This window comes from Malaclemys terrapin, chromosome 6, assembly GCF_027887155.1.
Source record: "Malaclemys terrapin pileata isolate rMalTer1 chromosome 6, rMalTer1.hap1, whole genome shotgun sequence".
NCBI lineage: Eukaryota > Metazoa > Chordata > Testudines > Emydidae > Malaclemys > Malaclemys terrapin.
Window position 1 is genome coordinate 82100062 of NC_071510.1, and position 576716 is coordinate 82676777.

Consider the following 576716-nt stretch of genomic DNA (forward strand, 5'->3'; position numbering starts at 1 on the left):
GTGTATATGAAGATACGATCTGTGGTTGCTAGTCCAGGTAGACTTCCAGCCATAAAAACATATTCCAGACTAGCTCTAACACTACAGCACCATGGAAGCTGCATTGGAAGTGTCAGCTTCTGGCACCAGAAAAGCAGCAACTACTCTTGTTCCTCAGACAAAGAATGTTCCTTAACTCACATTTAAGCTCACTGTAGGAGAACGAGTCTCCTTACATGTATCAAAGAAGAGATTTGTTTGACAAAGAGGTATTTGATTTAAAGTCAGCTCTCTGGATAGTTTTGGCATTTGTACTCAGAAGAACATCACAGTTATGATGCACATGCTACAATATGTATATGAAACTAACAGGTTTTTGGAAGACAAACACTTTTTGCCGAATCCTGAAGTTATAACTCACTTCTTTACTCACTGACTGCAATGATGTCTTCACTAAGACAACGTTTTCAAGTTTTGGCCTTGCTCCTGCACTTTAGGGAATAGAGTTTATATCACAAGATCTCACAAAATCCTTACAAAGTCTTCAAAGGCTCAAGCTGAGGCCTTTCAGTCTGTAATCAGCAGATGTAGACAACCACCGTCAGGGCATGACTAAGCTAGTTTTACAGCCATATTTAATTTTCATTTCACAATGTGCTCATATTTTAGTATGCTAGTGTGAGATGCAGACAGAAAACTGGCCATTGTGGCCCCCCATCTCCCCTAAATTGCCAGGTTCGGTATGCTCATGGACACAGCTAACTATGCTCATGTACTGGAGCAATCTTGCTAACAAATTGAGCAACAAAAAGTTGAGAAAGAGATGAGGGGAAGGAACAAGCAGCTTCTGGGGATGTTCCCTGAGCCAATGACTATTATACATTTGTAATGAAATAAAATCGTAATAATGGTAGCCTAGGAACACAGACATTACACCCTAACGCACTTTACTAATAAGATAAAATGACAATTCATACTGGTCATCAGTGAAATGCAGTTAGTTCTGGGGTAGAACATGACAATTGTTTAACAGTGCATAACAACACACACACACACACACACACACACGTGAAACAGAAAGTTAAGATGAAAACCATTTGCTAGTGAAGCTACAGCGGGGAATTTAGGTAGGCAGAACATAATTTTGCAAGTTAGAATTTGGCCAGATCACTAGGGTTAGCTCCCCCGATCTTGTGAACGAACAAGTAACTAGTATAAAATGTATAAGGCCTACTTTTAAAAGAAACTGCCTTGAGTTTGTGCATAATTTGTTACCCAGTGTTTGCACATGCAACTATCACAACTGTCTGCAAAACTGGCTAGGTAGGCACTTAACTAGCACTTTGCATGCACAAGTTTAAGATCTGCATCTGCAATAACTGTACACACATGAAGGCAGACAATTTTAAGAACAATTTATCACACAGAGGCCTCAAGCTGTCATCTTTAAATATTTGGTTCGAAATGGCCACAAGTAGTCAGGACCAAAGATTTGCAATTCATCTGAAACACAGAATCTCCAGAAGCACAGTGTCCTCTTAAGAGTGGTTAAGTGGAGCAGTGGTTCAGTACAGACTCAGTAGAAAGTGATTCAGGGGATGGAAACTTTAACAGCAATACTGCTGCACCTATTTGTCAGTGGAGATCTCCTGTTTACTCTGCCAACCCTCCTTCTCGTGGGTGCTGAGAAGATCACACACAAACATGGCCTTTGGAAACAATCCACTGATAAAATGCACTCACTATTTACTGAGCAGGACGCCTCTGTTGTGTTGCCTTACAGCCCTCTTCAAACATCACTCTTGTTCTGTCCCAATTATGTTACCTCCATTGATCTGCCACCACTAACTTCAGTGGATTCTGGATTGGGCCTCAACATTTCTTCCCTGAACTTTGAAATAACCAGAGACTGCTTCCAGAGAATCCTTCCTGGGGTCTTACTCTGAATCCAGTGAATGCTGGGACAGGGCTGTGGGAGTTAGTGCTGTATGGATACTCATGCAAGGCAGACATGATCAATGAAACTCTCAATTATGTGCTTCACTGAGTGCCTTGACTTCAGGAGCTTAGTAACTGTGTGCATTGTTCATCTTTTCCTGGTTTCTTAGGTGAAAAGCTTCACATGTGCAAATATTATGGAAGAAATTGATGTAAAATATGTTTATACCAAGTTTGGAATAAATGCATCATAGCCAGAACATTCACCACATCCTTCATAATCACTTCCCAGCTGCTCCAGCACACTGCACCTGGAGCTTGTTGTCCATCTGCTTAGCAGTGGAGACTCCCAATTTCAAATCTATGTGCTCCTAAGAACTTTTAAAAATGCTTGGGTGAAATCCCAGCCCCATTGAAGCCAATGGGAGTTTTGTGGTTGACTTCAATAGGATCAGTATTCTACCCATTGTCTCTCCTAGTCTAAGGCAATAAAATAATTATGTGCTACAATAAAAACCAATTAATTATAAACACTAGCAGACAAAGAAATATAGCCATAATTTAAAATGCACTTTTGTCAATAATATTTATTGAAGCATTTTATATTAGTAAGTTTGGAGGCCTTCAAAGTGCTTTTATTTAATGGTTGAATAGCAATTTTCCACTCTAGTTGTAATTGGTAAAGAACTGGGTGTGGAATAATTTCTATTTGGCAACTAGTTCTTGGTGGGAGAAGGGGTAAGTGTGTTATGATTAAATCACATGTAATAAAAGAACAGAAAGCCTCCAGCCAGCCTAAATGAGATATGAATAGTCAATTGCTCAAGTCCTTTCCCCCGGAGCAGGGAATCAAATTCATAAAATCAGACAGCTAATGGAGGGAGAGACCTCAGATGTGCCTCACTAACTTCAAGTTGGCATGTCTTTTTGGCATCCAAAATGTGTTTGTAAAATAGGGGGGGGGGGAGTTATTGTGAAACCCACTGTAAAAGTGTAGCTTTGATTTTCTGGCCTCTGCTCTTTCTTGTTTTACTTCCATTTAATTTAACTGTTTACACTGTGTGCTGAAAGAAGAACACCTGACAACATCCATTTGTTTTGGAGTTTCCAGTGGCTGTCATGCAGAATGCTTTGGTGTTAGCAGCATCGTTTCTGGACTCCATTAGCACAATGACAGGTTTCAGAGTAGCACAATGAGACCCAAGTCTCTCCCTAGGCCAAATAAATGGGCTTTGCAGAAGGCAAATCCATGGGGTTCAGAAGATGGAATATTCCCTTTAAAAGTTGAACTTCACATTCATTATACTCTCCCCTGACACACATACCCCATGGGTCATTTCCTCCTCAGGCTTTCTTTAGCACAGCTGCATCTGGACTATCTACTTTGTAACTGGGAATGCAGATCTGTAGTCCATCTACACTGTGACTGACAACAATCAATATTAGATGCACTAGACAGAGGAAGGTACATAACTCCCGTGTTACAGATTGAGCTGGTCCTTTAAGAGAAATTAGGCCCTCCTATCAATTTTGAATCTTTCCCCTCAGGCTGCCCTTATATTCCCCAGCAGGCCTGGTGCCTGTCATATGCTCCTATTACAATTCATGGGCTGGGAGATGAACTAGTGACAAGCAACCGTGAACCTAGGGCTCCCTTTTCACCAGCTCACCTGTGAAAGCCCATAATAGATAATTATGGAATAACCAGTTAGTAGTAGTTAGCATATACACGGAAGCATGAGGATTTATGTAGGTTTTTATCCTATCTGGATAAATGACAAATAAGACTCTTAGTCTGTGTTGGATTCTGACCCTTACTTCTGAGAGTTCAGGTATAGTCAGGGGGGATTTGGTGTTTTAGTGTGGGAGTGGCTCTCTGATAGCAAATCAACACGGGAGTCCCTATATCAGTTCCATGTGTTGCAGTTATTAAAGCAAAACTTGAAAATATGCTACAGTTTGCTACTCTGTGCATTAAATTAAAAGCAAAGTCACCCTTTAAAAAAACAACAGCTTATAGTGGGCTTACTGCAGCTTATTACTGAGGAGTTACCATAAATCGTAATCATGTTGGGCTGCTCTCTTCTGGCCTGATTGCTGCCCCAGGCCCAGTGAGACTAAACAAAATACTCATATGATTTGTTAGTAGGAGAACTGCCACATTTTCCCAGAGCCCAGCTAAGAAGGAGAGAGAGAGAGCCTACTGAAAAAGCAGAAGGGGAGGGAAGAGGATATTTTGCTTCCTTCACACTCTTGCTGCACAAGGCTGATTGCCGTAAAGCAGCCCAGATTAGTTTTTCATATATGTTTAGATTAAATATCTTAATTGTTCTTGAGAATCCAGAGTTGTCTTTCTAGATATTTATTTGTACAACTTGGAGACAGCTGATTTCATTTCCCATCTGTTTCTTTGCTGGCTGCATTGTGGGAAATGCTGTGTCATAAAAGTGAAATACACAAACTCAAGAAGCCAGGAGTATGCAGACATTTCCCCCATCTCACACTTAGATGCTGAACTGTTTGATTAGAAGACTTTATGGGCAGCCTATGATATAGCAGAGGGCTGGATTTTCGGGTGTTCCTTGCCTACCGACATTCTGCACTCAGTGGTAGAAACGAAGTCAAACAAACAAAGTCTTTGGGTACGTTCATTGAGTTATAGGTGCCCTAACACAGATTGCATATTAGGGTGTTTTTCTCCCCTTTGAGCCTATGGTGCATATTGTAAACAACAGCATATATGCTTCTGTGCCTCTCTAGGGTGTAATCAGGAAAAGGATGTTAACATTATCATTGTCCATGTCCCTTGTCTCTGATATTAGGTCACTGCATCTTAGCTTCCTGGTGTATAAATGAGGTGGAAAATGACCTTGTAATTAGAGCCAGGGACTGGTTGTTCAGAGTCCTGGGTTCTCTTCACTATTCTGTGGCTGATCTCGGACAAGACACTTAATTGCCTCAGATTACCCTGTGCAACATTTACCTCTCAGGGATGTTGTGAAGATTAATTTAACAAATATTTATAAGGGGCTTTGAAATCCCCATATGAAAGGTGCTGTAGATATGCCAATTTTGATTTCAATTTTGAAACCTGGGTACCTAAAATTAGGCCCCTAAATACTTGTAATGGGCTCCTGAGTGCTGATTTAGGCTCCTACCTTTAGATACCCAGGTTTGAGAATTAGTCACATGAGTACACTTGCTATAGTAACACCTAATATAACACTTGTGCTTGGCTTCCGTATAAACTGTAGAAAAGAGGGTGGAGTGAACTTCACTTCAGCATGTCTGGTAACAGTTTCCCACAGACTATATCTAATATATTGTAAGGTTTTGATTTTCCAATATAACATAATTACAGCAACTAATACAGGTACAGAATGTTCTCTGTTCAGAACACTTCTCTCACAGAAGGAAATCTCACTACCAATGGGCCCGGTCCTGTTAGCCTGATTCCTGCATGTAGTTTAGTTGGTTACAATGAGGATTATACGCATCAGAGAGGTGAGCAGGACTGAGCCATATTAGATTCCACAGGGCTGTGTGCTGCTGAACCCCCAGATGCTACAATTGGTGTGTCTGGTACACCTCATGGGGGGACATTCAGGCACAAAACAGATCAGAGGGTATGCTGCAGAATGCCATGACTGACACCTTGAAAAGGCTGAGTTAGCAGAACTCCGATCAATGAACTCCCATGACTGTCAAAACACCTTCCAGTAACAATAGAACAAAGGGAGAAAAGTGACCTGTTCTCTCCATGGTTAGAGAAAAAGAAATGCTGTGTTGCACCCACTCTCTGAAAATCAGGCCTTTTTAGTGTGTCTCAAAATGGCAGTCTAAAAATGGAGGTACTCAAAACCACTGGTCACTTTGGAAAATCTTGGCCTAGGACCCCTCTTGGCCATTGAGAGGACGTATGGAACTCAGACCTGAAACTTTCTGCTGATTCACTGTCTATGCACCTGGACTTCTGTGTCTGATTCATGTTCATTAGCCGTTTTGATAAAAGCTACCTGGTTTATGTTTGGATTTACCAATCTGGCTCTTGGAGAGACAGAATTAATCAGTGTCTGAAGAGAAACAGCAATAGGTTTCTGCAGTGCCTCAAGATCCTTCATCATGGCCAGAGAAAGTTCATTATATGTCTTGCCTGTTGCAGTTGATGTTATTTAAGAACATGCACAGTTCATTACATTTATATTGCATAATAAACACAATTAGCACCTCCCTGTCCATGTTTGATGCAGGAAAAGAGATTATCAGCCATCCCGCATACAGGCCTTTGTTGTTAACAAGCATTCTATTAAAACAACAAATCACAAATACATTTTAATCCAGAGAAATGGAATCCATTCTCCCAATGCTGTCCCATTGAAGTGTCTGTCCTGATTAACTGCATCCCACTTAAGTGGCTTTGCCTGTACAATGAAATCAATGTTTTTCTATTTGATGCATAGAATTAGGTACGTACGTCCCATTTACTTATCACAAGCTGTTTGTTTTCCCTTTACTTGTTGCCTATGGAGTTATGAGCAAAAGGTCCTCATATCTTTGTTAACAAAACATGTTAAAGGTGTCCAGGGCAGCCTTAGCTTAGGGGTGACTGTGTTGGGTATCTGTACTATTCATGAAGACCTGCAGAATAGAGAGCAGGAAATTCACTTTATTTATCAGTGGGAAACTGATATTTTCCCTGAGTACAATATGGGATGAGTACTCTTGAATGGAGGACAGAATCTTGTTAGCTGTGGCCGAACGTGTATGATTATATCAGGATTGGGCACACGGAGCCTTTTCCTCATTTGCACCCCTCTGTTCAGTGACTGACCAAATTGCAGCCTTTGTGCTCTCCCAAGTGCAACGACTATATAGGTCTATAACCCAAGGCCACTAGCCTCTCCAAAGAGGCCTGGAGGAGGCAGAGCAGAGCTGGCCAGACATGGAGGGGAGTGCACACTGCATTCTCCTCAGACGTGGCATAGCAGCTGCACTCCCCAGGAGGAGTGCATTATTCTTCTTGTGGCAATGGCCTCCCATAGTTCTGTGCCTTACCAGTACAATCTGGCTCTTTGTCTCATGTTCTATTCAAGCCAATTCTCCGCACAGCATTGGCAAGAAGATGTACAAGATGACCTAATAGTGCAGGTCTTTTCCATCTCCAATTTCTATGATGCATATGACAACAGTTTTCCCTTGCTCCTTTAAAACACTAACAATATCCAAAAATTCAGACAAAATCTTAGTAAAAGCTGTGGTTTCTCTCTGTTACAAGCAATGGGAGTTGTACTGAAATTAATTTATTTAGACAAAGATTTCAGTTACTTTCTGGAATAGGTTGTCCATAATATCTGCCTAATACAGTAACAAATATAAATGCCCTCATATATCTTTCACATATTGAGCAAATTGATGTTCATATCTCAGTGAGTACAAAGCCTGAAAGCACAAATGTCTCTGGAAAACTGTCTTCAATGGTGAGTAATCCCTCATCTTCTTCCATGGTCCTGAAATGCTGCATCAACTGACACAAACATAACTGTGTGCGCCTATCTTCCCCTTTTCAGCTTGTACCTCCTACTCTTGGTGAAAATAAAATTGATCTTTAAAGCTACACTTCAATCACCTTGTTAAATGAAAGAGGACATTGTACTGGCTCAGAAGGCAAAATGGAAACTAAGGGCTACAGGAGAAAAAGAGGGTGAATGCTTTGATCAAATCCAGGGTTCGTTTTTCAGCAGATGTAATCGGAACCATGTGCTGAAAATGGAAAACAGGATTTTCAGCTGTTCTTTAATTAACTAGAATAAAAATGATGGCCTAACTTCACTTTTTACCCAGCGGCACTTTCCATAGTGCTTACTACTACGGTAAGGAGCACTGTAGAAATGTCCATTATATCAAAATAAAACTAAGTAAAAATATTCAGGCCCTGCAAACACTGCTGGAGTTGACCTGCAATCTATGGAGCAAATTCTTCTGTTGGATACTCATTTACTATTCCCAGTGAAGTAACCAGGAGATTTGCATGCATACACGAAGGTAGACTTTGGCCCTTTGTAATACTACTAGATGATGACACAGGTGCCTGCATGATAAAACTTTAGAGATAGTGGAAGTTTTAATATTAAATGTTAAAATAATCCATTTATTCCTCAATTTATTCCCTAACTGCCCCAGAGGACTCTTTGGCAAGGGTCCTGGGGCTGTAACCCTCACCTATAGAAGGTTTGAGCCTACAGAGATTTACTCATGTACTTAACTTTACACACTGTGAATAATCCCATTCATTTGGGACTACTCATAGTGCACAAAGTTAAGCACATAAATAGATCTTTGCAGCACTGGGACATAAGTAAACTTACTCATTCAAGTAGTTCCATTGTAGTCAGTGGGACTACTCTCATGAGGAAGGATGTTGGAGCATTGAGCCATGGCTCTATTAGGTTAAACAAGCAGGAAGTGTTATAAAAAACCACCAGTAGTGGGAGACAAATTGATTTACACATGTGAAACTCCCAATTATTTTAAAGCCTTTTGGAAGATGTGTATGAATTTTATTCTGTGATCCAGTTAATGGAATCATCTTAAATATAAGTTTCTTGTAATGTATATTTTTGTTGAAAGCAGCACAGAAAATATTTATAATATCAAATGCAATTCCACAGCAAAAATAGAACAGGAATAACAGTAAAAAATGGAAATATATCTATCCTTTTCTGTCACAGAAAGGAAATAACATGCTGTTATTCATCTTCCTGTTTTTCAGTGCATTAGTAAACTACTCACCCAAAATATTACCACATCCATTCTGTGCAGGCAGCTATAACTTGCTCAGTACATGGGAGTCATGATAGAATCTGGGAAAACTGATAAACTGCAATTTATGGTTACAACACAACATGCTCCTGGAATATGCATGCTTTTGCTTTCTATAGGCAACATTGTATACCTTGGGTAGACAAACCCCATTTGCTGCTATGCCTAGAACTCATAGTAAGCAGGCAGTCTCTTAGGGTTCCTGCATTATTTCCAGTTTTTTGGGGGGGTGGTTCCCCTCAAAGAAATGAGTTTTCAGGTGTTGGCCTTGAATGGGAGGGTGGTCATTTGGGAAATAAGGAAGAGGGAGTGAGGTCCAGATGTTGGCAAACATTGCATGGAAAAAGGTTTGATGACGGTTGGAAAAATGCCAAAGGGATATTTAGGAACAAGGTTTGGTAGAAGCAGAGGCTGTGGGAAGGGAGGACAAGAGAACGAAAGCAGAAATATAGTTATTGGCGAGTGGTGCAGAACAACGGCGTTGAGAACAAAAAGGCTGGATGGGAGGGATGTAAAAGGTGACTGGAAGTGGAGGAAGGATTCCAACTGAAAAGATGGTCCTCGTTTATGTAGTGTTTGTTTTATGAGGGCAGTCATTTCCTGGCTCTCCTTTTTTAAACTCAGTTTTGCTCAGAAAAACACTCACAATTGTTGGGGCCCCTGAGTGCGTGCATGTATTTTTATTCACTTTTGTTTTCCTACCATTTTCATTTCATTTTTTTCCTCAATTTTTTCCCCATACAGTATGGCTGGCAAGCCTTTCAAAAAGCTGTTTTGCTAAAATTTTGCAGCAATATCAGAATTACCCTGTGTCAAGGCTTTTGAATTTTAGATCACAGGACTCCCCCTCCCCCATTGACTAATAGTCTGCTAGGAAGGCAGTAATGCAAAACTGTCTCAGTCAACTGGATTGCATTTAGCATTTCAAGAGTCATGTATATACTCAGTAGTTTATATGTTACAAGGTACAAAGCAAGAAGAAATAATATGTTGAGCATCTAGTGTATACATTAGTTTGTATATATTAGAAAGAGTGATGGCTTTTGAGAACAATAATGGGAAAGGCCAAAATAGTATCTCAAAATCAAGGTAACCTTTCTTTCTCAAAGGCATGTTTTATGCAGCAATCACTCAAGAAAACAGTAACTATTTAGTTTATTACACTTCTCTCTCTCTCTCTCTCTCTCTAAAAAATGCTGTAAATCTTTCAGACCTTAAAGATTTGTTGAATAAACCCAGACTTCAAATGATGAATTGTTATGCATAAAAACATATAATCTAAGTAGTTATTTTTAAAGCATAAAACACTGCAGAAGTCCAAAAATGTAATGAAAGACAGCATGTTTTCCCCACTGTAAAAGAGTTACACATTTTACCCTTCCTTAATGCACATTTATAAAGTACTGTTTCAACCAAAGAAAACACTTAATTGGGGAATGAAGGATGGTGTTTGAGCTTTAATCTGAGTTTCTTCACTTTGGTCGCCTTCTTGAAAATTTTCTATTTTTTTAATTAGATTTTCTTGGTCCTGTGTTTTTGTGTAATCCCATACTGCTGCAGAATTTAAACTTTCATTTCAAAATTTATACATCTCTCACTCTCTATTTGTTGCTAGGCTCTTATCATTGTGAAGAGAAACTGGATATAAACTGAAGCAGTGATGACAATGAGATTCCATGCACACAGTGGGAAAGGCCATTATAGGAATCAAGGGATACTGTGAAGATCTGTTTGCAGAATTTCATCCTGTCATGGAGTGTAGCATTTTATGGCACCATAAGAAGACTTAGATTTTTTCCATATCTTATCGACAGCTATTACAGAGATCCCTTCTTACAACCATCACTAATTAGATTGGAACAGCATTTGCTCAGCTTGGACTATAAGACACTGGACGTATTCGGCCAGATTTACTCCTGTAGCTATAGTGGTGGAAGAGTTCTGAGGATAAATTGGACCTCACAGCCTTTAAGGCCAGAAGAGACAACATCTAGTTTGACCTCCTGCACATTGCAGGCCACAGAATCTCACTCACCCACTTCTGTAATAGAATCTAACCTCTGGCTGAGGGCACGTCTTCACTACCCGCCGGATAGCGATCGATCTATCGGGGATCAATTTATCGCGTCTAGTGTAGACACGATAAAATCGATCCCTGATCGCTCTGCTGTCGACTCTGGAACTCCCCCGCCAACTCCGCTTCCGCTGTGGTGGAGCGGCAGTTGTCGACTCGCCGCCGTCCTCACAGCCAGGTAAGTCAACCTAAAATATGCAACTTCAGCTACGCTATTCGCATAGCTGAAGTTGCGTATCTTAGGTCGACCTCCCCCCCCCCCCGTAGTGTAGACCTAGCCTGAGTTACTAAAGTGCTCAAATTATGATTTAAAGGCTTAAAGCTACAGAGATTCCACCTTTTACTCTAGTTTAAACCTGCAAGTGGCCCATGCCCTATGCTGCAGAGGAAGGTGACACCCCACCCCACCCCGGGTCTCTGCCAATCTGACCCACGGGAAAATTCCTTCCTGACCCCAAATATGGTGATCAGTTAGACTCTGAGCATTTTGGTAAGACCCAAACAGCCAGAAACCTGGGAAAGAAGTTTCTGTAGTAACTCAGAGCCCTCCCCATCTAGTGTCCCATAACCAGCCATGGGGGATTTTTGCTACTATCAGTCGCAGATCAGCTAAATGCTATTGTAGGCAGTCTCAGCATACCATTGTGACAGTCTGTACCCTATTATTACCCCTTTTACAAAACTATATTACATTTTGTACAAAGTCTACTGTGAAGCTATCATTCGAAAACTCATGATTTGCTGATCATTACTGTCCTGTAAAACATGTGTGGCAACACTGCAAAAGTTATAAGATTCCACTGTATGATATTACCCAGGATATGTCCAAACATATTCTGGAGGTCAGTCACAAACAAACTGCCCAGAGACAAAAGGTTAGCCAATGCCTCAGTGAGGTGTCAACATAATCAAATGGCCCACCACCTGGTTAAGTGACCACTCTTCAGCAGAAGAGAGGTAGTGGGCAAAAGATCTACATTTTGACAAAGAAGCAGCTTAAGGTTCCTGGACACACCAAATTTGTGTCTCCTGAATATCAGCTGGAGGTGATTCTTGTGCAAAAGAGTAAAAAAGCACCCGAGGTTCGAGAACTGAAGGGGCACAGCTGTCCATCGGTCCAGATTGTGCCCTGGGGAATGTCACAACCATGCCCTCATAAACTTATTCAGCTCAGTCTTTAAGCCAGTTAGGTTTTTTGCACCTACTGATCCCCTTGGAGGCTGTTCCAGAACTTTACTCCTTGGATGGTTAGAAACCTTTGTGTAATTTCAAGCCTAAATTTGTTGATGGTCAGTTTATACCCATTTGTTCTTGAGTCAACATTGGTGCTTAACTTAAATAACTCCTCTCTCTGGTATTTATAGAGAGCAATCACATCTCCCATCAACCGTCTTTTGGTTAGGCTAAACAAGTGAAGTCTTTCAGTCTCCTTCTATAAGATGGGCTACTAGGATGATCTGAGGAAAACCTTTCTCTGCACCTGCTCCAGTTTGAATTCATCTTTCTTAAACATGGGAGACCAGAATTGTACACAGTATTACAGATGAGGGCTCACCGGTTCTTTCTATAACAGTACTAACACTTGTCTGGTCTCTCCTGGAAACACCTCACCTGATACATCCTAGGATTTCATTAGCCTTTTTCACGGGTGCATCCATACAGGAATTTCACAAAAGAGAGATTGATTTGTCCCCGGGTGGCAGTAACTCCATTGCCCTCATCCAGAGGTTCTGCCAAAGGTTTAAATTCTGGCATTACATTTGATAGAATTTCCAACTTTAAATTGAAAATTCTTACCAGTGGAAGCTGGCCAAGAAAGTCGCTACATTCCTCACATCTCTTAAGCCCCACAAAGGAGAGAACTTCTTTCATGCATCTTCACATGGGCCCCCTGTAGAGACAGATAAATAAAGAGTGGACTGGGTGCAGTAACACATGACTGGAGCACTGTCATGGATGGGTATAAATTGTTCAAGAAGGACAGGCGGGGGAGAAAAGGTAGAGGAGTTGCACTGTATGTAAGAGAGCAGTATGATTGCTCAGAGCTCTAGTATGAAACTGGAGAAAAGCCTGTTGAGAGTCTCTGGGTTAAGTTTAGAGGCGAGAGCAAAATGGGTGATGTCATGATGGGCATGTGCTATAGACCACCAGACCAGGAGGATGAGGTAGATGAGGCTTTCTTCGGACAACTAACAGAAGTTTCCAGATCACAGGCCCTGGTTCTCATGGGGGACTTCAATCACCCTCACATCTGCTGCGAGAGCAATATAGAAGTGCACAGACAATCCAGAAAGTTTTTGGAGAGTTTTTGGGGACAACTTCCTGATGCAAGTGCTCGAGGAACCAATGAGGGGCTGTGCTCTCTTGATCTGCTGCTCACAAACAGAGAAGAATTAGTAGAGGAAGTAGAAGTGGGTGGCAACCTGGGCAGCAATGACCATGAGATGGTTGAGTTCAGGCTCCTGACAAAAGGAAGAAATGAGACCAGCAGAATATAGACCCTGGACTTCAAAAAATCAGACTTTGACTCCCTCAGGGAACTGGTGGGCAAGATCCCCTGGGAGGCTAATATGGGGGAGAAAGGAGTCCAGGAGAGCTGGCTGTATTTCAAAGAAGCCTTACTCCGGGTGCAGGAACAAACCAGCCTGATGTGCAGAAAGAATAACAAATATGGCAGGCAACCAGGTTGGCTTAACAGAGAAAACTTCGGTGAGCTTAAACACAAAAAGGAGGCTTACAAGAAGTGGAAACTTGGACTGATGACTAGGGAGGAGTATAAAAATATTGCTAGAGCATGCAGGGGTGTAATCAGGCAGGCCAAAGCACAATTGGAGTTGAAGCTAGCAAGGGATGTGAAGGATAACAAGAAGGGTTTCTACAGGTATGTTAGCAACAAGAAGGTGGTCAGGGAAAGTGTAGGACCTTACTGAATGGGGGAGGCTTTTAGTGACAGATGATGTGGAGAAAGCTGAAGTACTCAATGCTTTTTTTGCCTCGGTCTTCACAGACAAGGTCAGCTCCAAAACTGCTGCACTGGGCAGCACAGTATGGGGAGGAGGTGAGCAGCCCTCAGTGGTGAACGAACAGGTTAAGGATTATTTAGAAAAGTGGGACATGCACAAGTCCATGGGGTCGGATCTAAAATCTGAGGGTGCTGAGAGAGTTGGCTGATGTGATTGCAGTGCCATTGGCCATTAAATTTGAAAACTCATGGTGATCGGGGGAGGTCCCAGACAATTGGAAAAAGGCAAATGTAGTGCCCATCTTTAAAAAAGGGAAGAAGGAGTATCCGGGGAACTACAGACAGATCAGCCTCACCTCAGTCCCCGGAAAAATCATTGAGCAGGTCCTCGAAGAATCCATTTTGCAGCACTTGGAGGAGAGGAAGGTGATCAGGAACAGTCAACATGGATTCACCAAAGGCAAGTCATGCCTGACCAACCTGATTGCTTTCTATGATGAGATAACTGGCTCTGTGGATATGGGGAAAGCGATGGACGTGATATACCTTGATTTTAGCAAAGCTTTTTGATTTGGTCTCCCACAGTATTCTTGCCAGCAAGTTAAAGAAGTATGGATTGGATGAATGGACTATAAGGTGGATAGAAAGCTGGCTAGATTGTTGGGCTCAATGGGTAGTGATAAATGGCTCGATGTCTAGTTGGCAGCCGGTATCAAGCTGAGTGCCCTGGGGGGGTCGGTCCTGGGGCCGGTTTTGTTCAACACCTTTATTAATGAGCTGGATGATGGGATGGAGTGCACCCTCAGAAAGTTTGCGGATGACAGTAAGCTGGGGTGAGAGGTAGATACACTGGAGGGTAGGGATAGGGTCCAGAGTGACCTAGACAAATTGAAGGATTGGGCTAAAAGAAATCTGATGAGGTTCAACAAGGACAAGTGCAGAGTCCTGCACTTAGGATGGAAGAATCCCATGCACTGCTACAGGCTGGGGACCGACTGGCTAAGTGGCAGTTCTGCAGAAAAGGACCTGGGGATTACAGTGGATGAGAAGTTGGATATGAGTCAACAGTGTGCCCTTGTTGCCAAGAAGGCAAGAGCTGCATTAGTAGGAGCATTGCCAGAAGATCAAGGGAAGTGATTATTCCCCTCTATTCTACACTGGTGAGGCCACATCTGGAGTACTGCGTCCAGTTTTGGGCCCCCCACTACAGAAAGGATGTAGACAAATTGGAGAGAGTCCAGCAGAGGGCAACAAAAATGATTAGGGGGTTGGGGCACATGACTTATGAGGAGAGGCTGAGGGAACTGGGCTATTTAGTCCACAGAAGAGAAGAGTGAGGGGGGGGATTTGATAGCAGCCTTCAACTATCTGAAGGGGGGTTCCAAAGAGGATGGAACTCAGCTGTTCTCAGTGGTGGCAGATGACAGAACAAGGAGAAATGGTCTCAAGTTGCAGTGGGGGAGGTCTAGGTTGGATATTAGGAAACTCTATTTCACTAGGAGGGTGGTGACGGACTGGAATGGGTTACCTAGAGAGGTGGTGGAATCTCCATCCTTAGAGGTTTTTAAGGCCCGGCTTGACAAAGCCCTGGCTGGGATGATTATTTGGTGGTGGTTCTGCTTTGAGCAGCGGGTTGGACTAGATGACCTCCTGAGGTCTCTTCCAACCCTAATCTTCCATGATTCTATGACTCGGGGCACAGCAGCATAGGTAAATAAACCTAGAGTTCCAGAAACCAGCATAGAGATGCAGCTACCCATACTGAAAAATGATCAGTGTTCATATAGCACAAGGCATGTTCAACGTCACATGTTTTTCTGCCCAACTCTCAGCTTGATTCTTCACACCTTCAAAAAAGTAAACATTCTCTAGGGATTTATTACATTTGTCAATTGACTGCAACACTTGCTATTTATATAACATTTTATTGGTAGAAACTAACAGCTTCTTGAGAGTGGAATTTTGAAGGATATTCAGCTTAGGTTAGCTAATATTTTTTTTTTTTTTGCTTCAGGCACAATGAATTCAAGCGTTTATATTTCAGGTTAAGTCATGGAACATTTTAATGTTAAAGTTGAGTCTATATACAAACATTTGCTGAAAGCATTGTCAGATCAGCAGTGAAAGATTTTAAATCAGGCAATGTCTATGAATGGATGTATGAATGAGCCTTTTGTGGCCCTGTCATTTCTCAGACATAAAACCTTTGTAGCAAGCAAAATACGTTAGCTATTTATGTTTTTACTTTGTGATTTATAACATTGTTCTAAAGCTCATTGTGAGTTTCAGATGTTGTGGCAAAGTTTTTCAAAATGGGGGCCTTAAGTTAGACTCTTAAATCCTCATTTAGGCTCCAATGCTGCAAACACACAGGTGATTAACTTTAAGCACATGAGCAATTACTCATGTGCTTATAGTTAAGCTCATGCACAAGTATTTGCAGGATTAGGGCATGAGTAGACGGTTTTTCAAAAATCCTGAGCACTGAAATTTGAAGTAATGCACAGGCTTCAGTCCAGCAAAGCACTGAATAAGTTCTTAATTTTAATCATGTGAGTAGTCCTATTGATTTCAATGAGACTATCTACATTCTTAAATACTTTGCTGTATCATAACCTTCATGGGACAAATGATCTGGTTGCTGTTAACTTAAATGGGAGTTGGAGCAGGCCCTGCCTTTGCAAGGCCCAGATCCTGCAAAAACTGAAGCCCATACTTAACTTTACACACTTATGTTGGCCCATTGCCATGTAAGCATGCAGGATCAGGTCTTAAATCTGTCATGCAAATGAACTTGGCTTTCTCAGACAGGAAAATGTAGGCCATTTAACTTTGCCAACTAACCCCTTTACATTTACAGCTCCCAACCTGAAAAATAAAAGCAAACAAACCAAAAAATCCAGGAAAGGTGTCTTTTTCTACATGCATTTATTCTTTTTAAAAATCACCTTGAGAAAAATCAGTAAAGCGTTACATAAATGACTATTTTAAAAGGCTATGTCAGTGTCTTGGTACAGAAGAATAATTATTTTGACAATATTCAATATGTTAGAAAAAATAGACAATATCAACTTATAGCCATTTCACTCCCAAAACCAAAAATACATCTCAGAGTGCATACTGAAGTTATGTTCATGCTAGAAAGGTAGCCTTTGAGAACTTTAAGGAACAGCCATAAATTAAACTTATACAGGTGTTTTCCATCACAAAGTACAACTTCTAAACTAATTCTTTTAGAATAAACCCCTCTATAATGCAGAGAACAATCCAGTTTCTGGGCTGTGCTTTGTGCAGCTCGGGAAAGGGGGTGATAGTGAGGTGGGGAGGGCAAGTATAAGGTGGCTTTAAGCCACCAGCAGGTCCCCAGTGTAATGTAGAGCAGCCAAGGATTGCTGGGGGTATAGAGATCTCCTGGCCATGCCCTCTTTCCCCAGACGCACTCCCCACACTGGAGATGGTAGCATAGGGCCTCTGATTTTAAGGCCTCATCGGAGTCGCACAAATCAATCCAAGGATCAGATCAAAGAGCTGGAATGTCCAGAGTGAAAGATTTTGACAACTGATGTGATTATACAGATGGGCTAGAATAACGTTCCATCCTCATTTACAAATAACCCTCTCTGAATAATGGCTTCAATTCAATGTGTAATTAAACTTAATGGTTTAACAGCTTATGTTGAACAGGAATTTTGTTCTGATAGTTTCTCAGCAAAAACAGAAAAAAAGCCTAGTTAGATGTCATCAAAGAGGTCCTCTGGCTCAGCAGTGTTTTTCTGAGTTTCCAGTGTTGACACATCTGACGGGTGCTTGTCTGATGCCTTTGATGGAGCAGGATCAAGTCTGGAAATGTAAAGAAAAGAAATGTATTTGAAAGAAATTTAGCTACATAATTAAAAAATCAGATACAAACACACGAAGGGAAGTTAATCCTTTAATAGTCTATTCTAAGACTTTTTGTTAAGACTCAGCATATGAATACATCCTTTGAATGTGTCCTTTGTAAGACATACTAGTTACTTGCTGAGATGTCATTGGCAAAACAAGCTGATGAAATATAATCTTATAATTATTTAATCTCTAGTTGCATTTCTGTTTAATTTGTCATGACACTAAGGACACTGAAAATTACAACTCCACCTGCGGAGCCAACATGAAGAATTTGATAGAGTCAAGAAAGGAAAGAAATGTAGAGGCAGCTGTGCAGTATTTATGTTGGTTTCATGATAGGTCTATTGATAGCCATTCCTGCTATCACACAGAATGATGCAGAGTTAATTGCTCCTTTCTCATTCCCTAATGTTTGAATTGTGCCTGTTGTCCAAAATGTTGGCATTTAGACATAACTTTTAGTCCCTGACCTCTACTCGTGTGCATTCCATGTTTGAAGTTTTATGTTAGTATATGGGTGGTTACACTTGTGATCCATGGGTGCATGTGTGTTCATGGACATTTTGCTCATGCACAGATGGAAGGCACATGGAGCTCTAGCGGAAAATTTAGGACCAGATTCTCATACTCTTACATTATTCTGTTCTACATAGCTTCTTATACTGCCCTCACCATCATAGTATCTCAGCACCTCTGATTAGTGCATTAAGTGGTTCATTCTCTCTCAACCTTTCCCAGGGGGACAATTGTGTGTGCAATGTAGTGTTTTGTTTTAGCAGTGTTTTTTTTTTGTTTTTAAATGTACACATAACTATGCCTTTAAGATAGAGAAGACAAGCTTGAAGAATTGCACTTTGCATTTGCAATGGAAAGTGGTGAGGTTTGTGAATGTTCTTAGTTGCTGTGGGAGTTTATTCTCAGCCTCAGACCAGCTCCCTGGGAAAGTTCCGTCTCCCACACAGATGAGTTTTACCCTTACGGTAGAAAGTTCCATTGTGCCTAAGGAACAGAATTACTGACCACATTCTTCACCTCAGAATTTCAGGAAAACCTTTAGATAAACTGGGCCCAGGTTATTGAATGCTTTGAAGATAAGGACCAAAATCTTGAATTGAACTCGATATTCCATGGAAAATCAGCATAGAGAGGGAGGTTTGATGTGCTTCTGGTAGCTAATGTTGCTGAGGAGATATGCTGCAGAGTTCTGTACTTGGAGTTTCCTAAGTGCTGGTGGCTTCATGCCCAGGTATATTTTATTGCTATAGTCAAGACAGGAGGTGACAAATGTCTGTATAACTGAGGCCAAATCATCATCTGCCAGGATGGGATGAAGACTTCTAGCCAACTGAAGATGGCATAAAGCATTAAATGCTGCTATGTGAGAGCTTAATGTCAGCAAGGAATCTCAGAGCACTTCTAAATTACAGACTGACTTGACCAATTGTGAGTGTGTAATCTTCAACCAAAGGAGACTAAATCCATGGCTGTAAACTCTTCAAAATACTTTCCTTTACCCTCCAGCATCACATCTGTCTTGCTCAGATTTAGCTTCAACCAGCTATTCTTCATCCATGAGCTGACCTCATCCAAGCATTAGGTTATCCTGATGGTAGTAGTCTGGTCATATGTGGTGAAGGACAGGCAGAGCTGTATTTCAACAGAAGTCAGTGGAACTAATTATAGGGGAAGGGCACCAGAATCAGGCCCTAAACCCATAATCTCTGGCCAGCAGGATCAAGCAGTCAGATTTATTCAGATACCAGTTGTTCAATAGCAGTCATCCAATTAGTGTTTTATTCTTCTTTATGTACACTATGATATCCAAGTTTGCCTGTTGAAAATGCACTGTCCTTTCATCACTGGGTTGGTTTAAACTATTATATCACTAAGTCCAGTACAGGACTGCATACATGTTGAGTCTGAATCCCTAGCTATCAACTATCCATATGTACTTGAAAAATTAATTAAAAACTAAAACCTTGAAAATAGGCCTTCAGTGTTAACTTCAACAATAATTTTATGCGCCATATGTATACTAATTGCTTTAGACATTAAACTTAAAATCAGACTTATAAATCCCTTGCAGAAATCTTTTCATTCTACAAAAAAAAAAAAACAAAAAAAAGTGGTACAAATTAGATTAAACAAAATAGGTCATGAGATGAAGAACCAGGTTACTGATTAATTTTAATTTAATGGTGCTACTGCTGCCTCTGTGTTTTTGTAACAACAGTTAAACTGCTGAAATGATAATACCCCAGGTGTGTGGAGTTTGTAAACTGAAAACTTTCAGAGTAGCAGCCGTGTTAGTCTGTATCCGCAAAAAGAAGAACAGGAGTACTTGTGGCACCTTAGAGACTAACAAATTTATTAGAGCATAAGCTTTCGTGGACTACAGCCCACTTCTTCGGATGCATCCGAAGAAGTGGGCTGTAGTCCACGAAAGCTTATGCTCTAATAAATTTGTTAGTCTCTAAGGTGCCACAAGCATCCGAAGAAGTGGGCTGTAGTCCACGAAAGCTTATGCTCTAATAAATTTGTTAGTCTCTAAGGTGCCACAAGTATCCGAAGAAGTGGGCTGTAGTCCACGAAAGCTTATGCTCTAATAAATTTGTTAGTCTCTAAGGTGCCACAAGTACTCCTGTTCTTCTTTAAACTGAAAGCATTAGACATACAGAGGAAATACATTTCTTATAAGTAAGACTCATATGCAAAACTGAATGTTGGCTTTAAAACTATGTGATTCATATATGCATTGAGATTATTTAAGTGCCTGCAGTATGCTCTGTGCTGTGCAGGGCACAAAATAAGGACTGGTCCTGCCTCAATCTGACCAAAATGGATAAAATAGTGAAGGACAGTCTGCCCAATAATACAATCTAAGGTGTGTAATTCAAAAATCTGAGCAATAACATGGACTGGTTTCTTCTGAAATCAAGCCATGGAGAGATTCTGACAAAGGGCAACTCATCCAATGCACTGAATGCCCTAACAACAACTATGTGGGTGAAATGAGACAATTATTACACTCTCGAATGAACTCACATAGACAATTAATAAAAGACAAAAACGCCATATCACCTGTGGGTGAACAAAATGATCACTCTATATATGACCTGTCAGTCCTCATCCTCAAAGGAAACCTGCACAACACCTTCAAAAGATGAGCCTGGGAGCTTACATTCATAACTTTTCCAAACACAAAAAATAAAGGACTTAGAGACACTTATTACAACAATTTATAACCCACTGACTATCTCCCCCCCCGCCCTTTTTTTTTCTTCCTGTGACTGCGTAGGTGTTAACTAGCCACTTCACCTTGAATGGTCACTTGAAATATATGTAACTAATGATGCTAAACAATCTGTTCCATATTGTATTTAGTTGTGACACTCTGAGGACATTTCCCATACCCGAAGAAGAGCTCTTTGTTTCTTGAAGGCTTGTCTCTCTCATGAACAGAAGTTGGTCCAATGAAGATATAACCTCACCCAGCTTGACTTTCTAATATCCTGGGACCAACACGACTACAACAACATTGCAAAGAGCAACTAAGTCAAATTTCAGTATAGTCCTGGATTTATGAAGGGATTAGGGACTATATTTACAACCTTAGGCAACTGGGGACCCTTATGTTTACACAGAGTCCCACTGAAGTCATTGGGTCCTGCACTAGGCACAGGAGTTCTCTGCGTGGTGCAGATTGCAGGATCTGGGCTTTAATTTTCCCAAGTTTCAAAGAGAGTGTTGGATCACTTATTGAAGACTTGCCTTTTGGGAAACTTAAACTCCATTAATGCAGCTGGCAAACTGCTAACTCAATGAGATAATTTCATATTTCCTGACATTACATTCAAACAGGAGGCCAGATTTGCAGCAGGAGTAAATCAGCAGAGCTCTATTAACGTAACTGGAGCTCTGCCGATTTACACCAGCTGAGGTTTGAACCCACAACTAGGAAGAAAGTAGATGAATTACTGGATATTTCTTTCCACACTTGAGGATGAGCCACAAGAAAGAGAAGCTACAGACGCACTACAGTACTTGACATACTAGTGCTACACTGCATAGCAGTGTGGTACAATGGCATTGTATAACCTGGTGATAAAAGCATTTCCTTCTATGCAATGGGATTCAATAAATGCCATTTATTTCAAGTGACTTAACTATTCCTTTGTTCACACAGACGCCCCCACAGGAGATCCCTGCAACACAATTCCTGATGGAGCACTCAGCCAATTTCATTTTGTAAGATCTGAAGGAGGCTGAAATAGAAAAACATTTTTTGTGTGACTGCTGCAAATGCCGTTATTAAAAAGAGCTTTCCAGTGGTAAAGGATTAAATATTTTTTACTTGCAATGGAATAAAATCAGGTCAAAGGCAGCCAAATAGGCACAACTGCCAATCTTAACATATCATTTGCATATTCTGGGAACATGCAAAGTACTTGTACTTAGTCATGTTGGTTTATCCACCCACCAGGGTATGTTGACACTTGTCTTGATGGTTTTGTTCTGGCTTCTAACATGGGATTTGAAGCAATAAATATTGCAGTAAGTTAATATTTTTAAATGTTTTTCAAGAAAACGTAATCAATTTTGGAGATGTATTTGTGTCCTTGAATCCTGATGGCCTCAGCTTTTCCTTAGGTTATTGTCTTAACTACTTAATGTCAGAAGGTGACATATTGCTGAGAGAGGAGAGTCTTCCCCAGTCCTAAATATGTGGGGTTGTATCTCAGAGTGGGGCTGAAATTTTCAATTTCAAAGGTTTGGGGATGCCTTTTCTTTGTTTGTGTGTAATGATTCCGAACAGTTTTGTATAACATTTTATTTTTTATTGATAGACAAAGAATGGCCTAATCATAGCATCAGAAATTAATAATATTAGAGGAAAATTTGATTTAATATATACTTTCTTTGGCGTCATCATAAAATGTAGGTGGCAGTAGTACCCCATAAACAGAAAATTAGTATTCATTTTAATATTTAATATTAATATTAAACAAAGGTATGAAATCTCAAACAGTAAAAATATAGCCACATTGCATCTAACAGAACAAAAGTTAGGAGCAAAATTTGTGTTACAGAGGCAACATTTAAGGCCAAGAGGCAAACTGATTCTTTGATTTATCAACAGTCTCATGTCTTATTGGTATTAATGGTGGCTTCATAGATGGTCCCATCTGGAAAAAACTGTCATTACTAAGGAAGGAGCATTAGGAAAGGAGTTTAGAGTAAAGGCATAAGTGAAAGCTGCCTAGTCCTTGTGGCTATGTCTAAGATCCTCAGCCTACAATGACAGAATCTCCCCTTAGTGTAAGTTCTTAGTTAAAGAAAACAGAGGCATCATATTGATTGCCTAGGGCTATTCACCAAAAAGAGAGAAATTCAAAAGTGACAAGAAAACAAAGACAATGTAATGAGGGGAGGTGAAAACATCTTAAATAAATAAATGCATCTAGAGTGCTATTCATAGGACTTTTTTTTTCATAGCTGAATTTAAAAGTGTAAAGTACATAAAGTGGAGTTCACATGTGACTTAAATATGATCAACTGTTCTCCCTGGTATGGGTTCCAAGGATTATAAAGTATAAGGCAGTCATTACATTTTTTTTATTATTATTAAAGAAAAACCTCTCAAGAACCCAGTTTAGATTTTGGCAGCACTAATGATTTCAGCACACTTCCAAGCAGTCATTTTTCAGATTTTGTCTGTTCTGGCATTTGTTCCTGGAAGGAGAGTGAAAATTAAGCCATAAATTTCCAATTGACCTTATAAAGTGAGAAACCCTCTCCTGGAGTTGTGAGAAGCTTACTGGTTGAAACCAGCAGCCCCAGAAATTACCATTGATGAGCTCTCCCCTCAACATGTGTCAGTAAAGAAACTGAACATTAATTCTACAGAGTTCAGTAGTCTTGGATGTAATTTCATCAGCTCAGAGAAAGGATGAACGAACAAAGTTGGAAAAAAGCCCCTTTCTGGAAATTGTAGAATGATGAATGTATTAGTTAAGTCATATGACATTTAAGTTTTAAATAAGATATTGAAAGCCAAATAATTGATTTCTGCTTAACTTTTACTATGAAAAAGAAGCAAAAAAGTTTATTTAGGGTATAGAAAACATACCAAGATGTTTCATTTAAACATGGATAATCTCTAATTCAATGCAACTTTAAAATGATATTTTAAATGCTTGACTTAGCTTTCCTTTCATTCACACCAGTGTAAATCAGGAGTAACTCCACTGAGATACACTGGTGTGAGCGAAGAATACCCCTATATCTAGCTACCTTACCATTTGTAACACATCCATCACTGTAACATCAAGGTAACAGTAACTCTTAGTAGAGACAAATCACTAGCAAACTGAATTTAAACTGCAGGTATGTGTGTCCATTAAAACCAGTTTTTTCCCAATGGACAATCCAAATATTGTTGTGGGCTCACTGAGCACCAGGGTTCAGATTGTGTCCAATTCCAATACAGCTACATAGGTGAGAGTTCTCCACACCCCCAGCACACCAGCCAGCAGAGTTGTGATGACATGGGAAAGTGGAGAGGAGTATGCTTTGCTCAAGAAATGGCTGTAGCAAAATACTCCCACCCCAAAGAATTATCCATCTCCCTCCAGGAGCACTTCCTGGGGGGAGTGCATCTGCACGTCATCCCATACTTAGTGCACTGAGAAAATATTCCATGTAGTCCCAGCTAAAATCAGCAGAACAGATTATTATGAACTTGTTGAATTACATAGAATGAACTTTCTAAAACTATCCTTGTAAAAGGGGCAAGATGAGTTGGGAATTACTTCAAAATGATGAAAACAGATTTACTGGTTGCTGCAACAGCTAACTGGCATATCCATTACCCTAATATGACATTCATATAACTCTTAATTCTTGTCAAGATTGGTTCATATAACATTAATAAGAAGCTATTTCATAATTTAATCTGAAAACATTATAAATGTGTTAAGGACCCTAAGAACTCTATCCACAAGCTTTATTAATTGCTGTTTAGACAACACTTCACCTAAATGAACAACAATGTCAATGCTTTTTAAAAAGACTGGATCTTGCTTGATGGCAAAATTCCCAATGATTTCACTGGTCCTTACTCAGTATAAACTACAAATTAATAAATATCCTCGGGGGTAAAATAAACATAGTGATGGATCTTTTATCTGATCAAACACACTTATGATTGCTTACTAATAAATGCTTGCTTTAAAAACTAAGAAATAGATGTAACAAATAAAAAATGAAATCATGTTTGTTTGAGACAAGTAGCATACATTTCTGTGGCTCATTTCTACTTAAAATCATTTTTACTTAAATAAACTAGACCACACACCTAGTTTGAGAAACATATTAGCAGCCACTGTCTTCAGAGGAAAAAATTAAGAATCCAATTCCTAAATCATGACCACAAAAGTATACGCCGCAGGAAAACTGTAGTTTTCTTAGGAATTAAGAGCTTTTATAAAACCAGTGAATTATAAATTCATCAGGTTAAACTTTAAAATTCATTTTATATGATTGGTCCTGTAGTTGGTTTCATCACACTTACATTTATATACTAATAGTAAAGGCCAAATTCTGGCCTAAGATTCCTTTGTGACACAGAGAAGGAGCTGTTCAGCCTGGCCAGACATAGCACCTCGAAATTCTGAGATGCGACAGACACAAACCCCTTGAGCAACTGTGTAGCTTCTATGCACTGCCCAACTATTTGCCTTGCTCAAGGGCGGAGCGTATGACCTTGACTCACTGGGCACTGAGAGGTGATGCCAGGGAGACTATGAATAGGCACAATACCGGTTGGTAGACTTCAGTCTGGCCAATTCACAATCAGCCGTGGAGACACTTAAAAGGTCCACATGGCCCAAAGATGAAGCTTCTAGATGAGAACCAGGAAGCACATGCAGGACCTCAAAGCTAAAGAACCGAGACCAGTTTGAGGAGGATAGAGGAAACAGGACAAATTTCAGCACCCTGATGGGGCTGTCTTCATGCTTCCAGAGCACCAGTCTTCATGCTTCCAGAGCAGTGAAAAAGGGCCAGGATAGCTCTGCTTTGGACTTGGGTAGGGGTTCAGTAGTGGACAGGGACCACATTTATAGGAGACCTCCAGCCCCTCCAAGCCAATCCAGAGCATGCACAGATCCACTCCATAACCCTGTCAGAGCAAGCTCAGCTGTCCGCAGGAAGGTCAGTGTGGTGTGCTATTGAATTGTGCGGCAGTGGGAAGCTAGCTAACCCTTGCTACTGAATAGATCACTACCTGGATTTGGTACTGAAGCATCCTTTACTGTAGGTATTTAATGCCTCATTATCACAGTTCAGCTCCTTACTGGCACAGATAACTTCAGATTGAAATTAATTACCATTTTGCTGCTGAAATGAGGCTAGGCCACAGGCCACATTTAAGCCACAGGCCGGTGAAGGGACAAAACAGAGCTTCGGTGTCCCCGGAGAAGTGCCCCAGGACTGTGACTGAGTACTCCTCCATGCACACTGAGGATGGCCAGTCTGTTCCATAGATTGCTGCCCTCATTGTGCCAGCCCTACTCCACAGGATCGGGCCATGACACAGCCTCTTGCCCACCCCTGATTTTGGTGTCCTGATCTGGGGGGAAACAGGAGTCCCTGCACTCCCTAGAGCTGAGAGAGAGTTGGGACTGCTACTGGGAACAGCCCATGCCCAGCTGTGTGTGGTGAAGGGAAGGTTCACAGCATGCCTATCCGGTCCCAAACACCTGCTCAATGATGACTCACTATCAGGCCCATGTTGTGCGCTCCACAGTGTCAACACAACTAGGGGTCATGAGCACTAACCACCCACCAGGAAAAGTTTTAAAATAAATTCTAGTTTTCATCGCTTCTTGAAAACACAGAATACACAGATGGTAGCTACAGCAGTGAAAACATGCCCAGTACAATCAGAGAAATAAAGCTCCCAAAGCTGCAGGAAATCCAGTAATAAGGACTAGTTTTGAAATCTAGCCTTGAAATTGCATTTCTTCTTCCATGCCTCAATCTTTTCGATTTTTGTTTGTGCTATCGAATCCTTAACTCAGGAAAGCACTTAAGTGTGTGTTTAAATCCCATTGACTTCCATGGGAACTAAGCAAATGCTTAAAGTTAAACATGTGCTTAAATGCCTTCTTGGATCGAAGCCTTAGACTCTAACTCTTTGGATAGAAATCATGTCTTCACACTTCCCTCTACGTACTTAACTTATAGTTAACACTTTATAAATAATTAAAAAAATAAAAATAAATTCACTTTTAAGAGCAGAAGACCAGTGTTTCTCTGATATAAGGTCACCTCGTACTAACAGAACAGGGTATCCCTATATCTATTACAAAGTAATGGGTACCTCAAAATAAACCTGCTGTCAGAAGGATGTAAACCCGCAACCACTGAGCTGAACTACAAGCGCCTTTAAAAAACAAAATCAAAAGTAAAAAAAGCCACTTTATACACACACAACTGGCATCTGTCCGAAACCCGTTCCTAAGTTAAATAAATCTGCTCATAAGGTTTGAGTTAAGAACATAAGAATGGCAATAGTGGTCAGACCAATGGCCCATCAAGCCCAGTATTCTGTCTCTGACATTGGCAAATGACAGATGCTTCAGAGGGAATGAACAGAACAGGGCAATTTTGAGTGATCAATCCCCTATTGGCAGTCAAAAGTTTAGGGGGACACAGAGCATCAGGTTATGTTCCTGACCATCTTAGCTAATAGCCATTGGTGGCCCATGAACTTAGCTAATTATTTTCTGAACCCAGCTATTCTTTTGGCCTTCACAACATCCAATGGAGTTGTCAGTACAATACACCGATATGACTTATAAACACATTTTTCACCAACACCATTCAACCTGGATGCAGAAAGCAGCAGTGCATTCTTAATAAACCTGGAAGCTATTTAACCTGGGAGCAGAACTGATATAACATACAGCCGTTATATTTTTTGTACTGGGTCTGAATTCCACCTAGAATTCTTTTGGCATCCAACAGAATTGTACTTCGTCTCTCCCTACTCAAACTCACCCATGCTCTTCCTGCCCTATCTTCAACTACAAAATTAATTTTTTCTATAGTGGGCAGATCAGACCTTTGATTAATCCTGAAATGTGTATGATCATTCCTAGGGAGACTGACATCCTTATGTAAATTTCAGAAGTGAAATGTGATAAAATGGCAGCACTGGAGATATGTGGGGGGAGGAGGATCAACACACCGCACTCCCACTAAAAAATAAAATTACATCCATGGAAAAAATGTAAAATTGATACAATGCAGCCAGTGGGTGGTGGATGGGAGAATGGAGTAAATAGCTGCTATAGCTACTATAATAAGAGGGTGGCTTTGTCCCCTTCCCATCTTCATCATATTGCCACCTTTTCTTGACATGCCACCTAAGCCAGGGGTAGGAAGAGGGAAGGATAGGAGCCATCTCTACCAGCCCTGCACCAGTTCAGAAATCTCTTCCACCTCCTACATCAGCTGCCAATGGATCACGTCCCCTTCTTGCTACTCAGGTGGTGCAAAGGGGATGGAAGTGGGATTGAGAATCTAGCTGAGTGTACTAAACCTGTTAATTATCATAAGGCACTCTTCTTAGAACCTTCTTGTTCTTTGCACTTTTGACACTTTGCAAGATGTTCTAACATCTTTCCCTTTAAAAAGTAGGCAATGTTTTCACCCCTCAGCTCACAGAGAGCCGAGAAGATGGAGGAAGTGACTCACTGCGACAGATTTTCATTTACTTGCATGTAGAAGAGCAACTCTCTGGAGTTCCCAGTGCTGTACAACCATTATTTATAAGACATACTATTCCACAGGTCAAAAGGACCACACAAAAAAAGATCTCCATTCTCTTCAGAATGATTCACTTCTCTATCCACTCCAAAACTCTAACTGGCCCTCAGGCCAGTCTTGTTCCCTGTGCTTGCAGCAGGGAAAACAGCTCAAAATCAGCAATGACCATTTAACAGAAAAGTTTAACAAAAGACCAAAGAACTGGGTCATCATTGCCTGGCTGGATGCTGCAAAGAGTGCAGGACCCTAGGAATTTTAGGAAGGATTGTACTGTCTCCATAAACAACAAAACCTCAACTAACCAGGACCATTGTACCTCTTTCATGAATTTCACATAATATATAACAGATTTCTCCTAACTAGCTTTACTATTACTTCTTTTTATATGATCCAGACTCAAACTAAGATGCATTAGCCCCCCCCCATACATACACACACACACAGAGACACACACACACCCCTCTTTTCAGTACAGGTATTTCCCCAAAACCTTTAGTTATACAGATACAGCATTAGATGTACATAGCCCAATTGATTACAATGCAGTTATGCCAGCTAAGGATCTGTCCCAAAAGATCAAAGGAAGGGAACTATAGCTTGGGAGCTGGCCAAAACCACATCCGACTCCATGCTGGCACTCTGAGATTTTGATGTTTTTAAAAGAGAAGCTACACAGAGCCAACTCTTAACGAGAGGGACAACTTCAACTTCTAAAGGGTGAGCCATAAGCCTTGCTAATGCACATTTTCTAATCCATTTGTAAATAAAATAATTCTGTAATTATACAGAAGCAACAGCCAATGAAAGTATATATATTGTTAGATTTTCTTTAAAGGCTTCAAGGAAATTAAAGTTTAAGAGCTCTAAAAATCTCTCTGAAAATCCTTTAATGTCACTGCTTAAAGGTGGCTTTAAGTATCCCTGATTGAAAATTTTGGGCATACTGCAGATAATATATCTACATAGAGTAACTGATTTTACAAGACATGAGTCGATATGTGCTGCATGTTATAATCAACTTTCTTTTTAAATTATGAATGTTCCTATTATTGATTTTTTCAGTGAATTTAGTGTTCATAAATAGTGCTGGATTGATGGGTCTCAGGGCTAGACTGCAGAGAGAATGGATGCCACAGATGGCAGCAGCTGGAGCTTCTTCAAACTGCAGTGCCAATGTGCATCAATCCTGATTGGCGAGGTCACAGTAGAGATGAGCAGGCAGTTTGGTCTCCATGCCCATTCAGTGTTTGATGGCTCTTTTGTGTTCCAGGATTCAGATACCTGTCACACTTATTTTACACAGGACACCAAAAAAACATCAGTGATTTTGGTCACCGTGACCTCATCCAGATTCAAATTGGTGACCTAGTGGGAAATAGATAGTGAAAGGAGATCACTTCTCAGGCCAATTTGGAATCAAAGCAACATTACAAAATCATTCCAACACAAAATTAAGATTGTTTTCCTTACAAAATCTTCTTGGGTCTAAGTGTTGAACCAGATTCTGATCTCAGTTATGGAACATCAGTGTAAATCTGGATAGCTTCATTGAAGTTCACCTGTACTAATTGGATATTAAAATGACAGTTCAAACCACTAACAGCAAAAGAAGTATCAATCCTTCAGAATCTTTAACTCCTTGGCAATCAGTAACTACAGTTATTGCCAAACAAGGACTGACTTTCCTTTTTGCAAGCTCAGCATGGTGTTCTAAAGGAGGTTTTGTCTACACAAGTACATTAAGGAAGAAGGCAGCACGACACATCTGTGCAACTGGGACTTTATTAGGAGACTACAGATGTCAATCAAAGTAGAATAATCACAGTGCACATGTGAACCAGATGCTGCCTATGTAAAATAACCCAGGGTGTTATACAGATGAATCATTGAAAACGTAATTACACATCAGTCTTAGGTTATTAGTATCAAGGCCACTTATTTGAAATCCATCTGGTTTCATCAACCCTGCAGTACTGAGAAACAGGAAGAGAGGAACTGAAATTTTTCAAGTACAAGCCCCTCATTTGATGCCTTCACTTTTTTTCTCTGGAGGATAAATAAGTAACAATTGTATGTTCATAGTCCTCCATCTCAGAGGTAGTCCCAGTCTGCTGTCTTTCATTAGTTAAGATTGTGTCAATGTTTATATTATGAATCCTGTTTTTGCAGAAATCTATATCTTTACTAAAAAAAGAAGTGTTTCAAGCTAAAACATGACACACAAGGTCCTGACCCTGGGATGAACTTTGATTCAGAAAAAATTCAAAAAGATCAGTTTAGATATAAATGAATGTAGGTACCTAATAGACTTACTGGTTTAAGAAGCTTTTTTTTAAAGTACTACTATAAATAAAAATGACTATTTGAAAAATTAAATTTCGCACGCAGCTTTTTATACAGCGTAATCACTGTTGGCATCTGGGAAAAATACAGAGTGGGATTTTTAAAAATGTTCACAGTTGACTTCTCTTTACTGTCAATGAATCAACTTGTTTAGGAGCGAGGTTAAGCCAACGCTTACACACTTCTGAAAAAAAAAAATCCCACCCAGAGTTAGCTTTCAGTGGTGGCTTGGCTTGGGAACGTCAGCATTGAGGAGTCAGACCCAGATCCTCAAAGGTATCCAGGGGCCTAACTCCCATTGAAATCCATGTCAGTTTGACCCCTAAAAACCTTTTGAGATGCTGAGTCTCACCCAGCAAGGGACTGAGAGGTCCCATCTCCTATTCATTTCAATGGCAGCTGATGGTGCTCAACAGTTCTTTCAGTGAGATTCCCAGCATGTTGCAGCTTCAGCCCCGACGGACTTTTCAAAACAAAGTTTTATTACTATTAACTATTTGAGGCTTCAGCAATGTTTAAATACACAAGTAATTTCTACTTACATATTTCCTGCCTGCTGGTTAAATACTATAGTTCTTACAAGCTGCATTTGGGCCTCATCCAAAGTGCATTGAAGTCAGTGGGAGACTTTCCATTGACTTCACTAGGCTTTTGGATCCCACATACAGAATATACTTACATGAGACCCTCTCAAAACTCAGGAGGGTGTCAGTGGAGTTAGAGGTGCTTGAACTAGGGGTGCTGAGAGTGCTGCCGCATCCCGCTGGTTTGAAGTGGTTTCTATCATATACAGAGTTTACAGTTTGGTTCAATGGCTCTCAGCACCCCCACTATACAAATTGTTCCAGCACCAATGCATGGAGTGTATTTTTAATCTGTATTTACAGAACACACTTTGCTTTTTTCAAATGTCTGCAATTATATTGACAAGAGAGTGCTGTGAAACTGCTCTAAAGTCAACTGTCGTACACATCAGGGAGTTTTTTATCTTTTTAAATGACCGTTAAAATAAAAATAAATAAATCAAACCACCCTTTTTTATGCACTATTAAGGCTGTGATACAAACCAGAAGCAAGGAAATTCAGAGTTAAGCCCAGGACATTGTATTTAACTCACCCTATCTGGTGAAATTTAAGGGTGATCTTTTAGGGTTCACTTTGAGTGTTCTTGCTTGTGCTTTGCTGTGTTAGAAATTATAATTATCTGCATATGAACATACAATACCAGTCACTATAAAAAGTAATAGAATATACTGATATGTACCGAAGGGGGAGAATGTAACCTCCACATCTTCAAAGGCCGTAGTCTTTGTCTGGACTAGTGGGGAAAAGGCTAGTGGCTCTTTTAAGGATTTCCCCTCCCGCAGGGCTTACTGAAAAAGGAGGAAGGCATCACCTGGGTTGGAGGCAGGCCGGTGGGATTCAGGTAAGCCATTGGCCCCATGCTCTGGGGAGGATATATGAACCTTGACTCCCCTCTCATGCCAGGATTAGCAATGAGATGTGTTCTTAGGAAGCAGTCATCAAATAATTGGGTATCAATATGCAAAACTGCAAACTTCAAAATTGAGACACAAGGTCAAAATTTAGTGCAAAGCCCTAAACTGGGAAATCTTGAGACTACTTAATAAGCCACATGAGCTTTAATACTAATTTACAATCTAGAACTACACCACACACTGTAAGAAAGCAAATTCTATTTTTAATACTATGTATTGGTAATTGTAATAAGATATGCAGACAACAGCAATAATAGCTCTTCGGAAATCTGGTGGGAACTGATGAAAGCAATTAAGGAGGGGGCTTGGAACTGTCACACATCAAGCTTAATGTAATTCTTTTGAGTTTGCATTTTTTTCCACACTCTGAAGAAATAGGTTCAAGCCATTTTCTGGACAGAATGCTTCTGAATGAGACCAGGAGAAATTGAATTGTGCAGTCCAAAAAAACCATATAATTCACCAATAAAATTATACTCCGTGTCACAGCAATACTTCAGGAAAAAAAACACATTGTGAATATCTTTGGTGGAAAATATGTGAGATTGGTTTATTACACTGATCCAAAAGAGACTTTTACAGGGAGAGCATGAATATTAACTCCTCAGGTCTGGTGAACCCATTTTTTTTTAATTATACCAATTGTTTTTTGTTTTTCTAAGCAGGAGAAATGCTCCATTTTGGAGGAAACAATGAAATAATAAAAAATAACGAGTCATTGGGTTCAGCTTGAATATTGTTTTTATTAGCAGACTAGATTTTGGCTAAAGGAAAGTCTACAGCTGAGTTGCCACTTTAGAACTGAGCAGTACTGTAAAGCACACAGGACTTCTCGGGATCCTTTGGAACATGAGCCAAATGACCAGCTAGCGCCCCAACAATTACCAAAGCCAGAAATTCAGAGTTATGTGCCAATACGACATGGAGAGTAAATAAAATCTGAACCAACGTGTATTTATGATTTACTATTTATCGGCAACATTGAAAAGAAATTAAAAAAAAAAAGAAGAATTCCTAAATATTTTGAATTATGATTTTTATTATTTGTATAGGTTACAACAAGCCAAAATTTGTTTTATTTATTTAATTAATGCATTTATTTTTAAAGTTCAGTGAAGTACATGGTCACGAAAAGTGCAAATTGTCAGGGTGAAAGACCCAGCCCAATTCCTTTATTTATCAACAGAATCGGTACAACATGGGCAGCATTCGTGACACCAGTCACCTGACAAAGCACCTGATCCAAAGCCTACTGAAGTCAGTGGTCATCTTTCCAATGATTTCAGCATCCACTGGATCAGCCCCATAATGCTTAAAGGGACCATCTCTTTCCGGTACCTGTTCAGTCGACAGTCTCTCAACTGAGGCTGCCCATTAGTACAGTGTTTTCTGAGATGTAGATACCCATTTAGCAGGATCTAAAATGATATAATTTACTTATTTCACATGTGCCACCAATTAGCTATCACATAACGATGACTTTCAGGCACTAATGAGCTGGGCTGGATTTGGAATAGGTGGCATAGAAGTGAAAGGCTCCATGTCCCAATACCACTGACTGCCTTACCACTCCTCCACATGTTGAATTGCCACAGGAAAGGGGAACCTGCATGATCTTCTAAGAAGATAGCAACAAACAGATTGGAACTATGACACCAAAGTACTTTTCAAAGTCCTGAATGTTCAAGAAATTTCAGATTATACGGATATCAGATTTGATATACAACAGGCTATTTATTCCCAAACTATGGTCTACAGATCACTTGCAGGTGGTCCACCAAAGGCTGGCCAGTGACATGCTCCTTGCTCTTCCCTAAAGCTACTAAATTACATTCTAGGCAGCTAGAATACATGACATACTTTCCTAATATTTTTCCAGGTAAACAATTGTTGTTCTCACCCCAGAGATATTATGTTGCAGTTATAGAAGGGATGGGCCAGCATGCAATCGGTCTATTAAAAACAGCGCACGCTATGAAAAAGTTTGCAAACCCTTGCAACAAGAGAATGGAGTGTGGTCTTGTGATTAAGGCAGTGAACTAGAACTCAGTAAACCTGGGCTCTTTCCCCAGCTCTGCCACAGACTTCTTTTGGCAATTCACTTTAATTTCCCCATGCCTCAATTCCACATCGGTAAAATAGGGATGATAAGACTTCACAGGGTTGTTGTGAAGTTAAATACATTAGTGTTTGGGAGGCATGCAGATATTATAGTGATAGGGCTATATAAGTACCTAGATAGATATAGAGATGGTATACATATGGTAATGGCAGAAGGAAAGATAGCTCAAGTATTAGAAGAGTGTTAATGTGCCTTCTAAACTGTTTATGTCACATCTGTTTGACTGGGGCAAAGAAGACGTGTACAAATTATAAATAAATTAGCACAGTATATCAAACACAAATGGGACTTTCATAAAACTTGCATTAATGGCTTTGGCTGGTGAAGCTGGCAGTATTTCTTTTTTTTTTTTTCAACTTCCACTGTTAGCCAAAACGGTGACAAAAAGAGCAATGTGCTCATCTGCAGCCTAAGAGACAAGACGCTTAGGGAATTAATTGAAATGAAGTTGCCAGACAGACTGCAGTGGCTGAATGCACTAAAGAAAAAAAATCAGCTGAAGGGTGCAGTCTCATCTGGACGTAAAAGAATTTGATCCCTAAAACTACAATAGAGGATGTTACTTATGGACTCTTTGCAATACAGATGTTGATTATTATAGATGCACACGACATTGTTTTGGAAGCAGCTATATTACTAACCCCTCTTTCTCCCGTTAGGAAGAAAATGCAGTAGAAGGCAGAAGGAAATGGGTGAGTTGGGAGCATGCAAGATACATAGAGTAAAACGGTTTTGTTTGGTCAGTAAAGTTACTGTATGTTCTGAAATGAAGGCAGATAGAAATGTCTGTACTTCTAGACTGAATATGGGGATTAGAATATTATCTTGCTTCTTGCTGGAAATACAGGTCAATAGTCCAATATTATGATTATTAGGTATGAGCAACCTGAAAAGACTTAGAGTCTGGAGTGGGTGTTTATCAGAATCTCCCGAGTCCCCCAAAATGGGCTGAAAATCTAGCAAGAACAGATGTTCCTGTGAGATTTGCAGCCTTTGGAAGTGGAGCTTTGTTCTAAAAATAAGTAGACTCAGGAGGAGAAGGGGAGCTCCTATTTTATCTTCATGAGTTCATCCATCTCTAATGCTTATATGTGTGTTTATTAAGGGTATGTCTACAAAGCAATTAAAAACCCGTGGCTGGCCAGGGTCAGCTGACTCAGGCTCGTGGGGCTCAGGCTGTGGGGCTGTAAAACTGCAAAACTGCAGTGTAGATGTTCAGGCTCAGGGCAGAGCCCGAGCTCTAGGACTCCATAAGGTGGGAGGGTCCAAGAGCCCAGGCTCCAACCTAAGCCTGAATGTCTACACAGCAATTTTTAGCCCTGCGACCCCGAGTCAGCTGACCCAAGCCATTTGCAGCCATGCTGTGGATCTTTTATTCCAGTGCAGATGTACCCTAAGTGTCAGCAACCAGACATAAGCCTAAGGAAGAGTGATAGAACTTGGCCTATTGCACAAGGAAGCAAGTTGCAAATGACAGCTCCTTGGAATCACTCTCTAGAGAAAATGTTTGGTGGCTTGTTATGTGTCTTGTTGCTGTTACGATGTCTCTCTCTGTGTGTGTGTTTAATTATTGGCTAAAAAGATGAAAATTGTAGTGAAAATGTCCCTGGTGAACAGCTGAGCTCAATATAAGACTAACGGCATGAATTAAAATCAATAAAAGGAATAATGAAGCGAAAGCAGCTTTCTTTAAATCAAGAACACAGGTGGCTCAAACTCCCTGGGAGATACTGTCCTGCTTCACTGGTGTGAGTTTACTGATCTCTCCAAGTCTGAAATCTGACTTCTCTTTGACTCACTTTATTCTCTAAAGAACAATGTAGAGACTAATCCGGCCCTGTGTTGCATGGTTGTGCTAATAGGGGAAAAAAGAACTGTAGGGCAAGATTTCAATCTAGTACTTGAAAGTACAGGGATGGAGGACAGGCTACTGCCTCAGCCTTTGTCAGACAGCCCCAAGGATATTCATGGTTTGCCAGCTAAGGGACTGACCCAGGTGTCAGAATCTGGTCCTAAGGGATCGCTAAAGTAAACCTCACTTTGTCTTCCCTAAGAGCATTGTGCCAGCACCCACTTCATAGAGAGAGACCTTCACTAAATCAACCAGTTATAACTTATAATTATAAAGAGTAGAAATTGGAGTGCCTGGAAAACCAGGAGAGGGAAAGAAACATATGGATCTCCAGAGGACCACCTGAGGCAAAGAAGACAGACAAAGGTGCCATTAGCAGATTGAAGGTAGACACTGCAGAGACATGGACAGATGTGATGCTATGGTGTAATATAAAGATGTTATTGGCATGTTTTTGGGACAGCCACATTGCACATGTGTCTGAGCCACAAGTGAGTTATGTGGTTTATCCCAATTGAATGCCAATAACACATCCTTAACCACCATGCCTCATTATGTATTTTGTTTTTTGCTTCCACCCCTGACTTCCAGGAATACAAGTGGCAGAATCTATGCACTTGCACTGCCAAAAAGTGGTACGTCTGACTGGACTAGGAGATGGCTGGCATAGATCCATGGTGGATCCAAGCCAGGAAAGGCCGGGGCCAGGCCAGATGCTGAATAGACAGCCTTTGGTGTCAGTAGGTATAGCCATATGCCACACACTAGCAGAACCTCCAGGGGTGATGTATTGCCACCAACCTCTTCCAAGTGTGAACTCCCCTTATCATAGAAATGTAGGGCTGGAAGGTACTTTGAGAGGTCATCTAGTCCAGCCTCCTGTTTTGAGATAGGCACATTTATACCTAGACCATCCCTGACAATGTTCATCTAACCTGTTTTTAAAAACCTCCAATGACAGGGACTCTACAACTTCCCTTGGAAGCCTATTCCAGTACTTAACTACTGTTATAGTTAGAAAGTTTCCCAAATACACAACGTAAATCTTCCATTCTGCAGATTAGGTCAGAGTAAAGTAGCCTTAAACAGGTGCTATGAAAATGGAATCTTTCAACATAGCTTCCTGCCAGGTTACTAAGTAACTGTACAGTCATTCTGTGGTTGCTCTTGCAGTCCCTAGCCTATAGTAGTCACTGCCTCCTGAAATACCCCACCTGCACTGGTAGTCTAGTCAAGGTATACTTGTGGTGCATGGACCCACCGAGCATGTCTCCTGTGCATTGCTTTAGTGAGAACTATAGAGAGAACCATGCAGTATGAAAGGTATACTCTAAAGCCTGACAATCACATACTATCCAAAATTGGCAGCTATTGAGCAAATTTCACAAGGATAAGTTATTGCCAACCGTTCCTGGAATAATCAACTTGCATGAGGTTACTTAGCTGTGTAGCCAGTAGGGAGTTGCCTAACCACAGTTTTTACAAATTTTTCAGCCAAATCAGAGATCCGTATAAAATATCCATTGCGTGGGGATTTCAAGTTGGGGCAGTAGGACTTTGGGTCCATAATCCAATGACCTAATTACACTAATCTACATACACCATTTTTCCTATTTGTTACAGATATAATATGAATAATTTTATCTATTCACCTTCCTGAAACCTGTTGTGAAATGTTTCTGTCACAAATGGCTGCTGAATTCCTTCTTAGAGGTGTCTGCATTTTAGTGATAGCTCCCTATACTGCACATATTGTCTGAAAAATACTTTGGGATCACTCAGAATTTAAACTATAATGTTTGTTTTTTTTAAAAAGGAAAGTACATTTTAAAATGCTTACGAGATGTAATACTATGTGAAATTATTTAACATGCATATTGCACACGTTATATCAATGAATACCCTGACATCTTGTGTTCCATGACCTAATACATACATCTTAGCAGGCCTGAATTTTGAAGTCTCCACACAAAAATGCAGACGCAACTAGGCTTCTAATTTTAATACACAATTACAGCAGTTGATCATGTGACTGCAATGATTGTACATGCAAAATATGCTCTCATTTGCACCTGTGTTTTTGAAAACTTTCTGCCGTTTGCAAAATCAGGTCCATTGTGTCTAAAAAGATACAACAATATCAGATGATAGATGATGTACCTCTGTGTAACAGGGAGTGTGTGATGTGGAAGCTTGACATTTATATTTCATGTTTTCCAAATACAATGTCAGTAGCAAATACCAAACTACATTTTTTATGTAGATTCTTATGAGAGCAAGGCAGAGATTAGCCACTCTATCTGTAGTTACGCAGATAGCCTTTTTACTCTGCTATTTCAATTTCTGTCATACAGTTCAACCCATTACAGTACTTCTGGGTATATACATTTGATATACTCCTGAGAATTAACAATAAACTACTAATTGACAGGTGATGAATGTAAACTTTTTTTTGAAGCATTTTCAAATTAAGAGCTAATGGTTTCAATACATTCATCCCACAATGTTAAAGGCTGCTGAAAACATCTTTTGGATGAACATGTTAGACTATTAAAAGAACCTAGTAGGGTTGAAGGATCAAATGTCTTTCTTTCTCTCCAAGGCTAATATTTAAACAAGGACTTTGGTTCATACAGTCATGATTCAACAGTTAAATAGCACTTTTGGAGAAACTAACAGTATCAAAACAATGTAAATGTTAAAATACCACTGTACATTTTTATCATACAAATTCACTCAAGAATTATCTCCGGATTTAAATAGCTAGTTTTACAATAGCAAAAGTAAAGTATCTCAAGCTAAATGTTGGAGACATACAGTATACAGAAAATAATTTCAAATGACAAAACTGATTTTGGAAAATTGACATTCACTGCAGAGTTAACTGTAAGTATTCCCAGGCTTTGCTTTACCACCATATGATCTGATCCAACCTGAACTAAAACTATTTCTTGATTTACCAGCTCTATGAGTTTAACATGGTTGTGTCAGATACCTCATAATAAAATAGCATACTGAAGGCATGCCTATTTCCTTAGACTACTAAATAGCCTCTCCCTGTACTGATGTCATTGTGAAAAAAACAAGACCTTTGATTGAAAGAATTAACACTTCATTGCTTAAGAAAAAACACATTTTGGACCTCTCTGCATGCCTACTTTGTGTTAGTCTTAATCCTGCATAATACATACTTGAGAGAGATATTTTGCATTTATATATTGTATATATGCATCCCATAGCATAGGAAATGATTTTCCCATAGGATAACTGATTTGCATATAATCCTTATAATTGAGTCTTTGCCTCCTAACACACAACTTGTGATTTTCCTCCTTTCTATCCTGATGAGTTCCCTGGAGATTATATGTGTCTCGACTAGCACCACGCAGGCAGCTCCCTTAAAAATGTATTCTCCATCTTCACTGTCCCTGGAACTGAGAATCCTAAGCCATTTTTACAACCATGCTCTCCACACATCCAATCATCATCACATGCTGTCAGGCTTCACCAGCTTTAGTTTATTAGAAGATAACAGGAAATCATTGATTGATCTTATGTAGATATCTGCAGATTACACAATCTTCCTTCCCTTTCAGCTTTTGATCCATACTCCTCTCTTCCTACTTCTCTTTACTCTGTCTTTCCCTTTCCACTTCTGTTACTTTCTTTTTCCTTTGCTACGGTTCTTTACTGTTGATACACAAACAGCTGAGCCAGGATTTCAAGTTTCTCCTACTTAGTGGTCTGCCAAAGCTTGTGAAAGCCCAGCATGAAGAAGCAGTTCAGTGATCCAAAGTTCCTATTGCCTAATCAGTCCTTTCACCTTAGCCAGGAGGCAGCCGTGCCTCTGCTGTGGTTTTGCGAACAACATGAATTATATGGTTGTACGATGTAATATCAATTACACCCCAACTTTCAGTGCTGTGAATCAAATCCCAAAAAATCCAAAGGATCAAAGGAGGATTGTATGTTGAAAATTCAATTGCTGTATTTTTACTGGAACACAGTTTATTCCTCCTAAAATCTTCCACATTAACACAATACTTCCATGGTCTGGAGTCATTTAAACAAAACCCCACTTTGCAAATCAACGTTTTCAAGGAAATTAGCCAAGTAATGAGACAAAGCATTTTCTCAGAGTATTTAAAAAGTTTTGTAAATATAACTTTTGACCCTGGAGCCTTAAGCTAAAACACTTTGGAAATCAATCTTGGGTTATGGGTATTACAAGACTTTTGCAAGGGATTTTAGACTTAAATGAATGAAAACCACTATAGAATCTGTTAGGCATTATAAAAGCAATGCAAATAATTTACTCATACGTAAATCCTACCATTTAATTTTTTGTGTATTTGGCGATTGGTATTTAAAAATAAATAACATTTCTAAATAAAAAAACCCCATCAAATAGGGAGATATAGGATTTAATTTAACCTGTAGAGCGAAATGTGAATTTAATAAGTCAGCTTAAGGGTTGTATATAGCTTTCAGCCACTCCATTTTCATTCTCATATTTTCCACTCAATTCTTGTTGATTGAAAATCTGACTGTGCATTGTACATGTTACTGGAAGTAGATGAAGTACAAACTTGCAACACTGTTGGCATAGCCAAGATTTAAATAGATGAATTTGCTGAGCTCTCCATTTTGCTGAGCTATTTTCCTAACTTTCACACAAATACTGAGGTTCAAAATTAAGACTAGAAATGAAAGCCTATTGGGTTCGCATTTCAATAAGGTTAACTCTCCGGGACAGATTAAGGCAAGCTGGGGTCCTATGCATACCATGACACACATACACACACACACAACCTGTGGCTCTGCCCGCACAGCCACCTCCCCACCTCCCACTCAGAATGGTGGTGACAGAGGGTCCACCTCCCTCCCTTTTTGGATGGGCAGAAGCAGAAGGGGTCCCCCAGCATTTACCTCTTACAGCCAGGGTGTATTTGCTCGGGTGAGCAGGCCAAGGTAGCTCCACTCTCCTCCTGTCATACAGTGTTCTTCTGGAGTGGAGTTGGTGGGGTCCCGCAGAGCAGTGGGTCTTGGTGATAACACCCCATTAAGAGCGTTCTCTCTTTCTGGGCTATTATTTCAGGCTGTCTGTGGACTCAGACGTGGGTCACAGTTTCAAGCTTTTCTTCACAACCATGAGAGCTAGAAACTCACTGTTTTTATAAGTGAAAGCTGAATTTCTAATGTAATTACATGGCCCCAGGAGCTTGGGGTTTTGGCATGTGCCTTAATCTGGCCCAGATAACCCTCCCAATAAGAGAAGAGGAGAGTGACTGAGTGCTGCCCCTGACAACAGGGTTGGGGGGATTAAAGAGGCTACGTGCCTTTCCCCCAATACCTAGTAGCTGGCAGGAAGGAGAGGCAGAATGCCCCCAAACCTGCAGGGACAAGAAATGTTCCTCCCCAGTCCACCGAAGAATCGGAGAGAATAGGAGAGATTGGACTAACCCAAAGTCTGACCACTTTTAGAATTTGCTGTGAGAGTCCCCTTTTAAATAAAGGGTTTTCTTTTTAATATTGAACATTAGATACATATACTACAAGCAGAGCTTCCTAGAATCAGGGAAGGGCAATGAGAAGAATCTTCAAGTCTACCGTCAGCTTTGCTGTATAGAGCTAATTTGCCAGCATTGCCAGCGATGGGAACTACAGAAAACTGATAGACAAGAATGCCACAGAGGTCTCCTATAAGTATAAGCCCCCTATACAGTAAGGGGCTGCATGTGCAGTCCAAAACAGCCTGAAGTATGACTCTTATAAAGCATGCACGGCTAAGAGTCTGAAGTAGGAATTTGATAAATTTTTATTTTTATTAGACATTAGAGCTTTTACCATATTCAGCCAGATGTCCCTTACGGATCTGATATGATGTACATTCCTTAAGAGCTATGCTTTGCAGCTCTGACTCTATGCAGAAACCCTAGCAGCACTTCTCTCTGCTGCTGCTTCTAAAAGGGCACACTTGGGAATGCTCTCGATCACATCTGCTGTCTCAGGGGGACCCCAGCAATGCTCTTTCCCCTTCACTTGTTGGTGTGGGGAGAGAAGAGAACACTCAGACATCCTCCACTTCTTACACAGGCTGCTAAGTTGCTCCAATAGGTTTATGAACTTTAAATCTTGGGAACCCTGAAAATATGAGAAGTTTGCAAAACCCAAAACTCCACCTGGTTCACCCATCCCTATTTTGTAATGCATGAGAGACATTTAGTAAGCTTGCCACTGGGTTACATTTTCAAAATGTACTGTACTTGGAACCTTAATCCCGTTTTCAAAAGAGACAAGCACTTAGGAGCCTATGTCTCATTGACTGACTCCCAAGATGCAGTAAGTGCCTTCCTAAATGTAAAAAAAAGTGTGTTTTTCAGTCAGCTCATCTCGATTGAATCCCCCATCCACTTTCCAAAGCCCATGTAGACACAATTTAACACCATTAATGGTACAACTACACTGGAATAAAAGATCTCAGGGCTCAGGCTGGAGCCAGGTCTCTGAAACCCTCTCCACAGAGCATCTATGCAGCAATTTTACAGCCCTCCAGTCCAAACTCCCAAGCCCAAGTCAGCTGACCTGGCCCGCCACAGGGGTTTATTGCTGTGTAGACATACCCTAAGATTATTTGAGCTGGTTGAGTTGTAGCTAGATGAGATTATTAAGGGGCATTAACTGGTGGGAGTAACATGCTTCAATTGAAATTATTAACTCTGATTAGCTAAGTCCACTGAAAAACATACCTTTTCTGCCTGTATAAATAGACCCTCAAGATACGTCTAACTGCAGTGTAAGTCCAGGGTTAGCAGAACTCGAATTAGCAGACCCTGGGTTTGTTATCCTAGGGCTTGAGCATCTGCACTCATTTGTAACCCCATGTTAGGAATTGCTGAACCCTGGGTTCCAACCTAGAGCTCCAGTGTCTACGCTGCATTATTCAGGGCTGAGTTCAACCACCCATATCCCAGACTTCCTATGCTCGCCAAAAATGTGGCCACTCTAGTCCTTTGTTTGTGATGCAGGGTGTGAAATTTTCCTGTACACCAAACTTGACTGTGAAGAGGACAAAGAAAGTTAGCCCATAGGATTGTTGGATACTTTTGGAGGACTCCCACAGCATGAGTCTGGTGGAGTTGCGTCTGTACTGCAAAGCTATATAGCCTAAATCCTGGATCCTGTGGGGTCCTGGTCCCTGGGTTAGCACAATTTGTGTATAGAGAGAAGGGAGGTAAGGCTTGAGCCTGAGTTCATACCCTGGTTTTACACTGCAGTATAGACATACCCTAAGAGAGCAAAGCATGGTTTAAGAACAAGACAGGGAGTCAGGAACTCATGGGGTTAAATCCTGACTCCACTGAAGTTCATAGGAATTTTCCCACTGACTTGAATGGAGCCAGGATTTCACCCCTGCATTCTAATTCCAGCTCTCACAGTGCCTTGCTTGTTGGGCAGGTTACTTAACTTCTCTGTCTACCTCAGTTTTCCCATTTGTAAAATGGGTTTAGAAGTACTTATTCACCTGTGGTTGTAATACCTTACAAAGGCTTTGTGATGATACCCTGTACAAATGAAATAGATATAATAAGCCATCTAATCCATATTCTGATGGTGCAGGATTGTTCCCTATTATTACTCAGTGCCGATTTACCTCTTATGCTCCCCTAGGCACAGCATCTTCAGCATTCCACCCTCCCCCATCTCGCCTACAGTTGACCTTCATGTTGCACAGTTTTAGAGAGGTAAGATGCCCCTACTGTGCCTACTTGGAAATCCGACCCTGTTACTACTAGTTTTTGTTCAGTGCAATTTTGAATGAAGCAAAGGATGGGGCTTCCTCGCTTCTCTTGAAACATTAGTCTACAAGCCAACAAATTCACTGTCAAACAATTTCCTGAATAAAAGCCCAAATGTCCTTTTCCTAATAGCATCCCATCACTCCTTAGCTATATCCTCTTTTATTATGCTAAGTCCTCTTCCTCCTTGATGTTTACGCTGTTCAAATATTTCTAGACTAATTATCAGGTTTCTCTTTTGTTGTCATTTAGCCAGGCTCTACACCTTTAACTCTTTTAATCATTCCTTATAAATCAGTGACTCCAACCCGTTAATCATTTTTGCTGCTTTTCTGTGAACTCATCAAAATCCTTCTGCTAATAAGGTTCCCAGATTCCATATGACACAAGGCCTCTACTTATTCAGCCTAAACCTGAATCAGTTTTTATTGCTATCATATCACATTCCAAACTCATTTTTAATTTGCTGTGAGCTGCTGCCCCTAAGTCTCTTTTGGCATTACTGCTTTCCAACGTTTCTTCCACTCATGGAATATCCGCATCTCAGATCATTTCCCCTCTTCCCCCGATACACTTTAACTTAATTAATATTTCTACAATACTTTCAAGATAGAAAATGCTATATAAATATTAAGTATTCTTATTTGTAACATGAAGCAGATTCCATAACCTTTATGACACGAGTTTAACATGTACAGTCCTTGACCATGGACACTTAATTCCCTAAACATATTTTGAACTGGACAAATTGATAGGAAATGTTTCTTTGTAGAGTATCTGTACACAAGGACTGGAGTATACATTGCATTGGTTATACAAAGAAAATAAAAATGCAAATGATTCCATCATCTACTACATGTTTATTTAGCAAGAAGAGAAAGTTTAGGTGTTTGTGCAGTTGTGTGAGTAATTCAGCAAGAACACAGAGAAATTTAAGACACTTTCATTACATAAGTGTGTGCGTGTGTGTGTGCCAACAGTCTAATAACTGTCTGATGACCAATGACTGGTAAAGGGCATTATTCAATATTTAGTGACATGACGTCTTGTAAGTGTGCATGGCAACTACTCCAGTAAATGACACGTCAAAGTCTCACCTTCCAAAAATTCTTACTCTCAATCCCAACCACTTCATTGGTGTCCATATAAATGAATATCATTCTAAGTAGTTTATTCCACAAAGACACTCCAAGTACATCAATACCTTTTTACCTTTAATCTGAAAGGTACATAGGAAACTTCACATAAACACTCTATTCTGTAAGGTCCAGAGTAGCATCAGCACTCATTAAAGGAAATTGATGTCACTAGCTACCTAACAGGATCAGGCCTTCATGTATTAGTATCTAACGTGTATGTCTGAAAGGGCTGGAGGAATAGACAAAGGAGAGAAACTGGCCCAAATAAATAGTAAATTAAAACCAGCATAAGTCAGGTTTATAGGGCTCAGTCTCTTTGGTCCCGATCCGGTGAGGTGCTTAAGAGTGTCCTTAATTTTAAGCATACAAAGTAATCCCGCAAGTCAATGGGATTATTCAGATGCGTAAAGCTAAGCATGTGTTTTGCTGGATCAGGGCCAGAGTATTCAGCTCCTTGCGTGATCAAGCATAATAGGCATTCAGGCTAAATCTTGCAGACTTTGCCAGCTTTAAACAAATAATTTTGGTTTTCATTTTTGCAATTTTTCTGCAAGCCTCTCTCCAAAATCAGGCATATGGGCTATCTCTTTCCGCCTATATTTCCTTCAACAAACCAAGTCAGGGTGGACAATGCAGAGAAAATCTAGCCCTCCGTTCATGTTTTAGTGCTCTATTCTCTTTGCAACATTTCAGAGCAGTATCACAGTATAGAACAGGGGTCGGCAACCTTTCAGAAGTGGTGTGCTGAGTCTTCATTTCTTCACTCTGATTTAAGGTTTCGCGTGCCAGTAATACATTTTAACGTTTTTAGGTCTCTTTCTATAAGTCTATAACATATAACTAAACTATTGTTGTGTGTAAAGTAAATAAGGTTTTTTAAAAATGTTTAAGAAGCTTCATTTAAAATTAAATTACAATGGAGAGCCCCCCGGGACTGGTGGCCAGGACCCGGCAGTGTGAGTGCCACTGAAAATCAGCTCGCGTGCCGCCTTCGGCATGCCTGCCATAGGTTGCTTACCCCTGGTATAGAATATTCGTGTACATTGCCTCTTTTTTGTAGTACAGTGTCCATCTCAAGTCTCCAGGGCCAGAGAACAAATGTAATATTTATTGTTCTTCTAGATCTTGTGAAAGCAGGTCTTGTATCTGTTTCTTGAAAATCCATGCAACTATCTCTTGTGCAGTATGGTGTAATATGTAGAATTGCTCTCATTGGGTCTAGATACTGAATAATGTGTACATTGCAATTTAGAAATTTCTCTTCTTCCCTTCTATGGTTAGTGGTCAATATGTTTTCAAAACTGTATTGCAACACCCCTTCAGGTGAACTCAGCCAGCAGACTGCTTATTTTGGACACAGCCACACAGCCAATGCATGTGTCATGTTGCCATAGGATCAAAAAAAGGTGTGTTTGCATACCTTATAAAAATGCAAAACAGGGCTCGAAAGTCATATAAAATGTCTAGACTCTATATAAATAGCAACCAAAGCCACTGCTGCTGCTAGTTATTGAATTGCTTTGAGGAGAAAATGTTGTTATATTCTGATTATTAATATCATTTATATAGCACTGTCTATTTACACGACATAGTGTTAAGATATATTCTCAGCCTTAGAGGACTCACAGTCTAAAGCCCCAGTCACGCAACTATATGTATGTGGACAGGCCCTGGAACCCCACTGACTTCAGTGGAGCTTTGAAGGGGTCAGCCGGCTTGCATCATATTGCTGGACTGGTGCCTTGGAGAGACATGTAAAAAGCCAACAGTTTGGGGTAAGATAAAAAAGTCACCCCAACAGAAGTGTGTTTTATGCACAGATCTGGAAGGAGGAGAGTAAACTTGTGGCTTGATTCTATGAGTTTCTGAAGGCCCTCAACTCACATTGACTGTAATGGAAGCTGAGAGTGCTGAGCACCTTGCTGGATCAGACCCTGGGTGAACAGGAAGGTCTGTTCCATGCATAGTGGGAGGTAAGAATGAAAGAAGAAAAATGAGAGCAGGAGGAGACCGAAGGAGCAGTAAGCAGAGAGGACTGGGGAGAGCAAAATGATGAGAAGGATCCAGTGCTTTCTTGTATCTTCAGTCCAGCTCTTCGCTTCTCTCTCATTCTGTCCCTCTCCTCCAACAGCCTTACAGTTCTGATCATCTGTGTTTCACCCTGGCAAATTTTCCTCATTTGTCTGACCAATTCAGTGATTTCTTTGTCTCACTACTCCTCCTTTTCTCTTCTTAGAAAACAATTAATCTTTAATCTCCACAAGCCTTGCCTTCTCATCTCCCAGTGTGAGGACAAGGCAATGCACTCCACTACGCATATACAGTACCTGTATCTGCAGCTTTTCTAACTAACATGAATAAATTGCTTTAGTAGTTGAGAAAAACTAGGTCACTGAAGGAAAACACCCTCCCTTTATTGACACAACTGTTGTGTGTTAATGTGGAGTTGAACATGCCATTAAACTCAGGCAAATTGTCAAAGAATGACTTCAGCATTTGTTTATAGGCAGAACATAGATACTAGAATCTGGCTTTGAAAAAAATGCTACATTCTCATGGCTAGCCAAACAACATCATACACCACTCTCAGCAAACCCATAATTCATAGCCAAATATAATGACATAGAGACTAAGCCATCATCACAGTTGGTCTGTACTGGATTTCTATAAAACAGACACTTCAGAAGATCATTATATTCAGGGCAAATTCTCTAATAAACTCTCAAGCATTGCCAAAAAGCAATAATATACACAAGACAGACAAATGTAGAATCATAGAAGATTAGGGTTGGAAGAGACCTTGGGAGGACATCCTGTCCAACTTGCTGCTCAAAGCAGGACCAACACCAACTAAATCATCCCAGCCAGGGCTTTGTCAAGCCGGGCCTTAAAAACCTCTAAGGATAGATATTCTATCCATCTCTGTATTGATTTTATTCTGTGAAACCAGAATACAATCTGAGTGAAAAGCTGCTTGCTTTTTTCACCTCAAATCATAAAGAACCAAGAGTACAAAAATGACAAACTTCAGAGAGACAAGGTGAGCAAGAGTAATTCCAACTGGAGATGTAAAAGAAATACCCATATGTTTTCAATGTGCCATTACCACAGATTGCTAAGAATGGTAAAGATGTAATAATAATTAGCTGCTCCAGTAGATCTCTTCATTGTGCTGTCTTCGGAATTAATACAGAAGTGGGATATTCCTTTGTAAAGAAGGAAAGGCTGAAGACATTCCAAAGGCAGTCGCATCACTAGATGCCAAAATACCCAGGTGACATATAGAAAAAAGAAAGTTCGCTGAGCTTTGGCTATTGCGAGAAAAAGACAGAAGTAGAGGCAGCATTGTCTTAAGTGTGCAAAAGAATAAATGCTTTGCTCCTAGCCAGCAATGCTTGAAAATGACTCTGTTCATTTAAAAAGAAGAGGCTACATAGGACACCAGAGCAAGCTGTCAAAAGCTAGTTGCTGATGTCCTTATGGACAAATGCCAGTGATCAGCTAATGACAAGTTATTCCAAAAGTTTGGAAGCCCCTGCAAACAGTTAGCCACTGTTTGGCTTCTGTACATTACATCATCTTTTGCTGTAGTAGTAAAAGCAGCTGGAATCTGCCAAAAGGAGAATTGTCATTTGTCAGTACTTGCCAAGGGACTTAATGTGTATGCGGAAAAGGTATATATTGTCTAGCACCATAGTACCAAGGAGCAACATACTGTGCTGTAAATTTACTGTATGTAATCATGAAGTATCAGCACATCTAGGATGTGCAGTTTACTGCTTTTGACTAACTGCAATTATTTTCTGACAATGTGTTCACCGTATATGTTAAATAGCTCTACAACAAAAAGATATTTTGATAGGGTAAAGTACAACATTTTTATTTTAAATATATGGGGCTTGATTGAGAAAGTAGCCTCAACTTGAATTTCTTTAAGTGCCCCTAAAATGACACCCACATGTCAAATAGTTAGAATCTGAATGACATACTTACACCCATACATAATGGCAGGCATTCTGCTGAGGTCACAAATTGCAGGCACAAAAAAAGAAAGATGGGTTTTAAAAATCATGCTCTGAAAGGCCAACTTTTCAAAGGGCATCATACATTGCAAGTGGGATATTTGAAGGCACAAAACCTGCATTTGTGAGCACATCTATTTCAATATGCACAACAGGCAGAGGTGTCTTTTTATATGTGTAAAAGCAAGTAATTGCACATACTTTTTTAGAATACAATCCAGGAGGCACTATGAAATGTTAATACTAAATCCCAATGAGGAGATTTTCAAAAGCACCTAAGTGACTTAGAAGCACAAGTCCCAGTGAAAGTCACTGAAACTTGTGCTCCTAAATCTCCAAAATATTTTTGAAAATCTCTGTTCAAATGTTCTGCTGTGAAAAAGGAAAAGCATCAATTTTTAACTCTTCCCTCTCATAGTCAGAACTGCTGAAATTCCTCCACAGACTTCGGGATACTGAAGTCAAATTAAAGTGCAGTTCTTTTCACTGACATAACTTAAAAAAAAAAAAAAAAAAGAACTGACCCATCTTGATATTTAAAAAGAAAGCAAAACAAAATACCAAAACAACCCCCGCACCCCCACAGTCTATAATGCTCAGGGTGAGAGGCGCAACTGAATTCATCTTTAACTTTCAAAGAAGCCCTGCTCAAATAATTTAAACATCGTTAGGAGATGGCAAAGTGAAAATGTAGCAGAAGCAGTACCTTCCTGAAGGCAAGAGACTGGTACTGCTTCAGAGAGCAGCAGCCCAAAGGGGGATTAAGAAAAGATAAAAGAGAACCTACAAATCTACCTCTAACAATCTGGGGAACCCCCATGCCCTTCAAGATAGACAGGGTAATGGGAGCACATGAACTCTATCAAAAGATCTGTGGGATCTTCTCTGCCTGTGTTGCTAACTCTTGTTTGTTTCCAGCTCTTACTCACATGAGCAGTCCTGTTGATTTGTTTTTAAACAGGACCAAGATTAGCTATTTACTCACCCCAAAGCCAACTTTAAAAAAAGAGAGTGCCAGTTAGTTATTTTAGATGTACTAGTGCACTCCTTAGGAGATAACTGCCCATTGAAGATAGCATGCCAAATATTCTGGCTATGTCATTAAGGTACCCAGGACATATCTGACTTTTTTTTCTTACTTGTGTGAATTTGCTACTCATGAATGTGAAGAACTAACAGCACTGGTCAGAGTGTAGACAAGGCCTGAGACAGATACATAGTGGATATACCTATGCCAACTTCTCACACACATCCACCAATCAATTCATACTTCCCACACACATACAGCAGTCCCATCCACTCCAAATGGCAATATCAGAGCTAGCTCCTCACTTGAAAATGACCAGGCCAAATGTTATAAAGTTGTGTGGAGGGGTTTTGAGATGTAGATGAATGATCATAGGGAATCTGATAACATCAGATTCATTTTCACTTGGGACGTAAACAAGGATTTGAACTCAGATTATAGTTGTGAGAGGCTAGTGGAGAATCCCACTTTTCCATTTAACCCTGCTGATACTTTAAAGCACAATCAAGCATATACAACAGTAAAATCACTTTGTTTTTATTGCATTGCAAGTCCTTTTAAAGGACCAATTTCTCCCCACCACCATTTTAAAGAACAATTTGCTCCTGGTCAAAAATTTTGTATGCCAAATTTCACCACAGAATGAAAATTTTACAGCCAAGTTATACATTTTTGGAAAGTGGGTTCTAGGTACTAACATACCCTTAACTATTGCAATGGTAGCAGGTGTCACCATAACAAATGATGTCAAGTTCAATTTAAACATCACAGAACATGCTGAAATACTTTGGAAAGTGCCACAGCTCACTAACATTTTATATGAAAGAAAAAAAAATAAATAAAAAATCCCCAACTCCCCTCCCTAACATTTAATTCCCCTCCCTCCCCCACAAGGCAAAGTAAGGAAAACAGACCCAAATTCTTTGTAATTAACGGGACTGTGGTTTTACAGCCAGACAAGAACCAAAATGTGAAAAGTTAACAAATCATTATACAACCTACATTGCACTCTATGAGAACTGAAACAATCTGCAAAATAACTTAAGATACATGAACATGAGGTCAACTATTTTCAATAGATAATTGCATTTATAAGCTTCTTTATCTCATGGATAAGGCATGAAACATAAGACAGGAACATTCTGACAGTTTCAAAACAACTATGTTTGTCTTCTATGTTGTTTTAACAAATATAGAAAGTAAAGTCACTAATCATATTTATGAGCTAAGCAACCTTGAGTAAAACCCTTCAGCTTGCCATTTATTCTTTCTTTTCCTATTACTTCCACTTTTCTGCAAGTCATCATAGTTTCCATAACAGCAATGCTGTTTATAGCATATGGATTGAGGGAAAAAATAAGACATGTTTTACCACTAATTTTTTCTAAAATCTACCAAGACCCTGATTCAGCAAAGCACTTTAGCAACTCCTTAATGTTAAAAATGAGAGTAGTCAGTCCCATGGAAGTCCAAGAGTTTAAGTGCTTTGCTAAATCAGGACCTAAAATACTTGAACCATTTATTTACACATGGAATATTCTTAATTTACTAGAACAGTTTTCCAATCACGTTTCATAGGGAACAGTTGAACTTAGAACACTCTATCCAATATCCACACTAGGAAAGTCCTCCAATATGAGTGTTATGAATTGAATTTGGTAGGCGATACTGTTTTGTTAATATCACTTCATGAACAAAAGTTTAACCTTGTATTTCAGTACAATAAGAGGTTCAGCTGCATTATTGTCAAGCAGCATGATCCGGCACCATTTGAATCACTCTTACTGAGTTCAATAAGAGCTCGATCACACAAGTCAGCTTTATATAGACTTTGTGAGGTAATCAGCTCAATAGTAAGATCCTACAACGCACAGCTTTCTTACATGCGCAGTGACAGACTGACTTGGATGAAAACTAAAATTCTGATGCTAGGGCAAGTTGTGCTGTGCTTAAAGCATATTGGGGAATGACTATTTTTAAAATGAAATTTTATAAAAGTAATAGCTCAGTGACTGAAATAGGTACCTCTAATAAATAATTCAAGTGTACATAATGATCACCATATCTCAGAACTCCTATGTATCCCAAAGACTTCCATTTTGTGAGCAGATCTATTAATGATTATTGGCCAGGTTTGTCATATATTTTACAGTAACTCGGTAATATACACACAAAGGGCCAACACCTGGCAATATGCCCAAAAGCCAATGCAGCTGCATGTAACTGGATACCAATGTGAGGTAAGGCTAGTGCAAGAGAAATTCTGCTACCACAGTGGAGAGTGCTAGTTATTGTGGTGGCTAAATACACTCCATTATGGTATTTTTACTGTATTTCTCTATGGCAACTATGTGCTCATGTCTACTAATTTTCATCTTGCACTTGCTGTGGATGGCAGCTTACAGTTCACTGTAAATTATGCCCCCCCTTTCCTTAAACCACACATACTAGTCAAGATGTACATCCCATCATGTTACTGGGGTTATTTGCTAGCACTCCCATGCCTCCAACTACTTGTACATTCACATCATGCACACACATGTGAAGATATATTGTTGCTTACACCTGTAATCATCTCACACTTCATATTTTACCCTGTGCTCACACAGCGTCTCTCATTGAGTTTCAGCCAGTTTCACCCACTGAAGTTATAGAGTTTCTTTGGGAGTTTTGTATTAAGACCTACAATTTTGATCCATGATCCACTTGGCTGCCAAAAAAACTAATAAAGCAATATTGGGGGACCAAGTTGCCAGCACCTCTTAAACGAGTAATTCTTATGCTCTTCATCAAGTAGCCGTCTCTTGATATGGACGTTATGATCTAGAAAGTACTGTACTATCTGATGGAAACTCTGTTGCCCATTTCCTGCTTCATGTTAAAGACTTAGGGCCTGCTCCAACACAGCACTTAAGCATATGCTTAACTTTAAGCGCACGAACAGTCCTATTGAAAAAAAAATGCTTCAGTTAAGCTTAAGACTGAGACATGTGTTTTGTTAGATTTGGGTTTAAATTGCAGGAAGAATTTCCATTCATACTGCACTATATAAACATCAACCCACTAGCAAGTTTATGCATTTGATTTAAAAACATTTTCTGATAGCCAACCTTTAAAGAAGCTTCAAAGCAGAGTATAAAATTTTTCTTCCTTTGAAGGAAACTACTTTAGCTAGCAATCCACGAATCAAGAGTGACAATCTACTGTAAAGAATGAGTGGTAATTTTTCTGCCAATCATAGCTGCTATAATGAAACCAAGAATTCATTCAGTTTCAATAAATTAGATGATATTGTTCTGAAATATCTCTATGCTCAGATGAGGGTTTCTTCTTAGCTTTTCCTTCATTCATATTTTTTTCCAATGTGCTGTAATTCATGCCATCAGAATGCTCTAGACCATGTGAATGTCAATATGACTTATACATGTATTAACTCAACTGTGTTTTGCAGTTTATTTTAACATTATTTATGTGGGAAACTATTCTGATGTATATCACTGTCTTCCCCAGAGCATCTATAAAAAGAAACTGAAACTTTATACTGCTACGTTTTTTTTAAAAAACTATCCCAAATAAACATTTTAAATGGCAAACAAAAAGAATAAACTTGGTAAAATATTTTGTATTTTAGACACTGTGGCCTCAAGTCAATGAAGTTAACCCAGTGTAAATTCAGAGTGAATTTGTAAAGTGTAAAATCAGACCCAGTCCGTGAGAAAATATTGTATTGTTTCACTTTAATATCTATTGGGGTGAAATAGTCCTTGGTGTTTTATATTATGATCTCTGACAATGGCCAGTACCTGGAAGCTTCAGAGAAATACAAAAAGCCTACATAAGGCATGTAACCAATTATGTAATATTGTGTTTCTGTGGGGAAATTCTTTCGTAACTCCCTCAGGAGATCCGCTTATGTCCCGAAACATGAGATTTAATTGTCCATATCATTGTCTTATCTTGCATAGTTAAAAGCATTGCATGTCTTCACAAAGAGTGTTACATTTAATTTTCAATGAAAATTTACTAGGCTTGGTTTATGAAGCAAAAAATATGTATGACAGCTATGATTTTACATTTCACTGGCCCACTTTCTTTGAGACAGTGCGTGTCATTAAAAAGTAATATTTATGGCACTGAAGTATTTACTTTATCAAGGTATTTGCAATATTTTTATATGGAGAATAGATAATAAAGTAATTATAAAACTAAAGCCAAATGACAGGCTATTTTTTAAAACACCCTGTACTTTAACTTTTTCTGGCCATTATCATTTAGATTATTATTATTTTTTGAGCAATGAACAGGGCTTCCCCACTTCCCCACGAGACTTGATTAGAATTGAATAATGATATATGGAGAAGAAAATCACTTAATCACCCACTAAATTAGTTTACTAATTGAGGGTCTAGCTCCCGGATTGGGGATATATCAGAAATTAAATTGATACTACATTTAATTTTAAGAAACATTAGACCTTTTGTGGCTTAAATGGAATGTGGGATTGAAATCGGTGGAAGATTCACGTGTTGAAAGTATGCAGAATCAGACTATAGCATCTTTAGCATATCAAGATACTTAAAAATACTTTATTTAGAAAAGAGAAGTGTGACTATACTGGAAATAAGGATCTGTCCCCATGCACCCTGAAACATGGCTCTGGGTATTGCATATGGAGGCTCAGACCCAAACCCCTCTTGCACATTTGCCAGTTCAGTATGTGCAGAAATATCACAAGAACTATTTTTCTTATGAGATTTCTTTCATTTTCCTAACTTGCAGGATTTCAGTCAAATAAAGACTCTGCCCAATTCCTAGTCCACTGTCACTGGTCCGTTTTCAGTGGGGCATCAGGAGGTTGAGGGAGCAGCGAGCATTGTGTGACTCACCTCAGGGGAGTGATAGAAGAATGTGTGAAGGGAAATACTTATAGGACAAGAAACAGGGTGAGTGTATAAAGGAGAGGAAGACACGAGGAATGGTAAGAGTGTTTTCCTTGAAGCTGTCAGAAGAGAGCTGCCTGTTAGATCAGCACTCTAAGAAGCCTCTACAGTCCCTCCTCTCTAGAGATTCAGACTCAATGATATCCATAAAGTAACCTGAGATTCAGAAAACAAAGTGAATGGTATTACTATTTATATGCACAGTTCTCTGTTCACCCAGTGTGTAGGAAATGAGAGATTATCAGCAAAACATTTTCATTATCAGAATCCATATATTGAATGGCTCAGCTGATTAAAAAGAACAGAATTTATTTACACATTAGTCTATGTTAGACAGACCCATCAATAAGCAAAGAGCAGTATTTTATCTGCTTTAATTCATATGGGACCTGTCCATGGAGAGAACCATTACAATATTTTATTAATGTAGGTTCATAGGAGAGCCCTGGACTGGAACGGATTCCATCACCTAAAGAGTTTCTTTATTGTTAAGACAATGATTACACTGTTTATGGACAAATTTAGGCTGCTAGGTAAGAGATTGAAGTCCAGGACTCCATGATAGCAATCACTGAAATGCTTCCAGTTCCATGTGCAGGGTCAGTTAGACAGGCAGAAATGCAGGGTCTCAAATGCATGGATGAGATGATGTTGTTCAGAGGAGGACTGAGGTTTTTTAGGAACTGGGAACCTTTTGGGAAAGGAGGAAGGATGGGCTTCACCTAAACAAAACAGCACCAGCAGTCAAAAAAGCTAATGGAATGTTGGGAACCATTAGGAAAGAGACAGAAAACAAAACAGGAAATATCATAGCACCCTATATAAATCCATGGTATGCTCACACCTTAAATACTGCATGCAGTTCTGGCTGCCCTATCTAAAAATGATATATTAGAACTGGAAAAGGTACAAAGAAAGTCAACAAAAATGATCAGGGGTATGGAACAGCTTCCATATGAGGAGAGATTAAAAAAAACTGACTGTTCAGTTTAGAAATGAGATACTGGGGGAGATATGATACAGATCTATAAAATCACAAATGGTGTGGAGAACATGAATAGGGAAGTGTTATTTACCTCTTGAAATTACACAAGAACCAAGGGTCACCCAGTGAAATTAATAGGCAGCAGGGTTTACAACAAACATAAGGAAGTACTTCTTCACACAATGCACAGTCAACCGGTAAATTCGTTGCCAGGGTTCAAAAAAGAATTAGCTAAGTTCATGGAAGCTAAGTCCATCAATGGCTATTAGCCACGATGGTCAGGCACACAACTCCATGCTCTGGGTGTCCCTAAACCTCTGCCTGCCAGAAGCTGGACAACAGGGGATGGATCACTCAAAATCGTCCTATTCTGTCTGAACCACCTGACACTGGCCACTGTTGGAAGACAGGATACTGGGCTAAATGGACCATTGGTCTGACCCAGTATAGCCATTGTTACATTCTTAAATACTGAATTCATCTCTGTTAGGGATATACAGTATACTAATGCTGTGCTCCCATCATTACATACTGAGGCCTTTTCTGTTATAAAGTGCTTTTGCGTATGCTTTGTTCCCAAGAACTATCCACAAAATCTTCTTTGTTATAAATGACACTTTCAATCCAGCACTTACACAATGATGCCACTTTTCTTTTGCTTGGATTTAAGTCCATCCAAGGTTTTAAAAGACTGTCATGTCACAGATGTCATTAAAGGCACCCAGTTTTTGCTGCCCAGTACTATGGAATCTTCATTTTCAATTGTAGGTACCAAATCACAAGCACTGATGACAGTGCAGCCCAACTGCATGCTCCATTGATGAGCTAAAATACAAGCCAGTTTCCAGTGCCCCCCAAAAAACACAGCTCCCCAATGTGGCAACGAGCCACTAGTAAATAATCAGATTACAGGGAGCAAAGATATTGCCAGAGGTACGAGAGCGAAAAAAGAAAGAAAAAAAAAACCCTCACTCCACTTTTGCTTAACATACATGTATTATATCACCAGATAGTACATGCCAGATGTGTTAGCATCAACACAGACTCTGCATACATTCCTCAGCCTGTCAGAATGAGAGTCTCTCGTCCGGGTCAGCAAGCAATAATGAGGAAAGAGATCCTGTTATTTTCTGTGTGCTTGCAAACAAAACAAAACTAGTGAAAACTAGGAACTTAGGATAGGATTTGCAGAAAGTCCTTGAGAACTTAGGAACACAAGTGATTTAGGTGCTCATGCCTGAGGTGTGAACATGTAAAAAGTGCATTGTCACAGTGATGGCACTGGATGCCACTTTCAATGACAACAGCAAAACACAGTATTCTGGAGTAAGAGAAAGGCCATCAGTTCTTTTTCTCGATAAAACACAGAATGCAGAGATGTTTACCTTAATGTGAGGACACAGAGACTAGAGAGACATCTACCAGTCACACTTTCATAGTTCATTTATGTTATGACTTATATTCAGCTCTTTTACAAATGTGTAAGACTAACAATCACATGACTGGCTGAGGGTAGCCCCCTAATTTTCTTTCAAATAAGTTAATCATACACCAACTTCCATTCGCATTCTTCCGCCAGTGTAACAGACTTTAATAAATGTGCATATGGGAGCTTGAAGGAAACTAGGTTTAATGATGATTAGCTGACTTGATGCAGAACACAATTTGTTCAGGGCTACACTGATTGCAAAGTCAGGTTCAGCATCATATCAGCTAACTCAATTCTTCACTATAGTGTTCAAACATGGTGCCATTTTGTGGCGTAGTCCCACTCTGAGAACAATGGTGACAATAACAGAGTTCAGAGTGTAGCCGTGTTAGTCTGTATCAGCAAAAAGAACAAGGAGTACTTGTTCCACCTTAGAGACTAACAAATTTATTTGTGCATAAGCTTTCGTGGGATAAAACCCACTTCATCCGATGAAGCCCATAAGCCCACGAAAGCTTATGCCCAAATAAATGTGTCTCTAAGGTGCCACAAGTAGTCCTCATTCTAATAACAGAGTTGTGCAAGTTTTCAAAATGGGAAATTCAGCACAAAACTGCAATGAATTATAAGAGAAGTTGTGCCTTACCAACCTGTATCCCATGCTGAAAATGTATTCCAATGTGTGACTTAACTGCCATAATTCAGAAGATGCTTCAACCTTCACTCCACAGTCAGATGGCAATATTAGAGATTAATCAGGTTTGATAAGGTGAAGGAAAGTTTCCAGCTGTTATTTTGTCATCTCATTTGGTGAACAAATATTTTCCAATCCTCACTAAAACTACATCATATTGATTCATGCAATAAACCCAGGTGAAAATTCTGTTCTGTTTTCAGTCTTGAGGGTGATTTCAAATTGGGTAAAATAATATAGCTTTAAATAATTGTGTCACACAATTTGTAACTTCCAGTTCAATAACATGTCTGCACATGTGTGTAGCTGTTAAGCAGACTAACTACAAAAATAAAATAAAATGAAATAAAATAAATCAACAATATGGACAATATTTGCAACAGATCCTTCCCAACCAACTTCAGACATGAAATCGCTCTACTTCACTTTTTCCATTGGATGCACTTGGATTAAAATTAGGCTGTCATGCAAATAAAAAAATTAATTGCGATTAATTGTGCTGTTAAACAACAATAGAATACCATTTATTTTAAATATTTTTGGATGTTTACTACATTTTCAAATATATAAATTTTAATTACAACACAGAATACAAAGTTTACAGTGCTCACTTTATATTTATTTTTGATTACAAATATTTGCACTGTAAAAAACAAAAAAATGTATTTTTCAATTCACCTCATACAAGTACTGTAGTGCAATCTCTTTATCGTGAAAGCTGAACTTACAAATGTAGAATTATGTATAAAAAAACCTGCATTAAAAAATTAAACTATGTAAAACTTTAGAGCCTACAAGGCCACTCAGTCCTACTTCTTGGTCAGCCAATCACTCAGACAAACAAGGTTGGTTACAATTTGCAGGAGATAATGCTGCCTGTTTCTAGTTTACAATTTCACCTGAAAGTGAGAACAGGCATTCACACAGCACTGTTGTAGCTGGTGTTGCTAGTTATTTACGTGCCAGATGCACTGAAGATTCATGCTTCAACCACTATTCCAGAGGACATGGTTCCATGCTGATGATGGATTCTGCTTGATAAGGATTCCAAAGCAGTGCGGACTGACGCATGTTCATTTTCATCATCTGAGTCAGATGCCACCAGCAGAAGGTTGATTTTCTTTTTTGGTGGTTTGGGTTCTGTAGTTTCCGCATCAGAGTGTTGCTCTTTTAAGACTTCTATAAGCATGCGCCACACCTTGTCCCTCTCAGATTTTGGACGGCACTTCAGATTCTTAAACCTTGGGTCGAGTGCTGTAGCTCTTTTTAGAAATCTCACATCAGTACCTTTTGTCAAATCTGCTGTGAAAGTGTTCTTAAAATGAACATGTGCTGGGTCATCATCCAAGACTGCTAAAACATGAAATATATGCAGAATGCGGGTAAAACAGAGCAGGAGACATACAATTCTCCCCACCAAGGATTACAGTACAAATTTAATTAGCACATTATTTTTTTAATGATCATCAACAGCATGGAAGCACGTCCTCTGGAATGGTGGCCGAACCATGAAGGGGCATATGAATGTTTAACATATCTGGCATGTAAATACCTTGCAACACCAGCTACAAAAGTGCCATGCTAATACCTATTCCCATTTTCAGGTGACATAAATAAAAAGCAGGCAGCAGTATCTCCCGTCAATGTAAACAAACTTGTTTGTCTTAGCGACTGGCAGAATAAGAAGTAGGACTGAGTGGACTTGTAGGCTCTAAAGTTTTACACTGTTTTGTTTTTGAGTGCAGTTACGTAACAAAAAAAAATCTGCATTTGTAAGTTACACTTTCACGATAAAGAGATTGCACTTCAGTACTAGTATGAGGTGAATTGAAAACTACAATTTTTTTAAATCATTTTTACAGTGCATATATTTGTAATAAAAATAATAATATAACGTGAGCACTTTGCACTTTGTATTCTGTGTTGTGTGTTCTTCATTCATTACATACATTTAATTTGCCATGGGCACTAAATTACACTAGCTCAGCTGTACATGCCACATCAATTAAAACTCTTTCCAGCACTTCTATAAATATTTTTGGTGATTTACACTGACAGTGAAAGGACTCTGGTAGCTGATTTTTTACACTTTGATTACACAATTCTAATACTTTTACAAAGAGCAGTTCAAATTGTTTTTATATTCCTTCATTGGTATCAAAATTGTATTCTATTAGGCAATGGCATCTTACACAGAGGTGCTCGACCAATTTTTACACAGGGGGCACTGAAAGTGGAAACCATATATTTGTTTGTTATTACTAGTTCAAGCCAGGGGGATGCTGCTGCACCACCAGCACCCCTAGTTCAAGCACCCCTCATCTTACATTCCCCTCTATAGTATTCACCCCTAAATTCATCACTATTGTCAATACTTGGGCTGTGTCATTCAGTTCACTCCCAACATTCTCAGTCACAGAGGGAAGTCTAATATCTATTTAAGAGTTCTGAACTGGTACCCATCACTGTAACACCTGAACACCTTCCAGATTAACTAGTTTGGCATGGTGATATCCCCAATAGACTTCAAATAGTCTAATTCTTCTTCTGTCTTTAGCTCTGCATAGGGTAGGGTTGACTTTGCTTGCTTGCATTTTTATGGTGGTCAGGCAGTTGGAGTAATAAACAATCTTTCTGGTTATCATGCAAAAATTTTATCAAATGAGAAGATCATCATGAGGTGGTCATATAAATTCCCATTCACTAGATTATGTTTCAGGCTAAAATTTTGTCACTGATATTTTTAGTAAAAGTCACAGACAGGTCACAGGCAAAAAACTTTTACTACAAATAAATGTGACAAAATGGGATTCTGCAGGTCCCCACACCGCCTGAGGCAGGGCAACTGCACAGGGATTAGGAGTCACCTGCAGCAGCTGGGGGCTGCGGAGTACCCTGCTGCCCATGGGGGCTGGGAGCTGAGGGGTGTCCCCACCGCCCATTGGTGCCGGGAGCTGTGGGGTACCGCTGCCACCCACAGCTCCGGGGGCCTGCGGCAGCCGGGACCTTGGAGGTTCCCCAACCACCAGAAGCTCTGGGGGCCCCCAACGCTCATGGTGGTCAGGAGCTCGGGGGTTCCCCGCCACCCATGGCTGCTGGGAGCCCAGGGGTTCCCCGTCCTGTGGCAGCCAGGAGCTCGGGGAGACCCCACTGCATGAGGCAGCTTGGAACTCCAGGGGCCACCAGAGGTGGCGGGGGACCCTGCAGCTCCTGACCACGGCAGGCTGAAGTCACGGAGGTCGCTGAAAGTCACGGATTCTGTGACTTCCGCAACCTCCGTGACTAAATCATAGCCTTAATTATGCTCTATGTTCAGTCTCAAATTTAAAACAGCAGTGTTTATAATGAATGTATACAAATTCATGAATGCACAGATTTATTTCTCATATAAATGATTATTATGGAAGTAACATTAAAATCAATGTAATAATTGTCAGGCTTCCCATTTCAAGTTCTATAGGAAAAGTCATGAAATCAGTATTTAGCTGGGATGGAACTGTAATGCAAGTTATGCTAAAGATAGGTAAAAATAAAATAGGTGATCCAAATGCTGTGTACTATTGTATCATTTATTACAGTACGTGTTAAATATAGATAAAGAATGCTCTTTTTACACAGAAGGTAAAGAAAAATTTTCTTGCCTCTTTACACTGTTTTTTATTCTTTTTTAAATGTAGCAGCCTTTTTTATGTGCACATTTTGAGTTAAACCAGTAAAAATACATTTTGAAAAGTGCATTGTCTTCTCCCTCATCCTTCTCCTTCCCCATGTTGTAAACTCTTCCTGTCTGTTCTCATTTAAATTGAAGTCCTAGTCTTGCAAACACTTACTCCCAGGGGTAATGCTTACTACAATGAGTAATCCCATTGAAATCTGACAGGATTGTTAAAGATAAGTGCATCCCAGGAACTAGATAGACATGCTGCTTATAGGGTACTGTACAATGAATACAATAAAGGCTGATATGACAGAGTAGTTCACAATTTATAAATTAATTCTATAGAGTCTTACACTGGAAAAAGTACACACACTATTATAAACTAAATCTAAAATCCTTAGAAAATGTCAGAGTTATATTTATACTAGTCTATTATTATATTCAAACACTTGTAAATGTAGATTTTCGACTTAGACTCAGGATAAAATTTTTCTATTATTGAATCTTTACATTTTAGAAGCTCCCATATTTACCAGAATTGAACAATGGAGGATATTCTTGCACAGTTGCACTAAGGAAACCTTACAGAGAATTTTAATGAAATTAACTGAAAGCTAAAATCCCTAGAGGCCAGATTTTCAAAAGAGCTCTGTGCTGGATTTTCTAGTTCTTAGATTTTGAAATAAAACCAACCAACAAACAAACAAACAATCAAAAACAAACCAAACAAACAAACCCTCAGCTCCCAGTTAGGCCTCTAAATGAAGTGGCCAGATTTTCAAAACTACTTATCAGCCAAACTGCTGAGCTTTTCTGAGAATCTGGCCACTTATTTTGGTGCCTAAATGGGAGCTGAGTTTTCAAAAAATGGGACACCGATTAGGTGTACTAAGGATTTATAAAAATATGGCCCTGACTTTTTACTGCAATTCAGAGGATGATATTAGCTATGTGTCTCCCATTAAAATCAGTGCGCTGTGCACTACTTTGAAAATTAATAACCGAACGGAACCGCACTTTTTTTGAAAAGGAGAAAAGACAAAAAGAACATGTGACCACATGAATTTATTATAGTTGGTGGGGGAGGAATACCGCTGCATCAGTAGTCACCACAGCAGTGTGCATTGTGAGTGCTGACAGACAGCTGAGAGTCTCCTGTACAAAATGCCTTTTCCTCCATTTGATGAACCAGTGAGTATTGTATCATGCAGAATATAACAGGAACTACCTACGCAGTATCCAAACATGTGTTATACCCACCCCAAACAAGTAAATACTCACACTGCATCACATACAAGTGTAACTGTATGACTCACTATACTCCATCGAGGATAAGTAAGTGAACAATGTTTCTTTTTACTTATTAGTTTGTAAGAAAACAAATCACATAGGAAAATATAAAGACAAGGAAACAATTACCCATTAGACAGTTATGAAAAAGGACCTTTCTTCTAAAAGGAAGTTTTTCTGAAAATTCTTTGTTTTACACACTTTCTATTTGTTATTTTAAATGTTAACAGGATTTTTTTTTGTGTAAATCAAAAACAAATGTACTATAATGTTGGGGGCAGGAGGAATAGCTCAGTGGTTTGAGCATTGGCCTGCTAAACCTAGCATTGTGAGTTCAATCCTTGAGGGGACCACTTAGGGATCTGGGGCAAAATCAGTACTTGGTCCTGCTAGTGACGGCAGGGGGCTGGACTCGATGACCTTTCAGGGTCCCTTCCAATTCTATGAGATAGGTATATCTCCATATATTATTTTTTTATTTAGAGCATCAGAAAAAAAGGACTTCTTAATGTATGGTCCCAGCATCCTAAAGGTACTCTTCTTACAGTAGAATTCCATTCTTTAGCAAATATCTCACAAACGTACCTGTCAAATGTCCTTCATTTTGCAAGTCACACGTTTTAGATGCAAATCACCTGAGTTAAACACAAATTTAGTGACCCTTCACTTTTATTATTGAAAATTATTTACATCAGCGATGCAAATTCATAGAATAGAAGTTATACAGTGTTATTTACAATAAAAAAACAACTTGCACAGCATGAAGGATTTTTGCATGAATAACATTTTTGTGCCCATCATTTTGAGTCTCTGTCACGCATTGCATCCAATATTTGGTGTTGGCAGGCTGAGAAAAATACTCACAAACAGCTGTGCAGCATCAGCCTCATCATCTCTTAAGGCAATGCAGCTAACAGACTATTTGGACCATTCTATTTCCACTTTCATTCCTTATAATGTAGAATGCCTCCCCAACCCTTTATACTCAGATTCTTTTATGACAAACCATACACATTTATATTAGTATTCAGGATTAAACACTGGCCTTTAAGGCTTCCACAACCCACTCTACCCCCCACTTGGATCCAGAGATACATTTCCCCCTTTAAATTAAAGATGGAATTATCCACAAATTCCACATAGTGCCCTGAAAGCTAGTGTGTATGTATGAACAGCTTTGTTGAGAATAAGGCAGGATCCTAAGAGGCCATATGAAATCACAGATATCGACTCAGACTTTTCAAAGGATTTAGAGTGAAGACATGTAACATTAATAATGACCTGTAGGGCAACGATTAAAGAAATAAAGTAGTCCAGGAGAAAGAGGGAGAGAACAAAGCTGCTTTATTAATGAAGCCCAGCAGCATAAAGTTAATTGATCAAATGTGTAGCATTATGAAGATATTTTGTCTTTTTATCTGCTTGTAAATTGCCATGAACACTGGTAGACCTCTATTAAAATAAATAAATAAAACAAACATAAAAAACATCGTGAAAGTATGAAAAATACCAGTCTTGCCAGTTCTTCTCATCTAATCCCCCAGTCAGTCTCCAGTGGTGTTCATCTCTTCTATTGTTAAATTATTTCAAATTATCTTCAGGATGATAAACAACTTAATAGGCCAGATCCTCAGTTGCATAAATTGACGTATTTCTATTGACTTCACTGACACTACTGCGATTAACATCAGCTAAGGATCAGGCCAAATCAGTGTGTACATACTAAACAAAGTCAGATGTCTTCTATTTCCACTGTTTCAGCAAAAGATGCCATCAAAATGGCACTGATAAAATGACAGGAAGTTAAATGCTACACAAATGCCTGACTAATGTCACTTACATACCTTCTTTCAGAGCACCTTGTATCATATTATTTTTCATATGATATATGAACACAAGTAACTCTCACTAATACTAACTATTCTATTCTTAATGGTTTATTACTCAAAGATTTTCTTAGGATAATGCAGAACAATTTTCAAATAAATAATTAAATAATTAGCAAATTAAAAGCCAATTAATCCTGCTAGGGGAAAGAACCCCTCCAGATTCTCCAACCAGTATGACCACAATCCAAAACCATAACAAAAAACTACAGATCAGAACAGGCTATATAGGCCCTGATCCCACACACACTCATTTAGCTGAATGGGACTGTTCATGTACAGAATATTATACAGGTGCATATTATACAAAGCCACTTCTTAGCATGAAGAAGGGAACTGAACAGATAACCTTTAAAACACTGAAGCAAAATAGAATTTTTTGTGTCTTCTCAAGCAAGTAATAAAAAGTATTGGACTAAGACTAAGCAGTTTTTACACATACAAGCAGATCTGCAATTACTGTCTCAATCCATCCCAGTGGGTTAGAGAATGAAACTTATTACCTTTTGATTGTTGGTGGCCTATATGAAATGAGCTGATTGTCCCAACCCTAGACAAGTTGGGCAAAACAAAATTCACCATTATAATTGCACTGTCTGGCACACTTCTTGGCAACCTCAGCAAACAAAATCCCAGGATTGAATCTGTCTGTACAACAATGGGGCAGAGAGGGTAAGATGGCAGTACTACTGCCTGTGTTGTTCCTGTTCTATGGAGAAACAGAGGATCTCAATCTCTGTCCAGATGGATCCTCTTTCAGCTTCTTGGATGACGACTGTCCCCAAATTCCTGGACAAAGTAAATGTGTCTTTCAGCAGAAATGATCAGGAGACTACGCATCACATTATTGCCCTAAATCTTCTGTAGCCATTTACACCAATGGCAAGTGAATGAAAAGAGATGCATTCCGATTTGGCAGTGTTTTACCCCAATTTGTACTGGTGTAAATGACTATACAAAGGCACAGGGCAGCAGTGAATTAGGCAGTTTAACAATAGCCATAAGCAATGGGAACGTTGTTGGAAAGGTTTTAATCTTGTCCTTGTGCATAGTTTTAGCCTAATCTCTGCTTCCTGTCTTCACTAGAACGCTTTATTTTTGCTAAAAACTGTTCTACTGTGTTAAATATTTAGAAGAAGTTTGCTGATTACCTTTATTGTAAATGTAGATGCATGTCAGAGGCTAGTAATAGGTTAGATTTTACACATAGCCCTGGTATATGCAATGAATATTAATAAAGTGCATCTCCTAACAAACGGAAGATTGCCACTCAAGTTAATACCTTGCCATGTTCTGAAGATTTACACCACTAAAGCCTTAGTGATACTTTCATATGTGCATTTCATCTCTTTTCATTCCTCTGTTCCTATCCATTTCCTCCCCATCAATCCTGCTAGCAGGGGTCCAAGTGTTATTGGAAAAAGTGATTAAAAATAGCAAAATAAAATGTCAAAACTCTGTCCAAATGCTCTTTTATTATTGCATTAATTTTGTATCTTGTTCAATTAAATGTATGGTAAGGTTTTAGCGGATATAAATTTAATCTCCAGCCACAGACTTCACCTGCTCTGACTTCTCTCTTATTTCTTTGGCACAGAAAGAAAAGAAAACAAAACAAAACACTCTTGGATTTGACTGCAGCTTTCCCCCTCACACTACTTTGGAATAAGGAGGCAAGTTTTTCCCTAGGTGGGCCTAGGTCTGTATTTGGAACATGGCTCACAGGGAGAACCCAGATATGATTTAAGACAACAGTAACTTACACCCTCAGGGGAAGCTTATCTAGACTCATTGATAATACCACGGAGAATGGCAATACTTTAGAGTAAACATACTGCTTGTCAGTGCATGTCTGTTAAGAGATGTCTTTTCTCATAGTACTATCTTTGTATCATGATATTCTGAACCAGCTGAACTGACACAACTAACTGTATTTTTGTTTTAAACTTTGCCTTTGCTGAACAGTATCAAATAGAGTAATTCACTTTTAAGGTGACGATATGCTGAAAATGACTAAAAATGGTACTGTGGAACTGAGGGATGAGTTTAGGACTATTGGTTTCATGTGAGTAAAACTGTCCTAATCTGGGGGGCTCCCTTTTTATGTCTGATTACTAACTAAGGGAAATAAAGGAAGTTCTAGTGAGGAAAGACTGTCTCCTGTAGGTCTGGTTTTTCTTTTTTGAGGATAAGCCACACCATGACTCAGAGAGATTTCATGTCAGCATATGGGGAGCTGAAGGCCACACAGACTTATTGTTCTCTTCGGACAAGGTGTGTGATCCAGTCCCTGCAATGCTCTAGTCTTAATCACCAGATGGCTTTAGATATGGAAATGGAACATGGAAAATAATTATCCAGATATACTAGAGGGATAAAGAGAGCAAGAGATTGCACTGAAGCCACAGGAGAAGGCATATAATAGGCAGCTTTTTATAGATACATTGGCTGATACCTAAGAATAGTTGACAGGAAGCATATCTAGACAAATCATAGTCATGGCCTTTCCGATCTAAGGGTGAGATTAGTTTTCAGTCTGGGTCATGGTGTACCAGAATATCCTTGTCTAGAACTTCACCCTGTAGTGAGCATTATATTATTAACCAGGAATTAAGAGCTGGATCCTTATGCTAGTCTCTAGAGAAGCATGCCAGGTGTTGGGTATAAATCACTGCTCCTCCATCTTAGACCTCTAATAATTCTGACAATAAAATTGCTTGTGTGGCAAGTTATGTTTGCTATTGATTCATCAAATTGGAATGTTCCAGGAAGGTGGAGAGAGGGCAGAATGGATTGTAATGTGCTTCCATCCCTGAGCAGATCTCAATAGAATAAAGCCCAAAGGAATTACAAGAATGGCCATAAAATCATACTTTTAATAAATGAACACTGTTTGTGTTGTTCTACTTAAAGTTTTGCTTTTAAATCTCTTAGGCTGCCACAAATAGAGACTGTAAAAAATAAGACTAGAGAAATTGAAAACTGTTACCAAATAGAGCACTGCTACTCATAGGGCTTGCCCTGTGTGAATAATTTTCAGGTTTTGGCAAGAAATTTGTGAGGGTTTATGTTGTTCCTGGCAACAGATATCTACTTCTCTGCTGCCCCTCAGTTCTACCCTTTACAAAATCCACATTCAACATCCATAATTGATGCTTTTCTAAATACATCATGTACCCAAAATTCAGTTATTGACTTACGAAGACCTCTTTCCAGAACAATATCAGGAAAATAATGAAATAAATATTAAAATTTTAGTTCTATGGTGTTACCATAAAAAGACAATACTTTGAATCCAAATTCCTATGATAAGCATAAATCAAACATGCAATATTAAGTTGTGAGGCTGTATTAACATTTTTGTCAGTGATACAGCTTTCAACATGCAGCATTCTAGCTTCTATTTGATACCGTGTAAATGTGGAAGGAAACTACTACAAACATTATTTAAGGTAACAGAACCTAGAAAGCACCATCTAAGGGTGTCAATAAGATAAGACTATAAATAAATATAAAGCTACATATTAAAACTTTTATAAATTAAATTTGGTTTTGTATTACTACTATAATTATTGCTTTCACTACTCTTATTAATTTTAGCATTAGTAATTAAACTGAATAGTTCCCTAATTTTACAGCATGATACTAAATTAAAAACAGTCCACTGTGCAAACAAACACCTAGAAACGAAACCACAGATTTGCCAGAGTGTTTTAACTTGTAGAAGTAAATCCAGCTGTTACTTTTCAAAATCCAGTTAAGACTGGAGAATACAACCACGCAAGCTTTTCTGACACTTAGAAACTTTGACTAAAGCAAAATAACATTTGTGGTTGTACGAGGTAAAATTACATAATTTTCCATCTAGTATGTACAAGATGCTTAGATCAATAGTAATAGCTAGAATGGAAAGGAAAAGGGGTTGAGAGAAACTCAAGAACTGCTATCCTTTGTCTCACTGATAGATACAACTATTCACCTGAAAAAAAGAAAGAAACAAACAAAAACATGTGAAGATTTCTACAGCCCACGCCAGTGTCTCTAAATAGCAAAAGGAAAGGAAGGGTAACACAAATGCCGGAAGAAAGGAAATTGTGTGTTATCAAAGGACTATTAATTGCTCCCAAAGTAAGAGCAAATTATGATCTTCTTCCTTTTATTTACCCAGAGTTTCAGCTATACAATCAAAGAAACATTGTTTTGGCTGTGTTAAAAGCTGTGGCTTTTGTTTCACTTATGACCAGCAAGAACTTATGGGCTTTCACTTGATTGATTTTATAGCTTGTTACTATAGAAACAAGGGGAATAGAAGACAGGTCCCTATGTCAACTCACATGGTTAGTAAACAGAAATAGGATTCCAAAGCACCCCACGCAGCTCCTTGAGATTTTGTTGGTACTGTTAATTGACTAGCCCCTCATGCAAGAATGAAATTTGTCTTGATGGCAACTTTACTGTATTTTGAAATCTGACTTCCAATTTATAATTATTTTTATCTTTAGAGATCAATATTGTAATTCTAAAAGCAAAAGGCTCTGTATTGTCTCCTGGGTGATCAATGGGAGGCTAGGGCCTTTAGCGCGGAGGCCATGTGTTTCTGTACCTATGCCTCAGTAGCACAATCCCTGTTCCTTGGCAGAATGGCTTGACTAGAACTTTACTGCCAGTGCTCCTCCTGCAGCTAGCAGCTGATCAGGAACACCTAAAGTGGGTTTCCCACTACAAAAAGGGCATGACAGAAGCCTAGGGTGAATTAAATTTCTGTTCTCCTCACTAATGGGTACAAGAGTGGGAGGAGATGGAAAACGATGCACATCTACCTCCTCCCTTTGCCTGCCCAGTACTGGCCTTCCTTCCTGTGGATCTCCAGGTGCACAGACTGTCCTCCACAGTTCTGATGGATTGGAGGAGGGCAGGAAGAGAGCAGTGAACCCTGCTACAAAGGTGTCTGAGTCCCCATTCCACAAAGGGAGGTGTGATCCCCACGTGAAGGGTTGCCTTTGAACAAAGAACAGGGTGCATGATTGGGCTCAACGGTTCTTTAATGTTTCTGGCACAAAAACATCACTTGAAACTGCAAAGTCCTTCTTGAGAAAAGGTTTTACACACAGACACACCCCTTGCAGATAGGAAAGATGTTCAAAGTGCCATACAAATAGAGAGCTCCACTACTAACACATGCAGATTCTTCATCTAAATCTGTTCTATGCTGTATTCCTAAGCCTTGTCTAACTTGAGAAATGTACCTGTTTCTAGCAATGGGTGCCAGCAAAGAACACAGCTGACCTGCCCTGAAAAAAAACAACAAGAATATTTCCTAGCCTAGACAAGACTTTATTTTTACTTTTATTTCTTTTATTATAAGGACCACATACATGAGTGGTATTTGGAAGCAATAGAGTGATGTTTGCATCAAGAGAAAAAAATCTTTTTCCTGATATTGCTTGGATAATGCAGACCTAAATGGTATACTTTAGGGATATTTTTTTTTTTTGCATCTTTAGGGACTGATACTAACAGGTCTACACACCTGCAGCCCGGACTACGGGGGTGCTAACTGAGGTGCCCACTAACATGTTGCATTGTAACTGCCCCGTGCAGACCTGTTAGTATGAACTAAAAGTTACCTAGTTCATGTTAATATAGCCCTGTTTAAAGTGTAGACAAGCCTTGAAATTGCTATTAGAGGAGAAAACATTTGCATATGATGACGACGATACAATATTTAATTGGTGTATTCTAAGTAGCAGTAAGATCAGGAGAAAGAGCAAACAGTGGATTTACATGAGGATGGATTAGTGAATTCTGTTGTGCCTAATTAGGTTTAAGAACTAATAATAGCATTTGTACTATACAAATTTATGACTGATTTTCTTTTGTGAGTTAAAATGATCTACCAACATATATATATACCTTTTTAAAACAAAGCGTCCTTTGTGAAGTTCCTCAAACGTTAACATGGGAGCCTCATCTCCTATTTGGTTTCCTAAAGAAACACTTGAGGAAATAATCAATAAACAGTTCTGTGAAGAATGTTATTGACCTAACTTAACTTTGCTCATCTACTTCATTATCTGATTTTTTTGGAACTCAGCACAGCGTTTTACCTGGAGGCAGATTACCAATTGTGGTTACAGTGACAACATCTGCTGCTGCAAAGTGCAGGCTTGTTAGTCATTCTAAAAATATTCTGATTTTTAACCTTCATCAGTTTGTAATCCATCATTTTTGCATTATATCTATTATTTGATATGTACTTATCAAAAATCAACCCTGAACGCTGGGAAAATGAGGATCTGAGCCAAAGGATGTACAATATTCACATTCATGGAGATCTGTGTTTGGTTTAGATTTTCTTGGGAATATACAATATAATTTCAAGGAACCCCTGAGTAAGGATTTTTTTAAAAAAATGGATTTACACCTTTTAGGAAAAATAAGGGAAGAGTTACCTAGAAATATAAGGACATATGAATGTTGTCCAGCATGTAAATACACTAAGATCATCAACTAAAGAGGTGGTTAATTTATAGCCTCTGGAGATGAAGAGCACATGAGTTTGTGATTGACTAGCTTTTCTAATGTTAAAAGCTTCTCTCTCAGTTAAAACATAGCTTCAACAAGCTGGGAGAAGTATGCAGGAGCGCCACCAGCTTTTCTGCTGCCCTAGGCGGCGGAAGGCCCCTCCTCGAAATGCCAACCCCCACAGAGGCAGCGGAAGGTCCCGCCGCTGAAATACCGCCGCGGTCGCCGCCCCCCAAATTGTAGTGCCCTAGGCAACTGCCTAGGTCGCCTAATGGGTTGCGCCAGCCCTGGAAGTATGTGGAGGAGAAGAGAAAAGCTGATACATTCCCCTGACTGTGGGGTTGAAGGCTGAGAGCCTATATACTAATTCAGGGCTCCATCCTACAAGGTGCTGAACACTGTGGCCCTAATCCAGCAAAGTACATAAGCATGTACTTAATTTTAAGCACATGAATAGTCCCTTTGACTTCAAAGGGCCAGATATGTAGAGGTATTTAGGTGCCTAAAGATCCAGGAAGGTGTCTAATGGGATTTTCAAACATGACTAGGCCAAATTTATTGATTTCAACAGGAGTTAGATGCATAGGCACATTTAAAAATCCCACTAGGCACCTGTCTGCATCTTTAGGCCCCTAAATACCTTTACAAATCTTGCCCAAAGTGCTTAAAGTTCAGCACACACTTTAGTGCTGTGGTAGATCAGGGCCAGAGTTCTCAGAACCTTATAGGATTGAACCCTAAACAGGAAAAGATGGACAACTCATAGGGCAGGTTTTAAGAACAGCTACACTGCAGGTTCACCAGCCCAACCCCTGACCTCCCCCAAGGGATGGCTGGTGAGATGAAAGGGGAGTAATCAAGTGCTATAAAAGCCTGACCTAGCTACCAGTGAGGAAGAGAGGCCTTCTGGCTGTAGCTATAATGGGAAGCAACTCCCAGAGCCAGGCAGGCTCTTCCTCTTTGTGTTTCAAACCTGTCCTGACAAAGGCTACCTAATTAGCCTGTTTACTTTCTTTTGGTTAGTTTTGGTTTGTGTTTTTAATAAACTGGTACTTTTAACTGTAACAGTTAGCTCCTCTGAGGAGCTCCCCCCTCCAAAGTAGCTTGAAAACCATGCACATGATTCAGTTTCCTAAGGTTCAGATAAGTGCAGTTCCATGCAGAACCCTTCACAATGATTTAGGTACTTTTAAGATCATTTCTCCAACTTTGCTATATAAAGTGTCATGTTAAGTAGTCATACAAATACTATCCTGCAGCATTAACTACTCCTGGCTAAAGCTACAAGCACGGAGGGTTGGGCAATGGAAATATTAAATAATACAGATCATCTATTTAGTAGAATGCCAAATGAAGTATCAACCATAAAAGCAGCATTGTAGTGTCACAAAATATTGCCAAGAATTAAGTGCAACAGCTCCTGTGATGTTTTTTGTCTGTTTCTGTGCTTAAGTTATTTGGGGGGGGGAAACAATTACTACACTTATATATGCTCGTTTTTCAGTTAATATATGCACTAAATAGAAAACTGGACCAATTTCATCCTGCATTGAAATAAAACAAATTACAAAAGGGTTGAATTTGTCTCACTTACCTCAGAATTAATGTACTCAAATAGAAGTCTCAAATTCATTAGCTTTTATTGGCACTCTCCTTTTCAGTTAACACTTACAAAATATCTCCATCTCCCACCACTGAAAAAGTTAAGCAAACGCAGCATAGAACCCCTGACTCAATAAAAGAGGGAAACATTTTCAAAGGGGTTGGACCACTGAGTAGAGCCTGGAATAAAAGGGCTAAAGAGCTGCCTGCACTCAGATGGCTGAGAAACTTTGCAAAACCAAAGAGAAAATATGGAACATATCTAAAAATGCTGCTCAAGATTTTCAGAAATGCATACCCAGAGGTAGGCCCCTAAATACATATTTAGTCATCGAAAGAAATCTGAGCACCCAATCAACTCCCACTGACTTCAGTGGTGCTCAATTCTTGAAAATCAATTCTCTTCTTTAGGTGCCTAAATATGGATGTAAGGGAGGAGGTTTTCATAGACACAAATAGCAGCTTGGCATCTATCTCCCAATGAACATAAATCTTTATGGTTATGAACAATTATGTATACACATTTTCACAGAGGTTCACTGATGACCTTCAACTGCTACAGTTAAAAAGTGTGTTCATCTCTAACCAGGATGAAATACTTGTTAAAATACAGATGGTATTTCTGTGTACCTAATGTACTATTTCTCTGCTTTTGCCTAGGCTCACATGTGGTATCTAAGGTTTCAGAGTAACAGCCGTGTTAGTCTGTATCCGCAAAAAGAAGAACAGGAGTACTTGTGGCACCTTAGAGACTAACAAATTTATTAGAGCATAAGCTTTCGTGGACTACAGCCCACTTCTTCGGATGCATATATATATGTTAGTCTCTAAGAGTAACAGCCGTGTTAGTCTGTATCCGCAAAAAGAAGAACAGGAGTACTTGTGGCACCTTAGAGACTAACAAATTTATTAGAGCATAAGCTTTCGTGGACTACAGCCCACTTCTTTGGATGCATATATATGCATATATATGTATCCGAAGAAGTGGGCTGTAGTCCACGAAAGCTTATGCTCTAATAAATTTGTTAGTCTCTAAGGTGCCACAAGTACTCCTGTTCTTCTTTATGTGGTATCTAGGCATTGCCTCTGGCACACTATTTCATTCAAAAAGCTGTGATAAGTTCCTCCTCCTATTAACTGGGCAATTTTGCAGCACATTACCTCCAGTCAATTAAGCAGGTGAATGGCCTCAGTCCTAACCTCTTGAATTCACTGAGGTCCTGCTCAAACTCATATTAATGACAATGGGAAGACTCCTATTGATTTCACTGGGAGGCTCTGCAGGAGCATAAAGCCAAAGAGAGGGAATTTTTGAGCTCAGTATTTTTTCACAGCTCCACAAAGTATTTGTTTGTTTGTCCTCAGCCCTGAAGCACCTATTATAGTAGTGTCTAAGGTGCTGATTCTGTAAATTAAAGCAGTGGTTGTGACCCTCATGACTGCACTGAGTCCCATTCAAGCCATTAAAGTGCAGGGAACTTCACATGGGTGTCAGGGTCTTCACCAGTGAACCAGCTCATAGGATCATGTCTTATACACTGTTCCTGAATCACCCAGATGGGTGTTTATTTTTTAATAATACTTTACTGTGCCAATTTACACCAGCAGAGAATTTGGCCCATGTTTTAAGAGCATAAAAACGTCTTGGCTAGAAGCTTCATTTTTTTTCAAAATGGCAAATGTTTCCTATAGAACCTGAGGCTTGTAAGAATAGTATACTCCAGGGATTCAGTGAAGTTTTGCTGAGAAATTACACAAAAGAGCTAATGTTTTCATTTTATATTGTGGCTAGACTCTGGCAATCTCTCAGTGAGCCATGGGCATTTCAAGGCTTTTTATTTTCCTCTTGCTATCATTCTATTTGAATGGACGTTCTAGGTATTGAACATTAAATTAGATTGCCACCACAGTTATTCTGATTGGGTTAAACCAGCTTCTTTTATGAAATACATCTTCAGGAAAGCCCTAATGGTCCACATGACAGCAGAGCCTGAGATTATTAACTATAGTTCCTCTTGTTCTTTTGTATTAGAGAAAAAAATGCCTTTATTATTTCCAATGAAAATATTTTCAGGTTACGTAAAGTCAGAAAATTCTGATGAAACTCTGCCTAAATCGGAAGAGGAGGCTTTAGATATTTAGATATTTCTTTTTCAGAAAGCATAAATATTCTTTGAGGACTGTGAGCTTTCTGGACCCAATCCTACTTTATTTAGCTCAAAAATTTCCCACTGAAATCAGTGCCTAAGAAGTGTAAGATTAGAATCTGGTGATGGTTTGATCACATGGATCAAATTCTACTCATTTAGTCTGGTCCAGTATAGTTAAGTTAGTGCCCATCGAAGCTACTGAAGTTAACAGGGTTGCATCCTGATAAAACAGAGAATTAGGTACTCAATAATAATATTTTTGTATATACTCTATTTTTGATAAAACAAGCGCCAATATTTAAAATTGGTATCTATTCCAGAGCTTTTGATAAACACGGACAGTTTGGATATCTTCTGCTAATTAAACTAAAGGAATTTTCATAATTTATTGTATTAAAAATGAGTTAAGCCATTTTCCAGTTTTTCCTTACTTGAACATCACCATACATGAAAAACCAAAAAATGCAGGATCTATGAAAAAATGGAATTCAACTCCTATTTAATTGCATGGGAATCAGGGCAAATAGAAAAAACCAGAAGAGCTGAAAGCAGAAATATGTTTCTGAACTAATCTGTTTACAGGAAGACAAAGTATACTGATGCAGTATGATTTTTTAAAAAACAAAACAAGCCCTGAGCAAAGCATTCTGGGAACTGCACTCATAACTGAAGTTGTGCATGTAGTGTGATGTATGTACAAACACATTTGCAAATGCAAGATAAGTGCCCACATTTGAAAAATTTCCACTATCTATATGACTCGAAGTCAACATACTGGTTCAACACATGAAAGTAAAATATTTATTTCAAATATGATAGAGAGCTGTGTCTGTCCATTAAATCACATTACAGCAACTATCTATTTGCTATGGATTTTTGTCCTTGAGGCAATCTGACTCCTTTTTTATTGGCCCATCTTTTTTAACTGTCCAGGTTCTCGGTCTCCCTATTCATTCTTTCCTTCTTTTAGGCTGGCATTAGTGTGTAATTTAGGTTGGCGTTTGTATGTAATTTTTCACCTCTAGATGACAATGGGGAGTGATATAAAACGCACCCCAGAATAGTTTGAAATCCTACTCACGGTTTCATCTATACTCAGTGACATGAGCACATCACTTACACAATAATTTTGCAGCCTAGGAACCAAAAATCCATCATTTGAAATCTCAAATGGTTTTCCATTTGATATTTTAGTAAAATATACAGAACCATCAGACTCATCTGGAATCTATACGATGTTTAAAGAGAACCAATTCTGCTTTCATTATTTTCCAAATGCAAAGAAAGAACTATAGGTTGCAAACAGCCAACCTTCTGTGTTAATTAATAGCTCCAAGGACCAGATGTCATGCATACAATATTTATACATTGTCCTTTAGTTTTCAGAGGCAGGTATAGAAAATACCTGAAACAATATAGCAATTGTCAGACTGGCCTTTGGAGATTTATGTGAAAGAAGACTCTATTGATGGGAATGGTAATATAAATAAAAAACACATGATAGTTTTCATTGATCTAACCCACTGAAAATGTATAACCCATCAGGGTGTTTGAGAACATTTAGATGCCTTGTTTCAACAGCAATCCATGTCTGTCAGCAATTTGAATTTTAAATTCATATACTTGCTTCAGGAAATAGCAGTGGGAGTACTTAGCAGGCTAGAGTATGAGGATGAAAAGATATGAAACCTTTATAAAAATCACTTCACTAAAGACTGTTGATTACAGTGTCTGTACTCTGAATTAATGGACATATCATTGATTATATGCTGAAGAGAAAATGCACAAATATTCCAGTCATGAGGTTTTATCTCCTCAGGTTTAGAAATACATTAAACTATACTCAAGATTGAAAACATTTGTTAGAATTGTTTTCAATCATCTGATTTATTTTCCATTTTACACAGTATTTTACTGTGGTTTTACTAATTCAATTCAGACATTCTTTATTTAAGGATAAAACTTCAGATCTTCTTGTCAAAAGCCATAATAATTTTGTTATGGCCTGTTCCTACCCAATTACTCAATTATTTCCAGTAATACACAGAATTAATAAATCATTTTTAATGTGTACAAAATAAAGTTTATTATGGACTAGGTGTAAGGCTGCATTAATCAAAACATGAAATAACTCAGGTGGGAGGGCCACAGTGTACTATAGGGAAATAAACACTATGGGCTACAGTGATACTGCATTGTCCCAGTGAGAGCTCCAGGAGGCATTGTGTCCTGGAGCTTTTTGGTACGCAGTAGCAGTGTGTTGCACAACCGCTTATGATGTAGCAGCATGCACTCCCCTCCATAGCAGCTCTGTTTATTGGTCTATGTGCGATGGTGGGCCATTCCATTTTGGTATGACTAACAGACTGGTACAGTACAGGGATTGCAATTATATCCATCTTCTGATTCTGCAGGGGAAGTGGGAAAGAGAGGGGGAGGAGGAAGGAAGTCCAAAGAAGGAGTCCTTATGCACCCAATCCCTCTGTTTACTCTCTAGGACCAGTCAGCTACACATCACACATATTGTATATTAAATGAAATACAGGGAATAAGTGATGGATTAAGCACTAAACTGCCTGGAGAGTTTTACAGCCTGTAATTCATAATCTATCTAGGAAAGTATTTATAAGATATAACAGGTGTCTTCTTTCCAATATATTTTGCATTTCTTTCTCTTCATTTGCAGGTGCCTGATATTAGAGATGTCTCTTGCTTTGATTAGTAACATGCTTTCACTACAACCTGGAACTCACTTGACCAGAAAATGAGAACTTGTTTAACAAGTAGAACCGATTCTGTAGCCACATTATATGGGCACTCCCATCTAAGTTTCACATACAGAGCAACTATAGAATTCCTTTATGTTTTAGTTTTCACATACACCACTGATGGAATTAACTTTTCAGCTAATGACAGGTTTCAGAGTAGCAGCCATGTTAGTCTGTATCCGCAAAAAGAAGAACAGGAGTACTTGTGGCACCTTAGAGACTAACAAATTTATTAGAGCATTAATGCTCTAATAAATTTGTTAGTCTCTAAGGTGCCACAAGTACTCCTGTTCTTCTTTTTTCAGCTAATATGATCTTTGTTATCATTTATCTGTCAGCCTGGTTACTGGCAGTAGAGCTCATTATGGAGAACATGAAGAAGAGTGGAAATAAAAGATCAAATTTTACACTGAAAATGTATGTGTATATATATATATATATATATATATATATATATATATATAAAAAAAACATGAGAGAGAATATATAATACCTAGCTCTTACATAGCACTTTTCTTTAGTAGATTTCAAAGCACTTTACAAAGAAGGTAAATTATCATCAGCCCATTTTACAGATAGGGAAACTGAGGCATAGAGATGAGAAGTGACTTGCCGATGGTCACCCAGCAGGCCAGGGGTAAAGCTGACCACTCTGGTCTCCTAAGTCCCAGCTAAGTCTTCTGTCCACTAGAGCATGCTGCTTCTAGGTTAAACCTACAACAACATACATTTAGATAAATTTAGGAAGATGATGAAAATCTGGATACCTATTGCAAGTACTCAGACAGGCAGGCATTGGCCTGCCCAAAACTAAGGGTCCACCCCCTCAACCGAGGAGGATGAAAATCTGGATAGAAGTTTCAATTAAACTTTTATAATAAAACTTTAACTTGCGAGTTATGTCTTAAAGTTCCCCAGTCATTTCCTGTCTCTCTATGCAGAGTCTCTCTCTGACTTACTAAAATGAATTTTGTGTGGTGTACAAAGGGTGGACTTTGCAAGAAGACTTTTATTTTCTCTTCTAACTAGGATATCAATTTTCAACTATGCCTGCAGATTTATGAGAAGGATAGTGAGGAAAGTATTTTAATATCAGATGTTAGAATTTAAAATAAAGGCCTTGATTGTGATTTCACATGAGTTTTATTCTGATGTAATTCCACTTACAGCCGTGTAAGTGAGAAGAAAATCAGGCTTTAGATTGTAATTAAAGGATAGAGTCATCATTTTTTTACTACTCATCTTGACCATTTATACCTTTTCTTTCTGAAGTGATTCATCAAGATGCAATGTCAGGTTGTCATGGTGATTCAACATACTACATTGGTAGTCTGTCAGTTCTAGCTCAGAGATGCTGTGTTTAAGTCCAAAAGCTAACCCAAACCACTAATGGCATAGTTATAAGGTAGACCAAGAAAAATTTGTAGATGTGGATTTTTTGATGTTCCTTCTTTAATTTCAGAGCATTTGTTAGTGGACTTTGCTCTTTCTTCTTGCATCCCTCATTTCTGTGTTTAAACACATTTCTTAATATAGCAAAATAGTATGTTATCAAATGCACTAGGCACTGATACCTGACTTCCTCTTTTTCCCCCGCTTTCTGCATATACAATAATATATGGAGTCACATTTTTCTCTTGCACACAATAAAGACTGTGTAAAGCATACAGTGTACTTTTGCAAGATTATACAATGGAAGAATAACATCTGAAGATGTCAGATGATGGTGAATCAATTTATACACAGGTGCACTTTTCTGTAGATAATTATGTCAACCTATTCAATCTGACATGAATTCAAAAGTCAAACTACATTCATTTTGCTCAGCCCCACAACTGGAAAGTTCAGAAGGTAAGTAGCACTTGTCAGCATGACTCAACACAGTAATATATTTAAAAATTGAGAACCTAATTACATTTGGTATGGCTGATCCTCCAGGTTGGTGTCACTGTATCAAAGATGCGACAGCAATTGTGGCATTGCTAATATGGGAGTACTAACCTAAGACTCAATTTTCTGCATAAATTGAATATGGTTCTAACAATCATAAGAACCATTAGAATGTTTTAAAATTAAATATTACATAATACAATTTTTCTTCTGACTACTATTGGGTTTAAATAAAGAAGTTAGGAAATCGGATTAGACTCAGACAGACTAAGCCCTAACTCACAACCATGAGAAAAGATTTGCCTTCAGACCTAAGTCCAGATGAAATCAAGCAAAATTCAGGGTTATATTTGATCATCTACAAATTTTAACAGACTGCTCCTGATGTACCCATGTGCCTCAATCAGCACTTCAAACCCATCAGAGATTCCTTCTACTGTAGGAAATACTGCCATTAAGTTGATATGCTGTGAAGCCTAAACATTTTGGGGGAGAATTTTGGAATTTGGCCATGGGTTCTGACATAAAGGGGAAAAAAAGATTATTTTGAAAATGCTTTAAAGAGTAATTTAAGAACCAAATGATTCTCACAGGAGTTATGGGGGGAGATCCTCAGAATACCTTTGAGATAGATGGGGATTCACTAACACTTTTCTTCCTTTTATGAAAGCCTATTTTGAACCTGGTGATTGTAATAAAACATATTTAATATCTTCCTGTGGAAACATGCAACTTTGTCTTGGTAATTACTCCAAAGCCCTTTCTTTGGATTAGTTATTTTTTAAAAAAATTCACAAATTGCTTTAGTTCTTTCTTCAGACAGCTTGTTTTTTTCAACAATCCTGCAAGACATTATTTTCCCAGGCTTGGGCATGTCAATTGTTTTATATAAACAAAAGATCCTTTATCCTAATGCAGAATTCTCCTTTTCACATCTGTATAAATGGCATAGAAAGTATTTGTACATAAAAATTGTATTTTTTGTTTTGAGTAAAACAACTCATGTTCAATTAGAGGAATAATCCATTTCTACTTTGGCAGAATTGAATCAGTCTTAGGAAACAAGAGTAGAGATGTTTACATGTATGTTTTGGTGCTTTTGGTAAGTTTATTATTATTATGGCTCTAAAGATATTAGGTGAAATCCTGGCCCTAATGAAGTTAATGGCAAAACTCTCATTAGGTTTGAGTTTTTCCAGTAAGCAGTGTCTTTTGAACCTGTGCATTTACTTTGAATAAGAGCCTATTTAGGGTCCATGAAGCTTTTCTTTTTATATGAAATAGCTATGACTTATTTTCTTTCCTACCCTTTGAAAACGTAAATTGAAAAAATATATGTTTTGCTTTAGGTTTGTCTTTAAAGGGTTTGGCATTTTCATTTCACTTAGGACACCAGATCAACCTGAGTTTGTAAAAAATCCTAAGCAACTAATACGTGTACTTCAGTCCAATTTTTTTAAATTTATTTTTGCTTTCCTATTTACTGATTGTATGTGTGTGCCTGAATGATGTGGTGTAGGCATGAATATTTTTGTGAATGCGTTTGATTGTTGAATAAAATAAAGAAGGATTTATTTGTTGTTAAATAATCAAGAGATTTCTCTAGCAGTATTCCATGTAAACAAGAGCTATGTATGTTTCAATCTGTTCTGTTGCAGGTTTTAATAAACCATTGTTTGCCCTCAAGGAAGGGAGGTTAAAGTTATTAACATCCTTGTATTAAGTTATGAGCATGAACATAATAGTGTAATTTCTCCATGTTTTTGTCATATTTTACATTTTTCTTTAGAAAGTTTCAAAAAAATGGACTATATACAATCCTACTGACCATAGAACATAGCAGGGAAGAAACTGAATACTATCAGCCTGAATCTTGACACCAGTTGACAGAAACAGATGAGTCTTCCCAAAGGACCATGAAAGTGCATTTGTTCATATTGTATAGATTAGTCACACCACAAAAGTTTATGAATATTTATCCATATTAACCAGATCTGGGGATTTTCTATGTATTATTGATGACAATGAAACTATATGAGACTTAGAAATGTTTAATTTATTGCATTCTGGCTCCATCTATAAGAGTAATAGAAAGGCAAAAATACAATCCAGTGCGTCACACCACCCTTCCCACCATCTGCTATCTTCCTGGCTAGATGCCATCTCTGTTTCTTTTCCATGCTGCCTTTTCTATGCAGAATGACTTCCCCAGACGGAAAGCCCCTCTTTGCTTCCCCTTCGAGTCCCTTCAAAGGAACCACTTAGGTTGTGAGACTCAGACAAAAGAAAGAAAAGAAAAAGAACCAAGGATTTAAAAAAAACAATAATCTAAGGTAAGGTCTTCCTCTGATATGCCAGAAGACCTGGTCATGGTATGTTTGTGTTCTAGATTGTAAGCTCTCTGGAACAGGAACTGCCTTAATATTTGTATCTCATATGGTTTTAAGCACATCATTGGTGTTTAAGGAAAAATATAACAAATAATGACATTAGTTTAATCAGTTCTTCAACTACCTTACACATGTATGTCTATAAGCTGTTGGCCTCCTAACAGAGTTTTATTTTGATACTCATAAGTAGTTCAGTGAAGAACTGCCATGAGGAAGAGGGGGGAATTTACAGGGGAAAGTAAAGCACTATTGTATTAGATACATGTCATTCCTTTAAAGTTATCTACAATTTGATCAAAGGTTACTCTATGAAAAAATGACATTGAAATGTAATACACTGAACATCTGAGAGCCATCACGTCATATTTAGCAAATGATATGAAAAGCTTTCATATAAATAGTGATGAAATCCATAGTAATGCTATAACCGAATCTACTCTGTACTGTATATTACAGGTAGGGACTCACAACACAGTGCTGAAAGCCATGTAAGAAACTATATCTAAAGATACATTGCACGATCCCGATTCTGTTGTCTTGTGCTGTGGATAGTCACTTTACAGCATTTTAAAGGGGGTATGAAATGCTAGTAATTCAGAATGGCAGCATTTTATCCCCACTTTGCACAAATGTAAATGACAGCATATGGTTCAGGGCAATACATGTGTATATCTAAGCCCCTCGCTACACACTTACACAGATGCTAGGTAACTGCTAATATTGTTCTTTTTTTCCCCACCAGACGATCCCAGGCTGCCCGCCACCAGTAATATTAAATCTGCTTAGATGGGGATCCAATCGCTACAAGCCAACCACACCCTCTTCTCTGCCAGAGGCCTTTCAGCCAAGAAGCACAGACCAGAAAATGAGCAGATCTGACTGGGGAGAGGGGCAGACAAAGGCACCTGGAATGTCTAATTATTTACCACACCTGCCAAGCAGCCTCTACTGAGAAGCCTCCTATGGAGATCCTTGGCAGGAACTTAAAGCTCCTCCTGTCTGGTAGAACCCTCCACAGGGAGGGTAGTAGCCAAATCCTCATCTATGCTATCCAGGGGAGTTACTCTGCCTCTGGCACAGCTACTGCCAAGGATTCCGAGAGATGCACATTGTACCATTGGGGGAGGGGAGAATCAAAACCGCAGGGAGTAATTAAGTAATATAATGCAGTCGATGTTGCAGTAGTACTGCTTAAAGTATATCTGACCACCCCCTTTTTGTGATGAAACTCCTACATACCTGTTGCATCTTACCACAATAATAAATTGGGCATTAAATAAAAACATTGGTAAAATAATCTTACCCAAGGTAAAAATAGGTTGTTAGAGAGAGAACGATTACAACTATCACATTTTGGTTTTGCTTTTGAAGTCCATTAACATGTCTTTCTTCCCTCCCACTCCCAACTCCCTATTTAGGCTTTACTGCCATTGATTCCTCTCATCCCAGCTCCAAATCCTGGGGTTCCTCACATAGGCACTCACCTTACACCCTTTTATTATTTATTCTTTAATAGAAAACAATCAAAAACTGCTTGTTTTGCCAACAGAAAATGAAAGTCAGCAGATAATCGGGCCTTTTTGTGTTTCACTCGCACAGTATTACACTGAAATGCACAAATGTCATGAATTAATTTGTAAACTGGACACCATCAAATTTGGCCTGAATAAAGACTGGGAGTGGATGGGTCACTACAAAAAGTAATTTCCCCCTGCTGATACTCACACCTTCTTGTTAACTGTTTGAAATGGGCCACCTTGATTACATTGGCCTCATTAGCCCTACAAAAGTGATTTCTATCCCTTCTTCTCAACTGTTGAGAATAGCCCACTTCCACCTTAATTGAATTGGCTCGTTAGCACTGACCCCCCCACTTGGTAAGGTAACTCCCATCTTTTCATGTATTGTGTATATATATCTTCCTACTGTATGTTCCACTCCATGCATCTGATGAAGTGGATTTTAGCCCACGAAAGCTTATGCCCAAATAAATTTGTTTCTAAGATGCCACAAGGACTCCTCATTGTTTTTACTGAAATGCAAGTGACCCCCAACTGAGTCTCCTTTATCTCAACCATTTAAATGACTAACCCTCTTATAATGTGCTGTACGTCTAGATATCACATCTTTAGATGACTGATATTTTCTGTTACTAGCCAGGATTTTTTCCATGTGAAATATGTTGGATATGATACACTGGATGCCAGTAAAAGCTAGACATTTCCCAGATGGAGTGGTTAAAGCCTCATTCCTCAAGAATAGTGCATCATTTTCCATCGTGAATCTAGTTAATTGTTAGGGAACTTAGAACTTTTCTGGATGGGTGTTTTTGATGGTTATTTAAAATGACAGAAAAAATAATATATCAGTAGTGCAAATATGACTGAAAAGGTAAATATTTTGGTGCACTGGCCCCAGCACAGCATCATAGGAGCTGAGCAGGCGACAAAGTCAAATAGGAGCATTTTCAACGATCTGTAAGTGAACCATTTAAAAAAATTCTACAGTTCAAAGTATTTTTTTCATGTAACATTTTACATCCTATAAGACATTTGATCCAGAACACTCACTGAAGTCTATATAAAAAGTTGATAATTTTTAGGTTAGAATGACAATAAAATTACGGGACTTCACTAAAGCAAGGTGTTGCTGGATTAAATTTTGCACCTAGACGGATCAATCAAAACAGATTTTTTAAAGCTATTTGAAGCAGATCCATCTCATTAATATATCAAAGCTTTAGTATCAAATTCCTGTATGCTGTCTATTTCAGTATCACGGCTCAGCCACTGGAGCATGGTAGTATAGGCTTTCTGTCAACCTACTCTAATCTCCTGCCAAAGCACATAATGAAAATCATAGGCACCTACATTGCCTGTTTCATCCTATTAGGAGCAATGTGAAAAGAATTCTGCTTGAGTAGCTGTTTTAGAAAATGTAGGTTTAATTGACAGCCATTGTCAAGAGCATTTTATAGAAATCTTTATAAAAATATCACATATTTCCTGCTGTATACAAATGTAAGGATGTACAGGAACGGTTATTAATATGTCTTTCTTTGTTGTTTTTTAATGAGAATTTCTTTGTACTCACCCTTCCCCCCAAAATACTGAAAATATTGCAGTTTGTCCTCCATCCAGTAGCACAGGTTAGTTCAATTGCAGAAGGTCTTTCCTCTTTCTTACTTTAATTTACCCCAAAGGACAGTACCTTTGCCTGCTACATAAACCTACAGGGATCACAGTGTCCAGATGAAATCAACCCATATTGCTATGATTTAAACTACACAAGCCCACTGATCATTGAAGAGCTGGAATACAAATACAGATTTCATACTAATATACAAGTCCTGTTACAAAGGCAAGGAAATGAGACTAATTTGCCAAAGTGGCAGACAGGAGGAAATACTGTTCAAACTTTTTAAGGCTACCTATTACTTCTATACTACAGCTATCAACCCCAGTGAAATCCACTATAAATTAATCTTTTGGGGCATATAGCTTCCCAGCTCTGTTATAATTATAATTGTGATGCACTATGCTATAGAACATTCCATCAAAAAAGTTATGAGCACAATTTTGCCAATCTTACTCATATTGAGTAGTGAGTTACCAGGCAAATAGTCCCATTGAAATCATCTGGAGGGCCACAGAATTGGGCCTGATGTGCAGCAAAAAAACAGCACAGAGAGGCTTTGCTCAGGAATTAATGCAGCCTCAGAGGTGAGGGAGATGATGCACATTCTCCCCTGAGATATGTCCCCAGCCCTACAACTTCCCTTGCTTGCGGACCCCAGAGAATGAGGGAAACAGAGAAGAAATGGTGCTGCAGAATTGTCTAACATCCTTACACCTTCTGTGCAGGAGATCCTGGCCATGTAGTGCACCTCCACCCATGGATCCCATGGTGACAATCCCCTCTAATTATCTACCACCTGATAAAGCAATAAGGCATTCTGTCAGTGACAAGGTGAGAGACTACTGCTGAGTGGAAAGCCAGGGTGCCACAACTTGCCAAGTCCTCAGAGTTATCCCATAGCTCTATGTCTGCCTGATTTATTGCAGCTGTGTGCAGGACCATTTTAGATTTTGTGCAGCTATGCGGGTTGGGATGGCACCAGACAACTAAAGCATGATATGCTAATTTTTCTTTTGACCATGCTTCTTCTTAGTTCACCTACAAGTCAAATAACAAGTGGATGAGTACACCTGACATTTTTCATAACCTTGCATTAACCTGGAAAGACATACACAAGCCAGGTTCAGAAGATGCATGCCATTTAACCACACTCCCATTGGGTCACAAAAGGATTAGGGTATAACTTTGAATGTTTGCATGTTTAGAATTTGGCTTTCAAAACAGCATTCACACTCTGCAATTAGAAATGTATTGTTTCTGGCAAAAGTCTTTGGATAGTTGGTATTTGTTTCACTTCAGCTTTCCTTAAAATTAGCAGGAATCATTTTAAGTGATTAACAGAATGGGTGAAATCCTGAAGGTTCAGGGCTCAGTTCAACTTTTGTACAAACGTTTGGGCTGGTTCTTATGTTATATGAATCTACCTGTCCACCTCTAGTGATTTCCTAACCTGTTGATGTTCAAACCTACATGAATATTTTTAAACCGCTTTCTAAAAACTCCATTTTGTATGTTTAATTTGATAGGAATCATTTTATCACTCTGTTTTACAGATGTTACAGTGAACCCTGTGTGAGGTACCAGTAACTGTAGCACTTTGTCACACTATGTGGGACTGTACAAGTTCTCTTTCCAATTATATTAAATAAATACATTTAAAGTATAGAAAACTGACATGTTAACATGTACTTTCAAAAGAAAATAAGACCGATTTTTTTTAAAAGGGTGACTGTGGTATAAACTTTATACTCTCATTGGGTCATGATAGGTTATGGTATCATTTAAACTGGAATCTAATTTCACATGGTTACACTTTTATTGGAAAGTATTACTTCATGTGTGAGACAGTAATACTGACGTCTGCGTGCCCCTCTGAGAAAGCTGAGTTCCAAGATAAACCTATGCTTTTGCTACCTGAATCACTGGTGGTGGCAAACCACATTTTAAATAAACCTTGTGTTAGAACTTTAAAAATGTGAACCACAAGCTATAAATTAAATAAATGCAGAGAGACAGTCCCAAGAGGATTCCTGACACACCACAGGCTCTCGGTGTTTTAAAGGAGCAACGGATTATCAAAAGAAGGCTGTCTAGCTACTCACAACATTTTAATATAAAACTAAGCAACTTTTTTAACGGAAACGTAGAACTCAAAATGATACCTGCCTATTTAAGGTTTAAAACTCTTTTGAAAGGTACAAGAAGAAAAGATGATGTGAAGGGGAAAGGCCCATTTTTAGTTACCATGCCTGATCTCGCAAACAATTACTTGCATGAGTAACTTTAATCAGGCAAGTCCTCCCACTGAGTCAGAAATGGGCTCCATGTTTGTGGTGTTTTTGTCCAGAAATTCTTTGAAATTTTGCTTTTGGATCAGATTGTTGCAGTACAGATTGTACAAAAGATCATACTCCAATTTGTGATGCTTTCAGAAACACAGTTAACATTTTGTCCAGAAACAGGATTCTTTTTCCTGACTCTGACTCATTGTGACACAGAGTAAATTAGTCTCTATGGTTTAGATCCAGAAAGGGACTTCGGCATTGTGACACTGATTGTTGGAAGACCTAACTTTAAGATGTCTAGAAAATAATGGGAATACAATGTGATTAACAAAGCCTGAGTTAGGTGCATAGGCTGTGAAGATAAGTGTGGTGATACGGTGGTTTCTTGTATATAGTTGTCGATAGGGTTCCACTCTGTGTTGATTCTGGCACAGAAGTGTTCTAGAGAGATTTTGATGGACGGTTGGCAGTTCTTGAAGTTGTGGTGGAAATCTATGATAACTGATCGCAGCACTTACTGGAGGAATATCAGGACTCATAGAAACCATCCTCAAACCACTCACCACACAACGACCAGTTTCCTCCAGGGCACAGCCGACTTCCTCCAGAAATTCTGCAACATTAACAACCTCCCTCACAACACTATGCTTGCCACCATGGATGTCACCTCTCTATACATCAACATCCCTCATGATGGCATCGCTGCCTGCCTCAAATATCTACAAGAGAATGGACAACACTCAGATATACATTCCAAACACATCACCAAACTCATCCATTTCATCCTTACCCGTATCAATTTTACATTCAACAACAAACACTTTGTGCAAACCTTGGGAACTGTCATAGATACCAGAATGGCTCTCCAATATGCCCACCTCTTCATGGGCCACAATGAGGAAGAATTTCTGGACAAAAACACCACTAAGATACATCAATGATATTTTCATCCTCTGGATAGAGGACCTAAACTCCCTCACAGATTTCCACTACAACTTCAACAATCATCCATCCATCCATCACTCTCTAGAACACTCCTGCACCAGCATCAACTTCATGGACGCCACGATCAGCTTCAACAATGCAACCCTATAGACAACTATGTACAAGAAACCCACGGATCACCACACTCACATTCACAGATTCAGTAACTACCCCAAACACACCAAGAAATCTGTTATCTACAGCCAGGCCCTCAGATACCACAGAATAAGCTCTGAGGAGAATGTCCAGAATGTATACCTTAACATACTTAAAACCTCCTTTACCAAACAAGGACACTCCATCAGAGTAGATCGCATCATGGAATGGGCCACCCAAATATCCTGAGAGAACCAGCTTCAATACAGAAAAAAAAACACCTCTGATAGCACACTCCTAGTTGTCACCTACCACCTAACTCTGGAACCCATACAAGGTATCAGTAAACAATTACAACCCAAACTCATGGGGACCACACACTGAAAGAAATCATTCCTGAACCTCCTCTCTGGCCTTCAAACAATTCCCCAACCTCACCACACCCATCATCAGAAGCAAGCTCCCCGCAGACCAGGACACAACAACACAAAATGGCACCCCATAACACCAGCCACTTTTGTCAGAATAACTTATGTCACTATAGGGTGTGAAAAAAAATTATCCCCCCGGTCAACATAAGTTACACCGACAGAAGTGCCAGTGTGTACAGCGCTATGTTGGGGGGAGAGCTTCTCCTGCCGACATAGCTATCACCACTCATTGGGGATGGTTTAATTATGTCGATGGGAGAGCTCTCTCCTGTTGGCACAGAGCGACTACATGAGAGATCTTACAGCAGGACAGCTGCATTAGTACAGCTGTATCACTGTAAGCTCGCTAGTGTAGACATGGTCTCAATGTGGAGAAAAACTTAATGGTTACTGTTGCTTCACTGCTATATTTCTAAAGTTTTTTGAGATTTGGGTTATTTTAATGTAGAAAATATTTTCAAATTTCTGCATCCATTTAAACCAATACTGAAATATTATTTCATGTCTTGCATTCTGAAGTCACTGTAATCAGAAGTTTTTGATAGAAATAAAGAAGAACCAAGATCAACTCTTTTTTTTTGGCTGTTTTTGTTTGCTTCTTATATACATAAAAGAAGAAAAATAATGGATTGAGCAGAGGAGCTAGAATGAAAAAAAACCCGCTCTTCAATTAATGATAAACGTGGAGTCATAGAATCATAGAATATCAGGGTTGAAAGGGACTTCAGGAGCTCATCTAGTTCAATACCCTGCTCAAAGCAGGACCAATCCCCAACTAAATCATCCCAGCCAGGGCTTTGTCAAGCCTGACCTTAAAAACCTGTAAGGAAGGAGATTCCACCACCTCCCTAGGTAACCCATTCCAGTGCTTCATCACCCTTCTAGTCAAAAAGTTTTTCCTAATATCCAACCTAACCCCGCCCCCAACTGCATCTTGAGACCATTACTCCTTGTTCTGTCATCTGAGACCACTGAAAACAATCTAGATCCATCCTCTTTGGAATCCCCTTTCAGGTAATTGAAAGCAGTTATCAAATCCCCCCTCATTCTTCTCTTCTGCACAATAAATAATCCCAGTTCCCTCAGCCTCTCCTCATAAGCCATGTGCTCCAGCCCCCTAATCATTTTTGTTGCCCTCTGCTGGACTCTTTCCAATTTTTCCCCATCCTTCTTGTAGTGTGGGGCCTAAAACTGGACACAGTACTCCAGACGAGGCCCCACCAATGCCGAATAGAGGGGAATGATCACATCCCTCGATCTGCTGGCAATACTCCTATTTATACAGGCCAAAATGTCATTAGCCTTCTTGGCAACAAGGGCACACTGTTGACTCATATCCAGCTTCTCGTTCACTGTAATCCCCTAGGTCCTTTTCTGCAGAACCGCTGCCTAGCCACTCAGTCCCTAGTCTGTAGCAGTGCATGGGATTCTTCCATCCTAAGTGCAGGACTCTGCACTAGTCCTTGTTGAACTTCATCAGATTTCTTTTGGCCAAATCTTCTGATTTGTCTAGGTCACTCTGTATCCTATCCCTTCCCTCCAGCATATCTACCACTCCTCCCAGTTTAGTGTCATCTGCAAACTTGCTGAGAGTGCAATCCATGCCATCCTCCAGATCATTAATGAAGATATTGAACAAAACCAGCCCCAGGACCGACCCTTGGGGCATTCCGCTTGATACCGGCTGCCAACCAGACATGGAGCCATTGATCACTATCCGCTGAGCCTGATGATCTAGCCAGCTTTCTATCCAACTTATAGTCCATTCATCCAGCCCATACTTCTTTAACTTGATGGCAAGAATACTGTGGGAGACAGTACCAAAATCTTTGCTAAAGTCAAGGAATAACATGTCCACGGCTTTACCCTCATCCACAGATCCAGTTATCTCATCATATCACAAATATTCTTTTATCTTTTCACTTACTCAGTCACTCAACATGTTTTTTATTTTGATTTGGGATCTTTCCTGGACCAACTGTCCTATATTATGAAAATTCAGAGGCAATACAAAGCACTTGGTGTGGCATGTATCTACTCGTTTATTGGCTGAGGAACATGAAACATGCATTGATGTGATCATCAAAACTTGTAAATGGAAAAGAGCACTAAATAAGCTTTAGTGTACTGGGGGGTATTAAGGGATTGGGATGGATGGGAAAACAAATTAAAACATTTATCTATATAACATAGTGCCAAAATCTTTTATCTCTGTGAAGTTAGGAGTATGTCATGCATTTGAGGATGACATCACAGTCTCTATGCCAAACATTTGCTCTCCTAATGTTATGTTATCCTCCCAAAACCTGAACATCTTCCATGTTTATGATGGTGCATCTCCAAAAGGTGATGGAATTTGGAGGCAGTTATTTTAAAAAAGGGTTTTATTGCAGAAATAAAACATTCCCATGGCAGAGTCTGAAATAAAGATTTGTTGCCAGTTTGGGTTATATTCCTACAAGATGCCAAGTATCATCAGCTCAAAATGAAGCCTCAAAAGATGCTTAGCACCATGCAGGCTCAAGCATGTAGTGAGTATAAATTACAAATGGTGAAGAAGTTTAACAATAATAGATAATGGATCAAATATAATGAATTATATTAGGAAGCTGGATAATTATATCAAATCTAAGTTTTCACATCTACATTTGACACACAGAAGAGAAATAAAATTATTACCTGAGCAAGATGACTGACCATTCAGTCAGCAACCTTATGAATACTCAAAATAAAGTTCACAGAAACCAGAACTAGTCAGCAGGACAGCAAGGAAAAGCTTCTCAATAGAATGGAAGTTCTATTATTACAGTTTTGTTCTTGTACCTCATCAGATATAAAGGTAACATAGAAACATAGTAACTGGGCTACATGATTTAAAACAACAAGTGATTTTCAGTTCAATTAGGGATTCAAATATATAATCTAGCATCAAGGGAGAGCATGTGGATTTGTGATACTCACTTTGGGTTCAAAAATAAGCACGTGGAAATGTCATCATCGGGTATACCTATCACACTACTGGCAGACATGCCACATATAAAAAAATGCTGCAACCTCTACTGCAAAACAGTTGCACTATATATAAGCAGGTACTATGTGTCCTACATTGCTGAGCTACATTCAGCTGGGATTGTAAAAGATAATAAAGGATTGACAGGCAGATGTTGGTAAGAAATGAATTGGAACATCACTCATCATGCGACAGCCAAGAAAACTACTCACACAGGCTCGTGGAAATCAAAGACCAGATGTCTATCCTAACTTGCTCTACAAACACAGTACGCACAGTATGTAACATACAAAATCTTTCCCTGTCTGATATTTGTATTTATTAACTAAAGAATTAAGAATAAATAATAATCATCATCATCTCAAACCTGCTCCCCAGGCTTGGCTTTTCTAGATTTCCTCCCTTCAGGACTGCTCAGCCCAAACCCTAGATACTCTCTTCCCCAGAACACTATTCTTCCCCCATTCTTTATATCCAATCACCTGTCTCAGGGAGTTGCTAGAACCACTTCAACTTTTCCCAGTAGGATCAACACTTACCAACAGAGAGGGGGTTTTCAGGCAAATACAGCCAGCCTGTTACAATGTCACACTGACTGTGGCTACCACAACTACATACAACTGGCCACCAAAATGATCAACTTATGTGCTCAGAACTTCAAATGAACAGAACAGCAGAATTTGGCTTTGATGAATATGGCTGTTGAAAATAATATTTTTTCCCTAATAAAATAGGATTCTAAATTTAAACAAGCTTGTTGGCATCAAGCCATAGTTCTCTACATCAAGATAGGATATTTGCTGGGTGATTTAAAATAGCAAATCCTCTTTAATAACAGGAAATGTCTTTGTAATGTATTTGTTTTCATATCTGTTTAGACAGTTTATTATTTATTAAATATCACACATGAAAGGAGAAAATTAATATTTTCAAAACTACTTTACCACAGATCTCGAAAGAAGACCAGTTTTTGAAGCAAACTCCTCCAATTATTTTCAAAAGCCCTGAGGTAAGTACCATATATAATTTCACCCTCAAGGATCATGTGAAAATATTTCCACAAGTCTGTATCAATATTTAAGGAAACACAAAAACTTTGCTAACTGTTTATATTACAAAATTAGAAATATTATCTTAAAGCCTGAATTATTTTTGCAGTGATCGTCACTTTGTCAAAGAAAGATCAACATGAGTTGCAAACCATGCTTGGCCTATTAAAAATTCTATACATTTTAATTTTCCTTTGTTTCAGAATCACCACTAGTTACCTCAATTTCTTCCTACCAGGACAGAAGAGTTCTGAGCCCTGCTGTTATGTTTATTTGTCATATGATGTTACCATCAAGGAGAGAGAGCTGAAAGTGAGAAGAAGCCCCCGTGATGACTCCTGCAGAAATCTGCCATTTGCGTGGGTAAAAAAAGCTGTTAAGGGATGCCCACATGCCTCCCAAAGACATTTTCCAGCTAGAAGTCTAGGAACAAGAGATGGGAAATAGAGAGAAATCAGGACGTGAAGACACATGAAAATAAACAATGGTTTAAAAAAAAAAAAAGTTTGAAAAATTTGGATCATTTGAAAAAAAAAGTTTTAGTTACTGCTGGTTCTTATCTGATCCAGTGCATTCATCCCTCTTAAACAAGGGATACTATAAATACAGTACTAATGCTACTGTTTCCTGTGCTGCCAGTTAGTCTGTGTCTCGCACCTTAATTTAATCCTTATTACTAACACACTCTTTTTTGCTTTCATAGAAATATGGTAATTCATAGATAAAATTTTAGACTTATTTTGTTTGCTTGACCAAGTGAATGTCTTTCTTTCAATGGCTTCCTGCAAGTTTGACTCTGAAGAGTCAAACTAAATAAATCCTTGGGCCTGATTCTTCACTACCTTGGTCCTTGTGTAGTCATTTACCCCTGAGTAAAATGGGTATAAAAGTTTACCAAATCAGAATGGCAGCAGTTTTACACGCATTTTGCACACGTGTAAATGACTGCACAAAGTGCAAGATGATAGAAATTAGGCATTTGCGAACTTACAGTGCTTGCAATGAATCCAATTAAAAAAGGGAACCTCTGTCACTCAGAGAGAGACAGACAGACAGACACACACAATGTTATATCATTACACCTCTACCCCGATATAACGCTGTCCTCGGGAGCCAAAAAATCTTACCGCGTTATAGGTGAAACCGCGTAATATCGAACTTGCTTTGATCCGCCGGAGTGCGCAGCCCCCTGGAGCGCTGCTTTACTGCGTTATATCCGAATTCATGTTATATCGGGTTGTGTTATATTGGGGTAGAGGTGTACTTGAATGAACTTTCAAAACTCCCTTACTTTTCCTTTGCCGGTAGCTGGGTCTCATATGTAGCCACCTTAGGTTCCACTCCAGCAGATTTTTGTATCCTTTGTCTCCGTTTTCTACTTGGTGCAATATCAATGACATCGGGGCTGTTGAGAAGGGAATCTCTCCTTGATAGAGCTGCCAAAGCAAAAGCAAAAAGGTTGACAAGATGCCCAAAAAGACAATGTTATAAAATAATTTCCCAGTTCTACATCTTTTCTGTGAATACCTCTATGCTGGTAGCATGTGCTTAGATGCCATGTTAATGGGAGCCATATAATAACCTAGATTGACATCTGTATATCTGTCTGAGTTACCTACAAAGACGTTAGCAAAGGACTGGGAGTCAAGACTTGCGCATTCTAATCCTGACTCTGCCACTTACTTGCTGTGTGGCTTTAGGCAAGATATTTAACTTCTCTGTGTTTCAGCATCCCCATCTATAAAATGGGATAATACACATCTATCTCACAAGGAGGTTCTAAAGATTAATTAGCTACTAGGCTCAACCTTTGAAAGTAGCTCCTTTGCTGACCATGGTCAAGAAGGAACTGACTGGAACTTTCATAGAGCAGCATTTCTGCTCAACACTGATGTGCAATGGCTGATATTGAGCCTGGATTACATGCCATCCTGCTACCTCTGCCTTCAAGGGTCAAAAACTGTAAGAATTAAGGGAATTCTGCTAATACTGCAGTAAGGCGCTAAGACCCAGACTGAGAATCATGCATAATAGTGTCCTTAGAGAAATAGATCTTACAACCTTAACAGCAGAAATAGACACATGTGGCCAATCCTTGGCCCATGTATCATTGTGGAGATGCAGCATAAACCAGGGCATCAGACTAGGCCCAGAATTTATATTAGAAAACCCCTTAAATTCCTAAAGGATTCATAGAGTTTAAGGCCAGAAGAACCATTACGTTGTGTAATCTGATCATCTAACACAGCCTATAGAATGTCACCCAGTTATTGAGGCCAATACATTGGGTTTGACTCAAGCTAAAGCTAAAGACAGGCCCACCGACATCAATTCCGTGCCCTAAGACCAGGGCAATCTCTAGGGAGGTGCAGGGCCCGGGGCGGAAGTGACCAATTCATCACTTCCGGGACCATCCCGTCACTTCCAGGAGCACAGTCTAATAATACAGCATTCCAATATTTTTTGTCTCTGCCTTTTCTGAGCTCTTTCCCATTTTTAACATCCTTTTAAAATGTGGGCACCAGAACCAGATGCAGTATTCAATTATCAGTCTCACCAATGCTCTATACAGAATAAAATCATCGCCCTATTCCTGTTCACTTCTCCTATTTAGATCTCTGAGGGCTGAATTAGCCCTGGCCACAGCATCACACAGAGCTCATTTCAACAACATTTTTTATTACATTTTTTTGGAACAATTAAAAAAATTTTTTACTTTGTTTTGACTTTACTTAATTGTTGTTCATTCATTTTAGGTCAAATACAAAAGACGATTCCTCCCTCAGCTCCATCAGCTATCTGATTATTTAAAGTACATATGCAAAGACTCACCTCTATGGGTGGTATTATATTATCACCTTATGGGTTGTGGTATATTATATTATTATTATTATCCAATGTGCCTACATTTTTCTGCAAGCCTTCAACAGGCTGCAGCACACTTTTATTTAACATGTATATTTTTAATTGTAAAAGCTTTAATCATCTTTAATTTTTAAGATAACACTATCCAGAATAGCATGGTTTTCAAGTGAAATGCAACAAATAACAAGGTGGTGACTGAGAGCAGTGATGCTAAGGTAACTTTCCCTGGCTGTTATCCCCCCTGATCATCTTCAGAAGAATTCATTTCTGTGTGGATGAAAGATGTGATTGAGAATGAACACTGGAGATTTTTACATGAAATTACACAATTTTTCTCACTTCTTCTTGGTGTGATCCTTTCTTCAAAAAAACAACACACAAACGAAGGAAACCAGAGTATGGTTTTTACTCCCTTTACTAATCTTGCAACTGACATGTTGCACAATTTTTTTCATTACTGCTCTCAAAACTATGATCCTGATTCAGTACAGCACTTAAGCACATATTTACCTTCAAGTACGAGTAGTCTTATTGAAGCCAAAGAGACTACTCACATGCTTAAAATTAAACACGTGATGAAGTGTTTTGTTGAATCAGGAACTAAAAGCTGAAAACAATGTGTATTTTATTTAATTAAAAGAGACTCACAGGCCTTGCCTAGTTATGAAGCTAATGTGCTAACTAACACATTTTCAAAGTCTAGTATAGACAAGGCACGCTATCTTTAACACGGGCTAAACTGTTTGAGCTAAAACCAATGCTGCGCCACTCCTCATGCTTTAACTTGAGTAATTTAGCACACATATTAAAGGCGATGTGCCTCCTTTATATTAGATTTTGAAAACCTGTTAGCTAGCATAACAACCTCACATCTTAAATCTTAGTCATGACAAGGCCCTAGAAATTAAACCTAATAGTAAAATGGCAATAAAGCAACAGTAGCATTATTACTATTTACTGATAGTGTGTTCAGAACAGTACATCCAACACCCATATTAATCCCATCTAGTCCCTCCCAACCTGAGCTGTTAAAATTATCTCCTTTGCTTACCAATGTGTATAAATAACAATAAAAAAGCATACCAGCAAGACCTGCACATATAGCAACAAACTGGAATCAGGGTAAGCTTATTACTTTAACCCTTATATTCTCTACTGCTGCTATTCCTCTCCCACATTATTTACTCTCTTTTATTCATATCCAATATTACATTGGGTTAGGGGCCATAGCTTTGTATATGCGTTCTGTAATTAATTATGGACACTTTTGATGTTGTATAAAGAGTGCACCTCTGTGTTTCCATCTGTGTAACATATAATAGTGAACAGTAAACATGGGCTCATGCTAAACATTTACAGGCAAATCCTGCTTAACCTTACACAGAAGTCTTGCTGAAGCTTATGTGAGTAAGGTGAACATAAAATGCACCCATTGCTAGCAGCATATTACATCTGCATTTAATTTCAGATTGACAGTAGACCATAGTACTTGTAGTTGAATGCAATTGGCACAGACGTTTAAAATGATCTCATTAAAAGAAAATTTGGTTTGAATGACATGTTGAAGCCAAGAAGAGGAAATATTCACCTAATCAATTAATCTGAACATCACGCAATGAACAGAAATTCCTCTTCTGAGAAGATTCAATTTCATGACACGAGGAAAAATGTTTCCAATTCAGATGGCACAGAAAATTATGTTATCATAAGCAAAAATAGGCTGGCTTATATCTGATATTACACTGAAGTATGTTTTAAGCCAAAAATGAACACCTTCAGGTTAGAAACATTAACTGAAAAGCGGTAGTATGTTTTGAAGCTCAAAGAATCAACTACCACACCAAAGTCTTCATAATGCATACTACAGCTGCTCAGAAATGAATTACATTCAGGCGTATAAAATTGTAATTTTTGGCTAAGGGCCAAGCAAAGCACAAGCAGATACATATCTGTTTAGTCCTTGAGAAAAGTGTATATGGCACAATTGGACTTGGTCTTGAATCTAAAACTAGCTTTCTGGTGATTTCTCCAACTCAACGTTTCCCTCGAGTATTCAGCACATTGTAATTAATGGGTTCTTTGAGTTCTCTCTGAATGTTACTTCTCAGTCTTCAAAATTTTTTATTACAAATATGGATGAGCATTGCTAGCATTTTGCTAACAGGCACAATTTAGAGCACAGAAAGGATTAATATTTATGAAGAAAATTGAAAAACAGCTTGTGTAAGCTTCCAAAAAAAAAAAAGTGTTCCCGATGTACTAGATGCAGCTGACATGTCAATTGCTGCAAGTGACACAACTGATTAGAGATCAGGAACATAAAGCCTAGTTCAAGCGATAAGGTAATTTATGTGTAAATAAGATTAAAGCTCTTATCAAATATAAACCCTTGCCCTGCTAATTGTATCCCTTTGTAAGAGAGCTATCACTGTCGTGTTTTTGTATACAAGCATGGCAGTCCACAGTCAAAAAAAGGAAACTGTAAAACAGAACTTAAGGTGAAATCCTACAGAACCCTCCCTGGCTTGGGAGAGCCCAAATGCAAGGAAACCACTGCAGTTCTGTTGTGTGCATGGGCTGGGAAGCAGAAAGGCTACACAGTAGGGATTTGGCAAGCCTCTCTGTGACATGGATCCAAATTCCACAGTGCAGTGGGGCATGGTGGGTGGGCCAGGAAAAGGCTAAGGCCTAGTCAATAGTTCTATGAACTACATGGATGCAATGGTCCCAAAATCCAAGATGGGATGGGTGTTAGCTGAGCTGACCAGAGGACTCTATAAAAAGTCAGTCAGCTGGAATGGATGCATCTGATACTGCAATGAAGTACAAGATGGTCTGTAACCTCAGGATGGAAAAAAGTTGAAAACCTGTAGCATGTTTAAATTAATAAACATATATTTATTATGCCACATAGGAACCACAGCTAGGCTGCACAGATGTCCCAACTTTCAGACAAGGGAAGGATTCTATTTCCTTAACAGCTATGCTAGTTCCCTGTGCAAAGTCTGTTTGGGGGGGGCTGTAAGTGGTGTGCATGAACTTCTCCCCTACTTACAAGTATATTCAAGCCTCTTAATTTGTTCCTGTGGCAGTGTGATAAATAGCCATGGTGCTATATACTGCCTTGCACTATTTATCTCTGTAGTGTTTCTGAAAACAGTCTGCATGAAAGGCAGTATACAAAATAAAGAAGTAATGTATTGTAATCTAGGTGTTGGTATGTAAGTGACAGTATCAAGTGCTCTCATTTTCTTTCACAATTCCTCAGTCCTGTACTGCTACAAGTAGGTTTTGAAACTGGATCAGTATTTATTTAAATGAAGTGAACAGCCATGGATACTTATATGCATCAGTGGTTATCGGTATGCCCATATCTTTAATGCAGAAGGCCTGAAGTTTGTGTGTGTTTGTGGAGAGCAATGTAAATTAGAAAACTGTAATAGAATTGCAAAAGGGAAAGATGGCTGTTTTCCCTTCTTTCAAGTAAACTTAGCCTGACAATGATGATAAAATACGAAGTGAATGGCAGCATTCACACATGTTTCTGAAATCAGAATTGGGCCTTTATAAACGTTATTTACCAGGGTGGATTTGATTTAAAACATGATTTAAATCACTAGTCAGGACGACTCGATTTAATCATGGATTTCTACATAAAAGTGCATTATTGTTGGTTGTTATAACCTTAATACGTATTCTTCACAACTCAGAGATAGATGTAGGTTTCATTTTTAGAAGGTACACACTATATATTTTTAATAGGGTTACCATTCGTCCGGATTTACCCGGACATGTCCTCCTTTTTGTGCTAAAAATAGCGTCCGGGGGGAATTTGTAAAGCACTCACAATGTCCGGGATTTCCCCCCTCCCCCGGAGCGGCTGGGAGGGCTGCAGGAAAGTCCCGGGCTGGACTCCGGAGCAGCTGGAGAGGAGCTCCGCCCTGCATTCTGAGCAAGTGTCTCAGCACAAAGTGCAGCCCTCCCCTTTTGCAACTGGGAGCGGTTACTGCCATGCAGCGTAGCAAAACGGGAGCGAGAGCACTTTGTGCTGATACAAGGGCAGCTCTCCCCTGCAACCCGGTCCGGGCCAGGGACCGGGTTTTGTTGTGCAGGGCCAGGGACCGGGTTTTGTTGTGCTGGGGAGCTTAGCCATGTGTCCGGCTCGCACAGAGCCCAACACCCTGTTCTGAGCAGCAGGGTAAGGGGGGCAGGAGAAGGGGCAGGGAGGTTCTGGAGGGGGCAGTCAAGAAACGGGGGGGGGCTTTTTGGGGGGAGTGGAGAAAGTTTTGGGCAGTCAGGGTACAGGTAGGGGGTAGGGTCCTGGTGGGCAGTTGGGGGGGGGGGGGTCTTAGGAGGGGGCAGTTAGGGGACAAGGAACAGGGAGTCTTAGGTAGGGGGTGGGGTTCTGGAGGGAAGTTAGGAGCAGGGGTCCCAGGAGGGGGCAGTCAGGGGACAAGGAGCGGGGGGGTAGGGGGCTGGGAGTTCTGGGGGGGAGCTGTCAGGGGGCAGGAGTGGGGAGAGGGATCGGAGCAGTCAGGGGACAGGGAGCAGAGGGGTTTAGATGGGTTGGGAGTTCTGGGGGGGGCTGTCAGGGGGCAGGAGTGGGGAGAGGGATCGGAGCAGTCGGGACAGGGAGCAGAGGGGTTTAGATGGGTTGGGAGTTCTGGGGGGGGCTGTCAGGGGGTGGGGAGTGGTTGGATGGGGCGTGGGAGTCCCAGGGGTCTGTCTGGGGGTGGGGGTGTGGATAAAGGTTGGGGCAGTCAGGGGACTAGGTTGGGGCAGTCAGGGGACTAGAGGCAGGGAGGCTTAAATAGTCCTGGGGGGCAGTTAGGGGCAGGGGTCCCAGGAGGGGGTAGTCAGGGGACAAGGAACGGGGGGAGGGTTGGGATGTCAGGGGGGGCGGGAAGTGGGAGGGGCAGGGGCGGGGCTAGGGCGGGGCTTCTCCCGTCCTCTTTTTTGCTCGCTGAAATATGGTAACCCTATTTTTAAGTGATTTATTTTGAAAACTTTTCAGATTAGTTTTACAGCTATATCAGAAAATGAACGATTGTTTGGTTATTTCATTTACCAAAGGTAATTGAAGCAGATATTTATGAAGTCATTGGGAGGTGAACTATCTCCAATTCAACAGGTTAATTATTAATATTTGGAGGATTTTCTTGCCATTCTGTATTAGGAGGAGAAAATCACCAGACTGACATTTAAATTGTTTTATTTAACTAAAACAACAATGTTACATATTCTGGATTTTTTTTCTTCAATAGCAAACATATATTTTAACAAAACAAGAATATGATTTTTTGAATTTAGTTAAACATTCAAGTTTTTTAAAGTCAGGTTGTTTTTGTTAAAATTGTTTTAATAAAAAAGTTAAATGAAATATTTAAAAAAAATTAAATCGACTGTGTCAGCCAGGTCAACAAGAAAAACTTAAAATATTGGCTTCCGCAGCTAACTGAGTCATCTTCACCTTCATTTTCCTGTTTGTTCATAATCTTGAAAAGAAAAACAAGCTTTCCTGTTTTTCCAGGTCCCAAACGATTTCTCAATTTGGAATGAATTAGTCCAAAGGAAGAAAATATTCTTTCTACACTGGCTGAAGAAGCTATTGCTGTCACTTCAACAGCCTCTGAATCCAAGTGATTAAGTGACTTCCACCAGTTCACCGGTGTGACTTTCTTTAAAACATCATCAGCAAACATATTTCTTGAATGGTTCTTATACCCAAACTGGGTCTCTTTTATGGCCTGCTGCCATGATAGGTTTTCCCTTCTAGTGAGAGAATGGTATGGTAGATCTCAGATCAAAGAAGGCTACACTCAGGCTAGGTCTACACTACCCGCCTGTATCGGCAGGTAGAAATCGACCTCTCGGGGATCGATTTATCGTGTCCCGTCGGGACGTGACAATCGATCCCCGAATCGACGCTCTTACTCCACCAGCGGAGGTGGGAGTAAGCGCCGTCAACGGGAAGCTGCAGAGGTTGATTTTGCTGCCGTCCCTACAGCGGGGTAAGTCGGCTGCGATACGTCGAATTCAGCTACGCTATTCGCGTAGCTGAATTTGTGTATCTTAAATCGACCCCCCCCCCCGTAGTGTAGATGTAGCCTCAGAAAGACCTCAAGACTTCTGGAATATGCTGCTCAAACAGTTTCACTTTTGTTTCTACTGCCTGTCCCTCCCTTCTCACATTTATCTCCAGACTTCTTCTCCTTGTCCAGATCTATTCCGCCCCCAACAATCTTCTATTCACTGAACTTTTTGAAACTTTGCACTTTTAGAGAGACATAAGGGACTGACTTTGTGTGCACAAATTTGCAGAGGGACAACAGAGTTGGGGTCTGTTGTTTCTCATCTCTATATAATATTTATTTATTTAAAAACATGTTTGCTGTTAACAAACATTAGGGTTACCATCTTTTAGTTTTTAAAAAGGAGGACACTCCATGGGGCCCCGCCCCCCCCACCCCTTCCCCACCCTCAGCCCCACCCCAACTCTGCCCCCTCCCCTGCTCCTCCCCCTCCCCTGCTTCCTGCAAATCAAATGTTCGCGGGAAGCCTGAAACAGGGAGGCAGCAGGTAGGCTGGGGCGGGGTGCGGCGCGGCTCAGTCCAGCCCTCCTGGCCGAGCGGCTCCCTTCGGCGGCCGGCTGGCCGGCCCAGGCCAAGAGGCTCTGGCCCCGGCATCTCCCACCCGGCTTGGCTCGGGCCCTGGGGCACTGGCTCCCGGCCCGGCACCGCGCCCCCGGTTCCCGGCCCAGCACCGCGTGCCAGGCTCCTGGACCCCGGCCCGGCACCGTGCCCCCCGGCCCCGCGACCCCGGCCCGGCACTGCACCGGCCCCGGCACCGCACCCCCGGCTCCTGCCAAGCACCGCCGGCCCCGGCCCGGCCCCACACCGCCAACCCCAGCCCCAGAGGCCCCGCCCGAGCACCACCGAGCCCTCCCTCCCGATTTTCCCGGACATGTCCGGCTTTTGGGGATTTCCCCCCGGACGGGTATTTGAGCCCCCAAAAGCCGGACATGTCCAGGAAAATCCGGACGTATGGTAACCCTACAAACATGTTATCTCTGGAGACACAAATCCACAGTTTGAGAACTGCAAAACTAAGCATCTCTGATGGTATCTTCTAGACTGAGCACTGAGTCCCATTGGGTAGATAGAAAGATTAACCTAAATAATCTATACAGAAGCCCCTGGACCCCCATAAGATTGGGTCCCTAATCCATGAACTATTGGAACTCATTTACAAAACTTTTCTTAAACATTACACAAATATATTATCTCATACTATAGAATTAGAATTTATAATCCCTATTCCAGGATGAGATATCTTTGAGCTATAATGTATCTTAATTAAAACTATCTTTAGTTTTCCTCAAAAAGTGTTTTATCAAAAAAATCCGATTTAAGTACAAATCCTATTTTTTTTTAAATCATTGATTTTTATCCACCCTGTTATTTACACACTGCTATAGCCTATGTGGAGTCATTAGCCCTTTTGAGAAGGCAGAATACCAACATCTTTCTTGCTGTAAAAATATACTAAAATGAATAAGGGGTAAATTTACCAGTAGTAAAAAAATCGCTTTATATTATATAGATATATATGAAGGGACTGTTGACCCCTTACTAAAACTTCATGGTGTTTTGTTTTGTTGTTTTTTTGTTTTGTTTTGTTTTTTTGTATTAGCTCTCTCCCCAGCCCAGGAGAAAGGGGAAGGGCTTAAGAGGAGTCAGGACTCTGGGACTGACAGGGCCTCTGGCCAATCAGAGAGTTGCAGACCAGGGAACTTTGGGAAGTAGCCAACACCCCAAAACTTGCTTACCCCATTACATTTTGGCAGCATGAACAGGATAGGACTGGATCCTCAATTAGTCTGCAGAGAAGCGTAAGTTTTGGCTAGTTGCTTGATATCAATGAGGAGCGGGGTGGCATATGAGCGAAGACCATATGTGAACAGTTAAAAAAGCTCCAGAAAAGCTGGAAGAGCAGGAGTCCAGGTACCAAGAGCAGGCCCGGTTCTTGCAACAGGCCTGAGAGGAGAAGAGAGATGCCCAGTCCCTGGCCAGAACTGTTATTGAGAAGCAGTTTATACAGACAACTGTATTGTATATACCTCAACACCTTCCAGTCCCCGTTTTCACCAGACATCCCAACAAACCAGGAGATGTCAAAGTGGAAGGGTGGGTGGCTGCCACCAAAGATGCCATGAGGATTTTGCAAGTCCCAGCAGAGGATCATGTCAAGTTAGTCAAGCAATATATTGTGGGGCAACCACACAGTATTGTCAAATTATGTATCTCCACCAAGGAGAACAAAATCCAAAAAATATTTCTGGGGTTGACACAGCTTTATGTGGACATGAGGCTGAAGGAGTTTTATGAGCAAAAGCAAGGTCCTGGCAAGTCTCTTAGGGCATTCACCTATGACCTAAAAAAGAGAGGATGAGTGTGGCTGAGCGAAGAGAGCCAACCAGTGTTCCACAACCAGAGGTCCTACAAAGGAGCAGCTTCTATGATAGCCTCTTAAGAAAGGAGATGGAGCAGAAGAATAAAGAAAATCTGGACTTAACATACACATGACTGATGCAAGTCATTATCATAGACTTTAAGGTCAGAAGGGACCATCGTGATATCTAGCCTGACCTCCTGCACATTTCAGGCCATAGAATCTCACCCACCCACTCCTGTAATAGACCCCATAACCTCTGGCTGAGTTACCGAAGTCTTCAAATCATGGTTTAAAGAGTTCAAGTCACAAATAATTCACCATTTACATTAGTTTAAACCTGCAAGTGACCTGTGCCCTATGCTGCAGAGGAAGGTGAAACCCCCCCAGGTCTCTGCCAAACTGACCCAGGGGAAAATCCCTTCCTGACCCCAAATATGGTGATCAGTTAGATCCTGAGCATGTGGGCAAGACCGATCAGACAGATACTACAGAGAACTCTTTCCAAAGTAACTCTAGTGTCCAGTCTCTGGCCATTGGAGATTTTTGATACTGGCAGTCGCCAATGGGCCACAGGTCACTGTAGGCAGTCCCATCATACCATCCCCTCCATAAAGTTATCCAGATCAGCCTTGAAATCAGTTAGGTTTTTTACCATCACCGATCCCCTTGAAAGGCTATTCCAGAACTTGACTCCTCTGATGATCAGAAACCTTTGTCTAATTTTGAGCTGTTAATGGCCAGCTTTATATCCATTTGTTCTTGTATCCACATTGGTGCTTAACTTAAATAATTCCTCTCTCTCCCTGGTATTTATTCCTCTGATGTATTTATAGAAAACAATCATATCTTCCCTCAACTGTTTTTTGGTAAGGCTAAATAAGCCAAGCTCGTCTCATAAGGTAGTTTTCCATTCCTCAGATCATCCTACTAGCTCTTCTCTGCACCTGTACCAGTTTTAATTCATTTTTCTTAAACATGGTAGACCAGAATTGCACACAGCGTTCCAGATGAGGTCTCACCCATGCCTCGTATAATGGTATTAACACTTCCCTATCCCTACTGAAAATACTTTGCCTGATGCATCCTAGGACTGCATTAGTCTTTTTTATAGCCACATCACATTGACAGTTCATAGTCATCCTGTGATCAATCACTACACCCAGGTCTTTCTCCTACTCTGTCACTTCCAACTGATAAGCCCCCAGCTTATAGCAAAAATTCTTCTGGTTAGTCCCTAAATGCATGACCTTGCACTTTGCACTATTACATTTTATCCCATTTCTATTGTCAAATGGGTGAAAGGGGAAGCAGGTGTACCTAGCCCTAGCAGCTAACATGGTGCTAGAACCCTGGTTCTCTCCACCAAATCCAAAAGTGGCCAGAAAGGTCTGAGTCTTGAGAGTTTGAATGAGGCTGTTCAGCTCCTTGCCACACAACAGAAGCAATTAGTCCAACTCATAACAGCACAGAGCAGGAGGACAGTGAAGCCAAAGGAGAGAGTTCCCATGTCAAAGTGATAGAGTGATACATGGATGAACAGGGAAGGTACATCTGTTATTTCTGTGAGGAGCCAGGAGCCCTGGAGTGTCCAGGCAAAGGTCCTCAAGGGGGGGCTCCCTCCAACACTCCTCTGTCTAAAATAACCCACCCATGGGAGTTAAAGATGGCTGCTGTAGGGCAAGAAACTTCATTGGAGAATGACCCTGACAAAGAGTTTAAGGATATGGTGTTTGGCAACTGTCTGGTCATGGAACTAGAAGATAAAGGTGGAGTTCCTGCCCTTTATTAATTGGGTACTGGTTCCATCATGAGCCAGGCTCATTTCAACCAACACTTTTGGGATTGTATGCACTAGATCAAGGATATGGGTTTCGCAAGGTTGACAGCAGCTAATGGACTAGGAATCCTGGTGCTTGGATGGCTTGATGTGATAATCAGACTGTTGAAACAGGCTTTGACAAACAAAAGTGAATTTGTCATCAAGGACGCAGTTGTGAAAAGCACAGGCAAATGTAAGGGGACTGTTGGCCCCTTACTAAAACTTTATGAGTTTTTTTTTCGGTTGGCCCTCTCCCCATACCAAGAGAAAGGGGAAGAACCAAAGAGGAATCAGGATCCTGGGATTGCTAGAGCCTGTGGCCAATCAGTGAGCTCCCGCCTAGGGCCTTTGGGAAGCAGTAGCCACCACCCCATCAATAAGTCTGATTGATCGAGCAGCCAGGCCAAATAGGAAGCCCTGGCTCAGGTCCTGGCCTACGTGTGTGCTGGGGTAAGGAGAGACAGAGAAGCACCGAGATGGGGTGAGGTGATTTGAAAGCTCACTCGCCATAGTCTCCAGTGTTCAGACTCAGTCCTGGGGTCTCATGAGTAGTTGCAATACCCTTCAAGAGGGATGGTAATTGGGTTGCAGCTTTAAACCCAATCCCAGAGCGTTCTGGGGACCCAGTAGGCAAGACCCTGCTGGTGTAGCCTCAGTAGGTAGATCAGGGGAAGGAAGTCTTCTGGAGATACTAGTGTCTCACTCCTGCCCACAGACAGGGAACCACACCTCCTAGCCTGTTCCTCTGGGTAACACCAGGGGCAGTGACAGATGGGTTGCTTCTCATCTCACCAAGAAAACTTAGAATAAGATCCCATTTTACAATACCCCCTGTTCCTAACCCCGTTACACACACACACACACACCATTTATAAAATACATGTTTATACATACATTGAAAGACAATAAAAATGGAATGCCACAATGTAATCTGTACCATAGTTACACTTTAAAATGTTTATTCTCTCTTACTGACTTTTGAATTATATTTGTTTAATTTACAAAGAAAAAAATAGAATTTTTTTAAAACTTCCAGCCCTTTAACTCAGCTTTACATTTGAATATCAGATGTAATTCTTTGCACATCATCATCTATAATAAAAATTCTACAATTGGAACTTAGTTAACAACTCTGTTGATGTTGCATGAGCCATAGCAGAACCCAGCTCCCTCTTTCCCATGCCGCATTGGCTCAGTGGTGTTAACAGGAGTAATAAGTAATAAAGACTTAGCTTAGCCCACAAAAGTAAGCAAATATTACTTGGAATACACACCATGAGCAGAGATTTTGAGTAAGAATGTTCCAAATTTAAATACTCTATTTTCCTACAACAACCACACTTCAAATGTTTAAGATGAGAACTCTCAATACCTGTATCTGTAGAAGTTGCTGTGACATAACTCTTTATTTCCCTTAGTGCTTGTTAAAACGTGAAGCCTTAAGGAGTAACCAAAGACAATCACTTTGATGATTTCAGTTAATGCATTCATCTCCAAAACATCTGGTAAAGCTGCCACATGTGCTTATTTTATATTTAAACAAACTGCCCCTTGTAGAAAATGTTTTAGAATATATATTTTAACAAGTATTTACAAATGATCTAAGGCCAAATTTTGTTTTGATTTAAAGATCACTGACTTATGTGAGAAGGGGCGTTGTGTAAATGAGCACAGCATATGGTCCCTACTGCTTATTGTTGATAAAAACAGTACTGTTGCGGATTAGAAAAGGTGTGTTGATTGTGTGTGTATATGTATATTTACTAATATACATATATCATCATCAAACATACATAGTCTACAGAGGACCATTGCACCAGCCAGAGTGACTATGGTTGATGGCATCATACCAGGCATCGTAAAGTGAAGTTCCCAGATCTGGCTTAATTCTGTGAATTCACAAATCTCTGGGATGGCCATGGGGGTGATGTCAGGAAGGAAGACGGCATTCTCCTCTTCTCACATTGATGGACAATTTAAGAGCACAGTGTGCTGGGGTGTTTTTTGTCCATCCTGGTAACATGGCTGAAGAGCATGCAATACCACTTTTGAATGTAGTGAGTGACTGGCGGAAGGCCAGATATGTGCAAGACTATGGCATTTCGCACAAAGTTAAACCTCTTTATGCTCAGGATTTGGTACTGGGCATATGGAATGCCTTGATAAGATAGTCCAGGTTTCTGACCTATATGGAAATACGGGCAGTACACAGATTTGACAGGATTGTTTCAGCACAGAGACAATCAAGACTCATACTTCAGGATGGTGGAGGTGAGACCTATTAGTCATTGGACAGCTGGTTTGCTAAAACTGAACTCTGTTTTCAGCCTAGGCAGATGAACTTGTCAACATTATCCACCTGCCTGCACCTGGAGTCTGGTGGCCCAGCTCCAAGATTCTGGACCATTGAGACATTCAACCCCATAGTGTGGGTAGTACCTTGGAAAATCTTGAGTGGCAAGGCTGAAACTCTCTGGCTTCTCCACAAGCAAGGCAGCAGCATCAGTATAGTCTTGCTCAGTAAACATCTTGACCATCCTTGCTTCCGATGTGTGAGCGGAAAGTCATAACATCCAATCACTAGCTTGATAGAATGGTCAGATATTTCTCTTGTAAAAATACCATAATCTAACAATAATTAATGCATTCCTGTTGCACACCTGAGATTCTGCAGAAATGTGGCGAAAGCCATGAATCAATATGCACACTCATGATACTAGTGTGAGGATCATGCACCACATTTAGCTGTACATCTGGTACACCAGCTCCCTTCAGTCAGACCCAAAGTGCTGACCTGTCAACTGAATCAAAAGTTGCTTTGATGTCCATATATGCTATGTGAAGTGGGCAGATAAATTCTCAGTGCAGCTCAGCCAGAAGCCAGAGGGTAATGACAGGGCCCATTGTTGACCATTCAGCAGTGAAACCTGATTGCTGTGGATGACGATGTCCATTAAGGACTGGCTGCATCCTGCAAAGCAGAATGTGAGTGATGTCATTTCCAGGGACCAATAGCAGTAAGATCAGCCTATAGTAGTCAGACTTGGTATGAGATCATGTACCCTTGTACAGGGATGCTATGATGCCATATTTCCAGTCAGCTCGTACTCTACCATATGCCCCCACCAATTGATGTGGGCCTGTACTAACTAATTCCAAGGCACCTTTGAGCAGCTTGGGGGGGAATACCATCAGGTCCACCAACACGCCCATTTCACAATGTCTGGATGGCCTTTAATACTTCCTCAAGTCACAGAGGATCAGTGTTCATCCCTGGGTCTACAGCTGTACAGTTTGCTAGGTCACATGGCTCTAGACAGTCATCAACAGGTGTGTCATTCAGCACGCTTTCATAATGTATTTTTCATATATATATAGAGGAAATCAGATATTTCTCTTGTAAAAATACCACAGTCTAACAATAATTAAATTCAGGGGATTAGTCCTGCTATTTACTAAAACTTTAGTTCCATTCTAGTCTTGTCAAACACCCTAATCAATAAAAACATTGGGAAGGAAAACATATATGATTATGATAGTTATTTACATAAGACAAATGGTCAATATGCAAAACAATCAAAAAGATATGATAATTCTAAAGCTAATTGACAAGAACAGTTAATTCTGTGGAACAATTAAACTCATTAAGAGGATAACCAAATAAAATTTGGTTATCCCATGCCTGTTTTTTGTTCCCGATGAGGAGCTGTAAGACAGAACAAATTCTTGTCTATCTACAAAAGGCAGGTGCTCTCTTTCTGCTGGGATATTTCTATGGGAAAACACTGGGCAGAAAGAGAGATTTGTATAGGACACAAGCACTTTACTGTCAAGAAAAGGTCAGCTTGGCTCTCTGAATCACCCATTTTAGGAGTACCACAAAGTTTAAGGGTACATCTACACTACAGCGGGGAGTCGATTTAAGATACGCAAATTCAGCTACGTGAATAGCGTTGCTGAATTCGACGTATTGCAGCCGACTTACCCCGTTGTGAGGACGGCGGCAAAATCGACTTCTGCCGCTTTTTGTCGGCGGCGCTTACTACCACCTCCGCTGGTGGAGTTAGAGCGCCGATTCGGGGATCGATTGTCGCGTCCCAACGGGACGCGATAAATCGATCCCCGAGAGGTCGATTTCTACCCGCCGATTCAGGCGGGTAGTATAGACCAGACCTCAGAGAGAGTGCTACAAAACCTATTCAGATTTAATATCTATTCTAAGCTCCTGAAGCTCACTTGCTCCTTCCTTCTTTTGGATGATCCAAAGTAATAAATAAAAGAATTTATGAATGGTATTATGGAGACTATTCAGACTATCATCAGATGTACACACTTCAATCTGATAAATTTCTCTCAGAGTCTGGCTGTTGACTGATCAGAAGCTTCCAACTGAATTTGTTATTGTTTAATCTAAACCAGTGGTTCTCAAACTGGGGGTCAGGACCCCTCAAGGGGTCGTACGGTTATTACATGGGGGGGGGGTGTCTTGAGCTGTCAGTTTCCACCCCAAACCCCGCTTTGCCTCCAGCATTTATAATGGTGTTAAATATATTTAAAAGTGTTTTTAATTTATAACAGGGGTCGCATTCAGAGGCTTGCTATGTGAAAGGGGTCACCAGTACAAAAGTTTGAGAACCACTGATCTAAACAATGTCTCTTACTCTGTAAAGTTAGTTGGCTGCTCTTTCTTCAATGCTCCGCTGTCTTTCTACAATGAGAGACAGCTATTTAATTTAAAATAAGTCCCTTGGATAATGTTTATTATATTCAATTTGGAGAACTGTTGTTCAGGAAGTAAAATGAATGATGGCCTATCTTGGTTCTGTCATTAATGCACTATAGGCAGTGGTTAAAGTAGATTGAAAGGGACAGAGAACTCTCTTTGCCATCATCCAAGGAGTGGCAGCAAGGGGTGAGAGCTGCTCCCCAAGCCAGGGAGAAGAGAGGTGGCTCTCGCTGTGGTTTTTGCAGAGGAAAAGGAGATGAACTCCTCCTTACATTAATGCTCGATTATAGTATATAACTTAGGTAAATATATGACAGACATTGGTTTGTAGTTTCAGTCCAGTTCCTAATGGACCATTATAGTTGATAATAATTGGCACCTTTGTTGACAATCTCAGCATGGAGGCTATTAAAGGAATAGGTATGGAAATTCATATCTCTCTCACTGTTATAGGCAGTCCCTTTAATTTAGGACTAGGGGGTATTAGCAAGGCAGTTTGGGAAAGTCCACCACTCTCCACACGATAGCTGTTCTGCAAATATAAGCACTTCACCCAGAAATGCCATCAGTCTAGCACTTTTCATGACCAATAAATCCATAAAATCATTCAATGGTCTGAAATAAAACAGATATTTATGGCTCATGAATATTCACCAGTAAAAGTAGCAGAAAGAAGTCTCTATTTTAATTTTAGGAAAAGAGTAAGTATCACAGTTTTTTTCTCTTGCCACATTCTCTGACATATTTCATTCTTTGTATAAACACATATGTACAGTATTGTAATACCCTGGGGTCTAAAGGAGGTTTGAGACTGCTGTATTATAAATTCTGTGTCAGTTAATTATTAACATTTATTTTTATAAGTAATATCTCCATGGAAAGAGTTTACTAAGACACACATTAAAACAGCTGTAGCAAAAAGTTTAGATTCATCTGTACAAAACTGTATAAATTGTATCCAGTTTAGTAAGGAAGTTTATATTTACACAGTAGTGGACTCTGTTACCATGGTATCATTGGTAATGTGTGCTGAGACATAAGTACTAGCCTCTCAAGTTTGCATAGGCAATGCCTCGTCTTTTTCTGAGGTCTCCTTTTTTAAACAATTCTTTTTAGAGATGTAAAAATATTTGTATTATAATTAAAACAGCCCATCAAGCCATTGCCTTCAACTGGAGGAGAGGGAGATAACCTCAGGGTGAGACAGAAATTTAGTTAAAATGTATTAAAATATTTTTTCCTCAGCATTTACTTATATAGTGATCATTCAGGTGCTCAACTGCCTCCTTTGTGTTCTTCAAATTGTCTGGTACTCTTGCCAGATAAACTGTTTGGTACCCAAATGAATACTGTGGTTGGGTGAATGGGAAAGAAGTCTTTCCATACATCAGTGGGGCTTCAGAAAGAAAATAAACATGGCTTCAAAAATAGTAGCAAAAGGTCCCTGAACCCGGCTTATATATTCTATATAAACACAAACTGCCAAAGGAGCTCAGCACTTGAATCCTGGTACCCATGACTTAAAATCCATGTACGGTTACAATATCTTCCAGATACCCCTCTTTAAAAACAATGCACTGATGATGTGATATTTTCAGTGTCAACAATGCATGCTTCATTAGGTGAAATATTCTCTTTCAGTAATCCATAAGAATAATGGCTGTGTTTTTTTATTTCACTAATGCCATAATCCCAACAAAGTACACCTATTTTTAACATTTTCATAATTGTGATTTATAAATGTCTAAAAAGTAACCTTAAAAATCCTTGCGTCTGGCACATGAAGAAATGTCACAAAGACCCTAGAAGTGAATACCTGCTTTACAATACAACAATGGAAGCTTTATAGTGTGTTCAAAACCCTTCATGACATGGGTCACAGGTAGAGGCTCCATTATGAAGCCGGTGAAAGCTAAAAAACAGTAATTTTTGTTATTTGAAACCTATTAACCATTAAAGCTGCTTTCCCTGGTTTATTATTTATAGCTGCTTGACAGAACGGTTGGTAATATTGGTGGCTCAAACATTCTTGTTTTGTTTCTTGACTAGCCAAAAGCAGTTCAATGAACAGTCAGACTGTTCAACAGCACCATACTCTGGGCTTTCAATGTTCTATTGAAAGTCAGATTTATTACCTGCAACCTTTTCCATCTCTGATTTTGAATAATGTCAATAATTCGCAATAATGCCAGGCTGGTGGATTTAGTTCACTTCATTGTGCTGTCATCCAGCACACCAGCACATCCAAGTTCAGCAATGACTATGTATGATGAGGTCCTGATCTGAACGAGGCTAAGATGAGCTCATTGCTCTGAGTGTGATTGTTTGCTGCATCGTTCTCTGGAACCTATTGCTGTCTTGTTTGGATCCTCCATACCTACCAGGCTGGAGGTAAGAGGATTTATTAGTGGTTTCCTCAGGAGAAATTAAAGAGATTAATATGCATGACAAATAATCAAAAGAAAATTAGAGCTGTCCTAAAATGAGAAACAATCAATCATGGGAATAAAGGAAATGAAGCTTTTAAAAAAAAAAAAAAAAGCTTTGGGAAATTTTCTAGGTGCAATCATTCAATTTCCTGTTGAGAAAACTTAGCTTAAGTTTCTACAGGTAATAGAAAAACAGGCAAATATTAGTGCTTAGAACTCATGCTTATTATTGTCACCTTCCCATTTTTACGCCTTGAACTCTTCTGGTAACGCTAGTTTATCTTTCCCAGCCCACCCTGGTGACCCTGCCCCTGACACTGTGAGTGTTGGATTTCCAAAGATCACCTCGAGGGTTATTCTAAATGTCAGGGGGTATTTCTCATTATGTCTAACCTCCAGCTGTGTGGAGTCTGACTTCTGAAAAACAGTCTTAAGAAGATCTTGCACGCTGGTAATTGTATTAATTATTTACAGATTGAAGACCACTAATAGGTTAGTGTGTTGACCCTCTATGCAAGATGGTCATCACTACTGCTATTCAAGTTAAGATATGAAATCATGCTTTGAAACTGGACTTCTGGATTAATAATAAAGGAAAGCCTAATGGTTCCTAGGATAAATTATTATCCTAGAGTATTGTTAGCCTAGAGTTGGAGTATTATCTCTATCCCAGAAGAACGCATTTAGAAAACTGGAAGCCTAAGGTGGGTAACTACTCCTTTGTCAGCTTCTTCGCTCAAAATCATTATAACCCTTACAGAATACTAACAGAAACAAAAAGGATTTGTAAACAGTAAAGCTTTTTGATTCCTTTACTGGAATAAGTATTTGAACCCCCTTTTACTTTAGTAGTCTTATCATTTTGTACCTTGGCTCTTGGAAACCTCTGTAACTGCCTATTAATTTTAAGACAGCCCTGGAAAACTGCTATTGAATTTTTTTTCAATATACTATATTTCTCATTGGCCATAAGGTTGTGGGTAAGTCACAAAGCCTGAGTAAACAAGGGCCAGTTCAGGAATTCTTTCTTCCCCTCACCTCTTGAAGTTGGAGCCACGGTGCTGGGCACCCTTGCAGCTAGTCTGTAGATGCTTTTACCATTACAATCTATTGGCTACAGTAGCAGCCATGGCCTATTGACGTCAGTGGACTTACACTCATGTAAAACCAATGTGAGATCAGCATCAAACACAGAGTTTCCAACATATGGATCCATGTTGTCCACAAATCCACTGGCTATGCTCTTGCCTGCCCACCCACAGAACTCCTCTCTGAACTCCCATGAAATTAGCCACCACAGAGCTTGACTTGTTGGTGTACAGGGCACTGAAGAGTCCATCTATATGGTCTTGCTTCATTCTGGCTCCCTCATGGAGTGGATGCAAAGTAAGACTGCTGCACTTTGGGACATCTGGAGTCTGGATACATCAAGGGTATTTTTTTTTAATTCTAGTGAAATTAATAAACTGAATGCATTTAGGTTAATAAAAGGCATAGAAACCTATGCCAGAAACACCACATATGGTGATGAGAACATGCAGATGTTTCACTTGGTCCAGATCTGGCAAAAACATGAATTTTGTCAGACAGTTCTAACTGACTTCACGGCAGAGGCTGAAAGCAACTTTGGCAAGCATATGGAGTCATGATCCTGGCATTTGAAAATGGATAAAGTACTGAGCCATACTCATTCAGAGTATGGTAGCCGTGTTAGTCTGGATCTGTAAAAGCAGGAAAGAGTCCTGTGGCACCTTATAGACTAACAGACATATTGGAGCATGAGCTTTCGTGGGTGAATACCCACTTCGTCGGATGCATGGCAATATTATAACAATATTGTGTACTCTGTACTAAGCTATCCTCACAATTTTTGAATTACATTATAAATACCAAGTTTTCAATATGTAATCTTCTGGGCTTTTTTGAATTTTGAGTAAGTGTCCTTCTGGTTCATTCCAACAAAGACAGCAGGGTCTAATGGACACTGCACTGGACTAGAAGTCAGGAGACATGGGTTTTATTCCTGGCTGTACCCATGACCTACTGTGTGACCTTGAGACAGTCACTTCCCCTTTTTGTGCCTCACTTTCCTCAACTGTCAAATGGAGCCAACGATACTTGTCTTTGTGAAGTACCTTGAGATTTAAGGATCCAAAGCACTAGGAGAGTCTGAGCCAAAGCATGTGAAAGTAACTGGGAGAGACTCCACGAGCCATACCAAGAGCTAGGTGTTCTTACTGTAGGCACTGTTATAATAATTAGGCTTTACTAGACCTACTCCAATTGTGAGCTCAATTGGTGGAAAGTGGATAAAAGTGTATAAAACATTACAAAAACCTATGGCAATGAATGTTGATGGAAAGCATATGAAAAGAAGCAGAAAGACTGGAGTAGTACAAAGAAAACAGAGGCTACTGATAGCACCCACAGTGCTAAGGTTGTGATTTAAAGACAAGATGAAAGTAAAATCAGAAATCAATGGACCAAAATCGGTGTCATAAATTAAACCTAACTGATGAACAAAATAATGAGGGAATAATCTATTCTGTCATTCCCACCTCTTTTGGGTCCTTAAAGGGGACACATTGGGGGGGTCAAAATGGCCTAATAAAATCCTGAGGGATTCTCTTGGCAAAAAGCTGACAAGCATCTGCTTTGCTCCTGAGGCTCAACAATGAAGGACAGAGTCTCTAGCATCAGTATGACACCCAGACCTCTGTGTGCAGTGGAGATGATTGACCATCACCAGTAGACTAGCAAAGACCCCAGGGTGATACATGCAAGATCCAGCTTTGTCCTCTCTTGCCTTGTGTGTTCCTTTCCATCTCATGATCTTCCTTCTCCCTCCCTACCCCCACCCCCTGCTTTTGACCTCATCCTGAGACCAGCTGCATCACACAGCACTAGCACAATGAAATAAGATGGCCCACCCAGCTCTGCCCAACCTTAGGAGGACTGTTGAAAGAGAGGAACCTGCCCATGACTGTCAAATGAGCTCTCAGACTGGGTAAATTAGCCAGGGTCCAGAGCAACAGTTGTCTTAACCAGATTCCTAGCCCAGAGCATCTGTCCATGACTGACCATTTTGTATCTTGAACATGAACACAAGAAACTGTATTTCACCCACTTTTACTATTCTCATTCTTCTCCTTTTGTGTCTATCTATCTGTTTTGTTGAAAACTGGAAAAGTAACCACCAAACTCACAGGGTCCGTTCAAAATTCAACAACCAAACTGGCCCTTTGTTTCCCATTACAAAGGATAGTTTGACTAACTGATATTTTTGATAAAAAATGTTCATTTTGATTGAGTTGCATAATTACTCAATTTCAAAATTAGGGCTGTCAATCAATCGCAGTTAACTCACGTGATTAACTCAAAAAAATTAATCAATGTTAAAAAAATTAATCACGATTAATCGCACTGTTAAACAATAGAATACCAATTGAAATTTATTAAATATTTTGGACATTTTTCTATATTTTCAAATATATTGATTTCTATTACAACACAGAATACAAAGTGTACAGTGCTCACTTTATATTTGTATTTTTGATTACAAATATTTGCACTTTAAAAATGATAAACAAAAGAAATAGTCGTTTTCAATTCACCTCATACAAGTACTGTGGAGCAATCTCTTTATCGTGAAAATGTAACTTACAAATGTAGATATTTTTTTGTTACATACCTGCACTCAAAAACAATGTAAAACTTTAGAGCCTACAAGTCCACTCAGTCCTACTTCTTGTTCAGCCAATCGCTAAGACAAACAAGTTTGTTTACATTTATGGGAGATACTGCTGACTACTTCTTATTTACAATGTCACCTGAAAGTGAGAACAGGCATTCACGTGGCACTGTTGTAGCTGGCACTGCACGGTATTTACGTGCCAGATATGCTAAACATTCATATGCCTCTTCATGCTTCGGCCACCATTCCAGAGGACATGCTTCCATGCTGATAATGTTCATTAAAAAATAATGTGTTAATTAAATTTGTGACTGAATTCCTTGGGGGATCATTGTATGATCCTCTTCTGTTTTACCCGCATTCTGCCATATATTTAATGTTATAGCAGTCTTGGATGATGATCCAGCACATGTTCATTTTAAGAACACTTTCACAGCAGATTTGACAAAATGCAAAGAAGGTACCAATGTGAGATTTCTTAAAATAGCTACAGCATTCAACCTAAGGTTTAAAAATCTGAAGTGCCATCCAAAATCTGAGAGGGACGAGGTGTGGAGCATGCTTTCAGAAGTCTTAAAAGAGCAACACTCCGATGTGGAAACTACAGAAACCAAACCACCAAAAAAAGAAAACCAACATTCTTGGTGGCATCTGACTCAGATGATGAAAATGAACATGCATCGATCCGCTCTGCTTTGGATCGTTACTGAACAGAACCCATCATCAGCATGTCCTCTGGAATAGTGGTTGAAGCATTAAGGGACATATGAATCTTTAGCAGATCTGGCACGTAAATATCTTGCAATGCCGGTTGCAACAGTGCCATGCAAACACCTGTTCTCACATTCAGGTGACATTGTAAATAACAAGCGGGCAGCATTATCTCCAGCAAATTTTAACCAAATTTGTTTGTCTGAGTGATTAGCTGAAGTAGGACTGAATGGACTTGTAGGTTTTACATTGTTTTATTTTTGAATGCAGTTATTTTTTGTACATAATTCTACATTTGTAAGTTCAACTTTCATGATAAAGAGATTGCACTACAGTACTTGTATTAGGTGAATTGAAAAATATGATTTATTTTGTTTTTTACAGTGCAAATATTTGTAATCAAAAATAAAGTGAGCACTATACACTTTGTATTCTATTATAATTGAAATCAATATATTTGAAAATGTAGAAAACATCCAAAATATTTAAATAAATGCTATTCTATTATTAACAGTACGATTAATCAGGATTAATTTTTTTAATCGCACGATTAATCGCGATTAATTTTTTTAGTCGCTTGACAGCCCTATCCAAAATGCCTTTTTTTCCCCCCTCATTCTTTTTTTCTTGTGTGTCCTAATCAATACATTTCCAAACTTTGGTTTGAATTTCCTAATGTGTTTGCTGTGGGACAATCTTGAAACTCATAACTTCATCGTTTAGTGTTGCACAGTAATAGAGTCACTTTGACACTCTGAGCCCACTTATTCCATCAAAATTAATACAACAGCACTGCTAAACCAAGTGTATACTTAGAATACTTTATAAAAATTTCTATCCGCTACCTACTTTTTTTTTTTTTTTTGATGTGCAGTGACTTCCAAAAGGCTTTTTATACTGTGAATTTAAAGACAGTGTTTAAGATGTCATTATGGCATATCTGGGAATATATTGCTGCCATTAAGTCTTAATAATGGATTCAAGAGTGATGTACATAGAAGGTGCCCATGTCTTGATCAGACATATGACATTAACACTAATGTTTTTATAGGAGATGTGCTGGAACAATTTCAATCAACATTACAAGAGAATTTTTCTATGGAAAAAAATTACAGGTAACTTTGTTCAGTCTAAAAGCTTTGTTTTCCTGAGAATGTAGATATATAAAGAAAGAAACTTGAAATTATAGTTCTAAATGTTGGACGAACAAGGGAGCACATCATTATTAAATATACTTATTGAGCACTGTAAGTATACTGTATCTATCCAGTAAGGTCACAGTTTATAAAGTGTTACATGGCTAATTGAAACTTTAATAATTAATTGTTATGGACAATTCAAGTTCAATGGGTTAACAGTATGGTTATAAGCTGGGTTTATAAACATCTATCATACTTTCTAATGATGTGCTTATAATGATCTATACTACAGATTATTAATGCCGTATCCTTATAATATTTATTAATCATGTATTAACCCTTCATAAATGGAAACTTAATATAAGGTTGAAGCCTGAGGACTGTACTCTAATCTGGCCCTGACCCTCCATCAAGGTGTACAAACACAGACCCCTTGTGCAGATGCAGAGTCTCGATCTTGATCTTCAAGGTATATACACTGACCTTTATGGAAATTTACATATGTACAGAGGTCAACATTTGTGGATCAAGATGAAAAATAAGGGCCTTGGACAATAAGATATTTAGGATAACAGTGCAAATACCAAAAGAAGTGAAAAGATCAAATTAGGAATACTTCATCTATGTCATGGAATTACCTATGAAACCTATCGTTACTGACGAATTGAAAGATTGACAGATTTTAAAGACTAATGATGAAAGTTAACTAAAAAAGAAGTACATCCTGACCCCAAGTTATTCATATAATAACTGAGTAGTGTTGTCAGGATTAAGGGGGAGGCCGCCAGGGGTCACAACCAGAGTCGGTATACAGAACTTCCACAAAGACGACTTTGGTTTTCTGGGGCTTTACCAGATTTGGGACAGCCTTTCCACAAAGTAGGATAATCTCCACCCCAGCCTGTATTGATGTTCCATGTATCCTCCCCCACCTAATGTCCTGAGAGCCACCAAGACCAGAAGCAGTACGCAAAATCCTTAACAAAATGGGAATGGCAATGTTTTGACTCCCAAAATCTTCAAGGCCTACATGACATAGCAAATGTGATCTATCCTGTTAAATTAAGCACATTATCTTCTTCCACTGAAGAATCTCTTATTGACAAGCTCTATTGTGTCCTGACCATCCCCCTGCAAAAGTGTCACAGATTTGGGACATTTTTGATGGTAGGACATGATCATCCAGATTGGCTCTCCACTGAAAAGCTAGCTCCATAGCAAGCTGCCACTGAAAACAGATGCTAAGGACTGGGTACTCCATGTCCAAAGATAAGACTGTTTTTAGAGTAACATTTAGGATTAAGTGCTTCTTTTTAACTAATGACTCCAATAACTGCTGCTACATTTTTAAGGAAAGAGGAATAAACTCCTTATAAATTGCTTAAAAGAATAAATCAAAAGATTAGAACCAGCAGAAACAATTTAATTCAATAGACTCCTCTATACTGAGGGGAAGGGGGAGGGGGGAGGACTTTCCCTGAGCACTTGTCTACAATGAGAAGGAAGTGATGAGTTTCCACAATATAAAGCAGATATTAACTTTAGTGAAAGAGTATTATAGAAACTTAATATTCCTAGTGAAAGGATATAATAGGCTCATTCTGGGACACGGTTTGCCAGAGAACAAAGGCAGTAAGCATTTATTATTTTATAATATTGGAAAAATGTACAAAATGACATTTACTGAAGACCAAAAAGGAAAATGCATGTGATACAGGCTACACAGAGATATGTGATAAAGTTTCATTAAAAGCAAGATTGGAATAGAATGCCAAAACTTATTGAGCCATATTCTGGTTTTGATCACAGTACGTGCACTTAGAAATCACTGACTTCATTGGGTGTTGATTTAAAGCCAGAACATGATCCTATGTACACTCTATGTGCTCGGAAAATATATTGAACCATTTGACTTTAACTTTTTTCCGAGAAACCTGTATAACCATGGCTCAGTGAGTCATTTTTTTTCTTCTTGGGCAGAAAGTTGTGGGATGAAGTCCTACACAATATTCCAGCTTTTTCAGGACCAATACCACCAAAAAGCACAACCAAGGTCCTGTAACATTAGAACTTTTGTCCTGCAGATAACGTTAAGTCAATATTATTTCTGTACATCTTTGATGACTTTCTAAAAAAATGTTCAAGACCCCATGCCTGACTCCTTTCACTGGACCATGTTCTAACAATCCTATCACGCTGCGTAGTACCTTATTTCATGAGTTAGTCCCATTAACTATAATTGGATCACTCATGGAATAAGGTACTATGTAACACAAATAAGGGTATCAAAATCAGGTCCAAACTGAGTAGGGGATAGCTCTGAATGTCACATCCACCATACACTCTCCAATAAATACACTCTGTCTCACTCAATTAAAAAAAAACCACTCATGTTCAAGGCTGGGTGAGAAACATTGCTGTTTGAAAATGCCTTCATGGCACAGGTAGTAGTGTAAACACTGAGCCAGATATTAAGCTGCCATAAGTAGCTACACAAGTGTAGCTACAATGAAGTTAATGGAGCTATGCTGATTTACACCAGCTAAGGATCTGGCCCATTGTTTCAAAATACTCCCCTATTAAATGCACTACAAGAAAATGTCAGCTGTCAGGGATGATCTAGGTATATTTAGTTCTAGCTTCAGTGTAGGAGGCTGGACTAGATGAACATTTGAGGTCCCTTCCAGCTCTACATTTCTATGATTTTATAAAAACTAATTTTGTTCAATAGATGAACAGAGATATTTCCTGTTTCCATATTTCCTAAACAAGTAACTGAATAATAGGATTACTGTGTAGATTATGCAAAATCACCCCCTCCCTCCAAACATTTATACTAGTGTGTTAGTAGCTGATTTCTTTTTTCCCCACAGCCTATGAAGTAACAGGGAGGAGGTAAGAGTATTCAGAGAAATTATCTCAAACATTCTATCTTAATTTGTTAATCGGTCAGTAATAAATTCTGTCCATCCCGGAATCTTGTCTATGTGCAGTAAGGAAGATTATGATGGTTTCTAGATTGCCACCAACCATACATTCTCACAGTTATTCCATTTCAGGCAATAAATCTTTTTCAAGCTTGAAAAATGTCAAACTGAGTTGTTTGACCAAAGGTTAAAGATCAGTTTTAAGAGGACATTCCCTACTGCTACTAAGGGCTTCCAGTTCTTGTAGCTGATATCTGTTTTTCTGCTAGCCTACATGGTTGCACATGAAGAGATTCATTTTATAATCTCTTATTTCAGTCATACACATAAATACTGCATATCCCAATGATTTACTCTCTCAATGGCTCTTTACTACTAAAACACCTGTTATTTTCTCCAAAACTATTTTCACTAATAACAGAACTGTGTTGATCTTGTTACCCAAGGATATCAAAAGATAATAAAACAAACTCTTCTATAACAGGAACCATGTTCAGATTCTCTTGATATAAATCACCATCTAAAGCAAGTAATCTAGCATGATGCTTTCCCTCAGATTAGGATTTTAAAATTTGTTGGGTTAATATTTAAAGCAGGCATGATTTACAAATGAATGCTGTTTTACACTTTTTAATCATAACAATAGTGGTAAGGACAAGCATATGCAATTCAACGTTGTCACACAAGAGTGCTGGTAAGAGGCTGTTTTTCATATTTCCTGACCCTGTTTACGTGACATGGGTCAGGGGCTACAAAAGGCTATGCCCTGTCATAAGGCATGGGTCAGTATCCATTGACTCCAGTGGCTATAGTTACAGGCTGGATTTATTTTTTTCTATAATTTCACATTTTAGCAGGGAGGGGGAGAGGGGGAAGAAATAGTTCCCAGTTACATTAAAGTGCCATATACATTTTGTGTTATTTATTCCACTTTGTTTAAACAAAACAAGGCAAGGAAATATAAAGTTTTTCTCCTTCTTTCAAATCCTTGTTCATAATCCACTTCTGCCACAAAGCTCTGGCAGTGATCTCACCAACAACAATTCTGTTCCTCTCCGCATCTCATGCATATTTGCCTATATTAAGCTTTAAACATCTTGGGAGGAGAGACTTTGTACTCTTATGGCTTTGATAGTCCATGCCAGTAGAGCTAAAACCCCATGGAGTAGAGAGTGGGTGTTCATGCATGGTGAAAGCACTGGGGGCAGTGCACAGGGAACCGACTGATTCAAGGTTACCCAGCTGCATAGGAAGGTTCTGCTGCACAGGGGAAGCCCTAACTTGAACTCACCACAGTAATGTCCTTCAAGGACCTTGTGTCAGTGGAGGATTGAACATAGAAGAGATCCATTCTGCCAGGCTCTCTCCTCTCTGTCCCACTCACTCCTCTCCACCCTCCTTTGTACAGCTTCCACACACCTGGACCTTTGGACTTGGGTGGGGGAGGCAGTGAACCGTCCCCCTCCTCCCACTAGACTTCTGGGAACTTATGTCCCCTTAACACACCTTCTCAATAGTCTGTAGCAGGAGAGAACATAAGAACGGCCATAGTGGGTTAAACCAATGGTCCATCTAGTCCAATATCCTATCTTCCGACGCTGGCCAATGCCAAGTGCTTCAGAGGGAACAAACAGAACTGGCAACCCTTGAGTAATCCATTCTCTGTCACCTACTGCCTGCTTCTGGCAAACAGAGGCTAGAGACAATCAGAGCATGGGGTTGCATCCCTGACCATCTTGGCTAATAGCCATTGATGGAGTCCATCATCCTCCATGAATTTATCTAGTTCTTTTTTTTAACCCTGTTATAGTTCAAGACATTATTTTGCTTGGCATCCTTCAAATAACGGCAATTGGCTTTTTCTTTCCTGAAGATATAACGGGAGAGATGACTGCTCCTTTTCCACAAAACAATATATCCACCCAATATGCTGATGAATCTTGTATTGACACCTGAAAGCTGAGCAGAAAGTCCTTAGGTGTTTTAAACAACTTTGTTACACTCATGTGATTAGGTTCATGGTTTTCTTTGATACAGAAGATCAGAAAGATTAAATATTGTCACCAGGTGAGAAATGAAACATCCATAGTTGTTCAGTAACCCAACAAAGGAGCATAATTCACTCACACAAAGCTTCCACCTATAGCCTTGACCTTACTGACACCTTATGAAGACCACTGACATCCATCTTATGGTCTATATACTATAAGGAATGCTTGAAAAACTCTTATTGTACTTGAGAATTCTCAGTGATAATCCTCCAACCTTTGTCATGCGTCACAGATGACAGACTCCTGTCTTGACTGATGGCACAAATTTGCATTCACCTTTTGGTCTGATGACGCAAATACGTCCTTGACTTGCAATAGTTGAACTGAATGTCCAGCTTAATGATTAGCTGTCTGGTGATGTCTTTCATGCTAAGCATTTCTTCCTTGAAAATTAGATTTCAGAGATAGGCAACTAAGTTCAAGGTCTCCAGTTTCTCCACTTTCAAATCACCTCCACCTCAGCCCACAAAGAGGAGGCAAATGTATTCCCTTCACCATTGCTAAAGGTCTTCACCATATCCTGGGTCCCTGGAACCATTTCCCATACTTCTTTGGGTGCCAAAAGTCCTAACTTTTCCTTGCACATGTAAACTTTAAGGGCAGGAGCAACAGAGGAAAGAGCTTTTCTACTCCTCTATTTGTGAAAAGGGAAAAGTACTGCCAAAGAGAGATTCATTTGCATGGGCTATCTACCCACAATTCCTAAAGTGACACTTGGTGAGTCATAACTATACATGAACTCAGATTTTTCAGGGTAATGGAATGGGAGATTGGAGAGGGAAAGAGCTCTTGTTTTATAGCAAAGAGCTCATATCCAAGCAGTCAGGACTCTACTCAAGGGTCCTAAGTGCTCTTGACTCCTCTCCCATGGGAACTTCATTGCAAGAGATAATGTAGACTGAGGACTTTGTTGCAAGAACTGTCAGAGGACAATAGAGCTGAGTGGATTTCAGTGAGGCCCTGCCTACCCAGCACCTTATTAAAGATAAATTATTGAGTTAGGTGGTGGCGCCTCCAGGCGAGACCATACAAGCAGCTCCAGTGGGACTGGAGACAGACCTGCAAAGACACACTTGGACTAATGCTACTCACTGATCCAAACTATGAGTGGGGTTTGGGGGATGGTGGGTGGTGTGACCAAAGGACTATTATCGTTGGCATTCTCACTGGTGGCTGGGAAGGAAGTTAGAAGGACTACTGTCAAAGTTACTGGAAGGAGTGGGAGATATTTTACTTTTTGCATGCATGTATATTCTATTGTTGTGTTTTCTCAAGCGTATGACTGAGTTCCCTGTCCACTAATAATGATTTTCTTGTTTGTATGCAAGTCTCAGAGTGCTTGCAAGTGGGAAAGTTGTGCCTGTTAAGTGTTAAGGGCATCCAGGGAGGGTGCCTTCAGTTTTCAGAGGTTTCAGGATGGGGGCTTGAGCTGGTTTAGTTATTTGTCAAGACATACTGAATCTGGCTGAAGGGTTACACACGGATGCCACTTTTCCCTGACAACTTCCAGAGTGCATTTATCTTTAGTCAATGCACAGATCTGTGGTATATTTTTTTAAAAAGTGGACAGCATAACATAAAAATCAACACAAAGAACACTATGCTGATTGCATATGCATTTGTATATTTCAGTTAAAAACCCTCTGATTTTTAAACCTACCCACAACTGTCACAGTTTATAGTTTTCACCAGAGTGCCACGGAAACCACCATGTCTTGCCCGCAGAATGCAGGGTCAGCTTACCACAGAGGGTACAGGACCTTGTCTATCAAACGATGCATCTGACATAAGTGATATTGCAGCTTATGCATCCCCATTCATCCAAAGTGGTTGTACTGCCAATAACAAAGGTGTCATAAGGTGATCCCTCACCTGGAGTGCCCTCCTGTGACAGGCCATGTCAAGATCAGTGTGCCTGCCTCATTTCCCCTCCAATGGTTCCCAGAAATAGTCTACACCGTCTTTGACTATAAGTAGCTCTTGTAGCATTACTTTATTACAAAAGAAAGCCCTGTGTGTATAAACCACACAAAAATAAGTCCCCAACGGTCCATCAATGTACAATCCATGCCTCTCTCACCAGGCTTAGGCTTTCTGTAGCTCCAACATTTCTCACCATGCCTCATCCCAGCCTTGAGATATCTCTGGCCCTCTGGTTTCAGCTATCAGGCTCAGAGAGCCAGCAGACACCTCTCTCTACTGCTCTTCAGAGCTTTCAGCCCTCTCCAGCCTTCTCTGACCATGGTTCTCTGGCACAGGAAGATCAGTAGGTATATCCCTCTGCTGGCTTTCTGGCAATTCCTCCATCTTTCCAGCGATGCCCTGTAGGGCTTTCTGCAGGTCCCTCCCTCCCCCCAGGTAACTCTTTGTTGTTCTTTCTGTTTCCCACTAGCCCTCGTGCCCTCTTTTAAGCCTAATAGGGGGTGCCAGATGACTAGGGTTACCATATCTCATAAATAAAAAAAGAGGACCCTCCACGGGCCATGGCCCCACCCATTTCCCCACCCCTAGCCCCGCCCCAACTCCGCCCCTTCCCCCACCCTAACTCCGCCCCCTCCTCCCTCCCACTCCCAGCCAGGGGGAAAGGGCTGCCCCAGTGCTACCAGCATCACGGTTTCCCGGGCAGCCCCCAGACCCTGCGCCCCCAGCCGGCGCTTCCCCAGCGCAGCTGGTGCCCGGGAGGGGAAGCGCCCAGCCGGGGGCGCAGGGTCTGGAGGCTGCCCAGCAAACCGTGAAGCCGGTAGCGCTCGGGCTTTGGGCAGCCCCCATGCCTCCGGACCCTGCACCCCCAGCCGGGCACTTCCCCTCCGGGGCTCTGGCGGCTCTGCGTAACTTACACTGTATAAGTTACACAGAGCCGAAGAGGAGCAGAGCCCCCGCAGCTGGAGGCTCTGCTCCTCTTAGGCTCTGTTTAAGAGCCGGGCTGCCCCAGCGCTACCGGCTTGGGGCAGCCCCCGTGCCTCCAGACCCTGCACCGCTGGAGCCCGGGAGGGGAAGTGCCCGGCTGGGGGCGCAGGGTCCGGAGGCAAGGGGGCTGCCCGAAGCCGGTAGCTCTCGGGCAGCCCAGTTCTTAAACAGAGCCTCCAGCGGCTGGGGCTCTGTGTAACTGACCCTGTGTCAGTTACACAGAGCCCCGGGGGCTGGAGGCTTTTCTCCTCTTTGTCTCTGTGTAACTGACACTGGGTCAGTTACACAGAGCCCCGGGGGCTGGAGGCTTTTCTCCTCTTTGTCTCTGTGTAACAGACACTGGGTCAGTTACACAGAGCCCCGGGGGCTGGAGGCTCCAGCCGCCCCCGCTCTGTTTAAGAGCCGGGCTGCCCAAGCGCTACCGGCTTCGGGCAGCCCCGTGCCTCCAGACCCTGCGCCCCCAGCCGGGCACTTCCCCTCCCGGGCTCCGGGGGCGCAGGGTCTGGAGGCATGGGGCTGCCCGAAGCCGGTAGTGCTCGGACAGCCCGGCTCTTAAATAGAGCCGCGGGGGCTGGAGCCTCCAGCCGCCGGGGCTGTGTGTAACTGACACAGTGTCAGTTACACAGAGCCGGGCTGCCCGAGCGCTACCGGCTTCGGGCAGCCCAGTGCCTGGAGACCCTGCGCCGCTGGAGCCTGGGAGGGGAAGTGCCCGGCTGGGGGCGCAGGGTCTGAAGGCACGGGGGCTGCCCGAAGCCGGTAGCGCTTGGGCAGCCCGGCTCTTAAACAGAGCCTCCAGCGGCTGGGGCTCTGTGTAACTGACACTGTGTCAGTTACACAGAGCCCCGGTGGCTGGAGGCTCCAGTCCCGGCAGCTCTATTTAAGAGCCGGGCTGCCCAAGCGCTACCGGCTTCGGGCAGCCCCGTGCCTTCAGACCCTGCGCCCCCAGCCCGGCACTTCCCCTCCCGGGCTCCGGCGGCGCAGGGTCTCCAGGCATGGGGCTGCCCGAAGCCGGTAGCGTTCAGGCAGCCGGGCTCTTAAACAGAGCCGCCATTTTCCCGGACATGTTCCGCTTTTTGGCAATTCCCTCTGGACGGGGGTTTGACTGCCGAAAAGCCGGACATGTCCGGGAAAAAGAGGACGTATGGTAACCCTACAGATGACCAGTCACAGGTGGACTGGCCTCTTCCCTCTTAAAGGGCCAGAAGCACCCTGCAACAGTAGTCATACTTACTGAGAATCTGTAATGAATACTTGGCCTAACATAAAGCCTAATCCAGTCAACTGAAGTCAATAGACGTCTATGGTAGTTGGATTAGGCCTGTAGTAAGACTGTGTGAAGTCATTTCTTCCTCTTCTGTGCTATTGTCTCTGTGTTCCTCCTGGCTCTAATGAAGGAATGTAAGCACTTTTTCTTAACAAAAAATTATAAAACAATGTTGTAACTCAGCTTACCAGTATCAGACTGTATTGCAATCCCTTTCTTCTTCTTCTAGGATATCTCTTTTTATCACAACCGCTGTATAACACAATTGTTTCAGAATCAGCCAACTGCCATCTTGGCTCCCGAATAGTGGAACTTAAAAGCAAAATGTCAGCTATCTATCTTGTGGACTTCTGCAGATGTTGAGGACCACATCTTCAGCTGGTATAAGTCAGTATCGCATCACTGTCCAAATTATACCAGCTGAGCATCTGGCCCCAATAATGCTGCCAGGTTCTTAACTTTCACAGTATTGTTGGGTGCTGTAACAATATGATTATAACTAAACATTTAATGATGTATTTTTTTTTGAGGGGAGGGCTAATTTATATTAATCAGTATGTTCTATTCAAGGAAATGGTAGATGGCAGAGCTTGAAGGTGGCATCATATACGTTTAAGGAGCTTTTTGCTACATAAGACCATGAATAGAAATCAGAAGGATTTAGTAAATAGCTTCATTGGGGATGGGGACAGCATTTTTAATCTTCTAAAAAATGGGTCATTTTCTGCTCAGCTACCATACAAATAAAGTAGTGTTGTTTTGTTGGGAGTTTTGGTAAGCACACCTTATTACACATTATAAAATTAGTTAGCACTGGGAATTGTGACTCAGATTTGCTGTTGTAAAATGAAGGAACAGGGGCTTGAAGGCGGCCTACAATTAATCATATTTAATGTAATCGGTGAGTAAATGGCAGATTCTAGCCAAGGTACAAGTAATGAATAGAGTGCTTTTAATACTAATACGGACCAAAGAGCAATGTTTAAATAAGTGTTATGATGCCGGTTGATGCACAACAAGCAGTATAAACCACACTTTATAGTGCAAAGATAAGCAGGTGATTTTGCCAAATGCCATAAACTGCTGAGCTTTGTTTAGCACTGTGCAAAAACATAAAATAAACTGTTATACATTGTTACTATGTTATGCCAATGAAAGCAGAGTCAGGTAATTACTATAAACATTTGACCTGTAAAATAGTATGGTTTAATTTTTTTTAAACACACTGGCAAGTAAAATGACTGTCAAAAAAGCTTCTAGTTCATATTATACTCCCAATTAGTCTGTTTCAAATAGACTAAAACCACATGCCAAGTAGTAAATTGTCTTACCAATATTTCTAGGCTCAAGAACTAAGATGATAGTAACCTCACAGTTAAAATTGCTGTTTCTTTGCTCTCTGCTTGAAGAAAAGTACTTTTGTTAATAAAACTAACAAACTATTTGTGAGTATTTGATAGTTTTCCTCTGCTATAGAAAAGTAGGATTTGAATGAGATAAATTAGACTCTCATTAGTGGAGCTCTGTGTTACAGGCTGCCTGAAGGGTTCCTCCCTTTTCAATCCCTGATAATAGTGCAAATTAGATTCGCTGATATAATTTTACGTACGTGCCTTCAAATGGCGACTAGTTGCTTCATTTACATTTTGTCTGGCTGTCACTTATGCTGATCAGTGATGCAAAAAACTAGCATCTCAGGTCTCACAGAGGTGTTCCAGGTCTTCCCCTTTGTGTTGGCAGTGACATTTCTTTTAAAACACCTTCTGGGAAATGACTTGGTGTTTTTATTACACAATTCTTAAAGAGAAAAATAAAAGCTTCAAAGGTATTTCTTACCATCAGAATTAGGAAGTTCTTTTTTAAAATTAAGAGCCACATAGCAATACTTTGTGCATTGTTATAAATGGGAGTGATAAAGTTACAAGTGAAATGTTTGGTTAATGATACACATTTTATAAAAACTATGTAAAATAACTGAAGGTTTTATATATTTGAAGAAGTTAATATTTGAAGAGGTGTATTGGGAATTCAACTGTTTTTAACAGGGAATAACTGTCTATTCTTATGTATTCATATTTTACATGTTGGCATCTCTTGCTTTAGTTTTTATGCTTAAAAACCTTAATTAGTTAAGCTTTTTCTTGATATACGAAAGCAATTGGACACATAAAGATACAAAATTTTGAGGAATAAGTAGCCCCAGGACTGCAATATACTCTTCTGCTAGAATAATTTAAGGTTAAAATGGGTTACTGTAGGTTGTTTAGACTATGCTGGCAACTATACAACTGTTAAAGGGAGCTATTCTTTCATTGGGAAATATTTATTTTACTGTTATTAGAAAATATTCTTACCTTGGAGACAAGATAGTTGAGAAATATACATATTACACTCCGAAGTACTAACATATGTAAACGTATATGCCAATTTATCCCATTTTATTTAAATTATGCCCTGTGTAATCTTGAGTGCAGTTGATAGACACTGTCTCTCTATAAAGGGCTTGTCCTGCATTCCTTGAAACCCAAAACTCCCTGGCCATATAAAAAAAAACAACAGGTACCTAAAGTCACTCCATATATAGGCACCTCAGTAACTGACTAGATTTTCAAAAGTTTTGGGTATCCAACAGCTCACTTAGGTGCCCAACTCTATGTACCTAATTTTTTTTAAAATCATAGTCTCAGAGGTGTGTCATTGGGAGTTTTTGAGTGGCTGAGGAATACAGAATTAAGCCTAAGGGTTTCAGCATGTTGGTTAATCCCAGGTGAGTTAAATCAATCTAATAACTCCCATCTGTGAAAAAAGAAAAAACATTTATTAATTTATAATTATGAATTGAGTTGGGAATGTGCAGAAAGATTAACCCACCTGCCTGTAATCATACTTTGCCTTATACCCATCATTCTTCAAGCACAGCTCAATTTCTAAAGCAGCACTTAGCAATGTTCAGGATGTACAGACCTATATTATCATTCTGTCTGACCATATACCTGCCAAGTGGAGACTTAATTCATCCTTAGTGAAAGATATCCAATTTCTGGAATATATATTATCAAATACCAGAGAATGTTTTGTGATAAATCCAAACTGCCTTTCCACACGTAATTTGTGAAGCTTGGAATCTCGTGAATTAACTCTGAGGTATTAATAAAGGCTTTGGACTTGTCACATTGAATATGTGATATTTGAATGAAATAAACAGAACAGATAAGTAACCATGTATAAATAGGTTTTTGCAACAAAGGGATCCATTTCTTTCCTCAATATCACATACATTTGATTCTATTTCTCTTTTTTTATTTTAAAAAGCAGAATGTGGAGTTTATGATGCTCTTGGTTTGGCTTTGTGTCTTTTCTTCCTTTTAATGTATACAGTAAGTCAAAGCACTAATACTAATAAAGCCGCTGCTGACAACTCCAATTTTGAAAAGTGCTTCCTTCTTGTAAGGTTACACATCAGTAGATGTTTTTCAAAAGAATTGTTATACAAAATATAACGTGTGATTGCCTGGCACAAAGGTTTTTGAAGAAACAGTTTCTCCTTGGAGCACTTCTGTTTATTGGTCGGAAATGCACACTCTAAATATGTCACATTTACCCCTAGAAACAAATAGGAAATAGCTAGGAGTTTGTATAACAGAAGATGAATTTAGAATGAATTTTACAGGGTAGCAATTTTTGTTATTACTTATTGCTGCTGGACCGTTTTATTTTAGAACCCTTTTCCCATGTTCACTATGTTTTACAAAGCTTTGGCACCCAACCTCGAGTGTGTGCATGTCATTTTATGCAGATCTAGGGAAAGTGCCCTGTGGAGAGCTTTTCATCATGAAGACGAAAGAGAGCTTCCAGGCTTTCCAGCATGAAAACACTGTACCTACTTTTCAAAGATAGAAATTGTCTGGTAATGGCAGTTACCAGTGCGCCGTGGCATCATGCCAACCATTCATATGGATTTTTTTCATCACTAAGGACTGACATTAATTAAAGCTTCCTTTTAAAAATTTAATTTATCTACTTCAGTACTTCACTGTCAACATCTTTTATACTGATGTACATGCTGCTTCTTTGAGGATAAGAACTAATAATCCTTGGGACAAAGAGGGAACTAATTTTATGAGAGAACCTATCATCATGGATGAGAACTTAAATTCAAAAACAGTAAAATGAGCTATACAGTAAAAAGTTGAAGCACATTAATGGATTTTGGGTATAATATAAACCCAAGTGAACATAAGGGAACCTTTCCATTGACTTCAGTGGGCTTTGGATCAAGCTCTTTGTATAGAACAATTTTCTTTATTATAATTATTGCATGTATTATGGGGCTTTTGCGTTCATATACATTTAAATGAAGTTTTATATATATCGCCTATTGTGCATCACAATACCAACATTTTTCTTTATCGTCATGTTTCTATTATTCTTATTTTTAAAGGGCTTCTACAGCAAATGAATTATATAAATTGTACTACAATACTTGAGTTAGAAAGATTAAACAGATATTTTGGAGCGGTCTGAATAAATAACCTTCTTCCAGGTTTACTACTCATTCACTGCATTGGGGAAGAGCATAGAATTAACTGACAAATTCAAAAATTCCCATTAATCCTTTCTCACTCAAAACTTTACAGTTTCGCTTTGCAATTATTGCAATAGGTAGAAAAAGATAGCAAAACACTTTTCTTTCTATGTCATTTTTGCATAACTTGCAATCAGACTTTCATCTACCCCAAATCTATGCACAAAAAGGCATAGACTTTCTAGGCTAGTACAATTTGGATATTCATTAAAATAGTCACTAAATTCAAAATTTAAACTAAAAATTAGGAGTATGCTCCATTTCCCCCCTCAGCTTCTTTCAACTGGCCAGAAGTAAGATGCCTATTCCTCTTTCCTATTTTAAGCACTGATCAAAATTCACTAGAAATAATCTCCCCAAAACTTTTAATTTGCTTGACTCATTAGTAATGCTTGGCATTTATGTGGTGTTTCCCACATCCAAAGCACTGTATGGATATTAACTAATAAACCCTCAACATCCGTCAGGTAGGTGGATAAATATTATCCCTTTTTACAAATCTGGAAAAATATGGAAAGATGGAGTGACTTGTCCAAGGCCAGTATAAATACATCGTAGAGATTATTAGAACTTAGGACCTCCTGACTTCTAACCCCATACTCTCAAGCCACCTTATCTGATTCTTTTCTGATCTATTAGCCCCAATGTACAACCCTTCTAAAATTGACAAAAGGGCTTGATTGAACATGACCTTACAGATCAGTTCAAGGAGAGTGTTCAATGCATAAAATATAGTATGTAAGGAAGCACAAAGATGTTTGTTGGATGAGCAGGTAAACTGGTATCAAGGATCAGAAGATCTTGTTTGGAAGAATGACTCAGAGAACCCAAAGTCTGGCCTGGAAGTTGTGTACTTTGTGAGAAAAATCAGGATAAAATCAAGTGGAAAACACTGATTTCCACAGTTCTCTATCTGAAACAGGCTATACCACAAGAGTTATGACAGAGCACATGAAATCTAAAAAGACACCATATCAAGGATAAATATTAAAAATCATTGTTTTTAAATTTGCAATCAATTGCAGGCATTATGTTCTTCCACCAAACTATAGTTGAGTATGCTGTTCTTTAAAAGGTCCCAGAAACAGGATTTTCTAGTCTGTGAAATCTAGTCTGGCTTTTAGTCTGGCTTTGTTGATTGCATCTCATATGCAGCCTTCTTCAACAGCTGAAAATAAAGGTTTTATCCAGTTGCTCAGGATTATAGAACCTGGCTATCAGCTCTTCTCAACAACTCTCTAACTCAAGAACTGATTCTTCCCATTGATGAAAGGATACTTCTGCAAGTGCTAATTCTGTCAAAAAAACCAGAGCTGCTCCCTCCGTTCTTGGAACATGAGTCCTGTTCAAGAGTTTAAGATTTTTCAGACTCAAGGTTTTGATTCAGACCCAGGTCTACTGTAAAACAACCCACTTGGACCAGCACTAGCACTCAGGAGACACACAGTGGGTCAGTACATTTTCAGTTCAAAATTCTTTGTGAAGTATGACTTACGGCTAGGTCTTTCTGGCTTCATTCTTCCAGGTCACTCTCAAATAGAGTCAACTAGTGCCTAGAAGAGCCATTAGTACTGTTGTGTGCATGTGATATGCTAAAGGAAAAGGAAAGCTACTAACATAATTTTCCTTCACCCTCCTAAAAAAAAAAAAAAGTTATATTGCTTCTTTATTTGAATTGCTCTTTTATTTTATCATCATCTTAAAATAGGCAAAATTAAATATATTCATGGAAGTACATCAGGGTTAGATGTTAGAATCCGGTGAGTTCATGTTTTTTTCGCAAATACAGATGTAAGTGAATATAAAAATAAATACTGAAATAGAATCTCGACAACTAGTGCTTTATTAATACATCTGATCCCATAATTTGCATACAAAAATCAATGGCCTCTCCCCAATTTTCTGAAATGTAACAGGGCAGTGCTGCAGTGAGATGCTGGGTCATCACTACAATGTAATGAGCTTTACAAAATATACTACAGAACATTTGCTAATACGAACCAATGTAGTCACAACTAAACTACAGTTATCAAATAAAATGTTGTGATTAACTATTTCCTTATTTGCTTACTCATAAAATTCAGTGATCCACAATGGTTCTTTCAGTCATCTCTGCAAATTATTGATGTTCTAGTAGATTTATTCAACAGCCTGCAATAGCTCATTCAGAGATTAGGACTTTCAATTATACCACAATGTTAATATCGATATAATAAGGAATGTGCAATAGAAGTGACAGGTGGATGCAGAGTAGGCTGTTTTCAAATGTTAATATAGCTATTTTATATTAACTCCTTCCCTAATGCAACATTTGGAACAATAGGATTGAGAAAAGAAAATACCAAGTTTGTGAAAGCAGCACTGTGTCTGCATTTTGAATCAAAGACCTGGTGTACTACACAGATGGGAAGCAGTTTTACAAATGTAAACCCAAAGTGCTTCCAAATGTCAGGTTACAGTTGAAAGTAGATTTTCACTACAATTTAAGGAAAATGCATCTAAAATCAAAAGAAAAATCTGATTTGCTTCATTTAAAAACAAAGAAAAGAAAAGAAAAGAAAAGAAAAGACAAACCAATTCCAATTACATCTATTTTGGGGTGGGGGTGGGGAATCATTTCAGCTTGAAATTAATTAAAATGGCCAAGTTCTAAACTCCTTAAAATAGGCTTTAAGAGAGAAGCCCTGACAGACGGCATTTTAACAGCAGCAGCACAGTTGGGTGCTGTTATAATAGACATTTTTTTAATAACTTGGATCAAAGCTTAATAACCAGCAGCATCAAGCCATTGGTGGCTTGGACTACACAAGAGAACTAATTAAATGTAAAGGGCCATAGCCTCAAGAAGGCACATGTAATCCCCAAAACAGGAACCTGAGTGAGAGGGCTGAAAACATTTGCATTTTACAACACTGGAAAATGGCAAGATGCTCGCTATTATTTATTTTGGGCATTAGACTAAGTTTACTACGACTGCCTCTAAATGTGTGCTCATAAGCAAATTCTATAGAAATTTACAGGAAAATCTGAGGATTCAGTGGATACAGGTTCTTTCCATAGAGTTGCCTGTGTGCTGCAGAACATAAGCTTCCATTTAAACATGATTGTAAACCCCGCTCAGAATATGGAGCAGTTACTCCCATAAGTAGTTTCTCTGATATCTGCTTATGGGAGTAGCAGTTCCCCAATGTGAGTAAGGGGTTCACAATCCAGACCAAAAACATATATTTAGCCCTTCTAGTGAAGGAGATCGTGTTTACACTATAAATCAGTGCACTATTGTCTCGTTTCCTCCACAACCAGCTAAATAAGATAGCACCATCGGAGATCTGAACATCCCCTTCAAAGGGGATGTTCAAAGTGAGCATCACTTCAAAGGAGTGGTTGGCAAGTTATGTTGTGCTCTGGATTATCCATGTCTAGAAGGTGGGCTAAGGCACCATGGGTATGTGTACCCCTGAGGGTATGCAGAGCTCTTCCGGGGGTACATCAACTCATCCAGATATTTCCCTAGTTTTACAACAGGCTACATGGAAAGCACTAACGAAGTCAGTACAGACTAAAATTTCATAAAGAAAAGGACTTGTTTATACTGCTCTAAATACTATACACTGAAATGTAAGTACAATATTTATATTCCAATTGATTTATTTTATAATCATATGGCAAGAATGAGAAAGTCAGCAATTTTTCAGTAATAGCATTCTGTGACACTTTTGCATTTTTATGACTGATTTTGTAAGCAAGTAGTTTTTAAATGAGGTGAAACTTGGGGGTACGCAAGACAAATCAGACTCCTGAAAGGGGCAGAGGAGTTTGGAAAGGTTGAGAGCCCACTGGAAGGGGCTGAAGCTTCCTTGTGGGCCTACACAGTTAGTCTCTGGTAGAGTGTATGATAATAGTACAACCTGAAGTTGACCACTGTGGATCAGTACACTTGGTCTTAATCAGAGAACGAACAAACAGTCTCTTGGCAAGCAAAGGATGGGGAAAAAAGTATTTTTTTTTTTTTTACCACTGTTGCTATCTGCTAGAAGCACTAATGAGTCCAAAAAGACGCTGGGACTATATCACCTTGTTGATCATAAGTAAGGCTGTGAGTTTGTCACAGAGCTCATGGATTCTGTGACCTTCCGTGACCTCCTTGACTTCTTCAGTGGCCAGTGCACCTGGCCAGAGGGCAGCTCAGGCACCAGTCTCTGCTGGAGAAATCTCAGGGCACTGTGGCCCACTGCCCAGCAGCAGCAGCAGAGTTTGGGTGTGGGGGGAGGGGGGCAGGGAATTGGGGCACGGGATGGGGTGAGGCAGACTCTGGGCAGCACTTACCCAGGAGGCTCCCTGGAAGCGGCAACATCCCCCTCACTCAGCTCCTAGGCGGAGGTGTGGCCAGGCAGCTCTGTGGGCTGCCTCCGCCCAGAGCACCGGCTTTGCAGCTTCCATTGCGCATCTGCTGCTGCTGAGAGGGGAAAGGTGTGGAGCCAGGTAGGGAGCCTGCTGCACCATCAATGTACTTACATATTATTATTATTTATTATTTTAATTACCGTGCACTTAGGAACCCTAGTCGTGGACCCCATTGTGCTAGGTGCTCTACAAACAGAACCAAAAGGTGGTCCCTATCCACCCAAAGAACTTACAATCTAAGTATCAGACAAGAGATGGACAGGGGCGGCAGGTTTGTAGAAATTTTGGTGGTGCCCAGAACCTGACCCCCCACAAACCCTGCCTCCCACCTTCCTAAGGCTCTGGGAGGGAGTTTGGGTGGGGGGAGGAGGTCTGGGGTGCAGGCCCTGTGCTGGGGATTAGGGTGCAGGAGGGGTTCAGGGTGCAGGCCCTTGGAAGGAGTCTGGGGTGCACCCTTTGGGATGGAGCTTGGGTGCTGGGTGTAGGCTTCAGGCTGGGACAGGGGGTGGGGGTGCAGGAGGTGATGATGGGTGCAGGCTCCGGGCTGGGGCAAGGGGTGGTGGTGCAGGAGGGGGTGAGGAGTGCAGGCTCTGGGAGGGAGTGCAGAGGGCTGGTGTGCAGGCTCTGGGAGGGAATTTGGAGGCAGGACAGGGTGTGTGGAAAGGGGGGGTGCTGGCTCTGGGAGGGAGTTTGGGGATAGGAGGGGGTGCAGGGGTGAGGGCTATGGGGCTTAGGATGAGGGGTTTGGGAGGGGGCTCAGGGCTAGGGCAGAGGGTTGGGGTGTGGGGTGGGGCTGGGGATGAGGGGTTCATGATGCAGGAGGGGGCTCAAGGCTGGAGCAGAAGATTAGGGTGCAGAGGGGATGAGGGCTCTGGCTAGGGATGAGGGGTTTGGGGCGTTGGAGAGGCTCAGGGCTAGGGCAGAAGGACACGGTAAGGGCAGCCTACCCTGCCATTAGTGGATGGGGGGGCACTAGGACCCTGCGGCAGCAGTTGATGCGGGGAGCTGGCAGAGCAGTCAGCATGAGCTGCAGGCTCCAGGGCCCGGGGAGGGGGTGCGCGGGGGCAGCAAGTGGGGCCAGCGGACACTCCGGGGAGGCATGTGGGGGCAACAGGCGGGGCCGAGGAGAGACCCAGCCCCAAACATTAGTGGTTCCGGGCCCCTGGGCCCTGAATATTGCTGGAGCCCGGGCACCACGGGCCCATACAACTCCCCACCCCTGGAGATGGATAGACAGATAGATTGGGGGAATACCAGGAAACAATGAGACAATATTGGTCAGCATCACAGGCAGTCATCTCAGCACACCGGCAGCATTAGCACTGAGTCAATAAGGAGCCAGATTCTCATCACATTCACTGATACCTAATAGCTGTGTGAGCAATAGCAATGAAAGTGACCACAATATTGTAAATTTCTCCTGGGTGCAGTTGGAATTCTATGCACTTCAGAAACAGCAAGTAAAACAGAAATTCATTCTTCCACTACTGGAGTGCTTTGCAATGGAAGGGGAGATTCTAGTCTTCTTCACCGGTGGAGCATTTTGCAGTAGCACCACAGTGAAATTTGCAAGACACTGGTCTGTATAATACAGCTGCTACTCAAAAGCTATTGCGCCCTTATGAAACTGATGATCTTCTTCTCATTTTGTGTCTGCTACATTCACCAACTCTCCAGGTACATTTCCCACTCACCAGAGACAAATGGGTGGATATATTTTTGCAGTCTAGAAGTAACATAGAATGTTTTATGAAGCTATACTTCTCAACTATATCTGAGGTTTCTGTGTTTGCCTTATATTAATATGCCTTCTAATCCAACCATAATTGTCACTTTTTAAAACACAAAGTGTTAACTTAATGTTGTGTAGATTTGAGGAAAAATGTTTGGATATTTCTGTTGATGCTGGCCAAGAGCCATGAATTAGGCACTGCAGTTATAAAATATTCTATAGATCATGTAGGCTTGCACTGTCCAATATTTTTATTGCAAACAATGGAAAGACCTAGATTTCTACAGGTTATCAAATTGTTGCAAGGAAGGGACCCTGACACAAACCTCATAAGATCAATATATCTTATATTTTGTGGAAGATACAGGAGCTTGTTTTATTCTGTGACTCTACTGTTACCCATGCAATGTTAAATTCCAGATCTAAATGGGAGGAAAATGTAAATAAATAAATAATTGAACAGGATGTAATAGAGAGACAGAGCCTGGAGTACTGGCCCTGGTGCAAAACCTGATGCCTAAACCACATGCTGTGAGCCAAAGTCAGGCCATGTATTAAAGTAAATGCTTACAAAAGTTCACTGTCCAATACATGAACTTAACAAAGTTGCCTCTAACATTGCTAAAACATAGGTGTTCCTAAGAAGTACTAGGCACTAGATATTTACATAAATATATTTCAGAAGGCTAGTATAGATACACCCCAATCTAGTACAAGATAAGATCGTTTGATAGAATAATGAATAGGGATGTTTTGTCCAAGATATCAGGACAAGGTACAAGTGAAAGTAACAAACAAATGCCATGAAATATGCAAGGTGCTACATAACTTGTTTATCCCAGTTGTTTGTCTCAGTCTATAAATGTCAGTGTACCTCGCCTTGTGTGGCCGAATGGACAGCAAAATCTAACACTGCTGACCGTGCCGCTCCTTGCCATGGGGCACTCATGGGTGAATGTACTTGTACAAGTTGTGCAAGTCATTAGGACTGTGCCTTGAGGACAGTAAACCTTCCCAAGTCCCTTTGTCACTGAACTGTGCCTGTGGTCTTTCCCTAGGAATAACATCGAGGTCTGCTTAATTAGCAGTCTGCGCTCTCTGCTAGTGCTGATAACACCAGAGCTCCAAGGACAGAAGCACTAAGCAGCTGTAACAGCTTAGGAGCCTTGACAGTGTTGCAGCAACTTTCCACCCCAACTACACAGGAAACATAAGAAAAAGTTATTAAAAAAATAAACGTAGGTGTTTGCTCCAAGGAGTGGGTGTTACAAGGAGAAGATAATACAGTCTGGGAAAGCATCATCTTTTAGGCCTAAGGTCTACGGAGCCTGAAGATGGACTGTGTGCATCTTCCCCTCTCTCCCCAAACCTCATCCCTGAACCACTCACCTCCTCCTCAGGGTTCATTCAGTCCCCACCCATCCCCCAGCATAGATCCCTGGAAAGGTGAAAAGGCTTGAGTAGGGCACTGGGAAAGGAGGGAAATACTGCAGAGGCATATGTACACTTCTTCCTTGTGGGAAGGGTAGACCATGTATGGAGGAAACCTGTTGTGCCCAGAACCAGGAAGCATTATCTGGCTCCAACTTTACTAGATGTTCAGTGTCACAGAGTTAACATTACTATGAAAAACTTGACTTTTTAAACGCATTACTTTGAAACTGTTTGTTACCTGAACATTATGTTCATGTTATTTTCTCTGCTTATTCATAGAAAGCAATTCTGAATATATCTGACTTTCACAGGCAAATGGAGTGAACATGTTTCATAGCTCAAAAGATTATGCACGTGCTATTCTCCCTACAAATTCAGGCATCAAGTTCAGTCTCTCATGCTCGGCAGTTAAAGGAAATGCTACACAGATGTCTGTCATAAAAACGCTATCTAGCAGCTTAATTATTACTGGATCTAGCAAAAAGTTGATAACTGAAGTCCTTTCCCTTCTCCGTGCCATTTTACTAAATGAAGTATTCCTCAAGACACTGTTTGTGCCACGATGAAATACAGATTGAAAGCAAAGAATTGTCTATTAAACAGATACCTTACCACTACCAGCTAGTCAACAAAAAATTATTTCTTTGGATAGTGTCTGCACTTCATATTGTTTCTTCACTTAAATGTGTGCTACAAGGCTGGCTACTTTCTAAATCTATTATCTGTGTCAATTGTGGTAGAAGGTCTTCAAAAAACCTGTACACCAATACTACAGAGTTGGAGACTAATCATGTTATGGTGCTGACCTCAGCTCCCACTGAAGACAACAAGCATGTGCACTAAGTCAGTTATCTGCTTTTATCTTTCTTTGATTATCTTACCCTATAGTAGAGATAAATGGCTCGGGTGAGAGAAACCACAGAAAACCAATAATCCTGAAGGGAAATCCTTAAGTATGTGGTACCTGTCAGTGTAAGGCAGTCTTTATTCCCTGACAGCATTTCCTCTACAAAGAGTAGAGGGCACACCAAGCTGAAAATTCGTATGATGTAAAGTTTTATACAGTGTATTGTGAAATGGACAACCCCTATACCATGTACTCCCACTTCTCCAGGCCTAGGCAGATTATTCAACTTAATTTTCACACTCAATTACCTGAGGCTAAAAGCATCCCAGTAAATTTCAATGAATTCTGCTGGATGTTATAAAAATAGTTTTGCTCCAATTGTGCAATACAAAAATAGAGCAAAAAACTCTCCTGATGAAGTTAAAACTTTTTTTTTTTTTAAACAGACTATGAACTGTTAGCAATTACATTTTAAATCACAGCAATCTTCACGTGTTCATAATGATTCCTGGAATTTAAAATGTAATTGTTGACAGTTCACAAGCTGTAAAATGGCTATTAGTTATGCAAAGTATGTAATTTGTCATTTCATAAACAATGACATTTCCTTCATTTACACTACGTGCTTTTTAAAACTTCCTTTCTTTAATTTGAAATGTCAGCATTATACATTGCTTCAATAGAGGGCTATTTTTTTAATGCTTGTAAATTGGCTTGTCACAAAGCAATTTGTCAGGTAGTGTTTTATCTTCATTATAGTTTATTCATGTAAAGTAATTGGCCTACTCGTGATATCACCAATAAGCACAATATATTCCATCTTACCTGATGCTAATGTAGAGGGCTGTGCTAAATTTTCACATTCCTCATCAGTGCTGCCATCATAATCTTTCTCTCTTTCAACAGCAGTTTGGACTGTAGCCATGCTATCCCTAGAACAACAGAAAGGTAATTTTCCATCTGCCATTCCTGCAACATAGCTGCTATTTCTACAGTACTTTAAAGACAGAGGTCAATACTAGGTCCCTATCCTAAAGAGTTCACAACTTAGATAAACAAACTAGATAGATAATGTCCTAAAAGGAAGTGGAGTCAGACCGGATTAAAACAATGTCATTGATTTAAAGTGTGTCTCTTGGCAGTTCCATGATTTTTTGGTTTGGATTTTTTTCCCCTAAGTAAATGTTATTTGCTTCTTAAGTAAATATTTCCAATCACCTCACTATTAACACTTCTCTAAGGAGGAAAGCCATTTTGGAATAAGAGAGTTTTTAAGAGGTACTTGAGGAACTAGTGGAGGCAGGTTAGAGTGGGTCTGGGAATCAATTGTACTCTGACACAAAACACTATCCATTTCCACCCCACCCCCATCAAGAAATAATTTCAAATATTGTAGGAAACAGTTACAGTTAAGTAAATCTCTGTATTCAATTTTAATTAAACACCTTTCATTGAAGCCAAAGCACTCACAAACTTAGCCCTGGTCAGTGCTTAGATACAAGACATTCAGTGACACCCCAGGTAGTGGCTAGTTGACTCTTCCTTTTGAGTCTACATTTAACAAAGCACCCCATAACATATGATGGGGCATGTGCTATTTGAGGTGCCAGCCAAATGACATTCCTCCTGCAGATTCAATCAATATGGGGTTGTTTCTGTCCTGAACTATTGCTTCATGTAACCACAGACTGCTGAAGAGTTGCCCGAGTAAATTCCAAAGTTGGCTGCTCTTCAGAGATGAGTGAAGTGTCCCATTGTATATTTACTATATTGTATTTAAAGCACTTGGAAGCCTTTAAAATCTAAAGAAACTATATAAAGATGATTTATTAATTATTACATTGAAACAATGATTATACCACCATCTATTAAAACGTAGTAAATACAAATGAAACCTATGTATGTGTCAGGCACGACAACAAATACCTTGGGCAAATTAACAAATACCTTGCATGTGTTGTATCCTCTGCAGGTTCCTGAGCTTCTTTTAACAACTTGTGTAAATTTCTTATCTTTGCTTTCTTTTCATTGAGCACAAGAATAAATTTTTTGTAAAGATCTGCCTCCAGTTCTTCTTTAGCTTCCACACATTTTTCCAGCCTAAAACATAACAATAGTTAATATCGTCATATTTTACTAACAATGTACTATAGTAACACCAGCCCTCCTAAAATGTAATTAGGAAGAGAGGTACATTAGAATGGTCATTATGGATTACTCCACCTGAGTAGGAAAGATAGGAAATGTGGCAAAAGACCTCCTTGGCTTAACCATGAGATCTTGCATGATCTAAAAAATAAAAAAGAGTCATATAAAAAATGGAAACTAGGACAGATTACAAAGGATGAATATAGGCAAACAACACAGGAATGCAGGGGCAAGATTAGAAAGGCAAATGCACAAAATGAGCTCAAACTGGCTACGGAAATAAAGGGAAACAAGAAGAATTTTTATCAATACATTAGAAGCAAGAGGAAGACCAAGGACAGGGTAGGCCCACTGCTCAGTGAGGAGGGAGAAACAGTAACAGGAAACTTGGAAATGGTAGAGATGCTAATGACTTCTTTGTTTCGGTCTTCACCGAGCAGTCTGAAGGAATGCCTAACATAGTGAATGCTAATGGGAAGGGGGTAGGTTTAGAAGATAAAATAAAAAAAGAACAAGTTAAAAATCACTTAGGAAAGTTAGATGCCTGCAAGTCACCAGGGCCTGATGAAATGCACCCTAGAATACTCAAGGAGCTAATAGAGGAGGTATCTGAGCCTCTAGCTATTATCTTTGGAAAATCATGGGAGATAGGAGAGATTCCAGAAGACTGGAAAGGGCAAATATAGTGCCCATCTATAAAAAGGGAAATAAAAACGACCCAGGAAACTACAGACCAGTTAGTTTAACTTCTGTGCCAGGGAAGATAATGGAGCAAGTAATTAAGGAAATCATCTGCAAACACTTGGAAGATGGTAAGGTGATAGGGAATAGCCAGCATGGATTTGTAAAGAGCAAATCATGTCAAACCAATCTGATAGCTTTCTTTGATAGGATAACGAGCCTTGTGGATAAGGGAGAAGCGGTGGATGTGGTATACCTAGACTTTAGTAAGGCATTTGATACAGTCTCGCATGATATTCTTATCGATAAACTAGGCAAATGCAACTTAGATGGGGCTACTATAAGGTGGGTGCATAACTGGCTGGATAACCGTACTCAGAGAGTTGTTGTTAACGGTTCCCAATCCTGCTGGAAAAGTATAACAAGTGGGATTCCGCAGGGGTCTGTTTTGGACCAGCTCTGTTCAATATCTTCATCAACGACTTAGATATTGGCATAGAAAGTACGCTTATTACATTTGAAGATGATACCAAACTGGGAGGGATTGCAACTGCTTTGGAGGATAGGGTCATAATTCAAAATGATCTGGACAAATTGGAGAAATGGTCTGAGGTCAACAGGATGAAGTTTAACAAAGACAAATGCAAAGTGCTCCATTTAGGAAGGAACAATCAGTTTCACACATACAGAATGGGAAGAGACTGTCTAGGAATGAGTACGGCAGGGGTTATAGTGGACTACAAGCTAAATATGAGTCAACAGTGTGATGCTGTTGCAAAAAAAGAAAACGTGATGCTGGGATGCATTAACAGGTGTGTTGTGAGCAAGACACGAGAAGTCATTCTTCCGCTCTACTCTGCGCTGGTTAGGCCTCAACTGGAGTATTGTGTCCAGTTCTGGGCACCACATTTCAAGAAATACGTGGAGAAATTGGAGAGGGTCCAGAGAAGCGCAACAAGAATGATTAAAAGTCTTGAGAACATGACCTATAAAGGAAGGCTGAAAGAATTGGGTTTGTTTAGTTTGGAAAAGAGAAGACAGAGGGGACATGATAGCAGTTTTCAGGTATCTAAAAGGGTGTCATAAGGAGGAGGGAGAAAACTTGTTCAACTTAGCCTCTAAGGATAGAACAAGAAGCAACGGGCTTAAACTGCAGCAAGGGAGGTTTAGGTTGGACATTAGGAAAAAGTTCCTAACTGTCAGGGTGGTTAAACACTGGAATAAACTGCCTAGGGAGGTTGTGGAATCTCTATCTCTGGAGATATTTAAGAGTAGGTTAGATAAATTTCTATCCAGGATGGTCTAGACAGTCTCTCGAGGTCCCTTCCAGTCCTAGAATCTATGAATCTATAAACTGTCCATCTAGTCCAGTGTTTTGTCCCCCAAAAAGGTCAATAGAAACTGCTTCAGAGGAACATGAAAAAAGCCCTACAGTAGGCAGTTATATAATAATCCGCCCAAAGTGAAAGTTTCTTCCTAACCCCTATTTATTAGAGGTTAGCTTATGTGTAGACTATACAGACAGCTATATGTTAGATATCAGAGTTATTTAGATTCAATGGTGAATTCAGCATAGTGTGTATAATTTAGAAGGATACACTTACTGAGATTATAAATAGAGAGTTATGGTCAAGTTCCATGGGCCCAAAATTTAAGCCTACTCATTCTGATTTGCACTTTTAATGTATATTTATATACAGGAAAAAAACACGCCCTCCAAACGTGTAGAAACTATCTTAAAATTCCAGCTGATGTTCCGGGCAACCCATCCAGAAGCATTTAATTTGTCAGGATTCCAGAAGCAGGTGTGTATGTTACATGAACATTTACCCACTCATTGTCCCTTTGCTCCTCTGAAGTCTTTGTTCCTCTGGTGAAGCAGGATATTGAAACTGATTCAGCAGAACCACTGAAGCAGGATTTGTGGCAATTTCAGTTTCCTACTGGCATACAAACAACTATAATGCTAACAAACCCTACGTTGTGGTGTTTGTTTTATTAGAGTTGTATAGTGAGACAGCTGAGATTTTAAGATACTCACAGATACTAATTTTGGAGAGCGAATGGCTTTTTCCCCCATTTAATGTAAACTACTTTTTAGAGGGATACCTAATTCTATATGTGAAAATCTTAAGAGTTCTGCTGAATGACGGCTTTGCAATAGGGTCATCCTCAAGTTTTTATATGGTATCTAAATATAAGGGGGTTTGTTTGTTTTGTTTTTTAAATAAAAAATTGATTGAGCTTAAATTTCAACCAAAAATCTAAAAATCAACAAAATAAATAGTGTATAAATAAATATATAGTGTGTAGTAAATAAGGAATGGGGCCACAATATGAATAAAAAAGTCTTGTGCATTGAATGAAGCAGAGGTCTTGTGAAAAACGTGATCATCTAACAGGCAACTTTAATGCTGGTATTTCCTAGTTTTTTAGTTCTTGATTTTGAGACCTTAACTGTTTTTAACATAGATTTGTGTGTGTAATATATAAATAAATACACATACCAGTAATGATCTTACTGCTCGTTGCAGACTTCAGAACATAGACATGGTAGGTAAATTAATAAAGCAAATGATGTTTAAATACCACAAACTTATGGACAATATCAGAACAATGTCAGAGATGGTCCAGGTGTACTTAATCCTGCTTGGGGTGGGGGCTGGACTAGATGGACTCTTGAGATCCCTTCCAGACCTACATTTCTATGATTCTATCTTCCACTGGACTGATATATAAGAGAGTTGAGATGAAGAGACTGATTCTGGAAGACATGCCATTTCTCACAGTTAGAGCATTCATTTTGAATGCTCTCACTGTGAAAAATGGCATGTTCAAAAATTTGTGGGTTTTTATTCAATAGCTATTATAAAAACAAAAGTGTCAACACAGTAATAGTATTATATTTTTTCAATGTGTATTTAAAACAAATATTGGTTATTTCATCATTTTTATATGAAATGTCTATAAAATGAAAAAGACAAAAGAAAGGAATCTTATGAAGTACTAACGTAGTCTTCTGTGATATGCTTTTGGGATATGTTTCATAGCTGATAAATAATTCATCTAATTTAAATGCAAATGATGCTGAAAATCATTACCATATAGATCGGTCCAATAATTCTTAAAAGAAACATCATATGTACTAATCAACTACAAGGAGACTTTCCATCTATAAATGGGAATTTTAACCGTTTAATGGAATAATATATACAAAAATGTTAAAGCACAGTACAAAGAGTCACAAGCCCTAGCAGTGACATCTTTATCCAGTTCATGGGGTGATGTGAGATTGCCTAAACCCACTACCTGATTAAATAAAGATTCGGCATAGAAGCAAGATGGTTTAAAATACAAAGCCAAATTAATTCTTGGTGTAATATCATTGACTTCAACAGGGTTGAAATTAACCATTGTCTCCATTTACATATATGAACCTCATATGCAAGTGGAAAATATGACAAAGAGTATCAAATCCTTCAATGAAGAAAAAGAAGACTCCGTCCCCGCAATGGGAATAGTAACCAAATAAAGGCTAACAAAAACGAATGTTATTTGGTACCATAGCAGTTGAGATCATCTGAGTTATTCAATTTACTAGTAGCAGTCTCCTGATTTAACTAAAGGGGGGTTGCATGCAATGCAATTTCAGTGAAGGACCCTTGACTCTGGAAATCACTTTTCCCCTTAATATGATGAGAGCCAAAGGCCCCAATCCTGCAAAAAGTTCTACTTGTGCAGACACTTACACCTGTAAAATCCTACTGAAGTCATTTGGATACTGCCACTTGGCCTTGAGGAACTATACTAGATAATTCCACTTCAGGATCAGGACCCAACTCTTAATCTTCAGAGCATGCTGAAAGACCTACATGTTCTCCCAGAGCCAGGGAAAATGTACATAGGATAAAAGTATCAGAGGGGTAGCCGTGTTAGTCTGTATCCATAAAAACAATGAGGTGGCACCTTATGCCCAAATAAATCTATTAGTCTTTAAGGTGCCACTGGACTTCTCATTGTTTTCATAGGACAAAAGGTATTCTAGATTATTTATTTAGTGTGACATGCAAGGACACTGTGGGTAAGGTAAGTTTGTACTATGTTATTGGTTAATTTTGTATGCATTTTTTAGGCTTTAATGCTCATATATAAGTGACTATCCTTTTGCCCTGTCCCTTTTTTTTGTTTTAGAAATCCAAACAAATAAAAAAATTGATACATTCTTCTGGTATAGATATAAACTATTAAGTTATTGTGTTTAGGAATTTTTTTATTTTATTAATGTAACGATTGCAAATTACACCATCCATGTTAATACATGAAAATATACATCTTGGAAAGCAGTTGTGCTTTGCTGTTTAGGAACATGAGTCACAAATTATAGAGTATGTTGCGGAATGGGGTTTTCTGGCTATATCTCTGCATAAGATCTACAAAGACGTTTTTCATTCTAGTATGCGTCACCTGTATTATGTGAGAACTAAGCAAAGTTGGCTAGGACTACATTTCAGTATTTCACCAGCTACAAACGCAACCTTTCATTGCAATTTGTCACACACTGGTGCCTATATGTCATTTGTTTTGCAGAAGTCACATCTCCACAGGCCTCTGTACATAAGCTACTCATCTCAAACAAAGCTTTTAAATGTAATAAAAAAAGTGAAATCACAAGTGAATAAAGTTAATGGCCATAGACATTTTTATTAGTCTTATTTGCACATGCTTTTCAAGTTCCATAATCGCAGCCATCTTGGAGTTAATAGAAGCATGATACTTTTAATATGTCAAGTTGGGATGATAGTAGTCAAAACACAACCACAACCTACTGAAAACAACTGGCATTAGTAATGGTTGCCGTTTGTAGACAAGTAATACTGGTGACCTAAATCGAGAATTAACTGTCCATTTCTCAACCTCTTCCATTTCTGAAGAGAGAGTCAGAGATAACACAAACTAAAGAACTTGTGGCAATTATACATGTGAGATTTTTGTACCCAAAGCCTGACTGAAAATGTAGTCTTATATGTATAAAGCTGTCTGTGCCTTAGAATGGTTCTGGCATTTACATAAACTCCTTACATTTTAGCTGCATCCTATTCCCTTTTTGTTCTATAACAGTGGTGCTGAATGCTGACAAACTAATGTTGATGAGTCATTTTCAGGTGATTTATTCACATACTAAAAACACCCAACACTAATTTTATGGTTCAGATTTTCTGTCACTACATTTGACCATCTTATAAATTGACAGTTTACTTGACTACAACTCATCTATATTAATTTTACTTGGTTAGTATAAAAACACAAACTTCATACAAAACAGAAACTTATCTTTATTTTTCAGGATTTAGGAAATTTTGCTATTAAAGATTATTAGTATTGCTCTATCTTTACCAATGTAATAATCTGTATAAAACAAACACATTGGCTATTCTATTTTGATATTTTAACTCACTTTCCCTGTGTGTGTGTGTACGTACTCATGCACAAAGGATATTCAAGATAATCCTTATTAAATTTTCTATGTACATTAAAACACAAGGAAACTGAACAAATTCATATTTAAAAAACAAATGTTAACTAGATTCCAAAGTTATTATGTAGCAGTTAGGTGGCAAGAACTCAGTTCAGTCCAGCTCCTAATTAATGGCAATGGTTTCCAAAGCGTTCTTCTCTATATTTGGATATTGCCAATTAATGACTCGGGGTGGGGGTATTTTATTTATTTATTTTTTTAATTTAGTGCAACAGTTCTAACTTGTAAATTATAATTTCTCAATTGCTTTCAGCATATTCAACCGTAAACTAGATAGAGTTGTTGATTAATTTTAACCTAAGAAGCCTTGCAATGACACCATCTAAAACAGGAAAACTGCTTTACAGTTGAATCCTGCACTTAGCTGTTGGCAAGTAGAAGGCAGTTGACTAGATGGGAATTGAGGGCACCTAGCTCCTCACTGGAGATGCTCAGCACATTTTGTATGCTATATAATTGTGACTAGGTATTTAAATAGTTTAAAGTTGAGATGTAATAATTACTGTTTTGTAGGGAAACCCCTCCTGTGAGTTTGTTGTGGAATTATCAGTTACAAGTGCCACAGCACTACACAAATCAAAATGGCATTTAATGCAGTGCAACACATTAATTATAAAAAGTTATTGTTTACTACACTGTTAAACTATTAAGTAGTCAAACACTATTAGTGAGGCTGTATATTTGTCATGACAAAACTTTCAGGGCAAACTCTGTGACCATTTTTGATTCCTCTTCTAAAAAAAAGATATGGTCTTTGTTACCCTACCCAGCACATCACTGACTTAATTTCTTCCATGAATATTTCTAAATTTGGCACTCTATTGAAAAATAAAAATATCTTGCTTAAAATAATGTGATCTTGTGCAATTTTTTTTTTTAATTTGTGTCTTCCTCCTCGCTGCCCCGCAAACCATTCACGACTCTTCTAATACTTTGACAATATAGCTGGCTTTAATTACTATCAAATTACATCCTCTCCCCCTGTTGCCCCCTGTGGCCCCAGAAATAATCTAGTTTAAAATGTAAATCACAACTGAAACAGAAATCAAGATCGGCAAAATCAAGACAGTCATCATTAAGGGACCTATGCAGAAGAAAATGCACACTGCATTCTGCAGAAGGGGGAAAGGGAGAGTGAAGATATTTCTGGCTACTTAAAGCTACAATCAGCATTATATGTTAGCAGCTGAGGTGTCGCCTGCCACCTTGAAATAAGAAAAAGCCTCTACAGCTGTGTAGCCTATAAGCAGTTAGGGCCCAAAACACTATCAATAAAAAAGAAATATGTACATTTCATTTTGCAAATATCTTAAATATATAGTGTCCATCAGTATAACCTACACTTTGTTGCATAGGTAGACTGCAGACACATAGTTTATAAAGAATATCTTATTGATTCATTTTTCAACCTACAGTCCTTGCACGTCATTCCAATCACTTAGAAGCCTTTCATTTTCCTTTTGCAGGTGCTCCTTTTTGGCATGTAGTTCTGCTATGCAGTCTAGGCAGTGGCAAATCAGCTCTTTAATGACTTCAGTTGGACTTGAGACTTTTTGTAGCTTCAGTGATCCAAGTCTAAACTGGGACAAAAGGAAAAACTGAGTTACTTTGCTGGAACTAAAAAGGTCAAAAAAACCCCAGTTTTCAATCAACTCCAGACGTGCTCTTAATAGGCATCAGCATATTGTATAATTAAAATCCTTGAATACTTTCCTGTTGAAAATTACAACATAATGGCAACAAAAATAAGCCTCTTGAGTAAGTATATGGCAAGTGGCACAAAGCACCATTTGCTTATCTAACGTATCTACATGTTTATACCGTCTTAGGTGCATATAGGGTATCCATCACCACAGTATCTACACACTGATAAATCAGTATCAAGAGAGACGAGTATATGCTACACTAAAAATCTGCTCCCTAAGGAAGAGAAGAAATTAACTGCAGGAAGATGCAACAAGATTTCTTAGGTACTGAGCAAAAAGCAGTTTTAATGTAGTGCAGAGCTATAGGGAAAGAATTCTGTAAGGCATTTATAACATTATTCTTATTATGCTACCTAATTAAATATCTAGAAAGCTATTTGCCACCTATTGCAGTGACCAGAACAGCCATACGACAACAGAAATATGAATAAGTCAAATTACCATTATGTAAATTAATAATAAAGACTTTGTGTTTAATATAGCACCACAGTTTTCTTTGGTGCTTTACAGATCTATAAGAAGGGAAGAAGCCCATTCCAGGAGCTTTCCCTCTAGGGACCCTCTCCAACAAACCCTTAATAATGCAAGTAGTCCTTTAATCATGCAGACAGTCCCAATTACTTCAAATGGGATGACTCATATAAGTAAAGATTTACAGAATAGGGCATTTTGGCAGCGGTGGAGTTTCTTTGCTGTTGAAGATGCTATGGAAAACGTAGAAATGGTTTTGTAGAATGGAATGGTTGAAAATGTAGAACAATTCTTACTAATGTCAATGTTCCAATATAGAACATGATGGGAAAATACAAGATTCTTTGCTGCACAAATTATTAGATTTTTTTAATGTTAAAGTAAACTATTTTATTTTATAGTTGGGCTCATTGTCCTGTGGAGAATCCTGACCTCTATAGGATGCAAAGAACGGTGATTCTGGTATGGCTAGCAGTTGCAACTGTGGTGAAATGACCTGAAGCTCCCTCCCTCCTCACTAGATGAGGTTTGACAGGACAAAATTTAATTCAGATCTGACAAGTCCTTCTGAGCTTTTTCTAGAAACTCATGAAAAAGTTTTACCCAGAAGTTGGGTCTGCATCTGGAGCCCACAGCCACATATTTCTCCATGCAAGGGTGTTGCATCGGAGAGATCTAGCAGAGAATCTAATGATGTCTCAAGAAGTATCATAGATGAAGGCTTATACTTTTGTAAGACAGTTCTTAAAAGAAATCAGCTTTTTCTTATTAGTGCTCCCCCAGTCTTATGGGACCTCTTCTGAGAGTACAAGAGGGGGCAATGATGGATAGGGCTATACAGGCTGAAACAACACATGCCATTGCAGCACATAAAAGTATGGAAGAAGATTTAAAAACCCTTCCTCAGGTAAATTTTCAATCTTTTGTTCCACATAACAGGGGGACCCTGCTCCAGCCACTAAGGTCAAGATCTTTTTCGTATGTGACCGTTTCTTGGAAGAAAAATAAATATGGGGACACAACTTGATGGAATTTTATACAGACCGTATGTAGTCTTGCCGATAGACCTTTTCTTTCAGTTTGGGCCATGCAGCATTCACAGTCTATAACAGAGATTCTTGTATGGGAAAGATGAAATGGCCCCTCCTACATCTCATCTTGGGTGGGGGCCACAGGGTTGGCAGTAGGGAATATGGGCTGTTTCCGCTATGTTGAGGGAGGAATGGATCAGTTCTGCCAAAACCTCCACAGCCTCACTTAGGAAATGGCAACCTGAGTCATCTTACTCCCAGGGTCCGAAGCAGGAAGAAGGTTTGCTGTAGTAACTCTCTGGGGAAGAAGATGGATTGCTTCTCTTGGGAAGGTATTTGTATCTCTGGAAGCCTAGAGAGGAGGATGGAAAGTGTGCCATTGCCACTCTCATAGATTCATAGATTCCAAGGCCAGAAGGGACCATTGTGATCTAGTCTGACCTCTTGCATAACACAGGCCATAGAACTTCCCCCAAAATAATTCCTACAGGTCTTGCAGGAAAAACATTCAACCTTGATTTACAAACTGTCAGTAAGGAAGAATCCACCATGACCCTGGGTAAGTTATTCTAGTGATTAATTATCCTCATTGTTAAAAATCAGAGGGGTAGCCGTGTTAGTCTGGATTTGTAAAAGCAGCAAAGAGTCCTGTGGCACCTTATAGACTAACAGACGTATTGGAGCATGAGCTTTCGTGGGTGAATACCCACTTCATCGGATGCATGTAGTGGAAATTTCCAGATGCAGGTATAAATATGCAAGCAAGAGTGAGTCAGGCTAGAGATAACGAGGTTAGTTCAATCAGGGAGGATGAGGCCCTCTTCTAGCAGTTGAGGTGTGAACACCAAGGGAGGAGAAACTGCTTTTGTAGTTGGCTAGCCATTCACAGTCTTTGTTTAATCCTGAGCTGATGGTGTCTGGTACCACTGAGAACAGTCTAGATCCATCCTCTTTGGAACCTCCTTTCAGGTAGTTGCAAGCAGCTATCAAATCCCCCTTCATTCTTCTCTTCTGCAAACTAAACAATCCCAGTTCCCTCAGCCTCTCCTCATAAGTCATGTGCTCCAGCCCCCTAATCATTTTTGTTACCCTCCGATGGACTGTTCCTAATTTTTCCATATCCTTCTTGTAGTGTGGGGCTCAAAACTGGACACAGTAGTTCAGGCGAGGCCTCACCAATGTCGAATAGAGGGGAATGATCACGTCCCTCGATCTGCTGGCAATGCCCCTACTTATACAGCCCAAAATGCCGTTAGCCTTCTTGGCAACAAGGGCACACTGACTCATATCCAGCTTCTCATCCACTGTAACCCGTAGGTCCTTTTCTGCAGAACTGCTGCCCAGCCACTCGGACCCTAGTCTGTAACAGTGCATGGGATTCTTCCGTCCTAAGTGCAGGACTCTGCACTTGTCCTTGTTGAACCCCATCAGATTTCTTTTGGCCCAATCCTCTAATTTGTCTAGGTCCCTCTGTATCCTATCCCTACCCTCCAGCGTATCTACCACTCCTCCCAGTTTAGTGTCATCTGCAGACTTGCTGAGGGTTCAATCCACGCCATCCTCCAGATCATTAATGAAGATATTGAACAAAACCAGCCCCAGGACCGACCCTTGGGGCATGCCGCTTGACACCGGCTGCCAACTAGACATGGAGCCATTGATCACTACCCATTGAGCCCAATGATCTAGCCAGCTTTCTATCCACCTTATAGTCCATTCATCCAGCCCATACCTCTTTAAATTGCTGGCAAGAATACTGTGGGAGACCGTATCAAAAGTTTTGCTAAAGTCAAGGAATAACACGTCCACTGCTTTCCCCTCATCCACAGAGCCAGTTATCTCCTCATAGAAGGCAATTAGGTTAGTCAGGCCTTGCCCTTGGTGAATCCATGCTGACTGTTCCAGATCACTTTCCTCTCCTCTAAGTGCTTCAGAATTGATTCCTTGAGGACCTGCTCCGTGATTTTTCCAGGGACTGAGGTGAGGCTGACTGGCCTGTAGTTCCCTGGATCCTCCTCCTTCCCTTTTTTAAAGATGGGCACTACATTAGCCTTTTTCCAGTCATCCGGGACCTCCCCCGATCGCCATGAGTTTTCAAAGATTATGGCCAATGGCTTTGCACTCACATCCACCAACTCCTTTAGCATCCTCGGATGCTGTGCATCTGGCCCCATGGACTTGTGCTCGTCCAGCTTTTCTAAATAGTCTTGAACCACTTCTTTCTCCACAGAGGGCTGGTTACCTCCTCCCCATGCTTTGCTGTCCAGTGCAGTAGTCTGGGAGCTGACCTTGTTTGTGAAGACAGAGGCAAAAAAAGCATTGAGTACATTAGCTTTTTCCAGATCCTCTGTCACTAGGTTGCCTCACTTATTCAGTAAGGGGCCCACAGTTTCCTTGACTTTCTTCTTGTTGCTTACATACCTGAAGAAACCCTTCTCGTTACTCTTAACATCTCTTGCTAGCTGCAACTCCAAGTGTGATTTGGCCTTCCTGATTTCACTCCTGCATGCCTGAGCAATATTTTTATACTCCTCCCTGGTCATTTGTACAAGCTTACACTTCTTATAAGCTTCTTTTTTGTGCTTAAGATCAGCAAGGATTTCATTGTTAAGCCAAGCTGGTCACCTGCCATATTTACTATTCTTTCTACACATCGGGATGATTTGTTCCTGCAACCTCAATAAGGATTCTTTAAAATACCGCCTGTTCTCTGTCTAGCTTCAACTTCCAGCCATTGGATCGTGTTATACCTTTCTGTGATAGATTGAAGAGCCCATTATTAAATATTTGCTCCTGGTGTAGGTACTTATAGACTGTGATCAAGTCACCTCAAAGGAAATGTGAGCCATCTTAGGAGGTGAGAGGCGCCCACTACTGGGAACGTCCACAGGACTTACCTGTGCATAGGCATGGCCCAAAAGGATAGTAGAGTCAGCCAAGGATATCTGCAAAGAGTGTAGACTCTGACTAGTCTCTTGGAATCCTTAAAGGATTCACAAGACTGTTTTGGTATTTCATGACATTATTAAGTAACAGTCCTCTTTTACAGATTAAGGAAAAATAAAAACAACACATCTTCAGAAAACACTGCAATTTTACATGCCAAGGAAGGGTTCAGTCTGCACAGCATATCTTATTGCACAAAGAAAACAAGACTTTAAGATGGGTAAGTCATCCTGTCTATCCTATTCTCACTTTTCCTTTGTTTTCTCTCTACTCTACTCCCCCTTAATCAGGAGAGGCTGGCAGGTAATATAAAAACAGTCATAGGGGAAATGGACTGAATTACTCAGGTGCATGAAGGCTTTGCTGGATCCAACCCTTAAAAACTGCTCAGAAATGTTTTAAAGGAATCGTTTGAAACAACTGACAACAACATTATATTAATTCTTCAGTTTAGATTTAACTTTTACTTAGTCAATTCAGTTGTGCAACTTACTGTAAACAAGCAATGAAACTATCATAAAATCACTGTCTTTAGTAAGTAGAAGATCATCAGGAAATGTGTTGAAAATGAAGGTTTAGTCTAGCACTGAGCATGTGAACCTATTCTAAATGTAAATGTACACTTCACAATACACAATTTCCTTTATGTTGTACAAACCAGCTATTGAAGGTTATATAGAACAGATGACAAGATGAGTTTTATTTATTTTTAGAAGTTAGATTGCATTATCAGTAACCCGCCAAGTGACATTGTATTCCCTGGATATCATACTTGCCCGACAGCATTAACAAAGATAGACTTGTGTAAAGGAAACTGTTTTTCATCACTTGCAAGTCACACCAAGCCAAATGGATAAAGAATTCATGCCACACTGATACTAGACAAAGATGTAAAAATATAGTAGCACAGATAAATGGAAATGCTACCTTTCTGCCCTCTTAACTTTGATTAGAGAGAAAAGATCTAGTAAGTTTAAAAGCTTTTGCCATGTAAATTACTTGGAATATAATGAATTCAGATGAATTAAATTAAAATGTTTATTCAGAACAATGAAATGTGGTGCCTCTTACAGTTTACTTTCTGTTGTCATGTGTTATGTAATTAATTCTGATTACAAGAAAGACTAACAGGAAATGAAATTTATTTCTACAGAAAGTTAATGCCACAGGCATACCGATAATGAAATATTTTATTTGTAAGATTTCAAGATAGCAAATACGATGTGATTACACTGATGTAGCATCACTCTCACCCATATTTTTCATGAACTATGTAATCCCACCCTGACTAGTGCAGTGAGGTAGAGATGAGATACAGCAAAGTACCCCCTTTCCTTCGGGTATTCTACCTGCTATGGAAGGATTCCTCAGGGCAGACAGGGGAGGTCACACAGGAGAAAACAGTAGAGGAGCAGCAGTCAACCTAATGAGCTAATCAGCTAGGACAGGGTGCTAGACAGATCTCCTGAACTGCATATTGCAGCTCCTTGGAGATGAAGTACATTAGCTAGAGCACTAGCTGGCGGTCTCTTTTTAAGTGTTCTTTTGAATGCTATGGGAGATTTTGCCACGTGTTTTGAATGAGGGTGTAGTAAGTGAAAGAAACTCTCTACGTCCCTCCCCCTGCTGTAAACCAGTGCAGTAAAGGGCAGGATTTAGCTGTATCACTTTAATAGTAACTGGCCATCATGGTAAAAGCAATGAGTATTGTGTATCTTCTTACATAAAACAAGCTTAAGACAGAGTAAAGTGTAATAAATAAAAAAAATCATATTATCTATATCCTTTTTCTTCTGCTAAGTGTTAGTAGCAGGGTGGTAAGAACCTTCATCCAGTCTACATTACAGTTTCCCCCACTCCTACCATCAATAGAGATGCAGCAGTTCAGAAAACACTATCAAGTTTTTCTATGGCCCCAGTAAGATAAAAATGTCACGACAGTGACTATATGCCTTTGGTTAGATTAAGGCAAGTAAACCTCCTTCTTACAAACGCATATACCACGTATGCTGAAGAGAGCTCTTATTGTGTTTCCTGAATATAAAACTATTTGGTTCAATGAGCCATTGTACTGTCAATTTAACAAACATAGAAAATGTTAACACTATTATCTGATTAAGATACAAAAGAGAAATGAAACCAGTTTGTAAGGAGGCTAGTGCTGACAGATTGATAAGTAATCCATAGAGAGTGATACAACTGCTAGATTAGTTAAAATGTTCATCCCTCATTTCTAGCAATCTTTTTTGACACAAACTACTGACTATTCACAAGAGAAGAGAGAGAATAAAATCTCAAGCTAGTTGTACTCTGAGGTCCTATTTATTCTACAGTCACTGAATCCCAAACTAGAAAGCAAACAGCTGAAAGTACATAGACATAAAAAAAGCCATGAAGATGGAAGTTCAAAGAATTTGAAAATAAAACTGCAGTTATAGACTAGAATACTCATTAAATATTTATACCGCTGTATCTTTCAGAAGCCACGTTATACTGAGCATTTCACAAATACATAGCAGGAGCTAGTCCCTGCCTGAAGGAGTTTACAGTCGATCCATTTAGGGGCTGGACTGCCCTCTCTCGTGAAGGAAAAGGATAAGAGGAGCAAACTCAAACCTTGCAGATCTCAAGTGATCCACAGAAGCCAAGGCTGCCCACAGAGGGGCCTTTGCTTCTATAGCAGCTCTGGAACTCATCTCTGGGGTAAATTGAGGGATAGTGCCACAGAACCATCCCCATTTTTGTTCTGCTGATTTTTGCAATCCAGATATTTCAACACTCTGCTGGTGCATCAGAACCAGAAACTGAACAGCTAGACACAATCCATAAAAGTGAAATCAACTACAGGTACTTTGTTTTCATTATCGACAGTGAGAAAAGTACAATCGAATGATATAAAGTGAAAAGTAATTTCAATTCTCAAATTTCTTGCAATGTCGATCATTTAAGACCCAAATCCTACAAGTATTTACACACACACACACACACACCACTTTCCACATGAGTGGAATCAATAAGACATTTGTGTGAGTAAAGTTAAACATGCAGCACTCCAGCAATCAGCTGCAGCACAGGAGCTGAAGTGTGCACAGAATCAGAACCTAACATGTTACTGTAATACAGATACCAATTTAAAAACAAAACAAATGATTTTTAAGCTGACGTTGACCCTTTACATTCATATATATTTTTTCACCACCTATGTAAACTATTGGTATATGATACATCTTAAAACTACACCTCTACCTCGATATAACGCTGTCCTCCGGAGCCAAAAAATCTTACCATGTTATAGGTGAAACCGCGTTATATTGAACTTGCTTTGATCCGCCGGAGTACGCAAACCCGCCCCCCTGGAGAACTGCTTTACCGTGTTACATCCGAATTCATGTTATATCAGGATACAGGTGTATTTAGATTATTACTATTCTTAATTATTTGTAGCACACAAAGCCCTTAAGCGAGATTGAGGCCTCAACAAGCTAGATATGGACAAACACATAGTAAGACATAGGGCCTGTCCTGGAGAGCTTACAATCTAAATAGACAATACAGAAAAAGGGAAAGAGAAACAAAGGCACAAAGTGATTACAGCACTTGCCAAAGCTGAAAAACTTGGATTAGGACACAGGAGAGTTGGTGGTTTTGCCACTGATTTCAGTGGAGCCAGGATTTCACTCCAGGCATCCTCACTCCCAGCCCAGTGCCCCAAGCCCTGCTGCTTCCTTACATTTATTTTTTAATGTTGCTGAATCCAAATCAAAAAGAAATAGAAAGAAACTAGTTGTATTACTAAGAGAGGAGGGGACAAAATCATTGATAGCTGTAAACTGGATGAGATTATGGACTCATCTTTTTTTCAAATCTGATTTAATATAGAAATATGGAAGTTGGGACCTTGCAAAACCAGCTAATGATTAAAAAATGGGAAAGCAAATATGTGGAAAATATGCAGAAGCCTCCTTATACAAAGAAATGGAGGGATTAGTCTCTCTGTGAATAACTATGCTGAGACCACAGTGGAGTAAGTAGTTCAGTCCTTTGTTCTTCATTGCCAGAAAGACAGAGAGCCTGGAGAGAGTTCTGGGAAGATCAACAGAAGTGATTAAAGGGCAAAAATATGCATACAAATATGGAAGCTGGGGTAAGGTCTCACTATAAATTATGTCCTCAATTTCCTGACTAGTGTGTGATTGAAACAGGGCCGGCTCCAGCATTTCTGCCGCCCCAAGCAAAAAAAAAAAAAAAGAAAGCCGCGATCGGTGGTGGCAGTTCAGCGGCAGATCCTTCGCTCCTAGAGGGAGTGAGGAACCTGCCGCCCCCAAATTGCCGCCCCTCTCCCTTGGCCTCCCCAAGCACCTGCTTGTTAAGCTGGTGCCTGGAGCCGTCCCTGGATTGAAAGCTCAACTTTAACCCTGTATTAATGCAGTTTTGCATGGCTTGGATCACTTTTCACCTTAAGAGTATAGGTTTCATTTTTCCACACTGAATCTCATTTGTTAATTTCTGCATATTACTGAAGTCTCTCTAGATCAATTTATATTTTCTTGCTATCCTTCCAGCAACTCTACCTTTGTATCATCTGCAGATGTAATTAATGCACTTTCTACTTCCTCTTTCAGATCATTCATGAAAATATTAAATAAAAGAGGACTCTGCATTGAACCATTAAGCACTTCACTCAAAAAGGGCCTGACCAGAACTGCTAGAGGTCCCAGCAGGCAATAAATTGCCTGTAGCTGATCCATCCTTTCTGTCTTCACCCTCTATCTTTTGTGGTGGTGGAGGTGGTTTTTATTCAAAGACAGAGTGACAGAGTGAGAACTCTTTAGGAACATGCCACCTCAGCTTCTCCTGAAATTATGCTAAGCCCTAGACCAATATCTTCTAGTCTACTAGAAACTTAGAGTGACACTGTCATTTCTCTCATACTCCCCCCACCCACCCAAATCTCTCTTCTGATTTACTGTTGACAGAAGTTCTGCTATTGGCTAACAGTAAGGGTGTGGTATGGATACAGGCTATCCTTTCAAGTAATTTACAAATATTTCATCAAACTTTCTTTTAAGTAAATTCTTTCTAAATTACTGGATGTTCAAGGGACTAAATTTATTTGAGACAATAACTCTCATATCTGTTAAGTATGATGCAATGCATCTTTGAATGAAAAATTTGCAAAACTGCACCAACAATAAAAATTGCAGAATCCTATGATCTTAATGCTTATGTGAACTTTAAAGAGATACCTAATTAGTATATCAGCATGAAAATTTGCCATTGTTGGAAATTACCTTTAACTAGGGTTACCATATTTCAGCAAGCAAAAAAGAGGACGGGAGGAGCCCCGCCCTAGCCCCGCCCCTGCCCCTCCCACTTCCCGCCCCCCCCGAACCCCCAACCCTCCCCCCGTTCCTTGTCCCCTGACTGCCCCCTCCTGGGACCCCTGCCCCTAACTGCCCCCCAGGACTCCACTCCCTATCTAAGCCTCCCTGCCTCTTGTCCCTTGACTGCCCCAACCCTTATCCACACCCCCACCCCCAGACAGACCCCTGGGACTCCCACGCCCCATCCAACCACTCCCCACCCCCTGACAGCCCCCCCCAGAACTCCCAACCCATCTAAACCTCTCTGCTCCCTGTCCCCTGACTGCTCCGATCCCTCTCCCCACTCCTGCCCCCTTGACAGCCCCCCCAGAACTCCCAACCCATCTAAACCTCTCTGCTCCCTGTCCCCTGACTGCTCCGATCCCTCTCCCCACTCCTGCCCCCTGACAGCCCCCCCCAGAACTCGCAACCCATCTAAACCTCTCTGCTCCCTGTCCCCTGACTGCTCCGATCCCTCTCCCCACTCCTGCCCCCTGACAGCCCCCCCCCAGAACTCCCAGCTCCCCACCCCCCTGCTCCTTGTCCCCTGACTGCCCCTTCCTGGGACCCCTGCTCCTAACTGCCCTCCAGAACCCCACCCCTAAGCCTCCCTGTTCCTTGTCCCCTAACTGCCCCCTCCTAAGACCCCCCCCAACTGCCCCCCAGGACCCTACCCCCTACCTGTACCCTGACTGCCCAAAACTTTCTCCACCCCCCCCAAAAAGCCCCCCCCCATTTCTTGACTGCCCCCTCCAGAACCTTCCTGCCCCCAGTCCCCCTTACCCTGCTGCTCAGAACAGGGTGTTGGGCTCTGTGCGAGCCGAGCCGGACACGTGGCTGCGCTCCCCAGCACAACAAAACCCAGTCCCTGGCCCTGCACAACAAAACCCGGTCCCTGGCCCTGCACAGTGCTGCCGGACCGGGTTGCAGGAGAGGCCAACTCAGAATGCAGGGCGGCTCCGGCTCCTCTACAGCTGCTCAGGAGTCCAGCCCGGGATTTTTCTGCAGCCCTCCCAGCCGCTCGCTCTGCCGGGGGAGGGGGAAATCCCGGACATTGTGAGTGCTTTACAAATTCCCCCCGGACGCTATTTTTAGCGCGAAAAGGAGGACATGTCCGGGTAAATCCGGACGAATGGTAACCCTACTTTAACAGATGAGGTGGCTACAGTAATCCATGCATTCATCATTTCTAGGCCCAACCAGCTCCTATCAAGTGGAGGAGGAACAGTTTGGGTTTGTCCACTCCCATTGCTATGGTTCCCTGCTTCAGTGCTTGGACCCAAAGGTAATAAGACTTAGATCGATATAAAGTACTACACCTCTCTCTATCTGACCTTGACTAGAAATTTATTGAAGAAGCTACAACTGGTACACAATGCAGTAGCCCATCTCCTGAGTAGAAGTATTTGAAGAGCACTTATCACACCAGTACTCAAGAGCCTGCACTGGTTCCCCATGCACTGGCTGCACCAAGTCAAGGCTCCATTACTGATGTACAAAGCATTCAATGGGATTGACCCATATTACCTAAAAGACTGCCCTTCTTCACACCTATCATCACCAGGCACAATACACTTACAAGAACTTAGACACATACTCAAGGAAACAAGAGGCAGAACCTTCTCAACAGAAAGCCTAAGAATGGGAAAAAGCCCTCCAAAGGAGAAACCCTAAACTTGTCATCTTCAGGTCGCACTGTAAGAAAGATGACCTTTTCAGAACATCCCTCCCACAACCAGAACAGAAGAACACTTGATAGCACATTCAAAAGTAATAAACATGATTAACCAAGAATAGGACAGAACAGAAAGATAAAAGACCTGCTTACAATTAGAGTAAACAGAACACACACAAGCTCTCACTGGGCCAAATTCTCTTCTGATATTACTTCACTGAAGCCAGTGGAGTTAAACCAGCAGAGAATTTGACCCACTATGATTTTCAATATTTGTACAGCACTTAGATGCTGTACAGACAAGCGCTCATAAATGTTGACAACTGAACAGACAAATGGACAAGAATAGTACAGAGATTATTGTTCTTGATGAGTAATTATATTAATATATTTGTTTGCAGTGTTGCATATTCTGGGACCAATACAGCTATAACAAGGTGAGTAAGGGAATAGCTTTTACCGAACCAACTTCTGTTGGTGAAAGAGACAAGTTTTTGAGCTCCACAGAGCTCTTCTTTCAGGTCTGAAGAACAGTTTTGTGGAGCTCAAAAGCTTGTCTCACTCATTCATATATTTATTAGCTCATGATCACTGGTGCCAAGATTTTATTATACATTATATCCCATTAGTAAAAGTAAATGTAGGATCCTTTTGTTGGGTCTGAATTTTTGGCTATGATTTTCTCCACGTTACTCAAGCATCTACTTGACAATCCTTTTTAGCAGTATTTGTTGCAGAAAATCTGTTTAGGGAGTTAAACTCTCCCATGAGCACAATATCATATGAGGAGGATCTTTGATACTTGGTTCAGAAACTCAGTTCTTGCTCTCTTTCAGTAGTGGTGGTCTGCAGCAGCTGCATACCGCGGTTTCTCTTTTGTATGTTGTAATATTCTTAAAACTTGACCCACATTAGTTTGTTGTTGATGCCGTCTCCATTTTGAAACTGCATCTGGCTGCATAGGTGCTGGGACTTGGGGTGCGGAGTTTGATGCCGCACCCCCTAGCTTGAAATGGTTTCCATTATATGCAGGGTTTATGGTTTGGTTCAATGGCTCTCAGCACCCCACTATAAAAATTGTTCTAGCTCCTCTGTCTGCTTTTGTAAATCATTTTCACAGATTTCTCCACCTCTGACTCTTTCTCTCCTATAAGGATTATACCCATCAATATTAACATTCTAGTTGTGTGACTGATTCCATCAAGTTTCAATTACATGAGTTAAGCTGCATTTCTCTATGATGTAGAATTACCTTAAGTTCATCTTGCTTGTTTCCAGTTTTCTTTCTTGCATCTGGAAATGAGTGATTTCTTTTATCACACTCCTTTTCTTGTAGTTACTTCGAAGTTGAGCTTGTGGAGATCCCTAATTTCTTCTTTATTTCTAGCGAAATCCTAATATTTCAAAACTGCTAACAATTGGCTTTGTTAGCATCATTCATAATTCTTGTATGCTTGGGGACAAATGTTGCCTTCCCCCATGTAACGTCTGAATAAATATCCTTTCCCCAGGGAAATATCAGAGGGGATGTGAAGAATGCAGTCGTATACTCCAGACCACCAGCTTTGCATGCAGCAACTGTACAAGCTCTCCACTATCTGGATTATATCACAAGGTCTGTAATCACAGGTGTGGCCCCTATATTTCCCCTTGCACAGAGGAGTTTGTACTTCCAGATCCTTTTGTCACTGCCCCAGCCCAACTCTCCATCTACATTGCAATGGAGAGAGCCACTGTAACACCGACAGACTGGTCATCAGCAGGCAGGATCGAACCTGGGACCTCTGGAGCTTAGTGCATAAGCCTCTACTGCATGAGCTAAAAGCCAACTGGCTATTAGCAAAGGCTGTAGAGCAAACAGTCTCTCTCACTAAGTGGTCTTGGTGCCACTAGATGGGACAGAACACCACACCCAGGAGATGTGTGGGTTACACCACCAAGTACACCACCTCCATGCTATGCAGTAGTGCCAATTCCAATGCATTTTGGTCTTTGGGCACCCTCCAATGGGGTGGAGGTACATTTAGGCAGTTATCAGTAACGGTAGTCTGAAATCTTACATTTATACAGCAATTGTCCAAAAAAAGCCAAAAAGGGAATCCTGGTCAGGAAACTGCCCGGCCAAGAGAAGAAATACTTTGGAAAGCAGCAAATATATGCAATTAAACTAAGAAAGAATCCACATACATAGGAATTCCAACATAACTCACCTTTCACCGTTTTTACAGTACAATTTATATCAGCACCATATCCTAAAGCCAGTTAGCATTTTTATTTCATTAAAATGGAGGGAAATTTATCAGACAACTTAGATCTTAAAAGATAATGTTCCCCTTTGGTTGAAATAGATTTAACACATTCTTCTAAGCCAAACATTTTGGTGATCAGAAGATGGAAAAGCAGAGTCCTATGGTAAAAGGCTCCATTCAGAGTGGATATATTTTTACCAAACAAAGCCTGGAACCTGCAACTGACTCTGTGCAGGTGTACTGCTCCACCTGTGTGCAGTCAATTGCAAGATTGTGTCCTAGCTGACTACAATCTGGTGTGCCAGTGTGGTATGTTGAATTGCCTTGTATGATATACCTTCTGGCTACGTAAAAATACAATGTGGGCTCAGACTGTTGAAAAATAGACACTCCTCTTTCTGTAAATAAATAGCATTGGTTCATGGAACAATTTTCTTCTTTTACACCAAGGCATGTTAGATGGGTGCTGGTGATCACCATCCAGAAATGGCAGAAACCGATGAAAGGGGCTAAACCTGATCCAAAGAGACAACAAATACTTAAAACCCGATTAAGTATAATACTAAGCTAGAAACTGCTATGCCAAATGGCATTTTAAAAATAACATTAGTGTGTGCACAGAAAGGCTGATTATGCAGTGCTCATAAGTGACTTTGTTTAGCTTTGAGCTTGGGATGACCTTATTAGACTGGCATGTGGTAAAAGCATACATTTGAATGACAGAATCTCACTTTTAAGATCTAATATTTTTACTCAATTTGAATGACTCTTTGTCTCAAACAGGTATAATATATCATTCAAAAAAATCTATACAGACTTTAAACTTGTGATGTCAAAAAAGCTAAGATCCCACAGCACTAGATTTTGATAATTCTAATACTTCAACCATTACAATTTACATCACATAACCACATAATTGCCCTGGGCTACTCAATCTCTCTGCCTCAGAACACTCAATCTACAAAATGAGGGCAATTATCACTAATAACTAATGAAGTTGATAATACTTTAATTAAATTAATACCTACCTAATGGAAGGATGACGAGTATTAATGCCTACGTTTGTGCTGTTTTGATCATGCAAACTGCTGTGTAAAGACTAAGTCATTTTAATAGATCATCTGATACTCATTGTTGCACAGAAATAAACATATGCCAAAAAATAGAGCTGCAGTAAAACAGAGTGTGTGTTCATGTCTGATTTTTCAGCCAAGAAGTTGGATTTTGGGGAAAATTAATTAAAAAAAAAAAAAAAAACTTTGTATGGGAAGGAGCACTTTGCATCACTCTCAGACTTCACTCCATCACCAGCACATATTCAGTTACGCTAACTAGAAGGTTCATTTTGGCAAGATGTGGAGACTTTGTAGCACGTGGTCTAAGAAACTGGTGAGGAGAGAAGTAAAAAAATGGAAAGGGTGGAGGATTGGACAATACAAGGAGAAAAAAAGATTTGCTTTCCTTTAAAAAACACATTTCTAATTGAAAGAACAGTTAAGTAACTGTGGGTCTTTGAAATATGTTGTCTACATAGACTCCACTCTTGGTGTGTGCATGCTCGCTATGCAGAAGGTCAGATTCTTTTCCAATAGCTGTGACTGTTGGGGCTGCCCCTGAGCCCCAGGAGCCCTTGCAACTACCATAAGAAAGGGCATCAGGGTCAAGGTGTCCTCAACCACTTCTCAGTTCTTCATCAATAAAGAATCTCAACTGTCGGGATCATTGTCATAAGAACATAAGAATGTTGTGATCCATTGTCATGGTCTGGACTGCCATCTCAATTGCATCAAGCATAGCCTAGGACTGTCGTTCGAACAGTGCACTGTCCTTCAGCCATGGCAGATCTTAGCTCTTCCAAATATTTGATGGGGAGCTTGTCTGTCAAAGAGGAGAGTGTCCCACAGCAGACAGTTGTACTTCACCAGAAGTACCTTGAGGCTCTGCTGAGTCAAAGCCTTAGGAGAGGACTTCTTTCTCCTAACTAGGGAAGGAGAGCTCTGTCTGCCCTGATCTCTGGAGCAGTGCCCCTTGTGGCTCCCAGAAGAGCAAGGTTTCTGAATGTCTCGAGCCTGGTGTGACGTATCTCACTGGTGCACTGAAGGATGAGAATGGTCTCTCAGCTGGCTTCCCTGTGCCTAATGCTTGCATTGAGGTCTCCAGATCTAACTGCAGTTTGCCTTCCCTAGATTTCAGAGTGCCTTTCAGGAAGGTCTTGCATACTGAGCAGCACTCACAGGCATGCCAATCGCCCCAAGCATAAGAGGCACCCTGAGTGACCATCATTGACGGGGTGGCCATGTCACAGGAGGGGCTGATCCTGAATATTGGATATTTGCCTTCAGCCATTTTAAGTTTTTATGTGGGCAGCAGCTGGGGGGGGGAGGGGGGAGTTTCTAGCCCTGTACTGGTGACTGGCGGTGGGGGGAGCGTGTGTGTGCAAGGGCTGGCAGACACACTATCAATGTCCTGCTGTTTTCATAGGGAGCTTCTATCTAAATTTATCTCTTAACACCAAGATGTGTGCTAACTAACTATTAAGAAGGAGTTAGAACAATGGCTAAGAAATCTCTTGCGGATTGGAAAGATGCAGATACCACAGAGTTCTGTCTTGCAGCCATGGGTGGTAAAGCACGGAGAGTTAATTGAAGCTACACCACACTTTCTATCCTCAGCTATGGAGATTGTGATGGATTCCCAGGTACAGGCATGGTCTCAACAGACACTGCTATTCAGAAGAGAATCTGATCCAATGTACAGGGAGCACACGCATAGCAAGAGTGAAATCTGTGTGGACTATCACTCCAAAAAGAACATTTATTTATGCCCATCAGAGCCTGAAGCACTCTTCCACTCATATTATACATTACCTTGTGCTTTCTTTTTCTATGGACACAACCACATCCATGTTTAAATGCTTTACGTGCAGAGTAGAGAGGGAGCACTGTTAAATAAAAAGTAAAGGTATGTAATGTGACCAGCCTAAACTAATTTTAAAATTAGCCATTTGTAAATTGATCAGAAATCATTCCTATTCCAGAAATGTAAGGAGTATTGAAATAATTTCCACAGACAAGTGTTTTTAAAATAGACTTTATTTATTCAAATCCAATAGGAATATTTTCTGTAGATGTTAAAAGACAAGAAGTTTATTTTTTTAGGACTATACCGAGGGGATTCTCTGACAAAACCACTCTCAGAATACATTGAGCTTGCTCCAGATACTTCAGATAGAAAATAATACTATAACTCCACCATCTTGTTTATTATCATTATTGTTTATTAAATTCCAGCAATGTACTCTACATTGCATATGGTGCAAATATAAAGACAGTCGCTCCGTAATGTAGAAAAATTAGACTTTAATCAAGTAAAGATTTTCACAATCAAGATTCAAAAGGGATTAAAGAGATTTAAAAGCAGAAAATGTTAATAAAAAGGCATCTCCTGGGTTAAAGAACATGAACCTACAAATGAATGATGATGACACTTAGCTCCTTATATAAAGAAAGTATTGTTCTTACAAATTTGGATCTGGAAAGCATTATACCATTTTATTTCCTAAATCCATCAGCTAGTGGTCTTGATTTTTTTAAAGGTGTGCCATCACCATCCCTAGGGAAATCATTCAATAGTAACCATGACATCTGTAGGTGGGGCAAAGAACCAGTAATAGCCAGAAAACTAAGCTGTTTACATCAGTCCATATAAAAAATATGATTGAGTAATTAAATCACATTTTTGAGGGACGATTTATGTCTTTCTCCTCTATTTTTTTGAAAGAACATTTGAAAGGAGAAACATTATTTTCTGTCAAACAGGAAGATACTTTCCCAATTGATAAAAACATATTGCACATTTACCCTGCAGAAGTTTGACCATTCTGCTGACACAAATTACTACCCCATTTAAATTTTGCTAGAAATTACAGAAGCTTTCAGCATAAATTGCACTCACATTTGCTGCACATCAATTTAATTGGTGAAGTTCCATCTGGTTTCATTACACTGTATGGCATTATTATACCCTTCAAACACTGCTCTTCTATTAAGCCTGGAAAAGTGTGATACCATAAGCTTTATTCCCATCCCAGAGGTGGAGCGTCAGATATCACATCCTTTGTAAAAGGGGAAAAAAATCACCAACATTACTTCGATGATTGCCTTTAAGTTTCCAACTGATACCCACCTATAGTTGTAAAATTTGTCCACATAGAGTGGATGCCCTTAAAAGGTGAATTTCAGTTTTAGAGGTCAAACTGGTTCCAGCAGAATTCCCTGTTGTAAGGGAAGGGAATAGTGCTAGAATTGATAATATTTCTAAAACTGAAATGAACTATTTAAGTGTGACCACTGCATTACAGAGAAAACCTACTACCATGCATGACTTAATGTTACCAGATTTGCCCATAACTTTGGGGTATGCTCATTTATTTGGTTTACTCTTCTGGGGGAGGGGATTCTGTAATTCTATCAATGTACTGCTTGTGTCACTTGTGTTTTTATATGGAGCTCTACTTCTCCCTTCTGCAAGTCCCCTCCCAATGGAGCTATTCTGCCGGACCTAGGTTCCCTAGGGCTGGATTTCTCCAGCCCCAGAACCGGATGAACACCCACACATACATTAACAGAGCAAGTCTGAGCGGACCGGGTCAATCAGCTCTGTCAAGCTGACCCCTTATATGTCTCTGGACTCAATGGGCTGGATGAAGCAGCACTTTCAAGCTGCCTCTCCTTATATGCCCCTGGGCTCCATGGACTGTGTCAAGCAACACTTTCAAGCTGTTACCCTTATGTGTCCCAGATTCAGCACGTCCCTATCCCCACTCTCACATCACAATTATACTGGCAGTAACCTACTTGATGAGCAAATCCCACAGTATTTTGGGCACTGCAGGGTGTGACGAAGTGGGACTGTTCTTAATGTTTCCTCTGAATACTGTGGGGGTGCCTCAGTTTCCCCTATGTATTTCTTAAGTCTCTAGGTGGTGGGGAAAGGCCAGTGCACATAAATCACTGACACTCTGTCTCCCTGGCAACAAATGGTCAGGGCCCCTCCCCCCCTGCAAGGTAATAGCTAAAGGTGAACAAAGAGATGAGGTGACCTCCTGGCCCAGGAAAGAGACAAAGCCGGGAGAAGGAGGGGCAGGAGGCGGTTTCAGAGTTGGAGCTACCTGGGGACTAGGAGTGAGGGCAGACGTGGGTGTCTGGCTCTCTCAACTCCATAATGGACCCGGCCGAAGGGTCCCGTTCGCCGCTGTACCTACAAGCTCTGTTTTAGACCATGTTCCTGTCATCTAATAAACCTCTGTTTTACAGCCTGGCTGAGAGTCACGTCTGACTGCGAAGTGGGGGGTGCAGAACGCTTTGGCTTCCCCAGGACCCCCGCCGGGGCGGACTCGCTGTGGGAAGCGCACGGAGGGGCATATGCTGAATGTTCCCAGGAGAGACCCAGGAGGTGAAGCTGTGTGAGCTTCTTGCCCTGAAGACTGTCTGCTCCGAGGGAGAAGAGGTTCCCCAAAGTCCTGACTGCCTTTGTGGGGAGCAATTCCAGAGCATCACCCGGGGACTCTGTGACATAGGGATCTTGAGCTTAGGTAAAAGAAGCGTTGCTGTAGAGTGAATGGGGGAAGGTAAAAACACAAAATAGTAAAGTTCAGCAAGAGAGAGAGAAGCAACTAAGTTAACCATAAAAGTTATTTATTAAATAATAGTGATAACTACACAAGGAGGGCTAAACCAACCTAACATACATTATTAAAGGTTAATACCTAAGGTAGAAAGGAAAACAGAGAGAGAGAAAGAGGGGGATCTCACCCACTCCATGAGGCTTTAACTGGTCTGGGTTCCCAGGTGATGGTGGGTCCTGAGGGCAGGAGTCAGGCAGAGTCCCCAGCACGATCAGTCAGGAGAATATGGAGTCCCAGTGGAACTGATGCATAGTTTGGATCTAAGCATCAGAACACTGACTGGAGGGTGAGTAGGGATTTTTGTAGAGAAAATTCAATGGTTCAAGGGAGAACACTAGATTTGTTTATAGGTAAACTGATGACTCAAGGGTTTTCTTTAGACTAGACAATAGGAGCTGATCACTCTTGGCTATGGGTGATGTTTTCTTCCAGGGAGCTCACAATGCAACTAGGCTGCTTCAGTATTTTGGATATCAATCAAGGATTCCTTACTAAAATTGGTGTGATAACTGCTTAGCTGGGTGTGTGTGCAGGCGTAGGTTCATTAGCATCTGGAGCAGAGTTTGCCATGATGCAGTGCTTCCCTGCTTTTTCTGGTCCCAAAGTTCAGTGCAGTTCTCTGTTCTCCATTCTGTATGTAAATTGAGATATCTCTCTGTCCCATCTTTCATGCAGATGAAGCTAGGGGAGTTGTCGCTGCTCTCCATTCTGTATGCTAATGGAGATGTCTTAATCTTGTCACCCTTGACAGGAGGGGTCTAGGTGTGTCTCCCAACACCCTTCACTGCTCTCTGATGTTTTTTCCTCTGATGGGTTTTGGTTTAAACAGAGGCGGGGGGTGGTGTCTTTCATGATTCAGGCTGGATACTGCACCCTGGTTCCCCAAGAACACAGAGCTGACTGGTATCATTACCATAGGAAAGCTTACCTGTTAGTGGGTATTTGAAATTTTTTTAAATGTGTAATATTACTCAATACTGGGAGCAGCAACGCATTTGGACTTAGTTATAAATCTGCCACCTGCTCTTCACAGGAAGATTCTGTGCCTGCATGGAGTCCTGTTGATTTCAAGGAGGCTCCCATGTGGGCACAGGGGTCTGCCCACATAGTACAACTTGTAGGACGGGGTCTTATTTTTGAAGTGCTTGTGAAAGGGTCTGGAGTGACATCCCTGAAGGCTGAAGCATGCTATCTCCCCACAGGAGAAGTATGATACATGCAACAGAAATGTAGCCTTCCTCATCATTGTGCCTAGCCATTGTTCTAGAGATATCACCTCTAGTCCTTAGCCCCTGCTGACATTACTGAAACAGATGCCAATTTGTTTCACTAGGCACTGGACTGAGAACACAACATATCTCACACAGACCACAAAAATGCTATCACATGACACCATTTTCAGACATGAAAATGCTATCACACCATCCTAGGACCTAACCACATCAGCCGCACCATCAGGGGCTCGTTCACCTGCACATCTACCAATGTGATATATGCCATCATGTGCCAGTAATACCCTTCTGCCATGTACATTGGCCAAACCAGACAGTCTCCACGCAAAAGAATAAATGGACACAAATCAGACGTCAAGAATTAGAACATTCAAAAACCAGTCGGCGGACACTTCAACCTCCCTGGACACTCAATAACAGACTTAAAAGTGGTAATTCTTCAACAAAAACTCTTCAAGAACAGACTCCAATGAGAAACTGCAGAACTGGAATTAATTTGCAAACTGGACACCATCAAATTAGGCCTGAATGAAGACTGGGAGTGGATGTGTCACTACAAAAACTAAAAACTAATTTTGCCATTCTAATTTCCCCTTACTGTTACTCACACCTTCTTGTCAACTGTTTGAAATGGGCCACCCTGATTACCACTACAAAAGTGATTCTTCCTCTTGTTGATAATAGCCCACTTCAATTGAATTGCTCGTTAGAACTGACCCCCCCCTTGGTAAGGCAACTACCTATTTTCCACTCCATGCATCTGATGAAGTGGGTTTTAGGCCACAAAAGCTTATGCCCAAATAAATGTTAGTCTCTAAGGTGCCAAGTCTCTAAGTACTCCTCGTTGTTATCACATGACAGTAACTTTTAGACACTAACAACCTAGATTTAATTTATTTATTTAAATTCTATACTACACACTAAGCACATTACTCATTTAGACGTTACTCTATTACACTCTAATCACCATACCGTCCCTAACAATGTGGGCTCAGGGAAGGGAGAAACTCCCAGTAAAGAGCTAGCCAGCTTGTCTCAAGGAGCAGATGTAGCTGGAGAAACAGCCACCTCCATTGGGGATCCTGATGTGGATCAGAACACATTTTCTTCAGTTTCAATTCTAGACGTTCTTTCCCCTAGGCTGATTGGCTGTTTGCTACAATGTCCTCATGTCTCCTGTTTTACACTCACTTCTCTTCTGCCCTCCAGGCCCCTCTTCTTCCCTCTCCGCTCCCATTTCCCTCCTTCCTCTTAGTGTCCCCTTTACCTTCCCTTGTCTTTCCTTTTTACCTTCCTTCTCTAACTACCTTGCCTTACTATAAAATTTATATTACAAAATAAAGTAAAATAAACAGAAATCCATAGGGAAAAATCATGCAACTAAAGTGACATTTGCAGATCATCATTGCTTGCTCTGCATGTTACCTCACTTTCTCCCATCTTATCTGTCTTGTCTAATTAGACTGTAAGATCTTTGGGGCAGGGACCACATCTGTGCTTAGTATAATAGGACCCTGTTCTGAATTGAGTGGTCTAGCTATATTTGGAATACAAATAGTATATTATAATTACAATATTACCTGAAATAGTCGTTGATATATATATATATATAACAAAATTTAGCAACCAAACAAGGTAATAAAACTAGTTCTGTGTGTCAGCTAAAATGATTGTCTGCCAATTAATTATTTGTAGTTTACTCCCGATGCTGCTGAAGTGACTACATTTTCACTACTGTATGATAGTTTGGTCAAGCTCTAGCCAGGCTATGATTCACTATCTTAACGTGGTTTATAATTATTTTGCTAGAATCATACTAACACACACATTTTTTTCCATCTACAGTAAAATAAACTGGTTTCCTGTGAGAGATTACATGATTATAACATAATCTTGAAATATTTTGCTAACTTGGCACTCTTGTACTGCAGAGAAAGACTGAAGCCCAATTTAAGCTTTACTTTTTAAACTAGATCTATTTCTAATTTGAAATGCACTGAGCACAGCTATGAAATAATTATGGTAAATTAGAGTTTGCTTTTTGTACTGCTACGCTACAAAATATATTCCCACTTCTTCTCAAACCATTTGTGTCCTCCTCATCATCCATTTGAATATTTTCCAGTTAAAATCATTATGTACCATAATGTTTTGACAAAAGCAAGATTCTGTATTTGTAATATTAACATTAAACATTTGTTGAAATTTGCAGTTATTTTCCAATAAACATTATATGTAACATTCTGCTAAATAAGCCAATAACAATTTGACGACTGTTAGGCTGCTGGTGAGTTGAGACCACTGCTTAACATATTGACTAATGATGTCACATTGTTTCCTTGTACTCCTCCATCTATCTGTATCCATCTGCTTTCTCTTTTCTTACACTTAGAGTGTACATTGTTTGGGGCAGGGATTTTCTTTTTGTTCAGCACCTAGCACAATAGAGCTTTGGTCCATGACTAGAGCTCCTAGGCACTATGGTTGGTTGGTAGAAAGAAAGATCAATGGAGTAATTGCAGCAAAACGGCCAAAGGCAAAGCTGAAGGAATATGAAAAAATGTCTCTTATCTAAGGGTTAAAGATTAATTAATACCTATTTATATTAGGTATTATTAGGTAATATTTATGTTATTAATACCTTTTTACAAAGAAAGAACTTAGGGTAAAATTTTCAAAAGCCACATAAGTGAGTTAGCAGCTTAAGTCAAGTCACTTAGTCCCATGACTCGATCTTCAATAAACTAAGCAACTTTTGAAAATGAGACTTAGGCACATCTGAAAATTTTATCCCCACATCATTTATTTTTCTACCCTTCTGGTATACATTAAATATTGAGTTTTGGTTCCTAGCATTAGTGTCATAGAGATGCACTATATCATTATTGGTTTCATTAGAAGATGACAGGTAATACTAGTGTCACTCATCTCCTAATTCTGCTTCTAATAAAAGTAAGATTTTTTTTATGAAAGTTCAGTCATGTTAGTTGTCATTAACTGAATGATAAATATAGAATAAACAGAGAACTTCAAAATACAGGGTTATGATTCCACAAACAGTAAATTGTACCAACATAAACCATAAGCTCATGACCATTAGAATAAAAAGTGTGAGTGATTTACATAGTCACCAGAATTTCAGAGGAAGTTACAACCCCAAAATTCCCAGTTTGCCTGGTTTATATTTTATTCATACACCCAATATTTTTATACCCTCCTTTATACTTTTCCTGTCTGTTCCTTCATGAAACTGCTACCACAGTGGCCATTTTTGAAGTACCATGAAAATGGCTGAAGTACCTCTGGATTGACTTTTGAAAGGCTGCTGAAGTGGCTCTGCCCAAGCGTGTTTTTTTCTCATTGGCTCAACAGCTCTATGAACAATCAGGTACGTTTAGACCTCATTTCATAAAACCCTTCATTTCTGCATGTTTTAAAAGGCCCCTTGATTAATTAAGTAATTGGATTAACTTTAAAATCCACTAATTTTTTTTTCTACTGAACTTTCTATAGTAGTTAACTCACTGTAAATACAACATATGGGCTTCAGCCATAACCTTCAGGTCTGGATTTTGTACTCCCAAAATATAAGTGTTCAGATCTTGGGTTTTGGTTTGCTCTATCAGAATTAGTTATGAAGGAATTTGGATTTGGGTTTAGATTTTGAACCCCCTACAATTTATTTTAGACTTTAATTGATTTTAGAAAAATCTTTGGCTGGAAAAGTAAAGATATATTGGTGGTCAATAATACTAACCTGCAATATAGATTGAATGCTTTAATACCAAAAAAAAGTATGAATCCCTTTTGCTGACCTCTAGAAAGTTTCAGCAATGTTATGAATTGTTACAGATCCAGATAAATGTGCTTTTAGCCTAGATCCCCAAAATAAAAGCAAGGCCTACCAGAGTGCTGGTGACATTACTGTCAGTACAAGTTACAAGTTAGCAAAGTATGAATGATTAATATTTTCAGCTTTAAAAAAAAAACATCATATTATGGGCTAGCTGCTACATAATGGGAGCATTTTAAAACTACCTCTCAATTGATCATATTCATATAAGTGAAACCCAGACTAAGAGGGTTTTTTTTAACCTTAATAAAACATAACTGAAATGTCTAAAGTAATAAATGTCAGATATGAAGAGAACTTGTCTTGGGAGCTACTTCCCTTCAAGTGTTGACCTTTAGGTTTGGGAAGTAATGGAAACTATAAAGTGCTTCTTGAATACACCCTTGGAACTAACATACCAAGAATGTGCAGTAATTTAAGACTAACTCCCCTTGAACATGCAGTACTCTGAGGGTTAAAGTCTCAATGATTGTGCTGTAGAGTTTCTAGCTTGGAAAGTAAGTGTATACCCACGTGAATAAGCATGAGATAATGCCTAGACTGAGGCAAAATATAAAAGTGTTCCCAAACTAAGCACTACAAACAATTTTCCAGTATGAGTAATAACACAGGATACATTTAGAACAACCATAGGCTGTTTTGACGGTGTTTTCCTCTTTGTTTACAACATCCTTTTAGTGTCTCGACAGCATCTTGCTAAGACCTCTAAGATCTAAATAACTTACCAATGATAAAACTTCACAGGATGTACATTTTATATATAAACATAAGTTATGTTAGCCCAATTTGGTAAATTAGAAACCTGCCTTTGAACTAAATTCACCTCCCTGAGGTGCACTATGAACATCAGCAGTTATTGTGTTCTCCCTACATATATGGAACCCCTGTGGCAACAAAGTGTGCATCCCATAAATGGACCTAAGCCATAACAAATCCCCATGCCAAATCAACACAGTGCTAACTATGGGGGAAGAAGTAGAAATTTAGCCGATAGAACGGAAAACACTAGCTGATACGTTCTTGAATCTATTTCACACAATATATAAAATCTGCTTAGCACTTTCAGATCTAGAAGCTATTGTTAAAAATCAAAATGTTACGCCCACCAGTGTAAGAAAAATTAAAAAGTAATTCGATTAATTAAAAAGGGTCTAAATTATTTCCACTTACTTAAATACATCCACTTGATTGATAATTCTGCACAATTTTAACACAAAATTGCTTTAGGCTCCGATTCATCAAGGTACTTAGTCACAAGTGAAATTTTAGCAAATACTGCTACTTAAGTTCCACATATATGTAGGTACTTTGCTGAATTCAGGTACTAGAGACTAAGACCAAGGTATCAAAAATAGGAATCAACTTCATTGGGAAATGTGGGGTGCATTTTGAAAATCAGGCAAGTGCCTAAATATGGAGTTATTAGCCTATGTTTAGGCTCCGATGTTTGAAAATCTTTGCCCAAGAAGAATTCAGTTCAAATACTTCAGAACAATTAATATTTTCAAGTGTAAGCAATTCATGTAAAATAAACATTTTAAAGATGTCCAACTGTGAACTTCATTTTAGAAAGTTTTGAACTCAAACTATTTTTATTATTATACTTTGAGATCATTCTCTACCAGTGCTAACTGTGCTACTTGGAACTCTGCCTTTTGAATAATTACATGCACTATACAGTAAATGAGATACCACACACCATACTGCAACATTTAGGAAACTTTCCATTTTCAAATGTCACCTAATTAAATATCATTTTATTGAGGCTGGACAGCACATACAATCCCTTTTCATCCAAAGTACATATTGTATATAAAAATGGTACAAGGACATGCAGTTTTCATAACATTCTAGACTCCTCCTTGAACAGTAAACAAACTGATTTTTGAATAAAATAAAATTTCTCCAATCAATTAATTAGTTATTCCCCTCCCCCCCCCCCCCAATATCAGTCTCTCCAGCTATGGTCTATAGAGCACTTGCTTGTAATCCCAGGACAGCTGACTGCTTACATGGTGCAGAGTCTCTTTCTTGAGTCCAGTTGTTATAGATTACATTTAAAAGCTAAAGATACATTGCATTATTAGCAAATAATATTTTTCCATTCAAGCAAATGCATGTACGTTACTAGAAAGATGTTATGCTATTGTGAATAAGAGGTGAGGTGCCCCATGCAATCATGCAGGACAAGGAAGGAGGCTCATGAAACACTCTCTCAAGACGGAATCCCAACTACGATCAAAGAGACATCTAAAGTTAAGCGTGTAGGACTGGAGGTCTGAGAAGAGGGAGTTTGAGGAATTTTGTGGGACAATGTTATCTTGTAGGGTGATCCCATTTGCATTATAGGGTGAAACTCACCACTTTCCTTATTAGAATTTGCACGTTTGGCTGCAGTTTGCAAAGATCCCAAACTCAACATTTAAACTCCGGGAGTGCAAACTCCAGTGAGACAGATTTTTTGATGTTGGTGGGCTGGTACTCTGCACAGAAACCATGCACAGCTTTAACCAACATCTCTTTCCTTTAAATGAAAATGGCACAAGGAATACATTTAATATTTGACAGATGTCTATTATGTACCTTCTGGTTTAACTGACAATTTCCCCCCCTTTTGGTTATATTCATGGGTTTCTGAAAATTCACATTCAAGTACAAAAGAGTTTGTATACATCTTAATATAAAAATTTTAAAAGAAAGATCATATTGAACATATTTATATAACCTTTAATTAGCAAAAGTGAATTGATTTAATCAGAAAAGTTCTGAAAAAAATAAGGTTCAGTAACAATCTACGTCTCACTGGAAAGGAAGTTTCTGCTAAGGGATTCAAAAGCGGATTGGGTTTATTTAATTGAAAACACTTTCCCTGCTTTTTATATGATCCCATCTGCAAAAGAAACATGGTTAACAGATACAGTATTTTAGACTAAGACCTGGTTGCTAGCAACACAAACAAAACATTTACTTTTTTCTACATAATAAAATTATTTTCAGAAGTTGCTATAAGTCTATTTAGTGAATCATGGGTTTGGAAGGCCTAAGCAAGACAATCAGGAGGGATGGTAATTTTTTCCCCTCATAATTAGAATTCTATAAAAGTATGATTGATTATTTAACGAGACTGTGTTTTAAAGTACATTACTGGCTTGTTTGCTGAAACTACAGAGTTTCAATTCACTAAAAACTGTGTCTAGACTCGCCTTGCAAAAATTCTACTCACTCACATGCCTAGAAAATGTAATTTTTATTTTTAATGAGTAATCCCCCCCCCCTCATTATCATCATAGCAAAGAGAAGGAAGTTCTTCACACAGCGCACAGTCAACTTGTGGAACTCCCTATAACAGCGTTTAAAAGAGAACTGGATAAATTCATGGAGGTTAAGTCTGTTAATGCCTATTAGCCAGGATGGGTAAGGAATGGTGTCCCTCGCCTCTGTTTCTCAGAAGGTGGAGATGGATGGCAGGAGAGAGATCATTACCTGTTAGGTTCACTTCCTCTGGGACACCTGGCATTGGCCACTGTCAGTAGACAGGATACTGGACTAGATGGATCTTTGGTCTGACTCAGTACGGCCATTCTTATGTTCTTATGTAAGGCAATAGGTTTAGTGTTGAGGCTGGTCAATTTTCATGAGAGTTTGCAAGACAGAAACCATTAGAAAAATATGTATTAGTTGTGAATGAAAGTGCAATCTGACTGGCTTAATAAAGTTCCAACCCATCTTACTATGGTTCCAAGGTTACTATAACAACCTATTTCTAAAAGTTAATTATATCGCTTTCAGCATAACATCATAAATCAATTATATGCTCTCACCTGGAATCCTGGGTTCAGTCCTGGTCACCCTATCTCAAGAGAATTAGCAGAAGTAGAAGTGGTTCAGGAAAGTGCAGCAAAATTATTAAGAGGCACCAAAAGACGTCCATAGGACAGGAGTTCGTAAAATTTGAGACTACAGTTTAGATACAAGACATGTAAAAGGGATATAACTGAGGTATACAAAATAATGAATGGTAAAGGAAAAATAAAGGTAGAGCTCCTTTTTTGCTTCTTATAATACAAAAAAAGGGGACATTCCATGAAACTGAAAAACAACGTATTTAAAACTGATAAAAGGTAATACTGTCTTACACAGTGCATTAACCACCGGTGGAACCTAGTGCCACAAAATATCTTTAAACCAAGTTTAGCAGAACTAAAGAAAAGATTAGACCTTTAATGATAATGAGAGCATCTATAGTTACATTAGACAGAATAAAAGATGTAAAACCTTCCGAATCTCAGCGAAGCATGAGATCTATCATCTTTCAATTTTTGACTTGTATCAGCTCATAAAAAAACTCGAACAACTGGTTTAAATATATGTAAAATAGTATTATTTAGTATTTATTTTAGGCACATGTGGTAGGGCAGTGGGGATTTCAAGTACTAGAGTGAATCCCAAAGTGAAATAGTCTGAATAGCTGAGCAATGAGTGTTAGGTGACTGAATCAGCCCACGCAAAGGGCAGGTCTACACTTAAAATGCTGCATCAGCACAGCTGCACCGATGCAGTTGTGCTGCTGTAGCGCTTAAAGGAAGATGATCCTACAGCAACAGGAGAGAGCTCTCCCATTGGCGTAGTCAATCCACCTCCCTGAGAGACTGTAGCTATGTCGACAGGAGAAGCTCTCCCATCAACACTGTGTGGTCTACACGGGAAGTTAAGGTCGGTATAACTACACCACTCAGGGGTGTGGATTAAATTGACATAGGTCTGTAGTGTAGACCAGACCAAAGAATAGTTAGGGATGAACCATAGTGACACAGCAGATTAACATGGCTCTCAACAGCTGCCCAACCCAAGAGAGCAAAAATTCATAAGAGAAACCAAAATGAACCCATATAATTTATTTGCAATTTGAAATTCACACCAGAGATATTCTCCATTCATGATCCTAAATTCCATGTATGTGCTTCAAAACACTGCATAAGGTAGTAAGAAACTTACAAGAAAACACCCCAGACAGGGAATGTCAATGTTGTGCTATTTGCCAATTAGGAAATATTATTTTGCAGTGTTCAGTGTAGTAGCATTCAAAAAAGAACTAGATACATTCTAGATGGAATTCTGGATGGATAGTTCCATCCATGGCTATTATCCAGGACGGGCAGGGTTGGTGTCCCTAGCCTCCATCTGCCAGAAGCTGGGACTGGGCAACAGGGGATGGATCACTTGATGATTACCTGTTCTGTTCATTCCCTCTGGGGCACCTAGCATTGGCCACTGTCGGAAGACAGGATACTGGGCTAGATGGACATTTGGTCTGACTCAATATGGCCACTCTTATGTAGTGTTACCAAGCTGTAGCCCGTGACCAACTCCTCTCAGTGACCACTTATTTTTTTCTGCAAACTCAGCAACAAACCCTATTTTAGAAACTGGGTTTAACAATCATTAAAATAGCCAATGCTCAAATAAAATGTTGAAATATTAAACATTATAGTTTGTTCTCTCATATTAAACCAGTAGAAACTAATGACTCACGCTACAACTAATCTTGTCAGGTGCTTGCCAAACTTCCAAGGCACTTCAAAGAACATGAGCAGATACAATAACTGCCTTATATATTATTGTTGTAATACAGATTATGTATCAGGGTGCCTAGAGATTTGCATATGATTTGTTTTTATTATTTATATTGAACTAAATGAATATACAAGCACTTGAAGAGACTAGAAATCAAAGAGAGAGAAGAATTGTTTAGGGTGGGGCTAAGTTAACTAAGAATAATAGAATGAAAATTCTTAAAAAAGGAAAATTTAAGCTGAATAGAAGGAAAAACTTCCTAATGCTGTGGTCCAATAGACAGTGGACCAAGATTTAAAAAAGGGCAGCATAAACACCATTGCTTGAGATTTAAAAATAGGCTGGAAAATTACTTGCATATACATATTGTAAGCAATAATTCTTTACTAATTGAGGAGAGGATCAGTTGATCTAATAAGTCTTTCACACCTCTAATTTCTATGTTCTCATGAATATTCACCTTAAACATCTAAAGTTAATTAATTGATTCGTTCTAAATTCCAGTTGCCAGTGAGGCATCTTCACCCCAGCTTTACAGAAAGATAAATTTAGTGCACTGGCCCACTATGCCACCTAGCCCTTGGTATACATCTGCTTTTCTTGACCACAGAGATCCAAATGACTTGTATCAACATGACCATGAACTAAAGTGGTTATTATCTTCAAAACAAAATCAGCTCCCTCCCCCCATAAAAAAGTTAATCCCAAAATATAAGTGTCACAATGAACTCACATAGAACATAAGAACAGCCATACTGGGTCAGAGTTTATGCTCCTTTCTATTTTCCTCATTAGAATTTAACTTCCACTTTTTAAAGGACACCTTTTTGCCTCTCACTGCTTCTTTTACTTTGTTGTTTAGCCACAGTAGCACTTTTTAAATTTGGGGTATACATTTAAGTTGAGCCTCTATTATGGTGTCTTTAAAAAGTTTCCATGCAGCTTGCAGGAATTTTACTTTTGGTGCTGTACCTTCTAATTTCTGTTTAACTAACCTCCTCATTTTTGTGTAGTTCCCCTTTCTGAAATTAAATGCTACAGTGTTGGGCTGCTGTGGTGTTTTCCTGCCACAGGGATGTTAAATGTAATTATATTATGGTCACTATTACCAAGCAGTCCAACTATATTCACCTCTTGGACCTGATCCTGTGCTACACTTAGGACTAAATCAAGAATTGCCTCTCCCCTTGTGGGTTCCAGGACTTCCAAGAAGCAGTCTTTTAAAGTGTCAAGAAACTTTATCTCTCCATCCCTTCCTGAGGTGATATGTACAGAGTCAATATGGGGATAGTTGAAATCCCCCATTATTATTGTGTTTTTTTATTTTAATAGCCTCTCTAATCTCCCTGAGCATTTCACAGTCACTGTCACCATCCTGGTCCGGTGGTCTGTAATATATCCCTACTGCTATTTTCTTATTATTCAAGCATGGAATTACTATCCATAGAGATACTATGGTACAGTTTTGTTCATTTAAGATTTTTACTTCATTTGATTCTACACTTTCTTTCACATATAGTGCCACTCCCCCCACCAGCATGACCTGTTCTGTCCTTCCGATATATTTTGTACCCTGGTATTACTGTGTCCCACTGATTATCCTCATTCCACCAAGTTTCTGTGATGCCTATTATATCCATATCCTCATTTAATACAAGGCACTCTAGTTCACCCATCTTATTATTTAGACTTCTAGCATTGGTATATAAACACTTTAAAAACTTGTCACTTTTTAGCTGCTTGCCATTACATGATGTAATTGAATGTGACTTTTTTCATTTGACTGAAAGATTCTGTCTTTCTACCTCTATTTTTTATACCATTGCCAACACCATGGCAGCTAATATATGTGAGCTCACACAATCAGAACATACAAAATTATGCCATAAAAAATGACTCTACCCCTGGCAGCAAACACAGCTGGCTAATCAGGAAGGGTTTCTGCAGTCAGTAATGAAGTAGATAAGGAAGAACAAGTATCTATGGTTTTAAATTTATGAGTACATTATGTTCTACATTCCCCTGTTCTGTTTGGAACTGGCTATTACTTTTTTCATTAATCTTGATAAAGAATTTACAGTTGTGTATCAACAATAAGAATACTCTGGATATGGTTTGTAAGAGTAATAATATACATTTTAAACTGATCAAATAAAACTGTAGTGCAAAAGTTAAGAAGCCTCTGCACTACACTGAACTGCTTATTATCTAATCAGGATTGATACCACACAGAATGGTGCAGTCTCCTTCATCACTCATCTTCATGGGTGTGGTAGCCTCTAAATGCAATACAGCTGCCATAATTCTGAACATGACAGAGGTAGCAGGGAATCTTAACATGGTCTATGAGCCATTAAGTAATGTTCCACAGCAGCATGATGAGGTCTTTGAAGATGTGACTAGTAGGCCAGAGACTAAATGGATATACTGCCCAAAACTCAACAAATTAGTAGGTACAACAGCTGTGAAGAAGTTCAGCAAGATATTCAGTTGTGCTCCATTACATGAGGGAGGATACTTCGCCCCCTCAAAGTATCAGTGGAGGTCCCCTGCACCAAAGCCCTTCAAATCTGGAATTATCAGACAATCAAAGAAATATAGGGCTGGAAGGGCCTCGAGATATCATCTAGTTCAGCCTTTCCCCTGACCTCCCATTTTGAGGCAGGACCAAGTAAACCTAGACCATTCTCTGACAAGTGTCTATCTAACCAGTTCTTAGAAACCACCAATAACAGAGATTTCACAGACTCCCTTGGAAGCCTGTTCAATCTCTCATTTGACCACGTTTCTTAAAGGATGGTGCCCAAACCTGGACTAGTTAGGGAAGTGGATTGGACTAACGTATTCAGGGATCTAAAGGCGGAAGGCGCTGGGATTATTTCAAGTTGAAGTTGCAGGAGCTGTCGGAGGCCTGTATCCCGAGAAAGGGAAAACGGTTCATAGGCAGGAGATTTAGACCGAGCTGGATGAGCGAGAGTCTCAGAGGGGTGATTAAGAAAAAACAGAAAGCGTACAGGGAGCGGAAGATGGGAGGGATCAGCAAAGAAACCTACCTTATTGAGGTCAGAGCATGTAGAGATGGAGTGAGAAAAGCCAAAAGCCGTGCAGAGTTGGACCTTGCAAGGGGAATTAAAACCAATAGTAAGAGCTTTTATAGCCATATAAATAGGAAGAAAACAAAGAAAGAAGAAGTGGGACTACTTAAGACTGTAGATGGAGTGGAGATTAAGGATAATCTAGGCATGGCACAATATCTAAATGAATATTTTGCATCGGAATTTAATGAGGCTAATGAAGGGCTGAGGAATAGTGGAAGCGAGACGGATGGGAATAAAGGAGGGGGGGTTGACATTACCATATCCGAGGTAGAAGCCAAACTTGAACAGCTTAACGGGACTAAATCGGGCGGACTGGATGATCTTCATCCGAGAATATTAAAGGAACTGGCGCGAGAAATTGCAAGCCCGTTAGCGATAATTTTTAATGAATCTGTAAACTCAGGGGTGGAACCGTTTGACTGGAGAATAGCTAATGTGGTTCCTAGAAGTTCCTGTGGTTCAAGAAGGGCAAAAAAAGTGACCCGGGTAACTACAGGCCTGTTAGTTTAACATCTGTAATATGCAAGGTCTTGGAAAAATTTTTGAAAGAGTAAGTAGTTAAGGACCTTGAGGTCAATGCCAATTGGGACAAATTACAACACGGTTTTACGAAAGGTAGATCGTGCCAAACCAACCTGATCTCCTTCTTTGAGAAAGTAACAGATTTTTTTAGATAAAGAAAATGCGGTGGATCTAATATACCTCGATTTCAGTAAAGCGTTTGATACAGTACCGCATGAGGAATTATTGGTTAAATTGGAAAAGATTGGGATCGATATGAAAATCCAGAGGTGGATAAAGAACTGGTTAAAGGGGAGACTGCAGCGGGTCGTACTGAAAGGTGAACTGTCAGGTTGGAGGGAGGTTACCAGTGGAGTTCCTCAAGGTTCGGTTTTGGGTCCAATTTTATTTAATCTATTTATTACTGACCTCGGAACAAAATGTAGGAGTGGGCTGATAAAGTTTGTGGATAACACAAAGTTGGGAGATATTGCCAATTCGGAGAAGGATCGGGATATCCTGCAGGGAGATTTAGATGACCTTGTAAACTGGAGTAATAGTAATAGGATGAAATTTAATAGTGAGAAGTGTAAGGTTATGCATTTAGGGATGACTAACAAGAATTTTAGTTATAAGCTGGGGACGCATCAGTTGGAAGTAACGGAAGAGGAGAAGGACCTTGGAGTCCTGGTTGATCGCAGGATGACTATGAGTCGGCAATGTGACGTGACCATGAAAAAAGCTTATGCGGTCTTGGGATGCATTAGGCGAGGTATTTCTAGTAGGGATAAGAAGGTGCTGGTTCCGTTATACAAGGCACTGGTGAGACCTCATTTGGAGTACTGTGTGCAGTTCTGGTCTCCCATGTTTAAAAAGGATGAAATCAAACTGGAACGGGTACAAAGAAGGGCCACTAGGATGATCCGAGGAATGGAGAATCTGTCGTATGAAAGGAGACTCGAGGAGCTCGGTTTGTTTCCTTAACCAAAAGAAGGCTGAGGGGGGATATGATTGCTCTCTTTAAATATATCAGAGGGATAAATACCAGGGAGGGAGAGGAATTATTTCAGCTCAGTACTAATGTGGACACAAGAACAAATGGATATAAACTGGCCGTTGGGAAGTTTAGGCTTGAAATTAGACAAAGGTTTCTAACCATCAGAGGGGTGAAGTTTTGGAACAGCCTTCCGAGGGAAAGACCTCTCTGGCTTTAAGATTAAGCTTGATAAGTTTATGGAGGGGATGGTTTGATGGGATAAAGTTATTTTAGTCAATAGGTCAATAATGTGCCATCGCTGGTAATTAGTAACAATGGTCAATGATGGGATATTAAAAGTTACTACAGAGAACTTTTTCCAGAGGGTCTGGCTAGAGAATCTTGCCCGCATGCTTGGGGTTCAGCTGATCACCATATTTGGGGTTGGGAAGGAATTTTCCTCCAGGGTAGATTGGCCGAGGCCCTGGAGGTTTTTCGCCTTCCTCCGCAGCGTGGGGCAGGGGTTGCTTGCTGGAGGATTCTCAGCCATTTTAAGTCTTTAAATCATGATTTGGGGACTTCAACAGCTGAGTCAAGGGAGAGGATTATTCCAGGAGTGGGTGGGTCAGCTTTTGTGGCCCGCATCATGCGGGAGGTCAGACTAGATGATCATAATGGTCCCTTCTGACCTTAGAGTCTATGAGTCTATGGACACAGCACACCAGCTGAGGCTTCTCCAATGCCAAGAAGAGTGGGACAATTACCTCCCATGTCTTATATATGACAATCCTTTTAGACCCTATACCCTACATCACAACTGCATCACATGGTTGGCCATATTCAATTTGTGATCCACTCTAACTCCCAGATCCTTTTCTGCAGCTGTATTGTCTAGCCAGTTATTCGCCATTTTGTAGATGTGCATTTTATTTTTGCTTCCTACATGTAGCACTTTGCATTTTTCATTACTAAATTTTATCTTGATTTCAGATAGTTTCCAATTTGTCAAGGTCATTTTGAATTCTAACCCTGTTCTCCAAAGTGCTTGGAATGCCTTCCTTGTAAAAAAGATCCATAATTTCATAGTTATGCTCTGATAGGTAATGAATTTCAATGTGATCAGGGTGGCTCTATTAAAACATAGATTTTCTGGCAGTTACAACCACAGTTTTAGCCTTTTAAAACAGAGATGTTTTTAAATTAAACATTTTCTGTATTCCTTTACTCTAATTTTACCCATTACTTTTTTGTAGCAGATGGGGGTTCCTTCCCCACCACTCAAAACAGCTTTACAATCTGTCTAGCTCTGTATCTTAAGCATTTCTAATGCTCCCAATACTTCAGTATGCAGGCATCATTGCTAGACCTGGGTACTGTATTTTGACCTCTGCAAATAAGTTACTATCTAGATAAAGATGCCAGTTACCTTAACTTTAAGAAATGCCTAGGCAATATATCTTACAGCGCCTGTTTCTCTAGACACTCACCATATTAGGAGCTTTGCCCGTTAGTTTGGGGTATTCTCATTTATTAGGGTTACTCATTGGGGGGGGGGCAGTCTGTACTCCTATCAATGTACTGCTTGTGTCACTTGTGTTGTCATACAGAGCTCTACTTCTCCCTGCTGCAAGTTCCCTCCCAATGGAGCTATCCTGCAGGACCTAGGTTCCTCAGGGCTGTGTTCTTCCAGCCCCGGAATCAGACTCTCTCTCTCTCTCTCTCTCTCTCTCTCTCACACACACACACACACACACACACACACACACACACACACCATCTGAGAGGGCCAGGTTAATCAGCACTCCCAAGCTGACCCCTTATATGTCCCTGTACTCAGTAGGCTGGGTCAAGCAGCACTTCCAAACTGTCACCCTCTTATGCCATCAGTACTGCACTGGAATAGAGTAAGTCTGAGGAGGCTGGGTCGAGCAGTGCCACCGTCATATGCCCCTGAACTCAGCACGTCTCTATCCCCACTTTCGCGTTACAATTGTTCTGGTAGTAACCCACTTGATGAGCAAACCCCACAGGATTTTTGGGCGCTGCAGGGAATCTTTTAGCTGAGGGAGCAACATCCACAGTTGTACAGCCTGTGCAGATTAAAGAGTATCTTTGGGCCAGCTGGCAAAAAAGCTGTTTTCTTGTAGATAAAGCCTTTAGCATAGGGAAGTTACTTATGACGTTATGGAACTACATCACACAGTAGAATGCTCTACAGTAGTATTCTCTGAAGCCATAAAACAGCCACTTAAAATTGTGCAGTTACAAAATAGTTTTTAGGAACATAAATCACTTGCCCCAACATTATGAGATAGAGATCATCACAGAGAACATGACACTTTTGTCAAAACTCTCCAGAGGAAAAATAGCTCTTCCCTGGAAAACCAGACATTTTATTTCAAATCTGGAAGAAATCCTAGTTACTATGTAAACAAATACTGTATCTCAAACCCCACGGGGCTGAGCTCGTTGTGCAAGAGGTCAGAAAAGTTATTGTTTGTTTGCTTATTATGACTTTAAAAGTCTTGACCAAAGAGCAACGGGTTGTTTATAACAATGAGATCACATCTCTCTCTCTCTCTCACTATACTTATTCTTTCTTTCTTTGTATACCAATTAAAAAGAACTCATTTAAAGTCTGTTTTATCTTCCATTGGTTCTTTCAAAACAAAAACAAAACAAAAAAGCAATGACTGAGAAATAAAATCCCAGGAGCAACACATTTTGTCTGGTTTTTCTCTTTGCAGGATTAGAAGCAGCAAATTTAGCTATTCCAATAAAGTTTAAAAAGGGCAACAAATGAGTGAAATAATTAAATTTAGTAATCCAAACATCTGGAAAGCAATCATTTTCTGAAAAACATTAGAGGCCAAATTGTGGTCTGGTTAGCAAGACAGTGCAGGAATATAACGAGGCAGAAAACCACCCCTCAGAAGTCAGTTGTGGCTACCTCCATCCTGGATTGCATTGTGGAGGGAAAGTAGGCTTCAGATAGCTGCTACATGATCATCCCATCCTTGTACAGGTGGGTAGGAGGAGATAGCGTGAAGACTGGGTGAAGCCTTGGTGACAACATGCCACACTTAAGTCAGGGCTCCAGTACAATAAATCTGTGATCCTTGAACCAGAGAGAAAGCAACCACCATACAATACAGTTTCTCTATAAACCTGGGCCCAATATTTGTGTGATCCTGCAAGAATCTTCACATAGGTGGGCCCTTGTGCCTTTGTGGAGCCCAAATGACTTCAGTAGCTTTCCATACAGGTGCAGGAATCACCTGGCAGCACTGAGTTAAGTGAATCTTTATAAGTTAAAGAGATGAACTTGCTGGGTGAGGAAAACAGTTTATTACTTTATAAAATGATAGGAAGCTGGGTTAGGGCTTTGAAGGGGGAATTTTGGAGGGGAGACTTATTTGGGCAAAGAAAACGGACTGCTATCATAGCAATTCCAACACCTTTAAAATTAATAGGCTATTTACAGTTGGGGTATAGAAAAACACATAACAGGTAGGGAAAATACTAGTATTAGATGACTTCAAGTAACGGCTTGAGACTACAATCTATAGGCAAAATTCATTAACAGAAATACTAACTTCTTACTTATGAATTTCCTACTCTGCAGTCATTGTAATCTATAATCCTTACACAAAACAGGGAATCACGATAACATGATATTGCCTAAATCTCACCGTCGAATCTCTGTTTTCTTATTTGATTGACTACAACATGAAAAACTCCCATTAACTTCTGTGGACTTTGGATCAGGCCCATAATGTATTATCAAAGAGAACGATTCCTGATTCCACAAGTTCTGAATACAGCACAGAAATTTACTATGGGTTTTTAGTCTTGTATTTAATTAGCATATCTTCAATTGCATTAGTTATGTGTCCCAGCTGATAAAATATATTCGCAGATAAAAAACTATTTGGTTTCTCTAAAATGAGTTCCCTAAAATCTGAAGATTACAATCAGATGGTAAAATTTTGGGGGAAAATAGATCCATAAATATTTTCTTCAACATTAAAGGGAAAATAAATATAAAGATGGGTATAGAATATAATCTGTGTTGAGAAAATTCATAGAATTAAGCACTCAAAAGTCATAATATGCCCAAATTAAGGCTGCATAGATAGCCTTAACTCTGCCCCTTATAGTTATGCATTATGATACAATCTAATTTACAATTTTTTGACAACCTTAGATGTTCTTGACCTTTCCCCCTCTCCCAACTAACTTTGTTGTTGTAACATCCACTATAATTTCATTGTGCTTTTACATACATTTGCTTTTAAATGTCAACAGCCAAGTCAATCCATTTATAGCCTAGTTTTCTGAGGTATTGAGCTCCTGCAGCTCCCATTTACTTCATCTAGATTTGTGGGTGCTTAGCACTTCCACAAATCCAACCCTAGTTGTCCTAAATTAGGCCACCCAAAAATCAGAGGCCTTTTTTGAAAATATGGACCATGGCCCCTTTTATTTAGAGCTATAGTACATGCAATTCAGGAATCCTTTGGCCTATCAATGAAATGCAGTGTTATTTATGGTAGAATACAGAAAATTGTGAGCAACACTCACAATAGTCAACCACCCAAAGTGCAGGTACAATATTGAGGTTGCTGGGTTGGTCTGAAGAAGTGAATTACCAAAAAAGGGAATTTGGGCTTGATGGTTTGGCTAATACCCCTACTCTTTTAAAAGTGACATGAGACTTTTAATCATTGCGAGTTGTCAGGCTTTTTTTTTTTTTAAAGAAGGGCCTCCAATAAGAGCATGTTGGCCCATAATACCATGCTAGGGTACTGCTTCAGTATTGACTCAGAGAAAAGAGTGTCACATATTTCATCATGAACATCACTTCATGTAGCACATAAGAGTTCCTGAGAAGTCTGTTCAAATGAGGACCCTGCTTCCCTGTCCAGCTTGTGAGATCAGATGCAATCATAGCCTGGCAGGAGATAATGCAATACGTGGGGGGGTGAGGGGGGTGGGGGAGGAAGAGAGGAGTCAGGGACATGAGGAGATACATGATCACAGTCTTTAAATATGTAAAAGGTTATTATAGAGAGGACAGTGATCAATTGTTCTCCATGCCCACAGAGCATAGGCTAGAAGTAATTGGCTTAGTTTGCAACAAGAGAGATTCAGGTTAGATATTAAGAAAAGCTTTATAAGTATAAGGATAGTTAAGCACTGGAACAGGTTACCTAGGGAGGTTGTAGAATCCCTGTCATCAGTGGTTGTTAAGAACAGGATAGACAAACACCTGTCAGAGATAGTCTATGTATACTTAACCCTGACTCAATGTGGGAAGATGGACTTCCAGCCCTACATTTCTGTGATTTTTTCCTATGGATTTTGCTAAGTCACTTTGTCACCACTGTTTCAAAAAGGTCACTACATAGTGATATTCTATGTGGTATTTTGTTGTAATCATGTAAATAACTTGTCACTTATAGAGTACCTGGCTGTTAAGCAAACACAAAACCCCTCCCACAAAAGACTCATTCAAGTTTTGTACAATATCAATCACTGCTACAGAATACACTGTATAAGAATTCCACCTATGATAACTTCAGCCAGTTTATGGTTCTCATAGAGTCATTCTTGTTTCAGAAAGTTTGTATGTTTACAACGCCTTACAATAATACGCCAGCCATAGAAGAGTTTCTGATGTCAAGGGTTCCATTATATTTTTGGGTGCAAGTTCAAGGACAACAGCTGTTCCAAATTTAATAAAGGTGGTACTCAAGGGACAGACATTTCCTTGATTTATTTATGGGAGCTTATACAAAACGTTCAATATGTACCAAAATATACATTGTTCAGAAACGTTCATGTCTGACAGTGAAACTCCCAAGGTTTGATTCATAATGACTATTTCATGAGGACTTACAGGAAATAGAACTGTTTGTTTTAACTGCATATAGCAAAAGGTTAGAACAGAAAGATTTATGTTCCCCCAGCTACAGTGAATGTTTTGGATTGGATGGTCATGGTTACCATGTACATAGCATAAACACAGGAATATTATTTCTACAACTTTACTCAGATTTCAGATAACATAAGGACTTGTATTATCAAGTACATAGGGCCTGGGTTTTTTTTAAACTTTCATCTAATGTGTCAACATTTATGTATACCCCATATCCCAGTTTAGTTGGAAGGGTTTTTATTTGTTTTGTTTATATTATAGTTCCCCACTAAGAGGAAATAAGAACAAACAATAAGAATAAAGGATTCGTTTTTAAGTGATTTCTAGCTGGACCTTTAAAATCAAAGCAGTGAATGTCCTCAGGATAGGTATACTTTTCTTAATCTTTCTTTATGTCTAATTTTAATGTGTCTATTTTAATTGTTACAATAAAGTGTTCTCAGAAAACAATTAATCTTATTTACTATGTATTGTATTTCCCCATTTAAAACATAGCTTCAACACTTCTTAATTAGTGTGTACACTGTTTTGAGGTACTTTGATGAAATGTAGAAGTACATACCATTAACAAAAAGAACAAGTACTAACACTCTGAAACCTGATACCATTAACCGTGTTAGTAGAATCTATGCACATGAACCAAGATAATACACAGTATTTATTTCTAAATATTTTAGGGTGTGTCTACAAGGCAGTGGGGGGAGAGAGAGCTAATCCAGAGCATCAGGTAACTCTCAGCATGCAGTTAACACCAACAGCATGCACATGGAATACCTGTTCCGTTTTCAATTTGCATTGCATGAACACACGGCAGTGCTTTGCTGTGAAGTGAAGGTGTAGTATTCGTGGGGGGTCTCCTATGGTCCTCTGCTTTGTTGCTGAGCAGCGTGCAACCTGGGATTGTTTTTGCTGTGAATTGTGGGAAGCCAGGTGGGTTGAAGTTTTTAAAAAAAATCCCATGTTTCTGGTCTCTCCTTCTCATACTTCCTTTCTGGATGGGCTTAGGCAATCTTCGAATTGCTGTCTGCCAGTATGGACCCAGAAATGCACCGTGCCACGATGGTGGCAAGGGCAAATAGACACATGTTGCTTGAGCAGTATTAGAGCAGTCAAAACCGGACACATTTGGGATTGGATTTCCCCCATTGCACTACTGAGCAGATGATGCGGGTGCAGAAGAGCATCCTACAGCAGCAGCAAAACACTTTGTGGCAATGGCAGCAGGACAAAGAGGAAAAGCAGGATGATGCCAAGCTGTTTGAACAAAAGGACTGGTTCCGGGATCACCTACAGGGCATTTAGTGCCATTTCTGGGCCCAGGAAACATGTGTGGTTTGGTGGGAAGAGGATTGTTCTGCAGACCTGGGATGACCAGCGGTGGCGGGAGAACTTTCTGTGCGGAACTGACCCTGGACCTTCAGCAACAGCGTACCAACATGCAGTGCCCTACACCCATGAGAAAACATGTCTTCATTGCTATCTGGAAGCTGGTCACCTCAGAACATTACCAGTCTGTAGCCCAACAGTTCAGCTTGGGGAAATCAACTGTTGGGGCCATTCTCATGTAGGTCTGCTATGACATTGATAAGGTGTTATCTAACAGGGTCATAAATCTGGGCAATGCTCAGGAGATTGATGTCAGCTTTGGGCACACGGGGTTCCCAAACTTTATTGGGGTAATTAATGGAACCTATGTGCCTATCATTTGCCTCCCCCGCCAGGGTGCAGAATTTATAAACAGAAAGGGGTAATTCTTCAGGGTGGTCCAAGAAGTGGTTGACGACCACGAGAGGTTTACAGATATAAATGCAGGATGGTGTGGAAGGGTACATGATGCTACAGTCTTTCGGAATGGAGTTTTAGTTAGATTAATGGAAAAAGGACTATTTGCCCCAAGACCGCAGTGGACATTAATGATGTGGAGGTTGGTCCGGTTATTCTGGGAGACCTGGCTTATCCACTGATGCCTGGCTAATGAAGTCAAACACAGATCGCTTGGACAGAAGGAAGGAACATTATAAATATTGCCTGACTAATTGCAGAACGGTAGTGGAGTGTGCTTTTGGCTGCTTGAAAGGCAGATGGCACTATCTATGGAAAAGGTTGGAAGCAGTGCGAAAAAACATTCCAACCATTACAACTGCATGTTATGTTCTACACAGTATTTGTGAGAACTGGAGAGAAAGTCTTACTGATAGGTGGGAGGCCAAGGTGCAGAGATTAGCTCAGTGGTTCAAGCAGCTTGCTAGGCACTCCATAGAAGACACTAACACCAGGAGAATTGCTGTCAGAGATGCATGTTGTTCATATTTTGAATCTCATGCCTTAACATGTTAGCCCATGGAGGGGAGTGCTGGCATAGAAACCTTGAGCGTGCTGGGGTATTGCGTATGAATAGTGGAAGTGGAATGTTCCCCACGTACTTTTGTGAAACCCTATGAATTACTTCAGCTTTATTTAACGGAACTTGCAGTAAATGCAATAACTCAAAATTAATGCTTTGTAAACTGTTTTTATTATGAAAGAACAATAAACAAAAATAAAGTCTTCATGGAACCAATGGAAATTTTTTTTTTGTATTTTCAAATAAATTCAACTAAGCAATCTACTAACTAACAAACTATAAACAAACGTTTAACTAAAGCAACAGTAAAAAGAAAAAAACTGAAAGTGCAACGTAAGAACATTGCAAATATAACAATTTGGAGGTTGGAGGTGGGGGAAGTGCTTAAAGTTACAGGCACATATACGATTTCTCTCTGGCTCTTCATGTCCGCATGGGTTCTGGGGTGAAGTGCTATGGCTCAAAATTGTTGTGGGCATTGCAGGGCTTGAAAGAGATGGGCTCCCAGGTACCAGTGTTCTCAATGCCCAGAGGTTGGTTCTGAGAGGGGAATGGTTGCAGGGAGCACTGCTGTGGGGTTACAGTGGGCAGGAGCTCACAGTACCAACTATTGTGCAGGGGCTGAAGGACACAGCTAGGTCCCAGATTACAGGACTGCAGGACAAGCAGAAGCACGTTTTGGAGGAGGGTATTGTGACTCAGGAGAGCATCTAGGAGTTGCCTCTACATCTCCCTTTTCCCATGTTCTCTTTGGTCTTGGCGATGCTGTCATTGGTCACATCCATGCAGTCCCTTGCCACTGCAACATTTTCTTTGGCCACTGCCACGAGCTTGGGAGAGCTGCATTTCTTTCTCCCACTGGGTCCTCAGATACAGCCTCCACCTCTCAGTGTGGATTTCCTCTGGCAAGTTCGGAAAACATCTTGCCCCAAGTCAAGCTGGCTAGCCTCTAAGCAGTAGATAGAGGCCCTGTCCTTGATGGTCTGGCAGTTGTAAGTGCTGTGGCTACGGCAGTATGTGGGGGAAAGTCATATACTGTGCATATTTCACACAGGCCATGATAGCATTTTTTTCATATGTATATGTGACTTTACCTGCCTGAGACTTTTCATTCTTTGGGGAATCTCTGAGATGGTAAGTGGTCTGCGTGTGAGGACACTACTGGGTGCAGTTGGATTTCTGTCTGCTGTATATGCTGTTTATTTGGGGGGTGGGGAAGGGCTGGAATTATGTTCCAGTTTTGGTTTTGCAGTTTTCTTTGTGCATTTGAGGCACTTCTGTGGTATTGAGGCAAATAAGGGGAGCATCAGGAGCTGGACAGTAATCTCCTCTATATGCCCTTTAGGCTGTTCTGACTCTTGATGAAGTTACACTGGGGGGAGGAGGGAAGAGGGGTGACAAGGAGGCAGAATTTGGTCCTATCCAAAAAGTCAAAGGGAAGACCAGCAAGATACGTTGTGAAGTTATTCACCAGGACAGTCCCTCCCAGAAGTGCGTGAGTAGTGGAAGGAGCTTGCCAGATATAACAGGGGGGATGGGTGCATGGCTTAATGTGCGAAGCAAACAAGCAAACAAAAATTGAGCAAATTCTGTCTTAAATTCTGCTGTATGGCATAGAGAGTACACTTATAAAGTTTGCAAACAATACCAAGCTGGGAAGGGTTGCAAGTGCTTTGGAGGATAGGATTAAAATTCAAAGTGATCTGGACAAAACGGAGAAATGATCTGAAGTAAATAGGATGAAATTCAATAAGGACAAATGCAAAGTATTCCATTTGGGAAGGAACAATCAATCAGTTGCACACATACAAAATGGGAAATGACTGCCTAGGAAGGAGTACTGCGGAAAGGGATGTGGGGGTCATAGTGGACCACAAGCTAAATGAGAGTCAACAGTATTACACTATTGCAAAAAAAGCAAACATCATTCTGGGATGTATTAGCAGGAGTGTTGTAAGTATGTCATTCTTCTGCTCTACTCCACACAGATTAGGCCTCAACTTGAGTATTGTATCCAGTTCTGGGCGTCACATTTCAGGAAAGATTAAAATAAAGGAAGTCCCAGAGAAGAGCAACAAAAATGATTCAAGATCTAGAAAACATAACCTATGAGGGAAGAGTGAAAAAAATGGTGTTTGTTTAGTCTGGAGAAGAGAAGACAGAGGGGACATAACAGTTTTCAAATACATAAAAGGTTATTACAAGGAGGAGGAAGAAAAATTCTTCTTCTTAACACCTGAGGATAGGACAAGAAGCAATGGGCTTAGATTGCAGCAAGGGCGGTTTAGATTGGACATGAACCACCCTAATGGGAAGTTTTTCCTAATCACTGGAATAAATTGCCTAGGAAGGTTCTGGAATCACCATCATTGGGGATTTTTAAGAGCAGGCTAGACAAACACCTATCAGGGATGGTCTAGATAATACTTAGTCCTGCCATGAATGCAGGGGACTGGACTAGATGACCTCTCGAGGTCCCCTCCAATCCTATGATTATATGTAAGCATTTTCAAACTGCATTTACAGTTGCAGTTGCAGTTTGATCTGGTTTAAAACCCTTGTGTAGACAAGCCAACAACTTATTATCACTATGCTCCATCCACAACCTCTGTAATTTTATCCTTGCTGGAACCTAGATCTGAAATGTTTAGCACTATATTTTACAGCATTTTGTTTTTAACAACACAGTCAAAAACCCTGTGTGAGAGACTGCAGAGACACTAATCTGGTCCCCAAGGTCCAGATACTGAATCACCTTTCTTTTCCTCTAAAATGTAGGGCCAGCAGCTGAAAGGACAGTAGGAGAAAAATCTTGCCAACTATCACAATATTTGATGTTTTATTTAAAGTCCTAGATCCTGGAAACGAGAGATTATGTGAGAATCTCAGCTTCTATTAAAAAAAATGAAAGTTTCTTTGCAGAGAAAAGCTTGAATGTATGACCCCAAAATTAAAAAGGAAATAAAATGATTCCAACTTGTGCTTTTTAAAATGTCATGATTTTTAAGCCACTCATGATTTTGGGGGTCATGATTTTTGAATGTCTGGGGTTGACAATAGTGGGAGAATTCCTGGTGGAATACCTCACTGTTCCGGCCTCAAGGGTTGGGTTAATTCCCACACTGGGGAAGTATTTTTGTTTGTTACTCTGCTTATTTACCTTCCTTTGATTCTCTGTGACATTTCTTGGGGCATCAGGAATGTGAGTCACCTTGTTACTCCCTACCTCCAGCATAAGGGAGTCTTGCCTGTGCATGGCTGGAGTGTCACCTTCCTAGCACCACTAGCCTTTTCGCCACTCACATACTCTCCTCTGGGCTATGCCAGCCCGGTCTTCAGCTTGCAGGTTAACAAGATGTGCACCCCAGTCCCTCTTGAATCGTTCCCCTGTGACATCCAGCCCCTGGCTACTCATGATGATTCCAGATCCTCTGCCCTCCCCCCATTCCAAGGGTGCAGTGTCCAGTTTTACCTTAAACCACCACTCATGTAAACCACATAGCACTTGGGAGCACTTTCATAAAACAAAGTAGGTTTGTTTAAGAAAGACTAAAGATTTAACTAGAAGTGAAAGAAAGTGATGTAAACAACAGATCACAACATAAAACAAAAACATAAAACAGAAACCCAGGCCAGCAGGCTTTCTCCCCAGAGTTCAATCCATTGCAGAGCTAGCTAGCTTCACAAGAACCAGGATCCAAACATTCATGAAAGCACCCCTCTTTACAGGGTTTCCTCAGTGAATGGATATAAAATGCTTCTCCCTCTTCTATGTTATATTGAAAACACGACCTTTTGTGTTTGTTTACATATAGGGCGAACCACTGTGTTGTAAAGCTCCTTTTTCACCTCCAAGTGGTTTTGATCCTGGTCACTGTCTCTGATGGTTTTCCATTAATAGTTTTGAAAGGGAACAACGCTAGACAACTGAGCCTGGCAATACCCCATTGGCTAAATAGGGAGGAGAGACAACTTCTCTTTGCCTGAATGGGCAACCACCAAGACATGTTACCATTGTGATCAATTTTTATTCCAAGTCCATAAAGCATATATTCAATTCCTTACATATTACTCGCAATGATTATGAATCTAACAAGTTACGAGGTTTCTGTAGATACTTTACATATTAGTCTTTGTGAGTTTGTCAGGTCTGAGGTGAAAGAGCTGTTTGCAAAGAACAGGAGACCCTCTTGCCAAGGAGTCTCAGTGTCACACTCTCCCACTGGTCAAACTTTACTGGCTGTTCCTGGATTTTGTTTCTGCTTAGTCATCTTACCAGTTTATACCCTGATTATTAGAAGTTAGATTATTAGAGATATATTCTGTCTGGCTAATTAAATACAGGAGTCACACAGCTGATTCCAAACCTACTTCTTCATATTCTAATAATGATATTATTAGATGTTGTACCACCCAAATGTAGTGACTCAGGGCATTAGCTAGTAGCAGCGAATCACTTGGTTTTCACCAGAACTTTCATGGTGTGGCTGATATTTTTGCTCAGGTTTTTTTTTTTTACCACTCCCTGTGTGTCACTCCTGCCTGACGTAGCAAAACACCGCTTCTCCATCACAAGTATCCACAGCCACTCCTCAGAAGCACTCACCTGCTAATAAGATAGGACAAAGCACTGTCTTGACCCATTTAAATTCAGATTCTTTACCAATCAATCGGTGGCCATTAGTGTAGATTAGCAAGGTTCACCTCTCCAACCCCTTGCTCTTTAAGGGCTTGTCTTCACTGCAAAGTTAAATCAAGTTATAACTCAAGTGCTGACCCTAACGCAAGTTTCATCTACACACAAAATCCCTAATATCAAGTACAGTGGTGCTTTTAACTCAAATTGGCTGGCCCATTGTGGTATAGGCTGAGGCTTCAGTTAGTACAACTCATAAGCTGCTAACATGACTACTCTGCAGTGCAAACACAGGCTAGCTTCATTCAAGTACCACTAATCATCCAATGCCTTCCCACAATTCCCCAGTGTGCCAACAAAGACCAGATAAGTTCTCCCACAAGTCACTGGTAAAGAATTCATAGAGTGGCTCTTCTTACTGCAGTGCAAAGAACCAGAGAATATAGCCCCCAAAAGTTTTACTGTCACCTATGAATGTCTGCAATGCTAGTTTGGACACAGTAGCTCGTGTATTATTTTGCGGTATGGCCACACCCACTTGAGGTAAGCTAACTCAAGAGAAGTAACTCCAGTGTAGATAACTTAGTTAACGCTCCAGAGAAAAAATACCCTTAATCTGAAAGGAGACAGAGCTCATTGAAGCATACTCCCTGTATCAATGAAGCTCTTTACAATATTCACGGTGCTGTTTCTCATATAAAATCTACTGTATTTAATATGGCGCTTGCCCACTGATGATACAAATATACAATACAATTTATGGATGGAAAATGAAGAGAGTTGTGGTTTAAACTGGATCTTTTACCTCTTGTGAAATGGTTACACGGTATGTTGTGTGGATGCTTAGAGAGAGAGCATAGTATACTCTCTCTGTTCTTTAAGTCTGAGAGTCAAGAAAGAAAGAACATTTACTTTATATGGAATCATGATTCCCTGGGTCACAAGTTTAAAGGAAACCATTTTTGACGATGTAATAACTTTTAACTAAGACATCTCTCTCCAGCAACAAGACAAATAGCCTGTTTGTGGTAGACATAGTTAGAAAGAACAAAAGTTAAAGCAAATGAAATGTAGACCACATTCATAATTATATTAAAAAATCATAAAAATACTCAGGAAGATCCAAACTACCAGCTTCTGCGGTGCATCGCCTGCAGGAGATCCAGGGAATGCCTGGGTTTCCATTTCACACCCTGGGGGCAGGAGGCAGATGCTGAGGCTACCACCCAATACACAAATGTCCAACTTCTCCTAACAGAACTGACATATTAGGTAATAACATGAGCTAGAAATGGCAGTGAGAGTTTCTCCCCACCCGACTGACTTCTTTCATTTGCTTGTACTACTTATGAGGAAATAAACAATGACAGCTGACATAACTGCCACAGAACTGATCAGAGTTTGTGTCCAAGTTTTGTCCCTCAGTGCCAGGATGAGCAGGGACCGGGAGCACTGGGAGATGTGTGTTACTCTGGAGCTATCCTCTAAAGCCAATCCAGAAATAGCAGACATGAAAGCTGTATCTTCCCTTTTCAGACAGAAAAACAGGTTGGCCAATGCAGAACCTTGAATGGGAGAATGTAGCGAACTGAAGGAACACTTCCCATTCCTAAAGTAAAATAAAATAAAAAATAATGGAATAGGGACCAGGAATAGGTTAACATACATAGAGAGAAAATTATAAACTTTTTATTTTGGCAACTTAAGTTAAAAAGATACTCTGAATTCATAAAAGAAAAAGGAACAATGATACATATTAAAATATGGAATGAAAGTTTGTTTTGTGGCCTTATGATGGCTGAAAAAAAAGTATAAAAAGAAGTCCTTATAATTCAAAAGTGTTGTGAAGACAGCAATGATGCAAGCTTTTCCATTGTTATTGTACAGTCAGTGAGTGACCTAGAGGAACCACCCTGTCTGGGACTAAGCAGAAGCCTCCACGCCAGCTAAGTCACAGGCTTCTTTTCAGCAGTAACAACCAATTGCAGTTGCAGAATGTTTAAGGTAGACACGAGTCCATTATAAACTGAGTTTACAACTATCTGGTGGTAAAAAGAAAAGCCATCAGTTTTTTTTCTGGCAGGGATTCTAAAACTATAATTGTGTAAGTAAATCATGAGGGTGGCAATCATTTTAGTTTTCATGTTATAATCCAATAAGCATTGTACCATTATACCACTGAAAGACAAAGTTTGGAAATATCAGAGAACAGGGCCATTTTTATAAATATTTAGGGCTGCAGTAAAACAATCATTATACTTTGCAGAAGATGATCCTTTTAAATGAACTAACTACTCATATGATAGATTTTAGAAAGATCTTTTTTCAATGGTGTTTACTGTCTGGTTTCCATAGCAATATACAGCCTGTTTGTTAAATATTACCGGCTGAGTACATTAATAGAAGGCACTTTTTTCCCTCAGCTTTATACTGTACATCTACTAATTGTTCCAAGCCAAAATGAATACAAGAGGTTGAATACGTAAAAAACTAATATGATCCAAAATGAACTCTAGCCAATCTCCAGCACAGAAATGTCAAACTACAGATGTTGTGGCTTAATGCAGGGATGTACAGCCCACTTCAGCCCAGCGTCTCTCTGCCTTTCCCTAGAGCGGAAAGAAGTCCATGACCTAATATGTCAGTTTTGCTCATTAATGTATATACGTTAACAAGAGGTATGACCTGCTTTACATCTTTGTTCCCTCTTATAATTTACATCTCGTTCTTACCCAACAAAATGCACAATAGTCCTCTTGGGAACAAAAGTCTCATACACATCTTTCAAAGACTTTGAAGAATTGTTCACTAAATTAGTATATTATATAGAAAATAACATCCTAGAAAATTGACACTTTGTAAAATAGAGCTGTCCACAAAAAGTGCACTATATGGAAGTAAAATCTAATTTACTAATAGTGTATTAGTTTGTCCTTTTGTCTTTTAAAATTTAACACAAAATTCTCACCATTGGGCAATAAAAATAATATAACATAGGCAAAGTGCAAATAAATAATGGCCAAAATAATGGCCACTGTTTATACTGTGACTGTTTTAAAAGTAAATCCTAACTGTAATTTCCCATGCAGAAAGTTCAATCACACAAGTAGATTGAGAATGACTGATGCAACAGAGCTTTGCAAATGGGATTTGTAAATGTCTGAAAGTCTTTCAATATTGCTCTCTTCATGTGATGCTATATGTAAGTAGAGATTCTAAAAAGCTAAAATCTTGAACGGAATTTTTTTTTTATTTATTATTATTTTTTTTTACATTTTATTTGTCTGCCCAGACTCAGTGCAAGCACAGCATTATTTGGGTCTCCTCGCAATATTTGCCATTCTGTAGGAATTTGGTGCACTGGTCCTACTCAACTTGAAACCTAGCATGACAAAGATTTTAAGGCTACATTTAAATCAGTCTCAACATGGCTGGTTTGAGTGTATCCAGAATGGTTGGCTATGTTACTGAAATTCACTTCACTTCAATTCAATTATATAAGCCAACTCTTTCAGAAGGTCAAAATTGTCAAGACAAAATATTTCTCTCTTCCACTAATGATCTTTTAAACCCTTAAATCGCATTTTAATTAAGTTATCTTAAAATTCCATTTTCTCACAGCTTTAGAGAGTCAGACTTACTTTCTTAATACAGCAGAGCATGTCACTCATACATATACACTTTAAAACTTCAGAGTAAGAGTTTTGTAAAGTCCATCTTGAAAGAAATTAAACCATGTTTAGACCATTGGGTGGGGGGGGAGACAGTGATTCCATCTTGCCAAAACATCATATAGAGTACCCCGGAACCGGTATCTCACACAGTAAAGTGCATGGACCTTGAAAGTACATACTAAAATTATTATACAAACCATCATTAATCATGCAACTCTTAGTAAAATCCATTGGCATTGCACAGATAAAACACCATACAACCCGTTGAAAATGCACCCGTACGTGTCTGCCCATTCCAACGTAAAGAAAGAGGCCAGTATTAGATGAGTCCAGTTGTGGGAAGCCAGGAAGGATGTTTCAAAAAAGTTAAATATATTCTAACTGGCAATTCTTCATTATTACTTAAAATACTGGGGGAGAAAACTATCATTTAGTCTCAGAGATCCAAGTCTCCCAGAATATTACAATAAAAAAAGTTGGGAACAAGCTCAGAAACTACCTGAAATATACTTTTGAGACCTGAATTTAACCCTGTGATAAAGTGATTATGGACTGAACGCTTTGTGGAGGCATTATATTCAAACTACGGGGGGTGGAGGGGTAGTTGTGATATTTAATTGGTTGCCTGGTTTTGGGAGGAGTATGGGAATGGCATACTCCTCCCAAAACCAGGACAAAGCACACATGACTTCAATACTGAACAAACCAGCCATACCTTAGGATCCTTAGGCTACTAGATCAGAACCAGTTCAGGGAGCTGCCTGCATCTCTTGTGACTATGCCCAGGACGAGAGGGTGATTTCCCCTTCCCTCTCAGAACCTCTTCACTACTTCCCCTTTTCTATTCCCATCTATGTCCAAGTAATCACATTTGTGGATTGCTCCCTTTCTAGCTGGCAGGATAAGCAACTTCTCTGGTGCAGGGCAATCACTCTAACGGGTTCTCTTGGAAGCCAATTCATGCTCTCCCTGCTATAAGGTGGGGTATATACACCCCATCACACTTAGATTGCCACTTCTACCATGCCACCTACAAGAAGAAGCCACCTAGCAATGACTCATTCTAAAACAAAACAAAACTCAATGTTTTTGAATGATTCAGAACCCTCAAGTTGTTCACATAACTGCAACCAAGAGAACTGTTACCGACCTTATCCTCATTCCAATTTGCCACATCTTGTCTCAAATTAGATCATAAACTAAACTAGGGACGGTTTCTTCCTAGGTGTTTCCACAGTGCCCAGCCCAGTGGAGTCTTTATTGGACTTTATGGATGATACCACAATATAAACAACAGCAATGTTGTTGAACTAAGTCAGTACTCGGATGAAAGATCTCCAGGGAACATAAGGTGCTGCAGGCAAGTGTTCTTTGCTCAGTCAGTACTAAGCCAGTGCTAAGGGAGACTGCACAGAAGGTGCTGCCTTTCAGATGAGACATAAAACTGAGGCCCTGATAAAACTGAGGCCCTGACCACTTGACTTAGGTCCTGACCTCTTGTAGTCCCAGTACCCTGGTCAAATTTCAATTTCCATAATTACATTTTATCTATCTACTGTCTGATTTCCCCCAGAAAATAAGAGTTTTAATTTTCTGTCCAAAAAATGTTGAAGAGTTTGTGCTGTTAAACATTTGACACATTTCACCCAGGTACTGGCAGTACTTGACAGGTGGATTACATGATCTGTGTGTATAGTTTTGTTTACTTTAATCAATCTGCAAACATTTTGGGACCCTAGGCATGAAAAGCATATAAGTATGATTATGCTGCTGCAAATAAAAAAATGTAAGTATGGTGGTATTAGGACTCCTATTACATTTTAATATTCTACTACACAAATGCTTGCAAACTCTAGTTTGCCCTTCACAATTCTCTTTGTCTTTAAAATGTTCAATTTCAGATATTTTGCATAATGCATAAGTAGGATTCTGTAGACACATTTACTGCACCAAGTTTTAAATACTACTCAGATATTTCTTAACTGATCAAATAATTTAATCTGCTTTCATATAAGTAAATGGCTCACCAGTTCTCTCATGATAACCCATTGCCCTCTCCACCATTCACAAAGTACACTTATGCACCTCTTAACCTTGCATGTCAACGCAAGTGATTCTGCATTACTTCACTTTGTAGCTGATAAACAAACCTTGCAAGGACATATGAATGTAGAGTCAAGTCATTTTTTAAGGCATTGAAATGTGTAGTTTCCAGTGTATTGCACATCACGTGTCTTCCATCACTTGCATTTCTTTACAAAGCAAAAACTTTTATGGCTCGTCATTCATGGAAAAAAATAATAATCACATTGTGCATAGTATGTCTGAGAGGTTATATGAGTATTTACAGTACTGCAGGAGGCTGAAATCCTGCAAAAGGATGGCTAAAACCAAAAATGTAGCCTTACATAGCCAGCCTTGTATGCTACCCAGCTCCACAGTGAGGCTTAATAGCAAGATGGGATACAGGAAAACAACAAAACCAGCTAAGAACCACCTATATGACAAGTACAAAGGAAATGCAGTAGATCTAATCTACCTGGATTTCAGTAAAGTGTTTGATACAGTTCCATATGGGAAATTATTAGTTAAACTGGAGAAGATGGGAATTAATATGAGGATCAAAAGGTGTTAAGGAACTGGTTAAAAGGGAGACAACAACAGGTCATACTGAAAGGTGGAGGGCAGATATTAGTGGAGTTCCTCAAGGATAGGTTTTGAAACTAATCTTATCTAACATTTTCATTAATGACCTTGGCATAAAAAGTGGGAGTATCCTAATAAAATCTGTAGATCACACAAAATTAGGGTGCATTGCCAATACGGAGGAGGACCAGAATATTTTACAAGATTTAGATGACCTTGAAAATGGAGTAATTGAAATTGGATGAAATTTAATAGTGAAAAGGGCAAGGTCACGTACTTGGGGATCAACAAGAATGTTTGCTCTAAACTGGGGACATATCAGTTGGAAGCAACAGAGGAGTGTTGGTTGATCACAGGATGACTATGAGCGGCCAATGTGACGAGGCTGGGAAAAGGTCAGTGAAATCCTAGGATGCATCAGGTAAGGTATTTCCAGCAGAGATAGGGAAGTGTTCTTGCCATTGTAAAAGTCACTGGTGAGACCTCATTTTGAATGCCATGTTTAATTCTGGTCTCCCATATTTAAGAAAGCTAAATTCAAATGGGAACAGATGCGGAGAAGGGCTACTAGGATGATCAGAGGGGTCGACAACCTACCTTATGAGAAGAGACTTAACAAGCTTGTTTAGCCTGACAAAATGAAGCACAAGAAGGGAAATGATTGCTCTCTACAAATGCCTCAGCGGGGTAGACACCAGGGAAGAAAAGGCCTTATTTAAGGCAAGGGTCAATGTTGGCACAAGAACAAATGGATATAAACTGTTCATCACTAGTTTAGGTTTGAAATTAGGCAAAGATTTCTAACCATCAGTGGAGAGATGTTCTGGAACAGCTTCAAAGGGAGTAGTGGGAGCAAAAAATCTAACTTGTTTAAAGACTAAGCTTGTTAAGTTTTTGGAGGGGATGGTATGCTGAGATTCCCTACAATGGCATATGGCCCATCCACAACTGCTATCATTAAACATCTCCAGTGGCCAGAGATGGGACACTAGATGAGGAGGGCTCTGAGTTATCACAGGTATTTGGATTAGTAGATTTTGCCCACATGCTCAGGGTCTAACTGGTCACCATATTTGTGGTCAAGGAGGATTTTTTCTCCAGGTCAGATTGGCAGAGCTCTGGGCAGATTTTGCCTCTCTCTGTAGGGTAGTTCTTAAATCAAGATTTGTTGACTTCAGGAACTCAGCCATATATTATGGGCCTATTACAGGAGAGGGTGGGGGGAGGTTCTGTGACCTGCAATGAGCAGGTGGTCAGACTAGATGATCATGACGATCCTTTCTGGCCTTAAAATCTATGAGGAAGTATTAAAAACTTGATGGTGGGGATGCTATGGCTTATTATCTCTGAACAGCTCCTGATAAGTCAGGAACAGGGACTAAAATGCATAGTTGTGTGTGAGAAAGAGGTGGGAACAAAGGAGAAATGCACAAAATTCACAGATGATCATTATATCATCTAGTCTAATCTCCTGTACGTCACAGGCCATTACAATTGACCCAGTTACTTCTCTATTGAGCCCAATTACTTGTCTTTTGACTGAACCATATCTTCCAGAAAGGCATTCAGTCTTGACTTGAAGATGTCAAGAGATGGAGAATACACAACTTCCTTTTGTAGTTTGTTCTAGTGATTAATCACCCTCACTGTTAAAAAATTGTGCCTAACTTTTAATTTAATTTGTCCATCTTAAGCTTCCTTTTTTTTTTGTTATGCCTTTCTTCACTAAACTGAAGAGCCTTTTAGTACCTATGTCCCAATTTCTTTTATTGATAAACTAAACAGACTGAGCGTTAAGTCTCTCACTGTTAGGCATTTTCTCCAGCACAGAAATAATTTTTGTGGTTCTTTTCTGCGTCTTCTCCAGTTTTTCAACATCTTTTTTAAAATGTGGTCACCACAACAGTCTGCAATACACTAGTATTTGTCTCACCAGTGCTGCATACAGAAGGGAAAAATGTGTCACGGATCGTGAAATAAGCTCCCTCCCGTGAAATCCAATCTCCAGCGTGCTGCTGGGAGCACCCCAGCTGCATGCTCCTAGCTACTAGTCCTGGCTGGGCTGAGCAGGGACAGGACTTCCTCTGCACGGCTGCTCTCGGGGGGGGGGGGGGGGGGGGAGCAGACCCACTTCTGGGTACCTCCCCCTACTGCAAGAAACTTCAAGGCTGGGCAGCAGCCCCAAAGCTTCCTGCAGCCAAAGGAGGCTTCTGGAGGTGGAGGTGGGTCTGATTTCCTACATGCTGCTGGAAGCACCCCAGTCGGGGACCCTAGCTGCTAGTCCCAGCCAAGCTGAGGAGGGACAGGACTTGTTCTTTCCCTGCAGGGCCATTCTTGGTGGGAGAACAGACTCACCTCCACCTCCGGTACCTCCTGCAGCAGGAGGAAGCTCCATGGATGCTGCTTTCAGAGCCCTGCTCTGAAGGAAGCACAGATGTGAAGATGGCAATCCTGTGACCCTCCTACAACAGGTTTGTGCCACCCCCCCCCCCCCACGTTTGTCAGGACCCCCACAATTACAACACCATGAAATTTCAGATGTAAACTTCTGAAAACATGAAATTGACTACTTTTCAAATTCTATGGCTGTGAAATTGACCAGAATAGACTGTGAATTTAGTAGAGCCCTAATTGTGTCCCATGAACAAATAATATTTTGAAGTCTGTCAGTTAGCCAGTCCTTAATTCATTTAATATGTTCTTTATTTACTTTGTGTAGTTTTGATTTTTTTAATGAGAATGTTGCATGATACTAAGTAAAACACCTTTTGCAAAAGTCCAAGTGTACCACATAGTATATATCTACCTTTAGCAGCCAAAATGGCAATCTCATTCAAAGAATTAAATCAGTTTGTTTGACAAGATTTATTTTCTGTGTTGACTGGCATCAATAAGATTCCCATTCTTTAATTCTTTATAAATTAAATCCTATAAAAGCTTTTCCATTGTTGTGCTCATGACTTATGCTAGGCTAACCAACCTACAATTGCAAAGGTTGGCCCTTTGCCTTTTTTGAATATTGGCATAACATTAGCGTTCTCCCGGCCTTCTGGAATTTCTCTGCTATTCCAAGTTTTAGTAAAAATTAACATCAGCTGGCCAGAGATCCCCTTAGCCAAATCATAGGACCCTCAGGTACTAATTATCTCAGTCTGCTGATTTAAAAATCTTTTTATCCCTAGTACCTGCTGTTTCCAGTGACTTAGTAACTAAGGAGAATGTTAAAGTACTTATCATCCTCATGTGATCTGAGTACATCATCCTGCTTTTTTTCAAATACAGAACAGAGATACATTTTATTCTGCATCATTAACAACAATTTTATCATCTCCATATAATGGACCTATACTATTATTAGGAGTCCTCTTGTTCCTAAAATACTTAAACAACTCCATATTGTCTTTAGTACTGCTAGCTGTGGATTTTCCCCTGAAGTCTTTAGCTTCCCTTATCAATCTTCTACACTTCATAACTTCTAATATTTATTTATTACTATTTCACCCTCTCCCCCCACCCCATTTTAATAAATAAAGAAATAAAACCTATTTAAATTTTTCCTCACAAAAATATTAGAACCTTATTTGTTTCTGCCGATTTTCCCAAATCTAGTTCGAGGATAGACTACTTGTCTCTCAGAAAGTGTGTGAATAATACATGAAATCTCAGAGTTGTGTATTGAGGAGAAATACAGCACCCCTCTCTAGCTTCTTTCTGATTAAATCTGTCTGTCTATCCTATTGAGGTATTTATATGACCCTTAGCACCTTAGTATCACCTATGTTATTGAGCCTTTAAGCAATCAACTTTTCTGACAGCAGTATTACACAAGTCAAATGATCATCCAGGATTCTAATTTGTGCATACAAAGTTTCTACTAATTTTTACTTACAATTACAATCTTTATGATCTTCAAGGGGGGAGAGAGGGAAAAAGTGGAGTTCAATGAAGAGTATTACAATCTAATTAAAGAGAAAGTCCATATCTGTAATATTGATTGTATTTCTTTGCTCCTATTTAATTATACAGTATTTAGAACGTTAGCAGCTTTGTTCACAGTCACATAAAGAGAAATTCCAAAACTTCTAGAATGAGCCGTGAATAAAGACACAAGATTAACTCTAAAGCTGAGAGTCTCCCACGCAACAAAGCACGCAGCAAAAGCATAGTGCCAAAAGGCACAGATGTACACCACATGAGCTGTTAAAACTTGATCATGAGGGGGTACAGTGAAAGTGCTTTGGTCACAATGCAATCACGTAATTCTAAGGTGCACTGTGCATCTGTTCTATATTTATTTAGGTATTTTTTTAAAGTAGTAACTTCAGAGATATCTAAACAAAGGAGCGTCTACTGGAAAAAGCATAGGGGAAGAACTCCACAAAAACAAGGAGAGTAAAAAACTATAGGGTGACCACAACAGCAAGATGGTGAAAATTATACATGGCTTGAGGGAAATATAAAAAGGTGTTTCTGCTTTCATTCAGCTTGAAATCACACTTTCATCTTAATGATGGAATTATAGATTTCATCATTACATCCACAGACTAGTAACAAGGTGAGATTTTACCAAGGATAGGAAGAGAGGCCTTTTTAAGTTCTCAGTTACTCCACTTCAAATTCAGAATACCCGCCCAGACTTCCAGATTTATATCAGAATGAATTTCTCTCCTCTTTTTATTACTACTTGAGAGGTTGTCTGCAAAATGTGCTGAAAACTAGCTTTCACAGCACTGCTTAATTTCATGTAACCAGTTCAGCAGGAGATGGAAATCCATTTGGGTTAAGTCATTGCGAAGGAGAGGTGTAGAATCTTTATGGTGCAAGGGCAAAGCTATACTGAAACACAGACTGGCTGGTCCAGTAGCCAGTGTGAGGCTCTCCACTATCATATGCAGGACCTTAATTCCTGACCTTTTCAGTTTTCAATAAGCTACTTAAAGTGTTTTGAGCCGTAGATACACATTAAGTAGCTCAATTCCAATAGCATGTCAGAATTCAGAAACTTCATCAGAAAAAGGTTGAGGTGGAATTTTATTTGTTGGCATCCAGCTAACACCAAAAAAAAAAAAAATTCAACACTTTTTAAGAAAACTCAAACATTTTAATATCTTCAGGTAAACAGCTAAGAGATCCAGGCTGTTCCACGCTATCATTTCATCTTTTATAACTCACAGTTCACGGATATTCACTCAATTCACAGCTGACCATCCAAACTTAACCTTGTCAGCTAACATCTGCAAAAATATACACAAAGGTCAAAACAACAAAAACACCAAATAATAGGGTTCAGATTTTCAAAGCAGACTATGGGATTCAGTCACACACCTTCCACTGAAATTAAAGAGAGTTGTGTGGCTTAAACCTACTAGTCACTTTAAAAATCTCAAAACAGGAGATTATTATAAACAGATTCCTTGACCTGGAAATGGGATTTATACTCTCCTAGTGCCACTCCATAACAATTTCCAGTGAAAAAAAGATTTTACTCTTAGCTACGCAAGTTCAAACCGATCTGCCTGTAAATAACAACACTATTGTACAACAATGTGGTAAATGCCTTAATATTTCAGTCATTAACTATTGCCACTGCTGGCAGTTACTTCTTTGCATGAACTAGAATGAAGTGAGACTATTCTGACAAATAATTGAAAACACTCTAAAAATATCAACACACACTTAAAGGCATTTGTTTTCTAGCAAATATTCTAAAATTAGATTCCTTGTTAAAAGGAAAGAATTGATGGAGAAAGTCAAGATCGGTCTTCTGTAGCTGTCAAATTGATAATGAATGGAAATTTTAAACACATGATGTGCAACCAGCTATTCCCCAAATACAAATGCTGAAGAAAACCAGATCTTCTTTCTCAAGCAAGCCTCCCTGATCCATGACAATCACTACTGGCTTACTTCACTGAAAATAGCACTTCTTTAGAATTGCGACTGACAAAGGAATGTTTATTATACAAGATCAACTTAAAAACCTGATTTGATAGGAGGTACAAAGAGTTCATTCATCTTGATCAGAGCATGAGAAGACAATGGAAGCTGCAGTATAGGGGTATAAGCCTGACCTTGTCTCATTTACAACATTAGATAAAACATCTTTCAAATCTATTTAAACATGTCAGTATTTTAAAACACAAGTGGATATTAAAGGAAAGAATGGATGTTACATAAAATGGATGTGTGCAATGCTGGCAACCTTATGATAGGTTTTAAAAATGATTATTTAATTTTCTTTTTCATAAGTTTTAACGTATCCATACAGGCATATTTAAATGCAATGACAAAGAAAACAGCAGGAGTATGGATTTAACAAAAACATAGTATGCAATATTAATAGATAAATAATTCCCTAACAAGCCCCATAAAAGGGGAGAAGCATCAGAAGCCCAATCTACCTGGAGTCAGTTTGTAATGCTTTCATGAAAGACCAAGTATCTCCATAACTAGATCTTGTGCCTTTATAGATTGTCAGTTTTAGCATGTGGGCAGTGTTGGTTAGCTCAGTCAGACAATCCAAGACTGTTGGGGGAATAGCAGATTTCCATTTTTGCAAAGAAATGATTCTTTTGACCATTATAAATGGTTTCCTGGCATTGCTCAAACAGGGTAGATCTTCTAGAATGCTCAAAACACAGAGGCTTGACATGAGGGAAATCCTTAAACCGGTTACCTTATAAAGAGCACCACATGCTTCCTTCCGGAACATGGATATCTTTTGACATTCAAAGACTATATGAGGCAGGTTTTCAGTGAAGCGGTCACATCTCCAACATTTACTATGTGGGGTGAGTCTAACTTTATGAAATTGCTCAGGAGTCTAATAATATCTATTTAGAATTTTGTTCTGAAAGAAAAACAAAAACAGAGAACTGGATGTTCTGTGTATATTTCGCCAAACGCTATCTTATCTGTCAGAGGAAATGGAGATGGTTAGCTCCTTTCCCATCTTTCTTTTATAGTATACTCAGTAGGCTAAATCAAGGAATTCAGCCATTTGTACGTTACCACAAAATGTTTTTGACTAACATACTTCTTAAGGTCCACATCAAGTGGAGTGTTATTCCCCAGCTCCTTTATAATTTTGAGTCAAAGATCATTGCAGAAAGGACCTTGCTCAATTGGCAGCTGATATTTATCATGAAGATATGTGAAGGAAGCTAAAGTTGTCCATTCAATAATATATTTTATAGTTAATAAGACCTTAGTAAACCAAGCAAGTTTTGAGCTATTGGCAAATTTAAATAGGGGATTATTCCAGATTAGTATGGAAGGAGAGTTGGTGTGGTTAGACGTGGTAATGAACTTGATTTTCTGAAGAACACTCCAAGAGGATGTAAATATTGTTTTTTTCCTTAAAGGTGCAGGCAACCATTTCAAAAATGGAAATCCACAGGGATTGCACCAAAGGGATTAACACTCTAATTTTTCTTCAATCTCAAACCACACTGAGGTTTGGGAATAGTTAGTGGGAGAGAAGAACCATGGTACTTTTCAATTAAGATTTGTAATGAGGTGAAATAAATACAAGTCAGGTAATCCTATCCCCCATATTCCATAAGAATTGTACAACTAATTATTCTTGTGAAAGTCGAAGCAGGAAATTTAAGCGGAATTAAGCTAAATATACACATTACTCTTGTTCCTATATTCATTTTAATAGCTTCTATCTTTCCCAATGAAGATATTAGTAATGAATGTCATTTGTCCATGTCTTTTGTCCCTTCTCCGAGTAGGACATCCATCTTTGCAGATAATATCTTTGATAAATTAGAGAATATCCTGATGCCTAGGTAGGTTATCTCATTGCATGAATAAAAGGAGAATGATTGTATTTGAGATGGATTTGGTCTATGAGAAATATCCAGTCACCTGAGACTTGTTCCAGTTTATCCAAAATCTTGATATTTCACCAAAATAGTTCACTGCAGATAATGGAATTGAACACAAAGGATTTTTGACAGTGAGCAGAATATCATCTGTGGATAGACTAATCTTGTACTCCTTGTCCTGCATGGTAATTCCTTCAATGGAGTGTGTGTGTCTGATATATGTTGCTACAGGTTCCGTGGCTATGTCAAATAGTAGAAGTGACAGAGAGCACCCCTGACACATTCCTCTATTTAACTGAAAAGCAGAGGAGAGAACATCATTTGTCAGAACAGAGGCAAGGGGTAATTTGTAATTAATATCAATCCAGGTCAGAAATTTAGATCCAAATCCTAAATTTTCTCAGGATCACTTGTAGGTATGGTCATTTCATTTGACTGAAGGCCTTTTCAGCATCTCATGATAAAATAGCAGCTAAAACATAATTTGTTTGTGCCTGGTGGATTAAGTGGAATATCTTTTGAGTACGGTCTACCACTAAACTGCACGAATAAAACTCTCCTGATCTGCAAGAATGATTGATGGAGCAACGTTGTTTAAGCGTGAATCTTTGTCAGAATTTATAGTGTTCAACAGAGAAACGGGGCAGTAATTGCTTCACCAGTCTCTCTTAAAAAAAAAAAAAAAAAAAAAGAGTTTGGTAATTATCACCATCCTCATGTCTTTTGTAAAAACATTATTTACATTATTTCCTTTTGTAAACATTTCATTATAGACTTCTGTCGGTATAAGTACTAATTGATTGATAAATGTCATAAAATTCTGCTGGAAAGTCATTGCACGCAGGTGCTTTGCCCAAGTTGAGTGAGACAATTACCTGCTTAACTTCTAGTAGAGAGATATCTTCCTCCATATAACCAGTTTGAGGTAGCAAAAATGTATTTAGGGTAGTCCCTCCCTGAACTGGTTAAATAGATTGGAACCGAATTCACCAGGAGAGGAATAAAAGGATTGTCTGTTAATTTTATCAGGTTCCAGTACAGAAAGACTTGCTAGAGCAAAAAGGATATACATTTATTGGATGAAGCCATTTTAATTTTCCATTCTAGGACTTTGCCTGCTTTATTTCCCCATTCACAATGCCTCTGTTTAACTCTATTAAGCATGACTTGATTTTGGTGGATACATATTCACTTTATTTTATTTTGAGCTAATGAGTGGGAAAGCTCATTATTCTGTATAATCTATTTTTTTTCCAAATGTAGCAACTTTCTTTGCCAAAGTATTAAGTAATCTTTTCCTTTCTTTTTTTCTTTTCAGATGAGAATTTTATGCATTCGCTCCTTAATGTAGCCTTTAAAGCCTCCCATGAAGTTGTAGTAAAGGAGATAGTATCTGTATTTTCCTTCAAGAAGCTGGTAATGGATGTTTCAATCATCTGAGGAAATTTAGGTAGATGTGTTTTAACTTCCATCTTGTAGATCTTGTAGCACTATGACCAGTATCTCTGTGAACAGAAATTGGAGCATGATCAGAGATGGTGATATTACCAACTTCTGCCTTCAGAAATGCTTAGCAGGTGCAGGACAGTGGTGGAATGTGCATTAGCTGGCTGAAGGCAAGATGGTGTTGCCTACAAAATCATCTGGGTGTCAGTGTGGCCAATGCCATCCATATGATTGCAGCCTGCTATGTCCTGCACAACATCTGGGAGGGTAAAGATGAGTATTTTCACTTGGAGTTGGCTCATTACACTGCTGGCTTGTAGCCCTAGGACAGGTAACCAGAAAGTGCACCTATCAAACCAGGTCTGGGTCCAAGTGGGCAAGGGAAATAAGGGATGCTACGTGGTGCATGAAAATAAGACTGCTGCAACTTTTAGCATTTTTGGAATGTCTAGATCTCTCATTTGTGGGAGCTTCTGTTCAGAAGTTGCTTGCTGCAAATGTTGCAAGACCAGAGACACATTATAATAAGATAATTTAACAGTCATTACAATTTTTTTTTAATTTGGGCCTGGCTGAGCAGGGATATGGGAGTGATGGAGGGGAGCAGTTAAAGTCCTAGCAAGGACTGTTACCAGTTTTGGTTATGTTTTTTCAGGCTGACCAACCCCTTGAAACTCTTACAAGTACCAGATGGAAAAGAAATGTAGCATTTCAAGCTAGTGGTGAGGTTCCATGAGGGTGGAGTTCCATTTCCAAAGGAAATTTTGAGGCATTCGGTGGCTGAACAGCGTAACACTGAATGGAGAGATTTGGTTAGATGGTATGAGCAAGTATGCCCTCCCCATTAATCTAATTGACCAACTAATTAGCATAACCAACCAGGAGAGGAAGAAAATTAGGAAGAACATCAACAGAATTCTGAACTAGGATGTAGAGGACAGAGTTGTTTCAAACACCCTCCTCCACCAAGCTCTTTCAGCGTCCCAAGAATGGGCAGACCGCGAAGTACAAGGATGATGTCAAACCAAACTAATAGCTTTCTTTGACAAGGTAACAAGCCTTGTGGATGGGTGGGGGGGAAGCACTGGATGTGGCATATCTTGACTTTAGTAAGACTTTTGATAAGGTCTCACATGACCATCTCATAAACAAACTAGGGAAATACAACCTAGATGGAGCTACTATAAGGTGGGTGCATAACTGGTTGGAAAACTGCTCCCAGAGAGTAGTATCAGTAGTTCACAGTCAAGTTGGAAGAGCATATTAAGTGAGGTCCCACAGGGATCAGTTCTCGTTTCAGTTCTGTTCAATATCTTTATCAATGATTTAGGTAACGGCATAGAGAGTACACTTATAAAATTTGCAGACGATACCAAAGTGGGAGGGGTTGCAAGTGCTTTGGAGGATAGGATTAAAATTCAAAATGATCTGGACAAAATGGAGAAATGGTCTGAAATAAATCGGATGAAATTCAAGGACAAATGCAAAGGCAAAGTATTCCACTTAAGAAGGAACAATCAGCTGCACACACACAAAATGGGAATGACTGCCTAGGAAGGAGCACTGCAGAAAGGGATCTGAGGTTATAGTGGATCACAAGCTAAATATGAGTCAACAGTGTAACACTATTGCCAAAAAAAAAAAAAGAAGCAAACATCATTCTGGGATGTATTAGCAGGAGTATTGTAAGCAAGACATGAGAAGTAATTCTTTTGCTGTATTCTGCACTGATTAGGCCTCAACTGGAGTACTGTGTCCAGTTCTGGGCGCCACATTTCAGGTAAGATGTGGACAAATGGGAAAAAGTCCAAAGAAGAGCAACAAAAATCATTAAAGGTCTAGAAAATATAAAATTTAAGAAGGAAGATTGAAAAAAAATTGGGTGTGTTTAGTCTGGAGAAGAGAAGATTGAGAAGGGACATGATAACAGTGTTCAAGTACATAAAAGGTTGTTAACAAGGAGGAGGGAGAAAAATTGCTCTCCTTAACTTCTGAAGATAGGACAAGAAGCAATGGGCTTAAACTGCAATAAGGGTGGTTTAGGTTGATTATTAGGAAAAACTTCCTGTCTGGGTGGTTAAGCACTGGAATAAATTGAGTTGTGAGGTGGTGGAATCTCCATCACTGGAGATTTTTTAAGAGCAGATTAGACAGACACCTGTCAGGGATGGTCTAGGTAATACTTAAGGTGGGACATTCAAATACCATAACTTCTTCCCCAAACTGAAGTTAAACACATTCTAATTCATGGCATATCCTCCATGACAATTTTATTGGCCATAACCACCGGATCCTTAGCCAGTGATGTCTCCCTCTCGGTGTTCCTCCCTGAACATGTCTTCAGATGATTCATCAGATTTTAGGCTTCCAAGTGTTCAATTTGATCCTGTTCTTAAAACTCCATCATGGCAAAACCCACTTGATCTGAAAATAAGACCATCCAGGTTGAGGATAATACCATTGGTGACGATGGTAGGCTCTGACATGGGACATTGGAAAGCACCCAGTCAAGTGCCTCATAGCAAGAGCACATGGAGAAGCATATTGCCAGTTTCTACACATGGCCTTGTGTTACAGCTGCTTCAGATGCTTTATCTGCTCCTGGCACTGCAGACTAGTCTTATGATCTCTCCCCAAGTTGCATGTTTAAAGGCTTTGACTGTGGCCAGTGGGGTGGGGTCGGGCAGCTCCATATGTCTCCACACACAAAGAGCCTGCAGCACAGACATATGATCTGGGATAGTCTCAGATGTTTGGTATACAGCCAAGGCCAAAAATAGAATAAGGCAAAGCAAACTGCTTCATAATTTTAAGCAAAAAGGTGAAAAATCTTAACAGCTCTTATTGGTGATAATGGCTATTGGTGGGGAGGACTAAAAAACCTATATCCATTTCTAAAAAGTTATTTAATTAAGCCACCAACAACCTCATGGTCCCACTCAACTCAGTCAAAAGATTTTTCTGCTTCCATTCAGACCAAACCATGAATGTCACCTTGGTACATCAGTTTCATCCTGATCAATGAGGAAGAACAGGATTACATTCTGGTTCAAAGGGAAACAGTGTGAGATATGCACAGCTCTCAGGATTTTTGGAGAAAGGAGATACCCTCAAGATTTGATGACTGGTTGAGAAAGAACCCTTAAAAAAGGACTGGCTGGATATATTTTTAAAGTCATAGATGTAACCTGTTGTACCAAAAGCTTGTAAAAAAAACCTGATATTCAAACTGACTTATGACCTTACTGGAATTCTGCAGAGAAGCAACAGCAATTTTCTTCAACCAGTATGACTAATCCAATGTCCCCCTACCTCCATCCTCACACACACACACACACACACACACACACACACACACACACACCCCGCCACCCATACTCTGTAGGAATCATTCAATCTTATAAACTCAGAAAATATGAACATTGCTGTATTGTCTGTGGTTGCCTAAAAACTATGGGAAAATTCTAAACACCTTTGTATGTGTCATTTATTACTTGTGCCATCAGGACCTTTGCATTGTTGAAGTCAATTTTTGACCCTCTATCAAAGTAAGGACACATTTTCTTGATTAATTAATTTTTAAAAGTTATGATTAACATTAAAAAGATGTTCATGAGATTCTTCCTACAAAAGTGGACTTTTAAAGCCAACTTTATTTGTGAGAAGACTTTGGAAACTTGGCTTTTGCCTCGCTAGCAATAAACAACCTCTAAAAGCCTCCGATTGAGTTTCTTCTGCATGATCATTCCTATAAAACAAATCTTGATGGTCTCCCAAAAAAGTTGTGGGTTAATGTTTGAGATATAATGTTTTAGTCCCTTTAAACTACTTTTAGTGGCATACTGGCCTTCTAAACTAGAAGACTGTATTTAGAAGAGACCCATTATCAGCCCTCCAGAATCCTGAGACTATTTTTAGAAAGCATTAAGAACATTGTCTAAATCCATATGTCACGTTATGAGTATAATATAATATTTCATTGAAAGATGACAGGGCCAGAAAGAGTTAATTAACTCAAAGACTGACCTGACCCATGGCCGAACTTTAGAGACTGGTTGGGAAAATATGTAAATGAACAGAGCTTTGAAATGCAGGCCTGTATTGTTAGAGATAGAAAGGTAGATGTTTGTTCAGGTCTTGTGATATAAGCAAACAAGTCTTGTCTATTGCTATAGCTTTGATTCAAAGATCAAAAAAGGAGTAGTAATATTTAGGAAGATACTTGTAGACAATAATACTATTTCACTCATGTCTCTTTAAAGGTTGTGGTAACCTGTATCTGAACTGTTTAATGGATACATTACCCTATGCTAATTACCATGATGTTTAGGAGAAGGAAAGTTAAGCCTATTGTTTTCTCAGGCCAAAAGGCGGCAGGAAATGTATCAAAACCCTGGGACATGATCCTTCTTCATCTCAGATCTGCTTTGGGTTTCAAGAGAGGGAAACCTTAAGCCACAAGGATTAAGATCCCCAGTCACAGACTGGAGTCACCCTGAATATGGACATTGGACTATAACCTATGGACTATTTCTCAAAGGACTTTTGGCAACTACAAACTCACCTCTGCTATGTACCTGAACCTCAAGAATTGAATTCAAGTCTGCATGTATATTGATCTTTTAACCAACACTCACTCTTTTCTTTTTTTAATAAATTTTAGTTTAGTTAACAAGAATTAGTGTGTATTTTGGGTAGAATCTAAGTTATAACTGAACCTGGGTGTGTGGCTGATCCTTTGGGGTTAGAAGAACCTTTTCTTTTATATGAGGAAATAAAATTTTCAGTAATCATCATCATATCTGACATGTGTGTCTGGATGGAGGTCTGAGGCTGGGCACTTTAAGGGAACTGCGTTGTTTGTACTTCTAAGTAACCAGTGAGATACTATAGAAGCTGTTTTGTGCTGGCTTGTTAAATCTAAGTATTGGAATATCCACCAGCTTTTGGGGTTTGTCTGCCCCGTTCTGTTTGCAGTTCACCCGGATTGAGTGACCTTAGCTGGCTCCCACGGGCAGCATCATCACACCGTATAACACTATCCTAATTTGTGCTAACAAGGTTTGGGCTACTAGACCCATAGTTAACCTTAGTTAATCAATACATGAGCACAAAAATTAGCTGAAAAGTGAAAATCATGCTTCTTTAGATGTAACTGTCTCTAGACAGCTATTAGAGAAAGAACGCTAATCTTTGAAATGGGCCTATCATGGGGTACTGCCCTCCAGCATAGATTCATAGATTCTATGAATGCCCATTTATGGCCCGTTGTAGCCCTTCAAGTGCATTGCACTCAGCGCCTCTTGGGTTCTTTCAATTGACTCTCCAGATGTAGGCTACGCCAAAACACACCTCCTTGTGGGATCTGATTTATTAAGTCAGTCTACAAAGTTTAACTCACTCTGTTAGTTGCTCCAAGTCACCCCACTCTAAGTCCATATAAGAGTCCTGGTCCGCTCTCATCCCAGTTCATAAGACACACCCCACATCCCCACCCAACACCCTTCCTAGAGCAGGGCTAGTGCTCCCTCAGAACAGGAGTCCCTCAGCGCTTCTCTCTGGAGCTAGGTTGTACGTTCACCAGCTCTAGGGCTCTAGCCAGCTTTTCCCTCAGTTGGCCCCTTTTCTGCATTTAGTCTCAGGTTCAGGGGGTTCTGCAGGCCCAGCTTCTCTTGCTGGTATCTGCCCTGCTTTGAGGGAGGAGGCAGCATTTATGCTGGTCCCTTTCTCCCAGCTCATCTCAAACAGCTTCAGTGAGAAGGAAGTCTTGCCCCACCCTCTCCACAAGGCTCTTGGCCCTGAAAGACACAGTGATGAGATTTCCTCCCAAGCACCACTTATTCCCAATATCACTTCCTCTCTATCAATACCTTTTAGGTCCTTGTATGTGTGTATATAGCTCTTTCTACCTACCTCAGACATTTCAAAAACTCAAAGGGCCACACCAGAATGGGGTTGGGTGACCACTAGGCACCACTACTCTGTAAGGGGCAAACTACGGCAGCACAGGGCCTAATTAGGCAACTCTTGGAATAGATGATGTATAAAAATTAGGAATTATGACACACAAAATCTCACATTCACAGAGTGTCCTACAACTATATAATGAAAAAGTAGTGATTTGACTCTGTTGGGGGGAGGGGAGAGCTCTAATCTATGCTTTTGGGGGCCTTGACAATGGATCTAGGGTCTATCAAAATTAACAAAAGAAATGTTAAAGAGTCACATCTAACTATCTCCAGCAGAGTCCCAGGCTGAGCGTATGCAGCCAGAGGGCATGGGCTAACTCCTATAAAAAGGAACAATGGTATAGAGCAAAAGTCAATCACCATATTAAATCTAAAGAAACAAAAATATCATCATTGGTGACAGAAACACTATGGGGAAATTCCCACTGGTAATTACGAAATAACACACATGACCTTCTCCCCCTCCCCCCAAATGGGACTTCTGATCCAAGATTCTTGTATAAATGTGAATGAAACCTTACCCTCTTGGGTTAATGGAGTCTAACACCTGAGAGAAAGATGACAGGCCAGGAAAGATATGTCTGAATATGTAAGCCAGCCCAATCCAAAGGATTTACAGTGAGTCCTGGACAGAGGAAGAGTTAACTTGATATTTGGACACAAGTCAGAGGAGAAAAATGGTTTCATGAGATGCAAGCAATTCATTTTTCTTTTATTCTCTGTAACTAAGCTGAAGAGGGCTTATCTAGTTTAGTTTATGCAAAGCGTAAATTTAAATATGTTAAGCAACTTGTTTCTTTTCTTTTAATTCCATTTGTGTTTTTAATAAATCTTGGTTTTTTTGTAAGGATCTCTGTTGTATGTAGACATCCCTGGAAAACAGAGAACCCCATAACATCTAAGGAGAAGTCCAGGGGGTAAAAAGCCTTCTGGAACATACATCCCCTCTCAGTCTTGATCAAAGAGCTTGGATAGACAGACAAGTCAGCTCCCAGATGGTTGTGTTGCCATCAGCTTGTGACAGGCAACCTAGGATGACCAGGTGTCTGGTTTTTGACCGGAACACCCAGTTGAAAAGGGATCCTGGCGGCTCTGGTCAGCACTGCGGACCGGGCCGTTGACTGTCTGGTTGGCGGCACCACACAGCGGGGCTGACAGACTCCCTGCTAGCCTCCGCGCTACTCGGCTCCCAGGGATAGGGGCAGCCAGGGGACTCCGCACATTGTTCCCACCCCAACGCCACCCCCGCTGCACCCATTGGCCAGGAAACGCAGCCAATGGGAGCTGCAGGGGCGGCACCTGTGGTTGGGGCAGTGCGCAGAGCTGCCTGGCCGCGCCTCCGTGTAGAAACTGGAGAGGGACATGCCGCTGCTTCTGGGCGCTGCTTGAGGTAAGCACTGCTCAGCGCCTGCACTCCTAACCTCCTCCCAGGCCCCAACCTCTTGCCCCAGCCCCAATCCCCTTTCTGCCCTCACTACTCCCAACCGGAGCCCTCACTCCCCCCCCATGCCCCAACCACCTGCCACAATGCTGATGCCCCTCCTGCCCTGTGAACCCCTCAATCCCAGCCCAGAGCACCCTCCTGCACCTCAAACCCCTTATCACCAGCCCCACCCCAGAGCCTGCAACCCCAGACAAAGCCCTCATCCCCCCCCCCAAATCACCCAACCCCTTACCCCAGCCCTGATCCCTCTCCCACCCTCCAAACCCCTCAATCCCAGCCCGAAGCACCCTCCTACAGCCCAAACCCCTCATCCCAGCCCCACCCCAGAGTCTGCACCCCCAGTCAGAGTCCTCACACCACCCCACACACCCCAACCCCCTACCCCAGCCCAGAGACCCCTCCTGCACCCCAAGCCCCTCATTTCTGGCCCCACCCCAGAGCCTGCACCACCAGCTGGAGCCCCCTGACCCAGCCCGGTGAAAATGAGCGAATGAGTGAGGGTGAGGAGAGCGAGTAGCAGAGAGAGAAGGGATGGAGTGAGCAGGGGCCAGGGCCTCGGAGAATGGGCGGGGCATTGGCGGAGGGGTGGAGCATGGGCAGGGCAAGGGTATTCGGTTTTGTGCGAGTAGAAAGTTGGCAACCCTAAGGCAAACACAAGAAAGAAGCCAAAAGAACAAACAGGAGATGAGAGTTGATAGTGGTGTTGGTCAACGGCGCATACATATTGCGTAGTATAGTTTGCTTTGACCAAAACCCCAAAAATGTCAATCGAAGAAGGAGCACTTTCACATGAAATGGGAGACAGAGTTCCAGGATACTTGCTTTTTTTTTTTTTTTTTTTTTCCTCCCCCTCCCCTTTCTTTCTTTCATTGCACAGAAAGAGAAAATTCTTGGCTTACTCAAACTATGAAGTATTGAGATTTCCAGTTCACATACGTGGTGTCTCTTGGCCAAAAATTAATTGGGTCTGGCTGCATTTGAGCAGAGTTAGAATCCTATTATTTTCACATGCTAAATAAATATCTTTTATATTTAAGAGGTCAGATTTTTAGCCCATTGATCATATTGGCCTAAGAAAAACATTTTTATGAATGTGGAAGTGGAACAAACCAGAAATGTATATAATAAAGACATTGGTCTGATTCCAGAGTATTACACCCCCCCCCCCCCCCCCGCGCGCGCACACACACACACACACACACCCCTGTATTGTGAATTACAGGCTTGATCTACACAAAGCTACTCTGGTTTAACTGATTGTTTTATTTTAAACAGATTTACTTAAGATGATGCAACTTTATGTAGATACTTTTACGAGGCTTAAACCTGGCTTACATCAGTTTAGATATGCAAGTTAAACTGAAATAAGACAGGTTTAGACTGATAAGGGCATCCACACAGGGTTTTGTAGCAGTTTAATTAAATTAGGTTCTAATCCTAGTTCAATTAAACTTGCGCAATTTCTGTATGTAAACAAGCCCTCAGTGGTGCTCCCAATACAAACCCCAAAAGAAACACGTGTTTACCCCAATCCACTCCCAAAGCACGTATCCAGATTGAGAACAATGTAGACACAAGGGAAAGGATGGCAAGAGCACAAACCAAAACTATTTCTGAGTCTGAGCTGCACCTTTCCTCTGTCTGCCCTGCAGAACTGAGCAAACCCAGAGAAGACAAAAGGTGCTACGTCCACTTGCCAAAGAATGCTGAGCCCTTCAAATCTGCCATTTCTAAGGGCTGGTTCACACTAACCCCCCAGGTCGAACTAAGATACGCAACTTCAGCTACATGAATAACGTAGCTGAAGTCGAAGTATCTTAGTTTGAACTACGAGGTACTTACCGCGGGTCCACACGCAGCAGGCAGGCTCCCCCGTCGACTCCGCGTACTCCTCTCGCGGAGCGATAAATCGATCCCAGAAGATCGATTGCTTACTGCCGAACCCGGAGGTAAGTATAGACGTACCCTAATATTCTTATCATCATGCTCTGTCTGCACTGAATAACGGTGAATATACAAGACTTATAATCAAACTAGTAGATATCTAAAATATGTATTTAAGTATTTTAATTTCACAAGATTTGGGTAAAGACAAATGCAAATAAATAAAAGTAAAATCAACAGGAACTCTGACCAACATTAGTGGGAACAGAGGAGATTTATCACACAGCTCCATAGTTTTATGGGATTTTTTTTAAGCTGCTTCACTATAGATTACTTAATATTTTAAACAAGTTGCTATTAAGCAATTTGCACATAACAGAGAGGAACCAACGGGTTGAGAAAAGTTTCACAATAGGAGAGAATTTCAATATCCAAGACACTCATGAGAGTCCCAAGTTGGATACAACTTATGGTTGTGAAAACCCAATAAAGACTGAAATATGCAATCATGGAATGTATTTACTGTAGCTTAACATAATAACAAGATTAACGAAGACACAGCTTATAACTAGAGCTTGCCTTCATCTTTTATAATATAAACTTGTCAAGATTTGCATTTTAAATGGATTTCTTCAATATTGCCTTCCCTTAAAAAAAGCGTGCAGCAGAAAAAAAGGTAATGAGTTTAAATTTTAGCTGAAACCTTTCCTGATATAGGAAGACAGCTGGTGGCTATAAGTTCCAGACTTCCTTTTCTGTACCACAGGAGTACTCCAAAATTCTCTAGATCTAGAAATTAATTTTCCCATTAAAAGAGATGGTGTTTAAATTTAAAATAAACAGTAAATAAAACATTCTTTAAAATGATAAACCTTAAATGCTAATTGATATATGTATGAAGGAAACAGATAGCTCTAAGAATGCAAACTTCACTTCTTTTGGATGTGTATTTCACTGCCTCAAAAATGTATGGATCATTGAACTGTAACAAAAGGAACACTCAAAAAAGGTAAAAAATAGTCTACTTCCGTATATCGTAAAATAATGTATTGTGAGCACTTTACAGCAGTTAGTTCAAATTAAAATAGTTGTCCAGGTAATATACAAACTCTGAAAACAATTTGGTAGACCCAAGAGCATATATTAGAGTATTAACAAATGAAAATCCAAATAGTTTCCACAGTGCCGTTGATAAACACACATTTTGCCTCATCCTACAGAAGGATGGTACACAAAGTAAGTGTGCTTAACCTTGAACTAACCATCAAGTTTGAAAAGCTTTTGTGGCACCATCCAAAAGTTGCTTGGACTACCCTTAAAGAGGGGATAAATACAAAGAGTAAGGTGGGCCTCTTTTCTAAGATAAGTAGTATGCAGCCAATATTTACCTTGATTTTTAGGAAGGATATCTCAGCAGTAAAAGAAGAGCATGTCTCTTTTATGCAGAGGCAAGATTTTGTTCTATCACCCACATGGGGCCAAATCTTGCTCACCTTACTCATACAACCAGTCTCATTGGAATCAACAGGAGTATTCACCTGAGTTAGGCAAACAGTTTGACGCATTATGAGCCATTTTCTCCCTTACACTCATCACCATCATAGGTGCTGGAACTAGAGGTGCACAGCTTGAAGTAGTAATACCAACCCAAATCATGATTTCCGCCTTCAGCACCCCCACTATAGAAATTGTTCCAGCACCACTGCTCACCACACTCCACAGACAATAGAAACATAATTCACTAAGTTATTAGATTTGGACTACCATACTTTACAAATCAAAAGCTAAATCATGGACCTGGAATATGTTAATTAAGTGGAAAATTTTGATTCCAAGTGTTAGCTATATGAATGCTGCCTCTGTAAAGATTTGTACTGCAAGTCAATAAGAATATAACTGTTCACCATGTATTTTACTAAAAATTACAAGCAGAAGGATTCAAGAATTCAGTATACTTTTGTCAGCTGCTAATTGAAACCTAAGCAAAATATATTTTTTTCTTCCTGAGACCAAGGTATATTTCATGAAGCTAATGATGAAATCTACTTAACATCTGATTCTTCTTGGATTTATTTAATGTACAAAGTTTCTGTACTGTTCTGTCTCATGAAAATAAAGAAACGGGACATGTGTTGAAGCTAATTACCTCTCTACCAACCTTTTTCCTTATCACATGCCCTGAAAACAGTTAGACACAAAGGTGACAATATCTGCTGCCAGCCAGACCACTTATGTGTTACTTTCATCCTTCAGTTATAGATAAAATGCTTAAATTCATATGTATTTACAAATATTAGTAAAATCTTTACCATATGGAAATGAATTTCCTTCCAAACTTGCACTCCTAATTAAATTAAAGTTGTAGTTTAATGGAAAATGTTTGCATATTGCGAACTTCACATGTTAAGGAGTGCAACCTGAAATCTAGACTTTTTAAAAATGTAGCTCACTATTATTAAATTAAAAACATTATCTTTTCTGACCAAATGCTCAGTTGCAGTACAAATACCACTTCTATTCATATACATCACTGTTTTGTTATCTTACAAAAAAGAAATATGATGGATACAATATGAAATATGATGTTGCATTTTAAGGATTATAATTTGATGGTAAAAAGAGGATAGAAGTTACTCTTTACGTTCCAAACAGTAAATTGTCCAGCAGAACAATTCTTGTCAGTGTTTAGAGACCACCACAGAGAAAACCACAGAGACTGGGAAACAAACTTAGAAAGAACTTGGTCATATTAAGGACTTGATTGTGGATTAAAGCCACAGATTGTGCTAAAGGGGAGCGCAGAGAGGCCATTCTACATTTGGAGCACATTCTGCAGGGGCAGTTCTGCCACATTGAGAGAGAGTACTTAAAAAAAAACACCCATTGAAGCTGCCCTGACCCTGCTTTTGAGGAGGCTAACACAGCTGTGCACAATACCACATTATGGTATTTGTATGATCTTTGTGGAAAAGCCTCCCTTGCAGCTTCTCCTCCCCTATATGCATCTAGGGAGCCAGCCACCATCTGCCTGTATACTTTCTGAAAAGTGCATGTTTTACTACAGTCATACAACACAGGACTGACATTAATATTTGGAAACACCAGACTGATAAAGGGTTTGAAAATACCCACATTTGGGACAAGTTCTGGGATAGTTAATGAAAAAGATGGCTTTTGTAAGAACAATGCGCAACAGTTAACATAATATGTTTTGTCAACTTCTAAATTTGAGGGACAGACAAGAAAAGAACATCCAATGAATATAATAAGGTAGGATTGTGAAATCCTCAAGCTCATCCATGAAAGGAAGAGAAATGCATAAAGGTGTATGGCTAGATCCCTGGATAAATGCTTGGCAAAAAGACCTGCCATTGAGTCAATTTCAAGCTTCTCTTCCAGCAAAGAAATGGCAATATCCCTGAGAAACCATTATGAGAGATTATGGATATATTTGGAAGCATCCAGGCTGTGACATCTAGCCTTTGACCAGTCTTCAGATCAAACAAGGCAAAGGGAAGAAAAACATTTCCCAAAGCAATCATTTCCAATGAGGAAAGAGGCCCAATGAAGATACCCAAGCCAATTCTAGGGATACTTGGGCAATGAGTTTGTACTGTGTTGAGCAATGTAAAAAAGCTCAAAAAGGTTAAATAGTTTTCTCTTGCCATAGGACAACTGAGCTTCAAAATGACTGACTTGGCAATGCAAGTGGTATTGTTAGAACAGAACATTTTTATTTTGTATATAAAATGACTTTGCACACTAGATATTATTCTTATTGGCATTTGAATGTTAACAGCACACCATTTCCTATTCAGTTTGGTTTAACTAGTTTGGGCATATTAAATATTGTCACTACACTAATTTTTCCCCTTTTTTTGGAATCTTGTATTTACAGCAAATTGTAGGTGGCAAAACCACTCCTTATTCATCACACAGAATTACAGTTTCACATCTCTAAGCGAATTACGTATTCCTGCTCCTTGAGTTTCATGTGCAGACATGAGTATTTTCTGATTACTAGTAGGGGCCTCAGATTCCATCTCCTCATAGATGAGCAAATACAGTAACTTGAAATACTTAGCATTCTTTCAATATTATTTGAATATCTTTTCTATGTATCAGGTCATGCACTGTGATCCAATTAAGAAACTATTACAAAAGGAGAGGAATAAAAGCTTGATAAAACCAATATCGGGTACACATCCACTGTGAATCAATTTTGCTGCTTTTGAAACACTGAGATCTCGTTTTCCTATTATGAAACTTTATATTGAGAGCAATGCAAAGCCCAGGAAGACAAAATATCCTATCCAGCTCATCCAAAAGCAATAAAAGTTCTCAGTCATGACTATGGATCCCTTTAATCAGAGACGCCGACTTTGTGAGTTCCCAGGAGGTGCTTGACCTTGCTTCACCTCAGGCCCTGCCTCCACTCCACACCTTCCCCGAAGCTCCCACCCTGCCTCTTCCCTCCCCATTCCGCCCCTTCCCCGCTCCACTCCCTCCTCCCCAATGCCTCCTGCACGCTGCTGAACAGCTGATCGCAAGGGTGGGAGGGAGAGGAGCTGATTGGCAGGGCCCGCTGGTGGACAGGAAGCACTGGAGGGTGCGGGGGTGGGGGGGGAGTTGGAGCTGATCCACAGGGCTGCTGGTGAATGCTCAGCACCCACTCCCTCCCTCCCCCCATGAGTGCTCCAGCCCTGAAGCACCCACGGAGTCGGCGCCTATGACTTTAATGTTTGGGGCGCTGACTAAAATATACAGGAATTTAAAGTTAGTATGAGCAAGGCCCGGATCTAAAATAGACCTAGCAGCACCCTAATCCTTAGGGTTAGGAAAATATATGTATAATTCTAAGTCTGGCATCCTACCAATTTTGTATACTGATCATTCTAGCCTTTCCATAATAGAGGCCTTGATTAAAGCCCATTGTTCATGAAGGGAAATACATGCATTTCCAGATGGCATAAATGTGCTGCAATGGCTAAACAACATTTGATGAACACATGCAGTCCTGGCAAAATGCCAGACACAAACCTTTGTGTTATATAAATACTGTCTGGGAAATCTGAGATAAATTATACAGATAGATTTACATCCATATGCCTGTAGGTATCCCCAGGTTTAGCCCATCCTCACTCCTACCTCTAAACTACAAAAAAAGGATTGGCACTAAGGGTCAAACAGAGTATAGTAACAGAATTCACTTAAAAGGGTAGGACACATTATTCAAGACATCTCTTTAACTTCTCTAAGAAAAATCTTTCACTGCTTGAGAGAAAATGAGCCTGAATCCTCATGCCTATTTCTGATCAAGCATTTTAAATTATTAGCTTACAACAAGGCAAGGCGTTGCTTGCTTTATGTTTTCTGGAGGCTGTTTTAACTTTTCATCTCAAAAACTTGGAAAAATATTTTTTAAAACTTACCAAAAAGTGAATTTTGCAGGTTGTTCTCCCTTCAATCAATAGATCTAATTTATTAAGTAGGTATACTGGCCAGTGACTGGAATAGCACAAAGAAGTCCAGTCTTTTTAATGATAAACGTAGCTCACTATCTGCTGTGATGTTCTTCACAACCAAAACTTTTACTCAGTCAGTGGACTGTCTTTATTTTAACCTCTGATGAGTCCCACACAATCTAGTACACTCCTGCAATTCTTAGAAGCAAATAGAACTGCCAAGAGCTTTGTGAGAAAAACAGACATAAGAATTTCTTAGAAAAAGAAAACCAAATTAATGTTGTCAGTGCTAAACATGTTTGCAATATGGGATAAGGACACCAACAGGGTCTAAAATCTGACAATTTACGTAAGGAGCTCACTACACCAAGCATTCACTTAACTTGGTATTCTCTTACAGTCAAATCCATGGATCTCCCGCTTCTCATACATCTTGCATTTGTTTTAGAACATTTTATCAAGCTAGGTATTATCAGAACAATAATTCATAGAATACCTTCAGAAAAAAGCATCTGGTGGGAATAATTTTGCATAAATTAAGGACTTTAGTTGAAATACATTTGCACTGTTTAGCACACACTGCTGTTAAGTCACTAAGGAACTGTCTGACTGAATGTGTATGTTTCACATCTGTCAGCTAAATCAGAATTCCAGATGCACAAAACTACCATTGAAGAACACTATCTGAATTTGTGTCATTCCCTAGAGGACTTTTGATCCACACACCGAAGAATGGATTCTAACATGACAAATATAAACACCAAGAATGGAAAGAAATTGTTTGGGGTTGTCTAAGGAGCGCAACTAAAAGTAGAGCATGAAACTGAACCAAACAAAAAATTTAACAACAGTGAGAACTGTTAAACTGTGAAATAATATCCCCATTACTGAAGTCACCTGAAACTGAACAGGACAAAGTACTCAAGAAAATATTTATATCAATCAGTCCTGAACTGTCAGGGATGTGTCATTACTGATACCAGTTCAGGTATATGTGTTACATTAAACATATATAAAAGGCAGGGCTGGACAAATTTGTGAAAATTTCACAATTGTTTTTTAAGCCATAACATTTCACAGTTTCAAATTGTTCATCTTTTTAAATGGCCATTCTGATTTTTGGAGAGAAGGCAGGGAGGAATAGAATACCACAAACCACAACACACATATTCACTTACAATAGGTTATTAATACAGAAATGGACACACCACATCAAACAGGGATGGAAATAGCCAGGGACACAGGCTCTTTGGCCCCAACTCTAGATTTGAATCTCTCTCCAGTGACTGACAGAGTGGGTGGTGGCCCTGGTGGAAATGGCTGCTCACATTCACATGGCTACATACTAACTGGCTAGAAGCCAGCCTTGGGATACTCAGAGTTCTGACTGCTTAGCAGAAGGAACAGGTCTATCCTCCCACTGTGTAGCCAGAGAGGGATGTCCTGCAGCTGATAATGCAAGTGGCTGGGATGTCCATGAGAGCAGAGTCAGCTGACATAGGAATCTGCTCTGTTATAAACTTCAGTAGTGTTCCTATATGGTCCTGCTACTATGAGATCCTTGTTCTTCAATATTGTCTCCCCCATGGTGGTGTCATCTTGCAGAGAACCACCAGTGGTCTATTAATTCTCACCTACCCACACTCCTTTGCTAAATGGGTTGCCCTTCCACTGATGTTGTCAAGAGAGCAGAATGAGACAGAGATGTCACTGGCCCCGTCCAATATTTAGGGATAGAGGGGGGGAAAGTCATCCTCTCTGCACATAGCTTCTCTCACCTCGGGTGCTGTTTTCAAAAACCAACTATAACTTGTTTATTGAAAGCAAATAAGGCAGTTATGTCCCGTGAGAAAATGAGTTAAAATAGCTTCTACTGACCCTCCTGACAAGAACCAATCACAGCTAACCAACCTAACCCCCCCCCCCCCCCATATCCTAACAAACCAACCCAATTCAAATTTTAAATAGCAACACATTTGTCACACAAGTGTCAAATGACAGTCATCGTAACAGCTAACAAAAAAGTCAAATGAAGGTCGATAGAAAATTTAAAATATGCAAAATTTCTTCAGTTACACAATTAATTACAAATAGTTTGCCTGGCTCTAGTTTCTGGAAATTTCAAGCTATATTTGCAAATAAGTGATGCAAAATGATGGGGTGCCTCTACAAATGAAGAGGGTCGTATTAGAGTTGTGTGTGTTATGTATAAAAAGTTAGGCTGATATCCTGGCCTCATTGAAGTCAGTGGGAGTTCTGCCATTGACTCGATGGGGTCAGCATTTTACCCTTAGTTTTTTAAATGACTGTCAGACATTTAGTTTTAAATATGCTTCCACATATAATTTTGCCATTATTTATTCTCTCTCTCCATTTATTTAAACTTTCTCACTTTTAAGATATCATTTTCTAAAGCGTATTTTACTCATGATTAGGGCCCTACCAAATTCACAGCCCATTTTGGTCAATTTCACAATCATAGGATTTAAAAAATCGTTAATTTCATTATTTCAGCTATTTAAATCTGAAATGTCATGGTGTTGTAACTGTAGGGATCCTGACCCAAAAAGGTGTGTGTGGGGGGGTTCTTCACAAGGTTATTGTGTGTGTGGGGGGGTGGTTTGTGGTACTGTTACCCTTACTTCTGTGCTGCTGCTGGCAGTGGCGTTGCCTTCAGAGCTGGGCAGCTGGAGAGCGGTAGCTGCTGGCTGGGAGCCCATCTCTGAAAGCAGAGCTGCCACCACAGCAGCACAGAAGGATGGCATGGTATTGTATTGCCACTTTTACTTCTGCGCTGCTGCCTGCAGCGCTGAGCCCTCAGTCAGCAGCTGCCACTCTCCAGCCAGCTGTTGGTACTGTTGTAACTCGAGTCAATTGACTACCAACTAAATCAGTTAACAAGGCTATGAATGCTAAACTAGACACTCCACAAACTTTTTTTCTGGCCATGATTCAGAGCTTGTCTACAGGAGGACACTCAGGAAAATTAAGGCAAATTAGTTAATGGTTTGGCGTTAATTAACATAAATTAACCCTCCCACCGCCAATGTGGATGCTTTCATTCAGGGATAAAGCAATCAAAGGCTACGTCTATACTGCCCCAAAGTTCAGACCGGAGGAGGAGGGAAAAGAGCACACCAAAATACTGCGCTATAACTCCCCTACGTGGACACTGTGGGCACAAATTAAAAAAATTCACGGTTTGCTTTAACAGTCTTCTTCAAACCAGACTACATTAACACAAACTAGGAACCTTTTTGTTTGTGCTTGCAGCATCCACGCGGGGGAGTTACAGTGCAGCACTTTGGCCCACCCTGCTATTCAGACCCCATAGTCTGAACCCTTAAATTGTTGTAACTTAATTCATATCCAAGACGGATTCACAATTTAAAAGAAATCACAATTCTATCCATATTTTGCTCCTGGGGTGGCACAGATAAGCACTACCCTATACTCAGGGCTCAGAGTCTCCTCTCAATCTAGCTATAAGTGAGTAGCAACAAACATGCATGCATAGGGCACTAAGGTGATATTCCACTGTCTTCCAACTTGTGTAATCATTAAATAAATGCACAGAAAGAGGGTGTAAAATGCTACCATTTCCTCAACTACAGTATTGCCATCCTCAAATGGAGAAAAAAAATCATAAACCAAGCTTTTTTAAGAGGACTGTTTTAAACAAGATAAGATTTTTTTTAAGTAATATATTTAGGGCTTGTTTAAAATTTGTTTGTTTTTTTGAGCCTTTAGGATTCACATTTTCAAACTTTGTCCTGCAACATTAAGTCTAGAGGTGTATCTTTTTTTTTTTTATGAAAGCAAAGTTTCTCACATAACAAGACTCCAGGAGTTGGGGCTTTAAACAAAAAAAAAATCACATGTAGCATTTTATTCCCAATGTGATGGTAACCATACATCTAAAACCACAAGGGTGAGAGAACCAAAGCAGTTATTACTATGTGTCATGCTGCAGCGTAAAGAGTGGCTGAAGAAATCAAAATGTCAAGCACTAGTCCTTGCCACAGAGGGCGCAGGCATATGGTGCCAGGGCCAGTAGATGAAAACTGGTGCATCTAATCAAATTTAAGGGACCTGATTTTTCTACTGCCTCACTTCCTGTGCCATCACGTAAATGGAAAAATCAGGCTCCTTAAATTTGATTAGACTTTAAAACAATCCACTTCTTCAAATTTCAACTTTAAATTTACTAAAGTGTCTTCCTAGTGCCACAGAAACTCCCTTTCTGACTGCTCTGCCCAGGAACACAGCAGGTGCATTTTCAAACTCCTAAAGAATGAAAAATAGCTGCTCCATCCTGCAGCCCACTAAAATGCACAAAAGGGGGCCTGAGCCCCACTTGGACACATTCCCAAACTATGTTGCTGGTGAAGATCCAAAGTACAGCTGATGAGCTCCTATGATTCAAAGAAGAGGCGCTCCATGCTGCTGACCAAGAGTGTTATATCAGGAAGTTTTGTTGATGTTGGTATTTCCACCTTTTAAAATTTATACTTGCTGTTTTTTTGCAAGCCAACAAATTTCTAAATCTTGGATAGTGAAGCTATTTTTTTTCCTTATATCCCCAAACTTACCCTTTTAAAAACTAGACAATTGCATACAGAGATTGTAGAAACTGTTTTTGAAACTATATTACAGTGCAGTATTTAAAAAACAGCATGTGATTTCAATGGGACTACTTATTGATTTTGATCCTATTTGGTAAGTAAGGGTGGCACAATCTATTTCTATATTAATAGAAAATTAAGGATTCATGGTCAATCTCTCTAGTCATAAAATATTCAAATATATATTGCATCCATGCCCTTAAGTCTGCACTTTGTGCATATATATGGTACAACTTTTATATCCTATTACATGAAAATATATATTAAAAACATTAACGTTGCAAAATCAAGCACTCAAAAGTTAAGAAATGCCAGATTTAAGATTTCCTGCTTTCAGTCCTGGTGCCCAGCACCACAGTGGTCCAGAGCAGAATTTTCAGGGAAAGTCCTACTCGGCCCCAGCAGCCCCAGAATGGCATATGCTCAGTCACTCTCTGGAGACAGTACATGCACAATCTGGGCCTAGTCTAAATGTAGGAGCTGTGACTAGTTGGTGTATGCTCAGTGCAGATGGAATCTTCAAAGAATTAAATTGCAAGACTACCAAATCTACCAAACACGTATGAACCGAGATTTTCACAAAGGTTATAACTTGGCCAAATTTGGGAAATTTCTTTCATGGGAATAAGAAAATATCATCATTGTTACCCCCTGCAAAATTTCAAGCCTCTGCTCCAACGCATGGAGTCTCTAAAACTTGTAAAGAATAGTCATACACCCAATTTGTTAATATTGGCAAAACAACTTAGTTTACCCTAATATCATTCTCAGAAATGAATGAAACATTTAGACAGAAACATTAAAATATAAATAAATAAATAAAACTAGTCTGAAGCAGACACCCAGCATGGAAAATTTTAGCCTGAACGGTTAAAGTTTGTGAAAGTAATAATCAACTGAAAACTAGGTCTTATAATGGGAATCATTGGGCAACCTTCACTACAGACATCACTACCTGTGCCACCTATAATGATCACATAATATTTATGAACTTCCACAATACTGTATACAAATAATTTCTACAATCTTTGGACCTGCTCCCACTGAAGTCACAGAATTTTGCCTCTGACATCATTGGAAGTAGAATTGAACCTACAAACACACGTAACATTTTTTAGTATTATATGCTACTGTGAAAATGTCAGGCAGAGTAAAAATTTTCTGGTATATCAAGGCCACTGTATATGTCAGACACAGTTACATTTTCTGGTGTATACAGGCCACCTAAAGCTGCCAATTCACAAAGACTTATGTACCTGCTTTACTTTACACATGAAGTCAATACAGAATTGGCACATAAATAAATTTTTGCAGGATAGGGGGCTTCGTGATTGTAAGCTATTTGAGGCAGAGACTGTTTTTTCATTGTGTGCGGGGAGTGTGAATGGCACTAATTCCCAGATGGGGCTTCTAAGTACTACTCCAATGCAAATAATGAACTAAACAATTGACAGTTATCTACAAAGCTAGTAATTTCATTCCCTATATAGCAACTAATGAAGACTGCTCAAAGTCTGTATTTGTCACCTTGTTTTCTCAACTGTTTCAAATCAACATTTTACAAATAATTAAAGACAATCCTAATTTAATTTTGAAATATATTGTACAGCTTTACTGTTCTTATTGACCAGTCTATAACCTTATTAAACATTTATTTTGAACCCCTGATTTTTAAAAAAAGTTATAAATTATAAACACATTCTCTCTAGTAGGCCTTGAGCTACAGACTGAACATTAAACAAGTATGGTATATTTTTCTCTGTTTTTCTAGCTCTTAGTTATTTCATTAATTTTTCAATAGTTAGACATCTTCAACTACTGTTTCTTGATATGGTGTAGATACAAGTTTTGACATTTTTCTGAAAATTTCATTTAGAGTCAATGAGTTATTTGGAGGTTCTAACCATCAGAGGAGTGAAGTTCTGCCACAGCCTTCCAAGGGGAACAGTGGGGGCAAAAAACGTAACTGGCTTCAAGACTGAGCTTGATAAATTTATGGAAGGAGGGGATGGTATGATTGGACTGCCTACAATGGCATGTGATCCATCTGTGACTGCCAGTAGCAAAAATTCCCAATGGCCGGAGACAAGACACTAGAAGGGGAGTGCTCTGAGTTACTACAGATAATTCTTTCCCCAGTATCTGCCTGGTGGGTCTTGCCCAGGGTCTAACTGATCACCGTATTTGGGGTCGGGAAATAATTTGCCCCCAGCTCAGATTGGCAGCATACAGCACTTGCAAGTTTAAAGTAGTGTACATGGTGAATTGGTAACTTGAAGTCTTTTAACCATGATTTGAGGACTTCGATAATTCAGCCAGAGGTTAGGAGTTTATTTCAGTAGTGGGTGGGTGAGATTCTGTGGCCTGCAATGTGCAGAAGGTCAGACTACATGATCACAATGGTCCCTTCTGACCTTAAAGTCTAGGAGAACTGCAATTCCTTGTCTCCTCCTCCCCCACCCCACCCCCACTTTTCAGATTAAAGCTCATCTTTCAACATCAGATCTTTAGACTGATTTCTCTGAGATGCTCTGTCCACTGCCCCTAATGTTTAGGGAGCATATCCTTCATTGTGATTAGGCGTATATCAACAATATTACTTTATACTTCCTTCTATTGACCACAAAAACCTCATTTCAGCCACTTGTACCTGTGATCTTACCCAAAGTTCATGACCATAGGTGAGGATGGGGAAGTAGAGTGACCTGTACACAGAGAGCTTCATCCGAGAACTTAGCTCCTGCTTTACCACCATGGATCGGTACAGTGCCCACATCACTGCCACCACCTCACCAATTCGCCAGTTGATCTCATGTTCCTGCTAGCCATCACTCGGGAACAAGACCCCTAGATACTTGAACTCTTCCACTAGGGGCAGCTGCTCCCTCATCACCTGGAGACAGCAATCCACTTTCTTCCAGGAGAGGACCAGGACCTCTGATTTCGATGTGCTGATTCTCATCCCAGATGCTTCACACTCAACAGTGAAACATTCAAACATGCATCGGAGATTGCAGTCTGAAGAAGCAAGAAGAACATCATCTGCAAACAAACAGCAGAGATGCCACTCCGAATCCACGTACCAGATGGACTCCACAGCTCAGCTGCGCCTTGGTATCCTCTCTATGAAAATCATGAACAGAAGTGGGAATAAGATTTTGAACGAACTCGACTTAATGCCAAGAGTACGAACACAACTCTCACTCCGAGAATAGAGGAACTGGATGGCACGCAAAAGCAGCACTGGCACCTCATGCTCCACAGCACTTCCCACAAGACATCTCGGGGAACATGGTCATATGCCTCCTCCAAATCTACAAACTCCCACGACCCCTCGAGTATCTGCGAGAGAGCATGGCTGGGATGGAATCCTGCATTGTTTTTTCCTAAATCCAAGGTTCAACTAATGGGTATAACCTCCTCTTCAGCACCTTTGCCAGGAAGGCTGAGGAGCATGATCCCCTTATAGTTGGAACACCACCTCTGGTCTCCTTTCTGAAAGACTGGGACCACCACCCAGAGGTACTGCATCTGCCTTCCATGCAACATTGAAAAGGCACATTAACCATGACACCCCAAAACAGTCCAATGCCTCGTCCATCCCTGCTGCCTTACCACTATGAAAGTACTTTACCGCCATCTTGACCTCAGCATCAGAAATAGATCCAATCTCACTGTAGGTTTCCGGCGCTGCCTCCTGAAACAGGGTTGAAGAGTTGGAGTCGGAGTTGAAGAGTTGCTCAAAATGTTCCTTCCACCTCTCAACGATCTCCTCAGTTGAGGTAAACGTTTCACCACCCTTACTGAATACAGCCTGGGCAATGTGATGCTGACCCCTCCTAAGGCAGTGAATGGTTTGCCAGAACACCTTTGAGGTCATATGGTAGTTATTCTCCATGGTCTCTCCAAATTGCTCCGAAGCCTGGGCTTTTGCTTCAACAACCGCCACAGCCCTCTTAGCCAGCTGATACCTCTCAGCCATATCAGGAGTCCAGTTAGCGAGTATTTCTTGGAAGGCCTCCTTCTTCAACTTGACAGCTTCTCTCACCACTGGAGTCTACCAGCGGGTCCTAGGGTTGCCACCATGACAGGCACCAACTGCCTTCAGGCCACAGCTTTTCATGGCTATCTCAACAATTGAGGCCCTGAACATGGTCCACTCACACTCAATGTCCAAGACCTCACCCAGAATGCAGGAGAAGTTCTTCTAGAGATGAGAATTTAAGTCTTTCCGCACAGGGTTTCCGGGTGACTCACATTGATTGTTTGGGCCTCCCATATCTATCTGGCCGGCGTCCTGTACGTTGGAACCAACACACCACTAAGTGGTAATCGACTGCCAGCTCGGCAACTCTCTTAACTTAAATGTCCAGAACATATGGCCTTAGGTCTGATGACACAACTATGAAGTCAATCATCAATCTTCAGCTCAAGGTGCTCTGGTACCAAGTACATTTATGAGTAACCTTGTGTTTGAACATGGTATTCATTATGGACAATCAATGACTAGCATACAAGTTCAATAATAATTCACTTTTACAGTCCAGACCAGGGAGGCCATTCCTCTCAATCATTCCCCTCCGGGTATCTCCATCATTCCCCATATGAGCATTGGAGTTCCCCAGTAGAACTACAGAGTCGGTAAGTGGCACTCTATTGAGCACTGATCCCACCGTCTCTAGAAAGGCCAATACTCTGAACTGCTATTAGATGCATAGGCACAAACAATATTCGGGGTTTACCTCTCTGAGACCCAAAGTCTCACTGAGGCAACACACTCATCTACCGAACAAACTCCAACTGCTCAGCCCCGAGCCAGACGCTTGCTAGTATCTCCACACCCGCCCAGGGCCTCTCACACGGGGCCACTCTTGTGTAGGAAAGAAACCACATTAATTCGAGAAGTTTGTTTCCAGAACCAATGCTATCTGTGGAGGTGAGGCCAACTATATCTAGTCGGTACCTCTCCACTTCTTCCACCAATGCTGGAGGGGAAGGAGGCAGAGAAGTGACATTCCATGTCCCCAGAGCCAGTTTCCACTGTGGAGGGCCAATCCATCGTGGTCCGTCCCTCCTGCTGCCATTATGGCATCTCACCCAATCCTCACCCTTCGCCTCATTCAAGTTACACAAGATTTATTTATACAAAACAATCCTAACTCCCTCACTTCTATTATTTTAGAAGTAAGGGTTCTACGACAACATTAACTTGGCCATGTTGCACATATTTCTATCCCTGTTTATCTTTTTAAACATGCCATCTATTTATCTAATTATAAACAGAAATCTCTTCAATAACATTTCTATAGAGAAAAACAGAAATAGAAATATGTACAACATGGCATGTTAATGTTCTGGTAGGGGCATTATTTTACATTATCTCATTTATTGTTATTTAAGCAATGTAGAAGCTTGATATTCCAAAAATGCAGAGAACTGAATAATGCTGTTGTCACTAAACATCTGTCTGTTAAGCGTGCAAGACCTTTAAAATGAAATCCAAAAGAATTTTTTTTTTTCATTTTTTAAGCAAAGGTATATCAGAGTTATTCAAAATATAAAAATATTTTTACTAAGTTACACAAAACATGCACAACAATAATTGGGTATGCAAGTCATGTATTTTATAATTACTTTTAAAATTACATGCCATGAGGATAGGCAAGTTTTCTTTTAAATGTCAAACCCTACAATATCTCACGAAATTTTCAAGTATACAAGTATAGCATAACTGTCACAAATTGCATTAACCTAAAAAAAAAAAAAAATTAATTCATAAAACTTTTAGAGAGCTAAAACATGTCAACTGAGAATTTAAAACTACTACAGACTTTACTTTAGTGAAAGCAAAAGTTAGCAGCACATTATTTTGAGCTTTAGGGGGTTCTTGCATCTACTGAGGTAGGAACACATAATTACCTTCCCTAGAGCTGTGAGAAGACAAATTCTTGCAGAAGAGAAACGTAGATAAGATACTTGCTGTTCTGCAAGTTTAGACTGTTATGCCTCCTTATGAAGAATATGGGAATAGATTTTTGTGGTAGAATTAAAAAAAAACATACCACACAACTCACTGAGTAATCTCTTTTGCAGAACATCATCTGTCTCCAATATTTTTCTAGGGAAACCAAGACTTGTCAATAGACAATGATTTAAAGTTTTGCCTCTTCAAAGGAAAGTGATTCTAACTCAGCAATACAAGTAAAAGTAAACCTTGATTTCTATACAAAGAAATGCACACCATGTATTCCAAAATGGGAAAATCTGAAATGCAATAATAAATAAAAATAAATAATAAAATAATAATAAACTCACAGACAATACAATTAATGTTACCAGTGAGGAAAGGACCACAAGCAGGAGATAATGCTGATTTGAGAGTTTTATATATTTTACTGTTCTTAACGTATATTTAAAAGTGCTATGCTTTTCTAATAATAGAACCATTTGACATTGATGGAAAGAATTATCCAGAAATTACAGTCACTGAAACTATTGTACAGTTTGAGCATATCAGGTGTAATCAGTGTTGAGAATTTTTTTTTCCACTGTAGCGCAGCAGCCATGACAAGTAGGAAGAGGATGGAGGAGAATTTATTAATGCCAACCTTTTATAGAATGGTTTTCCCTGCAGCCTCACCTTTTTCAAAAGCTTATTTTATTGGTATTTAAAATCTCCTTCATGAAAGCAAAAACAAAACAGATTACATGACAACAGTTAAAAAAAGAAAATGTCACCCTCTGTGAAATAAGAAATGTTGTGTTTTTTTTTGTGTGCCTTCAAATACAGAAAAGGGAATCTTAAAACTTCAAAACCAAACCAAAATAAAGCTTTTATGATTCAGGTCTGGAAAGATGACTTACCTTTATATTCACATCATGCAGGAATACGTTAAACTTCATAAAGTAAGTGTTGGGGAGCGGAGGGGGCAGGGAAGAACCCTGTACTGCACAGAAGTCTTTCAACCAGCAAGCACCGTCTACGTTTGTCTCAGGCATAGTACAGTAGTAAAATATTCCTAGACCCAGATGTCTTAGAAAAAATCATTCAGATATGTTCTCTTATACTCAGAAGGATGTATTTAAGAGTAATATAAAGTAAATTACCTTTACACTGACTTACCAGTTCATCATCTTGTCTTTGTGCAATATTTCTTCTTTTCCCTTTCCATTTTTAATTGAGTAATTAGTTAAATTGCCTGGGAAACTATCTGAACTCTGAATGACCTTTGTTACCCAAACAATGCATCTTCAACCATTAGAGCTAAGCACCTATTCAAACCTTGGATCAGGACTTCAACATTTGGGAAAGTTTTAGAACTATTCCAATTCTGCTTAATTCACTCGCATTATAAGAAGTTATATTTAATGCACATATGTCAAGGTACTTCAACCATAATGAAATTACAATGATCTCAGATTCCCTGCACGATATTTTAGAACCCACTGTAGAAATGTTGCCATGGAAAACTAGAGAAACAAATAATAGCATTTCTTTCATCAGCCCAATTAGTAATGGAGTTTTGTACCTAGTGCTGGAACTTCTTAGGCTAACATCTTGCCTATTTACTAATTTTCCTAATAAGCAAGGAACAAATCTAATACCTGCCACATTAATGTGAAAAAGTTTGCTAGCCCCCCAGTGTTGTTTATCAAAGACTATTTAATCAATTTAATTGCCAATTTCAAAAAAGAGAATCTTGCTGGAATTCCATTATTTATCATATGTGGAGTTACTAGCTAAAGTACTTGGAAAGATTTACTTGCAAGTGGTCACCTACTTAGATCAAGCACTAAATCACTGACTCTGTGATGATGTTTGTTTAGGTGGCAGCAGTTTAGCTGGCCAAGTCTCAATGGCTCCTTACTGAGCTCTGTGTGTGTGGCCCATTTTGCATTGCAGCTGGCTTGACACACAAGTCCCACTGTATACCAAACCTATTGTTATTTTAATGTGACTCTTAACAGTCTCCTTTGCCCTTACCACCCTAAAAACAGCTCCTAAGGACAGTGTGTTTAATACCCTGTAGCAAAGCCACCTGTCATAAAGAAAATATATTGTATAATTTAAATTAACTGGCACAATTATCAGGCTTAGATGCAGCTAAGACAAATATTTCCAATATTTTGGGACAAATATCTTCTTTGATCACTGTTTCAAAAGACCAACAACAAAGAAAACAGTAATAGTTCTGTAAGACAGACCTTTTACGGTTTTTCCTTGTGTCTAAATAAATTATATTCCTTATTTAGAAAACTGCTTTCAATCATATGCTACTATGAAATTGTAACATGAATGCATCTATAATAGAAGTATTTCCTAAGACTCAGAAATGAAATATTTGGGACAACTGGAAGCTCTTCCCCCCGCATATAAAAATTTAGGATATAAGTGGCACAGCCCCTACTAGGAAAACCTACTACCTTACAATGAAGAGGCAGGGTCAAGGCAAACCCACCCCCACAATCCCTCCACGTTGCCTGCAGTATTGTCACACTGGGTTTACTGTCTACATATCTGGGAGCAGAATGCCTTCCTGCACTCCCCTGGGTTGAGTTGGCTCCCTCACAGTCTTCAAGGGAGAGCTGTACCTAAATAGTGTCGTTGAACTCTTAGTGATTTGGTATAAAAAGATAAAATATAGGCTCAAAAGTATAACATTTCTAATGATCTTCTGACAAATTGTTTTAAAAATTAATCTCTGTCCAGATTTATTTAAATTTATTTAAAGTTTATTCCCATACACAAATCAAGGACCAGGTGGGATTATTCTTCCCTATCAGTTAGAAAATGCAAACCAAGCTGATCTAAAACAGCTTGTTTTTAACTTCCCCTTAGCCAGAGGATGTTTACAATTCTGACTGATTTTTTTTTTTTTTTTGTAGACGTGGAGACTCATCTGTCAGATTTACCACTGTCAAACATTCCATCTAGACACCAAAAGGCAACCTAAGCCCCGAACAAACAACCTAGGGCATCTAAAAGGAAAGGGCAATCCTATTTTCATGCGGTGACTTGCAAAACCTATATTAACCTTTCTACCACTTTCCAGACTTCTATGTGGGGTTTTAGGGTGTGGATATTATTTCCCTAGAAAAGTTTAGGATAATCAATGCACTGCTATCTAGAGGACTTTTATGTCACAGATGTTCTATAGAGGCAACCAGAGAAACAGACTTTTGAAATGGAAAACACCCATTAGGTCAGCTAGTGTACCCCACTACCAGTGCATGATTGTTCACTCCAGTGTATTTTCAATTGCTTTGTCGGGTCCTGTTTTACTGTTTATATGACTCAAGCAATGGGGTTACTACCATCTCCCTCGGCAAAACACACGCTTCCACAATCAAACAGATTTCACCATTAGAAAATGTTTACTAATAATGAGCCTCTATTTTCCTTTTCTTAAGTTCATCCCATTATTTCTGCATGTACATCACTGGACCATTCTACACCAGTCATTCTTTGGCATATGATACGTTTTAGTTAATTATATTAACCAGGGTTTCCTTAACAAGATTCAAAAAGGTAAATATTGCCATTAAAATACTTCAGAACACACTCCTAGGAATCTCAATTTTGCTTGTGGCTATAGAATCCACATGCTTTCAAGTTTGGTTTTTTATTAAATCACTACTCTTCACCACCACTCCAATAGTACATGAGAATGCATTCTTTCTGCTCTAGTTGCATTATGCTATTCTCACAGAAGTCAATAACACTCCCACTGATGTCACTGGGCACAGCATTGGGCACCAAATGTACAAACTTTCAAACAGAACACCACAGAAACTCTTGAAAACAAGTAATAGCATGAATAGTCACAAACAGAAACCACCCCCTAACAACTAGAAACCAAATGGTGTTGGTACTGAAGCTAACATTTAATTTACAGTAAAAGCAGTCAGAATATGTTCAACAATTTTAGAAAATACACCTGCATCATTTTAATTCTTAAAAGTCAACATTCAGTTCTTTTACCATCAAAAGTGTGTTTGCCCTGTCCCTTATGGGTGTGGGTGTGTGTGGGGGGGGGGGGGGTGAACAAGACCCAAGTGAGTGGCTTATACTATTTATGTTAATTAAGACAGTTCATTAAGGACCCAATTCTGTATGCAATGAGACTTCTCATGTACATAATGTTAGTCGAGTGCATAAATGTTTACAGAATTGAGGCTTAAGGGCTTTTCGATTTAGACTGCAAGCTCTTTGGGGAAGGGATGTGGTTGTACAGCACTTAGCACAGTGGGGTCAATGACTAGTGCTCCTAGGTGCTACAGTAATACAAATAAATAATATTACACAGAAAAAAATAGGTTAATAAGACGTAACAAAAAGCCACTTAAATTCTACACAAGGATGTCCACAGGGTAGTTATACTGACATAGCTATAGCAATACAATTATACCTCTATAGTTCTGCTGGCCAATTTCCCTGTATGGGTAAGCACTTAGGTCAATAAAGCAAAATAACAGCAATTAGAAAGCAATCAGCATACTATCATCATCTACTATTAATTCAAAAATGTCATTCTATTCCATATAAGCGAATCAGGTGGTCACCTAGGGTGCCAAGTTAAAGGGGGCACCAAATTCAAGGAAAAAAAAATCAAATTAAAAAATTAAAGAGAGGAAAAAAATACAAATAAAATAACAAAGATGTCATTATTTCAATTCCCATGTGCATACAGAGGGAATATGAATTATAATTAATTTCTCTACATTTCTGAGAATTTATTAATATGTAAAATGTTTTATTTACTGCAAAAATAAATTTTAGCGAAATTTTTCTTCAATTTGCGACATAGGGTCAAGATGACCCACTCCGCGATTTTGATAAGCAATAACTCAGCCACTATGAAACACATCCACCAGCGACAAGAGCTGCAATGCTAGTGACACCTAACTCGAATATACATCAAGGTTGCATAGCCGGAAATTCATGTAGAGTGGAGATATCGTGAGTTGATACAAGTCAAACAGTCATTTTAACACACATCACAGATAGATAGTTAAGAATCGAGTGAATACTGTGAAAACTTATGTTTCTTGGTGCCCAAGAATGAAGTCTTTCAGCATTATAAATCCAAAATGTGAGTATCTTTAAGCGTTATTAAACCTTAGCGTTATTATCGGGCTGTATAATTATGAACTTTTCTTTGTAATAACTGGTTTACCTGTTATAAATAAGGTCCATAAAAGAAAAGTAACAGTGTTAACGCTTAATAGACTATAAAAGTGATGACGTCACACTCCACGCGGGTAACCATGAGGAAGGGGATTACTTTCCAAACAACCGGTGTTGGGTTATAATGTCGAAAAAGGTCATTTTGTTTCCATGTAAATGCTGTAACTAACTGTTTTAATAGGTAAATGAGTGTATGTTACTAATCATTGAACCTTTAAGCAGTGAAAAGACGTGTTGGGATGGCTGCAATCAGGGCCAGCTCCAGGCACCAGCTGAGAAAGCAGGAGCTGGGAGCGACCAAGGGGAAGGGGCGGCACGTCGGACTCTTCGGCGGCAATTCGGTGGAGGGTCCCTGTCCCTCTAGGAGGGAAGGACCTGCCGCCGAATTGCCGCAGAAGAAGAAAGCGGTGCGATGGAGCTGCCACCGATTGCGATTGCAGCTTTTTTTTTTTTTTTTCCTTCCTTTGCCGCTTGGGGCGGCAAAAACCCTGGAGCCGGCCCTGGCTGTAATGTGGTTTAAAATCGCCAACTATGTGGTGTGTCAGCCACCCTTAACGCTATAATGTTTGCAGTCGGGAGCACAGTACATAACAATATTCAAATGCCCCATGGCAGAAAGAGGAAAAAGAAAACCCTCAGGAGCGGAGTTTCGTAAACGAAAGGCTAAAAAGGAAAAGGACCAAACAAAACAGCAGGGATCCTTCCTGAAATATCTTCTCTTTAATCCAAATAAAGATGGAAGCAGTTTACAGCATCCAGATGAAGGAAATTTACTTGCAGAGGAGGCTAGCTCACATCTGCATGGAAGTAGTTTGTAACATAAAAATGAAGGTATACTACTTTGAGTTTTGGGTAGCTCACATCCACAAAAAAAGCAGTTTGGAAACTCAAGATGATGGAAACTTACTTCTAGATGAAGGCAGCTCACAAAATCAGACTGATATGGAAGTGGAGAAAATTTATTCACCTTCAGAGACACATGCAGAAATTGAAGTAATTGAAGTAGAAGGAAGAAAGGATGAGGAAGTTACAAACAAGTTACAGTATGGGGACCCAGCTTCATGGCCCAGAAGTGATGACAGTGTGCGGCAAATTCTCATGGAACGTGGACCCGAACAAGTTCATGAATTTCCCTTCCCTAAGGATGGAAATAAAAAATAATTCTCTGCTCAGCATTACAAGAGGAAACTCATTAATGCAGAAGAAATTCATTGAAACTGGTTACAATATTCAGTGTCGAAGGACTCGGTGTTTTGTTTTTGCTGCAAGTTGTTTAGAGATCAAGCAATTTGTATATCACTTACTGAAAACGGTTAGAAGGATTGGAAAAAACATATCTTCAATTCTCTCTTCACATGAAAGTAGTACAGAACATTTGGAATGTTTTCAAAATTGGAAAGAACTTGAATTATGATTGAAAAAAGGAAAAACTATTGATGAAGAAAATGTATGTGATATCAAGGAAAAAGAAGAACATTGGCAACAAATATTAGAGCTTCAGATTCCTTTAGTGAGAATTCTCCGTGGGCAAAATTTAGCATTCGGCGGCCACGGTAGAAATGAAAAATTATATACCCCAGGTAATGGAAACTTTTTAAAATTTGTTGAATACCTAGCTTTGTTTGAGCCAGTCATGAAGGAGCATCTACGTAAAATAACTGATCATGAAAGACAGGTTCATTACTTGGGAAAAAATATGCAGAATGAACTGATTCAAATCCTAGCAAATGCCATTAGAAAGAAAATTGTAGAAGCTGTCCATTCTGCAAAATACTTTTCAATAATACTGGACTGTACACCAGATGTGAATCATGTTGAATAAATGACAATGATCATTCGTTTTATGGATATAGAAAAGTCTGCAGATGAAGATAATGTTGAAGTGCTCATAAAGGAACATTTTTGGGGGTTGTACCACTGAAGGAGATGACTGGAGCATTTATGACTGAAACTATTCTACAAGAGCTTGAAACAATGTCATTATCTGTTGAAAACGTACATGGCCAAAGCTATGATAATGGGAGTAATATGAAGGGTAAAGACAATGGTGTGCAAAGGAGAATGATGGAAATCAATCCTAGGGCCTTTTTCATTCCTTGCAGTGCGCATTCTCTGAATTTCGTTGTCAATGATGCTGCTAGATGCTGTTTGGAGGCAAGCAGTTTCTTTGACCTGGTGCAACGTGTTTATGTGTTTTTCTCAGGCTCAACACGCCGTTGGGAGATTCTGACTCACCATGTGAATTCTCTAACTGTGAAACCACTTAGTCAGACAAGATGGGAGAGTCACACTGATGCATTGAAGCCTCTTCACTATGAACTTGGAAACATTTATGATGCCCTAATTGAAATTTCTGATACTACCTTTACTGGATCATCTGGCAATACTGCACGTTCAGATGCAGAAGCTCTTGCAAATGGCCTTTCCAAGTTCAAATTTGTGACTTCACTCATTCAAAATATTCTGTAGGAATTCAGAAATGATGAAGGGTTCGAACGAACACTGGTAGATTCTCTCAAGCTTGCTGAAGAAATAGACTTTCCAACAGAATTTGAACCAGAGCCAGTTTGCATTTGGCAAAAGAAACAGCAGTTTTCATATGAAGGATGAGACACACCCATTCAAAATCCAAAACAAAAGGTTCAAAATGAATTTCTACTTCGCAGTCCTTGATACTGCTGTTCACTCAGTTGACAAAAGATTTCATTAGATGCAGCAGCTAGAGTAAGTATTTGGCTTTCTATATGATATCCACAGCTTGCAAAAGAAAAGAGCAAAACAGATAAGAAAATTTTGTATAAAACTGGAGTCAGCATTGACTCATGAAAATTCAAAAGACACGGATACTACAGATTTGTGTAGAGAGCTTCAGGCTTTTTCAAGACGACTTAAGAAACATTCCACTCCTGAAAAAGTACTGAAGTTTGTTTGTGAAAATAAACCCACAGTTTTCCAAAGATTTTTATAGCTCTACGCATTCTTAATTTTGCCAGTTTCCGTAGCTAGTGGGGAACGTAGCTTCTCAAAGTTAAAATTGATAAAAACATATCTGTGTTCAACAATGGTTCAAGAGAGACTTGAACTTGCCACAATGTCAATAGAGCACGAAATAGCTGGAAAACTGGATCTAAAAGAAGTAGTGACTGAATTTTCCAAACTTAAAACAAGAAAAGTCATGTTTTAAGAGCACAGAGAGTTTTTTATTCTGAGTGTTTTGTAAATATAGGTTAAAGTTCATTGAAGAGTTTTCTTATTTCTTTCTAAATTGGATGTGGTGGTAATGGCAGTTAAAGCAGGATAGCATAATGGATGATTTTGGATTTGGAATAATAAAAATAATTAACATTTTTAATACATTTTTATTTGGAATCGGACTGAGATATCATCTAGCTGTCGTGTTCAAATCTATTCTGAAAATTTGGTGTCTGTATTTTATCTGATTTCAGAAACATTGGTTGGACAGATAGACAAACTGAATAATTAAGCCTCTGTTTAAAAAAAAATGCTTAAAAAAACATTAAAAGGAAAAAAGGGTCAAAATGTTTCCCAGTTTACCAAAAACCTCAGCCTAGCTCTGCCCTTGGGGTTTGGGGGTGGGGGGCTTCGACTGAATGGTTCACCTAGGGCGCCAGTTGCTGGCAGCTAGTCTAGGGCCAACCCTTCTATTCCTGAAGGAAGTCAATGGAGACACTCCAATAATCAGAAATACACACAAAAATTTAAAAGCATGGATTTTTCTAAGTAATGACAGAGAAGGAATGTTTAAATAAAAAAAGTGAATGTTGATCATTAAAAAAGCATTCTTAGAAAAGCACTCCATTCTGATGAGCACCATCATGCCTCTATTGCTTGCTGTATAAAAAAAAAAAGTCATCTCTCTATGGTCACAAGCAACACACAGCATGAAAGAATGAAAGCAGAAAAGTAAAACACTGTAACAATAATATTAGTGCCTTAATTAACTGCTGTTTTAACCAATTTGTCACTCTTCCTCTTTGTGCCCATATTGATGTCAGAAAAATATATATCCAAGCTCTGAGCAAGTTTTCATGAAACAATGGTAAAAGCATCTGAACCCCTTTTACAATAGTATTTACACTACTTGCAGAAAGGCTGCACCTTCAACGTAGATAGAATAGGCAAGGTATGTTAGACATGCAGGCATGACCAGAACTTGTATTTTCATGAGCAAACTAGGTACTTGTGTACCTAGGTACCCATTTTATACCTCTTAAAGACTGTATTTTGTCTGGTAACTCACATTCGTACATAAGACATACAAGTGAGATGACTAACATGGTTGTTTTTAATTTGTGCTAAAGTAATACTCTATGTGTAGTCACATCTTCCAAAAACAAAGGAAAAAATAAACATTTCTGGCCTGTATGTTGAAGCTGAAGTATGATGGGTTTAGCTGAAGTCTGCTTTTCAGCATTTTCAATTTAATGAAAACTCTGAGTAATCTTGCCCCTATTTAATGCTTTAGGATAGGGCTTTCAAAGCACTCAGCATTGGCTTAATTCTGGTTCCCCAGAAGTCAATGGGAGTTAAGCCAAGAAAATCCCACCATAATTTATAGAGAAAAAAAGATGCAAGTACCAACTCCTTTTTCCAAGTTTGTGTAACAAAGCAATCATTACCACACTACTCTAGGAAAATAAAGCAAATTTGACAGCCAAGCACCAAAAAAAAAAAAAAAAAAAACCATCTTAATGTTTAGGCATGTTTCTGTAATGATTTTGCTACTCATCAAATCGTAAAACTGTACTGAATTAATAAAAGTAATCCTATAATTGTTCTTAGTAATTTAGTGGATTTTTCTCAAATGGTGATGATGGATTACATAATGGGGAGTGGGAGCTTTAGAAGCAGTGGATTTACACAAAGAATACAATGTAGCATTGTAATTATTGGAACTCATCACTTCCTTTAATTGAACCTATACTTTAAAATAAAAAACAGCCATGCCAAAACTTCTCTCTTTTGCTGAAAGGAATACATTTAACTAAAGAACTATGGAATACTTTTATTACACGCCAAAGAACTGATCTCCCAAAAGGTGGAAATGATGAGATAGATTTCAATATATACAGTAGAACCTTCAAATTACGAACACCTTGGGAATGGAGGTTGTTCGTAACTCTGAAAGGTTCGTAACTCTGAACAAAACGTTATGGATGTTCTTTCAAAAATTCACAGCTGAACATTGACTTCATACAGCTTTGAAACTTTACTATGCAGAAGAAAAATGCTGCTTTCCTTTTATTTTTTAGTAGTTTACATTTAACATAGTACTGTACAGTATTTGCTTTTTTTTCTCCTCTGCTGCCGCCTGATTGCATGCTTCCAGTTTCAAATGAGGTGTATGGTTGACTGGTCAGTTCTTAACTCTGGTGTTCGTAACTCTGAGGTTCTACCATATAGCAGATGTACATACACAATCTTTTTAGAGGGAATAAAGACACATAAATACCCATTTCACAGTAATTACAATACTGAGACACAGCAATAAGTTCCAAACACAAACTACCACAGGGGTGGGTACCATAGAAAAAGGAATGTAACCCTCGACCTCTCCTTGTGTTAAAATAAATAAAGCATATGTATTGTTTCAGTACAAGACCGGACTGCAACACCAGTTGTAATACAATTACTAAACTTTTAGAACCAGTTATTGGAGGAACACACACAAAGGAAACAGCAATCACATTGACGAAATAGGGGCTTGATGCTACAGCTGTTACATACTCAAGACTCAAATTGCGGCCAATGGGACTTCCAAGAAGGAAGAGGCCACCACATCAACCTCAAGGCCCCAGTCCTTTCCCAAAAGGAATTTTAAAAGGTTCTGGAAACATTTCTGTTGTTCATAAGTTTTGTGAAAACTTATTTTTACAAAATCTCAATATTTTGGACCACACTGGAATTGACAGTATCTATTTAACTCAAGGTTTTTGTTACAACTTATCAAAGTACTGGCCATGTTTTTAAAAAGAGAATTTTATTAAACTGAGGGATGTGTTCAGCAAAAGGCCCTTTTTCATATGTATTGCACCAGATATGACTTTTTACAACATGTAATGTTACAGAAATACTTACGGAAACATCTTTCAGATTTTTTTCATATGAGAAATCACAGCTTTCCACATTTTCTTCATCTTTAGAAACATCAAAGTTGTACATATTGGCTGGGCCTGCTCCCAATACTAGTGCTTTCCTCAGTTCTTCAACATACTTCTCTCTTTCCATTTCCATGTCATCAGCCTCCTTAGAAATCTCAGCTTCAGACACTGGGGAGGGAGGAGGAAATTGGAGAAGTCTAAAAAAAATACACTTTAATTCTGGAAATATATACTAATATTAAAAGGAAGTTATTATTAAAAACTATTTAAAAAGGTAAATCAAATTACTATTTTTAATTAAAACTAACATCTCTGAATGTGGTTTATTACCACTTTATCCCAACCCTTTTGCTTAGCTAGAGTAATGATAGATTAACTTTTCAACAGCAAAAGAGAGCTCTGAATAACTTTATATGTTATCTTGTATCCCACAATTTTCCAGGGGGGAGGGGGAGGGAGGGAGAGAGTTCTTCCAAACTCCTAAGAGATAGGGGCCTTCCCTACACTTATTTCCTACCCTCACATGTTCCTTATCACCTTCTCCAAGTTTAAACTTTGCAGCCATTACCAATCTAATATCTCTCAATTCAAAATAAAGGGGTATCACTAGAGACAGGTGAACCAATTCTTATTGGGTCAAATCCAAAACCAGCTGAAATCAAATAGCAGAATTTCTATTGGCCTCAATATGCTTTGGATAAGGCCTCTTCTGAAAATACTATGTCCATTTTCTAAAACACTTAGGGCCTACAAAGGTTCAATAAAGGAGAAATCCCCCTCACAGGACCGAAGCCAGCAACTCGTTTCCTATTCAGGCTAGACATGAGTTCCTATGTACTTCTTTCCTGCATCCTTCCCTCCTCTTGCCCCACAAACTGAAAGACCAGGTCACCAGGCTTCATCCCTTCCTCTTGCTAAAATTATCCGAGCACATTCACTCCTACCAGAATCTGACACCCTAGTTTATTCTCCTCTTCTGTCTTCAAAATCCATTGTAGGCTGCAGTTGACTCTCTATTGGGCTCGAGCACTTCCCACAGTGAATTCCCTCACACCCTTGAGCTTTAACCATCCCCAATTTCATTCCATGCTAAAATGTGACAAAGGATTATGGAGGCATTGAACATGATGCGCCTCGTGTGAGATTTCAGGCACAAATATTTTGGGTTTTTAAAAATATAGCAATGAGATTTACAGTAATTATTTACAATGTGAGTGTAACTGACTCTCCGCAACGGGAAGCTCTCCCCAGAGTCCTGCTGCCAGCAGAGAAGGAATATGCACAGACCACTGCTCCAATTGTCATGAAGTTATTACGGGTGTTTAGAATTTCTCTTGAAACAAAAATCTATGTATGTGGCTGATTAGAAACAATAAAGCTTTCCTTAAATGATTCACATCATATCTATCTTCATAAAATACGCATCTGTTTTCTCTTAGTTTTCCATTTCTCTCTTGTTAGCATCTACCTTCAGCATCAGTAATAGTGGGATCCAAGCCTCTTTGCAGTTCATATGAAAATACTTCAGATTTTATCATTCTATTAAAAAATGTTTTGCAGACTAATTTAATCAAATAGTAATAGCCTTATTTGAGTTCTAATAGTCTAATTGTTGTTGGAGTGCAAGATCTATTGTTGAGCCAGATTTCACTGTACTATGTATAAGGATATATAAGGACTCAAATGGAAGAGAGAAAAAATGCACTACACTTTTTAAAAAAGTATTCCACCTGGGTCAGATCTAGCCTTATTCTATAGACTATCAATGATCTATACTCTTTATTGGGTTCACAAGTGTTTCACTTTCCAGTTATAGCACCAATCTTCTGCAGAACATGATAGATAGTCATTTTTCTCCATTTGGAACTGAAGGACTACCCAACATTTGAGACAGTGAGGGGGGGAAAAGAAGAGCCATAGCTTGTGTCAGACTGAAATAAGTTCTTAACACTGAAGTGAACCCCCAACTGAAAAATATCTCATGTAGTACTTTAGTTAGCTGTATTTCTTCTTTCCATAAATCTCATCTTAACAACTGTTTCACCTCAAGAGATACACTTGCATACATATCCTGATCTTGCAGATGAAAACAGAAGAGCTTTCCAAGTAAGGAAACCATGTTGAAATTGCCTCATTCTTCTCTTATTTATATTATTGACAGCATAGGTAATCTGGTATTGCAATGGAAGCACTACTCGTCAAATCATCAGTCATCCAAATGTATAACAGTGGGGTGAATGGGCAATTATTTGCTACACATAGAGGTAGACATATCTCTCCCCCCCCCCCCCAATTATTTTTAAGCAGTTTTGCACATCATCTTTTTTTTTAAATCAGCATTGATAAACAACACGAGATCACATCCTTCACAGCTAGTTTCAATATTTTCTCTGTGTTTTTTTTAAACACACACACACACACACACACACACACACACACCTTGTAAAGGTGGTAACTATACCTATTCATGCACTTTGACAGAGTATGGAAAATATGTAGACACTATACATTTTTAAAAATTTTAAGTCACACAATGGATCAGGTTTTCAGACAGAAAGTAGTAATGCATTTGCACGGGTATGCATGCATTAATTGGAGATTTGGACACAAGAAAGCTAGATAGGGACCTATTTGCCAGATGTGCAAATCAGTCGTTTTTGCACGCATATACATTTGTTCATGAATATTTGCACAAATAAAGGAATTTTCTGACTGAAAATCAGGTCCAAAATATTTGCAATAGCTTTGAAAAAAGAAACATTAGCAAAACCCAACATGACTCATAACAGTAATGTGTTTCTTTCTTTTGGAATTGTAATGGGTTAACTCCATGCCCTACAGAAGCTACTCTCTGTTTAAACAGAGTAAATTTGTAAATTCTGCTTGGAGACAGGAAAAGGAAGTTAAAACACATCAAAGTAAATAGTTCAGAGATAGCAGAGGAGGGACTGCCTAGGTTCTGTTTTGCTCAGTATGACCTGAACAAAACGTACTTGAGAAATTACAGAATTTACACTTTTAGTAAAGTCCAGGTAAAAACGCAAGGACCTTTCAACACTAAGTTTATAGAAAGGAACCTCACCAGGATGAGCATGTGGGCATGGGGAATAATTGATACCAGGGTAGCCTCAATAAGGTTGAGTTTGCCCACCATTTTAGTAAAACATCTAATATAAGTCAATAGCACCATTTTATGCTCATATAATCTGGTATAAGGCAGGTCAGCCATTAAAGCCAAAATCCGTGGTGCAATCTGAGGGACACAAAAATAGGGAACCAGGACTGAGAATGCATTAGTGCTATAGCTGCACTGAATGGGACATAAAAGTAGTGGGGGAAAGGGAAAGGGAACATATCATCCTTATTCCCACTGGTGGTTGTACCAGTGACATGAAGCTAACTCTCTTTACCAGCTGAAGTCCCCTACACAAGGAAAAGTTATCTGTTCTGTAGGAAGCTTGAGCTCACAGGTATACAACTGGTCAATAATTCCCTTCATCAGGCTAGCCAGGATCATATTAAATATCCTTTAGTACCAGAGGTATGACTGGTTCATAAAATAAAATAGCTACCAAATAAACAGGAATGAAATTAGTCTCAAGTAAAACAAATAAGGTAGCCAAACAATGCTTGTGGAGGCATTTAAAGAGCTCCATGTGGGTCTTCTGGCATCACACTACTCACCTTAGCATGACAGGAGTTCCCCTCGCTCTTACACTGGAGAAACAAGACTCAAAACTGAGAATCCTTAAGTGATGGTATCTTTAAAGAATTCCATACATATATCATATACACCATCTTCACTTACAGTAAAGGACAATGGCAGACTATAGTATTTTATAAGTATTGCAGCACTACAGGAAACACAATCATATACAACAATGATGAGTACTATAGGTATGTCTATAAATAAGACAAGCAATGCTGTGAACCATGTATGGCAAAGAACTGGGTGTAAAATAAAATAAAAGTTAAACTTTTAAATTTGTCAAGTTTTCCTATGGTTTTACATTTCTTAAACAGTGAGGCTTCCACCACTTTTCATCATCACACTAGATCTGTAAGAACTAGAAAAGACCAATCCTTCAGCAACTCTTACTCATTTCCTGACCTGGCTTGCCAAGCACAATATCCCACAACATAAGAAACTGAAGGGATTTCCCACTGTTTATAAAAAATAAAAATAAAAAAAAATATAAAATATCTGACCACTGCTTTCTCCCTCAAGCAAATAGCTCCAAAACAGATGAAATCTGAAACTTCAAAGTTGAGATGTGAATAGTCTTGAATATGCTTCACTCACTTTGAAAGATGGTCTTAAAACAGTTATAAATTTCTGAAAATGCAAGACTAAGCACGTGCAGTAGAAAATCTTACACTGTTAGCTGTGCACTTAAAGAGAGAGGTTGTGCACATGCAGTTAACTGTGCTATTTAGTTAAGGGAAGCTTCAAGCTCAACTGCTGAAGCAAAAGAACACTGAAATCTTGAGAGGTTTAAAAGTCTCAAGACAAGGCATGCTGTTGCTTGTTTCTGCAGCAAACGGCTTAGCTTTGGCATAAGGATAACACAGCCACATTCATAGCTACACAAAACAACTCATTCTAGAGCAAAGGGATGATAAGCTCAACTAGTGTAACCAGTGGAGCTTGTAATATGAAAAAGATAAAGTTTTCTGGATTTCTCCTTGTTGTCCACTTTTTTTCCTTAAAACAAACCAGGAAAACTAATTGCAAAAAGCTAGCCTCAGTGCAAACAAAATGTAAAACTAGACTGGAACAGAGTAGTTTCCACCTAATTCCACCCAATTGACACAACAGCACAAGGAGTTCAATTCAGCTCCCTTTCGACTCAGCAAAAGGACTAGAAAGTTAATAGGAGTCAATAAGAATTGGATTGGCCCTAGGAGAGGAGGTCAAAGACCACTCCCCCCTGTGTTTTTCTGGTGCTGATGCTGGACTGTGTTTTTTCTTCTTTTGACATAGTGATGTCAATGATCCCATCCTTTGTGAAGTGCCTATACGACAGATCTGTCAGATGAAAAAAGTTAAATTGAAAACAAAGGGATAGAAATGTTCTTCTATATTCTCTTTCTATTGTAGTGACGCTAGGTTTTACTTAGAACAACAGTAGGTGAACACAATACAAGTGTGACTTTAAATTGGCAGTCTCCCTTAACATAAAACAAATTTCAAATGCCTTCAGCCAAAAAATATTGGAACAAACAACAAAACAAAGCAAAAAGACACTGATGTTTTTGAAATATATTTTGACCATCCTTGCAGGGATCCTTCACATGTAATCTGTATGCGTAGCCAGGCCACAATGTTAGCAAATATTGCCTTTTTAACCTGTGCAACAACTTCCAATTATGTTTAAAATATACTTGAAACATTTAATATTTCAACAGAGGATTTAATTAAATGAGCATGTTCCCTAATTGATCAGCAACGTAATAACAAAACAACATTAACAGGGATGACTTTAAGTGAGGAGTTACTGTAATTCACAGATGAAATTAGCTTGTCACATTTGTTCAAAGATATTGAGAAGTTGCCGTGTCCTGGGGTAATGTCACAGGAAATTATATTACTGGGAAAAATATAAACAACTATTGTATAGCCATATGTTAAATTAATTAGTATTTGTTTTGACAGTTGAGTCTTTATATAGATTTCAAAGATAGATTTGAACAAGTCCCGTGACCCTCCTTCCTTCCTGACTAGATGGAGGGGGAATCTGGAAGCTTTCTTCTTATAGAACATGGGGTCACAGAAGAAGTTAAGAATCACTGCTCAAAAGCCAATGGAAAAAATGTATAATTAAAACAAACAAACATCTTTTCATCTTTTGTTTTCAATATTACCTGTCCCAGTCCATGCTGACTGACCATCGCTAAGTGTTATAATAAAGCCAGTGCCTAGGTCTTTTTCCCAAGTGACTTGTAGAAAATATATTGTGCTTGGCTCAGAAACTGGATAAATTCTGCTCACTTTTTTCTCCATTCTTTAGTCACCTGTTTTGGAAACAAAAGAACGTAATCTTGTGTTTATTCCATCTCACAACAGATGAATTCCCAGCTGCCCACTGAAGGCAGCTTAAAGATCACCTTGCAGCACCAGAATAGCACAAAGGAAATGTAGTAGGATTGAGGAATTGGCCTTTAAAGTTTAAGGGCACATGAGGTTCCAGATGAGCGTTTGCTTTGGATTCAGGTCTGTGTTGCCAGGGAAGGCTTGGACATGGAGGACAGCATGCAGGGAGCAGTAAAAGGGTGGCAGTGGGCTAGAGGACAAGTCGCCAAAGCAAAGGAGACAAGATTAGAAAGTGCCTCCAAGAATAGACCTCAGGTCCATTTCTCCTTGGTCCACGTTGTTCCCAGTGAAATAAAACCACAAAACTCTAGACCAACCCCAAGTTCAGTTTGGTACTTCACTGGGAAGAGTTCTTTTCTTTGGATCCAGACTTCTCCCCTATGTCCCTTCGGCCCCTCAGGTCCATTATCACCAGCCACTAGCCTAACATACCCCAAAACAAGCCACCTGCGTTTGCACAGCCTAACTGATTAGGGTGACCAGGTGTCCAGTTTTCAACCGGAACACCTGGTCCAAAAGGGATCCTGGTGATTCTGGTCAGCACCACTGACTGGGTCGTTGACTGTCCAGTTGGTGGTGCCGTGAAGTGGGGCTGGTAGACTCCCTGCTAGCCTCTGCACTGCACGACTACCGGGAAGCAGCCAGCATATCCTCCCTTAGGCTCCTTAGGCTCCGCACGCTGCCCTCCCCCAAGCACCACCCCCGCTACTCCCATTGGCTGGGAACCGCAGCCAATGGGAGTTGCGGGGGTGGCATCTGTGGACGGGGCAGCTCGCAGAGCCACCTGGCTGCACCTCCGAATAGGAGCCAAAGGTGGGCCATGCCGCCGCTTCCGGGAGCTGCTTGAGGTAAGTGCCATCCAGAGCCTGCACTCCTGACCCCCTCCCGGGCCCTAACCTCCTGCCCCGTCCCGATCCCCCTCCCTGATCCCCCCCTCCAAACCCCTCGGTCCCAGCCCACAGCACCTTCCTGCAACCCAAACCCCTCATCCCCAGCCCTACCCCAGAGCCTGCATCAGATGCCAGAGAAATCTGCCAAAGGTAGCCATGAAATCTTGATCACATATACTTTAAAACTAAAGTTTTCTAAACATGGATGCAGCTAGCTAATAAAGTTTTTTGTGACAACTTGATTTTACCTTTCAGGGCCCCTCATATTTAAAACCTATGAAATTTCCACAGAGAAAACTTGTTTAAAATAATTAAAGTTGAAAGGATGCTAAGATTTACTACAACCAATGTACAACCAAAAACATTTAAATCTTCCTACCATAAAAAGAAACAAAAAACACATCAAGTGTCTAAGAGTCTGGAAATGCACAGTTAAGATGGATAGGCAATTCCCCACTGCCACATAATAACTGAACATTCACTATCACCCAAATGTACATCATCTGGAATACGATCACTGAAGAGCCAGTGTTCTATTGGATGGAATATTGCCATTTAAAAGAATGCTATCAAGATCCACTGCAAAACAGAAGTTACAGTGGATACCAGCAACAGCAAAGGGAATTTAAAAATGAAACTGGAAGCTGAAGCTGCAACTTCAGGAAACGAACTTTATGATTCTGTGGTGGGTTTTACAGCCCAAAACAAAAACAACCTAGTAGTCTGCACTTTACTTGAGACCTTTTAAAATTCACATTTATTTATATATTGTTGAAATACAGGTCTTTATTATTTCTCAGCTGCCTGGTATATTAAGTATTTCATTTAGGCTTGCTACACATACTTTCATAAAGCTGATGAAAGTTTCCTACCAAAGAGACCAGACTCGGGCCTTACTGATTTTGTGATTATATAGACATTCATTAACATTGCAAAAGCCATGGAGCCATGTGACAAGTCAGTGGCACTATGTAGAGCAGTGGTTCTCAACCTGTGACCCATGGACCACTTGCGGCCCAATCAGCACACAGTTGCGGCCCATATGACATCCTCAGGGCCATACAGATAGTATTGGATGCAGCTCACAATGGTAAATAGGTTAAGAACCACTGATGTAGAGCCTACCCCCACAACACAAATTATATTTGCAGGTAATGGGAGTAGTCTGCACGGGATGCGGAACGGCTGCATCAGGGACGTTGTATGTGGTAAAATGCTCTATCCAGCCTTCAGTTTTAGGTGATAGTTATTGTGGTTGATTTCAGCTTAGTCCCCCAGGGGACTGTATTCTACATTAGAAACCCAACAAAAGATGTGGGATAGTCTTTGATCAGAGGTTCAGACCTAAGTTTGAACTGAGATTTAATCACTACTCTGACTCTGCAGAAGGATGACCTGACAGGAAGTAGGAGGTAGTTTTAACTCCAGTTGTCTGCACTGTATCTGACCTTTGTTCAAGTATGTGTCTTAAAGCAGCTAGAAATGCCATTCCCTTGTCCTAACAAGTGTAAAGTATTCATAGAAAAATGAAACACAGGAATCTTAGATTCATTACTGGCGCATAAACAAGTATTAATACCTAGAAAACAATCCCCTTGCCAATAACGTACCTTGCCAATACCTTGGCGATAACATACTTTTCCACACCTGCTAAGACTGAGTAGTTGATCTTCAGAGTCCTTAACTCATTAATTTCAATAACAAATAAGTTCCAAGAGCTAATCAAACTATGATACATACACAGATATTTCGCTAAATCAATTAAATATTAAATTCAGTTGTTTATATTCTCTACACAGCAATAAGACAATACACTGTAAAAATGTTTTGTATAACACCTGATACGAATTCCTTGTTGAATTTTGGTTGAAAGCCTATAATTGTTTATAATTTCTGACAATACCCTGAATATCTGGTAAGTGAATATCTTTTTGAATATCTCATACAATGAACTGAGTTTATTTTCTTCAGTTTAAAATGTAAAGAAATGTCCTTAGTAAGCTACAGATGCATTTCTCTGCTTTGGCAAATAAAGGAATAAAGAAAAATCCAAAACCAGAACTTATAAATAGGGTGACCATACGTCCTGTTTTGGCCAGGACAGTCCCTTTTTTAAGCCCTGTCCAGGTCATCCCGACTTTCCCCCCCTCCCCCCTCCAAAACTGGGCATTTGTCCCATATTCTCTTGCCAACTGATGATCAGTTGGCAAGAGAAAAATGGGACAAATGCCCAGTTTTGCAAAAAAAAGTGGGGTGCAACCCCTAGCGGGGGTGTGGAGGAACGTGCTGGGGGAGGGGAAGTGGCAACACCTGCCCTGCATAGGAGGGAGGACTAGGGAAAGTGGCTTGGGCTGTGACAGCCATGCGCGGGGGGAAGAGGTGAGTCTTGGGCTGGCCCCGTGTGCAGGCGGGCAGAGGGAGGTGAGACTTGCACGGGGGGGGGGGGGGGGGGAGACATACCACAGGCTGGCCCCATACAGTGTTCCGTTTTCCCTTTGGGAAAATATGGTTATCCTATTTATAAATAGCCTAGAAATGTCAACACTGTGACTAGGTTGAGAGGAATAAACAATTTATACACACTAGATGCCATAAATTCTCTTCATCTTCAACAAACAATGACGAGGTCATTACTGTCTTCAGCTGTAAACTACCACTACTTGTATTACTATAAATGGCTGTATTGTGAAAGGTACACAGAAGCCTGAGGCTCAATTCACACTGAAAGAATGCTGAGGGCAGAGAGGTTACGTAAAACTGATAGTATATATCACAGTTGAATTGATCAGTCTAAATCAGATTATTTTATATTCCATTCGAGATTTAAAAAGATCAATATTTCACTCCTGAAAATGTATGAAAACCTATAATACATTCTACTCCTCCTCCCCCCACACACACTCCACGCATCAAAAAACAAAAAGGTAGGGCATGGAGGTCTGTAGCAAGTCACTTGAAATTACTGGTTTATGGGGGAAATTCTTGTTTTAAATGTGTGTGATTCAATATCTGCCCAGATAGGGGGTAACAAAAAGCATGTGACAGGAAATACTGGTCAATGTGTGGGATGTATATGAACGAATGGGATTCCTCCTCTCTTCCCTCCCCCCCGCCTCCCCCCAACTTTTGCCTGCCACAGATTTTTCCTTTTGTTTTTCTGGTTGTCCTAGAGTGAGCCAGAAACCTGCAAATCTTTTATCAAGAATGCTTTCTGCCATGGAGTAAGAGAGATTTAAAAGGACACTGTACCTTTGAGAGGACTTTGGAATTTGGGAGCTCTTTAGTGCCTCTGATGATGAAAGATTAATTAAAAGGCTGATTGTTAAAACCTAGAGAGAGAAGTTGTACAACATATCGAAATATGCATTAATAGGTACCTTTTGTTGTTTGCATTTTTGATTGTTGCTCCATAAGCAAACATGCGGGTCAGTAAAAACTATTGACACTGCACGCCCTCCTTTCAATTTAGAGTTTCCTAGGCTATGTCTACACTACACCTTATGCCAGCAGAATTTATGTGAAAAAAAACACCCCTCTGAGCGACATAAGTTACACTGACATAAAGACCAGTGCGGACAGTGCTATGTCAGTGGGAGACATTCTCCCGCCAATATAGCTTCTGCCGCTCACAGAGGTGGTTTTATAACGGGAAAGCTCTCTCCTGCTGGCATAGAGCGTCTTCACCAGACATGCTGTACATGCCCTTATAAATGGAGGCAAAGCTAGAGACTGGGGCCAGGTCCACACCACAGATTTCTGCTGTCAAAGCTATGTTGGTCAGCGGCATGAAGAGGTGTATAGACATGCCTGGAGCATTTTATATGAAAAGATAGCCAGAACTCTGATCTTAAGTCCTATGGCCCTCAGGAAAACTCTAGCTGAATAACTGTGTGGGCACTTTATTTAATATGATTAATTACCAAGCAAAAACCTTGAAACAATGTAGTGTTACTAAGAAAATCCTTGTAATGAACAGTGGTAATGAATTATATAATCTGGGTAACGTCAGATCAGTAAAATGTGGTTAATTCTGACAGTAGAAAACAAGTGTGGGCGGAAAATATGCTCTCTGATATAAACTATTGAAGATCCTCTGCCCTTCCCCAGCAACTCAGCCATCGTTTACTTTTCCTTCTACATCCCCCTTTCTCTCAGTGCACCACAGAGATAAGCCCAATAGAAATACATATGGTGAAATCCTAGCCCAACTAAAGTCCATGGCAAAACTCCCATCGACTTAAATGGCACCAAGATGTCACTTATAGATCACCTAGCTAGCTCAGTAGAGCATCAGACTTTTATTCCGAGGTTCCAGAGTTCAAGTCCCTGATGAGGCAGTGTGCCTTTCCCCCGTTGCATACGGTTACCATTCGTCCGGATTTACCCGGACATGTCCTCCTTTTTGTGCTAAAAATAGCGTCCGGGGGGAATTTGTAAAGCACTCACAATGTCCGGGATTTCCCCCCTCCCCCGGAGCGGCTGGGAGGGCTGCAGGAAAGTCCCGGGCTGGACTCCGGAGCAGCTGGAGAGGAGCTCTGCCCTGCATTCCGAGCAAGTGTCTCAGCACAAAGTGCAGCCCTCCCCTTTTGCAACTGGGAGCGGTTACTGCCATGCAGCGTAGCAAAACGGGAGCGAGAGCACTTTGTGCTGATACAAGGGCAGCTCTCCCCTGCAACCCGGTCCGGGCCAGGGACCGGGTTTTGTTGTGCAGGGCCAGGGACCGGGTTTTGTTGTGCTGGGGAGCTTAGCCACGTGTCCGGCTCGCACAGAGCCCAACACCCTGTTCTGAGCAGCAGGGTAAGGGGGGCAGGAGAAGGGGCAGGGAGGTTCTGGAGGGGGCAGTCAAGAAACGGGGGGGGGCTTTTTGGGGGGAGTGGAGAAAGTTTTGGGCAGTCAGGGTACAGGTAGGGGGTAGGGTCCTGGTGGGCAGGTGGGGGGGGTCTTAGGAGGGGGCAGTTAGGGGACAAGGAACAGGGAGTCTTAGGTAGGGGGTGGGGTTCTGGAGGGAAGTTAGGAGCAGGGGTCCCAGGAGGGGGCAGTCAGGGGACAAGGAGCGGGGGGGTAGGGGGCTGGGAGTTCTGGGGGGGAGCTGTCAGGGGGCAGGAGTGGGGAGAGGGATCGGAGCAGTCAGGGGACAGGGAGCAGAGGGGTTTAGATGGGTTGGGAGTTCTGGGGGGGGCTGTCAGGGGGCAGGAGTGCGGAGAAGGATCGGAGCAGTCAGGGGACAGGGAGCAGAGGGGTTTAGATGGGTTGGGAGTTCTGGGGGGGAGCTGTCAGGGGGCAGGAGTGGGGAGAGGGATCGGAGCAGTCAGGGGACAGGGAGCAGAGGGGTTTAGATGGGTTGGGAGTTCTGGGGGGGGCTGTCAGGGGGTGGGGAGTGGTTGGATGGGGCGTGGGAGTCCCAGGGGTCTGTCTGGGGCTGGGGGGGTGGATAAAGGTTGGGGCAGTCAGGGGACAAGAGGCAGGGAGGCTTAGATAGTCCTGGGGGGCAGTTAGGGGCAGGGGTCCCAGGAGGGGGTAGTCAGGGGACAAGGAACGGGGGGAGGGTTGGGAGGTCAGGGGGGGCGGGAAGTGGGAGGGGCAGGGGCAGGGCTAGGGCGGGGCTTCTCCCGTCCTCTTTTTTGCTCGCTGAAATATGGTAACCCTACCGTTGCATGTCCCAGGAGCTAAAAAAGTTGTCTCTTCAGAGCCCTCCTTAATATTACTAGTTTGCCAGAGGCTGGAGTGGGCAGCAGGGGATGGATCACTTGGTAATTGCTTGTTCTGTCCATTCCCTCTGAGGCACCTGGCATTGGCCACTGTCGGAAGACAGGATACTGGGCTAGATGGACCTTTGCTCTGACCCAAAATAGCCATTTTTTGTTCTTACACCAGATTATTACACTACCATTTACATCATTATTTAATGTGGCCTAGAGATTTCCATAGGGGTTACGTCTGCTGATAAAAGATCTGAATTTCACCCATTTCTATCTGTTTGGTTCAGTAGAAGCAAAAGGGGTCAGATTTATCCCCAGTACAGTTCCACTGATGGTACCCATTCTTTGCTCTGGCCTTCTTATGGTAAACATATTTTATATTTAAATCGAAAACAGTTACCCATTCAGCAATCCAATTACTGTTTCACAGTTCTTCATTTTGAAAATTCCACCATGCCAATATAGTGAGCAACTAAATGTAGAATATTAGTTGTTACAATAATTTGCATTCAAAGATGATTGATAAGGTTTACAATGAATCATACACATTTTTAGCCATGAGATTTCCTATGCAGATCCACACAGATCACAAGTGGGGGGAAAAAAATCAGTGGGCAGACTTTAGTCACTGATGGATGAAAGCATAGTGAGTTTGGGTATTTATGTTATAGACTGGTCAAGAGAACTTGTTGCTACAGTAAAAACTGAGATACACTTGCAAAATAGTGAGGAAGCTACCGCAGTGTTTATCTGCCCTCTGCCAAAATATTACCTCAAAGAACAAACAAAAACAAACAACGTAAGAGTGTTCACTTAGGAAGAGTGGTGATTTGGGGAAGAGGGACAGTCTAGTGGCTCATTAACCACACTGGGATTTAGGAGATCCAGATACAACTTCTGATTCTGCCACAAATTACATTGGGTGCCTTTGAGCAAGTCACTTAATGTGTCTTTGCCCGAGTTCTCTATCTGTAATAAAGTGAAAACAAGACTATTTCTTTTCTCCCAGCCTTTGAGTGGCTCTGATCTTGGCTGGGGCCCCTAGGCACTATTGAAATACAATTAATAATAATTAGATAAGACAGATTTCTTGACTCTATATAAATCAAAGGCCAATTTCCATTCTCTTTAACCCCCATTCGCCCTGCCACTATTTCTGAGAAGATTGATTCCTTCCCACAAAGGCCAATAAGCGTGAGCTATGTAGTATATTTACCACTACAGAGTTAAAAATCAATGTTGTGGCTCTTTATTTTATAGCAAGAGTAGTCCATACCCTGTGTAGCTCAGATTACCATTGCAGATTGCTTAACTTCGCAAAGGAGCAAAGCACCAGTCTTGCATGGAGCTCCATGTGGGTAAAAGCGTGCCCACATGAAGCCCCACTACAAGAGCAAGGGTCTGCCCATTGCAAGAGTGGGATCTATGAGCAGATGAGAAAAGAAATTAAGGCTGCATTGCAGAATATATTCCACCCCCCAGCCCCCCCTTTCTTTTTACACATGTAGAATACTGGTAACAATACCATGTATTGTACTCTAGCTAATGCATTGTGGTAGATTTTGTAAAAATAATTAAGTCTGAATATGAGACCTAATTACCAGCATTTTGCTATTACAGATTTGCTGCAAAGTGGAAAACGACTGCAATGAGTTAATTAGAATTAGGTTTGCACATTAGTAAAGTGAGAATTAATTAGATTCATTTTTGCACGTTAATAGGTAAAGAATATGAATATATGGCACACTCTGAATGACTATCAACATCTAATCACTCAGTTACTAACAATTATCATAACCATAAAGAGAAAAACAGACAAAAATCTATCTTTCTCTTTCCTTTGAGCCAAGCACACAGACAATTGTATACTACCTCAGCTGACCTATAAAGTTGCAACTTACTGGAACCAATAATTCAGGGAGAGGAAGCTTCAAAAGTCTGCAGCTGTGTACCTAACTGCCTGAATCTTATGAATTAGCTAGATACTCACGGGGCCACAGAACTGTCCCCTTGACAGTCCTAAAACAGTGCAAAGCTCCTTTTTACTTTTAAAATCCCCCTTACTAGACAAAATATCTCTTAACCCCAATCTCCTTATCTCCTTACTGTATTCCCTTATCACCCAACATTCTTCCACATAGCAAGCCTAGGTCTCAGTGCACACATCTATGTTCTAATCTGAAGGACGTATCTACCAAGTCCTCAGTGGGTGAAAGCAGAGTATGTTGCTGAGGTCTGGGGCTCTGAGAAGGGAAGATTCTCTCAAGGATATTCTTATTTTAACTGATTGAAATAAAAAGGCTGTAAATATTTCAGTTTAACTTCAAGTCACTGTGCTTGCTTCAAAAGCACAAAAAAGGCAACCACATTTCCTGTTTGATTGATCTCCCTTGTTTTGTGTTGATTGAAGGCTCAAGATCTACGTCATCTCCATGTAGTCAACCCCCCTGCACCTGCACGGAAATGTACGATTGGGGCCATAGTGCACTAATTTTTCCATTATTACCACCTTCCATTGCCATAAGTGCAACAAATATAGGAGAATGATTTATTTATTTATTTTAATTCTTTGGTTAGCACTAATCTTGCTGAAATCATTCAGTCAGAAGAAAATTTCCTATGATCTATAATTAGAGGTTGGTGACTTTTTCACCAAAACTTTTTTTTTATTTTGAATATGTACATTCAGATCGATTAAACCATGTGTCCAATTCGCTGAATTGTTCAGTTGAAAACAAATCTGAAAACAATCAGAGCATTTCATTTAGACATTTTCAAACTGAAGTGTTTCAGTTTAAAATGAGTTTTTGTTTTGAATTTTACTTTTTTGTTTGTTTGTTTTTGTTTTTCAAAGAAAAAGTTTAAAAACCTCAAAACTAAGAAAACCAACATTTTGTTTTTGGTTAAACAAAATGTTTTTTTTAAACTCAAAATGATTTGTTAAACCTCAATTTTTCAGTTCAGCTAGAAAAAGGGGGAAAAAAAAAAAAAACACTGCTCCTTTCCCCACAGATCCCTTTGCCAGTTATGAAGAGATCCTGGATACTGATTTTTTTTTTTTTTTTTTTTTTTTTTAATTTGGAGAGGAGGGGTATTCTTTTTTTAAAGCACCCTTTATTTTAAAAAAAATTCATTTCAAAATTAAAGTTTTTCTACTTCCTAGCAGTGTTTAAGTGTCTGCAAACAACAAACCCAAAACACGTTTGGTCCCACCCCTTCTTGCCCCTGTCCTTTCTCTCTAGAAACACGCCTGCCTACTGTCTCTTCAGTTGCACTTTCAGATTTGTTGCTACTGTTACTGTTAAACACTTTCTTTTAGAGCCAAGAGAAGGTGATGCAGAGCAGCACATGAAAAGGATGCTAACAACCAACCAACCAAAGATGGCTGTCCAATGCACATAAACAGGAAAAAAATACTACAAATCCAATCATCTTAGGGGTTACTTGTAACAACAATAGGTTCAAAATATTCAGATGGAAATGTGATTTTCAATTTGACAGGTTCTGTTTAAGTGTCCCAAGTGATGGGATACCCACTTTTTGCCTGGAGACTATCCTGAAGAGATCCAGTAGATCTCAGTATCAGGAAGCTTTCCCCTGTTATTCTGCTTACGGTTTTTTTTAAGTATCATCCTGCTATTCCTACACAACATTCTACTTATTGCAGTTAATTAGTGTTTTTCCATCTTCTAAGTGTTTTGAAAATATTTAACTCAACAATATAAGTTAATACCCATTACAAGATTCAACCATTCTTGCATCTGAAGAAGTGAGGTTCTTACCCACGAAAACTTATGCTCCCAATACTTCTGTTAGTCTTAAAGGTGCCACAGGACCCTCTGTGCTTTTTGCCAGACTCAGGCTCTCTTTAAGTATCTTTCAAAAATCATGTTACTCCTACCATAACCTGCCACTGTAACTAAACTATTTTGTAGTTTGTTACTTTTTCATTGTACAATAGAAAAACATTATAGGCCCCAGTCCTGCAAATACTTACACATGTCTTTAACTTTATGCATATAAGTAGTCACTTTAGATACATAAGTAGTCCTTAAAGGCATCCCAAGGAACTCCTCATTTCTGGCTATAACTAACTTTGATGCTAATTGTGCCTCATAATAAGAATCTGTAACAATTATGAGATCACATATACCACCACAATTTCTACACATGGTGGGCCAGACACTCAACCAGTGCAAATAATCATAGATCCACTGACTTCAGTGGGGCAGAGTGATTTGCAACAGCTGAGGATCTCTCCCTATGACTTCCATGAAACTATTCACTATTATGTGTTTGTAAGAACAAGGCCTTAGCTATTCATTTATTATTTAAAAATTTTAATTATATATGTGTCACCTATATTTTAATACCTAAATAAACACTTTGGGGAGAATGATTTTAAAATTTTTAAGAGGCAGTGTAGTGAGAACTGAACTGTCAAAACCAGTTTCACCTTTCAGTTCTTCATATATACAGAGAGATAACAACACTGTTTCAAATGCTTAGTATTCCTGACACACTGGTCAGCTGAATAGTAAACTTCTGTACCTTCACGGCTTGATATTGTAATATCCATTGAAGCTTCTCAGAAATTGTTTCATGAAAATATACTGTTTTACCGTGCCACTTCAGTTTAAGTTACTGAAATCAGCCCTTTACTATGCAGTATAATAAACATCTATGAGATAATTACAGCCAGAATGGAGTATCTTGGAATGCCTTTAAAGATTCAATAACATTGCCCCTGTAGTCTCTCTGAATTCACCAGCTCTGTAAAATGAGAACAGTCTTCTTTTCCTCCCCTGATTGCTATAAAGAAAAGCTTCAGAAGAACTGATTGATTAGGGCTATAAGAAAGCCAGTGTTTTGTTCCTAAGGGCACAGAAGGTCACACTACATCTCAGCACCTCACCACGTAATAGCCAAGGAGCTGAGACAAGCCTGCAGGTGGGGACAGTTGAGTCCCACCCCAAATTTGTAAATCAGTAGTTTTATTGAGGCTAGAACAGTTGAGGATTGAGCTGCTTATCTTTAGCACTTTGTGTCTTTGGTGTTTGGCTTCTATGATCTATACCAGGCAATGTTTCTTTCTAAGGAAAAAAATCAGCGGTTGGCTGGTTTGCAATTGGATTGGGGTCTACTTTCTGAACAAACACTGTACACAGTTGCTTCTGAATAAACAAGACACTTTTTAAATTAGTTTACAAAGAATTTTGTATGATGTTTTGGATAGCAATAGGGCATGGAGCAGAAGCCAACTCTCTTAGGTCTGTTCCAACTATCTACAACAGTGTCACTGATAACATTTTGAACTTTGAGCTTTTTATTTTAATTTATGCAGAGCTAGGGCTTCCCCCACTCTCCCAAATTGCTTTTGCTGCAGGTGTTTTGAACTGCAGCAGCTATGCATGGAAACCTACCTACAGATTAGAAAGAACTACTGTACATTTCTAATAGAGCAATTAACCTAAGTGCTTTCTTGTTAAGAAAAATAGGCCACTATCTGAAGTGATTTCAGAATAAAAGATTAGCACACAAAGCACACTGCTATTGAATTCAGTTTGATCCCTGGTGTCACAGTTCAGTTTGACCATGGTAGAAAATGAGAGCCAGGATCTGAAATGGGGGAGGTGAGATACTCTACTGAGTGGTTTAAGAGAGGAAGAGAAGCCCCGATAAATGGAATATAACATACATTTATAAATACACGCTTTGGCATTTAAACCAGGAAAGAAAAGCATGTAGGTTGCTTTCAGTAATCATTTATTTGTGTTATACCTGGTCTTCTGATTTTGCAGCACAAGTATTTCTACTGCTTTTAATCAAAGCTTATTTTTTCCATGTTAAACTAGAGGCGATGAATAGAATCTAAGGTTTTAAATGGAGAAATAGAACAAAGGTATAACAAAAAATCTGTAACTACAATATCTCAATTGATTTACAAAACTTCCCCTAGTCATTAGCAAATAGTTTGAGATATTATTAGCCTAAAGCAAGAGGAAATTCTTACTTCATGTAAAGTGGCTGGGCCTATGTGTCAATAAGAGTAGAGCATTCTTGAAGTATCATCTCTCACAAAACAAGCCCTCCATGCTTTCAGGCAGGATATTGGTTCTGTCTAAAACTCCCTTCAGCTCCAGTTACAGACCTTCAAGTGGAATTTAAACATACTTTTCACAACCAAAGAAGAGAGATTTTAAATGCCAGGATTATTTATTCTTTAGATGAAAAGAGTTAGGGAGGACTTAATTGATAGATTTCAAATTATACTGAATTTAGTCAGAACTGAACAGGCCCTCATTTTTACACTGTTCCATATTAAAAGAGCAAAGGGTTTCTGGATTAATCAATAATTTTAAATGCCCCTGCAAATAAAAGGAGTAAGACTCAAATGGTACAGCTAAAGATAAAAAGTTAACCGAATGATTTACTATCCTAGCAGAAGATTTTATTGCTACCATCTAAGGCTTTGATCCTGCAAGTTAATCTGTATCAACAGAATTACTTTAATGGTGTTCTGTGCAAGCCCAAGAGCCTGCCTACCTGGATGCAACTCCAGGATTGAAGCCTTAGACAGAGGCCGATTAGGGATTTGTGGGGTCCTGGACCAGAGTAAGTGGGAGGCCCCTCCCTACCCCTTCAGTCCCTTCCCCACCCCGCTGCTGCCAGGAAAATGGGGTCAGGGCATGGGTGCTTGCCCTGCCCCTCCCAGCCCAATATTCCTGGCAGGGAGCAGGGTTGGAGTGCGGGGGCTTCCCCCAATCCCCAGCAGGAGTGCCGGACAAGCGGAGTGGGGCAAGCCCCCGCACCCTGACCCTACTTCCCCCAGGAGCACCAGATGGGGGGAGGGACAGGGGCAAGCCCCCAAGCCCTTACCCCATTACCCATTTTCTACTCGGGTGGAGCAGGTCGGGGTGCAGGGATGCCCATTTTTCCAGGGCCTCCCAATTGGCCGGGGTCCCTGGGCATGGGCCCATCGGCCCAGTGGCTAATCCGCCACTGGCCTTAGATAGTACCAGCTGATTATCAGAGGGGTCACTGACAGATCATAAACACACCCACAGTTTTGCACAACTGTCCAGGTAAAGTATTTTGGTTTGTTTGCCTTTCCCTGAAACATGAGGCATAAGCCAAAGCCAATGTATCAGACTTCATGAGCCAACATGATATGCAAAATTTCCTATACCAGATTTGTAATTTTCTAAACAGCAGTTCCCCTAAATACCGGTTCAGTAACCCTGATCAAGATTGTATTGTCTCCGCAGTTCTTTGTTGCTCCTCCTCTCCTTAGGGTAGGAGTAGTGAGAGCATGCCTGTCGTAGTGCAATGGTCCTAGTCATGTCGTCATGTGGGAGAGATGTGGGATTGATCATGGGTTTAAGAGTCAGATAAGGTCAGTTACAAAATAGAAAACTTCTTGAAAATCTGGAATACTAATCATACCACAATCTTTGCACAAGTGTTTCTATAACACTGACCCACACTCTACACAAAGGAAAGTCAACGTCAGTTACAGTCTAAAATGGGTCTATTTAAAACAAATATTTTCAGGGCTTTTGAGGGGCTACTAGGAAGCCCCTCCTCTACCTCAAGAGAGCTCCTTCTCAGCCCTGGTCTGCACTACAAACTTATGTTGGTATAACGATGTCGCCCAGGGGTGTGAAAAATCCCCTGACCAACTATGGGAGGGCTTCTCTCATCAACATAATTATCACCTCTTGGGGAGGTGGAGTACCCTCGCTGACAGGAGAATCTCTCCTATCAGCATATGCAGTGTTCACTAAACACTACAGGAGCATAGGTGCACTAATGCAGTATTGTAAGTGTAGACAAACTCTCAGACATAATCTGAGGGAAAGATAGCAAAAGTTAACCCAGATGTGGAATTTGAAGCTTTTTAGCTGCTATAGGGAAAGGGGAGCAGGACCAATTCTTCCCCCTCTCCCCGCTCCTCCCCCGCCACGCAGCCAGCAGAGGCACTGGGGAAAGATCAAGCAATCCCATTCCTCATGTTAATACAGGGAACTAAGGAAGGATCAGTGTTTCCCACCCTTAAGGTAGACAGCATACAGCCATTTTGTATCACAGCACATGCTGCAAAAAACTAAAGCAACCTTCTCTCCTCAGAAACAGAATGTTGCAGTCACCAGGGGAAGATAAAAAAGGGGGAAGCAGCGAGAACCACAGCCAGCCCAGCACTCCAGCCAATGGGAACTTTACCACCCAGGCTTTGATCATCCCTGCAGCCTGGAGGCAAGGTCATCCTGCTGCTTCTCTCTTGGCTTTGAAGCATCAGGTCCATCCCACTCAGATACTGCTGGATAGATAGGTGGGAGTCAAACAATTGGCTGAATCTGCCCAATTCCCCTCTTAGGGCTTGTCTAAACAAAGAAGTTATACAAGCATAAGAACTTAAAGAACTACAGTCAGACTTGTATAACTCTCCTTGTGGACACTTCCAGTATAGGAGAGGGGTTTTTTTAAAAGATTTACTTTAGGCATTTTGGAAGCAGCTCAAGCTAAACCAAAAAAGACATTCTTATTCCGGAAAGGGTTCACATGGTGAAATTACACCAATATAACTATAGTGGTTTAATTATAAGGGTATTACTCCCATGTAGACAAGCCCTTCTTCCCACACTCCCAGAAGGAGAACCCCTTGAAAGCACCCTTCCCCAGACTGCATTCTCCAGTTGGAAAGACAGATCTGCCAGGAAGGCACTACAAGAACAGGAAGCACATAGTAGATTCAGAGCCCAGCCAGCTGGTCCCTAGTAACAGCTAAATGGCAAGGGCACGTCCCTGATGACTGAGGAACAGGGAATATGAATACAAGGTATTTTTAGACGGGATTGCCCAATTGCCAGCAGCTGTATCCTAAATTAGCCCAGACAAATTTATATGCAAATCTAAGGCCATGACCACACTACTTATCTCGGCAAAATGTACGTTGTTCAAAGGTGTGAAAAAAACACTGTGCTAAGCAACATAAGTAGTAATGTTCACAGCACTATGTCAGCAGGGGAGCTTCTCCCACTGATCATAGCTACCAACGCCCGTGGACGTGATTTTATTATGTCGATGGGAGCGCTCTCTTCTATCGGCATAAAGCGGCTACATGAGTGATCTTACAGCAGCATAGCTGCACTGGTACACTTATGGGTATCACTTAAAACACAAATTTTGGAAGTTTGTCCCAGAAATCTGAGATTTCTTTGAGAGAAATAGAATATGTTAAGTAAATTCTGCCTACCTGGAAACAGAGTAAAATTAAGTCAATTCATATAACTGAAATCTTTGCAGATGGGAAAAAAAAGCAGTTACTTCATTAGAGAACAATTTGGCTGCCTTACAAGCTTTAAAAAAGTGATTATTCCCCTATAATACTCCTAAAAAGACAAAATGTGAAAGGATGATTTTTAAGAATTGGAAAAAAAGAAAAGGAAACAGTGCTGTATTGTATTAACAGGAAAAGTAAAGGGAAAGCTCTGTCATACAGCTCTATTAAGCCTACATACAGATAGGCTCAGAAAAGCCAGAGACGAGGCCAGGCTAGTCACATTTCTGACAATCCCTCTATGGCACTGGAACCCTCCTCAATTTCCCCATGCCCAAAGAGGTGTTATAAAGATTAAAAAATTGAACAGACTTTGGAAAATTAAAAAGTACTAATTATGTATTAATAGTATGCTAGGTTTTCTTCTGTGTTTATTTGGCTTCCCAAATACAGCTTTCTACTTGATGAAATGTTATTGTCAGACCTGATCAAGTGCTTGTGTGTAGGCTTGGTAGAATATATGTGTGTGTGTGCAGCCCTATGTATCAGCACCTCCTCCCTCCCTCCCTCCCTCCCTCCCCATGCCTCCTGCCAGCCGCAATCAGCTGTTTCATTGCATGCAGAGAGGAAGAGGGGAGGAGTGCAGATGCAGTGCACTCAGGGGAGGGGGAGGAACTGGGCAGGAAGAGGCAGGACGGGATGGAGCGGGGGTGGGAAGAGGCAGGCAAGGGTGGGGCCTTGGGAAAGGGGTGAAGTGGAGGCAAGGCCAGGGGCAGAGCCACGGGTCAAGCACCCCCCCAGCAGTTTGAAAAGTCGACACCTGTGCTGCATAATGCGGTATGGACACATTAGCACAGCTGAGAGACCTGAGGCCAGCAACAGTAAGACAGTTTACAATGCAATGTGGACACTCAAGCACAAGCTTGGAAACACGGCATCCACAAACCCAGGGCCCACAGATGCAGGTTAGCAATGCACTGTAGACATACCCTAAGGCCTCGTCTACACTACAAACTTAGGTCGACAGAAGCCATGTTAAGTCAATCTAATAATGTACTACTTTCACTTCTACACCATCTGCTCAAGAAACTCCCTACGATAGCACAGGAACAAATCTACACAGACACACCCCTAGAGCCCTGACCAGGGTATTCTATCTGCTACCCAAGATTCATAAACCTGGAAACCCTGGACACCCCATCATCTCAGGCATTGCACTCTTATAGCAGGATCATCTGGCTATTTGGACTCTCTCCTCAAATCCAGGCTACTGGCACTCCTAGCTATCTTCGAGACACCACCGACTTCCTGAGGAAATTACAATGCATTGGTGATCTTCCTGAAAACACCATCCTGGCCACCATGGATGTAGAAGCTCTTTACACCAATATTCCACACGAGGATGGACTACAAGCTGTCAGGAATAGTATTCCTGATGAGGCCACGGCACACCTGGTGGCTGAGCTTTGTGACTTTGTCCTCACCCACAACCATTTCAGATCTGGGGACAACTTATACCTTCAAGCCAGCGGTACTGCTATGGGTACCGCATGGCCCCACAGTATGCCATCATTTTTATGGCTGACTTAGAACAACGCTTCCTCAGCTCTCGTCCCCTAGCGCCCCTCCTCTACATGCACCACATTGATGACATCTTCATCATATGGACCCATGGGAAGGAGGCCCTTGAAGAATTCCACCTGCATTTCAAAAATTTCCACCCCACCATCAACCTCAGCCTGGACCAGTCCACACAAGAGATCCACTTCCTGGACACTACAGTGCAAATAAGTGATATTCACATAAACACCACCCTATACCAGAAACCTACGGACCGCTATACTTACCTACATGCCTCCAGCTTCCAGCCAGGACACATCACACAATCCATTGTCTACAGCCAACCCCTAAAATACAACCGAATTTGCTCCAATCCCTCAGACAGAGACAAACACCTACAAGATCTTTATCAAGCACTCTTAAAACTACAATACCCACCTGGGGATTTGAGGAAACAGATTGACAGAGCGAGGCAGCTACCCAGAAGTCACTTACTACAGGACAGTCCCAACAAGGAAAATAACAGAACACCACTGGCCATCACATACAGCCCCCAGCTAAAACCTCTCCAGCACATCATCAACAATCTACAACCTATCCTGGAAAACGATCCCTCACTCTCACGGAGCTTGGGAGGCAGGCCAGTCCTTGCTTACAGACACCCCCCAATCTGAAGCAAATACTCACCAGGAACTACAAACCACACCATAGAAACACTAACCCAGGAACCAATCCCTGTAACAAACCTCGTTGCCGACTCTGTCCCCATATCTACTCTGGCGACACCATCAGAGGACCCAACCACATCAGCCGCACCATCAGGGGCTCATTCACCTGCACATCTACTAATGTGATATATGCCATCATGTACTAGCAATTCACCTCTGCCATGTACATTGGCCAAACCGGACTGTCTCTACGGAAAAGAATAAATGGACACAAATCAGACATCAGAAATGGTAACATACAAAATCCAGTAGGAGAACACTTCAATCTCCCTGGACCCTCGATAACAGATTTAAAAGTACCCAGTCTTCAACAAAAAAAACATCAAAAACAAACTTCAAAGAGAAACTGCAGAGCTACAATTCATTTGCAGATTTAACATCATTAATTTGGGCTTGAATAGGGACTGGGAGTGACTGGCTCACTACATAAGCAATTTCCCCTCTCTTGGTATTTGACACCTTCTCATCAATTATTGGGAGTGGACAACATCCACCCTGATGAATTGGCCTTGTCAACACTGGTTCTCCACTTGTGAGGTAATTCCCTTCTCTTCATGTGTCAGTATATTTATGCCTGCAGCTGTAATTTTCACTCCATGCATCTGAAGAAGTGGGTTTTTTCCCCACTAAAGCTTATGTCCAAATAAATCTGTTAGTCTTTAAGGTGCCACCAGACTCCTCGTTGTTTTTGTGGATACAGACTAACACAGCTACCCCTCTAATAATGTATGCATCTACACTACTGAGTCCCATCCGCCGACCTCAGTTGCCTGTAAAGTTGGCTTCTGTACTCCACCTCTGTGAGAGGCATAGCACTTGATTTGACATCCACGGGTCGACATGGAGATAGTGTAGACACTGCATTGTGTAATTCGAATGAATTGGCCTCCAGGAGGTGTCCCACAGTGCTCCACTGTGACCTCTCTGAAGAGCACTTTCAACTCCACTGCATGGCAGCCAGGTACACAGGAAACAGCCCCTCCCTTGTTAAAGCTCCGGGAACTTTTGAATGTTCATTTCCTGTTTGATCAGCATGGAGAGCTCGCCAGCACAGCTGATCATGGAGACTCAAGACCACAAACGCGCTCCAGTATGGAGTACACAGGAGGTAGTGAATCTTATTGCTCTGTGGGGAGAAGCATCTGTGCAGGCAGAGCTCCAATCCAGCCGAAGAAACACTGACATCTATGCCAACATCACATGTGGCATGGGGGAGAAGGGCTACACAGTGCCACATGAAAATAAAGGAGCTTTGGCAAGAATACCAGAAGATAAGAGAGGCAAATGGTTGTTCTGGTTCTGCCCCACAGACATGCCACTTTTACAAGGACCTGCATGCGATTCTCGGTGGCGACCCCACCACGATCCCAAAAGGCAGCGTGGATACCTCCCAGGAGTCCCGGGCCACCTCGGACAACAACGAGGAGGACACTGTTGATGAGGAAGAGGAGGAGAATGGAAGGCAGGCAAGTGGAGGATCCATTCTCCCCAACAGCCAAGAACTGTTTTTAACCCTGGAGCTCATCTCTTCACAGGACCAGGTGGTGGCAGAGTGTGATGCCGGGGAAGGCACCTCTGGTGAGTGCACATTTCCAATCAAACTGTAGGGGTTACATGCTATTATTTTTATGTATGATCTGAACAAAAAAAGTATAGTGGGTATCTGCTTCCCGGTGGCCACTCCAGCTACACAGAGGATGCTCCCCGAAAAAGACTGTTCCACAGGGATGGCCCTGGAATCCTCCATGGAGATCTCTACGAAGCTGTCATGGAGATACTCTGCAATCCTTTGCAGAAGGTTTCTGGAAAGGTCTGCCTTATCTCTCCTACCACAGTAGGACACTTTCCTGTGCCACTCCAGCATTAACTCTGCTGGCATCATTGCAGCACACAGCATAAGTACCCAGACACTTACAACATCTGCTCCACCTGTTACCCTCAGGAGACTGATATTGCGATGCATAGGGCCACCTAGGGGAAAACGGGGGAAGTTTTCAATGCAAGCCCTTGAACCGCAAAAAGTACATGTAATCTGCCATATACTTTGTTTTCTGTGTTTTAAGTAAAATCAATACATTTGAAAATGTAGAAAACATCCAAGAATATTTAAATAAATGGTATTCTATTATTAACAGCATGATTAAAACTGCAATTAATTTTTGTAATCGAGTTAATTTGTTTTGAGTTAATCGCTTGAACTAACTGCGATTAATTGACAGCCCTAATAATAAATAAAATAAGCCTGGATTTTAGCCTGTTTTATCTTACTAGATCGTTTCCTAAGGCATCTGTTTTGAAAAGCATACCTGTATTAAAAAAAAAAAAAATAAGGAGTCTGGTGGCACCTTAAAGACTAACAGATTTATTTGGGCATAAGCTTTCGTGGGTAAAAACCCACTTCTGATGCATAGAGACTCCATGCATCTGAAGAAGTGGGTTTTCGTGCATCTGAAGAAGTGGGTTTTTTACCCATGAAAGCTTATGCCCAAATAAGTCTGTTAGTCTTTAAGGTGTCACCGGACTCCTCGTTGTTTTTGTGGATACAGACTAACACGGCTACCCCCTCTGATACTTACTGTCTCTCAGCTTAATGCTAGCTTTGCTATAGTTTTCTTTCCATTTTACCTCTAGAGACTGGAAGAAATTGCCACTGATTTTTCCAAGAAAAAGTATTTGTTACTTTAAACTTACTGATTTAAAACACTAATTTTGCTTTATAGAGACTACACAGAAAAATAATTTTTATAGAACTTTACTTTAGCTGTGATATTCATGCACTTTGCAAAATGGCAACAAACATGATAGAATTACATATGATAAAAATGAAATTAAGAATTTTATGGCTGGCAGAAGTTTGCCTGGTTTGTCACCTAATACATTAATCAGCAAGGTTTGGGGCCAATAAAACATTAATGCCCCAATTCTGCAATGAGCACTGATTTCAGGTGGGCACTGTGTACATACAGGGGTCTGCCCTTGTGGCGCACAGTGCAGGAATGGGGTCTTATACCAGAGTATCATTCACTTCAGTGGGTATTGGATCAGGCCCCCACAGTATCAATTAAAACAGCCAAAGGGAACTGTCTGTTACTGTGCCATACTGCTGGTACCTCAGATCTGGTCAACTTGATGTCTACTTATTGTGCGCACTGGAAAGGGGGGGGAAAGAAAGGGGATGAAGAGGGGAGAGAAGAGGGTCTTTGGAAAAAATAAAACATTTGTATAAATTTTCAATCTTTGTTAAAGTTCTGCATGCAACGCAGGGTTTTTCAGTAAATGTCAGTTTCAGTTAATATATATTAATTTTTCTGACACTCAAAGCTTTTTTTTTTTTTTTAAACCCGTAAAAAACTTAATCTTACAAAAACTTAATCCCCCCAGACACTGGATACCAAGCAAGGGGTAGTATTTAAGGAATTTGGCTCTTCAATATTAGTTTTTCTTCACAAGCATTAAGGAATGTTGGATTGCACTGCAGTGAAAAAGTTGCAGTCCAACAATTGTATCAAAGACACAGCAGGGGCATATTAAAGGAAAACTGCTATTTTGCTTGAACAGAGAGGGTAGTGAGGTACTCATTAGGAAAGTATAGCACAAGATTGCTTCAATATTCTATCAGCTATGAGTGATAATTTATCCTTTCCAATCTCTAAACAAGGCAATTATATTGAGCACTGGCATCTAGTTCTGAAAGTGTTTAGTGTCAAGGTCACTGTTTTCATGTACACTATGTGATCAGTTAAGAGATGATACCATAGAAAACTGAGCAGAAAAAGAGGAGAAAATTGGGAGAGATTTTTGTTAGTTTGCATTTTTCTTTTAAAAAAAGCAATTTTGCCATTTTTCCATAACATTTTAGAGACCTCATATATTATACAAGTAAAATTGTGTTAGAGTAGCAACTACTTAACTTGCATTTTAGAGTCTTTCTAAAACCAAATGGCATGCATCTCTATCGCTAAATTAATTGGATATGACTGTAAAGTATGTTTTGTCAAGCAAAGTTTTATCAGTATCTCTATAGTATTTGACTGTTAGCAAACTACTTATTTAGAAAAGGGCTTGCAGTCACTAGTGCACATTTCTTTTATATGTGCTTTTACTATGTATGTACTGAATAAAGAAAAATGAAAAGCTGCGAAAAGTTTGATTAACTTCTGTGATTTTTGCCCTAAAACTGAACTATTCAATATATCACTAACCTTATACTACTGGACACCGAAAGGATATTTATTGAGTCTTGAAGAGTAGAGTACTTAGAGAAGAGATATTGTTCTTCCTGGACATTAGTTAAATGTTTGCAGTGCATTCAGCATTACCCAAAAGCTTTTTGTTCCAGTTTTTGTAAAACCCCGCTGACACTAGCTGACTGAGGCCTTGTCTACACTACAGAGTTTTGTCGGTAAAAGTTATGCTGTTTTAATTAAAGAGCTCTACTTAAAACCGCTGTTGCATGTCCATGCTATGCTACTTGTGTTGGCAGACTGCATCCACACTAGCAGCTCTTGCATCGACACAGAGAGCAGGGCCCTGTGGGTAGCTATCCCACTGTGCAACTGGCTGCAGGGTGCTTTGGGAAGGGTTTGCAATGCCTCATGTAGCAGATACAGCCAGTAACATAGCTAGCGGGGTGCAGGAGAAGCAGCCACTTCCCCTCAACACATTTCCCAAAAGCCTGCTGGGCCGGTGCTGGAGGCAGCACAGCCGGAGGAGGCATTGGGGTGCGGGGGCGGCAGGAGCGGCCGAGGAGCAAGGGGGCCGGCTCCCCGGCCATTGTGCCCCACGCAGCCGCAACATCGCCGCAAGCGCAACCACCTCCTGCAGCGGCTCAGGGCTCGGTGGCCAAGCGCTCCCCGCCCCGAGCCGGAGCTAGAGCTGGGACCCGCCCACAGCGCGGGGCTGGGATCGGCCGGGGACAGGCGGCAGCGCAAGACAGAAGGTGAGCGGCGGGGGTCCGGTGCCTTGCGCTGGGGGGGTCCCCTCCGGGCAAGGGGCTCTCCAGGGCCAGGCCCATAGGGCAGGGGCTCAGGCCACGCTGTCTGGACAGGGGGCCCTGGCGCAGCACAGGAGCCTGGAGCCCGGGGCGGAGGGGGACGGGACCCTGCGGGTGGGGCCGGGCGGTGCACCCCCGGGAAGCCCGCAGGAGTCCTGAGCAAGGCCCCGGGGTTAATATGGGGGGGGGGGGGAACGGGAGGAGCCAAGGGGGGCGTGGCCAGAGGAGGAGCCAAGGGGGGGCAGCACCTTTTTTAATGTTTGCTCCCCCTACACTTAGACCCTGGCTACGCCACTGGATACAGCGTCACATGATGCTGGTTTCTCAATCCCATCTTTCCATGGTCATTCTACTAGATTGCCAGCCGCTTTTCAAGTGTGTGGAGGAGAGTGTGAGACAGGGAACGTATGTGTGGGAGAGAGTGTGTATGTGAGAGACAGTGTGTGTTAGGGAAGTGTTGGTTGTGACAGGTTGAATCACAGAACCCCCCTTGGGAGCTGCCACTTGATGTGTTAAGACTACCTCTGTACCTGCTTTCCCTGCCAGCTCAGGATCCCAACACCCTGCAGACTTAAAGCAGCTTACAGAAGTGTTCTTGTCTTTAACACTCAGATGCCCAACTTCCAATGGGGTCTAAATCCCAAATAAATCTGTTTTACCCTGTATAAAGCTTATACAAGGTAAACTCAAACTGTTCACCCTCTGTAACACTGATAGAGAGATATGCACAGCGGTTTGCCCCTCCTCCCCTGATTATTAGTAAATACTCTGGGTTAAGTAAAAAGCAATTTTATTAAATACAGAAAGTAGGATTTAAGTGGTTCCAAGTAGTAACAGACAGAACAAAGTGAATTACCAAGTGAAATAAAATAAAACACATAAATCTAAGCCTAATACAGTAATACAGCTGAGTACAGGTAAAAATCTCACCCTGAGAGATGTTTCAATAAGTCTCTTTCACAGACTGGACGCCTTCCTAGTCTGGGCACAGTCCTTTCCCCTGGTATAGCCCTTGTTCCAGCTCATGTGGTAGCTAGGGGATTCCTCATGATACCTTTGTTCTGTTCCACCCCTTTATATATCTTTTGCATAAGGAGGGAATCCTTTGTCCCTTTGGGTTCCCACCCCCTCCTTCTCAATGGAAAGACACCAGGTTAAAGATGGATTCCAGTTCAGGTGACATGATCATGTCACTGTAAGATTTCATTACCCACTTGCCAGCACACACATATACAGGAAGACGTGCAAGTAAAACAGAGCCATCTGCAGTCAATTGTCCTGGTTAATGGGAGTCATCAAGATTCCAAACCACCATTAATGGCCCACACTTTGCATAATTACAATAGGCCCTCAGAGTTATATTTCATATTTCTAGTTTCAGATACAAGAGTGGTACATTTATACAAATAGGATGATCACACTCAGTAGCTTTGTAATGACACCTTACAAGAGATCTTTTGCATGAAGAATATTCCAGTTATATTAGCATATTTTCATAAAATCATATAGAGTGCAACGTCACATTGATGTTGGGGGAGAGGGATGTGTCGGCATGCTCTCTCTTTAAATTCAGACAGCAGTTGGAAGCAAGCAATCCTGAGGCAGGGGGAAGAGAAGATCACTACCCCGACAGCAGCCCCCACTTCCTGCCCTGTCTCTGCACATCACAGCAGTCCCCCCCCACCTCGCAGCAGTTCCACGCCCCTCCCCGCCCCCCGCAGCAGCAGACTGCCTGCTGCTGTGTTCCTAGCGCCAGAGAGAGCAGGATTCAACATTAATTATTTGCTTTTTGCTGCCAGAGTGGAGTGACATACTCAGCTGTCAGAAGTTCCAAGAGCTTTGAAAGGGGAGGGGTGCATGCCGGTGAAGCTTGCCTGTGCATACAGGGCAGCAAAATTCAAAACAGTGAGGAAAGCAGTCATGGCAGGCATTGTGGGATAGTGGGGGACATTACGAACGCAGCATCTACACTGACACTTTGTTGTTTTAACTTTGCCACAAAAAGCTTTATGCCTCTTGTCAAGGTGGTTTTATTTTGCCAACAAAAGTAGCATTGCAGTGTGTTCATCTCCACTATTTTGTGAGCAAATGCTGCCTTTTGCTGACAAAATGGTTAGATAAGGCCTGCGCCAGTAAAGCTGGCAGCGTGCTGCCTCAGTGCATGTGTGTCTAAAGGGAATAGTTTCAATAGACCTGGTACGATGTCCTTGCCCTTTCCCTACCAGCAAGGCCTTCTGGTGATCCCACCTAGGGTTGCCAACTTTCTATGCATAAAACCGAACATCCTTGCCCTGCCCCCTGCCCTGAAGCCCCATCCCTCACTCACTCCGTCCCCCCTCCCTCGGTTGCTCGCTCTACCCCACCCTCACTCACTTTCATTGGGCTGGGGCAGGGGGTTGGGGTGTAGGAGGGGGTAAGGGCTCCAGCTGGGGGTAGGGGAATGAGAGGTTTGGAGTGCAGGAGGGGGCTCAGTGCTGGGGGTTGGGGTGCGTGAGAAGTTGCAGGGTCCAGGAGGGAGTCTGGGTGAGGGAGGGAGCTCAGACAGGGGGTTGGGGTGTGGGCTCTTGGAGGGAGTTAGGGTGTGGAAGGGATTCCAACCTGGGGCCAGGGGTTGAGGTGCAGGAGGAGGTTCGGGCTCCAACCAAGTGGCACTTACCTCAGGGAGTTCCCAGTCGGCAGCACAGCGTGGCTAATGCAGGCTCTCTGTCTGCCCTGGCTCTGTGCGACGCCCAGCAGCCGGCATGTCTGGCTCCTAGGTGCAAGGGCGGCCAGGCAGCTCTGCGCCCGTGGTTCCTAGCCAATAGGAACTGTGGAGCTGGCCCTCGAAGCTTCCCTGATCGCCCCTGCACGTAGAGGCCACAGGGACATGCCAGCTACTTCCAGGAGCCACATGGAGCCAGGGCAAGCAGAGAGACTGCCTTAGCCCCGGCTGAACCGCCAACCAGACCACTGGTGCTGACCAGAGCAACCAGAGTCCCTTTTTGACCAGGCGTTCCAGTCAAAAAACAGATTCCTGGCAACCCTAATCCCACCTCCAGATAAGACTTCAAAAGCTTCCCCTATGCTGCATATAATCAAATACAAGTGGAGTCAGACTCTGGGCTGTCCTGAAAGTTATGAGCCTTCAAGCAATTCAACTACATCACCATCCCGTGCAGACAATGACCCAGCCTGAGCCCAGTAATGTTTTAACACCATGAAATGATTTTGTTTTTTGCAGGATTATAAACCATAAACAGGTTTCAGAGTGGTAGCCGTGTTAGTCTGCATCAGCAAAAACAACTAGGAGTACTTGTGGCACCTTAGAGACTAACAAATTTAATGGGCATAGACAGTAGCTAAGAAGGAGTCAGATGACTGATGCAGTCAATTGCATTTACTGATGCAGGATTGGTTTCTAAAAATAACTGCACCACAATCAACCATACACATTTCTCCAAGATGTAACTGCTATACCTACTCTTAGGGCTTGTCTACACAGCAACATGCAGGAGAATTAAGACAAAATAACTAAAGCTGTGAAATTAAGACAAGTAATTGAAAGCATACACCCTGGGCATTGGGAGCGGTGCATTATGGGCAGCTATCCCACAGCGCACCTCTTCTCATTCTGGCGCCCTGGGTTGTGGGAAGGGGGTGAGGTTTTCTGGGTCCTGTCCCAACGCCCTGTGATGCATCGCTTCGCATCCCAGCAATCGCTGTGTTTCCATCCACATTGATGCCATTTGGAGCCATCTTTCAACACCATCTTTCAACAGTTTCTGTGCAGCGCGGTCTGTGTTCCGTTTTGGTCTGCGGGAAATGGAGCCCGAAATGCTGAGGAGAATGCTGATGAGTCTCGCCAGCACGTCACGTTTGGCAGTCAAGCTATTCCTTAAGATCCAAAGTGACAGTAAGGAGTCTAACAATGATAGCGAGTCACGTAACGCGTACGACACGAAATTGCTTGTGGCATTCACGGACATGCTCAGCACCGTAGAACGCCGCTTTTGGGCTCGGGAAACAAGCACTGAGTGGTGGGATCACATCGTCATGCAAGTCTAGGATGATGAGCAGTTGCTGCAGAACTTTCGGATGAGAAAAGCCACTTTCATGTGGCTGTGTGAGAAGCTTGCCCCCACCCTGCGGCGCAAGGACACAAGATTGAGAGCTGCCCCGCTGGTGGAGAAGCGGGTGGCTATTGCAATCTGGAAGCTGAAAACTCCAGACAGCTACCGATCAGTCGCTAACCAGTTTGGAGTGGGAAAGTCAACCGTTGGAATCGTGTTGATGCAAGTTTGCAGGGCCATTAATCACATCCTGCTCAGAACCACCATGACCCTGGGTAACGTGCATAACATTGTGGCTGGCGTTGCACAAATGGGTTTCCCTAACTGTGGAGGGGCGATAGATGGGACGCGTATTCCTATTCTGGCACCACCCCACCTAGCATACGAGTACGTTAATCGGAAGAGGTATTTCTCTATGGTTCTCCAGGCGCTTGTGGATCACCGTGGGCGTTTCATTGACATTAACGCAGGCTGGCCCGGAAAGGTGCATGATGCACGCATCTTTCGAAACATTGGCCTGTTCAGGAAGCTGCAGGCCGGGACTTTTTTCCCCCAGAGCGGAGGATCGCAGTAGGGGAAGTCGAAATGCCCATTGTGATCCTTGGAGATCCCACTTACCTGTTAATGCCGTGGCTCATGAAACCCTACACAGGGAGCCTTGACAGCAGCAAGGAACAGTTCAACTACAGGCTGGGCCAGTGCCAAATGACTGTGGAATGTGCTTTTGGCCGTTTAAAGGGCCGCTGGCGATCTCTATATGGGAAACTGGACTTGGCCGAAAACAGCATCCCCGCAGTTATAGCCACATGCTGTACTCTCCATAATATTTGTGAAGGGAAGGGTGAAAGATTCAGTCAGGCATGGACCGTCGAGGTTCAACACCTGGAGGCTGAATTTGCACAGCCAGAGAGCAGAGCTATTAGAGGGGCCCAGCATGGGACTGCAATGATTAGGGATGCCTTGAGGGAGCAATTTGAGGCTGAAAACCAGCAGCAATGTCTGGTGCCCTGCACGAGAGTGAAGTGCAGTGGTTCCAATGTTAGTAGGAATCTGTGTTTGCTAAGTTGATTTGCAGTGCCTGTTTCTTTCCTGGGCTAAGGTATCTTTTACTTTATGCAATAATAAAGACTGTTTTCAAAGCCAAAAAATCCATTTATTGAAAAGAAAATGCATTTATTGAAAAAAACACAACTGCTTGAGAATCAGAAAGGGCAAAGGGGTGAGATGGGGTGGGGTGGGGAATGGTACAATCACAGATTTGCGTATGTCCTGTCTGGAGTGCTGTGCAATGAGTGCTGCACTTCAGGATGGCTATACTGCATGGTGATGGGGGTTGAGTGCAGAGGGTAAGGGTCGTAGTTTTCAGGGCTAGGTGGTGAAGATACAGGTGTTGGAGGCAGCTGGTGGCGGTAAGAACACGGATGTTGGGGAAAGTGGGTTGGAGGTGACATGGGGGCACAAGAGTTTTGGGACAAGGGCTGCGGGGGAGGGAGGGCAGGCACAGTACTGCTCCACCTGCATGGCTACGAGCGCATGAATAGAGTCCGCTTGGTGCTCCATGATGCTTATCAGCTGATCCGTGCTTTGCTGCCAGTGCTCCGTGCTTCGCCACCGGTGCGCTGCGTTTTCCAGGCGGATCCTGCTTTCGCTCTCCCTCCACTCCTGCACTTTTTGATTCTCTTTAAGAGATTGATGCATCACTTCTTGCAGCCTGTCTTCTTTGCTTTTTCGCGGTCTCTTCCGGAGTTTTTGTAGTCTCTCAGCCGGTGATAACACGGACAGCTGAGATCTCAAGGTTGCATCTGTAAAAGGTAAAATGCAATACTTAACAGAGGTAGCATAGTTTATACCAGACAGAGTAATGATTCCCCCACACTTAAGGAGGGTGCACACAGTCTACAGAATAGCATAATTTTCCCGTCCCAAAGAGAGCACACACAACCCACGGGAGCCCCGAAATGGTGAATAAGGGGGACTGATTGTTTCAGGGCTGTACTGTCCTCTGGATTTCTGTGCCTTGGGGAGAACCAACAGCTGCTGGAGGAACCTGCACTGAACATTGTCCCAACATTTTCCACAGGAGTTCATCCTGGAAGATCTCTCGCTGCTGAGGGTGACCTGGGAAGCAAGGGAGGGTCTTCTACTGCAATGCGGCTTCCACCCTGGCCCATATGCAGCTTGCTTGTGTGCAGCAATGGTCCCCCCACCCCTCGTGGCACAGTGGCGCAGACACGTTAGCCTGACTGGGACAAGGACCACGGTGGCTCTCCCAAGAAACCTGCGCAAGCGCATTGCCCATGTTCTGGATGAGACTTTCAAAGAGATTACCGAGGCCGATTACTGCGATGTGATAGACCACATCAATGCGGTATTCTGCATCTAAACATGCAAGCAGCCCTAACCCCCTCCTCTCCCAAAGAGCCTGCACCAAAAAAATTCCTTCCCGAAAAAAAAGCCCCTTACCGGGAACCTGCTCTTCTGTTTGTCCTCCAACAAGTAACAGCCAGTCGCTGCGGCCATCTTTCTCCTGGCTCAAGAAGAGTTCCTGGCTGCATGCCTCCAGGGATTCTGGGGAGTCTCCTCCTGCCCCAGCACCCTCACTCCCACTTTCTTCCTCCTCCCCCCACTCTGAAGTGTCCATGGTAGTGGGATCACCCCCAAGTATCACATCCAGCTCTTTGTAGAATCGGCAGGTCGCGGGGGGGAGCACCTGAGTGGCCGTTTGCCTCACGGGCTTTGTGGTAGGCATTCTGCAGCTCCTTCACTTTAATCCTGCACTGCAGTGCGTCCCGGTCATGGCCCCTGATATCTGCCCGAAGGTATCAAAATTCCTACGGCTGGAGTGCAGCTGGGACTGGACAGCTTTCTCCCCCCAAACACTGATAAGGTCCAGCAACTCGCCATTGCTCCATACTGGAGCTCGCTTGGCGCGTGGAGGGATGGTCACCTGGAAAGTTTCGCTGATAGCACTCCACGCCTGGCTGAGCAAACAGGAAGGGGATTTTTAAAATTCCGGGGAATATAAAGGGAGGGTCTGAAGGTTGGTCACCAGAGGCCAGAGCAGTAGAGTTCGAACTGATGACCAGAGTGGCTAGAACAGGCATTGTGGGATACTGCCAAATACTTCTGGAGGGCAATCAGAGCGCATTGGGCAGCCATACTGGCGCTGCAGCGCAATACTCTTTATTCCTCTTGGGGAGGTGGAGTACCAGTAGCGCTGTAGCCCTGGAGATACAGCGCTGTACGTGCCTTGCCAGTGTGGACGGGGAGTGAGATACTGCACTGTACGCAGCTTTATTGCTCTGTAATTTGCAAGTGTAGCCAAGGCCTAAATGTTCTCTTTCAGAAGTAGTGTGTCTGACCATACCTATGTAGGCAAGCCCTTAAACAGAACTTAAAAGGCTACCACTGATGAGTCACCAGAGGCACTAGTAAATTACAATGGCACTTATTTCCTCTTATCTCCTCTCATCAGAAATAAGCACTCGATTGTGCCAAGACACAGTGAAAAAAGGTTTTAGAATAGCAGCCGTGTTAATCTGTATCCGCAAAAAGAACAGGAGTACTTGTGGCACCTTAGAGACTAACAAATTTATTAGAGCATAAGCTTTCGTGGGCTACAGCCCACTTCTTCGGATGCATATAGAGTGGAACATATATTGAGGAGATATATATATACACACATGCTCTCTGTATGAACAGGTAGGAGTTGTCTTACCAACTCTGAGAGGACAATTAAGTAAGAGAAAAAAAACTTTTGACATGATAATCAAGAGAGCCCAGTACAGACAGTTTGATAAGAAGTGTGAGATTACTTAAAAAGGGAAATAGATTCAATGTTTGTAATGGCTCAGCCATTCCCAGTCCTTATTCAATCCTGAGTTGATTGTATCTAGTTTGCATATCAATTCCAGCTCAGGATGAAAAAAGGAAGCCTGTCTGTAAGGCCTTGTCTGCATTGGGTTTTGTGCACTGGCATAGCTACACCAGTGCAAATCCCTAGTATACACACACTACGCTGGTGTAAAAATTGACTTGCGATGGTGCAGCTGACCCTGGCTTTAAAACAATTTTTGTCATCTAGACAGACACTGGTGCAAGTTTTTTGGTGGTTGTTTTTTTTTTTTTCTTTTAAAGACTGAAGCAGTGAATCTACATTACAGTTTGCACTGTGTAGCTACCCTAGTGCAAAAACTAATGTAGCCAAGTTCTTAGTCTGGGGGGAGATGAGACAAAGGACTATGGGTATATCTATACAATAAAACAAAAGTGTGATTGTAGTGTGGGTAGGTATACCCATGCTATCTTTAATCTAGCTAATGACTTCAGCACAGGCTAGCAATCCAAAATTCATACCAAGGGTCTCTGGCACGTTTGTACTGGGATTACTAGCTGTGCAAAACCCTGTGCCGCCACCTCTTCATTACTCGTGCTGGTTAGATTTAAAGCAACGCAGGTAAGCCTTTCTGTTTACAATCACACCTTTGTTGTACAGACATACCCTGAGAATGTCTGGAAGAGTCTGGGGGAGGGTGAGAAAGCAAGACAAGAGACAGAGTAAAGACGGAATGGAATATGATTTAACAGCAGTGAAGGATGTGTGTGTTTGTTTTTAATTCTTTGACTCAGGTTTATTTTCTCAGACTGCTATACATTTAAATGGTCCTAGCTAGACTTTAAATAGCATTAGCTAGACTTTAACACCGGACTGAACTGAATAGGTGATCTACTTCATACTTTTCCCGCTGTTACAGTTTTTATGGAGAGACTTTTTACATTACAATGTATATTAGCCTAGCAAAAATCTCATGTACAAAAGACTCTTTCCACAACAAGTAATTATTAGGAATGAGTATTTTAAAAAAGTTTCAGAGTAACAGCCGTGTTAGTCTGTATCCGCAAAAAGAAGAACAGGAGTACTTGTGGCACCTTAGAGACTAACAAATTTATTAGAGCATAAGCTTTCGTGGACTACAGCCCACTGTAGTCCACGAAAGCTTATGCTCTAATAAATTTGTTAGTCTCTAAGGTGCCACAAGTACTCCTGTTCTTCTTATTTTAAAAAAAAGTGATGAAAAGCTTAGATTCTGTAAAAAAAGATAAAAAACTGCAGAAAGACAATGTAATCTATTTTTCCACTGCTCCAACTAATGATGGTATTAAGGATGGAGAGGGGAAACTTCTATAGTATTGATTTTATGTTTACATTTGGGTTACAAGTCAGTAAGTAACTAACCTAGCTATTGTGATCATTCAATATTCTTCAGCGGTGTTTCTGCTTTTAAATTAACGAATCTGTAACACCACAATTGTTAATCTGTCTTGTTTAGAGGTGAGACCTGATACACTAAGTTTATTCAAAGACCAGAAAGTCTATCCTGTAAAAAAAGTACTAATTCTTTGAATGTTAACTTTTTAAGAGTCCAGTTCAGTAAATCAATGTGTTACAAGGACATCCTGAAAACGCTCAACAGCAACAAAGATATCTAAAGAAGACAACAGAATGTGTGTCATTTAAGATAGTGAGTTGGGTTAAACCAATAGATAGGAAACAACAAGATGGTTAATACTTTGGTTTGGGATTTAAATATTTGGCTCTTGAACACTTTCCCAGTTACCCAAGGAAAGAGAGAAGTTGGAGGGTTTTGGGGAAAATTTTATTAACGTGAAAAAATGCATTTTAATTAAAAAAAATAGTAGTTACACACCTACTCCTACTCCCCCTGCAGCCATGCACTATGGGAGGGGAAAAAAATAGATTATCCTATGTAATTTGAGACCGAAACACAAGAGATTATTTTAGGCCCTGATCCTGCAAACCTTATGCATATGCTTAACTTTAGACACGGTGAATAGCCCCATTGTTTTCAACTGAACTTTTCATGCTGCATGCAGTTAAACATCTGCAGAACTGGAGCCTTGGACTGTAAACTCTTTAGGGCAGGGAACATATCTGTATATCTGTAGAAAGTCTATGCAGCAGAGCTCTGAACCTGGTCAGGCCTTCTAGGTATTTTATCAAGAAAGTAAAATAATTCTAATTAGCAACCAACCATGGAATGTTTGAAACTAAACTAATTTGAAACCTGAACCAAAGACTCTATTACCACATAGATGGGATAATCCCTTTTAAAAATTCTGTTTAATAGCTACCACCTACATTTTATTCTCAGCAATCTTCACTTTTTTAACAGTATTAGGGCCCATTCTTGAGCAAGTACGGCCATTCTCTTCAATGGGAACATTCATGGTAATGACCATGTAATGCTTCATCTAGCCTAGGATTTAAGGTGTGATATTATTGGGTTAGTTAACTAACATGCTAACGTCACACCTTAAATTATAGCCTAGACAAGGCCTCAGTGTTTTCAAGACTGGGTCTTTAATTTTCAGTGTATTTGTCACTTAAGCACTAAATATACCATACACAAAAAAATTTTCAATCTGTGCAATCAATTCCCGTTTAGTTTGCAGTTACATTACCCTATCGTGAAGTTTCAAATGTTATTAATACTATATAGCTCTCTAGTGTTATGCATCGCCCACTGCATTTTTAAGCATGTTCACATAAAGCTAAAATCAACTTTTATTTGGTTTGCATCAAGCAGACAAAATCATGATAAAACTCCAACTAAAATAATGTATGTTGTAAGCCATGGTGGGAAAGTCTTAGAAAAAAGTTCAGTATTGCCAGTTGTCAAGATTTTAATCACTAGTCTCATGGTATTTAAAGCAGCAGCTCCATGAGTCCTCTAATTATACGAACAGCTCAGTTTGCATTTACCCCAAAAAAGTAAGTTTCTAGCCATCATGTTTGCAGAGAAAATATTGAAGATATGATTCAAGTGTAACATAAAGGCTCAAAAAAATCAATGATGATTTGAATCAAATGATTCAATCAAATGATTTTGGAGGCCTGGGTCATGCTTTTATAACACTTGGGATTGGGTGATACTGAAATCCTTAGTGTAGACAAGATCTAAGAAAGGTATTTCTTAAATTTTAAATATATATTTTTTTACCTATGTATGAAGAAATGTATTTTCTTGACTAAGGATAAGGGAAAACAAGCTCTTTTGTTCTCTCTAAAAGGTGCATTCAAGAGGCTACCAAAACTGAGTCTCATATCTTGAGCATTTCCTTTGCCATCTATCCTAGTGGTACTCCAATGAAAAAACTGTTGATTATATTGGGGGAGGGGAGAAGGGAGGCAAGGGGAAAATTTTGCTCTCTGATGTGCATCCATGTCTCCCATTGAAATTAATGCTTCAGCTCAGACAGTCCCATTGCATCCATAGGCATTTTAAGTTATACTCCCTGTATTACTTTTATTTCAAGATTAATTTTCATGTGGTGAAATTTAATATAAATCCACACAATACAATTTGCTTCTAGCAACTTTCTAAGCTGTTCTAATTTGTTCAGATTCAAAAACCTGAGGAAAGATTAATTGAAAAACTTCCTCCATACCCTGAACACAGCTGACTGCATATAGAAAGCCCTGTGCTCCCTCTTTCCTGTCCAGTTACTAGGTTGAAAATAGTGGCCTGTAAGATCCTTTTGTAGACCTATAAACAAACAATCCCTTTCATAATCATTTGCCTTATTTGTAAAAACAAATGCAGCTTGTGATAGGATAGACAGCCTCACTTTGCTCTTGCATTATTTTTTTTCTTCTAATATAAACAATCATTTGGCTAAATTTTTGTCCTTAGGCAAAATTCTCATTCCCTCTGTCATTGTGTGAGTGAACCAATTACAGCTAAAGATCAGATTTGGGGGGGGGGGGGAGGGGGGGCATCTCTGATCTATCCATCTGGTCTGTTTGAGGACACCCATTCACACAATGAATGCTAGACTGAAAACTCATCTACAAGTCTGTGTAGCAGATGTAGGATTGTTTGTATTATTCCAATGAGATAATTCCTAAAACTTTCAATCCCTCAGTACCTTTTATTAAACAATCTTTTGTAAGGTTACTAGGATGTCTCTGAAGGGAGTAACTGTGGTGGTCTCTGCTTATTCATTTGATGAAAATACTTTATTGTGTAAGTCAGAAGTTCTCGCCTCATATTGAGTTAATATTCATTAGAACCTATTGCGTTATATTAGCAAACTTCAAAAACAAATTATTAAAAAGTTACTGAATGTCTCCTAAGCTCACGTCAATTTGCTATCATAAAGAATCCAGTAAGTATCTCATTTATGACAGAAAGAAAAAAGGCCTATCTCATAGTAATAGCTTTAACATTTATTTCTAGTAATCTTTGCACTCGCAGGGCCTTTCCTCCAAGGAATCCAAAAAAGCACTTTACAAAACCACATATTATCCCAATTGCAGAGTTGGGGGGGAGGGGAGGGAAGCACCACAGAGAAGCTGAGCGACTTGCCCAAGGCCACACAAGTCAGTATCAGAGTAAGGAACAGAACTTTTTAGTGCAAAATTTTCTATCTTTTCAGATAATTTTAACCTTTTTCCTAAAAGGCAAAAACAAATTGAAAGATAATGTAACAAAATATTTGGAATTTTAAAAAAAATAATGTGCCTTTCTGCTAAATTGCTTTACTCTATTTTCTTTCTTGTAGAATGCTGCTCTTTGGGATGGTCTGCACCGGACTTCAAAGAGCATGCTGAAGCTGTCTAAATATATGGCTTGTGATACCATTTTGTCTATTTTAGAAATAGCTTTCTAACCTAGTTGCGTAGTGGGAAATAGTCTAGAGCATGATTAGTACTTATTTATGTGCATTATTTTATTCTTCTATCTTTTTCCTAGAAACTACAACCACCATGGTCCATTCTTTGCCAGATTACAGCTGAGGAAGTCAACTGAATCTTATTACCTAGACAAATATTCATACCAGCTCAAGATAGAATTTGGGCATAAACTGATTTTACCTACCTTTCCAGAAGTAGGACATCCCTGAATCTGTCTAAATCTTATTCCCCTTACTCATACAAAACTCTCATTGGCCAATAGCAAGATCTGCCATCTATTTCCCACATGCCAGAAAAATCCCTCGAAGAAAGAAATTTAAAATTAAAATTCTTTACTAGTTTGACCAATTAGGCTTATGAGGTTCAATACCCACAAAATATAAGTTAAGGAGTACATTTTAGTTAACATCTTAATTAGAATCTGCAACCTAGAACAGATGCAAATACAACCATCAAAAGTCAATCACATCCAAATGTCACAGAAAGACAAATGTGTGCTATGACAAGGCATCCAGACAGAATGATGCATGATCCAGTGAGGTTCACATCATGGATACACAGATATAGCACAGTAGTGGGTACAATGGAATAAAATGAAACGCAGTGGTCAAGGTTGTTCATTTAAGAGGTAAGTCATCACTCTTGTACAATCCTCTGTTAAACAATGTCCAACAGTCTAGGTGCTTTATTCAAATTATGAGGTCTGAAGCAATATAATGCCTTTGGGCCAGGTTTTTCAAGGTGTTTAGAAATCTAAAGATAACACAGGTACCTGTTACATTTTCAGAATCTCATTGGGCACCTATCTTCATCTGTAGGCACCTAAACAGCTGAGAAATCCAGCCCTTTGGGACTTTTTGCCAGGTACCAAAATACTACAATGAGAGGTGCACTAGAGTGTACATACTGTATATCATAGCCCTTTGAAAATTGCACAAACTGATGTATAGCATATCCAACCCAGTCAGCAGTCTGGTTACTACCTGTGTACACATGTGCTAGAAAGTCTCAGACATATTTGAATTGCATTTTCTATTGGGAAAGGGCCTACCTAATGGTGTAAGGAATACGGCACCTGCTGTTCCAAACAGCATCATTCATACACCCATTAAACATGTCATTGCAACATTCTTTGACATATAGCTCTGTTCCCCTATATATGCAGAGGCATAGTATTGTGCCCAGGAGTCAAGACTGCAATACATATTGCTGCACTGCTGTGATAATGATGCATAGCTATTGTCTGCATCTCTGCCGTATGGTATATCAACTTACAATGTACTTGCCATATGTGATTGCAAATTTTTGTTCTTCTAGCTGTCCTGAGCTCAACGATTTGTTGCCCAAGCTAGGTAGGAAACACCTAGCTGTTTTTGCAGTAAACCTTATGACAAACCTCAGCACAACTGCCCTCTTCTGATGCCATCTGTGATGTCCTTATCTGTTGCGAGCTCACTATTCAACTTTCACGAAGGAATGGTGCCACATGTGGTCCCACCTGCCTGCCACTGACAGTCATTAGCACCTCCAGCCACCACAATCTCTATTGTGCCTTCAACATTCTCATCAAAACCCTGAGACAGGTACACCAGCTATTTAGGTCATTCACCTTGAATGGTCTCTTGAAATGTGTTAACTATTTATGCTAAACAATCTACCACAGCTAAATACAATGTGGAACACTCCGATTACGTTTCTTAGACCTGAAGAGCAGCTCTGTGTAAGCTTGTCTCTCTCACCAACAGAAGTTGGTCCAATAAAAGATATTACCTCACCCACCTTGTCATTCTACGATATAAGCAGTTTTAAGCGGGGAAAAAGTCAATTTTACATACATGACTCCTGGTCATAAATCTGAGTGACACAGTCTGAAGCAGGCAGTTCTAATCAGGTATGTAGTCATACTACTAGGCTTACACAGCCCCCATGTGTATTCCTATAGCAGAAGTATGTTTTTTCTGGCTTAGAATAAATTGTGTGTCCTATACGCTATTCATTGATTTATAATTATAATTTGAAGTTACAGCAAGCTACATGAACACGTTTTTTATGCATTTCATGACTTATTTTAAGGCAATAAAAACTAGTGATGGATATGGTATAAAAATATGAACCGATTTACATAAATCACACCCTTATTCCCAGCTTTAGACTTGCTCATGTAAAACTTGCACAGAGTTTCACACCATGTCTCAAGATGCGCTGCTTTCTCAGTATGCAAAATGATTGTTCTGCCCTTATGTATATGCAATTGTTTTCTCGAGCATATGTACATGTATCTGTCATGTCAAAAGCCCATGGTATTTTTCACTTGAGTCTCATTTTAGTTACTATTAATCTACAACAGCTCTTCTCCATCTCAAGATCCTGTTAGCCTTTATGAAAGTAGAAGAAAATGCCAGGGGCTAAAAAACTACATCATGTACAACTTGACACACGTTACTCAGGATTGTGTGTGTATTTTATGGCAACTTAAAACCTTATTCTCTCTATAGACACTTTTCAGCAAATTCTTTGATATGCTCTATCGCTTAAACAATTCAAATGGAACACAAAACAATCCCTTCACTTTCAGCTGTATTTGACAGTACAGCTAACAGAAGAGTTTCTGTTGATTTTTTTTTTTTATTACAAAACAGAAACCAAACACCACTCATTAAAACTAGTTTATTTCACTCTCTTAAAAAAAAAAAAAAAGAAAAGAAAACAGGCAACTGGTATCTTTTATGCCTGCATTTGGATCAAAGACTGCAATCTCACCAGATGTCTCCACCCTAAGCTAAACACAGTGAATATTTGGATGGGAAAACTTTGAGGAAAACTGCTGCAGAATGCGGTGTTGGTTGTTCATAAGTGGCACTCTTCAAATCTGCATTTAACCTATACCATATCATTAACCTAAGGGGCACTGTGCTGTTGGAGATGCCAGTTTTCAAATGAGATATTACTGAAATCCTCAGCATCCACGATCATTAATGATCCCATAACATCTCTGCTCTTGTAGAAAAAGTGTTAAGTCTAATATTCTAGTCAAATTCCAGTTTAGGTAATTACAACCTACATATCCTCCGCAATTTCCAATTAAACTGAAGACAATATTCTGCTTCTCCTATAGAATCTAAATTATATACAGTACAGTGATTATCGCTTAAAAGTGAAATTCCGTGTTTAGTGATGTTGAAAAAAGTTCCAAATCATTTCAATGCATTGCAATTTTGGTTATAGTGAATTGCCACTGAAAGCCAAGTTGTTCTCTGTGGGGGGGAAAAGAAGATTGCATTGTAAGGGCAACCTATATATTTAAATGCAAAAGCTGATGAATATGTTTGTTTCAATGGCCCATAAATGTTTGGCTTGAATAAAAGATTGCCTAGATTTATTAGAGAAGTAAGTTTTTATAAGTGTATCCTTTATTATATTGCTATTTTCTGACTTCCTAAAGCAACATTTCACAGGAAATCAACGGATATCCCTTTGTCTCCTCCAGGTTGGGTGGAATTATTCTTCATCTTTTTCCAGTGATAGAAGAATACTGTCACAAGATTCTGTATTGCATAAAGACTCCCGCCCTCTTTAGACTGACAGCACTAACAAGTCCAACACTTGAAGTATGAACCTTAAAAAACAGAGGCCCCAAATCAAGACTGCCATTCTTATTTACAGTTATTTAAGCACCAGCAATCTTAGAAGTGGGAAAATGTTCAGTTCTTCAATAAACTTTTAGAAAACAGATCAGTGGTGACAGCAACATCCAGTTACCTTAATGTAAATATAATACTCATAATGAAGCTCTTCCACCAAAATTGACATTCACACATGTAGTCTTGTCTTACTGAAATTCCTCAGAGGATGAAAGCTAACTTACAAAGCAAACACACCCCACATCAGTTTCATGGTGAGACAACAAATTAAATCCTGTCCACTGCAAAGACCCTGGAGGTAGATGTAGACCCTCTTCAAAATCAGGTGCCGGATGAAAGAGTCACTATGGATTTCATAATCTAACAGGCTTCCTAATGCATGTAATGATTTCAGTGAGACAACAACGTAAAATAGCACACTGGAAAATTAAAAAATTAAGAGGTTTTAATTAATTTGAGGCTTTTAATAGTTTGTTGTGAGAAAATGAGTTGTAGCCCTGACACAAATATTACTGGATCTTTATTCAAGCATTTCCAAGTTGGCCTCACCATCAAGTCTGGCACATAAACTTAAAACCCCCCACCAAGGTAGTACTTCCATAAAGAAAAGGAGGATAATGAAATAAGCAAGCACACAGGAGCTGCAGTAAGACCTGAGCAGGGGAGACTGATAAATGAATCTGCTTCTTTCTAAGTCTACTCTGCTGTCTCATGTGCTTCCAGCAGTGACAGAGAGAATCATTCTAAATTTACCTGCAAAACCAAACCAATTATTAAAATACCCTTCTTTTTTGTGCTTCATTAAAACAATGGACTTTTTTATTCCTTGATTCATCACATTTTACAGTAAAAAAAAAAAAGTCCCACTATTGATGAATTCACTGAGGCTGAGTCTACACTACAACTTTCAGCACTAAACCCCTGAACAACTAAAGTTTTGAAAAAACACCCCCGCCCCAAGCGACAAAAGTTTTACCACTGAAAAGTGCCAGTATAGACAGTGCTTTATCGCCGGGAGCTGTGCGATGTTACCTCAGTACTGCAATTCTACATTTCTGAGTCACGCTTATAATGAAATTATTTCACTTTACGCACTTCACATAACAAGAAGTAACCATGCAAGGGTTCACAAATACTGTATCACGGCCATGGCGCAAAGCGTGATAAACTAAATCTTTAAAGGTTCCCTTGTCTACTACAGTATACCAAGCAGTTCTACTATGAGTTAAAAAACAAGTCAAAGGAAAATCAGAGGCATCCTTTAAATCAGAAATGCCCACAAAAATGTATTCGAGCTGCCCCTATCTTTTCAAAGAGACAGGCAGGGTTTTAATCACATGACTGCCAATTACAGTTCTTGGATTTTGTATCTATAGCTTGTTCAGTTTGAAGTGAAGCGACAACAAGATGTTCTAGGATAGGTCTCTCATGTATGAAAAAAGTAGATATTTATTTAGCGAATGGGAGCTGGTGATATATATTCCTACAGATTAGGACAAAAAGATGACAAATATTCCATTACAATGGTAGTTTACAGCTGTTAAATTAAATGGAATATCATTTCCCAGTAAAGACCTCCATCTGTATATATGAATCTTTGCTTGTTAACTTTAGAAACAATTTGCCCAGCATTGATCAGCAAGAAGAACTCTTCATTTACAGGTACTCAGTTACAATCAAAATGAGAGATTCATTCCAGCAGCTTTTATCCTAAGAGGGCAAAAGGAAGCCAAGTCTGATGCATGTACAAAAAGTGCACTCATATGATTAATGTAAAAGCAGACATCTAAGCCAATGAACTGAGCAGGGCTACCAACTGTAGCACTTCAGTGTAGACATTACTTATGCTGGCAGGACGGGTTCTCCCAGTGCTGTAATTAATCCACCTCCCAGAGAGGCAAAAGAATTCTTCCATCAACCTAGTACTGTCTACACCAGGGGTTAGGTCAGCTTAGCGATGTCATTCAAGGATGTGGATATTTCACACCCAGATCTATGCCGATGCAAGTTCCCAATATGGATCAGTCCAAAGGATATGGAAGAAAAAACCCTCCTACCAGGGCTTGAAACACACACGCCTGCTAGAGTGGTGGGGGAGGGAGCACAGAGTCCCAGACACTGCCCCCCAACCCAAGCAATGCTTCTGGGATTACCCCCATACTGCTGCCCCTAGACCCTGCTCAGGCGGGGTCAGAGAGGCGAGGCCTCGGCACTCCCCTCCCGCTGTCTCTGCTCCCACCCTCAGAAATCCCCCCGTCACTGGTGGTGGGAAAGGTGCCCATTACCCCACAGCTCTCATAGCCCCTGGGAGGCCCCTGCCCTTCCCCTGCTTCAGTTATATCCTCCCCCCGCCCCGCCTGCCAGACCAAGGCGGCAGCGCGGGCGCAGTGAGCTGGTTGCTTCTCAGTTTCTCTGCTGCCCCGGGGGGCGCCGCCAGCACTACGACGAGGGCAGGACGCGACCCGCGCCTCGTTGGCCGCCCAACAGCAGGCCCAGGACCGCCTGCCCTCAGGCTCAGACGGAACGTCGGCACAGCCTCCCCTTCCCCCCACTCCCGCGGACAGAGCCCAGCCCCGTGTGCGCCTCACTCCCTACCTCACGGCCACAGCCCGCTTCCGCGTTCCCGAGTCCCGAAGAGGGGGGCCTTACTGCAGCCAATCAAAACCGCCGGCTGCCGCGCGCAGTTACAGTCTTGCACCTCCCAGTCCCACCCCCTCTGGGAGCCGCCTCCAATCAGGACGCGCAGTGGCTCCGATGACGCCTGTCAGTCACGGACCGGCATTTCCCCGACCAACCAGAAGAAAGCGAAGCGCCGTCCCTTCTGGTTCCGTCTCCTCGGTCACGGAAGTGTGATGTGGCTGGAAGCGGGGAGCTATGGTAAGGGCGGAGGGTGTTTGTCTGTCTTGCCGGCCGCGCGGCTGAGCCCCTTCCCTGCCTGTCCCTCTCCCCCAAGCTATGAGGGGCTCCGACCCCACGAGCTCGCGGCCGGCCGGCCGGTCTCTGTGAGCGACGCGCTTGGCTTGCGGCGCCTGCCCAGGGCTCCCCTCCCACTTCAGCAGCCGAGCTGGAGGCTCAGTCTGGTGTCCGGGGCGGCGCGGCTGCTCCTCGCCCCACCCTGGTAGGCGCGCGGAGCCCCCCGCTGCCTCCATTTCGGGCTCAGACAGCCCGCGAGCCTGTCCCGGTTCGGTCACCAACGCCTGGTTTGAAAAATTAGCTAAGAGCGTGCTTGTGACGTCATTGAGCGACCCAGGCAGGAGCAGGGAAAGGATGGGAGAAATCTCTCACCGGCCCCCTTAACTAGCACGTGATGTATATCAGCTTCTTTGGTTATCACCCAACAGCCTCTACTCTGACCCCTGGCCTGGCGTCTTTGACATTTGTGTCTTGGCTTCATTTCTTTAAAGGACTAAATATACTTAACTCACATTTCCCATTTGTCAGTTGGCAATTGGATTCTTGATAACACACTGGTGACTGATGTTTCTTTAAAATAATGTGGGTAGTTAGAAAAGAACGATTATATATGTGGACTTGCACCTGAGGATAATTAATAAATATTATGACTTCGGGTTCGGAAGGATTTTTTTGTGTTTACATTGTGAGACTAGGGGTCAAGGAATAGTATTTATTTTGGGGTCAGAGTTAAGGTTGTTACAGTTTGATAAAATATGCATTTCTGTGCTGGTTAAGGATAAGATGCTTGTGAACGGTGTAAGATTAAAGATGTAATTACTTCTTCTCTTGCTTTTAAGTGTTTGATGTTAATGTGAGTTAGGTAAGAATGTCATTCATTAAAATCGTCATGCTTATGATACCTTCTGAGTTATTGAAGTACAAGTTGACTAGTCTTCTCTTGGTTTGGTTTTGTCAGGCTGTAGTTCTCGACAGTGATAAGGTATCACTTTCTGTCCACAGCCCTGCCTTATAGTTCAACAGAACCTGTATCCTGCTTCCAAAAAAGGGAGTGAAAGACCTAAGGAGGGTTTCTAGCCTGTGGATCATGACCCCGAAAAAGAGCCACTAGTAGTTGCTTGTGTAAGAATTCCTTGGCAGATCTTTCTGATGTGCTGTGTCTTGTAGGCAGAGTGTCAGACAAAGCAGTTATCTGCCTGGTGTGTTGCATGTCTCTGAAAATATATGGACACTATGGAGGATGAGCATAAGTGCAGTTTTCCCTTTTCGCCAGAAGCCTGGGAGAGCTGTAGAACTTTCATATCTTTATGACTTTTCCAATGGCACTTTGAAGGATTTGAGGATGTAGGATCATAGAAGGGAAAAAATTGAAAACTCTTGTCCTAAAACATAAACTAAGATAGCCACATTGATCAAGGGGTTATTTAGTTAGTTAAATTTGGCTCTTTAAGTGCAAAACTGAAGAAAAATCTGGGATCTATGTCTACCCTGAGATTAATTTTTCTGTAAAAGTAGTAGAAGTCCAAGTAAGGGCATGTTCTGTATAGAGCAACTACCTAGAAAAATCTTGTTCTGACCAGTGAAACATACTGCTCTGAAAAAGTTGGGCTATGTATTCTAAGGAGCATAAAGGAAACTGGGGGACTTACTTTATTTGATTTCCGCATGCTTCACAACAAAGGGAAGGGAATGGGAGCAGTTCAGGCAGGTGATGAGAACTGCAAATCACAGGGAGCCCTAGGCTCTGAAGGGAAACCAGGCTCCATTATGGCAGATCCTAGGTCTAGGACTATTAAGCAGGAAGCTGGCCCTTCTGTGGTGCTTACCTCTGGTAGCATGACTGTGAAGAACTATGCTATTGCCTGTCGCTCATCTGTGAAGATCATCCAGTAGAGCTAGAAGAAATGGGCCATGTTTAATGTTAGTGTGATGAACAGAGTCTTTCATTGCTGCGGTGAAAGACTTCCATAGTGGGGAGATGCTGGAGCTTTTCCCCACAGCTGCAGCCTTTCCCTACTGCTTGTGTGTGTAGAGAGCCATGTACGGTACATACATTAAGGGTTCAGGTGTGTCTTTACTCACCTAAGCCGTGCCTCATGGTCTACACTGCTATTTATGCCCATGCTACAGGGGTGAGAAGTGCACGTACATTACCCACTGCCGTAAGTAATGTGCAGTATAGACATACCTTTAGTGCGAACTGGGGAGAGTAGAGTGGTCAGGACCATTTCAATTCTACAATTCTGTCAAATTTTGCCACAAAACTCTACAGCCCCGAAACTAGGATGTCAGTAAAAGCCAAAAATTGAGTTTCTAACTTTTGTGATTGAGGGGGAAAAGACATTCCAAATATGATTTGAATGTAAACTTAATTCATTATGGTCTTCCTGAAACTGCAGATAGCTTTAAACAGTAGTTCTGTGAAGTGTGAACTGCTCCCATCCATCTCAGTATGACTATTGACTTTGAAGTCTTATTAATTATTGCCTTTTAAATGCCAATATTAACTATTTAACGTTTTAGTAGAAGCAGTCAGTTAATGTGCTTGATCATCGTTATTAGCTGCAGTAATAAACGTAGATGTGGGGGGCTGCAGCTTGGCTGCTGACTTGAGTTGCTGATGTGGGAATCTTGGGGTTCAAACCCACCAAAAAATTTCAAATTTCTACCCTGTTCACAGCAGGGGCATGAAAGAAGAGGGGCATCCTATTCCATTGCCAGATGTCTCACCTGCCTCCTAGGTGCTAAATATCCAAACCACCAAATCTTCCCAGTGCTTCTCCCTGACAGCTACATTGCAGCTATATATTATCGATATAAAAAACTGTTGTAAACTGAAAACCTGTGTAGTTCTCTTTACACCTACAAAAGTTTAGAATCATGTTAATAGAAATTATACATTATACCATTATTAAATTCCTGATTAGTTGCAGAATATAATAATTGTGTTTGGGTCTGCATTATGTAATCTTATAGATGGCTGTCTTCCAGGGAAATGCAGACAGCCAAAAGACCTGAGTACTTTGCTATTGAGTTATGGAGCGAATCTCTGATCTATTCCTGGTTCTCAACTGTAAATTTGTCAAGATATTTTCACTATAGTCCTTTTCTTTGAGAGCCCAGTTTATCAAATATCTAGTGTTAATACAGTGATTTTCAACTATGTCAGCATCCTGGTAAATATCCAGTATAACCAAGCAATGTCTACTCCTGGGGGAATTCTGCATCACTGCGCGTGCGCAGAATTCATGGCCCCTGCAGATTTCTTTGCTTCCCTGCAAAAAACTGACTTCTAATGGGGAAGCAAAGGGAAGTGACAAGAGCGGTCATGCACCCCTCCCCGGCAGTGCAGACAGGTCGGTTTGGGCACCCCGAGCAGCCGGTAGAGACATAAATCACCACCGGGTGGAGTAGAGGGGGAGCTGGTCAGTCGTGCGGGTGAGAGAAAGAGACACACTGCCCCTCTCACTTGCTGTTGCCACACGTTTGGCGTGGAAGGGCAGGGCTTTGGGGTGTTTCTGAGGAGGTAGGCGCCGGGCAGACTCTGTCCCCTCAGTAGCCTGCCTGCTTAGTGAATTATTCCTATTGTTCTTATAGTGAATTCCCCCCAGGAGTATAAAATAGGTGTAAAAATGTTAAGGCTCCAGAGTGGTGTAAAGGAGCCTATTGTAAAGAGCATCGTGGCCTTATAAATAAATGCTTATGGTGCTTAGAACTGGTCTAAATTTTTGGACGGAAAAAATTCCTATATAAATGTGCTCCATGAGCTGTGTACTACTGATGTTTCTGGAGATGGTCAGTAGCCAATATAAATTGTGAGTTTGAGTCCCCAGCCCTCACTTGTTCTTTGGTTGTGTATGAGGTAACACTGAGTGTATGGCTACATACATTTGTTGACTAATAACTAGAAGTAAAGGGTCAATATTAGCTACATTAGACGTGGGGGAAGGGGGTTGGGGATTTCCTCCAATGCTCCCCACTCCCATTCTCTATCCATTGTATTGTAGTTTAAATAAATTACCAAAATAATTTAAACCAGCGTGATTATATTGCATTATTTTGACAAATAAAATATGCTGAATTTTGCAGAATTTTAAAATATTGTATGCAGAATTTTTAATTTTTTGTGCAGAATTTTTAATTTATTGGCACAGAATTCCCCCAGGAGAAAATGCCATTTTAATCTCTACCTTTTTAAGAATTTTAGCTATTTCATACAGAGTCATCCTGAGAACTTGTAGTACTTTCTACCATTAAACACAAGTCAACCTTTCACTCAAACCATTTTGGATGCTTTATTAGGGCAAGAATATCATAAATCTATTTTCACATCAGTTGTACTGCAGGGCAAATTAATTCTGCCACATACATATCCATGAAGTTTCTGTAACACATTTTGAGTAGAGAGAAGAAACTGGAAGCAGTATAACTTGCATACCTATATATATCGGAAGTGTACCATCCTCTGTTGTTGAGGAGACCTGGATCCAAGAATCTCCCTTTATAAACAGCTTAATATAAAGAAATAACAATAACCTGGATTGCCCTACTGAGCTGCAAGAAAAAGGGAAGACAAGATTACTCATCATGGAGTAATATCTCTCTTTTCCCAAGGAGAACTTCTTTCTGCTCATATTGCAACACAATTGGCAGTTTCTTTTTATGAGATTCCCAGGACAGACACAGCAAAGGAGTTGCAGATCAAGATTTATGTGCATTGGAAGAACTATGTGGTACTGACTGAACAGCACCTGTCCTAATGACTGGTTCCAACCAGTACTATTAGTCCATTATTACTAAGAGCATCTTTGGTTCCAGCTTCTCAAAAAAAAAAAAAAAAAAGTCATGGGAATAGTTCACATTTTATGAGGAAAAAAATCATGGAAAAATTACAATAAATTGTATTTGCTATATAATCCATGCAGAGTAGTACCAAAGGTATCTTTAAATTTTACTAATATGTCTGGCAGCAGAATATGTTAGATTTATGAATGTAGACATGGAAAAATAAAAGTGTTGCTTAACAAAACTTAGTGGAGTATTAGGTTTTCTTTACTGAATTTTATTTTTTTTACTGTTTGCAAGTGTAATAAATACTGCTAGCTCTTGGCACTAAAAGAACTACTATGAGATTGTACATCCGTATATCCAGTATTGATGCGTGAGTGAATAAACATGATGGTAAAGAATTGAAGTGAAGCATAATATTTCAGATTTGTGACCTTAAGAATCTCATGGAGACTATATTTTTAGTACAAACAGAAGTATTTTACAAACAAAGGCAAGTTTTATAGATTGTCTTATAGATTTAAAATAATATAGTTACACTTTAAAACAAGGTGTGGAAAAGAGAGATTGCTCTTAGTTGGCCTGTAAGCATATCAGTTGTTTCCCATGCTATGTATTTATTATTGTATCTATATAAAATGTTGTTCCTCCAGTTTTTGGAGAAAAGTCCCCTGCCCCACCATTTTGGTTAGGTTCTTTGAAAACTAAGGCATTTATTACGGTCAGCTATCCATTTACATCTCCGCCAATGCACAGCAGTCCTGGCCATTTTTATGCCCATGTGAAACAGTTACAAGCTTTGTTAGAGGAGCAATGTACTGTGCACTTTAAAATAAAATCCTTATTCACAATGTGGCAGCAAAGCATGCCAGCTGCCGCAGTGTTCAAAAACTTTTTTCAAACTTGAACTTCTATTGAACACAGCGGTTAGCATAGTTTAGTTCTTTAGTGTGGACAACGGTTTACTAAGGGCTTGTTTCCACTTACCCTGGATCGATGCTGCGGCCATCAATCCACCGGGGTCTAGTGAAGACCCGCTAAATCAACTGCCGATCACTCTCCCGTCGACTACAGTACTCCACCAGAATGAGAAGCATAAGCTAAGTCGATGGGAGAGTTTCTCCCATTGACCCAGTGCGGTGTAGACATCGCAATAGGTCGACTTAAGGTACGTCGACTCCAGCTACGTTATTCACATAGCTGGAGTTGCGTAACTTAGGTTGAGTTAGCCCCGTAGTGTAGACCTGCCCTAAGTGACCACATAAAATTTACATGAGTAACCAGAATACAAAGCTTGTATGTTAACCCATTGACCCAAATTTCTTAGAAAAGGACTTTTCTCTGAATACTTCCCTACTTGAAATATATTAATCCCTTCTCCATTACTATTTTCTGTTCTGCAGTAGCATGCTTTCCATTAGGTGTTCAAAAAGAAATGGTCACTTAAAGATGAATTATATTTTTAAACAAATTTGGAAAATTATTTTTGGGAGTAAAATATTCCAAAAGCAAGGGTATTCAGAACATTAACAACTTTTCAAATTTATTAAAAATCACACTGTCCAATCCGTCTCCGAATGCATCATATACCCAATGAATATAAATATGTTAAATCAGTTAGCAAAATAGCATCATGCTATAATATGTGCTGGGTCCATAGTCCCGCTGGAGGCATTGTTGCATAGCTGTAACATGACCTCTAACAATACCTTATTATGTGAAAGTAGACCTTTCTGATGTAACTTTGGGGGAGCTCAAGTGGAGAAAAAAATCAATTTGAAATTAGTTGAATTGAATTCCCCTTGTATTATTGATATTTGGGTTGTTTCGCGCACAAATGCATCTGTTTGTTTTATTTATATATATAATTTGTTCATCTTTGTGAAAAAGCTGCTGTATGGGAAAGAGAAAAAAAGTTCCTCCAACATGTATTTCAGAGTAGATTAGAGAAATGTAGAATTCTGTGCACATATTTATTCATTATTTCTAGCAGTGATTTTAATAGTTTTTCTTTATTCTCACAATGGGAATAGTTTCTATATATTCATTTCCTATTAGAGTTTTAGGAGTAGAACATTGGAAGATTACTGTTATTTTTAAAACTAACTACTTTTTTTCCCCTTTCAAAGAGTCCCTCTTCCCAATGGAGAGCTCTGAATAACATGGATCTTTTTCAGCCCTTTCACAAAGGGTTCTGTTTATTAAAATTTTATGTGGGTTGATTTCACCTTTTCATGAGATTGGGACTGTGAATTGTACTTCTGAGTCATACACATTTTAATGTGGATTTTTTAGGACTGTGTGTGTACATTTTAACAGCTGCTGTTGTTTGATTAGATATCTAATATGGTCCAGGAAAAACATCCAATATAAGGTCTAATCACTCAAACAGAAACTGGGATTTATCAGTTTTGTTCAAACAATCACTATCACCCTTCCCTTTTAGCTTTTCTCAAGATAAAATAATAGTATCATAGAAAGTGATCCAACACACACACACACACACACACACACACACACACACACACACACACGGTTTCCTTTGTACCCTTTGTCATTTAAGCATAAGCCTTAACTATATATTTTAATTACAAAAATGGTCTTGTAAAATTTCTGTGCAACAATCCATTTTTGTAGTTATGTTTGTTTAACAAATTGTTGGTAGTTTGGCAAGTCATAGTAATTTTGGGGAAAATTTGCTTGATGGCACCGCAGTGGCCTGTCTTTGACAGAGGACCTAACTGTGAGACTGACCCCTTAACTCAGAGGGTAAAAGCCCGGCCTCACTGAAATCAATTACACAACTCCCATTGACTTCACTAGGGCCAGATTTCACCCCACTTCCAAAGAGAGGACATTGAACGTTTTCTTGAAATAATATTGTTACTTTACCCATTAGGGTGCTGCTTACAAGGGAGAAGCATTCACAGCAAGTTACAGCAAAAGAATGTCTGTTATTGTTGAGGCCTAAGGTGTTCCATGTTAAGCTGGTCTGAATCTAAATTCTGCAATAAGATCCTTTGATTCTGCAGCATTCTGGTGGAAATTTTCCATCAACTTCCAAAAAATTTATAAAAATTAGATTTTCATTAAATTAAATATGAAATTGAGTAATTCCATCCACAGAGAACCCCCATATTGTTTATTTTGCTAATGCAAAAATCTGAATCTAATATCTCCACCTTTTAAGTTTTTTATATGCCAAATTTGGTATTGATAATGCACAACTACATTGTGAAAGTCGGGAATTAGGAGGTTTTGGTATCTGGGGAGGTCTGGGAGGCAATTGGTTCAGCTTCACCAGAGGTAACAATAATTGGCACATTAGAGTAGATCAGGCACCCAGAAGATAACACCATTTTACCTAACTTGATGTACAACTTCCCTTAGTGCAGTGGTGGGCAACCTGCATCCTTTCTGGGTAATCTGCTGGCAGGCCACCAGATCGTTTGTTTACATTTGCAGTGGCGGCCATTCCCGCACAAGGGGAGCTTTTTCTAGTTTAGCTGAGGAAGCTAGTGTTGTGGAGACTCTTATGTGCATCAGGATCCCTTGTTCTGTCTTGGGGCTTTGGTGTGCCCCAGTGTCCTCAGGGCTGGCTGCCATGGTGTTTATATAAGGACTCTGATATGAATATATTTGAAACATTTAAATTACAATGTATTTTATCTTAACTATTGAATATATTCATCTGGGTATCTCTAATGTCTCACTCAGTACTGTGGCACCTGAGTGCAAACAATCAGTTTGAAAGCTTTTCTTTCTGTATATTTTCCTTGTGGGGTATGCTATGGATTTCTTAACTATTATTGTATTATTTGATATGTTCAGGGAAGTAATGCTAGGCCATTTTTCAGGCTGTTGTTTTGGGGAAATTACTCCAAAAACAGCCGTCTTGCATGTGGCTCATAAAAGGTTAGGATATTTGGTCATTTTGATTTCCAAGGAAAGCATTCTACAGCTGTGGGCCAGCCACTGGAAAAAGCCTTGCTCTTGCAAATTTCACCCAAAGCATTAACAGCCTCATTGCCCTAGATGATGTGATAACAGTCCACAAATGTTTAGAGACAATCACAAGGAGAGAGGAATAATTTAGCATAGAACATGGGAATATAGATACTGGGACCCTCTCTGTATTGTGAATTTGCTCCGATTCCTGTAAATGCTTACCAGCTACAGATGTACAAAACCGAAGCACAGACCAGGCAAGCCACAATGTGCACAAGTTGAGCTTTTCCTTGTTTAAAATCAGGATAAGCTCTATCAGAGCAAATTCCTTGTCTACCAATGCAACTATATCCATGGCTCGCCATCAGTTAAGAGTGTGCCCTCCATCCTGCATTGTAGTCTAGGCCTAGGAGTGATGTTACAGCACCAGTTCTTCCCTTCTGAGCTTTCTTTATAATAGGACACAGGCTCATGTGACCCTATAAAAGCCAGTTACTAGCATGTGAGGTTTTAAGGGTAGGGCAGTATTTTAGGTCACGTGACCCCAATTCAGCTAATTAGATTTAATAATTCATATATATATATATTTATATATATATAAAATAAGCGCAATATTAAAAATATATAGTTAAGCTATTTGCAGAAGGAATCCCAAGTAATGTGTTTTGTTATAGTAGCTTTTAATTATACCAGTGTCAGCACTTGGATTTAAAATTCCCTTTTCTATTATTTTGTCTTAGCCAATTAAAATGTTATGAGCAATATAAATGTAAACTAGGATAAATTGTGGACAATGAACCAAATCTGAATACCTGGGCTTGATGCATAGGGATTCCGCAGGGGCTGCAGGAAGGAATCCTCCTTCCAAACTGTAGAGCATCAACTGATCCACCCTGCTGAAATAGCCCCTTTCCAATCTACCCCAGTCCTGGTATCTCTCCCCTAAACATGTGAATGATTAGTACATACCTGAGGATGCACCTAGCTTGACCTAAAAAGCTATTCTGTGGAGAATCACAGGTAACCTCACAGCTCTGTGTGTTGGCTTTCAGATTTTTGCTTTCTGCTGAATCCAGGTCCTTCTACTCTTGCAGGATCAGGATTAGCCGCAGTGTTCATTTGTGGTAGCCTTAATAATAATACAGTCTGTAGCAAGGACTAAATGTTTATCATGGTTGGGGGAAATGATGAATTGCAAAAATGTCAAGGTTCAAAATTTAATTTAAAAAAAATCGTTGGACAAGATTTCTTCTACTCTACATTTTTTAAATGTTTCTCTCCACATAGTTTTCAGTCTGAACTTCTAATTCATGTTTCATCCTTGTCTGCTTTTTGGGTGTGGTACAGTTTTTCCTCTTGTCATTTGTACAAATTTTATAGATACTGTCAAATGCCTATCTACTGATGATACCTAAAATCTCAATAAATTATCATAAAAGGTTATTGACTTCTTTTTGAATCCTTTCATTTGTAACAATAAAACACCCCTGCCTTGCTCTCTAGCTAAGTCAATATTTTACAATATCAGATGGATAGCTATGTTAGTCTGAATCCACAAAAACAACGAGGAGCTTATGCCCAAATAAATCTGTTAGTCTTTAAGGTGCCACCAGACTCCTCGTTGTAATTGTACAATATGAACATTTTTTCATTCCACTTAATTCAGAAGGGTTTGATTCCTGATCTCTTTCTCCCTTAGCCTGCCGGAGATGAGAACTGAGCAGCAGTAAAACATGTATGTCTTTGTATACTCCTGGGGGAATTCTGTGCATGCACAGAGTTCATGTCCCCTGCAGATTTCCCTCCTGGCCCCCCCACCCCCCGCAGAATAATACATTCTGCTGGGGAGGCACTGCAATTACAACTTTCACCCACCAGGGGCTGATGTGGCACCAGAAGAGAGGGCAGTCAGTTCAGGCCTGGAACAGCCAGCCAGGGAGAGGGAGGGGAAGAGGAAGAGGCTGTCTTCCTCACAGTGTCCTGCCTGCAGGACCAGAGGAGGAGGAACGAGATGGGGGGGGGAGGGATGGATAGAATGGGGTACATGTGGCTGATGGGAGTCCCATAGATTGGGGTTCAGAAGGGCTAGTGGGGGGGACAGACTGGGTTGGGGGCACAGGAGCCTAGTGGAGGATTGAACCAAGGGCTGAATTGGTGTGGGGGTGCAGGGAAACATGGGGATGGGGGAAAGAGTGCAAGGACACATAGGGACAGGGGCAGATGTGCCGGACTGGATGGGAGAGGCTGGGGTCAGCCAGGGTCTGCATGAGGAAACTCCCCAACTCCCTAACAATCCTTCCACTGCCAAAAAAACCCTGTTCCATACTCCTCCAACCCATACCCAACAAGCCTCCAGGTTCACTCCCAGGCTCTGACCAGCAGTTATTTCCCTCTCCCTCAACTCCTCCTTTACCTGGCTCCCTCAAGCCTTTGCACTGCTTCCCAGTGGTGCAGGAAACACATTTCTGTATTGTAGTTTAAATGAATTATTACTCAAAGTTCTGTATTAATATGCCTTGTAAGAAATCTGTTTGTCAAAAAACATTTCTGTTGTCTGTACTGTTACAGACATACTTGCTAACAGGTATTTTGAAATAAATTGACAAAATAATTGAAACTGGTGTACAGATACAGTATTAACTAGTATTTTATAATGAAGCCTCCTGGGTCCAACAGGAGGAAAAAACAGGTATTCAGACAGCAATCTTTCAGGAACCTAAAACCCCAGAAGGAAAGAAAAACTTAATTCTCTACTTGTTTTGTCCTTTCTGGAGCTGAGAATAAGTAAGAACTTAGAGCATAGAGAAAATAAAGCAGTTAGCAATAAGCAGTTGTCTAATATACTTTCCACAATTATCTTCAGTGTAACAGCATATACTGTTGAGTTAATCCAAATACTAGCTGAGCAATATTAAGTAAGAAGCAATAAAACTAGTGTCTCAGATAGCTGAAACATTTGCACATTGTAAAAAGAAGTTAAATAATTGGAATCTATGACACCATGAATCACAAGCAAGAGGCTGACAAATGTCTTTTTAGAAAATGTAACTTCCTGTGAGACCACTACAAAGAAAAATGCACCACAGAGGTTGCTAGTGTTTTATTAATTGAAACATAGTGGCTTGGCACTTGGAGCAAATTAGCATCAGTATAGATAATGTACTTGCTTATGGAAATATAGAAAGTCATAAGTGAAGGTTCACTTTCCTCCATAGCATCTGCAGTTTCATAAAGGGTGCTATATTTCTCATGCCAGCAATGGTAATCACCGTCTCTGGTTTATGAATAGATAACACAATGTCCAGACAACATACTGAAAAATTAAGTGCATAAGATGAATTTGCTGTGTTTTATCGATATAAGTCAGACTAATAAATTTAGTAATTTTATATTTCATTATTTATTTTTTTAACCTATAGTAAATGTTCTTTAAATAAATATTTCCCAGAAACAAGAACAGATTCTCAAGAATCATTCCAGGTTCTTATGCCCTTTAGGCAGTTAATTAAAATCCTGACCAAGTGTTAGATTTTTACATCCCAGTATCTTAATTAAAATACTGTGCCTTATTTGTGCAATATTTACTATACAACTAATACCTTGAGCAATGTTATTTATATGAACGCCACCTTTGAGAGAAAAAGGTCATTTGAAAATGGTAACTGTTTAACTCTGATATGTCTTTAAAAGACAACTGAGTAATGCTTTTGGTTTATTTAAGTTTTTTTAAAATGATTGGATTAATGTAAATTAATTGTATCTATTCTGCAGAAGATCTTTTGTATGTAGACTGCTGATCTTGCTAAAATAATATATGAAAATTTTAATGGCTGAATGGTTCTGTTTTTCTTAGTGGCAAATCCTCTTTTTTGACACCCCTCCACATAATTTGTGCCTTTTATTCTGGGGCTATCACTGCTTTAATTGTCAGTCTTTTTCCCTCTTTCATCACCTACGCATGCAAATCAATTTCATTTACTTTTTGGTTGAGAGAGGACAGTATCTGTATTCTTTAAATCTGAGGATGCAATTTAGGGGTTTATCTGAATCAGCTTGGGAACAGGTGTTGGAGCAAAGAAGTAAGGTACACCCTTCCACCCTCCATACCAAATGAGAGTGAATAAATGCTGAGTTAGAAACTAAAAATCTTGAGATCACTTAGGCATTGTACATTGCATATGGCCGATACAATCCCAGTGAACCAGCCGTATTTAGAAGAGCACCCATTTTTAAATGAGTATTGTCTACTTGCTCTCTGTTGGGTGTGTGTTTAGAAGGGGTAGTGGGAGACCTTGAAATGGCTTGTAATGCAAAAGTGTAATTTTTTTTTAACTTTCTTTTTTAGTCTGCGATCTTCAACTTTCAGAGCCTACTGACAGTAATCTTGCTGCTCATATGTACCTGTGCTTATATCAGATCCTTGGCTCCCAGCTTACTGGACAAAAATAAAACTGGGTATGTTAATAAGTCTAGTTGCTTTTAAAAAAAAAATTATAGATTGTCTGCTCACTTTGTAATGAACTGTGTATATCATTTGTGTTTTCACACAAGATGTTTAAAATAGATTGAAATTTTGGTACTAGGCATTTTACATCATCTTTACATACTTCAGAATGTAAGTCAACAGTGTTGTAGTTTGTTCATCCTTACAGAAGATTTTTCTCATCTTAAAATTAAAAATGCTGCTGACATAAATGGGCATCTCATAAAATGAAGAGGATAAAATGGCATTTGCAAGTGACCATGGAATTTTATAGTCGAGATTTTTTTTTTTACACATATATAAATATAACAAACCCTAGCAAATCTTGCCTGTAGAGCTATTCTGTAGATTTTTAACTTTCTGCCTGAACAGGTGCTTATTAACTTAAACTCTAACAACTTAGCTATAGAAAAAGATTTATTTGGTCATCTATCAGTTTTTCTACTTCCATTTATTCTCACAGATGTGCATGTACTATGTTTGTGTGGTTTTTAAGGTGGGGATGGAAAGAAGGGGGGGGGAACCTTTTATTATAGTTCTATTAAATTAAGTCTTTGAGGGTACAAGTATGAAGGAAAATAGTACCACAGATAGTTAAACATTTAACTAGGAATTCAGATTAAAATGAATTTTCAAAATATTTTATCGAACAAAGCCTCATTATCTCTATAGAAGTAAGTAGTCTCTCATCATGCTGTTTTAATATCTTTCAAAGATATTAAAGGAACTTGCCTTAGAACCAGTGTTGCCTCTAAGCTGCGCACCTGCATGGTCGTACAAGAGTCAGTCAAATGCCACGCACTTGATTAGTAGAGCCGCGCACATCCGGTGACTTGTCTTCAGATGCCCCTCCCCACACTGCTGTGTTGCCACGCTGCTCCTGCCCTCTGCCTTGGAGCCCTTGGCCAGCTGCTCCCGGGACCCTCCTGTTGCTGTGCAGAGCTGGGGGGAAGGGTTCTGACATCAGGGTGTCCCCCTCCCCCACCCATCTACCCCATCTCCGCAGAGCAGGGGTGGGGGGACAGGGCTTGGGAGTTCAACAGAGCTGCTTGCAGCCGCTGCCATCTGAATGAGCCTTCAGACTGGTGAGAGCGCCTGTGCTTAAAGAGACAGTGCATGGTCTTTCATGCACTTTTCCAGCAGCTAGCACGCACACACTGTCTCTGTGTGTTTGTGTCTCTCTCACACACACACACACACACACACACCCCGTTTCTCTCTCTCTTACGCACACACGCGCGCACGCAGTCTGTCTTGCATGCACGTGCACACATACTGTCTCGCACTCACACACATTCTCTCTCTCTCTCTCTCACACACACACACACACACACACACACACACACACACACACACAGTCTCTATCTCTCACACATACCTTCCAACACAAACTTGTGGTGGTGTTGCTGTTACTTCTTGGAACTTCCTGCAATACACATACATTCTCTGTAGTTTTATTCTTGCAAAGTGCTGTTATTTTAGTTTTTTGACTGCTCTGCATTTCATAATTTTATTTCTCTCTTATGCTAAAATTTAATTCTTTGAGTAGTGAGTTCTAAAATGCCTAACCTGACCTGGCTGGAGTAATTATCTCTATGGTAACTTTTAAAAATATATATATTATATCTAGGTTTTTTGTTTCTACTGGTGGCGCACATCCGCACATTACCTCAATATTGGTGCACATAACAAACTCATTCCACACATGGATGGAATAAATTAGAGGGAACGTTGCTTAGAACAACTCTGGAAATTTTCTACTTTCCAAACATATAATTGGATTCTCATTATTTTAATTGGTTTTGCTATTGTTGTCCTCTTTTGCCTCATTAGACTGCCAACATGGTATTATCCACTTTGAGTCTTAAAGTCTGGTTCTATTCTGGAAAATGACAGTTTGAAAAGGGCACTAACCTATTTAACAAATTTTCTCCATCGGTGTACTCCAAGTCATATCAGTATTTATATTAGTATTTATTACTTATTTCTGTTAATATTGCTGGACCAGCTGTTGTGGGACACTGAGCTGGATTCTGTTCTGGTTGCTTCTCAACAGAATGGTAAATGAGGTACCAATTGCTGGACTAAATTCTGTCCTCATTCACACATATGCAACCCATTTATCAATGATGTTTGAGCCAGGAAGAATAGAGTTTGATATTTAGATCCCATGTTGAGTTTGCAGGCCTGTCATTTAAAATACTGTCTTTTTGCTTGAAAATACAGCCAATTTGATCTGGAAGCCATTAAGAACAATAACTATATATTATCCTGCTGTTTCTACATGTACTTTTCAGAACAGACCAATTTTTTAATAATTCTTTACTAAGAAGATTGTATTTGTAAAATCCTTAAAAATGATTTACTCTGTGTTGTAGCTAGAATAGCTCTTATCACACTGGGGTTTTCTTTTAACTTGTACTTGAATGTCTATATAAGAAGATACACCAGCCTTTTCTATTTGGAAAACTAGTATGAAAACATTTATCTGTCCTTACACAAGAAAACCATACCATTACCATTGTCATGAGGGATTTTTCTTGACATTAATAAAGAAGGAAAGACATGAAGATTTACTAAAAGATTTTATTTTTTATCTGAGTTTCTGCTTATGGAGGATAAGACAATAGTCAATGAGGTGTACACAGTAAGAAGTTAGAATATTTATTTTACTGATTAAAATTCTAGTGCTGTTTTTGGCATGTAATACTTCCTTTAATCTGGAGCTACTATGTTTACTCTTGAAGCAAATCTCTCTTAAGTACAATAGAACTGTCTTTATGCACCAGAAATGTTTTCAAAGGGTGCTGTCACAGTGGATGACTTAAGCGTTTGATCTGTAGGTTTGTATTTACATAGATGCTGGAAGTGCCATTTTATTTTTGTTATATACATTGAATACTTTGTACCAGAAAATGAAATTTCATTGCTTCCAGGCCAACACTTAGTTTCCTGAAAGTTAGATATTTACAAAGAACTCATATACTGTAAAGCCCCTGTCCCTTTGTGCTAGAATATTCCATGCTTAGTTGGGAATGTCTAGACATACTGGATAAAATGAATTCTAGTGATATTTCATCTTACCACAGAAAAGTATGTACCTCATTATGCCTGCTCTAAATTAGGACCAGCAAAGTATTACTATTTCCTGTTCGCTGCTCTTGAGAAATGATCAGCAGTAATATTTATTAGCTACATTTCTGTACTAAGAAAGAAAATTTGGATCTGTTGAGTCACTGTTACTTTAAATACAATCTCATCTTTGATGGATGGGAGATGATACAGCAAAGTGATATAATATACCCCCATAATCTTTAAGAGGCCCCTCGTATTTGCTGCTAGATTTTCTCTTTGCCAAAATAATATTGAACTGTACCTAGCTAATGCAGCAAAACAAACTTTTAAAAACCTTTTCTTACTTGGAAGTATCTTGAGTACTCCCATGTGCTATATCCTTCCTGTACAGTGGTCTTTCTGATACCATTTGGGATGATGGGATGGAAAAAATTCCATTTATCACCCACTTCAGGAGTTTTAAGCCCCCAAAAATGAAGCAATTTGTTTTCATCTACGAACTTTTTAGTAACAAATAACTCTATCATTTCAACTGAGAACAGTACATTCTTCCTCTCAACTCATCAGTTTCAAGTGATATCTGTCTTTCTTGGGGTGCCAAAGCTTTTAAATTGTGTGTCACCTATACTCTGCCACTCTTCTGAACATGCATCTGGACATACTGTTAAATCACAGTTTGGTAAAGAAGGAAAAGCCTGAAAAAGGCTTAACTGAAAGGAACTCTGTCAAGGTAAAATTTGGCCCCATATCTAGATTTTTCAAATAATTTTTTGGAAAACATAACACTAATAGTAATGCTTCCATTTTCAATTAATTTCCAATGAAAACAGATTTGTTTAAATGTAAACTTTCTTCTCTTGTGTTTGCAACACAAAAGGTGTGCGTTGTTATATATGCACCTCAGAAAGATACTTTCTCTACTTTTATTGCCTAAACTGAGAGGAATGCGGAGTAAAGAATATAAACAGTGAAAAAATTTAGATATCAAAAAACCATTAGGAGATGGGCATGTGAGCAAATATTGTGTAAGTTTCCCCTAACAGGTTGGCAGAGCACTATTTCTGCCCTGGCACTTTGTTGGCAGAGACTGCCATTTGTGTTGGTGTTTTGGAAGGGCAAGAAAAGGATGAGTTCAAATGTTTAATTTGATCAAGTCTTCAGAGGTGAAAAGTTAGTGCTCTAATACACTGTTTCAGTATGGAGAAAAAACTTGAATAGTAAATCATGCATCAAAGGTCATTTAAATTATTTTTAAATTATCATATTAAATGTAGAACTTTAACAACTTTTTATATATCTATACAGATTATTGGGAATATTCTGGAAGTGTGCCAGGATTGGTAAGTGTGTTTTTTCTCCTTGGCTCTGATAGCTAGCTCAAACTCTTTCCATAATACACAATATTATTTCAGTGATTATATGTCTGTACATAGACATGAAAATATATATACTCATATATCAGCTTAAAAATGCAGGATGGTATGAGATCCTGTAGGATTTTGCATGACTGGTTTTGTGATTGCAGGTTTCTGTAGTGTTAAGTGGACTTGTTGCTGAGTGCTTATTAATATCTACATTGTTAAATTTACAAAATCCTTTGGACTAGGCCTTGTTAATTCCTTATATTACATATGTAATTAATAATAATAATATTTCTTTTGATTTATAATAAACGTGCAAAATTTACCTATATTGTTAAGAGTTATTTCCCATTAGAAATTCTAAGTGTAAATGTCTGATTTTGGGCAGTAATTTCTCATAATAATAATAATAATAATAATAAAGGGACCTGGAATTTTTCATGTAGTAAAATTCTATTTCATCATAAATAACCTTTCCATTCTCCTTCTTGGTTAGCTTCTCTACCCTTTTCAGCTATTCTTGAAAAGCCATTGGTGCCAAATGGCAAGTATAAAGAGGTTGGTCAACTGTGACCTAGAGGGAAATTTTCATTTTAATTGAAGTCATAATTAATTTAGCCTTCCATGATGCCAGTTGTGGTTAACTTTATATTTCAAATGTCTTTTGGGGAAATGGTACAGCTCAGTGGCAGTTCTGTGTGGGTGTGACAAGTAAAGAACCATCAGGTATACCTTTCTTCTGTGAATAAAGCATTTAAAAGAAAAATGAAATGCTAAAGTTTAGATTGTACAATATATGTATAGCCAACATATACTTATTTGTGTAGCTCTTGCTAGTTGCCACCTCAAGTTTAAATGAAAACTAATTGTTTCCATTTTTTTGTCTAGTTATTTAAATGGTAAGAAGTATTTCTCACTATAAACAAAGTGCTGGGGTTGTCTATGTTGCCCAAATGAGAGGTCATTTGTGACACTGACATCAGGAAACTCAGTGTAGGAGACTGCATACAATTTTCTTTTCTAATTCAACACAGTGGAACGCTTGCAATCAAAAGTTGAATAATTAAAATATGTGGTTGAAATATTTTTCTGCAGCCCAGTGTTTCCCACAATTCTGAACCTGTGGATTGCTCTCCTCTCTCTGCAGCTCATGGAGGGGGAACAGTCTGGCCATACACAGTTTGGTGTCGCGCAGGCTGGCCACACCCAGTTTGCTCCTACTTGCTGCAGTTTCTCTGCCTCCACAGCAGCAGACAGTGGCAGGGCCGGATTAACTTTTTGTGGGCCAGCGCCAAACATATTTGTGGGCCCCCATTGGGGAAATAGGGCATGTGATGGGGTCTGCAGAGCGTGGGGCTGCTTGGGGGCAATGAGGCGCAGTGTGGGGAGAGTGGCTCCACTCAGCCCAGCACAAGGGCACTGTTTACAAATCCACAACTGCTAGACTCACACTGGCCCACCCAGTCCTGCACTGCCAGCGTGCCCCTTCCACACTGCCCCCATGCCAAGCACCCCCTCACCCAGAGACTTCCCCCACAGATCCCTATGCCCCCGGACTAGCTATGCCTAGCGCCCCCTCGCCCAGAGATCTCCCCCACAGATCCCTATGCCCCGGACCTACTATGCCCAGCATCCCCTGCCCAGAGACCCCTCCTGCTGACCTCCCACCACAACTGCACAGCACCCTGCACACCATACCCCCCTGCCCAGCTCCCCCGCCCACAGATCCCCCTACTGTCCAGCAGCCCCTTCACAGTCCCACCATCACATCTGTACAGCGCCCCATATTCCTGAGGGAATTCTGCATCAAATTCTGTGCATAATATTTTAAAGTTCTGCAATTTATTTATTTTTTTACAATAAATAAATGTGGAAGCTCCACCATGGCAGTGGGGAGCACAGGCCACTGAGGTGGGAGAATACCTTGCAGCCTCCCCCGCCCCTCTGGGACAGGGACTTGGCAATGAGGCCAAACCTGACCCTGACACAGCACAAGGGCCATGCCTGCCACGGAAACACCCTGGAGCCCTGCCCCTTTTGCGCCAGGCACACCAGATGTGGGCAGGGAGGCTCAGCCTGGCAGCAGGATCCAAGTGCAGAGGGACTTAGTGTGGGGGGATCCCAATGGGTGTAAGAGGGTTCTGTGTGGGGCAGTCTGGGTGTGGGTAGCTCAGTGGGGGATCTGGATGCATAGGGAGGTTCCAGGTGCAGGGGCAATGGGAGTCTGCACGGGGGACTAAGTGAAAATGGTTGGAGCTCAGCAGGGGCTGTGTGTGTAGGTGGTTGGGGCTCCCTGGCAATTACCTGCTTTGCAGGAGCATCTATTTCCTGGTTGGAAGATCTCAAAGCCCTTAATGAGAGAGATCATCCTGACTTTGGCTCCACTTTAAAGAAAGTCTCCCTAGTAACAGCATTTGTAGGTGATGCCTCAATAGGTGCAGTGAGATTCTTAGACCAAGACATGGCTTTCACTTCAGTAGCCAGGCATCACCAATGGCTGTGTCCCTGGAAGGTAGATACTCATTCTAAGTAAGTCTGGTGGTTGGCCAGGTTTACAGGCTTCCTCCTTTTTGGCAAAAAGCTGGATAAGGTGTTGGCTGACAATGCAGCAAAATCCAAACAGCGTCTCCCTTCCCCACTAAGGACCCTCAGAATAGAATATAGACAGTGCTTCAGAGAGAGGCTCTGTTTTCGCTCCTCTTCCTCCAGAAGTACCAGAAAAGGGTCAACAGATTCCCCAAGGAAAAACAGTAGAATCGAGAGCCAAAGGGAAAGTCCAGAAGGATCTGCGACCTTAATCCACTTTATGACAAAGGTCACATAGGCTTCTGCCTAATGCTGAAGCAAGGCAGGATGTCCCATTTCCAGGAGAAATAGTTTTCATTGATCACAGGCAAGTGGGTTAGGGAAATAGTGAGCCAGGGATATTCCTTCAACCTGAGTCATCCCCTCACTCATTCGTTATCCAGTCACCTATTTCCAACAACCCCTAAAACACAGTCTGATCCAGAACAAAATATCTCATCTTCCAGATATGGGAGAGATAGCGAGTGTTCCCTCAGAAGAAAGTTTCTCCAGGTTCTACTCCATCATCTTCATTGTACAGAAGTGCATGAGGGGTATTGGGAGGTATTCTCAACCTCAAAGGGCTCAATAAATAGATGAAGAAAATTAAATTTTGAATGGAGACCTTGACTTCTCAGTAGGACTTCTTCATTTCAGTAGATCTAGCAGACACATATCTCCATATCCCCATCAGACTGTGCAGTCACAGACTTCTGAGGCTTGCCTGGAGCAGGAAACATTATCAGTACTGGATATTCTTGTTTGGCCCCACACAGCCCTCAGGTTTATTTACAAAGAGTTTGGTGGTGATAATAGCCAGACTCAGGTTTCACAGAACTCACCTGTATCCTTTCCTAGATGACATCCTGATCAGAGCTCCATTGCAGTCAGCAGCACACAGGGCCATCTCTCAGACACTGAATCTTCTCCATGCACACAGCTTCATCTTCAGTGCCAAGAAAAGTTCTCCGATTCTATCCAGGAATTTATTTTCTTGTGCCAAAGCTGCTATCATACACTCCTGATGCTGTGCATAGCGATCACTTCATCAACACAATCACGCATCAGAAGTTTTCACACCTTCATACTAAAGATGTGGGACCACTCCCCAGAGCACATGAAAGATAAAGTATGGGTTACGACACAGATGTGCATCTATCTATCTGTATGTATCAGTGTGGGCTCAGACATTGTTTTTTTGGTCTCGTACAAGATTTTATATTTCTTTTGTCTGAGAAAAATAGATTATGAAAACATTTCAGCATGTTCACTGTGTGGTTTGGTTTGATTTCCTTCCTTTGGATTATGTTTCCTGACATGGTAGGTTGCATCTTGGCATTTCCGCTGTTCTTCTCCCCCTCCTTCGTCCAATATGACGTCATGACATACTCAGTGTAGGAAAATGGCTTTGGAGATATTTATGTACTATTATTATCAAATAAAATGTTAGAAGATATGCACAAATACTTCCACCAAAATGTAGGCTTAAACAAATCTCGTTTATCTTTTAATTAATTTGCAGAATAGGTTTAAGCAACCTTTTCATATTCATATATATAAAAGCCTTGAAAACAAGCAAGTACTTACGTATTTATGAAGTTGTGCTAAAAGCTGTTTAAACGTGCCACAAGGTGATGTCTCTTTCAAGAAAATTAAGAGCAGGAAAGTAAAACTCATATAAAAATTGTAATACTCTAACCTGGAGAAAGTGTACTTCCTCAAAAATTAATTTTAAACACATGTGAAAGTCCAGACATTAATTCACTGAGTTATTTGAGGTTCAGTTAAATTGTGCCAGATGATGACGAAGTCTTGTAATGCCATTGTGGTAGCCCCCCTTACTTATTGGGGGTGTCACTGAGTATTTTATTTTTCTTTTGCAGTGGCAAGATGTTACTCAAAATTGGAGGACCTGCATTTGATAATCCTGAGGGCATTCTGCGCCAAAAAAATAAAAATTCTGTGCACAATATTTTAAAATTCTGCAAGTTTTATTTGTCAATAAATAAATGCAGAGGCTCCAGCATGGCAGTGGGGAACACAGGCCACTCACTGGCTGCACGAAGGTGGGACATCACCCTGCAGCCTCCCAATCCCCCCACCCTGGGGACACTAACTCAGTGGTAAGGCTGCACCTGACCCTGACACAGCACAAGGCCTGGGCCTGGCCCAGAAACACGCTGGGGCCCTGCCCTTCTGTGCCAGGGTCACCAGGTGTGGGGCAGGCAGGCTCATCCAGGCAGGATCCAAGTGTGAAGGGATCCAGGTGTGGGGGGAGAGGATTCTGTGTGGGACATTCTAGCTGCAGGCAGCTCGATGTGGGGGGATCTGGATGCACAGAGGCTTGTTGGGGGGGTTCCAGGTGCAGGGCAATGGGACTCTGCAGGAGCCTCCAGGTGAAGGTGGTTGGTGCTCAGCAGAGGGGTCTGGGTGCTGGGGGAGTTGGGGTGGGGGTCTGGGTGCAACTAATTGGGGGTCTGTGGCATGGGGGTCTGGATGTGGGGGTCAGGATGGTGCAGGGGGTTGGGTTCGTCAGGGTGGAGATTTGAGTACAGGGAGCTCAGTGGGGGTGGTCTGGGGGCAGGGAGCTCCAGATACAGTGGTTGAGCTTCGGTGGGGTTTGGTTATGGAGGGCTAGGGTGGTTCTGGGTATATGGGGTGAGGCTTGATGGGGGGTGTCTGGGTATGGGAGGTCCGGATGCACAGGAGTTGGGCAGATGGGGGGCAGCTCCCCTTACAGTGACCTCTCCCCCGCAGCGGAGGAGCGATGGGGGCAGGAAGCAGGGCAGGATGCTGAGCTTCCTGCATCTGGGAGAGGTTTCTGGGGGTGGGTCTGACACAGCCCCCGCCACTCCTTGCAGGGGAAGAGGGAGTCCCATCCTCTTCTGCTTCCAGCGCAGCCGGGACTAGCAACTGATTCCGGCTAAGCATAGGAGCCACTGGCTGGAGTGTCCCCAGCCCTGTGGTTATTTGCTGCTCTGGGTTCCTGAAAAGAAGTACCTGCACAGCTAGGGAGTGGTGTGTGGCTGCTCCTGCAGCTTCCCTGTCAGAAAATCATTTTTCTGCAGGGAAAGCAAAGAAATCTGTGGGGGACATGAATTCTGCACATGCACAGTGATGCAGAAGTCCCCCAGGAGTAATGTGAAAGAAAGTATTTGTATGTAGATTCAACATAAATATTGTACCAATTCAAGAGCTCTGGCAGCTTTTTTTCTTTTACAAACACTTTTTCTGGAAACTACAGCTTGGAAAAAAAAATTTCTAGTTGAGAGATGAACTTTCAAGAATGTCCTTAATAGCAAAGGGAAATTTAATTGGGCTCCATTAACACCAAACAGTGTCAACTCTGTGCCTTTACATTCCAAAATGATTAAAAATGAAAATCTTCTCTCAAAGATCATTCTTGTTTTGTTAATGTATTACCAGAGTCCTCCTTCTCTAGTTTGACCATGCACTCTCATGTAGGAAGCTTTTTTTCAGCAGACAGCAGAGAGAGAACTGTCAATGAGATAAATGGGGTGATGCTGAGTGGAGGAAGGGCAGAAACCAAATGCACAACTGCTCACTTTGTTGGAGGATATAAATATAACCACCATATAAAAGGTTGGGGTGTGGCTAAAATATATAATAATATATACCTATCTCATAGAACTGGAAGGGCCCTTGAAAGGTCGAGTCCAATCCCCTGCTTTCACTAGCAGGACCAAGTACTGATTTTTGCCCCAGATCCCTAAGTGGCCCCCTCAAGGATTGAACTCATAACGCTGGGTTTAGTAGGCCAATGCTCAAACCACTGAGCTATCCCTTCCCCACCTCTTCTGCCATCGCTCCTCTAACACCAGCAGCCTGGGACTTGTGCTATGCTCCAATCAGCTCCCTCTCACAGGCTGTAATGTCTCATTCAGAGCTTATCTGTACTCCAACTTGCAGTGGTTTAGTTTAATGTGATATTAAACCAGTGCAAGTGTGCGCCTGTAGACACTTACTCTGTTCTGAACCAGGCTGATTTGATTTAGCTTAAGTCCTTTAGGAAGAGTTTGAAGCTAAACTGAAATAAGAATGTCCACGCGCACACACGTTAAGTTAAACTGGTGCTGATGTCTGCGAAGATGAGCCCTCACGGCGGCAGGGTGGGTTCCACACAGCGGCAGACATCCCAGCCCCAACTCCAATATAGTGATCCTGTGCCTGTTCATGTTCCAGTCTCTTTTTTCATATTCAACTTTCTCATGCCTTGAGAGGCCCCAGTGGCATAGAATCAAAGAAGTGAAGGACTGGAAGGGACCTAAGTAGGTCATCTAGTCCAGTCCCCTGCACTCAAGGCAGGACTAAGTAATAACTAGACCATTCCTGTCAGGTGTCTGTCTAACCAGTTCTTAAAACTCTCCAATGATGGAGATTCCATAACTTAATTCTGGATCAGAGGGGCAAGAAAAGTCCTCCTTGATCTACAAGACAATGAAACCGCAAAGAAATCTGTTCATTGAATGAATGTAACTTCATATAGAGCCAGGGCCGGCTCCAGGCACCAGCTTACCAAGCAGGTGCTTGGGGCAGCCACTCCGGAGAGGGATGGCACGTCCAGCTGTTCAGCGGCAATTCGGCGGACGGTCCCTCACTCCTGCTTGGAGCGAAGGACCTCCTGCCGAATTGCCGCCGCAAATCGTGGCTTTTTGTTTGTTTGTTTGTTTTGGCTGCTTGGGGCGGCCAAACCCTGGAGCTGACCCTATATAGAGCTATGATTGTTGTTTATTGGAAGTAGTGCAAACAAATAGTTCAGGATTATAGAAACCTTTGACATAATTAGAACAGTAGCAATAGTTGGAAGAAATGTTTCTGCAATAGATATCTCTGGTACTCTTTGTATTTTTAATCCTGGTTATCATTTTGAAAATGTATGGGCCAGATTCTCTCCACCTTCTGGCTATATTATGCCTCTCTAGCAGTACAAAGGAGCTGGAATCTGGGCATATCAAGTTAGCTGCAAACTTCCTCTGAGAGCTGGCTCCTACACCACTCCTAGGCTGGGTGTAGAACAGTTCCCAACCTTGGCTCATGACCCATTTGTAAATATTTATGGCCTGTCGCAACTCTGTAATTAGTCTGCAGGTGGAGGCCCTGGGGCAGAGCCATAACTAGGCATTTTGGCATCTGGGGCAAGCAAGCATATTTGCACCCCCTACCAGAGGGGATGCATGGGAGGGGGATGCACTTGGGGTCACATGCTCCTCCAGATTTTTTGGTTGCAGCCCCCCAACCCAAACAGACTCAGCAGCCTGCTGAGGTGAGTCAGGGGGTGTAGGTGGTGCTCCCTCCCCAAACCCCACTGTCCCACACCGCCTGGCATCGCTGCCCTGCTGCACTTGCCTTGCTCTGGTTACAGCATACCCAGGGGGTGGTTTCAGTCAGATCCTGCCCCCGGGGAGGGGGGTTTGAGTCCTGCCTGGCATTCACCCCACACGGGCAGCTCCTGCAGTACTTGTGCTATGGGGCTGGCTGGGCTTGGCTCTCTGCTGTGGGCATTGCAACCTCTAGTGTTGCCGCAGAGTTCAGTTTTGGCCCAGACCCCCTGACTGGACCAAATCTGTAAGAGTGGAGTTGTGAGCTGGCTCACGGGGTTGCAGTGCCACTCAAATTTGGCCTACCCAGATTCCTGGCATCATGATGACTGGGCCAAACCTGAGTGGTGCTCGGACACCAGAGATTGCAGTGGCTGGAGCAGGGAGGTGAGCCCAGCCAACCCTGTGGGATAGGAGCTGCTACATGGCCCTTTGAAACATTTTGGCGACCTAATTTTTAGGCCCCGACCCAAAGGTTGAGAAATGCTGGTGTAGAGGGTGTAATGGGAGGGAGCATGGCCAAGCACTGATGAGCTACATCTGTTCTCAATGGATATAGAGCAGCCGGGGAGCTGTTTAAGCTAAACTGTACTGAGACAGAGCTAGGCAGAGATTCGGGGAACCATAACTGGCTTCTTGATGCCCTCCTCCCTGTTTTGCCAAGTGCACCTTGGATGCAACAGCAAATCTGCCTCTATATCTTTCACTTACAATTTTTCCCTTCTCCACCCTCTCTTGCACCTTCCTTCAACATCCTAAAATAGCCGCATTCACATTTTTACAATACTTTCAAGAGTAACTACTGAATATAATCTTCTATTTTACTAATTTAAACAGGATTGTAATTATTATATCATACATTAGATATAATGTCTGCCTGCTCCTGTGGTGACATCTGGTCAGTAATTCACTTTAATTCTTTCCACCAGGTGAACGGAAGAGTCCATATGTAGCTGTGTGCTGTATAGTGATGGCCTTCAGTATTCTGTTTGCACAGTAGCAACTGAAGAATGTCAAGAATATCTTTCTGTCAAGCCAATGGCTTAATGAACTTTGAGCAGCAAAAAAGATGAAAAGCATATTCTAACCCCTCTAGCTCTCTGTTGCGTGTATTGGATGGGCCATACTTTTGGCAAGCCTTTCCTTTTTTTTTTTTTTTTTTTTCTCCTGTTAGTGGACCATTGTGTACAGTTTAACAAAACGTAATTCTGGAATTGAAGACCCGTATTTTGATTATTGATGTTGTTATAAATTCTGCAAAGGTCATTCACGTGCATTGTATATTGGATTTCAAAGTGGTTATTTTTAAGCCATGCAATTGAAAACAAAGTTAATAAATATATATCAGTTTGAGAGGTCTCTTTCTGTGTGCTTAAAAAGACATTCCTAGAACAGGAAGACCAACTCTGGTAGGAATAAAAAATCCACATTATCATAGAATATGGTTACAGAAATGCATTCACTTCACTATTAATTCATTTAATAAATTCCTGTGTATTTCATGGCCAACACATTTATGTACACTAATCATACTACTTCTGGTTTAAATTACATCTGCAATTTTAATACTTTTTAAAACACTTCTTATACAAATAGACAGTAATAATGGATGCAGGTCTTATCAAATTTAAAAAGAAACTATTTCTACAATTAAGGGTCATCATCAATGCAAATCATGTAGTTTTGTATCTAACTACCTGATTAGAATACACAAAGTTGGGTGTTGTGAACTCAAACCAGTATGTGTATAAACTGTACATGTGCATTTTTAGAAGGTAAAGTTCTCCAAATATTTTCAATACTGTGCCACAAAGGAATTCTAATGGCTGTACAGATGAGTTTTGTTAATGTGCTGTTTAGTACATCAACCCTTTCTAAACTGAAGATTTTATGTAATCTAGCCATTCATTTAACTGTTTGAGCAGCCTTGTAAGTGCCAGTGTTCTAAAGGGTAAGAAAAGCTACTGTAATTAAATTAACTGCTGCATATTAATGCTTGCATTTTGGGTTTATTCCATATTTCTGCAAGCTTTAGCCTTTAAAAAACTATCTAGTAACTTATTTTGATAGCGTGCCTGAAAGGCATATTTATACTCAGTGACATTAAAATTTTTGCCAGCATCTAAGAGTTGTCACCATCACCATTGGCATTTTGAAAAGCTAAGCTGTGTAATCAGAATGAGCAAGGTGGCACTAAAACAAACTGGAAGATGTACAGAAGTCACTAAATTCTTGTTAGAAAAATACTGTTCAGTTGCTACAGATGCCTAAGTTACATTGAATGCAGATTGCTCTATGTCTCAGAGAAGAAGTGACTATTTGACACCTGTTAACTGTTATACAAGCAGGTGATAGGTATAGCCAAGCTGATGCTATCATGCAATTCTGAATGCTTAGATTCATTTTTCTAGCCTACAAAATAGAAATATAAGTAAGACTGAGCAGTTGAGAATGGGTCACATTTTTGGCTGCTGTTTGCTCTAATCTATGCCAAACAGTTGGTTCGGTATGCAGCAATCCAAGATCAGAAGATTACAAAGGTGAACTTTGTGACCATTCCACATGCCTTGACCTGTGCTGTGAGTGTTTTGTCTCTGGTCTTCAAGATTTGGTCCTATCTTTAAATTTGAGTTCCAAAAAGCAGTTTCAAAGTTATGTGGTTACAGGTTTCCTTTTCCAGAAGATTTTTAGAAACAAAGAAAAACCCTACTGTGGCCTCTGTCACATGTAAATTATGCATCCCAAAGAACTGTTTGATAAAACAATTACTGCATGTCTCTTTATATTAGATTCACATTTAGTTTGTTGTATTTACAGAATTCTAAACTTTAAAAAAAAAAAAGGATGTTTGATATAACAATGATATTCATGTACAGCCCCACCTCATCTAGTTCCTAATATTCCCTACTATTCCAAGCCACAGATTTAACCATATGGTGAAGCAATCCAAACAGTGTTTGTTTTTTTCATGCTTGAGTATCTAGAAACATAGCAAACTATTACTTTAAAAGAGCTCTCTGGGTAAATGTCTTTTTATTTTTCCTTTTCAAAACAGTTAATGTTACTGGCCAACAAATTCAGAAATAAAAACTTTCTTGAACTATGCATTGTATTGCTTCATTTTAAAATGTTTGATAATTAGATTTGTAGGCCTAAAGTAACATTCTTGTTGTACAAAATACTTCTGCATATTAACTATGCTTACATCCATGCTGCAGATACATCTGTGAATGCTTGACATTAGTTCCCCTGATGTTTTATAGGAAGCACCACTGAAATCAGTTGTAATTTATGGGACATTAATAGGTATATCTCCATATATATCATATCTCATAGAGTTGGAAGGGACCCTGAAAGGTCATGGAGTCCAGCCCCCTGCCTTCACTAGCAGGACCAAGTACTGATTTTGCCCCAGATCCCTAAGTGGCCCCCTCAAGGATTGAGCTCACAACCCTGGGTTTAGCAGACTAATGCTCAAACCACTGAGCCGTCCCTCCCCCATGGTCCTATGCTAGCGGCATGTTGGCTGAGCAGTTCTGCTTCTGCGACAAAACCAGATAAATAGAATTAATGTCTAGCCAGTTGCTTACAATGTACATATTAAGAACCAGTAGGGAATCCACATAGCACGGTCTGTTGTGCTATGCAGTGAACAGTGCCATCTATTCTTAAGGTTGGCCATTTCTTCCCATTGTAAGACCTTTTTCCAGTTCCTTTTAACTTTGCTAGACTTTAACCATTGAGGTTGAAATTTGCTCTAGCAGGCTGATTTTCTGGGGAAAGTTTCAGCCAAAACAGTTCAGCTCTCTCAGAGAACAAGGGTAGCAGAAAATGTTGTTTTACAGAGGGTTTTTTTTGTTTTAAAGAAAATAGCCATTTTGGTGAGACGCTTCCTGGTCTGTCCTGTGCTCTGAAGCCCCACCCTTCCCCCATTAGGCAATGTATGGAAGAAAGGATCTTGACTCAAATGCAGAGGGGAAAGAGTAGATTTGGGCATGGAGGTGGTGGCGGGAGAGACTTGAGTGTGGCTAGGCAAGTAGACCACAACTGGGAGCTAGGGAATGGGAGGGCTGGGAACTACTGAGAGGGGAGATGAGCAGGTGGGGGAAAACCGATCTGACGAGCTGGATTTGGGGGGCAGAACAGGAACTAATTGGGCAAAGACACTGTGATCCACTGATGGAGAGAGAGAACTCCTGGCTGGAGTGTGTGGTGAGTACTGGAATTAGGAAATGCCTGTTAAGGTTGCTTGTGAACATTTATTTGGACCTCTTGTGCATATGTATTGTGCTACAATCTTTAATTACATGATCACATAACCATTTTTTCCCTATAAGACCCCATTCAGTGCACAGGATTTGACCAGCTCTGGCTTCTTACAACTATCTTAAATGAAAGGTGGTGATTTTGCTCAATCCATAACAAAAACATTGTTTACAAGTGACGTTAGCCCGTCTGAAAAGCCCCAGATTAATGGGCCTCGAGCATGAACCCTAAAGCAATTGGAGCTCTTTAGCAGCAGGTCAGATGAAGCACTGAAAATTGTAGTGTATGCCCTACCAATACTCTCCTTCTTTAAACTAGACTAATTGCCTTGTCGGGTAAAAGTGTTTTCTTCAAGCCCATGTCATCTTCGGCCGAGCTCTCTGACTGTCATGAGAACATTTGTGTCAATAGAGGTAAAATGAGGACTTGTCTACTGAGAACAGGGTTAAAACCACCAAATAAATTTCACATAGGCCACAAAAGTGCTCTTAGATGGTAACCTACTGTTCATTACTGAGCTAAATTGGCTTAGTAGTTGCCTCTTAAGGATGAAAGACTATCCCATTACCAATCAACACTACCTTTTTTCCTTTTAGACGAAAACATTATTTGATGGTAAAGGCTCACATTTCTGAGTCTTTCCTCTGATTCTCTGTCCAACCGTGGGATGCAGATGTGAACATTTTCTCCTCATTTTGGAAGATTGAAGGAGAGGAATGGTGTAAGTTAGGATGCACCAGAGATTCCTATCAAGAAACTAGTTTTGCTACAGATTTCCAAAGAGAAATGATAGCTTTTTTTAGAAGCTACTTTCTTCTCACTATTCTGTTTTGCAATGGGATTGTTAACCTCTTGTTGTTAATCGTCCCTTATATTTGATGGGTAGGACAATGCATCAGAGAGCTATTTCCAAAGCACTTGTGTGGGACTAAGCACCAGAAACAAAAAATTAGAGTTTACTTTCTTTTCTTTTTTTTAAATGAAGGGCCTAATGCAGCATTCAAATTCTTTGCAATGTTTATTTTAGCAATATCCAAAATGATCTGTGAAGCAGATGGTGGTGGTCACCTCGTGCTGGGATGGTCACAGAAGCAAAGAAGAGCCACCAACTTGTCACAAACTTTTTTTCAAAAATGACAATACGTGTTAAATATGCATGCCAATTTTTCTATTACCACCATATTAGGTGAACAATTACTGTTGCCACATGGCTATTGAAAGACATGGAGAAACAGTCTATTCCTGACATACACCCGGCTATGCTTTCTATACTTATTGCTGATAGAAACACAGTGGTTGTTGAACTGTGGTGCTTTTAAAAAAGAAAACAATGTTCACTGAAAAGGTCCAGATTAGAAATAACTCAGAGATTGCAAACCCATGAAAAGTATTTTGGTATTTGTTCTAATTGTCTCTGCCAGACGAAGTCTGCTTTGAATTGTTTCATCAGGTAATTGGCCTTAAAAGTAACCATATTGGAGAGGTTCTGTGTAGAGTCAGATGCATTCACATGTTTTCAGTACATACACTGAAAACATTCAGTGATTCCTAATATATATAGAGATATACCTATCTCATAGAGTTGGAAGGGACCCTGAAAGGTCATCAAGTCCAGCCTCCTGCCTTCACTAGCAGGACCAAGTACTGATTTTGCCCCAGATCCCTAAGCGGCCCCCTCAAGTATTAAACTCACAACCCTGGGTTTAGCAGGCCAATGCTCAAACCACTGAGCTACCCATATCCCTCCTAAGCATGCAAAATGTATAGGGGGAGAAGAGGGAAGAGTTAAAGATGTCCCTCTGACCTTGGAGCCTATGAGAGACAGGAGAACCATAAGAGGCTGGAGTTAATACCAAGGGAGGACGAGATTTCAAAGAGGGCAAGACAGACTGTGTCAAAAATAGTAGGAAAGTCAAGGAAGATGAGGATGAAAAAGAAGTTCTGAATTTTGGCCACAACATCTGTGTGAGAAGTTTAGAAGAATGGAGATGATAAAAAGCCAGAGGGAATCCAGAGTGGAATTAGAGAAGAGGAACTTAAATCAATGGCTGTAGGTAATGTATGCTTAGATGTGAAGGGACAAAGGAAGATGATATGGTAGCTTAGGAGGCAGATGGGGTCAAGTATGGACTTTTATTTTTTTTATTTATTTTTTTAAAAAGGGGTGAGCATATGCTTATACTGTGAAGGGAAGAAATCATAAAGAGGAGGGGCTGAGAGTGGAGATAAGGGAATGGTTGGACTCACTAATAGATGGAGGAGCTAATAGGAGGAGAGCAGACAAGAATCATCAATATTGGTAAAAGTAGGCACAGAAGGACAGGCGAGGTGGGAGGTCATGTCATGTCTTGTTAACTCTTTGAAAAAGTCAATAAAATACTGTGAGGGGATGGAAGCGTGTGCAGCAGGTGAAGGCCAGGGTGACAGCTAGATGACTGAGCTTGGGCATGGTATTCTGTGAAGGGTAGAAAAGTAGTACTATTTGATAAAAAGGGTGGTGGCAATGAAGGAGATAGGACCACATCTATAGTGGAAGACGTTCACCTGGTCATGAGATTAATTCCATTCAGGCAGCAGAATGAAAGCGTTTTTTATTCACTAGGCAATTTTGTTTGAATTACATCAACCATAGTAAGTCCATTTGTGATTAAATACATATTTAAATTGGGATAAAAGAGCAACATATTGCAATAAGGCAACTTATTTCCTTCATTATTTCTTCATGGTAAAATTTAGCCCATGGTGTGAGCTTGGTGAAGGATATGAAGCCAAACTGAGAATCTGCTGACAATTTTGGGCTGGACTACACTGATAAGTTACATTGGCTTAGCTACCTCTCTCAGGGTTGTGAAAAAATCCACACTCCTGAGAAATGTAGTTAAGCCAACGTAACCGCCATGTAGACCTGCCCAATTGTCAGCATGCCTGTAGGGTTAGTCCCTGCATAAAAGACAGTTGGGGTTGGGGGAGAGATGTATGTGTCCCAATGTGCCCAGTGGCTCAGGCACACACCTAAGATTTAGGAGACCCAAGTTTGACTCCCTTCTGTTCCCCATTTGGAGCAGGGACTTGAGGCCAGGTCTCCCACATCCAAGCAAGCATCCTAACCACCAGGCTATTCGGTATTCTGGGGTGGGTCTCTATCTGCTTTTTCCGCAAAGAAGGGCTCATCTGGCTTAGGCCCCAAACTCCAGGAGAAGGTTCATGGCTCAGAGTCTCATGAAGAGGGAAGTGCCTATCTCTAGCTTATCCGTTTGGCACCTGGTACCCAGATCAATGGGAGTTAGATACCTAAGTGCCTTTGTAAATATGAGCCCTAAACTCTGTATTTCCCTCCTGAGTAACTTAGGTGGGTCTCTGCACTGCTTGCTGGCTTCTGAGAATCCCTTTTCTTAGACACTTACCTTTCCCCCTACAATGATTGGGGAGCCTTGGTACCTAACTTGGGGCTGAGAATTCCACTATGCAACAGCGCAGGAGGGGTTAAGCAGGGCAACCTTTATGAATCTTGCCCTAGACTCCTAAGCCTCATTGATTTTCATTGGGAGGAGTCAATGGGACTTGATAATGTAAATCACTTACATGCTTTTGACAGTTTTACCTTATGAATAATGCAGTTGCAGAGTTAACCCACAGCATCTGAGAAAAATTTTCTTTTTGAGAGTATTGTCTAAGCAGAGAGAGAAATGTTTTTAAGATGAGTTTGAAATGGAGGATCAAATAGAGAAATACAGGTAAATTCTTCCACATTAGCATTTCATACTGCAAAGGAGAAGGCTCCTCACCACCTATGACAAACCTACACTCAGGGAAGAAGAGGAGACATGTGTTACGTGAGCAGAGGAAACAAGGTAGGAAACGTGATCTTGTGGTTGACACCAGACTAAGACTCAGATCTGGGTTCAATCATCAGCTCTGCCTTAGATCTTGTGTGTGATTTTAGGCATTTTGCTCATAGCGAAACTGAGCCACAGAGAGGTTAACTAATTCAACCAGCGTGTCAGAGGAATTCTGTGACAAAATGAGATTGAAACCCAGATTTATTCTTTTACAAACCCACCATTCTTCTCAACATAATGCAGAAAGGTGAGTGTGTTGCAAACTTGGAAGCTGGACTAGACACATGATAATGCTGTTTCTATATTTCAGTTTAAACTCAGTGCTTAGTGGTGCAATACACTTGTGATATCATGCAAAGATTTCATCTCATAGGTAAAATCCTGACAGATGATGTGTAGTTTTTTGGATAAGCAAAAGTCTTTGCATCCTTCCCCAAATCCAAAACATACGAATATTAACTTTTGTGCACAGCTACATTTCAAATTCAAAGTAGTGATTTAGGAAGGTTGTGAAAGAGGAAATTGCAATAGTCAAGCTGGGAAATGAGTAAGGCATGAATAAGAGTTTCATCAGAGACAGGGTCAAGATAAGGATTTAGACTGACAATGTTCTGGAGAGACTGATAAGCAAATATGCAGACAATGAAGATGCAGGAGGAAAATGTCAAGTTTGTGACCAAGAATGATTCCAAGATTTCTGGCCTTGGAACAAAGTTACAGTTCTGTGAATACACTTACTACATTATTAACTAGAATGAGTGTGAGCAAATGGAGTTATGTTGTAGCCAAGAGGGGAAATTACAGTATGGTAGAGGAAACAATTATTCTATTGTTAGTACTGTAAAGTATTTACTTTTCCAAACCGTTCACAAATTGCATAAATCCAGGGAGACTGAAGTTCTGTGAGGTACAGTACTGTATTTAATTCCAATTACTATTGTATAGCACATTTGTGTCAGATATGTTCTCCAATATTATGAAAATTGAGATGTTTCATCTTCAGAAATTAAATCTGATGGTAATTCAGGACTGAGTAACTCCACTGACCAAAAGACTTTATTTGTGAATAGATGGCGATCCATTAGGTTCGCTCTTCAAGGAGGAGGCTATAGAATGGGAAATCCGCTGTGGACATTGACAGCAAGGATGTAATCCGTTGCCACCTCAAGATGTTGTCCTGGCTCATAGAGTGTCCTGGCATGACATGTTTCCTCTACACAGAAGCAACCTGCAGTACTCCTTGTTAAACAAATTACAGCAAAGCCCCTGGAAACTTCACTAGAATTATGCTTCTGTTGGAGTGTCTATTCAAAATCTTTTTTTCTAGCATTTCAAAACTCAGTTGTTAATATGTGCTGTAGGCTAAACTCAGATTAATATTTTCCCCTAATCTCCTTTGCAATTAAAATCCTATTTAAAATTTGGCAAGGACGTTTAAGGTTATTTTTTCAGTGTGATGATCAGTGTTTTCCCCCACAGCTCCCATTAACAATACAAATAAGGTGGCTGGATCTTAAAGCAATGTATACACTTTAGAGTGTACTTCAGTGACTGAGCAGCATGTGAAACTGAAGCTGTGAAAAACTATGATGTAAGGTGGTGGGAGGAGCAAATGTAAATAAATTGCACTGGGGTGTTTAACAACCGAAGGTCTCGGAATCTGTGTCGACAGGGCAGAAGACAGGAGCAGGACTTCACCCTGCCACAGACCTACACGCAGTAGGTTTCACACAGTTCTGTTTGTGTGTTTGATTTAAGTATTATTTGTAATGGGTGTGCTTTATCAAGTGAGGAAAAAGCACTTTTCTCTTGCGCTTTTGTAGAAATTTAGATACTGATTATGGGCATGGCAGGAACACCTAGGCAATAGAACTGACATATTGAAAACGTAGCCTATAATGTTTGGCTGTTTGAAAATAATTTGAGTGAGTTTTATAATAGGTTCTTACATTTATTTGGCTAGTATAAGAATGTAATCGCCAATAAATAATCCGTTGCTTTAATCTCCTCTAAACAATTCAGTATACTACTGCATTCTGTTACTAGATATTTAGAGATGGGCAAACTGGTTCAGATAAAATATTAAATTTAATGAGCACCCACCCATCAGATGCTCAAAAAAAAAAACCCATTACCACCCATAAATTACCAGTAGTTTTGTATGAAAACTATCAATCAAATTTAATCTGAAAGACCTTTCCCTTTAAATGGCTTAAATTTTTTTATATCACTACTCTTGGTCAACTTTGTGGCAAGAAACCACAAAAGACAACCATTTAATGGGGTCCCTTATTCAATGCAAAACTCTTTGGTGCATCTTACATATTACAACATCTGACAGAGCTGTGTAGATAATGGATATTTAGGTTTGCTGGCAATTCCAAAACTTGTTTTTGGTCAAACCAAACTTTTTCCAAGTTTTTACCAAATCAAAAAATCATTTAAAAAAGTGTAAGTAGAATAAAAACATTTTATTAGATCCAAAATGAAAAGTTTTTTGTTTTGATTTTTGAGCTTCACATTTCTTAATTTAAAATTTCCTTTAACTTTAAAATGAAAAAAAAACCACAAAGTATTTCCCTTAAAAAAAAAAAAAAAAAAAAAAAAAAAAAAACCCTGGAAAAACTGACATTCATTACATGTTTTGGTGTCACAGAATCTTCATTATTCATCAAAAAAATGTTCTCCAAATTTTTTTGCCCAGCTCTAATTTGATACTTGCATGGGGAGTTTTGGAGGCTAGAGGCCATACTTCTACCAGATGAGTGGCAAGGGAACTTCCTCTCCCTCAAATCGAGATGAGTCAGTTGGAGCTCTGCAAAGCTTCTCTCAGATATAAGTCACTATGTATACCTTGCAGCTACATACTGACTTCAGCAAATTCCCCTATATCTGGGTAGCTCATAGTTTGGGGCCTAATTCAGATCCAGCAGGACAACTCCACTCACTTCTAGCTTGATTTAGCAACTAATTCAAAATTGAAACTCAGTATGCCTGATTTGTCATTATTCTGTACCTTTTGTTGTCGTCATTTCCCCCACTGCAAAGTGAGTAGAAAATGCTACCAAATCACTACAACATGTGAAATACCTATATTTGCTCTTCAGCATATACAGTTACTAGTACAGTACATACAATGCTCACCTAAAAGAACACTTGAAGAAAGAGTTAGCATGAGTATGATTTTAATGACCAAATGTCCTATTGCATTTTTTAAAAAAATACCAAAAAACAAAACCCCAAATCCTTCTGTTTCTAAAAATACAAGATTTTTTTTTAAACAAAAATCAGGTCCCAATATAGAAATACTCCTTTTCATTCTAAAGCCTTCACAGCTGGGCTTTCCCACATATAATACACACATAAATAACCTTTCAGTGGAGCATCAGGGCTGAAGAAATGTCCAGTAAAATGATAAATGTGTTTGGACACCACAAGCATCATCCCCAGTGGAGTTATAAGGAAATAAATAGTAATTTAAAGGCATTGGCAAGATGTTCTTCTAAATATGTAGTACCACCAGCATATTTTAAGTATGTATCAATGCCCTGAATAAGCGAGGCTAGACATGTGCCTTAACAAGTCAGATTCTCTTAATGTTTTACTTCCTATTAAGTCCACATGCTGCTTTTCCTCCCCACCATGCTTTTAATTAGTAAAATAGACCAAGGGAATGCACTTGATCTGAATTCTACAGGAAGTCCCATCAGTTTACTCAGACTGGTGGGACTTTTGGGAGCAGTAGGAGTTAGCCTTTTATAGTAATGTACCATTTTTGGTATTGAACTACGCATAATTTATTACAGACAAAATAGCAATAGCCGAGATGGCATTTAGAACTATTATTATGCGCATCGTCATTGGCTAACACCAGTGATGTACTTGGGGCTTTACAAAGCATGAAATACAGACAATCCTTGCAATGGAATCTAAGCAAGGGTTCACGAACACTGAACACTATCCTTCTGCCTCCTGCTGTGCTTTGCCCTCTTCCCTGAAACTCTTCCTCACACAGAACTTGAATCTTTCAGTGCTGAGCAATATTTTTTGCTGGATTGGTCAAAGTCTATTATTGTTCATTAGACCTGAGTTCAGGAAAAGACGTTTCTCTTTTGTCCTAGGGTGAATTATGGAAGTACTACCCCCCACCCCCCCCCCCGAAAGAAGCACAAGTGCAAGGTCTCCTGGCCCAGCTACCTTTGTGCCCGTGGGTATATACCTTTCAAAGAAATCCTCTTTTCTGTAATTCCCTTCCAGATCCTGCCACTTCTTCCAAAATCCGATCTTTTCCTTCGGTCCGTCCTTAGGTCCTGTCATTTCACATCTTGATTAACGTAACCTCCTCCTTCTCTCTAGCTTCCAACCGCCATGCCATTCTCACCCCCACAATTCATTCAAAATGCATCTGTCGCAAATCAATAGTCTGACCTGTTGGTCTGACCTCTCCTGCTACTAGTTTCTTGCTTTCCCCTACCTCAAATACTTCTCCTTACTTTAAATGCTTTTCACAACTGTGCCCTTGTATACTCAGACATACTCACCCATTCATCTCCACCAATGATGCCAGACTCGAATGTCAATTTGCCTGCTTTTCCCACTAAACATCTCTGTGCTTTTCCCCCATGCATGAAATGCTCTTACTAAACTGATCTCTCTCTATTCCCTCAAATTCATTGTTAAAACCTACTCATGAAATGGCACCTACAGGGAATAAACTAACCAGGGATGGATGACAGAGTCTGGGAGAGACAGATTTGATTTATTTACAAAACAGTGTGGAAAAGCTTTTGAATTATTTGGAGGTATCCCAGTTAACCTCTGTACCCATGTGATCTTATTCAGTAACTCTTCCTTTCTGCTCCTTGTACACTCCTTCATTGCATCTTGTTTCAACTTAGGTAGTAAACTCTTCTTGTGTGTTTGCTTAATGTCCAAGCACAGGTCTCTGAACCTGAGTGGGGCCTTTGGGTGCTATATAAATAGGCATATTGCCATATATTTATATCTCATAGAACTAGAAGGGACCCAAAAAGGTCATTGAGTCCAGCCCCCTACCTTCACTAGCAGGACTGAGTACTGATTTTTGCCCCAGATCCCTAAGTGACCCCCTCAAGGATTGAACTCAATGCTCGGTTTAGCAGGCCAATGCTCAAACCACTGAGCTATCCCTCCCCCAGGTTCTCATATCACACTATAAATTGAGAGTAAATACAACAGAAATTAAGAGGCAGCACGTTTAAAACAAATATAAGGAAGTTCTTCACACAATGCATAGTCAACCTGTGGAACTCATTGCCAGGGGACGTTGTGAAGGCCAAAATTATAACTGAATTTTAAAAAGAATGAGATAAATTTGTGGAGGATAGGCCCACTAATGGCTTTTAGCCAAGATGGGCAGGGATGCAACCTCATGTTCCAGATGTCCCTAAACCTCCGACTTCCAGAAGCTGGGACTGGATGACAGGGGATGAATCACTCAAAATTACCTTATTCAGTTCATTTCTTCTGAAGCAGCTAGCACTGGCTACTGTTGAAAGACACGACACTGGGATAAATGGACCATTAGTTTGATGCAGCATGGCCATTCTTATGCTCTTATGAGAGCTGACTGATGTTCGTTATTCTTTTTGTTTTTATGCTGCTTTTCTCCCCCATTTCATTCTCACAGTTTGTCAATTTTAAGGCACCTTTATATGGTAGAGTAATGTGCTGTATAGGGGTACTAATTCTAGAGCACTCTGTGCATTAATTGTGCACCCTGCTGGCGTGTTCTAATGTTTGAAACAGTACTACATTAAAGCACACTAGGGAATTTCTAGTGCTCACCAGCAGGGTCTACATGGGCCAATTAATGTGCATCACATTAGTGTATTTTAGTAATCACACCCCTATAGAGCACTTTATCCCACCATGTAGACAAGCTCTACAACATTCAATAAGTTTCTATGGCTAGAAGCTGCTTAAGGCCAAGTGTGCTTGAGACTCTCCTCACAAGCCTAACAACATAATTCGGGGATCTCTTCAGTCTTTTTTGATTATGGAAGTGGAGGTTAGTGTAGGCCCAGATGGAAAGTTATCAACCAGAAACACATTGTGCAGCCAGCAAGCCACCTGGCAGCTAATCTCTATCCTCAAGCACCAGAATAGTTACTATTACTCACATGCAGCAGTTTCTCAATTAAATATAGAGCTACATACTGCCAATACCTGAGCTGACCATCTGCCCAGCCCTGGCAGGGAAGAGTGTGCACCAGCAGAGGATGGAGAGAGAGAATAGCATTACATCCCCTAGTTTCTTTTCTAAGTCTCTTTTACTTGTTTAGATCCAAGACTGCCACACTTGTGCAGCTCCTTCCTACCCCAGCATGTAATGACCACTGTGATCCACTGAAAATGAAGTATGTCTTGCTTTTCCATGTTTATTCCCCTTCATATGGTGGAGTAATGACCTGGCTGGCTTGCAAACCTTGCAATTTGGTAGAATGATTCAATACATGTTCACAGAAATCTTAGCAGAACAGGCTATTCCTTGACCTACTCAACTCACACTTGGAATGTATATTTGAAAAGGAAAGCAGGTCACACACCTCAAAAGTGCTGCCTCTGACAAGTGCATTATATTTATTTAGTATGCCTTGGTGAGGCTCTGCATTGAGTGTATACAAACAGACCTCATCTCTTTCTGTCATAATATTGTACAATGTAATATACAGCCTAGTGTTCCAATTCTGTGACCTATGTACTAGGAATAGAAGCCTGGTACTCCCTGATTCCATTACCAAGTAATTCACTATTCCTGGAGGATCATTCATCAACTCCTTGCTGAGCTAGCAGCCTGTGTCTTAACAAGCCCAACAGCAGCACCTGCCCTTTATCAGTCTCTAGGTTCAGACTCCAGATGGAGAAGCAGGAATACAAAGAGCCTTTTAAGCCTAGTTTTAACCCCATCAACTAGTAACATCTGAATGTATAATACATGCCTACTGTGGTCCTTGTCTCACAAAAGATTGACCTTGCTATTTGTTTGATGAGGCTAGAGACTTTCCTAACTTTAGCTTTTTCTTTTTAGGTAACTATCCCGGCAGAAACACGTTCATACTTACCTGGGGACTGACAAACTTATTTTGAATCACTCAATCAACTCAAGATTATTGAATATTAATAATGGTGTTTGTTCCTCTCAGAGAGTTTGAAAAAAGGAGCAGAAATGGGGCAGAGAGAACACTCAATGAAAAATAGTGTGAGGAACAGTCAGAAAGCAAGTAAAATGAGAAGCAAATTGTGTGGGCTAGCTCCTGGCCCTTATTATGGGCCATTTGTGCAGTTTCATCATGTAAAAAGGCTATAAAACCAGTTTAATCAGCTACCTTGGAACTGCCCAAAAGAAGGGGAAATTCTTGCTGGAGATTCTCAGTGTCATTCAGTATATGAATATATTGCATACCAATAAAAAAAAAAAAAAAAAGTTAAGTTAAAAGAACATTACATTTATTAAGTCAAACACTCAATCATTAGGAAATTCCTGAATTGAAGTGGCCTGTGCAATCTTAATTTGCCTCATTCAGTGCACAAGATGGATTATACTGCCATAATGAGTAACTATTCAATATTTGTTTTATCTATATTATTCAATGTGCTGTCCTCAGCCTTATTCACTGCACACTCTTCAAGACCTTTCCTGATTTCACAATTATTAATTTCCTGGTGGGATTCTCTATTACTCATCACTCTAGTATCTTAGTTCTTCAGAAACATTAATGAATTTATTTTCACAACTCACCTGCGAAGGGAGGGAGTGATGTTATCTCATTGTACAGATAGGGAATGAGGTACAGAAAAATTAAGGTCAAGGGAGTCCACTAATTTTGGGTGCCCAATTAAAACACTTAGGACCTGATTTTTTTCAGAGTACTTGGCATTATATAGAACTTCTTATGTTTAAAGCACTGTTCCCTTTGACTTCAGCTGTAGCTGTGAGTGTTCAGCACTCCTGCAAATCAGACCTCAGGGGTTCAAGCTGGGTACTCAGAAAATGAGGAATACACAATTAGAGAACCACCTGTGAAAATACATACCTGCTCATGTATGTATAGTTGCACTAGCAGTGTAGTGGCAGCAGAAGCCCAGCTGAGCTTTCAGGCAGGTTTGTACTTGGCTCAGCTGGGCTTCTATTGCCACTATCATTGCTACCGTGGCTACACCGCTGTTTATATGTGCGGTAGCATGCATATGTGTACACAAACAGGGGAATCACACCCCTAGCTTGTAGTGTGGATGTAGCCTTAGCCATGAGACCATGCTTTCTCTTCCTGCAACCCCTTCCTCATTCACTACACGCCTTCCAACTTCTGCAACAATTGAGGCAGAGTCCTACAGATGACAGTTTCCTTTACTACATAACTCTGATTCACCCCAAAGCTGGTCCATTCTGTGCACTGAATGAGGTGGGAGCATGTGGAAAATACAATACGTGATCATGTGATTAAAAACATAAAATGTGCTCAAAGGGTCCAAATTGACTACCGGGGAGATCGACGCTGCTGCAATCGATGCTGCAAGTGTCGATTTAGTGGGTCTTCATTAGACCCACTAAAACCTACAAATCATCCTTCTAGTTATCTCCCTCTTGAATAATGGGCTACCATAAGGCTTTGGCCCTGGTGTGCTCAGGAGTACAATGACCTTGGCTTCTCTCCACACATGGGGGATTTCACAAGTCTTAAATGGATGATGCAGATTTTCACCAACATCCTTCTGTGCCAGTGGACAAAGTTATGTAGGAAATCAGGATAGATACCATCTTTTCCTGTTGCTTTTCCCAATTTCATGGTTATAGCAATCTCTTTACTTGTGAAAGGTCCAGACCATTGGGACACTGGAGTGCACGTGGACATCACCTGCTGAAGTTGATGCTGGACTTGTCTGCAATTTGTCCACTGGCTGTTTTGATGTTCACAAAAGTTTAGCTGTGATAGCATTGACTTCTATTTGTGACCTAGAGGCATGTGTGGGATTTGCAGCCCCCAGATGTCTTAACAGGTTACAGGCATATCTGCTCGAGGTGTGAAGATTAGACCTTCTATGCAGTCAAGCCATTGTTTCCAGCTTGCTGCAGTGACGCCAGGAAGGCTTTTCCAATTTCTGGGTTTCTATACTCATCATATCTATGGAAAAAGAAGAACAGGCCACAAGTACTCCTGTTCTTCTTTTTGCGGATACAGACTAACACAGCTGCTACTCTGAAACATATCTATGGAGGAGCTCTTGGCTCTCTGCAGTCCAGCAAGGAGTGTACAATGACCTGTGTCCCCAGGGATAATTCTTCTTTGTGTCACTGATTAGGAGGGCAGTAAAATGGTCAATCTTTAATGTTGGGGGCATTTCGGAGACTGTTGAAGGCTTTTCTGAAGTTTTAGCATGGCTTTGGTTTTGAGTAGAGAACTAGGATTTGAATGACAATATGGATCAGTACTGGTCAGTGCTTGCTGTTTGGAAAGTTATCAAGGATGATTTGTGATGCAGGTATCTGTGTACCTGTATCATCTTTACAGATGAACATCAGTCCAGGGCAGTATCCTCTGCCCCATATTGCAGAATGGAAAGTGAAATGCTATTTCACATCAAAAAGGAGGCGCATATTATTTGCCGACGCCAAGTGTGTCAGTTCTTCACCTGCAATGTTGTTTGCTGTATAGCCCTACTGTGTGAGATGACTATTGGTCTCCCACAAATACAGCAGGATCCTGTGTGTTCTGCAGAGCTGGTTGAGGTCACTGCACCAGATGGTTTATATACTTTAATGATGGTTAGCTTTCCGATGCGCAGAGATTGGAGTTGTTTCTTTGTGCGCTATAGGAGCTACAGCCAAATTTGTTGATTTCCTGCTTTATGTAAATTGCCAGCCCATGTTTTAGGTGGTAATTGCTGGCTCTGAGGTTGTAGCTATTGATTTTGTAGCAAAGGGCTTTTTCTTCGTTTGTGACATGAGTCTCTGGCGACATCGATGCTAGTCGTATTCAGCATTTTCTCCAATAAGTCACACTTGAACTGTGAAAGCCCTTCAACATTCAATTGGCAGATCTTTACCTCAGGACTGATCTGCCTAGTATGTTGGCCCTGAGAAAACAGGCTTATTCTGTTGCTCTTTTGACTGGGAGGCCGACAGTCGACTAATGTAACCAAACTAGAACGTCAACGGTCGATCTCCTGGTCAAAAGAGCAACAAAATAAGCCTAAGCCTCTGGTTTAAGTGAAATAATGGCCAATATATATCTGTGTGAACAGCTTCTTAGCCAGATAACATCAATTAAAGTTTGGCTTGCCAGTGTTTGTGAGAACCTGCATTTCTAGACCTTGAGTAATGGTAAGTGGAGTCTGATCAGACAGTATTAGCTTGACTAAGATTCAGCGTTTATAGTACTGTAGTTTAGCAACAGACTTGTTGGGCCGTTTCCCTTTTATCCCAGCAAGTCCAATTCTGGAAATCACATTGCAACATTTGATTTGAATTGTGCAAATGAGTGCACAGTTTCTATTAGGTTATTCTTAATATCATATTTGAGTAGGATCTTACTTTATTATCAGGTAAATAAAACACTTTAGAAACATTCAGGAAATCTCAAAATATGCCTATTTAATAGGTATTATCTCAGTTTTACAGACTGGGAAGCTGAGGCCCAGAGAGGTTGAATGATTTGCCCCAAGTCACACAACACATTGTGGCAAAGCTGGGGAATAAACACAAACTTGTCTGATTCCCAAACTAGTGCTCTAATCACTGGTTATATTCCTCTCATACCTGGGAGTGGTAATTTTGATCTTGTGGCTAAATTACAGAACAGAAATCAGAATATCAGTGTTCTATTCCGCTCTGCTGTCACCTTGCACAAGTCTCTCAGGGCTAGATTTTCAAAGGTCTTTAGGTTCCTAGAGGCACAGATAGGTACAGACAGCTATTTTTGTATTTAAATCCCACTGTTTTCAATATAGGTTAGGCACCTAAACAACTAGGAGGATCTGGGCCCTAGTGAGATTTTTAAAATTGTAGTTGAGTCTAGGGCATCTGTAGGCCCTAAATTCTTTTTAAAATCTGGCCTTTAATCTCTCTCCCTTCCTCATCTTCCCGATGTGTAAAAGTGGGATAATAATGCTCTCCTACTTCACATGGTTGTTCTGAGGCTTGATTCATTAGTGTTTGGAAAGTGCTGTGGCCTCCTGGTATGGACAGTTCTGTAGAAATGCAAAATATTATTGTGATGGTCAGCTCTTCAGACCAGGAGCTGTGCCTTCCTTTTGTCTTGCACAGCCTTGATAACCCAACAATTAATAGTAAGCAGCACTGCAGCCGCATTTGTGTTAGAAATGAATCAGCCTATCACAACTTTTACACAAAAGGGGTATGATTTGGGCTATAAACAACTAGTACTAAAACACTAACTACCAACAGCCATGGGCATTTCAGCTGAAATTTTTAATATTAGCGTTTGCATAAGTTACTGGATATTGGACTAAATACCATTCAGCACAGTAGTTGAAAGTGAGAAGTCAGAAGCACAATGGATATATTAGAAGAAACATATACTAAGACAATTATTAGTGGTAAATTGGAAAATGGTAGAGATGTGCACTAAGAAAGAAGTACCTCTTATATCAGGTGCTGGGTCAGGCACTCATGCAAATGACAAGTGTTATACATCCCATGTTTAAGACAAACAAGGTAACTATGTTTCTGCTCTGTGCCACTTAACCGTAACAATTAGTAATAAGTTACCTTACCATGGCACCTTACATTGTTGCCTGAGCTATTGGTGGTACATGGATTATATTACTGATTTACTTTCCCCATTTAGCACACTGCAATTTGGTAGGTTCTTGTCCCAAGATCATGCGCAGTTTTATCAGGATTATTGCTTTGGGAGCCCCATGGGACACGGCCATAACACCACCACAGACACAGGGAAGATTCTTTTTATATTATATATATATAAAATTGCAAAAGTTATATTATGACCATGATTAGTCCTAACACCCCACACAAGTAAAGTGAGCTAATACAACCCTGTTAATATGTCCTGCACCATTATATGTGGACACTCGCCCTCTCCTTTAGGAGCGCTCGAAAGGCTGAGACAGATCCTAGTCTACCTCCAGCATGCCGAGAAAGAACTCCAGAGGCTTTATCCAAGGCCAGATGTTTTATAGGCCTTGATGATCCTTAAGCATATGTATGAATAGCTCCTCCCTCCTATGCCATATCTTAACTTCCTCATCATGTTGGGGTGTCCTTATCCTATAGGTTAATATATTAATTAGGTTAAGCTTATTCGCATATACATCCAACCACATTACTATGGTTACCTGCAGCTAGACATCTGCTAAACTTCCCCTCCAAAAACACAGTACGCTAGTACAAACTGCCTTCTTGTGGTTACCTATCCACAGTTTTCTTTAATTCCAGCACTTGTAATTATTACAAAATAAAGTCTGATGCCATCTTGAGACTTAAGGTCATTGTTAGTTTGCTTACTTATGATGACTTACTAAACAACCACTTCTACTCAGGCTATAAGGCCTTGCACTTATGCTAACTGCTTAAGCTGTTCTTTTAGGTCTAGGCCTATAGATCTCAGGTGTTGCTGCACTGCTATTATGTTTACCTAACAACCAACCTGTGGGCTACATCATGTTACAATGCTTGACACACTGGGCCAGACTCTGGCAGTTCAAAGAGCACAGAGTAGCTCCAACAAGACACCTGGGGAGTCCCCACATAAAGGTAAAAATCTTTGGATGATGTAAAAGTTACCATAGCTGGCTTCATGTCATCCACTTACTCTCCTCTGCCACCATCAGGCATTGGGGAATTCCTGGGCAGGCTGGATGCATATCTGACTGGGACAATTACTGTGTCTTGCTTTGAATGTCTAATATGGTGTTATTAATAGAGAATTTAATAAGTAAGTAATTGTTTCTTCACTCAAAATAAGTGTTTAAATGATTGATTTTTGTGGGAGAAAGCAACACTGATTTAGTTTCCAAATTTTTAGGAATATACTGAATCAAAACAAGTTAAAAATCAACCATTTATACCTGAGGGCAATTTTGTGCATATACTTTTGAGGACTTGACCCTGAATGTAGTATCTTTGGCTCATTAAACTTACACATGACTTGCATTGGTCACTAGTGGACTGATTCAACAGAATTACTGCCTCAATAAAGTGATTCTTTCCACACAAAAATCCCTGAAAAACACTTTTGGGGGGGGGAGCCCACTTTCATTGTCGGTAGCCTTAAAGAGTGATGATTCTCTTGCAAAAATTTATGTCCTTCAAAATTGCCTTTCACAAATTGCCTTTCCTATGTTACCACAAAACACACATAAGGAAGTGCACTAAAAGAATACCCAATTGAATACTTTATTTTTCTCCAAAGGTGCTAACTAATCTTAACTGTTCTTGTGATTTACAACTGTTTTAATGGCAGGTTTATTGCCCTGTGCTCCTGTGTATGAAGGAGACAGATCAGAGCTCCACACAGAAACTTATGTATGCATTGAATCTTTAATAGCGTGGAACTTGCACCAGGAAAAACAGGATTTTATCAGCCAAGAAAGAACTGGAGTCCCTAATCCTCTGGAGTTTTATTTTTGTTTGCATTTTAAGATTTTCTGACTATCTTGTGGCAAGTATATGAAGCATGTTCTCTTCTTGTGAGAATGGAGTTAGCAGCAACTTTTGATATTTGAAGTTTTATTACTGGTCATGAATCATCAGTCTGTACAAGACCCAAGTAGTTTTGCTTTGAGTCACAGCTGTTTGGCCAGATCCTCTGCTGTTGTAAATTGCTCCATTGAAGTCAGAGATGGGCAGATTTACACCTGCTGCAGATCTTACCTGTTCTATTTAGAGAAACCATTTACACAGACCAGACTATTTTGTGAGACCAACACCCCATTATTTCTATTTTTTGGGGGGGAACCCATCTCTTCACCCTCAGTTCTATTTTCCTATCTTGCATTTCTTTTTTCTCAGGTGTTTGACTATAAAGCTGCTGTCCCCTTCTTAAGGGGCAACTTGTATATTGTAGGCTGGCCTAGATCCATGTGTCCATGGCATTTTTACGGAACTTGCTAACCTATCAGTAGATTTGGCCCACCATTTTCCTCTTATTTTATCTCACACACCAAGAGCATTTCAGCCTAATATGGAAACAATGATCCTGTCTGTGAGAGCAATGAGGACCGGACCAAAATGATGTAAGTCTTCTCATGTCAAGAGCAGGCTGCAGGAGCCTAGTGGCACAAAGCACAACTGCCGGGCTGTGGTGTTGCTCCTTCCAAATAATTTATAAAAGGCCTTAAAATAAAAAGGGACCCATGATTTTTAGACAGGTTATATTTAAGGTATTGTTTTCCTTGAATCTATTGCTGATGTTACACACCCCCATTCAGTCTGGTGCTCTGCCCCGCCTCCATGTGTGGCTGGGTCACATATAGTTGATGAGCCTACTGCAGCCTTGGTTAATATATCTGGATCTCTTCACTCAAACAGTAGAGGCTCCTCCTTTTAAGATCCCTGCTGCCAACAACCCACCCAGGAGCAGAGTTTAACAAGTGGCAGCCTGAATAGGAATTTGAGCTGCGTGGATGGATGAAGCTTAGGAGGAGCTTACCCAGCCAAGGGGACTGTATAATCCAGACTCACTCAGTGTAGCTCTCTGTCCCCCTGGTAATCCTGTACCCCTGAGTGGGTCATTAACATCAAGGATCTAACCTGGGACTTCTGGATCTTAAAATGGGAGCCTCTATTGCCCAAGCTATGAGAGGAGACTCAGACCTATGTTCCCTTGAGCAAGACAATGAGACCAAGATTTTTTCAAACATGGGTGCTTAAACTTAGACACCTAAATCCATATTGAAGCATGTAAATAAATGGCCTCATTTTCTGACTGTCAAAGAAGTCACTAATATAAATCAATACTGTTTTGCTAGTGCTAATTGCTTGCAGGAAAGACATTGGCCTCAGTTTCCAAGGATGTACTTTTGTTTGTCTTACTCCTTTGTTTCCTATGTGGTAGGCCCCTTTCTACGAACAGCCTTCAAGAAAGATTCCATGAAAACTGTGAGGCCATTAGGGAAATAAATGGCATAATTACAAATGACACAAACAGTAAATGAAAGCCCGTTCCTTCCTCCAGTCCTTTACATTCCTAATGACTCAGATGAGTGAAGTGCCAGAATTCATTAAATTCAACAGCAGTGAATTCTTCAGAGGTTAACCAGTTCTGTGTTTGTACAGGCTGGAACATAAGAAACTGCCACCAGCTAATAAGGGGACAATATTTCTCCCCATTACACCTGGTAGAAAATTTCATCATGTTTATTTCTAAGCAGGCATGAAAAGGGAGATGAAAGAGGGAAAGCTTTCCTGTTAAAGAATGAGACTTTTTTTATGCTTAGGGATGGGGAAAATTGCAACAATAAAGTTGTTTCCAAGATGCACAAATATTTTTGCTTCTTGGTGAAGCAAATGATTAAAAAAAAAAATCAATAAAGTAAGATAGGAAATATTTGCCCATCCCTGATCAAGAGCTGCTTGCAGGAGAAAATAAGACACCCCCTGCTGACAAACAATCAGCCAGCTATGTCAAGGATTAGATCAGGTTTCTCCTGAGTTTATAGACCTTATCTTCCTGCTTTCCATCTCAGAGGGAAGGGTGTAGAGGAACACCCAACTATTTCATATTCCCATGATAAAAACCAGGAAGTGAGGGGGAGGGAAAAAAATGTGAATGAAGGGCCTTTCTAGTCAACGCTAACCAATATTCCTAATTCCCATCCTAGTTTAGTTGATGTTACTTCTGGGATTGAAGAGGCAGGCCCATAAATGTACCCATTCCCCTCCAACCTCTTCATGGAATGCCGTTTTCCATCTTCCCAAACTCTTTACAGGGTAGCAAGTTGGCTGCCAGTATCACTGCGTGCATTGTTAGGGGCAGAAAGGCAGAGCTACTGTTTATCCATGTTTACATGGCTATCCATGGAGGTATCTTGGCTTGCTTTCTCCCTGTCCTGCAGCAGCAGGAATAGATGCTACCTTGCCCCCATTGCTTCAACTTCCAGTCATTGGATCATGTTATACCTTTCTCTGCTAGACTGAAGACCATTATTAAATATTAGGAAATTAGTTCCCCATATAGATATGTATAGGCTATAATCAAGTTACCCTGTAACTTTCTCTTGGTTAAGCTAAATGGATTGAGCTCTTTGAGCCTAATTACCATAGGGCATGTTTTCTAATTCTTTAATCATTCTCATTGCTCTCTCTGAACCCCACCAATTTATCAACACTCTTGCTGAATTATGGGCACCAGAACTGGGTATGGTATTCCAGCAGTAAATTGCACCAGTGCCAGATACAGAGGTAATATTTCCACTGTTCCTACTTGATATTCCCCTATTTGTGTATCGCTGGATCAAATTAGCTCTTTTGGCCACAGCATCACATCAGAAGCTCATATTTGAGCTGATTGCCCACCACAACCCCCCCCCAAAAATTTTCAGAGTTACTGCTTTCTGGGGATGGAGTCCCCCATTCTGTAAGTATGGCCTACATTCATTGTTCCTAAATTTATACATTTACTTTTACCCGTATTAAAATGCATAGTGTTTGCTTGAGCCCAGTTTACCAACTGATCCAGATCACTCTGAATCAGTGACCTGTTCTCTTTGTTATTTACCACTTATAACCAAAATTGGGTGATTGTTTTCTTCCAAGTCATTGATAAAAGTGCTAAATAGAATAGGGCTAAAAACCAGTCCTTGCAGGGCAGTACTGGAAACACACCCAGTCAATGATGATTCCCCATTTACAATCATATCTTGAGATCAAATAGCCAGTGTAGTCCATTTTAATGTATGCAGTGTTAATTTTATGTTCTAGGTTTGTTTTTAATCAAAATTCACATAGTACCAAGTTTCCTTCTGAATCATCTTTGCGGTTTGTAATAGCTTTGGTTTTCATATAAAACCCAAATGGGCTTTTAATATTTTTGGATTTTGTCTCCCAGGCTTTTTGGAATATTGTGCCTCCCTTTTATATTTTTTGTGCTTCAAACACTCTAAAATTGCAGGAAGTTTCTATTTGTCTTTATAAGCTTTCATCACTTCCAGCAGACTAGCAAAACACAAAGTACTGTTTAAGAGGTGTCTATCACCAGCACAACTTCAGAAAAATCAAGACAGTCTTTTAAACTGTCTCACTGAAAACATATGTATATAGGTATATACTGCAGTAATATTTACATCTAAGCTGTAAGAAACTTTTAGTCTGCATGTGAACGTAGAAACAGTGCTCTAAGAGAACCAGATGCAAGCACTGGTTTAAAATTCCATGCCATCATAATTAAGCTGACAGTTTGAATAATGCCTAGTCAAATGTTTATATTTTAATTTTGTCAGAGACTGATGTGTGCTTAATCATTGTTGCGCCATTAACTGCAAGTTGACAGCACATACAATTGTATTTAATTTTATTCCGTTTTTGATTTACTTTAAAATACACCCACCTGGAGATCTGGGCAATGGTACAAAAACAGAACATACAATACGCCTGAGGTACACAGGGCCTAAACTATTTAGAGCTTTATAGGTTAAAACCAATATCTCAAGTTGCTCCTAGAAACAGAAGCCAGTATCGATCATGGAACATGCATGTAAATTTGGACTAGTGGAAACTGCCTAGGGGAGCAGGTCAGGAATAAGTCAAAGACTTCTCAAAGCTGAAGTGAGGATATGCAAAACATTGAAGCCTTGTCTGGATTAGCAGTGAAGTCATTGCCCCACTGAAGACAATGGCAAAACTCCCATGGACTTCAGCCGGGTAAGAATTTCACCTCAGGTCACTAAGCCCGAGTTTGATTTCACAGCAGTTTTACACTACTGTAACTCCACTAACTTGTTGAATTACTTCCAATTCACAATAGCATACCTGACAACAGAATCAGACTCTCTGAGCTTAGAGTCCTAAAGAAAATTAGAATCAGGGAGTTCTCGTTGTCAGCTTTGAGTGTAATAATTAAAGTTGAAAAGAGTTCAATCCAAGGGAAGCAGCCAGCCAAAACCAGAGTACTCCATACACCAGGAAAAATTACGCATAGCTGACAATTGGTGTCAGTAACAGGTGTGTTGAGCACTAGAATTGCAAGCATAGATGAGAAATAATTGCTTTCAGCACTATTTGCGACACCATAATTAAAGCTTCCCAGGCCCTGTCTATGCTATATGGAATTTTAGGAAAACATCCCCATCAGTGCTATCTCGGGTTCAGCTGAACTGGTATTCGCACCAATGGGAGCTTAGTGTAGATGAGGTTCCTGTGGCCAAAGTCATTTCTACCACCATGTCAATTAAACCTGCTGCTCAACAGCTTTAACTAGCATTTTTAAGTGCCAGAAGCAGCTAGAGTTGTGTATATTGAGCTCTCCCTGGTGCTACCCCCAGTCAATGATTCAATGGCAGCATCAGTGAGAATTCTTTCCTAAAATTCCCCACTGCAGATGTAACCTACTGGTGTGTGTGTTACAGCTATAGCTAGAGGAGTTTGGGTTTTTTAGCTTATGTTGCAACAGCTTATGCTTTTAGCTCTGGAGGTCCCTGGTTCATTCAATCCCAGGTATGGCGGGTATCACACAGAGCCCAAGCATCTGCTAGTTCTGTAGGCTAATAGTGGGAGTTGCAAAAGCACCTACATACCTATGAGTTACAGATATGCATTTCAGTCTCTGCACATGTATACCTTTTATAGATATAGATATTTTAAGGGTAGAAGAGATGATAATTTAGTATGACTTTCTGGTCAGAGGCTATATAAAATTTCACTCAGTTCTGTATTGAGCCCAACCATATCAGTGTGCAGTTTAAGAAATCTTAAGGATGCTTGAGTCTCTCTTGGACTATCCCCCCACTTGCCATTCAGGACGCTCATTGTCCTCCTCACCTCTTTGTGTTTAAGGATTTTTGTTGTCAAATTTAATTGTTCCAAGGCCTTATATCAATCTCAGGTATCTAAAGCAGATTTCCAGCTTTAGATCAATTAAGGCCTTACTCAGCAGAAATAATTTGAGTTAACAAGGTATCAGGAAGGCTGGCCATGGTCTGACACAATGCAGGTGCTGATTAAAGCTGTAAGGGAACTGGAATGTTTGTCCCATGGAAAATGGTGCATTTCTACAATAGTTTTGTCCTGAATTGGAACAAAAAGTCAAATGCAAAATTTTCCATGGGATGGAATTTAAAAAAAAAAAAGATTCTGAGCAGGAAGCCAGCTGCCTAGCGAGACAGGGAACCAGGCAGCCTGCCCACCTGTCTGCCAATAGGGCCCTCTGTTGAAACTTGACAGAATTGACACATTCCTGCAGAATGTTTCAATTCCACCAAATCAGCATTTTCCAACAGAAAACTGTTCCACTGGAAAATTTATGATCAGCTCTAGTTATGCTGCAGCAGCTGAGCTAAGCACAACTGCTGCCTTCTGGTGAGTTTTGAAAAGAGAACACGCCCCAAGTTTCATTTCTCTATAGCATGGGCCTGATTCATGTTTACATGTACTCCCAAAGCAGTGAGGAGGGGGCTTTAAGGGGTCTTCATGTGGGTGGGAATGGAATTTATTCCCACTTTATAGTCCCTTTATAATGCCCCTTACACAGCGAACAAAGAAAGTCAGTTACTATCTCGTTCTTTACCTGTTCACCTTATGATTTGGGTCTGGATCCTGCTCCCTTTGAAGTCAATGGCAAAATTCCAATTGACTTCAGTGAAGCAGAATCAGGCATTTGGGCTTGGATCCACAGAGGAACATAAGTGCTCTGATTCCGAGCATTGCAAGATCCCACGTTTAGGCACCTACAAAACCACTGGAACAACAATGGGATCCTCAAAGCCTGAGTTAGGTCCCTAGGTTTCCTGTACGATGAATGGGGAGAGGTTGGTGCCTTAGAATGTCATCCACTAAAGCCAGCACACTAGGGAGGGAACTGCCTATGCTACTAAATGGGAAATGTTGAGGAAAGCAGTGTGTCCTAAGTCTCACCCATCTCACAGAGATAGGAAGCTAAATTCAGGCAGCAGGCAGGCACCTATCTCTGCTTGTGATGCACAACTAGGAGCCCCTCATACAGTCTGGTGGCTCAGGCACCAAAGTCTTTACTTGTTAGAAAGAGTTAAGCGCCTGCCTCACTCCACACAAAATAGCATGAGGATGAGGCCATGCTCACTTTAAAACTTTTAGCCCAGTCATTAGAGTGCTTGCCTGAAACATGGAACACCCAGGTTTAATTTCTCTCTCTGCTTGATAAGGAGAAAAGTGGGAGACCCCTATTCAAAGCCTCTCTCCCACAGCAGGCAGGAGGGGTGACTTGAACCCCACTGAGTGCTTTAACCCCTGGGTGGAAATTAGAAGGTGGACAGTGCCACTACCACTACATGCTCCTAGATTTTGAATGGGACTCAATCTAGTAGGCATGCTCAGAGCCACCTACTAGATGCATCTTCCTCTGGTAGATTGCATTGGGGCTTAGGTAGGAGATAGGGGTATAGATACCCAGAGTAAGAAAGCAGTGTGCATGCCCAGATGCAGAAAATTAGGTTCTTGGGAAACTTTTACAGTGGAAATTTAGGCAATGAGTGAGTTTAGGTGGCTACAGGGCTAGGTGGTAGCCAAGCAGTAGTTTCATGGAACGTAGTGGCTCCTAAAATGAGGACTTAGATGCTTAAGTACTTTTATGGAGCCAGGCTCTAGTGATTAAAAATTTAGTCTGAATGCACAATATACAAGTAGCAAGTGCTCATAAAATTCTAAAATTAAAACTAATTTTCTTTCAATCCAGTCATCAGTAGAGAATGTCCAAAGCTTGAGTTTCAACTTTCAAACTTTAGCAGGGCTTTGTCAAAAACATCTAAATATATGAGGCTAGGATATGTTAAACAACAAATATTTCCCACTCTCTCATAACTCAAATAGTTGAATGAATTTTGCTCAAAAAAACATTCCAAAAAGAGCTCTCCCTTGGAAAGAGACTGACCAAGGACAGGAAATCTCAACCACAGTGGTGAATATTTCAGAGTTATGAACATGTTTAAAGGAATTTTAATGAAAAGCATTCGCAATCTGAACTGGTGTAGTCACCACCAGCTTGACCACTGTAATTAATCCTGGGTCTCTTTTTATTTGATTAAACACAAGGAAAGTTATATAGTGACCAGCAGGTGCTGGGAGAGAGGACCCCAGTATTGAGTGTAAAGAAAGTGTGACATCTGGTGCTGAAGCCTAGGACACTAGTGATTTTTAAAGATACAGTTAACATGCAATTGGGAATATTAGCAATATAAGTATAGATACTAATTTAAAAACAAAAAACAAAAAAACCCTTGTAGTATCCTGGTTAGATCCTGTTTCTAGACCTGTCCAGAATTTGGGAGCAAGCAAGGAAGATCCCACCCTCAAAGTTATCTTTCCAGTGGGCTCAGAGAATACTTGAACACCACTCTGGGAGTTGGTCAGGACTCTGTAGACCTCTGTACAGCATAGACATGCTTGTCAAAATTGTTATATTGTAAGTACTAATTGAGATTTACTAAACTGGACTAGTGGATTCAGTCACACAACTGCTATTCATTTCAGTGGGAGCTGTGTGGCTCAATCCTCTAGCAGGTTTTGAAAATCTCTACCACGGTGGCTTTTTGGAACCCAGTCCTGCAAAGTGCCAAGAATACCTCATTTCCATTAGCCCAAACAGCAGCTGAAGGCACTGATTCCCCTCTTATAGGCCATTAGTGTATATTAATACAAGAAGCTCACAGGAACCTGTTACACCATTAAATTTTTTTCCCCATAGATGCGAATATCTGAAGTCAATTAATAGGGACATTAGGGGAAATTAGGGATCTATGATCCCTATTAAAATTCATAGAGCAAGACAGGGTTTTTTCTAAGGAACAGAATGGGGAAAGAACAGAAAAGCAGCTAGTGATATTCGTTCCTCAAGGTGGCATAAATCAGTGAATGCTCCATGATGGACCAATGCTGAGGACTGTCCCCCTAATTAGTAGTTTGCACAAAAGACCTTTCATTAAAGAATGAACCCAAATCCCTACCCCAAATGAAACATGGAATCGGTAGGAAATTCCAGCTACTGAATTGGCTAAAATCAATAGTTTCTCAACTGAAAGCTGCCATTGAGAATAAGGATTGCATGATGCGGTGGTTATAAATTTTAAGTAGAGAAAGCAACTGAAGGAGTTTCTCTTGGACCCCATTTGTAATACTATGCCCTGCATGATATTTCTACAGCTATATACAGCATACAATTCCAAATACAGTGTAAGGGAAGATGTGAATACTCAGGCCTGGTCTACACTAGAAGATTAGGTCGAATTTAGCTATGTTAGGTCTATTTTATAAGGAATGCGACTACACAACCAATCCCGTTCTGCCGACCTAAAGGGCTCTTAAAAATAGACTGCTGTGACTCCTTCCCGATGAGGGGAATAGCGCTAAAAGTCAACCTTCCTGGGTCGAATTTGGGGAATTGTAGACGCAGTGCTGTGCAATTTGATGGTATTGGCCTCCAGGAGCTATCCCAGAGTGCTCCAATGTGACCGCTCTGGACAGCGCTTTCAACTTCGATGCACTAGTCAGGTACACTAGTGCCCTCTGCTGGACTTTCTCTAATTTGTCCACATCCTTTCTGTTGTGGGGGGCCCAAAACTGGACACAATACTACAGATGTGGCCTCACCAGTGCCAAATAGAAGGGAATCACTTCCCTCGATCTGCTGGCAATGTTCCTCTCATCTGACACTCATTTTCTCTCTCTCTCTCCTTCCTGACCTCTGTGCTGCTTTTCATGTGGTCAATCATGACCTCCTTCTCAATCCCTTTAGACTACTTGCTGGAGTCTCAAAACTGGTCTTAGTTTTGCTCCCATCTATCAAACTCCCTCCCCTACATCCCCCTTAGCAGCATACAGCAGAGAGAGCCCTGGATTCTACTTTCCCTAAGGCACTGGCCTGAGATCATGGGGGGAGTTTCAAACGTTCTTAGGCACCCAAAGATACAGCTAGGCATCTAAGTGGGGTTTACAAAGCACCTAACCTTCCAGGTGCTTTTGAAAAATCCCACTAGGTGCCTAAATACCTTTGAGGCAGAGAGATTAAGGGCCAGATTTTCAGTGCCCCATCTGTACAATGGGTATAACAGCACTGATCTACCTCAGAGGGGCCGTAAGGAGAAATAAGTTAAACATTGTGAGGCACTCAGATACTATGGTGATGGGGCCACATAAGTACCACAGATAGAATGGGAACTTCTCTATATCATTAAAAAGCAACAGAGGGTCCTGTGGCACCTTTGAGACTAACAGAAGTACTGGGAGCATAAGCTTTCATGGGTAAGAACCTCACTTCTTCACTTGCATTTGAAGAAGTGAGGTTCTTACCCACGAAAGCTTATGCTCCCAGTACTTCTGTTAGTCTCAAAGGTGCCACAGGACCCTCTGTTGCTTTTTACAGATTCAGACTAACACGGCTACCCCTCTGATACTTGACATCTATATCATTACTAGCCCTTTCCTGGGTTTTAGTCCCTTCTTTTCAAAATGTAACCTTGGCTCAGAGGGCTTGGCTGTATTTCTTCTGAGTCCCCTGAATTCTCTCTTCAAAGCCCCTCTTCCCTTGGGATTCCTGTTTTACTCGGCTAGCTTGATTATCACTTCAAAAGTTTTTTTTTTTTTTTTTTTCCCCTCTTAATTAATTGGCCTCTCAGAGTTGGTAAGACAACTCCCACCTGTTTATGCTCTCTGTATGTGTGTATATATATATATCTCCTCATTATATGTTCCATTCTATATGCATCCGAAGAAGTGGGCTGTAGTCCACGAAAGCTTATGCTCTAATAAATTTGTTAGTCTCTAAGGTGCCACAAGTACTCCTGTTCTTCTTTCTGTTTTACAGGATCATCTGACTTCCAGATCCTTAATTTAATTACCAGCCCTTTCTTATCTTAATCACCCTGCCTCTGTTTGTAAACAAAATACTGAAGAACAGGAGTACTTGTGGCACCTTAGCATCCGAAGAAGTGGGCTGTAGTCCACGAAAGCTTATGCTCTAATAAATTTGTTAGTCTCTAAGGTGCCACAAGTACTCCTGTTCTTCTTTTTGCGGATACAGACTAACACGGCTGTTACTCTGAAACAAAATACTGACTCCCTGCCCCAGGGGCATATGCTGGGAGCAGCACCTCTCCTCTGCAGAACTCCCATTCCACACTAATGTTGTGCTGCAGTTAAGAGCTCCACCTGAGAACAGACCACCTGTATGAAACTTGGGGGGGGAGAGGGGGCAGGAGCCCCTCTTACCCCCTGAAATGGCACCCCTGGTTTCATAATTTCTATGAATTTTTCCCTTGCTGGTTTAGCTATAGTGCTCAGTCATGTATTCTGTGCCTCTCTAGGCTTTGTTTGTTAATTGGCATATACTAATCTCCCTTAGTAACCAGGTCATTATGAGAGAGGGTCTTAATATTAGGTTTCAGAGTAGCAGCTGTGTTAGTCTGTATCCACAAAAAGAACAGGAGTACTTGTGGCACCTTAGAGACTAACAAATTTATTAGAGCATAAGCTTTCGTGGGTCTTAATATTCTGATTCAGAAGACTGACTTGTAAATATGACAGTCAGACCCCTCTGTTCCCCTTTCATTTTGTATTCTGCTCCTAAGCATCTGTCAAAAGAGATTCTCAAACATTTTCATTTTTGCAAAGTTCTCCCACCTCTCTTCTCTCCCCTACCCCCAGCTGTACAGCATGCATGCAGATTCTATGCATCTGATGAAGTGGGCCGTAGCCCATGAAAGCTTATATGCAAATAAATTTGTTAGTCTTTAAGGTGCCACAAGTACTCCTGTTCTTTTAGCATGCATTGTAGACATCTAGGATTTCCTCTACCCTCCACTGGGAAGAGCAGAACAATCTTTTGCTCATCTTTCAGTCTTTTTGCCACTAATGCTTTCATACACAGTTCAATTTGCTGTTTGAAACTTTTCTGGACACATTCTGCATTTTCCTCTTATTCTCAGGGCTGGGCGGCGGGGGGTGGGGTGGGGGATGGGGATGAAGAGTTAGCCTGTGCAACTGCACTCTGTAGCCACCATTGCAATGTTACCTCTTTCACAGGATCTTCCACCATGCTGTTCCCCAGTGCTGGTACCCAATAATATCTTGTTGATGATCACACCATGACAAGAGAACCCTTTATTATGAACAGGAACTATATACAGAGTGAGGTAACAAAGCTTCCTACTACTTTCTGTAGCTGCAGCCTGTGACTGCTGCGTTCTGAGATGCTTTGTTTCTGCCCCAGCAGGAAGCGTGGGTCACAGGAAACCAAAGTGTACAGGACATGAGTCTACACATCCTGGAGGACTTTATGCTACAGTTATAACCTAGACCTAGCAAATGGAAAGTGTTTATAAGCACTTTCTCCACATGCATCCCACCTCCCTCATTTATCCAGCTTGAAGTATAAATTCAAGCCCCACAGCTATTCACTGGACAATTAAAACAAACAAACACACACACACACACCACCACACTACACACTTCAGGTATTTTAGTCTTTTCATTGAAGTGGGATTCATAAGTGCCATTTCTGTCTTTTTGGCACTTGTGCTTTACAAACACAAGGTGTTTTTTAATCTAGTCTTTCCAAAAATTGCAATATTTTTTCTATAAGTAACTGTTGGTATTGTGGAGACATGCTGCATCTATAAATCGGTCTGAGTATTCCCAAGGGCTACATCAAAAAATGAATCCTAAGTGCAAACATGTCTATAGTTGGACATTATCAACTGCGCTAAGAAAAATATTCTTAATAAATATCTAAATACAAAGCTGGCCCCTCCCTGTAAGAAGGTAATTGGCTGTGCTTTCAGATTCCTGACTTCAATGCTATTGTCTGCATAACAGTTTCATATTAATATGGACTTAAATTCTTTACTCACTAATCTTGAGTCAGTCAAATTTCCTTTTTAATATAGTTTTAGGCATGGGGGTGTTCTCTCTTTAGGTGGCTATGACTGCTCAGAGTTTGACAGGCCACATGTAGTATATTCAAGTTGGCAGGCCTGTATTGAACACAATATAACCCTAAATGTTAATAGTGTGAACCATGAGGAAGTACTCTATTTTCTCAGCAGAGACACAGCTTTGTCAGGCATCTATTAAGCTTGGTTAGTAATTTATGATACGGTATTGATGGAAACAGTTAGCACCATATTCTTTATTGAATGTTTTCCAAATGGCTGATTTACACTTTAACATCTGGCCTGCAGTAAGGGTCTCAGCCAGTTGCATTGTTACTGTGGCAGTCTGGTCAATTGTATGAGGGGAAACATTCTTAAAGCAGAAAAAAACAACCCACACCACAGAGGTTTAATACCCAGACAGGATTGTCAAGTGTGGAGACTATATGGGGGGAGAGGGGGAAACGTTAGGATACCTCTACAACATTCAATTAATTGCTAGGTCTACTGAAATACATACAGTCCCTTGATACAACAGCAAAAATTGTAAAACCCTATAAATGTGGAACAGACAAGTTTACACGCATTAGCGACAACTGCAAACAAGTATAGCAGAGACTGACCTTTTTGCTAGCTTTCAAATTGATAATGCTATTTTAAAAAGTTCCAAATACACACATGTATGTGATATGATAGGAACATATCAGAATGCCTTCTGTGGAGTGCCCTTCTACTCTCTCTAGTAGAAGCGTGCCTATAAAATAGTGCCTAGAAGAACCAGCTGACAATATGGGCTTTCAAAAGGCCATCACAGGAGGCTATTAACAAACCTAAGTAATAATTTGAGAGGTTAAAAAAGGAAACTGTCATATATCAAGCTGACTGAGACACAGAAAAAAGTAGGAATATGCACAAAGCAAAAGGTTAATAATGGGGGTCCCAAATGCTCTGTGCTAGAATAGTGGGGTGGCAATATTTGCAGATAATACACATTTATGTTAGTCAAAACTAGAAAATAGGGACTTCTGAACAATAAATAATACCTAGCTCTTTGCTGTCCTACATGTGTTGGGGCCTTCTCAACATGAAATAAAATATGCTGGAATGCCTAATTTGGACTACTCTAGATTCTAAAGTCCAGATTATGTCCAACCCCATTACACACAGAAGTGAAAGGATTCTACATACATAGATCTTCCCTCCTCCATATGGAAGAAGATTTTGGGTGCCTCCATAGCACCATCCCTTCCATCTCCCCAGACCCTTCATAAGATCCTCCGCACTGTGCCTGGGCTCCAAGTTAATTGGATCACTTACTCAGTAAGAGACTCATTAATAATGTGTGAATCATCTCTAAACTGAAGTGAATGCTTACAAATAGATTCCCAGTGACCATCAATTGTCAAAGTGATTCACAAATATAAATACATTTGGGGGGTTACTGTGTTTGTGTTATCAGCTTTAGCTTGATCCTCACCCAACTACGGAAGCTATTTAGATAGCTCATTTGGGCCATTTCCCCCTCCGCCCCCCCATTATTGGGCCTTGTTCACCATCTCAGCAAGCATTATAAATGTACAGCAAAAGAAATCCAGCTGTCTGAATAAAACATTTACATAAATTAACAGAATCATGACAACTTTTCATCTAAACATGTGTATAAGTCTGGATAGAATGAGACCTTATGTGTTCAGGCTTCTATTAGAAGATTCCCTAGAGGCATCTACTGTTCTATATCTGGCAGGGGTTCTACAAATGTAACAATGCATCTACCGATATCTTCTGTATTGCAGAAAGAGAAGAGATTAGAGTCTAAGACTATGGCTATTCAGTATTCAACATATGACCTACATGTCCTAAAACAATACTGAAATATCCAAAAAACCCACAAGATCTGGAAATAATGGAGGACTTTAGCTATCCAGATATCTGTTGGAAAAGTTAGATGACAAACAAGTGTTCAATAGATTCTTGGAATGTATAGGGGAAACTTGGTGTTTCAAAAAGTGAAGGGAATAGCCAGAGGAACAGCCATTTTAGACTTCATTCTGACTAGCTTTGCTTCCAATTCCTTCCTGTTGAGGCAGAAGGCAATTTGGATGAAAGCAATTATGAAGTGATAGTTTTCATGATTCTAAGGAAGAGAAGAAATAAGAGCAGCAAAATAAGGATGATGTACTAAAAAAAAGTAGACAGACTCAGAACTGGTTGATAAGGTCCCATGGGAAGAAAAATATCTAAGGGATAAAGGAGTTCAGGAGAGTTAGCAGTTTGAGAGACAATATTAAAAGGCATAATTGCAAACTATCCCAATGCAAAGGAAAGATAGGAAGAATAGTAAGAGGCCATCAGGAGCTATTTAATGACCTGAAAAATCAAAATAGAATCCCAAAAGTAGTGGAAACATACACAGATTGCAAAGGAGGAGTATAAAAAAAGAGCATGTAGGGACAAAAATCAGAAAGGCAAAGGTACAACATAAGTTACACCCAATAAGGGACATAAAAGGCTATAAGAGGATTCTATAAATTCTTTGTCTCTTGCTCTTAATGTAAAGTGTAGGTCCTCTACTTAGTGGGTAAGAGAGCTAACAGATCAAGAAGGCTGAGGTGTTTGGAGCAAAGTATGAATCTTTTCAGTGACAATTGATTAACTGTGAACAGATACCCATCACACTATTAACAAAGAGGGGGAAAGATCACAAGCCAAGACTGGAAAAGATGTTGTTAAAGAATATATAGATAAGTTGAATGTACTCAAGTCAGCAGGGCCCAATGAAATTCATCCTTGAGTACTTAAACTAGCTGAAGCAATCTCAGAATTGTTAGCAGTTATCTTTGAGAACTCAGAGGACAGGTGAGATCCCAGAGGATTGGAGAAGGGCAAACAGTACCTGTCTTGGAAAATGGGAACAAAGATGACCTGGGGAGTTATCAAAAAGTTAGGCTGAGTCTGGCCGGGGAGCCACACAGTGGACCCTCCACCTGGTCAGTGGGGGGGGGGGGGGGCTAGAGCAGCCCCCAACCTATGTCCCTGCTCCACAGGCCCCTGCCCAGTGCAGTTCTTACCATAGCCAAGCTGTGCCTCCCCTGCCCCCCAGCTAGAGCTGGGTCAAGAGAAGAATGACACAGGCAGCTGTGGACCCTCCTGCCTGTGATGGGGGGCTCATGGGGCAGGGATACAGGCAGGAGGCTGCTCTCAGCTCCTCCAACTTGGGCAAATGGAGGGTCTGCAGCTCTCAGCCCTCTCTGGCTTCCAGCTTGGAAGGGGGTGGGGCCTTAGACAGAAAAGGAGGGAACCCCTGCCCTCCCACTTTTGGGAAGGCTCTGCTGCCCTGCCCCTTCCCCCAGTCTTGCTCCTGACACTCTATACTAAAACTTGCAATGTGAGATTTGCTTTAATAGGAACTGCAAGCTTTGACTCAAATGACTTAGAAATGTCTTTCTTGCTACTATATTAGTAATGAATTTTTGTAATCATTGCCTCAATTTTGTACTTTCTTCTTTCTATCTCAGCAAAGTGATACCTGAACTAATTATGTGAATATTGCAGAGATAACCTGTCCTTCCATGCTGTGTTAATTTTTTTCTTATCTGTCAATGGAACACACACTTTGAATTGATGAGTGTTTTAAGATGGATAATAAAGAAAAATGTTAAGTGGTTCTAACCTTGTCATCTGAAAATCCAAGTCAAAGAGGAGCTAGATGCTGAAATCCCAATAATGCAGGGGGATTTGGTCATGTTAACTCTGTAGGCCATGAAAATCCCATCTAAGTATCCACATCTTTGTGGTGCACGGAGGATCTGATTCATGTTGGCTGAACAAATATGAATTATTGTTCCATGAACAAACTACTTAACTGGTCTGTAACAAAAAGTGCTCTTCACATCCAGTTTCAGATGTACATTCATGAATTCTGATGGATCACTGAGCCCCACTGTCAAAGGACCATATTCTGCTCTAAGATGTGGTACACATTTGTGTAAAGGCAGAATTTTGCCAGATTTGGTGGCCAGCCAGCAAAATTTAGCCTATCTTTTCAGACCCACAATAGTAGCCATTGATTATCTGTTTTCTCCCTGTTTGGCCAGCAGATATTCTGGGGATTCAAGCATGATTGGACCATCTCACCTTGTGTGAAGTACAAATCGTAACTCCAAAAAGGGTGAAATCCTGGCCCTGCTGAAGTCAATGACAATACTCAAATGCATAATATTTGTCAAGGTCTCAGTTTTCAGAGGTAATTTATTGTTTGAAATCTTTCAGTGAAGTTCTGTCCCCCCCCCCCCCCCCCCAAATCTTTTTAAAATGTAAGGATTGATTAGAAACAGCTCTTTGTTTCACATAGGAAACACCTCATGCTCAATCTGGTTAATTGTGCTTGGTCAGAACTCACATGGTATTGTTTGTTCTGACTGGATCCGTGCTCAAGCTTTCAATATTTGAGTACAGATTAAGAATTTAGTTTCCATAGAAAGTGAATTCAGTTATTCATGAACATTTGTATTACTAAGTCTCAGTGACACGAAAGACCAGAGCGCAAACCAGAGGGATCATGGGTGAAGCAGTCTTTTTAAAATAAAAACAAACAAACAAACAAAAAAAAGTGTTTGCAATATTGATCTGGTTCTGCTACCCTGATAGCTGAACTGTTCATACAAAACACTATGCTTAGGTTTACTGGACTAGATTAAGCATTGATGGGACTGCCACTCCACTTATTTATGTAAGGACTCTAGTGTCATTCTCTGTTCATTGTATACAAATCTGCAGAACACAAGTATGCTATGGTGTCTGCAAGTTGACACCTAGAGAGAATTTGGCTCTCATTTTCTTACAGGTCCAAATGGTCACTGGAATTGGAAACAACTCTCTCCTTGTATCTCATCAACCCCAAGGTGCTCATTAGGGTTTGAAAACGAGTGTATCTTCTAGATCAGAAGATACAAATGCATGCTTGTAAGAGGATGTTTGTTAGCAGAATATCTGCAAATGGAATAATTACCACACCATATTCTTGCCTTTTTAAAATTATGGCTGTACAAAGGTTTTGTAAGTCTCTCACTAGGCATAACAGGAAGATTTCTCTGTAGATTAGTACTGTACTGTGAAATGCAGCCATTCTGAATAGCAGTGAGATGGAACAGCATGCTAGTATGGAAGGATGTATGTACTGCTTCTTTTATTTACTCTGTAATGAGGATCCAGGCAGAAGAGGGTCTAGGAAAGGTTCAAGGAAAAAACAGTGAAACAGAGAGACAGAGCAACTTTAGGAATAATACTGTGATAATCTCCTTATTCTAACAACATTTTTTGTTCAGTGTTAGAAGAAAGTGACTATTTACCCTTGTCTCATGACAAGGTCTTGACACACAAGCTTCATGCACCCATAACACTTGACAGCCTACAAGTGTTAAACAATTCAGTAATGATAATAGGATGCAGAAGGGTGACTCACCAGCCAGCATGCCTCCCCTCATGGTTTGGCAGAACATAGGCAGGCTTGCCTCTTCAGGCATCCCTGTTGGCAGCTGCTCCAACCATTCAGCAGTTTGCTTCTTTTGTAACTCACCCTCTGGCCAGGTCATGTTCAGTCTCAACCTTTCCAGGTGAAGGGAGAATACCACAAACAGTTGTCCAATGACCTTAAACCAAATTTTCAGCCCTAACTCTAGGCCCAAGCAAAGGAACCCAGGCCCTCCCTCTACTCTGGCGTCTAGGCCAGGGACCCTGTAGCAAACATTTAAGGTCTACTTAATCAGGTTTCTTGCGGCCTCCCTAGACCACTTCCTACCTCAGCCTGCCTCTAGGCCCTTTTCCTCAGCTCTTCTCTGGGCTCCCTCCTCCATAGACATTTCACCCCTTCCCAAACTCTGCAGAGTTCTTTCCAGCTCCTGTACCTACCAACCAACACCTCCCAGGGCTTCTACCCAGTTCCTGGCTGTCTCTCCCATGTCTATCTTTTTCCTTTGGAGACCCATCCCCAGGTTACCTCAATGAGGTCTTGCTCTTTTAATCAAGGCTCATCAGAGGAGCTCATTCCACCTGCAGCTTCTTAGTGTTTCCTGACCCTTTATCAGCATTCCTTTCTCAGAAAGAGATCCCAGGCCAATTCCCCTCCTGGGCTCTCTATATCCCTTTGACTGTCCTGAAGTCATTCCTTTATTAGTACTGCACTCCTCACAGCTGAGACATATGTCATTCAGCCACCAAGCTTCTTTCCAGCTGGCCTGAATCCTAAATTGGTCAAGGTTAATGCTCCAGGTACAACTAGGTATACTAATTGCTATTTGGCTCCACTTCACTCTCTCTGACAATGTGGGGTATATGCCCCAGCACACCAAGCATCAGTTTCCTCCAGTGCACAACTGATCTTGCCTAGCTAATAAAAAGCTCTGTGACAGAGCAGCACTGGATTTAGGAAGAAAGCCTTAGTCTCCATACTTTAATTTAGAATAACCAATATAATGAAGTATTCTAATTATCCACTTTAAAGTTGCAATGTAGCAAAGATTGAACCATATTTGTTCTCTCTCTTTCCTTTAGGAAATGTTAATAGGAAACATTTATACTTATTAGAGACAGCAAACCCATTTATAAAGCAATCTGTGTCTCCTTTCCCATTCCTAGCTGTTAATACACAAAGGAACAAGAAGCCTGGATGGGAGTCCTATAAATGTTAGCTGTCTAAAGCCAAGCATATCTGCAAAGAAGAGATTAACTGTGAAATCCACAAAGCGTTTAGGCCATGTTTAGCATAGGAAATGGAATACATTGAGGGACAGGTTGCACACCTCAGACAAAGAAAAGTGTTTGTTATAACAAATAGATCTTTCTCTATAGAGATTAATCTGTAATTTATTCAAACAAGCACAAATGGAATTGAATTAGGCTCCCCCATTTTTGGCAGTCAAATCATGTGAACCGATCTGGCGGATGAAGAGCCATATCTGGTCCTAATTTCCCAATCCAATACCAGATGTTGTTTTGAAGTTACATTGTCCTGCAAGACTACTCTACTACAAAACAATAACCCAGGCATTTCAGCTTCTATGTTTCGGCACCTCATCATGGTTATTACCAAATATTGAGACAGATTTCATATCTGTAACATTGCCAAGGATTCTTATAGTGGCCAATAGGGGATTTGCAATAGGGTTAAATTATGGCTGTAAACCACAGCCCTTTGTGGGATTAGGGCAGCTCCTAGAGACTGTGTCTGTTGCAGGCACAACATATGTAGGAGCAGCGACCAGATGACTCCTGCTACACTTTTTGAAATGGTGAAGCATATACTCTGCCCAGAGAAGGCCACTTGTGCTGAGTATGCAGGGGAGGTAATGGGCAAGGTCATGGCTCTCTCCTCTTTTCTTCCTACCCTTTGGGGAAGATGTACTGCTGACAGCTCTAGCCTCCAGCTGGCCTTGTGCTCACAGGGCCAGGTCACAGTGCTCACAGGTGCTGAGTGACCTCATTTCCCATAGAAATGAATGGGAATCCCACATTCTCAGCACTGCAGAATCAGCTCTATGGAACATGAGGACTTTGGTTGTGACTAGCCCTGGGGCAGGTACACAAAGGGAAGACTTCTTGTGCCATCACAGCTCCATACTGAGCTAATCCCAAGGTAGCACTTAACCCTCCTATGAGTATTCTTAACTTAATCTCTACAAAGAAGTTGAAGTTAACCTTACTAAATAAACTGTACCTTAGGGATGGTAATGTAATGTTAACACACACACACAGCTAACATATATTTGTTGCTTCATAGCATCTATGGGGAAAAGGGAAGACTTTCACAAAAGCCTAGTGGGGTGTCATTACTTTCACAGACTTTCTCTTAAAAGGGAGTTGCTTCTTGCCTGCTTTCAGATCTGAATGCTGAGGATGGAGTTTCAACTGCTGATTAGCTCTTTCGACTACAAAGATACCAGGAAAAAGATGATTGGATGCTTAACAAAACATACTTACCTCTTAAAAGATCTAGGCTTCACTCTGAAGGCTCCAAGTTTCCCTTCTGACCAATGCAAACAAGTTATTTTTGCCCTACACAGCTAAAGTTACAGTGACCATCAGCTACTTCTATTCTGTTTCCCAAAAGAATGGGATGCAGGGCCGGTGCAACCTATTAGGCGACCTAGGCGGTCGCCTCGGGCACTAGGATTTGGGGGGCGGCATTTTCTTCAGCGGCAACTGCAGCTGCCGGATCTTCGGCCGCTCTGGTCGCCACTGGCATTTAGGTGGAGGGAGCTGGGGTAGGGGAGCGCGGGGAGGGCCCACCTGCAGCAAGTGGGGGGGGCGGCATGCAGGGGAACTCCCCGCCCCAGCTCACCTCTGCTCCGCCTCCTCCCCTGAGCACGCCGCCCCGCTCTGCTTCTCTCCCTCCAAGGCTTGCGGCGCCAAACAGCTGATTGGCACTGCAAGCCTGGGAGGTGGGGTGGGGAGCTGCCACACGGCTCCCCGGGTGGGGGGGGGGGCACCTCAGGGCGGAGGGTGGGGTGGGGAGCTGCCACAGAGTGGGTGCCTCAGGGCGGAGAGTGGGGGTGGGGAGCTGCCGCAGGGCTCGGGGAGGGTGCAAGGTGAAAGTTTCGCCTAGGGCGCGAAACATCCTTGCACCGGCCCTGATGGGATGAATAATTGATTGTCATTACTGGGTCAGACTAACAATACACAGAAGTGTGTACTACAGGAGACTAGCTACTACTATAATGGTCAGTTTAACAGCCACTTTGTACTCTGCTTGTGGAGGTTCAGTACATTTGAGTTTAAATATAACACAGCCATAATGGATTTTAAACTTCAATGTAGTTTAAATCTATAAACTACGATGGAGTTAAAATGGGTGACAGGGGATGGATCACTTGATGATTACCTGTTCTGTTCATTCCCTCTGGGCACCTTCCATTGGCCACTGTCGGAAAACAGGATACTGGGCTAGATGGTCCTTTGGTTTGGCCGTTCTTATGTTCTTTATCTGCTAGAAATGTAGAATCTGAAATGTCTTCTTCTATGTAGTAGTGAAATCAACATTTCCTTCATATTCTCACATGGTCTAACAGCTTAGACAGTCTGTGTAGTCTTCTCAATAAGTAGTTGATGTAAAATATTCTTCCTGTTCTCTAAGTGATGCCTGAACTATGATAAATAAATATATTAATTAAATAAAAATAAAAATCACACAGCTTGTATTTTACACTATCCTATCGGGATTTTCTCTACTTGCACTTTCCTCTTTTACTACTGACAAGAGGTTAGGTTTGGATCCTGCTATCACTAAAGTTAGTGGTACAAGCGAATAAAACAAGGATAGTCCCTGCTCACAATGTAGGATTAAAACAAGATGCAACAGTGGAAGAAACAGACAAACAAGTGTAGGGTGAAGCTGAGAACAGCAATGGTAAAGACAGATGATGGCACAAATTAATCATCTCACCTGATTAGAGCAATCGGGTCTATAGCATCTTTTGCCCTCCAGGATCCCATTTCTAGGCTTAGTTGGGAAGAGAGCAAGGTGGATGCTTCCCTGAGATTCAGTGCCCCTCATGCTTCAGTAACATGTGAGATGGCCCCATACAGCAGTGAAACCTTTGGGGGAGGGTCCCCCTTAAATGTGAGTGGCTTGTGACAGTGAGGTTTGGAGGCCCCAAAGCCAGTCCTGGGTGCCTGGAGGAGATTAATAACCCATGAATTATAAGAAAAACCATCATGACAAGCTTTACACTTACTTTTAAAAATTTGCATTATAGTAGCCCCTAGAAGCCTGAATCCACTGTGATTGGTGCTGTAAAAACAGAGACAGTCCCTGCCCTGAAGATTTTACATCATGAGTTTACATTTACAGTTATTCTTTCAACAAAAGACTAGAGAGTATGTTTTAAATGAAAGCCAAGTTAATTAGCATAAACAATTTAAGGGTCCTCTAACTGGGGACCCCATACCATGAGTGTTCATAAAGCCCAAAGGCTAACTCTAGATTCATACTTGCCAAGAGGAAAAAGTTCCATTTACTGAGCCACCCAGGTGGTTAAGAGTGTCTCTTAATAAAGTGGAGTGTTTATTCCTCATAGATTCCAAGGCCAGAAGGGACCATTGTGATCACCTAGTCTGACCTCCTGTGTAAAAGGCCCTAGATAGAGCTCCCAAATAATTCCTAGAGCACATCTTAATTTTAAAATGGTCAGTGATGGAAACTCCACCACAATCCTTGATCAATCATTCCAATGCCTAATTACCCTCACTGTTAAAAGTGTCCAGTCTAAATCAGAACAAACAGTTCTGCACTATTTCCCTTATGTAACATACGACAAGCTTTCGTGTTCAATGTCAGCAGCGCTGTCAGTCAACATTCCAACCAGCACTCGTTGTGCCCTTTCTGAGCTGCTATCGGATTTGGTGCTACAGAGGCAGTGTGATCCAGTGGGCAGAGCACTAGAATAGCTATTCTCAGCTCTGCCACTGATTTGCCCAACCTTACATAGCACATCATTTCACGGCTCTGTTTCCTATCCTGTCCTGTGTCTGTTTAGATGATGTATAAATTATACATTGAGGTCTGGGTAAGAAGAAGGAAATGACAGACATATTAAGCAAAGAACTGCACAAATATTCTACTTTTGCAGAATGTCAATAAATGCCCTGCTATTTCATTGTGCAGCTTTGAGAATATTTATAAACATTTTGCTAAATATATGACAATTGCGTGTTCTGTATCACTGATCAGTATACCTCAGTTATCTGTAAAGAGAAGAATACTGTCCTTTAACTGTTTGTGATTGTGACGGAAGGGAAGTCCAAGGGACTGTAGGGGAAGAAGAGCATTTCTAATCTCCTAAAAGAAAGAAAAAGGAAAGCACAATATGCTGATTAATGGAGGAACAGGTTAAAGAGAGATGACTAAGGAAAGAAGACAAAGCACCAAAGCACTGCTCTGAAGAGATTATCATTATTTATTTCAGTAGCAGCTCTGATTGGCAGCCCATTGTGCTAGGTGGTCAGGGTCCCAACAAGGGTAGTCAGGGTCAAGGGTCAGAGCAGGGGCAAACCTGGGATTAGCAGAGAAGTTCATAGTCAGGTCCAGGCCAGGGTCAATGCCAATGGTCAGAGTCCAAGTCAAGTTTCAGCGTCCTAGTTAGGAGGCAAAGTCCAAATCAAGCCAAGGTCAAGCCAGGAATTCAAGAGCAATCACAGCAGCTACAGAAAATCTACACTGTTACCTGAGCACCTCCTGGAATGCCCCCTTGGGTGTATATAGGTCAGGGAGCTATGGGGCTGCTGTCTGTCATGCCCTTGAGACGGAACATCCCACGATCTGTGTTCATATGGGAATTGGAGCACAGGGTGGTTACAGGTGCTGCTGGGTGGCAGCCTGGAGGTATCAGTTGCCTAGTAAACAGGCCCTCGGTTCTAGACCTGTGGGGCCTTACGTTGGTACTGTACAAACACAAGTGTGAGGCAGTCCCTGTGCTGAGAAATTTACAGTCTAAATAGATTAGGAGGGGAAACAAAGAGGTGAAGTGTCTTTTCTGAGATCATGCAGCCAATCAGTGGCAGAGCTGGGAATAGAATGTGTGTTTCTTGAATCTCCAAACAATCTAGGACAATAAAGCAGCAGCAATGGCATCTTTTTTCCTTGCTATTGTACGTTCCTCTTATTCCTTAGGGAATCCATCACCTCCTGTGGTCTGTGTATTCATGTATATATTTGTATCACTAACGTCTTTGCTATGCTCTGTGATGCTCTGGAAAGATAATGCTGTGTTTTGTTGCATGTCGCAGCTGATACCGCTCAAGCCCAAATGTGCCAGCAGTTGTTTGTTTTGCTGGTTTACTGGGTGTAAGGATGGCCCTTGGGGATCACATTCATTCATTCCTGTTACATCTCTTCTTTTGCAACTTTGTTTTGGTTTCAAAAACCCTCTGGGCTGCATGTAGCCCTTCCCTGTTCTTTGCTCCTATGATTGAACTAGGTTTATTTACTTCTGTCTCATCTCTGATGTTTGTGTTTGGCCTCCATGCCAGTGGGCAGATTTTCTTGCAGATCTGTTCTCAGTCACCATGGGTGTCAGCATCAACCAGCTCAAGAAGGTGGACACAAATTATTTCCTAACCTATGCGCTGTGTCTCACTCTTATACATTGTTGCTTTAGTTTTTACCACTGCTGGTCTTTCTGCTCCTCTCATTTCTTTTCCAGTCAACACTACCTAGTGAATAATATTTCTTGCTCTATGAGCTCCCACATTCCTGCACTCACGTAGCCCATCACCATAGAGTCAGTGTTCACAATCATTAACATATTAATCCTGGCAACAGCTCTGTGAGGTAGTGTGCCATTATTATCCTCGTTTTATAGATGGGGAACTGACGCTCAGCGAGATTAAGTGACCCATCCAAAGTCAAACAGGAAGTCTGTCGCAAAGAAAAAGAACTGATCCCAAGTGTCCTGGTCCCAGGCCAGTGTCTAGACGATCTGTCCTCTCAGCTACCTTCTTGTACAAAGTAGAGAAACCTTCTCCTTCTGTTAATTGGGAGTTTTGCCTCAAAACAGATTTAGGCATTAGGCTGTGAATGTGCTATGCCGATGATGTAAAAATAAGCACAGAAATATTTAAACGTACAGAAAAAGGGAGGCAAGTTACTTCAGTAGGTCAGGCATAGGAATAGGAGTCATGAGCTCTTTTCCCTTTTTGGACACAGACAGGCTGTAACCTTGGGCAAATCACTTAGCCTGGCTTTAGTTCAGTTTCTCCATCTGTAAAATGCTGCTGCTGCTATTTAGCCCTTTCTGCAAGGCACTTTCATATCTACAGGTGAGACGGTGCTAATTCTGAAGTATTGTTAACCCTTTCCTAACCGGTCCGTTGTACAGAGCAACTGTACAGAACAGGCTGTTTTATCCCTTGTAACGTTCCAGCCTGTTCCCTGCAATGTGCTGGGTGCAAAGGAGGTGGCGAGGCCATGAATCCACTTTCTGACCGCACCTCTCCAGCCCCCATGGAGTGTGTTGGGAGCAATCACCATGCTCCCCCAAGTGCCGGGACTGCAATTGCAAGTACAGGGACTGTGGGTTCTCACCTGGGTTATACAAACAATAAGAGAAGGCTTCTGCCTTTGCACACTCATGTGAGAGGCAGCCACAATCCAGGCCAAAATGAGCAATTTATGGAAAAGCTTTTAAACTAATTGAAAATATAACAGGATCTTTGGGACAAGCATATTGTTTGAAAAAGCAGCCAAACATGTAATCTTTGGTAAAAGACTCTTGTTTAAATATTTTGCCCTCTCCACCTTGATAGTTTGATTCAGTCCAGATGTGTTTACTGTATCACTGGTGTGTATTTCCTTTCTGCCTCTAGCCCTACTCCAGAAACCAGTCCAGACAAGATCCTTGGATTTTCCCCCTTCTTTCTGTCTGAGATAATTTAAATCTGTTTTCTCCCAATCTGTTTGATCACATTACCCCTAGAGATAGGAAAACCACAACAGGTATGCTAATTCAGCTTGGACAAGCACCCAAAGTTTGGGTGCTTAGCCAAAATTAACCCAACTATCCAAGTATCCAAAGTTTTTTAGTCTGCATATTTGGGCTGGAATATAACAATAGCAGTCTTTCAGCTTCTGGTTTTGCTAAATAAACTCTGAGAACAGCTTTTTTGTGACACTTTGCCTCTGATCTCATCTAGAATCAGGAAGTGCAGAGGTGTGCGGAAATAAAAAATCATTTAAATAAACAAGTGAACCAAACTTTTGAACTGCAGAAAAAAATTGGTTTGGACTTTAGCCAGAGATTTGGGGATGATTCGTGTTTCATCCAAGTCAACGTATTTAACTACATATTATTGCCTTTGTTTTCTGTGCACAGTACCCTTAAATTGTTGAAGACTCTACTGTCACCCATACAAGCAGGCACTTTGTATCCAGTACAGTGCAGACTGTCACAGAGAAGATGCACACAAAGTGTGCTCTTACATGAGGCCTCTACTTTTGTTATTCCTTCTTTGTTCTCACAATATAAAAGATAAAGGTCATTCTGGCTGAAAGTTAGTGGTTGCTCTTTATATAATGAAAAATGTAACACATATTGACTTCTTGCAGGTGGGGTGGGATGCATAGTCCTTTCTGGCACTGCACTAATGCACTCTTTGAGCTGGACAATAGGGGATATTTACAAACAGATGTAGTTTGTCTTCTTACGCCAGGACCTGAACATAGTTTCTCTGTGACATGTCCATTCTTTACAAGCAGAGGCAGGGCAGAATTAAGAGAGCTGTCACATCTGAGTGCTCACTGCATGCTGTTGACAGGCCACCAGCTCAGGGGCATGAATCTAAAAATGTTTTGTGTCTCTGAACACAAAACACATTTACAGTCTTATACAGTAGAATCTCAGAGTTATGAACACCTTGGGAATGGAGATTGTTCATAACTCTGAAATGTGTGTAACTCTGAACAAAACAATTATGGTTGTTCTTTCAACAGTTTACAACTGAACATTGACTTAATATAACTTTGAAACTTTACTACACAGAAGAAAAATGCTGCTTTCTCCTCCCTTTTTTTTTAGTAGTTTATGTTTAACATAGTACTGTACTGTATTTGCTTTTTTTCTCCTCCCTCTGCTCAGAGGTGGATTAGGGGATTGTGGGGCCCTGGGCCAGTGCAAGTGAGGTCCCCTCCCCACCGCTTCTGCCTGCAGTTCCCCTCCTGCCATCGCCCCTGGCGCACCTGCCGGGGAGGGGGTTGGGACACATGGGAGGCTTCCCCTGCTCACCCAGCGTTCCTGCTGAGGAGCAGGGTCAGGTTGCAGGGACTTGCCCTGCCTGCCAGGTGCTCCTGCCGGGGAGTGGGATCAGGGCACGGGGGCTTGCCCCATTCCACCTGCCAGGCCAAGACTCCATCTCCCAACCCCGTTCCCCAGGAGAAGTGCTGGGGGGAGCAGGGCAAACCCTCACACTGCAGCTCCGCTCCCCGGCAAGAGCACTGAGCAGATGGAGCAGGTCGGGACGCAGAGGCGCCTATTTTTCCAGGGGCCACCCAATTGCTTGGGGCCCCTGGGCATGGGCCCCGTTAGCCCAGTGGCTAATCCACCACTGTCTATGCTGCTGCCTGATTGCATACTTCTGATTCCAAATGAGGTGTTTGTTTGACTGGTCAGTTCGTAACTCTTGTGTTCATAACTCTGAGGTTCTACTGTACTTCTCTCTTTTATTAAAAAAAATGATTGCTAAATGGGAAGTTTTGAGCTTTGTCTGCTGCGTGTCCAAAATTAGTAATAGCCCTGCATGTCAAACACAGTATTATTGTGAGAGTTTATGAAAATATCAAACACATTCATCCATATTTAATATGCTGCATGTCAGCCTAAGTCAGACACAACGAAAATATTTCTGGTTAGCTGCGCTAATGTGTGTAACACAATAAGAAATAAAATGATGAGAAGATGGGACTTTGTACCTCAGATAGCCATGGTATGGGCTCCTAGTGCCCTTCAGAGGTGTAGATAATATTGGATTAACATATCTGCCTTTGGACAGCAACACTGAAATATATGAATGAATGGAAAAGTTTTATTACTAAAATACATTCTGGATGCCTTCCAAGTTTAACCATGTAAAAGTGGCATTGGGGCTATATTAATGATCTCAAGTAGACATGTAATTAAAAAGCTACTAAATCTTTAGTTGTAAGCTGTCACTGTTAACAACATCAGCCCAAGGAGTAAGGAGCTGAGAGAATCCTCATGATAGAAGCCAACCTCCAACTTACATTTTGATGTTTCAAAAGCACTAGCCTCATGTAGGAAAGACAGGAAAGTGAAATGGTGAATAAATAAGCTGATTGGCATTTGAAATTAATAAGGTTATGTCTACACTGCAGAGTTTTGTCACCAAAAGTTATGCCTCTTTAAGTAAAGCACTTTAATTAAACCGCTGTTGCATGTCCACACTATGCTCCTTGTGTCGGCAGAGCACTAAGCAGCTCTTGCATCGACACAGAGAGCAGTGCACGGTGGGTAGCTATCCCACTGTGCAGCTGGCGGCAGGGTGCTTTGTGAAGGGTTTGCAATGCCTCATGCAGCAGATATAGTTTCTTATGATGCAGGTTTCTCAATCCCATTGTTCGATTGACAACCGCTTTTCAACTGAAGTGTAGAGGGGGGAAGAGTGTGAGAGACAGATTGTGTGTTGGGGGGTGGGGGAGAGTGAGTGTGTCAGGATGCTGTCTCTAAGTTCAGACAGCTGGTGGATGCAACCAGTCCTGAGGCGGGGGATGGGGATGCCCCCAACATCAGACCCCGCCTCCATCCCTGGCTCTGTAAAGCACAGCAATCTCTCTCTCTTTCTCACACACACACATCCACACACGCACACATCCACCCCTGCTTGCCTCTGTGTTCACAGTGTGGAAGAGAGAAACATTCCACCTTAATGACAGGTTTCAGAGTAGCAGCCGTGTTAGTCTGTATCCGCAAAAAGAAGAACAGGAGTACTTGTGGCACCTTAGAGACTAACAAATTTATTAGAGCATAAGCTGTTAGTCTCTAAGAACAAGTACTCCTGTTCTTATTCCACCTTAAGGACTTGTTCTTTGTTGGTGGAGCAGAGCAGCAAGCTCAGCTGTCAGAGCTTCTCCGAGCTTTGAAAGGGAGGGGCACATGCCTGCAGGGCAGCTAAGTTCAAAACAGTGAGCAGAACAGTCACAGCAGGCATTGTGGGATATTCGGGGAGGCCAGTTAAGACGACATAATGAACAGCAACGTTTACACGGATGCTTTGTTGCTTTAAGATTGCCACAAAAAGCTTTATGCCTCTCATCGAGGTGATTTTGTTCCTGAAACTGAAGAGTTTTGTTGCCAAAAGTAGCATTGCAGTTTGTACACCTCCACTATTTTGTCACCAAAAGCTACCTTTTGGCGACAAAACTCTGCAGTGTAGACAAGGCCTAAGTGAGAATGACAGAATGATTCAACTACAATACAATACTCAGGAAATACTCAGCTAGCTATAAGGGACCAAAGCCATTCTGGGTATCACCCAGCTCATTTAGATGGAGTTTCAACTAGTGTATTCTCTGTAACATGAAGTATTTAATTCATGATTTGAGGACTTCAGTAACTCAGCCAGAGGTTAGGGGTCTATTTCAGGAGTGGGTGAGGTTCTATGGCCTGCAATGAGCAGGAGGTCAGACTAGATGATCATGATGGTCCCTTCTGACCTTAAAGCCTATGAGTGATGAATTTAGCCCATTGTGACCATATCACTGAAGAGAAAAACCGGACAACTTTCTTAAAATCTTATGTTGTCACATTAGGAATGAGAGGATTGTGCAGAAGGGAAGAGTAAACGCAGAGGATGCCCTAGTTCAGATGAGAAGAACCATGGCCCTTAAATTACACTTTGTGTTTGACTCTCTACTCAAGCACAGTGGAATGGGAAGAATGAGAGGGAACTGGTTGCAACTCCCTGATTCTCAGCCACCAGACTCTGGCATAAGTTAAAGCAGCAAGGGAACAACTTGAACTTGAGGCTCCTTGAGGAATCTTGCACCAGTGGAGAATCAAACGTAATAGTGTCACACTCCACCCAGTGAACGAAGGGGTGAAGCCACCTCTGCTACCAGTACACCAATGGAAATTCCTCTTACACAAGGCTAATCCTTCAGGGGCAATTTCCAGCCCCATTCAATGGCACAAAGTGAAGTTGGCAGACTGGAGAATCTGGTGGTTGGTGCATAGGTTAAGATACTATTTGACAGTGAAGAATAGGTTGGTAGGTTATTGAATAAGGACAGAAGGGAATGCACTGCACCTCTGAAATGAATGATTTGAAAATTATAGCCCCTGCCAGAAAATTGAAAAAGATATATTGGGTCTAGATGGAAAATTAGGGATTTATAGGTTTTTTTTTTTTTGCTTTCAAAGACATTGCACATATGGATTGTGGTTGGTTACTGAGGAAGGGAAGAGCTGAAGTAAGTGGAATAGCACTCTGCAGCTGACAGCATGAAGGCAAACTGGAAAATGAATACAGAGGAAAAATGGAAAATGTGCGTGTCCTGAACAGATTAAGACAGAATAATCGGCTTGGTGAAGAGGCTGTTTAAATACCATGGTCCCTATTCCAAGAGATGGCAAAAAGATAGAAAATTAGAATCATATCCAGTATGCTTGAAATGAGCTTGATGCAGTTGAGAGCAGGGCCGGCTCTAGGCACCAGTCCTCCAAGCATGTACTTGGGGCGGCATTTTCCAAGTGGTGGCACTCCAGCCCCCACCCCCTTTTTTTTTGCTTGGGGCACAAAAAGCCGGGAGCAGAGGTGAGCTGCGGCAGTGCGGGGGGAGGGGCAGGGAGGGCCGCAGGAAGAGGGGGACAGGAACCGCTCCCCCCCAGCTCACCTCTGCTCCACTGCCGCCTGCTCCCCCGAGCGCACGGCCGCTCTGCTTCTCCCCCCTCCCTCCCAGGCTTGCCGCGTGGATCAGCTCTTTTGCGGCAAGCCTGGGAGGGAGGGGGGAGAAGCGGAGCGGTGGTGGTGCACTCAGGGGAGCAGGCGGCAGTGGAGCAGAGGGGAAGTGAGCTGCAGCGGTGCGGGGCGTGGGGAGGGCCGCAGGAAGTAACCCGGGTGGGGGCAGAGGAACCGCTCCCCCCCCAGCTCACCTCCACCTCCTGCCCTGAGTGCGCTGCTGCTCTGCTTCTCCCCCCTCCCTCCCAGGCTTGCCTGGGAGGGAGGAGTAGGAGGGGAAATGCAGTGCGCCCAGGGGAGGAGGTGGGGCGGAGTCAAGGGGGCACAGGAAATTTTTTTTGCTTGGGGTGGCAAAAAACTTGGAGCCAGCCCTGCTTGAGGGTGGGGCACAGGTAACTTTTTGCCATCTTCCCCCACCCCTGAGTCTTGGGGCAGTTGGGGACTGGTTCAGCCCAGAGCAAGTTCAAGCAGTTTTAGGGTTGCTCTAATTTATGTCAGTTCCAAGGCCTCCTAATTGTCATTCCATTGGACCCAACTGTTCCAGCCATCCCATCTCCTATCCCCAACCTATGCCAGAATATGCCTATGCTCTGGGCAGAATGAGGAAGAACAAGTGCCAGGGAGCTGGCTACTCTTAAAGCCATCTTTCCATCACCTTTACACTGGCTGTGGCCAGAGCAGCACAGAGGGATTGGAGAGGGGACCAGTAGGTTTTAAAAATGTAGGCTCTTATATTGATGCTCAGTCATTAGAAGCACTGCAAAGGGTATAGCTCAGAGGCCTTCTTGTGAGAACTACAGTGATTTTCTCCCACACTGTGCTGGTTGGCCCTTTGTTTCTTCTCCCAGTTGTGCATGTACACAATTGGGGCTTTTGTTCTGTTTTTTAATTCAAGCATCTATTCACTTAATTATTCTCTTGTAAATTGAGAGAGCCAAGGTAGGGGAGGTAATATCTCTTATAGGAGCAACTTCTATTGGTGGAAGGTACAAGCTTTCGAGCTACACAAATCTCTTCTTCAGGTCTGGGGAAGGAAATTAGAGTGTCTGAGCTAAATACAAGTTGAGACAGACTGTTGAGCATAAAATTGTTAGATCTAGCCCTCAACTGCCTGTAGGGTGACCAGATGTCCCGATTTTAGGGTCTCTCTTATATAGGCTCCTATTACCCCCCCACCCCCTGTCCTGATTTTTCACTTTTGCTGTCTGGTCACCTTAACTGCCCACTTCATTTCAAGTGATCACCTACATGTTACTCCTTGTGCCTAACAGTCTGTCCCAACTTGTACTTAGCTCAGACATGCTGATTTCCTTCCCCAGACACAAAGAAGAGCTCTGTGTGGAACCAAAGGATTCTTGTTTCTTGCAAATGGCTCAATGATCCATAGAATGGAGGCATGGAGTGGGAAGAGTTAATATGTTGCAAACTCTCAATAGTATGCTGCGGGAAGGAACATTATTAGAACCTTGGCACTGTGTAGTGACTCTCTCAATGTTATCTTCAATTGGAAATACACATTTTTCTCACATGATATGATAGTATTTTCTGGCTTGCACTCATATCCTTTGGATTTTATGTGAACTAACAAAATCTGTTTCTCATTTGACTACAGCTTTTCATATATATATATATATATATATATATATATATATATATGAGACACACACAGAGATTGGGGACAGTTTGAAATCGAAACCCCAATCCTTATCTGCATTTTTTCCCCCAAGTGGCCCCTATCTTTGTAATAGGCCAAATTAAACCCCTAAATCTGAACACCTCTGTACTTCCGGGGGAGTTGAAATCTGGATCAATACCCTAATTTCACAGTATGAGCCGATCTGTACTTATCAAAAGGAAGGAACTAGCTAGATTCAGGCATAGTAGAGGCAAGCCCTGTGTAGGTTTCCCCAACATACCTCTGCTAATATCTCCGAATCCTAAATTTCAGCACACTTTCTCCTTCTAGTTTAAAGCAACAGAGGGTCCTGTGGCACCTTTGAGACTAACAGAAGTACTGGGAGCATAAGCTTTCGTGGGTAAGAACCTCACTTCTTCAGACGTCTGAAGAAGTCAGGTTCTTACCCACGAAAGCTTATGCTCCCAGAACTTCTGTTAGTCTCAAAGGTGCCACAGGACCCTCTGTTGCTTTTTACAGATTCAGACTAACATGGCTACCCCTCTGATTCTTCTAGTTTGTGTCCCTTTTCAGTAGGTAGATAGGCTGCCAATTGTGCCAATCTACATGGTGGCTTCTGAAGATAATACACAAGGATTAGAAACTCTCCACATTCATTTTTACTTGTGAATGGATCCAGGAGAAATTGAACTCAGGTTTTTGGAGGTGAAAGGTTAATGCAATAACTTGCATGCAATCCATGGGCACAATCTGGCTTCAGGGAAAGCATGCATGTAATTTCTCATGACTGGCAACACCCAAACGTTAGAGAGGCTTTGTTTCTGCTAAGCATCCCAAAGTTTGCACAGGGCCGGTGCAAGGATATTTTGCGCCCTAGGCAAAACTTCCATCTTGCGCCTCCTGTCCCCTCCCCCCAGAGCATCGCTTATTATAAACTTTCAAAAATGAATACTGCATAATGTGGTATTGTTCATTAGAATTAATACAAGGGGGTCAGAGGAGATGATCACAACGGTCCCTTCTGGCCCGGGGGAACATATGAGCAAGGAGGAGGTTGAGAATGCCCCCAGCTCGCAGAGTCTCTAAACGTTCCCAGGCTCGGAGTACTTTGCCCTTCAGGGGGGCGGGGGAGACCCAGGGGCAAGGAGGGCAGAGCCGGGCTCTCCCAGGGAGCAGGTGAGGATCTCCCTGGGGATCAGGGCCAGCTCCCCGCATTGGTACAGTGCCACTGGGGGAGGGTTGGTGTTTGGAAGCAGCACCTGCGCCAGCCATTTCCCTTCTGTCGCGCTGCGGGGTATAGTTTCACTTTCCCTCGCCCCAGGAGGCGGCTGCACCAGGACCCGGGCGTGGCGTGTTGGAGGGCGAAGCTCACCTGAGCTCAGGACCGCGTCCTGCCTCCCCCAACGGTTCTGTCCCTCGGCCATGCTGGTCGCTGCTCCTGGCCAGCTGTCTCCTCCTTGCTCCACCACAGGCTCCCACTGACCGTCTTGTGCGGCGCCCCTCGCTGCGGGGGTGGGTTTGTTATGGAGGCCTTGCTCCCCGCCCTGCCCCACTCAGCTGACTCCCGTGACACCAGACACTGCTTTTTGGCACCCCCAAATCTTGGCGTCCTTGGCGGCCACCTAGTTCACCTAGTGGTTACACTGGCCCTGCATAGACATTTGAACTTCTCTCACCCTAAATAGTGCCCTGGCTCCACCGTCTCCAGCAGGGCACTGGTTGTCTCAGTCACTCATCAAATGTTGTTACTGAGTTGCTTTATCAAGCAGGCACTACACTGATTGGTAACTCCTAATTTTCCTCTGGCTCTCTCACTGAGTGCCTTGTAACTTTTATGATGTGATGGTGTCGCCCACCTGCCTTTCTAGGTCTCTTTGCTCTTTTATTTAAAATTTGGTGCTACTCTGAACTTTCTGTTTGTGATGCTCCCCCAGGAGTGCACTCTAGGAAGCATGAGCAGGTACTAAATAGTGTTTTCTGTGTAGAGCCACTAACCTAATGGGAAAGCAGGGAACTTGCACGATCTCAGGCTTCTCAGAGGTACAGCATACACTCTGGAGGACAGTTCCAAGCTGAAGAGTTATGCCACCTTTAAAACAAAGCAGAAACAAAACCCAGCAGAGAGACTGGTAGTGTTATTTATATGACCTTAGCCCCTGTGCCACATCTTAAATGGTAAAGTGGGCAAGTGAGGAAATGAACAGGAGATTTGTTTGGTACATGTTTGTCTTTTGACCTTTACACAACAATGATAGTATGAAAACACTATGTGGGCACAGTTGGGTCCAAATAACCATGTTTACTAGCTCCAAACAGCATATAAGGCCTAGCTACATATACACACTGCTGCTCTGGCAACTGCTAGAACACAGAACATGGTGAGCACCACTAAAGGTATCACAAATTTTTTAGAGGGATAGTACCCTATTCCTCCTATACCATGCAGGTTGCTTATTTGAATTGATCCACATCTAAAAGTCATTTTTGCTTCAGATAAGGGGAATGGATGTAAACTTTGGTAAATTCATGGGTTGCGTTCATCTCTAATAGTTTCTAAAATCTTAAATTTGTATTCTATAGTGCAACTGTAAAAGTAACTGGAACATAGTTATGAGAAATAAAAAAATAATTGGAATAATTTCAATCATATTCAGTCATTTTACTTTTTAAAATATTCCATAACATATTTTAGCTGCCAATAGAGAAATGTGGACTATTTTCATCATTGTTTTTTATAAAATCCTCATCTAAGAAAAGGATATTTTGAACCACTGGTCTGTAACTCTCTCAATTATGGATGAAAGAGTGTTTGGATTCCATGCTTCCTAGAGGGAGGTGGAAGCTCAGTAGGTTTCAAATTGTGGCATTTCTCATGCATTCTTCCTTTAGGGAAGGAGTTTGTCCCCTTACATGTCAAAAAGGGTCCTCTGAATGTATGGATCCCCTAAACCCATGGTCTGGGCTGCTGTGTGGGGATCTACTAAAGGAAAGCACTGTCTGCAAAGAGGTCCTGTGCTCTGCACTGCTCCCTGACCCTAATGGCTCTCTGCAGATGCAGACACTTGTTAGCATGGCTCCAAAGAAATTCTGTTGCTTCGTACTTTCTTGACTGATGCCCCCAGGATGCGCACAGCCTAGGCAAACTGCTATAGATACTTTGGTTGGATTAAATCAGCAGTAACTTGTGCCTGCAGCTGGTTGAAATTTTGCTTTTCTTTTTGTGGTCAGAAATGGGGGTTTGATGACAATTTAATTTTTTCATTATGACGTTTTTGTGAATTCAAGTTTATTTAATTTTTTTTAATGGAAGATAAAATGCCCCGCCCCCCCATTATTTTCCCATGGGAATAATTAAAGGTGAGAGAAAGTGTTTTGTCCTCTGCTTTTTCATTTTTTAAAGCTCCCCTTACCTTTTTCCCATTGGAAAAAAAGAAAAAAAGATTTTAAAAAGAAAAAGTGGGATTTTTTTCCACCAAAAAAATATATTTTGAAGGATTCTGTGAAATCTCACATAAAATGGAAAAATCTCCTTCCCCTCCCCCCCAGTCTTTGCGTGACTCACACTCACCTTTCTTTGACCATCTCTACTTGTGCCACTTTGCTCTGCAGGTTTGGTCAGCAGAGCCTGCAATACAGCTTCTCTCCCTACCCTTTCCTGCTCTTACTCTCTTCCCCCTTGTGACCGGAGGCCCAGGGGGAGCCAGCTGAGGTCACTCAATTAGGGTGAACAGCAAAGAATGGGGCAGATAATCCCCAAAGCTGGTGGATATTTCAATACTTAGATTTACCAAGCCAGAACTAGACAGCTTCTGTTATACCTTACTGGTTACTCAGAAGTCCAAAGCACAGTTCCCTTAAAGTAACCCAGCCTCAAGCCTCCATCCAGATACCCAAGTCAAGAATGATGAAGATCAATGAAAATCTTATTTCATCATATAAAAGAAAAGGTTCTACCAATCCCAGAGGATCGGACACATTACCTCCCAGGATAATGAATATTCCAGATCTTACCCAAATACACGCATACAGCCAATTCTTATTAACTAAACTAAAATTAAAAAAAGAAGAGTATGGTTAAAAGATCAATATACATACAGACATGAGTTCAATTCTTGAGGTTCAGATACATAGCAGAGATGGGGATCTTTGTAGTTGCAAAGAGTTTTTAGAATTTAGTCCATAGGTTATAGTCCAATGTCCAATATTCAGGGTGTACCAGCTTAACAGGGATCTCATCTTGTGACTCAAACTTCCCCTGATGAAGCTTAAGCAGATCTGGGATGAAGGGATCAGGACCCAAGGATCTTTTACACAGTTTCGCTCGATCATATAGTCCTGGGTAAACAATAGGCTTTTGATATAACCTTCTGCTTCCTAAACACCACCAGTAATTAGTTACACAAATTAACATAGGACAATTAATCCATTAGGCAGTTTATCACAAACTTTAAAGGGACATATAGACAATGACATTATTGCTCCCCAAATTCATCTAAATGTTAATATTTCCTTTTGATCTCCAAATTACTAGCTATAGTGACAGACAGGAACATGGCTAACATTTATAAACACACAAACAATTATAATCAATTCTAACTTCTAACAACATAGGCTAGAACTTTGAAATGCAAACCTATCTACCATGAATGGCCCAATTACCATTGTGACAAAGTTCCTCCTCTACCTTGGTGGGTCCTGCGCTTATTGGCAGATTTGCTCGCTTCACAGATTCACCCTGTGGGTCAGGAAACAGTCCAGAGACCTTCCCCTCTAGTAGAAGCTATAGTCCAGGTCAGTTCCTCCTGTGATTGATCAGGAGTTGGGAGGTATGGGGGGAACCCGGCCCGCCCTCTACTCCGGGTTCCAGCCCAGGGCCCTGTGGACTGCAGCTGTTTAGAGTGCCTCCTGGTACAGTTGCACAACACCTACAACTCCCTGGGCTACTTCCCCATGGCCTCCTCCCAACACCTTCTTTGTCCTCACCCCCAGACCTTCCTCCTGATGTCTGATAACGCTTGTACTTCTCAGTCCTCTAGCAGTACAACTACTCACTCTCAGCTTCTTGCACACCTCTTGCTCCCAGTTCCTCACACACTTCCTCTCCTCTGGCTCCCCCTGACTTGACTGGAGTGAGTCCTTTTATAGCATCAGAGGGGCCTTAATTAGAGTCAGGTGCTTAACTGCCTCACCTGACTCTTAGCAGGTTAATTGGAGTCAGGTGATCTATTAGCCTGGAGCAGCCCCTGCTCTGGTCACTCAGGGAACAGAAAACTACATATCCAGTGGCCAGTATATCTCCCTTCTGCTACTCTGCTGTTCCCAACTAGTCTGGGTCTATCATACCATTCACATACCTTTCTAACATGATTTTAAAGGTTGGCTTTGGGTCATTCAGCCCGCAAGCTGTTTAATCCTTTCTGGCCATGAGTTATATTTTGTATAAGATTTACTGCAATTATATAGCAGTGTTAGCAACAATGGTTTGCATAATTATATTTTAATCAGACAACATCAAACCCCTCCATCCATAGATCTGGTTCCACAAGAATAGGCTTCTATATTCTAAAACACGGAAAAAGGAGGATGTATGGCTGGCACTCCCAATCTCCTTCCACAGCTCCCTAGCCCAGATCTATGGGTTTGGGTCTCCCTCCATTTGTGGAAGTAAAGGGAAGCATGGGCTCATTAAGGTTTTCATCATTCCCTGACCTGTAAAGATGCTCAATGAATGAGTCTTACCTTGCAAGGAAAGTGGCTTCTCCAGCAGCATTGTGTAAGAATGTATACAAATGCATGTAAAATGCATTTAATTTTATCATCATAGAAAGGTTATATGCAGATCTACCAGTATTATTTCATTGTAGCTTTATAAGGGAAATAGCTGAATCAAATAAGAAGCATCTTTTATTATTTACACCCTTCTCTTTATCAAATATTCAACTGAAGTGGAAGTCTGTAAGCAAAACAAACTCTTTAATCACAGAATGACCTCTTGAATGTCTTAGAATAACACATATTAAAAAGTATCAAAGGGCTAGCCGTGTTAGTCTGGATCTGTAAAAGCAGCAAAGAGTCCTGTGGCACCTTCTAGACTAACAGACGTATTGGAGCATGAGCTTTCATGGGTGAATGTATATCATCCGAAGAAGTGGGTATTCACCCACGAAAGCTCATGCTCCTATACATCTGTTAGTCTAGAAGGTGCCACAGGATTCTTTGCTGCTTTTACATATTAAAAACACTTTTTAAACACTTATAAAATGTTATTTATAGCCAAATATCTCTTATTAAATGCTTCCTGTAAAAGACACTTGAACTGCAAAAATCCTTCAACTATAATATTCAAACTTAAACTGATCTATTTTGCATTACTGGTCCTGCCACTTATGCTAAGCATCATTGATGGCTGAGTTGGCCTTGAACTTGCTTTTGTAGTGAACGCAAATCTTATGGCTACACTCAAGTAAGTAGTCCTTACACATGCAAAAGAAGTCTCACTGAAGTTAGTGGCACTGCTCATGTGATGAAGAAATGCTCATGTGAGTAAGGGTTTTCAAACTGAATCCTTGAAAAAGCAATGTGTTCTACTGCAGTGCCTGTCAACCTTTCCAGACTACTGTACCCCTTTCAGGAGTTGGATGTGTCTTGCGCACCCCCAAGTTACACCTCACTTAAAAACTACTTGCTTAAAAAAATCAGACATAAAAATACAAAAGTGTCACAGCACACTATTAGTGAAAAATTGCTGACTTTCTCATTTACCCTATAATTATAAAATAAATCAATTGAAATATAAATATTGTACTTACATTTCAGTGTATAGTATATAGAGCAGTATAAACAAGTCATTGTCTGTATTAAATTTTAGTTTTTACTGACTTCACTAGTGCTTTTTATGTAGCCTGTTTTAAAACTAAGCAAATATCTGGATGACTTGATGTACCTGCTGGAAGAGCAATGCGTACTCCCAGAGGTACATATTCCCCTGGTTGAGAACCACTGGTCCACTGAATGGAACACAGAAGCCAAGACCCCCTGTATTCTAACCTGACTTCACCATATTTGGCAAATCAGTTATGTCAACACTTTCAGACTTGAGTTCTTTAAGTTAGTCATTCAGAATTCATATTCAGCCATGTAAACAAATGGCTTTGACTCAGACCCATGGAAACTGGAGGTGCTCAGCATCTTTGATAATTAGGCAGTTTCTTTAATTTCCAATACATGGGTTAAAGTGCCTAACTTTTCACTCAAAATATAAAAATGTGGGCCTTAACCAATCTCCCTCAGTTTCCTTGTCTCTTTTAGATGATGATAATAATGCCAACCTCAAAAGGACTAATCCACCAGCACAAAGTGAGCTTAGGAGGGCCCAGAATTTGGTCTGTTTTCACTGGGTGGCAGTTCTTCAGATGTGCTGAAGGCACAGGGCTGCCTGCTGACAGTTACAGCAATGAAACTCCATTAATTGCCAGGATTCCATAGACTTCCAGAGAAATGTTTTTGGATTATCTCATCTTATGTCATTTTGGCAAAAGATGTAGAAGTGTCTATATTCTTTGACCATGAAAATGTTTATGAAAACACAAGTGTTTTCAGTATTCAGGGGGAATAAAGTAAGTTGCACAAATAAATTGATTCACCTTCTCATACTGTTAATCTCCTGCTTTAGCAGAAACAGATTCCTTTTCATGTTTTAAGTTTTCTCTCCCTTGTGACCACACCTTGACTTCACACACATAGCAATGTTTTTATAAAAACGTAGCATAGTTTAATGACATTCACTATCTGTTTTAAACAGCAACTTTATCTGAAAGCATCCCTATAGGCAAAGGGCCATTGTTCAAGTTGCAGCAAAGTGAGACTCACCACCGCAGCACCTCCTGCTGGTTGTCCTGGGAATTAGCTCTTTTCTAGCTCCAGAGCACCCTCTGCCAGCTGATGTCTCACCTGCCTCAGGCCCCGTGTTCCTCCCAGACCCCAGTGCCCTTTACCTTGGGGTTCTGCCCCAGAAGTACCCTACACTCTGGGTCTCCCCTCCCAGGGGAACCCCAATCTTCTAAACCCACCTTGCCTCAGTGACTACTGCCAGTCATCATCCAGCCCCCTTTCCCTGGGGCAGACTGCAGTCTGTAATGGCTACTCATCATTGGCAAGGGGTTAGAACCTGCTGCCTTTGCCTATTGCCAGGCTGCCCCTCTGCAGCCCCAGTACCTTCATAGGCCTTCAACAAGGCCTGCAGCCTGGGGGGTTTACCAGGCTAGAGCTCCCCAGCTCCCTTTGCCCTTCCCCAGCACTGCTCCACATCAGGTATCTTACTCCCAGGCAGCTAGCCTTCCTACTCCAAGGCTAGAGTGAGACTCTCCCAACTTCTGGCCCACAGCCCTCTTGTAAGGGCCAGCTGGGCCTTGATTGAGCTGGCCACAGCTGTGGCTGCTTCCCTAATCAGCCAAGGCTTCCACAGCTGCAGCCCTCTCCAGGGCTGCTTTTAACCCTTGTTTTCTTAATTAAATCGTCACACTGGTGGCAACATGGGAAACTTTGGCAGAATAGAAATAACTGAATCAGGACCAAATGAGATGGTGGTGATCCTGACCCACCCTCAAAGGTGGAAGGTGAAAGAAGCCTTTGCCTACCTGGAGTGACTCACATAAGGGCCAGGCAGAACTGCAGTCCCTACTCAGCTAGGGGTATGCAGCACCTGTGCCACAAGAGAAATATAGGACCATAACTCTGGCTCTCTTTCCCCATTTCCTCCCCACTCCCAAACACACCTGGACTCACATGCACATAGGAGCCGCTCAGCTGCATGAAGAGTTATAAGCTATACCCTAGATTAGGGGTAGGCAACCTATGGCACGCGTGCTGAAGGCGGCACGCGAGCTGATTTTCAGTGGCACTCACACTGCCTGGGTCCTGGCCATAGGTTCAGGGGGCTCTGCATTTTAATTTAATTTTAAATGAAGCTTCTTAAACATTTAAAAAAGCTTATTTACTTTACAAACAACAATAGTTTCATTATATATTATAGACTTATAGAAAGAGACCTTCTAAAAACGTTAAAATGTATTACGGGCATGCGAAACCTTAAATTAGAGTTAATAAATGAAGAGTTAATAAATGAAGACTCGGCACACCACTTCCAAAAGGTTGCCGACCCCTGCCCTAGATAGAAGCTCTGAGAAGCCTCTGCACCCAGGACATGAGAAATGTTCTGACTCTTGGTGCTCCACATGGGGGGATAAGGGGGGATTTGGGTCCTCACTTCCTTTGATACAGGCTGCTCCTAAATCTCCACCTGGTACTCTCCTCACTCTGTCCTTACCCCTCTGTGCATAACTGAGAAACATTCCTGAAAGTAATAAGTGGCTCCCTGCTATTCTGCTGATTTGCTCTTCAGCACCAGGGCATAACAGTTGACCTATTGCCCCCAGGGCTAAGCATGGTTCAAAGCAAATTCTAGAGACCACCAGCAATTTCCTCTCCCTCCACTTTTTGATCATAGTCTCTTGCTGCACATTTCTCCCTTTCCCCCTCTAGCTCTGCCTCCTCGTACTAACTGCTAACAATCGAATGGGAAAGCACATAAAATCCCCCATTGGTGAAAATCAACTGACTTTGGCTAATCCATTTAATTTTCAACAGCCTGCCTATTGATGACAGCATGAGATCTGACATTTGCTAAGCAAAAATCCCCGCATAGTAGAATTATTGTGCAATTTAGAACTAAGCAATCTGGAAAGTGTTTTGTTGATTTTTTTGCAACTGAGAAGGAAAAAATTGTTACAACGTCTCACTTTCATATATAAAACTTAAAACTAATATATTTTAAAGACTTGTATGGAACATGGCTCTTCAGCACACAGATTTCCTGCTTACTCTGTTTGCATTAAGTCTCTGTGGAGGCATTTCTGAAGCGCTGTTAGCACCACCACCTGCAGCTAATTGTGCTGGAATGAAAAACAGTTTTCTGGGCTTGAAAAAAATAAATAACCTTTAGTCCAGGAATGGGGCCAATTTATTCCTAATCAATATAATATTGTTCAAGATAACACAATGCAAATATTCTATCCTCTGCCCACTTTTTAAATAAAATGTTTTGCGGTGATTATACAATTATGTCCATTAATATTATGACATTAGCCAGCTTAGAGGTTGATTCATAGGTGCTCCTGCAATATGTTTCTTCTAGCAAAATGAATAAGAGCATGATCCTGAAAAGTGGCATGCATGTAAGTCAGACTCACTCACACAACAGGGCTCAGTCCTGAGCTTCCAACACTGTGGATTTCAATAGAATAGGAGGGTGCTCCACACAATCTTGGCTCAAGTCCTATATAAGTACTTTTGCTGAAGTCCCTCATATCAGTAACGCTTTACACCATTGGACCCTTTGATTTTCAGTACATTATCTTTGGCTTCTTTAAGAGAATAATGCTGTTTTACTGTAAACTTTATCATGGGCTAGATTTTGTCACCCTTATTGAAGCTGAGTTTATACCTCACTACAGGCGGAATCCCATTTACTTCAGTGGTAGTAGAGTACTGTTCTAACCTGAGAGATTGTAAAGGCTTTTAAACAGTTTTCTGGATGCTCGTTTATTGTATATGTTCATTATTGGTTGAAGGAGGGAATTTATGTTTATTACTGTAATTTTAAAATGTGTCATGGAGCATCTATAGCAAAGGATAGATGCTCCTTTTTATTGAAGGAGTATATGAAACGAAATAAATAAAAATAATCAGTGTAGATAAAGTTGGCAGAATTGGACCTAAAAGTAGTATAATGAAACTCAATAAGCAATCCCATATCTAGTAATCAATGGGACTACTCATAGAGTTAAGATAGTAGTCCTTGTAAATAAGGGTAGCAAAATCAGGTCCTAAATAAGAGTAGATCTAGATCTAAGCAGTGACATTAAGGTGAATTACCACTGCAAGAGAAATCCTGACAACATGAGAGGCACAACAATATAAAGATACGGGCTAAATTCTGCCTTCAGAAGCACATCTCACTCCCATTGATTTAAACCAGAGAGCCATGTACGTATGTGGGGACAGAATTGGGCCGCATGGCTTTTAAAGTTGGGTGTCTTTAATGCACTGTGATTTAAGAGAGGTTTAGTTCTGTGCATTCTTGGATTGCGTGAACCACTGCAAAACAATTTGTTGTAAATTTGCTGATCTTTGTAGACTACTACAAATTATCGAGTCCCAAAGCTACTGCCACTTGAAATATAAAAACAAGCATAATAAATTGGAAGGATTAAAGTAAGAAACCTGTACTGTAGATTTCATTAACATTCCTGCACAAACAGATGGAACATATTTTGTTTTTTAAATGTACTTGCACAATCTGCTGTGGGTGTGCTGTTCAATGCACAGCAAAAACTGACACAACATTTAGGGCAATTGGGAAAATTCCAGAAGAAAATGAAGAAAAATCTTTGGAGGGTTTCACTGCTGCATTAGATGGTCTAGACGATGATGTCAAGCAAGAGGTGGTGCATAAGCTTCACCATTCCAGGAGTAGCCACAGGAGACACCCCTCTGAGTCACAATTCCTCCTCTACTTACTCCTTGCTCTGGAATGAGCCAGCCTCAAATTATGACTTTCACACACTGGTTCAGATGTGCTGGCCAGCACTTAAGGGAGTGAACCTCAGGTTCTACCCATTTCTTACCTCTCCCTTGTCCACACCCTACCCACCTGGCCAAAAGGGGTGTAAGTGGGTGTGCAGCACCCTTTTTTCCCCATGCTCTTGGACTGAAGGTCTCATAGCTCCCACAGGTTTCAGTGAGCTTCTTAGCCTCACCCCTCATGCCCTTGTGCAGGTACTTAGGCCCAGATCCTTGACGGTGTTTAGGCTTTCAGTGGAAGTTAGGAGCCTAAACAACTTTGAGGATCTGGATTTAGTCCATTCAAAATCACAGTCTAATCCTCTGCAATAAAGCAAGCACAATTTTAGACCTTGTTACTTCAGCTTGGTAGCTTCATGTTGACAAGGAAACAAAGTTGTACCTCTTTTGTGCCTACCTTCAACTCCTTGAGACACAGTGTCAAATGAAATGGAATGAGCTTTTCAGGAGGAAAGACACTGTTACCTTAAGTTTCCACAGCTGCCACAGTTCTAGAGGTCCTGAACTTACAAAAGTATTCACAGAGCCTCCTGGGAAGTGTTGATAGCACCCTCCTCTCCCACGGAGTTCAGTGGGAGTTGTGGGTGCTCAGCATGTTACAGTCTCAGCCCAGAAGGAATATCAGACAAGTCCCTAAGGCCTTGTCTACACTACGAGAGTAGTTCGATTTTACTTGCATCGAATTTTTGGAATCGATATTGCAAAGTCGAACGTGTGTGTCCACACTAAGGACAGTAATTCGACTTTGTGAGTCCACACTAACGGTGAAAGCGTCGACATTCGAAGCGGTGCACTGTGGTCAGCTATCCCACAGTTCCCGTAGTCCCCTCTGCCCATTGGAATTCTGGGTGTAGCTGGCAATGCCTTCTGGGTAACAAAATGTGTCGAGGGTGCTTTTGGGTAACTGTCGTCATCCGTCCATCACTCCCGCCCTCCCTCCCTGAAAGCGCCGGCGGGAAATCAGTTCGCGCACTTTTCCAGTCATTGACAGCGCGGACGCCACAGCACTGCGAGCATGGAGCACGCTGCGACCATCGCTGCAGTTGTGGCCGCTCTCAACGCCTCGCAGCTTATCATACAGGTTTCCCTGAGGCAGATGCAGAAAAGTCAAGCGAGGAGGCTACGGCACCGCGGTGATGGCCTGAAGTCTGAGAGTAGCACAGACCTCTCAGAAAGAACGGGACCCAGCGCCGAGGACATCACGGTGGCAATGGGTCATGTTGATGCCGTGGAACGGCGATTCTGGGCACGGGAAACAAGCACTGAGTGGTGGGACCGCATAGTGCTGCAGGTCTGGGATGAATCCCAGTGGCTGCAAAACTTTCGCATGCGGAAGGGAACTTTCCTGGAACTTTGTGAGTTGCTGTCCCCTGCCCTGAAGTGCAATGACACCCGGTTGCGAGCTGCACTGAGTGTCCAGAAGCGAGTGGCCATAGCCCTCTGGAAGCTTGCAACGCCAGACAGCTACCGGTCAGTCGCGAACCAGTTTGGGGTGGGCAAATCTACCGTGGGGGTTGTTGTGATGCAAGTAGCGAAGGCAATCGTTGATGTACTGCTGCCAAAGGTAGTGACCCTGGGAAACGTGGAGGCGATCATAGATGGCTTCGCAGCGATGGGATTCCCAAACTGCTGTGGGGCCATAGATGGAACTCACATCCCTATCCTGGCACCGGACCACCAGGCCAGCCAGTACATTAACTGAAAGGGCTACTTTTCCATGGTGCTGCAAGCACTGGTGGACCACAGGGGACGTTTTACCAACATCTACGTGGGATGGCCGGGCAAGGTTCATGACGCTCGTGTTTTCAGGAACTCTGGTCTGTTTAGATGGCTGCAACAAGGTATTTACTTCCCGGACCACAAAATAACTGTTGGGGATGTGGAGATGCCTATAGTCATCCTCGGGGACCCAGCCTACCCGCTAATGCCCTGGCTCATGAAGCCCTATACTGGCGCCCTGGACACTGAAAAAGAACTCTTCAACTACCGGCTGAGCAAGTGCAGAATGGTGGTGGAGTGTGCTTTTGGCCGTCTCAAGGGGAGATGGAGAAGCTTACTGACTCGCTGTGATCTCAGCGAAACCAATATCCCCGTTGTTATATCAGCTTGCTGTGTGCTCCACAATCTCTGTGAGAGCAAGGGGGAGACCTTTATGGCGGGGTGGGAGGTTGAGGAAAATAGCCTGGCTGCTGATTACGCACAGCCAGACAGCCGGGCGATTAGAAGAGACCAGCGGGAAGCGCTGTGCATCCGGGAGGCTTTGAAAGCAAAGTTCCTGAGTGAGCAGGGTAACCTGTGACTTTAAAGTTTGTGTACAGAGAAGCTGAACCTGCCCCCGTTTCTTTACCCAGTTAATGTTGACTATCCTATCCAGTTACATACCCCCTTCACCCCCCTTCCAACACACGTGTCGAAATAAAAATAGTTCTACTTTGTTAATGCACACCGTTTTCTTTACTACTGTTTTCGCGGGAATTTTTTAAAACTGGGACGCAGACTGTGGTGCGGAGCGGGTGTAGTGTAGTGACGCGAATGAAGCTTCTAAACTCAAGGATTGACAGGCTCCGCTGCGGTGGGATGGTTGTTTCAACGGAGCCTGTCACCCCTCCTGATCGGGACTGTGTGTATGGGGGGGCTATGTGACTTTGTGGCAGGGGGAGGACGGTTACAGATCCCCTGCTGCGTGGCTCTGTGATCCTGCATAAGGACCGCCGCTTAAGATCTGTAACTGCCCTCCCCCGCCACAAAGTCACAGAGCAACCCACCCCCCACCACATAACATGAAAACCACCTCCCAGACTAACCAGGTTAACTAGTCACTGCATCACTGCACTGTCTATGTGCCCTGCTGCTGTGCCTGCCCCCGCCTATGTACCCTGCCAAAGGTGACTGTCCTGTCCAATTACCAACCCCCTTTCCCCTCCTCCTCCAAAAGAACATGATTGAAACAGTAGTTAACAGAAACGTATTTTTTATTATCAACTACACATGGAACTGGGAGGTGAAACTTGGACGGGGGCTTGTGTCAGGCGGGAAGGAAAGAACTTTTCAAATTTTGGGGAATGAGAGCCTTCTGCTACTCGAGCTCTCTGCAGGGGTGGAGTGAGAGTTAGCACGGACTCTGCCGCCTCTCCTTCTTTGCACTTTGGGTGAGGTGGGTATGGGACTTGGTGGCGGGGGAGGGCGGTTAGAGATGGACTGCAGCGGGGCTCTGTCCTCCTGCCTCCGTTCCTGCAGAACATCCACAGGGCGCCGGAGCGTGTCTGTTTGCTCCCTCAGTAGTCCAAGCAGCGTTTGAGTCGCCTGCTGGTCTTCCTGCCGCCACCTCTCCTCCCGATCCATGTTTGCTTGGTGCATTTGGGTCAAGTTCTCCCGCCACTGGGTCTGCTGTGCTGCCTGGGCTTGGGAACAGGCCATAAGCTCCGAGAACATGTCCTCCCGTGTCCTCTTCTTCCTATGCCTAATCCGCGCTAGCCTCTGGGAGTGTGATGCCAGGCTAGGTTGTGAGACAGTCGCAGATGGGGCTGTGGAAATGGGAAAAAGGGAGTGAATTCCTCAGAAAGATAAATGTAGTTGTGAACAAAGAACATAGTCTTTCTCTGTGAACAAGACCATGCACAGCACCTATCACATGCGCACTCAGCACAAGGTCGAATTCTCGGCCTTCGCATTCAGTGCCTGGGGTCTTGCACAGCACATTTGAGAAGCGGGGCAGCACAACGGAATTTCTGTTGCAGGCAGACATGGTAAGCTGTAGACTTGTGGCAGTTTAAAACTTTTATATTACCACTGGCCTCATTTCACATTTAAAGCAATGTCAGTCCCTATTGCCAGCAATCTGGCAAGCGGGAACTCTGCCCCTGTCCCACCCCCTCGCGGCTGTCCCCGGGAACGATCCCTTTCGGCTGCCCCTCTCCCGCCTCCACCGCGTGGCTGCAAACCAGGGGTTACAGTTCTGTAAAGGAACGGTCAAGCAGTCCCAACACTAACATTCCCCTACCTAATTCAAAGCAGGTCACCATGGGCGACATCACCCTGATGAGGATCTCTGAGAGCGAGAGAGAGAGAATGCTCCAGGAAAGCCTCCAAAGACCAGGGCCGTATGCCGCCCTGCTGTGCAGAGCAATGATTCCCAAGTACTTGATAGTCTCGTGGCGCGGCAACGTGTCGTACTTCGGAGGACCCAATAAGGCCGCTCTCCCCAGGAACCTCATGCAACGGCTTTCCAATTACCTCCAGGAGAGCTTCATCGAGATGTCCCAGGAGGATTACTGCTCTATCCCCGGACATATAGACCGCATTTTACTGTAGCTGCAGTAGCAGGGAATAAACAGTAGAGCGGCTTGGGCAGGACAATCATGGAAAACCGGACATTGTTAGATTTTTTTTCAAAACTTGCACTGCCCATGACTGAACCGTTAAGCGCCTAGGGCAAAGTAATCATGAACAACCCATTCTTTTAATTGTTAATATTCCTGTTCTGTTAAAAATAAATGTTTAGATGTTTACAACACTTACTGGATGATCCTTCCCCAGATTCTGTGTCCGGGGTAACGGCTGGGGACGCTTGGTAGGGGATCTCTGTAAGGGTGATGAAGAGATCCTGGCTGTCGGGGAAATCAGCGTTGTGAGCGCTGCCGACTGCCTCGCCCTCCTCATCTCCTTCCTCATCTTCCCCGTCCCCTAACATGTCCGAGGAACCGGCCGTGGACACTATCCCATCCTCAGAGTCCACGGTCAGTGGTGGGGTAGTGGTGGCGGCCGCACCGAGGATGGAATGCAGTGCCTCGTAGAAACGGGATGTCTGGGGATGGGATCCGGAGCGTCCGTTTGCCTCTTTGGTCTTCTGGTAGCCTTGTCTCAGCTCCTTGATTTTCACGCGGCACTGCGTTGCATCCCGGCTGTATCCTCTCTCTGACATGTCTTTAGAGATCTTCTCGTAGATCTTTGCATTCCGTTTTTTGGATCGCAGCTCGGAAAGCACAGACTCATCGCCCCACACAGTGATGAGATCCAAGACTTCCCGATCAGTCCATGCTGGGGCCCTCTTTCTATTCACAGACTGCACGGCCATCACTGCTGGAGAGCTCTGCATCGTTGCCAGTGCTGCTGTGATCGCCACGATGTCCAGACAGGAAATGAGATTCAAACTGGCCAGACAGGAAAAGGAATTCAAATTCAAATTTTCCCGGGGCTTTTCCTGTGTGGCTGGTCAGAGCATCCGAGCTTGTACTGCTGTCCAGAGCGTCAACAGACTGGTGCACTGTGGGATAGCTCCCGGAGCTATTAGCGTCGATTTCCATCCACACCTAGCCTAATTCGACATGGCCATGTCGAATTTAGCGCTACTCCCCTCGTCGGGGAGGAGTACAGAAGTCGAATTAAAGAGACCTCTATGTCGAACTAAATAGCATCGCAGTGTGGACGGGTGCAGGGTTAATTCGATGTAACGGCGATAACTTCGACATAAACGCCTAGTGTAGACCAGGCCTAACATTGTTCAATGTGATTAATCAGGCAACCAGATAGAACAGAAGAAAAACAAGGGGCCAGGGAAAACAAACATCTAGGGAATGTGATTTGGATGGCCCAAATCTTCATTACTGACAGGAGTGACTACAAATTCCACAGTCAAACCTTAAAAAGAGAGAAAGGAAGTCTCTTTAGATTAATAAAAATTCTAGCTGTGACATCTAATAACCATCAAAAAGCTCTAAACCAGATTAATATCAGGAGGAGACCCAGCCTTGAGTCCAAACAATTCACTGTATGAGAACAGGAAGCAATAAAAGTTTAGTAGGGCTAGCATACTAGGGAGTGTTATAACTTTTATCAGCCAGTGTGATTAAGGGAAAATTAAGGCCAAATACTCCTAGAGTTATAGCCTTACTAACCAATAAGATCTGTTGCCTATTCCATTGTTTTATAAGTATTTTTAGGTTACAAAACCCTTTGTTAATTTTCCATCGTGAATCCTTCTGCAAGAGATTTGATTGCATTTTAGGTCCTTTCTTTAATTATACTAGGACAATAGGTAGAGCATTAAAAGAATATTTTCCTGCCTTCATTATTTGGCTACACTTATAAATGGAGAGGACATGCAAATTAAAAAGATTAAAAAGCTTTCCCCCTCATACTTCAAATAAATATTTCTCTACAGAGCAGCATCCAAACACCAATCTTTATAATGACTTTCAGTAAATGCATTGGTACCATTATTTAGAGGGACAGATGTTGCCATCCTTATTCACACTGAGTAGTGCTTTACTATGTATTTCAAAAGGACCATTAGTGTAATTTATTATATGTTTATATTGTGCTTAGCACAATGGGAACCTGGCCTAGGTGTTCTTGCAATATAAATGGTGAATAATAATAATAATTAGTAATGGAGTAAGATACTACACAGAATGAGTAAAGGTATTACAATTTAACTCAGAGAATGAGGGCTGAGGAGAGGAGAAAGAGAACTGGCAGAAGTTAAAGTTTTACCAACAAAGCAGACTAAATCAATAATATTCTGATTTTACATCATCTTTGAAAGGTTTTGCTTTGCTTGTACAACTTAAAATTAATTGTTCTGCGCCATATATAGTCATTTAAACCATTGCAAGGTGAGTGCACAGTAGGGTTGCCAATCCTCCAGGATTGCCCTGGATCTCCAGGATTTAAAGATTACTCATTAATTAAAGATTATGTCATGTAAAGAAACCTCCAGGAATATGTCCAACCAAAATTGGCAACCCTAGTTGGATTTAAAACATCACCATTCTGATCTGGTTGCATTTTACTGCCACTTTGTACAGATGGAAATGACTAAATGCGATTCAGGGTACTAGAGAATATAGATATATTTTGTAAGAAGATGTAAAAGTGTTTTCTTCACTATATATTTATTTAGATTCCAGTAGTATTTGGGCTATTTCTCTTCCTGAAACAGTTGGTCTAAACCTAAACGGAAAATATAATATAAATGGAACATTTTCCTACCAGAAATCTTGCAGTCTTGCACTTAAACAAACTATTATTTGTGTGACAACAGGAACTAATCCAGCAGGACAGGGCTATTTTATTGTGTAAGAAGGAAACACGAACCTCTGCACATTTAAATGATATATAGAGTTAACACAAAGGTTTTAAGTGCTGTGTGAAGTATTACAACTATCTTAAAATTTGAGTAATAAAAAAATTAACTTGCCTCTAACAAAAACCTCTGAAAATAAAAGAGAAGTTCAAAATAAGCTAGCCAGAGGCATTTTGTTATATAGGGAGTATTGTCTCCTTTGAAAACAGAAAACCCACTTTCAAATGTCCTGTGGGCTAAGGATTTGTTTCTGATGTCAACAGAAGGAAAGAAAGTTTCCTTCTCATTCTTTGAAGACACATAGTTCATCACTGTCTTATCTGAAATGCAGTCATTATGCTTTTTAAGTCAATCTATAGCTCCATGGGAGGTGCTCAGCAGAATTCTTGCCCTAGAGTAAAAGCATCTTTCCTAGGAAAGTATGGAATTTATGGTCCCCTGGAGACATCTCATTCTGGAAATGACTTCAGTAGGGCCATCCCAGTGCTCGCCTAATTGAAGCTGAATCCAGATTGCACAATAAATGTTTGCAGTTTCTGGTGTGAGTTTGATCAGCAAAACTTTTGCAATACAGCACACTAATTCTCAGAAATGTGCTCCTTTTTTAAAACACCAAACCATTCACTTTATTTTGGGTTCACAGTGTCTGAACTGGATTTGCAAACCAGATAAAGAATATTAGTTGACCCATCAACTAGGAAGTTCCTTCTAGTATACTCCAGCTAATAATGTGGATTATTCTGTTTTGGCTGAATGAATGAGACTTGGTAAAGCTTTTGAACTATGGAATCATATGTTAAAAGTGGCTTTGGCTTGAACTGACAAAACTCTGTGTGTGCACAAGAAAAAATGTCAGCCTATTGCCATGGAGATGAAGCTGAGAAATCATTTTTCTCCTCTTGTTCATTGTTTGAACTGATGACAGAACTGCAACAGTAACAAGCTGGCTATATCCCGGATGTTGAAAGAATAGGTATCAGCCAATTTGATAAACTGCTAGTTCTTAATCCCTAAACCAGTGTTAAAGGGTTCCCTGTAATTTAAAGAAAGGATGCACCCCTCTACCATGCTCCAGTCCCTCACTGCAATATCTAAGGAAAAAGGCATGTCCCCTAGGACAAAGTACACACCTGTGAAGGCTGAATAATTCCCTAGATCAGCTGAAGGATCAAACTGATAGTCTCACTTTGCAGGCTAAGGGCGTTATCTTTGCTGCTAATCTCTTGCTCTGTGAAAATCGTTTTCATGCTTTTTCCCCTCTGCAGCTGTTGGCAATGTTGGGTGCTTATAGGGAAGACGAGAATACAAGATACATCATCATTTGACAGGCTTGTCAGGCTTATTCTAGTCACAAGGGATCAGGTCTCACCTTAAAATGTTTTTGGTGGTAATAGCACAATTATATGTCATCATCTTTTTCTCTTTAAATCAAAGAATCTTAGTTGCGTCTTAATGGGTAGAATCGAGGGATTTGGATCCTATACAGTAAGTGACTGCAGAAAGATAAGTACTTGCAACAATACTTAAATATACTGTGAATAAGAGGCTGATTATATCTACCTTGATGGGACACTGACCGATAAAGTAGGTTTTAGTTCAGGAAACAACTTCTCGGATAGTGTCTACTAATACTGTATCTTTATTGGGCCTGATTTTTCTCTTACATACACTGATGGGGCTCCATTGACTTCCATGTAATTATTCCTGTTGTGCATGATATCAGTGCAGAATCAGACTTTTTCCATTGAAGTTAGACTATGTATCTGTCTTTCTGAATGGCTTCTGTGAGTCAGCAACAGTTGTCCACTACGATAAATCTTTGAAAGGAAAACAAAACTGCATTGTTTAACTATAAACTGTCACCGTAGAAGTAAATAAGCATGATTTATGTTTTGCCTTGAACCCATCTGGTTTCTTATGCAGGAAAAACCTGGACTATATCTATTGTTCAGATGAAATGTAATAATAATACAAATAGTTATAGAGGAGGTTGTTTATACAAATCCCTTTCCACCATTATTGCCTTCCCCTCTTCCTCTCCTAATATTTATTTTAAATGCTAGTCTAAATGGCTCAGACTTCATTCATGATCAGACCATAATTGAATGTTGCCACCCTGTCAGCTCCTGGCTATAGTTCATCAAAATAAGCTGCTTCCCTCCCCTTATACCTTCCATATTAGTACTCACAAACTTGCCAAAATATACCTTGTAAAAATGGTTAGAAAAGGCATTACGGCATTCTGATGCAGAGGTTGTTATGGGGGACATTTTAACCAAAGTTCAGCGAGCATCCAGTCATCAGCATATTAAACACAAAAAGAACATTGTTGAGGTTGTGAAGTCAAACATTCAAAAGGTAGGAAATACCAGAATAAAGGATGCTTGTGGAACCTTAATTTCCCCCCCACCTTGTGAGTATACATTGTGATACAGTCTTTCATTATATGATCACATACTATTTTTTTCCACAGAATCTCATTCAATGGACAGGACGGATGGTACTCCTTTAATAAACAGCAATTCAATATTTTGTTTTCTTCTTGTTCAATGTGTGGCCCCATGAAAAATTCACTGCACACTGTTAAAATCCTGATCTGAAGACAGAATTATTTCCTCATGAGCTTTTCTGTGGTGCCCATCATTGAGTTCTTCACAAATAATAAATGTATTTTCATAACATCTCTGTGAGATGATAGGATATTATCTCCATTCTACAGATGGAGAGCTGAGGCACAGAGATATTAAAGTCAAAAGTATCCAAACTGATGCTCAGTTTGAGAGCCTTAGGATTTTTCAAAGTTCTTACCATTATATAGCATCAGAGCACAGTTCCCATTGATTTAATTGCAGCTTCAAGTGCTCAGCACTCTCACAAATCTGACCCCAGGTTCTCAAGTAGGCACCCAGAAAACTAGGAACATACCATTAGTCACACCTGTGAAAAGTTTGGTGTAAGTGACATGCCTGTTATCACATAGGAACTCTGTGGAAGAGGCAGGGATAGAATCCAGTTCTCCCTGGAACACTTTGCCAGTGGGTTTCACAGCTATTTGCTGACAACCTAGAATGGTGACACCAGCAAATTTAGGATTCCATTCCAGACTCTGGATGGGAATGTGATCTAGTGGGCACAGACCCTTCTGCCCATTACCCCTAAACTTGACACCCTCTGTCCTATCCCTCCAACCTGTCTCTGTCCCCGTTCTGTTTGTTCCCAACCCCAGGCTCCTTGTCCAGACCCATTCTCTTCACCTAGTCAGTCCTAGGTTCCTTCCCCAGCAAATCCTAACGTTACCTCTCCAGACTCCCCATCCCAGGCTCTCTCTCCACTTGTCCCTAAACTCCTTGCCCAGTGAGGCCCAGTTCACCACCTCCCAGCTCAGCTGATCTGTCTGGCTCCCTCCCCCTGATTCCAGTTGCCTGACCTCCATGCCCCATCCCCAATGACTCCCTCCCTATTCTCATGTCCACTTTCAGTGCTCCCCCATCTCTGTGTCCAGGTTTCATTGCTCAGGCAGTCCCAGTTCTCCCCCTGCACTCCATCTACTTGGACAATCTGTCTCTCCTCCTTCCCAGGCCCCATTGATTCCCAGTTGACTTCCCCAGCCTGTCCCAGCCTCTATCCCCAGTTCCTCATTTAATCTCAATCTCCCTCTCCCACTCACTGTCTCCCACTTCCTTGTTCCCTGACTCCCAGTCCCAATCTCCATGCAAGCCAGTCCCAGTCTCCTCCCTCAGCTTCCTCTCCCAGCCTCTACCCTGGATCCCACTTCCACTTTTCTTTTACAGCCAATCCCAGTCTCTTCAGCTCCCAGTCCCAGCTTCCCTTCCCCACCTCACCAGCCTCTAATTCCAATCTTCACCTCCAGGCTCTGTCCAAATCTACTCCGCCTGTCCCCTCAATTCCTGACTCCAGTTCTTGTCCCCTCTGCATTCATATCAGGCAGCCTCCTGCTCCATGCTGCCTGTGCCCAGCAGTGGGACAGGTCATTGAGAGAGGCTTCCTTTCAGTTCCAGTTGTCAGCCCTGACACAGCCTGCAGAAGCTCATAACTGCAGTTGTGGGGAAAGTCCTGCTCAGCCCCAGGCTGGGGCATGCTTAGTGTAGATAGAATCTCCAAAAAAACCCAGGAGTACTTGTGGCACCTTAGAGACTAACAGATTTATTTGAGCATAATTCACCTGTGATGCACTAGCAAGTCCCTACTGAGCATCAACAAATGTTGATTTTTCAAAGGTTTACATCTATGCAAAATTTGGGCAGATTTGCATGGGGTTAGTAAAGGGCACATTCCTGACACAAAGACCAATTCCCCACCTCCTGGCAAATATCAAGTCCCTGCTCCAAAGCACAGAACACTAGAGGTTTTCAAAGAAAAGTTTTCCAGAATTTAATGGGGGGGGGGATCTTTTTCCCTAGCCTTTTTCTTGGAAAAAGCAAAAATGTATAAGCTGAAATCCTCCCCTAGCCCCCTCCCAATTAAAATAATAATAAAAAAATCAGCCGGGGGCGGACACCTGGCATGGAAAATTTCAGCTTGAATGGTTAAAATTTGGCAGAGTAATAAGCAACTGAAAACAGAATCTTACAATGAGGAGTGTCAGGCAACCTCAAGAATAGGTGGAGTTACCAGCCCCACATATCACACTTGTTAGTCTTTGAACCTTTCGAGGTCTAAATGTAGAGTATTGTTCTGTGGGTTTCAGATAAAGCATTATTGGCAGAACTGTCTGTCCCTGGATTTGAGTCAAATTTTTATGATTCAGCTACTTAAACATGAGACACATTTGAACCCATTGTAAAATCCCTGTGGAGATGCCACCCTTTTTTCTCCTGAATATACTGTAGCTCCCTTGGCCTGGAAAGATTTTGTTTCTCTGGAAATGAAGAATTTGCCTAACCCTGTCTATAGGGTTTATGACATGACACTTGAGTCTTTAAAGATATTGTTATGAGCTGGCTGAAATCTTAAAATGGACTAAGTTAAAACCTCACTGAGCTCGATGAGTGTGAACTCACACTTCAAGTAGCATAACTGTAAGGATAAGTTAATCACAAGCCTCCACCTAAGATAAAAGGGTTCTGTGACTCCACCAAGGCAGAACACAGAGGAGCAGGGAGACACACAGGCAACCTGAAGGGGCTGCTAAAAGCATGATGTATGACCACGGATGTAACCTGTGGAGAGGTGTTTGGATCAGGGCTGCAGGCTGAAAAGACTGCTCTTAGTGCTGTGAGCAAACGAAGCTTTTTGCTGCTATTTGATTCCTTCTTTATTCAGAGATGTAGGATTTTGTACATTCTTGTAAATAAACAAAACTGCATCAAAGAAATACCTATCGCCAATTTCACCTCCTAACTGGAACAACCTACTATACCTCAAATTTGTGGCTAGCTTGTCAGGTAAAAAGGAGCAACACTATATTTTTCATTCTTATTTAAATATAACAGGAAGGTGTCATTAGAAAAACAGGACACAATGAAGCTACACAGAGGTACAGCCGCTGGGTCTCTCGCCTGTAAACTAGTCCTAAAGCATGGAGGAGGGAATAGCAGCGTGTTTTTAAAGCAGCTGTGCAAGGAAAGAGAATTAGTCATAGCTCCCTAGCTTTAGCTTCTCCTTATTTCTTCTCTCAGCATGTACAAATGGATGCACCAGAGCAGTGGAGAAGTGGATGAAGATTATTGTATTAAGAATCTATTTACACTTTGGGAAGCAGGAAAAGCTATCTGTGATGGGGTGTACACCCCACACTAGCCTGATAGGGTTAAGGAGGGGCTGAGAGGCCAACTAGGTTACCTGGTATCATCTCAGAAAGAGAGGGTATAGTGGTGTGGAGGAAGCCAGCCCCCATGAATTCTGATGTGATGTTCCTTATGCCCTCACCCCTTCCAGTACCATATCTATTAGAGACTAAAAAAGCTGAGATTGATGCTAGTAGGATTTTGGGTCTTGACCTTTTGGCCACAGGCGAGAACCTCTGACACCGATTAGAGTAAATAACTTTGGCAGAGTACTTGAGCTCCTTGACCAATTCTACAAACTAAACAGGCCATATTAACTTCAGTGTGGCTACAAGATTTTCCATATCTTATGAAAAATCATGTTGAACTTAATAGGGATTAAACCAATAGGGTTCTATAAATATTACTCTGAACATCTATAGATTCTTATAAAAATACTAACTTTTCTACTTTTGAACCACTTATAGAATTTGATGGGCATGGTTAAAATTCTCTAAGTTCTATAGGATGATTAGGAAAAAAGCTATAGAAGGGTTATTATGATCCATTAAATACTGCAGGACTTCCATACTTATTAAATAATGTAATTTAAATAATATTAAATAACATAACAATTATTATTTATTACATTAAAGTAATACTTTCACAGAGGGTCACAAATAGTCTCACAGCCACTTTTATCTTCTAAATAGATTTATTTATTGGGGGGATTAGATTGGTGGTTTTTTTAGGTAAGGAAATATAATGAATTTGGAAAGGTTACTAAGGAAAAAGTAGGAAAACTCAAAGTCTATTATAAATATCCAGTAAATATATTGAATGAACTCCTGGTTCACTGAAATCAATGGCAAAACAGCCAAGTTTTCACCTGTTATCCTTCATCTGAGCATAGAAATACCATTGATATAAGTGGGAATTTAGTACACTGGTCAAATCTCCTTGATCAAGATGCTCTGTAGCAGATGCTGAAATGAAACAGCAGTAGCAGCAAATGTGTAGTATCCATTGAACAAAGATACAAGGCTCTCTATTGTGAATTGCATCTCCTAATCCAGAATGGCTAAAAATGAAAAGAAGGAAACTGAAAGTTAAGCTCAAAATCTTCAACACATTCCGTTAAGACTCTATAACAAATCTGGCTAAAAACCCTTCTGACAATAGCATGCTTGACTGGCTTCCCTTCATTTCTCAGTCCTGGGGATTGTGATGCCTTCTGAGTGTGATAAATGATAATATCCAACAAACCTCTGAGAAAACTTCTTAAATTTCACAAACAGAATAGATTGAAAATATCGTGAAGCCTGTTTTAAATGTTAAAATATGGGACCAATAAAAGCCCTATTTGCTAATGGAGGCAATGCCTTTAACTAAAGATCCAACAAATTTTTACAGAGAAGCTTGGGGATACTTTCAGGTATGGTTCTACTCTGACAAGTGACTCTGGGAAAATGACATTGTATTCAACAAATCTGCTCTCTGTGTGTATTCAGAGTCATATCTGATTACTTTAGTGCCAAAACATATTTGTTATTATTTTTAACTCCTTTTAGTTCTGCAGGAGATCACACAGCTAAGGGAAACTGAGCGGGTTTCCACAACTTCTCTTTTTTGCACCATCAACAGATTACATGTTCATCAAGGACTTGTTCCAAACCTCACTGAAGTCAATGGGAGTCTTTCACTGTGCTATGTTTCAGCCCCAAGCTCCAGTCAGTTACAGTAATATATTTTAAAGACATAGGAGTTGTATTGATGAACTGAGGGCCTGAATTGTCTGCAGAACTTCACCTATTGTTGAGTGATGGTGAATGGGAAAGAAAAAATCCAGCTTGACTCTGAAATTCAGATTGTGTTTGCAGGGCTCACAAACAGAAAAAAACCCAGCTTTTTACATGCAAATTGAGCACACTTAATATGCAAATCATGGAAGGATAATAAATGGGGAAGTCACACTGCCATTTTTTATACTATAAACTTTCAGAGCAGAACTACAAAGATTGCTTAGTATGAGGAGTTTGCTAGAGGATGTAGTCTTTGTGGGTTTCACTATACCTATTCTTGAACTCTGGAATGAAGGGGTTACCTAACACCTGAGTTGATTTGCTTGACTTATTATTTGGAAGCTCATCTGATCCTGAGTTTTTTCACTATGGAGACTGTTCCATACAATTGTATTTGATAAACCAATCACCACTGATACAAAGTAGTACAGAGAAGGGCCGGATTAACTCTCCTGTGGGCCCAGGGCTATTAGATTTTGTGAGGCCCCTGTATACAAGTCTTTTTCCTGGGAGGGAGTTTGGTGCAGGAGAGGGCTGGGGCAGGGGACTGGGGTGCAGGAGGAGGTGTGGGGTCTGGGAGGGAGTTTGGGTGGAGAAGAGGGATTCTGAGCTGGGGCAGGGGCTTGGGGTGGAGGAGGGGGTCCAAGGTGCAGGCTCCGGCTGGGAGGCACTTACCACAAGTGGCTCCCGGCCAGCAGTGCAGCAGGGCTCAGGCAGGCTGCCTACCTGCCTGCCTGCCATAGCCCCACACTGCTCCAGGAAGCAGACGGCTGCTAGCACATCTCTGCGGCCCCTGGAACCTGGAACTGGCCAATGGGAGCTGGGGGCGGGGGCAACACCCCCCATGCCAGGGGCTGCAGAGACGTGCTAGTAGCCAGCCACTTCTGGGAGCAGCGTGGGCCTATGGCAGGCAGGCAGGCAGGCAGCCTGAGTGCCTCACTACGCCAAGGGACTTTTAGCGGCCCATAGTAGTTTGAGATCGCTGCCTGTGATTTATTTTTGTGGGGCCCCCCTTGAGCCAGGGCCCTGGGCTGCAGCCCCTAAAGACCCTGCCTTAATCTGGCCCTCGTTCAGAGAAACTAACATAAATATTCTCCTTGAGTTGAGGGGCTGAGCAAGGTGGCAAAAGTAGTTCTACACACTTCAGGGGTCAAAACCTGATCCCACTTAAAGTCAACTGCAAAAATTATATTAACTTCAGTGATAGCAATTACCCCCTTGCAATCCAGTTTTGAATTATGCCCCACCAGCTGAAAAGTCCTGATATAATGAACTGCTTAGTATCCCACCCGTAAAGGTGGGACAAGATTAAAAAATAGATGTTTAAAAAACTGAAATTAAATTTACTTCAATTTTTTTTTACAAAACTCTTTGGATCATGTTAGTTCTATGTCCAGCAACACATAGCAGAGACTGAGTCCTGGTGTAATTGACTAAAGTGAGCAGGCTTGAACTAAAGTTTTTAATGGACTTTGGGATCTAACTCTGCAGACTGGTGTAAACCAGTTCTTCTGAAAAAATAACATGTTCTCTAGCTCAGAGAAGAGATGCTTTCTGTGGAGAAGCACTGGTGTGATGTGAGCTCGCCAGTTGGGGTTACCTCCGTATTGGATCAAAGAAAGCTGCTGCATATTGGACTAGATGAAGCTTTTTCATGGAGTCATGGTCAATCTCAGGTACCAGACAATGTGTAACAGTGGTTTAGCCTGATGGTAATGAAAGCATGGATGACTATGGCTAAACCTACAATAGAGAAGAAGGGGCACAAGTCTCCTGGTAATCTAAAAATGGAACAAGGTATTTCTCTCTGGCTGCTATTTGAGTGTCAAGAAGCAGGTCCAATAGGATTAGAGTGTAGCTCATCCTTTGGCTAAAATTTAAGTGCATGAGGAAACTCCTACTTGTACAGCATATAGCTTCTCACTAATTGATCAATAAAGGTAGAGGTGAATGAATCATATTGGTTCTTCCTGAGCTCCAGAGGCTCCTTACACATTTCTGGATTGAATTAGAAGTCTAAGACTTCATCTGCAAGTCCCTAAAATGGCTAAGACTCAACTTTCTCAGAGATCTCTTATCCAGCCATTATCCACCAAGACAGCTGTTCTCTACTGGAGTGCTGCAGCTAGGAACCCCCAGGATAAGACCTTCAAGACACTGGAAGTGGAGCATTTTTCATGTCATTTTTCTGGCTCTAAAGTATCTTACCAAAGGACATCTGACTGATCTAAACACGTTCAGATCTAAATGCAAGATCCACTCTTCCATAAGAACTTCCCCCTAAACCATCACCCCTTCTAAAGGAATTCTGGGGAGAGATGGAGGAGGAAAAAACATCTGAAGCATGGAGAGATGAGAGCTTGAGCCTCCATGGGCAGAATTATGTTAATTCTATTTCAGAGGTTCTCAAACTGGGGTCATGACCCCTCAGGGAGTCGCAAGGTGGTCACATGGTGGGGTCACAAGCTGTCAGCTCCATGTGGCTGAAAGCCCCAAGCCCCCGTTAAATTAAATTAACCCCCATTTTTAGTGCGTAAGGGGGGGTCACACTGAGAGGCTTGCTGTGTGAAAGGGGTCACCAATACAATCTGTTGCTCTCATATTAAACTGACATACGTGGTCAGTGAAACAAAGTGATCTATCAAGGCAATGAGGGAGAGGGAAGCATTTAAGTACCAATCCATCAGTGGCAGTGCACAGTAGATGGCAATAGTGATTTACCAGTCCATTTGTGCATTAGTCTTGCATCAGGGAATTCTGGAATCTCCATGGATTCCAAGTTTCTGGGGAAGATTAATAGTCCACGTATCTTCTGGGCAACAGAGTAGGAAAGTTCTGACCTCTGCCTGGAGGAGATGAGGCTGGACTAGGTAGGAGTGAAGTTGTTATGTCCTCTGCATCATCACTAGATTGAAGATAGAGTTCCATTTGTGATAATTCATGGTAGAAGAAAGTGCAGATGGGAGCACAGAATTTCTCACAATAAATTGTAAGTGTGTTTTAATGTCTTTGTTCTGCCCACAGTAAGCATCACAAATTTCCGAGAAGACACATGCATTTATAGAGAAGCAATAAGGGTTTTTTCAGCTGTTTTACAGATAGCAGAAGTACTGGAAATCATGGTGTCCATAAACAATTTAGTTCTCGTACATAATCTTCTTGTGCTGGAAAATTTCTGTTCTCCTGATAAACTAATCCTCCGTGAATGTAATGTCCTAATCATTCCTGACATCATCCTATGATTTTGGGTGAATAAGAAGCAGAAACAGAAACTTAGTAAATGCCAAACAAGTGAAAAGATACAGAAATTCATAATACAGAAGGAGAAATATTTCTTAATAAATTGTCAGAAGCTCTTTGAATAACCTTAAAGCTGTAAAACAAATTAACAAGTACGGCAATTCAAAGTTAGGTTGAACCTCTCTTTGACTCCCTGACATTGTCCTTTGCTTGCTATCTTGTGCCTGTTAACCTGCTGTCTCTGAAAGGAATTTGTTATATTACATACCAATTTCAGTTCTCAGTTACATCCCTGCAACTCCAGTGACATCATGTGTATAGGGTTGCATGGGTGTAACTGAAAGGAGAACTTGAATCAGTCTGAGCTACACCCTGTGGTAGAATTCAGCTGCCGCAACAAAAAGGCCAAATTTCAATCTGACTTCTCATCATTAGGGTTCATGGGAATCATTGAACTACCAAAGGCTCAGCCCTGACAAGCCATGGCATAATTCCCACAACACTCACACAGGGTGAATAATAAGTATAATAAGCAGGATTTAAATGCTTTATTTTTAAAACAAAAAGTACAATTCAAATGCAATACCAGGAGTGATGTGTAAAAAGCATTGGCCTAACTCTGCTTCTGTTGAAGTCACAGGTTAAACTCCTACTGACTGAATCCAACAATGAGCACTTTTGAAAATCCCATCTACATTATTCAGACTTTGCTTGATTTTTTTAAGTACCAGTGAAATCAATATTACAAGTCAATATTGAAGAAAATTTGTTCTGTAATTTTAAAGTTATAATGTAGAATGTCAGTAAGATGAAACTTTTCACATAGTTTTTTTTCCCTAAAACGTTTGAAAAAACTAGGGGGCTGTCAAGCCATTTGTTTGACTCAGTCACACACCTGTTTCAGAAGCTACAGAATTCAGGAAGCCTAGAAGTTTAGGTTTACTGGGAAGGAAAGATGGCCTTTTATTTAAGGAAGGGAACTAGAAGTTATGTAAGCATTTGCAATGGCCTTAGATATTGACATCATCACTGGAGTCGAAGGCAGCAACCAACTGATGAGCAACAGGATGTTGCATGCATGTTGTGGGGGCGGTTTTGAACAATGACAGAGGCAATGGTAGGAATGCCAGTCCATTATCTATCCCAATTCTAGGACAGAGATAGAAGTATTTGTCTGGGGCCTGCAGTTTTAATTCACATAGGGGAAGAGCGCTTCAAGGTTGAGTATAGACTGGAGCAGCCCTTGTATTGGCCCTTATCCCTTGTGTCAGGGAAAGGAGGATGAAGGGGTTATGTCAGAACTTGACTCATTATATATTACATTAAGTGATGATGGTTTGGCTGGGGATGGGGGACTGAGGCAATCCCGGCTCATATGTGATAACCATGGTGGGCTATTAGTGATACTACACTGGATCTATTCTACTGCCAGGTTGATGCCTCACTAACCCGGTCTTCTTCCCTAGTTCTGTGAAAGCAGCTAATTGTTCCATACAAGTTCCTGCCTACGCTTAAACCATATGTTTCATTCCCCTGTAGTGTGTAAAAATATGCTTTCAAATGCATACTAATTTTAAAATTTTGTATTATATACTATAATGTTTTGGGGATCACCCAGAAGTAATAAGGGTGTCACCACATGCCTTGTAACTTTGGATGTCTTAATGCTATGCTGCTATAGTTCAGTGATCTGACACCAGTAGCCAGTCTACAAGCATAAGGTCCCATCCTTGCTTCCACCAGCCTAGTTACTTCTTGAAGGGTGACCTCAACAATCGCCTCTAGTCCTAATCCTCCAAATCCATCTCCTGAGTTCTTAACTACCAGACACTCAGACTTCCCCTCTGGTTTATCACCCCCACAGGCATGAAACGTGCCACCAGTTATCAGTTCATTTTGGCATACACTCCACACGGTCTGCACAACAAAGATATGCTTAAGGTAAAAATAAAGTTTATTTAATAGAAAAATCATAGATTCAAAGATGAAATAGTAAGGAAAATTCTCCTCTCTAAGGCCTTGTCTACACTGCAGAGTTTTGTCAGCAAAATAAAATCACCTCGACGAGAGACATGGGGCTTTTTACGCAAAAGTTTTGTCGACTAAGTGCCAGTGTAGATACTGCCGTTTGTGATGTTGAAATAACTGGCCTCCCCCAGTATCCCACAATGCCTGCCATGATCCCTCTGCTCACTGTTTTGAACTCGGCTGCCCCAGGGCCGGTGCAAGGAAGTTTCGCGCCCCCTCCCAGCCCTGTGGCAGCTCCCCCACCCCCACCCCGCGGCAGCTCCCCCCCTCCCCTAAGGCGCCCCCCCCCGTGGGGAGCCGTGCGGCAGCTCCCCACCCCAGCTCACCTCTGCTCCGCCTCCTACCCGAGCACGCCACCCCAGTTCTAATTTTCCTCCCCTCCCAGGCTTGTGGCGCCAAACAGCTGATTGGTGCCGCAAGCCTGGGAAGCAGGAGAAGTGGAGCAGCGACGGCGTGTTCGGGGAGGGGGCATAGCAGAAGTGAGCTGGGGTGGGGAGCCCTGTGGCAGCTCCCTCCCCCCCCGAGGCACCCCCGCGGCAGGTCCCCGCCCCCCCAGCCCGGGGAGCCATGTGGCACCTCCTCACCCCAGCTTACCGCTGCTCCGCCTCCTCCCTGAGCACGCCGCCCCTGCTCTAATTCTCTTCCCAGGCTTGCAGCACCAAACAGCTGATTGGCGCTGCAAGCCTGGGAGGCAGAAGAAGTGGAGCGGCGACGACGCGCTTGGGGAGGAACGCTGTAAAAAAAAATTGGGGGCACCGCTTCTTGGTGCCCCCAAATCTTGGCGCCCTAGGCAACCGCCTAGTTCGCCTTAATGGTAGCACCGGCCCTGGGCTGCCCTGCAGGCATGCACCCCTCCCCTTTTAAAGCTCCAGCAAGATTTGACATTCCTCAGCCTGGAGAGCTCACAGAGCTGCTCAGGATGCCCTGGTAGCTGAAGAGGCTGTGGGAGAACTTGGAGGGACTCACAGAACCATAGACAGGCAGGCAGAGCGGGCTGCTGCTCCAGGGGTAAAGGGGGAGAGATTGTTGTGTTGTGCAGAGCTGGGGGCTGATGTGAAGGGTGTGCCCCTCCCCCAGGATTGGTTATTCAGCATGATGAACTTAAAGAGACATCATGCTGATAGGGTTGCCAATTTCCTAATAGCACAAAACCGAACACCCCTGCCCTACCCCATGCCCCACCCCTTCCCCGAGGCCCCACCCATGCTTGCCCCTTCTCTGAGGCCATGCCCACCACTCGTTCCATCCCCTCTCCCTCCGTTGCTCACTCTCCCCCAGCCTCACTCACTTTCACCACGCTGGGGGTTGGGGTGCAGGGGGGGGCATGAGGGCTCTGGCAGGGAGAGTGGGCTATGGGTTGAGGCTGGGTATGAGGAGTTTGGGGTGTAGGAGGGGGATCCAGGCTGGGGCAGAGGGTTGGGGTGCAAGGGAGGTGGGAGGGCTCCATCTGGGGGTGTGGGCTCTGGGAGGGTTCTCTGGGCTGGGACTAATGGGTTTGGAGGGTGGGAGGAGGATCAGGGCTAAGGCTGGTGCAGGGGGTTGGGGCCTGGGAGGGGGTCAGGGGTGCATGCTCCCGGTGGTGCTTACCTCAAGCAGCTCCCAGAAGCAGCAGCATGTCCCCACTCCAGTTCCTATGCGGAGGCACGGCCAGGCGACTCTACATGCTGCTCTGTCTGCAGGTGCCACCCCCTCAGCTCCCGTTGGCCGCGGTGTAGGCTTTTTCTTCTCACAACTATGCTCTTATATACAGATTCCCCTAAGCTGTGAATATGGACCACCAAATACAGGAATAGGTTGTTCCTGTAGCTCTGGAGCAGTCTGTGAGGGAGAATACAGAGCAAGCAGGGAATGAATGAGAAGGGTTGGTTCAGACCAAAAGACCTTTACATTGACAATTAAAACATTAAACTTAGAGCTTCCACCAACACACTCTGCAATACCACCAAAACTAATTATTTGCAATCCCTAAATAAATGCTATAAAAAAGTGAACAGCATTATTTTGAGCTCAATGATAATTCCACTCCTAATTTTAGTTCTGCACCATTACTGCCCTCTGTTAAAGCCACTCTTCTAAAGCTTCCATCTCAAAAGAGAAATTTTCAATTGCCTTTTTTGGCTACCAGTGCAAAGTCATGTTTAATTAATCTGTGTCAATGATTGTGTTCGGGCCAGCATTGCAAATACAGGCACTTAAATTGTACCTATAGAAATGCACACAGACCCACCACATGCAACCCACATTAACATGCACAAAATGTGTAATAGCACACTGAACTAGGTGTTTAATCATCCAGCTAAGTTTTGCACATGTAAAGCCATTCATTATTAATTATTATTATTATTATTATACAGTTTATGTACTCAGATATCTCCCACTTATGAAGGGTTGTGGAGGGGGATAAAACATCCATCAAATCTGTATACACACTGTTTTTTCTTAATAAATTTCAGCTATCATCAACTGCCCCTCTTCAGGGCCATGATTAGTTAGCTAATTTCTTGGCTGTGTCACAGTAGAAGTGTGTCATGCTGAGAGTAAGATAGAGACTATAAGGATTAGGTCAGAGAAGGTGTTCCCTGTGTCAGAGTTAACATGGAAGAAAACAAATCGTAGGCATTAAAAGTCAGGACCTCTGTGTGAGTGTGCCAGGCTTGAATGATCGGTCTACCCATTTCTCTGCAGTTTTTCTCAAAAACTACCACTTTCTCCTGGGCAGCCACAAGATGAATATTAAGTTGTCAGGCGACAGTTTACTCAAGCCAGAGAAAAGAGTCACAGGCAAAGCTATGAAGAGATGTGGAGACAGTATCACTGAACTAAGGGCTCTATCCTAACCTTTGATACAAAGGTGACCATTGCTTCCTATCTTGTAGAAACAGTGAATGTTCTTGAACAAGTATGTGCAGTAACTAATAGTACAAAATATGTGGTGTTGCATACCTGCATACCTTCAACCATACATCTTACACATTTTAGCCCCCAACTCAATAAATGACAGCTATCGTTCTACCAGATTACGTTCTGAGAATTCTGCTAACCAATTTAGAAATATAGCCTATTAGAGTAAAACTCTCCTGGTGACTTCATTATTTTTGAACTAATAAATTTAGGCAGATACCAGCCTAAAACTACACTTCAGCATGTTTTACCATGTTATTACTACAATACCTAGAATTTGAATCTAGTGTTCCTGTAGTCATGACAGATTTACTGTAGTTTTCACTTAATAAACTAAACTTGTATGATAACATCTGTATAGTTGCTAGAATTTTACTGCATTAACTGTAATTTAACCATAGCTTTATGATTAAAAAAATATGGGTTTGAGCCAGTGTTTTATTAGGTTGCATTGTTTGAATGTGCTCTCCATAGCAAAGTAGTCAGAGCTATGTCTAGTCCAGCGCCTGGAACTGTAACACGAACAGGAAATACTACATTCAGTTACAACCACACAGGGCAGAGAGCCAGCAGCTTGTCTGTTCGCTCTTTCTCTAGAGTCCAGTCCACTGAAAGGTGAATCTGCTTATCTTACATATGGTCCAGACAGCCACAGTGATGCTTAGTATGCAGGCTTTGCTCCCAAGAAACAGAAAAAGGTTTAGAGTCTGGAGCTGCCTTAGCTAATTTTCAAGTTTCGTAGAGTTGCATCATCTTAAAGAAACTCTGCAGCAGAATATGAAGTATTAAAAGCTGCGTATAAAGAGTCCCATCTGCCAAAAACAAAAATATACAGATTTGGAGCAGACATTTTAGATCATCAAAACCAGATGTTTCTTTTCACTCTTCAGGCCTGTTCACCATTCCACCTGCATCTCATGCTGAGGGAGTTATTCATTTATATGGATATCTCTTCAATGGCTTCAGGGGTGTATTCTGTCTTTCCAGTACATGTATTATGATGTGCGGCTATATAATTGTATGTAATGGGTGGTTCAGTCATGCTACATTTCACTACCAATTTCACATACAGGCATTAGGTGACAGCTACTGTTTGCCTAGTAAGGGAAAAGTAGAAATACATCTGTGCAATTGAAATGAGCCCTTATGCTGTTGCTCCCTATGTCTTGCATGCCAGAGGAAAACAAGAGCACTCTCTCAGGATGTTTTCAGGGCCAAGTAAAATCCCATTAGGAATTGCTACATGACTCAGTTCTTTGTGGTCACACAAACACATTGAGATCCTTTTCCTGTCCTTCAGCAGGGGATTCTTATGCTACAGCTGCCTTGGTGGATCCAGGCAATTGAAACAGGCCAACCAGGGGAGAGGTCATGTCGTGTGGTTAAAGCACAGAACTGTGAGTCAGGAAGGATGGTCTGGCAGTTAGGGCACTAACCTGAAACTTTGGTTCAATTCCCAGCTCTGCAACAGCCTTCATGTGTGATATATTGGACAAGTCATGGTGTCTCTGTGCATCAGTTTCCCTACCTGAAAAATGGAGATAATAAGGCTTTGGATGAAGGAGGTTCAATTCACACAGAGACAACAAGGAATGGACTTGTAGCTCAGACCTTGAACCTTTCCTCCTTGACAGTTTGCTGTGTGGAGTAACAGTTTCAGTCCTGCTGTATCCTTTGTGGGATCTAGTAGGTCTATTAGATCTCTGCAGTCATGGTTCCCATTGCTTTCCCCCACTATCCTATGCAGGACTGGTAAAGAGGCCTTCTTTGCCGTGTACCGGAGTAGCAAGGTCATACCTTAGATGGATGACTTAAATGGTAACTGCAAACCAGCCACATACCTTCTGCCACCAGAGCCCAGTAGCCTTGATTGTAATCTGTAAAAGTGAGGGACACCTTAACTTAAAGTGAATGTGGCCCTTTCTTTAGTCACATATAATTTGGTTTATAACAGAATAACAGTTTTCATTGTGTATCTATTAATTCTTACACAACAGACTGCAATATTTATTAACTATAAGTATGGTGTTGTGTGCCTTCACTGTTGGCAATTTGTTCAATGTGAGAGGAGATATACAAATACTATGGGGATGGTCAGAATAGAACATCCCTAACGGAGATAAAACACCAACGTCAAACTGACAGTGAGCTCTTTGATGAATATTCATCTGGAGAAGAAAGCTACTACATTTTTATTAAGACTGCAAAGGGAAAATAGTTTAAAATATGAGTGGAATTATGAGCCAGATAAACTAGTTTAATCTACAAGTGGAGAATGCAATAAATCTCAAAGAGCTGTTAATGATTCATGAGAATGTATTTTTATAAAAGTTGAGAAACCTTAATTTAAAGTGTTAATTATGCCTATTTCTGCCTTCAGACAGATGTGTGCGAAGTCAGTGGTAGGGGCATATGTGTATCCGAGAGCAGAGTTTAAAACCAAATTAATCTCTTGTGAAATTGCTAGAGTTATATCAGGAATGATTATGTATATAGTACTAAAAATGTGCTTGGTATATTGGTATTAATTTAACCCAGTATAACCTGTGGACCTAGTACCTCCTGTATATAAGTGAGTACAACTCAGTGGAGTCGTCTATTTATGAAATGGGCAAATTTGACACACTGTGTAAAATTTCTCCTCCTGGTACCTCCAGTAAGTCAGGGCACTTACACTATAGTCGATTTGGACTGCAACTGTTTACTAGGCTAGGCCAACAGTTTAAAATGTGGATGGCACTGTTTAAGGCAGCTGCACCTGCATTTCCACTCAGTGGTCCACCAAGGGCACCACCTCTCCGGCTTCCAGCTCCCCAGCCATTGCCTTTCTTGGATGGAACCCATGTCTCACTCTCTTCTGACTGGGGTATTTCCATGCTGCACAGTTCCCTGCCTTCACTATGTCATTCTCAGTAGAGACAGGCTGCCCACAACATCTGCTCGCTTTCTTTTCAGAGATTGATCAGAGTCATCATCAACAATTATAGGTACCACACAGATCTTTTTATGCAAGCCTATTTTATTCTTAAGGTAAAAGCACTGCCTTAAAAACAATAAAGAACCTACATATGCTAATAAGCTTACCAGAGATCACCGTAAACCTAATGTGGGCTCTGGCAGGAGCAGTCTATCAACACCCCACCCAAAGGGCTTCCTTGTGGTTTCAAGTTCATCACAGCTTCAGCTCAGAACAAGCACCCAGTCTTATAGGGCCTCAGGAGCCCCAGTTCTTCCAAACATTCCCTAAAGTCTGGGACCCTCTGTGATACAGGGATTCTCTTTGTTTTCTAGACCACAAAGCAGAACCTGAGCCCGTTTAAAACCAGGCTATTTATCCAAAAATCCTATCTCTGTCTGTTGGTCCCTGAAGAATCTAGTCTGAACTAGTATATATGAACCTGTCCTGTGGGTTGGCTTCAAAGGGGTTGATAACCAGAGGAATTACATTAGCATCCCCCGCCTACTAAAGGAGTTACATACAATTACATAACAAATACACAATTGCATTTTTAATAGACTGTACTCCAAGGGTACTAAACCTAATTCAATAAGGTTTAACTTAATTCAATAAAGTTAATCTTAATTCCATAAGGTTTGTCCATGATATGGCAGGATATTGTCAGTCTGCCACAATGGGTACCTAAAGTTAGACACTCAAATCCATATTAGAGCATCTATTAGTATTTTTGTAGCTACTTGTATTACCGTAGCACCTAGGAGCCCCCGTCATGGACCAGATCCCATTGTGCTAGGTGCTGTACAAACTCAGAACAAAAAGACAGTCCCTGCCCCCAAAAGTTGCCAATCTACATATATGAAAAGAGACAACAGATGACCATAGACAGGCCAACAAGAGAGTACAAGGAAATAGTGAGACAGTATTGGTCAGTATGATAGGCAGTAGTCTCAGCACACCAGCAGCCTAACTACTGTCAAGTTTTTTGTAGGCTTCATACCAAAGGAGGCTTTGAAGGAGATTTTTGAAGGGTGACAATGAATTAATTTGGAGGATGTATATAAGGAGTTCCACCCAATCCTGAGGGACAGCATGTGAGAAAACATGGAAGTGCTTGTTTGAAAAGTTGACAAAGGGGTAATGGAGGCTGACCTGAGCCAGTCAGAGGTGGGAGTGAACTTTGTGACACTGAATGAGAGATGGTGAGTAGGATGGGGATAGGTAGGGTGACCAGATAGCAAGTTTGAAAAATCGGGACAGGGGGTGTGTGTGTGGGGGGGGGAGGAGGAGGAGAGGGGGCAGTAGGTGCCTATATCAGACAAACTCTGAATATTGGGACTGTCCTTATAAAATCAGGACATCTGGTCACCGTAGGGATAGGTCATGAAAGGTCTTGAAAATGAAGACCAGTAGCTTGTGGTTTATATGATAGAGAAGTGGGAGCCGGGGGAGTAATGCAAAGAGAGGGACGAAATGGTCAAAGGAACAAACTAGGAAAATGATCTTTGCAGCAGAATTCTGAATGGCTATCAGTGGGGCAAGACTGCATTTGTCAAGACCAGAGAAAAGGAAGTTTGTAGCAATCAAAACATGAGATGATGAGAACCTGGCTGAGTTTTAGCTAAGTGAATGGATAGGAAAGGCCATATCTTAGAGATGTTATGGAGAAAGAATCTGCAAGGCTTAGATATAGCCTGGAAATGAAGACTAGAGAGAAGTCTGAGTTGAAGATGACATCTATATTAGGGGTCTGAATGACAGGCAGGATCATAGATTCATAGATTCCAAAGCCAGAGGGGCCATTGTAATCATCCAGTCTGACCTCCTGTCACAGGTGAAAGTGGGCCTGTAGTGGACTGAACACCCGCTCCAGCCCTGAAGGGGTTGGAAAAGCCCTGCAGAGGGCTGGGGCTGTGGAAGGGAGCAAAAGCCCAGCTGATTGGGGGAAGTGGCTGCAGCTGGGGCCACGCCCCAACCAAACCAACCGGGCCTTATAAGAAGGCCAGGGCAACTAGAAACTAAAGAGTCTTCTTCTGTCTGTAGCAGGAGAAGGGCCTGGCTGCTGGGAGCTAGAGACAGGGTACCTGAGTGGAGCAGGGCTGGGGAAAGGCAGAGGAGCTGGGGAGCTCCAGCCTGGAAAGCCCCAGGCTATGGCCTAGCATTAGGCCAACAGGTACTGGGGGTTGCAGAGGGCAGCCCAGGGGTAGGCAAAGGCAGCAGGTCCAAACCCAACCTTGCCTGTGATGAATGGCGTATACTGCAGTCTGCCCCAGGGAGTGGGGCTAGATGGTGACTGGCAGTAGCCTTACACTGAGGCAAGGTGGGGTTAGTGGGTGGGAGTTCCTCTGGGTGGGGAGGCCCTGAGATTGGGGGTTACTGCCAGAAGGGCCCCACTCTGGAGAAAGGGGCACTGGGGTCCTGGGAGGAACATGGAGCCAGTGGCAAGGTGGACCACCAGCCTGCAGGGGGTGCTCCAGGATGCTGGAAGAGCTAATTCCCAGAAAAGACCAGCAGGAGGCACCGCAGGCGTGAGTCCCCACCACTACAGGGCCACTACGGCATACCACTAAGAAGTTGCTATTGGTACCTGGCCATATACAGCCAATGTTAAAAGGCTGCCATGGCAGTGCTTTAACAACACTGCCCCTTTTGTGCCCCCCCCCCCCGGGCCACTGACAGTGGGGGGGCAAAGGGGGTAGCTGCCCTGGGGCCCAATGATTTAAAAGGGCCTGGTGCTCCCGGCCACTACCACAGCAGTGGCTAGAATCCTGGGCCATAGGTGCCAACTTCCCCTCTTCCTGGTGGGTGCTCAACCCCACCCTTGCCCCTGGCCCCACCCCTGGACCACCCTCGGCCTGCCTCCATTCCAGCCCCTTCCCCAAAGTTCCCGCCTCTTCTCTGCCTCCTCCCTTGAGAGTGCTGCATCCCCCGCTTCTCCCCTTCTCTCCTGGAAAGTCCTAAGCGCCACCAAACAGGTGTTAGGTGGCGGGGCGGCAGGAAGCACTGGTAGGGAGGGTGAGTGCTCAGGTGGGGGAGAGGGGGAAGAAGGAGGTGAGGACAGGGGAGCTTGGCTGCTGGGTGGGTGCAGAGCACCCACTAATTTTTTCTCCTGGGTGCTCCAGCCCCGGAGCACCCATGAAGTCAGCGCTTATGCCCTGGGCTGGGTCCTATAAATCGCTGCCAGAGCCCCAGGCCTGCCCCTTCCACCTGAGGCTCTGCCCCTTCCAGGGCCTGGAGTAGGGCCCCCGTACCGTTAAATCTTTTATGTTATTTTCACCCCTGTCCCCTGTACAACACAGGCCATAGAACGTCCCAAAAATAATTCCTGGAGCAGATCTGTTAGAGAAACATCCAATCTTGATTTAAAAACTGGCAGTGATGGAGAATCTACCACAACCCGTGGTAAATTGTTCCAATGGTTACTTACTTTCACCATTAAAAATTGTCACCCCTTGGACAAAGACAGGTCTGGAGTAAAGAGGCAGATGTGTGAATTGTCCACAAAGAGAGGTGAGGAATTTGTTTATGGATTACATTACCCAGAGATAAGGTATAGAAGGAGAAAAGACAGGGACAAACAACATAGCCCTGTGGAAACCCCCCCATAGAAAACTGGAGGGCTGTTGAAGATAATCTTCCAAAGAATATCCTGAAAGAGCAATTAGAGAGGTAGGAGGAAAACCAGGATAGAACAGAGTCACAGAAGCCATGGGAAGATAAGATTTCAAAAAGATCATGGTTGATTATGTCAAAGGTGGCTGGCAGGTGAATGAGGATGAGGCTGGAGTACTGGTCCTGAGATTTGGCTAAAAAAAGCTCATTAGAGACTTTGGTGAGAGCAAATGAGTGCAAGAAGTGGTAGTCAGATTGGAGAAGGTCTAGAATGGAAGGGGAGGAAAGGAACTCCAGACAGTGATGGTAAACAGTGCATTCAATGAACTTAGAGATGAAAGGTGGAAGAGAGAGAGGGTGGTAGCTGGAGAGGCAAGTGGGGTCAGAGCAGTTTACTTGGACTGATTTTTTTTCTTTTAAAGGCCCTGGGCACCTAGACTTCCCATTGAGTTCAGTGGAATCAGCACCTCTGAAGATTGGTTCACTCATTTAGGTATCTAGGTATAGATTTAGGTGCTTAGATTCAGGCATTCATGTTTGAAAATGTTGGCCCTAGTATCTTTCATCTAGGTTTTCTTCCAAAGTGAATCTTTATTTTGTGTGGCCAAATAAATCATAAACAAATGGTAATTATCATTCCAGCTTCAGCTCAGCACCACATTGTGCCATCAGACATACTATTTGGAGAGATTCTGCCAATAGTAGCTTTATTATTAGGCTCCTATTGACAGGTCTACAGCAAAGGTTTGCCCTAAAAGTGGGTATGTCCCCTACTGCAGTTAAAATTTTGTCAACATCTCCCTTAGAAACACTGATTGTTTCCATTGTGTGCTGATACAACTTATTTGTCCTTGTTGTTTTAAGCCAAATTTGATGTCAGGTCATTCACCCATGCTTAGGATTGCAAAAGAAGTTTGTGGTTTTCAGATGGTTGTGTTTCACAAACATTCCAAAAAACATTTTGGGTTACATGTGTTTAGATCACAAACCAGATTAAGGATTGTTAGAGAAGCTGCCAATCAGCCCTGGGTGAAATCCCTCATACCTGCTTTCACCCTTGTACACCAAGTACAGGGGCCAGAGGGGCATAAAGGAGCTCTAAAAGGTCTCTTTCTACTGGCACTGGAGAGGACAGCAGTGAGACTGCCTTTCAAGGATCACCTCAAAAATCCTGGTGTAGTAGGCATGCCATGGGATGTGCTGGTGGTGGAAGAGATGTGTTGGAGCAGGGCGGCAGCATGCAGTACTGCAGAGAGCAGGCTGAGGAGGCTGTCCTACCTTGGACAGGCCCCCAGAACTGTCTACGTTACACCAGAGGCCACTCCAGCACCTGGAGCAGAACAGTGGCAGAAGGATTTTAAAAAATGGTTGAAAGGCACTGTTACTTCCCTGTCTCCTCAGGCTATGAGTTCTGTGCTGCATCTCTTAGGGCTTGTCCTCACTGTTGAGCTAACTAGGGCTCCGTTTCCCTTGGAGAGTTAGGCCTGGTCTACACTGGAGTGGGGGATCAATCTAAGTTATGCAACTTCAGCTATGTGAATAACGTAGCTGAAGTCGACATATTTAGATCTACTTACCATGGTGTCTTCACTGTAGTAAGTCGATGGCTGATGCTTTCTCGTTGAGTACCGGAGTCGATGGGAGAGCGCTCGGCGGCCTATAGACTAGACATGATAAATTGACCCCCGCTGGCTTGATCGCTGCCCGTCGAGCTAGCGGGTAATGTAGACAAGCCCTATCTACTTTTGTTGGGGTCTTCCACATATTTCCAAAAGTACAAAAATTGGCAAAGGAACCAAAGGACAGGTGTAGTACCTGAAACTATTAACTCACTATTGTGAAAATTAACTAGTTAGTGCTTAATTAAAAAATTGAGCAGCGTAGCATTCATTACAACTATTATATCTCTGATTGTTTACCATATGGGGAAAATGACACCCATCTGTTTGTTCTAAATGGGCTCAAACCAAAGTCTTTTATCCAAACACACCCCAAATGTTGGTTGATTTCAAATCCACATCTACATTTTGCAGCTCAGGCCCCTCTAGAATTTGCATGGAAAACCCATACTCACCAAATGAGTAAACAAGGGACTCCCTAGCAGTGAAGTAATCCCGTCATTAATGGAACCAACCTGTAAATACTAATGAATTATAGACAGCTAAACTGTCACTGCTTTCAGAATGTATCTTCTTTTAAAATATGATCTCCCCATAAAAAGAAAACAGCCTACAGGAAAAATCTGAGTATTTGCTTAGTAGTGAAAAATTCTGGCTAAAAATGTAGCTGACTCAAGGGGCAAAAACATTCACGGCAAAAACATAGCTCTCTATTACCATTATATTTTAAAAATTAAATTGTTCTTTCAAGATGTCAATGTTAACTTCTATTCAGCAATGCAATGTTTTTTATTTTGCAGTCCGCTCCAGCAGAGCCATAGTAATAAAATTAACAACTAATTATAAAAAAATCCAGTATATAAATTCATTGGCTATTTCAAAATATTTTTGAAAAAGTTAGTCTTTTGCAGAAGACAGAGCATGGGCATTTTAGTTGATAGAGAAGGTGGCCGGTAACACAGTTTCAGAAGGCTGAGAGAGAGGCTGTCCACTTTTCTCCAAATGTTCAGTCTGAATGCTCTCTGCTCCTTCAGGCTTCCTCTCCCAATATCTTTCGTAGGCATTTAAAACTACAGGCCTTGCTACTGTTCCCTTGTCAATTTCCTGAAGATTCTTCCTGGATATAAGACCTGAACTAATAATCCTATTTGTGAGGCTCTCTTGATCTTTCTGAAGACTCTCTTTGAGCCAGATTCATGCCCAAGCTGTGTGTAAGTGCCTTATTGACTTTCACAAACCACAAAGTTCACACTTGGGATCTCCATGGTGGAGGGATGTTCTGGGATGGGTCCTGGGACAGGGTGTGCTCTATGTACATCATGCATGCCCCTCTACTGGGATTACTCATATACTTGGCACAAACAGCTGCATGCATGTTGTGTGGGCATTCCTTAGATGGCCATAACATGGCTGAAAAACAACACTATTTGAGAGGAAGCATGGTTCAGTGCGTAAGGGCAGTGAGACTTTGATTCTATTCTCATGTTCTGTCACTGTTTCAGTATGTGACCTAGGGCAAGTCTTTTTGTTCCTGAGTTTCCCCATCTATAAAATGGGGATTAATGTTTTACCCACTTTTATACAGAATAAAAGAATTTGGAGATCCTTTGGTGAAAAGTATTTTTATTTTGCACCCATTTGTGGGACAGTAACAACAAGGTCCTGAAATTGTCCTCCTTTTTAGTAGTATAAGCAGACAGTTGTTACATTGCAATTCATGCTCCATCAAATTTCAGTTGCCTTACTTGCTGTTAAGGATAACTGACTCAAATTAATCCTTGAGGTACCTTCATTCAGGGTGAAAACTGGCTGTTTCCTGCCACTTAAGAATTGTAATCAACTAATCATCTAGAAGATTCCCTCTGCACTTCCAGAACAAGCAGCACAAAATGAATGTACCAAAAGAAAATGTTTGAGGTGCGCAAAAAAAAAAAAAAAAAAAAAAAACTATTACAGAGCTTCAACACAGTTTGCTGTTGTGGAACAGCTAGTGTGAAACCCTGGCTCTAATGAAGTCAATGGCAAAACTCCCATTGACTTCAGTAGGGCAAGTATTTCATCCATACACTTTTGTACTCCTTCCCCCCTCCCTTTTTGAATGTTTCAAAGTAAAATGACTTGACTTTGTGGTAACAAGAAGCTCAGGTCTATACATGTTCACCCCACCCAATGTCAAAACTGCCTCTCACAACTAGACAGAGCAAGAGAGAAAAGTAGTAATTGTTAAATTTCCTGGATAGATTTTATTTCTGACATTCTGAGAAGCAACTCAATCCTCACACTTTAAAATGACCAAATTTCATTAGTCATATTAGGGCTTCATGATTTAAAGAGGATAATCATAATTTGTGTTTATGGATATTGGTGAAGTCATTTGGTATATTAGTAATAAATGTTTAACAAGTCAAGCTTTTCAAATAATCTTGTGTGTTCTCTCTAGGAGGGTTTCAGTTTGTGCTGCCACTGTACCTTAAAGAGAAACTGAATGAATCACTCACAACAGAGCTCCTACATTTTTCCTAGCTTATGACCCATTTGAGAACCTGAATACTTTCTATATTACGCTCAGTGACTGAATTTTATTTCTTTTCTTGCTGAAGCTTCCCACATATGAAGCTTAACATTGCTCAATAGAAAGAAAATTGAATTTCTATTAAAATAAGGTTCTTTTAAGGACAGTGGTCACCATAATAAGTCAACATTTACCTACAGTTATCACACAGTGAGCTAGTTCCATGTATATGGAAAAATAAGTTATCTGAGATTTCACTGTGAAATGGAAATTGTTGACAAACATGGAAACTTTAATAGAGTTTGTCCAGTGATCATGTCATTGTGATGTTGTATGAAACATTTAAAATTGGGTTAGAATGATTTTGTTGAGTTATCCTCAAAAATAACTTTAGAGAGGAAACGGGGAAGGGGGGGGAACACCCTTTCTCCAAAACAAGCTGAGATTCCATTACAGAATTAGTCTGTTGACATAGTCTAATACCTTGATGTCATTCCTGGTATTAGCTGTAGTGATAATGAAAACCAAAGTGGTGGTGGTGCTCATTGGTTTGAGTTACAACCAGGGGGCAAAATACTCAGGTCAATGGATTCTGCAAGGGTGCAGGGAGTGGCAGTAGTTTCATGTTCAGTGTTTGCTAGCAAAATATTTTGCTCTTAAATTAGCCTGCTCCTCCTGTTCCATTCATCCAGAAATGTCCCTATATATATTGTTGATGAGATCAGAGCTACAGCCAGGATAATGAATTTTTATACCATGAATGGTGGTGATATCCAGGATGCTTATCTGTACCTTTTGAGGCCTCCTTCTGGACATTCCAAAACAACCCCATTCAAGTTCTTTCCTTTGCCAGCTTCACACTATATGCAGTCTTACCTTGGATGATCTGATGGTAAGGGGATATTTGTTGGTACCTATAAGGATCCCTCCCATTTCTTCGGAGTAGGCTTACAGAGGCAAGATCCTCAGTGGCAGTTCTTTTTGGGGCCTCTGCCTCTGCTGGTAGAGATTAACCCGATGCAGGGTAGGGGGGCTGCACTATCTCTGCTGAGCCCCGTTGATATTTCTTTTAAATTGTGCCCTGTTTTAAGTCTTCAGCTTTATAACTAAAGCAGAAGTTTGCAGAATGTACCTTGAAAGCTGCAAATCATGGAAGATTTGGACGCAGCCTTCAAGATGACTTCAGTGGGACTACTCACATGCTTACTTTAATTATGTGCACATGTGCTTAGCTGGGTCTGAGGTAGAGTGCGTGCAGGATTGATCCCCAAGAATCATTCCAAGGCGCAAATCAATGAGGCAACCACAGCAGGCAGAGAAACTGAAAGAGCAGCATCAGGGCTCAGAAGAAAGGGTGCCAGCCTTCTTTGGTCCCCACTTCCAAGATAAACAGGGCTGTGGGAGATGACAGGATCTAAGCTCAAAGGGCTGTAGGCAGCACACTCTGGGCCTCATTCTAAACAGGAAAGAAGCATGGATCTAAATTTTCAAAAGTGCCCACTGATTTTTGGATGCCCAACTTCAGACACCTAAGAGTATGTCTATACTACCTGCTGGATCGGCGGGCAGCGATAGATCAAGCGGGGTCGATTTATCGCGTCTAGTTTAGACACGATAAATCGACCCCCAAGCGCTCTCCCGTCGACTCCGGGACTCCACCAGGGTGAGAGGCATATGCAGAGTTGATGGGAGAGCGTCTGCAGTCAACTCACCACAGTGAAGATACTGTGGTGAGTAAATCTAAGTATGTCGACTTCAGCTACGTTATTCACGTAGCTGAAGCTGCGTAACTTAGATCGATTCCCCACCACCACAAATGTAGACCAGGCTTAAGTGTCTCCCTTTGGACATCTCAAAACTGACTCGCCCATAGTGGACACATGGTAGGCCTTTAGATTCTGAATTATTTGCAGTGTTGTTTTTAATCTGATTAAAAAAGAGCCAAGCTTCATTTCAATATTTTGCCTATTTAGTTAATAACTAATCCCCAGTTAATAACTTTGTCATATGAACCTATAAATAATATTTTACAATGCATCTTTTTCAGATATTTCTGATGTCAATAGTGTAGTGGTTCCCAAACTGGAGTTCATGAACCCTTGGGGTTTGCAAAATGTAGCGGGGTTCTCAGAATGGTGGACAGAGCCGTCCCTAGGGACCCCGGTCGAGGTGGGGGGTGTGCAGCAACTGGGACCCAGGAGTGCGGGGCTGCAGCTGGAGTCCCGGAGCCAGTGAGATGGGCAGCTCAAGCCCTGTGGAGCGTGGGGCCGGCAGCTGGGATCCTGGGAGTGCAGGCAGCAGCTAGGACCCTGTCCCTGGCAGAGAGGGGCAGTTGGGTGGCATGAGGGGCAGAGTGGGATGAGGAGCCGTGCTGTACCTGGGGGGTCATCCAGGCTAATTTGTCCCTGGTCCCACATCCCCCTCATGGCAGAAGAAAAAGTGTTAGCATGCCAAATCAGCCAGAATCAAGGTCATTGTAGCCAATGTGATGATAACGACCCTCAGTTAGTCCATTCTCTGTAGTGTGCCGTTTTGCTCCAATGAGACGTGAGTGAATCTTTTCATTTACTAGTTTGTTCATTTGTTAGTGTTCTCAGTGTGTTGTTTTTATTTGAACTGCTATACACCCAATATGGACAATTGGCTCAAAATGGAAAGTGCAAAGACACGAGAAAACAAATGTTCGACATCAGCTAGTGTTTCATCAAGTCTAAAGTGTGGAAAATTTAAGTCAATGATCATGATGGTCCTGGAAAGTCGCTTATGAAGAAAAGAAAATATGACTACGATTATATAAAATATGGCTTTACATGCATTGGTGATCAAGAGTGTCCAAAACCACAGTGCGCAATTGTGGTGATGTTCTAGCAAACAGCAGCCTCAAACCTTCTCTACTTTGGCCCCACTTAGAAACTAGGCACCCAGCACAACTCGACAAGCATGTTGATTTTCTTTTTCAAGCAAAAATTAGCCAAGTGGAAAAGTGACATTACCAGTTTTGTGTCTACAGCAAGTACTGATAACGAACATACACTTGAAATGTCGTACCAAGTAGCAAAAGCCTCAGAAGCCCATACCATAGCAGAGAGCTTGATTGGTCCATGTATAAAAGACCTAGTTCATAGTCTAGACATAATTCATTGCATGCTCGGAGAAAAGGCTGCAAAAAGGATTGACGTAGTACCTTTGTCCAATAATACAATTTTGCTGGAAATATTTATTTAGGAGGAGTTTGTAAGATTTGATATTTTCATGAAAGGGGTTCGCGGGTTGTTAGTTGGGGAACCACTGTAATAGAGTAACCATAAAAAGTGAGAAGGACAGAATTGCATAGAATGGAGGTAAATTATGTTTGAAATCCAGTAATAAGGGCCAGTGGAGGGAGCTGTGATTAGTAAGGAACATCATTTTATTTTCAAGTTATTTTCAAAGGTTAATCTGAACAATGGAAAATGTGAAAGAAAAAATCCCTATAAAAATGAATCGAGTGTCTTTTTACATGACATTACCACTGGCACCAGTCCAGAGGGAGAGTGAAAAACTCTAGCACCTTGTTCTAATAAATCTTTGTCCAGTTTCTCATGGACGTTCATGTTCTAATTTAGAAGAATTTGGCAGTGTGAAAGTCTAAGTGCAACATCTTCAAAAGATTATGGAGTTAGTGAAAATATAACTGAATTAATTTGGCTCCAATACAAATAGGAAATTCACTCCTGGGCCAAAACAGCTACAGCGTTAGTTTAACACCACTTCTTCTTGTATAGGAAAAGTTGAAAAGGTTGTTTTGTTTCTGTGGGGTTTTTTAAATGTATAAAATCAAACACACAAATAAATTGCACTCTCTGCTAGTGGGTAAAAGCAATATCTGAAATAGCTTTGCTTCTAGTATAAATGAATTACTGGCAGGGTGAGATGTTTCTAGCTTTTGTGAGTTAAAATTCAAGTCATGCTGTTGGTCTGTCAAACCATATGATGCCTGCTTTATGAAAGCTCATATCTATACATGTGCAGCAGTATATTGTAGTTTTATAGTATTATTTTAATGAAGCTCTCTGTCATGTGCATTTCCCCCTTGTTATGGCCAGTGTTGCTATACACATGGAGAACTTTGCCAATGGGGGGACATTCTGAGTCAAAAACATAGTAAAGATCTTTGGGTTATTAATGTTGCTGCCTTTGTAAAGAAGAGATGAGAAGAATGCACTCCGATACCAGGTTTTACCACACTTTGTTCACCTTCCTTCCCCCACCCTTTAGTGTAAGTGAACACCAGAGAATGACATGCCTTAGGGGCACAACTTCAAAACTAGAGGGTTGGAGTCAGATTTTTTAAATGGTGCATTCCTGGATTTAAAACACAAGCTATGTGTGTAAAATGAACTTTGCTCCTAGACAGCAATGACTTACTGTCAAGTATGTTGCATGGCTCTGCCATCCCATTTACTGTGCTATTCAATAGAGAATGTCTGGCTTTCCTCTGTGGTTTATAACACAATAGCTCTGGATAGAATTAGGATCAGTGTTGGTATGCCTCACTCGCAGTCTACCACACCCTTGCTATTCAGTCCCATGGCCTGTCCTCAGCATTTTCAGATGATATGGATGAATTCTGGGATGTGTAGCCTCTAAGGACTATTTTTCGACAATTACCCATTCAGACCCCTTTTGACCTGAAATAGATGTGAGAAGTCTCCAGAGTTCAAAGGTACTCTCTATTTTAAAAGATATTATTAGATGAGCCTTTTGAAATATCTGTCACGATAAAAGCCAACAAAAACACACTTAAATGAAATAGCTGTGATATTGCCTTGAAAGGTATTTAATTATGACAGGTATATTGTAGCTTACCAATTGTTAGACCTATAGACCACAGGCCATTCCCATTCTTAGAGGTATAGGAACTGCCAGATGTGCCTGGACATCTTTTCCACTAAGGAGTAAATGGGGTAAAACCTTCATTAGGTGGGAAGATAGATCACTCAAGCAGGAACTCCCATTGTGCTTAATTGAGGGAGCAGAGGACACAGTTGCTTTGCTTTGAAAGCATGAATTTCCCAATCCTCTAGCTGGTACAGAAAGGGAATAGGCTCTTAGTTTTGCCATGAGGTTCCTCGTTCCCTCTCTATTTGGGAAGAACAGTGTCATTTTAGAGTTTAGGCTGGAACAACCATGTACCTACCCTCTGAACCTAAAGACTTAAGGTGAAATACTGGCCCCATTAAAGTCAATGCAAATTCCCATTTGACTTCAGTAAGGCCAGAATTTCACCCTTGAATTTGAGATGCGCATGGATTATTTTCTGGCACCATCTCCTTCTCCTGTTGCACATCTTTACAAGACTAAGGCTATGTCTACACTACCACGGTAAGTCGACCTATGCTACGCAACTCCAGCTACCTGAATAATGTAGTTGGAATCAACGTACCTTAGGTCGAGTTATTGCGGGGTCTACATTGTGGGGAGTCGATGGGAGAAACTCTTCCGTTGACTTACCTTATTCTTCTCATCCGGGGTAGAGTACAGGGATCGACTGGAGAGAGATCTGCTGTCAATTTGGTGAGTCTTCACTAGATCCACTACATCAACTACCATGGATCGATCTCAGAGCTTCAATCCCAGCTACAGTGTAGACCTGCCCTAAGTGACAATCTAAGTCAGGGATAGGCAACCTATGGCACGCATGCCAAAGGCGGCATGCAAGCTGATTTTCAGTGGCACTCACACTGCCTGGGTCCTGGCCACTGGTCCCGGGTGGCTCTGCATTTTAATTTAATTTTAAATGAAGTTTCTTAAACATTTTAAAAACCTTATTTACTTTACATACAACAATAGTTTAGTTCTATATTAGAGACTTCTAGAAAGAGACCTTCTAAAAACATTAAAATTATTACTGGCACGCGAAATCTTAAATCAGAATGAATAAATGAAGACTCAGCACACCACTTCTGAAAGGTTGCCGACCCCTGATCTAAGTATTTAAAAGCACTGAACACTAAAAGACTACACTGAAATATAAAGCAATAAAATAATATAGGATCCTAGTACAACTCCAGCAAACAGGGAAACAAACTTTGCTCTCAGCAGCACATGTACAACCACACTGATTTGGGGTTGCATGTGTGAGACCAGATTTTGAACAAATGACTGCTCTTTGGCAAAAGTTTTGCACCTAGCCTGTTGCCTCCATTTAAAAAAATGATGATATCTATCCTATATGATAGGGCTTCCTGTTGAAACATTGATTATTTTAAAATATTTATTGCATCAGAGAAGGTACAGAGAAGAGCAACAAGAATGATTAAAGGTCTAGAGAACATGACCTGTGAAGGAAGGCTGAAAGAATTGGGTTTGTTTAGTTTGGAAAAGAGAAGACTGAGAGGGGACATATCAGTTTTCAGGTATCTAAAAGGGTGTCATAAGGAGGAGGGAGAAAACTTGTTCATCTTAGCCTCTATGTCTATCAGGGATGGTCTAGACAGTATTTAGTCCTGCCATGAGGGCAGGGGACTGGACTCGATGACCTCTCGAGGTCCATTCCAGCCCTAGAATCTATGAATCTATTGCTGGTCACTGACTCCTTTCTGTCAGGTATTATCGCAATCACTAAGGCATTGTTCACAGCCAGGCTTTTCTAATGCATGGGGGCTTTTATATCCCAAAGTGTTACTGCTGGGCAGAACTGCATCTTGGATGACCAGATATCCCAAATTTATAGGGACAGTCCTGATTTTGGGGGCTTTTTCTTATATAGGCACCTATTACTCCCTGTCCTGATTTTTCACACTTGCTGTCTGGTCACCCTAACTGGTAAAGGGGCTTAAAATAAGGCTGTGCCCACACTAATGGCAGTGTGTAGAATACATGCACTGCACATCTCCCTAGCATGAGTATAAATAGCAGTGTAGGTGGAGAGGCACTGCTTAGGCAAATAGAGTGAAGACACCAGGACCTTACAGTATGGACCTTTCTCAGCTCTCTACATGCCCAAGCAGTGCCTTCTCCTCCTGCACTATTTTTAGCTGTGTAGTGTGCCTCTGGAGCCTTTCCCCACCTCAGAGAGCTGCCAGAGCCTTTCCCTGACGCAGTGAAAAACTCTCCCCTGTCACAGCCTCTCTCTGCCCCATGTAGCTACACACCACCATGAGGACACAGCCTGCTTATCACTCCTGCATAGAGCTACGTGTACTCTAGTTTACACCCTGCCACCAGTGTAGACAAGGCCTCAGTGTAAATGACATTTGTAAAAGGGCATTTGTGTAAACAAGAATCAGGGCCATAGACTCCTAGCCTGGTTTCACTTCTTTGTTTTTCATTATCCATAGGTTGAGATCACAGACATTTGCCTATAAATTTATGTTCTGTTCAGTGTTGCATTATTTTTTCTTTATGAGCAAAAATCTTATCTCAAGGGGAACTGAAGAGAAATAAAATATAAGATGCTTCTCAAGATCAGACTGAATAATTGTAACTATTAGTTTGATAGGTAAGATTGTTGAAAGGAGGTTATTACCAGGACTCACATTGACATCTGCCAGGTCCTACCTCCTCCCCCTCCTTGGCTCACCTTCAAACAGCAGTTCTTCCTGTGTCTAAGAAAACATGCATTTTAAGATTAAAAAGCTTAAAAATTGCCTCCAGCACAAGCTTATGCTGCTAAATCAGCACAGGTTTAAATGGTCAAACTATATCATAGATCAACTGTTGAACTGCAAACCTGGGACCCCATCCTGCAGGGTGCTCACTGAGCATTTCTGGGAGATCTGCTGCTGTACTTGTTGGTGGGAGATAGTCTGGGTAAATAAAGTGAAACACCTAATCTACCTCCTTCGCCCCCACCCCCCGAGAAAATTAGACATTCCCTTTCTGGCTTATACATTTCACTTGGTTTCTAGCCTTTGAGATTTTTAAGCAGCTGCCCACAGCTTTTAGCAGTCATTGCAGTAACAGTGGGACAGGTGCTGACCAAGCAGGGAATTTCCAGTTTGGAGAATTGCACACACTTTTTTTTATCCCTGCCATGTCCCACTAGCCTTTCAGAAGCTTTTTGCCTCTTGAGGAATCTGGTCCCTTTTCTTGCTGTAGAGTATGATGGAAGGCCGTTCATCTTTTCCCCTTCTCTGTGGCTAAAGATGATAGCCACTGAGGTGATCTGTTATTACTAGAATTTTAAGCTTTTGTTTTTCTCTTGTCCAATCAGAGGGATATACTGATAACCCATTCCAAGAAGACAAATAAGCTAGGATGCTACAGTCAGGAAAAAATAGAATTTATATGTTAAAAGCTGCATTGTGCTGATTTAACAATCACTAAACTGATAAACAGACAAATTTCCTTATCATTAGATATTGGTAAAGTTTTTTAGGAACCTTTGAGCAATTAACCATTCAAATAATTTACCAAGTATTGTGGTGGATTCTCCATCACTGACTGTTTTTAAATCAAGTTTGGATGTTTTACTAAAAGATCTGCTCTAGAAATTATTTTGGGAAAGTTCTATGGCCTGTGTTATACAGGAGGTTGAACTAGATGACCACAATTGTCCCTCGTGGTGCTGACTCTGTTGAATGAAGAGGCGCAAGAGTTAAGATCGATGCAGATGTTCCAGCTAGACTGGCCCAGAATAAGACTCTCAGATGCTGTACTCCACCTAGGGAACACTCTATCTAGGAGATCAAATGGAGCCCAATTTTAACCATATTTAGGTTTTTCCACCCTTAAATGAAGAGTTTGTGGTGCTGTATCTTTAACAAGGACTTTTTAAAAACTAATTGTTTATAGGACAACTGATTTTAAACAGGTGTTAATAAAAACAAGCAAAACCCATAATTTTAAATTCTAATAAAAATCACTTCCCATTTCTGATTATCAGGTTTCACTATCCCCATATCCAGTGTCCTGTATTCTTCCAAGATGGACAAGACCTGAATTTCTAAAGTAAAAAAATAGCAGGAAAATAAAAACACTCTTTCAGGCCTTTTGTAGAAATCAAGGTTAAAAGGAGCACAGGTATATCCACTTGCCCATAACCCTCTCACATGTGTCCACTTCACAAAACCAATGTGCAACGCGGCATGGCAAGCTGCTTGTGTGTGAGATAGCCCTGTGTTTGGCACAGCAGTAGTTTTGAGGTCAGCACTGGCAGATGTATAAAGGCTGAGTCCAGATCAGTAAGTTTCCCACACTTCCTAAGTTGTGCAAACTTCTTTGGGCTGGTTATCTTTTTTTGGGTCTAAATCAAATGAAACTTAGTTTTGCTTCAAACATATTGTCAGGTTTATTAGGACCTGATTCTCTGTCTCAATCACAGGATAAGCCCTAGCTCATTGACAGATTGCAGACAAATAATACATGTAACATTTTTGTTTGGAAAAAGAAGAACAGGAGTACTTGTGGCACCTTAGAGACTAACAAATTTATTAGAGCATAAGCATAAGTACTCCTGTTCTTCTTTTTGCGGATACAGACTAACACGGCTGTTACTCTGATTTTTGTTTGGGGGTCAGTATGTATCGTAAACATTTAGAATATCAAACTCATTCAAATCAACCTTCTCTCCCATATGCTACTAAACTTTGGGTTTTTCAAAATAATAGATAGAGAGGAAATGATGGCCAACTCTGACAAACAAGAATACTTCATAAGTATTTCTAAGTCTTCCTGGGAAATGACTTAAAGAGAAGCAACTTCCAAAAGGCAATACAGGAGAGAGTGATTAAAATACAACTACTTTTAGCTAGCAATTCAAGCTAAACTAACCATATAACCTATAGAGGACCAAATCTTCTATCCAGACACCAGCCTTGAGGTTTCAGCATCACACACTGTGCTTGACCTTAGCAAGGACTACAAATGCTTCATTTTAATTTTATGAGCACTTAAATCACTAACAGCATATAACTAACAAAAAAGTAAACAAATACTCTGGGAATCCCATTGAAAATATCTTTTTTTTTGTCATGTTCCTTTTTCTATTTATTCTCTGTGTAGTTCAAACCCCATTTTTCTACAGCTTGCCTAAACATTTCTGGTTCTGGTCTGTATTTATAACTTCATAAATAAAGGAGAAAAAGTTCAGCTTATTTTTCTTAGGGTTATGAATTTTGAAAACTCAGAGGATATTGAAACGACTAGCAATAGGTAAAATGAGTTTATAAAGAGCCATTGCAAATTGGCTTAGCTCCATGATTAGGCCATAGACTTTTGCAGACACATTTGATTGCTTTGTTGATACTGTATTATTACTAAATTATTGGAATTAATAGACTGCACTTTGATTTTATGGAACTATTTCAATACTTTATCTCACAAAATCTTACTTGAAAAATTAATGAAATTGGCTTGGACAGGACCACTGTCATAACCACAGCATAAAGGTATTCCTCTTTTCAGTGAGCGGATAATAGCAAACTGCCTTAATCTGCAAGCTTCACCGTTATACGCACTGACCTCATGGCACAGTGAATATAAGGCAACATATGTATTTAAAGGGGCTAGTGAAGCAAATGATGAAGAATTAGGAAGCTTTCTCTCATGGAATAGGCAAAGAAAAAAAAGCTGATGCTTTATGTGCTGAATATTTCTATAGTCAAATAAATTAATTTTGTTGAACGTTGTAGTGATGGTCATACAGGCTCAAATTTTTAAAAAAATGGGTTTTAATTTTGTGCTGCCCACTTGAAGCCAGTGAAAGATGTTGGGTAGCCAGCACCTCAGAAAATCAGGTCCAAGATATTGAAAGTTGGGCACACAAAAATGGAAGTGTACCAAATTAGAGGCCACTTTTGAAAATTTGTGCCACACTGTCTGTCTGACCCCACTGTGCTTTCCATGAGAGATTGCACTTCTGCCTAACCTCAGGTTTTAGTGGATTTCCTTTGGTGGCTGGACCCTTAGAGGACATGTGGTTGTGGATGCCACATACACAGACACTGATTGTGAAAATGACATTGAAGACAGAGGGAGAACATGGTTCAGGAAGCCACAGGGCAGTTCTTGAGGTCTTGTGCCCTATGATTTACAAGCTATTCACTTAAAGTAGGGGATACATAATTTCCTTACTGGTTTAAAATGAAAAGTTATTTTCTCACTCTCTCTTCTTAAAGGCAGATGAAAACTCAGAATGTTAAGGGTGTAGAGTACAGTCTCTTCCAACCCACAGCTCGGAACAGAATGATAGTCTCTTTTGATGGAACAGAAACTCCATGGAGAAACAGCTGCTGTTTTTCCTTTGTTCCCTGCAGATTACAGTTGTGGCAGCAGCAAACTACAGGAGAGATTAAATGGAAAGGAAGATGAAGAGAAGGCCTCTCCTTTAACAATAATGATTGCTTCAAAGTTATGTCTACACTGCAATTGCACTAACCCAGGGCTCAGACCAGGGTCCTAGACCCTTGTAGGGCTGAAAGGTCTGAGCACGAGTCAAGCCAGGACCCAAGGTCTGAGCCCTATTGCTTTGCAGTGTAGATGTAGCCCTGCTTGACTCATGTTCCAGTAGTCCACCAGAAGTATCCACAATTCCATGTGACAATTTCCTTACCTTAGTCCTCTGTCCCCAACAATCTGCAATCCTCTCTATTGAAATGGAAACCCACCTTCCCTGGGCGAACGGCAGCAACTCTGGTCAGTGTTAACCCATTTTCTTTTGATCACTGATCTGCAGGCACACTATCAGAGAGCCCCCTGGGTTTGCAATGGAGAGAGAACCGATCAAGCCTTTTGCTCAGTAAGCTCCTTCATGGTCATGTGAGAACAGACAGATTTTGGTGGATGTCTGGTGCAAGGCCAGTAAAACGGTGGAATTCAGCAAAAGCACCAGGAATGATCATGTAAACTAGCAGATAGCTAAAAAGCTGGCAGGTCTGCAGATTTTCTGGACAGGATCAGTGAAGGGAGCGAATTAAGAGACAGAAGAGCAAGTCCCGGAAGACCAAGAACCACACCTTGGGCAACTCACCAATGAGACGCCCATTTTAGGATGACTGTGACCGGGTCCTGGACACTGCACCCAGCACAGAGCTAACTGTGCTTCATGACAACCTGGTCAGTGGCATGGTGCCCTGTTGGCCCCTGAATCCAGCAGGCTCCCAACGAGGAGCATGAAGTGACTCTTTCTAATAAAGTTGTCCCAGAGCAGGCTGTGGATTGGGATCAACAGCAAATTCTCAGTCCTCACTCTGAAGAGTTGCTTGATTCTCTGCCCTCCCCTCTCAAGGAACAGCCCACTGCACAGCCTGCAGCAAACCCAGTGGAGACTGAAGCCACCCCAGAGGCTAGTAAGTGTCTGATTCAAATTTACAGATTATCACAGTAATGGGAGGAATTCTGCTGTAAAAAACAATGCAAAAATAAGCCCCAGCAACCAGTGTGGCCACTAATGGCATATTGTATCACAGCGCCTCGGTGTCCCCCCCACCATGTGGAGTTCAAAATGGCAGCTTGGAATTTCAAACATTCATAAACAGCTGAAAAGGTTATTTTAACTGTTAAGTCACAGAGGTTTGCTGGAGTCATTCATGTTTTCCTTTCAGTAAAAAGAAATTTGTCACTGTAATCACTCCTTCTGGCTCTATGAAGCTGCCTGTAAACAGTGAACTGAGGGTGTGTGTTTGGGAAGCAGTTTCCAAATCTAGTCCATTTCAGGTAACAGTCTGCAGGTCACAAAATCATTTCTACAAAGTATGATGGAGATGTCATTTTTTCCCCCCAGAACTGTGGCTGGTGCAGGGTGGAGGATAGCTGAAGGTTTCAGCATGTTTGCCTGCAGCAAATAACAGGATAAGCCACGTGTGAGCTAACACAGCATCATGTTTATTCCCTCATGCATTCTGACCCAATCCTGGCTGCTGATAGCTGCAAACTTTTCCTGAAGGAGGAACTCCAGATAGTTAGTCACATTGTGGGGAATGGTGTATTTTCCAGGCCCCCCTGTATAGCTGACTAGTCCACTCCACTCCACCCATAAATGTGCTGTTTGGTCACTATACTTCTGAATATTTCAGCTGCATACACTCTCTTTAGCAGTTTGGAATAACATCTCCCTCTACCAATAGGGCACCATAAGAACTGTTGTGTCTTCCAAAATATGAAAGGCCTTTTCCATTGGGCCATGCAAGTCCATAATGTGAGAACACAAAGCATCCTTGACTTCTGCTGACTTCCCACAGTGGTAGGTGCACTTTTTGGCTGAGTGTACCAATCCAACATCTCCTCACTGTCATAGGTCCATTCAAGGGGAAATAGCTCACCTCTGGCTTCACAAAAGCTGTGAAGAACACAGCAAACCACAGTAATGCGGGCAGCATTGATGACATTGGCATCCAAATGGGTTTGTAGACACCTCCAATGTGATTTTAATGTGCCAAAACCATTTAACAACCATTCTATACCTATTGAGAGGGTATTAACTAAACCTTCTTTTGCTAGGGCATCTGAAATCAAGGTATGGTTTCATAAGACAAACGGGGTATGTGGGGGTCCTCCAGAATAGCAGTGGGGACAGTAACACCATTTATGTCAATGCCATTTGGTGGGAATAGTATCCAAGACCATCCATGAATGTAGATAACCACACATCAAAAAACTCTGGCAGTGTGAACTCTTCCAATATAGCCCATGTTGACATTCATAAATATGCCACTGTAGTCCACTAGTGCCCACATAACAATGGAGTAGTACCCTTTGCAGTTTATGTATGAGGAGGGCAAACTATGGGCACAGGAGTCCCATCAATGGCCCCAGCACAGTTAGGAAACCCTATTTTCTCAAATCCAGCAATTAGCTCTGGAATATCTTTAAGGTCACCTTGGGGTAAACCACATGCCTGAGTGCCTCAGTTACCTCCGCCACCTCTTTACCCACAGTTAACTTTCCAAACCCAGACTGGTTGTCAATGGACCTGTAGCAGCTGGCTACTCCAGACGGTTATAGCAAAGTGCTTCTGGACCGGTCAGGGTGACCTCAGGTGTGTCTCTTTACACTGGAAGGTGGGGGCAAGCTGCTCACAAAGCTCCAGAAATGTGTCTTCATGCAAAAATTCTGAGCCGTCTTTGGTCATCCCAGGTCTGCAGGACAATGTAGTTCCACCAGTCTATGCTTGTGGCCCTGTGCCAAAAGCAGCAGCTTACATAGGGGGCATCAGTGGCTATACCAATTATACTGAGCAGTATCTGCCAGTACACTCCTCCTTTCCTCCTCCTGCAGTTCCATCAGGAAAGCTATCAGGTACCTTTGGTGGGGAAACATCCATCAGCACCTCACAAGAGACATTCATCAAAAGGCACCTCCTCCATGTCGCTGGTTCCAGTAGCTGGGAGTACACAGACCAAAATGACTGCTCAGCAGCAGGGCCAGATTTATACCTTACACGCCCCTAGGCCCAGCACCCCCCCCCCCCCCCCCGCCTACAATTGACTTTCGTGTTGCACACAGTTTTAGAGAGGTAAGGTGCCCCTAGAATGCCGGAACCCCTAGGCATGGGCCTACTGTGCCTGATTGGAAATCCAGCCCAGCTCAGCAGGCTGTGTTGGTGGGCTGTTCAAACTTCCTGTAATGTGCGGGATGGACAGTAATGTTTTCCCACCACGGTCCTAGGGCTAGAGCAGTCATGTGTGGGGGGGAGCAGGGCTCTGGCATATGGTTACTTGAGTCAGATCTGCACCCTGCAGTGAGGATGCCAGTGCCCTAGGTTCCAGCATGGGTAGAAAAGTCTTAATGTAGGGTTAAAATACAACATAGATGCTCAAGCCCAGGGTTCCCTAACACTGGTCAGCTGGCTTGTGTCCCTCTAACCCTGTTTCCTCTGCATCTCCACCAAGGAGTGGTGCCAGGGGTTTTGCCGCCCTAGGCAGCAGCGCTCCTCCTCAGACCATTCGGCGGCGGGGGTCCTTTCGCACCGTGTCTTTGGGGCACTTCGGCGGCGGGTCCCGGAGCGAGTGAAGGACCTGCTGCCGAATTTCCGCCGAAGACCCAGAGCGGAAGGACCCCCCGCTGTCGAATTTCCGCCGAGGACGGCAAAATGCTGCCCCCCAAATCCTGCCACCCTAGGTGACCACCTAGGGTTGCCTTGTGGAAGTGCCAGCCTTGTCTCCACCAGAAAGATATTAGAGGCAAATAGACACTTTCAAACCCATACCTCCCAGAAAGTCTTTTATATCCTATTTTAAAGAAGCAGGCAGCTATGAGTAAATACTACTACAGTTTACAGCAGGGATTAATTTATTTAAATGACATATGGTGGTTTGAGGGAAGCAGTAAAGTTAGATTTCAACTTTCTACTAACATCACAGGTGCTAAGTCTGCAGAATTGTGTCCCACGTCTCCTTCACCCTTGCTACTGAACCTAAGGGTCCTGACTATTATGTTAAATTGTGTTGTAGTAGGACCTGGCTTGTCATAATTTATCATGCATTTTTTAAAAAGTTGACTTTGTGGTTAAATCCTTGCCTACAATTTAGATATTTGCCCATAAGTGATTGATAGACTTAGACAGGATCAGCATTCTCAAGAGACTGGGTTCATTCACAGTGGGGGAAAAACCAAACAATAGAGTCTCAGGAAATCTCCAGCTTCCAATTTTTTCTCCTTTGTGCTGCATCAGTGATTCACAATAGGTGTATTCAGCAGTAGGGACTTATTTCTTCATTCTTTTGCTGCATTGTTGCTTATCAGGCCTGGCTGCTTGCACATGTGTGAACACCTCTCTTATCAGACATCAGATTGCCAGAGAGATCATCTCATTGAAGCCCTGAAAACCTGGGGGCTGCAGCAAGCATCATATTCTAAAATTGAACAAGGAAAGCTAACATTCAATAATAGTCTTGCCTCTGTGAGGCTAAATGCGTCCTTAGGTAATGATATATATTTTATATAGTGATTTCCATCTTCAAAGTACCAGGGAGTCTGAAGGTGGGAAACTGTCATTTGTCACAGGCCCCAGAGGTTTAGAGCCAAACTGAGAACTCAGGAATTCCTAGCTCCAATTCTGTGCTCAGACCACTGTGCATCTTTCTCAGCTCTTCCCTCTTACTTCCTTTAAAATGTTCCTTTAAAAAAATCCTTCTTAAAATGCCTCATTTGTTTCCTCAAGGGACGGGACTAATTTGGAAGGAGCTATTTCCCCCTAAGTGCTAACATAGCTCATCCAGAAATCTAAAGAACCATGGTGGTTTGAAAGCCCAGGCAGAGGAGAACTGCACCAGCAAGATATCTGGGATGCATTTTGTCCCTGTGATGGGGTGCTGTACTCACTGCGGGATGGCTCCTCCTTCTGGCTATTCTGGTGATTTTGCTTCACAAGGGCCCCTTCCTGCGGTTGCACACCATCTCTCTGCCTCACTCCGCAGTCCCTCTTTTGCTGCTGCTGCCTCTTCGTGACTCGGCCCTCCAGCCAGGTCATTATACGCACACCCATCCCCACTTCTAGGGTATCAAAGTCTTTCTTCAGCAATCTTAGACAGTCTTCCCACTCACTGCCTCATGGTGCCATGGCCTCAGTGGCTGGCAGGGAAACACAGGCCCACCTTCTACTCCAGCTTTCAGCTCATGAGCCCTCTAATCATCAGCCAAGGTTTGTTCCCTTCTAAATCTTACTGCCTTTCCCTGAGTTCTTTCCTTACCATCTGCGACTGCCCCTCTCTGCGTTTGCCAGCCTCCCAACTCCCTCCTCCCAGGGAGTAACTGTGGCTACCTATCTCTGCAGCCTCCAAACCCTTTTCTCAGTGAGTGACTGCAGACTTTCCCAGCCACCACCTCAGCTGCCAATTTCCTAGCTTTACAAGTCCAACCCAGCTCGCTCCTCCTCAGCCAGCTCCCTCACTCAGTCAGAGGATTACTTAGCCACCTGATTCCCCTCAACTGTGGCCTGTTGGGTTAATTAGCCTTTCTCAGTCTTTCAGGGCAAGTATGTGTATGTGAGGGGGAGGTGTGTGAACACCCCATCACAGTCCCACAGGAGCACTCAGGGTACACTTCTACAGTGCAACATTTCAAAAGATGGCAAGTGGGCTCTCCTTGGAGCTCTGTCACCTCCAGGGGCTAGTGCAGGGGAGGAACTGGACCCTGGCCCAGCATCTTCACTCCCAGTGGGTTGGCCCACAGTACTTGTCTCTGTGCCTTCCTTTCCCTGCTGCCCTTTGCCCTTGGAATGCCATTTATCAAACCTCAGACTTGCCTCTTTCGAATCACTGCTAGAAACCTGCTTCTCTGCCTTCCCTATACAAAAAGAGCATGTTTATATTTGAACTAATAAAAAAACAAAACACCCACCACATTTGGACCCCTAAGATGAATGGATGCCTCAAATGAGTTACTGCTAATCTTATATTTGTTATACTAGGAAGGGAGTGAGGGACACAGACATATCCTTACTTCTCCGTCAAGTCCATCATTTATATTGTGAGCTTTTGGGGCGAGGAACCTGTTTTCAATGTAGTCTTTGCAAAGCACCCAGCATGCTTGGCTTGAGACCACACTTGACCACAGACTACTGGCAAGCCCAGTCTCAGTGCATTATTTGATTACAGAAGTGCCAGAGTATTATCCTTTCTAGGCCTCAACAATTGAATATGAATTCAGATACACTGTCAAGCAGTCCCATTGCCGCAACCATTACCTCACTGCTTCAGTACTTGCAACAGCTGTGGGAATTCTTGCTTCCATATTGAAGCAGCTGAGGCTGTGCCCAACCCTCTTGGAAAGATGAAGAGTAGCTTTGGAGAAGCCATTTAAATAAGGAAGAAGGACAAAAATACAAACAATGCAGAGGATCTAGCAGCTCAATAAACAACTTGGGGGGGAAATGGATCAGTCTTTCTTCATTTTTTCCATGTAGAGCCTTTGTTTTAGTTTGATCTGGAAAGGTCAGTGGTGTGTGGAGAAACGTGGGGAAATCATTTGTTGCCGCTGAGTTCTATATCTCCATCTTGCCGATGTCTCTGGTAGGTGTTTGTGTTTTTAATGAACAATCATTTGTCAAATTCATCTGATGACTGATGTGTTCCTTCTGTCAAAGTTTTTCATCCTTTCTGTCAATTTATAACTATAAAGGATTCCTCTGAGATTATAGAACTTTCATTTACTCAGTATTGTGATAAGCCATGTGCCCTCCAGCGCTTACATAACCTTTACAGTGAAGACCACAAAACAGAGCACTGCTCAACATGGCAGTTTTATGAGATTTCTGCAGTGCATCAACATTACCAGAATAATGTTTTGACTGTGTGCTGTAGACCTCTGGGTTCTTCAAAAGGCAACTTGTTTTAAGCATTCGAGACAGCAAGAAATTGTTTTGTCTGTCTACATACATCATACTGTGTAGGGAATGGAGACCCGTTGGCCAACATGGTTTCAAATGACAGAGCTACCTTTTCATTAGGTGTTTGGTGGTTAAGAAAATAACTTTAAAATCCAGATTTTCTTAAGGTGAGTCCTGAGATCCTTTTTACACATGCATTTCCATGCTTATATTTGCATGTGCTATTAACTCAGTTGTACAGGGAAAACTGGGATCTTATCTAAATATCCCACTGTGTACACACAGATCCCTGATTTGTTCCCACAGTTGTAGGAAATGCATGCACAAGAGTAGGCATGGTAATTCATGCCAACTTTACTTAATGACAATCTAGCTTTACATAAAGAAATGGTTATATAATGAAGTCTGGGAGTAAACTCTGGCAGGAGACCAGACCTAATAATTCCACTTGGCAAGAGCATCCCTGCCAACAAGGAAATGCCTTGGTTGGTTTTCCAGGGTAAACGATTAACTGTTGATAAAGGATCTACCACATTGTGGTATTACTGACTGAGAGGGAGAAGGGAAACATAAATGGTTGATTTCTATGCAATGAATTTGTTCTCTACAAACAAATTTGGTTTACTTTGCATTTGATGGATTTGTTCATTTGTTTTATTGCCAACAAGGGAGAGCAAACAGTGTACTTTCTCTTTAAAATTCAACTACTTAAATCCAGCCAAAGCAAAGAGCAATACTGTACTGGAACAATTGTGGATCAATATTTTACATCTGATTTCATCCAAGTTTCATGGCAGTGTTTCATTTGAAAAAATTAACTATATCTTCAAAGAAAAAAATCCATGAAACATATTTAATAATTTTTTTTTGTAGGGAATAGAAGTGTGTGCTTTTCTACTAGTCCACTGGCAAGGATAGTTTCAAAACAATATACGAAGATACACAGATATTACGTATGTAGTTGTACTACAATACTTCATGGAATGTAACTACACTGTGGTATAATTCAAGCTCCTACAGTCCTCAGTAATGATTTAATTAAATGGAAGTGGAAGAGATTTCATTTACCGTGTGGACTGTATTAAGAAACAAATCTCCAAATGTATAACAAAGTTGACTGCCCCAAAAGAGAATTTTATACACGTATAATCATTAAAATATTATCAATTAAACTTGCAAAACCTTCAGTTATCCAGCTTCTAGCTAACTTTCTGACCTACAGCTTCATTACCTGCCATCTCTTCAATATTTCTCTCTCACAGTTTAGTAACCTTTGCATTCCCAATTCAATAGAATGTATATCAAAGCTTCCACAGGTGATTTAGGTAAAGCTGTGTGGGTTTCTATGCATGGAAGTCTCTGTAGTAATCGTGCTCCACAATAATGTGTTATTTGAATTAAAGAAGTACCTAGGATAGAACACATCGTGAGAATCCCTATGAGGTCAAGTGACTTGCCCAATGTCATATAGCACATTAGCAGCAAAGCTGGAATTAGCTTCCTAATTGGCCACAGTTTGAATAACTATATCTTGTTAAATTTCAATTAAATAAATGTATGTGCAATGCTGCTTTTAAACAGATGGAATAAAGATTGATTCCAAGTGTGTTGCTGCCAGCACCCAGTGGGCCATATGGCCTTTCTAAGACCATAAGCCTACCTCATTTAGGCCTTGGCTACACTTACCAGCTAGTTCGACGGCTGGAAATCGAAGTTCTGGGTTCGACTTATCGCGTCTAGTCTGGACGCGATAAGTCGAACCCGGAAGTGCTTGCCGTCGACTGCGGTACTCCAGCTCGGCGAGAGGAGTACCGCGGAGTCGACGGGGGAGCCTGCCTGCCGCGTGTGGACCAAGGTAAGTTCGAACTAAGGTACTTCGACTTCAGCTACGTTATTCACGTAGCTGAAGTTGCGTACCTTAGTTCGAATTAGGGGGGGTAGTGTAGACCAAGCCTTAGTGTTGTTTGCCTCCACCCCCTCTCCAGAGAGGCTCAGGTTCACAAGAGGCCAAATAGCGCTCTTCATCTCAGGCTTACTCATTTTCAGTGAAAATGTAAAGTGTGCGAGTTAATAAACCAACACTTTACACATTAGAACATCAATGGGTCTCTACTGGGAACCAAAGATACCAAAACAATGTGTGCCTTGAAGCAGTACAAATATGCAATCTAATGGAAGTCTCCTGCCAAGCAATTAACAGACTTTAAATATTTTCTGTAAATGATTCCTTTATTCTTTTTCTACTCCAAATGGTCCATGCTCATCTAATCTCCATCTTTTTTCCCCCAGCAGTGGCCTTAAGTCTCCCAAACCATATGATTCCTATTATAAGACTGGCACCCGGCTTATGATCCATCAACGCCTCACCTTCACAAGGTGCTGATGGATCAGTACAACATGCTAACACCTTTTAGACATTCCAGCAGGAAATCCAATGGTGTAAAAATAGACAGCATACCACCAACTGTGTTAACAAATTCTAATTATAATGGGGCCAGCTGTTAGAACCTACAGGCCATAATGCCTTCGTATGATTACAAGTAAAATGACATTGAACATTTACTCTAGCTCTGCTTAATGGTTGTACTCACGTACTGATACATTGTTACTTCCCACGGTAGCCAGCACATGCTGTATCAATAAAAGGGAAATATTGAATCCATTCCCAATGCTGAATATTTGCTCCAAACTTTTAAGATTCTCAATAGGGAAGCAGCCCTTTCCAGAGCAGGGTTCTGTTTGCAATCTTTGTCATGAGAAAGATTAATCATTCAGTCAAACACAGATATAGGGAACCCACAGTTAAGAATATAATGTCTCATTCAGAGGTGTGGTGTCTTTCGTATGGGAGTGGAGCAAGACAAAGGATGGATCTATTTTGCCTTCAGACTTTGATGTTAGACATTAAAGAGACACCATTGCCTCATGGGAAGCTTTGAAAAAAGCCATTTAAAAGCACTTCTCCTTATAGGAAAGTTTTTGTGTTCAAGTAGCCATGTGCCAGAACAAACTAGTGGGGCCCTTTGAGCCATTAATGTCATTAAGCTGTTTTAAAACACATTAGCCAGACATTTGAAAGAAGGCTACATACATATACTGTATGTTGCTACATATTATAAATGTATTGCAGTACATCGAATAATAATGAGATTTAGTCTGTTAAATGGTTGTGCTGCACTTTCTGGGTTATTTTTTTTTAATTTACCAGCTCCGCTGGCAAAACTGTATGCCCATATTTGCATAATAGTTACTACAATTAAGCATGCAATCAGGTGACTGCACTAACAGAAGGATAGCTGGATGCCTAACAAGCAATTTCCATGTCTAGACACCTCAGTTGTGTGCATGGTCACAGGAATTACAATTACACAATTGCACATGAACCTTGTCCTCAGAAATGTGTCTCTCTATATTGGATGTAGGCAAGGAGCCAGAATATGGCTGGGCCTTCCCCTCCGTTCCAGCTAACAACCTTTCAAATAAAGTAATCATAAATGTTCCATGTTTCTCTTCCCACATTTTTATGACTATTTGAGATGATCTTTGTTAAGATCTCATCTGCTCCAGCTGTTTAGCCCCACCAGGAGACTCATCATAATTCCGAGTCTGTAACATCATGGTTGGTTGCTGTGGCAATGGTTAGGAGCTTAGAGAATTGAGACTCCTGAACAGTGCAGGTGTGGAGTATGAAATGTAGAAGAGCAAGGTAAAAATGGATGAGTGCAAGGAAACATGAGCCTACATTAATGAGAATGTGATTGTGTGGCCAACAAGTCACCCAGAGCTATCTTCAGAAGTAAGGCCAAAGAGGGGAGTTAATAGCTCAGAGTTCAATTTCTCACTAGCCTGCTAAGGATCATGTTTGAGCCCATGTTTCCTTAAAAATACCCCTTCTAAGCCCATATACCAACACTTTTTTGTCTCATATTTTGGAGAGTAATAGATGGGCACACAAGGGGCAAGGGATTTGTTTCTCTCTATTGCAGGGAACTACTTCCACAGTTTAACTTCATATAAAACCATGTGTAGCCTCCAATATCATTTGAGGCCTGAGCCAGTTGTGACTGATGTCTCTGGGAGTCTTTCCATTGACTTCAAAGGGATTGGATCAAGCCCTTACAATGGCGCGCAGTAGTTTTGTGTTTGATCCTTGCATAGCATGCAATGAGAAAGTCCAGTTGTGCAATGAGCAGAAAGGGCAGATTAGCTCTTAAAGACAAAAGCCCTGTTTGGATATACTTTATAGTATTGATAGGAAGAATTAGTACTAAATAGAAGCTTTTCAAGTTTTCCAAGAGGTGGCAGTTGCTTTTTGAATGAAAAACATATCTTGAGACTACTCAATCTCTGGTTCTTAGGCTGAGCGTGAGCCTAAAAATGCTTTCAAGTGGTCTACAGAAATCTATAAAATGATATCACAACTGACATTTAGAATTTACACTTTCGGTGTTTTCTTGTCAGCCAGTGATTTGAGAGTGCATGTCCCTTCTGTCTTCCCAATTGCAGATTCATCTATAATGCTGGATGAGTCTGCAGCCCATTACTCTACCATTTCTATGCTAATCTAGCTCTGACGCACCTTAGAATTATTTCAATGAGAAAACAGTTGGAACTTGTTGCAAGAGGAAAAACCAGACTCTTCATCTGAGTGCATAAAATTGTTTTTGAATGTCAGTTGACTGCTGACATCAGAGAGCTTTTTGATATGGGCTTTCTTTTCCAGTCATATTTTATATACAGGCTCCTTTTTTTTTCCAGAAAGGAGAATCTGAGTTTCCAACTGTGTGTCCACCAAAGGATGCAAAAAAGGAAGTGAATTAGAACAGGAAAGTAGAGGGAATGTAGATAATAGTGAGGATATATTGATTATATTGCATTTGTTCATGTTGTTAGATTCTCTTCTGTATAAGTAACAAATAATGTTTAAACAACATCAATGGGGTTGAAATGCCATATGGAAAAATATACAGTAAAAGTATTGCCTTCAGCATATATATGCCGTCAGCCTATACCTCTAAACTCAACAAACTTCTACCAAAAAGCTTACAATACTAGTTTCCTTGGAGAACATTTTTATTTAAGAGTCTCGTGTGTCCATGTGTTTGTTTTGGTATTTCCTGGTCAAGAATTCCAATCACAATTACATAGTCAATAAGTTCAGTGCTAGTGATTAATAGTCTCAAGAGGATTTTATCAGCACCTAGTTATTTTTTCTGATTTTGGGAAGAGAGTAGAGGAAAACATTGTCTTTAGTATATATTTTATTATTGTTTGCAGCTTCTTGTCCTCCTTTCTGGAGACCACAGAAAGTTTGTCAAATAAGGAGCAAAAGTGTTCAAACACATCCCATAGTCAAAGGGAGCTAAACTGATACGAGGTCTTCAGTGTGTTTAACAGAGGTTGGCATACAGTCATAATAATCAATGGTCTGGAGCTTCTTTACCATTATAATTTTTTAAGGAAAATACAAACAGGAAAAATTTTATTTCCACAGTGTGTTCCTGAAAGTACCTTGTCTTACCATGGGACTTAATTTAAAAAAAAAAATGCATTGAACCTAAAATAGCAGTGAGACATTCAAATGGACCTTGTAATGCAAAATATAACCTATTGTGACGTTATAGCTTGTACACTAAAGGACAACATTTTAATCTTTTCCAGGTTATTGCCAAATAACTGTTTGAAACTAGCATAATTGTATTTAGTCCTACTTTTCAGTTGCCCTTTTCTTGGGAATGTATTGGAACAGTAAAGGCTGAGTAATGACCATCTAACTCTGCTTAAATACCGAGAATCATGAATCTGAACCAGAACTGCCTGAAGCCCACTAACCATCTTTCAATCCCAACCTGCACTAATGCTACAGGAAGGAACATAGCTGACACCAATAGAAGGTCCAGTGAGGTTCCTGGAGGAGATTGCCTCTGGATCCCACTGTTAGAATGCTGCAGGAAGAAGAGGAGGCTGCTGAAGAGATGGTCAGAAGAGCCTCCTACAGTTTGGAAAATTCAGATACAAACTGGATCAGCATCCATACTCGTGGGTACCTATCTAAGCTCATCCAAACCTCTGAAACTTTTGAATTTTGTCCATCACTAACATTAGAATGAGAGACCCCATTTATTATTACTCTTCTCTCTTGCAGATGAGAAGTACTGGCCAAGAAACTGGGATAAAAACCCATAGAAAGCAAACAGAACTATTACCAGTGACTGAACATCTAAGAAATGATGGCTGGAAAGCAAATAGAAAGAACAGTAGTATTTTGTTATGTTATAGTTTAGCTTAAATACTATTCATCAACACAAATCATAAAAACCACAGCTAGAAACTGTAAACGAATAAAACTCATCAATATGCTGAGAAGCATTGCACAGTGTCTTGGCAGTGCTATGTGCTGCTGTGTTAAGTCTTTCCATGGTGCATTTGGAAGCACTTACTCCTGAAGAACATTAAGTTAATTCGTATTTTTAAGCTCTTACAGTTTTTGTGCTTTCTGTACACAAATGTGTGAACAGAATATTATAGCAACACAAATCTGTTTTGCCTAGTTAACTAAAATGTTGCATAATTTTAATTCAATTGCAATTTATAATTTGCTTGCTACGTGCTACTCAATATTTTATTTTGATTTAACTTCCATTCCTCTCTCTCGCCTAACCCTTCCTATGTTTATCTTAATATTCTACGTTTGTCTAAGTTAGTCATGATTCTTTCATTGCTTCATGGAGGAAATAACCTTCTATTGGCCCCTACTAGTAGCAGATTCCTTCCTTTCCATGCCATCAACCCTCACACGTTAGGTAGAGGGGAATTGGATGGGGGATTCTGTCCCATTCTCTTTACTCCCCAGCCACTTCCTGTCTATGGGAGAAGTGGGGATTAGCAGTCAAGCTCTCCCACATATTAAGAGTGGATGTTAAGAGCTATGCAAAGAAAAGTCAGGCGCACTGCACAAGAAGTTTTACTGGTCCTAGGAACTATGTTACATAATCTTGAGACTCAACTACTGGCATCTTGTCAACTAACTATTTTCAGGTATAAAGACACAGAGCACTCTCATAACACCACATCTGCAAACTGGTGATGTTACACAGGGTAGTAAAGGGACAGTGAAATCCTTGCTGATCTTAACCACAAAAAGAAGCTTACAAGAAGTGGAAGATTGGACAAATGACCAGGGAGGAGTATAAAAATATTGTCAGGCATGCAGGAGTGAAATCAGGAAGGCCAAATCACAATTCGAGTTGCAGCTAGCAAGAGATGTTAAGAATAACAAGAAGGGTTTCTACAGGTATGTTAGCAACAAGAAGAAGGTCAGGGAAAGTGTGGGCCCCTTACTGAATGGGGGAGGCAACCTAGTGACAGAGGATGTGGAAAAAGCTAATGTACTCAATGATTTTTTTGCCTCTGTCTTCACGAACAAGGTCAGCTCTCAGATTACTGCACTGTCAGCACGGCATGGGGAGCAGGTGACCAGCCCTCTGTGGAGAAAGAAGTGATTCAGGGCTATTTAGAAAAGCTGGATGAGCACAAGTCCATGGGGCCGGATGCGCTGTATCCGGGGGTGCTAAAAGAGTTAGCGGATGTGATTGCAGAGCCATTGGCCATTATCTTTGAAAACTCATGGCGAACGGGGGAGGCTAATGTAGTGCCCATCTTTAAAAAAGGGAAGGAGGAGGATCCAGGGAACTACAGGACAGTCAGCCTCACCTCAGTCCCTGGAAAAATAATGGAGCAGGTCTTCAAGGCATCAATTCTGATGCACTTAGAGGAGAGGAAAGTGATCGGGAACAGTCAGCATGGATTCACCAAGGGAAAGTCATGCCTGACTAACCTAATTGCCTTCTATGATGAAATAACTGGCTCTGTGGATGAGGGGAAAGCAGTGGATGTGTTATTCCTTGTCTTTAGCAAAGCTTTTGATACAGTCTCCCACAGTATTCTAGACGGCAAGTTAAAGAAGTATGGGCTGGATGAATGGACTATAAGGAGGATAGAAAGCTGGCTAGATCGTCAGGCTCAATGGGTAGTGATCAATGGCTCCATGTATAGTTGGCAACCGGTATCAAGCAGAGTGCCCCAAGGGTTGGTCCTGGGGCCAGTTTTGTTCAATATCTTCTTAATGATCTGGAGGGTGGACTGCACCCTCAGCAAATTTGCAGATGACACTAAACTGGGAGGAGTGGTAGATACGCTGGAGGGTAGTGATAGGATACAGAGGGACCTAGACAAATTAGAGGATTGGGCCAAAAGAAATGTGTCCAGTATTGGGCCCCACACTACAAAAAGGATGTGGAAAAATTGGAAAGAGTCCAGCGGAGGGCAACAAAAATGATTAGGGGCCTGGAGCACATGACTTATGAGGAGAGGCTGAGGGAACTGGGATTGTTTAAAGCAACAGAGAGTCCTGTGGCACCTTTAAGACTAACAGAAGTATTGGGAGCATAAGCTTTCGTGGGTAAGAACCTCACTTCTTCAGATGCAAGAACAGGAGTATAATACCCATATAAAGTATCAGAGGGGTAGCCGTGTTAGTCTGAATCTGTAAAAAGCAACAGAGGGTCCTGTGGCACCTTTGAGACTAACAGAAGTACTGGGAGCATAAGCTTTCGTGGGTCAGAACCTCACTTCTTCAGATGCATCTTACCCATGAAAGCTTATGCTCCCAGTACTTCTGTTAGTCTCAAAGGTGCCACAGGACCCTCTGTTGCTTTTTACCCATATAAAGTATTTCAGAACCACTTCATGCTTTAACTATAGGAACACTCATCTCCCTCCTCCCGCCCAAGCCCCCTCATACTCCCATGTAATCAACACCTATATCTGCTATTGTGGGGAAAAATGCAAACTGACTTGCATCTGAAGAAGTGAGGTTCTTACCCACGAAAGCTTATGCTCCCAATACTTCTGTTAGTCTTAAAGGTGCCACAGGACTCTCTGTTGCTTTTTACAGATTCAGACTAACATGGCTACCCCTCTGATACTGGGATTGTTTAGTCAGTAGAAGAGAAGAATGAGGGGGGGATTTGATAGCTGCTTTCAACTACCTGAAAGGGGGTTCCAAAGAGGATGGATCTAGACAGTTCTCAGTGGTAGCTGATGACAGAACAAGGAGTAATGGTCTCAAGTTGCAGTGGGGGAGGTTTAGGTTGGATATTAGGAAAAACTTTTTCACTAGGAAGGTGGTGAAGCCCTGGATTGGGTTACCTAGGGAGGTGGTGGAATCTCCTTCCTTAGAGGTTTTTAAGGTCAGGCTTGACAAAGCCCTGGCTGGGATGATTTAGTTGGGGATTGGTCCTGCTTTGAGTAGGGGGTTGGACTAGATGACCTCCTGAGGTCCCTTCCAACCCTGATATTCTGTGATTCTATGATCTTTAGGCCCCCTTACTCTCCTGTGCTACCATATAGAACAAGTCACAATTTTGTCCATGAAGGGGCATTGCTCCATGTGTTCCAGAGCCTTTAGTGTAGATTCTTCCAAAAGGGGGATCAAAGCAGAAGGAATACTTCACTGAACAGCCTGCCAGCCACAGCATTGCACTCACAGGCACTTGCAAAAGTGGATTTAATTAATGAATACATGTTGAATCAAGAAAATTGCAGGACCTACTGAAAAATGTTGACCCACCACTTCTGGGGTTCCCTGTCTCACAATGGCACATAATCATTTGATTACAAAACCAGATTATATCATCAATATCTACAATAATATAACTTCAGATACTACTACTACTATGTGGTATACAAATATTTTAGGAAAGAAACTGAAAGGTATGTTAGACACAAGACACCTTTCCAATTAATATCTTTATCCTTTTGACAACAGCAATTGCACTTGCTTTTGTAAGGAAGACGTGTTTAGCCAAGTAGTTTAATTACTGTTACTGAAAATGGTTAATACTTATATTTTAAAACTGCCTAGTTCTAATTTTTTTTAAATGAACAACACTGGCTCAAAGATTTTTCCTATCTGATGCACACAAGGTGGTTTCATAACTGGAAAAGCCTGTAATTTGCTATTTTCTATCAAATGTCTCTCCACCTCTAGCTTAATTACAGCTTAGTTCCTTGATGACCCTTTATTGATTCTTGCACAATCATTCACACATTCCTGAGAGAAGTCTGCAGATGAATGAGATGGATTTTAAGATCTTTAAATTTACTGGGTTTCATATGGGCCATGGACCCTTAGCAAAAATACCAATACTCACATCTGTAACTCATATTTTCATTTACTTGATCTACTTCTATATTTTTATCAGCTGATCACCATTTGTTGTATCTTGAAATCAAAAACATATAGGGAAAGAATGTAATAATCCCAGCTGGAAGTTTTTGTCTGGATTTATTTCCTACAGTGTATGTGATAAGATATTGGGCGGGGAAGGAGGGGCAGAGGCAGAGAGGACAGGAGTTAGAGCTCTTCTCCAAAGAAATTTTTTGCTCATGAATCCCTTTGAAATATTATTTTCTTTGTTGACCTGCATATGCACTTCATTTAAAAAAAAAAAAAGATATGATCTGTAGAACTGAGAGAAAGGTGTTCAGGACTATGTGAAATTCAGTGCCAGCTTACAAAACCTCTTCCATCAACCTATGACTTTGGTTGTCATCTTCATCACTGATAAGCTTTTTGCAATCTTCTGGTGAAAAACCAAAAAAGTATTATGATAGCAGATTCCAATAAGCAAGAAACTGATCCAGAAAGTGGAACAAAAACCCCAGACAAGCCAACAGAACAAAGTGGAGTCTTTTCCAAATAATTGAATACAGTATATGATTAAGTAATATCGTAATTTATGTTGAATAACAGCCTAGACAAACTCAGAAAGCTTTAAAACATTAAAACTTACTTTATACAGGGTTTATTAAGCTATTTGGCTCTACTGCTCTGGCCTATATTTGACAGTCTTTTAGATAAGACGGTTCCTCTTCTACCCCTGAACAGTGTGAGTGGGTACATTTGTGTTACCTGATCTCTTCTATTCTGTTTTATATAGGTTCTTATACCACTCTCATACCTGAGTCCCTTCCAGTAGTGTATTAAGCAGTGTGACTAACATTTGTCATGTGTTTGTTCTCCCATCCTCTCCCCAGGAGAGAAGGGTGGGCAGTGGAGTGTCTTGTTTTTATTTATTTATTTTATTTATTTATTTACACATTTATATAATACGTGTGTGTGTGTTTTACTATGGATTTGTATTATGGAAGAGAAGGTCAAAGAAATGTGCCTTGTAGTTGGAGTGGAAGACAGTGAAATTTGTGATGGTCCTTAGGTTCTGTGGGAATTCATTCCACCGCCTTGGGTCAGCCTGCAATTGTACTTGCAAATTCTCAGTTTGTATAGCTAGTCACAATAGCTGAGAATTTAAATGCAAGTGTGTAATTCGGAAGCATTTTTATGCAACAACCATAGGCCTCCTTTCTTAAAACAAATTTGGCCCATAAAAAAAATATAAGGATACTCAGAGTCAAGGTTCTCATGGCAATGGTAACTGATAGAGTATCTTATTACATGGCCAATTAACATAGGACAGTCTAACATACTGCTGGGTAACTTTTTAAATAATATATTTTAAGATAGCTCAAATGATTCCTGCTTTTTGGCACAAAATCAACTGGACCAACATTTTTCAAATTTACTCCCAGGATGGCAGAGAAATTCAGCCCAGAAAGAATATTTATGCCCAAGTTACTAATGACCAAAATAAGAAATGAAATAGTCATCTGGCCTTTAACCTGCTGTGTAATGTTAGAGATACAAAAGACTTGCCAACTTTGTCCTAATACTATTCTAGGCACAATTTTCCAGAACTCTGAAATAGCAGAGTAGAGTAGCCATTGTTACACTTTTCAAGTGTAACTGAGCTGGCAGTAAGACAATTATGAATGATTGAATATTACACTAATCACTATAAATACAACTGTATTGTACTTTATCTAAGGGATTTATTGAAGCATACTGTCTTGCTTCCATATAGTACCTATTTTACAGTAAAAGACACAAAAAAACACTATTTGTAATGTATAAGGCTGCTAGGGTGGAATACTGTCATTTTCATAAAGCTAAAGCTAAGCTTGGAAAGGAAGTTTGTACTACAGGATACTCCAAGGAATAACATGAAGGCCTAGATGGTGCATGGAGTCATAGCAATAGCCTGCAGAGAAGGATTACAGATTTCCTGCTGACTATGAAATATTTGCATTTATGATATTGAATAAAACAGGGTAGATAGTGAGGAGTAAGAACAAACAGGATAATAGGTAACAAAACTTGATGAAAATTGGAGATGACTGAAAACTTGGAGTTGGAAAATGCCTTTACATTATAGCCCTGAATTAGGCTTGGTTTGGGGTTGCAGCATCCTGAGGGTAACTGGCAAGAATATGAGCATTGGCAGTTGTAGGCTGCATTATCATTTAGACTATAACTTCATCTCATCCGCAGTCATGCCCCCATTTCCTTTGGGGTAATGTGTGCTCTGGAGGGACCAGTCTTTGCATTCCCCTGGGCATATAGTCTGTGATTGTTCTAGGCCCTTGTGTAGGTTTCCCTGTCATTATCTGGTCCTAACTACATAGCCACCAGAAACTGTAAAGCTACTCTTCACAATGAACTGCAATTTAATACTATCTTCCTGTTGCAATAATGCACACAATCAGCACAATTATTTGGACTATACTGTACCTGGATTTAAAGAACAGCAGCTACAGCTAGGTTGGTAATATTATGGATGAAAAGAAAGACCATGGAGAGAAGGAAAAATTAATGTGTCTAAAAAAGTTGCCACCCCCAACTTCTGACAACAGCTTTCATTCCTGATGCTGTTGGACCTGATCCTGTTTCACATATAGACCCACTGACTTGAAGGACTACTCCTAGGAGTTAGGGTTTGCAAGATTGGGCTGATATTTGGGAACTATAGCTTGTTTTAGTGCTATTTTTATTCATTTTGTAGATCTGGAATTTATTTATGTGATGAACTTTGCCAACCAAGTCAACTAACTATTTTTAGTTCTTCACAATGTTTATAGCTCCAGTTATAATCTGCTTTTCCTGAAAAAGATTGCTACTTTGGATTGCTATTTTGGTCCCTTGCTTTTTCCCTTGTGCAAAACAAGAACATTTTACAGCTAATATTTTCCATTGTTGTGGAATTTTATCAGTGACCTTTGTGACAGAACAAAGTTTCTAACTTTAGTCATGCAAAATTATTCAGAAAGAGTCATTCAAACATGGTTCATCCATACTATTCCAGAAATCTTAGTGCTGTCCCTGGAGTAGAAGATTATGTTGTCTATTGGGAGTGGTACACAAATAGACAGTATAACACCATATAGTGTGTTCTATTATTTCTAGTTTACTCTATTCTTCTTTTGTATTCTATATAGATTCTTGTATTACTGTACATCTCTGTAGTATCCAAGTACCTTCCAGTAGTGCATTGAGATGTTACTAACATCTGACACATATAGTTTGTTTTCTCCCGCAGATTCTCTCCAGGTAAGAGCTGTGTGTGCAGTGCAAGGTTTTGTTTTGGCTGGGCTTGGTTCTTGGTTTATATGGTTTGTTTTGCTTTGTTTTGTTTTTTTTAAATGCTACTACATGTTTATGTTAGAGAAGGCAGAATGAAGAAGTGGCCTTGCAGTTGGAGCGGGGTGGTGAGGTTTGTGTTGGTCCTTAGTTCCTGGGGGAGTTTATTCCACAGACTGGAACCAGCACCCAAGAAAGCGCTGTCTCCTACAAAGATTAGCTTTCTTCCTGTAGTAGAAAATTCCACTTGTCAGTGGAGCAGAGTTGTCAATCACAGAAAACAGCACAGAGCTTTCTTGTGTATTTATACCATGCCTGTCTCTGTAGCTGCAAAGGAAGAAAAAAGAAAGCAGGGAATGTAAAATTCAGTAGAAAACAAATCTATGCTTTATAAAATATAACAATGATTATAATAACGGCTCAGTTAATGTCTTTGTCATGATACTATTCTTATTCCTTCTTAGAACAGTCAAAAAGTTCATTTCCATATCTTCAGCAAATAGCATTTTAGTCAGAGTGTGTATTATTAAGGCTATGTTTTAGTCACAGGTATTTTTAGTAAAAGTCATGGACAGGTCACAGCCAGTAAACAAAAATTCATGGCCCGTGACCTGGCCATGACTCGTACTATTTACCCCTGACTAAATCTTGGGGGAATGGCGGTGGCCCAGGGAGTGCCGCGGGTGCTCAGGGGGGCAGCCCAGGGGGTGCTGCAGGTGCTGGGGAGCAGACAGGGGGCACTGTGGGTGCTGGGGGGGGCAGCCCAGGACCCCTGCTGGTGCTGAGGGGGCAGTTAGGGGGGCAGTTGGCAGGGCTGGCAGGCTCCCTACCTGGCTCCGCGCCTCCCCAGAAGCAGCAACATCCCCCTCCCTCATCTCCTAGGCAGAGAGGTGTGACCAGATAGCTCTGCGCACTGCCTCCGCCAAGAGCACTGGCTCCACAGTCCCACTGGCCAGGAACCACAGCCAATGACAGCTGCAGGGGTGGTGCTTGCAGGTGGAGGCAGCGTGCAGAGCTTCCTGACCACGCCTCTGCCTAGGAGCTGAGCGAGGGGGATGTCACCAGTTCCAGGGAGCCCCTCGAAGTAAGTGCCACCCAGAGCCCTTACCCGTCCCATGCCCCAACCCCCTACCCCCTCCCACACCCAAACTCCTGTGCTGCTTGGGGAGGGAGGGCACGGTGGCCTGAGAGTGCCCCAGCAGCAGCCAGTGTGACTGGCCCAAGGGCTGCCTGAAAATCAGCATCATCAGTGTGTCTTTCTCTCACATGTGTAGTATCAGCATTTCTACTCATAATCACATCAAGGCAGATACTCAAGTAGTGTAAATTGTTATAGTTCTCTCAAGCTGCCTGGAGTGGCTCAAGGACATGAGTACCAACCTCAGGGCAGACTATTTAGAAGCATGGCACACACCCAAAATTGTTTATGAGTTCTATACTTAGATTTCACCAAGCATCAAGTGTGAACTCCTCAGGCACTACAACAGCCTTAACATGGAGTCACAGACCATACCCTTGGGTACTCCAGTATATTTTGCCACCCAGACAAGCTTGCCTTTGTGATAGATGGTCCCTTACACCAAAAATCACAACACTATTCAGGTTACTCCCAAACCCAAAGGACTGATCACTTATGCCAGATCAATTGCACTCTAGTTATTATACCACATACAATGCTTATAGACAATCCTATAATAAGCTAACTAAAGACTTATTAACTAAGACAGAGAAATTCAGTAGAAAATGAGTTATTTACAAGGTGAAAATAGGTAAGGTTATACACACAAATGAGTTACAGTCTTAGGTTCGAAAAGATGGAAAAAACTTTTATAATATAAATATAATGGCGGCAAGCCTGGGAGTGAGGGGGTGATGGCCGGCTTCCAATTCCTGGAGCTGAGGTAAAGAATTTCTTCAACATGTGGAATTATATTGAACTTCTGACAAACGATGACACAGGAAGTAGACGACTGAACATAGGTTCGAGACATGAATGTGGAACTGCCCTGTACCAAGAGAATACGCTAGTTAAAATAACTTCCTCTGAAAAGGTCTTGTGTAATTGTGACGAACTGGGCCTGTTCTCACGGTGGTCTGTGAATGCTGACAGGGGAGTGTTCTGGGATAGTCTGCATTGCAGGATGGGATCTGCCCGAGGGCGCCCGAGGGCGCATACCTGAGTGTGTAACATGAGAACCCAGGAAGGGGTTGAAGGGGAGGCGACTCCTTAGCCCGGGAAACTGAACAAAGGCTGTGGGAGGGGTCGCTGAAAAGAGAGTGCTGGAAGCAGGCAGGGAGAGAGGGCTGGGGGGCAGAGATGGCTCTGACCTCCAAAGGGGGGCTGGGCTGGAATGCCCGGGGACCCCAAGATGGACCTAACTGAGGGGGTCCCTGTTGTCTGTGCCTGCAAGACCTGTCTTGGACTGTATTCCTGTCATCCAAATAAACCTTCTGCTTTACTGGCTGGCTGAGAGTCATGGTGAATCGCAGGAAGCCGGGGGTGCAGGGCCCTGAGTCCCCCAATACTCCGTGACAACTGGTGGCAGCGGTGGGATCTACTGCACCCCGTGGACGGCGCTTCCTGCAGTAAGTAACTGGGGAGCAGTAAAACGAAGGGGGATTGACGGGGACCAGGCGTGCTGAAGAGTAAGAGAGAGACGGTTATTACCCCTGGGAGTGTGTGACCAGCGAGAAGGACTTTTGCAGTAACAGGGTCCCCCGGGGGGATCGCAGCGAGTGGTCCCAGGGGCGGAGGAGTCTGCAGCTCGACCCTGGCAGAGAGGTGGTGACCTCAAGAAGGGCTGGCACACTAGGGGGCCCCCTGGGAACTGTGGGGAGCTGTGAGCACACAGGCCGGTGAGTGGCCAGCAGGAAGATGTATGCCAAGCGGCTTAAGAGCGACCTGGTGGAGCTGTGCAAGCAGAGGCGGCTGCGCATTGGGAGGCTCACCAAAGAACAGCTCATTGCCCAGCTGGAGGCGGAAGATCGCGCGAATGAACTGATCCCTGTGTCTCAGGGAAGCAGCCTGGCAAATGCAGCGCAGGCACCAGTGTCTGTCCCAGCTGGGAGTGGTCAGCCGGCTGCTGAGGGCTTCCCGAGACCCCTCCTTCCTATGCCTAGGAGAAGGGTGGGGAGGAGCCCAGCAAATACCGAAGGCGCCGTGAACCCCCCGGCCAGCAGGGGGTCCCCCCGGCGAAGCCCACCGGCCAGCAGAGGATCCTCCCGGCGGCGTTCGGCATCCGGGGAGCGGAATTGGCTGGAATGGGAGAAAGAGCTAAAACTGAGAGAGCTGGAGGATCGTGAACAACAGAGACAGCATGAACGGGAGGAGAAAGAGAGACAGAGACAGCATGAAGAGAGACAGCGTCAGCATGAACGGGAGGAGAAAGAGAGACAGCATCAGCATGAACGGGAGGAGAATGAGAGACAGCGTCAGCATGAAGAGAGACAGAGACAGGAGAATGAGAGACAGCGTCAGCATGACCTGGAACTGGCGAGATTGAAGGGCAGCGAACCCCCGGCTGCGGTGAGTGAGGGGGGACCCAGGACTGCACGGAGCTTTGATAAGTGCATCATGGCCCCATACAAGGAGGGGGAGGACATGGATGACTTCCTGGAGGCCTTTGAGACGGCCTGCGAGCTGCACCGTGTGGACCCCGCGGACAGACTCCGGGTCCTTACCCCCTTACTGGACCCCAAATCCGTGGCATTGTACCGCCAACTGGGAGAGGCAGAGAAAGGGGACTACGAACTATTCAAAAGGGCCCTGCTACGAGAGTTTGGGCTGACTCCTGAGATGTACCGGGAAAGGTTCCGGAGTCAAGATAAAACCCCTGAGATCTCATATCTGCAACTAGCCGCCCGCATGGAGAGATACGCCAGCAAGTGGGCTGGTGGGGCCCAGACGAAGGAGGACCTGATTAAACTGCTGGTACTGGAGCAACTGTATGACCGGTGCCCATCCGACCTGAGGCTGTGGTTGGTGGACAGAAAGCCAGAGAACCCGCGACACGCCGGGCAGCTGGCTGATGAGTTTGTAAAGAGCCGGTCAGGAGATAAAAGGGAGGAGTCCCAAAGGAACAGTCCCACCACAACGCAGAGAGAGAGTCACCATGGGACCTCCCCATGGGAAAATACAGAAAAAACCCATCAGAGGGGAGCATCCGGCATCAGGACCATCCGACCTACTCAAGGGGACCCATGGGACATGGGCTGCTACCACTGTGGCCAAAAGGGCCACATACGGGCCCAGTGCCCTAGGCTCAGGGACAGACTGAGCAGACCGAACCCACAGAGGGTTAACTGGGTAGAGACCCAGCCCGGCGAAAGGCAGCATTCCCAGGGAAGAGGGGCTGGCAGAGTACCACCTGCTAAGGAGGGAGGAGAGCTCCAGGCCAGCTCCTCTAGGGGGCTGGATGCTCCAGACTCAGGGTTTTTGGTTTATATGGTAGGCGCGGGGCTGTCCCTCCGGAGAGAGTACCTTGTTCCCCTGGAGGTGGATGGGAGGAAGGTCAATGGATACTGGGATACGGGCGCAGAGGTGACGCTGGCCCGGCCCGAGGTGGTGGCCCCAGATCAGGTGGTGCCCAACACCTACCTGACCCTGACGGGGGTGGGCGGAACACCAGTCAAAGTACCCGTGGCAAGGGTACACCTGAAGTGGGGGGCCAAGGAGGGCCCCAAGGATGTGGGGGTACACCCGTATTTGCCCACTGAGGTATTGATGGGGGGGGACCTGGAGAACTGGCCAAGCAACCCCCAAAAGGCACTGGTTGTGACCCGCAGTCAGAGCCGGCGAGGGGCACTGCGCCCTGGCCTTGGGGGGGGTGCCTTGCCTGAGGCGCAGGACCCTAACCTGGTGGGGAGGGAACGCCCAGGGACACGGCTCAGGGAGGCTGCAGCTTCAGGCCCAGCGGGCGAGGAAGAGCAGGTGGCCATCCCTGTCCCAGCTGCTGAGTTCCAGGCCGAGTTACAGAGAGACCCCTCCTTGCGGAAAATAAGGGACCTAGCCGACCTCAATGCGGTACAGACCATGGGACGAGGTGGCCGGAAAAGGTTCCTGTGGGAGAAGGGGTTCCTGTACCGAGAATGGGCTCCCCCAGGGGAAATGAAGTCAGGGGGGATCAGGAGGCAGCTGGTGGTACCCCAGAAGTATCGCCGCCAGCTGCTGTGCCGGGCCCATGACATTCCCCTCGCAGGGCACCAGGGAACCTGGCGTACGCAGCAGAGGCTGCTACGGAGCTTTTACTGGCCTGGGGTCTTTGTTACTGTCCGACAGTACTGCGGATCCTGTGACCCCTGTCAGAGGGGGAGGAAGGCCTGGGACAAGGGGAAAACAGCTTTAGGACCCTTGCCCAGCATAAAGGATCCTTTCCAGAGGGTGGCCAAGGTTAAAAGGGCGGCTCTGAACCAAGAGAGCCCAAAGCACAGACCTCCAGACTGGAGCGCTGGGAGAAGACCACAGCCCAGTTGGAACCCCAGAGGTATGGGGGTGGGAAAAGGGCGCAGGCCGCATAAACCTTCCCACATGCGAACTGCAAGTGCCATCAAGCACCCCCGACCTAAGGGGGGGCGTGAAACTGGAGGGGCCTGGTGTAATTCTCACCAAGGAATGGGAGGGATGCGGGGGCATCCATGGGAACGGGGGTAGGTTCGAACTTCCCCGGGTCACTGGCTAAAGTGACCCTGCTCAGTTCGGTCTCGAAGGGGGGAGAGATGTGACGAACTGGGCCTGTTCTCACGGTGGTCTGTGAATGCTGACAGGGGAGTGTTCTGGGATAGTCTGCATTGCAGGATGGGATCTGCCCGAGGGCGCCCGAGGGCGCATACCTGAGTGTGTAACATGAGAACCCAGGAAGGGGTTGAAGGGGAGGCGACTCCTTAGCCCGGGAAACTGAACAAAGGCTGTGGGAGGGGTCGCTGAAAAGAGAGTGCTGGAAGCAGGCAGGGAGAGAGGGCTGGGGGGCAGAGATGGCTCTGACCTCCCAAGGGGGGCTGGGCTGGAATGCCCGGGGACCCCAAGATGGACCTAACTGAGGGGGTCCCTGTTGTCTGTGCCTGCAAGACCTGTCTTGGACTGTATTCCTGTCATCCAAATAAACCTTCTGCTTTACTGGCTGGCTGAGAGTCATGGTGAATCGCAGGAAGCCGGGGGTGCAGGGCCCTGAGTCCCCCAATACTCCGTGACAGTAATCCAAAACTATATGCATGCAACTCAAGTGATGGCTGTATTATTGTGGCTGACAGATCAGTGGCACTTCTTGATAGCATTTGCCAGTCTTTTCAGATGCACATCCAGTTTGATACTGAAGTGGATGTGGTTGGGTTGCGTCAAAAAGGGCAGTTTCTTGTAGTCGGTGAGAGAAGTGGTAACCTACATCTTATTCATGTACCATCAAAGCAAACTTTGCTAACTAATGTTTTTGTTCAGAAATCTGCAAATGAAAAGACTTATCTAAACCTTATTATAGAAAAAGATAATGCAGATGGAGGAATCTATCATATATTCATTCTCACAAGCAATGAATTCTTTTGAATAATGTGCCTCACTCTTGCAAAAATTCAGGAAGCAATTGACAAGATGGACATGATTACAGCAAAGAAGTTACAAGGAATGATCAAGACTGCTTATATTTCTACAAAGGATTATCACACCCTTGGTTGTCTGAATTTTGTGATTGGCGACTCGATGAACAACATCCTGCTGATAATTGGGGGTCAAGGTGACTGTGTGCTCTCCAAATGGGAGGTGGATCCTAGTAAAAATCTGGTGTCTGTTCAAAGTTTTGCTGATTCAAGTTTGATTAAAGATGCAGTGCAATTTCAGGTCATAGACAACTTGTTGTTTGTCTTGGATAAGGAAAACATTTTGAGCATGTGGGATGTTTATTCTCTTACCTTGATTTGGGATTGGCCTTTAGTTCATATTGAAGAATTTCTTCTAACTACAGAATCAGATTCTTCTTCAGTCATAAGACAAGGGGTTGCTAGCCTTAAACTAATAAACTTGACAGTACCTGTTAATAAACAGATGAGAAACCTCATGTTTTTTTCACTGCCTGCAATGCACCTGCTCTATTCTTTAGAAGTATCTGTTGTTTCTTCACTCGTTCAAAGTGGAATCAGCACAGATACAATATATTTTTTGGAAGGAATTAATGAAAATCACCAAAAGTCCCCTGAAGGCCCGGTGTCTGTTTTAGTATTGAGAAGTTTAACAGAAGCCTTGCCAGAAAATAGATTAAGACGCTTACTTCACAAACACAAGTTTACTGAAGCTGAGAATTTTGCGATTCAGTTTGGATGAATGTTGAGCTTGTTTACAAAGTAAAAGCAAGTGCTATTTTAGAGAAATTGGCTTCATCTTCCATTGGGAGTTATGGTCAAACAGTTTGGTTAGACCTTGTGGATGAAGCTAAAGAAAATCTGCATAAAACACAGGATAACCATTTTGTCATGGATTACTGTATAAATGCTCCATGGCCAACGTATGAAACAACTCAGTAAATGTTAAACTACGCTAAAATCAGAATCTTGAAGAGAGATGAACAAATGATTGCTTCCTTATCTGATGGGGTTCAAGTTTCCATAACAGAAGTACTGAGAGCTCAAGCAAGGCTAACTACTTCCTATGGAGTCTTTGGACCAGAGAAATTCAGTGGAATTGCTTGGACTGAATCCTTGAATAATGAAGATATTTTCAAGAACATCCTTTTTCAACTACAAGAAGGCAATCTCCCTTGTGCGCAATACCTCTGGCTTAGGCATCAGGCAGATTTTGAAAGCAGCTTTGATGTGAAAATGCTGGAGGACCTGCTTAACACAATCTGTGCCACCATTCCTGTAAAAGAACTGTCTGTGTGGTTTAAAAATGTTGTGATTCCCTTTGTAAGGAGGGTTGTGCCAAAAGGACAGAAAATATTAGCAAAATAGCTGGAACAAGGAGCTCGAAATCTTGAATTAACCGATAAGGCAAATTGGCCAGAAAATGGACTTCAGAGGTGTTTTTTACAAGTAAAAATCCAGGTGTACTGGGACTGGCATCTTCCTGGCGTTGGATTCCCTTGAAGTGTGATGATTGCGAAGAGGTCCACTGGTTAAAGTAGCTTGTAAATTATTTACAAGAGTTGGTGGAGATCCGCAAAAAATACAGTTGCAAACTAGCGCTCTGGGATTTTGAAAAGGAGAATGCAAGTACAATAGTATTCCGCATGTTTGATAAAGTTTTGGCACCAGAGCTCATTCCATCCATTTTGGAGAAGTTTATAAAGCCATATATACATGAACATAATCTACAACAGGATGAACTTCTCTTGCAGTATATAAAGGACTTGCTAGAACGCTGTCGTATACGATCTACATCAGTGTTTGAAACTGCATGGGAGGCAAAGGCAATAGCTGTCATTGGCTGCATATCTGATACAGATCTGGTATTTGATGCAGTACTGCAGATAATGCATGGTGCTGTGGTGCCTTGGAGTACAGCTGTGGAGCAGCTGGTGAAGCAGCATTTGGAAATGAAACATGTCAAAGTGAAGTTATTGCAGGACAGCTTCAGACTAATGGAGATGAAGACGCTTTTACGGGGCTACGGAATAAGAGATAATATTTTAAAGGACAAACAGATGATAATAAGACTGGTGAAATACATGCTTTTATAATAAGCAAGCACTATATGTTCTTTAAAAAGAAGAACAGGAGTACTTGTGGCACCTTAGAGACTAACAAATTTATTAGAGCATAAGCTTTCGTGGACTACAGCCCACTTCTTCGGATGCAATCCGAAGAAGTGCGCTGTAGTCCACGAAAGCTTATGCTCTAATAAATTTGTTAGTCTCTAAGGTGCCACAAGTACTCCTGTTCTTCTTTTTGCGGATACAGACTAACACGGATGTTACTCTGAAACTTGTCTATATGTTCTTTATGTCTATGCAGGCCAAACACGGGGGATCTTTTGCTTATGTTTAATAATCCTTGCTCCTCAGAGTCCAAGCAGCATATAGTTTCTTCTTGTTGAGGATTTTTCTTCCCATTCAGAGTTCAAGCTGTTGGGATGAGTTTACCTACACATCTCCTCTTCATGGGAAGTGGGAAGGAATGCAATTAACAAAGTCTTCATTCTCTGATGTGTCACAATAACTCATTTGGCTTCTTGTGGGCAGGACCTAACACCTCCTGTAGGAAGACAGCATTTTACATTAGTTAATGCTTTTTTCCTGTTTGAGTTACAGAGGCTTACAACGCAAACACACAATATAACCTTATAACATGGAATACAAATGTTAAGTGAGATTACACCTGCAGCATCTTACAGTCATTTCATAAAGTCTAAACACTAAACACATTTTTATTAGCCTAATACCTATTTTAACAATACTAACACACTGGCGAGTCAGACTGGTTTCTAGCTATGTATTTGTCAGTGTTCAGTTGAGGTCTAGGGGCCTTGGCATGAGCTGGCATCTGATCTGCCAGTGATACAAGTTCCATTGCCTTCAATGAAGCTAAGACAATTTGCATGAACTGAAGAACTGACCCCTACCTCACCAAACTGAGTACCAAACACCCATCCTGTCTATTTTCCCCTGAGAAAGATTTTAAGAGCTTACACTTCCACAGTGGGGGCATATTTTCAAATAACTGTTAGAAGTAATGATAATTTTCAAAGGTGTTCTCCCCTTCTGGGAAATTTTAATTATTCTCCTTAAGCCACCTCCAGTTGCTACAGGCTTATTTATCAACCATACTCCATAGCAGGGGTCTCAAACTCAAATGACCACAAGGGCCACATGAGGCCCAAGGGCCGCATCACTGACACACACCCCTCACTGCCCCCAGACCTGTCCCTACTCCACCCCTTCCATGAGGCCCCGCCTCTTCCCACCCCTTCCCTGCCCCCATTCCAACCCCTCCCCTGAAGTCCCCACCCCAACTCCACCCCTCCCTGCCCCCAGAAGGTGCATGAGGGGTGTGGTGGGGGCTCAGGCCAGGGAGTTGAGGTGCAGCAGAGGGTTGGGGTGCAAGCAGGGGTCTCGGTACAGAAGGGGTGTGGGATGCAGCAGGGGGCTCAGGGCAGGGGGTTGGGGTGCAGCGGGTGCTCAGGGCAGGGAGTTGGGGTGCAGAAGGGGTGTGGGATGCAGCAGGGAACTCGGGGCAGGAGGTTGGGGGGCAGGATGCAGGAGGGCTTCGGGCTTCGGGCTCCGGGGTGGCAGCGGCGCACACCAGGGCCAGGGCAGGCTGCCAGCCCCGCTCCGGGAAGTAGCTGGAACCATGGCTCTGCGGCCCCTGGGGGAGGGGGACGCAGGGCTCCGCATGCTGCTTGCCGCGCCTCCAGGTACCTCCCCCGAAGCTCCCATTGGCCGCGGTTCCCCATTCCCGGCCAATGGGAGCTGCGAGGGGGGGGGGGAGGTGCCTGGAAGCCAGGGCAACACACGGACGGAGCCCTCTGCTTTTCTACCCCCTCACCCCCGCCACAGGGATGTGATGCCAGCCGCTTCAGGGAGCAGTGCGGGGCTCGAGGGGGCAATCCTGCGGCTGTAGTTTGCCCACCCCTGGCCTGGAGGTAGGCCGGGGGGGGGCGGGCGCGGGCTGCTTGGGGGCCGCAGGAAATAGCCCTGCGGGCCGCATGCAGCCCACGGACTGCATGTTTGAGACCCCTGCTCTACAGCAACAGGCTTTCTGGAAACAAATTCAACTGCAACCAGCTGTACACAAGTTCATTTGGTACTTTATTCTATTTACGACACAAGCAGGTAAATTTCTTTTCCTTTCAAAGATTGCCAGGTTATCATAATACACACGAAACTGAGTAGGGTTATTTACTAACTAGTAAAATAAATCTATCCTACATTAGGAGAAGCTGGTTTATATTTACTATACAAAATACAACTCCCATGTTACAAAAATCAGTGAAAAGTTCATTGATATAGTCTGTAGTCCATCAGTAAGTTCTTAAGAGAGATACTATAGTAATGCCATTTCATTCTGGCTGAGTTTCAAGTAGAATGGCAATTAATATTTCCCATTTTCAATTAAAATATATTTCAAGATGTGAATTATTAAATGAAATATGATGTTTGGCTGTTTTAAGTTTTCTCTTTCCTGGTTTAAAGGATTATATGCTTTTAATTATAATCTCTTCCAGTCCATAATGCTTTAGAAGTTTACTAAGCTATCAGGACAACAATTGGTGTTTCCAAAAAGAGGACACCAATTAGTTGGTTTAGTGCCAGCTAGAAACAGGGGTTGTGCTAAGGTTAAATCCTGCCTCAGGAGAAACACCTTTGAACCCTGATTGTCTTTATTTTTAACTGTTAAGGATCAGTAGAGAATGTGGTCTCACTCTCATTACTTCACTCACTGACTCTGTCTAAAATGCTGACTTTTGTAATTAGCATGATAAAAGACTATTTCTTTATTACATTTAAAACAGTGTCTAAAATGGAGACCAAAACCAAAACACATGTAAGATGAAGAATTAAATGAATCAACTTCAGTAAGGTTTTCATCTCTCCCTAAATTATCAAGAGCAAAATTCTGATACTCTGACTCATTCTGGGTAGTATTTGCTCCATGAAATGTCCCACTAGAGTGAATGAGACTCCTCATCAAGTACTGTACTACTCAGTGTGTGAATAAGAGTATCAGAGTCTGGCCCTAAATATCTCGGGATACTTTCTATCATTGAGATCTATTGGGCTGTGGAATAGTCTCACACAGAAAGGAGTAGAAACCTCATCCCTTTGGACATTTAAAACTAGAATGGATAAAACAATAGAAAACAGGGAACACTCTTACACTGGCAAAGAGAGAGAATAGATGTCCTAGCAGGCCTTCTCCATCTCTAACTCCTATTACTGTACTATTCTTTCTGTTGCCCATCAGATTAAAAAATTTCTGGAGTGTCCGAGCTCTCTCTGAATAGCAAGGCTAGGAGTACCCACTAGATTATTTCTAGATTGAGTAATTACTAAAGTCTCTATAAAGCCTAATTATATGCACCTTTTATACATGTGTAGGCCTATAGAAGGGCACCAAGCATATTTCCATCCTCTGCAAACCTATTCAGCCAAAGTTCAAGCTAAGTAGAAAATCTTAGTTTGGCCCATTCCAGAGAGGCCTGCTTACAATGGGATGTGGTTCCAGGAAAGTAGATTGCCTCCTTCCAAGCAATAACAACCAAGTCTTTCCTCAGGGACAAAAAACAACTCTTTATACACATGCTTGGTCTGTTGAATACAATCATTCATGTATGCCTGGTGGAATAGCATTGCCCCCACTATGAAATAGCTTGGACTCCCCCATTACCACGGGACAGAAATTGGTTGAAACTTGGACTGCAAAGCAAAAAAAAAAACCTTTTGTGCGAGTTTTCTTTACGATGCACGCATGATGTATAAAGACAATGTCATTGATTTTTGTTCTTTGTTTACTTGTTTTGTTTGTTTTTTACCTTATAAATATCTAGTATTGACTTCTTTATTCGGGCTGACTTTAGTACTCTTTGGAGGATGTGGAATATTACATCACAGATACAGCTGTCTCAGCCAAAGGCTCCACATTCCCTCCCTATTCATTTTAGGCCTTGGAGAACTACAGCTCAGCCTTTCAGTCCAGCTGTGATATCAAGTTCCAGGTCCTCCAAAGATTGTCCAAGTCTATCAACAAGGGACACCAGGAGCTGAGTCTATATAATGGTAAAAACAAGAAATAAAAAGCTTTTTCTCCTCCATAAAATCTTTGAGTCTGCTGTCATTGAGGACACAAATAATGGATTGCTTGCTTGCTTGCTTGCTTGCTTGCTTGATTTTTGCTTTTCTTGGAAGGTTCATCTTTAAAGAGAAGTCAGCTTATGCATTGAGCTCCAGCTCTCCTGTGGCAAGTCCATTCCATGTAATAGTTTGCATAGTTGTAGTACAGTGTTACTTTATTTGCCTCCTTCCTTCTCATCACAAGCTAACACTTATTTACCAAAAAAAGAAGAACGCAGATAAGGGAGGGAACAAACACACTGAATTCCAGGGCACTGTGGAATACAGACAAAAGAGTTTATACTAACAGCCTCAGCAAAGGCCTATGGGAGTTATACACCATTTAGAATGGGAATACATAAAAGTGGCCAACTGGTCAGCCTGTATTGAATATACACAAAAATGCTATTGAAGCTGGACTGGTCCTATATATCCAAGTATCAGAGATTTTCTGTGTGGAGGATGGAATATATAGTCAGCAGTTTGGCCTGTTTTCTCATGAGCAGAGTTAAAAAAGAACCATTAGGGAAAGATCAGGGTCAATTGAAAGATATAATTAAAACACTACTATTCATATCAATGAGTCCAAGTCTGCAGGCTCTTTCTCGAGTCATGTCTTGGGCGGAGTGGGAGAACTTGTAGACAAAACTAAGATTTTACTTGCAAAATTGGCTTTCTATTTAATTAATTTCTCATTCAATATTGTGGTGTGTGGATTTTTTTCACAAAATATTTGGGAACCGGAAATTAATATTTTCAGTTCTCTAGAAGGACTTGACGCTTATATCATGCTACATGGTACATGTCATAGTAATTAGGGATTCAAAATCTTCTATGAACCCAGGCATCTTTCAGACTAGAAACAGGTGTCAATACCACATTTCCACTACATATGTAGGTAAAGAGATGTGCGGTTTGGTATCCGTTTTTAATCCTTTCCATTGTGCATCTCTGACATATTTGGATTTTTTTTAACTAACAGTTTTATAGATATTTAAGGAGGTCAGGTATACTGTCATGGTATCTCATGACAGTTATCATGTAACAAAATACATCTATAGTGTCTTCAGCATATCTGCAAATACGTCAATGCAGTGTATAATGCAGTCTCAGACATCAGAGTTCAGAGAGAGACCAATCATGCAATAAATTCAGGCTTAGTTCAGGAGCAGTTGTTACCTGCAACTCATTAAAAGCAAGAAAATGAGGGAACAGGACTAGCCAACCAAGGTAATGAATGCCTAATGCAAGAGAGCTTGGGTCATCAACACACTGACTGATTACTAATCAAGGCTACTTGTCCAAAGGAAGAGTGTTGTACACAAAATCTTACAGTCTAGGAACAAAGGATATGAAGTAACTGATATGACACAACAAAGAATAAGTTACCAATCTTGATCTCCTTGAAATCCATGGCAAAACTGTCCTTGACTTCAATGGGAACAAAATTTGTTCCTTGGTGTGACACAGAGGCCCACTGGTGGTTCACTACTCTTTCTCAGCAACCCTTGTCAGGCCTGACAAACTCACTACACCTAATACATTGCTGTCATAATGTTCATCTGTAAAGAATATGAAAGCTGGTGACACACTGGTCACTAATATTCTTGTGAAATGTATGTATTAACACTACATGAGGAATTATTGATACTTACTGATATTAAGCTTTATAGTCTGTAACCAAAGGGAGAAAACAGTTTTCTTCCAGACAAGACAGAGGATAACTATTTCCCTGTCTCTAATATAAATTGAGCATGATGATGCCAGAGACAATGGGCAGTTCATTTGCATTGGAGGCAGGGCCAGCTGTAACTTTTTTGCTGCCCCAAGCAGCAAAAAAAAGCGCCGCCCCCCCGAACCCTCCCCCGCCGAGCCCCACACCGCCCCGCCACCGGAGCCCCCCCCCCGCCAAGCACCGCCGGAACCACCCCCCCAAGTGCCACCGGAGCCCGCCCCCCCCGCCGAGCGCCGCCGGAACACCCCCCCAGCGCCGTGCCCGCGTCGCCCCCCCGCCGAGCACTGCGCCGCCGGAGCACCCCCCCTCTCCCCGCGGAATGCTGCGCCGCGCTCCCCCCGCTGCCCCTTACCAGGTGCCGCCCCAAGCATGTGCTTGGTTGCCTGGTGCCTGGAGCCGGCCCTGACTGGAGGTAAACAGGAGAAACAAATTAACGTGAGGATGTGAAATCAGCATGGGAAGACACTCGAGTTCAAACCACAGGGCTTCATCCTGACTCTGTTGACAAAGACAATAAACTTTGGGAATATAAGGACAAGCAAAGAGACATTTTGACATTGAGAGGACACTGAAGAAAAAAGAGGTCAGCACTCTTTGCATCTATAAACAGTGGATCCCCAATCACATGGGCTGATGATGCTGAGAAGTAGCTGTAGGTGAGACAACTGCTTAGACAAAGCTTGGAGCCTGATGAAGTTATATTTGGTCTCTTAGAAGCGTGTTTATTTGTAAACATTTTCTATTTTCTATTATCTCTCCAGGGTATCACTTAAATCTCTGCTCTTTATGAATAATTTATTCTTGTTTTATTATAAATTCATTTGAGTGCTGTTATATTAAAGTGAGGTGTACATCATCAGCTGACCCATCAAGTCGGTGTGTGTTCTGTCTCTTTGGCCTGGTCCACACTAATCCCCCACTTCGAACTAAGATACGCAACGAAGTACCTTAGTTCGAACTTACCGCGGGTCCAGACGCGGCAGGCAGGCTCCCCCATCGACTCCGCGTACTCCTCTCGCGGAGCAGGAGTACCGGCGTTGACAGCGAGCACTTCCGGGATCGATCCGGGATCGATTTATCGTGTCTAGACAAGACCCGATAAATCGAACCCAGAAGCTCGATTGCTTACCGCCAGACCCGGACCTTTGAAGACAGCGAACTCGGGAATTTCTGTAAGTGTCCAGTGTCAGGGGCTGGATGCTGCAGCAGAATGCTCTTCCAGGGGTTCAGGAACTGGGGCACCAAGAGTTACCTGCAAGGCAAGGAAAGGACTAGAAGAGTCCTGAGGAGTGCTGGGATGGCTAAGAGACTGAAGTGTCAGGGTGCTGACATACAGTTTAGCAATAGCAAATCTCTCTCTCTCACTGAAGCAGAGAAGTAACAAGGTGACTTACAATTCTGGACACCCCAAGAAAGCCTCACACTTAGTCCACAAAATAACTGTTTCACACTGCAGCCTACACCACATACTTGGTCTTCACCATCCTTTTCTTTCTTTAGCCGGCAGGCTCAGCTGAGACTCTGGTAACAGAGTCTGAGACAAGCTCCACAATAAAAGAAATGTTCCCAGAACTTGTTGCTCAATATGAGAGCCTGCAAGGAGTTATGACCTCACTAGTGAACAAAAATGTCTCTCTAATATCCTGGGACCAACATGGCTACAACTACACTGCACACAAAAATGAGACTGTCAGTTTCAGTTAATGAAGCAGACAGGGGTCGGGGGGGCAGCAACTATTGAGAAATGAATGGATTCACTTGAAGAGATCATCTAGGGCTTTAAATAAAAAAGATTTCCAGACAGTGAGGCACATCCTCAGCTATTCACAAAGAGCAAGTTTGTTTCTGAGCAAAGGCTACAGTAGCTTGAACAGTAGATTTGCGCAAGAAATGGCAGGATTTTACAAGTTACCATTGTCAAAGAACTACCAAATCCTTCATTTTTGTAGTTAATTTTATTCAACCTACTGAGCGACCCAGCCTAGATGGAGGTATAATACGTGCAGAGTGGAGTTATCAGATTCCTTCTGCCCCTTTTGTTGCAAGAACTTCAAAAGACAGGATCTTCTGTGATGAGAAACTGAGAACCAGTCCTCATGGAAATGAGTAAAAGGGCACTACGCTTTGTGGAGCTGAGGGGATGCAGAAGATTGATGAGACTCCCCTAGGCCCAAAGGTCTGGCTGCCAGTAGGGAGTAATGACATCCAATGATGGCATTCAGGAGCTGATTTCTCCTCAGGAAGGTTGCTTCCCTCCTGCCCAACTTCCCCACCTAATAGCCAGGTGCAGTCTTCTGGGGCCAAAGGTGCATCTTCCCACCAACATCGATGGTAGAATTTCTCGGAGGGGTTGAGGCTGTTTGTTCCCAACTGAACTCTTGAGGAGGGCTTGCTTGTTCCATCAACGTTATGATGCTAGCTGATGAAGACTTTGCGTCTGATCTGGAATTTCTTGCAGATCCCAATCTCCCACTGAAATCAATCTGAGCTCACTGAGTTAAAAGTGCAGGATCTGGCCCCACCAAAGCCCCCTGCTGCTGCCTCCCCGCTGTTGCTGATGTTTAGAAACAATGATGACAACAAGGAGATTAAGATTCTTGATGAAACTAGGAAGAATAAGAGAAACTAGATAGGAAATTAAGGGCAAATTCCCATATGAGGGAAAATTAAGAGGGTTTTTTAAACAAAACAAATACTGTGTATAACCCAAAGTGAAGAAGCAGTGTAAAAATAATTCAAGGGCAAGTTGCTCTAAGAATATAAGAACATAAAAATGGCTGTACTGGATCAGACCAATGGTCCACCTACCCCAGTATCCCGTCTTCCAATAGTGGTCAGTACCAGATGCTTCAGAGGGAATGAACAGAACAGGGAAGTTATTGATTGATCCATCCTCTGTTGTCCATCCCCAGCAGTCAGACATTTAGGGATACCCAGAATATGGGGTTCTGTCCCTGTCCATCTTCTCTAATAGCCATTGATAGACCTATCCTCCATGAACGTATCTAATTCTTTCTTGAAACCAATTATACTTTTGGCCTTCACAATATCTACTGGCAATGAGTTCCACAGGTTAACTGTGCATTGTGTGAAGTACTTCCTTATGTTTGTTTTAAACCTGCTTCCAATTAATTTCTTTGTGTGACTCCCAGTTCTTGTGTTATGTGAAGGGATAAATAACACTTCCCCATTCATTTTCTCCACATCATTCCTGATTTTATAGACCTTTATCTTATCCTCCCCTTAGTCATCTCTTTTCTAAAATGAGCAGTCCCAGTCTTTTTAATCTCTCCTCATATGGAAGCGGTTCCGTACTCCTAATCATTTCTGTTGCCCTTCTCTGTACCTTTTCCAATTCTAATATATCTTTTTTGAGATGGAGCGGCCAGAACTGCATGCTGTAGTCAAGGTGTGGGCATACCATGGATTCACATAGTGGAATTATGATATTTACTGTCTTATTATCTATCCCTTTCCTAATGTCTCCTAAAATTCTGTTAGCTTCTTTGATTGCCACTCCACATTCCAACATCTCTTTCTTGAATGGTAACAGCTAATTTAGACCCCATCATTTTATATGTATAAATGAAACTATGTTTTCCAATGTACATTACTTTGCACTTATCAACATTGAATTTCATCTGATATTTTGTTGCCCAGTCACCCAGTTTACTGAGATCTCTTTGTAACTCTCCTCACTCAGTTTTGGACTTAAGTATCTTGAGTAATTTTGTATCATCTGCAAATTTTGCCACCTCTCTGTTCACCCCCCTTTCCAGATCATTTATGAATATATTGAACATATTCTCCTGCATTTCCATTCCTTTGTGCTCCCCTGGCCCTGGCATAGAGGGATGTAAAGGACGTGTGTGTGTGTGTGTGTGACTGTGGTAGGGTTTGTATCTTGCTCCAGAGATCTCCAAACGGTGCACCATTCTTTAAAGATTGTTACCAACTGATGGAGTTTGGAACAGCTGCTAGGGTGCTCTAAATATCATTGGGACCATGCCAGTGCCGATCAGGCCAGAATACCAGGGAGATGCATCCAGATCTCTGATGGAAGCCCCTCCCAACTCTCATGGACTGAGCAGATCTCAGCACAGGAGACCATCATGCCCTAATTTTCCAGCTGTGCTTTAGTAGAGTTTGAATTTGGAAGTACGTGAATTGTTCTGGAAGAGTTTTCAAAGATACCTTTAAATTTTCCAACAAACAGCATGATTGCCTCTGTGTCATAAACAAACGCCACTCCATAAGAATGAAAGATGAGCTCATTCAAACTCTAGGTGCAAAGATGAAAATCAAGGTGTATCATTTAATCCAAGCCTTTTCCAGCAGTCACATTTCTCGTGAACAAAACTCATGACTATTATTTTTGGAATAGGTCAGGAGAATACAGCCTAATGCAAAACACCTTTTACATATGGCATAGATCTCTTCATGATTCTCCATCTTCTTCTCCTAAAACGTTAGTGTTTCTTAGAATATGGCTTGTTTCGTGATCGGTGTTCTCTTTGGTACAGTATATAACTCGGGATGCAGTTGTGTAGTAGTTCAAGCACGGAGGGAGAGAATGAAACCTTAGCATGGTGGTGTTTATTGACTAGTTGTCTTGCTTTGCACTCATTTCCTGTCTATAATTCCTTGCAAGTATACATTGGCTCAGTATCAAAAGGAATGCAGCCTTTTAAAAAAAATCATATGGTCTGGGATGAATGTATTATTCAATATGTGCTGATGGTGCAATAATTTCTCTCTTGTGATAACTGAAAACTTTTGTAACTAAAGCGTGGTCCAGAAAAGTACAGCAATATTATATTGTGTAAACAAATTATCTTCTTTTTTCCTTTGGAAAACTCAAGTTTTGGAGCTGAGACTGTCAGCCTGCAAACATTTACACGTACTAAAGGAGGGGGAGAAAACAAACAAAATAATTAAAATACTTGGTTTTGCTAATGTCAGTCAGCCAAAAAGGACACTTCAAGGAACCACAGACAGAACATGCTGTACCAAGCTCTCTTTGGCTGTTGGATCCTTTCTATGAAATTAACCCGTCTGACTAATGTTCCACTCTAGCCTTACAATGTCAACTGGGCAGTAAAGTCTACCAACACAAAGTTGATTAACTGGGCACTGCCATCCCTCTGTAAAACAACACCAAGGCATGCATGCAGAAGTAATGCTCACTGCACTCTGGAAAGAGGGATATGGGAGAGAAACAAACCTTTTCTCCCTTTTCTGACCTTTTATTTTTAATAAATATTTGCCTGACACTATTTATTTTCCCACCTGGGGGTTACACACGGTAGATACTCTGTGGTGTAGCTGCTGTGCTATGTGGTGCTCCAAGTAAGGGACAATCTCTAGATTTTGGTGGCGCACAGGAGGCTGGGAGCCTATTTTCATGCACTCTTCTTCCAGTCATTAGTTACTCTACACCTCCCAAGTGTGGGCCTTTCTCTTTGGCCTTGGAAGCCAGGACCCAGGGCAAAGATTCAACTCCTGAGCGGAAGCCCCTGTGCTGCTGCAGATGCCCCCAGATGGTGGAACCCTTGGCTATTTTTGCACAGGGAGCAAATACTGTTTCCAAATAGAAGAAAACTAGGAGAACATGGCAATTCCAAACTTGTGGCTTCTCCATGGCCCTATGTGGGAGTATGAGCTAGCCCCATAGTGTTAGTCTCCTTCCCTGGAGGAACTGTGGTAAATGTTTTATTTTACTGTGGGTTTCTGTCTGTGCTGGCCTCTGTGCAGCAGTACACAAGTAAAATTGCTGGAACACTGCTTTTGTTGTGTGCTTTGTTCTAAGAGGCTACAATAGAACCTCAGGGGTAAACAAAATAACATCAAGAGAGACACATTTTGCTGGTTTTCCTCTACATGTAAACATTCTCACAGCTACACTGGACAGATCAGTAAAAGCCGGAGATAATTCAGTAAGAGGCCAGAAAGGAAGGGAAGAAAATCTCGAAGGGAACAAAGGAGCTAATAAACAAGAATAAGGAACAGAAAGAAGATTTCTGTGCTACAAATACTAAATGTATAGTCATATAAGCTCATAGGAAAGAAAATGAGATCTGACAGCTTACAATGCTAGATTGATTAAGAAAAACTTGGAACATGACCAAGGTCTAAGAATGGCATGGGAAATCATTTCAAAGGGAAAAGAACCTCACACTTTGTTATGGGGGAATACAGCAGTATAATAACAGACTAAGAGGATATTGGAGAGTTGCCATGAATTCTGTACTGCAAGGAAGCAAAAACACATGATAATGTGTGTGGCTATAATGGATACCTGCTCAGTTCGTATTGTGTTGTGAATGATAAGCGCCTCCAGCAACCTGAGAAGTATTGGCTTCTAGTATGCAAGGCGTGCCTTCCTACTCCAGTCTGTTTATCACAACTGCTCTGTTCATTCAAACCCCTCCTAAAGTCTCACTCAGAATCCCACAAGCAGTGAGCTGATTGTTCATAATAATAGAATAATTATATAAATATATAAAACAAAACTCTAAGCTATTCTTCCTATGGTTTTCCCAGAGTGTACTCTTTTCCTATGTGTTTGCCATTTGGATTTTAAGCTACTGAGAAAAGGACTGTCTTTCTCTTTCTGTCTTCTGCAGCACCATGCACACTGGAGAGAGAGAGAGAGACAGATCATGATGTTCCATTATCATCATCATGTATTATTATTTTATGTGCATGGTGCTGTATAAGACACAATTATAATGAATATAAATATATATTCATTATATTGTTTAAAACATTTTTCTATTGATGTCCACTCTGTGACTTTATATCAGATATAAAATATCAAAATCCTGGCCCATTGAAGCCAACAGGAGTTTTATCATTGTTTTTAATGGGGCCAGCCCTTCATCCTGAATCTTCACCAAATTCCATAACGGACATTTAAAAAAAATTAATACAATCTATTTAGAAGTAAAAGGAAAGGAAGATTGAACTCTAAAAGGACTCAGGAATAACTAGAACACACATGAGAACTCCCCATCACTAGTATTCTACTGAGAACTTAGAACGGGGTTCTCAAACTTCACTGCACCGCGACCCCCTTCTGATAACAAAAATTACTACAGGACCCCAGGAGGGGGGACCGAAGCCTGAGCCCGCCAAAGCCCCAATGCCCCAGGCAGGGGCCAAATCAAAGCCCAAGGACTTCAGCCCCAGGCAGAGGGACCTGTAACCTGAGCCTGTCACCACGGGCTGAAGCCCTTGGCCTCGGGCTTCAGCCCAGGGCAGTGGGGTCAGGCTTCAGCCCTGGGCCCCAGCAAGTCTAACTCCAGCCCCGGTGACCCCATTAAAATAGAGTCACGACCACTTTGGGGTCCCGACCCACAGTTTGAGAACCGCTGACTTAGAACATATTGTACTTCCACAAATGGGAATGCTTTTAGAACATACTTTTTAATCATGATGCATCATATAGTGCTGAGTGAGCTCTTCTTGCTTATCCAAAAACCAAAAATAACTCCTATACAACAGAAACGAAGGTGAAAGTATCTTCAGTTCACAAAAGGATATTAAACTTTATAGACACAGCATGTTGTTTCCACAAATAAATAACATTATATTCTGGGACTGAAAACTGGCTTCTTGACTCTCATATTCATTCTTCATTAGATCACAGAATAGTAGAAAGCTACAGCATGTGCTGTGGCATGGCTTCACTCTTACGAACAGGGGCAGCAGGTTTGTATAATTTTGCTGATGCCCAGAACGGGTCCAAGTCCTGCTCCCCCCACACCTCCCTTGTAAGCAGATATATATTTTTTAAAATAATTTAAAAATGTGAGGGCTCTGGGGTGGGACTGGGGATGAAAGGTTTGGGGTTTAAGAAGGGCTTGGGCAGAGGGTTGGGGTGCGGGGTGAGGGCTGCGGGGTGGGGCTGGGGATGAGGGGTTCATGGTGCAGGAGGGGGCTCAGGGCTGGGGCAGAGGGTTGGGGACTGGGGGAGGTGAGGGCTCCAGGGGTGGGTGGGACCGGGGATGAGGAGTTTGGGGTGCAGACAGGCTGCCTCTGGCTGGGGCCAGAGAGGAGGACTCCCCCCAGCCCTCTCCCCGCCAGTAGCAGCGAGCTCTGGGGGAGAGGACCCTCTCTTAGGGGGCGCTAGGACCCTGCAGTGGCAGTTGATGCCGGGAGCCGGCAGAGCGGAGAGCAGCGCGGAGCTGCAGGGGGCAGCTGCAAGCTGCCAGGGCGCAGGCAGGGACACTTGAGGGAGGCGCACGGGGGAAGCAGGCAGGGTCAGGGGAGAGACCTGGCCTAAACATTGGTGGAGCCGGGCCCCCGGGTCCTGAATATTGCTGGAGCATGGGCACCACGGGCCCATATAACACACTGCCTCTGCTTACGAACAACATGGAAAACAGAACCATATATTCAAAAAATCAATATGTGCCATAGCTCAAAGTGATTTATTTTTCAGAAGGCTTGTTACAAGTTAAAATAGATGTTAAATTTATATGACACCATCTCATCCAATTTGCTTACAACAATCCTGAGATTAGTTGAGTATTTCACTGTAAAGTAGAAACATCATGTTCATTTGAGATCATTAATCTGAAAAAAGTAATAAACCAGCAAGACACAATATCTCTGTTTGCAATGAGTGGTGCTATGATAGACACATATACAGATGGATGGACGGATTGATAGATGAGTCTTAAAGTCAAGGTCAAAGAAATCACATATGAAGTCATCATGGGCCAGAAAGCTTTTGGAAAATATTGACCATTAGTAAGAAATCTGTGCCATTGAGGCACATATACCAGCCACTGCCTAAGAAGACCATTTATTCAGTGTATTCTTCCTGGAATTATACATCTGGGTAAATTCTGCAAAATATGGTGTGTGAATATTAGGGAACAATTTTTAAATGAATTTGCTTTGGCCTTGCATGCATCCTTCTTGTGTTTGTTTTCTAATCTATTTCTGGTTTTAATTTATTTCAATGTTATTAAATTTACCCATTCAAACTTAGAGTTTCTATAGTGATGGCACCACTGATCAGTCTTAGGGGTATATTCAGCAAAGAATTACGTTTTTATACAGAATTTTTCATTTATATTTTACCTCTTTGTGAAATCCTGTTTGGCATTTGCATATATTGATGCTGGAACTAGTGATTTTGGGGGTGCTGCAGCAACCCCTGGCTTGAAGTCGTAATAACAACCAAATACATGGTTTCCGCCTTCAGCACCCCCACTATAAAAATTGTTCCAGCACCACTGTTTGCATAATGTGATATCACAGATTTGACAAGTCACACTGAAATCCACCCTATATATATAATATTTGTGATGTTACAAAATGATGGATTCTGGGACTTATTCAGAGACACAGGAGGTGCTGTGTAAATTTCACAGAGGGGAAAAAGAATGTGAAGAGGTTAACTGAATCCTATTTCTCTACTGAAATCCACTGCAGTCAATTTAGTAGGGAAATTCAGTACAAAAATCTGTGATTAAACTCATTTTCTTTTTTGATTAGCAGTTAATTTTGATGCATAGTCCCCCTCTAACTATGGAGCTGATCTACTGAGAAGACTCAGTCACTTAGCAGGGCTATTCATGCTGTGATTTTTAAGAAGATATGCAATGGGGGGGATGTGAGTTATGTATTCATTGTGTCCTGTTTTAAACAGAATCACCAAGCCAAGTGGCTCCTATTTGCAGTTTAATGGAGCACAGGATTTTGCTGCATTACTTCTTTACAGAAGACAATGATATGCTTTGTTTTGTTTATTTAGAAAATGTAATTTATTGGGTGTTTGGAAAACAAACTTGATCCTTGTGTATTTTGCTAAGGGAAAGGAAACGCATGTCATAATCTGGTATCTGTTATGAGTTCTAAATAAGCACATATAACCTAATAATACAATAAGCAAATTGATAGGTTTTTAAGTTTTACAGGAATCAGCTGGGCTATCTCCTGCCATGATCCTCAACCTAGAAGGAAAAGGCGGAATGAACATCTGGGAAGGAGTTATGGATCTAGTCAGTCTTTGGCCTCCTTTTTCATTCAGATAAATTTTAAATGTTAAATAAATACTGTTGTCATCACAAATTATATCTCTGAATGTTTACTGTTCATGCCAGCTTCCCTGTGGTCCTTCCTATTTAGAAACAGCTTTAACAAAAAATCACATAAAACTCTGACCATTATTCCCCAAGAAATTATACACACTGACTTGTAACCCAGAAATATGTTTCCAATGTTGTTGAAAAAAGTGTTAGAAAGGGGTCCTCAGCATTGTTTTGCATTCGTGTCTACACCATGGGGAAATGGTAGTTGTAATTTCAATACAGAACTGGAAAATAGCTTCTGAGAATGTGGTACATGCTGGGATACCAAGTGGTGCATTTTCATCTCCAAAAGTCACAATACAAATCCTCACATTTCATTAAGGCAAGTTTGTGGGGTCCTAACTCATTCTAGTAAGCACTTGCTTAGTCAGATAGACCCTTTGCTTTCAGAGGTGCTACTTGCATGACTAAATTGCTCCCATCCATCAAAGTGAGGGTTCCATAATCAAGGCCTAATTTTCATTTTGTTGAAATGTTCTGTGTTCTGTGTTTTATGTGTTAACCAGTTGCTTTATCAGGAAACAAATAGAAAGGATTACTAAACAGCCACAGCACATTCTTTTAGTTTATTGTGGGTACAAAAGCTCCTGCTAGTTTATGGGCCTGATACTTTGAACTCTTGCTACTGGGCATAGTCCTTACTGGCATGCATAGTCCCATTGAACTCAATTCTATACGGTTCTGAGCACTCTGGCCCTGATCCAACAAAGCATTCAAACTCACGCTTTCTTTTAACCATGTGAGTGTCCCATTGACTTCCATGGGACTATCCTGTTTAAATTAAGCATGTGCTTAAGTGCTTTGTTGGGTCAGGATCTATGTTCAGCAGAAAGGGCTTGCAAGATCAGGCCCATTCTCTATGAAAAAAGAATTACGTCAAATTTCATTAGCACCGCAAAAGGTTTTTCTGCAAGGTTTTGCAAGTATTGTAAAAATCCTGTTAACCATGCAGCAATGTGCTATATTTGTGTTATCTCAGAACAGACACATTTCTCACTTACTGGAACTTTAACAGCTAATAAAAATAGAACTTTTGAACTCCCAGGGACCCTTTGAATGTTGTAGTAGTATGAAATGTCTTGAATGCAGTTGAGGTGAGTTTAAAGATCTGTCTGAGGCGTAGTCCTTGGTCAGTGTAGACAGTAAACAAGATCACCTATTGCATCAACAAACAAGGCACAGGAAACAATTATTGGAAATGTGGGTGATGAAAGTAATTTGGGGCTCACTTAGCACATGCTAACTTCAGATAAAGCCAATATTAAGCACTAGGGTTAAAGATCTGACCCTATTAAAGTTAATGGCAATTGCTCCCATTGACTTCAATAGAGACAAGATTTCACTCCAGGATCCAACCTCCAGACTATTATTCATTGAGAGTCCCACTGATTTCAATGGGACTATTTACACAAATAGGCGTTTCCAAGATAAGGCTCTATAGTAGGTTCTAAACCAAGATAATGACCTAGCCCCAGGTTCTAAAAAATATTTAGGCATCGCTATAGTCAGAGTCTCAATGCTTAACTGATTTAGGCTCCTAAATCATGAATGCAGCAATGCCTAAATACCTGTAAAAATCTGGGCCCAATTATTTAGGAGATCACTGACATTAATTATATACAGAGAGAGAGATTAAAAAAGAGGGATAGAGACACACATGGATCTTAAATCTCTGCTTCAAAAGAGTATTAAACTTCAAAGAGCACATCAGTTCCTCAGGAATATAACATTGAATTGAGGACCAACTGTGAACATATCAGAGTGAAGAAAATATATGAAACAGCATTTAATGTGGCTGAAGCAATGCAGCACTTCTCTGCACTAAAGGCCAGTTAGCTAAGGTTTTGGAAACAGTTGTTTCCTTTAAACCGCAAACAGCATGTATAATATTGATACGTTTATATTACTCTGGCTAACATTCTAGACAAATCTTTCTCTGAGGACATGAACGGAGCAGAGCAGATTTCTTTCTCACAATGTTTATAAATGGCTGGCAAAGCTAAATTACCAGAATGAATTATAACTATCTCCTGATACAGTCTGAGCTGGATTAACTACATCTGTAGTTATTGCTCTGGGAGAAAAACCCGTGATTTTTATGGGAAAGAAAAACTTTAGATTTAAGTCGCTGGCATACACAGCTCAAACAATTTCAAAAGTTTTCAGCTGTTTTAATCAGTGTAAGGGGATGGTTAAGGGCCTGATCCTTAAAACAATTACTCAAGTGAGTAACACACACTCACACAAGCAATTATTTTCATGTCAATGGAACTATTCATGTTAGTAAGGCTTGCTGACATGAATAAGAGTTTGCAGGGCTGGGATCTCACTTTGTTATGATTGCATGTTCCAGCTTTCAAAACGGAGGCTTTTTCATATTTTGGAAATCTCAACCATTTTGGAAAGTGAATACTTGTCTGCTAATGACATTTTAATCTTTCTTATGCTGTTATTGAATTTCAAAGCAGATAAGGCTCTATTAAGGCGCTGCAAACCCACTGTAATGTAACACCCAATTTGCAAGGATTTTAGCTTCAAAGTTCTTTCTAACAGAACCCAAACTTCACAGACCAACCTAGCCAGGGGTAAACTGTAACTATAGTGAAGGTGTGACATATAAACATGCAAGTCAGATTTTATTTCCTGGCTTCTATTAAATTTTCCCTTCAAAATGCAAATAATTAATTAATTATATTATATTATATTATATATTATAAATGGGAATAGGGAGAGGATAGATGATGGGGTGGTGTTTAAGCTTTATTGGCATGAGTTGGGATGCCAACACTACTCCCAAGTGTTGAAGCCCTGAATGAGTTACGTAGATTGTCCCACATAAGCAACTTCATACCATATTATGTATCCTGTATATGATACATATATTATAGAAAACATTTTTAGAGTGTTTTAAAATGTTTTGTTGATCCTGTTTATCAAATCTTTCTTCCAGTAAAGCCAGGCTTCCTTAGCACCCAAGAGTCCAACTGCAAAAATGGAGAGAAAAATTGTAACTAACAATTTTTTAAAAATATGTCATATAAATAAGCTTTGAATATTATTTATATAGGTGAAGGTACTGGGTGACTGTGGGATTACAGTTTTATCCTCACCAGCTATTTCTGGATAGCAAAAGCATTTTCATACAGAGAAAAAAATTCAGACTTTAAAATGAAATGGCACAGTGGAAGAAAGTGTTGATGCGCTGACTTTCAAAATTGTCCAGTTGGCAATAAAAATCCTCAATTTTAATCTAACAATTGTATCATACAATGTCTGGCCATTAATCTAACCTAAACTAATCTAGAAAGGATAGTCTTGTATGCCTCAGGAAATCTGGGTTGTGCTTCCTGGTCTCTCACAGACTTACTTCATGACCAAGTATGACAGAGTGTACCAGGTTCTTATGCTCTAATAAATTTGTTAGTCTCGAAGGTGCCACAAGTACTCCTGTTCTTCTTTTTCCAGGTTCTTTGAGATCTCCTGATGGAGGCCTTATCATCCTTACTTCCTGCCCGAAGAAGAAGCAGTGGAGGTGGGTCCTCCAGGCCTGCCTAGAGGGGCTGCATGGAAGCAGTACCGGGTTTACTATGGTGCCAATGGCTCCATGGCGCCGGGCCCACACTCAGAAGGGGCCCCTAACACCCGCTTCCTCCCCTCCCGCAGTACTGCGAGAGGCCCCGAGAGAGAGCAAGGAGCAGCACTCGTTGTCCATGGTACCCAGCCTCCAGCCCCAGAGAACACTTACTCCCCCACAGGCCCGGCCAGCCCCTGGGGCAGGCAGACTGCCAACCACCTCCCCTCCTGGGGTTTATACTGTACACTGTACCAGGGCCCTGCTACATTGTATCACCTGTACCGTGCCCAGAGACAGGCAACAATGCTCCAACTCTCATCCTCTGCCTGCAGGGATGCAGCCTGGGAGCTGAAAGCCCAAGGGACCCCGGAGCTTGGCCAGTTCCCTGCCTAGAGAGTTGGCCCTGGAGCAGGGAAGGAACTACATTTCCCAACAGTCACTTGGCTGCTATCAACAGGAAAGGGATGGGGAGGGAGCGGGGAAGCTGCCGGGGCTGATGAGACATTCGATTCATCGATTCATAGACTCTAGGACTGGAAGGGACCTCGAGAGGTCATCGAGTCAAGTCCCCTGCCCTCATGGCAGGACCAAATACTGTCTAGACCATCCCAGATAGACATTTATATAACCTACTCTTAAATATCTCTTATTGGATAGTCTGTGCCCTGCTGTGTTATTTTCCCAACATATATCTGGATAGTTGATGTCCCCCATCACCATCAGATCTTGGGCTTTGGATGATTTTGTTAGTTGTTTAAAAAAAGCCTCATCCACCTCTTCCACCTGGTTAGGTGGCCTGTAGTAGACCCCTAGCATGACATCACCCTTGCGTTTTACCCCTTTTAGCCTAACCCAGAGACTCTCAACACTTCCGTCTCCTATGTCCATCTCCACCTCAGTTCAAGTGTGTACATTTTTAATATGGGCAACACCTCCTGCCTTTTCCCCCTGTCTATCCTTCCTGAGCAAGCTGTACCCATCCACACCAACATTCTAATCCCACCAAGTTTTGGTGATGCCAACAATGTCATAGTTGTACTTATTTACTAGCACTTCCAGTTCTTCCTGCTTATTACCCATACTTCTCGCATTTGTATATAGGCATCTAAGATCCTGATTTGATCTTGCCTCCCAGTTTTACCCTGACCCTCCTTTCTCCTTTTCAATGCACCGGCTTGCTGTGAATGGGGAGCTGGCTGCTAGAAGAGGTTGGTACTGTGAATGGGGAACATGTATGCACAAGGAGTAGAAGGCTTTGGCCCAGATATCACCCTCAGAAGACTTCCCCAGACTGGATTAGGGATGCTGGTGGCCTCGGTTGGCAACCCCCATAGAAGGAATTGGGTGGAATGAATGGACAATGCACCTCTATCTGAAGCCTAGCAAGGGAGGTATGTGGACCCCACCAGGAGAAATTAAAATGATAAGTAAGAGAGGGAAGGCTATACTAGAGGACCTGGGCAGCTTTAGGTACAGTACCAGGCACACAGGAGGATGTGACTCAGTTTCCACTTCTAAGACATAAAAGCAGAAATTGGCTTTTCCTTTCCAGATTTATCTAATATTCCAAGAGGCAATCTAGCACCTCCTTTTCAGATTTGAACACCCTCAAAGTTCAAGAGCACTCAAGTTCAATTTGGGCCGCTCTCTGTTATTTCATTTCTCCCAAATCAAATACTGATTCACTGTAATTTGCTGTAATAAAGACAGTATTGGACTTCAGGAAAGCAACTTTGAGTATGTCTACACAGCAACTAGTCACCCGTGGCTGGCCTGTGCTAGCTGACTCAGGCAGTGGGGCTGTTTCATTGCTGCGTAGACTTCCGGGGTCAGGCTGGAGCCCAGGCTTTAGGATCCTGCAGGGTGGGAGGGTCCCAGAGGCCGGGATCCAGCCTGAGCCAGCTGGGAAGTCTACACAGCAATGACACAGCCCCACAGCCCAAGTTCCACAAGCCTGTCAGCTGGCAGAGGCCAGCTATGGGTTTTTCTTTGCTGTCTAGACATAACCTTTGTCTATAGTTATTCTACCAACATCACAGAGAACTTAATGCTGCCTCTAGCTTCTATGTGTGAAAGGGTCTGTCATGCTCAAAGACCACCGTCCTTGAGTTTCAGCTGAAGTGCCAGGCTGCTAGGAGAACAGAGACATGCATTCTCTCTTCTGCAATACATCTCCATTTGGGAATATGGATGAGCAGGAAGTGGGTGGGTGTGATTATGTGCCAAAGAGGGAGATGTTGCTGTTATGCAGCCAAATGCCATACTCTGTTCTAGGGGGCTGTTGGACTTGCGTAGCTCTGACTTAGTGTAATTTAAATAAAGAACTGGTCAAAGAGCAGTAGTCTAATACTATCTTTGATTAATATTACTTTAATTCACGGAATAATTTATTCAACAAATATGTTTACTGATATTTGACCAGCTCCACTTACAACCCCTACCAAAGAGCCAAATTATGGCCCCCTCCTCACCTTGACCCATAATGGAGAGTAAGCAAGACAGAAACATAAGTATTTCCACAGATTCTGTAATTTTCCAACCTGATCATTGCCATACTTGTTTCCTGTTACTGTATATTGCCAAATTATTTTTTCTCTAACACACATTATCTAAGCAACATTATCCTACTTACTCATATAGACAAAAATCCACATTTGTAATATACGTATGAGTGTAAAAGAACAACTGATGTGTGCTCGCTTTTTTATACCTGAAATTTCTCATTTGTAAGATTCTTCCTGAACGTATTCAGACTGAGTCCAGAGTGAAGCATATTAGCACTGTGGAGAATATTAGTGCTCCTGGTTGATTGAATAGGTTCAGTTCATTCTCTGTCCTAGCTCAGTCACTTTGCACAGCTGAGGATTCAAATACCAGCTGTAATGTCAGGGTCATATGAAGGTTTTCAAATTTTGCAAGGCAGAGGGTAATCCTGCTGGAACAGAAGGAGCAACTACTTCTGGAAGAAGAGCCTGGTAACATGATAATATGTCCATTCTTCTTTGAGCTTTGCAGTAAGCAACTAAGAGAGCCACTGGCCTCTGTTACATACACACAGCTGCAAAGACGGCTGTAGCTGTGTCACTTCCAGCAGCAGGATTAGCTGAATAATATCCTTTTCAATGTTCAAGAGCTATTCATGGTGTTTTGTTTTTTTTATCGTAGTTACAATTAATAGTTGTGCCCTGAACACAAAATATACTGTAGGGAACAAAAGGGCACATTCAGCAGCCTGGACTAAACAACTTAGCTGGTTTGTTCCATTTCCAATTTCTGTGCTTTCTTTGGGCATAAGTTTCATGGGCTAAAACCCACTTCATCGGATGCATGCAGTGGAAAATATAGTAGAAGATATATATACACAGAGAACATGAAAAAATGGGTGTTGCCATACCAACTCTAACGAGACTAATCAATTAAGATGGGTTATTATCAGCAGGAGAAAAAAAACGTTTGTAGTGATAATCAGGATGGCCCATTTTAAACAAGAGTACTTGTGGCATCTTAGAGACTAACAAATTTATTTCAGCATAAGCTTTCGTGGGCTACAGCTCACTTCTTCAGATGCATAGAGTGGAACACACAGACAGAAGATATTTATACATACAGAGAACATGAAAAGGTGGAAGTACGCATACCAATTGTAAGAGGCCAATCAATTGAGATGAGCTATCAGTAGCAGCAGAAGAAAAAACTTTGAAGTGATAATCGAGATGACCCATAGAAGGTGTGAGGAGAACTTACACGGTTGCTGCTTTGAAACCTGCCATTTTAAACAGTTGACAAGAAAGTGTGAGTAACAGTAGAGGAAAAATTAGCATGGGGAAATAGTTTTTACTTTGTGTAATGACCCATCCACTCCCAGTCTTTATTCAAGCCTAATTTAATGGTGTCTAGTTTGCAAATTAATTCCAATTCTGCAGTTTCTTGTTGGAGTCTGTTTTTGAAGGGTTTTTTTGTTGGAAAATTGTGACTTTTAGGTCTGTAATTGAGTGACCAGGGAGGTTGAAGTGTTCTCCGACTGGTTTTTGAATGTCGTAATTGTCCAACAAAAAAAACTTCATAAACAGACTCCAACAAGAAACTGCAGAATTGGAATTAATTTGCAAACTGGACACCATTAAATTAGGCTTGAATAAAGACTGGGAGTGGATGGGTTAGTCTCTAAGGGTACGTCTATACTTACTTCCGGGTCCGGTGGTAAGCAATCGATCTTCTGGGATCAATTTATCGCGTCTTGTCTAGACGCAATAAATCGATCCCAGATCGATCCTGGAAGTGCTCACCGTCGAAGCTGGTACTCCTGCTCCGCGAGAGGAGTATGCGGAGTCGACAGGGGAGCCTGCCTGCTGCGTGTGGACCTGCGGTAAGTTTGAACTAAGATACTTCGACTTCAGCTACGTGAATAACGTAGCTGAAGTTGCGTATCTTAGTTCGAAGTGGGGGGTTAGTGTGGACCAGCCCTAAGGTGCCACAAGTACTCCTCATTCTTTTTGCTGATACAGACTAACACGGCTACCACTCTGAAACCTATGCTTTCTTGGAATGTCTACTGCATTGATCATGGCACAGGAAATCAGGAACTCCTAAAATCTACTCTGGGTTCTGCCACTAATTTGCTATGGTGCTATGGGAACTGCAGTGCCTCACCCCCACACTTGCACAGAGCCAGACACCACTACAGCTAATCTTCCCAATAAGTATTATCATCATATTGCAGATTGCAGACCAAATCCTCTGCTGGTGTAAGTGAATAAAATGCCATTAAGGTCAATTGTGCTGCATCCATTTGCACCTGCAAAGAATTTGGCCCCATGCCTGGCCCTCTGCAGATATTAAAAAAAAAAGGTAAATCATGTATTCTGAGGCTGATGTTTGTGCTTTGCTTTTGTTGCCTGAATAAATAACTACAGTAACTCCTCGCTTAACATTGTAGTTATGTTCTTGAAAAATGCGACTTTAACAAAATGATGTTAAGCAAATCCACTTTCCTCAGAAGAATTAATGTAAATGGGGGGGGGGTTAGGTTCCAGGGAAATTTTTTCACCAGACAAAAGACTATATCTATCTATCTATCTATCTAGACAGATAGATAGATAGATAGATAGATACACACACACACAGTATAAGTTTTAAACAAACAATTTAATACTGTACACAGCAATGATGATTGTGAAGCTTGGTTGAGGTGGTGAAGTCAGAGGGTGGGATATTTCCCAGGGAATGCCTTACTGCTAAATGATGAACTAGAACTCAGCTGAGCCCTCAAGGGTTAACACATTGTTGTTAATGTAGCCTCACACTGTACAAGGCAGCACAAATGGAGGGAGGGGAGACAGCATGGCAGACAGAGACACACACCCTATGTGAGAGAGAGAGAGAGATGCGCATTACCCCTTTAAGTTTGCAGACCCCACTCTAAGTACATTGCCTTTTTAAGTACATCAGCAAGTTAAGACAGCAGCTGCTGCCAGCAAGCTCCCTCTGTCCTGAGTCCTGTTATGTCCCCCCCACCCCGCTCTATGGAGATGGGGTAAGTGGGGGGCAGGAGCAGAGGGGAGGAAGACACCCTGACATGAGCCCCTCGCTTCCCCTCCCTCCCCCTGCACAGCAAGAATGAAGCTCCCGGGAGCAGCAGCACATGGCAGTTGGGGGAGGGACAGCTGAACTGCCGACAATTGATAGACTGTTGGGCGGCTGACGCACAGGGAACTTAGGGGAACTGGGAGCTGATAGTGGGACTGCCAGTCCACCCTGGTTCCAAGCCCCCACCAGCTAGCTCCAACAGGCTGCTCTTTCTGCAACCAGTGGACAAAGCAGGCAGCTGCCAAACAACGTTATAAGGGAGCATTGTGCAACTTTAAACGAGCATGTTCTCTAATTGATCAGCAACATAACAACAAAACAACGTTAACCAGGACGACTTTAAGTGAGGAGTTACTGTAACAAGCGTGGTGGTTCACATACCCTCCTGGGAGACAGGTTTCAGAGTGGGAGAGGGGAGAATGATAACATTTGCATCACAATAATCACATGGAGATGAGATATTCATGCCAGGGGTGAGATGGAGCAGATTTCCTTTAAAAAAAACAGACATTATGAAGTCCATTAGAAACTGGTGTCCTGCAAATAAACCACTGTAACATCCCTTTCAATGACTCCCTGGAATATAAGCATGAGTACAGTGCTTCAAAGGCACTTCAAGAGTATCATAATTGGAGGCCAACAGTCAGACACTTGAACCTATGTAGGGCATATGCAAGAGGGAAATGTGGTGTCTCTTTGTCAAACCTATCCTAAGTAACAGAACTTTCTCTCTTTCCCTGTTTACATTCAGCTCATCTTTAGTGCTGCTGAGCTGGTTGTGAATAAATGAAGAAGGCTGTGGAAGTAGACCAAGGCCTGACAGGGATTGGAAGGGGTTGCTTTGAGATTGCTGTATTGAGCAAACAGTTGAAGCTTTTTGATAACACATGACTAGAACCATTTGCTGTTACCACAACTTTAATTGACATTGCTATTGTGTCTCTAGAGAACTAAGGCTTTTTTTGATGCATGTTCACCACTTCCGTTAATGCTAATGAATCTACAAATGCATCTTTAGAAGAGGATACACATAATGATAATTATAACTTACAGTCATATATTGCTTTTAATACAGAAAGAACTCAACATGCTTTACAAACTTTACCAACACATTTTAAGTGTGTGTGTGTGTGTGTGTGTGTGTGTGTAATCACTTTCCCCACAACTGCTGTGCAGCCATCTCAAGGTGAAAGGCAACAGCTGTGTAACAACAGAGCAACATTGCACAACATGGTAATGACAGAAGGTTAGCATGCCTTATCCATTTGAAATCATAGGGAGAATTTTAGTTAGGTGGCATGTATATTACCCAAATCAAATTCTTGGCTTGATCACTGGAGCTAACACTCCTATTGTTAAGGTGTGGGGGAAGAGGAGAGAAAGTATCATGGGATTTGAAATGATGGCAAGTTGCCTGAACTCTGTGTGCCTGGACTGGATGAAAGCCAGCACCTCCAAAAGCAGTGTGTGCGTCAATACTAGGTTGGACATTGGTCCAAGATGGAGCCAGAGGGAAGAGTGCCACCTACTGAATAAGCAACATCAAATCTTACAGCTGCTTAGCTTGTGAGAGCACAGTAGAAAGTGAACTTCAGTGTCATAAGTAGAGATAAACTTACATTATGAAAAACACAAATGGCTGACATCAATAGTGATGTATAAAGTCAGAAGTTTGAGGTGAAGATTTCGTCAGCGTAGGAATGAAATAAACAATATAATCTCTGAAACTGTCCCCTCTTCTAAGAACTGTGTTTAGTAACTTCATAGTCTCAGGTTTATAAGCAAACAGAACATCTAAACATAATATCAAGTCTACCGAGGCTATTTTAGCTTCTCAATTACCTTACTCAAAGCAGTTGTGTGGAGTCTCTTCAGCTAGATGTGCTGTGATCAAGGTAGAGTGATCCTTACTTCCTGACAATATTTGCATACTGAATGATAGGAAAGTAGTAAACTTTACTTGGGCTTCAACATTCTAGTAAAACCTTGAAACATTTCCCTTTGTATGGTTCCCATTAGAAAGCCGGATGGTTGTTTCTGATGGCGTCTGCAATATTTCCTAAATCCCAAATGCATACTAACCTATGTGGCTGTACGTACTCCTTCCCTAAATCTTGCTTGTTAGTTAGAATCAGCTTTAGTTATACTGTGCTGGATTCACTCCCTTCCTATAATGTTAGAAAACAGCACTTTCCTGCACCTTTGAGGCCTCTGGTGCTACAAAGGAATTTACACCAGGGGAAGGCAGGTGGTGTTTCTATCACTAAATTACCCTGGAGTTTCTGCTATGGAAGGTCAGCTGTAAATTCCATCAGGGACTCGATACAAGCTCACAAAGGGGTAGCCATGTTAGTCTGTATCAGTAAAATCAATGAGGAGTCCTGGGGGCACCTCAGAGACTAACTAATTTATTGGGCATAAGCTTTCATGGGATATAACCCACTTCATCAGATGCATGGAGTGGAAAATACAGTAGGCAGGTATAAATATATGGCACATGAAAAGATGGGAGTCACCTTACCAAGTGGGAGCGGTCAGTGCTAACGAGGCCAATTCAATCAAGGTGGATGTGTTCTATTCCCAGCAGTTGAGAAGAAGGTGAGGTGACTGTGAGTTGTGCTGAAATCAGTGCATCCCTGGCTGCCTGGTCCATGTCCTCTCTCCAAAATTTATGGGTAGCATTTGCTATAGGGAAGACCAGAGGGAGGGGAGGCTGTCCCATCACATTGTTTCCCCACCCTAATCTGTGGTATACATCAGTGAAATCAGGCCTCTGGGTGGAATTCATCATAAAATCAAAGGACATTTTGTAAAGGGAGGGATCTATCCTGCTGGCAGATACTTATCCTCTCAATTTTAATGGGAATATAGCTTGGTAAGAAATGAAAGCCAAGAAGCCCGAGGCAAAAAAACAAACCCTAAAGTTAATCAAATTCTCAGTGTAGAGGCACTGAAAAGCAAGCAGTTTACACTGACTTCCCCCACCTCAAGGGTACTCAGGAGTGTTAGAAAGGCTACTGTCTCTCTTTGGGACCTAAGATACACATCAATCAAAACAAAGTGCTCCCCTAGTGGAAACTCGCTGGAGACCGCATGCTGTCCAGCACACCTCTTCCTGCTACTCCAGATGCGGATCTCATGGAGGTCAAAGTGAGAGTGCTGAAAATCAATCTAATTCCCTAATTCTCCGCCTGCAATGAAATGGGCTCCCTCTTACTGCCTTTCTAATGAAAAAGCAAGCAGGCATTCATCAGCCTAGGTCACTGTCATTGCCTATTATTATTGTCATAATTGCATTTTACCATCCTTGTTATTTAACTGACTAAAGCAGCAAAGAGAAACAAATTATATTCTCTTAAGTCATTTTTTACAAAATGAATAAGAAACATATTTTTCCTTTGAGAAGAAAAGAGGCAGTTTTATTTTGTCCTTTTTGTAGTGGTTTTTGTTTTATAGGAAGCAATTTCCTGATTTTTCTAATTACCCATAATGAGCTTTTGATCTTACTAAAACCTTGCTATTAATTATCTTCCTGTAAAAACAGCAGAAGCAGCTTTTTTCCACAAGATTTTGATTCTCCTTTAGGACCCAATCCAACTGCCATCCAAGTAAATAGGGGCCTGTCCTTTGCCTTCAGACAAAAGGACATGGATTAAACCCTTTGTGAAAATACAGATTCCACCATTAAACATTTTAATGTCACTCCCTTGACCACTCTGTTGTTCTTAGTGGAACTGATCTATGCAAAAACTGGAGTACTGGAACTAATACAGAATGGGAGAACCTTAGCATCTCATTTAAATACTGCACAGCATATAAATGTGGACCACTACACTGACTGTTGGGTTCTCATGTTAAGTGTCATGCATGAGGTATTACTGTACCCAGCATGGTGACTAAAAACATATTATGTTGGTTCTTTTTTTAAATACATGCGCAGGAAAATAACAGAAGGCAGAAATTTCAACACATACTTGTTCTCAGGATATTTACGTACGTTGTTTACTGAAGTCTTGACTACGTTGTGAAATGGCACATGGCAGTTCTCAGCAACTAACAGAGAGACCTTTTATTTATTTGTTCTGCAGCTGGAAATACTGTTCTGAAAAGCTAGGAAGTTTTTCCTAAGCATATGATGAAACCTTCCCCACAATGGAAATCACACTGTAGTTAGCATCACAATTGTCCATAATGATATTTGATGCTAATCTTCTCTCAATGTGCTTGTGGAACTTTCTTGAACATTTGTGAGTATAACAAGCTGTGCAATCCATTATTAATATTAAAGACAGTAGCATGAAAAAATAATCTACATGACCTTTTTTCCAAAGCTTGGGGGCTGTATTCATTTCTTTAATCAGTTATTAAATATTCAAAGGCCCAATGGCTCAGTAATAACTTTGCAAGCCAATTTATTTTAACTGGTGATTTTGCTTAAAGTGTCCTGACCTAAAGGATTTCATTCTGACCTCATTGCTACCCATGGAATATCACTGAAATCAGTGTAAAGATCAGAATCTAGCCCAGTGTGTTGTTCTAGCCCTGTTTGTATGTCATGTTGTTTTATGCAGAGTCAAATATCTCTGGATGTTCCATTTTAAGCACATGGGGTGATGTACACCATTTTAGGCAGCACCCATCTACTGCAGAATTCTCAGGTATGCCAGAGCAGTGCTCTGCATTGGAGCTTCATCCTTGCAACCTGTGGTGCTTTTCACATCAGTAACAATATGTCAAAGGTGGGCTCAAATTTTTGCACTATCTGAAGGCCAGTGCAAATTAAGAGGCAGCTTTTCCAGGTGCATTTCAAGTTTCTAGGTTCTGAAAGAATGGTGACACATTTATATCAGAAAGCCAGCTACATCTCAGCTGGCTCTCTACTCCATCTATTTCCTGCCACTCCTGCTTGGTGAACCATTCTTCACACTTTTCCTCCACATGCTGCTAAGACTTTTTCCCACCCAGTCCCATCAATTGGTCCTCCCTAGCTTCTGCTACAAGCAGTGCTCCTCCTGTTTGGTTCCCCTATTCATATGGCTACAGCTCATCTACTTGCATCTTCTCCTCAGCCTTCCACTTGTGTTTGCTATTTCTTTTCCCTGGTAGTCCCATTTCCCCCTGATATTCCTGGCTTCTCTTCCCTATACTACCCTCCCCAGCCACACACTCTTTGCCTGTCCTATACCTGTCTACCTGAATAGTCCAGTGCTCAACTCCTGCTGCCCCCACATTTTGGCTCCACACTCTTTCATCCTCCACTCTTCCCCTCTACCTTCTGCCTCCTCCTGCTACTCAAGAATATCTCCTCCTCTGTGACTCTGCCCAGTAGTCCCTTTATCTCTTACAGTTGTGAATAATTTCCTATTTAAACATTCATGAAGGAGGGGGTTAAAGTACTGTGAAATATTCTGATTAAATAAATTCAGAGCATTACTGAAGTATTATTAGTTGTTGACTTAAGTGTAGCTATCAACAAACCCTTCGTTCAAGTTATCAAATATATTTCAGACAAAACCTTCAATGACTAATGACATTAGCTGAAAAATGGTAAATAGTTTTCGTGAAAATTTCTGAAAGAAATGAAAAAAGTTCACTGAAATTTTGCACTATTTTTTCATGACAAAAAAAAATAAGTTAAATGCTCTTTTTTTGTTTGGAATGAACTGAAAATGTTCTTTTTTGAATAAAGGCCATTTTTCATCAAACAAAGTTTTTATGGAAAACTTCTACCATCTCTATTATATACCATATCCTGTGATTTAGCTTCATCCAACAGCCCCATTGATTTTTGTAAGCGATCTGCCGCCGTATGATGACAGGGCAAGAGTCACAAATAAATTTAAGAGCTCATCTGGAAACACTTACAGGGCCTACTTTTCAGAGGGCAGACACACAGCACTTTCTGAAAGTCAGGCTTCTTTAAAGTATCTAAAAACTTGAGGAACCCAAAATCACTAGTCACGTTTGAAAATAATAACTAAGAAGAATATTTTAATTGGCCTTCTTGATTAGGACTATGTAGTTTCCCTGGACCCTATTCTCCCAGCACAGCATATGTGTAACTTTCATTAAAATCTAGGTTCTGAACATGAAAAGGATCTGCCATGAAATAAATGAGAGACACTCAAATCCCACAGTGGGAGAATAATGCTTCTGGAGGGCAAAAAGCCCACTACACCATTTAGTTCCTAAAACATTTCTCTGTTATGGCCCAGTAGACACTGTGGAGAGCTAACAGATGGGAAGGAAAGCAATGACATATATCTCACCAGTTAACTTGGTTAAATGATTGCAATAAGAAAAGATATGAGAGGATCCTGGACAAACATATACCTGATTTTACTAGGATTTCTGATTTGCTGACTGATCTGGATTTTCTGTATGTGTGAGATGCAGACTCAGTTATGATTTTGTAGTTTCTCCTAATAGTTAACAACTTTTTCCACCATAGGCAAGGCTAAACATTAGAAAAGAAACAATGGCACAAATTTCAGACCTGAAGTCAATGGCATTACAACCACTGACACTAGGGCTGAATTTGGCATGGTATATTTCAGTGTCAGGCTAGAGGACTGCATTACTTTTGACTCACCTAATCTCAACAGTGCAAAATTTTGCTCTGGTGTCTTATTGAATTGCAAATACAAACTGAAGCAGTACTTATTTATAACATTATACAAGATGTCACTCACCAGAAAAGAGAAATGAAACAGACAGAAGAACTATTATCATTGGACTTTCTTTATCTTTCTCCACTGGTCTGAAAAATGCCTGTTTCAGAAGCAGGAAAAAGAGATTAAACAAATGGTTGTTCTCTGGGCCAGCTGGATTCTTTCTTTGTGAAGCTAGATACGGTAAGGTTCCACACTCTGGGCCAAAGTCTACTCTTAGGCCCCGAGTCTCACTGCCTTGGACTTTGCATATTGGCGTTCACACACATACATAGTAGGTGTGAAATGCTACTATTTACTACATGAAGTAACACTAGTGAGCATTTAACAACCATTTTGCCCTCACTTTGTACTGCTATAAATGACTGCACAAAGCACAAGGCACTGGAGAATTAAGCTTCATCAGTACTTCAGAGAAAATCTGGAATAACTCTATTTATATAAAAAAGAATAGGAGTACTTGTGGCACCTTAGAGACTAACAAATTTATTAGAGCATAAGCTTTCGTGGACTACAGCCCACTTCTTCAGATGCATATAGAGTGAAACATATATATATATGCATCCGAAGAAGTGGGCTGTAGTCCACGAAAGTTTATGCTCTAATAAATTTGTTAGTCTCTAAGGTGCCACAAGTACTCCTGTTCTTTTTGCGGATACAGACTAACACGGCTGCTACTCTGAAACCTCTATTTATATAGGTTTCAGAGTGGTAGCTGTGTTAGTCTGTATCAGCAAAAACAACAAGGAGTACTTGTGGCACCTTAGAGACTAACAAATTTATTTGGGCATAAGCTTTCGTGGATTCCACAAAGTGGGTCTCTAAGGTGCCGCAAGTACTCCTCTCTATTTATATAGTGCCGTTACCATTGTAACTGAGATCAAACTTCAGTGCTGATTGTGGTAGGCAATGGACTGGTCTTTGAAGCAGTTGATCTTGATTTCTGATAAGCCCTGCCCTGTGATTGGACTGAGAGGATTGAGAATGGTGGGGTCAGTGACACAGGGGGTTGATGCATTAGCTTTTGACCTGCAAAACCAGGCTCACACCTGAGTTAGCCCACAAGTGAAATGAATTAGTTCATCAGTTTTCATCAGTAGCACCAGCAGTCTAATGAAATAAGTATCACCCTGTGTGACGAACTGGGCCTGTTCTCACTGTGGTCTGTGAATGCTGACAGGGGAGTGTGCTGGGATAGTCTGCATTGTAGGATGGGATCTGCCCGAGGGCGCATACCTGAGTGTGTAACATGAGAACCCAGGAAGGGGTTGAAGGCGAGGCGACTCCTTAGCCCGGGAAACTGAACAAAGGCTGTGGGAGGGGTCGCTGAGAGGAGAGGGCTGGAAGCAGGCTGGAGGGAGGCTGGAGAGATGGCTGGGAGGCAGAGATGGCTCTGACCCCCCAAAGGGGGGTGGGCTGGCATGCCCTGGGACCCCAAGCTGGACCTAACTGAGGGGGGCCCTGTTGTCTGTGCCTGCAAGACCTGTCTTGGACTGTATTCCTGTCATCCAAATAAACCTTCTGCTTTACTGGCTGGCTGAGAGTCATGGTGAATCGCAGGAAGCCGGGGGTGCAGGGCCCTGAGTCCCCAATACTCCGTGACAACTGGTGGCAGCGGTGGGATCTACTGCACCCCGTGGACGGCGCTTCCTGCGGTAAGTGACTGGGGAGCAGTAAAACGAAGGGGGATTGACGGGGACCAGGCCGGCTGAAGAGTGGGAGAGAGATGGTTATTACCCCTGGGAGTGTGTGACCAGCGAGAAGGACTTTTGCAGTAACAGGGTCCCCCGGGGGGATCGCAGCGAGTGGTCCCAGGGGCGGAGGAGTCTGCAGCTCGACCCTGGCAGAGAGGCGGTGACCTCGAGAAGGGCTGGCACACTAGGGGTCCCCCTGGGAACTGTGGGGAGCTGTGAGCACACAGGCCGGTGAGTGGCCAGCAGGAAGATGTATGCCAAGCGGCTTAAGAGCGACCTGGTGGAGCTGTGCAAGCAGAGGCGGCTGCGCATTGGGAGGCTCACCAAAGAACAGCTCATTGCCCAGCTGGAGGCGGAAGATCGCGCGAATGAACTGATCCCTGTGTCTCAGGGAAGCAGCCTGGCAAATGCAGCGCAGGCACCAGTGTCTGTCCCAGCTGGGAGTGGTCAGCCGGCTGCTGAGGGCTTCCCGAGACCCCTCCTTCCTATGCCTAGGGGAAGGGTGGGGAGGAGCCCAGCAAATACCGAAGGCGCCGTGACCCCCCCGGCCAGCAGGGGGTCCCCCCGGCGAAGCCCGCCGGCCAGCAGAGGATCCTCCCGGCGACGTTCGGCATCCGGGGAGCCGAATTGGCTGGAATGGGAGAAAGAGCTAAAACTGAGGGAGCTGGAGGATCGTGAACAACAGAGACAGCATGAAGAGAGACAGCATCAGCATGAACGGGAGGAGAAAGAGAGACAGCATCAGCGTGAACGGGAGGAGAAAGAGAGACAGCATCAGCATGAAGAGAGACAGAGACAGCATGAACGGGAGGAGAATGAGAGACAGCGTCAGCATGAACTGGAACTGGCGAGATTGAAGGGCAGCGAACCCCCGGCTGCGGTGAGTGAGGGGGGACCCAGGACTGCACGGAGCTTTGATAAGTGCATCATGGCCCCATACAAGGAGGGGGAGGACATGGATGACTTCCTGGAGGCCTTTGAGACGGCCTGCGAGCTGCACCGTGTTGATCCCGCGGACAGACTCCGGGTCCTTACCCCCTTACTGGACTCCAAAGCCGTGGCATTGTACCGCCAACTGGAAGAGGCAGAGAAAGGGGACTACGAACTATTCAAAAAGGCCCTGCTACGAGAGTTTGGGCTGACTCCTGAGATGTACCGGGAAAGGTTCCGGAGTCAGGATAAAACCCCTGAGATCTCATATCTACAACTAGCCGCCCGCATGGAAGGATACGCCAGCAAGTGGGCTGATGGGGCCCAGACGAAGGAGGACCTGGTCAAACTGCTGGTACTGGAGCAACTGTATGAGCGGTGCCCATCTGACCTGAGGCTGTGGTTGGTGGACAGAAAGCCAGAGAACCCGCGACAGGCAGGCCGGCTGGCCGATGAGTTCGTAAAGAGCCGGTCAGGAGATAAAAGGGAGGAGTCCCAAAGGAGCAATCCCACCACAACGCAGAGAGAGAGTCACCATGGGACCTCCCCGTGGGAAAATACAGAAAAACCCCATCAGAGGGGAACATCCGGCATCAGGACCATCCGACCCACTCAAGGGGACCCATGGGACATGGGCTGCTACCACTGTGGCCAAAAGGGCCACATACGGGCCCAGTGCCCCAGGCTCAGGGACAGACTGAGCAGGCCGAACCCACAGAGGGTTGACTGGGTAGAGACCCAGCCCGGCGAGAGGCAGCATTCCCAGGGAAGGGGGGCTGGCAGGGTACCACCTGCTAAGGAGGGAGGAGAGCCCCAGGCTAGCTTCTCTGGGGGGCCAGATGCTCCGGATTCAAAGTTCTCCGTTTACAGGGTTGGCGCGGGGCTGTCCCTGCGGAGCGAGTGCCTTGTTCCCCTGGAGGTAGATGGGAAGGAAGTTTATGGTTACTGGGACACGGGCGCAGAGGTGACACTGGCCCGGCCCGAGGTGGTGGCCCCAGATCGGGTGGTGCCCAACACCTTCCTGACCCTGACCGGGGTGGGCGGGACCCCATTCAAGGTTCCTGTAGCGAGGGTACACCTGAAATGGGGGGCCAAGGAAGGCCCCAAGGACGTGGGAGTGCACCACCATTTGCCCACTGAGGTGTTGATGGGGGGGGACCTAGAGGACTGGCCCAGCAGCCCCCAGACCGCCTTAGTTGTGACCCGCGGTCAGAGCCGGCGAGGGGCACTGCGCCCTGGCCTTGGGGGGGGTGCCTTGCCTGAGGCGCGGGACCCTAACCTGGTGGGGAGGGAACGCCCAGGGATGCGGCTCAGGGAGGCTGCAGCTTCGGACCCAGCGGGCGAGAAAGAGCAGGTGGCCATCCCCGTCCCAGCTGCTGAGTTCCAGGCCGAGTTACAGAGAGATCCCTCCTTGCGGAAGATAAGGGACCTGGCCGACCTCAATGCGGTACAGACCATGGGACGAGGTGGCCGGAAAAGATTCCTGTGGGAGAAGGGGTTCCTGTACCGAGAATGGGCTCCCCCAGGGAAAATGGAGTCAGGGGGGATCAGGAGGCAGCTGGTGGTACCCCAGAAGTATCGCCGCCAGCTGCTGTGCCGGGCCCATGACATTCCCCTCTCAGGGCACCAGGGAACCTGGCTTACCCAGCAGAGGCTGCTACGGAGCTTTTACTGGCCTGGGGTCTTTGTTACTGTCCGACAGTACTGCAGATCCTGTGACCCCTGTCAGAGGGGGAGGAAGGCCTGGGACAAGGGGAAAACAGCTTTAGGACCCTTGCCCAGCATAGAGGAGCCTTTTCGGAGGGTGGCCAAGGTAAAAAGGGCGGCTCTAAACCAAGAGAGCCCAAAGCACAGACCTCCAGACTGGAGCGCTGGGAGAAGACCACAGCCCAGTTGGAGCCCCAGAGGTATGGGGGTGGGAAAAGGGCGCAGGCCGCATAAACCTTCCCACATGCGAACTGCGAGTGCCATCAAGCACCCCCAACCTAAGGGGGAGCGTGAAACTGGAGGGGCGTGGTGTAATTCCCACCAAGGAATGGGAGGGATGCGGGGGCATCCATGGGAACGGGGGTAGGTTCGAACTTCCCCGGGTCACTGGCTAAAGTGACCCTGCTCAGTTCGGTCTCAAAGGGGGGAGAGATGTGACGAACTGGGCCTGTTCTCACTGTGGTCTGTGAATGCTGACAGGGGAGTGTGCTGGGATAGTCTGCATTGTAGGATGGGATCTGCCCGAGGGCGCATACCTGAGTGTGTAACATGAGAACCCAGGAAGGGGTTGAAGGCGAGGCGACTCCTTAGCCCGGGAAACTGAACAAAGGCTGTGGGAGGGGTCGCTGAGAGGAGAGGGCTGGAAGCAGGCTGGAGGGAGGCTGGAGAGATGGCTGGGAGGCAGAGATGGCTCTGACCCCCCAAAGGGGGGGTGGGCTGGCATGCCCTGGGACCCCAAGCTGGACCTAACTGAGGGGGGCCCTGTTGTCTGTGCCTGCAAGACCTGTCTTGGACTGTATTCCTGTCATCCAAATAAACCTTCTGCTTTACTGGCTGGCTGAGAGTCATGGTGAATCGCAGGAAGCCGGGGGTGCAGGGCCCTGAGTCCCCAATACTCCGTGACACCCTGCACTGGACTAACAAGGGTGCGGCAGGCCAAGTTTTATAGGACTGATCCAGAGCCCACTGAATTCATTGGGAGTCTTAGATTGGCTTCAGTGGGATTCAGATCATAAGAACATAAGAACGACCATGCTGGGTCAGACCAAAGGTCCATCTAGCCCAGTATCCTGTCTTCCAACAGAGGCCAGTGCCAGGTGCTACAGAGGGAATGAACAGAACAGGTAATCATCAAGTGATCCATCCCCTGTCTCCAATTCCCAGTTTCTGGCAAAACCGAGGCTAGGGATCAGGCCCTTCATTAATTGCTTAGGACAGCGTGCACAGTCATTAAAATAATAATTAATATTAGGCTGTTTATTATTCTTATAGAATTGTAAATATGCATGGAGATGTACAACCTGTAAACTGGTTTTAGATCCCTCATAAATCTGCTAATTTGTGTAATTAAATTAATCAAATTCAAAGGGGAGGAAGGGAGGGGGAGAAAAAATTATTAGTTTCTAAGGGAAAACATTGTTCCTTCCATCCTTGCCCCTACACAATATTTTATTGTGTGTGTGTCTCACTATGTAAGGCATATAGTAAAATAGAGCACAATTGCCTCATAGTGTGATTGACCTGTCATGTTGAGAAGACCTTTTTTTAAAAGCCAAGAAATCACTTGTCAATGTCAAATCACCCATCCACAGTGTGACATTCACATTGTGAATCCAAACTCAGCTCAGATTGTGACAAAGCTGTATTGCATTCAGATCCTGTAACTAAATGTGAACAAATGTAACACTCAAGTATTGCTTTTATGATTAAATAAAAGATGTCTCACCCATGAAAGGGGATTATTATCTCTTGTATAAAAGCGTGACCCCCTCATTAAAATATCCACAATCAAGTCCATCTCTTCCAGTGAGAGATTCTATTTATTCTGTGGGATTGTTTTCACTCACACATTAGGTTTGAATCAGAGTGTGGGAATTACTAGTGAATCAGGTTTACTTCTTGTGAAACTCTTAGCAGCTCCATTTTTACTGTAATTAGAGCTTTTGCTGATTACTATCATTACTGTATTTTCATAAATCGCTATCACCTAGGCTTTTCTGAATGGTAAATTCATCCATACTTTTGCTGTGATTTTATTATGAAACATAATTTTACACGTGCTTATAAAAGAAGGAACATTATAGTTGGAGCTAGTAAAAATGGGATACAATTTTTACTCACTTTTTTAATCAAACTCAATATGTTGAGGGAAAAAATCATTGAAATTGAAAACTTTATAAAATTTTCAGCCAGTCCTAATTATTATGCATATCTGGCCTCCTTAATCACTTTCTTGGTCTGCCCTGAATATTTCCTCTATCCAAGTGAAGGAGAAAAAGCCATTTGTATATGTGAGATTCACTAATTGCCAATAGAAAGTCATCAGTTACCACATAGTGATATCAGGGATATCAGTTTTCTTCTGTATTTGGAATAGTGGAGAAGTATGCTAAACAAGCTACCCCTATTTGGTAACTATTGGTGTAGTGTAGTGGTGACCATCCAGTAGTCAGGGTAGTTAATAAAGGTGGCTATACTTTCTTCAAGTAGTCATACTAGTCATTTGCTGAGACAATTGTCTGTTCATATCTTTGTTGTCTTTTCTTTTAGCCTGATTTTTCTCTCACTTATACTGATGTAGCTCAGGAAGTAACTCCCTTGGGGATAGATGAGAATCAGGCCTTATACATCAATGGAGCCTCTTATTTGCTCCAGCTGTGACTGTAAATGTTCCAAAGTACAAGTACCTTGTGAATCAAATATGCCACGTAAATAACAGACAACAATAATAATATTTTACTGTGTCTAAACACCTCCCAATGTTACTCATCCATTTTATTCATATAGATGTCACTCCAATATCGTGCCGCAGTTGTTTATCCAATATGGGCAAAAACCTCTTCCACAGTATGGAATATACTGCAGTGATGAGCACATTAAAAAAGTATAGTTAGATGCTTTTTGTGACCTTGATAGTTTATAATCCCCTGGCTCTATCCCAGAGGCACAGTTACCAAGAGAATATGTTTCTTGTAATCTATTCCCAAAGAATATACTTGAAGAACCCTCAAGATGTTGTATATTAAAAAATACGACATTCCTCATCTTCCTCATCTCCCCCAGGTATCTTATCCTTAGCCAGCAATATAATAGCACTTTTAATTTCTTTTATTTAAAAATAATGTTCTGTTCCAGATATTTTTGCTATCCTTCTGTTAAGAGGAATTTTACATTTATTTTCCAAGTCTTTCCCTGCAGACTTATATTTTGGTTCATATAGTTTATGACAATATACTTCAAATGTTTTATTTATTTTAATAGGGAGTGTTTTCATTACATCATGTAGGATTTGAGGGATGAAATGCACTTGGAAAGTTGTCTATCTTTTCAAAATGTAGCTAAAAGCCTTCAAGGTCCTATTTCTTGGATCATAAAATTTGGCTCCGGATGACTGAAATCAGAACTCTGTTTGACCTGTTGTGACTTTAATTCACACTATATTTCCATCAGTTCTCTCAATATTTTATTAGGGCTAGAGGTTCATCATTTGGTCTCCAAATACTTTAAGTTTTTGTTTAATTTACCAATTTATCCTTTTGTTTTTCTCTTTGTATTCTATATGCAATACTTTTTCCTGTCAGTACTATGCATTAGGATGAAATACACCAGTGATGTGGCTGTCAGCCACGCTCAATATTTAAGCCCTGATCTGGAGGCAGTACAGGGGAGCTATGTACTTTGCAAAGAGGTCTGCACATTCCCTGAGTGCTCCAAAAAGAGTCTGTGCTGCTGACCAGAGAAGGGACCATAGGATCCATATTTAGGTGGATGTGTTGGCTGCAGCAGAAGTGGGGTGAAGTGGCTATTGCCATTGTTGTAGCTCAGAGACTGGAACAGTAGCCCTGGGACAGGAAGGGCCCATTTTGCAGTCTAACATTCTGGTTCTAGGTGGAAAGGTGAATTTAAACTCCCCAGCCCACTTACATTTCTACATAAGCCCATCACTCAGGCTTATGCAGCAGTGTATTTAATTCCTTTTAATTTCAGATTCTTCCTTGAGATTCCGATTGCCCATGATTTAGTCTTAAAATGTCCTGGATTCCTTTTTACCATGGACCAATTATGTACCCTGTAAATTTGTATGGTATGTATATTTAGTATCATCTAATTTCATTAATTTATCCATCATCCACTACTGTACTTGTTTATCAAAATTGGAATAGGGAGATGATGTAGACACAGCACTACTATATGTCCCACCCTATCCCGTATGTAATCAATACCACCTACTGTCATATGTTTTAATAAACAACTAACTCTCTCTGCCTGCCCCCACTTGTAGCCTACAGTCTAATTCAGGCATATATGGTAGAACAAGTAATGATTCAAACTGGACAGGTGATGTGCAGAAGAGGTTGCTAGTAAAATGCCAGTGCCCTTTTTAATTTTGTGTTAGAATTTAATTATTTTGACTGGCAGCCCTGGAGAACCTTCTGTTTCTCCACAGAACAGCAGTGTCATGGAAGGCAGCACTACAAGTTTTCCCACATTGGCCTGGCAATGTAAACAAATCCTCATGTGGAGGTGCCACCTATGGCATGACTGGGTATTTCAATCTTCATGGACATTCAATCTTTGTCCTTCCCATTGAGACTGCCAAAAAAGTGGTTGTGCTGCTCATTCTCTGTGATATGGACTCTTTTGTGTCTTGGACACAACTTGACTGAGACTTCCACTTCATTTCACATAAGCCACCAAACAGCCTTCTAGGAATAACAAGTTTATGTTACTACTGATCAGGTCTGGATTTCAACCTGTGGACCAACAGCCCTTTTAAGAAAATGGGCTTTTTCTTCCAACTTACACAAATCGTTTCCTGATGAGTAGTGCCAAACAGGACGAAACATCATTTTATCCATTAAATATAAATAAAGAGCTTGATATAAAAATGTCAGGCACGTGAAGGAATTAAAGCACTAATGAAACAACTGAGTACAGCAGAAGTTAAAGGCTTGGGCAAAAAGCAATAGGATACCGATGTGTTGGTGGTAAAGTGCAATGGCTACAGGTGTCAATAGCTATGAACTCTTACAATAGAATGTATGGTTCTGTTTTAAAATCATCTTCCAGAACAGATTCTGAAGGTGAGACTTCTAAGCTTAGTGGGCCAGAGACTCAGCTGTGTGAATCAACATGACTTTGAGCTATGCTGATTTACATGAGCTAAAGATCTAGTTTTGGTTGGCACTAGTGTCCTCTTGCAACTGCATACTGATGGACACCGTGTCACCTTAACAAATAAGCATGAGTGCAGGCCTCCCAGAGTTTGTTTCTGTATTATACATGGTTATTAAGAGGTAAATTCTTAATTAAGAGGTAAGTTCTCATCTAGGAGTGATGAACTGCTACAAAAGGTAAGGGGCTGTACTCTGCTAAAATCTTTTTTAAAATCTCCAAATAAAGTAGCGTTCAACCCCATGTAAGGCATATTTCTGTCTGAATGAGGACTGTGGGGATAGGAGAGGAAAGCAGTATTATAATTGTTTCTCTGCTCCGGAGCAGATTTCTGTAGGAAGCAACCCTGGAAATTTGCAAAAATGTGTCTATAGCCCAGTATAGTTTCCTGGTAGTTCAATTGGACAAAGAAGGCAGATGTATGACTTCTGTGGGTTCCAGGCTGTGGAAACTTATGTATAATGTCTGCTTACTCTCTTATATGCCTACAAACTGATTTTCATATCAATTAAATGAAAATCATTATTCTTCATTTCAAATTGTGGGGAGAGTATTTACATGCATACAGACACAAGCTTCATCTCATGTAGTTCTTCAAAAAAAAAACAAACAAAAAAAAACCATAGCTCATGTTTCCAAGAATTGTCTATCTTCCAGGGTTCATAAACCCCCACTTGCTTTGGGCCATATTCTGTCTCAGCTACATTGCTAAAATTGGAATAATTTAACTGGCATCAATAGCGTAATTCTAGATTTACACAGGTGTAACTGAGATAGTTGTGCAAGTCGTGGTATGATGAGTGCAGGAAAAAAGCAAGCAAGCAGGAAAGCATACACCTCAGCAATCTGGTCCTTAATTTAGGAACAATTACCACCTCAAATTGTACTTCTTCCAAAGCACCAATACAGCATACCACTGTACACAACTGCAAATCTAGTTAAAATATCTAAACAAAAGTCACATACCTAACAAGACATGTTCAACCACACTGGTTTTTGTTAAATCCTTTTTTTCTTATCTTTCATCAATGTGTTATCTAATTAGAATCTAAGATCTTTGGGGCAGGCTCCTTCAGTGAAATCCTGGCTCTGCTAAAGTCAATGCACCAGCGTAGTACTGGTGCAGTGCAAATAATAATAATTATTATTAATAAAATATGCATTGTGTTTGATTAATTGCAAGCTGAAGATTCTCAGACAGTATCCTGTAGTTTAAAACCTCATCAAGAGGCAGTGTTGAAGAACTAAACACTTGAAATTCTGAAAGTTGCAATATATTTTAAAATTCTAATTGTGTAACAATACATTTTAGTTGTCGATGCAGAAAGAGTAACAGCTTCACTTATCTTTAGAGGGCTAATAAAATCTAAAATATTTTCTCTCCCTGTCACTCAGATTTTATTTTAGTGCTCTCCATATGCCACTGCCATATTACAAGAAATGGGAAAGTAATATACTTGTATTATAACAGCCTATTAAAGTATCATATTCTTTTTCTAGTCCCAAAATTGTAAATTATCAGTATGTGTCTATGTAAATTGAAGCTTTCATTTTGTAATTAGGCTGCATCTTCTGTCATTAATATTCCAATTTACTATTTAAGATGAGTGAAAAGTTACACAGGTAAAATCAGAGATCATTTCCTTTCCACTGTGTTGGAACCAGAATTGCCAGCAAGAATATATTGTGCTGAGCAAAACATAAAACATGTGTTATAAAAGGAAGTGGCAGAGGATGCTGAAGGTCAAAAGATGCACTCTCAACATCTGCAAAATGTTTTCATGAGCTGATTCTTTTTCATGTGAATCCTTAGTGTTCAGACTCTTTATTAAGACAGAAAGCGGGCTGCAAGGGTTGCATACATGTCAGAAAATATGGAGAGTTCTGACAAGGTTCTCAGGTAAGAAGGTTACTGGCATATGGCAATAAGATGGCTAAAACTGAAGATGTAGCTCTTCTAGTAACTCCATAGTGCCAGGAGTTGACTTTTCATGACTCAGGAACTACATGCTGCTGGGTGACTAGAACTTACTATGCAAAAATGACCCACTCTTTCTCTCTCCTCCCAGGTTTAAAAAGAAGTTTTGTTGTTACATGTTTGTAACTGGTTGGAATGCATGTTGATCCAATGAGCCAGTTAAAACCGCTCATACCAATGGATAATGCTTTTTGTGTGAGATGCTCAGACTGAAAAATGTAAATGCAAACAGCTAAAATATTACAGCTGAATGACCCACACACAACCAGCCTTTAATGGGGAATCATTTTAAATGGGAAGAACAGCACTGGCAATTAAGCTCCTGCTTGTGTATGCGTAACTGAGACAAAGGGGGTTTGTGGACTGTGGCAAATAATCTCCTGGTTTTACTTTGATTTGCCTTCTGATTTTTGAACTCTTGGCTTCAGCAATGCTGCCATTTGCCAAATAGGAAGCACTAGTCAGATTCTATCTCAGTGAACTAGGTCCATCCCCATTCAAATTCAAAGAATTTGACTATAGACCTGATCCCAAACTCATCCAAGTTCCCTTTGACTTGAAAGGGCTTTGGATCAGACCTATACGAGAGGCTCATAGGCACTTGAGTGCTTTTGGTTCCAGTGAAGTCAATAGGTGCTCAGCAGGTTTCAGACCTGAGCTCTAAGTGTGTTGATGAAGACATGCAGATTTACTTGGTTGGCAAAATCAGGCCATTCCATATGTCAACTGGTGGGGAGCTATCTGGAGTGGCTCATGACCATGATTGCCTACCTCAGGGCAGACTATCAAAAACAGGGCAGACACCCCAAACTGGAAGTTAGATTTCACCAAGCCAGTAACAAATGTGAACTCCTGGAGATCACTATAACGGTCTTACCATGGAGTTGCACATAGTCCCCTTAGATTCTCCAGTCTATCTTGCCACCCTGATAAATGGTCACTTACACCAAAAATCACACCACATTCAGTTGCTTCTAGTCCCAAGAGACCAGTCACTTACCCCCAGGTCAATTGGTATTCTAGATCTTACTCCCAGGACAATGCCTTAGCCAATCCTGTAATAAAATATCTAAAGGTTTAGTAAGTAGGAAAAAGAAAGAAGAGACTTGCTTATAGGTTAAATCAAGCAAACATATACACACACCAATGAGTTGTCATCTAAATCCTAAGAGTGACAGTTATAGTGATCTGTCAATTCAAAGTGTCTTGCAGGGCAGACCCAAAGGGATCTTTGGCTTCAGTTTAGGGTATCTGTTGGTTTAGGGTATCACAGTTGAAACACCCCAAAAAATGGAAAATTTTCCAGTGGCTTTGTTTTATTTCCTTTATTCAGTCTCGAAGCCCATCAGACGAGCTTTCTTGCACGTAGCATTTCCCAGGTGCAATAGGGCCATTAGCCAATCCTTTGCATTGTAATGATCTTTGATGGCCCATCTGATTTTAATAGTCCTTTTGGATGGGTCAGGGGGATGATTCCCATATCTGAGTTCACAAGTTCAGAGCAAACATTTTCAAAGTTATAAAGCAAAACGTACAGATTTTCTTATAGCATGGAATGCAGACATTGCAAGTGAGATTAATGCATGCACCAATGTACATGCATTTCATAGAGTCTAAACACTAAATACATTCTTATGAGATTAATACCTATTATGACCAAAATCACCATCCAGGTGAACTGGTCTGGTCTCCAGCTGTAAGTTTGTCAGTTCTTAGCTAATTTCTGCAGCCTGGGCAAGGGCTGGCATCTGGCCTGCCAGCGTCACAGCTATCATGGTGTTTACGATGGGCCAGATCCTGATATCTTTATTGATTCTGAGGAGAATAAGTCCACAGATAGTCCCATTGATTTCAATGAGAATATTTTTAAGTGCTACTCAATGTAAATAAGGGTATAAGATTCCATCCCTTTTATTTTTTTGTTTGTTGTAGCCATTTCACTGAATAAATCATGCAAGAGTTTCACGCTGATTACTGAGGAAATAGCTTTTCCTTAGGGCTCGTGTATACTACTGCAGTAAATCAATCTAACTTACACAACTTCGGTTACGTGAATAACCCTGTTACCCTGAGCATGCTGGACATTCAGGTCCTTTAATAACTAGGAGATGAAAGGCTTTGACAGTCAGAAAAGATCCATTGACTAAAGTGGTTATGTGATTACCTTTCATAATCTGTGCCACATCAGAAGAAAAAAATTATGAACCACACCATATATAGCCCCTCCTCTCCCTCTTATTTTGCTTTGATAATTTGTGGATCTGTTTCTTTCTCTAGGGCATATTTGGCATGTGACCTTCCCTCGGTATATTACACCGTCTCTGCAATTCTCTCACCAAAGCAGATCAGTAATAGTACACTTGATATGCTTCCAGTAGGAATTGGGTATCAAGACAGAGCTTTAGACTTCAAAGTGTTCTAACAGTTTCAAATACAAAATAAGACCACAAAAACCACAAGCACAATAGAAAAGAAAAGAGCCTGTTTACAAGGTCAACTCATAGAGCAGCTCAGTGGATGCAATTGTTTCTAGGCTCGAATTGCCCTGGGAGTAGACTAAGAGCTTTTACTGTTAGTGCTTACAACAGCTATCAAGTGTCTTTACAGACTTAACTGTCAAGGTTACCTGGCCAATCACATTTGTTGGAGTTCTCATTAAACTTCTAAGAGAAAACAGACCCAGATGAGCTTCTGGTACTCCTTCCATCCCAATGTTTCCTATGTTCCTTAAATGCCCTCTCAAAAACTGGAAAGTGCATGCATAGGAAGAAAAAGGAACAGACAGGCACTTGTTGACAGAGGAGCACCTCGGGTAGACTGATATGGTGTGAAGAAATGTAATTCAAACCCAATATTTTTGACTTGTGACTTCATCCCCCCTAGTTATATTGGAAGATATGGGGTTAAACTGCATCCTGATGTAAATTGGAACAAAGCCTACCCTGCTGAATCTCACGAGTATTTTATCACATTCCAATTCTGACGTTTTATTATAATTTCTATTTTGCAAAGAATTTAAGGGAAAAAATGTAAGAAGCATAAAGTGGAGAGATAACAGATGCAGGACTCTGGAGCTGAAAAGATTCTAATTGACATGAAAGCCATATAAATATGAATGATATTGTAAACCTGGGGATTATATTCACCACAGTCACATATGTAATAAAGTAAGTCAATAAAGCCTCTGGGAAAATTCTCTTTTGTGACATAGGGCAATTCCACTGTAGTTTATTCAGGCAAATTTCCTGTCTTCAACTGACCACAAGTTCTATTGGCTCTAAATCTTTTGGGTCAGATTGTCCAGGACCATTTTATAGGTGTGCAGGGTTATATTCCTTCTTTGCCCTGAGCAAAGGACAACTTCTGCCTTGGCACTTGGGAGTGCATGAACAATTCCTTCCATGTATCACTAGGAAGGGAGTGGAAAGAGGAGGGCAGAATTAAATTAATAGGTCTACTCTCAGAGTAAGGTACTATTGCACATGAATGAGAACTGTAGAATTGGGGCATAAACAAGTACCCTTCAGGATGATATCAGAGTTGAGGGCTGAATGTTCCCATTCCACATGTGTAAAGCATCATAGGGTCTGGAACTAGGGGTGCTGGGGGAGCTGCTGCACCCCCTGGCTTGAAGTGGTTTCCATCATATACAGTGTTTACAGTTTGGTTCAATGGCTCTCAGCACCCCCACTATACAAATTGTTCCAGCGCCCCGTAAAGCATTTTAGATCTGCTAGATCTGTTTCAGATTGGGAAAGTGATTTTGATTTAATGCCTTCTACTTGCCTGATTTGGTGAACGTGAGCGCCATGAGAGTACAGTCTTTCTGTGGGGCATGCTATACATCATTGACAGTGCTGGGCATGTGCAGCCATAATGGTAATATATTCCACAGCAATAGAATGAGATGATTGTGAAGAGTTCCGTAAGTGACAAGATACGTAATCAGTAGGATAATTCTCTTTGGCAGATTTATGTCTTTTTGTAGTGATAGCTTTTTAAAATGCAAGCCTTCTGTATATCCATTCATTTTAGCACTTGCATTACCAAAGGTGGTGGTTGGCCCTGATGATCAGTCACAGTTGTCAAGGTTGCACTGCTGGTCTTACACATTTTTAGAGGGAGTGGACAAACTGTGCAGAGGGGCTCCAGTTTCTTCAATAGACCCTCCTGACTGCCCACTGCATACTCTCCCTGTAAATGAGACTTTCACCACCCTCACCTTTCAACACCTTTCTATCTTAAAAAAAACCTGTTCTATTGCCGCTAAACTAGCCCCAGGGGTTCGGCCACCAACTGGAGTGCCCCAAGCAAGGTCCACCTCATACAGCTTTGCTAAGTATGTGTCACTATGACCAACTCTGCAATGGGTGTTCCACATACAAATAAATAATAGTGTTCACATGTCTATAGCACAGCTAAGCTTTTTTTTTTTTTTTAAATAGTGAGGATTATTTAACCTAGATTCATACATTTTAAGGCCAGAAGAGATTATGATGATTATCTAGTCTGACCTCCTGCATAACACAGGTCATAGAGCTACTCTCAGCAATTTCTGCATCAAGTACAATAACTTCTGGTTGAACTTAACAAATATCTTTCAGGAGGACAGCCTATCTTGAGATTAATACTCCACAAATTTTGTTTAATTAACCTCACTGCTAAAAATATGTGTGTTATTTCCAGTTTGAATTTTTCTACTTTCATCTTCTAGTCATTGGATCTTGTTATACCTTTGCCTACTGCATTCAAGAGTTAGACTCATAGACTTTAAGGCCAGAAGGGACCATCGTGATCATCTAGTCTGACCTCCTGCTCATTGCAGGCCACAGAGCCTCACTCACCCACTCCTGTAATACACCCATAACCTCTAGATGACTTACTGAAGTCCTCGAATCATGATTTAAAGACTTCAAGAATCCATCATTTACTTTCATTTAAACATGGAGAGCGCCTTCTTGTATCAGATTTCTTCTTCATGTGTAGTTAACTAGATCATGATCAATAATTGCCTTTTGACTTTCTCCTTGATAAGCTAAATTGACTGAACTCCTAAAATCTCTCATTGTAAGATGTATTTTCCAGACCTCAAATCATTCTCATGATTAACCCTTTTTATCCCTGTCATCCCTTTTCTGAACCTTCACAGTTTTACAACATCCTTTTTTTCTACTGATGTCATATTTTGGTTTTCATATAAAACAGTTCTTGAAGTATCAACTCTCCACTACTATTGAGTGAGAATGGCTCTTCGTCCTATGGAATTGACAACAGCTGGTTCCATAAACAAATCTGCCATTTGTTATGTCAGTCATGGTCCATTACAGTGGATACCACTAATATATTTGTACCAGTTTTTCAGATTTTACTTGCTTGAGCAATACTACACATACATTTAATGGGAAATACCACTAGAACCCATAACAAACTTTTGAAGTCCACACAATATACTTGATTTTATTAAAAATTTTGTGGCATGAATTGGGCAAACTTTAATAGGTTACCAAAAAGGGACACTCAGTGTTGAGCAATCTTTAGTGAGTGTACAATAGGAACCATACCGGAAAAGACAGAACCACATTGGCATTTCTGGGAACTGTTTCTGTTTAGATTGCTGTGACCTTCTTCAGGATAGGCAGCATTAACTTGAGTAAAAAAATATGACCATAATACTAAAGTATGGCCTTGTTTAAGACATACTTTTATTTGTGCAGGATGAGGTTATGTTCAAGAAGACACTGGAAAACAACTTTATAGGTTACATCTTGTTCCAGGTGATTTTTTTCCCCCATATACTGAGATGTTATCAGTGTAGTTGATACTGGAAACATACCGAATAATACTTCTCACAGTATCTTGAAATATTTTTGTAGCTGAACACATTCCAGATGTTAGCCTTGTATACTATCTTAGACCAATATGTGTTGAAAAAATTGGCAGATAAGATGCAGAAGCTAGATCCAGCTGGTGAGATCCTTTGAGATCAAGCTTCAGAAATACAATGCCATCATTCAGTGCAAGAGTTATGCCTCTGGTGAGATACGGCATTCTCTCTGTATTGCTATGTTCAGGAGTTACAGAACCATGCAATTTCTCCTGTGCCTAGTGCTTTGGGTTCTGGAAGCACTACATTTAATAAGACCCATGTAATAGGGCTACATTTCAGCTGAATAATCCCTTGTATTGCTGAGTTCCACAGTTCTTCTTCATCTAGGTTTTTCAAGTGACAAGGAATTTTTCTGTGGTGTTCTACCACTAATGCCGCTAATTCATTCACATGCATGTGAACCTGGCAGTCTTTTATTTCAATCAGTCTTTAACACAGGAAGGCAAAAATATAGAGAAGCGTATCTATCTCATTGTGTTGTGGTTCTTCACAAAGAATCTTCTCTGAATCACTTTCCTCAGAGTTGGCAGTGAGACCCTAGATCTTTAGCTTAAACTGTAGAGATTCATGCTTTCAACTCTAAAGGACCCTACTCTACCTTGAATGGTCACTTAAAATATATGCTAACTATCTGCTAAATAATCTGTTCCACCTTGCATTTAGCTGTGATACTGGGAGTACCTTTCCAGACCTGAAGAAGAGCTCTGTATAGCTCACATGTTTGTCTCTCTTGCCAACAGAAATTAGTTCAATAAAAGATATTATCTCACCCACCGTGTCTCTCCAATCCCTGGTGTTTCAAGATGGCAGTTGTTACATCTTCACAAGGACTATATTCCACTGAAGTCCCAATTAAATCCTGTTTTGAAGTGGCGCATAGGCCATTTGCTGACTGTATATGTGGAACTGAATTTCTCCCCATGCAAACAGGCATATTTATGCAATGGTATTTGCATTCAAATATATGTATTCACTTTTCACACTGAAGTGCTTACCCCTAGTTATAAAGCTTCAGTAATCAAATAAGGTAGTAGATGCAATACCATGTGACTTAGGTGACCAGTCATGTAGTAAAATGGTCAGCAACAGTTAACTAGGTTATTCAGAGTATTATAGGCTGGATCCATGTTCCACTCCTCTCCCACTTCCTGTTTAGTTAGTGTGTGTTTTCCCAATCTGATTGTTATGTAGTTTAATAATGCAGCACATTCCTAACCTGAACTAAAAGGGTTTCTTGTGCACTGAGTGATCCCCTTACAAAATTGGCAATGAGGAAAAACTTGAGAATGGGAAAATTGAGGTGTTAATGCAGAAAATGAGAATAGGCAGCAATAAATTAAAAGACTGGACGACTATTTTCTTGCCTAGATATTGTCTAGGTAAGAACAAACAGAAAGCAATTTTCCTCAGTGTCTGTGACTATCAAACCTACTCCTTCCTAAGGATTCTGTTACCACCTCAGAAACCAGGAAATAAGAGTTTATAAGATCTGTGACAGATCCTAACAGAGCACTGCACACCAAAGGCAAACATCATTATTGAAAGTTTCACATTTCATACTACACTGACGGGGCAAGATGCAACTGTAGCTGTGTATGTGGCAGATCGAAAAAGATAATGCAATATTGCTAAGTTGGGAATCTCCTGGAGGAGATGCTGAGGTGTAGATTTGTTTGTAATATTAATAATGAGAGACTCCAAAGACAACTGCTAGCAGAGGGGAACTTAACCTGGCCCAGTGCAATAGAATTGGTGATGTCAATGGAAGCAGCAGTGAAAAACTTACAAAATATGTGCTTAGACTGGCAGGGACAATTGAAATGCTTCCATAAAGAAAAGGCAAAGAAAGCTGAAAGGCACTCAGGCTCCTGATGGGTGTTTCCAGTGTGGAGGAGCTCATTTTGTATCAGTTTGTAAATTTCAAATGCCTCAATATTGGACACTTAGCCAGAAAATGCAAAGATGACTATCAAATAATCATCTCAAGCCCAAATATGCTACTTGATAGAGCAGAGGAAAAGGAAGAAAGCAGGGGGCTTTTTACTGTGAGGGGGAGGAAGGAGATACACAGTATGTACTGTCTAAAAGGGGAGAAAGTGGGACCTTTTGAAGTAATAGTAGAATTAAGCAGTCATTCAGTACAAATGGAAATAGATACAGGGACTTTCGCTGCTGTGCTCAATGATCCATATCAGCAAAGCAGGCCTAAGCATAATAGTTCTGTGCTTGTCTCTGTAAAATATAAAAGCCAAAAGAAAAAGTTACCGGTCCTAGTGATCCGAGGACAAAGGCATAATCTGTTAGGCAGAAATTGCTTGCAAGAACAAAAACTGAATTGAGAGGAAATTTTCAAATTAGACCCTAGCAAAACACCAGCATTCCAGGAAGTCCTGGATGCTCATCCATACATTTTAAAAGAAGAGTTAAGGACCTTGGTAGGTGTAAAGGCCATGATTTGTATTCAGAGAAGGGTCAAGCCAAAATACTTTAAAGCAAGACCAGTTCCTAATGCTCTCAGAGAAAAGATTGTGGCTGAGTTAAACAGGCTGGAAAAGGAGTTGTTTTCTGAATGGGCCAAACCTATGGTGCCCTTGTTTAAACCAAACAAAACCATATGCAGTTGTGGGGATTATAAAGCCATGATGAATCAGGTCTCCAGGTTAGACAATTATCCCCATTCCACAGACAGAAGACTTGTTGGCAGTGTTAGGTGTGAGGGTCAAAAATGTAATGAGCTGAACGTGCTACAGATGTAACAGCAGATGAGACTGTAAGAAATCTGGAGGAGGACTATAAGAAATTTGCCACTATAAAACACTCAAAAAGCTTATATATGAGTACAATTAATTGCCATATGGAATACTGTCAGCACCTGGAATTCTCCAGATGGCAATGGAAAATTTGTTGAAAAGTATCCCATGTGTTGTAGTGAGGAGTGACAACATCAGAAGTGATGCTGAACGTCTCTGAACCTGAAGAAGATACTTCACAGATTGGAGGCAGCAGGACTTCACTAAAAGAAAGTAAATGCTTTTTTATAACACAGGAAGTGGTGTACCTGGGTTACAGGACAGACAATCAGGGGCTTAACCCTGTGGCAGAAAAGGCTATGGCAGTCAAACAGACCCCAGACACTCAGAACACAATGGAGTTATGAGCACACTTAGGTATGATAAATTATCAGGTTTCTGCCAAATGTTTCAGCCTTTTAGAGCCCTTGCATGAACTCCTGAGGAAGGATACACCCCTGGTATGAGGGAAAGAGACAAGAGAGAGCTTTCTTGGAGTCTAAAAAGCTAGTCAAGCACTTGGAGCTCCTTGTTCATTTTGACCATAGGCGCCAACTCTGTGGGTGCTCTGGGGCTGGAGCAGCCTTGGGAAAAAAATAGTGGCTGCCCCACGGATTTCCTACTGTCCAACCCCTCAGTGCCTCCCACCCGCTGACGGCCCTGCGATCAGCTCCTACCCCTCCCTCCCTGTGCCACCCACCCGCCACGATCAGCTGTTCAGCAGCAGGAGGCACTGGGAGGAAGGGGGAGGAGTGGGGGCTGGAAGAAACTGAGGAAGAACAGGGTCAGGAAGAGACTGGGTGGGGGTGGGGCCTGGGGTGGAGTGGGGTTCCAGCATCCCCGGGGAAAACCCAAAGTCAGCGCCTCTGATTTTGACCTGGGCAAAGAATCCTGTCATGTGATGTTTCACTATATGGGGTTGGGGCAGTTTTATCACACAGCATGAAGGATGTTGGAGAACGACCAGTTGGATATGTCTGGTCATCATATTCTCAGTTAGAGAAAGAAAGTCTACCTATGATTTTTGAAATAAAAATAAATCCATCAATACCTGTATGGGAAGCCTTTTACCATTCTGGCAATTCACAACCCACCTGAGGGACACTTCAGTGAAAACAAGGGCATGCCAGTCATGGCAGCTGCCCAGTTACAGGACTGGACTTTGACCTTAGCTGCTTATAGGATAGTCTATAAGTCAGGGCATCAGATGCCCACAATTGGTTGCCATTACCAGAACTGTCTGGTTCTATGGAGCTTCTAGAAGAGATTGTTACTCCTGGAACAACTCTGGCAGACACCAGTAAAGGCTTCCCAGATAAGAAATGGGCTGGTTGCAACTCTATCCTGGCCCAGGTACTGCAGCACATACTGCAGGACTAGCAAATCAGAGTAAGGGGGAAGAGTTCTGCCCATCCAGGAATACCGAACTGAGCATAGAAAATGGATGTATATTGTGGGGCAAAAGAGTAGTTATTCCCCCCCCAAGGACAAGACAAAGTTGCAGAGTTACCATAAAGCACACCCTGGCATTTCACACATGAAATATTTGGCTCAGAGGTATATATGGTAGCCAGACATGAGGACCTGGAAAAAGTAGTAAGTAGTGAAGGGGTATCATGAATGTCAAGCACACTAGCAGACCCTGGCACTGATATCTTTTCACCCCTGGGAATGGCCAGGACACCCATGGGTCTGCATATATATAGATTTTGCAGGCCCATACATGGGGAAAATGTTTCTAATCATAGTGGAAGCACATTCAGAATGGTTAGAAGTACATGTCATGACTTCCACTGCTAACTGTGAAAAGCTCAGAGGGACCTTTGTCATACATGGACTAATAGGAGGGTGGTGAAGCACTGGAATGGGTTACCTAGGGAGGTGGTGGAATCTCCTTCTTTAGAGGGTTTTTAAGGTCAGGCTTGACGAAGCCCTGGCTAGGATAATTTAGTTGGGGATTGGTCCTGCTTTGAGAAGGGGGGTGGACTAGATCATGCCTCCTGAGGTCCCTTCCAACCCTGATATTCTATTATTCTAGTGGTAGGATTTGTCACGGACAATGAATCAAATTTTACAAGCATGGAGTATAAAGACACTCTGGGCAAAAATGGGATTAAACATATTCAAACTTCCCCATGTCATCCAACTTCCAATGGCTTAGCAGAAAGAGCTGGGAGGAGTTATTTTTTTAAAAGGATGAAGATGATTAATTGGAGCTGGGAAACAAAGCTGGCTCGATTTCTTTTGAAATACAGAACCACTTCTCAAACTATAAGGGGTATAAGCCCTGCCCAGCTGTTGATGGACAGAAAGATAAGAATTCATTTGCTCTTCACACTTCCCCCTTCATGCTGGGATGGATTAAGGAAGCAAGCTTTTCAAAACCAAAACCATGACTATCATACTAAAGACAGACAGTTGAGCCCAAAGGACCAGGTCTATACCAAAAGTTTCAGTACTCTAGCTTATGTGGATTCCATGTACTATCTTAGAACAAAGTGGACTCTCACCTTTTAAAGTCTGTTTAAGTGATGGTTGAGTCATAAGATGACAAACAGGATCATGTCTGCTTACAGAGTGACATGAAAGCTCCAGAGCCTTTGCCCTTGGGTGATGACCATCTGGAGGAGTCAACGCCACAAGAGGATACAGTTTTGGTGGGAATGCCTGAGACAGAGGTATCTACAGAATTGCTGGACCTGAAGACTGGGTGTCTGCCCCCGGAGGTGGCCTGAGCTGCCACAGAGAGGCACTACCCTGCGTGAGAGAAGAGACCAGTTGTTTAAAAGACCACATCTGGGCTGTGAAGTAAGAAGGGAGAGATGTAGGAAAGTTGTCATTAATGCGTTAACTGGGTTACTCAGAGTATAATGAGTTGGAGCCACAGTCCAGCCCGCCATTAGGTCCTGTTTAATGAGTGTGTGTTTTTCCTCTCTGTTTATTATGTAGTTGACTAAAGTGGCACATTCCCAGCCTGCAGTACTGTAAGTAAAATGTGTTTCTTATGCACGGAGTGGTCCTTTCACAAAAAAATCACAGACCGGGAAGGCTAGTAGCAAAGTTATTTGTTGCATCTGCATTTAACCAAAGAAATTACACAGGAGGTGAATGATCAGCTAATAAAATCTGTCTTTTATAGGCTGGCTACTCTGAGTAACCAGGGAACAAGCTATCACAGTCCTAATTGCATCATCCATCCAAGTTAACTATTTATGTTTGACTATGGCCTGATTCAGTGCTCACTGAAGTCAATGGAAACTCTGTGGAGACGCTTCCATCCATTGTATTGCATACAAGTATGCCTGGTTTTAGTCACAAAGACATTCCAAAGGAACAAGACTGCAAGTGGGCAAGAGATGTAAAATAATTTTCTTGTTTCATCATTTTATAAAAACTTACTCTATAGATAATGTATCACAAATCAATGCATTTCCACAGAACCTGAAAAGAGCCACTCTCACTGGTTCTGCAACAGACATTGCTAACTATAGATCAGATTGTGGCCCAGCTTGCACAGCCATGCCCAGGAGTAAGGGGATGTTCAGAAGCAGTGTTGGGAGGAGAGGAGCTTCCATAAGACTGCAGCATTCCCCCGCTCATCCTTACATACATACTAGTAGGCAGTAATACATCTGTTAGTCTTAAAGGTGCCACAGGACCTTCTGTTGCTTTTTAGTAGGCAGGAGTAGATCGAATGGGGCATGGATTGGGCAGAGCATTGGCTCCACCCTTTCCCCCAATGTGCTAGCCAACATAGTGATACCAGCTGCTGGAATGTGCTAAGTATCCACCTTGCACAGGGTACTTCCTCCTCACAGCAAGGGGGAACCAGAGGGCAGATTGTGACTCAATCACAAAGTGCCTTCCAGTGTGCTCTGAGGATAGCACAACAGTGCACTGTCCCTTGCTTGGGGATCACGGCAAAGCCATGTTTGAGCCCTAACTGCCACCAGTCACTACGTACCCATTGGTTTAAATTGCAAGGAATTGAGGAAAATAGATAGTAAAGAGGCTTATCTATGGAAAGAGTCACCAAATTAAAGAGGATTTATAGAAGCTCTCATATCTGCTCCTGCGAACAAATACACGTGTGGTTGTGGCACTCGGGTCTTGGGGCTCAGTCATGCAAAGTCTCAAGCACTTGAGAAGTCCCATTGACTTCTAACCCTTTGCAGAAAGGGCTCTTATATCTAGTCTGTTCAACAGTTAGTTTCTGTCTAGATGACACCAAACCAATTAATTCATGAGGCTTATTATCCTGATTGGATCATAGCTGTTGATTTAAAAAGTGCAGTAGCTCTTCTCCTCCAAAATCCCAGATCATGTTACACTGTTCAGAAACTGTACATCTGATTCCTTAGGGAGAAAAGCAAAGGATTTTTTCACTCCAATACCACAAATCATTGTCCCAGGTCCTTCAGCAAATGACATGATCTGATTTATGGCCATAAAACTTATCAAGAGGGGAACTGGAGTTAGGAATTGTCTACAGTAGATACTGCCATCACCAGAAGCCACTAATTGCACAGTGGTAAATTCTCTGTTTTCATAAGTTCAGCACAGCTCTCAATAGCTCCACAGGTTGCTGAGTAGCAAGGCTGGTGCACATAGCAACTACTTTTCCTGTTTAAATAAACCACAAGTACCCAGAGACTGTTTCAATAAATCACAGACTAGAACAAATTGGAACTTCATTCAAGGTGCAATTTCACATTCACAGCTAGCATTCTCATTGCTTCCCCCTCCCCCCCCCGCCCTGCAATATTTATTTCTCTTTAGCTTTTTTATTTTGTCAATTTCATTATTTAGTTTCCCACACAAAATTCTCTCATGTACCTTGCCAAAAATTCTAGCAGGAGAATTCTTTTCCATCTGCACCGAAAGTACGCTTGGAAAGCTCTGCATTCATGTATGTCAAGGATAGTTACCAGTTACTCTTAGGAATCAGGGAGTTTATAGTCTTAATTTTGTGTATAATTTTTCTGTATGAATTCATACATTTTCCATTAATATTTCTGTCACATTTCGATCCTATTACTGTACATTATTTCTCTTTCCTTTTTTAGCGAGAGCTTCAGTAAACAATGTTTGGTTTTGCTCTCTTTTTTCTGAAGAAAATAATATTCCAATTGTTTTAGCATTTAAGTATGTACTGAACTGGTTTACAATAATGTACAATAATGTTTACATCATGACATTGGGTTGTAAATATATAACAAACAATCTTATTTACATTGATAATAAATGATTACAGTATATGCATAATTGAAGATTTTCCTTTTTATGAACCTGCAGGTCTTGGGTACCATCAGAATCTGATATGAACACACAAGAGTTGATGTATCTACCAGTTTGATTATGCAACAAAATATATATATCCTTTTTATATCACTAGTCCATGAAAATAGTCTATATGATGAGTTAGTATAGTGGTTAATAGCAATGTTCTGCATTGTCATATGTGGAACTGGTTTAGTTCCCATTCCTGCTTCCTCAGGGGGGAGAAAGTATCTCTCACCTTTTGCTGTTCCATAGAGACTCCCCGGGCTCTGCAAAGTGTGTTGCTGATGATGGGCTGATCTTTGACCAAATTGTTGTTGGCTGGAAAAGTGAGGGCATTACACTGAACCTTGATAGTGAAGAATATAAAAATCAGGGGGAAATATGTAAACTGTACATATTGCAAATGTGGCCAAGCCCTTCACAAGCTCACTCTGGACTGTAAAGTAAATGAGGGATGCAGGGTGTGCGGAGAAACAGCACGTCTAAAGAGACATGGGTTCGAATTAGATTCTCAGCATGCAGCTAAGGCACTATATTCTCCCTGTTTGACCTTATTCCTACTAGGCATGAGTAATTAGATGTCCATGCAGCTAAACCCTCCATTAATGGATTCTGTATTCTGCTCGCTGCTTTCTACGCTGAATGTATATATGTGTCACTTTACACCTGCACTGTGCAAGATCAGTCCTTCTGAGACAACTTCCTCTAATATAGTATTTGCATAAATCCAGACAAATAAACATCCATCTGAGGATGGCACTCATCTGCCCTGCCTCTGCAATAGAGCAAAGAGAACACTTCAGAACAGGAGAAAGTGAAAGTCAGTATATGAGTGAATCACCAAAAGGAAGCAGCCTCTTCTGAGATACACAATGCTAAGGACTTTTTAGCTAGGCAGTGCATTCAAGCCACATGAATGCTGTCATCAACCCCAGAGGAAATGGAATTCAAAGCCACAGTGGAGACAGAGGAATCTGCAAGATGAAAGGAAAATGAAGCAGCAGCTGAAGCAACAAGAGCAATGGTGGATGGGGGTGGGGGGCAGTAAAAGGGAAATCAGGAGCAGGGGTCACTAAAGCAGAAACAACCTACTCTTCAGCTCCTGGACTCTGTATTGCAGATTTTCTTTCTAGTGAACAACACCTTAGGGATGAGCAAGAAGCAGCAAAAGGAGATGGCTGTCATACACACACCTTTCTCAGAGTACTTGTCAAAAGTTACAAAGCGCCAACCTGCAGCCATCTTCCTTCTTAGTCACATGCATTGTACATTTCCAGATTCATTTTTATAAGGTTTAAAATTCAACACATTAGAACACAATACAACCACAGCATGTGTAATATCCAATATTCTTTGGGCTCATTGATCTGAGATCATTTTCTTTGCTAAAACTATGAACACTGTGGCAACTCAACTTTTAACGGTGCATTAATTTAAAAGTGAAATGTTGCAGTGAAAAGTTGATTTAATTGAACATCTATGGGCAAGGGCAGTGCTTGTAAATACACAACTATCCAGCTGCAGCATATTGTGTTAGTGGTATTTTATTGTTTTGTTTTTCTAAGAATACGCCAAGGAAAGCTTCATCAATAGTTGTACGTACATAGTGGTCAGTTTTAGAGGGCTGCTGACTTCCCTGAAGACTGTAGAGTGATTACTGTGAACATTTCTGAGTGCAGTTATACAAAGCATTGCCACAGAATGCTAATGTAATACAATCCTGTTGCTTTTTATTCCACACCTCTCCAAAATCTGAACCTTCTTTTCTATTGCAACACCCTACAGGACCTGCCTTGACTACTGCAATTTCTCCTACTCTTCTAATCTCAGGTCTTTTGATACTAGCAATTACCCTCTTCCACTACATCCAAAACCTTGCTGACAAACTCATCCTTCTCACGCATTGTTTCAACCATGTCATTGTCACCTCTCTCTTTCAGCCACTTCACTGACATCCCATTGTCCCAAGCTCCTGATTCAAACTTCTGGTCTCTGCTTGTACATCACATAACTCCTGCCACCATCTCTGATTGGTGTCTCTTCATGTTCCACCCCACTAGGGTTGGTTGAAAAAATTCTGTCATAACTGTTTTTCACTGGAAAATGCAGTTTTTGATTAAATTTAAGTTTTTGCAAGAAGTGTCTGCTTCCTGTGGAAATATTTGATTTTTTGCCCAAAAAATTGAATGCCCAAACCCCAAAACATTTCAGCCAAAAAATTAAAATATTTCAATTTGGAAACACTTCTGTTGTACCTCTTGGGAGGTATAGTTCAATTGTCTCATGTTCCCATTCTCCAATGTGGGCTGGGATTTCTTATTAGCCTACGTCTCCCATGATACACCATGGCCAGGAATTCCCATGTTGCACTGCCTCCCCTCTCCAAGAGAGAAGAACATGGTGCATCCTCGCAGATGTAATCTGACCAACAAACCCAGCCTACAGTCGAGAATAGATGCTTTAAACACCTGAACTACAACTCCCATAGGAACTGCAATGAAATTTCCAAATGAAAATATTTTGGGTTTTGCCCAAAATATTTCAGTTTTTGAATTTCCACTGAAAACTCAAATTTTTCAGGGGGAATATTTTTTTTCTGATCAACTTTTTTCCTGTGATGCCAGTCTCCGTATTACTTGTATCTCTCAAAAGCATCTACATGTCTCCTCCCACTTTTTCCCTTATGCTTGCAATGATATCTCTTCCAAAACTTATTCAACTGGGTTCTGATCCACAGTCCACTGAAGTCAAGGAAAAAACTGCCATTTGTTTTGAGGGTGTTCTATATCTGTGTATATGTAAATAGTTAATTGATAAGGTGCCAGTAGATGCCAGTAGAATATATAACATAGTTACTTGGTTTTGTAGGACCACTAATACAGCATTGCCAACCCTAAACATTCAAAAATCAGTCATCAAAAAATCATGATATTTGCCATAAAATCATGATGTTTAAAAAATATAATACATTTTACATTCATTGAATTTGTTTTCTGATTTCTGAGCCTTTCGGGAGCGATTGGGTACATTTTCAAGTTTTTCTCGGCAATAATAATAGCCACAAGGGCTAGAAACTTACTTTAAAAATAAATAAAGTCACAAGTCTCATATAATCACATGAATCTGGGAGGCAGGGCTTTAAGAATAATACCAAATATTGCAAGACTCAATATATTCATGAAAGTTGGCAACACTGACAGTTGTTACGCACTACAAATGACTCCTTTTGTGAAGCTCTTTACATCTGCTCTGAACACAGTTGACTTCAATAGGCTTTGAATTAGACCAGGGATCGGGGCCAGTTTGTTTACCTGCCGCGTCCACAGGTTTGGCCGATCGCAGCTCCCACTGGCCGCAGTTCGCCACTCCAGGCCAATGGGGGCTGCAGGAAGCGGTGGCCAACACATCCCTCGGCCCGCACCACTTCCCGCAGCCCCCATTGGCCTGGAGCGACGAACCGCGGCCAGTGGGAGCCGTGATCGGCCAAACCTGCAGACGCGGCAGGTAAACAAACCAGCCCGGCCCGCCAAGGTGCTTACCGTGGCGGGCCGCATGCCAAAGGTTGTCGATCCCTGAATTAGACCCAACCTCCCACCTTTGCCACACTCAAATCCCTCCTAAAACCCCATTTCTGAGGTGATTCCTTTTCAGGTGTCTCACAAGACTCCTAGCTATTATCAATGTTGCCATTTCATGATTTGCTTTTTAATCTTGCGATAATTGGTGCTTTTCTTATAGCCCCGGTTCTTGAAGTCTTGTGAATATGGGAGAATCTAAGCTGTTTTTTAAAAGAGAAAACACGCTTCTGGCCCTCAAGGTTGTGGCGGGGAAAACCAAGGAAATATGAAAGTGCAGCCAAAAGACTCAAACACCAGAAGACAAAGAAAAAGAACCTAACATCTGTATTTTTTTTTAAATCTCATGTATTTTTTTAAGATAGTCTCCTGATTTTTTAAGGGCCTGATTCAAGATTTTTGAACATTTGGGATTGGTACTGCTATATTATCCACAATTTATATTTAAAGTAACTGAGGTACAGAAAGATTAATGTCCTGATCCTCAGCTGGGCCTGGATTCAGGAAAGTTGTTGTCACAGCTCAGGGCAACTGCACCTATATTCCTCCTCTATGGTCCACCAAGGATACCTACACTCAGGTTTCTGGCTCCTTAGTTAGTACATTTCTTTGGAGGAGACCCATATCTTACTCAGTCCTGACCAGGGTATTTCCAGGCTTCACGATTCCCTGCCTACACTGTGAATTCCTTAGAAAGTCAGAGTGCTGAAGCAGGTCTGCTCTGCTTTTCTCTTCAGAGGCTATAAACAGCATAATTGTCCACAGTTAAAAGGTACCACACAGCTCTTTCTAAGCAAGCACATTTATTCTTAAGGTGCATTATAGAGAAAACATATTAAAATAATAAAAGAACCTACACTTGTGCTGGTAAACTTACTAGAGATCATCCCCAGGTTCAACAAGGGCTCTGGTAGGAATCAGTTCTTCAGACCCCACAAAGAGATGTTTCTGTGGTTACAAATTCGGAACCCCCTGGCTCAGAACAAGCACCCCCATGAATCTGAGAGTCACTCCTTTATACAGTTCGGGTCTCTGATCATGTCTTCATGTAACAGGTGATCAGCGGCCAACGGGCTCCTCCTCAGGGCGAAGCTTCAAATTGTTGAGTTCACATTTGCATACACCTCCACCTAGAGATTTCCTAGGAAACCCACCTAATTTTAATGGCCCTAAAAGTGCCTTCTTGTTGGGCACATTTTTAAAAAAAAAGTCCTTTGAAGCTCATAGCACTTCCCAGGGATTTCATTGGCCACGTCTCCCCGCTAGAGAAGTTACATACACTCCCACAATGATACATAAACATTTGCATTTTTAATACAATAAACTCTTAAACTATTTAAACTTAGTTCAATAAATTTAACTTAATCCAGTAAGGTTTGTCCAGGGTATTGCAGGAAATTGCCTTATATGTCACAACTGTGCTAAACCTTAAGCATGGGTTTAGGTACTATTCTGAAAAGCAATGGATTTAAGCTCATGTGGAAGTGCTTGCTTGAATTGGTGTCCTGGTACAAATGACATAGCTCCACTGAAACCAGTCAGATTAGGATCTGGATCTAGGTGACATGGCCAAGGTTACAGGATACACTCTGCTTGTAATGTAATAATGAGCAGTATGGAAGCTGAGTAGGGCATGTTGCTGACCACAACATGCAGTCGCCAGCTACACATGCCACCTTGTGGCTTTGGTGTGCCAGCAAGCATCGTAGCCGAGTCCTGCTTTTAGTGCTTTATAGAAGCCCGGCTGATGGATGTTGCCAAAAGGTTGCAATGAATTAGTGCATTCCCTGGCTGCATTGCGCCCCCCTTCCCCATTAAACAGCACTGTCCAGTTTTTAGGTCATGCATTGCATTTGATGGAGAAGTAGTTATTGCTGCTTTGTCCCATGGCAGAATCTTTATTCCTGAAGATCTCTGTCAGGGTCTAGAATACCTTTGGCAAGGATGCTGGGCAGAATATTTCCTTTTTCACTGTAAGTTTCATTGTGTTAACCAAACATAGGTCTGAGCACAGTGTTGGTGCTCAGCAAACAATAAATAATAATCATCATTCATAGGCTCTAATCTAACCCTTTAACTGTGAACTGACCACTTTCAATTTCTACTTCAAAGCCAGTCTTAATTTGGAAGTCTTCTTCTATGAGAACTGATGAGCTTATGACAGAAGCAAACTATATTTAAGAAATCCATTTGCAGAGGAAACAATATACTGTAAATCTTGGAAGAATTAATACGAGTCCAGAGCAGCCCCTGGTACATTTTATAAATTCACAGTCTTATAAATGCAAAACAGCTAATGCTGGGACTTGCCCTCAAACCAGTTATTCTCTGGAAAAATGTAAAGTAATGACAGCTGGTAAAATTAGAATCATACAGATATGACTGTGCTGCAGAATTGCATCTGTTTCACTGCCATCAGGCTACATAGTTAAGTGCCCAGAAAACAGATGGATTAAGCCTGCTCTCTGCTCACTGTAGGCTTTGGAACTGACAACAAAATGCCTCCAACTAGATGTATTTTCCTGGACATTAGATGTGGTCACAGGGGTAGCAGGAATCACAGAAAATATTTCAAACTTACAACCTGGTATGGTAGTTGTGCCAGCCATTAAACAACATATAAAAAAGCAAAGTGATACCTTTTATTGGATTAACTTTAAAAAAAAAAAAAAGATGAAATGTTAAGCAGTTTTCGCAGAATGACACCCTTTATACCAGGCCTACATCAGGGAAAACACAGCTACTGTATGACATACCATAGAGATGGGGCTTTAAATTTAATTTACTATATTCTGGCCCAGTTCTGCATTTATCATTAGAATTAGGATACCACAGTCTCTGCCTTGAAGAGTTTGCTGTCCAAGAGCAAAACCAAAGAGTGTGAGACATGGAAACACTATACCAGTGTTTCTCAACTTTTTTGATAACAGGGACTGGCTTGCTGCTTTCTTAAACTGTGTCAGGGAGATCTCAGGGACTGGCACAAGGCCATGGACTGCTCATTGAGAAACACTGTTATCAGGGTGGTGAGGAGCACATCTTGATAACTTCATAGGCTTTTATTGCTTGTTTGTTTTTATTAGTGACTTTCCTGATCAAAGTTCTCTAGCCACAATCTCCTTCTCCCATCCTTTTCTAAACCCAACACCCACACAAGAGTGCAGGGTAAGTGCAGTGCTGGAAAATATGTGCTCTCATCCGCAATCATTAAGGAGACTACATGCTAGATGCTAGAAATGGAGATGCTAGAAATCTTTGAAGAAGATATGATGAAAACAAAAAGCATTAGCATATCAGGACATATTTTGTGTATTCTAAATTAAATTGCAAGGACAAAGGTCAGATATATAGCATCCTAGAATCCTGAAAGAAGATTGCTGATGAGATTACTGGTTAAATAAGTAAGATAATTTAATAGCATGTTGCAGGAAAGGAAGATACCAAAAGAGGATAATGAAAGAAACATAGTCCCAAACTCTAACAAAGGAACTGAGGAAGAACTAACAAATTATATAGATCACTGAACTAGACATTTGATAAAGTTCCTAAAGACATTAATAAAATACTGGATCAAGTACAAAGTTTTGAGGAGATAAGGTATGAAGCAGATATAGGTGAGTGGTAGACATGTCTGCTTATGCTGTACATTTAAAAATGGAATTTGGTTTTAGTTAGCAAGTTGCACAATCAATGTATCTGAACATGTTCAAAAAAGTAATGAATTAGAGAATGGGGAACACAACATGCACAGATGGGTGAAGCTCAAAAGGAACTTCATATTTAAAAAAATTTAAATTTAAGGTGTACATGGCAATTTATAGATATGTAAGAAAGAAGATTGGGGGGGCTGGTTCTGATGATAGTTACACTAGTATAAATCAGGAGTAACTCCAATGGAGTTACATCAGTGAGAATCTGATGTAAATGGGATCAGATTCCATTGGATCAGAATCAGGCCAGGCCCCAGATGTCTGCCCCACAGAATTTATAATCCAAACTGGATCAACTACAGAGAAGAATGGAAGAGACATAATGTGAAATAAGGCTAATTTGTTCAGTTCTGTGGCTTTGATCCTGTAAACACAAGGTTTTTGTATTCCAATATATGAGAGGAGGCTAACCACCAGACCTAATCCTGTATTTTATTGAAACGTTGCATGCTGGATCAGGTCCTAAAACTGAATATGATGAATCACTTATCTTTTTGTATCCTCAGAGGCCATAATAAAAACAAACAGAGCAGAAATGTGGGAAGACTACAATCTTCAAAGCAACCATTTTAAGGGGCAAGGATTAGGTACTATCATCGGCAAGAAAACCCACAGATTATACTCATAAGAGGATCAAGATATTTTAAACCTTTAGTGATTTGAGCCATAGCATGCAAGCTAATGGAGGGCATTGCCACCACTTACACCTAAACTGGGCTACGATACAGGAAGGAAGCTATAACTTCGGGACAGTCAGTGCAGCTGAGAATGTTTCTGAGTAAATTGATGCAACACTTCAACAAGTCTCAGACCTTGAATCACTATTCTCAGACACTTGATTGTCTGCCAAATAAAGGGCACGGTGAGAATGCCTTGGGCCTTGAAGAATACAGTAGTTTCACCAGCTAAAAAAAGTAGCTTGAATTGTTATTTTTGCTGTTATTTTTATAGTGACATCAACTCTGGAGGTACAGAGTTTAACTTTACAAAACAAAAAGTGGCTATATAAAGGGCCAGATACCTGCGTCCAGCTTTTTTGCACGGGTGGAAGAAAGAGTGGCTATAACTAGATATGAGCCAGGGGTTCATGCATTTTCCTCCCATTGGCCCCACAATGTTCAGGACAGAAATGTAATATATTCCCAGAATGAATTACTTCTCTGTGTTCCCCACTCCATTGGCACACTGGGGGACATCTCAGGGCTGGGCCTGGCTGGAAGATGCCTGTCAGTTTGTCTCCAATCGCATCTTGCTATCAAGGGGTTGTGGAAGCAGACCATCAGAGCCATCACAGAGGGATAATGCCTCCACGTAGATGACCCTGGCCTCCTGTGTCCCCTTGAAATCAGCGGACTATAGGGGCTGGGCATGTGATTTGGTGTGAGTGTGTGTTCACATGTGTGCAAATCCTCCTTCCAAAGGAACAATTTGGGTGGAAACTCTACAGGAGGATTCTTTTAAGCTTGGGGTTATGGTGGATCACATAGTGAATATTGAGTCAACAATGTGATGCAGTTGCAAAAAAAAGGCTAAGATCATTCTGGGATGTAAAAACAGGAATGTCATATGTAAGACCCAAAAGGTAATTGTCCTGCTCTACTCAGCACTGGTGAGGCCTATGTGTCTGGTTCTGGACACCACACTTTAAGAAAGAGGTGGACAAATTGGAGCGAGTCAAGAGGCGAGCAACAAAAATGAACAAAGGTTTAGAAAACCTGACCTGTGAGGAAAAATTAAAAATACTGGGCATGTTTAGTCTTGAGAAAAGAAGATTGATGAGGAACCTGGTAACAGTCTTCAAATATGTTAGGGGTTGTTATAAAGAGGACGGCGATCAAGTGTTCTCCATGTCCACTGAAGTTAGGACAGGAAGTTATGGGTTTATCAGCAGCAAGAGAGAATTAGCTCAGATATTAGGAAAAACTATCCTTAACTATAAGGATAGTTAAGTTCTGGAATAGGCTTCCAGGGGAGGTTGTGAAATCCCCATTGTTGGAGGGTTTTAAGAGCAGGGTGGACAAACACCTGTCAGGGATGATGTAGGTTTACTCAGTCTTTCCTCAGCACCGGGTGCTGAACTTGACCTCGCAAGGTCCTGCTAGCCCCTACATTTCTATGATTCTTTGATTTTCCTCCCTCTTATCCACCCAGGGATTTTCCTGCAAGAGGGAACAATATGACACGTAAGGCCTGATTCTGATCTCAAACCAAGTTAGCAGCAGTGAATTGTTATTATCGTTATTACAGTAGAGCCTAGAAACCCGAGCCCCATTGTGTTAGGCACTGCACAAACGTAGTAAAGAGATAGTCTCTGCCCCAAAGAGCTTACAATCTGTGTATAAGATGCGAGAGACAGGGAGAGCACAAGTCCAAAAGGGGGAAACACAAGGAAATGATGAGACAGTGATCAGCATGATAAATAATGATCACAACACACCAGCTGCCTAATCATTGTCGAGTTTTTTGTATGCATGAGAGAGGCGAATAGTTTTAAGAAGCGATGGAAGAGGTGGCTTTGTGCATATTGATGGGGAGCTCCTCCCTGCCTAAGGGATGGCATGGAAGAAAGCACCAACTTGGAAAATTTTATAAGTGGGCAATCAAAAGTCGCATCATTTGCAGAATGAAGGCAGGGGCATCCCGATTCTATATAAAAGATGAAAACTATGGCAGGAAGAGCCACCAGTGTGTCACTGTTGACTTCAGTAGACTTGCTCCTGGGTTACAGATTACAGAATCAGGCCTTTATTCTCATTATTGTGCCTGAGAGCACATCTGATGTATACATGTATCTCATTACGGCCACACATCCAGCCATCCATTGCTGCTTATTTTTATAAGGGGAACATCTGACAATTGCTAAGGTAAACGTGAATCTCTTGTTTTATTTACTGTCCCCTTCCTCCCCCCCAAAATATCCTTCCCTAGAGAAAAGAAAGAAAAAATAAAACCTTATATTCACTTTCAAGTTTTTGCTGATCCCAGTACTTGTCTGAATTCATGGGGAGCTATGAATTCTTTTTGTCAGCATTTACTGGACTGTAGTTGTGTGTGATAGCAAGTTCATCTGAGCAGAGTGACAAATATATTGACCTGACCTTTCTCAAAAGATATAAGAAGTAGTAAGTAGCTTTTCCTGTTCACTCTAAGCAAAAACCATACAATAATGTGAGTGCAAAACTTGCTTATTTCATCTCTTCCTTAAAGTTCATAGGGAAGTGAGAGGCATAGTGAAATGAAATCAGGTTTGCAAAGCCCCAACACATATTTTAAGCTCCTTAATGTTAAAGGATATGAGAAATGTTATAGTTCAGTTATTAGAGAGACAAGATGGGAGAGGTAATATCTTTTATCGGACCAGCTATTGTTGGTGAGAGAGAGACAAGCTTTCGAGCTTACACAGAGCTCTTCAGGTCTTGGAAATTTCACTTATGAAATACACAGGAGATCCTGTAATCTTTTTCCCTCTCCTGTAAAACACAAACATACATGTTCATATGGAACAAAGTAAGTTATCAGGTGGCTTTACTCATCAGTTTGCAACATGGATGCCAGAGTTTTCATCCATGTCCCCGAACAGAACTGTCTTGTCATTTTGTGCTGGGAGGTGAAGCAGAAAGGCTGGGAAAAATCCTACTCCCCAGAAGTTTAAGGCAAGCTGAAGAGCTATCTGGCCAAGTAGTTCCTGCCAACCTGATAAGAACTAGAGGGGAAACTGGGGGTGGACTGAGTGACTGTCAGCCAGCAGGGAGGATTGCCAGGGGTTCAGCTGAGAGGAGAGCTAAGAGAACTAAACTGCCTCCAGGTAGTGGGAGGAGGCTGGGCTGAGCAGAGCAGAAGAACTGAGCTACTAGTCAGAAGGGAGAGTGAGGGGCCTAATTCAAGCGGTGCCTTGAAAGAAGTTGGTGTGAGCTGGAAGAAGTGCACTTCTGAGCATTTCAGAGGCTGAACCTCAGTTTCCATTGGATATGCTTTCTGCTAGTGCTCTGATCAGAAGTGACTCAGTTGAGAGGGCTTGGGTTGGGTCTCAACTTTTTAGGCATTGGTAGGTAGTTATTTTTGCCAGAAAGGCAAACAATCATTTAATTTACCAGCCAAGCCACAGTAGCCTTTGCTGCAACTATCAAAAACCATTTGATTTGGTTTTAGCAGCAAGATGGTCTTTCTCTAATACCTTGTCACAACCTTTTGCCATTTCATACTTAGCTGCTCCAGCTGCCAGGGGTCACACAAGTTAATTTACTAATCAAGCCTGGATTTACATACTGCTTAAAAGTCATTTGTGTGACTTCTATATACATACACATTGTTGGTTGATTTTAAGAAAAAATATTTAGAAAACTACTGGAACACATCAAATCACACTGCTGGGGTGGGGTGGGGGGTAGGAGAGTATCAAGAGTTAGGGTATCCTTTCACCCTGAATAAGCAGAGAGTTATGCTGAAGGTCAAGTTAGCAAAAAGCACATGGTGCAGCAGAATATGCTAAGGAATATAGAAAATTTGACATAAATGCACTTTCCATTATTCATGGAAATTAAATACCCAAGTGTTTCATGTCAGTAAGACAAAATGTTTTGTGCAAATGCAGAAAGCAGGAGAGGCTTTCTGAAAAGGGCAATTGTCTTATGAGCTTTAGAATGACTCCCTACATGTGTACGACTGCTCTGCTGCTGATACAAAATGCGTGGCAGCAGAACATGTGCCACTTCATCCACAAGAAACTCCTATTATTAGATTGCTCAATAAAATGCAACATGAGGAGATCCAAAATTTTGCCACCTACCTTAACACTTATTACATAGTCTTTGACTTTAGTTTCAGTTTCTGAGGTTATTAAATACTCCTGCAATTTACAAGATAAAATTTGCATGAATCTTGGCTTAAACTATATTAACAGCTATGTAATGAAAGACTTTATAGGGTCAATTGCAAAGTCTCTTGGGGAAGTGTTTCAGAATTAAAGAAAGGTAGGTGCATTAATGTGCCTGCTGATTAATCTACTGATAGCTCTGATGCTGAGCATAATTAGTTGTCCATTAAATGGCTGGTACTCTCTCTGCTGATATAGTAGACTTGGTTGGATAGATTTTCTCCTATCACAGAGCTATGCTCAGTGCAGAAGAAGAGAGGAAGCATAACTTGCTCCCTGAGCCACAGGGCTGGTGCAGTATTGATGCCACTTAGATCTGCTTCCAGGCAACTGTTTTACCAGCCATATAGGGTCTTTAACGGGGTTCATCAGTCATGCTTCCTCTTCTCCCAGAAGACCCCTACTCTCCCCCAACTCACCCCCATACACTGCAATAAATCACCCAGACTCTGGGACCAGGAGCGGAGCCAGGGTTTTTGGCGCCCTAGGCGGGGGTCCTTCCGCGCTCCCGGTCATCGTCGGCAATTCTGCGGCGGGGGTGTCCTTCCGCGTCCCGGTCTTCGGGGCACTTTGGCAGCGGGTCCCGGAGCGAGTGAAGGACCCGCCGCAGAATTGCCACCGAAGACCCGGAGTGTGGAAGGACCCCCCGCGGCCGAATTGCCGCCAAGGCAAAATGCCGCCCCCCCAAATCCTGGCCCCCCAAGCGATTGCCTAGGTCGCCTAAATGGAAGCACCGGCCCTGTCTGGGACACCACAAGCGGGGAGGGTCCGAGGGCCTGGTCTCCAGCCCAACCTCAAATGTCTACACTGCAATTTTATAGTCCTACATCCTGAATCCCACAAGCCCAAGTCACCTGACATGGACCACTACAGGGGGTCAACATATCCTGAGAGGCCAGGGCCCAGAATCAGAACTGGAGTCAGAAGCCAGGAATCAGAGCTGAGGGGCAGAACCAGGTTATCTGGAGTGATGTAAGGGCCAAGGCAGAAGTAGGGCTGGGAACAAGTGGACATAGGCGCTATCACAGCCATGGGCAAATGCTTTGAGCAGCTGCTGAACTGCTGCTGGGCTTAAGAGCCAGTCTGCTGACTGTACCAACCAATCAGGTGGCACAGCCAATCAGACAGCCTACTATAGGCCAGCTGTGCTCGTTAAGTTGTTTGGAGACTGGCTCTGCTGCAGGCCCTGCTTCTAAACAGGCTTTTCTGCAGACCCTGATTTCTGACACCCACAATTGTTCCCCATTCCTTCTGGTTCATTGCACGGGTTCATAGGTCTTGGAGTTCGAGTCCTTTTCTCTTCGTGCTTCTCTACACAATCTTTCTATCAGATCCTCAGTCATACATATCCTATCTTGCTTTCCTCTTTCTCTCAGCTGTATCGCTGGTCTTTCTTCTCCCTTTCTTATGACATGTCCAGTCCACCTCAAATGTGTTCTATCCAACTTATCTGTCACTGAGAGTTCCAAGATCATTTCCACCCTAATTTCTTCCATGAACACGCTGTCTACTCTCCGCTTGTCTGCCATTCTCCTCAGTATATTATTTTCTACTATCTGTATCTTCTATCTTTTATCATTTTCCTGTGTCCACTGGATGAGGTACACCACATATTGTGATAGGCATGTGTAGGATCCATGGATCTTGAATGGTATGTTGTGGGGGGTGTTGATCATTGTGGCAGTGGAGATATGTCTACAGGTTTTGCATCTGTTGTTCTGGCAGGGTCTGGTGCTGCTTTGAGTTGGTGGGTCCTGGTCTGTGGGGAGCTTGCATCTGATGAGCTTGGCGAGGTTGAGCAGTTGTTTGAAGAGCAAAAGAGGGAGTTCAGGAAAGATTTCAAGATCCATGAGTCCTACACATGCCTATCACAATATGTGATGTACTTCATCCAGTCCACTAATTGTCCCAATAGCAACTATGTGCGCGAAACCAGAAAATCACTACACTCTCAAATGAACTCACACAGGAAAATGATAAAAGACAAAACACCATATCACCCATGGGGAACACTTTTCACAAAGCAATCACTCTATATCTGACCTTTCAGTCCTCAAGCACAAAGGAAACCTGCTCACATTTAGAACAAATTTCAAACTGAGTCCTGGGCTGATGTAGACTTAGCTGGCGGCATCCTTAAAGAGATCAACACAGGCAAATTTGTGAGTTCACGTAAATCTCTATGGTGACTGAAATCTTCTGGTTTTCAAGGAAACAAGCTCTGCTTGTTTGAAGCCTTGCAAGAGCTAGAACGTGCTCTGCTAGAACTGTGTTTCAGAAAAAATGTATCCTTATAGATAACAAGCACGCAGTGGTAAACATTTCTGAGTTTTTAGAGGCAAAGCAGAAGGAAAATTCAGAACTATATGACTTTGAACATATGGGGGTCAGATTCACAAGGTGACAGTAACCACCATTCACAGGATTTCAATGCTTTGACTCCACACAGTGACCTAGTGATAAAAAAAAATGTTTTATTATGGAAATAGATCTGCACAATCTGCTAAACCTATCACACAAGCACTGGAGGAGGAGAAGCAGAGTACCCTTAATTTGTGGTTGCCTCTAAGTGACATGCACATTCCCAAAGTCTACACCAGTCTCATGAATGTTAAACGGATCTTTTAACCAGGATATATTACTTGTGGTGGAAATATTGCTGTCATTTGTCTGCAGTGGTGCAGTGATAGAAGGTGGATATTCCATAATGTATTTAATCCAAACAAGCCAACACACTTATGCGTAGTAAATAAACCCCAGGATTTGATTCAAGACTGAATGGCCCAAGTCTAGATGCTTTCCAGTATCATCAGCCTAGTTTGGAAGGGAGACCAGGAACAAAACATATTTGCCTACACAAACAGAGTGAACTCTAAACAGCAACAGCAGACAGCACTAGTGGAGTAACAGACTAGTGTTACTCTCTCTGATCAGTTGTAGATTTCAATAGTATCCACAGTGTTGTTTAGGTATTAGAATTTTTACTCGCATGTGAAATAAATTCTTAAACATTTTGGATCTGACTCACAATTTCAGACTGGTGGTGGCAGTTTATATTAAAAGGAGAACAAAACTAAATATGTAAGACCAAGTGAAAAGCAGACACATTAAAAAGAAGACAATAAAAACTGGGACAACCTTGTTTTCTTGTCAGATGACCATTTCAAATCTTAGCTGCCCATGGAAAATTATTCAGATTTTTTTTCTCAGCCTGGGACTATGTAACAGTTTAGATGAGACTGGGCCTTCAATTAATTCTTACAACTATGGTAGGAGTTAGCTGTGGGTGGATCATCAATCATTCTAAGTAATTAAAAGACACATAGATGCATCACTTGCTGCAGTTTAAGTCCCCCCATTTGCTATCATTCTTCTGGTCTCTAATAAGGATCAGTCTATGTTAGAGGTACACTACTTGAAAATGTGTTCCCCTTTATATGCAGCTATTTAGCTTGGTGGATGCAGCCTCAGTACTAGACATTTGTGGTGGGATTAATTTTTCAACTCAACAGTAAATTTTCATTTGTCATGGAAACTGAGAGTCATGAAAATAATTACCTAAACTTGACTTGTTTGCACCCTGTAATAAAGCTTTTGCAAGATATGAAATAACCAACACAAGAGATGCAGAACTCAAGTGTCCTTGACTGTGGTGGTCTGCTGATAAAAATGAAATACTTCCAGATGCATCCAAAGTGCTTATACTTTCCAATACTTTCTCTCTTTTGTTATAAATACAGTTAAACTCCGATAAAAGTATACACATGCACATTTGCTATTAATGCAATATAGCAATATCTCAACAAGATTTGTGGACATTAACACAAAGAAAGCTTCTTTAATATTTCATCCCCTAGTGTTAGCTTCTCAATGCTCTGTGCTTCTGAAAGTAAACAGGGAAATCCCTGTTTAGTCTCAATGTGGATCAAAAGATGCATTTTGCAGAGAAAGACAGATCTTGTTAACTGTGGTTGGTGGAAGTGTGTAACAATTCCTTACTCTCTTGTTGTAAGGGGTCTAAAGCCAAAGTTGCATATTTCTTATTTATGTTCCTTATTTACATCTGCAGCAGAAAAATGAGCTAAAAAGTAAGGCCCTGGTGACCATCCTTATTTCTTTTTTTCCCTATATATATGATCAAAATATTAATACTGCATTTTATTGTAAAGGATTTATTAGGGAAAAATGTATACCAGTCTCTTAAAAACACAATAATATTTAGTCTCTGTGAATAAGCTGTTTACACATTTGGTACCAGGAAGAGGATTTCTCAAGTGGGGCATTGTCAATTTAAGTGTTAAAAAAAATCGAGTCTAGCCACCCTGCCAAAGTCATAAGATTAACTTAAAATCATAAAATAATAATAAATAATAATAAAAAAAATGTTGGGGTCTGTTTGTGGTCTTCTGGTGTTGGAATGTTTAGAGGGTCACATTTTTCAAAGTCTTTTTTATAATCATGAGGGTCTAGATAACTACCTTTTTAGGAAAATGAAAGCTGAGATTCTCACTTATTCACATGACTCCAGTAGCTGAGGCTATCAGAAGAGCATCAAAAATTATGAGCCATGTGATAAAACCATGAGAATTGGTTATAATACAAATGCTGGGCACATTTTGCATTGAATTTAGCATCAGGAAATCCCAGTTCTTGATGCCTGAGAGAACAAAAGATTAATGTGACTAAAATGTGTAATGCTGATAACACAGCAATAAAGTGATAATGTAAACTCTGTGGTGCATCTGGGTTTGGTTCTCCACATCCAGCAGTTTTATACCAGCATATCTCTATTTATTCCTGCTTTACTCTGGTGTAAGTGAAATCAAATTCAGAGCCACATCCTGTTGTTATTCTACGAAATTCTCCATTTAAAAATAAAAACCAGTGGGCTATATATTAGAGCTGGTCAAAAAATTATAAGTGTTTCACAAAAAAGTCATAAAAATTAGTTTTCTCAATCTTTTTCCCCCCCAAAAATTCAAAATATTAGTTTTTGGTTTTTCAGGAGTTTGGGGGCTTATTTCCATCTCTCCTTTTTCCACTTTCTCTCTTCTCTTTATTTTTTATATTTTGTCTGTGGAATAAAAAAAAAGGGTGAGGAAGTAGGAAAACCTAATAAATGAAAAACTGAAAATAAAAAAATATATATTTCCAATTTCAAAAAATGTAAACGTTTTAGTTCATTCGTTTTCTTTTTCCTTGGGTGAACAAATAAGAAATGTGACTAGTAGGCCAATTTTCATCTAAAAATAACGAACAAAAATTGTTACTAGTTTAACTATATATACTTCAAGAACATTTTATTCCATTATATTTGATTCTATCGTGTTCTATATATATTTTTTGGGCTATGTCTACACTTACAACGGCATGTTGACTATGTATACTGCATGCCCACCCCCAGTCCCCCAATAGTGTCCCACTGCCAGAACATTTCCCAGCCACAGTGAAAGGCTCCAGGAGTAGGGAAAGACTTTAGCCCGGGGGAGGCAGTGGGGAAAGGCTCCAGCAGCATCCCACTGCCAGAGCCTGTCGTCACTGCCTCCCCCATTGCTGTGTGTAGCTACACATCGCAGTGTGGACACAGCCTGCTTTTCACCACAGCGTGTAGCTACACATACACCATATGCCACCACCAGTGTAAACAAGGCCTTATACTGCTCTCATCACTGCAGTTTCTTAGCACCTTCCAGCACTGCATTAAGCAATGTGATTAACATCTGTCATGTGTTTTTTCTCTCACCCTCTCACTGGGCAGACAAGTGTATGCATGTCCTCATCCTTGCCTTACCATATCCTTTCTTTCTGTCTCTTTCTTCATCCCCATTTCTCTATCTCATGGTGTGGGAATGGGTTGTGGGGAGGAGCAGGAAGTCCTTACACTGCTGCTGTCCTTGTTGCGGAGCCGCTAATGTGGGGTTGCTGTTTGAGCCCCCTCCTGGTTTAGTTGTACCTTTTGGCATGACTAATTTTTGAGCACCTGGACTCATAGGGCCTTGTGAAAATACTGTTTGGTATCAAAGCCCTCTAGAAACACTAAAAAGACCGGCAGCTTGGGCGTGATAACTAGAAACTTTACTCTTTGGACCCAGCTTCAACTTGATCCCCTAAATGGGCATCAAATAGCTATTTATCCCTGCCAAAAGCTTTGAAAGTGTTGGTCTTGGTTTTAAAACTTGTCACCCCTGAACAGAGATGAGGATTAGGTGCTGACAGGTAAGCTGTGAGATGGGAAGACATATACCAACCTCCATACTCATATATCGCCTTTAAAAAAAAATTCTAAGCCTGGTAATCATATCATTTCTACACTGTGACACATTCCTAGGTGGAGCATCTACTGTTCCTTTTATACCTAATTCAATAGAAAATGTCTTTTTTCTTTGAAGAAGGTACTCTGAATTCAAAGGTAGTCTGTGCATCCTGTGATGTGTGAGTTGCTTTTTTTTTTTTTTTTTAATTGAACAGTAGTGCATTGTAAACTCTAGAATAAAACTCCAGCTGTCCCTTTACATACTTGGCTTCTTTGGCAATCATTCAGTATTTCTTCCTCTTGAATAGTCATAATTCATATACAGAGCCAGCCAGAAACACACACTTTTTTCATTTGGCTTTGTCCTCTTTTTGGCTGTATATCCCTTTTGGTAAAATGGGTAAATGTGGCTTTATGAGCAATACAACTGCAGGATTTAAGGATTCCGTTGGTTTTGAGGCATTAATAGCATTTTATGGATAAAGCATGGGGAAAAGCTGCTTAATTAGGTTACTGGGAGTGGGGCATGTGCTTTGAGAGGAGATAATAGAACCCTTAGTTTGGGACTCCTGTGTGTGCCAGATATGAGTTTGCATTTCTAGAACCATTTCAGCTGATGAATTTCTGATTACATTTACAATGAGAATCTTGTTCTTGATTTTTGTTTTCCCCATGAGTGGTGAGATTTGATCAGCATCAGAAATATAGATATGTCATGAGCAATGCATTTGTCAATAACTCTGGATGAACATGGCCTGATTCTCTGTCACTTACACTGGTTTTACATTTCTGTAACCCCACTGACCACAGTGGAGTTATTTCTGATATACCCCAGCAGAACTAAGACGAACAAGCCTATATGCAAGACTCCAACCCAGAAACCAGGGCTGTTCTTCGTATCATCTTCCTGAATGCTTTTGACTCATTGTAAAGCATTTGATGCTAATGTTTTATTCTTTGCCAGAAGCAAAAAAGGGTGAGGTCTCCCACTGGCCACACCATCTGCCTAGCCCTAAACCTTCCCTATATGTTGGGCTTCAGAGAGCTGGCACTAAGAGAGGCTACACCCCTGCAGCATTGCAGAATCCACTGTGCTTAATGTCCACATTCCTCCTGCAGAGCAGAACTGCTATTGCCACAGTTCTGCTGTCTTTGACACACACAATTCATACTTGATGTTTTACTCAGCCCTTCCTCAAGCACAATCCCACAGAAATCAAATAGGAAGTTGCCTGAGAAAGGACTAAGTAAAGTCTTAATAAGTACAACAGACCCATAGTTTGAAGTCTCCACCAAGCCATTCTTCCAAATCAGGGGAACTGAAATCAAGTGAAATTGCTGGGGTGTGTGTGTGTGTGTGTGTGTGTGTGTGTGTGTGTGTGTGTGTGTGTGTGTGTGTGTGTGTGTGTGTGTGAGAGAGTTCATTAAATACAGCAATGTACATACAATGTAGTGTGTGTCACAGTTTCAAGGTAACTGCACCTATGTCTCACCTTCTCCCATGGTCCCTTGAGGACACTCACTTAAAAGTTTCCAGCTCCTAGCCATCATCTCAATTGGCCGAGTGGTCTCACTCCCACATGACTAGGATTTCAAGGCTTCACAGCCAGTGGCGCTGGAACATTTTTAATAGTGGGGGTGCTGAAAGCCAGCCCCCTTATCCCTGTCCAACTCCACCCCCCCCCCCCCCCGAGCTGAGGTCGGGAGCAAAGCCCTGGGCGCACTGGGCAGCAGCCAGAGACCCGGGGTGTGGGGGGCAGCACAGGGTGGCAGCCAGGATCCCGGCGGTGCTGCAGCACCCCCCATTCCCCTAGTTCCCGCCCCTATGTGCACAGCTCCCTGCTTTACACTCTGATATCCCCAGCAAGCTAGACTGGCCTAAATAGGCCAGTGTCTGCATTTTGAATAAGTTCTGAGTAAAAATGGAGTCCCCAATTGCAGCCTCTTATGTCAAAACCCATGGAAGAGGGCCAAAGTCTACTCAGCCAAGTGGATGGACTAGAAGATCTCATTAAACTCTGCTTTCTGTACATCTAATTTGGTTCTCTGTTTCACACGTGTAAACCTGAAGTAACTCCTGTAACTGAAAACAGATTTTAGATTCATCATTCTTGGTGGGGGTGGGGGTGGGGGGGGGGAGCTTTCCCAAGAATAAAAAATTGAAGTCATAGGTAAAGTTCCAGAAGGGGTACGATTTCCCCATGTTTTCATCCATTAGCCATACTAATGTGCTGTTTTCTTCCTTATAAGGCAAGATCCCTGTCACGTTGTACCAAAGAATCCTTGTTTTATTAAGCTAATTATACTGGACTCAAACTTATCATCAGTCCAATATCCAGATTCAAACTGTAAAGAAGTCTTACCACCACAAATGATTATTCAATAACAACATGACCATTCCATGGTCATTTTGCTTTAGAATGAAAGTAGAATAAAGTAGATCTAGAATTCGATGATACACTCTATTTGAAAGAAGGCATCGGACTAAACTTCAATGAAGTTGTAGAGAGAAGTATCAGAGGGGTAGCCGTGTTAGTCTGAATCTGTAAAAAGCAACAGAGGGTCCTGTGGCACACGAAAGCTTATGCTCCCAGTACTTCTGTTAGTCTCAAAGGTGCCACAGGACCCTCTGTTGCTTTTTGTAGAGAGAAGAATGCTAACACTGATCATTGAAGTTCTTTTACTTGAAAAGAAGCACATATTTTGGGAGCATAATCAAACATTGCCTCCATCACAGCTTTTGAAATCCTGTGATCTACAGGATTAGAAAATGCCATAAATTGTCTTTTAAATGCCCCCAGTGTTTAGTTTCCAAAACAATTGCCTAGAAGATTAGGGAAGATCAAAGGTCTCAAAGTGACTTTAGGAAAATCCAGAAAAGTCCACTTCACTTAAGCCCACTAAATTCAGGAAATTCAAATCAAGTGGACCTACTTTTCTCAACTGACCTTGTGAAAAGAAACATTTTTTTTCAAAATCCACAAGTATAAGCATAGACTTAGGATAATTGCATTTAAATTAATATTGATTATTGCATTATATTTAAAGAAAACCGCAAGGTGAGCCCAAACATTGGAGCTGTGCAAAAAAATATTAGCATCAACCTCAAGCCCATTCAGTCATAGCCTTGGGTTTAAAATTCATTGTGTACATTGAACCTTGTCCTATGTTCTCAGCATGTTCTTAAACATAGTTTAGAGTGCTCATGCAGCTGTGTCATGACAACCCTGCTTTCCCTTCCTCAGCAAATACGTTCCTGTGAGAGGTGCCCCTTGGAAGGTCAAGCTCAAACTGCAAGTATCAAACAGGGCTTCGAAAGAAAATGGAACTACTTGCATGAGAAAGTTCTACTCAACCCAAGTAAGGTTTAGAGAATTAGCCCATTAACGATTAACCCATAATAGGCTCCAACTATTGGATAAATGTGTATGGTAATTAAGACGTTTTTAAAATATACAGTATTTGCCATATTGAGGAATGACCTCACTATAGTCAGTGCAGCTCTTTCTCATACATTTTAACATTTGTAACATTCTTAATATTCCATATAATAACAAACTCTGGAACACACAGCTAGAAAAGCCTAGCTAAAAAATCCCCAAATCGCTTAAATTTCCTGCAAAACATCTATAAGAAGAAGTGCTACAGTATAGGGAAAAGAGGAAGTAACTGGAAGGAAAATGTATAGAAACTAAAAATAACACACATGTTGAATCTTGGAGAAGGAGCAGTCTGATAAAAGAGATCTTTTGAATATTTTATGCAAAAATCAGATGCAAATAATGAAAGGTTGCATTCTGTTGTTCATTCAGAATATCCCAAAATGCTTTGCAGCCCATGAGTGGTTTTGTGCACAATCATAAACTGCACTGGGTTCACCTTTACACTTCCCCTGAGACTGGGGATGGGCCTCCCCCATAGGCCTCTTGTGCAAATTACAGCAGCCAAAGGACACGTTGCACAAACAATTTCACACACACATGCCGTTGTTTATGTATAACTATGGGCATTTTTACAAAGAATAGCCCCTCCCCAAACATTCATGCAAATAGAAAATCTGTTCAGTAAGAAAGCTTGTGAATGGTGAATAACACAGAGGCCAGAACATGGCTGAACCAAATAGTGGGTTGGAATTCAAATAAACATTCTTTTTGCAAAATTCAGGCAGCTCTCCTTCTTTTCACTACTGTTTGTTGATATTTTACTATAGAGTATGTTTCATAATGGAGTGATATGGTCTAAAGTCCCCTCAGAGTGGGTTTTTATAAGTGTTTTAAAAAATATGACAATTAAAAGATACAGTAATTATCAGATTCACCCAGTGGTGCCTCCTGCTGGTCGTCCTTGGGAATTAGCTCACCAGCCCTCTGGAGCGCCCTCTGTCAGCCGGTGATCTGCTACTGCTGGGCCCCCGTGTCCCTTCCAGACCTCAGTACCCCTTTCTCTGGGTTGCTGCCCTCATGGCAGTAGCCCCACACTCTCAGGTTCTGGGTCTCCACACCCAGGGGAACCCCCACCCACTAACCCCACCTCGCCTCAGTCTGGGCGTCTGCCAGTCACCATCTAGCCCCACTGGGGCAGACTGCAGTATAAGCCACTCATCACAGGCAAGGGGGTTCGGACCTGCTGCCTTCCTCTACCACCCAGTACCCTTTTAGGCTTTAAACCAGGCCTTGCAACCTGGGGAGTTGCCAGCCAGGAGCTCCTCTGGCCTTTCCCCAGCCCTGCTTCACTCCCAGTACCTTTTCTGCTAGGCAGCCAGGCCCTGCTCCCTCTCAGACCAGAGAGAGCCTTCTGAACTCTTGGCTGCCCTGACCTTTATAGGGCCAGCTGGGTCTGTTTGGGGGCGTGTCCTCCAGCCGAGGCTGCCTCCCAATCAGCGCGCTTTTCTCTCAGCCCTCTCCCAGGGGTGACTTTAAGCCCCTCAGGGCAGGAGCGAGTGTCTACCTCACTACAGAGCTATAGCAATAAGGTACATCATTCAAGGTGTGAATTTCTGGGTTCTTGTGCACTTCTCGGGTGCCTGGCCTCCATGCCTCAAAATACACCCAGGGCATGAATCAATGCAGCCCTTGAAATGACTAATTGCTTACATAAGTTTAATTCTGGGACACCTCCAGATGGGCTCCCAAACACTTGCAGTAGTATCTTTAACCTAGAGAACTTTGGCCCAAATAAAGCATTCATGCTAAGGGAAAGGATCAAATCCCTTCCAGACACTGAGGCAACAGACACAAGGATATATTCCATTCATTTAACAAGCCAGAACTGGAGCAAGAGCTATGTAATACAATCACAGCGGTAGCAATAAAAAATACAGTGAACAGAGTATTACAGTCAGCCAGTGAAAGATGAAGCCAGCTGTAGGATTACAGAACCTGCACGCCCAGACATTTTAATAATACTTATGGCAGACATAGTGCTGTATGGTAATACCAATCCAGTGAAACATTAGAAATCGAAATAACTGAGTGACCAGCAAAGAAAACAGATGGAAAGCCAAAAGCCTCTCTAATGAAACCACACTATACCGAAGGCTTGAGTCCTAGGTTCATATACAATGGTCACCATTAAAAGTCAACATTGGTGACTGCTCAGATACATCTCAGGGCTTGTCTACACTACCCACCAGATCGGCAGGCAGCGATTGATCCAGCGGGGGTCAATTTATCGCATCTAATATGGACGTGATAAATCGACCGCTGAGCGCTCTCCTTTCGACTCCGGTACTCCACCAGAACGAGGAGTGCAAGTGGAGTTGACGGGAGAGCGTCAGCTGTCAACTTACCACAGTGAAGACACCATGGTAAGTAGATCTAAGTACGCCGCCTTCAGCTACACTATTCATGTAGCTGAAGTTGCGTATTTTAGATCGACTCTGCGTGGAAGTGTAGACAAACCCTAAGAAATCACAGTTATTTCCTATAGGGAAATACAACAGTGTCTTGGATGCTACCATTGTGTTGTGAAGAGGGAGTGGCAGGCTACAAGGAACCTTTGTGTGTGGGGGAAGGGAGGTGTGGGGGGGGCAGGAGGCATGTCTTATCCCTTGAGCATTGTGCTGATTTGCTCTGTGAAAGCACCACCCACTTTGGTCAAACTGGTGGTGTGGTATCTGAAAGGGTTAAAGACAGACAGAGACTATGGAGGCAGTAACAAAGGCTAGACATTTAGGACTGAAACTGCATAGTTATGAAGAGGGAAAACACAACCTTAGCCTCCGGTGGTAGATTCTAGTCAGTTTTTTCAGACTATAAAATTAATCAGGAAGAGGATCTGGCCCTGAGATATTAATCTCTACAGATTGTTAATTGCCTCTTTTTTTTATTCATCTGACTATGTATTTAACATTTGCTTCTGCACTGAGACCCTGATCCTGCAAACACCCCAAACCAGCAAACACTTATGTGCTTGACTGTGCTTTCAATGGAACTATCCAAGGCAGTAAAGTTAAGCACATGCATAACTTTTTACAGGATCGTAGCCTACCTTCATTTTTGTAAGATGGAGTTTTGTAACATAATTACAGCTGTACTATTTCTTCTGATGGATTTATATAACTCCACATGATAATTCGCAAACGTTGTAGTAACAGTTTGAAATTGTTGTGGTTTGAAATACCATAGTACCTGATTGGTTTCTTACCAAAGGGATAGCACTGTGTTCCTGAATAGTTTTTATGCTAACCACTTATCATATTGTTAACATTCTTTGCCATGTTTTATCTTGTTTTTGCTCCGAGTCACCTCCTTAAGCAGTAATGTACCTTCTGAAAACGAAAAAGGAATCAGCTCATTTTTCTGGATAATGTTCAGACCCTTTGATTATGGATCAAATGAATGGTTTCCTACAGGCAAAGCAAAACCTCACTCTCTCTCCTCTGGCAAGTATTACCTGAGCAGTAGCTTGGAATCCGCCATCAGTTACCTTGGCTGATTCTGAAGCTACGTTAAACTATTTTTTTGGCGGGGAGGGGGCAACAATAGGAACAGTTTGATGAAGGATTTCAGGCAGCGAGGCTTGACACCATATTAGGTGAGTTCAAAAAAGCATGGTGAGTTTGCACAACAACTCAAGTAACTCTAATTTCATTTAGTATCAGTGAAATTAGAAATGGGAGCATGACAGACCTTTTTAGGCTATCTAGGCTATCCCCTTACCAGGCCAGGATTGTTCCTTTGTCACGCTCTCTGAACAGTTTTGTCCAGTCTAGTTCAACTGATTTCATGTGTACTAAAGCTAAAATCACATACAGGAATAGTTCTAAGAAACATCCATATGCTTCCGCCTATCAGTGCTTGCTGATATTCCTGCAGACATGGGGCTATGATAATTTACATGCTAGCTTTGAGATTAGCTACATTTTATGCTTGAGGAACCACTCCGGAGGGGAGGCAACATCTGGGTAAATCCCTGTAATTAAGTAATAATAATGCACAGAATCAGAGTATAAAACCATGGCAAATTTCCTTCTAGCAACAACTGATTAATTCCAGTTGGAGCTACTAAGGAAAATCTGAAGGTGCTCTGTCCTTTCCATTCTGTTTCAGCCTCATCGCCCCTTCCCCCTCCAGCTTATTTCCACTCTTCTTTCATGTGATCTCCTTTCTACTGTGTGTTCGAACCCAGGAACACTGTTTCTGGACAAGGAACACAATCCATCACTCATCTGTGTTAGCTCTAGGACTGAAGAATTGTTCCTCCTGCAATCTAGATTTTAATGACTTCTCTTGTAATAGGGAAGGAGAAGCCCCTGACTCCCAACACAAGCCACATTGAAAGGACTGCTGCAACAATCACTTCTTATATGGTGAAACATCCTTTAGTGTCAGCTGATCACATTCAGCCTCTTTCGCTGTCTCTAATGCTCTGCCTCCCAGATGAGACACCCATCAGTGTGAGTGGGGCAAGTGTTACACAGTTTTATAAACCAGTGAGCTCTGCACAGCCAAGTTGAGTGTGATAAACTGTCAGACCAATAAATGTTTTGCCTTGAACTCCTAGCCAGAAGGCACGAGAATGGCATCCCCCTGGCAATGATCCTTCCCCTCTGAATTCAAGGCACATATCTCCAAGTAATTTACCAGCACTCACACAGCAATGTGTTAATCCCAAAACAATTAACGGAGCCCTGCAATGAAATGTTTCCCCTTGTCCCTCCCCCTGCCTACCCTATGGAACAAAACACTCCTGTTTCTTTTTCTGTCAGACCAAGCGACTACAAGAGCTATATTTAAACTCAGATAAAATAGAGACACATCCCTTATGGCCTAAGTGTAAGATGTCATTTAAATAAACTTTCACAAAATCACCAAGTACTCTGCTATAAATGAGTGATTCTTAATGCAGCCAGTGATCAACAAACTCACTTCCTAATTAAGTGCAGGAACATAATGAGGAACAGGGCTTCCTTTGTTTAACCAGCCCATGTGAACTCCAGCCACAAGTCCCCAGACGCTCCTAACTCCTGCGTTCAGAACTTGCAATTAGTACAGAAGGAACCAGGTACTACAACAGAAATGCTTTGACAGTGGGTCCATTCACTAGCAGCCAGATGTGAAGAACTTTCAAAAGGGCCGACCAACTCACATATTGTGTGGTGTTGTGTGACACTATAATCTCTGGGTTTTAGCCCTACAAACAACAGGCATTGTCATTTTTAATGCGTTCTAATTAGTTGTTAAGGTTTAGAGAAAAGTTTGCCAATCCAAGCATAGCCATTAAGGTGGTTGTTCAGAGAGCAGGTTGGTCAACACACTTTGTACTGTATGTACCTTACCCCCATCAGCTTCATTAATGGGTGGGATCAAATGCTAATATGAGCAAATTATATCATGGTTTTTTAAATTAATTTAAGTGGATTTCAAATGTGCCTATCTTAATTTTAGATGGTCATGGTACACAGAACAAAAACACCTACCCTGACCAAAGATAAAATATATTATTAAAATGTCATCAATCGACCTTCAGTCATAACAAGAGAGTCCTTTTAAGATAGGGTGACCAGATGTCCCGATTTTATAGGGACAGTCCCGATTTTATAGGGACAGACCCAATTTTGGGGGCTTTTTCTTATATAGAAACCTATTACCTCCCCACCCCCTGTCCCAATTTTTCACACTTGCCCTCTGGTCACCTTATTTTAAGAGCCCTTCTCACCAGCCACAAAGTCTACATGATGGCCTCATTTTCATAACTTCCAACCTATTCCCTGATATTCTGCAACTCAGGAAGAGCCTGGAGAATAGTGTGTCTTCTAGCATGTCCTGAATATGAGTTCCACCACATTGTCACCCTGATGTACCCACTAGAGGTTAGGCATACAATACACCTTATTTTACACCCGCATGTGTTTGGTGACCATATTTAGTTGCCTCTAACCCTGACCATGCGTGGCAATCCGGAGAACCATATTTGGCTTCCATTTGCTAACACAAACTATTTATGTCAATACATTTACATTTGCCTTTTCACACTATTTCTAATCCATAAAGCAGTTAACCTTGTAGGCACATAGTCGCCCAAATCCATTATTTTAAGCATGTTTTGTTCTTTTGCTGTTTATTTATTTATCCCAAAGATACATATTGCAAAAAAACTCTGTAATCTTATAACCTGAAACTCAGACTAATGTATAATAACTGCTGATGCTAACTGCCAGGCCTTACTAAACTTTATGCTTATAGCAAAGCCTATTTCCAAAAATACTGTAAATAATGGATAATTGCATTTCCCTAAGCATCTATTCTTATCCTATCATATCAATGATAACACAAAAGCCTCTATCTCAGGAATTCTAAGATCAGGTCAGGGTCAAAGGTCAACAAGGAGTTTCCTACATGGCTAATATAGTAGAACATAAACTTGGAATAACTTGTTACTATCATTGATGGGCACAAATTGCTGTTCTCAATGAAGGAAGGAAAGAAAATGCATTTCTACCCAGATAGCCAGCTCAGCAGATTACCCTTGTTCATAATACTGTCAATGAACTGATGTATTACTAACACCAACAGAACCAGCCTCATAGAACAGCTTTCTGATAGATAACACCACCCTGAGTATGGCTAGGTGAAATTTTAAAAATAAATCATGAATATTCATTTGAAGACAACCAATTTTCTTCACGCGTATTTGTGACTCTTTTTAATTGGTTTGTGCAAACAGCTGTGTGAATACATTTTTAGCCACAGAAAGACAAACTGATACACATACACATGAATATTCTCTCTGAAATGGTTTGCATGGCCAGCTTGAAATCTCCTTGTGGGTTTGGGAATCACAGAGTCAGGGACCACAAATACCATGTGACTTAAGTGACAATCACACAGCACAAACAGCAAATTATGAATAGCAAATACACAAATTAGTTGTCCTGGCAAATAGACTGAGCAGTCGATAAACTTACATGTGTTCACATACATGACATTCAGTGATTATCTTTAACAGAAAAATTCAAATAAATTCAAACAGAGAAGGCCAAATCTGCTTGTGTTACAAAAAAGAACTAAATTCAACAAATAATGTGTTCATTGTGAATAGTTTGTGCAGCTTTAGTTCCAATTTCTACTGTTGGAAGCAAAAATGCACAGGGGGATCCTTATCCAAAATGCAAACACAGATATCACATAATCCAGCATGAAAAAAATAAATACCCTGGACCATATTTTCAGAAACACCCTTTATATTTGTGCCTGCATGTAGTGGATACAAACCCCACATTTACACATTCAGACAAGTAGTTTGTTATCCATATAGAAACAATCTTAAATCTTTGCAAATGTTATCAAGTTGCTTGTCCGTGTTATTTCCCTTACAGATAGTGAGCTCAGAATGTCTCCAGGGTAATGTGGCCATAATATGTGCTTCAATCTGTTTCATATTTTTTAATTGCCTGAAGCTAGTTGCACTGTGCTGGATCCAGCTTTCTCAGGCTAGTCTAAACTATCCCATGTAGTCATATCACAGAGGAGTAAAAATAAGAGGTTTTACAGCAGCCGGTTCTGGAAACTGAAGCCAACGTGGACTCCGAATAGAAACTTCTCTTAGAAATGTTATTTAAAAAAAAATGCCAACTTCTACCTGATGCCAAGATTGATTTACCTTCTGAACTAAGCTTGAATGAACCTTTAACAGCTTTATTCCAGTAATGATCTGACAATTAATATCACAAGTATAAGGAACGAAAAGTCTGTGATAAGGTTGGCAGCTTTTTCCAGTAACACCTCTCCAGCAATGTACTTCATGATTATGTATTCTCTATTCCATGTGTAACCCTGCTTATTATGTATTACACAGTATCAGACAATAGTCAGATGGATTATTAACCTACTTATCAAAGGCAAAACCAATGAGGAAAGGGAAAAGTGAGTTGGACATCAGATCTCTTGTAATAATACTCTTTGTTTACAGAATAATGAATAGCTCTCATTAATCAGGAGCTAGCTGTGGCAGTGTATGGGTGAGGAGTAGGCATACCTTAGAGTTCAAGAGGTTCTTAAATTCTCATGCTATTTGGATGGGGGTGTGCACACACATTTGCAAAACTATTTTTAATCCCTGAGCCATTTTTCGTGGCAATGTTTTGCCCTGGTGGCAGTTCAATATATAGGGTTAGTTTGTGTTCTGGTATCAATCAGCCAATGTGCCTATCTCTGTTTATACTAGCTGAAAATCTGTTCCAATGTATTCTTCTAATTTAAGAGAAATCTGCATAGATAAAGATTAGAAAAACACACATCCCAAAGATAGCCTGGAACAGCTAGGTGCCCAATATATGGTGTATGCGTGAGAGTGAAAAAGATATAGATAGAGGGCCAAATTTCCTGCTAGTGTATATTAGCACAGCTCATTAAAGTCAATGCCATTGAAATCAATGGCGCTTCACCAAAGAATTTGGCCTGCATTTATTTTTCCATGACAATTTTTCTTTCTCTGCTTCTCCACTCCCTTTTTCAGTCTCTTTACACTATTATGTTGTTTTCCACTCTGTCTACTCCACTCTCATCCTATATTTTACTTTGGATTCTTTTCCCCTCTGTGCAGTCTCTGCTCCTTTTTCCAGTCTCTCCTAGGTAGATCCTGAATCCCATAATGCTGGCATTTGATTTGTACATTTAAATCCACAATATTCAAGTGGATTCAGAATAAGGCATAACAAGTTGACCCATCCTTTATACTAAGTATAGCACAGTAATTAGAATCCTCAGTTAGCCAGCTATTGATTTTTATTATTTATTATTAATTATTATTGTTTATTTCATGTGATTTTTGTTAGTATATTTCTTAAACAGGATTCCTGATGGAAGAAATAAGCCCAGTTCATTTTCACAGAGCCACAGAATCATAGAAAAGTAGGACTGGAAGGGACCTCGAAAAGTCAGCAGGCCAGCCCCCTGCAGTGTGGTAGGACCAAGTATATATACCATGACCATCCCTGATAGGCGTTTGTCCAACCTGTTTTTAAAATCTTCCAATGATGGGGATTCCACAACCTCCCTGGGAAGCCTATTCCAGAGCTTCACTATCCTTATAGTTAGAAAGTTCTTCCTAATATATAACCTAAAATCTCCCTTGCTGCAGATTAAGCCCATTACTTCTTGCCCTACCTTCAGTGGATACGGAGAACAATTCATCACTATCCTCTTTATAACAGCCCTTAACATATTTGAAGGCTATCAGGTTCCCACTCAGTCCTCTTTTCTCAAGATTAAATGTGCTCAGATTTTTTAACTTTTCCTCATAGCTAATGTTTTCTAAATCTTTTATTGTTTTCGTTGCTCTCTTCTGGACTCTCTCCAGTTTGTCCACATCCTTGCATCTTCCTCTTCATCACATCCTAATACATCCGATCTACTGCATTGACCATCTGCTGCTTTCTGGTAATGTGTAGCTATAATCCCAGCTACAAATAGCTGATTTCAACTCCCAATGCAGCTTATGCCGGATCTCAGCTGTGCTCATGTGAAGGTCTTTCTATGTGATAAAACAGGGAGAGAGAGAGAAATAACAGAATTTGAATAATCTTATACCACTTTGGTGTGGGTGCTGACAGGCAGTAGCTGAGTGGAAAGCTGCGGTTATTGCTATGTTAACAGGTCTCTCCATAAATCCATCATATTAGGGGACTCCTTATGTGAGGTGTGGGAATTAAAATAGGTGGAAAACAGGAAATATACACCAACAATAAAAACTGGTTTTTAATGAAAACCACATCAGCAGTTTTACAAAAGAAAAAGGATTTCACATACAAACTAGACATATTGGTTTATCCAGGTGAACAACTGTAAATGCTGGAAGTCAAATCACTATGTAATTGAGTATGGAAAGATATAGTTGAAAGTACAGTGCAGATCATAGCAAATTTGAAATAAATCTTCATTTTTCAAAATTACGATGATACCTAAAATCTATTCTGCATAAGACAAAAATGTGGCTATATTACTAATGGTATTATTTAATTAGCTGTACAATATAATAGCAAATGATGTAATTTTCTTTTGTATAGTGCCTTTCACAAAATGTATGACCCCAAATAATTCCTGCAAGTATAATACCTCTAGAATTAAATAACAAGTAGATATCAAGCCAGTTTCTCGATCAGTGAATTTGACTCATATATATTGTGATGAATATCAATATTTAATTACCTGACTGGCAACTATTAACATTTTCAAAAATGCGGAAAAGCCAGATTTACAAAAGTCCTTTCTCAGGTTATTTTTGTCAAGCCTACTGGGCACCTATCTGCATCGTTAGGCTCCTAATTTCCTTTGTATATCTGGCCCTACGTGATTTAGTATCCTAAGCCCAATTTTCAAAAATGACATAGGTGATTAAATCTCACTGAAAGCCAATGGGAGTTAGGTGTCTAAGGCCAAGACTCTCAAAGGGAATTAGACTCCTAAACAGGCAGATAGGCATCTAACTCCCCCTGAGGATCTGGGCCTTAGGAACTTAAGTCCACCATTTAGGTGGCACTGACTGTTTCAAAACTGCCACTTAGCAGCTGCCTAACTCCATAGCCACCGGGGTCCCCTGGGCATCTACGTTTCTGTCAGCTGGCATTTACAAAGCTGCCTAAGCCCTGATGCCTAATGAGAAGTTTAGTGCCCTAGCTCAAGCTGAAGCCTTAGGGGCCCCAAAGGAGGCTTCTCAAACTGGGTGGGGGAACACCTATCCCGCTGGCGGGACCCAATCCTAGTGTCTGCAGAGTCCTAAGGCCCGATACCTGTCAAAACCCACAACAGGAGGGTCAGATGCAGGCGACAATAGGTGTGGGGGTAGTATAGCATCTGCATAAAAGACAGCTGGGGCACAAGGAAATGTAGGGCAAGCATGAGAGAGGTATTGAGCATGAATAGAGAGGGAGACAATTTCTTAGGTGCTTAACTTCAGGAAAGGGTTCATGGCTAAGGATCCCAAGTGGAGGGAGGCTCCCATCTCTGGCCCATCAGCAAGGCATGCTGGGTTAGTTACATAAGTATCTAAAGCCCTGCCCACTTCCCATCCTTCTCCCATCCCCTCCTCCCCATTTTACTCCTGGCTCGCTTACGTGGCTTCTGAGGATCCCTTTCTTAGGCACTTAACTCTCCCCAGGCATTGTATGGGGAGCCTGGGTGCCTATCTCAAGGATTCTATTAGGCAGCAGATCACAAAGGGGTTAGACAGTGCAATGGTGAGTCGAGCAATGCCTAAGTACCTTTGAGGATCTAGGCCGAAGTGACTATTGAAAATGGAACTGAGGATATGTCCACACTGCAATTAAAAACCTGCAGCTGGCCCGTGACAGCTGACTCGGGCTCGCAGAGCTCAGGTTAAGGGGCTATTAATTGTGATGTAGATATTTCTTGGGGATTGGTCCTGCTTTGAGCAGGGGGTTGGACTAGATGACCTCCTGAGGTCCCTTCCAACCCTGATATTTTATGATTCTATGATTCAGGCTCAGGCTGGATCCTGGGCTCTAGGACCCTGCAAGATGGGAGGGTCCCAGAGCTCAGGCTACAAGCCCAAATGTCTACATGGCAATTAAACAGCCCAAGCCCCGCGAGCCCGAGTCAGCTGGCATGGACCAGCCACAGGTGTCTAATTGCAGTGTAGACATACCCTTAGACTCCTAAGTCACGCAGACACTTTTGAAAATTTTACCTTGGGTAAATAATTTCCTTGAGGCACAATGCACTGCCATTCCCTGAAACAAGAATTCAGCATATGTGTTGTTACATATAATAGGAAAATATTGGGTCCATGAATTTGAAAAGTTAATTGTTTTTCTCTTTGAAACGAAAGGAACAATGAAGCTAGTGGTCTAGAAAAGATGCATTATTTACCTTCTATAATCCAGACAGGAAGCAGAGATTTCCATATGCAATCTGATTGACTCCAAGAAAATGCAGTACAAACCAACTGCAATATAAGGAATTTTGGTTAATTGATTTTGCAGCTTGGAGTGGCACTATCTCAGGGCTGGCTCCAGGCACCAGTACACCAAGCATATGCTTGGGGCAGCACCTGGAGGGGAGCGGCGCGGCGCAGCGCTCCGGCCCGAGAGCGGGGTCACGACTGGGCTCGCCGCCCTCTCCGCAGCGCTCCGGCCACTGGGGAGAGCAGGTCCACAGCAGGCTCACCGCCCTCCCCTGGCGCTCTGGCCGCCGGGGAGAGCGGAGCCGTGGCGGGCTCGCCGCCCTCCCCTAGCGCTCCGGCCGCCGGGGAGAGCAGAGCCGTGGCGGGCTCTCTGCCTTCCTCCCGGCGCTCCGGACGGTTGGGGAAAGCGGGCCCGCGGCCGGGCTCAGCGCCCTCCCCTGCCACGCTCCCTTTGGGGGGGGAGGGGGGAGGGCGCGGCGGGAGACTTTTTTGCCTGGGGCGGCAAAAAAGCCAGAGACGACCCTGACTATCTGAGCTGCACTATCTGACTTTCTCCTCCCCTCTTCTGTCAGCTAAACTGGTCATTCTTTGGGGAGGCCTCTGGATCTCTCTAGTCAGGATGTTTTACACAAATGAATAGTATCTGTATGAGCAGCCTGATTGGTTAAAGCTAACATTATTCCAGACTTCAGTGTTATTGATCTTGGGTAGGTTAACAACAGAAATGCATGATTTGTAGCACAAGAGTTTTCAGTTAACCATGAGCCTGAAATTTCTTCTTGTATTTAACAATATATAAAATAATAGCAAAAACAGTGAGAAATTAAGTGGCATAGAAAGGAAGTAAAATAATGTTTTCAGTTTGAGATTTGAAAAGAGATGGTGGATCAGTGAGGTGAAGGGGAAGGAAGACTATTCCAAATTAGGCTTGTAGGCCTGTAAACTCACTAGAATAGCTGCTACAGAGGGAGAAGGAAAGATTTACCAATATTTCTTTTTCTAATCAAGATAAATCTTAATTTAAAATAAAATGTTTTTATCCCTCAACAGTCCTTAGCTACCTGCTTTTACTAACAACACACATTCTAGAGAATTACATTCCAGGCACTGAATCCCTATGTCAAGAAGATATTTTTGTTGATTCTTTAACTGAGGTGAACAGACATCATCTTTTTCTAGTCAGGCAGCATCTTGAGCTGGTTGGTTTCTTCCCACAGGATTAGAAAGAACACTGGATTAGGCAGGAGGTCTTTTAGTTTGTTGGTAACGGATCCAAAGAGTTCATATTTAGGTATAGTCTTTAGGTCATAAAGAACTAAAATTTCATAATTTCAGCTGCAAAAATGCACATGTACATTGACAAATTTGTGCACCTAAGTCAGTTACACAATCTCTATCTACATTTTTGTATTCTTATATCTAGAAATCTGGTCCATAATAACAAATTCTCAGAGCATTTACAGTGGAAATTTAAAAAGTGCAAACAGTCTGTTAGTTCTTATCAATGCCTGTGTAGTTGCTGTGTAACCATTTTGCGGACTGTTCCAATTGTTGAGTTAGAGGAGAAAAGAGAAATGCAGGAGTGCAGCTGTTGTGCCATCTCCTGGTTAAAAATGATGGGCCAGATCCCCAGGTGACTTAAGCAGTTCATCTCAGTTTACACCAGCATCTAGCCCAATAATTATGTTTTCTATGCTGCCTTGTCTCTGTAACCTTAGTAACTATTGTAGTATTCATTGTAACATACAGTAAGCTTATTGACCAGAAAAGAACTTCAAGAACAACTTGTATATGTCCAAGACCTCTGATAAGATGTTTTTCTACACATCAGCACCAGTAGGTTTTCCATTCTCTCCACGCTGCTTTTCATACAACACATACATTTCTATCCCAAAAGACTATGGACTCAATGGCTTCCTTTTAGTAAAAATCTACCATTTTTGCCAAATCAATTTACTACAGTTTCAGGCATAATTAAGGATATTATTGTCTCAGCAGAGAAACCAAGAAATTGTCTTGCCTGGACATTGAGTTACCCTCTCACCTCCATCATTCCTGAGAAATGCTAAGTGCTCTGGGCCTAATCCAGCAAAGTCAGTCAAGTACTCACGTGCTTAAAGTTAAGCATGCACATAAGTGCTTTGCTGAACTGATGTAGAATTACTCAGCACCTTGCAGGAATGAGTTTCAGTAGATCTAGCTAGGAAAGGGAGGAAAATGTAACAATTTTTCCCGATTTTACACCAATAATTTATTTTGACAAATAAGTTCCTGTCGTCTCAGCTCTGCAACTGCCTACTTTAGTTCAGGAATGTGACACAAGGATGGGTAGGAAAGCTTTTATTGCTGACCTTTGTGCTATATCTATTCTGTGAATAAAGGAAGGACCCCAACTCTGAAGCTATGAAGCCAGCATTTTTCTTAGGCACTAAATTACTTCATATTGTTCTGAAAGAGAAAAACAAGGAAAATAAGACAAAAAATTAGGAATTATAAAGATTAGTAATAATAATACTGTCCTAATGGATGCCTAATGTACCAGATGGAATTTTAGAATTTTACTAGGGAGATAAACAATTTAATACACACACACAGTACTACTATACACAATAACATGTATTTCAATATTTGTTGATACTAGAGGAATAAATATGAAAGCCTTCATCATGTTAGACTCATACGCTTCTTATCAATAGTCATCAGTGTTATTGGGTTTATTATTTATTTTGTCAGTTAAACTGGTTGTTTTTCCAGTTGTTCCAGGAGCTTCTTATCAAAAGATATCATCATGGCAAAAAGGTTTTCTAATTCACTATTTATAAGCAATGCCTAAAGAATTCTACAGGCAAAATATGGGAGTCAAGAAAATATTCTAATATTCAGATTTCAAATTCTAAATGATAGGCTTTGAACTACTGCAGCTCTTTGAGTTTCCTTGTCTATAAATAAGCCACTTAACATACGTGAAAGCATTTTCTTCTGCTAAAATTAAAGTACTTCGTGAAAGCTTCTTATAATAGAGGCCTGGTGTAATTGTAAAATGATGCTGATAGCAAACGCTGTTTTGAAGAGCACAGATAAATTACTCAAGCTGTTATAGAAGTACAGTAGGCTATAGTGCCACACAAACCTGATACCTGATTTGACCAGAGGCAATTTATCTAGCCAGTAAAAATAGCTACATAATGTCATCCAAAATATGGAATTCCTCTGAAAGTTCCCTTATTCACCACTATACCATTCAAACCCCTTTTGCTGTTAGATTGTTCTATTATCTGTTGTTAAATTAAATCAAAATATTTGCTAAGGAAAAAGAACCAGCATGTTCAATAGGCAATATACACTGGTTTGTACAGTCCTTTCTACTTTTGTTTTTGGACTGTGCCTACCCTGAGCCTGTAGGATCTAATACCTCATAAACGAAGCAGAATTTGGCCTGGTCATTATGTGATTGAGACACAACCAAGGAAAAGACAGGCACTGCAGGGAGTAGCAGCAGCAGTACGTTCCACTCTAGGTCAGTATTCTATTAATACTCAAGACAGGTGGTAGGACGGCACTATATGGTTAAAGGTTCCATCTTACACATGGCACACAAAACTGAGGTCTTGACCACATGTGGCTATCACAGACTTCATGTAACTTTTCAGAGGAGTAAACGGTGTCCTGGATGCGTTATCCCTAACTAAAAAAATTCCTCTGTGTGTTCATTATGAGATGATATTTTCGACTTCTCTAAGAACTGTGGTGTCATTATTACTGATCTAAAACCTCTTCTATATTGACCTTCAAGAAAGGTTATATTTCAGCGGTAAATGAATGATTTCTAGTCTGTAAGGTGCTTGGAGATCCTTCAGGACGAGTGATTCTCTATAAATATCAAGTGCTTTTTCTCATGAAAACATTGTTTTGAATTCTGCTTATGTTCTGTTCAGCTTTCATGTCCCCTTTCAGAACCTTTGGAGATATTTGACAAGACTAGTCAGGGCAGCTCTAACATTTATACAAATTAAAGAGCGTTCACATTGTGCCTGAGGGTCTTTTCTTCCGTAATGATGTCACTTAATACAAGGAATGCAATTCATTTCAGTCAAGCCAAAGGGAATAAAATCTGCAAATGCATTTTCCCCCCTGTAAAATATTAGCGTAATCTTATTAAATCTGTGGAACAAATAAATTGAAAACAGAAATTGCATCATAAATATATGGTTTGTATACGTCTTTACAGCCACAATATGAACACTGCAACTAAAACAGCAGAGTAAAATAAAAAAAGGAAATCAAGCCATCTTCCATCTCCTTTCACAGTCCCCTATTGATAAATCCATTCTGGTATAATTTCACTCTCTGCCGACTTCCCTTTGTTATGTTAATAGCAACAACCTTGAACTGCCTGTGGTTCATGGAAATCAAGTTCAGACTGAAAGCTCTTCTTGTAAGTAAACCTTCAGACCTCCTCTAATTTAGACAGTTATGTTTTTCTCTTGCCAAGAGAGAAATTAAAATCAGCTACATCTGACTGTTTTAAAATGAAAATTGCTTTCCCTATTTGTCCATAGAGCTGCTGCTTATGAGAAGCTACATGTCTGCCACTCCAAATGAAATCCCCCAGAGTAATCAGCACCTCCTTTGCAAGGGTATCTTCAACACCTACCAGGGAACTACCACAACCATTCCTGCAAAATCTCCTTTCACAGTTAAGACCTCCTCTATTTCCCCTGGTATCTGTGCAATGCACTCTGCTGGGCCCGTGTGGGCTGGTTGGTCTCTGCGGCCACCAGTGCATAAATGTATTCTGAGGCTCAAATCCTGTCTCAGGGTCAGTCTTGTAATGCTTGCAGAGCTGCCCAATTCTTCCATCAGCCAAATGATTATTTTCATATCTCCAAATGCTGCTCTCCATCCGCACAACACATCGATTATAGCCAAGAATTCTCTGACTCAATGGAAAATCTTTGACAAAATCTGTCAAATGGAAAGGATGATGAGCCATATGGGGAAGGATACAGTTCACACTGGAGCCTCCATCTCCAACCTCCTCAGGAAATAATCACTTTTTGGGCGAACCAAATGTCCTGGTCCCCTTCTCACTGCCATAACAGCTTTACAGAGGTTACTGCCATTATCTCTATGAACCCAGCACAAAGAGAAAGGGGGAACAGGATTTCTGGAGAGTCTCTCAGGGAGCAGGGAGCTCATCTGTGTTAATTCCATCTCTCTTCAGCTCCTCTCCTCCCGCTTCCTGCCCCCATTACCAGTGGCTATGTACCTCAACCACCCTGGCAGATATACAGGCCTCCTCCCCCTTTTCACACTGGTACCAACCATCCCAGGATCAGTTGGGCACTTTGCACAGACAGTTCACAGAGAAATGAGTAACACTGACCTTACTACTGCCTAAACCACCATCAGAAGTTGGCCCTTAGTAAAGGATTTTCAGCCTCTTGGGGAAAATTATTTTCCACTTCATAGTTTCACCATATAAATCTGACAATGGCTAAACTCAGGACATGCTCTTTCTCTGTGAAGAGTTATAATGGCCAATGGTGTTCCTTCTCTCTAGTATATGCTCAGGAGCTGCTTACAGTCCAAACTTCCAACCTTCAGGAAAGTCTTTTAAGTTTATTCTTTTTTTGTAGTTTTGAGAACAGTTAGGTGAAGGGCTGTATGTCCACAGGTGGCTTCTTCGAAGCAATACTGAGCATTAAACGTGACACATTTCCTTTAGCGGTTGTTCTGATGGTCTTCTGATGGTATTAGGATGCTACCATGCTTTGCTCCATGTGTCAAGGAGAATTAGGGACATACGTCACTGAGAATTAGAAAACAGCCATGTAAGTTTATTGTTATAAATAATCACAATAAAATGTGTTCTCTACAAAACAGCTTATTGGGTAAGAACTCAAAGAGAGGGGAGAAAGAGCTATAACACGTGTGAGGAATTGATTTCTGAAAAGACGTGTGGAGCCTGCTGAGGTGAAGTCTACTGAGTGTGTGCAGCTATTAAAGCCAAACCTCGCAAAAAACTCAGCTTCATGAGCATCTAAATAGTATTCACAATCACCCTAATCCAATCCAAGGCATTCTGAGTAGTGTAGCTGTATACAGGAGCCATATGGGGGGGAGGGGGGAGAGATAAAGCATTCAGACTACAAAGAAAAGAAAAGAAAAGAAAAGAAAAGAAAAGAAAAGAAAAGAAAAGAAAAGAAAAGAAAAGAAAAGAAATAGAATAATTCAGCCAAACCATAGGAGGGAAACTCTGTAAAGGAAGTACAATCTGTACATCATGAACCAGATCCTGAGCTGAGATAAACTGACATAGTTCCATTAAAATCAATGAAACTCCATCAGTTTGCACCAGCTGAGGATCTGACCCCATATTTATTTCTGACATCTGTTAAGGGCAGCCTGAATTACACAATTATAAAAATGTATAGCACCAATACTGTAAGTAAATAATCACTTTCTCCCAGTATTTCTTTTTTAAAAACAAAGTAGAAGTACACAGTGGCTAACGTAGATTGAAACCATAGGGGGAGCTCTCATCACACCAGCCAAGGAGGAGGGGGAATTGAAGATAGCACTGCTACCCCAAGTAAGGAAAGCTCTTTGTCTGCTTTTAATAGAAGAGGGAGAACTGCACTCCCTTTTGTGCTACCTGCTGGATGTAAAGTAGAACAATACACCAGAGGGGTAGCCGTGTTAGTCTGGATCTATAAAAAGCAACAGAGAGTCCTCTGGCACCTTTAAGACTAACAGATGTATTGGAGCATAAGCTTTCATGGTGAATACCCACTTCGTCAGACACTCCAATACATCTGTTAGTCTTAAAGGTGCCACAGGACTCTCTGTTGCTTAGAACAATACAGTGAGAGGACAGCAGAGGTCAGATTCTGTGCTGACCAGCAGCCCAATCCTCCCTATCTATCTGTGTCCACATTTCTAAAGGACCTATTACTATAAAGTCTAGGCACAATACCTGGATTACAGAACACAGTAAGCTCTGTCCAGAAGGAATCATCAGTTTTCTGCCATACTCTTTCCTTTAGTCATCACTGACTGTCTGAGCATGCATCTAGATTTTTCTTCTTCTCCAGTTCTTTGAGAATGGGTTAATGAAGAGATGAATCTTGCATGTCCGAAAATAGTGAGGGTTGGACTAACCCTGGAATATACTGTTGCATGCCTTAACCATTCAGTACTGTGGACCTGTTTCAGTTGTTCTTAGCTGGGAGAGAAGCCCAAATTCCACTTCCAGTTAAGGCATCTAGGTTTTTCCATGGGGGTCCCAATGCAAGGAGGCCCTGAAAATGTCAACACTCAGAGCTAGTGCTGAGCATACCTTTGTGTATGGCTCCTTCAGAATACTCAGTATAAGCAGGTGAGCTGTTTCACCAGCCCAGGGGAAGGAAGCATTCAAGTCCCTTTAAGTCCCTGCTTCAGAGCACAATTTTATAGTCTGAAAACTAAAGAACACAAAATTAAAAAAATGTACCCAACAAATACTGACTCCAATCCCCACAGGCTTTTAAAGGACAGTAAGAATACACCTTTGCTTCCTCAATCCAGCTTCCTACTCTTCTTCCTTATATATCCCATCCAGCCATGTGATAGACAGGGATCCCTTGACCCTTTCCAGACTGTTGCTTCACCTTGTCTCACCGGGGGTCTCAAACACTGGCCTGTTCATGACACCCATGATGACAACCCATCTTCATGCAAATACATTTTATGATTACAAACAAAGACAATTTTAAAAGGGGTGGAAAATACATAAACTGACAGGTAAGTTGGTTATTTCTAAGCAGAAAGTTTCAGTTTTCCCTGAAGGATCAGTAGCTGTTTGAATAAATTACCAAGTGGTTGGTTGGTTGTTTTGGTTTGTTTTGCCTGTTACCTACAAGGACAGTAGAGAGCTTATTCAAGAAAAATCAAAATATTAATCCTGATTCCTAAAGCAGAACTTAAAAGAGAAACATTTTGAATGGTCAAAACAGGCACCAAAAATTATGAAAATGAACAGGGCCAAAGTCTTGTTTCAGTGAAAAACACTACAGCATCTTCTAACGAAGTACTGATATTTTCCTTTCTTTTGTATTTGCCGTGATTTGTTTAGATCTTTGGGTATTTTGACTGCAGATAAATCTGAAATAGTCGCCTCCATTTTAGAGGGTTAAAAAATTTTCAAGGCCATAGTCAAAATACATGCACAGGAATTGTGCTGTCCTGCGTTCTGTGTGTTACATAGACTGGGTTTAGAGGAAACAACAATGCATGATCCATAATCACCATGCAGAAGAGCAGTCCTGAGCCATCAGCATAACTGTTGAACAAACTGGAAGTGCCTTGAGTTTATCAGTGAAATGGCAAAGACAGGTAGGACTCAGCTGATTTATTTTTGGGACAGTCAGATACACTACATTCCAGCTTTCTTTTTTCTATTCTACAGGAGAGTCTCCCACCCTTACAAGCTTTCTTTGGACTATATAGGATGATTTTATGGGGAAATATCATTGCCATTCTTTAATTTCTAAATGACTAGCCTTGCCTTTGGGCTCAGCATTGTTAGAGTGCTTTGCACATGAGAGCCAGACTTGGAGCTCTGCCATCAGACTCAGACCACACGCTATGCACTGATGAGAATGGCACATGCAGCACAGTCTGAGTCACACATCGGTGCTCCTAGTTCAGCAACAGCAGTAAATCATTTTGCTGTACCCCCAGTTCAAACTGAGACTCAATTTCTCCCACTCTGTGATTTTAATCACTTTAGAAAATCATGGGGTCTCTTTTCATAGAATCATAGAATCATAGAATCATAGAATATCAGAGTTGGAAGGGACCTCAAGAGGTCATCTAGTCCAACCCCCTGCTCAAAGCAGGACCAATTCCCAGCTAAATCATCCCAGCCAGGGCTTTGTCAAGCCGGGCCTTAAAAACCTCCAAGGAAGGAGACTCCACCACCTCCCTAGGTAACGCATTCCAGTGTTTCACCACCCTCCTAGTGAAATAGTTTTTCCTGATATCCAACCTGGACCTCCCCCACCGCAACTTGAGACCATTGCTCCTTGTTCTGTCATCTGCCACCACTGAGAACAGCCGAGCTCCATCCTCTTTGGAACCCCCCTTCAGGTAGTTGAAGGCTGCTATCAAATCCCCCCTCATTCTTCTCTTCTGGAGACTAAACAATCCCAGTTCTCTCAGCCTCTCCTCATAAGTCATGTGCTCCAGACCCCTAATCATTTTTGTTGCCCTCCGCTGGACTCTTTCCAATTTTTCCACATCCTTCTTGTAGTGTGGGGCCCAAAACTGGACACAGTATTCCAGATGAGGCCTCACCAATGTCGAATAAAGGGGAACGATCACGTTCCTCGATCTGCTGGCAATGCCCCTACTTATACAGCCCAAAATGCCGTTAGCCTTCTTGGCAACAAGGGCACACTGTTGACTCATATCCAGCTTCTCGTCCACTGTGACCCCTAGGTCCTTTTCAGCAGAACTGCTACCTAGCCATTCGGTCCCTAGTCTGTAGCAGTGCATGGGATTCTTCCGTCCTAAGTGCAGGACTCTGCACTTGTCCTTGTTGAACCTCATCAGGTTTTTTTCTGCCCAATCCTCTAATTTGTCTAGGTCTCTCTGTATCCGATCCCTACCCTCTAGTGTATCTACCACGCCTCCTAGTTTAGTGTCATCTGCAAACTTGCTGAGAGTGCAGTCCACACCATCCTCCAGATCATTAATAAAGATATTAAACAAAACCGGCCCCAGGACCGACCCTTGGGGCACTCCACTTGAAACCGGCTGCCAACTAGACATGGAGCCATTGATCACTACCCGTTGAGCCCGACGATCTAGCCAGCTTTCTATCCACCTTACAGTCCATTCATCCAGCCATACTTCTTTAACTTGGTGGCAAGAATACTGTGGGAGACAGTATCAAAAGCTTTGCTAAAGTCAAGAAATAACACATCCACTGCTTTCCCCTCATCCACAGAGCCAGTTATCTCATCATAGAAGGCAATTAGGTTAGTCAGGCACGACTTCCCCTTCGTGAATCCATGCTGACTGTTCCTGATCACTTTCCTTTCCTCTAAATGTTTCATAATTGATTCCTTGAGGACCTGCTCCATAATTTTTCCAGGGACTGAGGTGAGGCTGACTGGCCTGTAGTTCCCCGGATCCTCCTTCTTCCCTTTTTTAAAGATGGGCACTACATTAGCCTTTTTCCAGTCATCTGGGACATCCCCCGATCGCCATGAGTTTTCAAAAATAATGGCTAATGGCTCTGCAATCTCACCCGCCAACTCCTTTAGCACCCTCGGATGCAGCGCATCCGGCCCCAGGGACTTGTGCACGTCCAGTTTTTCTAAATAGTCCCGAACCACTTCTTTCTCCACAGAGGGCTGGTCACCTTCTCCCCATGCTGTACTGCCCAGTGCAGCAATCTGGGAGCTGACCTTGTGCGTGAAGACAGAGGCAAAAAAATCATTGAGTACATTAGCTTTTTCCACATCCTCGGTCACTAGGTTGCCTCCCTCGTTCAGTAAGGGGCCCACACTTTCCTTGATTTTCTTCTTGTTGCTAACATACCTGAAGAAACTCTTCTTGTTACTCTTAACATCTCTTGCTAACTGCAACTCCAAGTGTGATTTGGCCTTCCTGATTTCACTCCTGCACACCTGAGCAATATTTTTATACTCCTCCCTGGTCATTTGTCCAATCTTCCACTTCTTATAAGCCTCTTTTTTGCGTTTAAGATCAGCAAGGATTTCACTGTTTAGCCAAGCTGGTCGCCTGCCATATTTACTATTCTTTCTACACATCGGGATGGTTTGTTCCTGCAACCTCAATAAGGAAAAGCAATTGAAACAATGCAACAGAATGGGGAGTAATCTCAACACTACTGAGGTTACATATGTTTGAAAAGAGTAAAATGAGGGGAGCTGGGTAGTTTTGAGAGCCCTTCACCTCTGAGTTAATGGTTTGTATTTCATCTGGGCTGGTAGTTTAACATCCTGGGCATATCCTCTCCAGAGTCCTAATGAGACTGCTCCCAACAAATCCATTCTAGGCTTTACACTGAGCCTAGAGCATGCTGGGATAGGATCTGGCAGTGCTCATACATCACTGGAATGACCAATAAAGCTCACAGCTGTGTACCTCAATAAGAAGAATAAATGCCTTGAATTAAGGAAGTCCCAGTTATTGGTGACATACTAGCTTGTAATGAGCTTGGTACTCCCCACCCAATTCTCAGTGGACAAGTGTCCATGTCACAAAAATCCACAATCACAATAAGCACCACGGGCACAAATTGGCTGTCATCGGCTTTAGGAAAGTCTGAACTGCCTTTCACCCACCAGGCAGTCTGTCCAGTTCATGGCTGAGGTACAACATGGGGAATCTTTGACTGCCTCTCTGAGTGCTGTAGCTATTCTGTGAATAAATAGAAAGCCCCACTCCCCAGAGTGGTCAATAATGCACCTTTCACAAGAACAACATTCATTGCAGGATAATAAATATTTTCAGGGTAATAATTATTGTAAAAAGAGATGAGGAAACTCAGGAGTTCAAACCTGAGTCCCATACCTAATGTGATCTTTTGATGTGGACACCTGTTTGGTGGAAACTGGACTGAGACCATCAGACTCATTTCATATAGCCCACCAAATAGCCAGCAGAGCAAGAGATAAAGGCACCCACAATGAAGGAATTGGCAACTCCTTGAACCACTCAGTAACCCACTGCCAGCCTTGAAAATTCAGAAGCTAAAAGAAAGGCTCATTAAACAATTTCACCATAGGAAGGTAATGATACTTTACAACCACCAAGGGTTTCACATTAGTGAACTTTTTTTTCCAGAAAATCTCAGTCCTTACTTTTTTTAAATATCTAATTAATGTATTACACTACTAGATAAGCGCCCCCTCTCCCCATTCTGGTGGAAGGGTTGGAGATCTCCAATCATTACACACCAAAGAGAAAAAGAGAGAGAGACTGTGTGTGTGTGTGTGTTCACTCATATACAGTGAGAAAGTTTAATGAACCACTAAATGTTTTTTGCTCTGTTCATGGATCAAGTAAGTAAAAATCTTGTGGGTAAACTTACTAGTTTGGGTTGTTTTTATTACTGTGAATTGGGCGCCCTGGGACACATTTTCAGTGTAGTGCATGTGGATTTGTCTGCTTGACTCCCATGGATGTCAATGGGAATCACGTGGCTAAATCTCTATGAAGAGTGTTTGTAAAGTATCATCTTTTAAAATAAAATCGACTGGACCAGCTGACCTGTGTTTTCTTTTCAACCAAGCCTGCATCATTTCTCATATATTTGAACTAGATTGCACTGTATGTGTTGTGTACCAAACTGGATCTGCCTTTCAGAGTGTGTTTTCTTAGGGACAGATTGTCCCAGGGAGAGGGTGCTCTGCCAAATATCTCCCTCAAGGACCAGGAAGGAGCCCAGTCCCTACACGTAGGGAGCATAGGAAAGACTCCCTCCGGGCACTCCAGGGATATGTATCATTCCAAAGGGGGTGAGGAAGTGTGAAAGGAGACAAGATAATGCCCCAACCTCTCCCACCACATCAGCCCATGCAGGGCGACCATCATACCAGGGTGAAGTTCACCCCTTTGTAAAGATCATCAAAAATTAGATGAATTTAGCTTCTTTATTTTGTTTGGTTCATGAATCTTTTCTGATTTCTGCAAAGGTATTTGGCATTTATAAGCATTCACTCAATTGTTTGGATGAATAACTTTCAGACTATTGATTTAAGAATTGTTCATGAACTGTTCTCTTTAAAATATTAGGCATTTAGATACCATCGTGAAAAGCATGATCTAAAAACTTTTAGAGAGGTGAGATAGACAGACAGACCTTGCATTTATTTTATTTTAATTTTTTGTGTCTCATTTTATGTGTCCTGACTTAAATGAAACTTTTTAACATGAAAATACTGGATGGCAAATAGCAGATAACAAATGACGAAGTAATGAACTTGTGGTGCAAACATCAGAGAATTCTGAGCTTTGGGAACATTTTCAAGACTGTGAGTGTCTATAAGGATATTTATGAATAATAAATATCATAGCATAGCTGCAAAATGAATTTTAGTGGTTTATTCACATATATATTTGAAAATCTGTTCTCTCATTATTCCTGCTTTGATATCTAACAAGGAATTAAAAGTCCAAGCATTCGAGAGCTTGCCAGTTTTGCATGATGCTCTGTAATGCTATGGGTATGAGACTTCAAGTATTGATTCTATGTTACAGGCAAAGGTTAATTATATAAGAAAAACCAGAGTGGTTTAAGATGCTTGCAATTATTTCAGCTATTTAAGCCAAACCCAGCTTTAGCTCAGTTTAAGATGTTTATACTATATTAAGGTCTTATACTTGTTGAAAAATTCATAAAACATTCAAAAAATCACATTGAAACGAAAAGCAAGGGGGCTGGTCAGGGGGCAGGAGGCATTTATTACTACCTTAAAAGATTATTTAATCTGCACATTTATCGGGGTAAGATGCAGCTTTATATACATAGTATGGAAATGCATGCTTAACCTTCAGTAAAAAGAGACACCACTGGCATCAGTTAAGCTTATAAAGGCCTGAGTCTAAAGTCAGCAGGGATCATTTTGATCATGTATTCTGACTTCCTGCATAACACAGGCCATAGAATTTCACCCAGTAATTCCTGAATCAAGCCCATAATTTCTAGTTGATCTAGAGTATGTCTTTTAAAAAGGCATCCAGTTTTCACTTAAAGACTTCGAGTAATAGAGAATCCATCTCTTCTCTTGATATGCATATGTGCCTAATATCCGTTTTGAATGTATCTAGCTTCAGAGATTCACAGATTACAAGGCCAATAGGGACTATTGTGAATATCTAACCTGACTTCCTGCAGGCTATAAAACTCCCAAATTATTCCTACAGCATGCCATTTAGAAATACATGCAATCTTGATTTTAAAATTATCCATGATGGAGAATCTACTGCAACCCTTGGTAAATTGTTCCAATGACTAATTACCCTAATCTTCAACTTCCAGCCATTGAATCTTTTTGTGCCTTTGCCTGCTAGATTAGAGAGCTCTCTACTATCAGAAATCTTCTTCACATTTAGGTTCTTATTGATTATAATCAAGACATCTCTTTCCCTCCTCTTTAATAATATGAATAGACTGAGCTTCTTCAGTATCTCACTGTAAGTCAATGGCAAAGATCAGGCCCTAAGTGAGCAATTTACTGTGATACCAATAGGCACCAATTAACCATTGCCAGATCCATCCTACATGTACATAGGGCATGAATCAGCATTCATGTTGCACTCCCCATCAGTACCTGGCCTGGGCCGGGGAAGTTAATGATCCAACTGGCAGTCCAAATTTGGTAATGAATCCCAGTCACATTCCACCGGAGGCATGTTGCACATATGCTAAGAAGATGTACATATTTAAAAAAAAAAAAAAACTTGTGACGCATGGCTAGAAAGTGTTAAACATCCTGCAAAATAAATAACCCTCAAAAGAGATGTGGGGAGATAATGTTTGTGTTTTTGTGTATTTATATATGTATGAGTAGGGTCGACAATGTAATCAACAGTCCCTGTATATGCTGTATTCTGATAATTCAGAGATCAAAAGAACATCCTATCATTTAAATGAATTGTAAACTTGGGATATCTCTGAATTCATCTCTTTTTGAAATGTATAGCAAATAATCTGTGAATGGTGGAGGAACAAGCAAATTGCCTTATGTTAATTCTATAGCTAAGCCCCAGTAATGGACCCCTTCAAAGTCATCCTAATTACTTTTTGAACTCCCAACTTGTCAAAAGACATGAAATTGTATAAAAGAACCTTGGGTCCTGATTCTGTCATCTCAGATCTGCTTAGGGAGCAGCAGCGTGCGGAGGCCCTCCGCAGGGGAAGTTTGAGTCAGAAGACTGAGGTCCCAGTTATGCTGGTACGCCCTGAATATGAGATTTGGACATTGGACTATAACCTATGAACTATTTCCGAAAGAACTCTTTGCAACTACAAAGCTCACCATCTCTGCTATGAAACTGAACCTCAATAAATTGAATCATGTCTGTATGAATATTAATCTTTTAACCATACTCTCTCTCTTTGTTGTTTTTAAATAAATTTTAGTTTAGTTAATAAGAATTGACTGTAGCATGAAACATTCATTAACCTGGGAGGTAATGTGTCCAATCCTCTGGGATTGGTAGAACCTTTTCTTTTATATGATGAAATAAGATTTACAGAAATTTTCATCATATTTGATGTGGGTTACCTGAATGGAGGCCTGAGGCTGGATCACTTTAATGGAACTGTATTGTTTGGACTTCTGAGTAACCAGTAAGGTAATAAAGAAGCTGTTTTATGTTGTCTTGGTAAATCTAAGTAGTGGAATATCCACCAGATTTATGGGAATTGTCTGCCCCATTCTTTGCAGTTTACCCTAATTGAGTGATCATAGCTGGCCCCCATTGAGACCCTGGTCACAAAACTATAGTATATAAAAGCAATATTAAGTTTGAACAGCTAGTCACTCAAAATTCAGGAAATGTGCATGTTAAGTTGCACATACAACCTTATTTTACCCTCCTAGAACAGCAGATACATTATAATACATTCCATCACAACATTATTACAGACTGCCTAAGATATATACAGGACTGATTCTCATTTACACTAAGGCTACATATACCACTCTGACAATGTAAAGGGGCCTTAAAGTGGTGTAAATATAATTCATGCCCATTTTAACACCCCTACATAGCCAGAATTGTATAAAGCAGCTTTAGTATAAATGATTATCAGGCTCATATGTATCTAAGATTGCAGAAAACTCTATTATATTATCATATATTATTTAAGAATAGTGCATTAAAGATTGTTTCTTAATACAGACATGCAAGGGGCAGATTTAAGCTTTGTACAATTTTTACTTTCACAAAACACAAAATGTCCAATAAATTCTTGAAACTTTTTGTTTCAGGAGTTGGAGGAAGTAACCAAGGGGACAGCCATTTTAGTATAGGACCACTACTTAGTGAGGAAGGAGAACAAACAACAGATGAGATTAAGAAGGCTGAGGTGTTTAATGCCTATTTTGCTTCAGTCTTCACTAAATAGGTTAATTGTGTCCAGATACTCAACACAATTCATATTAACAAGGGGGAAAGAAAACAAGCCACAATAGGAAAGGAAGAGATTAAAGAATATTGAGATAAGTTAAATGTATTCAAGACAGCAGGGCCTGGTGAAGTTTATCCTAGGGTATTTAAGGAAGTAACTGAAGCAATTTTGGAACCATTAGCGATTATCTTTGAGAACTCATGAAGGATAAGTGAGGTTCCAAAAGACTGGAGAAGGACAAACATAGTCCTACCTTTAAAAGGGGGAACAAAGAGGACTCTGGGAATTATAGACCATTCAGATTCATTTTGATGCCTGGAAAGCTATTGGAACAAACTATTAAACAATCAATTTGTAAACTGAGAGGATAATAGGGTTCTAAGTAATAGCCAACATGAATTTGTCAAGAACAAATCATGCAAAGCCAACCTAATTTCCTTCTTTGACAGGGCTACAGACCAAACGGATAGGGAGGAAGCTGTGATATATCTTGATTTTAGTAAGGCTTTTGACAGAGTTTCCCCATGACATTCTCATAAGCAAACTATGGACATTTTGTCTAGATGAAATGACTATAAGGTGGGTTCGTGACTGGTCAAAAAAACAATACTCAAAGAGTAGTTATCAATGGGTAGCTGTCAGACTGGGAGGACATATCTAGTCGAGTCCCGCAGGGTCTGTCCTCGTTCGAGTACTATTCATTATTTTCATTGATGAGTTAGATAATGGGATGGCATGCTTATAAAATCTGCTGATGACACCAGCCTCGAAGGGGTTGCCAGCACTTTGGAGGACAGGATGAGAATTCGAAATGACCTTGACAAATTGGAAAATTAGTCTGAGATTAACAAGATAAAATTCAATAAAGATCAGTGCAAAGTATTACAGTTAGGAGTAAAAACTCAAATGCCCAACTATAAAATGGAGAATAACTGCTAGGCAGTAGTTCTGCTGAAAAGCACCTATGAGTTATAGTGCATAACAAATTTAATGAGAGCCAACAGTATGGTGCGGTTGCAAAAAAGGCTAATATCATTCTTGGGTGTATTGATAGGAGTTTCATATGTAAGGCGGGGAGGTAATTGTCCTGTTCTATTTGGCATAGGTGAGAACTCAGCTGGAGTACTGTGTCCAGTTCTGGGTGCCACACTTTAAGAAAAATGTGGACAAACTGGAGAGAGTCCAGAGGGGAGCAACAAAAATGATAAGAGGTTTGAAAAACTTTATCTATGAGGAAAGGTTAAAAAAACAGGGCATGTTTTTAAGAACAAGTTAGATAATCACCGCTCAGGGATGGTCTAGCTGAACCTAATCCTGTCTCAGCATTGGGGATGGCCTAGATGACCTCTTCAGATGGCTTTCAGCCCAACATTTCTCTGAATCTACGATTTCCCAAATTTTGCATGCTTCACTGTGCAACTTTAAAATTGTATTAAACATATTGTTTTCATTTAATATTTCCAAGTGAAGGTGTCAAGTTTGTATTTTATAAATTGCTGCAAGTGTGTTCCTTTCTGACTTGTAATGTTATAAAATACATCTTTAGGAATACATCCACCACTGACTTCAGTGGAGCTATGACAATATCTGCTGAGGATCTGCTCCATAAAAATCACTGGAATATAAATGATTCTATGCGACGAATCTATACACTACAACACTATAGTTAGAAATTTTGTTCAGTTTTATTAAAGCAAAACCAGTTTTCAGTGGTGCTCAGAAAGGCATTTCATAGGAAGTTTCCATAAGTGAAAACATCCTAACCATATGAATCTGATACCCATCTTCACTTGTACATTTCAAAGAGGAATTTTAAAGAAATCATTGTTTGTTCCATGGAATTGGTTAATTGAATTTTAATTTGGTAATCACAAACAGATACCAGTATCTTAGCCTCTCTACAAGCGTAACAAATATAATATAGTGGAATGAGGGATGCACTTCCAATCTCCAGGAGTCTCATTGGGCTCTCAGATTGGTTCTCCAGTAGGTGCTTAACTTATATTATTTGTATTAATACTCTTCCTCAACAAGAAGGATTCATTTAACTGGTTGTGGTCTTATACGTATTTATTCTATAAACACCTATCTTATTGAATGAATCCTGCCTTAGTTTGAATTTTGTTGCAAACTTGAAGCTTAGATCAAGATCATCCAAAGTTTTGCTACAGTTCATAAACCTTTAGAGTGTACATAAATCCAGTTTTGAGGCCTAATTTATAGATTTACAGAAAAATCATGCGAAAATTGCCGTTTTATACAGTTTTAACATGAAGCCAAATGAAACCTGACAGTCTCATGTGAGTTTTGCTTGTGAGTTTGCATCCATCCAAATCCCAAACATAAAGCTGTATTTGGGGGTACAAAACTATACTTATGAACCAAATGAAATGCCTATACAAGGTCTCTCAAAGTGATGCCATCTAGTATAGTACTTCTTCTAGATCAGATTGGAGGAGATTTCTGGATGGAAATTTTTTTCTCAGGGGAAAATATGCTAACTTGAAATTTTTTAAAACATCAATAAATGAAAATCCTGACTCAGTTTTACTTTTGAAAAATAAATAACCAAAAAATCCTGTTTTCAAAGGGCTAGATTGTGTAAGACTTCACTGTGCAGGGGAATCATGATGCAGCCATGACAGAGCTCCCTAATTGTGCTTTTGGCCAACAGAGGGGCATGGGGCTCCATCAGAGATTCTGTCCCCCAGGTCCATATTGCTGTACAAACAGTCCATTTCAACAGGGTGTCATTCATTGTTTGTCTCCCCTGTCCATCGGGGAGCCCTCGCTGGCACAATACCTCCCGGTGTTCTCCTTGGAGCAATGTGCTTACCCACCATCCCCTACCCAACACTGTATCTCAAATGCACAAAGTAGCCCCAAATAAAGAAAAGCCTAGCTAAAAGCAAGGCACTGTATCGTGTGCTTCATAAACAAATTGCCTAATTGTGGCTGAACACACTTTCCAGTATGTACAAAGTAGAGTTTCATCAAGTTGGCACCTTCTGTTGTTCTCTAGTTCTTCCTTGACAAGCTTTTACAGAGTGACTAAAGCATTTGGACACTTTGGAGATTCGTCTAGAAGAGCTATAAGAATGGTGTTATTCCTGGGCTGGCACAATGGCCTTGTAGTCAACACTCCACATTATTAAGCGAGAGCTCTGGGTCTGATTCCCAAGTCTAATCTTTTTTCCTTACCCAGCAGGATCTGAGAGCAGTATAGACACCACATTCTAAATCACCAAGGGAGCCACAGAGGTCTCTCAGCTAGACTCCTCTGGCCAATCTGGTTGCAGCATTAATACATTTATATTTATTTGTTCTAGTAACTTAGATAGCATGTTGACTGTTGTGTGATCTTTATTAAAGTCAGAAATGCAAAGGGACAGCTTGTTTTAGAAACTCAGTGCCCTTGGCTAAGACAGATGTTTTCTGGTTTAACCATCACTGAGCTGTGACACCCATGTAGCCAAATGTTTGTTGATCTAGCTCTTAGTTTGTGTATATGCTCACTATCTCTCATTCCCTCACTCTCTTCTGGTTGTTTTGTTTCAATACATACAATGTTATACAAATTGCCATTGTACAGGTGGAAAAATGCCCTGAAACAGCATGTTAAAACACCACCGTGAACCAAAATAGGCACAAGTCATTTTAACCTTTTCTTCTCCACTAACAAATGATAGGTGGCAAGCCATAGTTTTTTCTATTACAATGACAATCTTAAGAGAGAGTGGGAAATTGATTCTTTGCTTTCTAGACTGATTTGTCTCTTTGTAAATTGATTAGCAGTTTTAAAAAGGCATTTAAAGAGGGATTAAATTGGTTAAATAAATTATTCATTGTAAATTGTTTTTCCAGCTCTAGATATCATAATGATCCCTTGTGACCTTAAAATATATTAATTTCTAGTATCAGGTTTGCCAGGATTGCAGCTCTCAATGAACCTAACCCAAGCTTTGCTTTTGTAATGAAAAGGCATAAATAGGTGTGTTTTATCTGCTGTGGAGTTTTTTTTAAACTTTTCTGACATTCTATCAACAATAACCTCCCTGTGAAGACCCTGCAGCTCTGCCACAACACACCCCAGTTATACTAGTAGGAGGAAGCTCAGCTGAACCAACAAGTGGTCTGGGATTTGGGGGGTTAATTCACATCCAGGCTTCAGATTCAAGGAAGGGA

The 576716-nt window shown here is 41.2% G+C and overlaps 4 protein-coding genes and 1 pseudogene across 4 annotated transcripts; 2 read left to right on the top strand and 3 right to left on the bottom strand.

Moving 5' to 3' along the window:
* Positions 1-16670: 16670 nt before the first annotated feature.
* Positions 16671-299716, bottom strand: XRCC4 (X-ray repair cross complementing 4). The gene is made up of 8 exons (XM_054031803.1): positions 299681-299716; positions 257298-257447; positions 251410-251600; positions 151266-151432; positions 143435-143587; positions 142313-142419; positions 94791-94935; positions 16671-17612 (listed from the first exon to the last, which is right to left on the bottom strand). The coding sequence occupies exons 2-8, from the start codon at positions 257434-257436 to the stop codon at positions 17504-17506; spliced, it is 1011 nt and encodes a 336-aa protein (XP_053887778.1). The 5' UTR covers positions 257437-257447; positions 299681-299716; the 3' UTR covers positions 16671-17503.
* Positions 285863-287993, bottom strand: LOC128839109 (uncharacterized). Its single transcript, XM_054031804.1, has 2 exons — positions 287189-287993; positions 285863-286527 (listed from the first exon to the last, which is right to left on the bottom strand). The coding sequence occupies exons 1-2, from the start codon at positions 287472-287474 to the stop codon at positions 286094-286096; spliced, it is 720 nt and encodes a 239-aa protein (XP_053887779.1). The 5' UTR covers positions 287475-287993; the 3' UTR covers positions 285863-286093.
* A 143-nt stretch (positions 299717-299859) lies between the features above and the next one.
* On the top strand, positions 299860-328662 carry TMEM167A (transmembrane protein 167A). The gene is made up of 4 exons (XM_054031806.1): positions 299860-299962; positions 313080-313189; positions 317598-317632; positions 326487-328662. The coding sequence occupies exons 1-4, from the start codon at positions 299960-299962 to the stop codon at positions 326555-326557; spliced, it is 219 nt and encodes a 72-aa protein (XP_053887781.1). The 5' UTR covers positions 299860-299959; the 3' UTR covers positions 326558-328662.
* A 65762-nt stretch (positions 328663-394424) lies between these two features.
* On the bottom strand, positions 394425-396414 carry LOC128839648 (uncharacterized). Its single transcript, XM_054032826.1, has 2 exons — positions 395989-396414; positions 394425-394994 (listed from the first exon to the last, which is right to left on the bottom strand). Exons 1-2 carry the CDS (start codon positions 396389-396391, stop codon positions 394519-394521), a joined length of 879 nt encoding a protein of 292 aa, XP_053888801.1. The 5' UTR covers positions 396392-396414; the 3' UTR covers positions 394425-394518.
* Positions 396415-458656: 62242 nt separating this feature from the next.
* Positions 458657-465397, top strand: LOC128838803 (kinetochore-associated protein 1-like; annotated as a pseudogene).
* The last annotated feature ends 111319 nt before the right edge of the window (positions 465398-576716 follow it).

What these genes read in the sequence shown, in the direction of transcription:
- XRCC4 (XM_054031803.1), bottom strand. Translation starts at nt 257,436, where the DNA reads ATGGAGAAAAAAGTGAGCAGAATTTATCCAGTTTCTGAGCCAAGCACA. An exon ending in GTCAGCATGGACTGGGACAG is followed by an intron (nt 251,601 to 257,297) that starts GTAATATTGAAA and finishes CTCCCTCCCCAG; the next exon opens with TGTCTGAAGCTGAGATTTCT. An exon ending in GCCCTCTACATTAGCATCAG is followed by an intron (nt 94,936 to 142,312) that starts GTAAGATGGAAT and finishes TTGCTTTGGCAG; the next exon opens with CTCTATCAAGGAGAGATTCC.
- LOC128839109 (XM_054031804.1), bottom strand. Translation starts at nt 287,474, where the DNA reads ATGCCTACCACAAAGCCCGTGAGGCAAACGGCCACTCAGGTGCTCCCC. An exon ending in AACAGAAGAGCAGGTTCCCG is followed by an intron (nt 286,528 to 287,188) that starts GTAAGGGGCTTT and finishes TACCTTTTACAG; the next exon opens with ATGCAACCTTGAGATCTCAG.
- TMEM167A (XM_054031806.1), top strand. An exon ending in CTGGACAAAAATAAAACTGG is followed by an intron (nt 313,190 to 317,597) that starts GTATGTTAATAA and finishes ATATCTATACAG; the next exon opens with ATTATTGGGAATATTCTGGA. An exon ending in CTGGAAGTGTGCCAGGATTG is followed by an intron (nt 317,633 to 326,486) that starts GTAAGTGTGTTT and finishes TCTTTCCACCAG; the next exon opens with GTGAACGGAAGAGTCCATAT.
- LOC128839648 (XM_054032826.1), bottom strand. Translation starts at nt 396,391, where the DNA reads ATGTCAGAGAGAGGATACAGCCGGGATGCAACGCAGTGCCGCGTGAAA. An exon ending in ATCTGGGGAAGGATCATCCA is followed by an intron (nt 394,995 to 395,988) that starts GTAAGTGTTGTA and finishes CCATTTCCACAG; the next exon opens with CCCCATCTGCGACTGTCTCA.